Here is a 487,587-nt window from a genome sequence, read left to right as displayed (position 1 = left end):
GTCTCCGCGTTTGCAGTGGGCTCACTGGTCTCCATGGCTACAGTGGTCTCCGTGGTTTCCGTGGGCTTCATGGTCTCTGCGGTCTCCGTTTGATCCCTGGTCACCGTGGTTCCAGAAGGTTCCTTGGTCTCCGCGTTCGCATAGGGCTCACTGGTCTCCTTCGCTACCGTGGTCTCCGTAGTTTCCGTGGGCTTCATGGTCTCTGCGGTCTCCGTGTGATCCCTGGTCACCGTGGTTCCAGAAGGTTCCTTGGTCTCCGCATTCACAGTGGGCTCTCTGGTCTCCTTGGCTACCGTGGTCTCCGTAGTGAGTGCACTGGTTGCCTTCACTTGTGGGTAAACGATATTCTCCTGAAGGAAGTCTTTGAAGGCAGAGATACGCGCGTACATGTCGGGAGCGCCGCGTGCGCAAGGGAAGCCCCACGACACCACTCCGATCTGCTGTCCGTTGTCAACGCGCTTCAATGGACTTCCAGAGTCACCCTGAGAATAAAAATAAACGTTAGTGTACATATATTTTTCGGTTATACTGGAAGCCGGCTTCAACATAGTTGGAAGAAAGGCTTAGCTAATACTGCGGACATATTTCTATAATGTTCTAATTTCTCCCAAATAAACAAGAAGAAGTGTCACTCCATTACAGTTTCGAAAAACTAGTCTTTATATATATATATTATTCTTCTGTAAGTGTGTATGTCACTGAACTTCTCTTGAACGACTGGACCGATTTTGATGATTTTTTTGTGTGTGGTCAAGTGGTGGTTTAGATTCACAAAAAAAAAATATAAAATATAAAATTCTCGCGTCACAGTTTTCGTTGCGATACTCCTCCGAAACGGCTTGACCGATTCTCATGAAATTTTGTGAGCATATTGAGTAGATCTGAGAATCGGCCAACATCTATTTTTCATACCCTTAAGTGACAATATTTTTTTTTTATTTACATGGCAAAACAACGTTTGCCCGGTCAGATAGTTAAATATATTATTGAATAGGAATCGGAAAGATCACACTTTAACTTTTTATCGACGCTATAAGATTTACTATTTCAAAACTGTTGTGATAAAAAACAAATTTATTAAAGCTCACCGAGCAGGTGCCACGTCCAGGAGAGTGGTAAGTACAGAGCTCCAGGTGTCCTTCAAAGGGGTAAGACCTTCCTTCTTTAAGTTTAGCCGCTGCCACGCCCTTCGCGCATGCTTCAGTGTCTATCGTGGTGACGTTCATCTCCATTAGAAGAGCGGCAAAGTCTCCATACGGCTAACATCAAAATTAACATTTTAATAAGCTGTGTAGATGTTCGGTAGTTAAGACAGATGTGTGTTACTCAATCATGCTAAAATCACTGATCAGTACCACGATTTTCAACCACTATCGACTACCGACAACCAGCTAGCTATCAAAAAAAAATGTATGAAATTCGGTTTAGCGCCTTTATCGGAGCATCATAGAAACTATTTTGGCACTACATTTTAAATGTCAAACTCTCGATACTCGATGGCTCCAATCGTAGAGAATCTTAATATAGTACCAAATGGGTACTATCCAAACAAACTTCCTTTCTTAGTTTCTTTTACCATACATCATGTCATACAGGACCGCCGGTTACGAGTACTACGCACCTGACCTTTTTTCAAGACTTCGCCGATGTGATCTGTGTATGTCTTTCGAGGGCGCCCCCTCCCGGCGTTTAAAAATTAATTAATTACTAACCTCTGTAAGACCCCAGCCAGCGACTCTTGCATCCACACCACCGTCTATATGTTCATAACACAAGCTAATAGTTTTAATCCGGTCAGTCAGAACCACGTCTATAGTGGTAATCAGTAGACTGATGTCGTTCTTGTTAGTCGTCGTCACGTAGTTAGGGTGTGTCACGTTACGAAGTATGGGGTATTCTGTGCCCTCCTTAGCCCTGTGGTTAGAGCCTAATGTTGCGCGCAGTGACCTGGAAGGCAACAATTTTTTTTATAATGAGTTGGCGGAAATGTATGAAAATGCATTTCGCCATTTACAATGTTATTACCATGTAATAGGAGCCGATTGGGATATACCAAGTAAGTTACCAAGCTCCTAGCTACCGATTAAAATTAATTGTTTTCTAAATATTTTAATTTACAACAAGACTTTTGTTATTTTTCCTCAATACTTTACTTGAGAAGATATTAGAAATAGAGTTGGGTAAATTGTTTTAAATAGTAAGATGGAAATTAATTCGCTGTTACGTGGTATTAACACGCATATTATAATTCGGGTTATTCCACTTAACTCCAAAAAAATGTTCCACTTTAACTCCAAAACAGTTTTAATAAATATTTTATTTAAATATAATTCATTCCACTTTAACTCCAAGAAATCAGCAGAAGTAGAGTCAGCAGTTAAAATATTTAGCCATAATACGGACGACATGGATGCAGGTGGGGCGCGCGAGGGCATTCCTCGCCACCGTGCGTTCTTCCTTGCCGGCGCTCGCGAATGCTGTCTCCCACGACGATGGACGATCTGGCTGCAAACACGACTTCGTTCGTCTGCCTAAAATGAATTTGCCCTACTTCAAGGGGGACTATCAGCGCTGGCTCGAATTCCGAGATAGTGATACATAATAATATATTTTGTTGATTCACAGGCTACTGTTAAGTTGGCAATCAAAAAATCTCTTGGCGGCAGCGCATCTTTAGTTATTGAAAGCATAGATTTTAAAGCCGACAAGACGACGTGACCATCTATACTTATAATAAATCTGTAGAGAGGTCAATTCTGTACATGAAATATATTTTTAAATAACTATCAGGGGCTGATTAGTGATCGATAAACGGGTAATTCGAATTTGATTGAGATCATGAATAACTTAAAAACATATGAAATATAAAAACCCGTGATTTATATTACTTTAGCTACGTAAAAAATTCTGATTAGAAGTTGTGATAATACATTTAATATAAGAATATATATTATGTTAAAAATCTTATATCTTATACATTAAAACCTGCACTATTTTATATTAACTTAGCTAAGTAAGAAATTTAATTTTTATTTAGAACTTCATTCTAATATAACAGCTTAAACCTGTCCTTGACTTTCAATCTTTTCACCAGGATAGTACTTTTGATCCTACGGTGTTTGTTTTTGAGGACGATGAACTGACTAACCTAATTATAATAACTTAAATCGAAATTACTGTTTTGTGAAAAATTGCCAGGACGTTTGGTATATGGGCTTACACTAAAATATCGTCAAGATATAATTTTTGCTGCTGACTCTACAAAAACTCTTTTGGAGTTAAGTGGAATTGATGTAGGGAAATATTTCTAGCTGTAAATTAATTTCTGTTATTGCTTTGGAGTCAAAGTGGAAATAATGTATGGGATGTTAAAGTTTTGAGAACAATGGATTTGGAGTTAAGTGGCATAACCCTATAATTCCATTCTATTATTCCATAACCGAATAAAATTACAAATCAGGCAAATATTTACTTACTCTGCTAATTCTCCATGATAGAAGACGGCATCAACACAATGAGCTGCGGTGAGAATAGTTCTTTGCGTGATGAGGGAGCCTCCGCAGACGTAGGCCCTGAACATCCTACCACTGGACAGGTTCACCATATAAGGGTGGCTGCCTTTACCAGCCTCTGTGCCATTCACAATGTATGGGGCAGAAGTCTTTTCCGATACTGGAAAAGCTGAAATAGAGAAGTATTATTAGTTTTGTAGAAAACAAAAAATATTTGGTCGTATTGATTTCATTTTAACCCATTAATGGCTCTAAGTGCTTGTTCACGTCGAACTAGCGGTGGCGGGCGCGATTCACTCGCGACGTCAAGTAAGTTCAGCCAGTTTGAGCCAGTTTGAGCTTGTCGCTAGAAACAAACGCCTGGCGGCCAACGTGAACACAAATCGCCACGTCTCCGCGCCCGCGACCGCCACCGCGCCCGCGCGTTCCAACGTGAACAAGCACTTATGTTGCAAGGTTGCTGCACGATGTTTTCCTTCACCGTTGTAACAAGTGATCATTATTTCTAATACACACATATCGAAAAGTAATTGGTGTATTGCCTCGGGTTCGAACCCGTAACCACTTGCGTGTTGGGTACCAAATTAAACCACTCGGCTAAAATTCTATCAAAAACAATTCAAATAAGCTTTTGAAAATACCGTTGTAAGTACATTTTTGACAATAATATAAATGCAGGAGTCTTTCTGAATTCAGACCCGTGGTTAAACATCATAAAAAAAATAGATAGTTTTTCATTTCTAAAGAATCATGTCGATGATTTAAAGACTGCTGGCATTAAGAAGACAACATGTGTGTGTAGCTTTTACTCTCCCACTGTTGTCCTTATTTTGCATGTCTGATCTCTATCAAAGGCATCTAAGTTGTCACGCCAGCAGATCTTAGGCGACATCTTTGGAAGCATCCATTGGATGGTCCTTTACCTGAATGAAATTCGCAATTAGTTCGTGGTAAAAAACACACGACAATCAGCGAATATTTGTTCATTTTATTATAAAATATTGAGAACAATAAGGTGGATTCGTTTACATATTTAATAAGCCTTTGACCCTGTACTTACACTATGAACCTTACGATTAGATTTCAACTGCCCCCGTGGCGCAGTGGTCAAGGTCACCACGCCGCTACCATAGCGCCGGAAGGTCGTGGGTTCGATTCCCACACGGAACAAAAGGGATGGAGACTATTTTTTTAAAGATTACATACATACCTATTGAATGAGATATCAGGGAAGCACAAACAATAAACACGAACATTATGATTCTTAATAGAAACTGTTGTAAAAAACTTTGGTAACTGATTATGTTATGATTGAGACGCGAGCATTTATATCCCATCTTATCAGCAACAATTTGGGTAAAATACCTATTGTTTTCGGGATAGAGACGATTGTAAATACTAATAAGTTTTTTGGTACTGTCCCCCTAGCTCGGTCGGTGGTGTATCCTACTGCTTATAATTGTTATTCGTCGTACTAATGGTCAGTGGTCGGCTTGGCCATGGCAGGCGGCCTGAACAACTTTGATACTAGGTTGACCTAGTGTCAAAGTTGTTCAAGCCGCCCGAAAGGCCTTTGACATGGCTTAATGACTGTTATCTTAGTAGACAACAACCGAGACCGACTTAATACCACTATGCGCTCACCCATCTTACATAGATAACCGCGCAAAGGGTTGCTTAACCCACAAATTACCGACCGGTGAGCGCAACTGGCTATGGGCGCTTATGATGGGGCCTCGAGTTCGATTCCGGGGTCCTTTTTTATTACAATGTTTTTAATAGTAACTTAGAGTTTGGTAAAGTGGTATTGCAGTAGATTCGTCCCCTATTACATTGGACTTGTATTGGTAATGGCGGAACGTGGGAGTATGTCAGACACTGCCTTAGCCTTCTTCATATCATTGTCGAGTTTTTACAATAATTCATAATCAAGATGACAATAAAACTTAGCTTTCTAATATTTAATTAAAATAAACTTAAGAATTTAACCTATTAAAGAAACTGTTGCCCAGCAGCGGACACATCCACTGCTGGGCAACAGTTTCCTTCCAACATTAGGGTTAAACCTTGAGACAGTTTACTTTTAATATTTTCTCCTTGGGCTTGGACAATTTTGGCTCATAACCAAATAACGGAATATGAATTTTCGTTTAGGTTTTTCATCATGGAACTTAAAAACACTGAGTACTGCCAAAAAAGTTTCTACAACGACGCCCGTCAGAGGCGCTGATTAGATTTTCATACATTCTCGATTGAAAATCACGTCACGATGGTTATGCACGTGCCTTCAACACACGTGATAAGTATCATCTCTGAGAATTCCCAATAGTTTTCAATTTCCCAGCTGACGCGGATACGAACATGGAATCTAATATGTTTGTAATAGTTCAACTGTATGCACTATAGGTTATCAAGTGCAATGATATAATGTAGCTAGCCAGTGACTCTGAATCAATGTCAAAAGATTAGAAAACGACGCGGTTGTCTGTCTATTTATATATCTAGCTAGACCTACCGCACTTGGACTTCAGCTTTATAGAGTACTAGCTGACTCGTGCAACTTCGCTTGCGCCACATATGAGGGAATGGGTCAAAATTTTCCCCGTTTTTGTAACATTTTTTACTGGTACTCTGCTCCTATTGGTCATAGCGTGATGATATATAGCCTTATAGCCTTCGTCGATAAATGTGCTATCTAACACTGAATATTTTTTTCAAATCGGACCGGTAGTTCTTGAGATTAGCGCGTTCAAACAAACAAACTCTTCAGCTTTATAATATTAGTATAGATTTGTAACTATAATTGTCCTACTACAAGGCAAGGGTCTTCTCCCGATTTGAAGGAGGGGTTAGGCCTTAAGTACACCACCTGTCCTAATGCGGGTTGGGGACTTTGCACACCATCAAGCAATATCTATATAAATAAAAATTATTTATCGAAATGTATGTACGCGCATAACTTTTGAATAAATAAACCGAATTGGGTAATTTTTTTTTAACGTGTTTGTAACTGTCAGGACAACGTTTAGATAGGATCGATGGGATCAAAATTCCCACGGGAACGGAATCAACGGGCTAAAATTGTACTATACCTGGACGAAGTTGGGCAAGGCAAGATTTTTTTTTTCATTACCAATGTCCCACTGCGGCAAGTGTATCCTCCCGGAACGGCCTTCAGGCCTTAACGCTACCTTTAGTATGCGCAGAAGTTTTTTTTTTAAAGACAACTCCCGCACTAAGAATAGCTCTTATGTCGCGGGGACTTTTACAACCATACAAACAACGGAAACAAAGCACAACCAGACCCGAAACAATTATTTGTGGATTGCACAAATAATTGCTCCGTGTGGGAATCGAACCTACGACCTCGCGTTGCAGTGGTATCGGCGTGGCGACCTAAACCACTGCGCCACGGGGGCATTCAGATAGAAGTATGTTACAGTCACTCTCGTTTTGCAGTGGTAGTTCCATGTCAGTCCTAGTGGCTCCATGTAAAACACTGGTGCATCTGGTGAGACTGGAAGCCGACTCCAGCATAGTTTAAAAGAAAGGCTAAGCTAATATTTATGGTTCCATGTCATAGGAGGAGAGCCTATCTTTCGGGCACGTTACCGAACTCTGGCTTGACCAATTTTTAACATAGACCTAATAACACTTTAATCGACCTGGCACTTTGAATGAACCCGGTACCTTGCAATCTGCAGTCGTATTTATTAGAAATCAGATCACAAAGACAGTTGTACTTTTATAGAGACTAACCTTATTAACAAATAAATAAAAATAAATAAATTTAACCCATTAATGTCCCACTGCTGGGCAAGTGTCTCCTCCCGTAATGAGGAAGGGGTTAGGCCTTGAGTCCTATATATATATGTGTGTATAGAAAAGCTATTTCGTCAAATACCATCTAATAGCGAATCCGATTGGTTTTAAGTATACTGCCTCGACTCGAAATTCAGTTCAATATTTTCTGCCTTGTTCCTATTGGGAACCTAAATACTACAGATCGCCATTTGCTACGAGCCCTTCATACTTCTTTTACTTCAGTTACCGTTATACCGTCTGTCTTACCTTTTTGAAGATAATCACTGTTAGGATTTCTGAGGTATCCTCTCTACATTTTAAATTTAATTGAATAGAAATTCGGTACAGAGATAAGATATTTTTAACCCCTAGAATTCTTTCAGGAGCTAGTCGCAAACAGCATTTTGTTTCGGCAAGCCAAATAATGTAAAACTACAATAACGCTTCTTCAAATTAAGACATGTTATTAACACGTTGAGTGAAGCGCCCATAGCCAGTTGCGTCCATAACCGGTCTGACAACGATCTGTGGGTGAAGCAACCGTTGGCGCAGTCATTCTATAGATTGGTGACCGCATAGTGGTATTTGAGCTGGGCGTCTCCGTGCTTCGGAGGGCAAGTAAAAAGTCGGTCCCGGTTGTTATAAATAAATATTATATTATTGGACAACTCACACACGGTCATTTGTTTCCAAACTAAGCAGAGCTTGTATTATGGTAACCAAATAACTGATAAACATACATATATACTTCTAAATACATACTTATATAGATAAATTGACATCCAGGCTCAGAACAAATACTCGTGCTCATCACACAAAGATTTGTCCCGGGTGGGATTCGAACCCACCACACGCGGCGCTACGGTTGTTGCGGCGAGGTGACCGCTTAAACCACTGCGCTTTTATCTACTAAGATAACAGTCGTTAAGCCATATCAAAGGCCTTCGGGCGGCTTGAACAACTTTGACACTAGGTTGACCACTAACAAGAACACTAAGAAGAAGAAGAACACGTTGAGTGCCGAAAAGGGCCTAGAACACCTCGTCTATGTCGCACTTGCAGTTTTAGAAAGGCTGATTTAACACATGGTTCAAAACGCCTCGTACAGTACGAGGCGTTTTCAGTTACTGAAAAGTAGAGCAAAAACAGTGTCGCTGGTACCGTGTATATCAGGTTTTTAAGACATATTATAATAAAAAAATAACCAATAAATTAAACCATCTTTATTATCTAAAAAAAGATGTACATAGGCCAAGATGTATATAATATGATGATGACGATGATAATATATACTTTTAGCAACCCGAAGGGTAATTGATTAAAAAAAATAAACAGATTCACAATAAGTTTGATTTAATTAAATAATCACAAGAAATAATGTTGTCCTGACTTTATATTTGATTCTAATATTCAAACAAAGGAAACAGTCAACAGTGTACATAAAAAGAACCACTTATCTGAGACACGTAACGATCACCAACGACCTTCTTGCTCGAGCGCCAACCGAAAAGTGAAAGGCTAAGCACTCGCGCAGGCCTTTTATAGAAGTCACTGGTGGTGTTACCCTCCTCGCGTACAAAATAATGCGTAAAAAAATATTTTTGTCTAACAATACAATATAAATACATAAATACATTAGGAAAATGCACAGACGGTCATCTGAATCTAAGCTAACCAGACAACTGATAAACATTCTTATATACTTCTTAATTATATACTTCATGCAAGCTCAGACAAATACTCTTGCACACAAACATTTATCCTGGGCCCAATTATTGCGACAATATATTATAATAAACATACATAGTTATTGTATTTTTTTTATCCCATTGCCTCACTACTGGGCAAGGGTCCCCTGATTGAGGGAGGAGTTATGAAACAATTAGTGTATATTTGTTCTGATGAAGTCTTCGAAGGCTGATAGGCGGGTGTACACGTCGGGAGCGCCGCGTGCGCAGGGAAAGCCCCACGACACGACGCCGATCTGCACCCCGTCTGAACGCCTCGTCAACGGGCTGCCGGAGTCACCCTGAATATACAAGAACAATAAAATTGTTATAACTCTTTCTTTTGTTAATGCTGTAGCTCGATGTTCTGCCATTATTGACTACCGACAACCGCATAGCTAAAAATGAAAAATAAAAATATGTTGTAAAGTAAGTAAGTAAGTAAATGTTGTAAAGTAAAAAAGTAATAAAAATGAAAATATGTTGTATGAAAATCTAATCAGCGCCTCTAACGGGTGTCGAAGGAACTATTTTAGCAGTACATTTTAAATGTCATACTTTCGATACTCGACAGTACAGACCTCAAAGGATCATAACTATTAAACTTTCGCGTTGCATGATTAATCTACACTAGTATTATAATTATAATATTATAATCTATACTAATACTAATATACTAATACTAATCTATCTATCTATCTTCTATATCTATACTAATATTATAAAGCTGAAGAGTTTGTTTGTTTGATTGTTTGTTTGTTTGTTTGAACGCGCTAATCTCAGGAACTACTGGTCCGATTTGAAAAATTCTTTCAGTGTTAGATAGCCCATTTATTGTAGAAGGCTATAGGCTATATATCATCACGCTACTACCAAAAGGAGCCGAGTAGCAATAAAAAATGTTACAAAAACGGGGAAAAATTTTGACCCATGTTCTCTTATGTGACGCAAGCGAAGTTGCGCGGGTCAGCTAGTATGTAATACGATACGGGAATTAAAACAAGCTGTAGTGATGGTTCCGCTCACCGGTCGGCTTTGACGTGTTATCAATGCATTTTCTTCTAAAGTGGTGGTTAAAATTTACTACCTAAGTAATTCAAAACATATTTTGTATCAATATTTCTGAAGAAATTGATAATTAGCAATAGCAGTATCACGTCAAACCCTCCAACGGTAATAAGAAAGATAAAATTTTACAAGAGACGGCAAAAACTGTTTTTTTTACTAATTCGGGTGCTATAAAACTAAATTAAGACCATTGTTTCATCAGAAATAGGGAAAAAATAGTTATAAATAACGCTTCTTTACAAGAACAACGTGATATTCTTTAACTACAACTTTACAACAGAGCCATTTTAAACAATTAAGTGTTGATAAATTCTATAATATTGATAATTTTTATTTAGAAAAACAATTAAATTGTTGTGGTACATAACCAATGTGCTTTCTGAAAATAAGCAAAAATTACCCAGTTTTGAATTTCGAGTAAAAAAACTTTTTTTGAAATGTCACGTTGCTCATGTAAAGAGGCCATAATTACTTAATAATTTTAAATACGTACACGGCAAGTACCAAATCCTGGTAGATGGTACGTGCAGAATTCAATGTGTGGTTCCAACTTGAAGGCAACATCTTTGAAGTGTGTTGATGCCTCAGCTACTTCAATCGCACACCGAAAATTGTCTAGCGTGATTACCTCCAGTTCCATCAGAGTAATAGGTTTTGTACCCCATAACTGAAATAAATAATCCATACTAATATTATAAATGCGAAAGGAACTCTGTCTGTTTGTGTGTTTGTTACTCAATCACGCCTAAACTAATGAACCAAATCGCATGAAATTCGGTATGGAGATATTTTGATACCCGAGAAAGGACATAGGCTTCTTTTTACCCCGGGAAAATGACGCATTCCCATGGGAAAACTTAGGTGGTGGACGAAGTCGCGGGTAAAAGCTAGCAATAAATTTAACCATTGCGGGATAACTCACACACGGTCATCTGATTCCAAACTAAGCATAGCTTGTACTATGGTAACCAGATAACTGATAAACATACTTATACATATACTTCTAAATACATACTTATATAGATAAATTAACAACCAGGCTCAGAACAAATAGTCGTGCTCATCACACATATACTTGTCCCGAGTGGGATTCTAACCCGCCACGCGCGGTGCTACGGTTATTGCGGCGAGGTGACCACTTTAGCCACTGCGCCAAACGTACAGTAGAAATAACATAAAATCACAATCAATCTTCCGTGTAATCTATGAACAACAGCAAAACCACGCAAAAAATAAATCACGTTTGTTTTGTGGCAAATAACACTTATTCAGGTATTTATTTCAAACTATTTTTAGTATTTCTTTGCTTCATATAAGTATATAATATCATCTGTGAATACTTTAACAGTCTAGCTAAGCTGTCACGGTTCGTGACACTCAGGAAAAATAGTTAATAAACTCTTTTTTTTTCTTTTAAAAAAATACTTCTCCCGCACGGACACAAAGTACAACCAGACCCGAAACAATTATTTGTGGATCGCACAAATAATAGTTCCATGTGGGAATCGAACCCACGACCTCCCGAAACAATTAAGTCAAAAACGTCGATTAACGCAGTATGCTTTTTACTCCGAGAAATCTTTTCACGCGGACAAGCTAGTATATCAAAGTTAAATATGACTTACATCAGTATCTCCCCATCCAGCAACCACTACCGGTACTCCAGGTCCTATGACGTCATAACTGACATACACACTTGACACTAAACTGGTCATTTCAACGCGATGTGTGGTGATGAGCAGACTGATGTCGTTCTTGTTCTCTTGTTCCACATAGTTAGGGTGTGACACGTTTCGTAGTAAGGTGTAGGAGGTACCTTCTGTGTTCCTGTTGTTACTGCCGACTGTTGCTCGAAGAGATCTGTAACGAACACGTTATCTATACCAATATTATAAAGCTGAAGAGTTAGTTTGTTTGTTTGAACGCGCTAATCTCAGCAACTACTGGTCCGGTTTGCAAAATTATTTCAGTGTTAGATAGTCCATTTATCGAGGAAGGCTATATAGACTATATATAATCACGTTACGACCAATAGGAGCAGAGTACCAGTAAAAAATGTTACAAAAACGGGGAAAATAAAGACCCATTCTCTCTTATGTGATGCAAGCGAAGTTGCGCGGGTCAGCTAGTTATTCTATAGTCTGACAATAGGGATGTTTCCAAGGTAACAGAACAGAAATTACGAGTATGATTAGTCTGCCAGTCAGATAATTTAAAAATTTTAGACACGTATTTTATTTTTCATTAAAAACCGTTATATAGCCTGAAGCCTTCTGACATTCAACACAAAAATATTTTTTCAATTCGAACCAATGCAATGGTTCCTGAGATTAGCTCGTTCAAACAAACAAACTCTTCAGCTTTATATATTACTATAGATATCGATTTATTTATGTCATAAGCTTACATAATTTTAAAAGCTTTACGTACTCAACAAGGGATCCATTGACGTACATAGCACGTACGCAGTGAGCAGCCGTGAGGACAGTTCTCTTGGAGATGAGGGACCCTCCACAGAGGTAGGTCCTGATAACACCACCGGTGGACAGGTTCACCATGTGAGGGTGGGCACCTTCGTCAGCTATTTTGCCGTTCATAATAGGACGAAATGATGAATCTGAAAAGTATTTAAATAAATTAATTAAATAGTTTATGACTTGAAAGGTCTGGGAATGTCCCCGAATCTCATAACTGTCTTTCATTTTCATAAAAAAATTAAATGACTTTCCGAACAACCTAATATTGATTTATATGTTGAATCCACTGCTTAAACACTTGGGCAAATATAAAAAAATACCTGATAATACGTCTAACTCTCTACTTAAATTTTTTGTCTTGTAATAGTGTAACTGTATCCAGAAGGGGATAATATAACATATAGATGTTATGTCTACATCAGGGCTTCTTATCCTGGAGTAATAATTAAATAAAATATTGTTTAAACCATTGGGCGATTAAAGAGAGTGGCCAGGAGCTTCTTGCCAGCCCTTCTCATTGGCCCTACCTTCCGAACTGGCGGTAAATTCACTCTCTGTATCACTGACTATCACCAGTGTCAGCATTTGATCTATATGAATAAATGATTTAATTTTGCTATTGATTTTGAATAGTAACCTATTTTTTGCAAAGCTACATAAGTTTTACGGGTTTAATATGAAGATACTTGAAAAGAACACGGAAATAAGAAAATCCGGACAAAATTATAAATGCATACGTCTTTTGATTGTACAAAATTAATATGGACCGTTTTTTCTACACTTGATGTTTTTAAATAATTTCGAACTTATGTAGATTACTGACAAACACACACTGATGCAAGAAAAACATTAGAAAGTTTAAATCTTTACTTTGACAATTATTTACTTTACAGAAAGTTACTTTAGAGATTCGTTCCATCTTTAGGATTAACAATAAGGTTATTTATTCTACCTAAGATCCCTATCCCTATGCCCTAATTTATCTTTAAAAATTTCTGTTAAACCTAAAATTCGCAGTGAGGGTTTACGTACAATTTCCAAGGAGGACTGACGTCAGACAGGCGTCCGGTCGTAATAACGTCATCCAAATTTCTATACAGCACGTTTTTGAGAAGGAAACATATTGACCTGATCCTTTTTAACGTGGGATAAGAACAAGATAAAGAAGAAACATACCTGCATAAGGCGAGAGCAGAAGTACACAAATTAAAATCACGAACATTTTGTATCGTAGTGAATCCATGGCTGATGTAAAACTGTCAGTGCGTTTGTTAGATGCTAAGCTATTTATACCAGACCTTATCTCTTGTTTAGGTACGGGAAAACTCTGGGATTATGAGTAAGTACCTAGTTAAATATACTTAAGGAAAATTTGGGGTAAATTCGATTAGAGAAATAAGTACAGCTCGCATAAAAAGCTAGCGACGAGTTCAGTTTTCCAGTTTTATGTATTAAATATCGCTATGAATAAAATTTTAAAGTAACTCCTGTATTCAAAAGTCGGTGTTGCTTTTTTTTCTATCGGTACATGGTTATTCCCGAAATATTCGGATTTTCTTTTGTTTTGAACGTTCACTACCTAATAGTATCAAGTGTTAAAAAACGTGTTACTGATGTATTACGTATTATACATGAAATGCTCCTATGTTTTCTAGTAAACGGGATGAGTCTCCTATTATGAAGCATAAAGTCTGCACAAATAGGAATATTCCTGCAGTAATTGAAGATCACAAAAAAACAATTTCAATAGACTTTCCGCAGATTTTTTTATTGCTTTTTATTTATTTATTGGTTTGTAGACAACTCCCGCACTAAAAATTGATCTTGTGTCGCGGGGACTTTTACAAACATACAAACAATGGACACAAAGTACAACCAGACAACCGAAAAAAATTTTTTTGTGGTACACGCAAATAATTGTCCCGTGTGGGAATCGAACCCACGACTTCCCGACGCAATGGCGCAAAATTCGTTTAGTGCTTTGGCGTGATTGATATAATAAAATTCCATATACCCAAATACCAAAACTTTTGCATTTATAATATTTGTGTTCAATGTGTACATATATACAGTAGAAATCCTTATATAACACGGAATGTTGGTAAAATACCAGTGTATATGCAGCTGGCAATTATTTGTCGTTATTGTATGTTTATGAAACGGTTCACCGCTTTACTGTTATCATATACAGCTGATATAAAGAAAAGAGATAAACACATTATTTAATAGTGCATCTCATTATCTATCTCATGGGCAGACGTTTATTCGTTCTATCCATAGAAAATGGAAGGTTGTCAACGTCTGTCTATCTATCTATATAAAATTTCCATGTCACAATCTTAGTTACCGTTCTCCTCCGAAACGGCTTGACCGATTCTCATGACATTTTGTGAGCATATTGAGTAGGTCTGAGAATCGGCCAGCATCTATTTTTCATACCCCTAAGTGACACTGTTTTTTTATTTATATGGCAAAACAACGGTCTATGTCTGCCTCTGTGGTGCAGTGGTTTAGGTTGCCACGCCGCTGCCGATGCTTCGGGAGTTCGTGGGTTCGATTTCCACACGACACAATTATTTGTTCTAGCTACAAATAATTGTTTCAGGTCTGGTCTTACTTTGTGTCCCGCGACACAAGAGCAATTCTTAGTGCGGGAGTATTCTTTCTTAGAAAGAAAGTGCGGGAGTTATCTCATAAAACGAAAAACAATTGTTCCGTGTGGGAATCGAACCCACGAACTTTTGCAGCAGATCTTACATAGAGACATTGTTTTAAGTAAAACTTATTCCTGTGCTACCCTGTTCCTCAAAGACAAATAAAAACGCCAAAAATTGTGTAAAGGCAATGTAATAATAATGAAAATACGAAATCTACGACGGCCTGTAGAATTTTTTATTGTATAATCTTCTTTTTTCTTAGGTAAATAAATAATACTATATATTATAATAGACATACTTAAAATCAAAATCAAATCATTTATTCATTTAGGTCAAGTGCTGACACTTATGATAGTCAATGATACAGAGAGTGAATTTACCGCCAGTTCGGAAGGTAGGGCCAATGAGAAGAGCTGGCAAGAAACTCCTGGCCACTCTTTTTAATCGTCAAATGATTTTAACAATATTTATGCTGGTATAAAACGTTGATGATGTAAGTAGCTGCTACCTACCAACACTACCGAACACACTTTGGTCATAACATAAATTAAATTAAATCAATATATTAAGGTGCTAAAAATCAAGACATAAATAGTATTGGAAGCATGATGGGAGCATCTACCCACATAGAGTAATGAAATCATAAGAGGCATTTCAAGAGCATACTGTGGTAAAGGAAGTACAGTTATTGAAACGTAGTTACTTTAAAATTATGGCAGTCACCACACCCAGGACGACCAGTCACCCCAAGCAGCACCCGTTCACGAGTATGACGCGTGGACCAGCCATCACCCCCTTCGCACATATTAGAGGGAAGGGGGTGACCCGGCACACGACGCCGCCGCAAGCAATGACATTTTAGTGAGCATGACGAACCTTGGCATGGGAGCCCACCATTTCAATGAAAAAAAGATAATGAATACCACTGAGACTCGTGCAATACCTCTCTGTTACAGACTTAAAAGTAATGAATCAATTAGACTGTGTTGTTTTTGATAAAGTCTTCGTAAGCAGAGAGGCGGGTGTATATGTCAGGAGCGCTGCTCGCGCAAGGATAGCCCCACGACACGACGCCGATCTGAGCCCCGTCTGAAATGTCCCCGTCTTGTGCATAAAAATTCAGCCAGTTACTAGTTTAGGGAAATAACTGAATATTGTTAAAAACTAACTTATTTTGAATTGATGCTTATTTGTCGAAACATATTTATGATTCCTTATCAATTGCCAAAATAATACGTAACTAGTATTTGGGAAAAACCCGTTTTGTTGACAATTATTTCAATAATGAGATACAGATCACGTTAACTTTTTCCCTTGAACTGCGACAAAATTACTTAAATGCTACAAAATAAGGTACCACGGCCTCCCGAGGCGATGGTAGCGGCGTGAAGACCTAAACCACTGCGCCACGGAGGCAGTCGCAGTCGATTAGGAGTATTTTTATTGATTTACTAGCTGACCCGCGCAACATCGTTTGGGTCACATAAGAGAGAATGGGTCATAATTTTCCCCGTTTTTGTAACATTTTTGACTGGTACACTGCTTCTATAGGTTGTAGCGGAGCTGGAGGCTCCTCGATAAATGGGCTATCTAACACTGAAATAATTTTTCAAATTGGACAAGTAGTTCCTGAGATTAGCGTGTTCAAACAAACAAACAAACAAACGAACTCTTCAGCTTTATAATATTAGTATAGATTATAACGTCGGGTTTGTCGAGTTGACAGTGTTCGAGGTGATGAAGTCCTGGAAGGCGGAGACTCTCGCGTACATGTCGGGAGCGCCGCGAGCACAAGGGAAGCCCCACGACACCACTCCGATCAGTTGCTCATTGTCTCGTCGCATCAGCGGGCTACCGGAGTCACCCTGACAATTACAACCAAAATCAATCAAAAACCAAATCATTTAATTTATTTAGGTCAAATATTTACACTTACGATAGTCGTTACAATTACTGTAGATCAATTCTTTATTACTATCGACTACCGACAACCGACCTGTCATCGAGAAATTTTGTATGAAAATCTGATAAGCGCCTCTGACGGGCGTCATAGGAACTATTGTGGCAATAGGTACAGTCTAAATGTCAAAATGTATATGTGTAGCTAGCCGGTTGTCGGTAGTCGATAGTGGTAGAGAATCGAGGTACTGAATCTACCACTAGCTAGGAAAGGGGGTAGATAGCAACTCACGGCCACTCTTCAATCGCCAAAAGTTTTACAATGTGGTTTACACAAAGATATTTATTACTTGTTTTAACCTATAACTGTTCCACTGCTGGGCAAGGGTCTTCTCCCAAACGGGTGGGGTTAGGCCTTGAGTCCACCACGCTGGCCAAGTGCGGGTTAGGGACTTTGCATGCCCTCAATAAATGTAAACAATTTTTAGGTATGCAAGTCCGATCTGCGCATGGCCCGTCACTGGTCGTGTCGGTTATACGTCTCACCGGGCTATGACAGTCAAGGAATAGAGAGTGTACTTGGACACTAAATAAAGTCCTGCATCGAATTCCTACTGACAATCAATTTGTGAACAAGTGTTCATTGTTTTGGCCTTTGGTTTGTTACCTTAATAATGTGCTATACTTACAGTACAAGTACCTCGTCCAATAGCGCGGAAAGTGCAGAGTTCAATGTGCGGTTCTACAGGGAACCCTTCATCATTAAACTGTTTCCTCGCGTTGTCCACTTCCTTCACACAAACCTCACTTGCGACTGTAGATACGTCTAGCTGCATCAGTTCTACGGATTCCGTCCCGTGGGGCTGCAATGCAACAACATAATTACCAGGGAGAGCATTGAGAACGGTATTTGATAAACCTTAAAATAGAGATGACGTCAATTTTTTTTATTAAATCAGGCAGGTTGTAAAAAAAATAACTCAAGGATTTTTTGTTTTAGAAACAGTATCAAAAAATTACGGCAATCACTATGTCGAAAAGTCGCATGACGTCGTGTTAGACTTCAAAATGTTCAACAATGTGACGTCATTATTCCTCACTCCATAACTTGGCGATTGTTAAATTATTTTAAATAGCCGACCCGCGCAACTTCCCTTGCGTCACCTAAGAGATAAGGGGTCATAATTTTCACCGTTTTTGTAACATTTTTTACTGGTACTCTGCTCCTATTGGTCTTAGCGTAAATCAATCGATAAATGAGCTATCTAACACTGAAATATTTTTTTAAATCGGACCAATAGTTTCTGAGATTGGCGTGTTCAAACAAACAAACTCTTCAGCTTTATAATATTATTATAGATTTTTTAATAATCTGCTTGACGGAGTAAACCATTGCGTCGGGAGGTCGTCGGGTTGGACACGGAACAATAATTATTATTTGTGCAGTCCACAGTTGTTTGTATATTTCTAAACTTCCGAACGACACTAGAGCAAAGCTTAGTGCGGGAGTAGTCTTTAAAAAAAACAAAAGAAACTCTCACGTTAGTCTTGCCCCAGCCAGCGACTCTGGACGGGACTTCACCTCCAATATGTTCATAGCACAAGACGATGGGCTGTACCACACGAGTGTAGACCACGTCTATAGCAGTAATGAGGAGACTGATGTCGTTCTTATTGGTCCTGGTCACGTAATGTGGGTGGGTCACGTTGCGGATCAGTGTGTAGTGAGTACCGCCATGGTCCATGTGGTTCGTACCGACGGTTGCGCGCAGGGAACTGAAGGAAAATGAGAAAAATAGGCTTAATTATTACATTCATACATTAAATCAGGCCTTATTCCCATAGAGGTAGTCAGTACCAGAGAACAACGCTTGGTACGATCCTTACAAACTTCCTTTTGCTAGAAAATGACCTAAAAATTTGCTTAAAAGTCCTACTTAAGTCTCCTGAAATCTCAATAAACTTCTCATGCGGCTCCGATAAAAATTGAATTTAAACCTTGTTGCGCTGAGCATATCCGTGCTTCGGCGGACACGTAAATAATCGGCCCGGTCGTGGTCAATCAAGATAGTAATCGTTAAGCCATGTCAAAGGCCTTTCGGGCTTGAACAACTTTAACACCAGGTTGACCACTAACTACTAATACGTCAAAAAAAGTTGGAACCTTTACTCACGTCGCAAGAGCTCCATCTTCGTAGACAGCGTAGACACAGTGAGCTGCAGTCACTATCGTCCTCGGCGTGATGAGGGAAGCCCCGCAGACGTAGACCCTAAACAAACCCCCGCTAGTCAGTGCGACCATGTGCGGATGAGTACCGTTACCAGCTACCGTACCGTTTGTAATGCAGATATGCGGGTGACCTGAAAAAAATCAGGTATAAAGTATATTTTTCAGAAAAAAAGCCTGCCCTTTACGAATGTAATGCGTAGGGATTGGCCTTGGTTTCTGAGTACATTTAGGGTTAGTTAATCTATTCAATAGCGTTTTTTTATATGAGTTTTAACGCTATTGAATAGATAAACTACTCTTATATGTACCTCAGAAACCGGGGGTTAGCAATTTTTTATATGTTATTTTATGAAGACCATCGATTTGTTCAAATACAGCAGAGATATATGAGATTTGTAATAAATACTAATGATGATTTGACGGTTTGTTGTGATTGAACTGTCCTAAAGATCTGTCAAGCATGCAAGGTTGCATAACGATGTTTTCCTTCATCGTTGGAACAAGTAATCATTACTTCTAAAACACACATAACTTCGAAAGGTCATTCATTGAACATGCAACCACTTGCGCAGGAGGCACCAACTTGTGCCACTCGGCAATCACTGTGATGAATAGGACTTTAAAATACACGTTCTAAGTTCCTACCTTCGGGTGGTAATATAGCATGTGTGCCATTTCTGAAGCTGGTTGCTGTAGTGTCATTGGCAGCGGTGACTGGCAGTCCAGTAATGATCGGTAACCCAAAAACACAAATAACTAACACTAACATCTTAAATAGTTTGGTTCCGTGGATATCATAAGACTGTGCTCAAAGATACAGTTTATTTATATTATAGTATATTTCTTATCAGTTGTTTTATAACTACTGAGGGCCATTTCCTACGACTATCGACTATCGACAACCGAATATCGACTCTTTATGAAAAAAAAAGTAGCCCTATCCTGCCTGTAAACGCCTAACTTTTTAGATGTGTATCTAAAAAGTTATTACTTGTTTTAAATATTGTGAAAAATATAGCAATTAATGCTTTGTCAGCTTTGTGAGCTATAAAACAGTCCTTGAAGGCATGCAAGGTCTAACATGGTTAGCGTGGTGGACTTAAAGCCCTCCCTTATTCCAGGAGAAGACCCTAGCCAAATATCAGACAGACGTTTATTTATTATAATAATAGTATTTAAAAGACTCCCGCACTAAGTTTATCTTGTGTCGCGAGGACTTTTACAAACATACAAACAACGGACACAAAGTACAACCAGACCCGAAACAACTATTGTGGATCGCGCAAATAATTGTTTCGTGTGGGAATCGAACTCACGACCTGCCAACGCAATGGCATTATATATGGCTTAACATTATAGTCGAAAATAATTTGCTTATATGCTGTTCGGAAAGTGAAGCAGAGAAGATTTATCTCTAGATTCTAAATCATTTATAATTATTCAGTAAACAAGCGGAACGACTTACTTACGTTTTCTTATGTTTATTAAATAGTTCATAGTATAGGTTATCAAACTCAGCTGATATAAAACGGGACGATCAAGAATGAAATGATCTTTGCTATTACTATCTTGATCAGTCTTCAGCATAAGGATAGTTTTATATCAGCCTAGCCTTTCTTCTAACTATGTTGCAGCCTGCTTCTATTCTCACCAGATGCAGCTGAAAACCAGTATTTTATATCGAGCGATTGTCTATCCGACCTCCACGATACCTTTCGATAAGACTAGTTGTCAGACTTTCAAGCTTCTGACTACTGTTAACAACTGTCAAAGATGTTTGAAAATGACGCCCGGGACCCACAATTTAACGTGCTTTCCGAAACACGGAGGAACTCGATATGTATAAGATTGTCACCCATCCTCAGAACAACCTCGGCAAGCGTCAACCAAGGCACGAGCTCTTCGCATAAGGATAGTTAACCAGATACTAAAGAACAAAGATTTTTCGTGGCCAACAATTATGACGAATTGAAACATTTTATGATATAATAAATTTAACCCACTACAATAATAATATCTCACTGCTGGGCAAAGGTCTCCTTTCGTTATGAGGGAGGGATTAGGCCTTGTGTCCACCACGCTGACCAAGTGCGGGTTGGGGACATTGCATACCTTCAAGAACTGTTCTAAAGAAATCTGGGGCATGCAAGGTTGCATCACGATGTTTTCCTTCGCCGTTGGAACATACGATACATCATCATAATATTGCCGTTGTATTAAATAAAACGCAGGAATTAGATATTGCGGTTAACGAGATATATGAATCTGGTACAAATGATGACGTCGCCGCGTCATATGTTTGAGTGAACATTATAGAAGGGGAAGAACATAATTTGATAAGAGCATGTATAAGAGTAAAATGATACAAGACGTAAATGACAGTTACACGTAAGCAGGGAGTGTCTTATGAGAAAATAAAATGTTCGCGTTAATTATTTGTGCTCTCGCGTTATCAGCTACAATAGGTATGTAAAAATCATCTTACTAAGTGACGTATAAGCTTCCGATATCTAGTGTCAATCTCGTACCGGCCGGGTAACAAACAGTCTTTTTATGCGTCAATATTATTGACCATTTTGAGTTTGTTTTATCAGCCAAATAGTTCTATTTCTAGACAAGGGTCTCCTCCCAAATCGGGGGAGGGGTTATGCCTTGAGTCTACTACGCTGGTCAAGTGCGAGTTAGGGACTATGCACGCTCTCAAGAAAAACTTTGAACAATTTTCGGTTTTATCACGTCGTTTTCTTTCAACGTTAAAGCTAGCAAAAGTATCCCAGATCTGTCGTTAGGAGTGGTTACGAATTCTTCCATTTTAAACTATTTATGCATTTATTGGGTAAAGACTACTTGTATACCTGTGAGTTCTTTCAACTTTAAACAGTTCATGAAGAAACGCAGAGTCCTCCACCCGCACTTGGTAAGCGTGGTGGAGTTAAGATTAGGCCTAGTAGCATGTGATATCATAAGTATTCATAAGTCATGTTGTTGTTTGTCAGATGTGGCGCAGTGCAAGTGTCTGTCTGATTATATACAACTTGTCGACAAGAGTGGATGGCTCTGGGAGCAGCGAGAACTCGCCACCTTCGAGGAAGCAGCGCAACACTGTAAACAACTAAGTAAGTTAAATATTACTTAACAATCTGTCTAATTTAATAATATTATCGACGCCCATCGCTAGAGGGGTGTTATAAGTTTGACGCGTCTGTCTATCAGTTTGCTTTCTCTAAACGAAGTAAGAATGATGCGTATTTTTTTGTTTCTGATGGCTGTAATAGAGACAGTTTTTAGCTACAATTTGTGAAGATCGTTACAAATAGATATACTTTTTTAATTTATTTCTTTTAAGAGGAATTTTGTGTATATTAAGTAAGTACTTACATTAAGCTAACATACAAAGTACACAATTGAATTCAGATGATACTTCACCGCAATGTCATAGCGTCCCACTGTTGTGCTCGGCTTTAGTTTTATCTGTGAACCTTTTCTTACAATGACTATAATATTTTTATTTGCATGTTGTTGTAACAGATGCGGAACTAGCGAGTCCATACAATGCGGCGATACTGGACGGAATGAAGAGGCTCATGGACGCTGATCTTGAGTACCACGTCTCCCTGAAAGTTACCTTACGACCGCTTCAGCTTCCGAACAGTAAGTACAATTAATATATTGTGTAACGAAACGTACAAGTAATCTAGACGAAGCTTTTATTAATTCTGTAGCCGTTGGTGCTTCTAAAATCGTTAGAAACCGTTTTTTTTTTCTATAAAACATTTCCCGATGACTCTATAGCATCATAAAATCAATCTGCTCTTAAAAGAGAGACGAATATATTCTCTATTTATAATGACTTGTTATTTAATTGAAACTTTTCAGGTGTATCTCAAGACGCCGCAGTTGCACCTGAAATGACCAAGTTGCTTCAAAACAAACTGTGCGTATCAATGAGTGAGGATGAAGTTAACATGGTGCCGTGTTCAAAAAAACTGCGCTACATGTGTTACGTGCCTGAACACAACGAAATTAATGTTTGTGGCGAAAATGGTGAGTACAGAAATATATATTACTTTTTATAATATCACACATCTACGTGAAGATACAGAAGAGAGTTGTATTGTGATTTTTTTGGTTATTAAAATTTGTCCATAATTTTGTTGGTCTCGTGTAAGAAGGGCGAGCCACCTGTCGAAAAGTATTGTTGTCTAACTTCCAACTACTGTTGAGATCATTATAATAACTATAAATATCATTATATTATAGAGTACCTATTCATCATTCATATTGACATTTGGTTTAATTCCAGGATATCAATTCAAGAACTCGACCGGTAGTTGTTATAAAGTTCATACTGAGCATCGGAGCTGGCAAGATGCCAACGCTGTGTGTATGATGGAAGGCGGATACTTGGCTGTGTTGAACGATGCTGAGGAGAGCCGGGTTGTCCAGGAATTATTTCCACAAGATCATGCATTTCCGTTTTTCCCCGATTGTACAAAGGAAATTGACCCAATGTACATAGGTTTACAAAAATTGTATCAAAACGAGTGGTTAGGTGTTCACGGTGAGTGCACTTTTTGTATTGAAACTATGTAACACATCGGATGAATGAATGAATAAAATAAAATGTTGTGTGAAATTAAATTTCATTCATTCATTCATTCGGTAGTGTAAGCAACCGTCGCGCTTAGGTCTTGGGTTTAAATCCTGGGTCGGACCAAAAATGTTCGTTCTTAACGACCGACGTCTCGTTATATTTGAACTAACCTAACTAAGAACTATGAAACTGATTCTTGGTTACTTTGAGCATTATTCAAAAATATTTGAATTATCAAAGTTGAGGTCGCCACGCCGATACCACTGCGTCGGGTGGTCGTGGGTTCGATTCCCACATGGAGCATTTATTTGTGTGATCCACAAATAATTGTTTCGGGTCTGGTTGTGCTTTGTGTCCGTTGTTCGAATGTTTGTAAAAGTCCCCGCGACACAAGAGCAATTCTTAGTGCGGGAGTAGATTAATAATTAAGTGTGTATGTCACTGAACTTCTCTTAAACGACCGATTTTGATGAATTTTTTTGTGTGTGTTCTCTAAACTCTAAACCTTTCTCAGATCCCCATCTGAGAAAGGTTTAGAGTCACAATTTTGTATATATATATATATTAACTGTTTCAGGTGAAAAATGCGAGTGGGATTGGAATAAAGGTGAACCAAATAAGTTAAACATTGAACACTGCGGCACAATGATTCGTAATGGAAAACTGAACAACATCGAATATCACTTGAAAACCATATTTATTTGTGAGCGTGACGCGAGAGAATTGAGGCATATCTATCAGACGGAGTCACTGCTAGATCAAGTAGTGGATTCTACGACCTCTAAGGATGCGGCCTCCCCCGTGCTTGATGCGGCCAATGTCTAGGCGACAGACATGCATAAAATAAATACATATCTATAAGTAAAATGTCATAAATAATAATAAATATAATAATAAATAAATATCATTGGACTCACACACGGTCATTTGATTCCAAACTAAGCTTGTACTATGGTAACCAAATAACTGATAAACATACTTATATATTTCTAAATACATATTTATATAGATAAATTGACATCCAGGCTCGGAACAAATACTCGTGCTCATCACACAAAGATTTGTCCCGGGTAGGATTCGAACCCACCACACGCGGCGCTATGGTTGTTGCGGCGAGGTGACTGCTTAAACCACTGCGAAAACGTGCAGTTAAAAAAGTAATAAAGTTAAAGTTGTAGTCTTATAGTAAAAAGTCTATAAGTATGACTGCCTCCGTGGCGCAGTGGTTTAGGTCGCCAAGCAAATACCACTGCAACGGGAGGTCGTGGGTTCGATTCCCACGCGGAGCAGTTATTTGTGCGATCCACAAATAATTGTTTCGGCTCTGGTTGTGCTTTGTGTCCGTTGTTTGTATGTTTGTAAAAGTCTCCGCAACACAAGAGCAATTATTAATGCGGGAATTCTCTTTTTAAAGAGAGGAACATATAATATATGCAGGAACTAGCAGCCCGCCCCGGCTACGCCCGATTTAAGCAGCTTTCTAAAAAAAACCGTATCAAAAACCTTTGCGTCGTTTTAAAAAACTAAACGTACATACATACAGACATAGGTACAGACACGGGAAGCGACATTGCGTTATATTATGTAGTGATAACCAAATAAATAACACGTTACGTAAATTTTATTTATTATTCAGTCAAGAAGTAGCTTTTAAACAGTGTTGGATGTGATGAACTGTTGGAAGGCGGAGACTCTCGCGAACATGTCGGGGGCGCCGCGAGCGCAAGGGAAGCCCCACGACACCACTCCGATCTGAAGACCATTGTCACGACGGACCAGCGCGCTGCCGGAGTCACCCTGAATGAAGAAAACATACGTTAGCTAAAGTTATTTTACACAAATAATAACGGTCTAGAGGAGCTCGTGGCTTAGTTAATAACAGCCGCGGGAGTCGATCTATGAGGTTAAGCTACGCTTGCCGAGGTTGTTCTGTGGATGGGTGAACATCTTAAACATTCGTTACTCAAAGCACGTTAAATTATGAGTTCCGGCTGTCAGTTGTTAACTGTAGTGAAAAGCTCGAAAGTCTGACAATCAGTCTAACCGAAGGATATCATGTAATAACCCAGGTAGGTGGGTTGTGGAGTTCCGATAGGCAGTAGCTCCATCAAAAATACTGGTATCTAGCAGCATCCGGTGAGTTTGGAATTCCGGCGACTCCAACTTTCATCGTAATCGGTTCAGTAGTATTTGCGAAAAACTGTAACAAACATCCATACATATTCACAAACTATATTTATAATATGAGTAGGATACTTACGTTGCAAGTACCGAAGCCAGGTGAGTGAAAGGTGCAGATCTCGAGGTGTGGTTCTACGGGAGGAGCGCGCATGTTCAGGTCGATGGAAGCCTGGGCGACTCCAGCCACGCACTCCTCGCCGCCGATGGTGCTCACGTCCAGTTGCAACAAGGCTGCGGAGAGAGCTCCGTTCGCCTGGAGACAAAATAACACTTCTTTAATAATTACTTCAAGAGGTACGGTAGAATCGAACAAAACTTATTATGAAAAACAAAACATATAATATTATTATATTGATTTCGAGTCGGCTAAATATATCCGCACAAAATTCGGATTATGGAGAATTTTCGCGTCGCCATCTTGGGTTCTTCAGTCGTTGACGTTTGACGAAAATGTAGTTGTTACCATTTGATTGTTAAGGCTATTGCCGTAATTGCTGTAGTAAAGTTCACCCGAAGCGTTTAGCGAAGCCGGGTTTTCATATAGTTATTTTTATATTTACTAGTTACTGCAAGCTAGTGGCGCAATAGTAAAGGTCACCACGCCGCGACCGTTGCTCCGGGAGTTCGTGTTTTCGATTCCCACACGGAACAATTATTTGACCGATCACCAAATATATTTGTTCCGGGTCTGGTTGTACCTTGCGTCTGTAATTTGTATATTTGTATAGTCCCCGCAACACAAGAGCGATTCTTAGTGCGGGAGTAATTAAAAAATATATATATGTCTAAACAACTTACCCTAATCCTGCCCCATCCAGCGACTCTAGACTGGACGCCGGCTCCAACAAAATCGTAGCTCAGTGGGATAGTCTGGACCAAGTTGTTCAGCGCCACATTCGAGGAGGTGATGAGGAGACCGACGTCGTTCTTGATGGTGCCGTGAACGTAGTGAGGGTGGGTCACGTTGCGAGATAAAGCGTAGGTGGCGCCGCCAGAGTTCCAACGGTTGGTACCGACTGTCACACGGAGAGAGCTGGAAAGAATTACAAGATTTAATTTTGACGTGAAAAGATGATATTGTTTTGTTACATACATAATATCACGCCCTTTTTAGAGCCTTTTGTAGAGACCAAAGAACGCCACATGGTACAATCTTTACAAACTTCCTTTGTCTCACTTACTTTCATACATCTCGTCCCATGTGATCTCGTATTCTCGGATCTCATAAATCTATACTGTTTTTGACATTTCATAAATCAGCTTTATTTGACTGGTAGTCTACCCTGCCATTTAAAGCCCATACAAAATATATAGTGTACCTATTTTAATTTAACATACCTAGTAAGAGATCCAAAGCTGAAGACAGCCTGGATACAATGAGCGGCGGTGAGGACAGTTCTTTGCGTGACGAGAGAGCCTCCGCAGACGAAGCTCCTGACTAGCAGACCAGTGCTCATGGCGACCATGTGGGGGTGGCTGCCGACCGCCGCCTGGGTCCCACCCACGATGCGAGCGTTCACATCAGTGTGGTCGAAGAAGATGGACATGTCATCTTCGGGCATTGGCAGGGCTAGAATAGAATGCAGCATTTGAGTACGAATAGTTAAGTACCGAATAATTTTGCGGCAAAATCCTTTTTTCTAAGATGGCGGCCGGGGGACAAGGGTGGCGACCTTGAACTTAAGCTAAAAAAAATTAAATTACGTCCGAAACACGCAACCCAAAATGTAACTTTTCAGTGATGTCATTAAGTTGCCTTATACATAAGTTAATAATGATTATTTTTTGAACTAGCAGAAAAGCGCGGCTTCGATCATATGTGGTGAGAAGAATAATCACCGCTTTTTAGGGTAATTTTTTGGATAAGTATGTTTGATTCTAAATTATAGTAGTATGTTCATTCGTGAAAGTTACAGACAGAGAAATTTGGATTTAAAATAAAGTGGTTGGGTTGGTATTGTTATTTATGAATTTGTTTCTCTACGTGGACGGAGTCACGGGTAAGAGCTAGTTACATTATTAACACTTAAAAAATCGTATATCAATTGATTCGGTTGTAGGTACGACTTAACGTAATTAATTAGATTAATAAGAATTAAAATCTGAAATCTAAACGATTGTTAAGAGATAAAATTAATTCATATTTCTCGTGTGAGATAAGATTGAATTAATCAAGTAATTTTATTATAAGCTTATAAATCCGTTGATAAGTTTTAATCAGTTATATCTATTGTTGTTCAAACGACTGATTCACCTACGTAACGAACTAACAAAAACAAGACACGCTTTATGGTATAAATAGTATAATTATATTATTTACAATAGTGTCCTTCTGGTTTATATACGGCTACGGCACCCAGCTTCACTGGAACCAGCTAACTATGCAAGACTTTGTTTAGTGTCCAAGTATATGCACAATACACAGGGACACTCTCTTTTCGTTTAATCTCATAGCTCGGTGGGATAGCTAAAACGACACGACCAGTGAGAGGTCAGGCGCAGGACCGATGGCTTTACATGCTCTCCAAGTATGGAGGTCTACAAACTCAACTTCCTTAATCCGGAATTTCTTAGATATTCTTACCGGAATAACTGAGAAAAGACTTTTTAAACAAGGACCTTGCCACTTTCATTTATATTAGGAAAATGATTTTTAATTAATGTCGGTAATAAAATAACAATTTAAAAACAGGTAGTTAAGAGAAGATCGTAGCCATTCATAGTAGATGTTTTTTTGAAGTCATTTACTGTTGGGTGGTTCTCTATTAGAGTGAGAGAGAAGTTGGACCATGAACTCTCTCAATCTCTCTTTGCGTTACTTTAAGAACTGTTTAAAGAACCCTCAGTCAATTTTCTTCACGGAGAAATCTTTCACCGCATCTACCACCATGGCGGAAGGTGATAATTATTTAAAAAAGCGTGCTTGATTTATTTTAATAACATGCTTTTTCTGTCACCACTGAATTTTAGAAGTTAGCTTTGTATGCTAAAACTAAATATCCACTGAAGAATGTCAAACCATGAAGAAACGTGGTATTTCTGTGAGTTCTTTCAACGGTTCTTGAAGGGACGTAAAAGGAGGAATTGAGGAGGCTTAGTTAACAAGAGCCGCGCGGATCAATCTCTGAGGTTAAGCAACGCTTGCCGAGGTTGTTCTGTGGATGGGTGACAATCTTATACATATCGAGTTCCTCCGTGTTTCGGAAGGCACGTTAAATTGTAGGTCCCGGGTGTCATTTTCAAACATCTTTGACAATCGCTAACAGTAGTCAGAAGCTTGAAAGTCTGACAACCAGTCTTACCGAAGGGTATCGTGCTATTACCCAGGAAACTAGGTTGTGGAGGTCAGATATGCAGTCGCTCCATGTAAAATTCTTGTATTCAGCTGCATTCGGTGAGACTGGAAGCCGACTCCAACATAGTTTGGAAGAAAGGCTAAGCGATGGGCCATTATAATTGCAAGTTGGTACTTACCAAAGCACCCAGCCACGAGAGTGAACACCAGAAGTCCGGTTTTGTATTCCATATTAAATGACGCCCGAAGACTATTAGCCAAGGTTCAATGTCATCGTACTTATACCAAATTACCGATATCGAATTATCTAAAACACTGATTGATTACGATACGAGAAATAATAATTACACTATCTACTACTATGAATAAGTACTTAAAATATTGTTATAAAATACGTTTTCTTTGTTTGTTTGTTAGTCTTTAAAGGATTTGTAAGAATATTAGGTACTTACTTGCTTAAATTCCTGGGCAATCCCAGCAGTGGGGCTGTCAATCAAGCTAAGGAAAAAATCCAACCACTGTTATAGTTTCAAAGCGATTCCAGTAAGCTATTTAAATACTTCCAAGAAAGTTGTGAATGAACGAAAAATGTGAAAAATCATGGGACTAATGGGACTGACGGGGGGATCATTCCCACTAGTCCCATTGAGCTGCCCGGTGTCGAAATTAGTGGCATAGACCCTAATATACCTATACTATACAAAAACGTTAGGGTAGGTAGAGGGTGGGCTCCACGGCAGACCACATATCCCGTTCGCGCAGTCCCAGCGCGGCGGGGACCTAGCCGGTGGTGACTCTTTACAGAGACCCCGAAGGGTTTCCCTGACGAAAAAAAAGCGTAGGTAGTGGGTAGTTTAATCTCCCATAGATATAATAAAAAAGCTTTCGTGAGTTTTTTGTCATTTCTTATACTACTAGATTTTGGTAGCTAGTAGCTAGTATTATAGCGTCAAATAACTAAACAAAACATCTATCAATGTAGGCAAATAGTTATCTTAAGATATGTTCGTTCGTCACAGTCGTTATTTGTTTGGGAATTCCTAAACGTGAAATCTTAAGATAATTATAACTAATATGATAATTGTGTACACGATATAAGTTAATTTCACCTACACTGTAGGTTATCAGTCATTCAAAACAAAGTTCACACGAGGCATGTTTCAGTACTTACATCTTACTTTCAAGGAAATCTACAATACGGTAATCCCAAACACATTATCTTTTATATAAAACTAGACGGAATTGCAATTCTGTTTCCTTATTCGCAAAAACTACTTATCTCACTAAGTTCTCAAATGATTTAAAATATTGCTCGACTAAAATGTATATGTTAGATACTTAAGCTGCGTTTCATTTTATCTTTGGACATGTCGATATTCCATAAGTAATTTGAGGTAAACAAATAACGAAATAAGTCTACAAAACTATTGTTTATAAATTTATTGAATCACATTGCTTATAATATCATAGCCGTAAAATAGCTTAACAACAAACAAATACAATGTAACATTTATTTACAACACTTCACTATTAAATTACGGCCTTACTAATAACGGCGGAGTATATTAGTAGGTATATAGAGTATATAGAGCAGGGGTTAGGGGTTCTCAGGGGTTCGACAGACAACTTAAAAATTACGCCGCGCGATTGAGCTTTTGTTAGATTTACATGTAACGATTAAAATCCGCGCTTCAATTTCAACTATAGTAAAACTAAACTATAGTAAGCCTCGGCTTAATGCAGATTACTACATTCATATTCTGTTCGGCATTATTCGGCCTAGCCGAGCGGCATAAACCCGATAGGTACAAGCCGAACAAGTGATTTTGTTATTCGATAAATATTGCCGAGCCGAACCGAACCGAATACATGTACAACCTTACTCCACATTTATTAATAAGGCAAGCAATAAAAGGTCTATTTTCCCATCAAAATTATTTTATTTGAGATATAATCTTGACTTCTTAACAGATATACATTATATAAAAATGTACGGAGGCTCAAAAATCCTTCCCTAAACGATTTTAAACTCTGGCGACTTGTACACATAAATTTATAATACAACGGGTCTTCAATGCGATTGAAAATAAAGGTTAGATTGCATCACAGGGCGATGCAAGTCGATCGAAGCGTTGAGTAAACAAATGAGGTATCCAAATCCTTCCCTTGTTGTGTAAGGAGACAAAATGAAATGCCCAGTAATGGAACAGTATTTTTAAAAATCTATACTAATATTATAAAGCTGAAGAGTTTGTTTGTTTGTTTACTTGTTTGTTTGAACGCGCTAATATCGAGAACTACTGGTCCGATTTGAAAAATTCTTTCAGTGTTAGATAGCCCATTTATCGAGGAAGGCTATAGGCTATATATATCATCACGCTACGACCAATAGGAGCAGAGTACCAGTGAAAAATGTTACAAAAACGGGGAAAATTATGATTCTCTTATGTGACGCAAGCGAAGTTGCGCGGGTAAGCTAGTTATATTATAATGTTCAGAAAATCTGTCAAGAAGATCAAATTATTCTTAAAATAAAATTATTTTGAGGCAAAAAATCGGCCTTAACAATCAACTTTTTTAGTGAAAACATAATCTGCGCAAAATTTCTTAAGCGACTGTTAACACGTAGACATATTCATGTGAGTAGGCAGACTTATAGACATACAGAGATAATATTTATGCATGTTATTTTATAAAGAGTATATGTTATAAATAGCAATGATAAACCCTTTGTAATTATGTACACAGGTTTGCAAAAAACAATCTTTGTTGAAGATTAAAAATGCTGTAACATTCTTACTGCTATATCGATAATGATAAAATATGTAGGTAACAGGATAGGGTAATATATTTTATTTTAACATCTGCAATATTTAAAACTTTTTTTTGCAAGTATGTTATGGTCCAATTGTCACAGAATTCCATAAAATCACTGTCACAGCACATTCACTCACTTTGTTCACACATCGTCCACGTTGCCCACACTTTGCCCACGTTGCCCACACTTAGCCTACGTTGCCCACACATTACGCACACTATGTCTAAGTTGCCCACACTATGTCCACGTTGCCCACACTTAGTCCACTAACACCAGTCGTGCACGCAGTCCCCGCGACACTTGGACCGCGTCACGTACCCGCTGGTCGGCAGCCGTGATCATCTGACCAGTTCCCACACCTTACTCTGACCTTCCACTGATAAGTTGTCCAAGTGCAATAGCACTGACAATTCGTCTTCACCTGCAAAAGAGCATTTTCAGTTTTAATTCATAAGTACAAATTAAACATTAGGACCTGATTTCACCACGCTTGGATAATTAATCTATACTAATATTATAAAGGTAAAGAGTTTGTTTGTTTGTTTGAACGCGCTAATCTCAGGAACTACTAGTGCGAATTGAAAAAATCTTTTACTGTTGGATAGCCTATTAAGGCCTATTTATAGAGGAAAGTTATAGGCTATATAACATCATGCTACGACCAACAGGAGCAGAGTACCAGTAAGAAATGTTACAAAAACGGGGAAAAATGTAACCCATTCTCTCTTATGTGACGCATGCGAAGTTGCGCGGGTCAGCTAATATCAGATACATTTGCTATCGCTATATTTAGCAGATATCTGACATTCGTTCATAGTCCAAATAATGACTTATAAAATTCTCTGGGAAACAAGCTTCGACCAATAGTCACATATGATAGTAATCAAGAGTGCAAACCACATGTGTTTGTGAAACATCAAAATCCATTCAGTAGTTTTTGGTTTGACGAGTTAAAAAACATACAAATACTTGCAAACTCTCGCATTTTGTAATACATATTAGTAGTTAAACAAACAACTTACCTACGACATCCATCAAACCACTCTTTGGCAGATCATGGTAGACAAGGAAACCAGCCAAAATCTTCTTAATTTCGTCTTCACAACTACTTATTTTCCTACTACTCGGCAGTCCAAGATACTTCCTTAAATAAGGTACGAGTTTAGCTTCCCAAGTATCAAATATGTTAGATACTTTTTGCTTTATAGCTAGAGTGAATTCACTTGATATTAGCGGTTCGTTCTGTGTGTCTTGGCCGTCGATTTTCATTTCGTTCATGATTCTTTTGTTGTGGTTTTCTATTTGAGATAGAAGGAGCTTTATTTGCCATATATTGTATGTTGAAGGCTCTGGTTTCATTGTTTTTATTATCTGTGAAAAATAAAATTTATTACAGTAATTATATTATTTTCTTTTGCATATTTTGAACCACCTATTGCCATTTACCGGTCTTCTTCTTATTGTATGGTTAATGGTCAAGTTAGTGTCAAAGTTGTTCAAGCCGCACGATGGCCTTTGACGTGGCTTAACGACTGTTATCTTAAATGACACCAACCGGGACCGACGTTTTACGTGCCCTTCGAAGCGAGGAGACGCCCAGTTCAAATATTACTTTGCGGTCACCCATCTATCGAATGATCGCGCCAAGGTTTGCTTAACCTACAGATTGTTTACCGATCGTTGACAGCAACTGGCGCCTCATTTACCGGTAACGTTACCAAACTCCGGATTATTATTAAGAAATATTCTAATACTTTGCCTGAATCGGGAATCGAACCAGAAGAACACAAAATTAGACATAATTCAAGAGTTAAATCAGAACTTTCGACTCACCTTCAAAAACGTGGTCCAAATCGGCAGCGCACACAAGATATCCTTAACCAAACATTCATATGTAACCATAGACAACGTTTGTAAATGTTCTCTCTCCTCTTTGGTATACTTCCTGCACATACACTGCCTATTCAGACCAGCTTCTTTAAAACCTTTCTTCTTCTTCACTTCTATGAGACAATCAGCGCAAATGTTTGTAGTTGCATCATTCAGTAAGTATTGTTTAACGAAATTTCGTATTTTATCGTCGTTGGTAAAGAGTTCTATGTTGTCTGCGGTCGTGGACCATATGTTGGCTTTCTCGAGGGTTAGAGACTGCGCTAGTATTGTGAGGAAACCTTGTGGGTCGTCGATGTAGGAGAGACAGCCCGCGCGCGGCTTTATGTCTATACACCATGTGTAGTCGAGAAATGTTCTGAAAATTTAATTTTGTAACTCTTTCAAATCAAAATCAAATCATTTATTAATTTAGGTCAAATGCTGACACTTATGATAGTCAATGATACAGAGTGAATTTACCGCCAGTTCGAAAGGTAGGGCCAATGAGAAGAGCTGGCAAGTAACTCCTGGCCACTCTTTTTAATTGAGAATTACAATTTGAAGCGGTTATTTTATTGTTTAGTTCGTGGTCAACCTAGTGTCAAAGTTGTTCAAGCCGCCTGAAAGGCCTTTAACATGGTTTAACGACTGTTATCTTTATCGACAACAACCGGAACCGACTTTTTACGTGCCCTCTGAAGCACGGAGACGCTCAGTTTTAATACCACTAAGCGGTCACCCATCTAAAGGATGACCGCGCCACCGGTTGCTTCACTCACAGATCGATTATCGACCGGTGTGCACAACTGGCTATGAGCGCCTCCACTTCGCATGTTAACTATTGCGATATAGACATAATAATGGTTTATACTCACTTGAGTTGGTCCCAGTTCCTATCCCTCTGAAAGGTGATGGGCCAGTAGCGAGGGTCATTGATCTTTACCTCCTTCAGTGTACTCAACTCTGGTATTATACAGGGTGCCTTCATTTCTTTAACCGTGCCTTGTAGATCTATCACCTAGAGAAAAAAAACCTTTCCTGAACAAAGAAAACTCAACTATTTGTAGATCACACAAATTTTAATATATGTATTGCGCGGGAATCGAACCCACGACCCTTTGATGCTATGGTAGTGACATAGTACCTAAACCATCTTTAACAACTTCTTTATCACTGCGTCACGTAAGTTATCAAATGTTATTTTGAACGTAAAGTCTGTTAATTTTCCCACATTTGTTTTTTACTAACACTACTAACAAAATATTTACAACATATTTTTTATAATTTTGTATAAAGTACGTATTTACCTGTATATGTGCGTAGCATAGTTTCTCAGTGCCCAAATCTCTGGGTAGAATGAGTCTAGCTTCTACTGCTAACACGTATAGATGTCTGAACGCTTGAAGATGATACCTGTCAAAAATATAAGTAATCTTATTTTCATTGTTAATGTAACATCTTACATATTTTTATGTTATGAATGTAAATACTAGTCTATATACGCGGCTCTGTCCACATAGTACCTTATTTTATTTTCCTAGATGATCTATGACAATACCAAATTATATATTCAAATCATTCCGGAGTTTGAAGGAGCAAAAAAGTATACAATTACATTCATAATATTAGCGTGGATATTACTATTACGTATTAGGTCGGGGAAAAAGTCTTTTCGCATTATAGTATGTATGAACTTGTGATAAAATCTTTTCTCTACACTAAAAAGCTCGATATTTGGGTACCTCACAAGCTCACTGAAAGAAACCTTATGTACCGCGTACTCATTTGTGATTCTTGAAGCCAAAAAGATTTTATTACAAGTTCATACATACTATAATGCGAAGACTTTTTCCCCGACCTAATATTATGAACATTCGTAATAGTTGTAAAGTTTGTCAACATTTTCGCCACAAGAAGGCGAGCTCATTAATTGCCATATTCGACAATAGGCTCTCTCCTTATTAAATGCAATGGCTTTCGCGGGCAATATTAATTGCCCCTTCGATTTTTGTTTTAGCTACAGAAAGCATTATGAAATTTACTAGCCTTAGCAAATTGATATTTATCACTTCCTCTCCCTAGTATATGTGACAAATATTTTGCCAATGCTCGTAGCAAAACGTGGGTATATTTTATACACCTCTACCTACGTCTTGAACATAATCTTCTTACCTATTATCCTCGCTGTGTGTAGGGAATTTGGGAAAGAAGGCAGCTAAGAGCGCTGCCACTGCGGTCGGTGTAGTACTGAGTGTGGCGCGACCTCCGCCCAAGAATAGCAGGCCTATTGTACAGTGCACTGCCATCTGTCAAATAAAATATTAGTAAAATAAAGTACACTTTTGTATTGTGATGTATTGTGCGTACATCTGTCCCGGTCATATCCACGATGACCTGGCATGGCTGCGATCACGGCCAGTGTAACCTGCGCCGAAACGTCGGGCATTTCAAGGTAAAATGCATGTTCGCTTTAATTCCCGTATCCTATTATATAAACAGGCAACGCGAAAGTGAATAAATTATGATGTCGCCATTGTTTGGAGGCATCACTAAAAAGTGAATTTTATTAAGCGCGCGCGCATTCGTATTTAGGCGGCTTAGTGGTAGCTGTGTGTGATTCGGAGGTCACGTAAAAATCGGTTCATATCAAAGGTTTACTATCATATTTAATTAACAATCCTAAAATTACGATGCAATCGATTTTTTATGACTTAAAGCGATGTTTTTGCTATCTAACGCTGACGCTATCACTTAGAACACAAGGTTACAAAGATATAAGAAGAAGTGCATATGAAAGTTTTAATCATTTCTAAAACTTGTAAATAAGCATTAACAAAGGTTATCTTAAATTTGATAGTGTTACCTGTCCGCCGTGTGTGAGTGGCGGGGCGCTGGGGTGCGGGGCGTGTGCCGGCGTGCGGGCTCGCAGTCTGCGACATATACGGAGCACGTCCAGGTCGCCGCGACCACACATCACCTGCGACACAGATAAAATTAATAATATACTTGTTCAAAAGTTGTAAACATCTTCCATACAATCTGTAACTACTTATATTATAAATGCGAAAGCTCCACCAATCTGTATTTCTGGCACCCACAGCTAAACAACTGAACTGCATTTATTTATTTATAATTTATTTAATAAGGTTTAACAGATTTTTATCAGATTTTTTTTAATACAGTACACTAATAAAAAAGTAATATCAATATCGATATAGTGAGCTATCGCACGAATAACGTCGAAAGTCGACAGATTAATTGTGTAACTTCAATAATTAGGACAAAGACATGAGGACATTAAATAATATAACTATTCAAGTTTCTGCTCTACATTCGTAATGTTATAAAGTGCTCACCATCCCGGCGGCCAGCAAGCACACGCACATGCACGCCTCGAGCGTGGAGCGGCCCGCCAGCTCGGCCACGCTCTTGCCGCCCACGGCGATGAACAGGCGCGCGTAGTGCAGCGCCGTGTCGCGCGCCTCCTCGTCGCCCGAGCCCGCGAAGCGCAGCCCCATGGCGAAGCACGCGCCCGCGATTATGTTGCAGTACGCTTGACTGGAGAAGTTATTTAATAATTTTAAAATACTCCCGACACAACAACTTAATTTACCTTTAAAAAAAACCTATTCGAGTTCCCGTCCGAGTATATTAGTAGACATTCAGTTAGTCTCCCCACTTTCACCTTTACCACTTTTAAACGGCTCAATCGATTGTCATCAAACATGTGTAAGAACACTCGCACATAAATCACCTTTAATATAAAAAAACTAAATTGAAATCACTGCATCCGTTCGAGAGTTATGATACCACAGACAGACAGACACGTCAAGTTTATAACACCCCTCTTTTTGCGTTGGGGTTTAATAAAAAACTTGCAGACTCATTCATACCTGTAGTCGCCCGTAGCCTTAAGGCGGCGGTCCAAGCGCGACAGAGACAGGAGACCGATACATGAGACCGCGACCGTCACTCTACTTACCACCTGTATCCAGTTTCATGTCTCGATCTCACTTGCGAACCGCCGCCTTTAAGCCGAACGTCCACCGCCAGAAAATATGGACGTTCATTCAGCTTTAGGCTTTCTACACCCATACTCGGTTCGGTTTTAATCGGCCAAACCGGGCAGCAAAACCGAATATGTGGAGATGAACCCGATCGGTACAAGCCAAACAAGTGAGTCGAGTTAGTTTTGTTGTTAGATAAATATTGCGTACCGAATATTATGTGTGTAGTAAGCCTTCGTCCCGACAGAATCCAATTCGATCAATTCAGATTTGAGCCAATCACAAACTGCACTTTAATACGAAACTAGCACCTGAGTTAAAACTGGTTCAAAGTTACTGTTTTCAATTTAATTGTTCCAAATCAACAAATGTGATACGACAAATTAAATGGCGCATTATACTATATCGCGTTAGTGAGAATGTCACTTACTTCATAGCCTCATAATCGATGCTGTCTTCAACTGGTTTGACGAAGCAGTACGGCTTGATCGTCTCAGGCACTTGGTTCTCAACCCATTCTTCGGTCGGTTCTATACTGTCCCATAACACAAGACCTGTGAACAACAGTATATTTCATTTATACACTTTACTTTCCTGTGAAGTTCGGCAACATCTCACGTCAATGTCACTTGCGACAAGTGTCGCAGGACATAAATTCGCTCTCGTATTACGATTTTTTTATTTTTATTCCATTACTGTACCACTGTAGGGCAGGGGTGTCCTCCCAAACGAGGGAGAGGGATTAGGCCTTGAGTCCACCTCGCTGGCCAAGTGCGGGTTGGAGACTTTGCATGCCCTCAATAAATGTATTATTCATTTTTAGGCATGAAAGGTTTCATCACGATGTTTTCCTTCACTGTTAGAGCAAGTGATAATTAATTCTAATACATAATAGTTGCCTTGGGTTCGAACCTGCAATCACTTGCGTGGGAGGTGCCAACTTAAACCATTCGGCTATCACAACGACTTTAGAAAAAAAAATAGATAGCATTTTTTTTCGTATATTCTTTCTTTAAGAACCTGTCCTTTAACGAAAAGATGTCGAATATGATGTTAAATAGGGTTTTAATATAAAGCGATGTACCTCTAGCAATGATCCGCAGCATGAGCAGGTCGGGTCGCACAAAGTCGAGCTGGTAGGCGGTGCGCGGCGGCTCGAGCCAGGCCGCCAGCGCCGCGCTGCTGGAGCGCAGGTAGATGAGGCCCAGCGCCAGCGTGGCGCCCGGTGACGTCACGTCCAGGTTCACGGTCGCACCCTCGCGCACCGCGAACGAGCCTTGCTTGTACTTCTCTTTTTGAGAACCTGAGTAAGTGGCAGTGATTAGATAAAGTCATTAGGAATAAAATATCCATGTCACAATGTAAGTTACCGTACTCCTCCGAAACGGCTTGACCGATTCTCGTGAAATTTTGTAAGCATATTGAGTAGTTTTAACATGTGGGCACTAAGGCTGCGCGGCTAAAATGGGATTGGGCAGGACACATCATCAGGATGCATCCAGATAGGTGGGCAAGAATCGTGACCGAATGGACGCCTGAGGGCCGACGACGTCGAGGTAGGCCACGAAAACGTTGGAGCGATGACTTGGAATCTATCTGGAGGATTGGCGTGAGATAGCCGTTGACCGGGACCGATGGAAGATTTTGGGGGAGACCTTTGCCCAACAATGGGACAGTACAGGTTAACAAAAATTGAGTAGGTCTGATACAGATCGGCCAACATCTATTTTTCATACTCCGAAGGGACACAATTTTTTTTTAAATTTATATGGCAAAACAACGTTTGCCGTGTCCGCTAGTAGTAATACAATAGACCAGATTATTTAAATGTACATACCGGTAAGTGGATGTTTATCACCGCCGAGCATGTAGGTCCTGAGCTTGTGCGCCAGCTGCGTGAGCGAGGCGGTGTTGTTCCCGGCGGCGGCGGCGCCCGCACACAGCATGCCGAGCGCCAGCCCCGCCGCCAGCGCGTACCCCTCGCGCTCCACGCAGTTCTCCATCTCCGGCCCTGGCGGCTTGCCTGTCAACAATCACGTTCCTTAATATTGTAGCTGGTATTCAGCTACCAGCCAGCGGAAGCCAACCAACCACATAACTGTGTGAAAGCACAGTACACAGGTACACTCGCTATTTCCTTATTATGATAATATTGCGATGGAATGGAATCAGTCACGACCAGTGAAAGATCAGGCGCAGGATTTATGGTTTTAAGGTGCTCTCTAGGGCACAACCTGGAAATCGAACAATATCGCCCACTTCATCTATTGTCATATTATTCAAGTGCAAGTATTTTATTTACGTAAGTACAATTATCAGCTACTCTTAAATGTGAAAAACACATTAAAGTACAAAAATAAGACATAGTGACGTCAAATTCGCAGAAAATAAAATTTAACATAATTTACAAAAAAATAATAGTAGTAAAAATAATAGTAGTAGTAAGTTTTTCTTTAACTACCCTATTAGTATATTGCAGAAAGACATTGTAATCTAATCTAATCAAGATACCAACCAGTTTTAGGATTGCAAAACTCACCTATTTCATGCAACAGCACTTGCGAATAGTGCGTATGTGCAGTCCCTTGGTATATGAGTCCGACACCAAGTAAGGCAGCTACCAAGATGTTCTGTTGAATATCCAGCTCGATGGAAGTGGGCGGCAGGAGCGGCTCCAAGTGGATGCTCATCATTTTAGTCGCTTGCACGTCCATGGTACCTGGTTAAATCGATGGTATAAGTATGCAAATTATACCAGCGGCTGCCCGCGTCTTCGGCGGCTTGGAAACTAGTTTTCACGTTTTTAATGCTGGTCTTTCATATAAAATTTTTCCCCTCTTTTTCTTCTTCAGCCGGGTGGGGAGAGGGCTTTAATAATCCTTTCTCAGTGCTCCTATAAACTTCCTAAGGAATTTTCATATTTCAACTTTCTACGCTCAGTAGTTTCGGCTTTGCGTTGTCTAACAGACAGTCAGTAACGAAAGAGTTTATTATACATTGATTGATTATAAAGTGTCAATGGTGATGGACTTAAGGTCAAAACCTTCCTTCATTACGGGAAGAGACCCTTGCCCAATGCAATGCAGTGGGACATTAATGAAAAAGGACATACCATTATAATGAAAAAGATGAAAAATTAGAAAGCGATAAGTGTAGGCATTTCGTTAAAACTGGTATTGACAATTTTTTTTCGATTTTAATATAATAGACCTACCTCGATATGTAGCAGCTAAGCCCAGTAGCAGTCCCACGCTGATCATCTCGTTGCACTTGACGAGGTACTCGTATATATTCATGAAGGGCATATCACGCAAGTGGCCGTTCAAGCCGAGCCCCATCAGAAATCCTGCGTGCTCCGTCGACATCTCTGCTGTACCCTAGTAGGTAAAAATGAATTTACAAAAAAAATAAAATTGGCGGTTGGGCTTGCTGCACACATATTTGATTCGGTATAACTCGGCCTTGATTCGGCATAAATCGGCCTAGCCGTATATGTGAAGATGAACCCGATCGGCACAAGACAAAACTCGGTATTCGGTAATTTTGCCGAACCGAATATGTGTATAGCAAGCCCTAATGTTACTCGTTTGGTTCGCTTTCGTAGCCCGGGGTATAATGCGTTGTGTATCCCATTTCCCAGCATAAAACTATTGAATAGCCCAGTACATTGCTTTGGTTAAATTCACAGCAGCAACATAGCACAGCAGAAGGTACTCGCACCATCAACTAAGAAAAAAAATCATCATCGTAGAGCATCGAAGATTAATGCTCCGTATGGCTTACTTTGCTCATACACTGACGTTTGTCACGTGCGTCGATCGAGCGTACCTTCGGTTACACATTACACAGAAACTTATAGTATCGACGTTGGCACTCGTCGATGTAAGAGCTAATCGCACAGTATAGATGGGAATGACGTCACTCACCCGCGGTTTGTTGTAGATGACCCACTCGGAGTCGATGGTGAAGCCGGAGATGGGCACGAGCGCGAGCCCCGCGGCGGCCCCGTTGTGGAAGGCGGGCCACGCGGCGGGCGGCGCCTCGCTCCCCGCGCCGCGCCCGCGCCAGCGACCCCACACACACACGCGCGGCACCTCCACGGCCTCCGTGGCGCTGCACGGCACCGTGCGCAGCGTGCACATGCCCCTGCACACACACACACGTGTACTGCCGCCTCACACACACACACACACACGCGCGGCACCTCCACGGCCTCCGTGGCGCTGCACGGCACCGTGCGCAGCGTGCACATGCCCCTGCACACACACACACGTGTACTGCCGCCTCACACACACACACACACACGCGCGGCACCTCCACGGCCTCCGTGGCGCTGCACGGCACCGTGCGCAGCGTGCACATGCCCCTGCACACACACACACGTGTACTGCCGCCTCACACACACACACACACACGCGCGGCACCTCCACGGCCTCCGTGGCGCTGCACGGCACCGTGCGCAGCGTGCACATGCCCCTGCACACACACACACGTGTACTGCCGCCTCACACACACACACACACACGCGCGGCACCTCCACGGCCTCCGTGGCGCTGCACGGCACCGTGCGCAGCGTGCACATGCCCCTGCACACACACACACGTGTACTGCCGCCTCACACACACACACACACACGCGCGGCACCTCCACGGCCTCCGTGGCGCTGCACGGCACCGTGCGCAGCGTGCACATGCCCCTGCACACACACACACGTGTACTGCCGCCTCACACACACACACACACACGCGCGGCACCTCCACGGCCTCCGTGGCGCTGCACGGCACCGTGCGCAGCGTGCACATGCCCCTGCACACACACACACGTGTACTGCCGCCTCACACACACACACACACACGCGCGGCACCTCCACGGCCTCCGTGGCGCTGCACGGCACCGTGCGCAGCGTGCACATGCCCCTGCACACACACACACGTGTACTGCCGCCTCACACACACACACACACACGCGCGGCACCTCCACGGCCTCCGTGGCGCTGCACGGCACCGTGCGCAGCGTGCACATGCCCCTGCACACACACACACGTGTACTGCCGCCTCACACACACACACACACACGCGCGGCACCTCCACGGCCTCCGTGGCGCTGCACGGCACCGTGCGCAGCGTGCACATGCCCCTGCACACACACACACGTGTACTGCCGCCTCACACACACACACACACACGCGCGGCACCTCCACGGCCTCCGTGGCGCTGCACGGCACCGTGCGCAGCGTGCACATGCCCCTGCACACACACACACGTGTACTGCCGCCTCACACACACACACACACACGCGCGGCACCTCCACGGCCTCCGTGGCGCTGCACGGCACCGTGCGCAGCGTGCACATGCCCCTGCACACACACACACGTGTACTGCCGCCTCACACACACACACACACACGCGCGGCACCTCCACGGCCTCCGTGGCGCTGCACGGCACCGTGCGCAGCGTGCACATGCCCCTGCACACACACACACGTGTACTGCCGCCTCACACACACACACACACACGCGCGGCACCTCCACGGCCTCCGTGGCGCTGCACGGCACCGTGCGCAGCGTGCACATGCCCCTGCACACACACACACGTGTACTGCCGCCTCACACACACACACACACACGCGCGGCACCTCCACGGCCTCCGTGGCGCTGCACGGCACCGTGCGCAGCGTGCACATGCCCCTGCACACACACACACGTGTACTGCCGCCTCACACACACACACACACACGCGCGGCACCTCCACGGCCTCCGTGGCGCTGCACGGCACCGTGCGCAGCGTGCACATGCCCCTGCACACACACACACGTGTACTGCCGCCTCGCACACACACACAGGTGTACTACTGTCTCAGACGGTCCATCGCGTACCACGCCGCAGCGCGTGAAGTGACCTTTGGTCTCATATAAAGTGCTCCGTTGTAGACACCCGCGCGGGCAACCGTAGCGCGTGCACCGAGGCCCTTAACGTGTAATAATGCGGAATAATCTGGTCCCCTCGACGCGCCCCGTTGCGGCCCTCCGGCAACGTCCAGGCGTGCACGCGTGCTCGCCTCACACTACGTGCACACGCGGGCGCCGTGTAACAGTTTCGGGCCTTACAGCCAACAGCGCCCGGCAGCGCGCGCTATTTGCGTTTCCCAAGCGATTTTTATCTCTTACTAATCTAACACTGTAACCTCCGTTTACGAAATTCTGAATTTAGATCATAGACCCACAAGCTTATGCAGCTGACAGTGGCTTATTGAATACGACTACTTTATCTTTAATAACTAAAATTTACTATTGTAATCTAATTAAATCGTATATGCAGTGATTCTTGCTACTAAGTTACTGGACTAAATTAACTAGAAATGATTTTAATATTCATATGATTTTCTACTACTCATAATTAGTTTCATATTTAGCCGTAAGATGTAGTTAACTCACCTAGCGATAGGCAGCGCCATGGTCCTAGTACTGATAGCGTACAAGTACTTGTCTTGTTCCTCTATGAAGTCGTGGTCAGACACCTCGGGCCGCTGCGTCAGCTTGATAGTCACCGGTATAGATGACTGAAGCAGGTTTATCACTTCCATCATTCTGTAATAATATGTACCGTGAGTATCTAGCCGTTTCTTCTCAAGAGCTTTTCCAAAACGGTAGTGGATTAATCCGATTAATAATACTAGGACAATCTATACTAATATTATAAAGCTGAAGAGTTTGTTTGTTTGTTTGAACGCGCCAATCTCAGGAACTACTGGTCCGAATTGAAAAAATATTTCTGTGTTGAATAGTCCATTTATCGAGGAAGGCTTTAGGCTATATAACATCACGCTACGGCCATTAAGAGCGGAGTAGCATCGAAAAATGTTACAAAAACGGGGATAATAATGACCCATTCTCTGTTAAGTGACGCAAGCAAAGTTGCGCGGGTCAGCTAGTTTCAAATACTTGTTAAAAATTTTATGAAATAAAAATTTGACTTGACTTAAAAAAATATGATGCTTAAAATTCAAAATATCAACGTGTCGATTTATTAGGGTATAACATCCTACTAATAAGAGAGTTTGTGAAGAAGGATGTAGGTGTGTATGTTTGTTATTATTTTACGAAGAAGCTACTAGACTGAATTATTTGGACGAAATTTAGTACACAGATAATTTATAACCTGGATTAACGAATAAATTTTCACGCGGACAAAGTCGCAAGCAGAAGTGAGTAATGCGCTTCTGCACGCGAAATAAAAAGTTTTATTAAAATCTGTCCAGTGGTTCTTTCGTGAAAGAGTAACAAACAAACATACATACATACTCTAGCAAAAAGTACTATTTTAGATTTTGATAAATTACTAGCAATATTCACATACCTATGATCCCTAGGGTACAGCAGAGTGAGTAGCTGCGTGTTGAGGTTCTCACAGCCGGTGATGACGTCAGCGTCCTCCGGGTTCGCCCGCGCTAGTAGCACCTTGCGCTTCGCCATCGTATATACGGTGTCTTTCTCTAACACTTCCATTGCTATATCTGTATGGAGCAAACATTTTTTATAATAGAAAATATGTACGTAGTGCCTCCGTGGCGCAGTCGGTAGTGTATCTGCTGCTGATCATGAGGTTTTGAGGTCGACTTCCGGGTCGAGTAAAGTATTATTGATCCGTGTAGTATACACAACCGCGGACTACGAGGCAGTTTGCTTTTCATAAATTAAACATTAGTTTAATTATTTATTCATTCATTTAATTACATTTCATTTAATCATACATTTTGAATCAATGAATATAATCATATTACAGTTGAAAAAAACTAATTTCCAATAATAATACCTTCCACGCAAGTGATTGCAGGTTCGAACCCGAGGCAACACACCAATGACTTTTCGAAGTTATGGGTGTATTAGAAATAATTATCACTTGTTCCAACGGTGAAGAAAACCATCGTGAGGAAACCTTGCATGCCTAAAATTTGTTTAATACATTTATTGAGGGCATGCAAAGTCCCCAACCCGCACTTGGCCAGCGTGGTGGACTCAAGGCCTAACCCCTCCCTCATTACGGGAAGGGAATTAATGGGTAAGATTTATTTAAATTTATTAACAAAAACCTTACAAAGAATAGCTCAGCAGTTTTCGAGTAAGATACTTACATTCCATATAATCATGTGCATCGTTCATAGCGTGGATGACTTCTGCTTGGTGCGCCAGGTCTTCCCTCATGACGAGGGTATATGCTTCCGGGGGCCAGTCGGCCGGCGGCGAGCACTTGCACCGAGATAATATCGTGAGGATGAGCAGGCCTAGCGCGGGGGGCAGGCTGTCTATCTCACGGTGAGTTATACCTGGAAAATAAAAGACAATAATGATATTTCTTTTAAGTCCGGAATGTCCATACGAATGTCTATATGGATCATGGTCAGATCGTTGAATAGAAAAATTCGGACATGTGATCCCGACGTAACCGAGCCACTGCAGCCTTCACCAACTGACCAACAGTCCCGCTCTACATACATATATCCCAGAATCCCATTATACCTAAATTATTTTGGTAGTTGACTGGGTTAACGAAAAATTATGAAACTTGTTCTCGTAAAAGGTTGTAATTAGTGAATGCAATCCCGATCTCGCGGGATCCCGATCTCGCGAGATCCCGTGTATTTTTTCGGGATCAATCCCGAAGCATAATATGACGAGATCCCGTTCGGGATTGTCGGAGAGGGCATTTTCAGCAGCTGGCTACATTGCAATAGACTTAAGATGCTGATTAGAAGATCGTACTATTGATACACTTTGTTTATTAAGAGGCTACTTTCAAAATGCCATGTGATTACTTTTTATTTTGATCTCCTGAAGCTACACCTACTTTTTGATTATGTTCATGTTATTACACCTGTTAATTATATTACGTTGTTAGTAATAAGTATTCAAAAATAAAGGCTTTTATTTCTTTCAAATAATAATTTATTGCATTCACCACACTATCACACACATATTACATTAAACAAGCCGTTTTAATCGTATTATTTTTACTAACTGGACGGGATCCCGAAAATCTCGGGATCCCGCGGGATTGATATTTCTGATCGCGAGGGATCTCGAGTTGACGATCTCGAGTCGGGATTGCATTCCCTAGTTGTAATTATTACAGAGTGAAATATTTCATTAGACATACCAATGAAAATACGAAACTGTGACGTCAGTACACCGTGTTTCTAAATTCAAATGTGTATTTGACATTTCATTAAGCGAAACTGATTTGACTGATAGTCAAGTACCCAATTGAAAAAATAAGATATCTCAAGTTACTTAAAGTCGTACCTTTTTCCACCGCAGTAATAACAGCTTGGCAGTAAGGTGACGAGTAGTTCTGCGGGTCTCTCCTGGCGCGCGGAGTACTGCTGGCCGTCATAGTGTCCCGGTGGGATATCGTCTGTATCCCCGCGCTGCCCCCACAACCCACTATTGTGAGAATCTGAAATAAATACAGGTTTTTATACTAATTTGTTACTTTTGTGCAACTTTACTCCTATATGTTTACAGTCTTACTAATAAACCTTGTGTAAGTTACTGTAATTTTTTTATGTCAGTCTTTTAGTTTCTGTCTGATTAGTGTTTGTCTATTTTTAATCATATGCTGTTTTAAATTTCCTTGAAATTGAAATTTTAACTATCTAGGCGCAGCCATTCCATACATGGGTGACCGCATAGTAGTATTTGAACTGGGAGTCTCCGTGCTTCGGAGGGCAGGGAAAAAATATTTACTAATTATATTATTTACTACGATAACAGACGTTAAGTCAAAGGCCTTCGGGTGGCTTAAACAACTATGACACTTGGTTGAACACTAATCGTACCATAAGAAGAAGTAAAGAAATCTCATAACTAAAGTTTTATTTAAAAACGAAAACTCACCTCAATAATATCCCTGGACATATTATTAACATCAGCCAAATACGGATAGTATCCAACATCATTATCTTTCAACATGGCGTTCAAATAACCATATATATTAGGTGGATCTTTGCTAAAATACGCCGGCTCACACAACTTTTTTAAACTACCCTCACTTATCTGAGATTCTTCTTCATATTCTAAATTCAATTCAGTAGGAAAGTCTAACCAATAGTGGTTCACGTAAGCGTCCAGTTTCAAATCTTTGGCCACTTGATATAAGAAACTCGATAATGGTTTCAAATTATTACACAACAAAGTGTTAAGTTTCATTTCTTCGTAGACCAAATGTAGGGAATATAAGACTTGTAGAACATAAGGGAATAAGAGAGAATTCGTATTGAATTGACAAGGTTTTACTGAATCGTCACTTGATCGGCGTTTTTTATAGCTATCGGAGTTAGGCACAGATAGTTTGAGTAGAGTTAGAGAGCTTCCTATAGCTTTATGCATTTTGGAGTTGAGTAAATATTCCCAGTCATCCTGGGTCCCGTCACTTGAAGCCCTTTGTTTCTTAGTGGCGACCTCTTGCGGGTCATTGTCGTCTGTCTGTTTGTTCAGTTTCTCCACGTCGTAGCCGATGAGTGAGAGCAGAAGGTTCGAGAACATTGACCATTCTTCTTCGGGAGTTAAGTCTTGTGTGCCGGGCGCGTTGCGGACTCCGTACCATTTGATTATGACCTGGGTAGAAGCGTGGAGTCAGATTTTGAAATTCTAGAAAACGACTAACGTTCGAAATTATTGCTATTTGAATCAAAGTTGTACCGTATTCGACTGGGTTAACGAAAAATTATTAAACTTGGACTAGTAAAACGTTCTTCCAAAATGATCATGCTATGTATTTTTTTTGTTATAATGATGTAATTAATTAATTTACACACTGAAACATTATACCCAACGAAAATTCAAGCATGTGAGGTCACTATATCGTATTTCAATACTAAAATGAGTTTATGACATTTCATAAAGAGTAGCTGATTGAATTTGACTGGTAGTCAACTATTCTATTGTATTTCCAAAATTTTCTAGGAACTATGAAAACAAGGCAAGCTTTTCAGGAGTTCTTTGACAAAATAATTATAAAAAGAATAATGTTTTTTTACATAGTATTATAATGCAACGGGTCTTAAACGCGAATGAAAATTTAAGGTTAGAATACCTTATTTGTTCACCCGACGTTTCGATCGAATTACATCGACCGTGGTCACGGGCTGACTGTTACGTTTTTTATGTGAATATTACCTGCATAGTGACATCTTTAGGTAGTATAGCCCTGAGCGCGGAGTAGCAGCGAGTGACGAGCGTGGCGCAGGTGAGCGGCGGCAGACTGATGCGGTACATGGCACCGGCCTCGAACTGCAACGTCACTCGGTTGCCGGCCGCGTCGCATAGACCACACAGACCTGGGAACATACATACATGATACACATACATAATATCACGCTTTTTTCGCTCATAGTGAGTTGCGCTCACCGGTCGGTAAACGATGTCTGGGTTAAGCAAACCTCGGCGCGATCATTCCATAGACGGGTGACCGGATAGTAGTATTTGAAATGGGCGTCTCCATGCTTCAGAGGGCACGGAGAAAGTCCCGGTTGTTGTCAATTAAAATAACAGTCGTTAAGCCATGTCAAAGGCCTTTAATCGGCTCGATGACCATGACACTGGGTTGACCACGAATTAATGAAGAATATGCGTAATTAGTGGAAAATGTAATATGAACTGTATTCACACATACCTAAGCTTTCTTTCTGTTCCAATCGTGAAGCTGACGAGTGTGGAACTGGTGACAAGAGGTGTAGCGCTGAGTCATCAAACGTGGCGTCGTTGACCCTGCTCGGTAGAAGACTGCTGCGGCGGGGGAACGGTGACTGGAAGGTCGCGCGCTTCGTGTACGGAGAGTCGATGAGACGCGCCAGGACTCCGCCCACGTGTACCTATGGAACAAGTATATTATAAGACTCTACCCCTTTCCTGAGCTAGTGGTAGATTCAGTCATTGTAACAACTATCATAAGTGTCAATATTTAACCTAAATAGCAATATCTAGGTCTGTTTTCTTTCAGATCGAAATGAGCGGGACCGAGATATTGTCTCGCGAGGCTGTTCGCTCAGTCAAGACGCTGCTAAAGAATAAATGATTTGATTTTGATTTTGAAAATGTTATGTTCCGTATCTTGTGTGCTAAGTTTAGTATTTTGTGTGTCATCAGTGCCTGTTGTATTTTATTTTTACTTTTAGAATGTTATTACTATATTTCTTGAGGGCATGCAAAGTCCTCAACCTCTACTTGGCCAGCATGGTCCAAGGCCTAACCCCTCTCTCGTTCGGGAAGAGATGCCTGCCTAGAGCTGGGACAGTAATGGGTATGACAATATTTGTTAAAGTCAAAGTTTTGAAGATGAAATGCAGTAATTCAAGTGTCATAATTAGTTTCATAAGTACAAAGAAACACTATGTTGGTTTTATAAACTCTAGATACTATATACTACATAATAAATAACACTCACCTTCCCAACAACACTGTTACCAGACTGCAAAATAATGTTCCCAGCTTCATCTATAAGAGCTATCATGTTAAGATGTTCCATCACAACAGCATCTTTAGCCAGCACCGTAGACACAGCACCCACCATCAAATTAGTCTTACACATCTGTCCATGTGAGTGGGAACGTTGCAACCTCAATATTTGCAACCGAGACACCCCACCCACCTTCACTATGAAACATAAATAATCATGTCCAACCAAATCTGTATGCAAGAACGCTTTCGTATCGCTTGGTGCCTCTATAACATCACGACGAATCGTTTGACTGTCCGTCCAGATATGATCTAAACAAATATCAGGGTATAACGGCAAAGATGGTGGCGCTTGGATCGCAGTATTAGCCATCATTGATGTACAAGACGCCTGTCCTATCGAAGCGTGAGGTGACAAGCCTTGCTGATGAAACATATTAGCCATAGGACTGTTCACTCTCGATCTAGACATTGTAGGAGTACTAGGCATCTTCTTAGACTGATACGGACTGCCTAAACCTGTAGCCCAACTGGTCAAGTTCCTCTGACTTTGCATCGGACTGCCAATATAGTCACAAGACTGACTGAACACTGTAGTAGTCGAATTCAAGTTCGGACACATTAATAGACATTCATCTCTCACAGATCGCCTGATTCTCCAAAGTGAATGTGTGCCCAATTTCCAGTCATACAACAGTATGATGCTAGGATTGGAACTTACAAACAATATTTGTAAGTCCCCGTCGTTGTAATACTGAAGGCCTTGGGATGGAGACTTCATTAGTATAGGAGTCACTTCGTCTAATGGATGAGTCACTGAGAAGCATGTAGGTAAAGATATGTCTTGGTCGAACGCAGACACAGATTCCGCTGGCATTTTACTACTCATGTGAAACGGAAAATTAGATTTCGATTTCGAAAAAGTACTGTTCTGTGACTCGTTAAATTTCAAAAATGAGTTCGGTAACATAGAGTTCTGTGACACTGTGGTCGCTTCCTTTTCTAACAAAACTCCATATTTCATCGGCCATACTTTTTTCACTTGGAAAGGTATACTGGTAATATACTCCCGTCCGTCTGTTCCGTACACTTTCATACATTTGCTATCTATTAAGATAATAGCGGGCATTATTTTCGTTTTGATATGTTCAGTGGTGTCTTCAATCTTGATGTTTTTCTTCACATCGCCTATTTGTGAGTTCAAGGCATCTATAAGCATGGTGTTTTTAATATCTACGTGGAAGTTGCAGAATGCGGCATGTTTTATAGGATTGTCGATGGTGTAACACGCGATCGTCTCCCTGTGCTCTGGGTCAGTCAGTTTGGTTGCTGGCGTTGATATTAAACCTTGAAAATAAGATATTTTCCTTTAACCATACGTAACTATGTTTAAAATATGTCCTAAGTAAATATATGTAATACAAAAACGGGATAGTTAGAACTATAAAATATAGGCTGAGGTGAGCATACAGATATAGAGGATATAAACTATACTCCAGCCATTACAAACGTGCGAACTATGACATAGTTAAAATAACGACAGGAATTGGACAGTGTGTAAGAGAGAGCCCGATAATATGGCATGACGTAGTTCACATGTTGGAAATGGACCAACTATAGTATTTGTTGTTTTAGTAGAAACAGAAATACATTACCTATGAAAATGTTAATTATCACACTACAACAGTTCATGAGATACAGCCTAATGGGAGACAGACAGCGAAGTCAATAGGGTCACGTTTTTACCCTTCGGTTACCCTAATTATATTTATTACAAACTTGTTATGATAATGGGTTAGCAATCGCTACTCATATTATAAATGGGAAAGTAACTCTATCTGTCTGTCTGTCACGCTTTCACATCTACACTACTCAACCGATTTTAATGAAATTTACGGCCTCATCACAAAAGAAAGAGGTAGAAAGAGTAAGAAAATAAATGTTTGTATGATATTCTGTCCTGATTCACTAAACCACGCGAAGGCATTCGCAGCTAAAAACTAGTTAACTATGTAGTTTAAATCTTAATACCTTTAGACCAAACAGCAGTACACCCTTTCACATACAACTCTTCTTCATAAGAGCAATCCGTCTTTGGGTTCAAAGGCTTCTTCCTAGACCCTTTACTAGTGCCATTATTCAGGTTGAATTTCTTAGACATATTACTAGAACTGTTTGCGGAGCCTCCTCTAGAAGTCCCTGCAGAGTTCAAGCCTTCCGGGTCCATTTTCTTCATGCTATTAAGCAGTTCGGACTTGATTGATATGTTAAAGTCGTTCTTGAGACGACTCGGTGCCCGAAACGATTCGGAATTGTAATCGTATTTTGATTCCTTGTTTTGTGGTTCTTCTTCAAAATCTGTAAAATTAAATAATTTATTAATTTTGTTTAAATACTGATGATAATGATAATCAATGATATAGAGAGTAAAACCGCCAGTTCGGAAGGTAGGTATTTAAAATATTAATGATTCCATGAACATTTCTGGCTTCCCTTATTTAAATGTTATTTCTAGTATCTCATTGTTTTTTTATGTTTATAGCAAGTATGGTTGTCGATTAAACAGGTTAAGAAATCTTAGCACAAACATTTTAAAGATGGATGGCCACATAATAATATTTGGGCTGTATGTATGCTCAGATCTTTAAAAGTAACTGAAAAAAAAAAACGTTTGCGTTTTTTTTTTGATTGAGTGATTCAAGAGGAAGATTTATGTGGATTTTTTTTTAGATTTTACAAAAATAACTGTACAAACCAGGCAAACAAACTGCTTGCTTAAGTAAATAAAAGTTTTCAGTTGTCTAACCAAAGGACTGAACATAACGTACCATCCCCACTCCTATAAAACACTTCTCGGATGCACCACCACTCGTGTTCATCTTCTTTGTTCTCAAGAAGACTTTCATCCTTGATAGCAAAGTTGGTTAGTTTGTACAGAAGAGAGTTCTCCGATGCTGACGTATTATGTTTGCTGTAGATTTGTCCTGGGTGCCGCGCTAACACTGTTCTGCCATGTGGCACAAACTCCTGAAAATGCCAATATTTTTATTAATAACAACAACTTTACTAACAAATAATTTTATGTTCAATAAATATCTTTATCTTCTTTGCATTTTCTTTGTTCCTTTAAAATACAAATAAGTTTTATCATTCAGTGTTTGTCACATGTAATAGGGAATGAGCCTACTGTCATTTAGGTATCACAGTACTTAAGTCCAGGCTACTATTGAGAAATATTCTAATATAAATTTCTAAGAAAAGACTTATAGCACTGTGACCAACCTATGAATCAAAGACTTCATGATCATTAGATGGACACACTACCAATTGTGCCAGAGGTTATCAAGCCTAACCCATTCTATTCAAAATGTTTCATTTTATAAACTTTTTACATGTATTAAAATGTTATCAAAATCAACATAGTATTTTTAATCTAACTGTTTAGGAACAGCTGTTGCTTGTGAGAAGAAACAACAAGAATCTTGTGGCTTAACACCTCTGACTCGCACTGGAAAGAGATCTGTGCTTGGCAGCTATAGATTAAAACTCTAGTGCCCATGGAGTAATTAATATTGTTTTCAAAATTTATATTATAGCATTGATATGATTTGAGAGTACAGGGTGGTTTGTAAAGGACTGGAACTCCGTTCTGGCATCAATATAATACGCAGAAGATGCAAACATGAAAAGATATAAAATTAATAATGTGTTACACTAGAATCGTCCTGTATTTATTGTTTATTTGGGAAGTCGAGATTTAGCAGGATTACCGAGTGCTTTGAAGGTACATTATATATTCTACTAAAAGGTAAGTCATACATACATAGTTTAATCACAAAATATTTGAAAGAAAACCAACGGATACATAGTTTTTAAAACATACTAACCAAAGGCTCAGACGCGGCAATCATAGTATCTTCATCCAGATTTGAAACAAAGTTATTAACAACACACACAGTCGAGCTCAGAATGGCGTAATATATGTTTTTAATACAATATTACACCGAGTTTTTACGATAAATTGCAATGTTTTAACGAACTTGATGTTCGTTTTGATCGTAACAAGGCAGAGCTTGTCAGTTTTGAGTTTGACTTTGACTGTTGACAACCGGCCGCCGGCGCTTGTAGTTTTACCACAGATTAAAATTAAATGGTTTCCGTTATACGCAATAATACTCGAAGATACCGGCCATTGCCAGTCTTAAAATAATCTTTATCTAATCAATGGTAGCATGGCACTTCTATAAAGGTATTTTTGATTGCATATTTTATAGAAAAATATTTAATCAGTGTATAATCCTAAAATGTTTTATAATTATAACTTAGTCGTTGGATACACCGTACATTATAACTGAATCTACTACTTGCTCGGAAAGAGCGTAAAGCCTTATCAGAAGAGCTAACCAAAAACTCGCCGCTACTCTTTTTAATCTTCCTATGATTTAAAATGTTTTGATGCAAAAAATAATAATTGATCATGAGGACCAACAGTCAGCGATGCTAAGTTTATTATTAGTCTCTAGTCATAATATGTTGGGAGAACCTACAAACATGGGATAATAATATATGAGTTCAGACAGGAAATGGGCATGTTAGATATGCAGAATAGGTACCAACAATATAGCAAAGAACAAAAAACTTCACGAGATTTCACAATACCACAAATTTTAATATGCATCACTAATTGCCGGAATCCTAATCAAGCGAGTGACTAATTCCATGAACTCTTATCAATCAGATACTATATTAGATATACGTTACATAAAGCCCTCATTCAGTGCACAGAAATAGTGCTACAAGTAAAATTTATGTTACTTATGCCCGCCGCTCCAAGCTTCAGCTGCATTACCAGTGTTATCCATGCTTTAAATAATCAAGTACACAACAATATGTCAAATCTATTCAAGGTGGTTCAGCCCTTAATAGCTGCCCTATGTGCTGCGGTCTGCAATGTATGCGCCTGTCGCGCAGAGGTCTCGGGTTTAATTCCCGGGTTGGGTCAAAATTTCTTTTGAGTTTTTCAATTAAGAATTTCACAGAGATTGTCCGGAGTTAGGAAGTTCAGGTCGTAGATCTCCTCGCCTGCCTCGAAGAGCACATAAAGCCGTCGGTTCTGCTCCCAATACTTCACTAGTCGCGTCGGTTATCCGTCCCACATCAGAAGAGTGAAGGAATAGACAGTGTACATGTTGGGCCTTGGACCCACTCTTGACCAATATAGAACAAAGGTCCTGCACCGTAGGCCGGTTTCAATTAAATATTCCGCCGTATCCAGATGTTGGCAAAAAAAACCTTGATCAAATAGTCCTATTGCGACTTGAGCGACTGTAACAGGTAGGTACTAAGTACAACAACCTTTATAGTCGGAAGGAAAATCCTTGGGTCCAGGCAAGGTGCCCTCTATTCTAGCCACCACCATCATAAGCCACACTGTGGTTACGCCACTTACACCACCGCGAGCCAGTTGATGATTAAAACTCAGGTTTTATTTTATGAGATTTCATGTATTTGCAATAAATAAATTAATATGATTTCAATAGTGGAATGAGCAGGTCGAAGAATTAGATTAGGTTTATTAATTATAATAAGTAGTTAGTTAGTTAGTACTTTCCGTTAAATACACCAAATACTTATTACCTAAAATACCTACTTAAAATACTTTTTTCTTTGGAATATAATATACAAGTAACTTGATTACAGTTTGGGCATATTCTAAAGAATATTATTCGCACGGCACTAGACCGTGGTCACAGCAGGCTCGGCCGAGACTGAAGCTCCAGGAGACAGTAGAGGCTTTGAGGTCAAAGGAGCCCCGGGGGAGGGAGGCAATGAAGTCGTAGTTTCCACTAGTTGATGCGGAAGTGACTCCGGCGTCTGATAGATATGTCTCAATTCTCTCGCGTCACGCTCACAAATGAATATAGTTTTCAACTGACATTCGATGTTGTTCAGTTTTCCATTACGAATCATCGAACCGCAGTGTTCAGTTTCTAAGTAATTTGGTTCACCATTATTCCAATCCCATTCGTATTTTTCCCCTGAAACAATAAAATAATGCACCATTAACACAGGGGTGAAAAAATATGACACTCTTTGTACAGGTCTATCCTACTACAAATACCTATCTTAATTTACCGAGCAGAAAGATTTTTTAAACATAAACATGACTGCACTAAATGATTTTGATAAATGTTTACAACAAGCAAGATCCATGGATTCGATCTTTATTCCACCACTCTCTTATACAAGATATTGGTTGAATTATAATAGACAAGAAAGGAAGATCGGCGGCTTTACGTTTTTGACTAGAAAATATATATTTTTTGACTTGATCGAGGACTAGACCAAGACGTACAAGTTTCGGTCGCTTTATATAACGATGTGCTACACTAACAGTCAGAAGAAGAAGAAGAAAGATTTTACAAGAAGTGCACTCACCGTGAACACCTAACCACTCGTTTTGATACAATTTTTGTAAACCTATGTACATTGGGTCAATTTCCTTTGGAAACCCTTTCAAAGTAGGAAAGTCATGATCTTGTGGGAATAATTCCTGGACGACCCGGCTCTCCTCAGCATCGTTCAACACAGCCAAGTATCCGCCTTCCATCATACACACAGCGTTGGCATCTTGCCAGCTCCGATGCTCAGTATGAACTTTATAACAACTGCCGGTGGACTTCTTGAAATGGTATCCTGGAATATAAAAAAAGATATAAATTTACAGTTATTAGAATGATCTCAATAGTAGTTGGGAGTTAGGCAACAGTAGTAGGTTCAACAGGCGGCTCGCCCCTCTTACACGAGACCAACAAATTTATAGACAAACTAGCTTTTACCCGCGACTTCGTCTGCCACCTGAATTTTCCCATAGAAATGCGTCATTTTCCGGGGGTAAAAAGTATCCTATGTCCTTTCTTGGGTATCAAAATATCTCCATACCTAATTTCATGCAAATTGGTTCTGTAGTTTAGGCGTGATTGAGTAACAGACAGAGTTACTTTCGCATTTATAATATTTTTTTTTTTTTTTTTTTTTAAGACAACTCCCGCACTAAGAATTGCTCTTGTGTCGCGGGGACTTTTACAAACATACAAACAACGGACACAAAGCACAACCAGACCCGAAACAATTATTTGTGGATCACACAAATAATTGTCCCGTGTGGGAATCGAACCCACGACCTCCCGTTGCAGTGGTATCGGCGTGGCGACCTAAACCACTGCGCCACAGAGGCAGTCAAGTCAAATTATTAGTATGGATGAATGACAAAAATCAATCACAATACAACTCTCTTCTGCATCTTCGCGTAGAATATGACAGTGTGATATTATAAAAATAAATAAATCTTTCTGTACTCACCATTCTCGCCACAAACATTAATTGCATTGTGTTCAGGCACGTAACACATGTAGCGCAGTTTCTTTGAACACGGCACCATGTTAACTTCATCCTCACTCATTGATACGCACAATTTGTTTTGAAGCAACTTGCTCATTTCAGGTGCAACTGTGGCGTCTTGATGCACACCTGAACAGATTCAACAGAAAACACGTACTTATTTATAAATAGAGAATAAGTATACAGAGAGAACATTAATTCGTCTCTATTTTGAGAGCAGATTGATTTTATAATGCTAAAGGATCACCGGGAAATGTGTTATAGAAAAAAATATCAGCGCTCCTAAAGATTTTAGAAGCACTTACAGCCACAGAATTAATATAAGCTTCGTCTAGATTACTTGTACGTTTTGTTACACAATATATTAATTGTACTTACTGTTCGGAAGCTGAAGCGGTCTTATAATAACTTTCAGGGAGACGTGGTACTCAAGATCAGCGTCCATGAGCCTCCTCATTCCGTCCAGTATCGCCTCGTTGTATGGACTCGCTAGTTCCGCATCTGTTACAACATGTAAATAATAATATTATAGTCATTGTAAGAAAAGGTTCACAGATAAAACTAAAGATGAGCGCAACAGTAGGACGCTTTTGACATTTTTTTTATTGCCGAAAAATATCACTTGTATTAAATTGTGTACCTACTTACTTAGTAAGGAGGCTTAAAGTAAGTAGTTTATTAACACAAACGTCCTCTTAAAAGAAATAAATACTCGTTTTATTAAAAAAAAATTATCTATTTGAAACGATCTTCAAGCTTAATGCCACGGATGTACAGACGTGTCAAACTTATAACACCCCTCTAGCGATGGGCGTCGATAATATTATTTAACTAGCTGACCCGCGCAACTTCGCTTGCGTCACATAAGAGAGAATGCGTGAATTTTTCCCCCGTTTTTGTAACGTTTTTCACTGGTGCTCTGCTCCTATTGGTCGCAGCGTGATGATATATAGCCTATAGCCTTCCTCGATAAATGTGCTATCTAACGCTGAAAGAATTTTTCAAATCGGACCAGTAGTTCTTGAGATTAGCGCGTTCAAACAAACAAACAAACTCTTCAGCTTTATAATATTAGTATAGATTAGACAGATTGTTAAGTAATATTTAACTTACTTAGTTGTTTACAGTGTTGTGCTGCTTCCTCGAAGGTGGCGAGTTCTCGCTGCTCCCAGAGCCATCCACTCTTGTCGACAAGTTGTATATAATCAGACAGACACTTGCACTGCGCCACATCTGACAAACAACAACATGACTTATGAATACTTATGATATCACATGCTACTAGGCCTAGTCTTTACTCCACCACGCTTACCAAGTGCGGGTGGAACACTTTGCGTTTCTTCATGAACTGTTTAAAGTTTAAAGAACTCTCAGGTATACAAGTACTTAGTACCTTCTTCTTATCCAATTATTACCTGGTTTTAATGAAAGAATTCGTGACCACTCATAACAGATTCAAGATGCTGTTGCTAGCTTTAACGATGAAGAAAACCTCGTGATGAAACCGAAAATTATTTTAAGCATTTCTTGAGGGCATTAAACGTCTGCAACCCGCACTTGAAGGAAGAGACCCTTTACTAGAAGTGGGAGTATAAACGTCGTTTAGGAAGGGCTTAAATTATAAAATTTTAGTCACATAAAAAGGCAGTCGGCCGCGGCCGGTACGAGATCGACACTAGATATCGGAAGCTTATAGGTCACTTAGTAAGATGGTTTTTACATACCTATTGTAGCTGATAACGCGAGAGCACAAATAATTAACGCGAACATTTTAAGTGTTAGTAGCACGCTCCCTGCTTATGTGTAACTGTGATATAGGTCTTGTATCATTCTACTTTTATATAAATGCCCTTATCAGTAGTCTGTTTATAAAAAAAACAATAATAGGTACCCAACGGGTTGACAATTGACCCAGTGTTTTACCATTTTTTTATTTGTTATTCCCAAATAATGATTACTTGATTGTCTATCACTTTGGTTTTCCCATTTTTTGTATGTCCTAAGGTTAAAACGGATCGGGATCCAGCCAGATCGAGATAGCAATCCCTACTTCCAGTCCGAATGCAGATGAATACCAGTATTTTACGTGGTTCAACATTTAATTTAATTGTCATGGTGGCGAGCGAACTTAATGTCCGTAAACAAAATTAGTTTACCGCCGATACCACTGCGTCGCGAGGTCGTGGGTTCAACTCCCACACGGAGCAATTATTATTTGTGCGATCCACAAATAATTGTTTCGGGTCTGGTTGTGCTTTGTGTCCGTTGTTTGTACGTTTGTAAAAGTCCCCGCGACACAAGAGCAATTCTTAGAGCGGGAGTTGACTTTTCTAAAGAAAATCTAACATTACCCAAATTTTAACACAACGCTGGGTCATGACGTTATACATTTTTGCCTAAACTTCTTTATGTGATATTTAATTGGTCGTAGGTTGTCTTTGAACGAAAATAAGAGAACAATATTTGTATATTCATAACATTGTTTTATTGTAAAACCCTTAACCTGTATTTAGTATCTCCGGTGTCTGATTCAATGATTAAGTGAGAAGAGAATAAATTAAAATGAAACTAATCTTTGTTAATATGAATAAACTTTATTACTACAATAAAAGGATATAGATTGAAACTCCGTTCGTAACAAAACATTCAACAATATATATACTTTGGAACCGAACAGGTAAACACTTTGGGTGTCGACATATTATGCCCTAACTTAGGTATATAACATATACTAGACCAGTGTTTCTCAAACCACATATAATTTTCCAATACCTTTTAAAAACGATCAATCATTTTGCGCCCAACAAAGTGTAGTTTGTTCAATATTTAAATACAGCACAAAATGATTGCGAATATCTTATAAAATAATAATAATCCATTACGTTACCTACGAATGACTAACTGTCCATTGCCTAACAATGAAGCGCACTTCTAAAATAAGTTACAGATCTTCCAGCACCATACTCTTAAAACGGAAAATATTGGTTATATTTTCGAGATTTTAATCTACAATCCCAATAGTGGCATCAATATATAATAATATAACTTGTGAAGGTTTTATAACTCGATATATTGTGTGAATATTCCTAGTCCCCGTGTCCATACTGGCCCCTTCTCGTTTAGCCTTAATACTAGTATTTATTTTCAAATATAAAATAAGGCTCTATCACCACAAGGCAAATGATATTTTCATAAGATGTTCGGTTATTTTATTTCATTGTAAAGCTCATGTTTAAAATCTTGTAGAGAACCTTCGAAGCTCCTCTTTTAATAAAACGTAACAATCAATTAAATTTTACATAAAAATCAACAATTATTTACTTTTAAAAGCTACGAGAATATAGAAAATGTTTGACAAAAACAAATAATAAAATGCAACAAATTTACAAATGAATCAATACAGTAACATGATATCTGGACATATTGGAATGCCACTTTATTGACGTGTTGTTTATATATTTATTATACATAATATTTTATATATAACCTATATATATTATTACATATACAATATCTACAGCCTAGCTTCTCTATTCTAAATTATTGGTCTCTTTGGGTTTTAACATTAGATTATTTATAATTATGGCTAGTGTCGTAGTTTGTAACTTTAAAAAATATAAGTGCACTTTTCAAATTTAGTACTTGATTTTTCTTCATTACAAACCCTAATCTAGACTAGACCAGCAAAACAATATATCCTCATCGGCGACCTTAACATAGGATAGAATAAAATCACAGAAACCCCCTTAAAATCCATTACAAAAATAAACAAAAAAGCTTGAGAAACACTGTTCGTTAAAACATGAAAGCTACATTACTGACATTAATGTATAACTTAAAATGGTTCTTTAAAATTATCTTAATAATGCGATGATTTTTTTTTTTTGTATTTTTCACGTTGAAATTCATGAATTTTCGCTAAACATCAGGTACCTAATAGGGACAAGATTAATCTAATCAGTGTACGTTAAATCGAAATCATTTTCGACGTTTACGATGAGTAAAACGATCTTTTTTGATGAAATCTATAAATAATAATCGTGAAAAAAGATATATATTTATAGTTTAACACTAGATATAATAGTTTAAGACTATCACAAAGAAAAAGTGTAGCGAGTTTGACTCGCACTTGACGTTTCGGCCGATATTGTGAGGCCTTAACTGGCAACATTCTAAACATTACATCACATTTCCATACGTTCCGTTACCCAATAGTTGTTTCAATAAACCTTAAGTATAAATTCTTATAAAAAGATAAATACAATTATCTTTTACAAATCGATTGGAATTCATGGTAAGCTATCTTTTAGCACTTCGTTAAAGCTATAGTGTACTCAGGACTTGTAATTATTCTCAAACAAAACAGCTTAGACAGTAATTCCAATCTTGGCTTGGGAATAGTGAGTGACTTATAACTTTAATAGGCCATGGGTTCAACTAACAATTCACTCTCGTTTACTAGTATTTATTTATTAACGTAAGCGGAATGGTCAACCTAGCATGAAAGTTGTTCAAGCCGCCCGAAAGGCGTTTGACTTGGCTTAACGACTGTTATCTTAATTGACAATAACCGGGACCGACTTTTAGGGTACTTTTCACCAGAGATATTCTATGTAGTTATGCTGCGAAAATATAATAGCTAGGCTGAACTATGTGACCGTTTCCACCGATACTAAATTATGCAGCAAAAAGGGGTATAAGTGCTAAGTAGAGGGGATGAATATTTGTATGGAAATTCTGTCCTAAGTCACTATACCATGCAGATGAGGTCATGGGTAAAAGCTAGTAACAAAATAAAATAAATCGTCTTATTCGCGTTTTCCCGAAGAAAATCATTCTACATTTACACATTCTGTACCTACATGATATGTCGTATCCTTTCTTCGGGTTCAAAGAATAAGTCATTTCAAAGTCTTGAGTAGCAAGTATAACGATGAACCTTTTCTTTTTTTTGTGTGATAAACAAAAAGCATTTACAACTTTTGCAAATAATACATACAGGCATAGAGACAGATGCGTGAAGCGACTTTGCGTTGTACTATGAAGTGAAAACCAAAAATTTTGACACGATATTTACCCTATAAAAAACAAAAAATATATTTTGTGGCTTATAATTATATACGTAAGAGGCATAGATAAAGTAAAATGGCGCCTAAAGTACGTCACTATTCCCAGCCGCGTTCCAAAACAATCTCGTATCCTGTTGCCATAATGTTACTTGTGATAAATTCGCTTTCTTACAAAAACCGTGTGACTCCAGCCACAACTATATAAATATAATATATAATACAATAAAAATGATAAATTGCACACATTGCAACGTTAACGAAAAGAAAAAAAAATCACCTTAAAAATGCAAATGCAGTCTATGCATGGTGTTTTTAGTTCTTCTTTATATCTAAAATATTAAGGCGATTTAAATAACCTAACTTTATATATAATGAGGTTTACAAATGACTTGTTTGTTTGGCATTTATTTACCATGATGTGATGATCTGGCGATGCATCAGTCATGACGACTAAGGGGCTTTCCACACGACGTTGTTTTAACGCGGCGAAAACGCTCGTTTTTTATGAGCATGTCTCCTCTAAATGTTGATTTACAAGTATTGATACAAACGACAATACTACGAACGTTAAACGTGCCTTTGTATCAAAATACAAATATGTTTCTTTATAACTCGGCATGATTGTATCTATTACAATATCAGGCATCTGTGGAAATGTTATTTAGAGGTTGCGTTTGTTTGGCGATTTGGCTGCGTAAAACGTGCGTTATCGTCGCGTTACGAGAACGTCGTAAGTAAAAGTCCATGCATCGCCAAGTATACTTCGATTTATCTAACACAATGACGATCTCCGAGTAATTTATATTGAGAAACTTTCAACAACCACGTGACGTACATACTTACTTGCAGTACTGTGTTTGAGCTCTTATTACTATGAACTAACTCTCGGGAACGATTGTGCATCAGCCATCGTTTGGAATAAAATAATTGTGTATAAAATCTGAAACTTATTGTCTTATAATGTCAGTCAGAAATTCACAGGCGGCTTGTTTAGTTTAGCCATCCAGGCGCCAGCCGCAACGCACCCTTCAGCTAAGAATAAATACGCGATTAAGGACTTGGAAACATTACTTAAATTTAAGTCACTCTTTATCATGCCAGTGTCATTTAACACGAGACTTTTGAGTGTTACAGAAATCTAATGAATGTTTCTTAGTACTGTATCAAGCTCTAAACAAGCCGCTCTAAGATATTTCTTCAATTCGTTTGATTAGATGTCGTCACGTAACTGTTGAAAGTTGCCTGTATAGAGTACAGTTCATTAATCATTACCCATCCGTAAGTTATAATGATTAGTTAACACGAAGTACACACTTCCTAACGACAACGATAACATATTGTAATTTATTTGTATCTCTTCTTACTATAATTAAAATACATTATGCTTTGTAGTTATTCATGGACATTAATCTATCTATCACCTCTTAAAACTTCTAGTACTAACAAAGCATTATGTAGCGGCCTATAATAACTAACTAAAAATAAGTATACATATAGTTTCATTTTTTTACTATTTTCAATATAAATAGTCACTATAACTACGTTATAAAAACTACATTTAAAAGTGTACAATAATATTATTCTTTATGCGTACGATGTAAAATTAGATCTATATATATATATAAATATTATCTGATTACAAAGTAAATAATTTTTGGAATTTGTTTTTAAGGCTAGTCGGTACGTTCGACGAAATATGCGTCACCGGGCTCGGCCGGGAAGGCGGGGCAGGCGGGGGAGGCGGGCGAGGCGGGCGAGGCCGGCGAGTCCTGCTCCAGCTTGCACGTGTTGGACGCCACCTCGGCCAGCGTGGCCAGCGCCAGTAGGTCGCCGGGCGGCGGCGCCGGCAGCTCGGCGCGGCGCGGCGCCTCCGTGGCGAACTTCAGCTCGGGCGTGGCGCACGGCGGCCCGCGCTCCGCGCTCGACACCATGCTGTTGATCTCCAGCCGCGTGATGCTGATCTTGCGCGGTTTCCTCTTCTGGCTGCCGATCACGGTGTCCCGCCAGCTCTCGACCGTGGCCCGCCGCTCGTCCATCATCGACCTAGGAACTGAATTGACTATGTGGGAAGACTCCAGCACCTTCGGCTTCAGGTTGATCGTCTTCTTCTTGCGCTTGTTGTCGCGCTTCTTCTGCTGGAACTTCTCTAGGCTGAGCGAGGGCAGGGCTCGTATCTTAGCGTCGAGGTCGAAGTCGGCGGCTTTGAACGTCTTGTTGGCGTTGTTGTCCTGTTCGGGTGCGTCGATCGTGTCGATTTTATCTTCGCTTTCGGCCGTCTTGTCGAATGAGGAGCAGCTCTGTTTCGGATCGTCGTTGTTCGAGTTGAACGACTCGTCGCTGCGCGCGCTGCCGGGCTCCCAGCTGCAGGCGGCGCTGTAGCTGTCGTCCAGCTTGTCCGAGTCCCGTTTCTGCCTTTTATTCACGATCAGTCCCCCGACGGCCATGAACTCCTGGTACCGCTTGCCCTTGCACGATCTACCAGATCTCATATTCTTCTCGTCGTCCGACCAGTTCCTCTGGTGGCCGAACTCATCATCTTTAGAATAACGCTTATCGACTATTTGGTCTATCACATCCTGGTTGGTGTACATGTCGTTGGACATATTATAATATATCCTCGGCTTCTCTTCGACGAAGTCCTCTTCGAACACTTTCGAGGTCTCGGTGAGAGCGTTCTGGAGCTCTCGCTGTCGCTCTATACTGTCCTCCCTGTTCTGACCTTTCAGCTTGGCGGTTTGTAATAGGTTATGAGATCTGTGATCGTTTGGGGTTGAGATCGCGTTCGTCTTAAAGCACGGGGGTGAGTAATAGGGGTTTGTTGTTTGTGGTTCAGTCTTTGTGGCGAGGAGGCTGCTTAGGCCTCCCATTTGGGCTTCATCAGCCAGTTTCCCGGGGGTGAACATTGAGATTGAGAGCGGTTTGATGTCTTCAAAGTGGTTTATTTGCGGCTTCTTGTTGAAGTCCACTTTGGTAGAGTTGTTATTTGTCTTCTCTAGTTCATGTTCGTGGTGTTCGTTGGTGGGCGACTCGGCTTGTTTGTCGATGAGGTCCCTGGGTCGGGAGGAGAGTGTGCGGAGCGGTGGCGCGGGCAACTTGTACCACTTGAAGTCGGGATTAGCGCTGAAGAACGCGTCTTTGTACTGCGGAATAAGGAAAGAGCGAATCAGTTGCTGTACTAATGCTTGTTTTAGGATAATAAGTGTATACTTCTGAGTGTTTATAAGACAACGCACCTGCTTAGCAAGACCTGTGTAGCAAGCTTTCTCTTCTTTGTCCAAGTTGGCCCACCACTCGCCTAAGATCTTGGTTATTGACCTGAAATTATAAAAAATAAGTTAAAGTTGGTATGAAAGAACATTAAATTCCCGGTTGTCTACAGTACTAACTAGGTGCTAACAATTCCGGTGGGACTTCAAACTCGCTGATCTAATTGGTGTTTTGTCGTTGGTTCTTCCTTAATTGAAATAAGAAATTAACTCGAATTTGACAGTCGAGAGAGTAAGAGTAAGCGAGAAAGTAAAAAAATAAAAACAATGAATTTAGAAAAGGAGTACCGGTAACGTAAAGCTAACGGCGCACGCATTCGTCAACAAAAATTATCTCCTAAATATCATCATTAGCCTAGCCTTTTTTAGATTCCATTCCACCTGTATTAGAGTCGGCCTTTAGTCTCCACAACCCAGGGTTTATTTATTACCTGGGTTATAACACCCTCGGTAAAATTGTTTATCAGACTTTCAACCTTCCGAATACTGATGACGACTGTCAAAGGTCTTGATAATAACAATTATCTCCTAAATGTCTCGTTATTTCTGTATTTCCTCACGTCTTGCGGCTATATTCAGATACACAAGTTATAATAATTTAAAATGGTAAAAAACTGTACCTGTTCTCAAGATTAGGATATTTATCTCTGACAACGCTACGGTGTCTTTTGCAGAATATTAGGAAAGCGTTCATGGGGCGGCGCGCGTGGTGCGCCGGCTCCCCCTCAACCTCCTGTTCGTGCATCGCTCTACCTACCTGAAACAATATAAAACATACTATTAACAAAATATACCAGTAGCGAAATTCTATATACTCTGTACTGTTGTTGTTTGTTTGTCGTATGGTTAGTGGTCAACCTAGTGTCAAAGTTGTTTAAGCCGCCTAAGAGGCCTTTGGAATTAGAAAAGACCAATAGCCACTTTCACACAATATTTCTGTTTTTATTTAAGTCTAAGACAACATTTTTTTAGCCTAAGACAGTTGCAGACAGACAAACAAACACACAAAGACGCGCGCGCACACCAACGTACAAACGCACGAACGCACGAACTCACACACGCACACTTTTCTTTTACACATAGAGATTATTATTGATGTAGAAAACCACTGTTCTAAAAAAATATCCATCCATTAACCTACATTATCTGTTAACAAATAAGGCTATCGAAACCATGGGACCAACTAGGCACTATAACTTATTTTATAATATTAAAATTCGCTCTCACTTGGACAAGACACTTAAACCCTCTCATTCTGAGAGAAGACCTTTGGACAGTAACTGCTTCAAATTTGCCATTTACTTGAACAAAGTACAGTTAGCTCAAAGGACTAATAATGATATATTTTCGTTAAAAGTAATTCACTAAGTGATCGTTAGCGCATGCCATTGGATCATTAACTGATTCGCATTAAGTCTCATTGTCGATACTTAATTACAGTTAATTAATGATTGCAGTATTTGTAAACTTTTATTTACAACGAGAGTTAAAATTATCCCCAACTCTTTTGGTGCTCCCACATTGCCGTTAGAAAATGTTTAATAACGTTAGTAAACATTTGTTAGCAAACATTTAATCACACATAAATTTTCATGTTAGAAAATGTTTAGTAATGTTAGTAAACATTTTATAACAAAACAAATTATAAAAAAATCAAATTCGGAACTGTTCATTCTTATAAAATCTTTTAAGCAACCGTCAATACCCAAAACCTTGAGATAGTCTGTGGCACTATATTTTCCTCTAGCTTTTAGCGTTTGGCGCATCCAATAAGAGCGCTTTTTCTTCTTTTTTAAACAAAAAATAAAAGCTATTCCAATGAGCAAATCTTCTTCCATTTTCGTGTAGACGTCCTCGGCCCTCAGAACACGAAACCAAACTGCGAGCCAATACTAGATGTTATAAAATGTTTGAACATTTTCCATCAATGTAGGAGCACTTATAACATGTAACAGTTTCTAACAAAGTGCAACAATTGTTAACATTTGTTAGTAAATGTTTTGGTGTTATAAAATGTTTACAAACATTTTCTAACGGCAATGTGGGAGCACCATTTAAATTAATAATGTCTTCCTGGCCGATTTTGTGTGTGTGTGAAAACTATGCAGGACTTCGTTTATAGTGGCCAAGCGTGTGCACAATACACAGGTACACTCTCATAGCCCGGTGGGACGGCTAAACCAACACGACCAGGGAGAGGTCAGGCGTAGAACTGATGGCATAACGTGCTGTCCAAGGTACGGAGACCAAGGACCTATGAGATTCAAGAAAAAACTCAGAAAATACTTTTTGGCCCGACCCAGGATACGAGCCCGAGACCTCTTGCGCGGCTGTCGCATACACTACCGACCGTGTCACAGAGGCAGTCATCTTTAAAATACCATTTAGTTTTGGATAGTTTCGGTTAAAGATATAAAATTATGAAGAAACTAAGATTGAAATTAACCTTAATTTTTATATCGATTACGGCTACGGATTTTCATTGATTTCGGATACCCGAGAATTTCGGTTATAGTTACCGATTTTCATAACATCCCAACATAAATTTTGTATATCGCTGATTGTTGGTAGCATGATCAATTATTGTATCAACCACATTGACAATCTATTTGCGATTAAAAACAGTGGGCGTGAGTTTCTTACTAACTCCTCTCATAAGGCTCTATCCCCTTTCCGAGCTAGTGGTAGATTCAGTAATTGTAACGACTATCATAAGTGTCAATATTTGATCTAAATGAATAAATGATTTAATTTCGTAAATCTGCTATCATTACGTAGCATAGTTGTACTAAGATAAGCTAATTTCTACAGTGACGTGTAAAACATTCGCTATCTCACTCCTACTTATGAAAGTAATCGTGTTATCTCAACTGTGAAATGTGACGTCATTCTGTTGTTTTGATTATAATAACACGTTCAGACATGTTTCCTCATCTCGATACTCTTTAATCACTTTCATAGATTTGTGATTAATAACTAAAAAATGTTATGTTTTTCAATAAAAAAAACAGCCTTGTTGGACTCTTGCACGAAGAGAAACCCTACCATTGTTATACAGACAGACAGAGGAGTCTTAGTTAATATATTAGGTCGGGGAAAAAGTCTTTTCGCATTATAGTATGTATGAACTTGCAATAAAATCTTTTCTCTACACAAAAAAGCTCGGTATTTGGGTACCTCACGAGCTCCCTGAAAGAAACCTTATGAACCGTGTATTCATTTGTGATTCTTGAAGCCAAAGAGATTTTATTACAAGTTCATACATACTATAATGCAAAAACACTTTTTCCCCGACCTAATTTTATATGCTTTTCGTTGTAGCCTTTGGGTAAGGAACCCTGAAAGCGGGCAAGTGCGTGACGGGCCCCATTCAGTGAAGGATTCCGTAGTGGCCCATCAAAATATTATTTTGCAAAATAAACGGTAAATACGGTCATGAATAAATTCTGGGTGTACTATGTCCACTTTTTAATTAGAAATATACCAATAGCACTTTGTCCGAATTGGGCATCAAATCCGGGACCTCGTGGTTAGCAGTCAGATACACTACCAACCGCACCACAGACGCAGTCTTCCATTGGGATCATGACATTGTGACGTCATCACATAACCTACTTCCGACTTTCACCGGTCAATAGTACGATTCCCTTTGCCCTTCGTATGAGATAAAAAACACCTGATAATACATTATCACGTATCTACCTGTCTTTGCCAAGTGCAATTCCTCGCCTGATAACAGTGATAAGAGGTCGATGATCGCTATAACTATAAATATTATCATTTCAGTAAGATTTCTTGTTTTTGTTCAATTTGATGAGTTTGTTTCACACATACATCTTACTAATATAAATGCGAAAATTTTTGAGAATGTACGGGTGTTTGTTACTCTTTCACGCAAATACTACAGAACTGATTACGATGAAGTTTGGTATATAGGTAGCTGAAGACCCAGAATAACACATAGGCCTTACTTTTTATGCCGGAGTTCCCGAGGGATCGAGAATTACACGGGAAGGGTATCACCGCGGACGAAGTCGCGGGCGGCCTCTAGTACAAACATAATATCACGCTTTTTTGTAGGCAAAGATCAAAGAACGCCAATTGTACGATCCTTACAGAATTCTCTTGCCTCATTCACACCCATAAATCTTGTCATACAAGACCGCCGGTTATGATTACTTTAAACATCTTAATAAAACTCATTGCTGTCCCACGGCCTTGATTGTACCACGTTGACCAAGTGCGGGTTGGGGACTTTGCATTTCTTTAAGACCCGTGTTATATACCTACTATCAGGTAAGTTTTCATCACTATGGTATTCTTCATATTTAGAACAAGTAATTTTGTTTTTCACAGGTTTATTAAAGCGTAACTTTTGCATTTGTATCAAAAATATTTATAGTAACTTCGAAAAAGTCATTAGGACTAATTATCGCATAAGACTGCATTAGCTTATATTTATGACTCACTTACTTATTTAAATTGTATCTTTAGTACCTATCTTAATCTTTATCAATGGAATTGGAGAAGTGGGTACTTTACTGACATAAGTCTGAATATATTTTAGGGGAAACCCCGACTTGTGGTGTTGTAATACCTACTTAATTTGTGGGAAATAATGTCGCCAATAAAAATAGTCCTAGTCTTTTTCGCTATACCTATTGTAATTTGAGAATTCAGTCTCTAAGGCTTGCCATGAGCCAAAGTGCTTAATTAATGATAAACCCGAACTGCAATGTATTTATTCATTCATTTTTGGGCAATAATGTTGCCAGCTCAAAAAATACCCAGTCTCTTAACGCGATACTTATCAGGATGTTACTTGCAAAGTTAAATAATTATGAATCTGTCAAAACGATGATTTCAGATTTTTCACGTTAAGCATCAGCTAGTTTTTATACGAAATACAAGTAAGAACATACTATATAAGTCTAGCTATACCTACATTGTGGACATGATAGTCAAGTGGCGCTGAAGATCTTTTGTGTGGCACCCGTCCTTCGCTATATCAAGATTCTGTCTCACACAGGTGGCTTTAAAAGAACAGTAATATACAATACGTTATAATCCAACTAATTTTATATATGAAAATGTATATAGATGTTTCTTGCAAAACTGCCTCCGTGGCGCAGTGGTTTAGGTCATCAAGACGCTACGCAATGCGTCAGGAGGTCGTGGGTTCGATTCCCACACGGGACAATTATTTGTGCGATCCAGAAATAATTGTTTCGGGTCTAGCCGTACCTACTTTCTGTCCGTTGTTGGTATGTTTGTAAAAGTCCCCGCGACACAAGAGCAATTCATAGTACGGGAGTTGTCTTTAAAAAAAAAACAAAAACTGGAAGGGTTTTTTGATTCACTGTTAGCTTATTACCTGGATTAAAACATAAGACAGGTTTTACCCCAGGAAATATATTCACGCGAACGAACTCGGGCAGTACCTACCTAGTATTGAATATTTCATAACAACTCGGCCTGTAAATATCAAATTAATATGTACGTGGGATGTATGTATAAAAACGTTGCAAACTATTTTAAAACGCGATAAAAGCAGAGTACGTAGAATAATGTCTATCTAAATACATCTATAGTATGAACCGATGCGTTGTTATGGATTACATTCTAACCCTCTTATTCACAAAAATATATGTTTTGTTTCTTACACTCCATAGCGAAATGAAAAAGATAAAACATATTTTAGCAACTTTTTATCTAAAATAGGTTTATAGTGTGTTTATGAATAAGAGGGTATGTGTTTAAGAGGAGATGTAAAACGAGTTGTTTAATAAGTGTTTCTTGCCAAGTTTTAAATTAAAAAGTATCATGTTATCATTGCAGTAAATTAATATTTTCTTCACTCCACTACTTTCCTTTCTTTTATTAATCTCTATCTGTCTGTTCGTGTTACCCTCAAATCTACTACGTTTTTATCATTTGATTCATTGGTTTTGTTTAAATTAACGTATTTCCGAAAAAGGTTTAAGAGTGTAATTTGTTATGGTTCTGTTTGAAAAAGTATCTTCTTAAATTTTGGGAAGCCATGGCAGGTCGCTAATAAGTTCTACAAGTATCTCTTAGTTTTATTCGAAGTTAATTCCGACGTGCCGTACTAACTCATTACTTATTTAATTGATTTCACGAAAAAGTTGAAGCTTTAGCTATCCTTTAGCTATCTCCACTCCATATTATCGAAATCGGTCAAGCGGTTTAGCCGTAAAAGCGAAAAATACAGTCATTTGCATTTTTATTAGTAGCTATCATTTGATGTGAACTTTACAAGATATGTATAAACAATAATATACTTTTATCGCAACATAGTACTGTATATTATAAATAAATATAGTTTTTGTGTTATCTATTTACTGATAAAAGCCATAACATAGCGTTGGTTAAGCGTGCGATAAAACGTGAATTCATCTTAAATTCGTTAAGTCATTGTACATTTTTGTTTTCTGCTCGCTAATTTGTCACTTATAAAGAAATTAAATATGTTTTTAAAGCATCACGCCTGTTATAATCTAAGGTACGGCACCCGGACTCGGCAAGTTTTCATACAAAAATTGCCGTAAGCTGCCGGTTTTTCTAGTCGATAGCAGTAGAAAATCGTGCTACGGCTTTTCCTTCGTGTTTCGGGCGACACGTTAAATTGTGGGCTCCGGTTGCAATTTCCAAAGATCTTTCACAGTCGTCAGTAGTCAGAAGCTGGAATGTCTGACAATCAGTCTTACCGAGGGGTATCGTGTTATAACCCAAGTAAATGCATTGTGGAGATCGAATAGGCATTTGCTCCATGTAAAATACTGGTATTCAACTGAATCCGGTGAGACTGGAAGCCGACTCCAACATAGTTGGAAGAAAGGTTAGGCTGATGATGACTTCAATAACATAAAACTGTGTGAATTGCATAAACGATGACCATGAATATTCGTGTCCGTCCACGTCAGTTTCATTGGTAAGCCGTTTATCGACAGGTATGTAAGAGAAGTATCGAAGGTACAGAAATTGGGTTAATACATTAACGATTCAACGAACGCGACTTGAAAACGATAACTAGGTCTAGGGCTGGCAAACGAAGGTGTATCAGTGACTGCCACTGTGGTGCGTATCCGCCTGCTGATCAAGAGTCTTGGGTTCGATTCCCAGGTTCGGTAAGTACTTATTCTTACAATAATTCTGAGAGTAATTTATATAATAATATTTGAGCATATTAGCCTGGAGTTGGTAACGTGGCCAATATAAATATGGTTATATGGTCGCCCCTATTACATAAAGTAGGTCCCAGTCTGTTGTTGTCAACAATCATAAAATGGAAAGACAAACAAAGGGCCGCTTAGGCTGTATTTTTCATAACGCGACATAATGAGGGTCTTTTTGAGGAATTTTCTATACACAAAAGTAACAAAGTCGAAATTATAACAGTAAGCCGGCAGCCCTAGTGATCAAGGAATGTGTGTTAATTATTCCTTCACGTTATTCTTTTCCGTAGTGTAACGAACTAGACAGGATATTGTATTCAACTGTTCTTATATTTTATTGTTTTAATCGGTTTAACATTAATTAATCGAAACGATTTATCTGTAATATTTTTTGTTACTGTCTTGTGTTGTATTGCCTCTTCATTTCTGTATTATTAAGAGAAATATTGCACATAATAATATAAAATATATGTGATACCAATACCTGGTTGGTTCTCGCGTGTAATTTTAATCGTTTAGTATCGAAAGTCTTCCAAAGAAACATTAAAAATATAGATAAAATATGCTTTGCTTCTCCTGGTAAGACTAAGAACTCCCAATATGATGATTAGATATATTTCTGGACCCGCTCGCTTTAAAGTCTACCCTCTTATTCATAAACACACTAAAAACCTATTTAGTTAAAACACTACAAAAATATGCTTTTTCTTTTTCATTTCGCTGAGGAGTGAAAGAAACAAAACACTTAAAAAGCCTTTCATAACTTCATATATTTTTGAATAAGAGGGTAACTCAATTAATGGCTCCTTACATACAACCGCCTTTATTAAAACGCCTCAAAACATATATCTGTCACCCCCCTTCTCCCTTTAACTAAAAATCCTATTCCCACACAACACAGTAGAGGAATAAAGCACTTATTTAAGATATTTCTAGGTAAACCCCGAACAAAAGAGTACTCATAGAATAGGGATGATTGACATCAAAAGAAGGCTCCTCGCGGCTTTACATCCAGCCATTGTTGTAACGGCTTACGTTGTTATGTAAGTTTTAAAGCGATAACAATTCACGGCACGTGTAATACCTGTTATTTTTTGCTTTTAAATAGTGCAAAAATGGTAAAAAACATAAAAAATTGCACATCTTTGTTGTGAATACAAAATCACTTCTTGAAAAAAACGAATTGTTGCTTCAAAGTCAAAATGGCTTAAGTATTTTTTTTTTAATAAGCTAGCATGCTGTACTCAATGCCTAACCCCTCCCTCATTCCGGGAGGAGACCCTTGCCCGGCAGTGGGACATCAATAGGTGATTTTTATTTTATGTATGGCTTCAATTAAAAACGGATGTAAGTAATCATGTTTTGTATCAATTTAAAGCATTCTACAATTTACACAATAATTTTAACAAAGCCCTGGACCCCACACTACGATACCCTGTATCTTGGGATCCAGTCACATAAGCAACCAAAAATATTAAAAAATACCGACAATAATGTAAAAATAACTCATTATTTGCAATAAAACTTGTCTTGTCCCCATTCCGAAGGTCAGAACACGAAGCCCCGTGTTTCGGCCTTGACCCAATGAGGCGGAGTGGGCCGAGGTTGGCCGACGCTGGCCGAAGGGGCAACGGCCCGCGAAAGTGAAAACTCACGCGCACCGGGACATGGCTGCGCACGCGCCGAGCTTTCGAAGAACATTTTATGTAGTTAAGTATATGGATTGTGGCATTTTTGAGGTTGAAGAAAACTTTTATAATCGAGTATTAAACATCTTCACACACGTGACAATACTAGTAAAAAAAAAGGTTTATTGCAGAAACTTGTACAGCTTTTACAGTTTTACATTAGAGCCTCCTATATAGGTATATAGGTTAAAAGCACCCCATTTACAATGGTGGTTTGAGACCGTTGCTCAAAAACAAAAACCCGCAAAATAAAGAGTCTTGACCTCCTAACACACCGTCCTAACAAAGATGCGATGCCTAAAAAGTTACTTTACGGCTACCGGCTACCAGTAATCTGGTAGCCGAAAAGCAAACTTAGTATACAGGCAGAACCACATGCAATTACTACTTATTTATAAAACTACTCGATAATCGTTTAAACTATGTTTTTAACCCGAGTTTTCCTGTTCGTAAATAGCATGAAATTACAGTAGAATAGTTGAACTAATTTCAGTACTTAAAGTGTTTACACGTTTGTGATTATCGGCACGATTTAGTTATTGGTACGTAATTGTATTAACTGACTGATTGTACAGTTACAAGTTGAATTAGGAACTAATTTTCTTTATGTGAATTAAATCCAACTTGAGTTACTGATATTAGAGTATGTATTTTTTTTATTAAATTGAAAAAATACTACTCCCTGCTGCTCTGGTGTGGCTGGGACTTCTACAAACATACAAACACAAAGTACAACCAGACTCGAAACAACTCATAATCATCATCATCCCCATAGACTGCTTTTCTCTGCAGGGGATAAGCCTCCTCTCTTTCTCGCCAGTCATTTCTGTTTAGTGCCAATCTTGGCCTGGGGGGCTATCACGTATCTCAGTTGACAACTATTTGAAAGCCATTATGCTGTACATACATTGTTTTCTCCCTTAGATTATACAGCAATTAGGCGAAAAATAGTCTTTGTCTTAATACAGGTTCTAAGATGCCAATTTATTCAAAATCAATTCAGTACTTTTATCGCGTGAAGTTAATACATCCAAACATAATTTCGCATTTATAATACTAATGGGAAGTAATATACACAGCCAATTTACGCCCTTAAGGTCAAAGCTGCCAAATTCAATTGTAAATCATAATCGCAAAAATGCCTAAAAAATTCCAAACGAACTCAAACCACAAACACGTAAAGACAATTTGAAATCTAATTACTATTTCATGAAACAGGTTAGCTATCAAATTGTTTCTAAATGCAAGGTTGTGATCCCCACTACTTGGTAACTGGTTACTGATATTACGTTTTATACACACTACACACACTCTTGGTCGCTACTCACTTGCGAGTTGCGTTAGTGCGAATCCACAACACCACGCTGTATTGAAAAGATGTATCTAACATTTTTGTCGAAATTTAGTTATATAATACCCGGTATCAGCAAAAAGGCAGCAAAAATCAGCCTCATCAAAAAAAAAAGAAAAAAAAAAAAAACTGTTTCGCGCCGTTGAAGTTTTAGCATAACGTAATAATTCTGTATGCGCTTTTAACACCTGTTTGAAGCTTTAAATATTGTTTTCTCCGTTTCTAGTTTTCCACTTCTTGTTAGTTGCGTCTTTTCGACTATCGGAGGCAGTGCGTTGCGTCGACGCATCACACGCATACAAACAACGAACAAAAAGTACAACCAGACCCGAAACAACTATTTGTAGATCGCACAAATAAATTGTTCCCTGTGGGAATCGAACCCACGACCTCCCGACGCAATGGTAGCGGCGTGGCGACCTTAACCACTGCGCCACAGAGGCAGTCAAAACCGTTACTGTCAACCGTCAAGTGTGAACGTTCTTTAGCAATAACGTTACGTCGCGTTACCGTAACAACGGTGGGTTTCGAGCTTGGTTACATATGGCACATGAATATGTATGTCGGTATACTGTCAATAACATATAAAAGACTAATCATTGACATTTAATATATAAAAGAATGCAAACTAACTTTCATTTTAGAGTATATGCGTGATAAAATGATATGGTAGATTTTTGAAGACTGTTAATTTAGAGTTACTTTTATTAGATTGGTATGTGCAGGAATGGCATTTAAATAATTTTGTATTCAGTCATTAATTAATTTAGATTAAATAGCTGCAATATCGATAGAAACATGACACTAGAGGTTAAAAAAGCTACTCTTGAATAAGATGTAAATATAATAAAAGTAAATAACTTCTAAAATGCTAAATAAAAAAGTTCTTATTTTTCTTTATTTCCTGTATAAAAAAATCTAACCTTTTTCAGTCAGAAGGCAGAGTATCCTTACATATTCGAACACTGAACTTTAAATGAAAATAAATGATTATTTTTTTAACCCTAACTGTAACACTACTGGGTAAGGGTACCGTACAAGGGAGAACCATAAATAACTTAAAAATATTATATCTCATTCCCCATTCAATAATACAAACAAAATTAGAAATTCTGACCTAATTAGCACCCAAGACCTAAGCACATTAAACTAATTAATTTTATTAGGTCACTCCGCTTGACCTTGAACTATGACCTTCATAAATATCGCTGTCGTTTTCACAAAGCTATGACTACACGTGTTAGAGACTGAAAGATACACGTGACTGTAAAGTTCCTTGAAAGTGATCATTATTTCAGTAAAAAAACCTAACATTTCTGACACTTCTGTTTTATGTTCAAAAAGACAACTTCCGCACAACAGAACCCTGAATTACTACACAAAATTCATAAAATACTTGTTAATTCCGGAATTTGTACTCATTAATCTCTAATTGAGAATTAAGTAACTCTGCATAATACTATATGACGATAAAAACTTGCCCTTAGAAAGCCGTATTTACCCCAACTATATTACGACCATTTTCACGGCGGAACATTGACAACAGTTCAAGGAAAGTCTTTAAAAAGTTAAATTGTTAAAGATTGAAATTCCATTGAATCTTGTATACAAATAAAATAGTGATTTGAAACCAACTAGCTGTGCTACGTACCTAGTATGATATCTAGCATAAATCAATGCCTAGATCAGATCGCTACAATGCGTTCGTGATAGTTTTTTATAATCGCATTTTTATTACGTAATAAGTACCTATTGATTGTTTTTATTTGCAAAGAATAATAAAGATGAGATGTTTTGATATGAAGGTCGAAACTTAGTTCCTGATTTTTTTATCAGCATTTTGTGATGCTAACCCCTGGTTTCTGAGGTACATTTAACGGTATTTTATCTACCTCTCCAGTTAGGGCAAAGACTTATTGGTGTTTTCTAAATGATATTACATTATTGTCAATCGTTGCCTCGAGGTTGTTATCGTGCCCCGTATACGGCAATAGGCTCGCTGTCACCAATTGGCACCGATGGCACTAGTAATGTCATTTTAAGACGCGTGTGTATTTCATACGTATTTATCGGGTATAACAGCCACTACGCTATGAAAAAAAAATGTGGAACATACTAAATTATCTGCCGATGTTAACACTATTCATTACAAAAAAATAAGGACATAGACAAACCCACACGCATAAACGCCTGGCATACCCGAATACTATATAAAATAAGTACCTACCTAATTATATTTTTAAAATGGCAACGAAGGCAAATAAGCAGTTATGCATGTAACATTGAGTAATGCAAACGCACTTATTTCAAATAACAACATACGTTGGCATAATCCAAGGTCGGTCTTGTCAAAACGCCAGCTCAAGGTGAAGGCCGCCGACCATCTTTGCGATGCAGTGAGAAGGTCACACTAAATGTACTAACTAGTGACAAATCAACGATTTGATCAGTAGATTGTTTCACGCAAAAATATAAGTAGTGGTTTATTACATGGTTCTGTGGCGCGGTCGGTAGCATATAAGACTGTTGAGTGTAATTTACTTAGTTCCCGGGTCGGACAAAGTACCATTGATCTATTTTTTTAAATTGTATTATTCATTCACAGTAGTAGTCGAGAGTTTGGTAACGTGCCCGCTACGGCAAAAGGCTCGCTATCTCCTACAAGGGACTAACATTGTTAATAGCGAAACGCGGGTGTATTTCATACATACTCCTCTTTCTACAGCGTCGGGTGTAATGGGATGTCATTTTGTATGTAAATCTATTTCTAAGTTAGGTTTAGGTCGCCACGCCGATACCACGGCAACGGGAGGTCGTGGGTTCGATTCCCACACGGGACAATTATTTGTGCGATCCACAAATAATTGTTTCGGGTCTGGTTGTGCTTTGTGTCCGTTGTTTGTATGTTTGTAAAAGTCCCCGCGACACAAGAGCAATTCTTAGTGCGGGAGTTGTCTTTTTAAAAAAGAAAAAAAGAAAAAAATGTAAAATTCAGAGATTTGTAGCAACTTTCTTGGGAATAGTGTTGTTTGTATTGTATCGTTCTGAAGGAGAGCAAAAGTTCTCTGGATAACTGAAGTCTCTGGTTTGCCTTTCTCAGGTGGTCGGTCCAAAGATCTCGGAGCAAAGAAGAGGAGAGAGGCCATTTTGTATGTCTTCGGCAAGCACATAAAGCTAACGCTTAATCTTTTGCTTTTTCATCGGTCTTCCGTTTAACTAATTGATAAGAGTGATGAAATAGAGAGTACCTGTATATTGTGCATACACCTTACTATAAACCACTTCATCGCAATGTAAATGACCGTAGCCTAATACGGGTCAGGAGGATAATACATCACAAAAAATGTTTGTAAAAAACTTTATCAACATTAATAGGGAAAAAATGAATTAACAGCAAGTCCTTATCGTACAAATTGTATAAAAATAACACTACAATTCTATATTAGTTCGGTAATCAAGTGGGAACATGATGTTTCCTGTTTGATAACGTCTAAACTTGGCTGACGGAAGGAAAGTTTCATTTGACTGCAAATTAGATGTTTATGTTTTTTGATTCTCACAGGTTAAGCAACGCTTGCCGAGGTTGGTCAGTAGATGGATGTCCATATAATACATAAGTATCAAGTTTCTCCGTATTTCAGAAGGTACGTTAATTTGTGGGTAACGGCTGTCATTTTCAAAGATATTCCACAGTCTACTGACAAGAGACTGGAAGCCGGCTCCATCATAGTGGAAGAAAGGCTAGGCTGATTGATATGTTTTGATAGCATGAAGGGATTTAAACAACCGCTAAAGAAGTTGAGAGAACCCATTTCGGTACTTGGGATCTAACTGATGAAAAAATTAAGTCTCCATGCACTTCTGCTTTACCGTTTTAGCAAAAATAGGCGTAATGTTTATAATTAATTTAGCCTTTTTATATTATTATTTTATTTCAAAACCGGTATTCATTTTGTACGGTATTTTCAAGGCTTTGAGTAGTTTCAAAATTAATTTGAGTGTTGATAAGACTTGAGGTTAATTACTAATAGTAATTAGTATTAATTAATGTAATTTCGGGTATATTTACACAAGGAAAATTAAAATTAAATAATAATATATTGTTTTTCTACTTTTAAAGATAGAATTAAAATTATTAAAATAAGACAGCATTTGTGTCGTGTTTTATGTAAAGGGTTCTCTCCAATCTTTCTCAGGGTAGCGTTATGTACAAAACTGGACTGAAGGTCTTACTGGCTACCCATCTATAAAATGTCCTCACTAAGGTTGCTTAACTTAGTGAGTAAGATGATTAGTGGATTTTCACTATATTTCGCTAAGTAAAGGTGTCGCCAAACAACTTGAACATAAGTTAAGTAGTAACTATTTTTTAACCTGCCGAATTACCGATCTCTCTTCTAGGGAGGCGAAACTATCCATCAATAAGAAAATACTATATTTTTTTAATATCGTATCATACATACATACATAAGTACATAAAATTACGCTACCTACCCATAGGGGTAGGCAAAGGCCAGAGAAAAAATAGACAAAAATCGTATCGAAAGTTACATAATTTCATAGTCATTGCGTTTCTAATGACTACACGTCATAACTACTATATACCGTTTCTATAGCTTCTGACAACACTAATTATGTCTTTACGAGTAGAATAATCTCTGTACAACAAACCATCATAAACATTAACAGCAATAATGCACCTTAACATTACATAACACGGTTCAAAATTGATTGACAAGCGAACACGTGTATCTTGATAAATAGCTATCGATACTACATTTGAAATTATACTTTAATTCTGTAGTAATAAAGTTGATATTGCTTTGTATGTTTGTACAAATTGTTAACTCAATTATTCATAGCTAGGCTTCCGCTCCGACAGTTCCCGTTGTTAGTAATACTAATATCGTTTAGTGTGGCCACGTGTGAAAAATCAATAAATGCAATGTCAATGTTGCCAGTGTATTATTTATGTTTTGTGTGGTTTGTGGTCAATTTACTAGTGGTTGACTTCATTTTTATATTGTTAGATAAGAACGAGAATGTTACAATATTTTGTTGTTTTCTATTAAGGTAACTTTGCTTCTCGAAGCGCCAATAGCTAGATGCACTCACCGGTCGGTATCCGATCTGTGGGTTAAGCAACCCTTGGCGCGGTCATTCCATAGATAGATATATTTGAACTGGGCGTCTCTGCGCTTAGGAGAGCACGTAGAAGTCGGACCTGGTTGTTGCCTTCGGGTGGCTTGAAAAACTTTGATATTAGGTTGACCATTAACCATACCTACAATAAGAATAGATGACATTTTTACTAAAGATAACATAAGTTACTGATCATTTTCAGTAGCGTAAGTGCTACAAGCATTATAAAGCTAATACCAGTTTCTGCAAACTTTGCAATTCGCTTTAGCCTTTAAAAATATTTGCAATCATAACTATCTTAAACCAATAAACTGGAGCTCAAAGAGAAAACGCAACAAAATATTCGATTTAAACTTCGTAATAAAAATATAGAGCGACGTGGAAGCAGCAAGATTTCCAGGATGTCTGATATTGAAATGATAATATCGATCAGGCAAACTTGAGGGCTTAGTATGGTTCGTGAAATTTCGTCAAATATTTAAAGTAACTGCAATCGAATAAGCATGCTTTATATTCCTGTACTATCTCGACCGATATTTTAAAATGAATAGAATTGTAATAAGACGCAAACGAAATTTAAAGGAATAACCGTATTGCCGCGTGTGGCGGGTCCGTATCCCTCTCGGGACAAATATTCGTGTGATGAGCACGAGTACTTTTCTGATCCTGGTTTTTAATTATCTATATAAGTATATATTTTGAAGTATATAAGTAAGTTTAACAGTTATTTGATTACCATATTACAAGCTCTGGGAGGCTTATCACGTGTCTCAGTTAACTATTTGAAAGCCACTATGCTATAATTTGTTTTGTCACTTAGAATATAGTGATTAACACGTTACGTCAGAACAGCAATAAACTGAATAGTGACCATCAATTTGACGTACACTAGTTGTGAACTGAGATAAGTGATAAACTCGCTGCTTAGTTTGGAATCAGATGACCGTGTGTGAGTTGTCCCAAAATATTTATTTATTCGTTGACGTTCATTATAGTAAGGCCTCAGGCAGCCCGCAAACTGCGTACTACGGCATACGACTAACTCAGTTCAATTTGACAAGGTTACTATGTTGCAGGGTTCCGCGAAACGTAATATGATTAGGGAATTGGTTTGCCCGTGATATGTGTTGGCAAAATTTTACCTGATGGAAATTGTTGTTACTTTGTTAGTGAGTATGGAAGTTACGTTTTTAGTGGCTATAGGGTTAGTTTGAAACTGGAAAATACGTACGTACGTACATACATACATAATATGACGCTTTTTTATCACAGGTGAACATAAAAGAACGCCACCTAATATCCCTTATTTTTGTTTACGAAGGGGGAACATCCTTTCAGATATCCGACTTTTCTGGGTGGAATAGCCGGGTTATGTGGTGCTGCCACTAAAAAAACCTGGTAACCTTCTTTTGATGAGTGGATGGAGGAGCTGTAGAACCTTAAAAACTCTCCTGTGACTTGTTACTATCCTACCAAACTTCCCTTGCCAAATTCACATCCATACATCTTGTCATACAGGACCTCCAGTTACGATTACTAGCCACGAGACTTTTTTTTTTAAGATATCGCTGATATGATCTGTAGTAATATTTAAATGTGAAAGTGGACAGATTTATTATAAAACTTGTCATACATTGTGTAGGGGTTCGTTAAACTGCTACACTATTCTAGCGTGAATCTAGGTGGTGGTTGTTGCTGGTTCAAGTTGTAGGTTGTTGTTGAGTACACAAACACTCTGACGTAAAAGTTGTAAAGTAGTATATTTACGTAAGTAATTAAATGTACAATAGGTATAATATTGTTGGAGCGTCTTTGCTTGTTGTATGCAAAATGTGCACTGAATTATAGTAATAAAAAGTAAATAATTAATAAATAACATGTGAGCCGTTTACGCAAGCGTTCAATTGCTTACGCGCAAAAAGGTATGTACGGTGAGACCGTACATGCTGGCCACCCCAAAAGAGAAAGAAAAAGAAAATAGTTAAAAGTAAAGCGAAAGAAACTCCATTACAAATAAATCAATCAAAATTAAATGCTAAGTTGTTTGCAGCCGCACGATGGTGACGGTTGAAGTCCAACTGCTGTGACGTTGTTTGGGCCGTTGGTCCATGGGGAGCTTCTTCCGGAGAATGGCACTTCCCGCGCTGCAGTGACTGAAGTTCAATGTCTTCATGTTTGGGTTCTAGTACCGGTTGTTTGCTTTTTGGTTTTATGCAATATACAGTTTTACGTTTCTTGCAAAACCACACGATGACTGCTACGCTGATTCCTCCCAGGAGGGTATAGCAGATGGCGTATTGATGTACGTCATGAGAAGAAATCCTTGTCGAAAGAACCTCATTCTTCTGTTGGAAAGCTAATTGTTCATCCATTTCTTTTAATTGTTGCGTAAAATCCTTGTGCACTTCGTTCCAGGAATAGTTGTGGTGAGTTACGGTTACTATGTTGTTGACAGTTGAATTAAATGCTGGTATGCGGACATTATAGTCGTTATGTAAGTTCAACGAAGAGCTGTACTGATTTTGAGAAAATATAGTAAATCTCTTGGAATGTAGTATGCATCCTTGCTTCAGATTTACTATTCCAGACGTTGTTAGGGTGTAGGTCGTGACATCACTTTCGCATATTGTACGTAAAGTGCAAGTTGCACAACAGACAGCCAGCCAGCTGTTCGGAGTATGTAACTCAATCCATACGTCATCGCACGATGTTTGTCTGACGTCACAAGGTGTATTTAAATGTTGACTTAACAGTTTTGCTTCGCAGGGAGCACTGTTATCGTGTAAATGGTATATGGGTAAGTTTTTATAACAGATATAACTGTCGGGCTTCATTTGGGTACAAAGCTTCATATCTTCATCATTCAGCGAGATGAATGTGTTTTTCTTGAAGTTTACAGCAACGTACTTCGATCCTAGCTGCATGATGGATGTTCCTGACTTCGTCTTCATTGGAAGTGGTATAGGTCGGTAGAGCAAAAAGTCTTCATCAGAACATAAAATCAAAATCAAAATCAAATCATTTATTCATTTAGGTCAAATATTGACACTTATGATAGTCGTTACAATTACTGAATCTACCACTAGCTCGGAAAGGGGGTAGAGCCTTATGAGAAGAGCTAGCGAGAAACTCACGGCCACTCTTTTCAATCGCCAAAAAGTTTTACAATGTGGTTGATACAATAATTGATCATGCGAGGAGCTGCCAACAATCAGCGATATAGACTAAACGTCAATTAAGTTAAATGAACATAGCTAGGTTATTTATTAGTCTCTGATCATACCATATGTTGGGAGCACCTACTAGCATGTGATAATAAGAATATGGGCAGCAAGTGAGCACACTGGTTGTGAACATTACTTATAAAAGAAAAAAGTGACAGTTTTATGAATAACATCAAATTGTACGTAACATCACCTATTTGCATCATTAATTGCCCATATTTTACAATATTTAGACCTACTGCTACTGAGTTTATACAAATTATGGCATAGTGGAATATGCACCTCAAATAAAAAGTAGTTGTTAGTTATCCGAGCTTTGACGTACATAAGTTTGTAGATATCCTTTATGTCCTTACTGATATCCTCAACAGGCAATGTTAACGATTTTGGTAGTCTTCCAGCAATGACGTTCAGTTGTTCGATCAAGCCTACAGGAGTTAGTAATTGTACGTCCATGTGACCTTTATATATATCGGTTAAACTGTCGAAGAGTATTTCTTGCATTTTTCTCAAGTTATTGATGAGTAAATATGACGTTAACGATACTGAATTGAAGTATGAAGTAGCCATCATAACTTCCATTGCCGATTCTATTTTAGCTATTTTCCAGTTTGTGTCGTTTATGAAACTATCTATCATGGTAAACTGTCGGTTGATGTTGTCCGCATTTTTCTTCAATATCTTGTTCTCCAACTCCACAATAGATGTTTGGTTTTTGACCAACTCAAGTAAATGTTGTTCATTGCCTTGAATAGCTTCAATATCCTTCTGGTATTTATCTGCAAAATGTTCGTCTAAAATCCCAAACAAGCTATTCGCGACATAGCCGACAGCGTTAATCAAGCCGCGTCGTTTTCTTCGATTTGAAAGCTGTTTCAGAGGAGTTAATAGGATGCTGTTGTAGTGAGTTAGTATATCCATTTCGTGGCGTAATTGTTCCAGTGTTGACTGGCAGTATCTTGGGTCAGTTTTCCTGCATAGATCGTTTAATCCCTCGAGGTAACTTCCAATTCTGCTCACACCATTCCAGTAGTCAGTTAAATTATAATATAATAACAATGTCCATTCATTATGAATTGTTTGAATAGTACCTAAGGTGTCATAATACACAGGGCGCTCGTGTTCGAGACTTGTAATATGAGCGCTCGGTTTTGTATCGCTGCTTGTACCGCTCGTGCCAGTCATTATAGTAAACATTGTTATAAACATCATTATTAGTGTAGATAGATATCGTTTACTATGTTGTTTTTTAGTTTTTTGTGGATTGTTATCACACGTAGTTTGACAGATGTTGTCTTTCTTTTCAGTATTTGTCGTTTCCGAGATTTCGGTTTGTAACGGTAGTGGTGAAAGTTTCACGATAGGACGCTTGATAGTTCCGTTTTGTGTTTTGACGGTGGTGACTCGTACATAGCCATCCGTTCCGGGGTGAAGTTCTTGTACACGTCCCATGGCCCATTTCCCTGGCGGCATATTGTTATCTTTCACCAACACAATATCACCTTCTTTAATGTTTTTCACTGGTTTGTGCCACTTGCATCGAGTTTGTAACTGCGTTAGGTAGTCATTTGACCATCGCTTCCAGAATTGTTGCAACATATGTTCTGTTAGTTGCCATCGTCGACGCAAATCGATGTTGTGTATATCACTGTGGTCAGATAGCGGTAGTGACATTGTAGGACCACCGGTGAGGAAGTGTCCTGGTGTTAGGTAGTTGTAAAACTCCTCCGGGTCTTCAGTCAACGGACACAGTGGCCTAGAATTCATACAAGCCTCTATCTGCGCTAAGAGTGTGGAGAATTCTTCAAAGGTTAACTTTTGATCTCCAAGTACGCGTCGTAAGTGATGTTTCATCGATTTCACTGCCGACTCCCAAAGTCCGCCTGCGCTAGGCCACGCAGGAGCATTAAAGTGCCATTTCACTTCCATTTTAGCAATTTCATTGAAGAAATCGGCAGACAATATCTGTTTGAACTCTTCGAATTCTTGGCGTAAGATTTTTGACGCACCGACAAAGTTCGTTCCGCAGTCCGAGTACATGTGTTGCGGTGTACCCCGTCGAGCAGACATCCTTTGGAATGCAGCAATAAATGTTTCTGTACTGAGGTCAGACACCAGTTCAATATGTACAGCCTTCGTTGCCATACACACGAAGATGGCAATGTACCCCTTGGAAGTTTTTACACCCCGTCCCTTATTCAGCTTGATCTCGACGTGACCAGTGAAGTCAACTCCAGTATGTGTAAAGGGGCGAGATGGTATAACTCTTTGTGGAGGCAGGTCACCCATAATTTGATTGTTCTCTGTGGGTTTGTAGCGGTGACATCGCACGCAGTGACGTAGTATCGCTTTGACTAATCTATTGCCGCCGACGATCCAATACCGCTGTCTAATGTATGCCAGAGTGAGTCGAGCACCGCCATGTAGTGTTGCTAAGTGTGCTTGCTCAACCAGTAGCCGCGTAAATCGGCTGTCACGAGGCAATATGGCAGGGTTCTTCATTTCAGGCGGCAAAATTGAGTTTTTTAGGCGACCGCCAACTCTGATTATACCCTTATCATTTACATAAGGATGAAGTTTATATATAGAGCTTTTGTTTCCCACAGTTTCCTGTTTCTGCAGCTGCTTATACTCTTGTTCGTACAATGTTTGTTGTACATATTTTATGATTTGTTCATTTGCAGCGGTGAGTTCCTCTGTAGTTAAGTAGTTGGTGTCCGATTTCCTCTTGTCGCGTGAGTTTGTTATGAATCGGAACACCCAGGCAGTGACTCTTGTTACACGAGTCAATGTACTGCAATTGTTTATTAATTTGTTTATAAAATGTGTGTCATGGTTTTTAGGTAGGGCTTTCACTGATTGTTTCTCTAACCCAATGTTTGTAGTTGCTAAACATGTTGAAGTTTTCAGCGTTACTTCCTTCTCTGGTAACTGAAGAAAGTCAGGACCGTTCCACCAGAGCGTAAAGTTCAATAATTTGGCAGGATACAGTCCTCGGGAAGCGCAGTCGGCAGGATTCAATTCGGATTTCACGTAGTTCCAGTTTTGCGACGGGATGATTTGGGTGATGTTTGTAACTCTGTTGGCTACATACTTTTCCCATCTTGTTGTATCCCCTTGAATCCATGCTAACGCCACCTTTGAGTCACTCCATGCTCTTACAGTTATTGTGTATCCCGCATAGGCTTCTCTAATTTTTTCAATCAGCTGTGACAAAAGTAGTGCGCCACATAACTCTAAACGTGGTAAAGTTATTTTTTGTGATATAGGCGCAACCCTAGTCTTGGCAGCGAGGAGCGTTGTGATCGGCTGACCGTGCTCGTTTATAACACGACTATATACGACGCAAGCATAGGCCTTTTCACATGCGTCACAAAAGCCGAGAAGTTCCAGGTTCGATTCCGTTCCACCAATCCATCGATTTAATTGTATGTTTTTGACCATAGGGAGTTCATTTTTCAGTTTTATCCATTCATTCGATATATCTGTCGGTAATGTTTCATCCCATCCAATTTTACTAGTCCAGACTCGTTGAAATAGTAATTTAGCCGTAACAGTTAGTGGTGACAGCCAACCCAACGGGTCGTACATTTTTGATATCTCGGAGAGCAGGTATCGTTTAGTTGGTTGAAAGTTGTTATTCATATTCCAATTGAAACTGAATGTATCAGTAGTAGTATTCCAACCGAGACCCAATGTTTTATGTGACTCATCTTGTTTGAAGTCAAATGTGTTGTTCGAAGAGACTTGATCGTTCGTTAGGTTGGCAAGAAGTGCCGGGTGATTAGCCGACCACTTCCGCAAGTTCATGCCTCCCCCTCTCAGTAAGTCAATTAAAGATGTTTGTAATTGTACTCCTTCTTCTAAGGTTTGGCGACCACAGACGAGATCATCTACGAATAGGTCGTTCTGCAGGACTGCAGCAGCGTTTGGATGTTTATGTCCGTCGTCCTTGGCCAGTTGTTTGAGCGTGCGCATTGCTAACCACGGTGCGCACTTTGTCCCATAGGTAACGGTACAGAGTTGAAATTCTTGTAGTTTTTCTGAAGGTGAGTTTCTCCAAATAATTTTTTGTAGTGGTTGTTGCTCTTCTGAGATCCAAATACATCTATACATCTTCTCGATGTCGGCTGTGTAGGCGTACTTATAGGACCTCCATCGTAGAACGAGGGCTTGTATATCCTTCTGTAGATTTGGTCCTTTTTCGAGTACGTTGTTCAAACTGAAGCCTGTAGATGTTTTTTGGGAAGCGTTAAAAACTACTCGCAATTTTGTTGTTTCTGCGTGTTCCCGTAATACGCCGTGATGAGGTAAATAACAGTCGGTAACAGCTGATGTTATTGGAGTCGCCGGTTTCATGTGTCCTAGTTCTATGTACTCTTTTATAAATTCTTTGTACATTGAAGCTAGTTTGTTGTTTCGCTCCAAACGTTTTTCCAATTGTAAAAATTGAGAAATCGCTATAGCTTTTGATTTACCCATTTTTGTATTATAATTAGGGCACATGGGCATCTTCACGATGTATTTGTTATCGGAGGATCGCTGTGTAGTGTCAGTGTAATATCGCTCGCACTCGTCATCCTGTATTATTTGTTTTCGACACGGGGATACGTCTTCAGTTTCCCAAAATTTGTTTAGTTCGGTCATATCCACCAAGGTCACGTGGCAGTTGAAAGTTTTCAGCTTGCCACATAAAATCCACCCTAAATGCGTTTGTTGGGCAATAGGGGCTTGTGTGCTACCTCTTAGTACTCCGTCAAGTAGAATGTTTGAGTAGACGTCTGCGCCAAGCAGTACGTCAACCGGTCGAGAAATGTTAAACTCGGGATCGGCGAGTTTCAGATTTTCTAGATGAGGCCACTGCGTTTTTTCGAATGATGAGCTTGGTAGGTTATTCGTTAGTTTTTTGAGAATGAGCGCTTCAGTTTGGAACTCGTAGTCCGTATGTATTGACTGACAGGTAAGTTGAATGCGTCCTTTGCAGTCCCCGGACACGGCTCCAATTCCCGTGACAGTAGCGTTGAGCCTCTGTCGTGGTAAACGTAACAGTTGTGCTGCATTTTCGGTAATCAAGTTCACCTGCGAGCCCTGGTCTAAAAGAGCTCGGAGGGTAACGTATGTTCCGTTTGCAGATTTGATCTGAAGTTGTACAGTAGTGAGCAAGATTTCAGTTTCGTTGTTTGATAGGTGATTGGAAATTTGTTGGTTTGAAGTCGAAGGTCGTTGAGACGTGCTAGGAGAATTTTCATTACTATTTCCGTTCATATTTCTGTTCAGTGTTTTGTTTCTTGACGAATTGTGCAATAGAGTATGGTGTCTCAGGTTACAGTCACGACACACTTTGTTCGACTTGCATTCTGATGACCCGTGGCTGTATAAGCAATTTTTACATAAATGTAATTTCACAACTATGTTATTGCGCTGCGGTACATCCATTTCGAGGAATTTCGGGCAGTGTCGCAATACATGATTTCCGTCACACTGTGGGCAATGACCGTATACAGTATGATAGGACTTCTTGAAGTTTTTTGTTTGATCGTTGTAGTTAGATTTTGTTGTATTCGAATGATATTTATTTAATGGTTTATACGGAGACTGTTTTGAAACGTTAGACGGTTCCTTCTTCGCATTCGTCATAGTTTCGTATGTCAAAAACTTGTTTTCCAGGAAATATAGTAATTCGTTCAAGTTAGGCACCTCTCTAGGGTTTTGTAACTCCTTCGTGTAGTCGCTGTAAGTATCGGGGTCCAGTTTTTTCGCCATGAGATGTACAATAATTGGATCCCACGTTGTGATATCTAATCCGATGTTTGTCAATCCGTTTAGACATTCCGTTATGACGTCATGCATTTTCTTAACGTTGTAACTGTTAGGATGTTGTACATTTGGTAGGTCAAGCATCGTGTTCATGAATGACGTAAATAGTAAGCGACGATTGTCATAACGTTGAGTTAAGATATCCCAGCAAGAAGTATAATTTTCAGCGCTGACGCTAAGATGCTGTACGAGTCTCTCAGCTTCGCCTTTCAGCTTCGTCTTGAGATGCTGCATCTTTTGGGCCTTGTTTATCATGGGGTTGTTGTGGATAGTTTCCAAGAACAGATCTTTAAAAGAGACCCAGTTGTTGTAGTTTCCTGAAAAATCTGGTATCTGTATCCTTGGTGCTGACTTCTCGTAGTGTTTGGCAGACCAAATTTTGCGGTTCAATGTTCTGCGTAGTTCGTCGTATTTGTCTTCCATCTCAACAAACATAGTATAATAGTTGGTGTCGGAGCCTTTTAGGATAGCTTCCAATTCCCAGTGTTGTTTTTCGATGCTGTCCCATTTCGACTTCAAAATGGTTAGATGGTCTTCAAACTCCCACTTTTCCGTCAAAGAGTTGATGTCTATTTTTGACATAGCACGATCGAGAGCTTTAAAGTTACACTCTTGTTTGGTCAACGATCGTTTGAGATTGTCGTCAGTTCCTTCGTTCAGCATGTCCGTTAAATCGAAACTGACAACCTTTTGGCCTTTTAATTGTTTCAGTAAGTCCAACATATCCATTTTTATCGTTTCGTATAAAGCTTGAGTTTTGCTAAATACGTCTTCGGTAAAGTAATTGATGTTTTTCTCCTCACATGTTTGTATAAGAGTCTCGTGACGTTTTTCAAACTCCTTCCATGTATTTTCGAGAAATTCCAAGCGTTTAGTTAGGTATTCTTCAGTTTTTCTCGACTTGCTGTCCTTCTTGTAGTTAGAGCACAGCGTCTTGATAGTATCGAAACTTTCTTGTTGCTGTTTTAACATCTCCATGATCTCGTTTCGTGAATCAGTCGATGTAAGTTAGATGTAGTAATCCAGTAGTCCGGCACCCCGTTGATAGTGACAGACAGTTGTTAGGCTGGTTTTTTGCTTGCGACACGAAGTCTTCTGTTAGGCTTCTTATTCCAAGTCCTTGGATGCGTCCCTGTTGTCGTGTGAGTAATGCGTAGTCCGTAGAACTTTAGGTATAGTCGCTCGCTTTGATGTTAAATGTATCCGTACGTCTATTAACGATATGTGCGACGTTCTCAATCCAACTGGGGCGACCCGCTTCTGGGAGACCAGCTGAACCGATTCGCTATCGTAAATAGAAATACAACTTACACTAAAGATCCGGCTCGAAGGACCATTTAATGTAGGGGTTCGTTAAACTGCTACACTATTCTAGCGTGAATCTAGGTGGTGGTTGTTGCTGGTTCAAGTTGTAGGTTGTTGTTGAGTACACAAACACTCTGACGTAAAAGTTGTAAAGTAGTATATTTACGTAAGTAATTAAATGTACAATAGGTATAATATTGTTGGAGCGTCTTTGCTTGTTGTATGCAAAATGTGCACTGAATTATAGTAATAAAAAGTAAATAATTAATAAATAACATGTGAGCCGTTTACGCAAGCGTTCAATTGCTTACGCGCAAAAAGGTATGTACGGTGAGACCGTACACATTGTTAAGACAGCTTGCTGAACAAGCCTCTAAGCAAAATAATTAATTATTGCGTTAATTTCCGTGTAATAAGGTGCCTGTGAAATATTGCGATGCGACCATAAATTGTGACTAGTGTCGCATGTATTCGAACAGCGTTACTGTGCCCTTTCAGCGCCCTGCTGGGTGTCGGTTAAAGTGAAGTAAGTTAGACCTGCATGAGGCTTAGAATCATTGTATGTGGCCATATTTGACCCGGGTACCTGATCTGTGAATTTTATAAATATCTGGGTGAATAAAAATAGAGCTTAAGACATCTTATTTCTGATGGCATAGCGTCCATTCTAATTACAGCCAACACGCGCCAAATTTAACACAAAACAAGAATGTTTCTTAAAAGTCTTCCGCCATTTTCCTTTTCTCTTTCAAAACATTAACCGGTTAAAAGTCAACGTCCTTTCCTCAAACTTTTGATTAACTTAGCCAGTACTGTTCAAGCCATAGAAAATAAAAACTTGTGCATATTTTTATATGAAAATACTTGGATATTTCTTGCTGAATTCTTTTTATAGATTCTCGTTATAGAGTCCTTGATGTGAAGTCGTTGTTGGGGTAGGTAAGAGTGGGTAGTGTTATTATTAGGCTTGTATGTATTGGTAGGGTGGATTTTCTTGTTTGTTTGGCATATTTGACGTTTTTAGCTGTACATTTGCCTATATGGATCACCAAGTAGATTGATGGAAGACATGACTTTTGCTGACACAAAAATTTTCAAAAATTACAAGTGACATTGAAATTATGAAGAAATTTGCTTTCAAAGTTTACTGATTTCGTAATGACTGATGTTCAACTAAAGTTCGTTACCTCACTAGCAACACATATTCACAAAACTTTTCTTTCAGATTTATTTCTTATAGGAAATACTCCAGCCGGAGAGAAAAAACACGAAATTGTATTCACAATTAAACAGTAATTACTCAGTATCAGTGTTGGGCAAAATTTAGTTTGATTGATGATTAAGATTAAATTATTTATTCATGACTAATGAATAATGACTAAAAAAATTCAATCATGAGTCGTGATTGATGATTAATTAGTGTTAGTGTTAGTTATTCAATCATGACTAAAATTTTAATGACTAAAAATAATAGTTAAATAAAACTAAGCTTTTCAAGTCTACGTTCCATGACTGTTGATTTGTTAATCACAGGTTTTTAATTAAAGCTAGTTTTACAACAGAATCAGTAAATTTTTTTTTAATTTACACAGGTACACATTTGCAAAAATAAGTTCGGGCTAATTTAGTTTAAAATAATTTAAATTGCTTTTTAAAACTACGCGTTTTTAAAATCAAATTTTATAAATAATGGAATTATCTTCTTTCAGTCAACTTAAGGTGGTGATCAGTTATAGTTTTATAGATGTGTTCAATTAAACTAATTATGTCACCTGAATTAATTTTTTTAGTTTAATCATCATACAAAAATACAATAAATTAGTCATCAGTCATTTAATCATTAAATGATTGATGACTAATTTATTTAATCATGATTATGATTATTATTTTTACTCATGATTAATTCAATCATGACTAAATAATTCATGACTAAATTAGTCATGACTAATCAATTGATTGAAAAAATTAGTTGATTGACCCAACACTGCTCAGTATAATAAAAATTAACTCCAAAAGCCCCTGCCTTTTCAAACAGACGTTTTAATCATCAAGCTTTCAATCTCAAACTATCAACAAACCGGTGAATTTCCATCGAAATTGCTGTAACCTGAAATGATAATCACGTGCAGAATACGTATAACTGCACAAATACAGGCCTGAATTACGTGTACATTGAACAAGGACCGCCTGCGTGCATGTCCGCTAGGGTTGCCAGGCAACCGGGATTTCCGAGACTGTCCCGGAATATTCAATGTTGTCCCGTGTCCCGTTATTTTACTTTGCTGTCAAGGAACTTCGCGTGTTCCGCGTCCCGTAATTTTACTTTGCTGTTCCGTAATTTTACTCAGCTGTCCCGAAATGAGAAAATACTCGTTTTCACTAATCTATGATGGGATGACGTTTTTTTTTTGTGGTCATTACTACTTAATGTATTCTCGGAGCGGAGACCAAAACTCTGTTTCCGTTCGTGGGCCCGAGAAATGTACCGGAAATGAACTGGATCTGGCAACCCTAATGTCCGCCCATTCTAGGTATTCCCTCTCGCGTCCGCACTGAAAATCTCTATTGACAAATTGAGTAAAACTGTAAACCCGTGATTTTAATGGAAATGCTATAAATAACTCCTTTGTGAGGCTGTTTCAACAAGTTGGTTTTATGTAGGTCTCATGTTTTTGTTTGCTGTTTAAAAAGGGATTATAATAATAATATGTTTAAAACTTTACATTTGTTCCTAATTGTTTTAGAGGAAATTTTCGCTTAAACTTGACTCTCAGTTAAAAAGAGGGGTAGAGGGATCGTCTTGTAAAGCAAAAAGTCTATAAGCATTTTTCTACTTAATGTTTTAATTTCCTCACACTTAGTGTAAAAATATTAATTTTTTTATCGTATGGTTAATGGTCAATCTAATGTCAAAGTAGTTTAAGCCACCAGATCCGCCTTTGAAGCAGAAGGGATCGACAATAAAGATGTCTTCCAAAGCACGGACACACTTAACTTAAATACCACAATGCGGCCACCCATCAATGGAAAGTCCTTGCAAAGGTTGCTTAACTTACAGGCCGTTTAGAGGTGAGCGCAAGAAGCTATGAGCGCCTTGGCATATGGAGCCAAAAGCCATTTGTTTCCATGTTGAAAACAACGTCGCGTAGTCAACAAGCGCGGGAGTTGAAGGCCCGATATCAAAAGATCAACTAATAATTGTGTCAAAATATTTATTGTCCATTATTTGTATGTTTGTAGATGTCCGCACAAGACAAGACTAGTACCTAATGGCGAGAATTTTCTAAAAACATTAATAGAGTGCTAAAAAGAAGAACATAAAAAGCTGTAAGAGCCTTTCCACACTTCGAGACGCTACGGTAGCGCGCCGTTTATTCAAAAAAATACTAAAAAGGCGTTTTTCCGTCGGTATCGACTTATTTATCGGAAGCACTTCAACGCAAGCGCCAAGTTACATGAGTTCATGACGCATGCGCACAAACGTATACGATGACGTCACGACTAACGCCCAACGATACCCCGGTAGCGCAATGGTTGAAGCACCAGACTTGCTATCGAGCAACTGGAGTTCTATTCCAACACTCTTTTCAAACAATGCTGAGGTTAACGCTACTACTATGTTTTTTTACATCATCAAGTAATCAATTTGAAAATCAGAACGGATTGTTTTTAAAAGCCGCATATTGATACGTCACTTTAATTTGAGTAGCACTCGATCACATATCGTCGCATAACTGACCTAAGTAAGCAGTTACTTAAAGCAAAGCCATGTCTATTCGACCATAAGTCTATATCAAACTAGTTGCGCGGGTTGTAAGTTTTGGCTCATAACTTTGCTGCTATAAGTGATAGCGTGATGTTAGATGGTTTCAACAATCCCTTATTAAAAAGGCTATTATACACAAGAAGAATTATTCAAATCCGACAAATAGTTTCAGAGATTTCAGTCCATCAAGAAAACTTACGTGCCTAATGTAAACATTAACAGCTCGCCCCGGATTTCTGTGATTTAGCCAATTTTGGTATAATAATTACAGAAAATATTAGGCTTATGTCAATCTAAGATAGTGTAGCTTTCAAATAGTATAAGATTTGTTTTAATATATGCATTGGTTACAGAGATAATCACCTACTTGTAAAACTCAAATTTCGCTCTTTATAAAACTGCACTTGTCTCGCATTTATGCGAATTACTCTGCTCCTATAAGTAGTATCGTAATGTTATTTAATCACACACTTCTTTATAAACCTAGCTATACACAAAAGGAAAAATCAAAATCTAACAAGTACTTTCAGAGATAATCGTGATTAAACTTACAAAATACTTCAAATAGTTTCAAAGATGGATTATATTGACAAAATTCTTAGATTTTATTACATGAGTATGAATAAATAGCTAAACAACGGAGAAGCGTGGGATCTAGGACATGAGGAAATACATCCGCATGCCTCTAACCACTTACAACTTATTAGTTACGTGCTTCAAGCGTTTACTTTCTTACGACAGGTTAGGAGTTCATAGCACTTGTAACTAGCAAATCCCGCACTCAGAATTGAGTAGTTGAATGGATCAACTAGAACTTATACAGGTATTGTACAGTCAGCTCCAAAAGTAGCTGAACAACTTCATATTTTGAAAACCTCTGTGTTACGTAACTTTAATAAATAACAGATCAAAATCAGGTAGAATGAGTTAAAATTGAACATTTCAATCAATGGCAAATGTTTTTTCCATGGAATAATGTGCACATTTCAGTATATAGGGTTTCAAAAGATCGAGTATGATCAGTTATTTTTTTAGCTGTCATTTTCTACAATTAATTCGACATTTGAAATCATTAGAGACAATATAAACACACTTAATAATGGCAAATTTGATAGCAACTTAAGTATGACACCAGTTAAGCATATATTTCTATTTTATAAAGCGTTTTTACATGTCATAGCTGATTTAACTAGCCAGTCAAGAAGCTTTTTGAACTACGAATACTAAGCACAACTAATCGCACTGTATTTAACAGAAATAAATGTTATATATATGATAACTAAATCAATTTCACATTAGCTTTGAGCTTAGGGAAAATACGGATTAAGTTACTATATTAAATCACATTAAACAATACGCACAACACACACACAAAAAACTATCATTTTCAAGCCTTCCGATAGAACCATATCATTCCTTTGTCCTATGATCACCTGTGACGTAACTAAACGGTAATACTAGCCAAAACTATAACGTATTATACATATGTTAACAGTGTATTTAAGCAAGCAATACAAGAGCCTTATACTAAACTAAAAAGCTTGCATTGTATCGAGATAAGGCCGAAAAGCTGTTACAAGTCACGCTTTCATTCTACTTGTTGAATGTAACAATCAGCCGGCGAGCGGTTTAAGATATAACACTGTCTAAATTGCCTAAAAACTCAGCCAAAGAATAACTAGATTAAGGTGAAATTAACTCAAATGATTGGTTATTTAATTACCCGGAGAAATTTGTAAGTTTATAGTAAGTTGATTTTAAATGGTATGCAAATACCCGGATATTCCGGATAATACGCTGTGTGAAAGAATTGTTCGCTTCAGCGACGTAAAAATGTCAATCAGCTTATGGCGTCGGTAACGCCTAAAAGGGACTTTTCGATCGAGCAAAATATGAGACAACAAATGCACTAGTCACTCTCACGCATTACAACTAGCCCTGTAGTTTACACGTCGACAGAGTTTTTAATGTAATTTCACCCGGGTATTTATAACCGGGTGGAAAGTTTTAAATGTAGGTCATTATTATTTATTGAACGAAATATTTTGTTCTGCCCTTTCATAGATATATTTCCTACATATATTTAGAGTGAACGATTTAACTTCAGTCTAGGTTTTCAAGTAACTACTGAGCCATAGGCTCTAGTGACGTCATAAGCTTTTCAAAGTACTGCCAAAAAACAACCTCGCGGTTGCATTTCGCTCAAATAACTGTAGAAACTTTTACGATAATTTCGTAACTGCATTCGTGATTATGCAAACGTAATTGTCATGTTCTCACTAATTTATGTAAAACAGTGGTTATGTAGACAAAACTTTAAGTGTTTGTGTAAGTAACTTAGTACATTATGTACTGAATTTGATTATTTAAACTCTCGGATTTTATTGCCTTAATAAGTATAAATTTAGTTAGGCTCGTTTCTTCCTGACTGTACCCTCGGTTTCTGAGGTACGTTTAGCAGTAGTTTATCTATTCAATAGCTTTTAAACTCATATAAATAAACGCTAAACTACTCAGAAACAAGGGTTCAAAACAACGGGATTCAAGTCGTCTGCATTTTTTAACCATTATAGGATTTATTAGGCTTTAATATGTGATTCGTTACTTTATTACTTTTTATTAGTTAGACCGATTTTGTTAGCTCTTTTTGTTTGAAAACTAATACTGTCTATGTAGTCATAATTTGACCTAGTACCTAGTCATGTAGTTTGGTAAAAATACTTAAATTTATATACATTGATGTTGATCATGTTTGTTGAACCCAATGGGGTTTTTCAGATTTGGGTTAATCAAGTCCTGAGCCCGCACTTGGCCAGCGTGGTGGACTCAAGGCCTAACCCTTCCCCCTCGTTTGGGAGGAGACCCTTGCCCTGCAGTGGGACTCTGTGGGACAGTACTGGGTTAAAAAAAAAATGTAAACATAGTTTATCAGTAAAATCATCATTATCATATTATATTTTACAATTTTTATAGTAAAATAACAATTGCACAAGTTTACGCAAACAAAGGTAATTATTCCAACGAAAAGACTTTAAACAGAGCTTGTAACAAGAATTGCAATTAATAATGAGAGTACAATGTAGTTTAAGTTAAAACAACTTGTTTAACAAGAACTTGTTAAGTTTATGTTGAGAAGTTAAGTTTAACTTTCATAGAAATTTAAGTTAAAAACTTAAGCTATTTTTTTTATTGTAATAACTATGCATGGCTTTTGTGTAAAACAGTTGATATTTACCATTAATAGTTAGTGTTAATGAGAAGCTCGTGGCTTAGTTAGCAACAGCCGCGCAACATCTCTGAATTTAGGCTACGCTTGCCGATGTTGTTTCGCAGATGGGTGACCATTTTTTCCGGAAAGCACGTTAAATTGTGTCATTTCAAATATCTTTGACAGTCGTTAACAGTAGTCAGAAGCTTGAAAGTTTGACAACCTGTCTTATCAAATCGTGTTATAACCCAGGTAACCGGGTTGTAGAGGTCCCATAGGCAGTCGCTCCATGTAAAATACTGGTATTGCTGCATCCAGTGAGACTGGAAGTCGCCTTAACGTTTTTGGAAGAAAAGATAGGTAGTAAGTATGTAAAATATTATGACTGATTATAAAATGGTTATGACAGTATCAGTACAAACTATGACTTCTGTGCTATAACTAAACCAAGCAAAACTTGCGGCTAAGATATTCAAAGAATTATAAACCCACTATTTCTCCATGGATCAAAAGAAAACACCAAATCTACAAAGAAAAGATAACCCATCCAACATTCATCCTGAACAAAGTTGCTTAACAAATACTTCTTTCAAACAATAAAGAGCAAAGAAAGCGGTACAAATTAACGCTTATTGTGACGTCATAACCGCGGCTTCCGGTCATTTAGTTTTATGACCACTCGTAATCAACAACTATTTGACACCTTGGCGCTTCGGTCGTATTCATTCAAGGAGTTTTTACTGACTTCAAAAATTTGAGGAGGTTCTCAATTCGTCTGTATTATTTTTATATTTGTAATAGAAAAATATTTATTTAGATATTTTTTGACTGCCTTAGTGGTCTGGACGATGGGAGGTGATACGACTGCTCCTAGATCAGTAGAGAGGTCTTAGGTTTGAGCCTTGGATCGGGCGAAACTTGTCTTTTCAAATGTATAATAGAATAGGTATCACTTTTAAACTCTCGCGTTGCATGGCTAATGTATGCCATCGACCACGGCGAGTGCAACCTGCGCCGAAACGTTAGGCATTTAGGGTAAAATGCGTGTTCGCGTTAATTCCCGTGTTCTATTGTATCTATACTATATATATAATATTATAAAGCTGAAGAGTTTGTTTGTTTGTTTGAACGCGCTAATCTCAGGAACTACTGGGCTGATTTGAAAAATTATAAAGCTGAAGAGTTTGTTTGTTTGTTTGAACGCGCTAATCTCAGGAACTACTGGGCTGATTTGAAAAATTCTTTCAGTGCTAGGTAGACCATTTATCGAGGAAGGCTTTAGGCTATATATCATCACGCTACGACCAATAGGAGCAGAGCACCAGTGAAAAATGTTACAAAAACGGGGAAAATGATGACCCATTCTCTCTTATGTGACGCAAGCGAAGTTGCGCGGGTCAGCTAGTAATAGAATATTCTGATGAGTAGTCCGGAGTTTGGTAACGTGTCCGTTACATGGCAATAGGCTCGCCCCCTACAAAATGGAACTAAGTTTGTAAATGGCGAAACGTGGGCACGCATTTGGACTTTCGGGTATAACAAGCGTGAGATAATTAATAAAAAATAAAAGTTTTAAACAAATAAGACGCTAAGTAAGAGGATTTACAAGTTTCTTTTGCGAATGAAGAATCGAAACGTTGGTCACGATTGATAGTTAAAATCTATTGACCTTTAAACCGACTTGCGCGGCTCCTCAATACGAGCAAAACTAACAAAAAATAATTAAATAGCTTGTTTAACTATACACCCATACGCATGGTTAAAGTTCATGAAAATCGGTTCAGCGGTTAAGCTCTAAACCAGTGGTTCCCAACCAGTGGTCCGTGAAAGCCAAAATATGGTCCGCGAAAGACTTTAAAATTTAAATGTTTCAGGACGATTATTACACTTTATTTTTAATATACTTACATAGTGGTCCCTGCTAACCAGAATAATATAAAAGTGGTCCCCGACTAAGAAAAGGTTGGGAGCCCCTGCTCTAAACGGACGGACAGACAAACTTTCGCATTCACAATATTAATATGGATAAACATTTCAAACAAACAGGAAAGTCACAATACCCTGGGTTTAGCTACTTTTTATTGTTCTACATAAACATCATGTAGTCGTAAGTTGGGATATTCCCAACAACGTCATCTTATGAATTAAATCTTGGAATTCTACGACTTACAAATATTTCCTGTACTTGAGACTTTGTAATATATTTAATATTACGCCCATTATACCCGAAGGTGTAGGAAAAGGTGTATAAAATACACCCACTTATCGCCATTATTAACAACTAGCTGACCCGCGCGAATTCGCTTGCGTCACATTAGAAAGAATGTGTGAAATTTTTCCCCGTTTTTGTAACATTTTTTACTGGTACTCTGCTCCTATTGGTCCTAGCTTAATGATGTATAGCCTTCCTCGATAAATGGGCTATCTAACACTGAAAGAATTTTTCAAATCGCACCAGTAGTTCCTGAGATTAGCGCGTTCAAGCAAACAAACAAACAAACTCTTCAGCTTTATAATAGACCCGGGAATAGAACTTGAGTCCTGATGATCGGCAGTCGGCTACAGTACCGACCAAAATTGATTTTTTCATTTCCAACACTGGAATCAAGTTCTACTGGATAATGATAATCTGAGCCAAATATTTTAATGCTTATTATTAAAATAGTTACAGTTTTGGTTTCATTGATATAAACAGTTATTATGCACGTCAATCTGCATCGAACATTTTATGCTAATTCCTATTCGGTATTCAGTATAACGGGTTTTTGTACGGTTGAACTTTAACCTAAATACGAATCCTTTTATTTTAATAACTTACGATGTAGCAAAGTGAAAAATTATTATCACTTGCTTAATGGTGAAAAAAATATGATGTAATTGTAAAGTCCAGCATTCATATTGTTGTTTCTTTTCTTGGTTATTTTAGCTAAGTTGGCAATTACTGTACAGTTTTATAGCGACTATGTAGTACACTGCTGCTTTGATGTTAAGTAATAATCATTATCAGCTGAGCAAAAATGCAATGTACGGCACAGTGGCTATCAAGTACCTAATCACCTGGTGATGATGTTGATCAACTGAGATAGACAATAGCTTCCCGGGAAGATGTTTTGACGACAATTTTATTGCAATCCAGGATTTTTAGCACAAGGTTGCAAAGTGCTTCCTGAGAAATCAAAAAGTTACGAAAATATTTTTCTAAACCGTTTTAGGATCTAAGCCTACACTACTACAGAACTCATGTCACTCATTCCAGGAGACCTTTTCTTGAGAGACAATAGGTTCCAATATTTTATCTTTTTAATATATTTCTAGGTAAAGTGATAGAGGTTTATTCATTCACCTCCCACGCAGAAGGTTGAGAGTTCAAACTGAAAAGGCACTGACATTTTGAAATCACGTGGGTATTATAGATAATTGTGCCTTGCTTAAAAGATGAATGAAAATACCTCTAGGAAATATGTGAAGTTTCTAGGAACAAAGTTGCTTAGTAAACAAAGTTCTTAAAGGAATGGATCCTACACGATAACCCTCGACTTAAGATATTGGCATCGAAATTCTGTCATTCACTATCCGTATAGAACAGCATTAAAATTTATTTTGATGATCACATAAGCACTAAAATTTATTTTAATGTGGTATCTTTGATTAATGCTATATTGTTAAAGATGATCAAACGATGTAGAATGCGTTATTCAACTTATGTGCATGAATATAGCAACAAGCGCAGAAAGCGAAGTAACCGTGACGTAACAACGATATCGTCTTTCTATTCCGTCACCCGCACGCCTTGCTTACTTCTCGTGTATTCATTTCTTCGCCTTCTGCGCAGCGGCTCGTTGCTATATTCAGATACACAAAATTAAACAGTGAGTCCTATATGCAACTTTTATAAACAAGGCAGTAAGGCTATAAAAATAGCCGTTATATTTTATAACAAGCGTACAAAATAAGTCTAAAAGAGTAAAAATCTCGTTTACAATATTCTGTACGGAACAAACATAACTAAATACCGGGAACTGGGAGCATATTTGATTAAAAACGAATGCAAATAAAAAGTCCACACTCCATATCAGAAGCTCGGCTTACAGTTTACTGGAGGGAAGGCAGAATTGTTGGCAGAATGTTTTCTTTCGCGTAATTATTACTTTACACAGGATTTACGCGATACGTCTGCCTTTTTGAAGAAAGATTTTCAAAGAGATATTTTGTGTTTTGTTTGGTTGCTTTCTCTAGTTTGTGCTAGCAACATGGCAAGATTTTTCCGGTTAAAAATTAGTTAGTTCGTTTATCCAGGTTAAATAGAAGGTAGGTACGTATTATACAAAGCTCCATCCTCAGGTTTTCCTTAAGAGGCTAAAAAGGTGCCTTGTCAAAAACTTTGTGTTTAATAAAAGGTATTACATACATTTTTTTAGAGTACTTGTACAAGACATTGATATGGACTGAGACTGAATCAATCCAAAATTCCAAACACCCGTATCCAAATCCTGACTCTAGAGCATGCAGTTACTTCAAGAGATGCAATTTCAAAAAGCACAATACATCGCCTTTTTAAAATTCATAGTATAATAAATTTTACATTACCCTACAGTCGTGTTAACGGGTATTGAGATCCTAGAATCAACTAATGCTATAATCCGCCACTAAGTAACAAGGGAGTGCAAATTGTCAGCTTTAAGCCTCCGAGAAGACCTTCTATTGAAGCACTCTCACGTTCCAAATCCCCTCAATAGTTTCAATATATTAACTGTAGGTGACTAGGTAGGTACTATCCGATTATTCGTATTATAATTTACTAAACATCATCTTGATGATAGTTTTAGATAATAACTTTATTAATATTTGACTGCTCCCATAGCGCAGTGGTTTAGGTCGCTACGCCACTTTTATTGCGTCGGGAGGTCGTGGGTTTGATTCCCACACGGAACAATTATCGCTGCGATCCACAAATAATTGTTTCGAGTCTGGTTGTACTTTGTGTCCGTTGTTTGCATGTTTGTAAAAGTCCCCGCGACACAAGAGCAATTCTTAGTTCAGGAGTTGTCTTTTTAAAACTAAACTGGTTGAGCGCAAAAGATAACCAGACAACACAAAGAACCCAGTTCCTTCTATAAATTTCCCTCTCATTGTAAAGCTTTACTCAGTTATAAGATCATTATCATTCAATGTATCATGATTGCGCGAGTGTTTGGCACTCGGAAACGGCAAATTAGAATTGATGAAGGTCGTGTTTCGTTTGATATTATTATGTGTAAACATTGACACGCTATGTAGAAGTCGTTTTATTATATCTTATTTGAAATAAACTTTCGCGTTGCAAGTTATGGAACAAAAAGTAAAATTTAGCAAGTATTTTACAAACAAAGTTTAATAAGTACGTCTGCTCCAAAAGTCACTTAACAATTTAACATTTTCAAAACGCCTTTATTGCGTAATTTTGAATATTACCTTAAAAATACAGGTAAATATACCCAGTTCGAATTGAAATATTTCAATCAGTGTCAAAATTTATTCGATGCAATAATATGCATGCTACAATATAATAGGGTTTCGAAATATATGTATTTAGCGACTTCGAATATGTAGTGACTTTTGGAACTGCTTGTACATAAAAATATGCAACCTTTTACCTCGGGTCTTCTTTAGGAATGAGGAAGGGATTAAATCTTGAGTCCACTAATGCCTGAATACGGGTTGGGGATTTGGCATTCCTTAAAAAAGTTTCCAAGAACTTTTAGATATGCAAGACGTTTTTCTTGATCGTCGGAACCAATTATGGTTGTAGCTAATACACTGTTATTGGCGATAAATATTTGGTGCGTTTCTTTGGTTTCGAACCTCCTACAAATAAATGAATGCTCTATCTGTCTATTTCGCTTTCTCTCCCAAATCTCTGAATCGAATATGATGAAATTTTGTATACAGATAACTTAAGACCCGGGATCAAACAAGCAAAATCTTTCAAAATTCTTCACGTAAGTGGGTGAAACAGAGTACGAAACTTAACTTCCAGAGCCGCGCAGGCCAGCTAGTTATAACATAAAGTTGCCTTTAATAAACAGTGTTTTATTAATTTCTAGCCGCCATAACTCATCATTGCACTATTTATTCAACAACTTTCCTCAACACAATGACTGTTCTCAGCAAATATATTAATTATACTTCAATAGAAATTTAATTATGCCGCTGGTCGACGTCACAAGCGCATACAATGTGACGTCACGATTTAAAGGTCAACTTTGACATGTGAAGGTCACAGATAGATCGAAAGTCGTGACTGGTGTCAACAGATTACAGGTAGGTTTATTGGGATTAAAGATTATGAGAGAGAATAGCTATACAGTGTTATTGAAGCGAACTAGCGAAGAAAAGTGACTGTACTGGATTAAGTGCCTAATCCGAAAATAAAAAATAAGTAGAATTAGGTCATCATCAGCCTAACATTTCTTTCAACTATGTTGGAGGCAGCTGTCTCTGATGAAGCAGAATACCAGTATTTTACATGGAACGACTGTCTATCGAACCTTCACAAACAAGTTTCCTGAGTTATAACACGATAGCCCTCGGTAAGACTGGTGGTCAGATTTACTAGCTTCTGACTACTGGTAACGATTGTGAAAGATCTTTGAAAATCTAAAAATTAGAGGCGTTTTCCCAGAAAAAACTGTTCTCGGTGCTTTGCCTACTTCTCAGGCAAGGGCAAATAATTCATTCCTTATAAGCCATACACACATAAAATCACGCCTTTAGGGGTAGGCAGAGACCAGAGAACACCATTTGGTACGATCTTTACATACCTACTATCCCTGCTCCATTTGCCAATTATTTATTAAATAACAATGCCTTGGCAGTCTTTGGAATGTAAAAATAATATTTATAATATGAATGAAACACGAAACATAAGGTAAAATAAACTATTCAATTTAGTTACAATGATAAGGGCCTACCGATTAACAATAACATTTTGCGGTCACTTCGAAGTTTTGAGGAAAATTACACGCCGATGTTGCCATGATGACCAATTGGACATAATTTATATTATTAAAATGTTTATGTTTGTTGGCATATTACTCAGGTATGGAATGGGTTTGAAATACTTGCTAAAAAGAATTATGAATATCAGTTTAACCCACGGCTATCCCCACTGCTGGGCAAGGGAGACTCTCCAGAACGAAGGAACAGTATCTATTTAAAAGTTAATAAATTTTAATGTAATTGATTATTTTTTTGTTGATCATAGTTTTTATTGATGATTAACAGTCAGTAAGTGTCCGTTATATTACGCTATCTTGCTTTTTAATTAATATTAAGTACATAATTCTCAATAACAGGTCAGAGTTATGTGACCGGTATCTGGGGAAAGATTCAATCAATATAAATTGCGAAAACTGTGAACATTTTCTGTGAAAAAATAAAATAGTACTTACATTTACAAGATACGCAATTGTCAAAGTTTTTTACTATTAGCAATATTACGGATTAATGTTGCCACAGATATTTTCCCGCCTGTGACGCCCATCTTGACCGAATGCAGTAAAAAAAACGCATCAGATTGTGCAATGTTGCCCTAGTTTTGTTGCCAAAACGGACACTTTCCAACTATAAATCTGTTGTTTCAATTTTACGAGTCGCAACCAATATATTTTGTAAAGAAAAATAACAATTTACTTTGACTTTGTTATTGTGTAATTATTTACATTTTTAGATGACATTTAAATATCTTATGTGCATAAAATGACGCCTTGTTCCTTGAATATTTTACACGTATGACCCAATCAACCCTACCAGAAATCTACTAATATTACAAACGCGAAAGTTTGAGGTCGTAATTAATGTTTGTTACTCTTTATATCAGAAACTCCTGAATGAATTTTGATGCAAATTGGCACACATATAGTTGACAAGCTAAATTAACACATACGATTATTTGACCCTTTCCATGCGAATGGAAAGAAGTCGAGAGCAGATGCTACCAGAATAACATTTTTTGGGTCCCGTTTATTACCTTATTTCATAGCTAATAGCTTTTCCAGCTCATGTTTAATTCATCATATAACTATGGTAACTCAATAAAGAATTATAACATCAATCAAAACATAATTTTGAACGTAAACAGAATCCATAGATATGACTTATTATAATTGCCATTACAGTAATCGAACTTCAGTAACCTAGAAGATAAGTCTATCCACTTGTGATTGTTACAAGTATTACCTACGTTATCTGTCAGTTTCATCACATAATGAAATTCTTACGTAACAAAACTACTAAGTTAAATACTAAGTAAAATCGCAGAGAAATTTTACCACTCATAAACCAGCCATTGACGACTAATTTATGAAACAAACATTTCTCTTGCTGACATCTTGTATGCACAAACAAAACCACTTAAGTCCATTTAAAAACAACATTTTTTGCCGAGATTACACTCCATTCGCACAATGAACATTCGCCTGAGAATCAGCTACTTCTACCTATATCATAAAATTATCATAAGTGCCGAGCAATGTGTGCTCATAAAAACAACAAACGTGATTACCTTTAGATTCTCAACATTATAGACAAAAATTAGGTCGTGCACCACAGCTTACCGCACGTGCCTGTACAATAAAAAGTACTTAAATGTCGATGGAATTAAAAATAATAAACCCGATCGGATACTTACACCATCTATTAATAGCTGTAGCACATTAATGTACTGCTTGTTTTACACTATGTTTATGAGTTTCACTTTATCGGTATCACTGTACACATATACCTACGCATGTACACAATTTGTAGCCTACCTACGGTACTAGAAAAAATATAGGCCGGTTATTGAATTAGAACGTTTCATACATGTATGGGGAATTACCCATACATTTACATGTTCATGGACTCGATGATGTACGAGTGACACCCACAAATAAATGTTTATTAGTCAGTCAGTGTTACACGTAAACATGTAATGCAAAAATAGAGAGTAGGGATGTTCAATATTTGCGATCAAATGCAGATGTAAGTAACCGAATGCAGGCATTTTATACTTCACACAGATAAATCTACCTCCATAACTTATTATGAAACGGAAAGTAAGTAAAAATAGAACGAGTACTCGTGTTTAAAAGGGTTTCCGTGTCGATAAACAGATATAAAACACATACTTTCGATGTTAAAGAACAATACTTTCTATAAGTCGAGAGCGTTCCATTTTTAGTCAAGTCCGCGGACGTTCGTTGCCATGCGAAATGTGAAGGCAATCTCGTCGACAACGAAATAGCCGACATCATGAATGGAACTATGCACTGCTTCTGCTCTTAAACACATAAACCATCGGCCCAGCAACGACGCGATTTTTGCTGCATAATTTTCAAGGGCATTTGTACCTAACAAGAGTCCGACGCGTATGGACAACCGAAGGGGCCCCACGGTTTCTCAACGATTCATGAATGAAACAAACAACTATTACTTGAGCAAAATATCACATATGCCACACCAAATTAATAAAATTAACACAGAAATAAAAGAAAATACTTACAAACTCGTCAGCCGCGATACGTGTATAATCACATACATGACGTCATTTGACGCAACACAAACCCGAAAAATCGAGTAAAATATGTAGTAACTGCTTCAAAAACAACACCAACACGAAATATACACGCTACTTTATTAAATACGTTAACTTATTTATGTCAGTAAGAGCGATTTAGGACATTTTACAATATTTATTTGTTGTCACCGACTCAGAGTTTTGACAAGATGGTCGCGCACCGACTGTTTTGCTTTGGTTGTCAGCTGATACCAAAGACTGTTCTACTTCGAACGAACATACGCTTTTCGTTTTCTCGCTCTTGCAAGTACGACCGGCGCGCTTGCGCGAAAGAGACAAATAACATGACTCTCCTATTTGAACAAGACTTCAAATATATCAAACGTCATTTTCTTGTTGCATTTATTATTGCAAAGGAAAAGTCGCAAATAAAACTATTTATTCCTTGTGATGAATTGAAAAGATGTACTAAATGGTTGAAAAGATGTTTCTATTTCACAAGAACACGCAATCATGTATCAGTAAGTTATATTTGGGCGTGACATATTTCGTTGTTTTTCATATCACTAACGCCATCTAGGCACAAGCGTGGAACTTATTTTGTATTGAAATCAGACAAGGTCATGGTTGCAATTTTGTGTTGACGCTTCTATTATTTAATAAGACAATCATAACTGAATAACATCATTGTATATGTTGTTTAGATAAGTAACTTTATACGAAAATGATTGTGTATAACTGTGAAACGCCGCCATTTGTACAAAATACAATATCAGTCTACGTGTAACTTTTTGTACTGTGTACCTACTTGACGCTACGTGTTGCAGCAGTTATTACATAGATGGCGTTAGTAGTACGGAAAATATTTACATAAATGACACTATGCAGGGTAACTAATTGTTTTTGTAATGAATATTTTAGGAGGTGACACCATTATTTGTCTTTTTAACTAAATGCTGTATCCAATATTGTATCATTAAGTAGATTACAAATAATCGTTATAATGTTAGAAAAAGAAAAGTTATCTTGGGCAAAAGATGTGATTTCTTACCATAATATAGGTAGGTACCTATCATAAGTTTTGTATTTGTTAGTCCTGATCGTATTCTGATTATTTTCGGAAATCTTAGTTCTAAGTAATTGAATAGAGAACACGGCAATTTCTTTACAGTTGACAAGACATGGCTTATGTACTGTACTTGTTAAAAAAACTAAACCAGTGGTAGAGTAATTTTAATTTTAATTTTAAAATGTCGCCCTCCTAATCCTTTTAAGTCTCTAATTATTGTGTTTTTTTAAACTCCCGAACAAGTGCCATTGGTAATTTCAAACTTCATGCATAACTTCGGCCCTAAATCTATAGATTTGTAGGAAGGCGACCATAATATAAGTTTAGTTGTAACAAGAAGCAACTCATCACTACAATTGATTGAATTACTTCTCTCAAAGTGGACAAGTTTGTCACCAGTTACTGTTATCTGATTTGTTTTATGGAAATTTGAGGCGAGATGGCGGCGTAGGTTGATCGAGTTTACTATTGTTGTTTAAAGTGAGTTTCCTTAGTCATCATCAGCCTAGCCTTTCTCCCAATGTTGGAGCCGGCTTCCAGTCTCACCGGATGCAGCTGGATATTAGTATTTTACATGGAGTTTCTTGCCAGCTCTTCTCATTGGCCGAACTGCCGAACTTGCGGTAAATTCACTTTCTGCATCATAAGTGTCAGCATTTGACCTACATGAATAAATGCGAATCAATTTATTTGGATTGTGTTTTGTTGAACTTAATTACCTGGGTTATAACACGATACACTTCGGTAAGACTGGTTGTCAGACTTTTAAGTTTCGTTTAATGTTAACGACTGTCAAAGACCTTTGACAATGACTGCCGGGACCCATAATTTTACTTGCCTTCAGAAACTCGGAGTGTCACATGGTCACTTATCCACAGAATAACCTCGGCAAGCGTAGCTTAACTTGTTTGTTAACTAAGCCACGCCGTCGGAATCCTCAGAGTTTTTTGAGTAGTAGCCGATTTTGATAATAGTGGTCATATACATGATTAAGTTTAGTGTGGAATTTATTGGGCATCTAGTAGACTAGAGAGTTATGAAAGGCTTATGAAGAGTTTTGTTTCTTTCACTCCTTAGCGAAATGAAAAAGAGAAAATATATTATAGTAGTTTTTTAACTAAAATAGGTTTATAGTGTATTTATGAATAAGAAGGTTGATGTATACCAGCCTGTTAGACATTAAAAGAGTGAGGAAAGTTATAGAAATAATCGATAATATAATAATATGTTTTATTTAAGGAAAATAATAAAATGACTAGATGTAACACTATTACGTATGATGGGAATTTTTATGCCCTTTACTTAGTCATGATCATGAATGATCGTCCGTGTGTTGTTTGTTTCTTTGATTTCCTTATATTAGCTAATCAAGGCTGCACTTGTACCAACTCAGATTGAACAGATTTAGCCTGTTTGGTCTTCAACCTTAATGCTAAATTTCATGAAAGCTTAAGAAAGAAATAGTCAGACAATGTCTTTTCAAAGTATTTGTATGGATGTGAATAATTAGGTAAGCAAAGGAAATCGTACCAAGTGGCGTTCTTTGGTCTCTGCCTATGGGAAGAAGGTTTGATTTTTTGTATGGATGTGGTAATGAAGGAAATTAAGAAAAACCGGGCCCGTGTTATTAAAGAAAAATCGGTAGGCGGGTTTGTAGGAAATACGAATTTAAGCGTAAAATAATTTATTTTGTAGACCACTTTATCCTTGAAGAATACCTTAATATCTTCAAAAACAAGATAAACAGACACTTTTACAAGCTCACCTTTGACTAAAGGCAAAGGAAAACAAAAACATAGCTGTCAAAAACAGATGCTCTACGCACAAAAGCGCGCGAAAAAGTTCCAAAATGGCCGCCCTGTTGTCAGGTGCATTTAATATTTTGTTACGGAAATTGGTCAAGTGAGTTACTTTATGTTGCTTCCTGTGAAAAGTTTTAAAGAAATATGGCTTTAATCTCTTTAAAAAATATTAACTTTGTATATCCGGATACTTTCGTAACATGTATGCGTTACATACAACGATTGAGGTAAAAATAACATAGGTAGGTTAACTTTAAAAAAATTGGGTTTGAAAATTCTATGATCGTTCTTTTGTGAAATTTAGACATAACATAAAATATTGTAACCTTTTGGTTTTATACAATGAACAGTGACTACAGACAGGCAGAAATATAAAGTGGTTTAACATACCTATTTATTCTTTAAAAGCCCTGTATTCGATAGCACACATATTTTTTAATCGAAAAAACATTTGACATTCCTTGAAATTCCCAACTTATTTTACCTCATTTTGTTCTAGTACATTTAAAAATATCGTAGCGTGAGTCGCTGGCAGAAGCTAGAAAATTATAAATGTTGAACATTATGAGTACATGTTCATACATTCACATAAACTACTCAGTAACCCATAAAGCTAAGATTTATCTGTTCAGAACAACAAGTACAGTACGCATTATGGTCATTTAATCAGAGTTAAGTACCCCTTGAATAACAATAGACGAATCATAGTAGGGACTCGTTTCCTTGTTATTCAATGGAACGAACTATTTGAATTGTTCAAGTGAAATAATTGTGATAAGGATTTAAGAGATTCATGGCCATATTTTATTCTGTCGGCTATGTACTTACCTGTGTTACTTATATTAACTGTTCTTATGATTAGGTGGATACTGGATCCTATCCTTGTTTGTGATTTTTTAGTTGTTATTTCATTGGATTGTTTAGTACTATGTATCTTCAAATAAGTCAGTTAGATATCATGATCTTTTCAGTACACCTACTTCGATCACATTTGCCAAAAAAATGGAGCCGTAGCACTTTGGCAACCGTCCGTTAAATAAGAACTTAAGTTTTAAGTTCCTATTTCTAAGTACCTCCGCCACTCGCAACCCTCACTCTCGGGGCTCTCTAAGTTGTTGGAGTATACAGAACTCTTCATCAAAATAAGAAATCTTCATAAAAAAGTAGAAACTAACCCTAAATTGGGATACATCTTAACATGATCACTATATCAAGTCATGTGTTAAACTGCAGACAGGCTCAAATCCTCAGACAAACAGACAGACAAACAAACAAACACGTACAACGATCATTTAATCAACATTAAGTCGTACAAACAATAGACTCAGGGAACAGTAGTGTCTCGTCTCCACCGAGCGTTACAATGAGATGAACTGTTATTAAGATAGCTCCTGCATTTATACACATTATGATGTGTTTCTGTGTTATTTTCCAGGAAATTAATAGTACTGATGGCTTAATGATTAAACTATTAGTAGTAGACGACGGTAGTCTTGGTTAGGAAGCACATAGATGAATTCGTATTATCTTTAGTAACATGGTTTATAATTATTGGAAACAATGATCACTTGCTCTAACGGTGAAACGGTGAATAAAAACATCGTGAGGAAATCTTGCATGCCTGTTTGATACATTTATTAAGGGCATGCAAAATCCCCAACCCGAACTTGGCCAGCTTGGTGGACGCAAGTCCTATCCCATCCCTCGTTTGGGAGCAGACCCTTGCCCAGCAGTGGGACAGTAATGGATTAAAAACATGTTCTATCAATCTATCTACCTATTCAGCCCACTTTTACCCACTGTTGAGTATTAGGCCTCCCCTCAGTACGATATTTTTTACGATCCTGCGCTTGTCTCATCCATTGCAGTGTTACACATTTCACGATGTCCTCCGACAATCTAGTTGGAGGCCTTCCTTACGATCTTCGCCCGTTCCATAGCCGTCAGTCCATTACTGCTTTGGTACACCTTACTAAGAGTAGCGTTTCGTTTACTCACTTTGTTTCTAAAGACAAGATCTGGGGGCACGGAAGTGCCCCCGCAAGTCGAGCAAAAAAAAAGCGGCACGGCCGTAACATCCTTTTCTCGAAGCAATTCGGGCTATTTTTGACACCCCTATAATTTCGTTGTGGATAAAACAAGAAGCCTGGAATTTTAGCAACTAATCAGTCATTGTATAAACACGGTATATTTAAAATTTCAGTTAATTTGAACCAGTAGTTTAAGAATGACAACTTGTTAAAATTTTGAATTTTGTCACTCACTGATTCACTGACTCACTGACTCACCGATCATCAAAAGTCTAAGGTACTTCTAGCAGACTTAGAAGCTTAAAATTTAGAATACAAATAGGGTTTAGTGTCTTAATCATGGGAAAAATTTAATATTTTCTAATTTCGGTCCAGTTTTCTAAATACACCAACTGCAACAATAACTTTGTAATCCCATATAAATGTATAAGATTACAAGGTAACATTTGCAGTTAATGAATTATTACTGTAGAAAATAAAATAAATAGGTGTAAATAGGTACCTACTATATGAGGCATAACGAGAGGGGGTAAAGGGTGGGTAAGGGTGTTTAGCCCATGAAACTGAACAACATTCCCATAAGAAAATATGTTGAATTATGAAAAAAAAAAAAACGTCTTTCCATACAAATTGGACTTATGTTCGCTCTACAAAAAGAAGTGAGATGCCATCAAAAACATTCTGTAAAAATCTCAAGTCTCGCCGTAAAAAGTTGTGAGATCTATATAATACCAAGTCGATTAATCTATTTAGTCTCTTCTTAAAGGACCTTTTGTCTTAAGTTATTACGTATGTTATTATCATGCCAATTTTAAAAAAATACCTTTAAAACAAATAGATCGACTTGGTCATCGCAAGAAAACACAAATTCGCCATTATTAACATTTCAGGAGCATTAACTTCTTGTCGTGCTGTGTAGTGTGATACATACTAATAATCAAATCATGCGATGGCCAGGTCGGTCTATTTGTTTTAAAGGTATTTTTTAGAAATTGGCATGATAATAACATACGTAATAACTTAAGACAAAAGGTCCTTTAAGAAGAGACTAAATAGATTAATCGACTTGGTATTATATAGATCTCACAACTTTTTACGGCGAGACTTGAGGTTTTTACAGAATGTTTTTGATGGCTTCATTATTTCACCCAGACTTGTTATTTAAAAGCAAATTCTCATCTCCAATTACTTACAAACAAACATCTTTACTGCAGACTTCTACGAAACTCGCATTTACAGACCCTAGAATTTCAAATAAACTTGCACCTCGTCCGTTGAAACATCTATCAAAGAAAATTCCAATTACTCAAAACCAGTTTAGCTTGACCCGTGCTGAATAACGATCCATACTTTTCATTTAAGAGAGACTTTCAATCAAACGGAATACGAGGGTCAAAGGTAAATGGTACCGTTTAATTTTTATTGGTTAATGGCATGCACTGATTGGAAGTTCTCTACTGATTGTATGGAGGCGATTGTAGGGATTGATGCCGTTTGGTAAAAAACTACGAGAGAGGAGGTAGTTACAATATGTAAAGCTTTATTTACTCTTTCACGGTGTAAAGTTCATTAAGTTATGTTGTGTTTTAATAATCTTTTTCGTTCTTATGATGAACGTTATCTAAGGTACTTTGTAGGAAATAATAGGGATGTGTAAAATTTTTTGTGGTACTTAAATAACAGTTTTCACTTTTTGGTAATGAAATATGATCGTTTCAAATTTCGAATCAGACCTTTAGAGTGGTGGCCTCTTTTAATTTAGTTTCGACATGCTATTGCTGACCGTAGTACAGGCTCTGCTTAGTGTGGGCCCTAGGTAACCATTTGCGATTTGACCAAGTGTGACCAAGATTTGTTTAATGTGCAGCTTAGTAGATATATACAATGTTTGCTAGTCGTAGCTACCCATCCATCTAGCAAGTACTTACGTCAGTTCGACCGAAAATTACGGCCGAAACTTTTAACGACAATCCGGAGACGTAAACTGAGTTAGGACAAGTTTTAACTGAGTTTTAACTAAAGGGTTTACGCGACGATTTCTATCACGTTTCCTAAATAGTGTTGAAACTTAGTTTTGAGTAATAACTGGCTTAAGTACTGTGTACGTTGTTTACAAGGAAGTAGGATAGATTACGGCTACTTTAAGAGATTTTCATAGCCCTGTTTTCATAGCTGGTTGAAGGATATACACATTTTGGGCCGACTGCTCTAAAATTCTGGTTAAGTGAGACTTTATCTGCATTGCATCTGATTCTGTAGTATAAAGCTGCCTGTAGTGGAGAGGTCTCGGTTTCGAAACACCGGGTCCGGTCATAAAGTCATTCCAGAGTTTTTCTGTAAAGAAATGATTAGTGGTTTCCCAGAGTTTAGTAGTCCCAGATCTTCGAGCCTCAGTAATCAAGTTGGTTCCGTGCTTGTGTTCTCGCCGGTAGTTTTAGAATACCGTCTCAGGTTTCTAGTTTTATGTTCAGTGTTCATTAAACAGGCCGATATGGAAAAAATATATAACGGCCCGAAGGACATTAAGATACAGATTACAACGCAGTATTTTATACTGCGTTGTATTCTAAAATCCAATTTCATAACATTTTTGCAAGTGTTTAAAATAAAAAATTGCTTAATTTATTTAATTGACTACCGTTTCGGACAATCTGTTATTTTTTTAATTTCTTTAATGTCGTTGTTTTTTATGAGAGCGAGGAAGCAAGCAGTTTTATCACATAGAAAATGGAAAATATTAAATAAAAGACAACACAGACATGATGTACCATTTATTTCAACATCAATAAATACATTATGAGCTAACATTTATACAGTTCATATTTACAGCTTATGTTTGTATGTACATATCTTTGGCATTACCGTACACTGACTAGAGTATTACAACTACCTTCTATGAAGGTATAAGCAGATAGCATTTACAAGATAATTATAACAAAGTATATCACAATTTTAAACAATATAAAGGAATAATAATAATCTTTCAGATTAAATAAATTAGTAAATAATTACAATTAATCTTTGGCATGAACTTTGGTAAGAAACTTTTGCACCCAATTAAATTAACATCCTCTAAACAGAAAATATGGCATAATACTAAAATGTATCAATATTACTGTAGCGCCATTGTGTTCGAAAGTTTGACATTCAAAATGTACTGCAAAAATAGTTCCTACGTAACCCGTTGGAGACGCTGATCAGATTTTTCAAAATGTCTCGATAGCTAGCCGGTTGTCGATAATGGTAGAAAATCGATTAGGGTTCATATATTGTACAATAATCTTGACAGTTTCCAGACATGATGACGTTAAATTTAACTATGGCAACAATTTAACATCATATAACTATGCAAGCTTACTGACAGTCTAGTGGCGGTATAGTAAATACTTAGCAAACTACAAAAACCCCGAACCAACTTAAGATTTTCGAAACAATTTGTTGGCAAAACGTGCGAGTATTTCATACATCTTTGCGTTCATCATTGGTTTAACAACCCTATTTTATGCATGTCACCGTATGATTAGTGGTCAACCTAGTGTCAAAATTTTTCAAGGCATCTGAAAACTGCACTTGATATTTTCAATAAAATGTAAAATTATTCCAAGTAATGGAAATGGGTGGGCAATTTGGTAGGAAATAATTAACATTCGTTGGGTACATTGAAAATATATGGCGAAGCTATCTATCAGTCGTGAACGATCCTGCGGTTTTGCCAAGCGTTTTCATTTCACGAACGCTGACCGCGGAATAAATAATAGTGGGTTTATTGAGTGTTTACTATAGAAAGCTGGTATAGAGTAGCTGGTTTGATTCCCGTCGGAAGTTACGTTAAATGGCTATTTGGAGGTAGAGATTGAACTATCCATTCCGGTATTAATTTAATTATTTCTGTAGAATATGTTAGTACAGTACCAAGCAAAAATTGCTGATCCTTATTTAGCTAAAGTTTGTCAAAGAAATATTTTACTTTAGGATCAAGGCCGATAAATGATTTAATTTAATTTACAATCAAATGTTTCACCAAAAAGATCGATAATTAATAGAGTACAGTCATATTCTGTACTTAAAATACGAGAACTTAAAAGCAATAACAGAATGCTGAGCATTTTTTATAACTAATCTACGCTGAGCATACATTTTCATACATTTATGGCCAGTTTCAAAATCAACCTATAAACCTATCTTTATCTCCATCCCTTTCTTTTTAAAGAATAAGAAAAGAGTCAACATGATTTTTTTATTTCGGAAACAAAACTGGCCTTTACCTAACAGTCATACATTATATACCTATATTATATACTTATGTACAGTTAAATTTATTGCTTTATATAATAATTACTAAACAAATGTCACAACCACAGGAAAACATAGTTAAAGTTGGAAATATTCTATCAAAGAATTTTAAACCTTATTTCTTCGAAAATACGGTTTAAAATTCATCAAACAATAGGAACAAAGTTTAAAGTTACAAGCGTAGTTTTTGTTTACTTTGACCGGTTAATGTTTACAATCTCAACCCTTTGGGCAAAGTGGATACAAGTCTTGGACATGTTTGTTCTGAAGTTATGAATTCTTGAGATATTTATGTTGTTGGTAAAACACACATTATTCACGGAATAGTAATTTTAAAACGGATTTTATTAGTTTTTAAACTGAATTAGTACTTTCGCAGTCAAACAGGTGAGTTTTCGTACGTTTGAGTATGTGACAGTGCATGTATTTATGCTTATAACTGTACTCATCAGTTTCATAGTGGTTTCAAATTTAATGTTTCTCAGGCTTTTATTCAAAAATAAAACCTGTCAAGTTTCATACAAAAAGGCTTTGGAAAATGAAGATAAGAGTCAAAAATGCAATTGTTGATGAATCATATTTTTTAAAATCGGCCCATAAAGTTTATTGTTAGGTCTTTTTCTTTACCTCTACTCTCCCAAAATAAAGGTAAATTCACTAACTTGAACTTTGACGATCGTTTGCCAGTACTTGATGAAAATAAATAAATAAATTTATTTTTCTACATTCTCGTCGTTTATTAAAAAGGTCACCTCACACTATACATACGTTTCGCCGTAATGATTCCGTCTCCGTAATTCAACGCAAAAGAACGCATTTAACAAAGTTTTCACTCTAAGGAGAGTTGCAAATTTATTGTCTTCCCAACTCGTCTAATTTACTTCTAATTAAATTTACTGCCGTTCTCAAAACATTAACTTTTCCTTCATTCTTTGTTCTGTTTAAATGTTTACTTTTAAACTTTGCTTTTGCATGATTGTTTGATAAGATACAGGGTTTTACGCGCATTATTTACTTTTAATGTATAATAGAATACGGGAATTAACACGTACACGCATTTTACCTTAAAATGCCTAACGTTTCGCGCGCAGGTTGCAGTCGCCGTGGGAGCAGGCTGATTCAGTCAGTCTAAGGTAAATTGCGTGTTCGCGTTAATTCCCGTATTCTAATATACATTAAACATGCAACGCGAGAGTTTAAAAGTTATGATTATTTACTTTTGTTTACTTCGCTTGTTCAAGTTAAAGTTAAAGCAAGCAAGTAAAACTTCGTTGCAGCAGTATCCTTTGCTGTTTCTTATAGAAACTTAATCATGATGATAAGCTCACCTGGCCAAAATAGTTGTAAAAGAAATTTGCTATCGTACAAGTGCATGCATATTTTATGAGAACAGTTTTTCTTTGACGATGTAAAGGCGATTGACAGCTGGTGTCTGTTTGAAAAAGCTCTATGCAAGCACGTTAGTTTCAATGTCTGTGCTGTTACGTAGTCGACACGCTAAATAACTATAGTTTCATATCAGGAGCTTTTAAATGCTGAGCAGTTATCGTTGCGTAAACGTAACACTAGTGTGAGGTGCCTCTTAACTGCGAAAATAGATATGAATTTTACAGGAAATGTATTTTAAAACTATTGACATTTTGCAACTCAAATATCTCTCTAAAACAGAATATTTCAGCACATTTATCCCTCTACATTTTATTATAAATTGACGTTCGCATTTAATAGTTTTTCTCTAACAGAAAATGCCATTTACATTGCTCTATTTACCATTCAGATCGTATATACTATAATGATTAAATCGTTCATTCAAACCAGTTCACTCATTCGTTCACACATTTAAATATGGAAGTGGTTTTACATTCATTCTTTTTTATTTCTATATTTTAATCGGCTTATTCATAAAAGCTGCACAACATAACAGGTAATGCTTCATCTCTTTCTGATTCATTGGGAAGAAAAGAGAGGTCATAGTTTAGCTTTTATGAATAAAGCTACGTTATTCTTTGGAACAATCTCTTTGGTATGTAATTCTTAATCTATACTTAAATATTCACAGCTCAATCTACAATAAATAGTTTTATGTACAACTTAACATGGGGATTGAAGACACGAGGGAATCAAGCCTCTATTATGAAGAGCAGAAGGTTCAAATTTGAACAGTGTTTGAGCAGTCTCATTTAATCGTAGACTACATAGTAATCCACGGGCTAGGTGCCGCAATGGAGTATTTTCCTGAAGGCCTTACGGAACTCAGGGTTGAAGATGGTGTAGATGACGGGGTTCAGGAACGAGTTGATGTACCCCAGCCAGGTGGTGAGGATGAAGACCGTCACTCCTGGAGAGTAGGGGAGCCCGAACTTGGAACACATGGCGTCGAGGACTGAGCAGGTGAAGAATGGTGCCCAGCAGAACAGGAAAACACCTGAAAGAGGTAGGTTGAGTTAGTGATAATTCTATCTTTTCAGTCTACTTCTACCCATGGTTCAGAATAGGCTGTGTATCAACAGTTATAATTACTGATAATAAATTCGTGGTGATGATAAATTGAAATAGTTGTACTTTGGCTATTTAATGCCTTCCTTTACTTATGTATGTATTCGGAAATACATGTAAAAAGGGAAAAATACACAATATCCATCTAATTTACGCTAAAGCACGAGCATAAATATAATTTAATTCCATGATTCATCTGCCCTCACTAAAGAATGTTTCCAAAAGAAAAATTTACAATCCTAATTTAATTTATTCGTTGTAGAGAAATAAATCAGTAATAAAGCAATCAATTTTAATGCTGTTTATATAAATAACGCATCATTAATAAACATAACTAATAACCTTCCACTAACAATACAATATTACGCGAACATAAACTTGTCATCTTTACAACACCACTGAGAGATCAAATGGCATAATTTTGCTGTAATTTCCACATCTGCTGTAAAATTATACTCATCACACATTCTCGGTATATTATATCTGTGAGGCTTGTTACACACATATTCAGTTCGGCAATATTTACCAAACAATATAACTGACTCGACTCACTTGTTCGGCTTCTGCCGCCCGGTTCATCTACACATATTCAATTTTGCTGCCCGGCTAGGTCGATTAATGCCGAACCGAATATGTGTGTAGCAAGCTTTACAAACATATTTGGTTCGGCAACATAATAATATAATGAACAACAAAATCGTCTCGTACCAATTACTACACTTGTTCGGCTTTTGCCGATTGGGTATTTCCTTCGGGTCCGATCGTCACAATCAAAACATTCAGGCCTAGCGTTGTCGAGCGGCATTTTCTCGCTTATACATCTATCTTATAGAGTCATATCTGTAATCATATCTCCCGGCTCAAGCTTGCTAAACACATATTCGGTTTAATCGGTTTAAAGACCGGAATATGATTAGATGAATTAGATCTGCACAAGCCTAACAAGTGAATTGAATCAGATTTGTTGTTCGATAAATATTGCCGAACCGAATATGTGTGTAGCTAGTCTAAATTGGTATCAAGACGTAATATGCTATTCAGGGATATATTTCGTGGTGAAAGGTATAACGTGTTGAGGTAAAAAGCTTAGCGCCTTGGAGAACGCATTAGGTGTGAATTCTGGTTGTCTTGACTTTTAGGAACTATCTATCAGACAGAAAATAGAGGGAAAATGTGATCAGTCTTCGTCTAAGTCTATTTATCCTTAACCAGATGCGAAAAAAATAGATGTCTCAGGACATACGGTATATAAAACATATACTTATTTGAATCAATATTATCTCTAACTGTTGACCGTTTATTTTTATAGAATTTATATATTATGGAGTTCAAAAATATTACTCTATGGAGCCATTTTGTTGCTGCCTGGACTTGAGTTGAGTTTAGAAATTTTGACCGTGACACGCTAAAACGATGCAAATTATACTATATTTTAACGGACTTCAAGTTAGGCAGAAAATTTAATTATTTAGTGATGAAACTCACCTAGAACAATAGCCAGCGTCTGTGTGGCCTTCTTCTCCTTCTTGGCGAAAGACTTGGCCCGCAGCTTGCCAGCTCTATTGGCCCTGAAGATGGTGAACCTGGCTGCTGACGCCGCACTCCTGAACCGACGCCGAGGAGTCGATATTAACGAGCTGCTGCTTAGCCGGCTGAGCTTCTTCCTGCCAAAGAAAAAGGACTGGTTTAGCTAAAGGGTTAAACTTATTTATTACAATACGCCTTATGTCCTATAAAAATTTTGATACCGCATTTGTAGTAAGAAAGTCAGTAAGTTTTAGATGATACAGACTTAAAGTTGTTTACGAAAGATGCGTTAAAGCTTCAGCATCTTATTTTCTCAAAGCTTATGATGCTGAAAAGTGGGTGCTGATAGAGGGTTACTCCGGAAAAAGCATGTACGCATATGCTATTTTACAAATAAGATTTGTTTTATATTTAGACGATTTCAATTATTATAGTAACAGAAAAAAGTTCTAAATGATTTCACGGTTATATCACTTAAAAACCATTCGCGTTAGTCTGAGTGACCGCAGAAAGACTTTTCCATCAAAAGCGCCTCTAAACATAACATTTTTATCACCGTACTTTTATCAACTTCGCCTTCATATTCCGTCAAGTCTAGTCTAGAATATTGAAATATTCAAGTGCATCGTCGTGAAAACTAATAAAGATCAATTTACTCAAAAAGCACTCAACTTGATAGAGCCGGGTACTATTGTTGAGAAAGTTTTAACTTAGTTCTATGTATGTTGGTCATACGGCATACATTCTACTGTTAGTTCCTGTGAGATATCCTTATCAATTTGCTTTATGATTCTATTAATTAATAAAGTTTTGCTGTCTTTGCGTTCTGTAAAAATATACTCTGATAATTTTTTTACTTTTCTGGATATAAAACTTATTTTTGTGATTTTTAAAGCCTTAAACTTTGTTAGGACAGTAACGATTTGTATAAAGCGGTTTTCAACTATCTTTGGGACAGCGAGACCAAAAAAAAACTCATTTTGTGAGAAAAACCTGATGACACTATGATTGCTAATATTATTGATAAATAGTATCTAAGTAAGTAAATTTTAAGCTTCGCAAATAACTCTACCATAAAGAATAATAGTGTTTATCTTTTTATATGGGTTTATATTCTTTTTACGTTATAAGTTGTGTTGCAAAAAATTTCCAAAACACCATTTTTAATTATAATATCCTCTACTATATTTATAAAGGACTAGAAATAGAATATGTAGATGCCACAGGCTCATTTAAATTTCAACTGTAGAACCTAAAAAACTTTTAAATAAATTCCTAGTACAAAACAGTATTGATATTGGTAGGAAACTCAATATCGTACGAGACAAATATTCGCTCGGGGAGCAAATATATTACACGTTGAACAAATAGCGGAGTTTCGCAGGTATTTGACTTCTTGTGATGGAACTGACTGGCGAGAAGATTCGTATAGGCATATGATTGTATATAAAGTACCTGGTTAGGTTTGTATGGACTTGGTGATGATAAAATGGAGTCTGTGTAGTTTCTATGATGACAATATGATTTTCTCAAAATAGAATTGTACGCCATTGACTTTATCTTTTTTACATTATTAATTGCCCGAGGTAAAATGTATGCGTTTGTTCAGGTTATAAACAAAATTGACGTTCGTAACTTCGTTCAGTATTTTTGGCGTGACTAGATAAAATACCAAACATTTAAAACTACGACATAAACCTGAACAACAAATCGTAACTTAAGAATTTCAAATTATTTAAAATCAGACATAATGTACATTCATGCAAAGAGACCTATTCTAGGTAACAAATCTTTTTATCCGACCGTTATCGTAAGTTAAAAGCCTCATGATTCTGTAATGTATGTAATACAGAAGTATATAACTACAATATCAAACACTAAAGTAATAACTGAATTCTTTAAACATTACCTACTAACAAACATCGAACTAGCAATGTAAACTCAAATTTAAAATAAAAAACTCCCGCGATCCAGTTAATTGATTGCGATTCACTTCGAACTGTTTGACTAACAAAATAAACTGTGTTATCTAAGCTAGCATTTTGAATTGAAAATCCTATGTGAAAATATTGAAAGTTTTTAATTAGTTTACAGATAAACTTTCGCGTTATCTACATGATGATGATATGCATTTTTATGATGTTATCGAAATCACGCATCACTATGGTACTTTCGCTCCATGTTGCCTGTTTTTACAGTTTTTACGCAATATTACATTGCCAAAGAGTATAAAAATCTGTTTAGCCCATGACATCAAAATATAATTTGATTAACAGACAGACATATTAATTATTTAATACCTTTACAATATTTTGCCTCAAACTTCAAAAGTAGTCTTAATACGTAACGTACAACATTGTACCCCTGGGATATCTTGTTTGCAATAAAAATCTGTTCAGCAGTTTACTAAGAACAGGCAGACATAGTTATTTTTATATATTTTCTACACAAATTATATTTTCATGTCAAAATATAAATTTACCAGTAAAAAGCAATATAAACAAGTATTTGTTCAATATGTGTAGTTTGTGTTTTTGTGTAATACAGCTTTGTTTACTCAGCCGGTTATGTGGTCCGAACATTCACACCGCCGCCGCACCGATTCAATTGAAAATGTAAAAATATTAACGATTTACTGGAATTCATATTATAATTTCGTAAACTATTTAAGTATACAAGTCACGTGTGAAAATACAGACTAAAAGAGAGATGAATATGCTTTTTTGCGATTAGATTTCGATGCGATGCTTTGCAATGTAAGAATAAACAGTTGAAGAACTGAGGTGTATAGCGTATACCTATAGCTATTTTATTCTTTTACTGAACAGTTTGTAGAACTTCTTACACAATGTAACACAATGTATTGTTATAAGAATATATTACATAATATATGTGAATAAACAATAAAACTTTTACGTAATTTTTTGCGAAACAAAATCAATAACATATGTAAAAAACCAGTAACAACCATTCCTTTGATAAAACATTTTACACGCTGATAAAAAAATACACTCACGTGCAAAAACGTCCCCTTGGTTTTAATTCTTGTACGATTGAAAAACTTATCTGGTATACAACTGATGTTTATAACCTAATATTAGCAATCCCATAGACACATGGGACCGTATTTCTAACAGAGGGTACCATCTTAAATAGCTATACTTCCGTACCCAAACAGAAAAGCCTTCTCCAAAAATGGTCTATCAAGAAATTGCTCAATCACACTCAACATTGATTTCACTAAAGCGCGCAGGCTTTAAAGGAAAATGGGTCAGTAAGGTGCTTCCATGTTCCATCCGGGGTATAATGACCTGTGGGGGGCTGTCCGGGGTACAGTCACCCCGAAAATTGGGGATGAGGATTGCAACGGACAATAGGATGCGGGTCGGTCATAAACGATTCTTAGGGGATGTGCAGACGGTGTTTTGTATACTAGAGGAAAATGGCTGTCATTTTATTTTGATTTTGAAAAGCAACTCATAATTTTTCGACTTTTGGTAGCGGAAAATATACTGGTGTAAATAACGTTTTAAAAATTGAACATATCCAGAAATTCAAACCTATTTTATTCAATAGCTTTTTGCTGATATTGACCAATGTAGTGAAAAATATTTTGGATCGGGTTTTAATGAGGCATTTGCAGTTTAGGGTAGCGCGATTCCCTACAAGCGTTGCTATCGACTATCAAGAGTTTAAAATGTACTGGAAAAATTGATCTGGTCGCTGATCAGATTTATGTACATTTTTTTTACAGCTAGCCGGTTGTTGATAAGCGATTATCGTAGAGAATTGCACTACATTTCTCACTGCAGTTGCTTAAAGAACGTGAAGTCGCAAACCACACTGGTCCGACGTGATGGATTTCAAGACGTAACCCTTCTTATCTTCTAGAAGGAGAACAAGAGAACCTCCACCATCATCATTCTATCTCCAGTAGTAAGCTACCCACTCCTGTGCACATTTCTCTCAGTCCTACAAATACATTGTTGCAAGTTACTGTCCTCCCTGGTCTGTTCACCTCCTTAGCTATCCATTACAACAATAGAAGATGTCAGTTCAATTTATTATTCATTTCCATTCTGCAATGAACGGCTCCTTTGTGTAAATGCATTTAAGTATAAATTAGGTTCCTCGAAGGAACTAGTGCCTTTGAATGTGTTTGGTCCATTCAATTCAACGGAATTTAAAGTAATTTCGTTAGTTTGAAAGCATTTGTTTTAAGAATTGCAGATTTAGTTTGTTTGTTTTTGTGGTTTGGTGATAAAGTGCTAATAAAAGGAATTTTAATAACTATGTTTCTTAAATATTAGTCGGTTTTAAGTATATTAGTAAGGCGAAGTTGATAAGGTGGTCAACACGCCACTACCAATGCCTTGGGAGGTCGTAGGTTCGATTTTCACAGCGAACAACTATTTGTATTTCCACAAATAGTTGTTTCGGTTCTGGTTGCACTTTGAATCCGTTGTTTGAATGTTTATTAAAATTTTTCCTAACGACACAAAAGCAAATCTTAGTGCGGAAGTTGTCTTTAAAAGAAAGGAAATATAGGTAGGTACGTTGTTTTTAAACACGTTATGCAAATTGAGTTTCAAATAGTAAGAATAAAAAACATGACTGCCCTTACAGAGCGTCAGCTGCATATATGCGACTTCCGCGCTGCGGTCTTGGGCTCGAATCCCAGATGGGCCTAAGGTCGTTGACTTAAGTGCTTCGTAGCACCTGAAGCTGTCGATCTTACGATCAATAGCGCGTGGTTTGAGTTCGTTATAATCCCATCGGGCATTGAGAGTGATGATCAATAGTAGACCTGTGTACTGTGCATACACATCTTGGGCAGTATGATTTAACTACTGTACAATTAACTGGTTTCAATACAAGTATAGTCCGACAACGGCAATAACTTAGTAAAGAGCCTTTTATGCAAGGTTCGTGGTTGGCGGAGGTAAACATAATTCGGGATTTAGAATATGCATGATAGCCAAACACAGAATTATAAGTTTTAATGTACGTAAATTGTTTAATACCAACTGCCAAGGCACTCTACTTAGTTGTTGTACGATAGATACTGTAATCGTATATCGACATTATCTATACTTAATATACTTAATAATATTATAAAGCTGAAGAGTTTGTTTGTTTGTTTGAACGCGCTAATCTCGGGAACTACTGGTCCGATTTGAAAAATTCTTTCAGTGTTAGATAGCCCATTTATCGAGGAAGGCTATAGACTATATATCATCACGCTACGACCAAAAGGAGCAGAGTACCAGTGAAAAATGTTACAAAAACAGGGAAAATTATGATTCTCTTATGTGACGCAAGCAAAGTTGCGCGGGTCAGCTAGTTATACATATAAAACATGTAATCCAATATTAAATCCAAAATGATCAATTAATGAAGCACTAAAATAACATAAACACTGTCACCCAATTAGCAATAAACCGCGCCATTAAAACGAATTAAAATTAAACCACAAATTCACCACAAAAAGTATGAAACAGTTTAAATTAATGTTTTGTGAACTAAAGTTTGTGATCAAAAGGTGTCGGAACACCGTGGAACCAATTTGCAAACTTTGAGCTTAATAACTTGCTGACCTTTGAGTAATGGAGACCACTCCGTTTTGCAAGTTTAAACTAGATTTTTGGGGGTCATGGTAACTTTATACTGCTTTAATACTATTAGGTATACATATAAATAGGCAAAGGTCATTTTTGGGTATACATTTTCTAAAATATTTTTGGCAATGAATATTTTCATAGCCAAAAAGATTTTTTTTATTGTAGGTACTAGTCTAATATGCGATTTATTTACATAGGCTGATGACCAGTGTGACTCGGTCTAAATAGCAAGATAAGTAAGTAGATAAGGTATTGGAAACCATTAAATAATTACCTGAATTTAGGTGAAAAACGCCTGCGTCTCACTTCATTGTTCTCAAAAAAGATTTTTTTATTGTAGGTTATATTAACGTCAAAGTAACTTAACAATCATAGTTTATCTTCAAACAATGTTTGCTGACAAATAGCAATAGTTAAAGTGATATTTTATAAATAGTATGATTGAAATTCCAACAGTGTAAATAAGGTCCAAGAAAGACAACAGTCTGGGCTGCAATAACTTTTACAATTTATGTAGCTCCATTCTTCAAATTCAGTTCATCAAGAATGGAGCTTCCTTTTAAAAGATTTTTATGATTATGCACTACATTTTAATTTCAGCTACCATAGGCAGATCGACAGAGCTATGTGCTCTACGAAGTTGCTTTAACCAACAACGCACGATTACACGGTAATAAGATCAAAACAAAGATGGGAACATAAGAGTCCCCACACAGAAATGACAGCTCCGGTCAGTACCTAACATGAATTCGTGATATAATTGCGCTCAAATCGGTAGTGTACCACATGGGATTCGATCTCACGACCTTTTGATCTGAAACTTTATCCAGTGACCTATTGTTATCATACATTGATGTAATAAAAATCGCTGAAAATCCATTTTTATGGGTTCAAGCCGCGAGCATAAACTATTACTAAAATTCGCATTAAATCTCAGTTAAGCCGATCATACCTTCGTGCTTATCTGAACAGGCTCATATAAAATTATATATTAACCCTTTATAGGCTATAAGGGTTTCAAATAAAAGCCGATCGGTATAGTTTATAGATACCCTCTAGAAAATCGTTAAAGTTTTACGATTGCGATAACCAATCGTTTTCATGGTGTTATGCGTGTTTTAAGAAAAAATAATAGATAAGCATTATTGTTTTATAGTTTTGAAACGCTCCAATGATCTTAAACACGCGCTTGCCCATTTACGGCCTATAATTTTAAAAGACTGACGTTAAACCATTTAGGTATAACTAGCTGACCCGCGCAACTTCGCTTGCGTCACATAAGAGTGAATGGGTCAAAATTTTTCCTGTTTTTGTAACATGTTTTACTGGTAGTCTGCTTCTATTTGTAGTCGTAGCGTGATGATATATAGCCTTTAGCCTTCCTCGATAAATGGTCTATCTAATACTGAAAGAATTTTTTAAATCGGACCAGTAGTTCCTGAGATTAGCGCGTTCGAACAAACAAACTCTTCAGCTTTATAATACTAACCATAAATGTTGTTCGTGATGTAAAATTCCCAACAACGTTAACTAGAATAAAAACCCAAATAAAATAAATCCAGCAGTCTAATACAGTTTTATATAAACCAATGTACACACGAAACATGTGATTAGCATTTATATTCGTTATTACATGGCATTAACATAACAATTGACGGTCCGGTCGGTGCACCTACGGTAATTAATTGAACTTTAGGGATGGACTTCACATATCCGAAAGTGTTTGCGGATATTTTAATTTGTTCGATAGCTTTCGGATAGTTCGAATAGTTGATGGTTTAGGCGTCTGTCTTTTAAATTTAATTGTGTTATAGTTTCGGTTTTTATATTTCTTGACCCTGTTTATTTTTACATAATCGTTATAAATAAATATCATTGGACATCGAACCGACCTCCCGACGCACTGGTAGTTGCGTGGACACCGCTTTAACCACTGTGCCATTTAGTTGAATGTTTTGTATTTATATTCATCGCACCAAAGTAAGTAAGAATGTATTCTAAAATGTCATCTACAGAATAGTCAACAAGTATGTAAATATATAAAACGATAATAAAATCTCAGAAGTAACAAAGAAATAATATCCAAACGAACCACAATAAGGACAAAAGTATTCAAACCAATAAATTGTTTCTTAAACCTTACAAATTGTTTGAACATATCACAAAGTTCAAACAAGCTTTCAAATATTTATCTTATAATTGTTACTTTACTGTTTAAACGTAAAATTGCCTCCATTCATTATAACTTGTTAAGGCGCCGCTAAAAATACGACTACCCTCTAAATACGCGCAGAACAAGTTCGAAGTACCCTCAAGTTATTTAATGTACGAACTCATTTAAACAAACCGAACACTCTTAAGGTTTTATGGTTGTTTAACTTTATTATATTGTGGTCGTTTGATATATTAATATCACTTTTGAAAGACCGTTATTTCAAACGTTTAATATTAATAGAAGGAAAAACTTTATAACCATTAACCTTAAACTGAGAGCTTTGGTACAGATCTTATATAACTTGATACTTTTCAAGGTATTCATAAATTTGTTTAAATGATGTATACTCTCATGGCCAGTTGCGTTTTCTTGTCGGTAAACGATCAGTGGGTTAAGGAAGCTTAGCGTGGACATTTTTTAAATAGGTGGCCGTTTAGTGGTATTAGAGCTGAGCATCTCCGTGCTTCGGAAGGCACGGAAAAATCTCGGCTTCGGGTGTCGACAGGCCATAATTAAGCTCTTGAGGCGGGCTACTAGGTTGATCATACGATGAATGAATGGACGAGTGAGATTTTTAAACTATTTTTGTTATGTGCTAAATATCATCAGAATTTGTACAGCAGTTTTTCGTAAAAGCGGTACAGAGAGATAGATGGACTTTCGCATTTGCACCACTATATTAGTCAGTTTTAAGAGATTTTGACAAGTTCCGCCAAATTATTGCGTAGTTTATATTTCCAGATACAAACTTCATAACTTCTATTATACTCTTCCATTTTATTCCATACGCGATATTGTTCCTCTATTATCTGCATAATTGCTTCAACATACATCCAAGCTCTTTGCACAAGAAATCAACGATAAACATTCACTTTGAAGTTATTTGTACCGTGTAACGGTCGTTGGCCTATTAACCCGTGCTTCTGAACCGTGTAATGCTTATAGAATCTTCACATGTAGGTTAAATGTTCGTTTTCTGTATACCTGACCTGTTATCCTTATGCAAAGAACGAACATTTGAAATTATGGCGATGTTTTTTTGAGTAAGTGAAAAAAAATTGCACATACGGATATACTTACTTACTGCTTGCTCTTAGAGTAAAGATTGTATTATAATTCAACGATTTTTTTGAAAGACTAACTCCTATTATTATAAGCAAAATTTATACATACATACTTTTTTTTTCGTCAGGAAAATGCATTACTGCATGTCCCGCGCTGGGAGGTAGCGGGGGTCTGTCCGGCTCTCCCGCCGGCTACACGTTCCGGGTTTTGAATTTGGGCATACCGACTAAAAACCTGACGGTGTTCCTTTAACAGTCACCATAAAGTGGCCAGGACGCGGTACCTCCAATTGGATACTCCGCGTCCCTATACATACATACTGTATCACATTCCTTCTTATCCTATGGGATAAACCCTTAGTATACTTAATCTACACGTAAGTGAACTTCATTATAATAAACGTACAATATCTACATAATGATGTGTACGTAACCCTCATTTAGTTAAAACAAACTAACCTGAAGCACAGAACAAACCGTGTTGACTAACTTGATAAATTTGTTGACTAAGTAGTGAAGTTGTTTGTTACATGCTATGTTTGAGAGATTGAGTAGTCGAAGGCATAATTTAAAAATAAGGTTTCCACCTAACAAGACCGCAATATACAACAATAGTGTATTCTGTATGATACCGCGGATTTATAATCATTTACCAGCCTCAATACTGGAAACCTTAAATTTTAGTATTTTTAAAAATAAAGTTAAAAAATTACTGCTGGCAAAAGCATACTACACCGTCAGTGAATACCTAGGTGATAAGTTGACATGACCAAGATTTTATTAATTCAAATTGTATTTAATGGACATAATTGTTAATTATTAATATTTGTAATTATTATGACATTTTATATTCGTTTATTCCTCACTGACATTAGGTATTAATTTTTTTTTTGGTATTAATTTTAATTTAATGAATTTGTATTTATTTGAAATGTATAATTTTGCATGCTAAAAGCTGATTATGGTGATTCCTTATACTTGTAACATCTGATAACATGTACCCATATTCGCAAAATAAATGATTGAATTGAATTGAATTGAATTGATTGAATTGAATTGAAGAAACAAAGCTCTTTATTAATATTTTTATAATGTTTTCAGTCTTAATTAAGTAATTGTTTAGGTGGGATATTTTTTAGGTTATGTTTATATAATAGGAAGAATTGGGAGTTTAAGACTATTTTGAAGGAACATTATTAAGTAATTTGGTAAAGATATTTACATATAATACTTACATCAATTTTAAACTAACGTATCGTATAACAATTCAGAAACGTAGATGTATAATAAAATTTTAAATTCATCTTTTTCATGTCTGTTTCGTTTCATAACTGAATAGCTGAATTGATTTACATAAAATTTGCTAGTATCTTCTACTATACATTTCCTCGAAAACACGACTGGAATCACGTTAGCTCGGATATATTAATAAATTAGAGATCATAATAAATATCAATTTCATATTCACAAATTATCTATTATAAGCTTAAACCACTAATTCTAAATCGCAGCAAAACCACGCTATTATATTCTAGACCGCAATTTTCAATCTATCGTACATGAACTAAACATGGTACTTGACGTAACGAGAATAAAACTTAAATAGAACGATGAAATTATATCACAGTTTATTAACAGGATAGTATTGTTTAAATTTTAAAGCGATTTAAGAGCATGCAAAGTTCCTATCCCGCTTTTGGCCAACGTGGTGGACTCATGGCCTAAACCTTCTTTCGAATTGGGAAGAGACCCTTAGGATAGTAAATGGTTAAAAAAAGTTATTATAATATTGTAAAAAGTATAAATAGGTTTGTATTTTCATAATATTAAGTTACATTTTAGCAAAGGCATTATTTTTAGTAGATTTTGTGGTAGAGAAAAAATATATGTATATAGTATATAATATAGTATATAGTAGAAATACAATTATATTGTAAAGAGATATGATTTCATTAAAATAACATGTAATGTTATTCTAAAAAACCTATCAAAGAATTCACCGTCAGAAATATTTTTTTCGGATACTTTTTACACGTGTCACATCACTACAACCTTCTTTACTATTAATTAAATTAAAATTGGAATCCGTTTTTAAATAAGACTGAAAATTATTTGAAATGCGAGTGCTTAATGCTTATGCATTATCGAAACGAAATGGATTTAACGATAAGTAGTGTTAATTTTATTTGTACTTTCAAATTAACTTGGTGTAATTAAATTATTATAAGCGTTTTAATATTTACTGTTAGTTGTGTTGTGGTTTCTTAGTACTTTTATTGATCATCATCTTTATCGTCTTTAGAAAGCAGCCTTGATCTTCAGGATGTTAAAAGCAGTGTGGGGCCTCCCTTTTGCGAAAACGCAACAATCGGCATCTGCTAGTGCTTTTAAGTGTAAGGGGATGTGATACTAGTCGCTGCATCTCGTTTACGAAAAACGACTAAATCGCCGCGGCTTAAAATACTGGTGTGGAGTGAATCATGAAAAAACATTTTATATGATTCTATGAGTTAGACTACTAGTTAGTTAGTTTACTGTAGAAAGTAGAAACCCATAACTTGATATGTATTATATTTGTATGTAAGTACAAATAAATCTGTAAAAAGATTTTTACACAGAAACATCTATGTTATGAAAAAACAACAACAAGTTAAAATCTTATATTAGTAATGTATTCCACAAAAGATAAGCTCATTTAAAGAGGAAACCTCTCAGAGTGCTTGGACGTATGCACTCTGAATTCACATTGTATTATTTACATTTCAGTTTTTTCAAGCGTAGCTTAGTAATATGTGGTAAATACGCAAACAGTAGCAAAAGCTTTGCTCTTTTTGTTGTACTTCTTTGCTAGTAAACTGTTTCACCTACCTATACAATCTTGCGTTATAAGGTGCTTCCCAATAATAAAAAATATACATTAAGTAACATGTATTATTTTGTAAAGAAAATTGTAAATAGAATATGTTATTCCACATTAAAAAAAACTTTTTAGAATAAATATCTTTCTTCTTAAATGTTAGAAAATGTTAGTAAAAGTAAATGACACGTCGACGATATGTCACCTCGATTCAAAAGAATAATATGCACCACATGCAGTTAAACAAAACTTAAACATACTGTCAAAAGATCCTCAACACCTCGCCATATTCAAATCGACGAAAACGAAATTGCAAATATCATTTATTATTCTGTACATTGTCCTCAGCCCGCAGCCAGCGTGGTGGACTCAAGGCTTAACCCCTCCCTCGCTTGGAAGGAGGCTCTTTCTCAGTTTCTCGGCTCTCAGTAATGGGTTAAAAACTCATACGTTATGAAATGGCTTTTCTTTGCATGCCCTCAATAAATATATAATTTTGTACGATGTTCGTAAATTTTATCAACATGAACCTGCAACCATTTATTATTACTTTGCATCACATTTTCGTCAATTTGCTTATAGTTTGGTGTCTATACTTAAAAAGGGAGTACTCACTTCAACTCCGGCTTCTTCGGTCCATCAGTCTTGTCATCTTTTTCTTCTTTTTTGTCTTCTTTCTGCGTAGGGGAGGCGGGGGGAGTGTGCTCCTTCTCCCCGTCAATGTTCGAGGGGGCGTACCCCGAGTCGTTGTTCGTGTTGGGATCCATCATCGGGATGGGAGACGCGAGGTTCGCCATGATGCTGGAGAAATACATGCGAGTCAGGAATGGGGTCGAAAGATGCAAAAATGTGAGCAGAATTAGGTTAATATTGTTTTATATATTAGGTCGGGGAAAAAGTCTTTTCGCATTATAGTATGTATGAACTTGTAATAAAATCTTTTCTCTACACAAAAAAAGCTCGATATTTGATACTCACTGAAAGAAACCTAATAAACCGTGCACTAATTTGTGATTCTTGAAGCCAAAGAGATTTTATTACAAGTTCATTCATACTATAATGCGAAAAGACTTTTTCCCCGACCTAATAAAATCCGTGTGGTAATAGAAAAAAGGGGTATACGATAAAATGCATAAGAAATCTTTAGTTTTCTGCATAATGCGATTAAAACATACATAATAATATAAAAATACGACAATCCAATAACCATTACAAATCCTTGTGTCAGTCGTTAATAGTCATGCAAAAAGAAAGTTATGAAAATTAATAGACCGTCGTCGAAAAGTAGCGTCACAAAATTTTGGTGAGGTTTTGACATTTTTGTAGTTTTTATGAGTGTAATAAGTTTTTTTTCTTATTCAGTGACTTTACTGTATTTTAACGTAGGTGCAAATCTATACAGATGTTATAGAAATAACGTCTTAACTTAAATGATTCTTTTTCTAAAGAATTCTTTATCAAAATAATACAATTTCTTTTTACCATTTTGTAAGACTTCCAATCTTTCTGTTGGCAATACGCAACAAATACGTACATGCATTATTTATTATATTTCCCTCACAATTTATTCGGAACAGACGTAACTGATCAAATCAATTTGATGTTTCAAAAGAGAAATATATTCGCGGTATTTTCTTTCCACGATTTTTCTTCAAAAAAGTGGAGTAAATGTTGACTTATTTTGCTTTAATATTTAACTTAAATACTTGCGTTTTGGTAACTTTCAGCAGCATTTGTTTAGTAGTTAAAATACCTTTATTTGGATGAAAATAATGTGCTTTTGAATCCCTCTTAGGGGTAGGCAGAAAACTAAAGAACGGAACCGCAAAGGCAATTCTTACGAACATCTTTTGCTTCATTCACATTCATTAATCTTGCCATAGACTGCTTACCAAACTTTTTACGCTCACTGCACTGGACGGTAAACGACCAAATGGGTTTAGAAACCTTAGCGCGGACAATCTATAGCTACTATTAAACTCCATGTTTTCGATGAGAGAATATTAGGAAAGAAAAATAATATAACAGCCGTTAAGCCATGACATAAGTCTTCGGGAGACTTAAACAACTTTGATACTAGGTTGCCTAGTGGTCAACCAAGTACATGACGAATGAATAAGTGAGTGGATAAAACATTTATCGATTAAATAACTCAAAAGATTTTTAAATTATAAACTTATTTCAAACATTTTATTTATAGTACCTACCCTGATTTCATTACTAAAAGGTTTTCAATCGCAAATAGTCCGTTGCGTTGAAAACGATTCAATAACTTGAGTCTTTCTCAAAAACCCACTTATTTCGGTTCATTGGTTACGAAATATGATCGTTCTTTATACTTCTGAAAGAGCTACCATTTTAAGACAGGTATTTATTTAAAAGTCTATGTATATTATTATTCTATAGATTGTAAAATTATAGTTATACTACCATTTTTATAGTGACCACTATTGATGCATTTATTATGCAAGAACAAATTTGCAGGTCAATAAAATACTAATAAAGTTAGGTTAGCTATGTGATATAGTCGAGGCCAAATTGTAGATGGGTGACCGTTTATTATAGTCAAAATGACGTGTTTAGGAGTAATTTTAATCATAATATAGATACGGCTGTCATTAGCATCCAGCTTAAATTTAATTAATTAATATAATTTGTGTAGTAGAAATATCGGTTATTTCTTTCGATTGGGAACATTTTAACTTGTTTTGAGAATTTTTTATAACTAATTAAAACTATTATTGATGATTCAGACTCGCTTTTTTGATGAACAGTAAACAATATTTGTATTGAATGTATGAGCCTTAGGCCTATTACCTTAAAAGATAAACATAAAAGATTTTTTAATCGCCATTAAAAATCAAAACACGATAGTTTGCAAAGTCTATAAAAAGATAATAAAACCTCAAAAAGGTATCTCTAAATTTAACTTTAGACATTTTATTGATATTAGTTCTACGCTATTTGCTTTTTTAATCCGATTTTTAGGATCAGTGCGAACATTGAGAAGATTTTCTTTCACCTTGATTGGTTAAATTTTAGTATCAAATTGGACTAAGGGATTGTTGAAATTTTCTATTTATAATAATGGTAATATTAGATTTTTTCTTAAAGCTTTCAAAGTAAACGCGTTTTTAAAGACAGATGTTTATAAAGTTATAGAGATCTTTCGAATAAATATTAATTTTAAACCTTATTCAGGTACACAAATAACCGTTTTTTAAAATCTAGCCGGTTTAAACATTTCTGCTGCATACTTTGTAATAAAGTAAATTAAATACAACACCAAGAGTCCCTAATAATAATTTCATCATCCTTTATTAAAATAACAATCCTATGATCATTTTTAATCATAACTTATTAATGATGACAAGACAATTAATACTTACAGGCCAGTTTCTTCTACAACGGCTGCTAACATGAATCTTGCTGATCTTGAGTTGACCAACTCCTCAGCATATGCTCCCATCTCTGTCCTTCCGAAGCTGTAAGAAAGGGACAAAGTATTAATATGATAACCAGATGAAATAACTATTCATTAGACAAAAAAAAAACTATTTATTTTTGTCTAATAAATAGTTCGATTTTTAGCCAGCTAATGAGTACATAGGAAAAATTAAGATTTTCTTGCTTGCAACTGTAGTTGCAAGCAGTGCAATCTGGGCCAAAACCTCAAGCAATAGTCAAGGTAAATACGTTTGTTTTCATTACAAAGTTGGTTTGTGTAAACCTCTTATTATTATTTTACAAATTTATATAAAGAAATGTTTGAATTGCAGTCGTGGGTAAAATTGCAGATAACATTATCAAATATCAAGTTATCACATGCAAATGCTTTCGTCCAAGGTCGACCGCCTAAGGTCAGCTATTACCCATTACAGTCGCATTAACCCATAATAAAGTACATAATGCTTACCAAACGATTTGAAACGACCTATTTTACCCTCTAACACCACTTTAAGAATAAGGGCTGAATTCTGACTTGAAAAACCGATCTAAATTCGTCTATGAGAAAAGTACAGTGGTAAAGGACTTGTATTGTATTGAATGCTTTCTTAGCCCACCGATGTATTGCAATGATCTCAAGTCTGGCTAATATTATATACCAATTTTACGTCAGTGAAATTCTCGGCAATTATCCGGAGTATAAAAGGACAGTAGTCAAGGACTTGTATTGTATTGAGTGTTTTTTTACCCACCGATGTATTGCAATGATCTCAAGTCTGGCTAATATTATATACCAATTTTACGTCAGTGAAATTCTCGGCAATTATCCGGAGTATAAAAGTTTAAGTTTGTACATGTATACATCGGATATCAAGTGCAATCTCACGATGGTCATGTCGGTTATTGCCCCATTGGGTTATGATTAATGAAAGTGATAGAATAAAGATTATACCTGTGCATTGTGCGCACACTTAGACACTTAACAAACTCTGGCACAGTTTTAAAACTATGCGCGAGTTTATAATTATTATCCTAATCAGTTTTAAAAGGATTACAAAGACTCCAAGATATATTTGGCGTACGTGGAAAACTCAAAGCCTACCTGTTCTGAAGGGTTTCAGCAGTGGGACTTACGGTATTTTTTGTCCTTTTTTATTTCGAATCATTTTATCATGTCCAAAATCCGGCCCTCACTCTAAAACTTTTTCCCACTATGATCTCTCCACAAAACAGTGGTAGATATTCAGAGGACGTCTTTACGAGGGTTTTAGAGGTAATTCCAGAGGGTTCAAACTATCGGTATGTAAATACAAGTGCTTATACAAACGGCTCGAGGATTCAATGTGACCATGAATTTTTCTGTCTATCGAAACTGCTTGTATTGTATTGTTTTAACGAGGTTGGTTTGTTGTGTAGAAATAATTGGAGTAGCCTAAAACTGAAGGTCCATTTTCATTTTCGGGTGTTATTTTTTCTGTCCTTTTTTCCTATGGTATCAAATAATAATAGGGACTAGAAAGGAAATGTTCATAGGTTGCAAGTATCTGACTACGTTAGTAAAGGTAATGGTTTTTGAAGAGGGGGCTGGAAGATACAGAGTCTTTATTGTACAGCCTAAAATATTAAGATTAATAGAGAGAATCATATGGATGATGTCTTAAACAAAAGGTCATTTGCGTAGTAGTCATAATCGCCGACAATGTATGACAAAAATTTAATGTATGAATGCGAATGAAGGAACTTGTAAGGATCGTACCAAGTGGCGTTGACCCCTGTGGGAAAATGCGTGATATTATGTACGTATGCAATAGAGGTATCTATGAAGTAGAACTTTGCACTCAATTATTTGGTTTGAACGACAGAAAAGCGAATGATTCCCTTGTGTCGTCAGCAGCGTTACCTAGTATCCCATTACCAAACTACTTTGTAAGAAATTCACCAAGTTTTTGACAGTCAAAAATTTCCATGCGCCAAATGTTTATGTGTTTGGACTTTGTTGGGTGAGATTCCATAACTTTATGGAATACATTCCAGTGCTGGAATTTCCTGGAAGTTGTTGGCAAACGAAGTATTCCGTGAATTATGTTAATGTGTTACTTCGTGACTTTGGGATGAAACGCATAAACAGGTGGAAAATGTATGGGTTATGAAAACTTTCGAACTTTTGAAGAAACTTTAGGAAGATGGATACTGATAAAAGGATACATTTAACACCAAAGATTTTTCGTCATATTTTACTTAAACTTTTGCAGGACAGTTTAGGGAATCCCCGACCTTAAAACAGACAGTATATACTTCCAATGTAGATGATTTGACCATTTTATACCCCTAATCTCTTGATTTTCAATTCCACCTAACTCAAAACCAACAAGGGTCACACAAATACCTATTTTGTTCCGAATATTTTCTACATTACTTTTGATATCAGAGGCTAGACTTACTTCGAGTCACTAAACATCACTAATATTTGTATCACTATAAAATTCTTCAAAATTTAAAAGAAAGGCTCATTATTTTTAATCCATCCCACACCACACCGCATATATAAGTGTATCAACTTACTCATCATCATCATCTTCATCGTTGCTCCCTGAAGCTGTGTTGGTGGCTCTGTCGTCATGCAAGGAGCCGTCCAACCGCTGCGTCCTAGCAACATTCACTATCACCACAGCCACAGAAGCACTCGATACTTACGTGACCCCTTCGACACATGACCCCCGACACATGACCCCCTAGACACATGGACCCTCGACACGTGACTCCCTAGACACATGACCCCTCGACACATTACCTCCTTAATATAATAAAGTGTGTCAACTTACTCATCACCATCATCTTCATCGTTGCTCCCTGAAGCAGTGTTAGTAGCTCTGTCGTCATGCAGTGAGCCGTCCAGCCGCTGCGTCTGAGCTACATTCTCTATCACCACCGCCGCAGTACCGCTGGAGACAGCTGAGCTGATCGCTGCCGATGTCTTCTTCGCTATGCGCTGTTTTTTCGCTCGTTGTCTTATTGCCTGGGGATTGATATGTATATTGGTGGTGTGTTTAAATACAGTAATCTTATTTTTATAAGAATTCTCATCTTTGAAGGTGTTTCAAGAGTTAACCAGAAACTGTAACGTAATGTCTCGTCCATTTCTCCGGGAATTAATTATGTAAGTAGATTCGGAAAATGTGAAAAGAGCTTGCTTCATTTGTAATATATATAAGAAGATTTTATAAAATGCATATTGCATATCTCAATACATTTTTTTGTAGATCGCATAACTATTTGTTCTTCCTACAAATTAATGTTAAGACGAAGTGCAATATAACTGCGGTAGTTAAAAGGGGGCACATTTAAAATATCATGCGATTGTACTACAATCGTTTAGACAATCTCTTTGTTAGTTTAAACCTAGCTTAGACCATACGAATAAAAAATACCAACCTTAAAAATATTATAATACAGGAACATCATAATGATGCACGGTATATAAAAGGATCCAAGCGAGGAGTAGATGACATAATCCTTGTTATTAAACAGGCAGTCTCCCGGCCTCCTGTCTGGCGTGTTGTTCAGGCCGAGGACGACTGGGGAGCCGATGGCGCCGGAGACCAGCCACGCGACCCCGATCATGCACCAGACGCGACCGTTGCTTTTGTGCTTCGCGTATTTTATTGGTTGAGTTACTGCTATGTACCTGTGGACAAGAGTAGGAAATAAGACGTGTTTTAAAGATTTTTTTTCCACTACTGCTGGGCAAGAGTCTCCTCCCGAGTGAGGAAGGTATTAGGCATTGAGTCCACCACGTTGGCCAAGTTCTCGACGCCCGAGGCAATACACTGAAGACTTTTCGAAGCTTTGTGGGTGTATCCGCTATAAAAAAAAATGGGTAATAGATTACTAAAACTACTCTTCGATTTCACGAACTTTCGATAATCACGCATACTTTTAATTTGAATCCAGATTAGCCCAAAAATTATCTCGGATATTGGTAGGCAATAGACGTTGGGCTATAAATCTATGTACCTCGGAGTCTATGTAAAGCTATTCTACGCCCAGAGTCTCACTAGTTGTGTTTGTATACTGTCACACAGACTTACGAGCGTGATAGAGTAGACAGCATACCTGTGTATTGCTTACATAAATACATCTTATTGTACCATACCTACCTGAGTATCGCTGACTAGTCTCAATGAAACTGGCCGTATTTATGTCTTTCAAACTCTCGCGTTGCATGTTTAATATATAATAGGATATGGGAATTAGGCTGACCACGACCACGGCGAGTGCAACCTGCGCCGAAACGGCATTTCAAGGTAAAATGCGTGTTCGCGTTGATTCCCGTATTCTATTATATATTACTCGAGGCCGCCCGCTACTTCGTCCGCGTGGAAACCCTTCTCGTGTAAATTCCGATCTCTCGGGAACTCCGGGATAAAAAGTGGCCTATGTGTTATTCTGGGTCTTCAGCTGCGTACATACCAAATTTCATCGTAATCGGTTCAGTAGTATTTGCGTGAAAGAGTAACAAACATACATACTCACAAAATTCGCATTTATAATATTAGTAGGATGGCCGAATTTAGGTCACCAAAGGCATTTCATCAGACAAGCAAAGTTCTCTTCACGATGTAAACAAGCCATAACCAGTTAACATTAAAAGCATAAGGGTCTATGTTCCTGACATTAACTAAGACCCTACAGTTATTAATACACAAATAGGGTCCCATTGTGTAGATACCACTATGACCCATAAACTTTTAGTTTCAGGACTATATTATTATTCTGTCAACAGGCTAAGTGGGAAAGAGATAGAGCTATGGGTTGTGTATAGTGCTATCTCTCTCTAATTGAAGAACTTGTGTCAGTTTAAAGCTTTAGCTTTTGGTGTTGTGTAAATAGTTGATTTTGGTAAGATTTGATGGGTGTTTGACCGTGGTAATGATTTTGGATCATAGTTTTCATTATCGTTCAGTTAGTGGTCAAAGTTATTCAAGTCGCCCGAAAGTTGTGATTTTAATCTATACTAATATTATAAAGCTCAAGAGTTTATTTGATTGTTTGGTTGTTTGTTTGTTTGAACGCGCTAATCTCAGGAACTACTAGCCCGATTTGAAAAATTATTTCAGTGTTAGATAGCCCATTTATCGAGGAAGGTTATAGGCTGTATATCATCACGCTACGACCAATAGGAGCAGAGTACCAGTAAAAAATGTTATAAAAACGGAGAAAATTTTGACCCATTCTCGCTTATGTGATGCAAGCGAAGTTGCGCGGGTCAGCTAGTCAAATATAAAATTTTGAGCTAAATGTTATTAATATTATTGTTTGGATAAAGAAAAACCGTTTTACTGACATTTAACAAATGTTTTCTATTAATAAGTTAGTTAGAAACTTTACTATAACAGACGCAAAATAAATTACAAATGAACCAATTCATTTTTATTGGAAATGGTTCTACACAGACCGAAATTCAAATCTAATAAATAATATTTATTAATAACAACTATTCAATCTCCAAAACATCTCACGTGGAGTAATTTCTTTAAAATTTTCAAAAAGCACTTTTATTTTTGTTTATATTTTACTTATTCTTGTATTACACGAAGTTTATGACCCATAGCAAGAACATCTTAAACTCAAACATATTCGAATTACAAGTAATATCTACTACATTATCGTATAAAGTGCAGTATAGAATAAAATGTGAGTATTTCACAAGGTTATTTTCGAGTTAATGAGCCGTACTTCGAGTTAGTGACGATCGAGTGAGTTCAAAGAGTAATCGATGGGTTGTATTTCTTTTTTTTATAGTCGTTGTTGGTTTTAAAGTCGTCAACCTTTGTAAATACAGAAATATGGTGAACAAAATATCTTATTATGTTGAAAAATAAAAGAAATGTTTTGTTAATAAAATATTATAACTGCAATTGAAATTAAATTAGAATTTCAGGTAACAGTTAAGCTTTATTTAGCGCTTCTGGTATGCTTTGAGAACAAAGTAACTTCTTTAAGAAAAAAATAAGTATTACATATAAGAGCATTAAGTCCCCTCGCCGCGTATGTTTATCTGCAATTAACTCCAAATTTTTTAAATGGATTTTCAAGCGGTTTTCACCAATAGATAGAGTGATTTTCGAGAAAGGTTTTAGTAGTATTTCTTGAAATTTACTGGGGCAAACCCGAGCGAGTCGCTAGAATGTAAAAATGGTGCCTTTAACTTTGTGTCAGATTGCAAACTTTACGTAAGTTCAATTTCTGTACAAAACAACATAAATTTTAATATAATTGAAAATGTTTTCACAACTATTTATTACAGGGTTCTTTAAAAATACTTTATAAAGAAAAGGTAAAAAAATCTTAGAAAACGCTAACAAAGTAATCAATTTAATTTATTAGGAACTTCTTTCAATTGACTACTATTACATAACAGAGCCTCCGAAGGTTGGTTTACTGAAACTTTCAGCATTACATAACGTAAAGGTCATTGAGGACTTTATCCGATGCGTAAAGGATATCTAGAAGATAAAACAAATATTTTGTCAAGAACTTTTCATAAATATAAGTTTGATATTTGTTTATTTGAGCTATAAATATCAGTTAAGATATTGTTATTGTTAAATGTTTGAAAGGTCGTGAGTTCGATTTCCAGAAGTGAAATGATGAATATTTAATCATCATCTTAACCAAAGTTTTGCTTTGCATTAATATCATATAATATGATATGGGAATTCTTGAACTTATGTATTTCACTATAGTTTTCACTAGGTAATGGATGTTTGAGCTATCAATCTAGAACAAAGAAAGGTTGTCCTAGTATTGTAAGCAAAATCAAAATCAGAAATCAATCAAATCATTTATTCATTTTGGTCAAATATTGACACTTATGATAGGCGTTCCAATTACTGAATCTACCACTAGCTCGGAAAAGGGGTAGAGCCTTATGAGAAGAGCTTGCAAGAAACTCACGGCCACTCTGCACGTAAAGCAAAAATGCAGTCTCTCTATCTCCCATTTGGGGTAAATTTTGAAATTTGTTGAGGGTCCTACGCTTAGAAATAGCATAGGTAAATAATTTTAAAAGTGCAGTGTGCCCGGTTTAAGGCAATAAGCTCGCTCCCTATTACATAGGACTAACATTGCTCATCGCGTGTGTATTACACACACTTCTGCCTGCACCTTCGGCTATAACTGGCAAGATATTATCTAGTTAAGTACATATATCACTGAAGATAGTTTACTAAACTACCGTATTCTAATGTCATCACAGACTGATCAGTGTATCTAGCTAATGTAATTAAAGCAAGCAGATTAATTACCTCACCACAAAGCGTACATCTAATTAATAGGCTCGGTGTATGAATTTTTAATTACACGTGATTGCTCGCATTATTACCGGTGCTGTGACCTTGTCATCTTGTAATTACGTAGTGCTATGTTTGGAATTAATCTAATATATAAAATTCTCGCGTCACAGTTTTCGTTGCCATACTCCTCCGAAACGGCTTGACCGATTCTCACGAAATTTAGCGCATTTAGAGCATATTGACTAGGTCTGAGAATCGGTCAACAACTATTTTTCATACCCCTCAGTGACACTTTGACAATGGCAAAACAACGTTTGCCGGGTCAGCTAGTGTAGTGTATAAAATCTGACATCTTAGAAGTTTCGGAAGGCACGTGAAATTGTGGGTCTCGACTATTATTTTCAAAGATCTTTGTTTGATCTCTGGCAACCAGTCTTACCGACGGGTATCGTGTTATAAGCAAAGTAACTGGGTTGTGGAGGTTTAAAAGGTTGACAAATTGAGAATTTGGAGCGACGTTCACCGCAAACTTATGCAGCGGATGGTTGCCTGTTTGGTACGGTGTTGTTGCATTTCTTGTACAAACACCCAAATCTGAATAATAATTTAGACAAATTGTGCTTTCTAAGGGTCTCTTCTGAATTGTCGGAATATAATGATTAGATACGATTGGCTTATGAAAGTCGATAGGAAAGAACTTGTAAGACATACCTACTAATGGATTCTTTTTCTTCATACTTCGTAACATTTCATTTATATTTTTTCTATTAACTTATTTCCTACTCGTAAATATAAACGGCGGGCATTTGTACGTCAACCATCTTTTTTAGGGTCCCAAAAGAGACAGAATACCTAACTTTTATAGAAGCTGATCAGTATAAAACCGAGCCACGTATACTAGGGCACGTGAAATAGGGTAACGGAACAGTTATCGTGTGTCAGCGAGTGATGAAATAGGCCTGGAAACGAATTGGACGACTCACCCTACTATGTATTTGTTTGTAGGAAAAACTAAATTGTCTTGTCCAAGTGACAATTTGAGTGTTTCTTTTTCCTTATTTTGTATTGTAATTTGAGTGATGAAAATGTCATGTCAAGGACAGCTTGAAACACAAAAATAAATTGTTAGTTACTCATAAAAAATATTTTACCTCATGGTTAATTGTCAACCTAGTGACAGAGTTTTTCGAGCCCGAAATGAAAGCTTTGACATGGCTTAACGACTATTATCTTAATTGACCACAACCGGGACTGACTATTTAGTTGTCCTCTTAAACATGACGACGCTTAGTTCAGATAGTAAAAGGCGGGCACCCATCTACGGATTCGTGTATCGTTTACGATATGTGAGCGGGAACCGATAGAAATGAAATTATTCTTGGCTGTGTAAAAAATAAGTAGGCAAAAACTGAGATGAAAATCTAATTGAAATTGTCTAGAATTAAAAAATTATGAAATCGAAATTCGCTTTTTAAGTGCCATGGCTGATATCAGCTCAAATTGAATTCCCTGATATTTTCGCGTATTATTATTATATAATTCAGAAGTGATCATAATAAAATGAGTGAAACTGCAGGTACAGCTAGCTGTATACTTAGCATAGGTCTATGTAGGGAGAGGGTTGTTATAACAGTAACGCAATGAGATGGTAAATGCCAATGAACACTGGATTATCATATGTGTAATCGAGTATTGTTCAGTAAATCAGGTATAATTTATCTTTAGTTAACAGTTATTCTATGTAGAGTATAGTAGAACAAGAGTTATTACATCATAAGTACTATTTAGAAGTAAAAAATTAGACAAAAAGAATATTTGCAGAACTTTTTTGCAAGTTTCTTGTTTTTCTTCTCGTAAAGCTCTACACTCTTTCGCAAACTTATGATAAGATAAGTAACGTCAAAAGTGTTAATTTTGATTCGAATCTAAAAAAATCTTAGTTAAATCGGCAAGTATACACCTATAGTCCGACAACTTAGAAAAAAGCTTTGGCGTGTACGACTAATCTAGAGTATAATTAATAATTTTCCGTATTTCCAAAATTATGTAACTGTATTAAACAGGCTACTGTCAGCTGCATAAGTCTGCGGGTCCCCTATTATTATTTACCCATTACCTGGGTAGTTCGTATTATACACTCGCATGTATAAGGCTCTCTATTAAGTTGTTGGACTATATAATCTACTTTAGTTCCTCCTTATTTCTACTAAAGGGACAAATTACCGTCCTAGTGAAAACAGACGCCCGATTATCTATTTAACTGCCTTATATTCAGCGTCTGCGTCACAAATAAGATTATACAGGGTGTTGGTAATGTTGATTACTGCGCTGTTTCTTAAAGACCTGCTCGTTAAGACCATCTGGCTCTGAAGGATACAGAATAAGCGATTAATAAAAATGATTGTTTTGAGTTACGCCCAGTTCCATGGCGTCACGTAGTCAGTGATTTTTAAAATATAAGAACTCCAAATTATCGCAAGATCGTTACTAAGTTACTCAGTAAAGTTTTAATAGAAGTGACTATTAATTTAGTATTTCAACAAGTATTCCTGTTTTGGAATTCAGTTTCATATTAAGTACTATTTGAAAGTGGTGTACATAATATTCTAGATGCTGGCCGCGTTGCCGTCCGCATTGAAAGATTCATTAAGATTAAGGGAAAATAATTGCTGTGTTAATCCAGATTGTAAATTATCTGTAAATCAAATTTCATAAAATCTGTTTAGTAATTTTGAATGAGTATCAAACTTTAAAGCTATGTCATATTTGTAACATTAGTATAAATTTATAAGTATAGAACTCAAAACCTACACAACTACAGTTTAAATACTTATTTGAGTACAAATCTACTCACTATGCAGAGCAAATTACTTGAAGACGAGTTATTATTCAATCCTACGTCAAACCTTAAAGAAAATTTATGCTTTTTAAGATTAAATTTTTCTATATTTTAATAGGTACTAGTTTGGTTTCATGAGCATTCTGCATAAATTGTATAGTTTATCAGAAAGCTATAAATTATAACGTGTTGAACACTTTCAGATTTATGATCTAGAATAAAGTTGGTAATTTGAAACTCTTGCCGTGATGCAAGTTGAGCAAAAAATATTAGGTACTTGCTTTTATGAAAAATGCAACTATGTACCGGTAGAACGGGGTTACTTTTGAATATAAGGGTTACTTTAAAATGGAAAGAAATGGGCGTGTTTAAGGTCATTTACACTATTTGAAACGCTACAATTTTATTCATAGCGATATTTAGTACCCAGAACCGGAAAACTGAACTCATCGCTAGCTTTAAATGCGAGCTATTTCCTTGTTTCTACAATGAAATCAAGCCCAAATTTTCCTAGAGTAACTTCATTTTACGGTATTTAAAAATGAACTCATTTTTTAATATAAGGTTTTAATTGTAGTAAAACTTGTGCTATTATTAACATACATACAAACATAATATCACGGCCTCTACCTACCCTACTCTACCTCACCTACATTATTTGGTGTCTACCAAAGGACGTAGATAGTTAGATGCATAGACGTAAATGATACCAAGGTTTTTAAGGATCGTACCAAGTGGCGTTCTCTGGTCTATGTCTACCCCTATGGGAAAGAAGGCGTGATTTTATGTACGTATGTTTGTAGTATAGATTTTCTACAGACACAATATCCTATAACGTAATAAAACTAACTATGTCCTGACACATGGCTCTCGCCATGATGGATAACACAATTAAGAGTCAGACAAACAGAGATAAATTACAATCTTGTTTTTATATAGAACTTTCTAGTCATGTTAGGTAATACTAGTGTTTGTAAGTTAGACTAAGTTTTGTCTAGATCTAAGCATGTAAGTTAACTTGTAGAAGTATTTTTCAGAATTAAAAATTATGGTTTGAACTGATTAAAGGGGTATTTATAGGTAGGCAGTGTCGTAGGTTTGATTCCTGTTAACTTATAACTTTTAAACTCTCGCGTTGCATGTTTAATGGTGGGCACACCGAAGGATGTACTACCGTTCCAAACACCAGGTGTCTACAAGATCAACTGCAGCTGCGGTAGTTCCTACATAGGCCAGACTAAGCGGTCGATAGCTGAAAGGGTCAAGGAACATATCGCCGCTGTTAAGAACCGTCAAATCAGTAAGTCAGCCATTGCGGAACATCTACTCGAAGCAGGAACTAATCACTGGATTGAATTCCATCGCCCTCAAGTCCTCTCCACTGAACGACATTTCTACTCGAGGATTGTTCGTGAAGCGATCGAAATCAAGAAACATCCAAATTTCAATCGGGAAGACGGCTTCAAATTATCCGCGACGTGGAATCCAGTGATTACTGTTACAAAACCTCGCTATGTTTCGCAATCGGTTAGCTCACAGAATAGGGACACGGTTAGTGTAGTGTGTGTTGGCGGTTGGAAAAATCAAAATATGAGGGTGGATGGACATTCGTCCGCCTCATATACACGAAGTCCTGTCATCGCTGCTCCAGTCTGCCTGGGACCACGGCGAGTGCAACCTGCGCCGAAACGTTAGGCATTTTAAGGTAAAATGCGTGTTCGCGTTAATTCCTGTTAACTTGTTTAAATTATCGTGATATTTTCTGGTAGGTATTTGACATTACTATAATTTATAATATTGTGCCCCGATTTATGTAATTTTATATCGTTTAACTAGAATTGATCTATGCAAGCTATCAAATACTATAATAATATTACGTGAAAATCAAGACTTTCTGTTTACTATGAATTGTCGTCGCGAAATTACGCAAGAAAGAATTACAGACAGTCTAAAAACTTAAATAAAGACAAGACATAAAATAATCCATTTTCTTTCCAGTAATGTGCCGCAACAAAAACCATACGCTTCAGAAACACAGTTAACTATTAAATTCACACCGCCCACATTCCTAACTACAAAAGCTTTTATTAAAAAGTAAACACCATGTGCCTTAATCAACGTCGTTTAAACAAAGCAGAGAACACCCTGTCAAAGGCGTTCACGCCACTTTGAGTACAACAAGGGCCCACGCAGCCTGGAAATGAAAGCCTCTTTTAAAATACAGATTGTACTTTAAGTTTGAACATCCTGTGGATAATGGAGGTGAAACCACCTGTATGTGTGGTGTTAAAGATACATTTTGAATGTGATATAAATTAGGCAGTGATAGCCGAGTGGTATAACTTGATACCTCCCACGCAAGTGGTCGTAGGTTCGAACCCGAGGCAAAACACCAATGACTTTTCGAAGTCACATATGTGTGTATTATAAATATAATTATCACATGCTCCAACGGTGAAGGAAAACATCGTGAGGAAACCTTGCATGCCTAAAATTTGTTTAATACATTTATTGAGGGCATGCAAAGTCCCCAACCCGCACTTGGCCAGCGTGGTGGACTCAAGGTCTAACCCCTCCCTCATTACGGGAGGAGACCCTTGCCCAGCAATGGGACAGTAATGGGTTAAATTGATTTATTTTTTTTATAAAGTAGGATTATTTAAAGTATTCGTTACACAACCTCTGAATTTTTTTTTTAATATCTGTAGTCAATACTAGTTTCGGTAATTTTAAAAGACTCATAAACAAAGAACTTGAAATTCAGCTAGACTTAAATACTTTGTGTTTATGAAACATACCGATATTTGTTTAATACAAAGTCTTAGCTAATAAATGCACAATAATCACTGTCCAACACATGATTCTCGCAATCTAGTATTACATGGAAATTAACGCAAATCGTGTATTTTATTTTAATTTACTTGACGTTTCTGCACCGATTTCACAAGACTGTGGGAATAGTTCTAAGTATTTTTTTGAATACCTACCTATCAAAATTTTGTTACAACTTGCGTAAAAAGTTTGAAATCTGGGGGCACGGAAGTGCCCCCGCAAGTCGAGCAAAAAAAAGCGGCACGGCCGTACCATCCTTTTCTCGAAGCAATTCGGGCTATTTTTGACACCCCTATAATTTCGTTGTGGATAAAACAAGAAGCCTGAATTCTCAGCAACTAATTAGTCATTGTATAAACAGGGTATATTTAAAATTTCAGTCAATTTGAACCAGTAGTTTAAGAATGACAACTTGTTAAAGTTTCTAAATTTTGTCACTCACTGATTCACTGACTCACTGACTCACTGACTCACCGATCATCAAAAGTCTAAGGTACTTCTAGGAGACCTAGATGCTTCAAATTTAGAATACAAATAGGGTTTAGTGTCTTAATCATGGGAAAAATTTAATATTTTCTAATTTCGGTCCAGTTTTCTAAATACAGTAACTGCCACAATAACTTTGTAATTCTATATAAATGTATAGGATTACAAGGTTACATTTGCAGTTAATGAATCATTATTACTGTAGAAAATAAAATAAATAGGTGTAGATAGGTACCTACTATATGAGGCATAACGGGAGGGGGTATAGGGTGGGTAAGGGTGTTTAGCCCATGAAATTGAACAACATTCCATTAGGAAAATATGTTGAATTATGAAAAAAAAAACGTCTTTACATACAAATTGGACTTATGTTCCCTCTACAAAAAGAAGTGAGATGCCATCAAAAACATTCTGTAGAATTCCCAAGTCTCGCCGTAAAAAGTTGTGAGATCGATATTATACCAAGTCGATTAATCTATTTAGTCTCTACTTAAAAGACCTTCTGTCTTAAGTTATTACGTATGTTATTATCATGCATATTTAAAAAAAATACGTTTAAAACAAAATAGATCGACTTGGTCATCGCAAGAAAACACAAATTCGCCATTATTAACATTTCGGGAGCATTAGCTTCTTGTCGTGCTGTGTAGTGTGATACAAACTATTAATCAAATCATGCGATGGCCAGGTCGGTCTATTTGTTTTAAACGTATTTTCTTTTTAAATTGGCATGATAATAACATACGTAATAACTTAAGACAGAAGGTCTTTTAAGTAGAGACTAAATAGATTAATCGACTTGGTATAATATCGATCTCACAACTTTTTACGGCGAGACTTGGGAATTCTACAGAATGTTTTTGATGGCATATATTTTACTAGACCTGCGAAATTAAATTTGTCTCGGGCAAAAAAGCACAAAAAAATTTCAAAATCGAAAATATCGCCCAATTCGGGCAAGCAAAATTTGGGCGAAACCGCTACTTAGCTGAATTTTAACAAGTTTTCCTTGTGAACGTTTATAAATTCTGTTTATAACAGTACTCACCTGTCAACAGATATAGCGACTAAGTTGAATATACTGGATGTGGAGCAGATGACATCGATAGCGATGTAGCAGTCGCACGCCACCGCCGGCAGACCCCACACGCCGACGAACTGGGAACATGAAAACATCAATACTGTTAAATATTCTTACTTTTGTCAAAGTATTAGAGTTTGAAGGGTTTTGTTGTCGTTTAACACTATCTGACCCGATAGATTTAGAGGTTTAGTCGTGAAAAGGTATTAGGTAAACCTTTCCGCTTTTAAGCATGGGGACTATTTTTATAAACACAGGCACACAGGGATTCATCTTTGTAATTTCGTCGTTTAATGCACAATAGCATTATACTATCGACTATCAAAAATAATGTTTGAACATTTGATCAGGGCCTCTAACGGCTGCCGTAAGGACTATTTTCCATTATTTTTTAAGTGTTATGTTGATAGCTGCGAAATGACAGCTAATGTTAGAAGAACATGACAGTTTCAACTGATATGCCTGATCACTTTTAATCCTAAGGTAGAGTGCTATTATTTCTTATTAACAAAAGATCTACAATGAAAATAAATCAATCCCAACTATATAGATTTTCTATACATGTGCGATTAGTTCACTACAATTGATTGCCCTCAAATATAGGCTGTACAATAGACCCTAAGCCTAAGTGGGTCGGGGTTTCTATTGTGACGAGTTTTCGAAAAGGTCGACTTGAATTATTGGGCCAGGATTTTCGGTTAGTTTTTAGTTAAAAAACGGAAGGGATGGAAGCTCTTGACCGGTAATAAGTCAGTAATAGTTACAATTTGCTTTATTTTTTATTTGAATATTAGTGTTGGCAACCAGGCAACATCAAGTAAAGCTGCCGAAAAAGAAAAGGAAGAAAAAGAAAAAAAATGGCGGCTGCTTTTGTTTTTTGAATTCATTACGTCAACTTACGTTTGTGAATTGTACTGTTATTCTTAGTTTATGTATATTTTACCTGATTATAATTATTTAATGTAACATTTGCTTAATTTGAAAGGCTTCAATCGTTAGGACAGTATATTAATTTAACATTAGTATGTCTATTTAATTTTAAAGGCCTTAATTTTAAATAAAAATTATTTGTTTACTATCGGACTGGAACGACATCGTCCGATTATGATACAATTTGGTGCCGTTAATTCTGTTTCCGTGGGAATTTTGATCTTTTCCATCGATCCCATACAAACCTTATCCCGATAGTATCAAACATATTAAAAGAATAATTATCCGATTTCGTTTAGGTCTTCAAAAAATATGTGTACATACTTTTCAGTGATTCCTTTTTACTTATATAGATTTTAACTTTAGCATTAGTAACGTATTTGTTTGTTAATTTGAAAAGGGTAAATTTTATTTCATGAAAGTGTAAAATAAGCCATTTTGAAATTGTGTATTGTATATTACAGTTTTTTTCTTGCATGGTTTGAAATTACATTTAAAGTTTCAAGGAAATATCTTTACCTCCATAGTTAAAGTAAAGAAAGACTATAAAAACTATTCTTAATTCTCTCGTTTCACAATGAACGATAATTCTTTCTCTCGAGTGCAAGTCAAAGGTTTGCTTGGATTACAGAACCCGGGTTATTATTTATAGTGGGGTCGGGACTTCCTTGACCCGCTTCTGTGAAATATGCTGTGATATGTCGCCGATGTTAGTTATGGTGGACATTTTGTAAAATTCCATATTTTATAGGTCTAATAGCTACCGGGAGCGGTGTAGCTCGTGAATTAAAAAAATAGGTTAATGGCTAATCTCCAAGATTAAGTTTCAATGAGACCGGATAAAGATCTAAATATTAACTTGCCCCAATAAGGCGTAAGACAGACATAATTCTAGTTTTAGTTTTACAAAATAATTATTAAAGGTTAGTTTAGCGACACACCTGCCTTTATACTCGCTAAACGTTAACGTGACCCAAGTCACCTATGAGCCGAAGTTATAACGCGTTCATTTTAGCGTCCTTCAATCGCCGGACTTTTGGCAGGTATGTCGCAGTACACGGATCGTTTTAAAATTGGTTGAAACAAAAACTGTATACTTTAGCAAGCAACGACAGCTTTGCAAAAAAAGATTTTAAGAATGGGTCCACGATTTTTTAAATACAGGGTCTACATATAAGCATACAAATATATAAATCACAAATAACGTACAATATTCAACAGCTAGACATAATTACTTGAAACCTGACGGCACACAAAGGTTACACACCGTACGAGGTATATTAGAAGTAACTCACGAAATTAAATTCAACTCACACAGATATGAAAAACACGCTTCCTGAGGAGTTAAACTCATTAGAGTAGGTTCACCATGAGGTGACGAGTGCTAAGGATAAATTATATTCTTGTTCTAATTAGAAAATAATGTTAGATCCAACGTGATATTAGATCTTAGATATAGTTTGGATACTTTATAAGTGCTTGCTTAGTGAAAGTTATTGGAAAATATTTAAACAAATAATCCATTTTTTCCATGTTCGCCTGGAAACTAATTCCATCCTAATTTTCTGTCTTTTTAAATGCCGAGGAAATAAAAATATAAAAGGCACATTATGAAACGCCTTTTCTCTATTCTTTTGTTTTTCCAAAGTAAAACTAGGAATAAGACGCCAATTAAAAGCCGGTTGATTTCCTGATCCTGTCCCTCATTGAAACTATTTTTTATAATAGTGACTGATATTTTTATAAAAAAATATCTATGACCACAACCAACTACGCCAAAAAAACGTCATATTAATTCAAAATGGACTCTTAAGTCCTTCGAAATCCCATTGTGTACAGCGTCTACTCGCAGGCCCTTTCCTGTCCGTAGTTCGGAACTCACACACTGCGTACGACTGATAGCACAATCTAAATAGGCTTACGACCTACCTACGACGGTATATTCAACATTTGAAACGACTGCGGCTTTAATTAATATTTAATTAAGATATTTCGTTTATTCGTCTTGTTTGAGAAAAGCTTGCGTGTTTGAAAAAACAGAATAGTACACATAATATTATAAGAACAATGTACACTAAGTGAAAACCAAGTGAGGGTAGGCGTCGAAACTCGCGTCGCAAGAAGACGACGCTTAGCAGCCACATCAGTCAGCTCGTGACCACGGTCGTTGTAATGCGATCGAAACGTCGGGCAGCAAATAAGGTATCCTAACCTTTAAATTTTCAATCGCGTATAAGACCCGTTGCATTATATTAAAAACAGAATAGTTTTTAAGGGATTGTAGGTTTCAACATTTAGCTGGTGAGAGTCGTGCCCAGCCAGTGGGATAGTCAATTATTTTTCTACGTCAAGGGAATTCTATTTATTCAAGAGTTAAAGACTGATACGATGTTATGTCCGCTATATATAAGACTTGAGGAATGTGTGATAAAACTGCTTTATAAAAAAATCCTTGGTTTATCTTTTCGCTAAGTATGAATCAAAATCAAATCATTTATTCATTTACGTCAAAAATTGACACTTATGATAGTCGTTACAATTACTGAATCTACCACTAGCTCGGAAAGGGGGTAGAGCCTTATGAGAAGAGCTAGCAAGAAACTCCCGGCCACTCTTTTCAATCGCCAAAAGTTTTACAATCTGGTTGATACAATAATTGATCATGCGAGGAGCTGCCAACAATCAGCGATATAGACTAAACGTCAATTAAGGAAAATGAATATAGATAGGTTATTTATTAGTCTCTGATCATACCGTATGTTGGGAGCACCTACTAGCATGTGATAATAAGAATATGGGCAGCAAGTGAGCACATTGGTTGTGAACATTATACAAGAAAAAAAAGTGACAGTTTTATGATTAACATCAAATTGTACCTAACATCACCTATTTGCATCATTAATTGCCCATATTTTACAATATTTAGACCTACTGCTACTGAGTTTATACAATTTATAGCAAAGTTCCCTAATTTCAAAGAATCCTAATGTCTTCTGTCTACGCGACTAGGAGTCTACTGTCATCAAAATGTATGCTCTGATTAGCAATACTAACTTAAAAATTAATTCAATCAATTTTACGTAAACTTTAGATATAATGACATAAAAAATGTAAATTATAGCTAGAGATCAATTTTGAAAAGCCGAACATTGAACTAAATAGCCTTAGCCACTTTATCTTGCCATAGTTAGGAAGTGCCCTTACATCTTAAATCAGTGAAAGGATGACATAGGTTTAGACTTCTAGGGTTCCTAAGTGACGTAATAAACATGAATGATTAATGAATGAATGAATGATGAATGAACGATAGTGAAGAGGGTACTTCAAGTTAAGACATGTGGTCGCTTTAGACATTTAGGTCTTATGGCATGGACCTAGGAATTCCTAAGTCAAGTGTGATTAAATTTTCTTCTCCTTGTTGAATATAAATAGTTAGTAAATTGAAATAGGAAGGGACAATTTTTGATTGTAGACATTTAAAAAATATATCAAATAATGTAACATTAAAGCTCTTATATTAAGACTTAAGGAGACCAAAAACTGTACTAAATGAACAAAATTTTACCCAATCAGAGAACTAGACTCCCTGCACCCTCTCGTAATTGCATACAGGCAGAAGATCTGTACCTCGATTCTCTACCACTATCGACTACCGACAACCGGCTAGCTATCGACATTTTGACATTTAGAATGTACTGCCAAAATGTTTCTTACGACAGCCGTCAGAGTTGCTGATCAGATTTTCATACAAAATTTATCGATGACAGGTCGGTTGTCAGTAGTCGACAGTAATAGAGAATTGAGCTACTGTAGTACATATGATTTCAAATTCTATATTTTATAATGAAGTGTCTGTTACTTCCTGAAACTATCGATAGCGGGTCACAGGTGTCCAATATAAACAAAACACAGTCTAATAGTTTGAACTCCCTACAAAAGTTAATGATAAGCAATCAGAGCGCGTCCATTGACCTCTGGAAAACCCGTGTGTAAGGTACCGTGACGTAGCATACAACAGGGAGACATCTTGTAAAAAGTAAAACAAGGATATTTTACTAATCTTTTAGGGAAACGAAATAATGTTAAACTGTACCTTCATCTCCACCACTGTCGACTACCTATAGCCGAAATTGTGACTATTGAAATTTTGACATTTAGAAAGTACTGCCAAAAAAGTTTCCTCGACGTCCGTCAGAGGCGCTGATCAGATTTTCATACAAAATTTCTCGATGATATTCGGTTGTCGGTAGTCGATAGTAATAGAGAATTCTCTATTACTACGAGACTGTAGTTTTTTTTATTTATCTTTTTTGTGAGAATAATGGACTATTTTGTAATATCACATGTTGTGCAGGCAAACTAGTAAATACACCCATGTGTCGCAATATTCATCCTATTTTATAGGGTAAGTTACTATTGATTACATACGTCATAAATGATTTGGCACTATTTATGTACATAGATAAGTTTTGCGGTCCGCGGTCAAGTCAAAAAAACGAACGCTGCCCGCAAAACGCACTCTGTATGCCAAATCCTTAAACCTTTCCATCTGCTCATGAAAAATCCCTGTCAGTTACTTAAAAAAAGCTTTAAACCCAATTAAAAAACTATCTCTAATCTAACAGATTTATCTAACAGTTAGTCAAACGGGTCCTTGAAAGATCTTAGTTGACGAGACAATAGCCTGATTGATTGATAGTTAGAAGTAAATGAACAGTCGGAGATTAACGCGTTATTAATGACTTTCGTTGCTCAATCTAGAAAGATATTTAGACTAGTTTTTAAGATTGGATTGAGTGCTTTAATTGCCTTAATTTACGCCGAAGATTTCATACGATTTTTTTTTCATTGTAAAGACAAAAAATAATTGAGTACACAATAGCTTTTCACCTGAATTTTCACTCCCATCTGACTTGTGCTCAGGTCGGATACGTGAATAAAGGTGTTCCCGCAGCCGCGGCACTAAGCGGAGGTGGAGGCAACAGCTTGGTGGTTTAGTGGATAGACCTAGCCCTTCTGGCTAGGACATGCAATTTCATGCATTAACCAAGTAAAAAAAAAAAAAAAAAATTATATGAAATAATTATAGACAATAATATTTTTTATGGTTCAACTGCATAAGATTGGGTTGGAAGATGTAGAAATCGTATTCATAGTAAACTTGTGCTTTACTGAATAAATTTTCTGAAAAATGTATTGTAAATAGAAAACAAAACATTATATATTTCTAAGACACAAAAACAAAGCAAAGATTGTTGTAGAAACATCCAGAACAAACGTTTAGTTCAACTAGTGCATTATGTATTGTGTTCTGTTGTTGTACCAACTACGTTTATACGAGACTCCTGCTGCTCTTTTATACAAGCAACGGGTTGAATATAAACTAATATTTATGTTTACTTAGAATGTTCTAGAAGGCTGTTACTGACTTGGACAAGATACTGAAAAGTTTTAAATTTTTTTCAATGTGTTTTTTTTTCAATGTGTGGTCGGAATACTACTGTAGTATGATTCTCTACAATTGAAACCATAGAGTATCGAGAGTTTGACATTTAAAATATACCGCCAAAATAGTTTCTACGACGCCCGCTAAAGGCGCTGAACCGAATGTCATACAGATTTGGCCGTTGCCGGTAGTCAATGGTGGTAGAGAACTGCGCGGTACTGATATTACTATATACATATACACATTTATGTATTTATTTTGTTTATTCATGAAAAAAACAGATAAAATAAAGAGACATGGTCATTGTAGTTAGAAGTTAAAAATCCACATTATTATACAGACCATAAGCGACAAATCATAAATGATACCTATTCGTCCATTCTTCACAACGTCTATTTTCATGCGGTATTTTTCTGTGCCACTTTTGTCAAGTCTTTATAAAACACTCATTTAAATCCTATAAATACGGTAGTAAAATTAACTGTTTATTTGTTTGGTGAGCACCGATATTGGACTGAGACCGTTTTACGACAATCACGAGCGTAAAAGTCGAATTTTTTATACAAAATGCTTGAGTTTTAAATCTGTTCTATTTGATGTAGCGCATTTTAGTAGTAATTAGTATTCTAGCTTTAATCAAGTCAGTATAATGTACAAAAATGTATATATAAAACAACATATAAAACTCGCTTTGCAAGGCACTTTACAGTACTTTTGACAATCCGTATGCAAAAAAAAATTCTCCGAACGAGACGGAAAAGAAAAAAATATGAAAGCGGCGTTAATATATTTCCAAGGGACTTATTTATTCAAAACCTAATTTTTATTATTATAGAAGATGAATCATTAAAATACGTCATCAATGGTAGGTTGAAGTGTTTTTCAATGCAATGAAAAGACTTGTTTTTTGGTTTTACCGTGATAAGGTGGGAGGTAAAACATGTGATCGACTAATGGATCTTTTGTGCTATGGTGTGAATAGAGCTCGTAAATATTTGTGCAAGCCCCTGATGGAGGTTCGATTTTGTTTTGTTACTGTAAACATAAAATAAGAATTTTTAGTCTAAACAAACTTTTTTTAGTATGAAATTTCTGTGAATATAATAATAACCGTATACATAAATAGATATGAAGACAGAATATATTTTTGTTAAAATTAAAACCGATACAAAAAAATGTAACGCGAAAAAAAATTGGATCTGTTTTCTAAAGAAATGGTTAAACGACGATAAAACTAAATATTGTTACGTTATATAACCAATACATAAATTGAGCATTTTTAATATGTAATTATAAAATAATATTCTAGAAAATCCTATACGGTTAATGATACTGAAGATAGTATTATCTTTATATAAAGTCTCAGAAACAATACCCACATCTTATGAGCATCTCAAAAGATCGATCTCAAGCCACTACTCAGCGAAATATCAAAAATCACTCTCAAAGATAGCACAGGGCTTCACGCTTGGTTTCCCCATTGATAAATCTATTGGTCACCACTGAATTATGGCCCGAAGGCTTTCACGGAAGGGTACCCTTTTCTATCGGAAACGGAAGCTAAGAAAATCGGAGCACTTATTCTTTTCAACACTTGAAACGTCACGAACAATTTCAAGTGATTTTTGGTTGAAGGAGTTCTTATAAAAATGAATTATTGTGGTAATTGTTATTAAGTCTTTTGTTAGAAAGTTTTGATTAGGTTATAAATGTTCTGTACAAGAAAGTTAGCATTGTAGGGCTTAATGTATGTATGTAATGCGGCTGGCGTAATGGGTAATAAGGTATCATTGATAACTATTATGAACAATACAAAAAATCTCTATCAATTTTTGACCCAGGATCAAATCCTTTGCGCAGAAGTTGTATACAAGGATAGTAAAATTTAAATTTAGCTTAATTTGGAGTAGTATTAGCTTTGAGTCGCATAATTAAGGGTTTCAAAAACAATAGAGCAAAGGTTAAAAACTTAAATCTACAACCTCTTTATCGTTAGTCTAGTCCCTTTGCTATCGGGACTACCATCACACTTTTCTAAACCCTTAACATTAATAAATACTTAAACCAACTTAAAATTTCCACCACGGACGGCCACGCAGCCCTTTTCCCTTAAAAGGACCCAAGAAACAACAATGTCTTAATTAATATTGTTCTAAGTTCAGAAGGAAATAATTACACCTGAACTGCTATGATACCTTCAAACAAAGTAATTAACCTTCTCAAAAAGGACTCTTTGGACAAATTTAAATTTCTAATTGCAAACGTTATCTGCGATCTTCGGTCGTTATAACTTGGGTACAACTTGTGTTAAGTAGGTCAGAGATTCGAGTCCAAGTTGATGTTAACACCGTTTTGGGTCACTGTAGTAAAGGTTTGTTTTGTGACTCTTTGATAATGATACTCTTGAGCACCTCTTTTTTGAAGTACTTTTCTTTTTGCAAATTGTAATAGGAGGATTTTTTGGAATGAAAGTAGAGTTGTCGTGACCACGAAATTTAACTCCAGAGGGCCTTTACGAGACAAAAAATCAAGGTGCAGTGTTTTGTTTAGTGCCTTCTTTTAAGTTGTAAAAGTCGTGGGCTTATTGTAACAAGTGCTATTGCGCTTTTTACAGTGATTTTAGAATATTCTTAACAGTATCTAACCTAAAGTCCAGTAACGTGTTGGATATATTCGATAGGCCATCTCCTATTATACGAGACTAACATTGCAAACGGCGAAACGTGGCGTGGGTGCCTTTCATACACCTCTGTCTACTTCTTCGGGATTAAAACATGTATAAATAAAAAAGATCTTAATTTAACCACATATTGGATTTGTATTCAATGGTTATTCTACAAGACGATGTCTATCCTGTTTATCCTGTTGCTACCATTATGACTCTTTCATAGCCAGTTTCTTCATTACACTATCAGTAAATTCGTGAAGAAACAAATTTGACTGTAATTTTTACTTTACCCCTATACTGTGGTTATTACGTTTGATAAAAAACTGGCCGCTAATAACTCAAAATCCCTAGAATCAGTAAAAATATTCGCTACGCTAGTATGTACCAACAATTTTCCTATAACTTGTATATATATATGTATCTCCAAGTCGCCCATTAGAGTGTCCGTCAAAGGACGACACAGGCCTTTCATTAAAGGTCACTCTGTAACCTTTAGGAGGAGGACACGACTCTTAATGCATATTTTACTATGAAAGGTTTATTGTAGCTACTCCTTCTACCGTATATTAACATAACGTAACATTTAGAAATATGCTACTTCACCACTATTATCTGATACTAGCTGACCCGCGCAACTTCGCTTGCGTCACAATAGAGAATCATAATTTTCCCCGTTTTTGTAACATTTTTCACTGGTACTCTGCTCCTATTGGTCGTAGCGTGATGATATATAGCCTATAGCCTTCTTCGATAAATGGGCTATCTAACACTGAAAGAAGTTTTCAAATCGGACCAGTAGTTCTCAAGATTAGCGCGTTCAAAAAACAAACAAACAAACTCTTCAGCTTTATAATATTAGTATAGATTAGTACCTACAGAGTAAACGGGAACGTATCCAGTCAGCTTTCGACCAGTTACGCGCTTCCCTACAGCCAACACTACCGAGTGTCGAGAATTTTGCAAAAGAATTTTACAGGTACAAGCTGTCAATGTAACCTGCGCCTAAAATATTATAAACATGCAATGCGAGAATTAAAGATTTTGTTCATATACAGCGCCCCTAGCGTATTCTACAAGAACTATTTTTAGTAAATTCAAATGTCAAAGACTCGTTAATCGATAGTATTGAATGTTGAATTACCAGTTACAACGAATTACAGTCATTATAATCATAAGCCGACTTTATCACAAGATAACACCACCTTTTATCATCAGTCATCCGATTAAGGGTATTTACCCCAAGAATTATTATTTCGTTTCCAACCCGTTGATTCTAATTGTCAAAACGTCCTTAATTTAACCCTTAAATGAAGGTACCGTGAAAAGGTACCATGATTAACACTTGGTCATTAAGACCTTTTAAATGAGCTTTAGTTGTGTTAATCCTCGACATTTCAGGGTTAGCTGTGAATATATTTTAGTTTTTCTGAAGGAAAAATTAAATGAGATGAAAAGCCGCTTAAAATTATCCCGGTATCTCGAGTTTCCATGTATTTAATTTTATATTTAAGCCTGTTCATGTATTAATATTTAAGCCTGTTGAAAAATATGAATCTGCCTCAACCAAACTTTAACTTCGGGACCGAGACTATCAAATGAAATCTTTGGCGTATCTTTAGTAGATTTTACTCATAAACAGTTGTTTCAATCTCACCTCACTAGACTTAATACCCAATTTTTTTAAAGCTTCTCTGAAAAATTTTATACAAGAGCAAACGAATATCGTATATAATAAATTCACGTATATTTATTTCATATAATTTTGACAAATGTGTTGACTCTAATTTTGATTTAACTAAAATAAATTTTCTACTGCACACATCATTCCAGATCCTTTGAGCTTTACAAACCTTTAATAAAAGCCTCGAGTTCCACACACTATGTACTACATACATACATATACTGGGTGCAATATGTGCCCTTACACTACACATATGTGCAATATGCCTGAACAAAGACTCGTGTAGTCTCCACGTGTGGCTGTGGCGCAATTTCTTGGAAGTACAGAGTACTCAGACGGTGTAACTAAGTTTAATATTCAATGCTCTGTCTTAGTGCTTCGTAGAAGTGAGGTAGAAAGATATTTAATTTTCTTTTGAGCACTTTTTAGTATTACGAAAAGTTAAGGTTGTACCTATACGTAAATATTTTTAAAACGTAACATTTTTAATGTTACGTATTTAAAAAAATCTTTTAAAATTTTAAAAAGCTTATTCTATAAGAAAAAACCGTACAAGCAAAGTTTTATCCAAATAATAGACTAGGAACTTTTCCGGTGTAGGTAGTACATACGCTATAAGTGCTACTTTCAGAAGTAGGTTCTATCGCTTGATGATTATGAAATATGATATGAAAAATAGGTACTTCAAAAAATATTGCTATGACGCCCGCCAGAAGCGCTGTTTTGTTGTGCAAAATTTGTTGATAGTTAGCTGATTCTCGATAGTGGTAGAAAATCGCGCTTCAGTTTTTCGTACAAAAAGAAAATGGCGTTAAATGCTTAGTATGACTCTGTATTGCTGCTGAAAACATTAGATGTGTCTATAGATATTTATTAACTCAGGCTTCATTTATATTCATAAATAGAAGAATTACAGAGATAGGAACAGAAACAATGAATAAACAGTTCATTACCATAAATTCTTGTTCATTTGTATCTATTATGTTGATTGAATGGCTACACTCGTTAGGATAGTAACTGTCGACTCATATACAGAAGTTTATATGTTCATTAGAATTCAAAAAGAGATGTTTACCTGTTGCTGAAGAATTTTTAGGCTTCTTTACCTCTTTTTTGCTAAGAAACGAGTTAATTTGGAATGTCACTTGGACTATGCAATGCTTTGGTAAGGTGACCGCTTTATAGGCGATAAGAAATACGTTTTATATTGTAGATTATATGAGATTGTCTCCTATATAAATGAATCTGACGGATCCCCGAAATGTAAATACCTACGCGCATAAAAAAATTAAATTGCTTAGTAACAAAACCTTACATTTGTTACTTTATCCATAACATTACGCATTCCGACATCGAACCAAACAGTGTCGGAAGAGCAAGGAATAATCGAATATTGTAGTAATATGGAAATTCCTCACGATCTTACACGATTCACGTTGTTGTAAGTGAAGCATATGAGCTGTTAGTACGGATGTTCCGTTTATTAGCGTTAAGTATTAGTTTTAGTTAAGCAAATGTTTAACTGTAACGCGATTCTACAGGCGTTACTATCGAGTACCGAGAGTTCGCATTTAAAATGTACTGTAAAAATAGTTTCTACTACGCCCGCCAGAGGCGCTGAACTGTTTACTATACAACATTTACGATAGCTAGCTGGTAAGAAATTCTGTTTGAAAATTCTCTTTTTTAACGTGAGGAATGTTTTATGCATACATCGTGGGTGAAGTGCAGGGTTATGTGGGACTCTCCCGCCGTAAGGGCAGGCATACCCACTAGACCATCACGTGTGTCCACACGACCGCTTGGGCAGCGTGCGGCGGGATAACTGCCGAAGCTTATATTGCTAACCGCACGCCAATTTGAAAATCTTTTAGCGGGTGCACTAGCAACCAATTTTTCAGTGTAAGTATACCTATCTAATGTAAAATTTTCTACACTCGGTAATATCTGTTGTAGAGAATCGCGCTGCTGACCATGCAAAATATAATCAGGAGCCTGCGTACGGAGGTGTAAAAATCGATACAATTATAGACTACGCTTCTTGCATTTAAATAAGAGTCTCAGATTAACAATCGTAAGACTTTTTAATTAGGCAATATTTACATTTTCTAAATGTATAAGTTGATATTTATTGTTTCGATTACTTTTTTCAAACACAATTACTGTTGGTATTTTTAATTAAAAATAACATTTGTTTAACCGTCACCTTGTGAATGCGATTAAAATGGATAATGAAAATAATATGTTTTGTTAAGTTAAGAATTAAATAAAAAAGACTAATTAAAAGTTTAATTTAGTTTTATATTTGGTTTGTTTATTCCATAAGGATTAAGTAGAAGCAAGGATTTGCTAGTCTATTGACCTCAATAAAGAAAGTCTTATTTAAGAGTTAAACAGTACTCTGGGTACCTATTAAGATTTTATTAAAGAAATACAATTCGACTTCACTTGGGAATCAAATCCCGAATTCTTCGGTAAGAAGAATTTTTTTAACATTTTATGGAACTGTGAGATTTACATTGAAAATATATTATAATTATGACCATAGGAATATGAAGAAACAAATGAAAATGTGACGATCAGATAATTCAATCAGATAATTTTAGGTTAGAATCGAACCCACGGTAACCACTTGTTTAATGGTATCATTGTTTTATAGGCCATTTTATGAGCCATTGTTTTGTAACCTATTCGGTGCCGCTGATTTTATAGCAAAATATACTTTCTTTTATGTTTAGAAAACTAATATGTATGTGTTTTAAAAGCTTACTAAAAGTACTCACCAAATAATATACTCCAAACGGCATCACAACCACAGCAACCAGTAAATCAGCAACAGCCAAACTGACAATAAAATAGTTCGTAGCAGTCTGCAAACTCCTTTCTCTAGATACACTTAAAATAACTAACACGTTACCAAATAACGTCAATAACGGAAACACCAATAACGATAACGCCCACAAATTATAATCCACATCACTACATGTTCCATTTTTAAAAGTACAGTTCGCATCACTAAAAGTCTCGTTGAAAATATTCAAATCTGAATTATTCTCGATGTAATGTTGGTACCACGTAGTGTTGGGATCCGGTGGTTTGATGTCAAAAGTTGTCGATAAATTTTGACAGTTGCCTGTGCACAGTTTCGCTACCGTCATATTTTCTGATAACTGTTTTTCTTGATTCATGTTTACTAATTGACTATTGAGTCATTGTTTTCGGTGTGTTCTTATTTTAGTTTCTTTGTTTTGTATTCTTTCATAATTCTTGCTTAAATTATCTTTTGTCGATAGTGTTGTGACTCGTTTTCATCGTCATTGTCGATACCTGAAACAAAGATTGGTTTTCGTTAAATTCGATAGGTTAATGAGAATTCCAAAGGGTTTTATTAATGCTTTAGCTCTTTGCATATGTATGGATTTCCGATAAAAGGTTCAATTTCGATGAAAAGAGGGATATTAATGAGAAAATCAATTATTGAAATGTAATATCCTATGTCGAAGTGATGGGACGATTTATGGAATAAATTATATTATTTTATCTCGAGTGGCTTAATTAATTAAGTCGAAAAGGTACGATGAAGATGAAATCTGGGCATTTATTTAAAGATAATAGGTAAATGCCTATCTTTGTTGTAGCAGTAGTGGATACGGCTGCTGATCACGAGGTTCGATTTCCGGTTTGAGGCTATTTGTCTTTTTTCATTTATTAATATAATATATAAATAATATATTTTTCAATAGTAGTCTGTCGTTTGGGTGTCCGGTACAGAGCAATAGCCTCACCGCCATGAGATTATTATTATTACATGAGAGCAGTATTCTCACCACTGCTTTTACCTTTCAGTTTATCAGGCGTGTTAATACGCATAAATAATTATATATGTAAATATAAAGCACAATTATAAAGCAAGTCAAATCAACTAACCCACACTTTAACCTACACAACCCTTGTGAGTTCATCTGATATTCCCCATAGCACAAGAAACGTAAGAAACGTAGCTATAAATACGTAATTACGTTACATTTAAGTACTGTGGGCTGCACATATTGTGGTGAGCTCTCGTGAATAAACGCGTACGGTTTATTGTTGCTTTACACGCGAATGTTAAGGTATATGCTCGTTAGATAATCCTTATACATATTATATTCACATGGAAATCAAAGGAAGTATTGCTACCGAACACCAACTGGGTTATTTCTGCTGCTGCTAAAGAAATTTAATAAGATCACTGACCCCCATCATAATAAAAATCAGTTTGATAGATAAACTACCGCTCAATGTGCCTGAGAAACCGGGCATGAGGCGCGTATACTATGACTCATGATAACTTGTAAGATTTATTTTGGCCCTGGCGACCACTTCAATTCCTGGACTATGACTAACGTGTTACCAGTTAATTCAACTTAAGCTATGTAGAGCTCGTACAGTTCGTTCTAATCGCGATAAGTGCCATCAAATTGTATGTTTTGGAGTCCAAAAAATAATTTTCAAGCGTTTTCCCGTGCGCTGAACTATATTTTTCGATGAAATCCCATGGTTGTTCGAATTCAACTGCGTTTTGGGTATATTTTCGTACATTGAACATTCGCAAGACAGTACAAGTAATTCTCTAATGTGTATAGTCCTCAAAACAGTAGTGTTACTACTAAATATAGGCACAATTAGTGTTGTATGTAATTTTGGGATTATATCAACACCTTGAGGTTATGGCCCGGCTGATTGCTACTTCTAACATATTATTATGTGGTACGACATGAACTTGAAATAATTATTGCCCTAAATATTATGTAAATATGTTTTTTTTTCATCTCTGCTTTTTAACTGATGAAATTGTTAACACCTCGATGCAGATACGACTACTTTCCTTTTAGGTTTGACCAACAGACACAGAAAACGCGTGGACCTTAAGAATTCAAACGCTGTCGGGAAGCTAGGGTTCGATTTATTTGCTAGAGCCGCGGCAGACGTAGGGGTGCAGTAATGTCCAGATAGCTACATTTGCGTTCTCCTTGGCGCAGTGGTTAAGGCTACCACGCAATTATTAGGGCATCGAGAGGTCGTGGGTTCGATTCCCACTTCTATGAAATATTTATGCGATCCACAAATAGTGGATCCGGACTTGGTGGTACATTGTGTTCGTTGTTTGTATGTTTGTAAAAGTCCTGCGACACAAAAGCAATTCTCAGTGCGGGAGGTGCTTTTTTAAATTCAATAACAAAAAAAATGGTACTGAAATGTTGTTCTATTAGTCAATTTTAGTCTGTTAAAACTACGAAGTTTTTTACTTGAAAACTAGAAACAAAACGATGCAGAAAACCTATTTATTTACAACTCTTCTTATTGGAACAAGAATGTGTGAATATATTATAAACACATTATTCAATTTATTCCCAAGTAATTTCCTAAACCAAATTGTATTTTTCCGATACAAAAAAGGATTTCCTTGATTTGATTGAATCAGGTAACAAAGCCGGCACGATGTCATCAATAAATAAGATTGAGTGTCACAAATACGTTAGAGTAATGTTATATTATTTCAATGGAAGCAAGATTATTATTAATATTTGTTTTTGTAAAAATGGGTAAGATGTCGCCTCGTGTCTGTAATTGTGATGGAATGAACTTGGAATGTGTTATTTTTAGACTTGGTTTTCTGGAATATATTTGAGTTGTTCGTGATTTTTTGGTAAGGTATAATTTTGGCATTCGCGAAATAAGACTAGTTTTTGAACAACAGATTATTTTGCGTTTATTACAAGTCCATGTGAAAGACTAAACGTACACGTAAAACACAACCGTCTATAGTAAAGTTAGAAGCAATAACTTCAACCAGACAACTCAGAGTTAATCAAATATAAAATTTAACCCAATAATGTCCTACTGCTGGGCAAGAATTTCCTCCTTAGAATAAGGGAGGGGTTAAGCCTTGAGATCAACACGTTGACCAAGTGAGGTTTAAGGACTTTTCATACCTCCAAAAACTGTTCTAAAGAACTCTCAGACATGCAAGGTTGCATCACGACGTTTTCCTTTACTGTTAGAACAAGTGGTAATTATTTTTAATGCACACATAGCTTCGAAAAGTCATTGGTGTGTTGCCTCGGGTTTGAACCCTTGCATGGGAGGCGTAACTTAAACACACCAAATATTGAGAATATTAAATATAATCGGTATTCACTCTAAAGTCAGTCTTACGAAAACCGGAAGTTAACCATAAACAAAGAATATTCAAAAGATATCTACTAAATACAAAACAATAATAAAAAGAACTATCAAGCTTTTAGCAACATCGTGAGTTCAGCAACTTACTACTTAGCAGAAAGTTTTGCTAAACAGGAAAAAAACATGAATGAATAATTACATACTTTAAGGAAGAAGCTTTGGTAGGAAATATCTAATGGATTTTTAACTGCACCAAGAATATTGGCATTTTTATCTCTACATAATTATTAACAGTAAAAAGTTCTAAAAGTCTGCCTGGTTGCGGTAAACTTAAACACATACAACCAGTTTTCATGTGGCTTTGATCAATAGGCAGAGTGACATTCAAAGAATTTATGGTGAAATTAGATATAAATGTGTTAATTGACTAAAAATATACGACTATTAAAGTTGTCATGATAGTAAAAATTGCATTAAATTATTGGGGCATCGACTTGTGACCGAAAGGTTGTTACCGACTTACCGACGTAACCTGAAGATGGTAACAGGATTTCTAGCAGTATTTTGTGGTCTACATACTTAAAACTATTTTTTGCGTATTATAGTTTAGGTATCTATATATCTCATTGATCAAACCCAATTAAACCGCTGCTTTAAATTCATAAGCTGCGGACATAGTTTTACATTTACAATTTATTTTCATTTCTTTAACCAAAATAAAAATACATTTTATTTGGACTAAAACATCGGCTTTGGTATTCAAATAAAGCAGTTTCATGGCGCTTGCTCTACTGTGCAAACGTTATCGAATAAATAATGTATGTGAGAGAAATAACGGCGCGTATTCCTATTTGTTATATTGTTTCTTCGAAGTTTAAGAAGTTTGTAGACCGGTAGTGTACGTAGCCTTTTTTTTCTTGAACGTCTTAAAGCTGACTTGTGTGGCTTTTCTCCCAAATATTTTGAGTAAAATATAATATTTTAGAGTTTCCATTATTAGTTTAGAAATAATTAAGAATATTAGTTTAGAGAATCCACTGATTAAATTTATTTAACCATGCAAATGGGACATTAGTAGTGACTAATGTCCCTTTTGCTGAGCAAGGGTATCTTTCTGTAATAAGAGAGGGGTTAGGCCTTAAGTCCACCATGCTGGCCAAGTGCGGGTTGTAACAGATCTGTTACTGAACTAAAAATAGCTTATGAGAGAGCTTTAAACCATTGCTATGCAAAGTCTCGATTATTTTGTGGTTTAATCGTTAAAAGCTACAATATTTTAGTTAAGCAGGCTTCGCATTCGTGATATGAGTAGGAATGCAAATGATTCATTGCTTTCATTTGATAATAATAACATTAAAATTTGATAACGTAACATTGGTAAAACGTAAAATATGTCAGTAAATTAAAGCTTTTAAAACGCATCTACAATCGTAGCAACTGACGCGTATCTTCAGCGAACAAAGCGCGGAAAAGCGAGTGCACACGCGCGGAAAATACGGCCAATATGTACACGTCCTTACCTCGCTTTGATTTTGAATAGAAATTGGATGCTTATTGTTTATTTTGTATAACATTTATATTTGATATTTGATTGTGACCTTGACCTAATAATGACTGCGAAAGGAGTTACGTGGGAAAGCAAGGCTGGTGAAGAATTTTTTTAGATGTGGTACCGGTTAATTACGGTAGACTAAGTGAGTGACTACAAGTACAATTAGGTATGTTATTGGCAAATATATGTTGACTCTTTTAACAACCAAATATTACCACGTAAGAGTAAACGGGAATAGTTACGAATAAAAATGTTATTATGTAGGTATATTATAGCATTACCCTCACAGCCCGCAAAGACGAATTTTCTAAACTAACTCATAGATAAATCCAGGTTAAGCGTCTGTTTAGACAAAAACTAGCTCTATCATTGACCTCAAGAGCCCCTCGGAAAACTAGAAAAACATAAAAAATACAGCTCAAAAAAACTCTAATCTAAATTTGACTAAAACGTCAGAACAATCTAAACATTTTACTTTAAAACTGCGATAAGTCTTTATCGTCCAAACTTCACATTTCTTCCGAGATTCTCTTGATATCGCTTTGAAAATTAACTTTGAGAAAATCATGAGCTATGAAAGAACTTGCCACGATTTAAGATGTGGACACAATCGTCCTTTTGTCTTCTTTGTGTCCCAATTTTGAATAGAACTTGAGTCTTTTGTTGCACGCCTTTTGACGTATGCATCTTGCAATTATCTTTCTAGCCTTATGAAGAAGTTTTAAGGCTGCAATTTGATAGAATAAGTCTTCTGATTGTTATCATATGGGTTTAGTATTGTACATTACTTATGATTAACCTGTTTCTTTGAGTCCTATATCTGTCTTGTTCTTTTATCAAAATAATCTTCATATTTGCTTCTACCACTATTAATATTTTCAAGTAATTATTGTTGTATTATGTCATTTATCTCAATAAATTAAAGATAAAATATTAAAAACTTTTTTCCTAAACCATTACTGTCCCACTGCTGGGCAAGGGTCTCATTCCTGACTTCTTTGTAAAAACTTAAAAATAATTGTGTTAATTAAAAGGCCAGCGCGCGAGTGTGAACCTAGCTTTAAACAAACATGTTTTAATTGTCCGTAGTTCCTGAAAATATTATATCCAGACATGATCCCCTTTGATAACCTTTTTTACGGGAATTCTGTTGTCAGCCTTTTCAAATTTTCTTTGTATTGGATTTAACGGAAATAAAAGGGATAGCCCTGTTGTTGTTCATTTTTTAGTACCGAAAATTGTACATTAAAAATATACTGCCAAAATAGTTCCTGCGAATGCCAAACATACAGTCAGCTCCAAAAGTAGCTCAACCACTTCATTTTCAAAACCTCTGTGTTACGTAACTTTAATAAATAACTGATTAAAATCGGGTAGAATAAGTTAGAATTAAACATATCAATCAATGGCAAATGTTTTTTCCATGGAATAATGTTCATACTTCAGTATATAGGGTTTCAAAAGATTTAGTATGATCAGCTACTTTTGGAGCTGACTGTACCAAAAAAGAAGAAACCATATATCTAAGCTCTTTTATCTAGACTAAACTTTTTATGAAAACGGACCAATAATCTTAATAATTATTATAATATTAATAACACAACAAATGATTAATTAACAGTCCTTATGTAATAAAATAAACGAATCAAAGGTCAATCAAGAACAATTTGACATTTCAAAGGTCACTTCCGTTCTTGTTTAAAACAAAAGGTCAAACATTATGTACAATGTATACAAAAATAAACTTTTTGCAAGTGATTGACACTGATGTAGGCACGGGTAGGTTTCATTTTTATTTAAGGGTATATATTTTCTGCTTTTTTGTTTGGCCATTGTTTTTGAGAAGTGGAGTATATTATGCTTGTTAATTTTGAAGGGTTAGGTAGAGATATGACAGTCGTGCATATATTGAAAATTAAAGTAATAAATAGGTGTCCTTTTTATTTTTTGGTGGTATTTTTTTTAGATAATGTTAAGATTGGACCATATACACAAAATCACGTATTTTCTATTTCAATTAAAGTCTACTACGGGCTGACCAACTTTGCGTTCCAAAACTTTCGACTGTATTTGGCTATTTGCAAAATATAGTTCTTTCAAAATATGCTAAAATCACAGGTCGATTGATTTGCCATGTTGTCCATCGATCTCAATAATACATAGCAATAAGTTAATCTCTGATTTCAATAAACAATAATACTACATTAAAATTAACAATAACCAAAAATATGAGTAAATAATTTCATCGGCAATAAATCAAGATAAGGTAAACGGATGATATATTTAATGCATACAAACCGCAAGTTATCGCAGGCGGTTCCGGGGGACAACACAGGATGTAGCTACAGGAAGCTGCAGCAATATTCATTATTATGATTCTAGTTAGTGAACGGTGGGTGATGAAAATGTAGTGGATAGATTGAACGATTCATTAATTATTCTATGGGTATTTTTTTAAAAGTATATTTTCAAGCCCGTAGTGCTATTTTCTACCACTATCGACATATACATAGCTAATGATCGGCATACTTTACATGAAACGGGAACAATAAGCTAGCGATCGAAATATTTTATATGAAACCGGGATACATGGCGCGATTTTCTACAGTCTGTAGTATGACATCTAAAACTACCACATAAATATATTTTCGTACAAAATTCTTCGCCAGCTAGTCGGGTGTCGATAATAGAAATTTTGTTACATCCACAGCTGGCTAGCTATAGGCAAACTGATCAGTAGGTGCTGGAGGAACTAATTTATTAGAAGCATTTCGAATGACAAAAAATACCAAAAATATCCATTTGTAAAAATGTGCATAAGGAAAAACAGACTAATGAAATTATTTTTCAACTAGCTGACTCGCGCAACTTCGCTTGCGTCACATAAGAGATAATCGTCAAAATTTTCCACGTTTTTGTATTTTTTTTACTGTTACTCAGCTCCTATTAGTAGTAGCGTGGTGATATATAGCCTACAGCCTTCCTGGAAAAATGGGCTATCCAACACTGAAAGAATTTTTCAAATCGGACCAGTAGTTCCTGAGATTAGCGCGTTCAAACAAACAAACTCTTCAGTTTTATAATATTAGTATAGATGTAAACTAGTTTCTTCGAAATCAAGTCTTAACTAGACAATACCAGGAACTCAAAGACTGTACAATCTAAAGAATCAGAATGAATCACAATCTGAGTCTTCCTTGACAGTTCTAGTAGTTTCCGGGTCTCCCACTTAACCTTACACGCTCAATAAACTATAATCAATATTCATTATACTAGTCGCTTCAAGTGACTAAAGGGACGCTAGTCTGCCTATTGTTGAGCACTAGGTGACAGTACTCACAATGAATCACCCACAATTCTGGTTAATCGGTGCTGATGTCCAGACTACCTTATCGAATGACTGTATTACAAGGACTAATTCTTATAGCTGGGCTACCTAAGAGGCTATAAGAATTAGTCCTTGTTGTCTTAGCTTAACGAAGAACCGACAAATATTGGTCCCGTGTGGGAATTGAATCTACTACTTCCCATCACTCTCAACCTAGCGTATAATCAAATGGTAACAACGGGGTGATCATCTTAACTTAACTCTTCACTGACATAACATCTAATGGTAGTTGAATATGTACATCACACAAATAATATGTAATATAAAACACAAATGTAATATGGAAACTGAAATCAGTGCCCGATCATAATAATAATAGTTAAATGACAATGTTTTTTTGATGTACCATATCGTAAATAAATTGCTCTAAAGATGTTTTGTTGTAAATGTAAATGCTAGAAGATCGCAAATTTCTCCGCAACGCAGACATTATTCACCTTAAAAAAAATCCTTAATACAAACTATACAATAACTCACGTATCACAAATCTTACATCCAAAATTCAACCACCAAAAGAACCGCAATTTAATCTTCTATTCATTAAAACAAAATCCACCACATCACTACATTATTCCTTCACATTTTCTTCAAATTTCCATACACTTCCTTCACAAAATCCCACGTTTCTTATACGTGGTTCTGCATATTTAATACGTAATGAGTGCCGTAGAAAAAGGACGACGGCTGTCGGTATCTCGCGTTGAATTGAATTAGATGCTCGAAGACACTGTTAATGGAACATCAAGAGGTATGGGTAGGTACAGAAGTGCTAACTGAATAAATTGGCTGTTTTTTAGACTGTCTCTATGTAGATATATTCTGCTACTTAGGTATAAAATCTGTATGGTTTTAGCTAAGTATTCGATGTAGTTTGAACATTGTTAATACTTAAAATTTACCAAACTATATACTAGTGTCACTCTGCTAAGAAAAGTTCTCCGTCTTGAATGACAGTGATGACCTCGGGCAAACCCCTCTGGTCAAAGGTAGTGACCATACTCTGTATCCTTTAAAAATCATCCTGCTTCTTTTTTTATGAAAATTTTTAGGCAGTCAAGGTATCATCATCTTTATGATTTACTAAACTTTAAAAACGAGTGTAATTATTATTTCTAATACACACATAATTTTGATAAGCAATTGATGTGTATATTAGTTAGTGTTGCCTTGGTTGCCGTTTATACAAGTAGTCTAGCATATCGAATGCTAGACCACATTGCATTGCATTGCATAAATGGTAAAGATATACAACTCGGTTATCACTACTCTATATAAAAAGACTATTCTGTAAAAACATACAACATTTATATGAACTGTAAGCTAACGTGCACTTTACTTAAGCAAGTGTTTGTATTAACTAAAGGTAAACTTAATTAAAAACCTTCTAGCTTGTATCTCGCGTAAGTAGATGAAGGAAGCATGCATTATGCTTCGTAAATATAGAAATATCTTTTATAGCAGATCTTATTACTGTATTTTATCTCGGGGCTTTAAAAACACCGTTCCGATCACTTTTATTTAAGCAGCAACTCATAAAACAACTCTTAGGTTTTATATAATTATATTCAATAATTTGACTTCAAATTGACCAATGAATAAATGTGTATGCCAGTTTAGACATTTTCTTTTGTTGTGGTCATGTTCTACCTCTACGAAGAATCATCAGTCTCTTTAGCAACTAATATTATGAGTTTGAAAACTTTAAATAAGACAAAAGCTTACGAATCTGTAGCTTTTTATTTCATATGCGTATAATAAGCAATGTACGTAAGGAACATAAATAATACACAAAAGAATTCTAACATTCTACTTAACAGGAAATACAAAATCAACAAAAGAATTTAGTTTGTATAACAAATGAGATCTACATTTACAAGAACAATTTGTCATTCTGTACGTGTAATTACATTTGCTGAACACGCGAAAACTAGCTAACACCTACCTTGACTAATGATATAGAAATGGTAGTTGTTTTACCCAATATTTGATAACAAAAACCGAGTTAAAAGTGAAATGACCATCATCAATGAAGATAAGGTTACAAGTTAAAATCTGGACTAAATTAAAATTGACTTAGGGGAAAGCAAAAACATTCAAATACAATGGAATGATTAAAAATGATCAGCTCAATATAAAGTTTTGGGGTCACAAACAAAAAATTGGTCCACCCAATAAAAAGTCAACAGGTAGCCAACATGGAAATAACATACAGATAATTGGAGAATCTTCTCTTTAAAAAAAAAAAAAAAGAATAATGCTCTTGTGTCGCGAGGACTTTTAGAAACAATGGAGACAAAGTACAACCACACCCGAAAAAAATAGTTGTAGATCGCAAAAAAAAATATTTCGCGAAGGAATCAAACCTACGGGCTACGACTTCCCGACGCAATGGCGTGGCAACTGTGACCACTGTACCACGGAGACAATTTATTTTTCTAAAATTGTTTAAAAACTTGACATATAACTATTTCGGAACAATTTTCCTATGAATCAATCAATTGCTCCCAAAGTTTATCACCAAAATGGCTACTACAAATAGTGGCATAGTTCTATTAGTTTAGTTAATCGAGTCTCCTAAATAACTGCGAACCACGTATCTGTCTCCTCGACTAGAATGTGCCTAATTACATTCTATGGAGTGCGTGTTATTTATGTTTTAGGCTAGGAGCTAGTTCAAGTTTAAGTTACTAGTAATTTGGAGGAAGCAGGAATTCAAGGTTCATCTAATAAGACGTTTGTGGGTCAAGTTTGTGTGCGTGCAATTCAGGTTTTTGTATATTAGAGTCGGCTAACAAGTGAACGTTATTGATTGCCTCTCAATCAAGCTTAGCCTTTCTTCCAAGCTATGTTGGAGTCGGCTTCCAGTCTCACCGGATGCAGCTGAATATCAGTGCTGACCTCCACAACCCAGTTCCCTGGAATATAAGACGATACCCTTCGGTAAGACAGGTTGTCAGACTTTCAAGCTTCTGACTATTGTTAACGAACACGATATGTATAAAATGGTCACCCATCCATAAATCAACCTCGGCAAGCGTTTCTTAACCTCAGAGATGGATCCGCGCGGCGCCGCGGCGGTTGTTTTACTCATCCACGAGCTCCTCTACCTCTACAATAACAAATAATAAAGCTATTGTTTTTTCGGGCACGTTCTGTAGATGTTAAGAATAATCAAAAACAGACAAACAGTCTCATTGACACTGTTGTCGGCGGGATGTACTCAATTATTACTCAGAGCTGAGCAATTTTAGTTAGTTACAGCCTAAGCTAGTCTCGACACTTAGTATTAGGAATGTATGATGGCCACTATTCAGTATTTTGCTGTTTTGACGTGTTCAAAATAAGACAAGAATATAATTAATACATATTCTAAGGGACATAACTATATACAGCATGTAAGCTTTGAAATAGTTGTCAACTGAGAAACGTGATAGCCTCAGTGTGAGCAATCGTAGTTAGAAACTTTTAGCCTTGACACCATGTTACGAATGGATTCATATCATAACTTCAACTATAGCCGGTTCTGCCGGATATATAAAGTTTGACATTTAAAATGTACTGCCAAAATAGTTCCGGGGACGCGCGCTGGCGGCGCTGATCAGGTTTTTATACAACATTTCTCGATAGCTAGCCGGTTGTTGTTAGTCGATAGTCTTAGAGAATCGAGCTGCTGTTGAAAAGTTTAAGAAGTACAATCATCGCAATGTATTTTGTCTCCGACAGTCCGTACAATTGTAGTACGAACATGATTGTGCCTGTCGACTGGGCTCTCGTATTGATGAATGGCTCCTATATTGATAATATATTGTTCTTCCTTATTGTCCACTACTGCTGTCTAGTGCTAGTCGTTTGTCTTAATAGGGATTAAGTTTCGTGAGAATTTTCGATTACAGCAGAGAGAGTACTGGTAAGTGTAATAATATTGCAGATATGGACTGTAAAACTGATGAATAAAGTTCAAAATCAAAATTAAATCATTTATTCATTTACTTAGGTCGAATTGACACTTATGATAGTCAATGATAAAGACATACAGTTGTCAATAAATAATAATAATATAATTAACCATTTTCAATTTCTGTATTTCTTTATGTTCCTATATCTTCCCCTCACTTACTCGCTTCTTTTCTCTTTTTTCATTTTCTATACTTCTCATCATTATTTTCACCCTATCATGTCTGACCGACTACTACCAGGTTATTTTTTTTTAATCTTGAAAGATTATGTGTCTTTTATACATAATCAGGGTGACTCATCATCAAATCTATCAGGGCCTGTCTTCAAGCCCGTAAGTAGATGCTGTATACACTATTTATAATCGAAGATGGTTATACAAAAACGAATTTTCTAATCTGGCTATAGTTATATTCAGTTTTACACGACTTGCTCTAAAGACAAGAGTCTTTTCTATCTCTAAATCAAACTCTAGTCTAAAGAATTGTGCAGTCTTTTGTCTTTCTAAATATAAGCCGGAATATCAAGTAACGTAATATTCTCTGAGGAGCGGCTATCGTTGCTGCTCCGGTGCGGAACGGATGTTAAATTGAATGCCAAGCCGTTTTCACCTTAACTGACGAGTAAGTAGCTGTGGTTGGTAGAAGTAAAGATTTAAAATGTTTTGGAAAACTGTTCTTACTGCTGTGTCGGCTTCCAAATGTAAGTTGAATGTTTAAAATTACTTCCAGACGTGACAAATTAATTAATTCGAAAAACCTTTTTTTCAAAATTTTTTTATAACATCACGCCTGTTGTAACCGAAGGTGTAAGCAGAGGAGTATGAAATACACCAACGCATAACAATGTTTTTACTAACAATGTTGTCTAAGTTTTATGCGCCTAATGCATATAGGCCTATTACCATTTCCCAGGCACGTTAAGAAGTTCCGACCTACTTCTCTACTATTCTAATTGAAATTTATTCGAAAACACCTCGAGAATCTGATCTCAGACCTTATGATCAGCAGTTACTACCAACCAGAGAGGTCGGCGTCTTAAATAATAGAAATACAGGAGGAACAAAACTTTAGCAGCCATCTTATATTGTTAAGTATACCAGTGATTTTCACTAATAACAAATTGTTGAACATATTGGAGTGGATATTAAGTATAAAATATTGACGACACTTCGCTCCTTCAATGCAAAAGGGCCACAACTCAAAAAAAAATGAAAATCGTTTTATTGCAAAAATGACACCTGAACCGACTATATTTTATAGTAAAAAAAAAACCCCCATCATTTTTGCTTATATTATGGCTGCACTGACTTACTGCCCTTTTTGCATTAGCTCACTTTGACAGGTAATGTCAGTGCAAAACAGCCACTTTGTGAGTTGCGCCCGGAGATTCAACGCAAATGCTCGTCAGTTGCATGAAAAAGTGCCACAATCCAAAATATGTCTGTGTTGGGTGCAAAATTTCAAGTTAATGTGATTATATTTTACAATACAAAACTGCCATATTTTGGAAAACGTCCTTTTTGCATTCTAACTATAGTATTTGTTACCATATTTTTTTTAATACAAAAGTGCCATATTTCTGAAAACGACCGTTTTGCATTCAAACACTAGTATTTGTTATTATATTTTGTAATATAACAGTAGCATATTTTGAAATACGTCCCTTTTGCATTAAATTATTGTGGAATAAATAATCATTTTTAGCGTGCTAGAATGGGAAGGCCAGAAATATGACCGTTTGGTATGATAATAATTTTAGTTTTCGTTACAATTTTAAAAATAAAATAATACATTTTGATGCAGGCAAAGTAAAGGGGCACCCTTTCCTTTCAAATTCCTCTTTCAGGGGCTAGATCCGACCAGTCCTTTTCAAATGCGTCTAGGTCATCTTGCCATCTCCATTTAAGTCTCCCGCGTCTGCTATGACCATCTTCTGGCATCCAGTTGGTAGATATGCGGGTCCACCTTTCCGAATGCATATGGATAATGTGGCCGGCTCAGTTCCATTTCAGCCAGGCGGTCTTCTCCCTTACATCGGCTATGCGAGTTGGGGAGCGCAGTATAGAATTTCGGACGTGATCTGTTCTGGCTGGCTCTTTCTGGTTTTCCGTAAGGGACCATGTTGGGGCAGCGTAGGTAAGGACGGGTAGTAGGTATAAACATGTCGACGAGCTTTCACTACAGTGACAGTGGAAGGTTACCCTTCATTAGATCTTTCCTGGACCAGGATCTCTTTCAGGCACTTGTGACACGTTTGTCCAAATGTTTGTCCCGTCGGTTGTTAAAAGAGGTTATCTGGCCCTAGCAAGTGTACTCGTCGACATAGTCTATGACGTGCCCGTCTACCTTGACCCTACGTTTTGTGTTGTTGGTCATAACCTGGGTTTTTGTACGGTTCTTACTCATTCCAATCTGAAGGTTTGCCGTGCTCAGATCTTTGAGCATTGATTCGAATTCCAATGCCGAAAAAGAGAAGAGGACTATGTCATCTACAAAACAATGGTTTGTTAACTGTTTACCACTTATAACTATGCTTTTGATTGCCATAACACCGCCAGGCTCCTGAAAATTTCTCTGAGGGGGCTGGTAAATAAATTGGGAGATAGCGGGTCTCCCTGTTTCACGCTTCTTTGGATTTGGAATTATATTGTTGTCTATTGCTTTGATGAGTTTGATGTATGAAGGTTCGATTCTACATAGTATCTTTAAGTAGGACTTGGATGGAGTGATGATTCTATGGCGGAATGAGTAATGCTGTCAAAAGCTTTGGAATAATCCACGAATGCTAAATATAAAGGCTTATAAAACTCGAAAACCTTTTCTATTATCTTATTTCTTTAATACTCCTGCTGCACTCAGTCTACTCGTCACGTTGCCCATTGATTGATGATGATGATTGATGTTTAATTTTACTAAATAATGAAAGTTACGCACAAAGTTGATCTCAATATTTTTACTTACTTAATAAAAAGTTAAGATTTTTTCATTTAGATTGTTTAATACAATGTTTTCCTGGTCTATTCAGTTATGGTTTTACTTAGTAATTATTATTAAACTTTTTGATAAGGTTTTTTTTAGCAAAAAAGTACAATTAACCATTTTTATTTGTAAAACTGTGTTTAATTTTTGACATATTTCTCATAATATTGGTTCAAATTTTGAATGCAAAAGGGACTTATATGCTTTTTTCTCTTAATAGGTAAAAGCTATTACAAAGTTTATTTTGTAGAAAGATAGAGCTAGAAAATACGCATCTAATGATATATTAACATCTTATATTTAATAAATAAATATATGAAATGTTATAGAAAAACAGTTTCAAAAATTTGTTTTGGCTCTCCTGTAAAATTTATAGATTTCGATTTGTGGCCCTTTTGTATTCAAGGAGCGACTTGTTTGTTACAAACACTGAAAATGAGTTTGTTTGTGTTCTAAATGAGGAGATAAATCAGGCAGTCTGAGCGACAAACAGACAGTTAGATAGTTTTATTTGGTGACTAACACAAGCTATGTGTTGTTATGTTTTTTGGAAAGATCTTCATAAATTAAGATTGTAAAGCAAGAGTTTTTGATAATCACAAAAGTATCATACAAAAACTTTACGAAATAGTATTTCTTAAAGGTTATAAACATTTAAGAATAATTAGATTTATTATTCCTTACGTAGTATACTAAATATTAAAGGCTAGGTTCACAGTTTGTTGAGAAGTGTTTTATTAAACTAACTGTCAAAATTCTACGTGATAAGTGGTGACAGTTATTCAGTTTTATATGTATATTATTATTTTGATTAATTATTAGACCAGAAATAGTAAAACTGAATGTAGCCTTCAATTAATTCAAAACTTTCTTCGAACATAATTTTCAACACTCACAAATCACGTACCTTTCTCATAGATTTCATAACAAAGGTTCGACTTCGTTGAAATCTATTCCTTATTACCGAGCTCATTTCAATAGAAATAGGAAGGTTGAAGATGTGACGGTGGCTCGTGCTCATAACTCAGTTTTTATTGGCCGTTTTAGGGTATATTCACAGTTGGCTGAGTGTTTGTGGCAAATGATTTGCGTATGACACCGCGCAATGCATGTAGTTGCTCAAAATTAGCAAATATTCGAGTTGTATAATAGTTTTGAGATTCTTACTTTAGTAGAGTCTTTGAACGATGTTGTTAAACTATATCTTCTGTATATTATGTTTTTGTAACTCTACTAGAGATCTAAGTGCTGGATACTTTGCCGAATCAGGGAATAAAACCCGAGATCCCGGCATTATCAACCGTATATCGCCAAGGGGCTAACATAATATTTCATTCAACAACATTCAAATTTAAATAAAATTTGATAAAGAAGCATTTTAAGTTAATAAAAAAGTAAAAACGTTCTCCATAAGTTTCTTGAATAAAAAAGGAAGGTAACTCACATATTTTCGTATACCTAACACAAATCTTTGCACCCACATATGACCATATACATACATATATGTAAAATGTTTTCATTATTCTTTCCTTGCAAACCAAACTAAGCCACCAATAAATCACTCACAGTTAGCCAGCGATCGTTCGCAAATCCTCAGCTAAGCCCGCACAAGCCCTATGGGTATCGGAAAAAATCTATTGAAGGAAGGAATCAAGGAGCTCGTATTACGATAAGTAATAAGGTGAGCGCTTTACTATGATAAATACAGTTTTTTCACGTAATTGAATACATAATTTGATATATTTTGTTGCCTTTTGTAACTTGTATTTCTTTAATTTTGTTGTTTAGGTCTGAAATTTTGACAAAATTGTTTGTTATTCGTTAAAGATAGAATAGTTTTCTTGATTTTTTTTTGTTTTAGTAGCATGCCTATAAATCTCATAAAAACAGATTCAAAAGCTAAATGATATATATAGACAGTTAACTTGACTTAAAAATTGGCGGAGTGATTATGTCCAGTAGAATGTAACGTTGTATTGAGAAAACCGGAAGATTATAGGCTACTAAAGCCTACTAGAGATGCGAAGCAAAGCAAAACTTATAGGTTTTGCTTTGCCCCCAGCGTTTGAAGTAGCAAAAGAGAGGCTGACATAAAAGATCAACAGTGGTCGAAGTGTTAGCGGGCTTATAGCCGGCACCAACACCCATAATATGAGACTATCGATGAAGAGCATTATATTATGTACCACTTTGGAAGCGTTTAATGGCGGTTACACTTATTAGAATCACCAAATCTTTTATTAAGAATCAGAAGTTACCAAGTGCAAGTTACAATGAAACTCACATTGAGTTTGATTGCTTGCAAAAATGTTGAAACCGATATCAAAACTCAACCATATTCTCAAGCAGTTAAGTATTTACATTAAGCCAGTAAGCACTCACAAAGTTTCACTTAGTTGATATCTTCTGCATATAGCAACACTATCACGTAATGATTTCCTACATCAAAACATTCCACTCCATGAATACGTCAAAGTCACTCGCAGTTCAAGTAATGTGAGCTCACATTGATATATGTTTTATAATAAGGCTGTGACTGCATAGAACGGAGAGTTTGCTAGCTGACTGTATGCTAAAGACTAAAGGAAAATGACTATAGTAGTATTAACTATGCCGATGTGTAGAAAAAATAAACAAAATAAATGCAAAAATATAATTAATAAATCCATGTGTTTAAAATTTAAAACGATATTGTTTTTTATTTAACTGTAAGTACGTAGTCACAGTTATTTAAGATATAAGGTTTTAAAGAACTGTAGGAATGTTTTCTTTGTAACATAATAAAGCAACCAAGTGTATGTATGAATCTCGAACGACAGTCAGTGATATTTTAATTAATAACGAATAACAATGACTGTAGAGGGTCTTGTTTCTATAATTGAAAAAAAAAACAAGAATATGTTTCTTGAAAAAGTTAAGTTGTGGACATTGTGTTAAAACCGATGATCATAAAGTCTGCGACAAACTATACGCTAAGTAAGTCCATCGTCCTTAGAACACACTCAGTCTGATATATCTCGGCAATAACTCTGTCTTGCCCGTAACCGTGAGTACCTCGGTTCAAATAGCAAAACATGAATATTGGATTTTAAATTGCTTGCCGGAGACCTTTCATGCTGTCTACAGAAATACATGAGTACATTGAGTACTTATTGGTACGAATATATTTGGGGAATTCACCCTTAGTAACTAAAAGGGGTTGGAAATACCTATAAAATTATTTGGAGAATCTTAATTATGGGTTTATTTTATTCAATATTTTGTATTTCCATGAAGAGATTTTTTTAGTAAAGGTGTATTTATGTAGGTAGCCAAAATTTCTGATTTGATTCTATGTACTTAATTTACGGTAGCATTCAATGTAATATTTTTAAACTTCACAACTTTCCTAGAAAAGTCTTTCGAATGAGAATGTCTTGAGTTGTAGACTATGTATTTGATTATACATAATAGATACTATTATATAAAGGATAATGTTATTTTAGTATAAACGTACACCATTTGGTCTTACATGGCGTAGGCTTACCCAATCGTGAGTACCATATCCAACCAAAAAGAAACGGGAATGTACAAAAAAACTTTTGTGCTTTATTATGTCAATAAAATGTCCTTTTGTATGAAAGATAAATTGTTAATTCTACTATCTTTCCCCATTCATACACTTTAATACTATTACATTTATTTAAATAAATATGCTGTTGAACTTTCAACGTAAATTCATTTGACACGGGTTTCATTTTAAGCTGTAAGCAGCTTTGTTGAAATGTTACTGCCTCAGTAGAATTCATATTACCAATGTGAAACAGTCCATGAGCAAATAACTTGAATTGAAATGTACTGAATATTTTAGATATTAATGTGAATATACAAAATAATTGTTGCTTTCGTGCAACAAATGTTTATTTCTGTTTCCGATAATTGAAAATGTTTTGTTGGTTTATAATTTGTTATTATGGTAGAGCAAATATGATAAATATAAATTTTGTTTGATACTATTTTTATTTTGTGGCACTCATAGGCGGGTGTGCTCACTGGACGGTAAACGAAGTACTGCTCTTGTAAAAGTGAAGCGTCTTCGTGCTTCGCCGGGCACGTTAAAAGATGGTTCCTATTGCTGCCACTTAAGATATTTGTAGCAGTTGTTAAGTCATGCCTTTGCCGGGCTTAAAAACATTGACAATAGGTTGACCACTAACCATGTGAAAGAAATAAGGTTTCCATAGTTCGACAACTTAGTACTGAACATTCTGCATTTATTTGTCACATATTTACAGTAAAACTTTTTACATCATTACACTTAGTACTCAGATAAAATGTTATGTAATATTTATTTAGGTATTAATGAAAAAATCTGTATATGTCCAAAATATCATAGCCGTATCAATAAGCTGCAAAAGCCTGCAAAACTTCAGAATTTTATACACCTCCGTCAGTCGTGAAACTTGCATACAAGACTCTCTACTAAGTTGTTAGACTATAGTAATTGCGGAAACATAAAAAATAGTTAATGTTAAGTAAGTTACTACATATCAATGAGCCCTTGCAATAAAACATTTCTATGTAGCCCCTTTCTCAATAACTTTCCCATACAAATGCCGAATACAGTAGAAGCTGACACAAATGATTTCCGCACCTAGATTAGCATACAATAATCGCGTTTTTACGACTACCCGTAAAATGTACAGTAAAAATTATTGCGATGGGGACGCTCTGGCCCGCCCTTAAATTAGCAAGTACAATATAAAAGGGAATAGAATACCTTAGCGTTATTCTGTGTATGCTTGGTTTTGATAGACTTGATGATATACTGAATTATACGTGTGTTTGCCCGAACGTATGTGTTTAAGGTGATGGGTGATTGTGACTTCTGAAATGTAGCGCGATTTTGCACAGTTGGTACCATTGAGTATCGATAGTTTGACATTTAAAATGTACCACCAAAATAGTTCTTTCGGAGCCCGGTAGAGGCGTTAAGCTGATTTTAGTAAAAAAATTCTCGATATCTAGCCGGTTGTCGGTAGTCGATAGTGGTAGTGAATTAAGGTACAGTAACTGACGTTTTTATTTTAGCCATTTGTTTCAATCAATTTTGGTTTGTAATTTTCTTTGGAAAGGTTAATGATACATTGTTGGTTTTAACAGTAATTAGTGGTGTTTAAGTTATCTGTGTCTCCTGGTCATTTTGTACAATAAAAGTAAATGGCACATGCAAAATAATGATCAAAGTGATTAAATCAGTCATAAGCGTATAAGTTTTGGTATTTCTCGAATAACTTTGACATTATTTGAACAATAATAATTAAATTATTAGACCAAACATAAAAAGCCTTTAATTGTTTGATGCCTTTAAACTATTGTGACTAATACAGAAAAAACACAACTTATATCAATAATCAATACAGAAATCGAAGTATTCCGTAAGTCTAAACGTGTCCGCATATCTCTATCGCAATAGAATCTAGGGCTTTCCCAGCTCAGGACCGATCTCCGTATTTGCAAGTTCAAAGATTTTAGGATTGAGGTCGACGGTACCTCCGATACGAAGGAATTCAGGTATTTGTGGGTTTCCGGTACAGCTAGCGATAAACTAACTGTTTGGAGATTGAACATGTAACATATTGGAGAACTTACATATTGGGCATAAAATTATCGATCTTATAAAAAATCGAGATCTACTTCAAAGTCTGTCGGAAGATTATCTATCCGAAAGTGTTTTTATATTTTGAGGCTTGAACCTTTTGGTAAAATCTGTTTTCACTATCATATCAATTTGTACGAAACACTTAAATTATTACCGCTTTTGGCGTATTTCGTAGCAACTAACTTTTCAAGTAAATAAATGTTCTTGAAGGTATGCAAAGTCCTCAACCCGTAATTGGCCAGCGTGGTGGACATAATAATATCGACATAAATATCAGAAATTGCACTACTGACAAATTATGTCACCAAAATCACCTGTAAAATTATTTACTTGGCGGTAGAACGTACTTTGTCTATAGTGTTAGGAATGAAAATGTTACTAAAAGGAGAGGCGAGAGCTACCTATATTCTTTAAATACAACAACGCCGACACTCAAGCAAATAAATCATTTTTCATATTCTAAGGTCTCTGATTGGCCTCCAACATCTGAAGGTTGATTTCTAGAATATAATGAGTTTAACCTTGGCTTTTCATGTGCCACGTCGATTAACCACTATTGACCGTGACCAGAAAAAGCTGCATGTTTGCTAAATATTTCCTAGTAAAATATGTGGCTGAAAATTGTTGTGTTTGGTTGCAGAAAATTGGCGTTTTAAGGATGTATTTTTTTACAATTGTGTAAATACGAGTATGTGTGGCTTTTCATTTGCGTATGTAATTTACATTATGTACTAGATGAAAACCCGACTTCGCTGGGGACAATCTTAATACATGCTCCTAATTCTACGGTTGTTATCGCAATCAGCTAATCTCAAGTTCAAAGCCAGAAAAAACTTATTTAAAAAAATTAAGCATAACCTTTTAGAAACTTTCAGTTTAGCTTGTTTCTTTTTACCTTCCGGAAGGTACGCAGTTTCTTGACGCGTTCAGCCATAAACTACTTAGTATAAAAAAAAATATCAGTGCCCCTAGCGTGTTTTGCAGAAACTAAATTGTCATGTGAATTTTAAATGCTAAAGCCTAGACACTGGATAGCATAGATTGTATAAAAAAGCGATAATTAAGGCCTATTTAGACGAAGAGAGTTTCTCGTCTCGAAGATACGATTATCGAAGGAATATAATACCTTTTTTTCGTCTAAGCATTCGCTGTCCTCGCTCGTTGCTTTGGGCGAGAATTGCCTTGCAAAGGAATATTGTTATGTCCGTATAATTGTAGGCGAGATTTTAATTCTTGTCTGTATGTAAACATTTGATTATTGCTTGTGATAGTAGCGTATAGTTTCTCGCTCGGAACCGTACGAGAATCTCTCCCCGTCTAAATGGGCCTTTATACTTTTCACAAGTAGATTTAAATGTCATACAATACTCGACAATATGGAGTGTAGCGAATCGCGCTACAAGTTCGTGAATGGTTGGCGAGTAAGCGGTTGTCATGGCAACGGTAAACATCAATGGCACTCAACAGTGAGCTGGCTTTTACGATGCTGTTGGTGTAAGTGCGATTGAGAACTTTCAATCCTATCATGGATCACCTCGGTAGTGCAGTGACGAGAATGATTCGATTGAGGAAAGATCTTTTGATCGCAAGTTCGATGACCTCTGACACAAGTTCAGGTGACAGTCGATAGAAATCTTTAGCACGACAATTTTGTAGAGATTCCAGGTGTGTTGTATTTATTGAGATTATAATTATTATTTTTGTGTTTATCCAAAATAAAGTAGCTGTATCAAATATGCATGTTCTAAATTCTGAATTTTAGATACCAACAAAGTTCTTTTCTCTACAAATGTGTTAGACTATAGGTACTAAGTTCAGATAGTTATAACTTCATCTCCGAAATACGCAAGCTTTTTTTAAGCAACTTTATAAAGGAGGAGACCTATAACCGGGCGGAATGTCTTTTTTTACTTACCGGTACTAACTGGACCACATAAAAAAGAATAAAAACGAAAAATTTATGCAGGAAACCGAAGTCACTCGTGATCTATAGCTACATTAACTATAATCTATTGCATCAAAACCTAGTAAAAACATGTTGATTGACCTACTGACCTGGCTTTTCTTTCGGTTTCCTTCACAATTTTCACGTGCCACTAAAAGAGTTATTTTCATAGATGATGGGAGGAAATGTACCCTTATTTCCTATCGAGATGAGGAAACTCGGCTTTATTATGTTTTGATAAAGTTTCCTATTCATACCGATAGATGGCGGTCGTTATTTAGAGGGTTTTTTATTTGTGTTTTAAGAGTTTTGGATAGAAGTGGGAGTTTTTACGATTACTCATTGATTATGGTTTGTTATGTTGCTGTAGTATTTATGTACTTCTTTGTCAACAAAGAAGAAGTTTTCGGGTGAAGTGGAATGCATTTTGAGTTGGTTTTATAGTAAAATATTTTTATGAGTACGTTATTTTTTATTATTTTTTATAGTATTGAACAGAATGCCAAGTAGATAATTTATATTTATACTTTTTAAGTTAAAATATACTGAATTGATAGTTATACTACTTAAGGTTTTATTGCTATTCTTCATAGTAAACATTGTGAAAATTACATCACAAAATACATATATATTCACACGTTTCACATATATATAAAATATAGTAATAGTAGTTTCAGTTATAATAATATATTTTTTCAATGTTTAGGTACAAAATTCACCCCACCGGGTTTAAAAATAACATAGTAACTCTTTCAACCCTTTGTCACATATATGAATATACATACAGACACACACAAATACCCCACAATACACTAAAACTCCCATCAATCACATAAAAAGGCACAATTCCTCGCATCGTAACTTCCACAATACATTCCCCGACTCCAGAACAATGTCCGATTGAACTTTGAACAAACAAGTGATAAATAACAATAGAAAAGACAAAAATATCACAGAAGATACAGAGTTAGAATGTTTTTGGTTGCAGATGTGGGCAATATATTTCTTCATGAGTTGCAGAATGTTTTTTTGAAGTTAAGTGGTAAATTAAAATATAACGAGTGTAATAAAAAATAAGTATAAGTAGAAACTTAAATGTATACTATCTTATTAAAAAATTGATTTTAGAATGAGTGATTTAAAACTTTCTGTCAGTATGTCAATTTGAAAAACCTAGAGACCTTTGCGATTGGCATATTTATCCAAGCTACTAAGGCTTTGAAGCTTTGAAGCTGTCTGTAACTACACAATAGGCTGAAACAGATTCTGTGTTCTGAACAAAGTTACCGTAGTATACATGAAACTTCTATAACGTAAATTAGGGATAAACTGACACACTGGTTATAATGTATTAAAATTCGTTTGTTAACCAAATCGTTCGTGAGTTATCGAAGTGGTTCAATGAAAGCGCTAGTCCAATAAATCGCAATCTTTCCCTACTTAAAAAAATAACATTTATCTCTGCATACAGGGATCTCTACTGAGTCGTTAGACTATAGTTATGAAATAAATGTCACAACAAGAAACCTCGCTTAATTTTACCTGACTCACAAAAAGTCGCACCCAAACTCGCAACTCCACTACAACTGCTTTAAACGAAAAACTTTCCACTTGATTTCCACAAATATTACTTGGAGTTTAATTTTGATACTTTTATCAAAGGAAATGAATTGCAGTTTCTTGATACTTTAAAAGAATAAATTGGATGAAGTGTTTTCCTCTTTTCTTTTATTTGTAGCTTTGGGGAGACAAGTCTTTATGAGTGAAGGAATAATTGCTCTTGTATTTCGAGTAAAGTTTGTTGAGAAACAGGGACAATACCTGTAATATTCAAATAAAAAACGTAGTATTTGTTTTTGTGGCGTGTGAGTTATACCATGATAATTTTAGACTTTTAAGAGTAGGTAAATCTATTTTTGAAGTCCAGCTTTTTTTAAAAAGAATTGCCGGTGTAAATAAAATATTGATGAGTTTGATTTTAACATGCTTAAGTAACCGTTGTTGTACACATTACAAACATAAAACTTTTACAAATTAAGCATGTAAAATAAATAAGAAATATGTAACAATGATATATTACTGATTTGTTGCAGAAGCTGTTATATTATTTATGTGTTCAAAGTTTAGCCTGTTTGTATTTTATATAATTTAATTACAAAGTTTACAACTCAACTGGGAATCAAACTTGTTACTTGAAGAGCCCTTTTCAATTAGAAGTTGAACTTAACATAACGTATAAACAAAGTATCTAATAGTGAGTAATTTCAAAACAAATAACAAACATATTATTATACTCGGGTTATTACAAAAAATAAATACAAGTAAATTATATTGTGATATCCCAAAACAATAGTAGTGTAATAAGACTAATTCTTGCTACACACGTACATATATTAGATGGTTCGGCATTTATCGGCCTAGTTGGGTGGCAAATCCGAATATGTGCAGATGAACCGTCATTAATGGCGAACTGTTTATGTGTTTAGCAAGTCCAACACAAAAATCAAATTCTTTACTACAAAATCCCTAGGCTTAGGTGGTAAACTAATGAGGCATCTTTACGTTCAACGATAAAATTGTACAAGCTATCATGAAAGCAACCCGAGCCACAACGTAACCCCTTACGAGGTATTTAGCAATTCACCTGAATGAACTGTTTAACACTAACTATACTATTCGTTTCTATCTAGATAAAAAGGTGTTAGACATTACTATTTTATTTAAAATTAAACATAGAATTTAAAACTACCTACAACAACTTAATTTTTATACTAATATATTTCTAAAAACTAAACTAAACTAGAAATAATTTAAAAAAACAAAATATTTACATAAATATATTAATATTTTTTTTTATTTAAATGTTAAACCTATTGTATTGACTATATTCTGGCCGTTACAAACGTGCAAACTACGTCATAATCAAAAGAATCATAGAAATGCAACAATGTGTAGGTGCAAGCGAGAGACTACGATAAAATGACGTTTAAAATAGCCCGAATATAGTGGATAGTAGAGTTGCTGTAAATGGTCAGTTATAGGAGACACCAAATAACTTTGTTTATCTTAACATAGCAGCAAATTGCTCCGGGAAAAGTAAGGAATGTAAACAAACTTTTCATTTAGTTTTTGCTTTAAAACACTCATATAAATATGGAGATAAAGAGTAAAATAGTATCAAAATTCTTTGCTTTTTAATATAAAGGTACCTATATATTTTTGGTTTAAATGAGTATGATTAGTAATTATTTTGTTTGAACGCAAACGCTACTAAAATTAGCTATGAATAATGTCCAAAAATTCTACTGCATTTGTCAGTTATCATATTTCAATGGAAACTAATTTAGTTGTAGCTCTAATTTGCTGTGAGTGACAAATCAATTATAAGTTAATAGTAATTGAAGTATATAGTTATTTGTGAAATTATAGATTAAAATTAAACTGTGATTGAGATTAGAGATATAAATTAATAGCACAAGTATAAAATTCCTTGAAATGATTAGCTTAGTAATAGTTTAGGTGCGTTGTAAGTCACTGCGCTGATTTTCTAATATTAGATTTCTATATGAAACATACTCTTGTATAATAACAAAAATACTAAATACATACAAAATATCACGCCTCTTTCCCAAAGGGGAAGGCAGAAAAATTCCTTATTTCTGGATGTCCTATCCGTTTTGGATTCACTTGTTGCATAGTTTAACAGTAAAAAACCGAAATTGACTTACCCCCGGTTTCTTGGGTACATTTAGCGGTAGTTTATCTATTCAATAGCGCTAAGCTAAGAATTTTAAAAGACAATTCACATAGGGTTAACAAAAATATGTTCCTTGTAGCAAGAACACATAATTATGTATGTATCTGAACAAGATTTTTTACCAACTTGTTTGAAGTAAACACCATCAACACTTATGTATTAGCACATAATCTTGTCAGTTTCACGACCTTTATAGGTCAAACAAACAAATCAGTGCGTAGTTCAGTATTCTGGATAATTTGGTCTCAAAACATGGGACTGATTGGACCTGTAGGTTGTGTTATTTTGAAGAGCATTGCAATTTGCTATGTCGTAGGGAAATGATTCAAAGAGCTAGACATATATTTGGTGAAGCTACGGCATTTTGTTAATGATTTTATTGAGTTGTTACTTAAATTTCTTTTGTGATTTGACCAAAAGTTTTAATAATTTTTCTGTGGTACCTAATTACAGTTACAGTGAAAAGTTGGCTGTAGAAGAAAATTTTGAGTGGGATGACTTTGCGTGATTTAATTGTAGATGTAGAAAAGTATTACCTCTCATTTTATAACCTATTTGGATAATTTGTAGCCAAAGTTTTGTTTTGCGACATAGCCCAAAGCTGGTCTTTACAATAACAATAAAAGTTTTCATGCTCAATTACGTTTACTTACTGACATGAAAATTTGTAACTTAAGCTACAGCAATTGATTAGAACTTAAACTCAAGTTTATGTTTTTAGTTATTCATTAGATTTCTAACACGGAACAATTATTCGTGCGACCCACAAATAGTTGTTGTGGGTCTAGTTGGACTTTGTGTCCGTTGTATGCTTGTAAAAGTCACCGCGACACAAGAGCAAATCTTAGTGCGGGAGTTGTCAAAAGATACATTATTTTCATGAAAAAAGGAAGTGATTTGAGTGAAAAAGTCTTTTGAGGCATCACTCAATTTAAAAGAATGACTAAAGAATCTTATCACCAAAGGTCAAGGTGAGACATAAAATAGGTTTTATCACAGAACTGTTTTGATCGTGAACGAGTCTCCAGATCCTGCACTGAGCCCTTAGCAGTAAAGTTTTACGACTGCCGCCAGTGATAAACTTAGTCTTTCTTTAGTCTAGAATTCTAGATCGATGTGGGAAATGGTTTGTGTGACGTTTACCTAAGTTTATTTGAGGAAGAGTTTTTTATTTAGTAAGCATAATTGAGTTTTTATAGTATGGAAAGATAATATGCTCATTTTTAGGTAGTTTCAGTTAGTCGTCGAGCGGTTCTTCTCCAACGGAACAGATATTAGGGAGCAAAATTGTTATTTCGGTAGCATTTTGAGTCCTTTTTATGTAACAACAATAATACTAGAGTCACTCTCAATTTAGACCTTGCCATAGCGCATAGCCACAAAAATAAAATACTACAATAATTAAAATTATATTTGTAATAAAACATCTTGGCATCGCGACAAAACCTTGCATGCTTTTCAAGTCTATCATTATAGTTCTTCAAATTAAGCAAAGCGTGGTGGACTCGAGACCTTCCCTAATGTTATACCTATATTCCTGACCTTTGCCCAATAGTGTAACAATAATTTCTTATTTATTAAAATAATACACAATTTTCAACTTAACTTTTCAAATCCTTCCAAGCATATCTCAACTGTTTTATTATTTATTCTTTGTTCTGTAACAAAACAATTTACTTCAGCGGAGCTGTCTCGTGTAATCCTAGCTACAATCAACCAGTCAGCATATTTCACTCGGCACCTGTAAACTTGAATATAGTGGAAATGTCGGAAGTTGAAGGAAGAACGTTGTGTTATAAGCTGTTTTGGAAATGAACTACTTTACGGCTTATTCTTGTATGTGTAGGATTTTTTGAAGCAACAATGTTACAAGCAATGTTGTACATACAGTAAAAAATATTTTGTTTTGACACAAAAATGACATGATATTATTAAAATGCTTGAGTACGAGCTTTTGAACTTTTTTTTTAACTGAATGTTTGGGTGGTAGTGTATACGACTGTTTACTGCTAGATCTCGGGTTTTTTTCCTGAGTCGGGTAAACTGATGCTCCACTTTTTCATATCAGATTATTTTAATATTAGCTCGAAGTTTGGTTACGTGTCCAGTGTAAAGCAATAGTTTCACCCCTAACAAAGGACTAAAATAGATTAATGGCGAAACATGGGTGTATTTCATAGACCTCTACCTAAACCTTTCAGGTGTAACAAACGTGATACGTATGAATTTTATGAATTATTTTCAACAACTCACACACGATCATAAGATTCCAAACTAAGCAGAGCTTGTACTATAGTAACTAAACAATTGATAAACATACCTTACATACCTCTAAATACTTACTTGCTGATACAAATAAAACAATGTATGTATGTTGCTGAATGGTGAAATTCACTTTACCTAAGTATAACCTCACATTACCCTTCAAACTTCGTCGTAACTTGCGACTCCAATAATCGCAATGACGGTTCATAATTCATAATCGGTAATCTGTACACATCTTACCCTCCCTTATTACGAGGGTAACTCGGGGGTTGTAAGGACCAATTTATTGGTAGGGAAATATTTGATAATTCTAATATTAGATGCCACGTATGTTATGTGGTTTTAGTTATTGTTAGATGTTTTTGTTGTTTGTAGTTTGAGAATATTATTTGGAGAAGTATAGCTTCATAATAATAATATGTTAGTATCAGCGAGCCTTATTTTGGCTTACATTTTCTTATACTTATGAAAACATGTTTTTTTATTTCATTAAGCCTGTTGTATCCAAAGTATAGGTAGAAAAGTCTAAATATTTTGCGCACTCTAGGTCTAAGACGCTTCTGTCAAGATAAGTAGTACGTATAGAGATTGGAATTTCATGATGCATTTAGAATGTTTTAAACTCTAAAGCTTTTGTAACAACTAACACATATACATATTTTATCTAACTCAGAAATCGAACTTTGACAACAAATCCAATTAGCTTATTTGCAATTTCATTTCATTTTAAACATCACTGACAACCATAGCAGTCTTAACACCAACCTTGCATTTCTAACCAAAACAAAGGACCCACTCCCACACCTGTTTCCTGCAATTTCGCTATGAACCCTTGCATTATGAGAAGGCAAACAGCGTCTGTAATCGCCGGGTCACGCGGTCCTCTCCCGGATGCGGTTAATATTCTATTCTCATCTCTGGGGTGATTATTACATATTCTGGGGAATGCTGGACGGTGACCCCGTTCTTGGGGTTGTTTTGGGGTGTGTTTGTATGTTTATGTTTTGGTCAAGAATCTTTGAGAGAGTTATTTGTTATTCACATCTGTCTATATATTTGGGTATAATTGGTGTGATATTATGTATGTGTTTGTTGTAATGTAATTTCATTAGGTAAGATAATAATGATGAAAATGATAATGATATCATTATTTATCGTTATTGTCTTAGATGCGTTTTTTATGTGAAAATTATGATGAGTGTATAGTGTTTGGTGTAGTGATACTTAGATGATCTTAAACATCGGTTGTCATTTCTTAGTGGAACTTGGCTGCAATTTAGTACTTTGCGTTTATGATTTCTGTTTTGTTCAAAGTTTCGCAAGTAATCTGTTATACCGGTACCACGATACAGACAACGCCTAGTTTGGCTGTCATTGTTAAATAAACGGTTTTATCTTTGTTATGCGTTCAGAAAATATGGTAATAAATAATACTAAAAGCACAAGCTAGACATGCATACAAAAATCAAAACTTCATTTCACATATTTTATAAAATTTCACGAAAAGCCAATTAACAGTAGCGAGTGTTTCCTAGTATTGTACAGTGGTACTGAACACATCCATTAACTAAATGTCCGGGACAAGCCATCGTCGTTATAAAGTGCTTGTAGGAAAACTAACAAGCTGTCGGACTCCGCACTTTATTACAAACTTTTAAAGGTTTTATACGAATTCTGTTGGGTGGTGAGTAAAATTTGTTATTCGATTAGGTGAAAATGTCAAATTTTGTTCTTGCTTTCGGGAAATGTGACTGTCTTCTAGGAATAGATTTTGAAGAGTGAAATATATGACATATTTTGCCGTTTAAGTACATTGAGCTTATTCTTTCGCACAAAATAATAATATATCCGAATGTATGTATTCTGAAGTGTATTTGAACTATGGTACAAGAGTAAAAGGTATCTATCCAAAACTGCTTACTACGTACACAAGTACCAAAATTGTTCAGAAACAAACTATTTTTTTCCTTTGCGAGAGTTAATAACAACTGCTTACCTACTGCTCTTATAATGAAACACTTGGTTAACTCCGATTTCGTCGTTTCAAATTTATTTTTGGTTTTCGACTCATACTTATTTTAGATCTTTTAATACCAATACATATTTCGTGACCTTTGATAATGCCTTTACCAACTTCCCCGCAACCAAGACAACTGCCGCACTCGCCTCTAAAATAACGTACCAAAAACCTTCACCATTTTATTTTATTCCCTATACAAGTACGTATCAATATTCAGTGGGAGCTTTCAATAAACAAACAGCATATTATCGCCGTTATAAAACGAGGCACGTACGACACAAGCGTGTAATGACGTGTTCTGACTGGCATATGTTTAGAAATTATGTTTAGTATTTGGAATATGGAATGGATTATTTTACTATCGGTAGGGACATTGCTATTTTTGAATCTATGCTAATATTATAAAGCTGATCTATACTTACTGATATTATAAAGCTGAAGAGATTGTTTGTTTGATTGTTTGTTTGAACGCGCTAAACTCAGGAACTACTGGTCCGATTTAAAAAATTCTTTCAGTGTTAGATAGCCTATTTATCGAGAACGGCTATAGGTTATAAATCATCACGCTACGACCAATAGGAGCAGAGTACCAGTAAAATATGTTACAAAAGCGGGGAAAATTATGATCCATTCTCTCTTATGAGACGCAAGCGAAGTTGCGCGGGTCAGCTAGTGTTGTATATGATGTTTGTACACCAACTGTTTCGTTGTTAGTAATGTTAGAGTATAAAGCCCAACGCACACGACGCTTGTTTTGCTGCTAGATAGCTTGCTAGAATTTGCCGCTGGGTTCGAAGTTGGCTGTGGCGCTGGGTGCGCTGATGGCTCCCTTGGTAGGTTGGCTTCACACGGTGCTTGTCGCTAGGCGTGCATCGAAGTGATATTAAATTGATTTCTCAAATTGTGAAACTTGGTTGAGCACACTTTTGCCGTCACGGTTGGCTTTAACCCCAAAACTGCGTTCCTCACTCTATCAAGAGCTTCAGTTCGAAGACGCTTGTTGTGGTAATTCGGAGTATTTGTTGCATACAAACACGGTTCTTCTTTGTATGCGTCAATTAAAGCATTAATTTGCTCCGGAGACCACCTTTGCGACATATTTTTTCAACAACGGAGCACGAAAAAAAGAGAACACGCAAGCAAGCCGACACGAAAAATAGCACACGTTCTATCATCGACAGCCAGCACGCAACCACGCTGCAGACCCAGCAGTGACGTCACTTTCTCGCAGCGCTGCCAGCAGAGTAGCCAGCAGAGGGCCCCGCAAGCAATCCAGCAGCAAAACAAGCGTCGTGTGCAGCGGGCTTTAGTATGGTGCATCAAATTTGTAGGAGACCACGTTAACACCTCAGCGTAACACCTTGCGGTTGGTTCACATATTCATTGGATAAATAATATTCTTGTGAGCACAAATAACTAAATATATTTTTTTCTATATAATTAATTATTTAGAAGTATACTAGAATGTAACTATGCATATCAGTTGTTTTAATGCTTAAAGGTAATTAATTTTATAAAAAATCTTTGATCTTTGGGCATAGGCGATCAAGCTTTTTGTATTTAATAGCGTGGTTGACTGGGGCCTATAGTAACTCTCTCATGCGACGATATGACGTATAAATAGTAATCTTAATAACCTATATTTCACACAAAAAATGTACCTACCTAATTAGAAAGTAAATACCATTACTACTAGGTAAACCGTGATTTTCGTGTCCTATCTTGTAATAATATTATCAAGACAACAATCTCTTGTATTAACACATATAACCTTCAATAATTATCTAGTAATCCACCTATTACATTACTACGTTACTTGTAATAAAAGCCTAAAACAATGCCTAATAAGGAAAAAACGTCTAATTACTTATATAATATTATGAGCTTGTTATATTAATACCTAACGAAGTAAACGAACAGAGCTTTTGTTAGCTAATTTACTGAAATAATACTGTTATCTGCGTTAATTATATTTTTAGGGTACTGGAAAGATGTTTAGCAACCAACGGTTCTGTAGCTATCGACAAATATTGTATAAAAATCTGATAATTGCTATTCTATCGTAAGAGCTAATATTTTATAAAAAATTTAAACAACGAAAAATTAGAAAAATCAATTTTTTGCCTCAAAGCCATTATGCCAAAAATGCCATTATTATTATATTGGTTCTTTTTGGGCCGAAAAATAAACATAATTTTATCTTATTCATATTTTTTATCCCACTGTTAGAAATAATGAAAGGACGAGAATCCTTATTGTTTTTTTATTATTTTTAATGAATACTTAACAGAGCACCATTTAAATAACAAGTGTCATCGTGTTTTTGTTTTGTGTAAATTGGATTGTTTTGCTAATTGAAGATCGTCTTTTTGGAGTGTCATAAACCTAAATTTGTGCATTTATTTATTGTGTTTTATTAAATTGATTTACATTGTTATTATTGTACTTAGTTATTGTTGAAAAAATACTGCATAATTAGTAGCTAGCTAAATTTCAATCAAATTAGTTCAGCCGTTGATTCGGGGAAACGTAAGAAACAGACGACTTTCGTTTTTGTAATTCTTACTGAGCCTGCATTTAAATTGGTCATTGAAGTAAACTAGGAACTTGTAGGTCAATTTAAAATTAGCATTTTTTAATGTCAATCCCCGCACTAAGAATTGCCATTGTATCGCGGAGACTTTACAAACATACAAACAAAGGACACAAAGTGCAACCAGACCTGAAACTATAATTTGCAGATCGCACAAAAAAATGTTCCGCGTAGGAATCGAACCCACGATCTGCGGATGCAATGGTAGCTGCGTGTCGACCTAACACTGCGTCACTGAGTATTACTTTAACGGTAAAACATTAGTACAATTAATTTAAATATCCATAAATAAATTTTACATCTAAACTGTGCCTGTAAATTGTCACGTAAATAAAACAAAGCCTTATACAGGCTGTTGTATTCGCTAACACGATTCACGGAACACTGTAGCGCATACTTGATCGTGTATCTGTATCAAATGTTAAACGAGTTAACATACTGTATATACGATACAGGGGGATGAAAGTTTAGAAGGATTTTTTATAGAATAACTAGCTGACCCGCGCAACTTCGCTTGCGTCACATAAAGGAGAATGGGTCAAAATTTTTCCCGTTCTCGTAACATTTTTTACTGTTACTCTGCTCCTATAGGTCGCAGCGTGATGATATATAGCCTATAACCTTCCTCGATAAATGGACTATCTAACACTGAAAGAATTTTTTAAATTGGACCAGTAGTTCCTGAGATTAGCGCGTTCAAACAAACAAACAAACAAACAAACAAACTCTTCAGCTTTTTAATATTAGTAATTAGTAATAGTATAGATCGCGTAAATAAAACAAAGCCTAATACAGGCTGTTGTATTCGCTAACACGATTCACGGAACACTGTAGCGCATACTTGATCGTGTATCTGTATCAAATGTTAAACGTGTTAACATACTGTATATACGATACAGGGGGATGAAAGTTTACAAGGATTTTTTTTTTATAGAATTATAAGTGTTAATAAGTGGGCATTTGATTATTTTTATTATGACGTTGATTTTTTTCTTTAGCAGAAAGAGATATTAATAAAAAAAGTGTGTGTGATGACAAGAAAAATAAATTGGCTTAGAAACTGAACGTATTACACAATTGACGAAGCAATCAAATAGGTTTTTTTCTTAGGAAAATAATAAACTTTGGTTCAGTTAGTTTCAAAACAAAACCTTCTTACTACTGCCATGATAGCTATCGCAGAGATGAAGTGTCGAATAAACTTCGAACGAAACATTAATTGCTACATGGCCTAACTACAAGACCCAACGAGACACTCTGTAGTGCTATTACAAACTTCCCATACGACATCGAGTTTGTTTTCTATCTGTGTCAATGTAGGTACTAGTTTGAGTTTAATCAATTTACGGTGCATTGATTGAACTAAAATTAGTTTTAATTAAAGCTCCTGAAATTTTTTTATTCACACTAACTAACTTGGAACTCTATATTGAACGTGTTTGTTGCTTAAAATAAATAAATTTATAAAAGTAATCCACACGTAAGTGGTAGTAATATTTTAAATATGTATCTGTAAAAACGTCCAATTGTTATTTCAAAATTACTGATGCCCAGTTTCTAAGGTACATTTAGCGGTAGTTTATTTATTCCATTGCGTTTTTTATATATGACTTTAAACGCTATTGAACAGATAATCCACCGCTAAATGTACCTAAGGGACCGGGGATGAGGTGGTATAGAAAAAAAAATATAGGGGTGTTGGTCATATTGACTAAAAAAAATCAATTAAACATAACAAAACCCTAAGAAAAGGCCGCGCAAAAAAAAAATATATTTGGGCAAAGTCCTCAACCTGCACTTGGTCACTGTGGTGGAGGAGACCCTTGCCCAGCAGTGGGATATTAATGGGTTAAATTTATAATTTATAAATTTATTATTTATAAACACCCTGTACCATCACCATCTCACCATTGGTTTACGGTCTTTTCACAGCTTTTCAAATATTCAAAATGCGTCACCAACCCCCCTTATTGGAATAACTTGGCATTATTACACTGAAAGGCTCCCAAAGGGAACCAAATTGGATTTCGTTGCTCGCCCCTGCCCCGCCACGTTTTAATTCTGAAGTATTATTTAGATACCTTTAGGTATTCTGTTCTGTTTCATCAAACATTCAACTCACGGTTCGTATATAAGTATACCTTTAAAAACAAGAGCATTTAATTTGTATTTATATTCCGTCTTTTGTTGTGTTTATCGTGTTGCCTATTAGTTTGGTGTTACGATATTCGAAAATTTTACCGAATGACAAACCTAGTTTAATTTGTAATCAATTTTTGAGATTAATTTGCTTTCCTTGTGATGTGCTTAAACAATTTTAATGGCTAGTTGCCGAATTGCCTTGAAAGCACAGTTATTGTTAAGCTATAAGTTGGTGCAAAAAAAAACTATTTAACACCTTTCATAAGCAGAGATACCAACCTAATACATCATAAATCGTTTTATGGTAGTTTTTCTATAAAATTACAAAAAAATTAAAAGCAATCTTCCTTGGTATAATTGTGCCGAACCGTCAAGCAAATAAAGTAAAAAGTGTTATTAATTCTTGCATATATATTTCTGTATCACATTATATAATATAAAACACTCCATTTGGACCCTATAATACACGATTTATAAAATAAAATTATCTTCACGAAGTAAAACTACAAAAAAAAAACAATTGTCTTTTACTGTTTTGTTCATAACGCAGTAACAGTTGGCAGCTCGTCTAAATACATAATGTAACACCGCCAATGCGGTGTACTGTTATATTATTTATTATATAGTGCTGCTCACCCCAGAATTTCTAACTTAAAGCAACACCTACATAATTAATTTGTACGCAGGCAGTTGGCATCAAACTCCACTAGATTCTGGACTAACTAGTTAGTGTACTAACTAGAATTTAATTTCATCTGGTTTTGAATACACAGAGGTACTGTTTAAAGTTGTTGGTACTGGAGAATATTTTCAACGTTTATTAGGCGTTAATTCCACACGACGCGTTGCGGTAGCAGCACGAGTCTTGAGAATTGCATGCTACCTATGAAAATCAACGGAGAGGTCTGTGTGCTCTTGTGCCGAAACACACTAAATAGTGATGCAGGGCTGCAAATATTTGTGGAACGGCCTCATAATAAACATACTTAACATCTATTCTAATAATCAAAAGATTTTATTTTCTTAAAACGTTTTTCTTTTAGTCTTATCTACAGAGTGCTGTCCACTCCATACTCGTCAACGTCAAAACTTTTCAAAATATCAACCTCTCTTTGTTATCGCGGCACAGAAGCAGTTATTGCATTTCAAAATCTATATACTATAGCTTTTCCTTCAGTAGTTTAATCCCCAACAATGCTTAATTATTACAAAAAATATACTCTCAATTCACCAGAAATTCTTCAGCTAAATCAATAATCCTTTCTCAAAACTCTCCAATTTCAAAGGCAAATATTAATCCAATTAATTAAATACATAATAAGATCTTGAGCCAACATAGTGAAGAATGTTCGTTAACGTTGCTAGGCTTACAATCGACAGCAGAAATCCCATTTTTCAACCTCAAAGAAGGCAGTAGAGATAATTGGAAAAAGGCTTAGAGGAACGGCGTCAGTGCTGAATGAGCGAGATTCATCGCTTAGCTACGTTTGAGTTTGAATACACTATTTAATTGAATATTGTACCTTGGGTAGTTAGATTTAAAATAACGCTTAACTCGTATAATATTATATAACGATTGATTACCAAAGGATTCATTTTAATTGCGTCCCTTGCACGATATTGAATTACTGTAGTGGGCAAATATTTAAACTTTGACATTCAAAGTGGACTAAATTTTTACTTTTAATTTCCATAGCCCATCATGTTGAATACGTCTGGAGTCGTCTCCCCACACTCGTAGATAGGACGTATTATTAATTTAGTATTATTAAATTGTTTGTTTATCATTTGTATCTCTCGAACCTCACATTTCATAACCCCTTCAATGTTACAAAATTTTCAATTCAAATATTTAGCTAAAGTTTTACTTACTTAATATACAAAAAGCCCCGCTGATTCTAACGATATACAGGTTCAGTTACAGGTAAAGGTAACATCAGGTCAATAAAATTCATCAAAGCATAGTATTTCTTATAAGCATCTTGTCTTCTTCGCTCCGTCCATCTCCCACTGCAGCCTAACCCCAAGGATAATGAAAAGACGGTATCACAACGATAGCAGAGGTCACGTTTATCGGAACAACTCGACCACGATCGTGTTACGAACTGACTATTGTGACTATTGTGATTGTAGTGACTGTGTGTGGCTTTGACCTTGAAGAAAAAGGGTTAATGGCTGATGGGGTTAGGATTTGCTGACTCATACTTGTTTTCTTTTTATAGATTTGCTATTGTGCGATTTAATTGTTTTATGTCGTGAAGAATATTTTGTTTGAGATAGCTTCATAGATACGTTAAGTTTGTATCAGATCTTTATCTTGTGTCAGAATTAGGTAACAATCCCATTATATGTATTTTTCATCATTGACAAGTTATTTTTAAATTTATAGTTTTTATAACATAAAACATGGAATCGTGTGGCAACATCAAAGAATAAATAGTGAAAAAGTTTACTAATGGATTGAATTGAGAAATTAGCAAAAATACAAAAGAAACTCGGTTTGTAGCAAAAAAAAGTTCTCAGCTTATAGCAAATATAATTATTAAATCGATTTATCTCAATTTAACAACGAAATTAACTTCTTAAATATCACTCAAGCATTAAACAGAGTACTGCAAGGCCTTCATAAAAACGTTCCATCTAGTCATCTCAAATCCTACAAAAGACTCAAGCTCCAACATATTTAGCTACTTAGACAGTATTCTAAGTAACAATGGTACTAGAACGTTGCATTACGGACGGTCGGAGGCTAATTACTGGGAGTGCGTGGCGGAAACACTGGCCTCGACATACTTGGACTGTCTTTACGTTTACGACTGTTAACTACGAAGCTTGTTGGGTAGGAATAATGTAGTGCCTGTAGAAGTCCGGTTTCTGAAACGTTAGACAAAATATTCAGCTGTTTTGACTTTATAACTGTTATAAAAAAAAACGAATTTCAGGTGCCTTTAAAGAAGATTTTAAAAATTAAGTATTTAATTTTTAAATGTCCTCACGTTTTGTTTGCTTTCTAGCAAAAAAAAAGTTCTCAGCTTATAGGAAATATACTTATTAAATCGATTTATCTCAATTTAACAACGAAATAAACTTCTTAAATATCACTCAACCATCAGAGTAATGCTCAAGGCCTTCATAAAAACTGTCCTTCTAGTCATCTCAAATCCTACAAAAGACTCAAGCTCCAACATATTTAGCTACTTAGACAGTATTCTAAGTAACAATGGTACTACAACGTTGCATTACGGACGGTCGGCGGCTAATTACTGGGAGTGCGTGGCGGAAACACTGGCCTCGACATACTTGGACTGTCTTAACGTTTACGACTGTTAACTACGAATCTTGTTGGGTAGGAATAATGCTCGTAGAAGCTCGGTTTCCGAAAGGTTAGACAAAATATTCAGCTGTTTTGACTGTATAATTGTATAATTGTTATAAATCTTCAGGTTTTGTTTATGGAAGCTTCGTACAGTTTATTGATATCCGTTAAAAAAAATAAGCAATCTATTGCTAAAATGACAGATTTGTAGATAAAAGAAAAGTTTCATGTAGTTCAACCATTGTATGTATTTGCAAAAAAAAACATAATTTATCACGACTACCTCTAGCTATTGTATGAAAATTAGTCTGACTCCTATTTACTGACATATAATATGGTCATAATAATATGGATCTGCTACTATGGATATCCTTACTGAATAGGATACTACGACAAACTTATACAAAACCAACTAAAACGAAACACTATTTAAATTTCTACCAATAAAGTTAAAACAGCATAATATTATCTCATACTTTTTCATATAAAAGAAAATAACTCATCGCAGCAGTACCTTACTGTAATAAAATTCTTTTCCTTGGAATATTTCATGGTTCACGAACTTAAATCACAGTTGCTATGGCAACTGAAGGCAAGTTTCTAAAGTGCCTTTATATGATCTTTTGTATTACATTGTCTCTCAGAAAAAGTTTTTTACTTAAGTAAGAGCGCTTGTACATCGGTGTCTCGAAAATTCTGCGAAAAACTAATATTCGATATTTTCTGATTTACAAGAATTATGATGGATCAATTCGTTTTGAGATTTCGTTGGAACTATGATAATAATAAAAATGTAAGGTTTTTTTGACCGTTGCCTTTGTAGTTATAATAAAATACGTTTCTATGCGAGCAATTTAGGCATGTTTTAAAAATATAGAAAGGGCCTTACCGTACTTATTACGCCCTCTTTTACCTCCTCTTATGGTCTTATCATACCTGAATTTGCTTTACTATTGCGTTTGAGATACTGGTATATTTTAAAAGAGAAACGCTTAAAGCCAAAAAGTAAATATGTTGCAAGCCTTTACCTTTTCTATTTTTTTTGCGCAAGAAGAATTAAACGTATCGAAGATATATGACACCTATCGAAATCCTCCGTGTTTCGGAAGGCACGTCACATTATGGGACTCGGCTGACATTTCCAAAAATCTTTTACAGTCGTTAACAGTAGCCAGAAGCTTGAAAATCTGACAGCCAGTCTTACCGAAGGTTATCGTTTTATAATCCAGGTAGCTGGGTTGTGGAGTTCCGATAGGCAGTCGCTCCATATAAAATACTGTTATCCAGCTGCATCCGGTGAGACTGGAAACCGACTCTAACATAGTTGGAAGAAAGGCTAGGCCAACACTTTAGGCCTAAATTTATCAGAATACGTCTAATCTGTAGCCACCTTTAACGTTACATAAGGATGATAAGGGCAGAAATGTTCGTGATTAGTTGCACAAAGTTTGAGTAAAATACTCGTAACTTGGGATAGCAATAAAGTTAAGATTAAAGGATTAAAGTTACCTTTGATATGAGTAAGTTTGTTTCAATACTTTCTTTAGTAAGAATTTATTTGATCAAATGGATATTTAAATTAACAAGATTTTGTATTTAATTCAGCATTATTGTAAACTACTATGTGAATTTTATGTTCCAAACTTTAAAAACATATACATTGTTCGTATATTTCTACGAAAAATGTATGTGCTTTCTAAAGAAAGTATTTTTAAAATGAAATCTTGAAGCTGAATGAGAGTACAAAAAGAATCTCTCCGGCGGGGAATCGAACCCCGGTCTCCCGCGTGACAGGCGGGGATACTGACCACTATACTACCGAAGACTTGTTATTTTGCAGCGAAATTTCGGTTCAGTCTGTACAAATGATCCAGTGGCTCAATTCTTTTCATAAATTCTCTATTGATAAGTTATCATAAGACACGATAAAGTGAATGGTTTTATCACAATACGATATAAACATGAAATCATACTTTTAGTAACATAATGATTTTCATGTATGACAAGATGTATGTATGTGAATGAGGCAGGGGAAGTTTGTAAGGAAAGTTTTAAATGGCGTTCTTTGGTCTCTGCCTACCCCTATGGGAAAAAGACGTGATATTATGTATGCATGGGTGTAAGTAACATAGGTAAATTAGTATTTTTCCTTTCATGTTCGGGTCTCAATCGTAGTTAGGGGTAAGAGGTCCACTATACTGATCAAGGGTGGGGTGGCATTCCTACAAGAACTTTTTAAAGAACTCTCCGGCGTACAAGATTTTGGTAATAAACTATTTTTTCTACGCAGTTATCATCGAAAACGTTGAATCAAAAATCTAAATCAAATATTTTTTTTACATAATTCGAGTGCTGACATGTCTTATGATAGTCAATTATACAGTAGGTGAATATTGGGGCTCGAACCCTCGGCTTCTTGCGATAAAGGCGAATTTAAAACCACGTGGTTATCACAGAAAAATATAGTGGAATTTCATTGAGTAGGTGTTCATAACACATGTTTCAACTCATACATGTAGGTCAACTGTTCAAACACATCGTAAAACATTAATCAAGTTGTTCAAACACATTCATACAATTTGTATGAAATCCATACACATCAAATTGTTATAGTGTTTGTGTTATCATCGTTTTATTAACGATATCGGATAATAATTAAATTGGTTTTATAGTATTGATTTATTAGTTAGGTTTAGTTGTAATCTGCGAGAGTAGGTAGAGGAATTTAAGCGCTTAAAGGTATGGTGACTCTTTCACACTTCTAGTCACTGGTCTTCTGGTACCTCTGTAATGAGATTCACAGGTTAGGAAATTTTATTTTTTAAAAACCCTCAACTTAATTAGGTCTGCGACCACGGCAATATAACCTGCGTCGAAATGTTAGACATTCCAGTGTAAAATGCATACAATTGTATTTCGCTTTTAATAGAAGTAGTTAAAAAGAGGTCAGATTTTACAAATAATTATTTACTACAAATATTGTATCACAAAATCGACAACTCTGTTGCATTTCAGTATGAACTAACGTAGCTTGGCTTCGAACCAAAAACCAGCAGACATTGTCTTCGCCCAATCATTGGAGTGTATTAAATCTAACCACCGACAGTACAGACTTGGCAGGCGGGTAGTTCGCTATTGTTCTTAATAAATATACTCTTTATTTTGGTAAAATTCCAATAACTAGTTACCCTTCAAAGTCTGGTGTAAGATAGATGAGGTTTTTTGTTACATAACGTCTCAATTTCATTTCTTATAATAAGGCCGAAAAAATGGGATAGTGTCAAGCAAGCGTTCTGTAAAAGCAACATAGTTTAAAATTGTTACAAATATATTTAAGCTTTAAGAATTTCACGCATCACCGAGACGCACAGTTTAAATACCACTGAGCAGTCACTCATCTATAGAATAACTGACCAAGGGTTGCTTACCCCACAGATCTTTTACCGACTAGTGAACGCAACTGGCTGTAGGTCTGTGCCTAAAAGACAATTAAATTCCTCCTAAACTGAAATTCTAGAAAAGCCCAGTCCATCGCCACATCAAATGACGGTAACCAAATAGCGTGTAATCAAAAAAGTATGATTGAATTAAACCCAGAACAATTTATTATGTAACGAAAGTCTACAGATTTCTCCGAAAACCTCAAATCCAGACCAATTACAATATGAGTATTTCAATATTTTTCTTCTCCATTTACAGTTTTCAGTCTAACTAGATAGGAATATTTACATCTGTTTACTCAAAGGTAGTACTGAAATTCCCAAGTCAAATAGCGTTGGACGGTAAAACCAACTCCGCATTTCAGTTACAGGTTGCACTCGGAGTTTACGTTTGGATTCTGAAATGAATGGTGTGATTACTTGCCGGGAGAAGGTTCTAGGTTTAGAAATAGTATTTTAGTTTGGTGTTTACTTTTGAATGGAATTAATTAGGTTTGGATGAAAAAAGGTGAGTGAGTAACATATGCTTATTTACTACTTAGTTACTTTAACAATAACTTCAACTTATTGGGTATGTATTTGCTTGGAAAGTTTGTTTTTGTACATTTTATAGCAACATGAGAAGTCTTTGACATAAAAACAACTGTTGAAGTAAAATTTGTATATTATGGACCTTGTGTTAATTAAATAATCATCAGTTACGGCATTTTGTACAACTATCGAGTATTGATAACCGGCTAGCTAAAGCAAATCCGCCTCTACAAGCGTCGTAGAAACTATTGTGGCAGTACATTTTATATGTTAAACTTTCGATGCTCGAAAGTACCGTCTATAGAGAAGCGCTACAAATACAAGATTTTGTAACTGTACTGCCTTATTCATAAATTATTTTATTTACATACATATTATGTAAGACATGCGAGTTAACTACATAAATGTATTTGTGTATTCTATACACGTAAGTCCGTATCAGCAAACCGCAAGATAATAAAAAGAATATCTGCAACAAATTTATATAAATTACATATCAGTTCAATAGTATTCAATATTCAGTTTGCACGAGAACAGTAATAAAAACTCTCAAATCAAATCATCGTTTGCGACTCATGAACTGTCGTAAAAATCAACACATCGTCTACGTACTTGTTACTTAAAAACGTCCAATAATAAAATAACTGTAAGAGAGAGTACACATTCAAAATATATGATTTTATTTGTAGGAAAGCAGGGAGTGTGGGAATATTATGAGATCCGTTAACAAGACCATGATCGGGTAAGATGAAACAAACCAAATACATGATCAATCATTAGTTCTAATAATTTAATAAGCTTTTTTGGTCAGTTGCAGTCAACAAAGTAAGGAAACTAACGTTAAATAACACGCAAAGTAATTACGCTTAACGAGTACGAGTGGCTTAAATACGAACTTTGCTTCACTCGCGTTGAATTCGGTCTAGCATTTTAAGTTAATAAGTCAGTTAGCCTAAACATTATTGTGATGTATAGCCTGTATCACTATAAGTTTCATACAAATCTGCCAAGTCAATTTTTCGTGAAAGCGTACAAACATACATACACTCATACATACAAACATCAATCCTCACAATTTTCATCGGTATCCAATGTTCTGTTTGTATTTCAACAGTAACGAGAGTGTTTCAGGCTCAATTTGCTGATCTTCCTCTTGGTTAAACTCAGTAGTTATCTAACATTACATCACAACTACACCCTCTTATCTGCAAGCCCCTTACGGTCATGGTCACGTTTTATGGGTGAGCGTTGACACCATACTACAGAAAATACAATTTAGCCTTGCGTCATATCTCATTGGACAAATGGGGTAGAAAAAATATAGAGAGATTTGGTGAAACGCCTGTTCAAGGTCAAGGGTGGTACTATGATGACCTTGAAGGTCAGAGAACACTATCGTTACTGAAAATTGTTTTTAAAGAATTGTTTTGTTGTTTACTTTGTCGCTTTTATAACAAGCAGCTACTGAATGATTTTTGCAGCTTGGGGGTTGTTCATAATATATAGACCACAATTGCAAATGCTTACCTAACTGAAAAATTAAACATTTTTAACAATTATACTGATTTGTCAATGTGATTATTGATGATATACCTATATTTATTATTGTAAGAATCCTCTTATTGTGAGAGAAAATAGGTGAGTATTTTATGTAAAAAAAATGGCAACTGTTCAAATTTTAAAATAATATATTAATTGAAAAACGAAGAGCGTTTGAAGAGGTCTTCAAACGTTTTCCGTTTTTCGAGAAATATTAATTTAGTGAAAAACTTGGAACAAAGCTTTGGCATAATTATTATTATCTTAGAGATATGCGACACGGGATGCAATTTAACACTGTGAATAATGTCCATTCTAATTCCGGTTTAGTATGTATTTACAGCCACTAATCTATGTTGTATTGGACAGTGAATATCGCATCAAGCATTTGATTACCTTGTCGGAGGTAATCTGGACAATGTTATGTATTAATCAATCCTGTATCTGACGTTTACATATACCCCTACATTTTAGATCAGATTCACACAGATATACAGGGTGTGGCGTAAATAATGGATAATCCTTTACCAGCGGATGGGCGACCACCCAACTGATCTAAATATCAAAATTTACTTCTGGCACAAGTATCATAGTTTTTGAGATTTTGGCCATTTTGTGTGTTTTTTAAAAAAAGCGATTTAAGCTCGTTCTTTTTAATGCTGTGATCATAATTTAAGGCTTTTTTTAAATCTGTTTTTTGCAAATAAACCCTGAATAGATGTGCTATTGAATCTACAATCTTGTTTTGTTATTACTACTTGTTTTTTATTTAAATTATGCATTCAAAGTTAAATTTTATAATCTTTCACAAAATTTGTGCAACTTTGAGCACTTGTGGTGAAAAAAAATGTATGGTGGCTTTACTGCCCACGCCATAAATAATTTCTAAATTTTATTAGAATTCACACAATTACACACATGTATAGATATGCATAGTTATGTAGCATGTTCTAAAATGTTTGGTTTTATGATTAATATTCTTAAAACTTATAACAAAATTGTCAATGTTGCTTGTACTGAAAAACAGACATATTCCTAATAATAAAAATATTTGGCTTGAAAGTCCCCCAAACTGACTTTCTTTTTCTTTTAAAGTAGGTAAGCATAGTTCACGAAATAGGTCTTCTTTTCTACGATGAACTTGACTAAACTTTTTTTTTAAATTTGATTGGCATTCTTAACTTATTCCGCAAGAACCTTTCTTTCTTATACTACTATAGAAACGATAATACTGTGTGTAAGAAATCGTGCTACATTACTTTTACGACTTCAAAATAATAATCACACTAGTTTCATGACACATTCGAACATTCACACACTTCGTCCACGTTCCACGGCCTCGCTATTTCAATTCATATGAATAAGCTTTGGTTTCCCTATATTTCCCCTGGGAACATATTGTAAACCGGCCGGGTAAGGTATACATTCATGAAAACTAAGTTTCTGCAGTTTTTTTCTATTATTGGATTGTGCGGTTGAAAGTTTTCTGTTCCCCGGTTTTGCACATTTACTTTGTGTTAAAAAATCTTTTGTGAAAAAGTTTTTGCTTTTTGTTTAACATTCACACCTGTTTCGCTTTGAACGTTGGCAGAAGTTTTGCTAATCAAACTAGCTAGCAACATACTGCTTCGTGTATTTTTTGAAAGAAAAAATTGCCGTTTTTATTAATGAATGTGTACTGCGCCAAATCGAATGTCGTTTAATCAAATACTCTTTAACATCTCTCGTCTTTAAAATTTTTACAGTGCAAGATGAACTTAAAATCGGTATAACAGTTAAGTCATATACGCGTAACCAATGTACAGACTTTCGCATGAATAGTATGAGTAAAGTTAGAATCGAAATTTGCCCTGAAAATTGACTTTATATCTAATAAATTACAATCACCCGCCAAAGTACTCGATTTTTCTAACTAATCAACACATAAAATTAAACGCGATCACTAAGGACCGGCTCACACCGAGATGCGACGCGATTCAAAATATAACTTTGCTAGCCGTTACCCGCGACTTTGTCCGCCACCTGAATTGTCTCATAGGAATGCGTCATTTTCCCGGTGTAAAAAGTAGCCTATGTCCTTTCTCGGGTATCTAAACATCTCCATACCAAATTTCATGCAAATTGGTTCAGTAGTTTAGGCGTGATTGAGTAACAGACAGATAAACAGACAGACAGAGTTACATTCGCATTTATAATGTTAGTATGGATTTTCTACATGAAAAGATTTACATTTTGTAGCGTATTGTTACAGCGAAATGTGTCGTATTGTCAACGATTTCAAGACGCGCATAGGTCGCTGGATGGGTTGTTAAACGCTGTTCGGATACATGTGACACTAGCGACAATTCATAGTTGCGTTGAGGTTATTACAATAAGGCGCCCGTAGCCAGTTGCGCCCACCGGTCGGTAAACGATCTGTAGGTTAAGCAAACCTTGGCGCGGTCATTCCATAGGTAGGTGACCGCATAGTGGTATTTGAACAGGGCGTCTCCGTGCTTCGGAGGACACGTAAAAAGTCGGTCCCGGTTGTTGTCTATTTGTTGATTAAGATAACAGTCGTTAAGCCACGTCAAAGGCCTTAGGGCGGCTTGAACAACTTTGATACTAGGTTGACCACTAACCATAGGACAAGAAGAAGATTACAATAATTCGTGTTTAGAATGGCATGTGGCAATATTTTTCGGCTGGCCATATTTGACCCAGGTATCTTACCGTCGCGTCGCATCTCGGTTTGAGCTGCTCCTAATCATTTAAGTAACACTTAACTCAGATTTACAGCACTTAATTCGTTTATTGAACGCGTATTAGCGCCTATAAATCGTTTACGAGGGGTATCATAAAGACTTGGTTTATGTAGTTTCCTTGTACAATATACATGTGATTGTTATAGTAATCATTAATGGTGACTGAAATGTTATTAGCTGTTTATAGGACATCTATTTTATAGTACATTGCATTGGGACGTGGTTCTGTGGTTCTGGTTTTTGACAGACAGTATTCGTCCTGCTGATGATATAAATGCAAAGCTTGGAAAGGATAGATTAATGTGTGTATGTGTTTTATTCAATCAAGCAAAAAGTACAGAACAGAATTTTAATGAGATTTAGTAAACATATAGTTATAACCTGGATTACACATACATATATAACCATTTACGCGGATGCAGTCGCTGACAGTACTATTAAGATTTCAATTGATAAATTACGCAGCACTACTTAAGTTCCAATAGAGTTGGCTATTTATTAATAAACATATAACTCATGAGTCAGTCTCAGTATAGGTTCGTCTTTATATGAACAAAATACGTCATTATGTATATGGTATCCTGCTTGAAATGATTTTTATCTTTTGAATCCCCAAAAATAACTCAAGTTTCGTCTACAAAGTACTACGAACATACATACACGTGCTAATAAACACATTACCTTCCTTTTCTCCATGCAATAGTCTAAAATAGCCTTACAATTACTTAGTTGCACCCCATTTGTCTTAGCGTAGGTGCAAAGGAAGTAGTCCCGGGTGATGTATAGCGCTAGCAGTGAAATAACGGTGGGCAGTAAATGAGCTGAGTAGTAATTACTACTTATTATAGTTACTAGGTGCTAACGGTGAGGGAATAATTAGTTGGTACGTGTTGAAGGAATAGTTTAGTATATTTTTTTTCTTTTCGTTTTGTTCTTTGTTCTATGGCGCAGTGGTTAAGGTCGTCACGACGTTGTCGTTGGATGGTCGTGGGTTCGATTCCCATATGGAACAATTATTTGTTACGTATGGGAATCGACACATCCACAGATAGTTGTATCGGGTCGACCATATTCCTTTTTGCTATATTTTTTGTTTCGTGGCGCAGTTGTTAAGGTCGCCACGACGTTATCATTGCATGGTCGTGGGTTCGATTTTCATATATTTATTTGTGCGATCCACGGTTAATTGTATCGGATCGGCCTAGCGCACGTTAGCAAACTTCGGACTACTATAACGAAACATTCTTATATAAATTAGGAAAAGACCAATAGCACATCGCCTGACAGAATCGAACCCTATTCCTTACGATCGGCTGTCGGTTACACTACTGACCGCGCCGATACTTAAAGCACGTGATTCTAATTTTTTTTTATTCTTTCGTGATTTATTTCAGTGATCTTACTTAGAACCTTTAAGAAAAAGAGAGTTTTACCTGTAACAACTTGTACATAAAATCTCAAAAATATTTTAATCGAATCAGTACGTTTCAGCAATGATAAATGCATAGTCATTTATTAAATTAATTCTCGATACGTTTTACCGAACATTCGTTTTACTTAATTTAATACTGAGGCAGTGCGCTGACACAGTTATTTTACAAACATTCAATTCAATAAAATATTGTACGACGTAAAAATAAAGTAAAATTGTAAGAGGTCGACTTTTGGATACATTAATTTATTAATAGCTTGGACATATAAGTTGGTCAATAAGTCAATGATTGAAAAAGTAAGTAGGTTAGCTCTTTATTTAAATTAATATTTTTTTTCAATAATTACTATTATATTTATAGAAGATTTTTAGTCTCTTGTACTGCCATAATCATGTCAATAGCTTATTTAAATGATCCGTGTTTGAGTCGGTAAAAGTACTACTTCACTTCTAATTAATATTGGCAAATTTCTTAATAGGAGTAATATCATATTTATATGGTGATAGACTCGCCCCCTATTACATGGGACTAACATAGTTAATTGCGTAAGGTGGTTGTATTTTCATACACCTCTGTGTACACCTTCGGGTATAATAGGCGTGATGTTATGTCTGTATGTAACTTATTTCACAAACACAGGAAGCTATTTTACGAAAGTAAAAAATAAGAAAATAGTTTCAGCATCGCTGCATCGTTCGTTGTTATTGCAATCTCGTACACTGAACACATTTTATCGAAGAAAAATGTCTCGGAGAAGCGTTTCAAATCGAAAATAAATAGACTTCAATATTCATAAACGACTATAGTAATAGAATATATATTCTAGCGTCTTGATTGAATAGTTAAGGACGTGGTTTCACTTAAAGGCTGTAATCAAATGTTTTTGTAAGAAGCAAAAAATTTAAGATGTCTGACAGGGCTTAAATTATATTGGGCGAACCCATGATATAAACAACTATATGTACCTTTCGAAATTATTACTGAATGTTCCATTGTAGAGGTACATCTTAGTATTAAGAATATATTTTAAATACGTTAAAATAAGTAAAAAAATTCTATCGTAACCAGATATCTGATAAACATATTATTATCTCATACATGTTACATTATGAATTATATTCAAATTCATAATGTTACACTAAAACATACTTACTACGCTTTTCATACACTCTCATCAAATACTCATGCTTATTTCACAAATGTTATTACTACGATAGGTACTTATATAAAATATTGCACAATGAACTATCAAAAAAATTGTGCATATTATTGTGTAATAATATTAATTTTCTGGAGGCCGCTTAACATTAAAGTGAAATATTCAAGACCTTGGCACGAATTTAAAACAAAAGCAGTCCACGAGGTCCATGACCCGAGAAGATCAACAATGGACCACGAAGTTTGTTAGGTCTGTTAGTTTAGTTACGAAAGCTTCAGTAGTTTCCGTAAACAAACACTTCTAGAAATTGCTGAATTATTGAAAGAATAATATTTTTATCTGCGTAAATAATAAAACAATAAAAAATACATAAAGTAAGTCTTATAGATTAGTAAATAACTATTACGGTTCATGAGATACAGCCAGACGATGGTGATGGACAGACAGGCGGACAACGAAGTCCCAGTAATAGGATCCTGTTTTTACCTTTCGGGTACAGAACCCTAAAAATTATGAAGTTATTGCTATCTTTTTCAGTGGTTGTATACACAATAAATTGCCACAGGAAACATTGCTATAAATGCCCATTTTTGTGAACTTTTTTAACGTGGCTAATGCATTAAGCTTACACCTGTAATATGGGTGGTACCTGGTGGGTGGTACTTACAAATGGTATAGTCTGGTGACTTGCATAGCCCAAATCTATTTAATAGGTAGACGTCATCAACATAGACCCAAAATTATTCAGTTTCCAAAAACCTTATGTTCTTTTAATAAGCTCATGATTAGTGTACATATAATTACTAAGAATAATTTACAGCACAAATCGCCTAATTAACACAAACTAAAACCGTTTCAAAAATCTTTCAAAGAACTTGGAATTAGTGTTCCAAGAAAATTAATTACTAAAATTCTTTTAAACAATTAGTAAGTTCACACCGCCTTTACCACAAATACTCCAATTAGATCGCGCAATTAGTGCCTTTGAGTGAGGACTCAATAAATTGACCTCTGTACCTTAAAGTAGAGTAGCTCGTTAAATAAAATGTAAAGGTACTGAGTGAACTAATGGGGGTAGGATTTCTTGTACCCCTACTATGAGTCTTCTAAACTTAACTATTAACGTTATAGATTATAATAATTAGGTTACATAGCCACAAAGGAAGAAATCCGAGTAACGTAATAATTACGAATATTTTTATGTTTTTTATTTCTTTTTTTTTCTTTCTTTTCAACACTGCACACAAGTGCTCAAAGTTGCACAAAAGTGCTGAAAAATTATAAAATGTAACTTTGAATGCTCCTGCTTGAAATGATTTTTATCTTTTGAATCACCAAAAATAACTCAAGTTTCGTCTACAAAGTACTACGAACATACATACACGTGCTAATAAACACATTACCTTCCTTTTCTCCATGCAATAGGCTAAAATAACCTTACAATTACTTAGTTGCACCCCATTTGTCTTAGCGTAGGTGCAAAGGAAGTAGTCCCGGGTGATGTATAGCGCTAGCAGTGAAATAACGGTGGGCAGTAAATGAGCTGAGTAGTAATTACTACTTATTATAGTTACTAGGTGCTAACGGTGAGGGAATAATTAGTTGGTACGTGTTGAAGGAATAGTTTAGTATATTTTTTTTCTTTTCGTTTTGTTCTTTGTTCTATGGCGCAGTGGTTAAGGTCGTCACGACGTTGTCGTTGGATGGTCGTGGGTTCGATTCCCATATGGAACAATTATTTGTTACGTATGGGAATCGACACATCCACAGATAGTTGTATCGGGTCGACCATATTCCTTTTTGCTATATTTTTTGTTTCGTGGCGCAGTTGTTAAGGTCGCCACGACGTTATCATTGCATGGTCGTGGGTTCGATTTTCATATATTTATTTGTGCGATCCACGGTTAATTGTATCGGATCGGCCTAGCGCACGTTAGCAAACTTCGGACTACTATAACGAAACATTCTTATATAAATTAGGAAAAGACCAATAGCACATCGCCTGACAGAATCGAACCCTATTCCTTACGATCGGCTGTCGGTTACACTACTGACCGCGCCGATACTTAAAGCACGTGATTCTAATTTTTTTTTATTCTTTCGTGATTTATTTCAGTGATCTTACTTAGAACCTTTAAGAAAAAGAGAGTTTTACCTGTAACAACTTGTACATAAAATCTCAAAAATATTTTAATCGAATCAGTACGTTTCAGCAATGATAAATGCATAGTCATTTATTAAATTAATTCTCGATACGTTTTACCGAACATTCGTTTTACTTAATTTAATACTGAGGCAGTGCGCTGACACAGTTATTTTAAAGCATTCGTTTTAATAAAATATTGTACGATGTAAAAATAAAGTAAAATTGTAAGAGGTTGACTTTTGGATACATTAATTTATTAATAACTCACACATGTTGTCAAAACTCAATGAATTTAAAAAGAAATTGTTTTCCTACCCTAAAATGACAATATATAGATTTTTTTGGTCTCTTAAAATGTCATAGACATATAAATAACATATTTGACTGTCATCGTGGTATTTGGGTAGGATAGTGTTAATAGTCTATTTTTATTTCTATGAGAATATTCCTCAATAGGAGTTCAGAACTTGTAAATGTGCTTAGTATAAGGCAAGAGGCTCACCCTCTATTACATGGGACTAACATTGTTAATTGCGAAGCGTGTATTTCATATACTGCCTACCTCTATCTTTGGGTACAACAGGCATGACGTTATATCTGTATGTAACTCATTTCACAAACACAGGAAGCTATTTCACGAAAAATATTAAGTAAAAAATAAGAGAATAGTTTCAGCATCGTTGCATCGTTCGTTGTTATTGCAATCTCGTACACTGAACACATTTTATCGAAGAAAAATGTCTCGGAGAAGCGTTTCAAATCGAAAATAAATAGACTTCAATATTCATAAACGACTATAGTTATAGAATATACTTTCTACCATCTTGATCAAATTTTTAAGGACGTGGTTTCACTTAAAGGCTGTAATTAAAAGTTTTTGTTAGAAGCAAAAATATTGTGGTGTACAACGGGTCTTAAATTATAATGGACAAACCCAAGATATAAATAACTATAATAATATGTACCTTTCGAAATTATTACTGAATGTTCCATTGTAGAGGTACATCTTAGTATTAAGAATATAAGTCTCCATATTTTAAATACGTTAAAATAAGTAAAAAAAACCAGATATCTGATAAACATATTATTATCTTATACATGTTACATTATGAATTATATTCAAATTCATAATGTTACACTAAAACATACTTACTACGCTTTTCATACACTCCCATCAAATACTCATGCTTATTTCACAAATGTTATTTCTACGATAGGTATATAAAATATTGCACAATGAACTATCAAAAATATTGTGCAATACTTATTGTGTAATAATATTAATTTTCTGGAGGCCGCTTAACATTAAAGTGAAATATTCAAGACCTTGGCACGAATTTAAAACAAAAGCAGTCCACGAGGTCAATGACCCGTAAAGATCAACAACGGACCACGAAGTTTGTTAGGTCTGTTAGTTTTGTTACGAAAGCTTCAGTAGTTTCCGTAAACAAACACTTCTAGAAATTGTTGAATTATTGAAAGAATAATATTTTTATTTGCGTAAGTAATAAAATAATAAAAAATACATAAAAGAAGTCTTACAGATTAGTAAATAACTATTACGGTTCATGAGATACAGCCAGACGATGGTAATAGACAAAAGACGGACAACGAAGTCTCAGTAATAGGGTCCTGCTTTTACCCTTTGCCTGTACCTGTAACTTAGGTATAGAACCATAAAAAATGATGAAGTTATTGCTGGCTTACTGAGTGGTGGATGTATATACAATAAAAAGAATTGCATACATTTTGAGACCTACAAATTATACAGTCTGATTTGCATAGCCCAAATGAATGTAATAGGTACACGTCAGAATCTTTTAATAACCCCGTGATTAGTGTACATATAATTACTAAGAATAATTTACAGCACAAATTGCCTAATTAACACAAACTAAGACCGTTTCAAAAATCTTTCAAAGAACTTGGAACTTAGTGTTCTAAGAAAATTAATTACTAAAATTCTTTCAAACAATTAGTAAGTTCACACCGCCTTTACCACAAATACTCCAATTAGATCGCGCAATTAGTGCCTTTGAGTGAGAACTCAATAAATTGACCTCTGTACCTTAAAGTAGAGTACCTTGTTAAATAAAATGTAAAGGTACTGAGTGAACTAATGGGGGTAGAATTTCTTGTACCCCTACTATGAGTTTTTGTAACTTAACTATTAACGTTATACTCGTAGATTATAATAATTAAGTTATGAATAGACATACACCGGTAGGGAATCCGAGTAACATATCAATCACAATATTCACGATTATTACTGTGTTAAAAATATTCAATGTACTACCGTTGCTTCGTGTATTTTTATTCATCTTCATTTTTCAGCTGAACAAGCTTAAATCTCAGTTTGACTAAATGAGAGGCTTTTGCAACAATATAATAGACAGATTATACAAAAACGTAAATCTTAAATATCAATATTGATGATTAGTGTTATTAAACAAATATAAAATATCTTTATTTAGCCAATCTTGCCTTTACTGCAAAACAAATATAATTTAAGTCGAATATTTGTACTTATTGCTTTTAACATCATTGCAGCATTTACCTCTTTCCTACCCTATATACCCTATAATTTAATACCCATACATCAACACATAACTGCGCATATTTGCATCAACATGCTCAAACCCTAGTAAGCCATTAAAGCCGTTTGAACTCGATCGCTTACGTGTCAACACTCATCACTGTCACATACAAACGGCCTTTGCACTGAGGCTCACATTAAGCCGGACTGTAGGAATTATAACGATCACTGTCTATAACACAGGGAGTGACAGTTAATGAAATGAATCGTTGTTATTGGCGCATTTCGAGTAAGACAGCTTAACAACTAGTTGATGCACTAATTATATTATTATTTATGGATGTAGATATTTTCAAAAACAGCTAATAGTATAATTCGTATTCTAGCTATAAGCAGAGGCAGCTTCTCGTACAATAACATACAAAACGATGTAAAAGATTCTTTTGCCATTTTGTCTGCCTTCGTGGCGCAGTGGTTTAGGTCGTGGGTTCGATTCCCACTCGGAATGCTTATTTGTGCGATTCACAAATCATTGATTTATTAGGTACTGTTGTACTTTGTGTCCGTTCTTTGTATGTTTGTAAAAGTCCCCGCGATACAAGAGCGGTAGTGCGGGAGTGGTGAAGGAAAAAATGAAGTGTCTTTTGTATCTATTAATCTACAACAAGTACTAAAATACCTGTGTCTGCTCGTAAACTGTAGGAGTGATTATGATGATAACTAGTATGGAAATAGGTGCTGGTTAAAACAGCTAAAAAAACAACCGCTAGTTGACTAATAGGTGACTAATGTTATACTACAGCAAACCTACGTGGATAACTTTTAATTAAACAATATTTTTTAATAGGTACTCATCCAATGCGTGGTAAATAAATACTTTTACTGCTCAACCATCACTTACTTACGAACTACACAATTTTTTAACTGCACTATCCGCATGCCTATAAACTATACTAACTATAGTAAACCTATAGTAAAGGTTCTCCATTAGATAGTAGGTAAAGGCAGCTCAGAGCTGTGGTTTCTGTCTCACATAGTTTAGACTAAGCTGGAGGCACAATTCGATCAGTTGATTCGACGTGAAAGCAGCCGGCAGCCGGCACGCTGCACGTATTTCGGTATAGGATTTACGGATTAATTAGTTATGTGTGCGTTGAGAATTGGAACGTAAGGCCTTTGATGCTTTACAATAGGACGTTTATATTTAACGCTTGGTGTTTTCTAAAGAAATATATTTTCTAAGAGTCTGATGGAAATATGTATATCAAGATGAGTTTGTAAAACAGAGCTTTCTTTTCATTATTTAATTTGTCACTTTTTATTACTGTCCCTAAAGCTGTATTAAACACACTCCTGTCTCTCCCCTCTTTAGGGGGTATTTTTCGTCCTTAAAACATACCTATACTTTACCAGCCACGTTATCAAGCCAGACTAAAATACATCCTTAAATAAAATACTGGGCAGGACAACTCCAGACCGAAATACATCTCCCAAATAAAATATCTTAATCATTTCACCTAAACATGTACATCAAAAAGCCGGCAAAAATTCAGGCACATATGTACATGCTTTACAAAATTATAAAGGTTTTTCAAGGGGTGTATTTGTTGAGGGCAGGTACCGAAAGTCGTAGGCCTCGGGCCAAGCAAGCCCTTTGAACAAACTTAATTTTGATTTTAAGGACCTCTTTGCCGCAAACAAAGGTTTTACTTTGAAGTGATTTGATGAATACAATTGAATTATATGTTTACGTGGTTTTTGCATGTGAAGCATGTATGTATTAAGTATTTAATTAAGTTGAGAATTGTTTTGTTTGTAAATAGATGCAATGTATAATGAACTAACTTTTTTAAGCGAATTAGTTATTATATTTTCACAGAACTTTTTACTATGTCTCCAAATATTTTTTACCTGTATTTGCTCGTACTTACGCGCAAAAAAGAGGTTATTTTTTTACGACTCCCGTCCTAAAAATTTCACTTCAGTTGCTTGCTACACACATATTCAGTTCGGTATTAATCGGCCGAGCCGGGCGGCAAAACCGAATATGTATAGATGAACCTGATCGGCACAAGCCGAACAAGTAAGTCGAGTCGGTTTTGTTGTTCGATAAATATTGCCGAACCGAACGTGCCAAGCCCTGTTGATACGAGTCGTGAAGATAGTGCTCATTTTGTCAAATGCACAATGGGTCTTACGTCAAAGTTAAGATAACCTGTAACACAAAGAACAATAGTGACGTCACTAGTGTTATCATCTTCACAAAAGGCCGTTATCAGTTTTAAAAGTTACCTCTGCTCTTCACACTGCAGTTGAAAGCTCAGCCATTTGTGCTACAAAAGCGATGTCACAATAGTGTCGTGCCTTTCCGTGTTGAGAATACATTGACTGTTTTAACTGAATGGTTTGACATCAGTGTAGTGGAGATGGAAGAATGGATGCTAAATAGGGATTAAGAACGGATGATGTTTGAAACATTATGAAAGAGAACAAGTTGTAAATAAGAATACATATTTTATTCAAATTTTATTGAAAAAGTTTTTGTAAAATCGTGTTTAAAACACGCAAAAAGGTTTTTATGGAGAGAAAAAAGATAGAAAGGAAAATCTATAAGCGGAGCTGCGTGGGTCGTCTAGTTTTAACACAGTTTTAGTGAATAAAACTTCTCAATATTGTACCGAAACGACATAAAGAAGCTCAAAGATAAGCCTGCCAACTTAATTCACATTCAAATCTTTGTGGATGTATGTCAGCGTCTCTGATATGTCGTTTTTATATAAGGAAGCGTTTACAGATACACTGATATTATAATAATTATCCACATAAGAAGTTAATGAAGACTTGTAATTGGCTATCTGTGTGCAATGGTGTGTTGGTCTTCAACAAATAAAATAAAATAACCTTTTAAATGTTATTTAAATGTTACATGTAACTTCAAACACCGTTTTTCATATTAATTGTCTCCGTTATGGCATCATTGCACAGTTGTTTGGTTGTTGAAGGCTGATCCCGATGAACGCTACTTGGTGCGATCCCTACAAACTTCCTTTGCTTCATACAATACTGCTAGTTATGAGTTCTATGCACCTGACGTTTTTGAAGGACTTTATCGCCTTCATTATCTCTGCGTAATATCAATATGGTCGAGATGTTCGCGCCCTACGAGTTTTAAGTAACGCGGATACTACATCCGCGTTACTTAAAACTCGGCCTTAGTCTGTCTGTCTGTTAGTTTATTGTGCCCTAGTCTGCGGTCTGACTCACGATTCTATGAAATTTGTGGTTCGTCTCCACCACTTGTTTTTGAGATTGGTTTTTCTGCTTTCAGCCGAAAGGTAGGAATTATGGAGATGAAGAAACTTTGAGCTGACAAAAAGTCAATTTTTCTGAAAAAAGGAAGGTGAAATTTTGGCTTCGTAAGTTTGTTAGCCTCTTGTAATAAGAGGCAAATTGTACAAAATAAATTCTGGTTTATAAGATTTTTACACTGGCATGGTTCTATCAGTAAGTGCTTTATAGATTGATTTTTATATATATTTATTTATCTAACAATTTATATTGATTTTAATTATTCATTCACTTGGGTGTATTTCGTACGCCTTTGTCTATATGTATGTAAATATGTTATCTCGAAATCTACTGGCATGAGAATAATATTAAAATCACCGTATTTTACCTGACACAAAAACCGATTGATTTGTTATCTTGTCTGCACCAATTACATACCATAAGATTGTTATACAAAATAGACTAACTAAGTTCATTCATGGTTTCAATAACTAACAAGGTACTTTTGCTATTAAAATAGAGTTTTAATTTAGTGTTACTTCATCGAGTCTAGTTTGTCATGCTCTTTGTTTCAAGCTTCTTGGAGAGCACCCAAGCCTTTACAGGCTTTTATGATAACTTGACCGTTGAGGAAAGTAGCTACGGCAATTAGTAGTTGAACAAGCGATAGTCAGTTTTATTACGACTTGTTCTTTTGTGATGTGTTTAAGTTACATAAGTAAACCAAGTTTTTATTGTTCATTCCCTTATTAAACAAAAATTACCTTAATCTGACGTTATGTATGTAAGTTCTAATTGGAATTTCCGCTAAGGATTGGTAAGTTTGAGGATAGGCGCGTGGAAGCCAACGGCTGGACAATGCTCACCTTCAAAAATGAGGGAGAGGTTAGGCTTTAAGACTAATCTTTGCCAAGCCAAGTGAGAATTTGCTACCCCCTTTTCGAGCTATAGGTTGATTCAGTAATTGTAACGACTGTATCTGTATATATATTGTAAGTGACAACATATCACCTGAATTTATAAATGATTTGATTTTATTTTAAAAGGGAACTTGCAAATATGAAAATGCTAACATGAACGCCACCACTTATGTATACTCAAAAGAGACAGACAATATCAAACAATGGCCAGACTATTGTAAAACAGAAACCAAATTCTAACAGAAGGCTCTATGTATTTGCATGTACGCTGCATGAATGACGAGCCGAGGCGTGCGTGATCATGCTCGGAGTTGTATGAGCTAAAGTTTCAAGATATACGACTATACGTGCTAAATTAACTTGGTGTGTTGTATAGCTGTTGATGTTTATTTGTATGGATTTAATGGTATTTAGGGCTGTGGCTAAAATGTAGTTAGGTTAAAGTTAGTAATCAGTAGTAAATGTTAATTCTTGAAGTCGATGATGACGATACTTTTGAAATAAACTTTACCAAGAATATTGTAATGTTACTAATTTTAATCTTAAAATCGAAGGTAAGGATATTTTTTTTAAATATTTAAACTACAAATGTTGAGAAAAAAATCGTTTCTTTTTTAATTTTTTAACTTTTATTATATCGAAGGAGAGCTCATGAGATGAGGAGAGCTCACAGTCTACGAACAGAAGGTTCTATGTATTTGCATGTACACTGCATGAATGACGAAGGCGTGCGTGATCATGCTTGATTATTTATATTTGAATGATATTTGTAGCAATATAGTTAAGGCTTGTTTTAGGATAAAACTAATGTTAATCTATAAATTGAAGATGAGGATACTTTTAAAATAAACTTAGAACAAAAATTGAAATCAAAATTCGAATATTTAACAACATTTTCTTTTATTTATTAACTTTAATTGTATACTGATGAGGAGGTAGTATACTCTTCTACTGGTCTCTATCTCCAAATATTTTGTTTGCTAGACCTCTTTACACATACTTACATAGAATTACACCCTTTTCCCATAAGACTAGAAAAGACCACAGCACGTGAATATCAATATTTCCTCTTTATATTCACAAAAAATAACACGAACGTGCTATTTTCTTTTCATGTATCGGTATTTTGTGCCTACTATCTTTTACCTAAAAAAATCTGTCATATTTAGTTATGGCAATAACCCTTCCCCTTATTACATGGGGCTAACATTGTCAATGGCGAAACACAAATGTATTTTATACACCTCTGCCTAAACTTTCGTATATTCTGTATGTATTTACAGTCATTTTCAGGTTTGCAGTTTCAATGCCACATAAAAATAACAATAATACTCATACTAGCTAAATATATGTTAGCATAGCCTTTTTCCAAACTATGTTGGAGTCGGCTTCCAGTCTCACCGGATGCAGCTGAATACCAGTGTTTTATCCGACCTCCACAACCCGGTTACCTGGGATATAACACGATATCCTTCGGTAAGACTGGTTGTCAGACTTTCAAGCTTCTGACTACTGTCAAAGATCTTCGAAAATGACAGCCGGGACCCATAATTTAACGTGCCTTCCGAAACACGGAGGAACTCGATATGTGTGTGGTCTCACATCCACAGAACAACCTCGGCAAGCGTGGCTTAACCTCTCATACTAGCTAAATACCATTCCCTAACTTCTATCATAATAAGCCCTAACCACTTCATAAGGCCCTCTTAAATCCTAATGAAACGAGCTGCAGAACTATGTAACGGTTGGCAAGGTGCCGAGAGTGCTATATTTGAAGAAGTAACTGTTTACAGGTTCATTTATTAAGAATGGGGTAAAATCCGTTCATGTAGAAGTAGTGATAACTGTTACTTATAGACTGTTGAAAGAAGTTTTTAAGAACTTTGTTAAAAGATCTCGAAAGTCTTCTATTATTATGTATCGACAAATGAGCTTTGTATATTTTTCTTTGATAAAAGTATTTTGATAAGTTGTTAGAATGGTCTAAATAAAGATCTAGACACGTTTCAAGGTAAATGGTCAGAAGGGTTTCGAATTTTAATAAACACTGCACAAGCACTATGTAGGTATTAATTTAAATGATCCGTTTATGGGAAATGTGGATGTAGAATATCGTGGGCAAATTATGTTTCTTTCTTCACAGGACCTTCCTGTAGTTTGACTTTTTTTAGAATGTCTTAAGATACTATCACACAATGACCGTTAAAATTGCTATGTAAAAGAATATTTTTTACAAGATACAATTACATTTGAAACAAATTTTCCTTAACAACCTATTGCACCATTAATTTCAAACAATACTACATAAAATACCGTTGTCATTTTATTATAAAAAAGCCTAAACACACAAATTTTCCTCGGTTTGATTACTCTATTACGATATCAGGGTTCCGTATCTGATTTATTGCATCCCTCCGCGGACCTTTTGCTAATACTTGCCCGGAAACATAGCGGAGAATATAAAAATATGTTGTTATTGCAAATACTTGTTTAATAATAATTTATTATCTAAGGGATTTTTCCTGTTGCGTATTGTATACATATTATTTTCCCTTCATATAAGGCTCACTATTGATGTAGCGAAATATATCCTACTAATATTATAAATGCGAAAGATTTTATCGTGTCTCATTAATGTTATAAATTGGAAGGCTTGCTTTGAGGGATAAATGTGTGGATGTTTGTTCTCTTTCACGCAAAAACAAGCGTGATGGTTAATTGTAATAATTTTTAGCACGGTAATAAATATCCCTGGTCGTTTCATAAAACAAAATACTAACTCTGTATGCATACTAATTCACATTTAGTTGAGGGGTCTAAGTGACCTTTTACTATATGGTGCACAATACTTTTCAACTAATTAGTAACATATTGTTTTATACATCTAATCTAAACCTAAAGGTCATAATTACATACAGATGAACTCACATACATACGTATAATATACATACATACCGAATAATGTCCTTCTAGCCGATATACAGCTACGGCGGTCAGTTTCATTGAAACTGGCCATCTGTGCAGGACTTTGTTTGTAGTGTCCAAGTGTGTGCACAATACACACTGTACACTCTCTATTCCATCACTCTCATAGTTTGGTGGGACGGATAACCGACACGACCAGTGACCAGAGAGGTCAAGCGCAGGAGGCACGGAGGTCTCCTCTCGCACGGCAGTCGGATATACTACCGACCGCGCCACAGAGGCAGTCGTCTCACATACCTAATATCACACCTTTGTCGTAATTCAAGAAAACCTAAACGAGAGTTAAAATAATCTGTGTAACAACGTGTCTCAAACACTTAAAATCAGATTACCGCAGCCATCTTAAACTAGTTAAACAGTTTGTAAACTTGTATAGTAACCTTTCAAACAGACTGCCAACTAATCAACATCTCTATTAGTTTCTTAGTAAGACTAGGTTCAAAGTTAGTTCAACTACGTGAATGAAATTGATGAAGCGGAAGGTTTGTGAAAGTACTTTTTTTCTTGTCACTTTCTGGAGCTTTTTGCTGTTAAAGTTAAAAGTTAAATTTAACCCATTAATGTCCCACTGCTGGGCAAGGGTCTCTTCCCGTAATGAGGGAGGGGTTAGGCCTTAAGTCCACCACGCTGGCCAAGTGCAGAATACACTATTAATGCACTATTAATTTATTCAGTATAAAATATTTCAGCTGCTGTTCAATACTCGATAGTCATAAAATATTTGAGAAGATTAATTTTATTGTAGCTCTATCACACACGATTTTGACTTTCTATAATTTCATAATGATACTATTGTGATCAACCCGAATTATTTTTTTCAAATATATTTATTGTTAAAAGTCACTTATAATACACTAGCTGACCCGCGCAACTTCGCTTGCGTCACCTAAAAGAATGGGTCCAAATTTTCCCCGTTTTTGTAACATTTTTCGTTGCTTTTCCGCTCTTAATGACCATAGCGTGATGTTATATAGCCTATAGCCTTCCTCAATAAATGGGCTATCTAAAACTGAAAGAATTTTTCAAATCAGACCAGTAGTTCCTGAGATTAGCGCGTTCAAACAAACAAACAAACAAACTCTTCAGCTTTATAATATTATATATAGATCTTAACTATAGTCTCTAAATCTCTCTTTGAATAGATACTAAGTACTAGCAAAATGATATCAGACCTAAGTCCAACTGCAGCTTCTTAGTATAATACCACTGATAAGCTTTTTGCTTTACTTATGTAAAGGTGAATGCACATTAAGACGTGGTCAAAGAACAGACTAGTCGGTTTTGTAATGGCACACGTAGGTGTGTTTACATTTAATAATTGAGTGCATTAAATACAATGCTGAAACGATATTGTGCTTTTTACTGCTATGCATTTTTTTGTTATGCTACTACTGAAAATACTTCCGATGACCTATGCACGCGGCTACTGTCTTTTTGCGTAGAGGTCTCGTGTGTGAAACTCGGGTGGGACCACAAAATTATTGCAGAATTTTACTGTCAGGAATTTTCAGTTGCTAAGAAGAATAGTGGAGGTTACATACCTCTGTGCGTTGGTAAGTGCTTGAAACCGTCAACATTGTACTAAATGATGAAAATTACAAGTATCAAAATCATTACAGAATTAAATTGACACAATAAGACGTTTCGATCTTAGGTACTTGTTATATGTCATTATATATTTTATGTGCATACATCATTAGCATTCACTTCAAAAGACAGTCTCCTCCCACCTTAAGAAATATAATCTTCTTCTACAATAGGCTTACAATGCATTTAGTCCTTTGAGAATGTACTAAGAAATTAGTGAAATTTATTTAATAGTGAGCAGGGATTAACTTCGACTTATTGCGATTATTATATGGCTTTGAATTTCTTGGGTAATTTAATGTGAATGCAGGTAAGAAAATTCAAGAATTTAATTTAGGTGTAGTTAATTAAGTGAATTATGAGAGAACATGAATTATGCGGAGTTATTGTTCATTCCGTGTGCGGGTTCATTTAAATTGTATGTAATTAATTATGTGTTTTTTCATAAAAGATAATAGATGTATTTGCAAAATATAAAAATTACTTTTGTAACAAAACTTATCTGAAAACATCTATCTGCCTAGCGAAATAGGTTGGTAATATTTTACTTAGAAATTGTATACATTTATAAAAGCAAAAACAACATAAAAATAAGCGGCTACAACCTAGTCAGTCCAGAAATGAAAAAAAAAACAAAGATTAATTCTGAAGTTCCTCTTTTACAAAAAACGTATACATAAAAATACAAACAAGAAAACTAAAACTTACTAAAATAAAACTTATAAAGCATAGTATACTTTTACCCGTTATTAGCAAACATTATCCAACCTCGTTGAACTTAAAATAGATGTACATTATCAAGATTAAAACATTTTAATGTATTAAACGAGCGAGAGAAACCATCTTAATTCATTATGTTTAAGCAAGGTAATACGAACTTTGAAATGTCTTGTTCATCATTTTATGACTGCTCTATGAGAATTTTAAAGATTAATAAATTATTATTGAGATTTAAAAAACGCTGGACGCTTTTTTTAAACCGTTACTGTCCCGCTGCTGAGCAAGGGTCTTCTCCCGGAATCAGGGCGTCTACCACGCTGGCCAAGCGTGGGACTTTTTATACCTTCAAGCACTGCTCAAAAGAACTCTCAAGCTTGCAAAGTACAACATTGCAAACCTGAGAGTAGAGCAAGAGCAAGGAAGACTTGACGATACAAATCATGATGTTTTCCTTCACCTCTGGCCGTTTACGTGCGAGGAGCAGCTTAAACCACTCGGCTATCACTGTCCAACATGATACTAAAATTTCAAGATGTTCAAAAGATTTTCAAAATATAGCCTTTTTTCAACCCGGGCATCAAATCCCGTAATTAACACTTGCACAAATAACCCATCTATACTAATATTATAAAGCTGAAGAGTTTGTTTGTTTGTTTGTTTGAATGCGCTAATCTCAGGAACTACTGGTCCGATTTGAAAATTCTTTCAGTGTTAGATAGCCTATTTATCGAGGAAGGCTATAGGCTATATATCATCACGCTACTACCAATAGGAGCAGAGTACGAATAAAGTATGAACGAGCAGAGTATGAATGTTACAAAAACGGGGAAAATTTTGACGCATTCTCTCTTATGTTGCAAGCGAAGTTGCGCGGGTCAGCTAGTAAGTAATAAAGCTTTGAAATATATTACAGACAAAAGATCCTAAGAAAATAGACTGAAGTCAGATAAAAAATGTTCTACCGCTCTTTAGAACAATTACAGAAATGAGAATACCTTTACTTTTGTTCAGTTAAAAGGGTTTTATTGTAAGGTTAAGTAAAGTTTATCGATGTGTGTTGGAAAGAGATGGAAGATACAAATTGCTTTGTGTTAGAGTGAGATGGGTAGCTCATTTTCTTTGAGCTGTTTTCCTATTATTTGCTGAGGTTGGAAATTAAAGTTAGTATAGTGAGATTGATTTGTCTTTTATGTAGATGTTGAGTTTATTGTTTTATTACTTGTATGTGTGGTATTTTAGTATCGGGTTTAATAGTTCGTAGTATTAAATTTAGTAGATTTTCGAATTAGTGTAGCAAAACCGTAAAATTTATTTCGTGTACAAGAGATCTAATTTAATTTTTATTAGGGCTTTATTATTGTTGGTAGTCGTATAATTAGTAAACAGATAGTGAAGTGTATTAATTGCGTGAATGTACTTTTTCACCGCTGCGTAATTTATAATCAATTATTTATTTGCTATACCTAACCAAAATTGAATTCATCTAAAAAATGCTTATACTGACTTTAATTTTATAAGAACCTTATAGCACTGTTTAGTTACGAAATAAAAAAACGAAACTAACCAAGATCCCCGCAAGCTCCTAAAAAAAGACCTTACTTTAAAACTATGACGTCACACAAATCTTGAAACATTCTAGTCATAAATATTGTCCAATAGAATCAAAGTAAACAGGTTATAAACGCAAAGCTCAGGTGTTAACGACCTCGTAAACCGAAATGTCGCAGATCCTGTTAGTTTATTGGTTTGTTTTCAAGTCTCTGTACTGGTAACGGAAAGATTTTATAAAGATTTACGAATTGATTCTGGTAAATGTACGGTAACAGTGAAACGGTACGTGTGTGTAAAATACACTATAATAGTGTATCTACATACTTGTACAAACTAAAATGAACACATGCACAACATATATTATAATCACGTCTATTATATCTGAAGGTTTAAATCCCATATAATAGAAGCAAGCCTGAAATCTATACTAATATTATAAAGCTGAAGAGTTTGATAGCCTATTTATTGAGGAAGGCTATAGGCTATACATCATCACGCTACAACTAATAGAAGCCGAGTACCAATAAAAAATGTTTCAAAAACGGGGAAAACTTTGACCCATTCTCTCTTATGTGTCGCAAGCAAAGTTGCGCGGGTCAGCTAGTATATTATAATACCGGACGAGAAAAGAAAACATTTACAAAAGAATAACAAAGACCTCTAATTACAAACCTAACCGATACTTACTGCACCACTACCTTCCAGCCCAACAAAATTGGACCTCCGCCAATCTAAAAAACCTATTTCTATTCCACATTTCTAGGTAAACCTGAATTTAAATACGGTCTAACTTTGGGTCTAGAAACCTTTCCGTTAGGTAGACCCAAAAGTGTCGCTCCCGTGATATATGGATCATAAATCTTAGTTCCACTTGATTTAGGATTATTCGTAGCCGGGTATCGAACCCGTTACATAAGGTTTTTGAAATAGGTTGTCATATTGTACCTGATTGTCAAAATAAAATATAGTCTAGCCTAGCATTTACTCCCAATTTCTGGATCTGATTGATGTAAAAATGGATAAAAAGCTTTTATTTTGTTCAAATAGTTGAACATTAACTATTTAACGTGTAACTATTGTACAAAAATTTCACTTCACTACCACCGCTAATATGATTTCATTCAATCGCCACACATAATAAATATTCATGTAATGTTAAAAACTTGTTTCTGATTTTGCAGGTCATAGGCACATTTTTTTTCTTATATTGGAATCAACTCCGTAACACTATTTGACAACAGAGGCAAAAAAGAAATACATTTAATTTTCACTCAAAGTCGTAACTACGAATAGTGTTTGAAAAATTCTTTGAAATAATTGTAAATACTATTTAGTTATCAATCTGTACAAAGTATTTTACAGTATTATAATATCTCACTTTTACTGAAACATTCTGAAAACAACTTAAGTTTCATTCAACTGATACAATCTACTTACAATTAATATGCATGAATTCCCAATACTGTAATGTACAGTCACTGGCAAAAATATGTTTCTAAAATCTTTACATGTATCATAATAAGGGATTAGGTATCCCTTATTATGATACATGTAAAGATTTTATAGCATTTGTCATTTATACATTTTGAATTCCAGGTATTGTGGGGCACTGGGAGTGTCAATAGAAACAACTGTCTTTGAGTCGTATAGTTATAATAATGGAAGATCTACATGCTAACCTTACATTTATAGGGTGGAGGTAAGTACACACACTACACAATGACCTTGCCGCTACCGAGTCATTTTTTACTCGACATTTTGGTACATCAGGCATTGGTAAATGTACTGGTAAAATGTTATTTTTTTCCTGTAGTTCTTACAGTCCCCGAACCGCACTTAGTCAGCGAGGTGGACTCAGGGCCTAACCGCTCCCTTATTTGGAAAGAGATCCTTGCCTAGCAGTGGGACAGGACAGACAAAAAAGTTCTTACTGTAATAATAAATATACTGCTATATTTTCAATTTTGATTTTATTATTGATTCAGTAATACTAACGCACACATAAAATATGTGGTTAAGTTTAAGCGCTATCATAATAATATTATTATACTAATTTAACACATATACATTATACAGCTACATTATAACAAATTTGATTGAACATGACATTGTAACTATATTTTTGCTAGTGACTGTACAATCGTATTGAATTAACATAACAAGACCAGACTGGAATTAAACCTTGTCCGATGTGAAATAAATGAAAATTTACATTTAAATGTAAAATGAAACCTTTTAATTGTATGTCTAGTCGCATATGAAATAGATTATTCTGAAAAGGGTTGCTGCCTTTTGAATTTGAGGTTTTCAATGGCATTTCTGCGGTTTTACGAAAGTCAGTTTTTTTCAATGAGTGTTATTTTCGATTTCGGTTTGTTATATGAGATTATCACCTTCTAGCCGCAATCCGCTCTAATAATATAATTTGTTAATGAGAAAACGCTGTGTTTCATACTTTTTAACCCTTATATATAAAATGTAACATACAGAGGGATAAAAACTGGACATTTTTAGATCAAATTTTTGTTTTTTTACCATACATTTATAACATTACCTTTTGATATTATACGAGGGAATCTATGTGAGCAGAGACGCAGGTTTCAGCTCGTTATAAAATATGTATGTTATCCCCTAACTTGACAGTTAACAGTGAGATCTTACTTATTAATTGTATTTATGAATCATGGTATCTCATTCTCTCGCACAACGAAAAACAGAGACGGAAAAACAAAATTTGACATACAAACAAACAAATAACTAAGTAGTTTATATCTTGAAATCACTCTCTCACGTGAGAAGACAATGTTTGTTCATGACAATACAACACGTAGCAACCAATGAATAATGATATTGTTTATCCTGAGCCGAGATTTACTGTATAATAATAATAAACATACTTTATAGAGAGCAATAGCCTGTAGAAAGTGGAGGAGAGTTCAAGCTTTGAACTATTCTTTTCAGATTCAATTCTGATCATAGTATGACTGTTAAACTTTGTACGGGAACAAATAACGTAGAACCTTTGAAAACTGATACCACTTTCTCGAAAATATGTATATACTGTATTTCTACATAGAAATACAGTGTACTTTTTATAAAGTCTTAAACTTTAGAGAGTTTTATCTTTATACAAATAATACTTTCAAAGTAAATGATTAATTAAAGTAGAGATTTTTATATAACTGCGTCTAATACAATGTCATACTTAAGTCACTATTAAAATAATCACTATTTTACACCTCTTCGTAACAAAATACTCTATGTTGTCGACTTTCCTCCTGCCGTCTTCTTGTTAGCTTGTCCCCTACACGCCATGTTGTCATAAGACAACAACCTGATAATGTGTTTACTTGTTGGTATACTGTTACTATGTTATTGTCATGTTGATCTCGAAACATAGCGGAATCTCAATGAGACGTGAATGGGTTGAGTTATTATTATACTGTGGGGTTAAGGGGTCAAAAAAGGTGTTATTGTGCTATGTGGCTGGTCGGTAGTATGAGACTGCCACACAGAAGTCTCAAATTCTAATTCCGGATCGGGACAAAAAGTTCTTCTTGAGTTTATTTTGCTAGGAAACGCACTGTGATGCCTCGAAGCACTGAAGTTGGACATAGTATACTGCGTGTTTTGGGGAACTACAGATACCTACTTTTATTATGGGAATGATGGTATAGAGTCCGTACCTTTGTATTGTGTATTTTAGACACTTGGATACAATAAAAAACCTCTCGCAGAATTTGCTGGCTTCAATAAAACTGGCCGGCTTAACCGAATACTGAAAAGGAGGACCTTATTAATATTGTTCTCTACTCACTATTTCGTCATACGACAACAACATGATAATGTGTTTACTTGTTGGTATACTGTTACTATGTTATTGTCATGTTGATCTCGGAACATAGCGGAATCACAATGAGATGTGAATGGGTTATTACGAAGGGTTGATATTGGGGTACAGGAATGTTGAGGATCATAGTTTTCTTATTGTGTGATATGAATAATATTCTTATACTTTTGTAGTCTGCTTTTTTTTCTATTCAATATGTATTTGTTGAGTTATTTTTATCAAATCTTTGTAAACATAAAACGGTGATAATAAGGTGGTGTCTAGGAGGAATATTTCTGCAATCCAAAGAATGATGCAAAATTTTTCCGTTTATTCGTTTAAATAATAATGATAAGATATGTTCAACTTGTCAATCCCCCTCAAAAAACGTTGGTGTCTGTGTAACACCCAGCTCTAAGGACTTATTTTTTCCAGATAAGTGCCTTCAAAATCATAAAAATAGAGCACTCTTTTATATATTTCTTATTGGCTCCGACGCTATTAAAATCAGAAGAAAATTCTCACAATATTTTAAACACTCTGACAGGTCTAAAATAACTATATTTCCGTCGCTATTTCCTTAACAACCTCGCTCAAAAGAGAACTGACATTTCATTTCAATTAAAATGACGTCACGGTTTAATATACAACATACTGTATATAACATACGTTTATTTATTTTCTGTATTTCATATTCTAATGTCAAATGTGGAGCATGATGTATATTTGAAAATATACATGTGATATTACTTTATAAGAGTTAAATTGTGAGACCGGTACATTACTTATGAAACGTCTATGGTATGGTGATAGTTTGACATTTTAAAATGTACTGCGAAAGTAGTGCGTACGGCAACCGCTAGAGGCGCTGATGAGATTTTCATACAAATTTTCTCGATAGCTAGCCGGTTGCCGATTGTCGATAGTTGTAGAGAATCGCGCTATTGGTAAGTTAGTTAGTTATATCACTGCCTTCATAATGTCAATGGTTTGATTATTTCATTTGTTAGTAAAATTGGAGTAATATGCGTTGTCAATATATGTATAATAGAATCCGGGAATTGACGCAAACACGCATTTTACCTTAAAATGCCTAAGGTTTCGGTGCAGGTTGCATTGGCCGTGGTCGCAGCGTGACTTTCCCTGACTGAATTCCTGTATTCCATCTATCATTGATTATATACGCAACGGGAGAGTTAAAAGGTTATGATGAGGTCAATAGATGATTAATGTTAAGCAATAACATAGTAAAAACAATTGAAGCAAACAGTAGCTGTCTTTCTATTCGAAGAAAATTAAAGAATTGGTTACTAAAAATATCACAGAAAAATCAACCCAAAGAAATTGACATAAAATCACGCCGTATTCCCGTGGGGGGAAGGACCGACAGACGAACTTTATTTGGTACGATCACTTTGAAATTCTTTAGAACATAAATCTTAAAATTGTAATAATTCTAAGTACAGTTGACAAACAAATAAAAAACTAGAACAATTTAAAAAGAATTCTACTTTTTTCATTAAAATTTCGTACGGGCAAAGTTAGTATTAGTTTTAGAAACTATTACTTTTATTTGCCTATTTTATGGAGGCCATTTAAAATGGATTAGAGATATTTAATGTTGTTTGAAACTATGTATTTGCATAAAGTACATGAAATAGTTTTAAAACTTAAAATGACACAGTTACTCATTTTTATGAACGTCTGCATGATTTGAGAGACTCTAAATTGAGATTAGTTTTAAGTAAGTCATAAATTGCTTTCTATTCAAATGAATGTTAGGTAATAATTTTCATCAAATTTTGGATAGTTATCATCTAAAAGGATTGAAAATGATATGTGCTTAAGTAGGTATATCAATGCAAAGTGTATTATTTAGAACTATAAAAAAATTAAAAAGAAAGTGATTATTCTTATAATGGATTTTGGATAAATATTCTTCGACTGTATAATAACTTTGTATTTCATTATAATACGAACTGAAAAAATATGATATCTACCCAAAATCAAACATTGAATATATTTTTTGTCAGAGTTTTAAAATAAAATAAAGTCCAATTTGACTTTTCCAACATTTAATATAAAAACGGATTTTATGTCACGTTTTATAAAATAACAAAAACTTGTAGAAACTAAACGAATTTGGCGAACTGCAATATTTAAAATAAAAACAGAACCAATCTGTTTTTTTATTTGTGTACAAAGCGTCCACTGGAAAATAGTATATTTTTTGTAAAGTTGGCGCATCAAGTCACGCAAAAGTGGCTTCTACTATAGTAAAAAAAAAATCGCGTATGAATCTAGTGAATCTCACGAGTCATGAATGTGTTCTCGTATGAAACAGGAGTGTAATATGTTGTTAAACAGATCACGTGTGCTATCTTTGATGATCGTATGATTTAGTTGAACATGATGTGCATAATGTGAACATTATAATAATAATGTTCGCAAACGATCTCACAAACCTGCCAAAGTTGTAATATGTTATTTAACTTACTGAGTACAGTTAGTTAACGGGTAACTGTAGTTAGTTAATAGTATTGAGCATCTACAATGTATACTAATGTATTGTACACACATTGTTGCCTCGTACGATACCCTTGACGGTTGACTTGGCTTAAAGATTTGGATTGTGGTTAGTGGTTTAGGTCACCACGCCAAGACCACTGCGTCGGGAGGTCGTGGGCTCGATTCACACACGGAGCAATTATTTGTGCGGTCCACAAATAATTGTTTCGGGTCTGGTTGTGCTTTGTGTCCGTTGTTTATATGTTTGTAAAAGTCCCCGCGACACAAGAGCCATTCTTAGTGCGGGAGTGGTCTTTAAAAAAAAAATCAAATTAACTTGTTTTTCGTATATTCGCCATTGTGTATGCACCTCCAAATATACGAATAACAAGGTGGATGTATTTTTGAAAATTTAATACCTCGTTTAAATTCAAGAAGGGTTCTCAGAAGTTAAAAGGTATAAATAAATATTGAAGACTTGTATTCAAAGGGTATTTGATGCTAAAGTCCAGTCATTGTGACGATGTTTTTCTTGAATTTCTTATTGATTTGAAATTGGACTTTCAAATGGAGTTCAGATTCGCCAGTCCTTCTACTCAGTTTACGTATATTTTGTATATTTTATTTGTTTTTATTTGCTATCCTTGCTAAGTTTAGTATAAGTGATGCTGTTCATCGTGTACTAGAGTATTTTAGTAACTTTAGTTATGAACAAAATGTACTATAGCCACTTTCTTTAAAGTATCGGTGTGCAGCTTTTAACTCGGATTAATATTTATTAGATATTTTTACCTCAAGCAATTAAAAGCTAGTTTAAAATTAAATATAACCCTGTAATTTTCCCTCTCTCAGAAAAAATAAATCTAAAATATAAATACGAGTACTTGCAAAAGAATAAATGCATTTTTAAATCAGCTTTCTTCATATAAATATGAAAGTAAAATGATAATAAGTCCATTAATCCTGATATAACAAGTTTCGTATAAACACACGACACGACCACGTCTCGGACAGCTATTAGTTACTGCTGTGGTTTACACGACTCTCGTATATATGTTAAAAAAAAAACAAAACTACACTAAAAATGTATCATTCAAAATTTTTATTGTAATGTGCTAGGGTAATGATCTTATTGGTGAAATAATGACATCAAATGTCATGTCAAAACTTAAGGCAAAGTTCCTTATGGTCAACTTTGCCGCATTAGTTCTCGTAATATACGGTAGAGGCACTAATAATATATTTTTTTAATTTGGTTTAATCCCTTACCTGTAATTTTTGTGTTTATAAAATACATCTCTACTAATTAAAGGGTTATTTTAAGGCAATATTCTTCGTATAAATGTGAAAGTAAAATGATAATAAGTCCATTAATCCTGGTATAACAAGTTTCGTATTAACACACGACACCGCCACGTCTCACCAACGTCTATTAGTTACTGCTTTGGTTTACACGACTCTCGTACATATAATATTATTATAGTGTTTTAAAAGCAACGAAACTGCATTAAAATGTATATTTTTCATTTTATTTCGGTCTAATTATGCTGGGGCAATGACCTTGTTAGTGAGACTATATACGATGACATGAAAACTCTTTGTATGTATCTAGTGTCAAAATTGTGGGCAAAGTTGCATGTGAACAACTTTGCCACAATAGTTCTCTTAATATGCGCTAATTTGTTTAATTCGTTGAATCTAGTTACTGCTTCACCTGTAATTTTTGTTTTTAACAATTACATGTCTACCAATTAAAGTGTAATTTTATGGTATATTCTCCTTATAAATATGAAAGTAAAATGATAATAAGTCCATTAATCCTAGAATAACAAGTTTCGTATTAACACACGACACGGCCACGTCTCGCCGACAGCTATTACTTACTGCCGTGGTTTACACGACACTCGTATATACTGTTTTAAAAAGAGACGAAACTTTATAAAAACGTATATTTTTGATTTAATTTTGGTGTAAGGAAGAAAGGACAATGACACATGATATGACAAAATCGAACTCCAATCTATCTCGTGACAACACTTTGGGCAAAGTTACATATGGTCAACTTTGCCACTTTAGTCCTCGTAATATACGAAAATTACATGTCTACTAATTAAAGTGTAATTTTATGGTATATTCTCTTTATAAATATGAAAGTTAAATGATAAAAAATCCATGAATCCTAGTATAACAAGTTTCATATTAACACACGACACGGCCACGTCTCGCCGACAGCTATTACTTACTGCTGTAGTTTACACGACACACGTATATAGTGTTTTAAAAAAACAAAACTACACTAAAAATGTATCATTCAAAATTTTTGTTGTAATGTACTAGGGTAATGATCTTATTGGTGAAATAATGACATCAAATGTCATGTCAAAACTTAAGGCAAAGTTACATATATGGTCAACTTTGCCGCATTAGTTCTCGTATTATACGGTAGAGGCACAAATATATATTTTTTTAATTTGGTTTAATCCCTTACCTGTAATTTTTGTGTTTATAAAATACATCTCTACTAAATAAAGGGTTATTTTAAGGCCATATTCTTCATATAAATGTGAAAGTAAAATGATAATAAGTCCATTAATCCTGGTATAACAAGTTTCATATTAACACACGACACGGCCACGTCTCGCCGGCAGCTATTACTTACTGCTGTGGTTTACACGACACTCGTTCATATAATATTATTTTAATGTTTTAAAAGCAACGAAACTGCATTAAAATGTGTATTTTTCATTTTATTTCGGTCTAATGATGCTCGGGCAATGACCTTGTTAGTGAGACTAGATACGATGACATCAAAATTCTATGTATGTATCTAGTGTCAAAATTGTGGGCAAAGTTGCATGTGAACAACTTTGCCACAATAGTTCTCTTAATATGCGCTAATTTGTTTAATTCATTGAATCTACTTACTGCTTCACCTGTAATTTTTGTATTTAAAAATTTCATGTCTACTAATTAAAGTGTAATTTTATGGTATATTCTCCTTATAAATATGAAAGTAAAATGATAATAAGTCCATTAATCCTAGTATAACAAGTTTCATATTAACACACGACACGGCCACGTCTAGTCGAAAGCTATTACTTACTGCTGTGGTTTATACGACACACTATAACATCGCTGTGAAAAATAAAACCTCATTAGTACATGTGTCTGTTTTTATATTAAAGGAGAGGAGTAGAGGTTGATGACCTTTTATAGAAGCTGCATAAAATATGAATTCTACTTATAAAGTAGTCGCCGTGTTATTACATTACGGTGCTTCGATGTTATGTGCAAAGTTTACGATGCAAAAAAAAACTGACATTCTCTAGTCCATTACTTTGTTTTTCGTGCGGTTGTAATTACATACAACTCTGATAAAAGATAGATCGGCAGATTATCCCAGTGAAATTGTTATATTGAGTGAACGGATTGTAGTTTCGTAGCCTGAGAAACCACCAATAGACAGAGGTCAAAAAAACATACATACATACACACATACGTAAATAAAATTAATCCTGTTATATTCGAAGGTATAGGCAGCGATGTTATATCGCCTTTACCACTAACAATGTTAGTCCCATGTCATAAGGGGCGAGCCTATTGTGCGGTAATACTTATTTGGTGTGTAATTATAGTTCAGTTATTGACTTCTGATTGGCGGTTCTGTATGACAAGATATATGGACGAGAATGAGGCAAGGGAAGTTTGTAAAAATCGTACCAAGTTGCGTTGTTTGGTCTCAGCCTACCCCTATGGGAAAAAGGCATGATTTTATGTATGTTTGTATGTATGTACTATTAACCTATGTCTATCGATGGTTTCTACTAGCTTTTTAGCTACGGAACTTCAATTCATTTATTAAATTTGTTACAATTCGACTGAGATAATCTGCCAATCTGGCTTTTATCAAAGTTTTAATAAAATTTTCATGTATATCCAGTAGATTGTAACGTAACCTTTGAAATCTAGTACTTAACAAGCTGAACAACCTATAATCCTTCAGGTAAATTTTACCTAGTTTAAAACATGTTCGCCGAGCTAACATAGACTTTAATATTAATATAATTTACAATGAAAATGGATGATTTTAACGGCTTTACATTAACTATTTAATTAGCGTCTGCTTTATGTGAAAAAATAGATTACTGTTAAATACTTATAAAGCACCGTGTATTTAATTTTTGAACTCTTAAACCTAAAATGCTTAGTTTTTTTAAGGCTTTTTTGTTCTGATAATTTGTAAAAGTAAGTTCAGTCGCTTTGCCATGTAAGAATAATATAAAAATAAATGTCTGACTTTTAATAGAAGATCAACAGCTACGAAAGTTTTACTACTCAGGAAAATAATTAATTTTTTGCTATGAAATATGGACTGTATCTATCGCTTCTCTTAATGTTGTCATAAAGATGTCTTACAACTATTAAATAATCTTGAATCCTACAGAACAAGTAGCAGACAAAATTCCCAGAATATTTCAAAACCAGGCCAGCGTATAATTATCAAATTAAAGATACGACAAAAATACACACCAGACCTATTTAAATAAATTTGAATGGCCGTACCTTAAATTAACGATATAAAATATACATTGTTTGAGAAAAATAAAAAGAAGATTGGTGTAAAATGGTCTATTTTATTTTCGGGTTTTAGACTTTGTATGTGTCTCAACAAAGCTTTCTTTTACGGAAGGATATTTTTTTTTCTATACTGAAGTAGTAAAGAAAGGTACAATGGCGCTACTGATTTTACTTCATATCTATACCATCGGCATTCTAAACATAGTAATAATAGTAATGAAACAAAACAACAACAAACAGCTTTAAAAATGCAAAGAACAGCAAGAGCCATACATTTCTCTGTGTCAGAAATATAAATCTAGTAGACATTACGTAATCCATTAGCCCTTACGTAAAACTAGATCATACAACCTACATTCTCACTACTCGTACAGCGAAAAATGACAAAGCGAGATCCCCTTAAAATTCTGTAACGGCATGTAACATTGTACCGTCAACAAAAAAAGTTGATTGAAACATATTTTTATAAACAATGTTGCGCATTTTCATATTACTCCGCGAAATGAACAAAGTTTGTTTTTCAAAAACATTTTTGGGAAACACGAAATCGTTTTATCTGATCCCTTTTGTACTCGATTAGGATTTGTTTGTGAGTTGATTGGGGAATAATATTTTGTTTTGCGATTGTCCTGTTTAGAATTTTTATGATAAAATTCAATTTATGACTGAGTTTGTATTGAGATATGGAGTGTATTTTTTTTATATTTATTTATTTGACTGATTCAGTACCCGGATTATTTAGTTTGGATTAAAATAAGTGTTTGTTAACTTAAGCTATGAAGATCAAGGTAATAAATGAACGCAGTGCTATATTGTTAATTTGGTACTAGGCCTAGTCTCTTATTCTTAAACTTATCTAAGATTGAGACTTTTAAAAAGGGATATGCGATAGTAATCGTATAAAAAGTTCGTATTACCAAAAAGTAAGCAAAACAGTGAAGTGAACACATTTAAGGTATTGCTTATGTAAAACTACTGAAATCTATACAATACATCCGTACAAACATAGAACCGCTATCCTTATCACATTAGTACTAGAAACTTTCCTGTCTACTTCATAGAACATCATCCAAAACATTTATCATTTTCACAAGAACGACTCAAGATTACAAGCCCACAAAGCTTGAAGATAACGCACAATGGAAAAAGAATAAAATTCAACGCACAAAAATGTCCCTACATAATACAATTCGTAAAGAATTTATATGCTAACTGTACAAAGGAGAATTTCGAACAAAAGTTTGTGGGGACAGAAGTTGGGTATCTACAAAGGGTGTACAACAATTGTTGTTGTGCCAATGTGTCTGAGTCCCGACGGAAAATGAATATGAGAGCATCGGAATGCCATTTCATTTTGTTTTCCGGATTAAAATACGATAATTGGACGTCTGCGTAGACCTGCTACGAGGTATGCTACGAAGTGCTACGTGTCGTAGACCTTTTAGAATGATGTAGAACGCATTTTCTGTTGTTGTTGATATTTAAACGTATTAAAGAAATTTCGTAGCTTTGAGAATAAAAACAAATAAGTCCGTGAAGTTTTGTTTAAAATGTGCAGATTTTTTTTTTTATTTCTTCGCTAGATTAAACTTCATGGTGACAAAATAGCACAAGGCCAAATTATTACCAAAAATTGAGAGATATTTCAGCCCTTGAGTAACTTTGTAAATTATTTTATGTAAATACAGTTATCAAGAACTAGTGACCTTTACACAATTTTAGAGAATATATTTTTGAACTGAGGTACATAATAAATAAATAATATGCTAAACACTTCAACATCTTGGTAGATTTATGAAAATTTATGCGGAATCGGTGCGGCGAAACGTTACTTTCTTCGCACCAATATTGCGTCTGTATTCTGAAAAATATTACATTTCATTCTCATTCAAGATTAAAAATGAATGGAGCAAGATTTGATTTCTGTTTTAGCACCGAATCGTGGCTAAACTGTTATTTTGTATATCGGTAAAAGAACTTTTACGAGTTTTCTGTTGGTGCATTAAAATTTATGAATTTTGCCTCCTTTTTCTTTTTTGATTTCGTTTGACTTTTGGACTTTGACAGCTAGTGATTTTGGCGATTGATGTTTGAAAGCTTGAAAAATAACGAATATTATTTTTTTTCTGTACCTTACTTGTCTTAAAAGTAAGTTTTATTTCATACCTCACTAGAAACAAAATCTCTACTAGTACGATTAATGCGTCAGTAACTTAATCCATCTGTCTATTTTTCATGCCTAAACCACTGAACCAATTTCGATTGTCCAGGCGGGCAAGATGTAGTTTCAAATAAATAATATGCAGTTGAGTACGTACGTTAAAATCCTTCGGAAATAAAGTAACATATATTAATATTCATCCCACATTCAAAATTCAGCGTTCCCTAGGCCTATATCAGCAAAAACCGTTTAAAACTGAAACTTGAACATTAAACTTTTATACTCTGAGACCTGACAGTTTCTTCCGTACAAAGTTTCAAGGAACATCATAAATCATGTTCAGAATATACTTTTTGTAATTTTAGTAGTAAAACGTGTCGTGTGATAAATTATTGCGTGGGTACTAATCAATCAATTTATCTCTCAAGTCTAAGGATTAGGTAAAATGGGATCCAATCTTCAAGACTTACTTAACTATATATAATATCACGCCTGTTATAACCGAAGGTTTAGACAGAGGTGCATGAACCTCCCCCCCCCCCCTCCTACCTTTCAACAACAATAATGTAAGTTCAACTTAATAGGGGGCGAACCTATTATCAAACTTCGTAATCAAACTCCGAGTTACTTTTGAGAAATATTTTGAAGAAAGACTAGGCTCACATATTATTATAATTACGAACATATTTATAAAAGAGTATTAACACAGTCGTACTATCGTTAGTCGTAGCACCAACATAAATACGTATTAAAATAATATAAAAGAATGCTCTTAAATAATTTTCGCACTCATAAATTACAATAAATATCCGAAATGTTTTTAAATGTCAGTCCACATCACGCGGTGGTCTGACCAGAGGAACCGAAATGTTTGGACATAATTCAGAGGTCGCATTGCGGTTTTATTACATGCGGTTACAAATAAAATTGTGGGATATATTTTATTTATTTTTGTAATAATTTGGAGTAAATGTATAGAAAATGATTTTTTTATGTGAGATATAGCAAACAGTAAAGAAAATATATTTTTATAGAATCATATTTTTTTATACAAGGACGCAGCAAAATTTTGTCATCGCGGATTCTTTTACGAAAAACAATTTCAACTGCTCATAAAGATAGTATTTTCGTTAAATCTCATTCAAAATTTTCTTTTCCTTACGAAAATCAAACCCACACTACGTGTATACTAACAAACATAACAGCATAGCAACCGTTACCACAGCGACACAGAACAAAAAACATACAATTTTCTTTCTCAATTTCTTCGAAGTACGTGTATCACCCTTTCTGACAGCTTCCAATATTTTTTACTTGAACCTAGAACACGTATAAAAATACTAGTTCTACGGCCTCGCTTCGGTTACGTAAGACTGAAATATCTTATTGAAATCCAATAACAAACCTTAGAAAGGCTGGCTGACAAAGCCTACTAATAAAAGGGAATAGTGCCTACATGAACAGGGATGTCACACATCCGGGATTAAAATGCCTTGTTTAATCTAACCACGACGCAGGTGGCTTGATGATTTAACGGCATTTGCGGGTCCATCGTGGCGGAGCTTGGCACATGATAGACAGATTTGGAAGGAAAGAGGGGAGGCCTTTGCCCAGCAGTGGGATACAATCATAAGGGGCTAAAAAAATCTAACAAATTCGGCTGTCCTGCCTCTACTAAAAGTGTATCCGACTGCAGCGCAGAGATCTCAAGTTAGAATACCGTTTGAACCAAATCTATTCCTGATTTGGCGGATGTACCGGTTATCCGTCCCACCGAGCTATCAGAGTGATGAAATAGAGAGTGTACCTGTGTATTCTGCACACTGTAATACACTGTAAACAAAGTCCCGCACAGTTATTCACTGGTTCGGCACTTCACAATCGGCTTGGAAGAAATTAGTTATTTGGTTATTTAATTTTTTTAAAAGGGTAAAGGTAAAGTAAAGTATTTTCCAGTCTTTAGGCGTGTACATATTATATGTGAAGTTCAACTCGTTTATAATCAGTAGCCAGCCCTACACAATCGTTCTCACATTTTATCAACAAGTTTTCGAAGAATTGCTTTCGGTTTGATCTTTGTAGGTATTTCTGGTATGTTGGAATGATTGCCATGTTTGGCCTCCGTGTTCCGTCGTTGTAATGTTTCCGGGAAAGTGATATAACTCTTCAAATGGTGAAAATACTAAGAATTATGATTAATTTGGATGACTTTTAGGGGTTTTGTATGGAAATATAGCCTTATTGTATTGGTTAAGGATACAATAATTAACCACAGTCTACCCATATACGAATAAGACGCGATTTTATGACGATAGTATGATTACCCGTGACTTCGCTCGGGTAGATTTTTTAAGTGCAGTAGTATGTTCTTCTGCGAACAATTTTTAGTGCAATATTGATCGACTCTGTTGTTTAAGCGCAGAGTCTATCGCAAACAGAATAACTTATATTACCTCTATGTTGCCAGATGTATCATTTCGAAAGTATTATTTAACAAGTGAATTTTAATGTTAAAATCTCTATAAGTACTGTAGACATTTATTTCAGCACTTGATGGAATAAAAATCGCCCTACTATTTTCCTTTTATTTTTCCTAAGCTTATCACCACACAGAGTTCCACAACAGAGAGCTAATTAAAACACAGCCAACTCTACAAACCTTTCGACGCGTGTAAAATACTGGCAAGTAGATAAGAGTTTATACATTGACATGGCAACATTTGTCCTCAAAGAGCAGTGTTGTCAGTCGCAGAGCGTCAAAGAGTTGCCATATCCGAGTAAACATGAGTAGTGTATCGGAAAAGGGAAAAAAGTCGTGCAAGGTAACTGTGGCACGGGGAAGTTTCACTTGAAATATTCTTCTTCTTTCTTTTAGAATTGCAAAGCGGTGACAGTTGCATTTGTGTTGTTAAGTGATTTAACATCATGATAACATCTTAATTGAATGGTTGTACCGTTCATGTAAATTTTCAACTCAATGTAACGACGTTATCGAGCACATGTTAATTTTTATCTATCACTAGCTGCCATGCGCAGCTAACTTACACAATTTTATTATATATAATTATATAATATAGATTATATGCAATTAGAAAAATAATCTCCATTCTGAACTATTTTGGAAACCAATTAAGGTACTTCAGTTGAATTCAGGCAGGAAATCTAAAGCGGATTTCACGAAAAACCCTTTGATTACTACCAATATATACGTAGATGTTTCTAGGCAACTTCTTAGCGAGAGTACAAATAAACCATAAAAAAAACAATACCAACAACTCGTTCCACACAAAATTCTGTTCTAAACAGAAAATGCTTCATCATTTAAAAGAACTTGCAGTACCTAGAAAACATTGAAAGCCTTTTGTCTCTTAAACAAAACATGCACATATTTGTTCTAGTAAAGTAAAACCTACGTTTTTGTGGAAGCAATGCCGGTGGGAGCGTACACAGGCATTCAAATAGGCATGCCCTAAATATGTGACAACCCACGTCTACGGTACTACCTACGCTCTCGTTAGTATGTCAATATACGCTAGTACGATGAATTACGCTGAGTTTTTCCGTGGGAGTCCGTTTGATAATGTGCTGTGTCGTTAGGGCTTTAGACTAATGTTTAAGTCGAAAGTGAGTAGTGACTGGGAGAAATACAGTTTGAAAAAGAAGGATACAAAGTAAAGACTCAGTAATTGTCTAGTATTTGTTAGATTTATGATGTGAATGGAGCAAAGAAAATTTGCATAGTTTAGCTTATCCATTCGAAACGTCGTTTTATTTGACTTATGTTTTACATAGTTACTTTTGGCAGTCCATTTTATTTTAGTAATCTAAGTGATTTTTAGTCTAATGCCCAAAAATATCATAGAATTCCTTCTATCTTCATGGTTTTTAAAAACAACGGTTATATGAGTGTAATTGAACTTTGACGACCTACGCTCCTCGATGTGTTTATACTTCGATCTTATACTTAAAAAACAATCAAAGCATATAGCAACGCTATATTTCTACAAAAACCACTAGCCATAACATTTTTTAACAACATTATTATCCACTTATCTTGTATTATGCTAAACATAATTTCTACGGTAATTGGCTCCCTACCATGTTAGAACAATGTTAGAAATAACAAGCATTTTATATAAGATGTCCTTGGTATATTATTATAACCATGTAGCAGTTTGAACACGTAATAAGGTTATTCATGAATACCCAGGAAATCCGAGATGTCGAAATGACAGCCTAATGATCAAGTACTCAAGTGACATTAAATATTTGGTCGGGGAAAAAGTCTTTTCGCATTATAGTATGTACGAACTTGTAATATTATTACTAAGTAATAATATTTAAAGCTATATATCTATCGCCACAACACACACCACCACTGCGCCACGGAGGTCAATGGTCAAGTTAGTATTCTTGTATCTACTTGCGCTTTGCTTTGAAACTTTGTTACTACAATTCAATATTCAACCTCTAGATTTTTGATGAAAACCCCGAAACCACCGCATCCCTGCGACACATACATAATGTATGAAGCGTACATACAACTGTAGTTAAAAATTTCATTAGCATAGTTCCGTTGTGCTCGATCAACATGCCAAATGTTCTGCATTGCTGTATCGGATGACCGAGTAAAGGAGTGCGTACATTGGTTGATGCAATTAGTTGGGTAGCTAATTAGCTTGTGTTAGGCTTAAGACATATTTTAATTGTTTTTTTGGAGATGACTAATTGAAGCAGTTGAAAAATATAATGGAACCTTTAAAAAATCTTATCGTCTTTTTACTATTTTTAAATATTACTAGTGGTAGTCCGACAAATTAGTAAAAGAATGATATAGAAATTACTATGCTGTACATTGTTTTCTCCTTAAGATTGTAGTGATTAACACATTACGTCAAAGCAGTAATGTACTGAATAGTGACCATCGAATTAACGTACACGTCAACAGAGATACGTGGTACAGATCTCTCAATTGTGCTTTCAATATCCAATCTTCCAATCTACCACAGTTTACAAATTGGATAACAAAAGAGCTACCAATAAGTTAGATTAAAAACAATCAAAACACAGACTGTATACGCAGTACGTACAATACGTTTAAAACAAACTTCAATTTGGGAATTCGACAAATTTGTATTTGAAAACGTAAAAAACTAAAACGTAGTAACGAATTGATTAAAAGTTGAAGTGAACTCTAACATTTACTTGCTAGTGTAAACGAAGCCTTAGGCATGAGATGTATTGAATTCAAACACTGCAACAGTACCTGTTTGTACAGTGGATAACCTTGGTTCAAATTTTTGACTTAATTAACAATTTTAACGAGAGAAGTGTTTTCCTACCGCTTTATTAACTATCGGCTATAAAATAGCCGTCAAAAATATTTTAATACAAAAGGTTATAAACGCGCAAAAATCTGTTGCATTTTATATTATGTATACAAGTCGCAAGTTTTAGAAATCTTTCACCCATGAGAAAACGTTATTATTTGTTTAACATCAAATTTTTACAAAAACTAAGGATTTTTTTAGCTTGCTTGAAATGACATACGCTTGTTCCTGGTTACAATATGGTAAAAAAAGGTGTCAATGGAAGTGTGGGCCTAACTGTCCCGCTGAACGTAGGTCTTTGTTCATTATGGTGATAGGGGAATTATGCGACGTTACAGCTGAGAACTTTGCATGCCTTTAAGTATTGTTGTTCAAATGACTTTCATCTTTCAAAATTCGTCGTAAGGTAACAAAATGTTACCTCTGATTTGACATTTTGGCGCAGGTTGCAATAGGCTAGCCTATAACTTATCGTACGCCCGCAAAAAGCCGATATCAATGTATTGTGATAAAAATGCTTTACTCCATCACGCGTATCCTCGCGGGAGACTGTTGTAAAGCCATTAGCCAATCAGGTTGATGTTCACAGTGCACTCGATCAACGCAACGTCAGATGTTCACGAAAAACACGTTTTTGTTTTTATGTTGATTGTCTATCTGTTACGTGATGGAAATGTAAGGAGTTTTGTTCATCTTATAACGTTTTTGATAATAAAGAATTGTGTAGGGTGATGAAATAAAATATTTGGTGCATTACAAATTTCTGTCCGCGACTTCAAAAAAGCCACCAGTTAATTTAAATTGTTATAGCAGTTTAACACTAAAACGCAACAGGCTTACGCACTTTCACAACTAGTATAAGACATACATAAAAACCCAGTTGTAAAGCCATTAGCTTGATGTTCACAGTGCACTCGATCAACGCAATGTCAGATGTTTACGAAAAACACGTTTTTGTTTTTATGTTGATTGTGTATCTGTTTCGTGATAGAAATGTAAGGATATTTGGTTTATTATTCACAAATTATTGAGGATTTAGAAATAATGTGTTTAATGTGTATGTTGTTAAAAATGTTTTATATTATGTGTTTTATGTAGTTTAGAAGTGTGGTAAAGTTTCATGTTTGAAATTAAATGGACTGTGTGCTGATATGTCGTATTAGAATATGTAAGAAAAGGGCAGGGATGTATTTCCACCTGTAAGACAAGGGTAGGGACAGACACATAAAACTTATGAATACTTTTTCTAAGTGCCTACGTATATAAATATAAATATACGTATAATTATGGTAGGAGATAGTATTACACAAAAAATACAAAAACCAACTCAACTTCATCATTATTACACATCGTACTTACAGGGGCAATGAACTTCCGAATAAAATGCTACCTCCAAATTTTCATAAAGTAAAAGAAATCTGATAACATATTGAGCAAAAACATTTCGTATAAAATTGTCCCTAAAATATTTCTTCCATTGTGTTCTTTATTAATTAAAATACCAATTATTCGTGTATTTATTCAATAAATCACTCTTTTCCCTCGGGAGCGTTAAACAATTGTTTGATATGAGAACAAACACAAACAGTGTTCTTGTTCCGAGAATATAATCGATGGAATATCATTGAGCGAGTTTAATTTACTGTAGAATATTGACGGAATATACTACTAGTTGCTATCAACTTTCTTAGACAAATTTATAAATTATCTTCATAATACTATGTTATAGATGTTTTGACCTAGTTACACAGACAGGCTCTCATAGCCAGTTGCGCTCACCGGTCGGTAAATGATCAGTGATGACCGCATATGGTATTTGAACTGAGCTTCTCTGTGCTTCGGAGGACACGTAAATAGTCGGTCCCGGTTGTTGTCAATTGTCATTCAGTCATGTCAAAGGCCTTACGGGCAGCTTGAACAACTTTGACACTAGGTTGACCACTTACCATACGACAAACAAAAAAAAAACAAAAGAGCGTTTAATTTACTGTAGAATTGTGATAGAATGAATAATACTAGTTGCTATCAACTTTCTCAGATATTTATATAACTTTAGTTTCAAGTACGTCGCAGTGATTACGTCACCACGCCGCTACCATTGCGTCGGGAGGTCGTGCGTTCGATTCCCATATTATCTGGTACCTCATATCGTCAAAAAAAGAGTTCAATGGTTGACGAATAAAACCTAGCACTAAGACAAAATTCCAAAAATATATATTAGCACGTGTACTTTTCAAGGAATTCTGAAATAAATAAAGCTACTAAATTAAGGTTTCCATGAAATTATAATTCTATTGAAGATGTTTACTGGAATCAATTACCAATCAAAGCACAATGGGTAATCGGTAATATAAAGAAGACTTGATTCCAAGAATATATTATTATACGTAATTTACGAAATAATAGTGTTTTAGGTACATAAATAATACATAAGATTTTTTTAGTCTTTGTCTAAAGATAAATAATATTTTAACATCATAAATAAATATTTATCATAAACGCGATTACATTTACACGAATAATTGTATTGTTTGTAAACCGATTTCATAAAAAGAGGTTATGTATTCAACCCGTTCGTATTTTGAACAGTCTGTTATACAGAAAATAGGTAAACTACATTTTTTTTATGAAAAGCTTCTACTGTAGCGCATTTTTTTACAGTCGGTTTTGTTGAGTATCGAGAGTTAGACCTTTAAAATGTACTGCCAAAATAATTCCAACGAAGCCCGGTAGATGATCTGATCAGACTTTCATGCAAAATGTTTCGATAGCTAGCCGGTTATCGATAATGGTAGAGAATTGAGCTTCACATCCATTTCGGTGAGAAATTTTGTTATTAGAATTCATACCTTTCAGGAAAATTTATATTACAAGAAAAATCGTCTCACTTTAAGGAATAAAAAGACAGCCCTAAAAAGGTATGTATAAATAAAACAGTACATAACTGTCCTTTAACGACCTACAAACAGATATTTATAGGTTGAACGTCCTCAGGAGTCGAACTTGAGACCGTCTGGTGTCACGTCCCGCTGTTTCAATTGCCATCGCTACCTACTTTGAGAGACGTGCGTCTTCTTGTGGGTAAAGAGCCGGTTTACTAGAAAATTAAGGTTTTTTTTTCATATTTTGTACTTATTGATGTAAAATGGGGTTGGATATATAATTGAAATCGTTAAGGATTTCTTGGCAATAATTAAAAACGTAAAGGCTATAAAGTATTAAATTTCATTCACAATATATGAAAGAATTAAAAAAAAAAGAATAGCGTTTTCACGGGATAGGCCAAAGGACCCATCTGTCCCACTGTTGCGGCTACAACAAACTTAAAATCAAAAAAAAAATACCATTCTCCTTGTGATGAAAGTGACTGAAACTAGTTTTTTTAATATTTTAACCACGACTGAGATAGTTACAAATGAAATACAAAATGGATAAACTATTATTCGATAGTTGTAATAATAGTTACAAAATAAACCGACCATATAAAATAAACTTTCTTCGTAGCCTACTCTCAGGCTACGCCGAGCGCTACGAGGCTGCTACGAAACGACTTTTATCTACGAAATCATCGTAAAGCTACGCTTCTAGATTTTTATTTTCTGCGAATTTCCCTTCTCAGTGAAATTACTCTTCGATATTTTGCCAAAGTTGTTTGAAATTTGTTGAAAATGTTTGATTAAAAGATATGGGTTTTCAGGTAAGGAATCGTTGATAATATAATTTGTGTAATATTGAAGTTTTGTCTGAGTTTGGATTAAAGGCTTTGATAGCGAAGGTTTGAGATTATGATAGTTGCTATGGTGATGTTTGTTAGTTCAATGAGTGTTTTAATAGGATCTAGATAAAATTTGGTGGGTGTTTATAGGTTGGTACGTTACCAACCACTTTACAGTCTGAAAATATAATTTCAGTTCCTTTAAACCTTATCTTTAATGGTTTAAAGAAACTGAAATAATCTTTTCAGGCTTAAAACCGGTTTGTGTTTAAAGGCTACGTAGATATTTTGTTCAAGTGCTTATTAAGAAGTGATAAAATTGATTATAAACTTTATTCAGAAATGAATTCATCATTTTTATAAAAAATAAATTAGCCGAAGATATGCCGATACTCGGCATATTTTTTTTGTGATATGGTTTTTTTAAAAGTTATATATTAAAAAGTCACAAATAATAACTATTTCTTTATTTACGTAAAACGCTAACCCCATATTAAACATCCTTAAACGTTCTCACATCTCCCAAAATCATATATCACCAACATGCTCATACAAGTGTCATCGTATAATATATTAAAGTTATACAGACTTGGGACGGTGTGTTAAATCCTTACCTGTCTACATACTGTACCTATGTAACGACTGAAGCTTATAAGTGACGCCGGGTGAAGGTATTATGTTGACATACGTTGTATTTTGTCAGTGTAGTGTTTCGTTTTTCTTATTGTAATACCTAAAAGGTTAAACGGTAGTATATTTCTTTTAATAACTTCGCATGCCTGAGAGTTCTTTAGAACAGTTCTTGAACGTATGCAAAGTGTCTCCAACCTGCTATTCGCCAGTGGTAATTCTTGCCCAGCAATGAGAGAACAGTAATGGGTAAAATTTACTCCTTTCAAACTATTTTTTTTCAGGTATTATACAGATTGGATATTGCGCACTTGTATTGAATAACCAAATGATCGCGTTTATTCGTAACAGTTTGTAGGAACACAATTATTAGGTCGGGGAAAAAGTTTTTTCGCATTATAGTGTATAAGAACTTGTAATAAAATATTTTCTCTACACAAAAACGTTCGATATTTGGGTACCTTACTAGCTAACTGAAAGAACCCTAATGAACCGTGTACTCATTAGTGATTCTTGAAGCCAAAGAGATTTTATTACAAGTTCATACATACTATAATGCGAAAAGATTTTTTCCCCGACCTAATATATGCTGAGTGTTCAAAATACGCTCACTACGTGAGTAAGATTTGCCGATCTCGTTGAGTTTTTAACAATTGAACAACACTATCATCTAATTGTATGTTTTATATGGTAAGATAGAAAGCTTTTAAAAATATATTAATAGGACCTTATAAAAATCTTCTACAAAAGGTTATTAGATAAAGGTGTAGCAACAAAAGATTTTTCTCGTAATATGTTATTTATATGCTACTACACAAAAGATACGACTACCTTCCCGTTATCCATCATATTTCTTAAGAGTATAGTTGTATAGTTCGGTGACACGCACTTGTTATTTATTCTTGGAAAAGATTCTTATAGAATAGGACAATGAATAGAACATTACACCTGATTCTCTGAAACGGTGAATAATGGGGTTTTATTACTAGTTTGTCCTCTTATGATAGACTATCTGATGGATAAACTATAAGTTAACATGTGCAAGGACTTATGTATATTATGTTAATTTTGTCAGGCTTTTCGAGAATAAGAGATGGAGAATAAGTTTCTCAATATTCGATGCAAGTTACGAAGTATATTACTAAGAGAAAAAGAAAGTATTTGCTTAGGACAACTTGACTATTAGTTACTATCTACTTGTTATTGATACCCGTGTTCGTCTTCCAAAAGGTGCAATTAATGCGTGACCCGCAGATTATTTTTTAGGTCTGTTTGTAACGACATTCCGCCAGTTGTTTGTCTGTTTTTTTAAATTAAGTACATTCTTACCGCAGTAGCACGATTGTCTATCAACATCAACTACCGACAATCGGCTAGCTATCTTTATATGTATGAAAACCTGGTCAGCGCCTCTAGCTATATAGAAACGATTGGCGGTACATTTTAAAGGTCAAACTTTCGATATTCGACATAACCGACTGTAGAGAATAGTAATCAAAAACTGCTAACATTTTCTCTACTCAAAAATACGACATACGTTGTATTTTCTCATTTAAAAATTCAGGAGTGTAGGTACAATTTACACTAGAGTTACGTCATAGTAAATACCTCTCATTTTTCCAGTAATACCCCTCTGTTATGAACAAAGTTGCGCTCTATCGAGTTACGAAGAATGTTCGTAATTACCAAACTTGTTACGTGTTCCAATGAGTTAATTAGTGTGGGAGTGAATGAATGATTGTGAACGAAGGGAAGATTGATTCATGGAACTTTAGTTATATATAGGATTGTTTTTATTAAATAGGTTGATTAATAGAATCCTGTCCTTTTAATATTAATATTGTATCGACCAATATCAAACTTAATAAGTATTGCATACATGCAAACATACATAACATCACGCCTGTTTTTCCCGAGGGTGTAGGCATGCATGTATAAATACACCTCCTTTGACAATGTTTGTCACTGAATGATGAAATTAATGAGTTTTATAAGTGATCAATAATAAAAGTTAATAGAATTAAAAAAAATGAGGTAATAGGTTAAAATCTCATCCATAATGTGATTCCAATTCTAACACATGAATCTAGCTAGAACTGAATTTTAATTACTAACAAAAAGTTCGAAATAATTTTAACCCATTACTATACTATTGCTAGGCAGGGCTTTCCTCGCAAAATGAGGCCAAAAATATTTTCTATTACCGGATCTATAAAACAAAACCATCCCAGATTGATAGTAACTAATCCTGCCACATTCAGGTAGACTACCACAATTTCAGATCTCATTACAAAGATTATTAACCTGGGATTAGATCGGTGACAACTAGGTACTAGATAAAACAAGCCTAGCTTTACGTTCAACGAGCTGAAGTAATGAGGAAGCTGACGTAACGACAGGGATAAAAGTATAGAAGGCTGAGAGTAAATGGCTACAAGTGTGTTTCGACAAAGAAACGGCTTATATCGATAGTCTCACACACAAATCGGATTTGTCTAACTGTCGTTTTAACTATGTTGAAGTCGACTTTCAGTTCCCAGTATTTTATATGGAGCGACTGCCCTTCGGACCTTCATCTCCCAGTTACTTGGGTTATACATATATGAGCCTGGATGTTAAAAATTTATCTACATATTATATAAGTATGTATTTAAAAAGTGTATAATTATGTTTATCAGTTGTCTGGTTACCATAGTTCAAGCTCTGCTTAGTTTGCAATCAGGTGACCATATTGTGTGAGCTGTCCAAAAATATTTATTTAATTATTTATATAACACGATATAGAAAACAGTTAACTATTACGATCAATTGTCTGGAGTTCAGTATGGAGTTTAGTGTTAACGTTCATAAAAATATTTTAGGTTTTGTTTACATACCGTTTCTGGCGTTTGTTTCAAAGTTGATTCCTGTAACAAAACAAAATTTAACTAAAATTACTTTATACATAAATAATTAATTTTTCAATATCTCTCTACAATACTACTGTCATCCACACTTGTCAAGCTTTTATTCACACGTACGACAAGAGAATATGGAGAGAGCTCATCTCCTTAAACCATTACAGTAATCAGTTCCTACGTCACACTCCCATTCCGTGATAATTAAACAGAATGTGTCGTCTTCCAAACGTACTAAAGTAGAAAGCTTTTCGTACTATCCGCGGTGAAAGCATTTTCAAGTCACACCATATAATTACTTCATATATTTTAAAACAATTACAGGGCAACAAATTAGCAGAGAGTCTTGCACGTAGAGTTCGCAGATGACGAAGGTATACAAAATGTAGAATTTATAATATCAGCTACCAACTGGGTGCCAGAGGATGGTCATCGCAGACGCGGGATGACCTGGACGCTTTTGAAAAGAACTGGTCGGATCTTGCCGCCGATAGGGGGATTTGGAAGGGAAGAGGGGAGGCCTTTGCCCAGCAGTGGGACATTCAAATAGGCTAAGGAAAAAAAAAATATCAGTGACTGCAGGCTTATACATCTGAAGGTAGTATGTTTACTACACACAGGTTTTTGTGTAAATTTACAGAATAACTAATTGTTATCTGTATAAATCTTGCATGCCAAGGCTCTATACTAAGATGTCTAACTATACAAGCTGCCTGACAATACAAGCTAAATGACCGCATAATTATTGCGCTGTAAAAACAGACAGGGTAAATTTACGAGATTGAAAAAAAAACTTGAGAAATAATTTCGACATTTTTCAGTCCATAGGTACAATATAATATATTGTAAATAAATGAAAAGTGCATAAATTAATCAATAAACGTATTTCGAATGAATAAAATAATACACTCGTTTTGTCCGCCCGTTTTGTGTCTGTCAATAAAAAACAATTGAGTTTCAATATGTACGTTTATTTTAACCGCTGTTCTATTGTGAGAGTAAAAGGCTAGTATTGGTAAATAGTGCTGCTCATTGTATAATAGTAAATACAGAGTAGTGTTGAAAATGTTTATTGTGACTCTTAAATTCATAGCTCTATGCTACAGTGGCGCAATCTATCGGGTCTGGTTGCGTCCTTATGACTAATGTTTGTACGTTTTTAAAAGTCCCCCCGCCACATGATCAATTCTTACGTCGAGCCTAGCCTTTCTTCCAAGTATTTGGAGTCGGCTTCCAATCTCACCAGATGCAGCTGGATACCATTAGCTGCATCTGGTCACCCATCTGGCCATCGATCTGCGCGGCTGTAGTTACTATGTCACGAGTTTCCACGAGACTCTCCGAGACTATAGTATATACACACATTAAGAAAACCATTTATAAGATATTTCGGTACAAGTATTTAATGTCAAAGATTAATACGACAGTAGATGTTTGTTAAGTTCTAATGGAAACTCCTGTAATGTTCAGGCTTTTACGTGTTTCAGGGATTTTAAATGTCGTTTGCTTTTTGCATAAAAGCTTATAGCTACTTACGGATAGGTTTTATGGAACGTAAATGTTGGTCTTGAGTGTACCGTCAAAGTTTTCTTAAAAAAGTTTTTTGAGAGGTATTAAACATGAAAATATACTGAAAGAGTGTGTTAGTTAATGATTTTGACCTCTATCATAAGGTATTCAAAATGACTAAGCCAAATTAGTTCCTTTAACATAAAAATTATACTATCAACAGCTGAGCCATCCGATAATAGAAAACCAACGCCCTGGAAATTTTATAATACTATGGGACAATCCATACTAATATTATAAATGCGAAAGTAACTCTGTCTGTCTGTCTGCTACTCAATCACGCCTAAACTACTGAACCAATTTGGATGAAATTTAGCATTAAGATATTTTGATACCCGAGAAAGGACATAGTACTTTTTACCCGAAAAAATGACGCATTTCCATGGGAAAACTCAGGTGGGGGAAGAAGTCGCGGGTAAAAGCTAGTTATATATAAAAATTACAATAACAATAATTCATTATACATCAGATACTTTACAAAATAATCTATACTTAATATTATAAAGCTGAAGAGTTTGTTTGTTTGTTTGTTTGTTTGCGCGCTAATCTCAGGAACTACTGGTCCGATTTGAAAAATTCTTTCAGTGTTGGATACTCCATTTATCGAGGAAGGTTATAGGCTATATATCATCACGCTACGACCAAAAGGAGCAGAGTACCAGTAATTAATGTTACAAAAACGGGGAAAAATTTCACCCATTCTCTCTTACTAGACGCAAGCGAAGTTGCGCGGGTCAGCTAGTATAATATACAGCACCACTGTTTACACTAATAACAGTTTTGTGCAAAATAAATAATAAAAAACGAACTGGTAAAAAGGAACTAGAATAATACTTGCCAATTTTTACGTTACCTACATTTTTCCAAACTTTTAATAACACTACCATATGCAAACGTCAGAGGCGTACCCACAAACCTGCGACGTCACGGTAAAATAATTTATTTTAAATAAAAAGGCCCAACTGGAGAACATCAAACACTTTGTAAAGGGGTATAGCCATTTGAGTTTTTATTTGAAACATAACATTTTTCCTATGTTCGGCTAAAAAGTGGCTATAACGCTTAGTATTACATGTTATGTTTTCAGCCTTGCCTGCAATAAGTTTTTAATAACCACTTTTTTTCTTTGATAAAATACTAGATTTTAACCAAATAAGGCAAATGAGTATTATGCGTCAATTCACTTAACATAATTATTTTGCGAATGAACTCTATATATTGTTATGCAGTCGTTATTCTATTTTATGTGCTACTTATATACCAGATTAAGAAAATAAATCGTCATAACTTACATACTTATGGCAATAAAAATATTTTCCTAATGTTTCATAGCTGTGCGAACAGTTTTCAATCAATATGACACTACCTACAAAGGTTTTTCTTTTATATATTTTTACCGGGAGAATCTGGCCTTGAAGAAATATCGTGTATCATTGCAGCTTGCAACGTATCTTTGCTGGCAAGGTCATATTAAATTTTCAAGTTGAGGGTCTAATATGTAATTACCTCAAAGAGGACTCATCATCACACGGGTAGGTCTGAAAACCTATTTCACAAAGTTTATTAAAGCTTGTATCTATAAAAATGTTTATATTGAATCAACAACAGATTTAATTCTGTCTGAAACGATAAATATGCTGAAGCAAACTGGTTTATTTATAGATATTTTCTTGATTAACAATAGAAAGTGGAATGTTTCAGCAAATTACAAAAAATGAACATGTACCTTGAATGAAATTAAAAACTAATATTTACATCAAAGTAGCTTTATTTTAGGAATTCGTACGAAATCTTTGCTAGTATCCCTTTATTTTAATTTAGTGGTTCCAGAGTTTGATATCTATATAGACTAACAATATTCTAGTTCTCTATAATAATGGCGAGAAATGACTTTCAGTCTCAGTCAGTCAGCTGTATCAAGACAACAAAAACAAACGGGCTTACTCGTAAAAACTCCTGACATTAGTAACCCGAATCTCAACCACTATCAAAAATCGACAACCGGCTAGCTATAGAAAAAAATTGTATAAATATCTAATCAGCGCCTCTAGCGGGCGTCGTAGGAACTATTTTTGCAATACATTTTAAATGTCAAACTCGCGATACCCAAATGTAGAGAATTGCGCTATTGCTCTATCAATACAAGAATTTGGTATTCAAATCTTTTGACATAAGATGGACATAATAATCCGAAAAAGCAGAAAAAGTTGCCAAAATTCAACATGTAATCTCCTACTTCAGGTAATCCGTACTTCAACCAAAATTTATAGAACATTATGCAAATTGTTCAAGTTGCTTCAAGTAATCGCTTGTTGTTTAATTAACTTGTCCTAACTTAGTTGTAACTTAGCTAAGCTGAGTTATTGACCTCTTAACGCCTTCCGTTTACACCTACTTGGAGCGAGTTAGGTAAATAGTTAGTAGTAAGTATTCCGTAACCCCTGAGTTACCCTAGTTGATGTATTTTCAACAAAAACTGAATAATATAACTGAACACTTTTGGTTTTAACATCTATTAATTTGTATTGTATATTTCTGACTAAAGAATCTCGTATAAACTTCGATTATTTATACAGTCTTTGCACCCAAGTATAGTTTCAAAATTTAAAAAAAAGGCACTGTATATTTTTTTACAACTTACATGCCGTTTATTAGTATGACAGTTTTATAAAACGGTATTTATCTTAGAACTATTCCAGAAAACGTACTCCACCCTCGATTTTCTTCAAAACTACAACACACTATGTAAAGGTTAAACTTCTTTGATAAAATATTTCTCACGTCTTTGCAAGTTAAAATAAACGTTCTCTTCAAAATTCCTAAAGTACCACATTTCATCCTCATTTGACTTTCATCCAGTGGAAAATAACCCAATATTTCATCCAGTTCTTGTTCATCCTACAGAGATAAATCAAATAAAAGCAATCATACTTTTAAAAGGGATTTACATTATATTTCAAATTCCCTCTTCTGAGTTGTCCAATCTAATTTGTTTGCTGATTCTTAAGAGATATGGCCAAAACTCTTATGTAAATTGTTCTTTTTAAATGTTAATAATATTCGTTATTTTGAAGAGCTGGTATGATGTTTGTTGTTGATTCTACTTATTTAAAATTACAAAAGTATATTTTAAATGTCAAGGAAGTACTTGCAGATAAGGCTTTTATGAATGTGAAATGTTTTCTTTCGCATATTAGATTAAATTATTGTGTACTTGGTCTGTGGTCCTATGTGAAAATCGTTGATTATATGTGTGTTTATCTATGCAATATGTGTCATATCCAACGGCATTCACTAGTCTAATACGGATATCAAATATGGTCGGTTTTTATGCTTATGCCTTTCCATCCTTCCAATTAAACGTTAAAGCTTGGTACCAGTTGTTATCAGTCAAGACGTTTGTAAAGCCATGACGAAGGCCTTAAGGCAAATTGATTTTCTTTTACATACACACATTGGCTTTTTTCCCATAGGGGTGGGCAGAGAACACCACTTGGTACGATCCTTAGAATGATCCCTTGCCTCATTCATACATCTTGTCATACAGGACTTTTGACACTAGGCCACCGAGCCGATGAGTCTGTTGAAACATTTGATAAACTGTCTAACAAATTAACCTATCAATAAAAGGTCCCGAAAAATTAAATTTGCTTTCAATCAGTTGTTTGATAAATGACCTATTTTGGGAGTAAATGATTGAAACCTAATTAGCGTGAACGCACTCACTATGAGTGCTTTCATGCAAATGACTCGTGACTAAACGCAATTTGAATTGATGAAACAGTTTGCCAAAATTAGTACTTTAAACAAATTAGAATGGCGGTCTTGATTAATTTTCCATACAATAAAAGTTTATATAACTTTATGCAAAAAGTAGGTATTAACTTCTATGTTAGTAATATGGCATTCATAACACTCAGGTTATTTATAATTAAGATTTTCTTTGCTACCATTATCCGCAATCCGTGGAGAGATTTTCTACAGTCGCTTCTATCGAGTATCGAGATGACTATTTTTATTGTTCCTACTACAAAATTATATTTCTAAGAGTATTATAAAAAAAATTAAGCTTGTTACTTGATAATATTGAGTGTGGAAAATAGTGATTTGGACGTAAAATTTAATATTTTATTATGTGCCCGTGCATATTTCAATATATTTAATCTTTTGTCATACATAGGTTAGAGGTGCCGTTCAATTTCCTATCCTAGATAACACAATTGAGTGTCTTGTTTCAATCGTAATTATTTTGTTTTTAAAAAAACTTAGGTTTTCTTGTGTACAAAAACAGAACAATAAAAAAGTAATTTAACTTTCTGTGTTTTTTATTACAAGGTACCGTCGTGGAAGAAAGTGCATTGGTACAAACTACTACAAACTATGTTAAGTGAAGACTGCTTGTTTACCTGCAACCTTTATTGAGGTAGTTTCTATTGGGCTATTCGAAAGGTAGGAGTCTAGAAGTACATAGCTTTTTTGTTACTTTGTGATGTCATTTCTTCAAGGATTGTTTTGTTCTTTCTAAACTAATATCGCTTATTAAATGTTGTTTGTTTTTCTTAAATCGTTATTAGTATAAAGAGATCAAGGCACTCATAGTAAATAGCCAACGGGCAATAATCGATCAGTAGATTAAGCAACTTTTGGCGCGGACATTAAATAGTATGGCTAGTGATATTTAAACTGGGCGCTACTGTGCTTCGGAGGGCACGTTAAAATTCGGTGCCAGGTGCTAATTTTGATAACCTAAGGCCACGGAAAAGGCCTTGATCAACTTTGACACCGCGTTGTTCTCTAACCATACGATATGTAGAGATTATTTTTGCACGAATTACCAAACTTATAAAACGATAAAATATACAAATGTAGAGACAATTTTCTTGCAAAAATCTCGCATAAAACAAAAGGTATCTGAAATAGATCTAAAATATCATAAGGAGACAATGACAAAGGTTCGACCTTAACATAGTTGAAGGGTCCGATATTATACAGATGTGAGGAAGGATGACAGACACTCTTCAGAAAAAATCACCTCTTTTTATGACCTAATGTTATGAAACTCTTGTATCACTTTTATGTTATGTCCATCACATGATGTGTGTAATTTGATGTAAATTTCATAAAATTACATGGAATATTGTAGCAGATATTTATGTCGATATGTTTTATAACTTTTTTTGAGTTCCTATTTTTGTTGAAGACTAACAATAAAACTGCAATTGAACAAATGGTTAAACGGTTTTTTTTTGTACTAAAGAGTACACTCCTTTTAAATGTCACGCTACCTGCTAGTTTGCCATCTGAAATTAACGTTCAGTTTTGCAATCTTGATGGATTTGTGCCTCAGTAATTAAAGCTTTAAGATTTTTTATTTCTCTTGTCGTTGGGATAGAGTCGTTTTAAAACAAGAATCAAAAAAACTCAAAAGACTGCAAATCTATGTTCAATAACAGTGGAAGCTAATGTAGCACTTAAAAGCATAATATATTATATGGAAGCAAAACAAACAAACTAGGTGTAAAAAAATATATAAAAAATTTCAGCAAGACCGACATTAACTTAAAATACGACAGCAATTATTTTTCTCCCTCCATCTCTTGTTGACTATTTATCTTTTATAAAAAGTTGAATACAAACGGCTATCAAAAACAAGTCCACACTTCGTCATAATAAAGCAAAACAATAAAGTCGTTTACAAGAGTAAAGCCTTAATTACCCTGTCCCACGGCTTTGCTTCAACAACACTGATATTAAGTAAACTAGATACCGCATGATCGAGGTCAAAGCGCACTCCATATTTTGATAAAAAAATAGTTTTTTAGGTTTTCATGACCATTATTTAAAAATTGGACTATTAAAAATTGAGTTGATATCATTCGGTAAGCAATTAGGGTTCTCATAATTTTGTAGAAGTATATGTGCTTGTAAAGCTTATCACAAAAACAGACCAACTGATTCGCTTTGTAAGAATTAAGATCACATTTTTTTATTTTAGTTGTTTCCTATTAAAAAACGTGTCTTGATGCAGTAGGCATGACGTGAAACACCAAAAGAGTGTCAAAATGCGAAGAACCCTCACTTCATGGACGAATGATCGTTTGCGTTACCGCGATCAATCGCGCCGCATCTATCGTTTAAACAGCCCCTTTTCGACTTGCGATATCCAGTCTAATAAGTATCTATGTTTGAGTGACGATTTATTCACAAAGAGAACGGTTATGAACTGTCGGCTTTTTATTATTTCTGTTTGTAACGACTTTAGGAAGTTGACACATTAATGCGAAGAGTTCTCTGATTAGCTTTATTATTGCTGATCCTATCATGACTTTGATTCTTTGAGGGTTTGATTGAGGTACAGTTTATTTATGTTTTGTTAGTTATTTTCGGTTTGATAATCTTTTGATACTAATGTTTAATGGCTGGAAATATATACTCGTATAGTCTAACATGGTGGGCCAGGTCCGATAGACAATGTGCGCGCAGGGGGAAATATATATATAAAAAAAAAAAACATTAGTCCCCCGCCTACTTGGTTGGTTGCCTGTTTGCCATGGCTGCTTTATTGTGGACATACACTTAATTATTATTAGTTATACTCTAGATAAAATTTGCATGTTCAGGCTGTCTACTATTTTGTTGCAGTATGTTAATGTTATAGAAACAAAAGCAGTGCCTCGATTCTCTACTACTATCGACTACCGACAACCGAACTGTCATCGAGAAATTTTGTATGAAAATCTGATCAGCGCCTCTGTCGGGTGTCGTAGGAAACATTTTGGCAGTACATTCTAAATGTCAAAATTTCGATAGTTAGCCGGTTGTCGGTAGTCTATAGTGGTAGAGAATCGAGGTACAGCTCTTCTTCTATAAAGACTAAACAGACTTACTAATTATCCGATCTTATCACCAGGTTGTTTCCTTGGTTATAAATATTCCTAAGAAGAATAACTTGAGAACATTGTTCCTAAAATAACTTCATGACCTAAAACGCGTCCCTACAATCATATTAACGAATTAATATCAAGGATTGCGTCAAACCATATGTAACAAATTAATATCTATTTATATCCAATTAATTTATTTCTACAGGTGTTGAAAACCAATTAATATAACACATTAAGATATTAACAGTCAATTGATATTACAACTAGACTAGAATCTCGTAAAATATCAAAGGTGTTCGTTTATGACCTTACTCTATTATAGCTTGACATGAATTTGACACGTAGTCTTATATTAGGTACTGTACCATAGGCCTGCCGACATTTTATAACGAATAGAATTATGTTATGAAACAAACGAAAAATAAGTTGGCACCTTCCACGCAAGTGGCTGCATGTTTGAACCCGAGGCAACACATCAATGTCTTTTCAAAGTCATGTGTGTATTATAATGATTATCCCTTGTACCAACGCTTAAAGAAAACATCGAATTATAACTTGTTCGAACGGTGGAGGAAAACATCGTGATGCAACCTTACATGCCTGAGAGTTCGTAAGAACAGTTATTGAAAATATGCAAAGTCTCCAACCCACACATTGCCAGCGTGGTGTACTCAAGGACTAACCCCTCCCTGATTACGGGAGGAGACCATTGCCCAGCAGTGGGATATTAGAGTTTTTTGATTCGTTTTCTATAATTATAATACGGCCCTGTTTTCAAATCTTGCTTGAATAAATACGATTCCGCCTAAATTCAAAACCATTATTCAAAAGTACTCAAAAATATATTAATCTTGCGTAAAACGAACAAAAAGGGAGTACAGAACAGTAAATTATGTTGAACATTTTCAGTTATTTTGCTAAAGAAAACGGTAATAGCTTCGTAGAAATGGTATGTAATCGTCTCTCATACCTTTTAGGGAAGTAGATAATATTGAGGTTTGTTTTTATAATAGAATATTCTAAACGTTTCACAGATTTCTGTACTTTAATATAGGACGAATGTGTGTCGGTTTTATATACATATACAAAATTGCGTCTTCTTCTTCACATAGGGGTAGGAGAGAGAACATTAGATTTCTAGTACAAAAGAATGATATATTATTTACATCATCCTTGCTCTCCACAGGGAGTTTATATAAATCTACATTAACTTCACAATGTCTAGTTTCTTGTTTTCATTAAATTTCGTATTCTTCGAAAATATTATTTTTCTGCAACGTTCATAGTTGATTTACTTTTAGTCAGCTATTCAAGTTACTATTTTATTTATTCTACATTTTTATTCTAAGTGAAGTACTAGTTTTCTATATACCTACTAGTAGTAGTATCTAGTTCTATTTATGTACAAAAAATAATGTACATAACACGTTGCATCAAAGCCATTCAAAGCAGCAATGAACTAAACAGTTACCATCAATTTGACGTGCACTAGTTGTCAATTGACATACGCGGTACAGCGCTTCTAGTGAGTGTCGTAGGATCTAATTTTAAATACATTTGAATGTTAAACTCTCAATACTTGATAATACCAACCGTAGTATGTATATAGATTAGCTTCCCAAATAGAATTTCTCGATAGTTTTTCTATAATCTATAGTCGACAATAGAAAAAAATTACTATCCAGGAAACATGTTATTATCAGTTTCTTAAACAAAAAAACCTCCCAAAACAATTCACACACAATTTATCCCAAAATCAGTACAAAGCCAACATTACAATAAAGCGTTCATATCACAAAGAAGTCTCGCGGCCATTTTAATTTGTCGCTCCATTAACCAACGTGTTTTGTGCTAAATGTAATAATGTTCTACAAGATAATATCTTTGGCTGACAACCTCATTAGTCGCTGTAAAGGAAACTAGGACTTGCTCAGTCTCAAGATAAAAGAAACTTTGACGGAAATAATATTGTTTTTATACCTTTGTCTTTTTGAGGCAGTCATAGCAAGTTCGCGTATCGGTCGGTAAATTATTTCTGGGTTAAGCAACGCTTGGCGCGGTCTTCCTAAAGATGGGTGGCCGCATAGTGATATTTGATTTTGCGTCTCCTTGCTTCAAAGAGCATGTAATGAGTCTGTCTCAGTTGCTGTTAATTAAGACAACAGTAGTTAAACCATGCCAAAACCCTTTCGGGCGGCTTGAACACCTTTGAAACTAGGTGAACCACTAGAACTATAAGACAAAATTAAGAAAAATCCTTTTTGTATGTAAAATATCAATAAAATAAATAATAAATTTAACCCATTACTGTCCCACTGCTGGGCAAGGGTCTCCTCCCGTAATGAGAGAGGGGAAAATATCAATACTTTTAGAAGTTTTGTCTTAGTGTAGAGACAAGCTAATAAAACAAACTGTTTTCTTAAAGTCAACGTTCAATCCGTTTTTTTTATATTTTTAAGTTAATAATTATTGAGAATAAAAAACAAACCCCAACTCAAGAACGACAACAGCAGCAAGAAAACTTTTTGCAAAACTGTATAAAAATAACGGTCAACCATAAGGCTTTTATAGTTCACGAATCCTTTGAAATAGGCATAGCAACGCCTATACTCCAGTTACCCCTTTTCTCTATCTTGCTGGGATAGTCCTGATAGACTCTAGGCTCCCATCTCAAAAAGAAATGCTTGCTCAGAATCATCTTTAGGCTTAATAAAATTAATTCGTCTTCTGAAGGAATAATAATATACATTTTGAATTTAAGTTTGGTAAGCATTCAATGTTGATGAGAAAATAAATGCAAGATCAAAAATACGTGACATTTTGTTAAACGAAGGCACTAAAATGGATAATAAAAGGATGATTATTGTGAACTGTAGCTCGATTCTTTACTACTATCGATTACCGGCTAGCTATCAAGAAATTTTAGACGAACATCTGTTTAGCGCCTTTGTCGGGCGCCTCTAAGAGCAACTATTACAAGTTCATACATACTATAATGTGAAAAGACTTTTTACCCGACCTAATGTATAATAGAATTAGTACTTAAATGACATCTCGCCTGTTATAGCCGAAGGTATAGGCAACTGCTCTCGCATTTTGCTGTATACAATATTAGTCCCATGTAATAGGAAACGAGCGTTGCCATAATAATATACCTAGAATAGTACATCACGGTTACAAAATATATTTTTTCGTTTCCAAGAATGAGAGTAAGACTTTCAGCTGTCCTGATTTTTACAGTAAAAGCTGTCAACCTTCCCCACTCGGCCATATTCTCAGAGATATAAATCCTACCCATAGCTGATATAAAACAGTGATAAAGCAACTTTACCGATAAATAAATGTAACATAAATGAAAGCTTTTACTTCGAGAGTAGTTCTAAATTTATGTCTAACACTACACTACGACAACTCAGTAGAAAACCTTAGCATGCAAAATTTGTGTAACTAGAATATAATTAACTAACGACCCGCCTCGGCTTCGCACTGTTTGAACAGTTCATCATCATATTCCTCTTTAAGCACCCTATTTATTAAAAAAAAACCGCATCAAAATCTGTTGCGTAGTTCTATAGATCTAAGCATATATACAGACATAGGGACAGACGCGGGAGGCGACTTTGCTTTATACTATGTAGTGATGAATTGCTGCATCAAACAGGCAACTATCAGCTGCTTAAGTCTACAGACGACCTAAACGACTGCCTCCAAGGCGCAGTGGTTTAGGTCCCCACGCCGCTACCATTGTGTCTGGAGGTCGTGGATTCGATTCTCACACACGTAACAATTATTTGTGCCATCCACAAATCATTGTTTCGGGTCTGATTGTCTTTTGCGTCCGTTATTTGTATGTTTGTAAAAGTCCCCGCGACACAAGAGAAATTCTTAGTGCGGGAGTTTTCTTTTTTTAGTAAAAACAAAAACAAAACAAATCAGGTGACTGATGTTCTAAATTCTGAATTTTGTATATCTCTATTAACCTTTCATACTAGTCTCCCCACTAAGTTGTTAGGCTATATAATAAAATGGTAATATACACTAAAATATTATTGGTATGTTTGTTTAGGATATGTGATGATGAGACTGTTAACCCTAATTTATAGACGATGTTTGGAAAATAAATCTTGGAAAACGATCTGCTGTTCTAATAAAAAGTTTGGGTAATGTTCTGTTAATAAAGGTTTGCGGGATAGCAACGACTACGAGTAGTTGGTCATCTTTGGTTGTATTAATTATTATTATGGCGTGTTATTCTAAATTTATTGTTTTGCTATCAATTCTGTCGGCTTGTTAGAAAGACTTGTTATTTGACAGCCTTTAGTTATTTGTTGTTTGTATGTTTGTAAAAGTCTCCGCGATACAAAAGCAACTCTTGCGGGAGTTGCGTTTCAAAAAAATCATCTGACTCTAGTATTCATCTTACTTGTAGAAGTATGTAAGCTTTCGCGTTAAATTACGATGCTTATAGATTTCCTATTTCAATTTAGAAATAAGAACAAAGAATCTGTTAAATAAAATAAAACACAGCTCTTCGTTTAACTATTTTAATGCAAAATAATGAAGGCTAGACTTAGAATGACAAGGTTGCGTTTGCATCATTGTTTCAAGTACCCAACACGTTGCAAACTTAAATTGCCTAACTCCTCCCTCAATCACAGGGGAAAACATAACCTGGTCACGGTAACGATACTTGGAGGGAACACAGAGGTCTAGTCAATTTAGACTATTAATAGCACATTAAGATCTAGAAGCTACTAGAATAGACGGTTGAAACACGCCCATGGGTATAATTAATTAACAAACTAGTACTGTTGCGTGTACGGCTAGAAATCCTTCGGTACTCCTAGACGTTCTAAGGCGTTTCGAGGCACACGACTTTTACGGCCGCTATATGCGTGGTACAAACTGGTTTTTCTCGGCATTCCGAAGACGAGGCATCCTAAAGTCTATGATATATTTGGTTTTATAGAAAGTTAATATTTCTATTACTTTTAAATTCTATTCTTACTAGCCTCCTTTCACTTGTCTGTAGGAAAAGGAAATCTCGGGATGAGTATTCTTTTCCTAATACAGCTATTTTAATTTAATTATGTGACAAATTTTATAATTATCTATTTAGTAGTTTTGGCACAAGAAGCAAAAAATATTACCCATACAAACTTTCGAATTTAATATTCAAGCAGCATTAGTGAGATAAGTCAACTAAAAGCTCCAAGCAATACCGTGTCAATATTGTGCACCGGACCTTATTTAAAGACGTACCGGCCAGTGACCTGGCAAATTAATTCTCTAGCCACTACAATAAGCAACCTTCCCCGGAGAAATTCCATATAATTAGCAAAGAACCGCCAAGACGGAGTCGCCTTACCTTTTAATTAAAATATATTCGTGTTAGAAATTTGTTTGGAAACGTGAGGATTATGATTTGAATTAGTACAGGGAAGGACCTAATTGGATGATATTTTGTATTTATAGGGCCGTAACTTTGTTGTATAGAGTTTAGAAAGGCTTCGTGTGTGATTAGGTTAGAAATTTATGTGATATATTGTACACAAATTACTTAATTGATTTTAGAATAAGCGTGTTTGATATGCTCACATTTACATTTAAAAAGGCTTATCAAAACTTTTACACCCTTAAAACAAATGAGATGAAGTTTGGTGTGAAAGAAAATTTGGAATCAAAATCAAATCATTTATTCATTTAGGTCAAATGTTCACACTTATGATAATGGTGACAGTTCCTAAGTCTACCAGTAGCTTAGAAAGGAGAAATAAATAAAGAGTACTTATTCAACACATTAATATCGTTCCATTTATTTTATATTTTACTGAAATGATGCAGTAGAGCGTAAGTCAGCCAGTCATAGTCAGAAAAGTGAACACAAAGAATTTTAACATCTGTCATTTTCGATTTTGTGCTGAAACTACACCTTACCTCTATTGAACGTCAAAGGAACTAATTGGGTTTGTACAATCAAATGTCAAACACTGCAGTTTGACATTTGCATGAGCAACAACTTGATATTACTTGATACTTTTTGTATCGAGATAATGTTTTTTTATTAAACTTCAGTTTCAGAATTTCGATGACGTGAATTTAATAACGTTGTAATGTTTTGTTTTTCGAATTTGTAATTCCTTTTTTATATATTTTTTTTACTAATGGTAAGAATACATCAATATTATGTGAGTTTGTCCTATTAGATTATTCAATTATTTGCAACAATTGCGTTTTCGATATCTGAGTTTGCTTGACATTCCGGCCGGGATATACCAGAAGTGATCCCAACATATCATACTTTCTTATAATACTACTCACAAAACACAAAAAGTTAATACAAAGAAAGATTTTTAAGGTTCAAAATCAAATCAATCAGTAATTTGTCTTTAAAGTATTCAAACAAAAGCCATAAAACCAACTTAATATTTTTCTTCAATTATCAATTCTAAAAATAAACTCCATTGCCTTCAGCCGTTCTTTGTTTAAATTCTGTTTTGCCGACATTTCTAACGGTTTATCTTTTCCTTTACCCTTTATCTTTTCAAGCTCATGGTCACAAATAGACTTTTTTCCTTTTCAAATTACTTTTGGGAGATTAAGCGGATTGCTTTATTAAAAGTAAATTATTGTGGCTCTTTCTATTTCTTAGTAACTAAGATAAGTTTAATTGAATTTAATTTATAATGGCTTTTTAACTTACTAATGTTTACATACGTACATACATAATATCACGCCTTTTTCACATAGGGGTAGGCAGAGGCCAAAGAACGCCACTTCATTGAATCTATACATTTTGTTATACAGGACCGCCAATTACGTGTAATACGCACCAGCACCTTTAGACAAATGGCACAAACGCTATTGAAATGGAATAGAATTCTTAATGTATGGGATTGACATAAGCATACGATAAGTAATTTGATCCGACGAATAGAGTTTTTAATAGGTAGCCAAACGTTAATGTAGTCTAAACGATTTTACGAAACGTCAGAATAGTTCATTCATTTTATCGTTATGCGGTTTGACAAACGAATTCTACTAGAAGCGAACGACAATAGACGGACGCCAAACACTTGAAGTTAACGCTACAAAATGGCGAATATTTTGATCAGCTGACAGCTGTGGAAGTGAAAGTTTGTTGATGTGAATGTTTGTTGTAAAGAAAAAACATTATTTTGTATAATGCATAAGCCAAGATTATTGTGGGCTGCCCATAATGAAGCAGTGTGGCTGAGGAAGCATCGAAGAAATGTTTCGAGACGTAATTTAGAAAGAATTTGTGAAATGCCGGACGTTTTATTTATAGAATTTAATGTATTAGCGAGTTCATTCCACATTCTCTCACTTTTAATTCGTCCTTGAGGACCTTGCTGGGGTCTCGATAGGTCTCCATGCCTGTAACATAAACATAAACTACACTTAAAGTGTTCAACACTGATAGGGGTTTGTGACTGAGTGATGTCATTGTTTATTGTATGGTAGTTTCTTATTAGAATGAAAGGGATTTTAAAATAAATGTATGTAAGTATTTACCTTTCCATATAAGTAATCTAAAAGAATTGAAAATTTCTCTGGGCTAGCCCGTACTCTCGGTTCCATCGCTAAAACAAGAAAAAGAATATCCTCATCCAATCATATCATATCATCCAATGTTAAAAAAGTAGATATTTCTATGACAACAAGTTCAACGTTTGGTTTTAAAACATGAATTAAAAGTATTACTCTTCTAATACTTGAACTAATACTATAATTACTATAATATTTTAGTGTTTTACTTACCAATTATTAAAAAATAGAAGACAAACTTTTTACAAATCACTATAAAACTCGCGCGCTACACTTCAAAATGACGTTTGAGAACGGACTGAACGGAATGAAGTTCGGAAACATAAACAACTTCAGTAGCGATCGAATAGAATAAGCGTTCGCCATCTCGTAGTACATTTGGCTATCAACTGATGAACGATATCGCTAAGGCGTTAATATTTAGTAGAATAGAATAGATAGGAAGCGTTTGCCATTTGTCTAGAGACACTGACCATTTTCAAGACATCACCAATGTGATCTGTGTATGTCTTTCTAGAGCGTCCGCTCCCAGCGTTTCCATTGACATCCGTACAATAAATTTGTAATTACTACGATATATTAGAAAAACGACTATAAATGATTCTCAAACTCATTACTTTATAGGCCTTAGCCTTTTAAATTAACAAAAAATAAATCACTTTTCATCTACATTACCTCAGTAAAAGTTGTGCCATACATCAGCTACGATAAGCCTCAGCATACAAACATGAGTAATCGCGGCGAACCATAACAAACAAACAATAATTACTGCCTTCCGTGTCGTTATGAGGGTTTTGTGTGTGGTGTAAAGTGGGAACAGTTTTTGTACGGACTATTAAAAACGTCAAGAAATGGTGGTTTGAGTATTGGTGATATTTTATTTGCATACATACATACATAACGACGACTTGATATGTAAAAATCTATGAGTAATTCTTGGCGCGGTCATTCCAAAAATGAGAGACTGCTTTGCTAGTGCTATTTGAACTGAGCGTCTCGGTCCTTCGAAGAGCACGTTAAAGATGATCCCGGTTGGCATCAATAAAGATAATAATTTTATAGGGCATTCAAGCGGTTTGAATAACTTTATGCATGTCCACTAACCAAACGATAAAACAAAATAATTGAACTAATAATTATTACGTAGTAAAGTAGAGGTTGTTCAACAAATCGCTGAAAGCCTTTTCCACATTCCTTTAGTAAGTAGTAATGAAACGTCACAACGCAGCATGAGTTGAACAAATCGTTCTAAGATCGTTATCACAGTGTAAAGCTTACGCAAACACCTTGAACTTTACATTGAATTATTACACCACTTTATAATCGTAATGCTTGATTCATAACGTTTGTTTTCATAATGTAATTGGCTATGTACGTTCTTATAAAGTATAGTTTTCCGTTTTTTTATTGAACGTAGGCTTTAAAATTATAATTATACTAGAAGCCACCCGCGACTTTATCCGTGTAAATCTCAATCCCTCGGGAACTCTAGGATAAAAAGTAACTTATGTGTTATTCTGGGTCTTCAGCTACTTACATACCAAATTTCATCGTAATCGGATCAGCAGTATTTGCGTGAAAGAGTAACAAACATCCATACATGCATATATACTCACAAACTTTTGCATTTTAATATTAGTAGTATTAGTAGGATAGGGTATAAATATATATCTTGCTAGCTCTTCTCAAAAGACTCTATGCCCTTTCCAACCTAGTGTTAGATTCAATAATAGTCAACTAATATACATATAATGTCATTTACAAAATTTCACGGGGATTTCTCAAAGAAGACTTCGACTGTAAATTTCTCGTTGTAATATTATTAAGACTTTACATATAACTCTGTATAACGTATTCGAGAAATTCGATGCTAAAAAAAACCTACTTCAAAAGTACGAACTCAAAAATAAGCAGCAACAAGTACAAAAATATGAAATAACATTTCAAATAAAAACCTCAAGAAATATGTCTGTCGCACTGGCTCGATCATTGAAAGCACTCGTTTGTGAAGCCTTGCCGTTTACACGAGTTTCAAAGCTTTACTTGAACCAATAACTGTGTAAAACGGACCAATTAAATACTATTTTGTATTACAGTTCAATATTTCCCATTGAAACGTTAAAGAAACTAGCTGACTTTCTGTTCAAAGATTTTGGAAAATATTGGCCATTGTTTGAGCTTTTGTCAACAGTCACTCAGTATAATACGTACAATATCCCAGTGTTAAATACCAATATCAAAAGCATACGTACAGCGTAAATACAGATATACGGACTTTTGTATGTTTACAACATTAAAATGTATAAAAATTTATTTTAAATGTATATATATTGGGAAACTCAAAACATCGTTTTTTTTCTCTGATTTCTTGGCGTTTCATCGTGCCAGCCAATTACAGCGTATTGAGTTCGATAGCCCGGTAAGCCCAGAGTTTGATTATAGTAATAAGCTTTTCTCTTATTACACGGTACTGACATGCTTGTTGAATAGTCGTGTTAGTAAACCTGTTTTCGAGTTTTCCATCAAAAAAATAATTTACTGTTTTTATATTCCCGCCATTGACAACGCGAGTTTTCTTCTAGTTTCATATTTTCAGCAGTTAAATACAAAATCAATACTTCACTAAAACTGTTTATTTTTTAAATGAAACCCTTTGTTCTCAAAACAATTAACTAATTAAGTTATTTGATAAACTTTGTTCGATCACTGATTAATTAATGAAAACGTCATCGACATGCAGCGACAAATTAAAATATCTACGTCAGATTTCAATAAAATAATGCCGGGAAAATTAACTATCAAATAAAACCCGGGATTTCTGTTAATTGTTTTAATTACAGATGTTTCTGGAAGGTAAATGTCCCGGGAATTTTGATCAAGAATTTCGCTCCTCTAAAATGTGTTTTACGTTCAAGAGACGTTTACTAATGTTTATTAGCAAATCGAATATTTGACATAGGTAAGAGATTGTTGTTTTGGATTTTAACTCAAGGTAATATTTGTATAAAATAACGAAGTTTTAATCAGTTTTATAATAAAATAACACATAAAATGATACCTTTGTAGTGTGGTATCTACATTTTTTTCATACACCTCTGCCTACATCTTCAGGCATAACAAGGCGTGATATTATGTCTAATAATCTATAACCAATTATTATATTATTTAACCCAAACTACTTGCTTCTAAAGCTAAATGATTTCTCGCTCATAGTATCGTAAAATATTTGAAATACCTTATCATATTAATACTAAATACTGCGGTTAGTAATTTAATAAGATACCGTGTTAAACGAGATATTCAGCTCAAGAATTTCATTTTACAAAATACCTAACAAGCTTAAAAACTATTTTACTAGGAAATATTGTATAAAGAAAAATGTTCTTACTTTCTAGTTGAAGACTGAAAATGTTATAATCGTTAGGGTCTGGAAAACTTTATCTGTCCTCTGATAAGGTGACTTAGGAACAGTAAATTACTATTTTTATTTGCAATAAAAATTTACTTGGAAGTTAAGCGCAGTAGTTAGTATCTATCATGACTGAGTAATATTGAGGTGAGTGTAGTGATTTCGGCTACTAGACAAAACTAATGTTTAGTGATCACAACCGTTGTCACTAATTTGTATTCATCAAACGAAGTCGAAGTAGACTTCGCAAGATTGTCTTGTAAGAAAATACAGGTAAATAATATCAGCCAAAAACATTATTTCAGCTTATAACCAACAAACAAAGGATTCAACCAAAATATATCCAGAAATTTCAACGCAAAACTAACCCAGAAAGACGGAATATTAATTTATTCTGCTTTAAATTTTCGCCTGTTTATGTATGAAGACGGATTGCTGCCGAGGCTTCCTAGATCCAGAAATACATTTTGATTTTAGCCTGACATCAAGATAAATGGGGAAACCCACAACTAGACAGAATAATAAATCTGAATTCTAATTCGTCTTGAAATCTAGCTGCGATGCAAATTCTGAAGGTTAGATAAAGGATTTGCCTCACAGACGGGATGAGATGGCGACGCGACCGCAACGCGATGCTAACACAAAAGCGACGCAACTATGACATGACAGCCACGCGATAGTGATGCCAAGGCAACGTACCATTGGTTGTACAGTATTAGACTGGGTAGCGATTTCGAAACTTTATTTTGCGTATTTTCAGGGAAGTTAAAAGTTATATTATTACAGGGTGTAATATACGTGATTTTGTCCGTGTTTGTATTTAGCGTACCTTAAAATATTTGATAAAATGGTATATGATGAAAACGGTTTGGATATCTCATTGGATCACTTCACAATGCTTAAAATCTGTAATGTTTGTGCTTTAGAGACATTTTGTTATCTCTATCACAACGATAATTATGTTTTATTTTTGTTACTATTTATGTGTCCTGCCGACCATTTCATATGACGTCAAAGAGAACTACAAAACATAAATTTCAGTCGTGTGTAAAGACATCTTGAAAAATCTATAGCATGTAATATTTTTTGCAAATCATATAATTTAATTGATACCAAAGAAATTTTCTACTGTTCAGCCAGTGTTTAATAAATCAACCTTGTATAAGTTTTCTTGTTTCAAGAAATGTAACAGAGAGATTCAGTACAAATCTGATTTATAATTTCGTTCCTTTGATTTATAACTTGATTAACATTTATGTAAAGCGATTGCTATCTTTTGATTTGGAATTTCGTAAAATTCTTTGATATCTAATTTTAGATTTTCATACTTTTGGTTATTGATTAATCTCTTGAAGTATATTTAAGTGCTCTCTGCGAATTTACTCTTTGAAGCCTACTTTTAGTACCTGGAGAATTATTTCAAAAAGTTGCCATAATAACTGAAAATGAAACTGCTTCTTGGTGGTCTCATTAGTGACGTATGTTTTTTTATATTATGAGTTCATAAAATAATTTTATAGCTCATACATTTGCCGAGATATTATACAATTATTATGTTCCTGATTCTCAGTAAAATTATAGGTAACATTCAACATCCAACTTCTATAAGATGTATCTATTTTATAATTACAGCGTATTGTATTATTATAATAATACTTTTGACTATGAGGCAAAAATATTAGGTCGAGGAAAAAGTCTTTTCGCATTATAGTATGTATGAACTCGTAATAAAATCTGTTCTCTACACAAAAAAGCTCGATATTTACCTCACGAGCTCACTGAAAGAAACCTAATGTATCGTGTACTCATTGGTGATTCCTGAAGCTAAAGAGATTTTATTACAAGTTAATACATACTACGAGTATAATGCGACAAGACCTTTTCCCCGACCTATATTATGTAAAGTCACAAATATTACAGACCTGTCTCAAGAGAAGATGTGCCTATACCTACTCCCCTGATTAGACAACAACCAGCCGTAGCAACTGACCTTAGCTCTTACAGTCTATAAATTATTCATATTCAATACAATGCATCAGGCGATCGAGCCCATTGTGCTCGCTCGGACTTCAAATTGCATACAATTGAGCGCTGGAACTTAGGCGAATGCAACTCGATTTAGTTCAACATATGGCGGTGAATCTGTACGTGAATTGAAGATGTAATTCGGAAGCATTTCCTCTATATGTTTGAGTTGGATTATCGATATTAACTCACGTAATCTACGTTTGGATATAAATACTTATAATTGATGGTAAGAGTTATGCATTATGATCGAGGAAGTTTCTTCAAAGTGTATGTTAGAAGCTGAATACAGATATCGTATATGAGACGAAAAAAATCACTTTACTATGTATAATATAGGGTGATATATTATACTAGTCTTGGTTACAAAACAAGGATCTCTTCCGAGAATAAAGAAATGATAGGAATGGGGACTTAGTGGTATCTTGAACAGTTTTAACAATCTTTTAGGCATGCAATCTAGATCATCATGTAATTTTCCTCCACGGTAAGAGCAAGTGATAATTTATTACTTATACACATAAACTTCGAAAGCCATTTGTGGGTTGGCTTCGGTTCGAACCCTCCACCAGTTGCAAACGATAACGCTTAATCCACTCATCTCGGGACTATCGCAAACCTCACATTAAAATTACTATAAATAATTTCATATTATAATATGCAACGGGTCTTAATTCTTAACCGTTATTTAAAATTCAAGATTAGGATACCTTATTTGTTTACCCAATTTTTCGATCGAATAACATCGACCGTGGTCATGAGTTGACTGATGTGGCTGCTAAGCGTCGTCGTAGACGTCAGTAAATAAATAAGGTATCCAAACCTTTAATTTTCAATCGCGTTTAAGACCCGCTGCATTATAAACTTATGTGTACAAGTGGGCAGAGTTCAAAATCGTTAATACAAATAATTTACGTCAAAAAAACAATGTCTTACTGCTACTAAATTATGGCCACACGTTCACAGTCACCTCGGCAGTCAAACTTCAGCCAACTAATTTCAAAACGCACTTAGCTCGTGAAATGCAACTCCCGAGTAATCACGTACTGGGGAACTGCCATGAATAACAAAGACTGCACTATAACTGGGTCAGAAGGACCCGACTATAACTTGAACCCATTACCTACTTACCGTCAGTCATCGCTTCGGATTATGGGTTCTAACAAATATTCTGCAAACCTTTGCTTTAAGGGTTAAGTTGTGTAGAAGGATTGCTGAGACGGTCACACACACACACACACACACACGAATTTCTGAGGTACATTTAGCCGTAGTTTATCTATTCAATAGCCTTTAAGCTGATATAAACATGACAGTTTAATAGAGAAACTACCGCTAAATGTACCTTAGAATCTGGGCATCAGACGCTTTCAGACATTAAGATGTCCAGTTTCATGGAACTTTAGCTTTAAATATTTAAAGTTATTTAAAGTAGAAAAAGGCCTCTTCCAAATACAGGAATAACAGTTTTTTATTGATTTCCTACGATTACGGCCAGTGAAATAGTTTCAGAATCATATTAGCCTGGCAAATAACCCTAGAAGTTGTGACTTCTAAGGCCATTCTCCTTCTCTTAGATGCCATAACTCAGTGAATGCCGTTAAAAATTTTAATTTTAGACTTTAAAGCTTTTTTTAATTTCCAAAATTAGTAAGACAGATAATTTCTTGTAAAACAAAAGTCTGTAATTCAAATTAACAAAAGCATAAGCTTTTATTTCTGTATGTCCGCATTTTACAATTTAAGCCTATCATCCGAGCGATAACAACGCAGGTCACCTTAAAGTCCCCCTGAGACCCAAATCTCATTATTTAATCCCCGTATATTATGAGGAATGAAATTAAAATTAATGCGACCTAATTCTGGATACGGAATCCAATCTCGTTCGGTCCAAGTGGGTCATTTTGAGAATATGAATCTACTTAATTGTGTGAAATGAGATAAATTTCGCGACATTTTTTTATGGAAATTCTAAGTGGTATTGATGGGAATGGGTACTGTTTTATATTATTTTATTGAGAGGTGACGTTCCCATTGTTTGAGAAATAATTGTGATTTTTGTAAAATAATTTAGACACAACTTTTCTTCAGGGAATAAAATTAGAAGGGAATCTTCAAGGGTAGAAACGTTTTTAGCTGAAGATAATTTTAGGTTTAGGTTTATTGTAAGTTTTAGAGTATTAGGTAAGGGATATAGGAACAGCAGAATGTTGCAGATTTTGATAAAGTTTAACTTGGCAATGATTTAGAATTTTTTTATTTATTTTATAACTCATTAAGTGCACTTATTTAATTCACACACACATTTAATGCACAGAGTTTAATGCATTTTACGGAGACTTAACAATCATAATAAAAATAACTTATGCATTGGATGAATAATCATTTTAGAGAATCAAAACTACGACCTACCTACATTTTTAGTAATGATTTGGCAAGTACTGCTTCACAGTTGCTTTAGTCATATTGGAAGGTTAAATTACCAATTAAAGAGGTATGTGTAAATCCTAATATCTCGATTGAAAAAGTCAAAGTTCAGTAAGTAATTAAAACAAGGCTTTAAGAAACACTCATTACAGGCTGAAATTCCAACAGTTTGGAAAGGTAATTACGTGAAAATCTGTTAAAGCTTTTACTTTTAATAAAAATTAAGGCGCTAGGATTAGTATCTTTTTTTAAGAAGGTCAAGGCCTTGTCAAGGCATTTTTACTGAAGAAGTATAAGGTTTTAGTGGAAATACCGTATTTCAGGATGTTTTAAGACCTGTAGGATAAGCTCTTTGCTAGATAGATTGCCTATATTTTAGGTATCACTTTAAATAAAAGGTCTACTGCAAATTAATTATTGTTATTTGTTTTGTTATTGTTGTTTTTTATTGTTATTTGATTAAATTTATGGATTTGAAAGTTGCATGGGAAATTCGTAAAATTGTACTTAGTGGCTTTCTCTGATCTCTGCCTAAAATAGATTTTATGTATGACTAAGGAGCGAAAAATAATCTTCTATGACATAATGATAATGTTTGTATGAAATAGCTACGGTTAAGATTGCGTAGGTAATTTTATTCAGGGATTTGGGACCAACAAATTGGCTTGAAACTCAACCGCATGACCTAATACGGAATTTGAGCTTTCAATTTTGTATCATTAGTTTCTATTGTATATGAATGCGACTATATTCAGAACATACGCCTTTCTCGTCCTAACATCGCAGAGCCATCTCGTGGCCTGGCTTAAAAGTAGAAGATAAATCAAATATGCATGATCGCATATTTCATGTACTTAAAAAAGATCTCTAGTTTATTTGTACCTTATGCCTGTGGTTTTGCCCACGTTACAATCTGTCAAAATTAATTAAATTGGAAAAGCCGTATCGTGAGAGAAAAAAAAACAACAGCACTCATTCATTTCAACCATGGCCTAGAACAGTTATGCAACGCGATAGTTTGAAAGCATTTTTTTGCTAGTTCAGTCAAAATGAAATAGCGTATTTAAAATACAGTTGCAAAACAATTTTGCTTCTAAACTGTTACAATATTTATACAGTGTAGTGGACAAACTAAAAGCCTTGTCATATACAGTTATGTTACAGTCGATAATTTAGTTGTCGCGAGCCAGCGTTCTGTTTTATACGTTTTGATGGCCGGCTCCAAATAATTTGGCAGTGGACATGTGTTTGAAATTGTTTAAAAGTTTTCACAAAAATATTTTGTATTTTTTCTGTTATATTTTTAGAGAGAGGCACACTATATACTAGAGACTAGAGGCATAACGGCGCGATTTTATGCATAGTCACATCGTACTATCATTAAAACATTCTATTTTATAACAAAACTCATTAAAGGTGCTGATCAGAGGTATAATTTTCTACCACCATAAATGATCTAAACTTAAGATAAGAAAGAAACAACTTTAAGTATGTGTAGTACACATACTTATACTAATTAATATAAAAGTTTAGTCAGCACTGTTAGTCATTTTTTCCAGCAGTCAAACGTTTGATACTCGAAAACAATACGATTTAACCGAACCGAAAATCTTGGTACCATATACCTAACACAAAACATTGCGCTAGCTTTTCATTACTCAGATTTTGAAGTGTCAGGTAATTCGCTTTCATTATATGTATTTGTTCCATTTTCGTTCAATTTTGAATTCCATCAAAATTAGCAAGCATATTTTAGTTTAAACTAAGATAAAGTATTACTCAAAAACCATCTCAAGTTTAGCCAAAACGGTGTTTAATACAAAATTCATGTAATATCGATAATGCACATCAGCACAGTCCTGTCATACATTATTTATATAAAACGAGGAAACGACGCCATAACGTCCACTTGACGCCGCCGTCCTTATAGGCACGCGATAACCAAAGATTATGTTAATAGTAGAGATAAGACAATATGTTTTATGCCTAAAACAAAGATATAATTGAAAAAAATCGAAACAGGTCCATACTTTTCCGACTACTCGGGATACATACATAAAAAAATCGCGTTGACTTGAGAACCTCCTATTTTATGGAAGTCGGCTAATAAGGTTCCGTTTTTTCCCGTTACCCTTCCCGCGTTTATTTGTCTCTCTGTTTGCAATAAACTCAAAATCAACTGGACGGGTTTTCATACGGTTAGTATCACTATATAGAGTGGGGCAAACCCGGGGCGAGAGGCTAGATATAGTATGTATGTTATAAAAACATTTTACTGCATACTTTCTTATCTAAAGTTATTTTTATAAAATCTTTTGCTAACTTTAAAATAAAAGTGTAAATAAAACTGAAAGAAATAATTGAATATGTAATTTTGAAAAGGACACATATCACATTACTTAGACATAAGACGTGCGTCTTTTCGAATTTAGATCACTATATGAATTCCCATAAGTAAATAAGGTTTATATTCTATTTTACTTTTTAAGTTTAAGATTATTGCGTGTACTTTTATTTAGTATTTTAAATATTTAAATAGTAACATTTTGAAGACGTGTAGTAGTCTACTTGATTTGTATTTTTAGACTTCATTCTTAATTGAAAAGTTAAATCTATAGGGACTCTGAAGGCACGTAACTTTTACAGATATGCCATATTTAATACTCTATTTAACGCAGCATAGAAATGGCAATGGAAATGAATGGGATATACCCTTGCAAAAGCGGCGCTCTATTCGTGCATATTTTTTATCTTATGGTTAGCGTCAAAGTTGACATCGCTCATCAACTGTTATCTCAATTGACATAAATTGAGATCATCGTTTTACGTGTCCTCCGAGCCACTACCCATCCATCTACAAAACGATCGCGTAAGCGTTGTTTAACCCGTTTAACCCACAAATCGTTTATCAACGTAAGCGCAACTTGCTATGTCCACCTTAATAAATTGAAAAATAGTAATTACTCACTTTCAATAGCTGGGTAAGTTCCAAAATACTAATTTCCTTAATTTAAGTGCCTTAAGACGCTGACTGACAGATTAATCCATTTGCTCCCATACATTCTAATAAGCTTATAAATATTCAAAAAACTTGATATATTATCAACAGAAATGTGCCAATAAAACTCTTTAAATATTACGCAGTGTAAGCTACTTAACTTTTATCGCGAAATTGTGCGAGAACGTTAAAAAATAATGAGCTTATAACTCGTGTATTTAGATAACTTTTGTATGTAATGTAGTGATATGTTTTTATTTTTCCTTTTGATATTTTTAATGGCAGTTAAAGTACATACATAAAAATGTTTTTTTTAAAGGTATCATAATTAGTGGTATTTGTTAAGTACTTGCGAATATTCCAGATTTCTTTTTACTGATGATAATGCAGTTTACATTAAAATAGTTAACTTAAGGCTACGTTTCAATCACAGATGTGCAAAATTCCTAGACAGAATGCGAAGTAAAACTCTTTATATACTTTTATTATCCATGAAATTTCATATGATTTTTCAAGGCTAGGCCTATTGACAAATTTTGTATTAGGACCTGAACAACGCCCCTAGCGGGTATCGTAGCAACTAATATTTAAAGACATTTTAAATGTCAAACTTTAGATACCCGATAGTACCAACAGATGACAATCGCACTACTGGCAACGTAGGCTTATTTTGTAGGCTTAAAAAAAGTGTCCTCATAAGAATATGAAGGACTAAACCATTTTATCATTTTATTGACCGACATTAAGGTTAACTTTATCGGAATATAGGTACTAAAGTAAGTATAAAATCATATCTGTTTTATTACATAATCTATGTCCCTTAGTAAATGGTCCCTCTGGACTAAATTACGTCGTGAGTTCACACAAATTGGCCCACTGTGGTCTAATTCCTTTAGATCAAAATCTCGAGAATGTGGACAATGGACTATGTTTTATGAAAGGGAGGGGAAAACAGAAGAGGCGTGTTATGAAAGTTGACCTACGTTAAAAAGATAGTTGGTACAATTTGCAAATGATATACATATGTACCGAAAAGTATTTTTGTTTCAGTAATTCATATCACTAGGATTCAGCGTGTGGTAATAGTTTTAATTAATTTTAGAGAAGTATTTATACATATCTATATACTTTATACTATGGGCATACTGTTAACCAAAGTGTAACTCCTGTGGCAAAACATCACAATCAATCAGTCATCTTGTCAAAATAATCATCAAATAGCAAAAGATAATATCATAAATTATAGTGATTAATCGGAAATCTCGCAATTTGCTTAAGTTATAATTTTCTTGAAATTTTTTAAACTTTTTTTGTCGAAAATGCACCAAAACTCATATAACTAGTCCAATTTAAAAAACAAATAAAACTAAACTCTTCTAGTCTCGCATTTTCCTATGAACAAAACGCAGAAAACACCGTTTCTCTAAATTAAATGCTCTCTCTAGAGGTTCCCGGAGCGTTAGTGTTAGCACTAAAATAAGTGTTCGTGTATTAACCGAACGTAATTGGATATTAGCTGTAACAGCTCACAATTACTGCTTGAACACTGCACACCTCGAGTAGGGAGTACAAGCTTAGAACAAAACAACACGCTGAACAAAGACTTTAATAAAATAATAAGGAAATTTGTGTATTTTTGGAAAAAAAGAATTGATGTATTGAATTGTTATAATGAAAATAACTTTTCATGATGATGATATTATTTAATTTTTGCTGTTTAGACTCCATTTTTACTATGTTTAAAAACGATGACTTTTTTAACACTATAAAAAATATTATATTATTGGTAAAATTCTTGTAGTCACTAGCATTTTGGGGAAAATAATCCCTACCCCAAATGGGTGCGAAGTGTAAAAGTGTCCATTGTACAACGCAAATATTCTTGGACTCTGTACAATTTCTACTCATGGCTACAATAAGTATCGTTCGTAGTTCTAATTAGGACGGTTCTCGGCAAGTTTTGGACCAAATGCGTCTGTTTACAAAAGTAAATGGGGCTTGTGAACATATTCGAGTCAGTCTTATGATTGTTAGCTACTAGGCTAGGCTTTTAGTAATACTGAACAGTTATTATTAATTATCCGTGAATATTAGTAGCAAAGTATAGGTATTGATTAACACGAATCAACAAAATTGTTTTCTAGAATCAAAAATTATGCATTATTTTACTTTCATTTGCTCCATAGTTCGACTTATTTTCGGTTATCTTGAAACTACAGCCAGTGCTACCGAGCTGAAACCTCAAGAAAAACTTAAAAGAATACGCTTAATTGCGGTACGATTATGTCAAGACAAAGGGTGGCTTTCAGATAGTATAGAAAAAAAATGCAGCAACTCGTGGCAAAAACAAATATGGGAATTAAGCCTGTTATGGCGTAGGTTAGACTGGCCGTGATCACAAACTGACTGCAGAGTCAACCTTGTTACAAAAACGAATCAAGCATTTGACCTTAAAGTAATTGGCTATCATATCTGCGATCAAATTCTTCGTATTTTTGACAAAGAATACATTAGATATTAGTCTGCGATCCTCATAATTTCTCATTAATATTTGACGGCTGAATTTGCACCTATAATTTACGTGGCCCTGTCTATAAGGGTATCAATATATCAAATTCTTATTCAAGTATGTCGATCATAAATTACTTTTTACGAGGGTATAAGCCACGTTAGATAGTCGTATTATAGTGATTGAGCTCCCACGCAGCCTGGAGTTTAAGACCTGGGTGTATTAGATTCTTGGAAATTAATGATTTTATTAGAAGAATAGAGATATTTATCGAATATTTACCAAACCTAGTTACGTAATATGTATACCAACTATTGTTACATAGATGTATGTCGTGGTTTAAGAATCCCACCCGTATTCTAACTAATGGTTTTGGACGATGCAGTTTTTTGCCGGAATCGTAAAAATGCAATGCTCTCAAATGTTGGGGCACTACATTTTTTTGACCCGTTACTGTACCACTGCTGGGCAAGGGTCTGCTCTCAAACAGGTAAGGGGTTAGGCCTTGAGTCCACCTAAATTACCAAATAACCTCTTAATTTTTCGGTCAAGCCCAGAGTACGACATAAGTAGTGAAAGATCTTTATCTTGTCGAGTTTGTAAAACAAGTAGGTAAAGTTGACAGTCAATCGTCAGAAATGTCGCCAATCGTGTCGGTCAAAAGTTGGCTTGAGAATACGCAATAAATACCCTATTGTTCTATACAGAACAGCAAAGAGAGATCTAATGCTATCTTACCTGGCTATGCAAATGATGGAATAGAAACTGTACCTGTGTATTATGTCACACACTTAAATAATAAAAACAACTCCACACTGATTTCCTCGAAAGTATCCACTGCCGTTTATCGTTCGACAAGACAGTATTATCCACCGAAAAAGAACCATATCATTGGGTGTCTGCCAACACGATTACATCGAATATTGCTCAGCAGTTCTTAATGTATTCGTTCAGTTAATACAGCTATCATTGGAGATATTATCTTACGTTTCATCGCTGAATAGTACAGAGTTCGATGTAGATAACTATTGTTGTAACTTAGGTACCTGATTGCCTTCGATTAGTTTCTCTTTCACTATTGAAATAGACTTGTTATGAAAGTTTTGTTGGCTAACTGGAATTGGATTTCGAAGATTTTGCAACTAAAGCTAGATAAAAGAAGTAATTCGTATAAATACATGATTAAAATTACGCTATTTTTCATGGAATTAGACAGGTAGAGAGCAAGGAACATCACTAGATACGATCTTACAAACCATTTTTTTAAACCCGTTAATGTCCCACTGTTGGGCAAGGATCTTCTCCCAAGCAAGGGAGGGTTTAGGCCTAGAGTCTACCACGCTAACCAAGTGTGGGTTGGGGATTTAGCATACCCTCAATAAATGTATTAAACAAATTTTAGGCATGCAAGGTTTCATCACGATGTTTTCCTTCACTGTTAGAGCAAGTGATTTTATTTCTAATATGCACATAAATTCGTAAATTTAGATGTAAAGTGACGAATTTAAACTAAATTATACACTGGTCAGTGCTACGTTTTTACAAACTGTCTTTACACCTTAGTTATACGAAGATAAATAAAATGAAACTTATTTGAACAAGGTAAACTATCAAGTAACGATATTTTGTTCATAAACACGTCTACAAGGACACCCTTAAAGATTTGTACCTCTCAAGATAGCGAAGAGGGTCACATGACACAAGTCCTCCAATACACAAGGACCATTGTTTCACTATTATAACATAAGAGTATGCTTACAGTAGGATTGAGTGTGTTGTGGATTTTACAAACATGACTGATTGTCCTTACGATGAATCGCGGATGCATTTTTGTACTTTAAAAATGAATTATCACATTGAGAATGTGATCATTTATACCGTAGGGAGAATCTTGGACCGTAGGGAGTTTTGCAAACAGCTGGCATAAAGTTATATCAGTCACTAGCTGACCCGCGCAACTTCGCTTGCGTCACATAAGAGAAAATTAATCAAAATTTTCCCGGTTTTTGTAACATTTTTTATTGCTGCTCTGCTCCTATTGGTCGTAGCGTGATGATATATAGCCTATAACCTTCCTTCGGTAAATGAGCTATCTAACACTGAAATAATTTTCCAAATCGGACCAGTAGTTCCTGAGATTAGCGCGTTCAAACAAACAAACAAACAAACTCTTTAGCTTTATAATATTAGTATAGATGACTATTAAACGTTCGCGTTGCATGTTTATTATTTATTAGAACATGGGAATTAACGCAAACACGCATTTTTCCTAAGATTGCCGGCGTTTCGACGCAGGGTGCAGAAGCCGTGAACGCAGGCTGACATGCGTGTTCGCCTTTATTCCCGTATTCTAATATAATAATATCATAGGTAATACTATAATTGAACAATATCCAATCCAAGTAATATAATTATAATATTTGGACGTTTGTGTAGTGACATAATACACATAATTTTCCTCAAGTCAGTGAGATGTTCTTGAGTTAATTTTAGGGCTTCCATTTTTATATAAACAATCTAATCTATACTAATATTATAAAGCTGAAGAGTTTGTTTGTTTGATCGTTTGTTTGTTTGTTTGTTTGAATGCGCTAATCTCAGGAACTACTGGTCCGATTTGAAAAATTTTTTCAGTGTTAGATAGTCCATTTATCGAGGAGGGTTATAAGCTATATATTATTATCAGCACGCTACTACCAATAGGAGCAGAGTACCAGTGAAAAATGTTACAAAAACGGGGATAATTTTTAACGCTTATGTAACGCAAGCGAAGTTACGCGGGTCAGCTAGTTTCAAATAAGCTTCTGTGGAACTACTATTTTTATGACTACTTAAAACCTACACCTACCCTAAAAAGAGCCTCTTTCAAAACAGTATAGTTCCATTACATCCCCACAAAGGTAGATAAACCAAAAATATTATGAAGCCTTACTTAATAACAGCTACGAACTGAAAAACCACTCAAATAACGGCCGCATTACCTTTAAGTACCACTAAATTATTAAGAAGCTGGTTTTATAAAATATTAAATTTTTTTAAAATACTTTTATGTTTGGTCTAATGTTTTGATGTTTTACTTTTTATATAAAGATAAATAATAATTGTAGAAGGTTCTTGACCGATGGAAGGTCGGCGGTGAGTGAGGTTAAGTTATGTTATAGCGGTCAAGTTTTCGGTGGATAAGCGTTATCCGATTCTTCAGACTATGTTTCATTTAATTAAATGGTAGTAACGAAAGCTAAGGTACCAGTGATTGTTAATACAGGTTAAAAAATAAAAAATGTACTAATCTGTTTTTTAACTTTAGTGTGCTTAAGTAACAAACTATTCAAACATACAAACGCTCAACTTTTTACTTAGTTATTATCATAAGATAAAAGATTGCTAGAAAGTGTGCTTAGTTTAAACCACAAACGGCTACGAGTAGTAGTCAAAAGGAACTCTTTTACGTTACTATTTATCCAACCCTTAACAACTAACCTTTGCATGTTTCATAAAGTTTACCAAGCCTTTCAGGAGTCACTACCCTTCATACATTAATAAAGTCTAAGTAAATAACCGAATAGATTCTAATGCAGTACTTTACAATAGTAATGAGAAAACTTTCAAGCTTTGTAGAGAGAGAGGGAATGAGAGTGAAAGAGACAAATATAGTTAAACAGATAAACCACATCTTAATACAAGTTTCAGTATTTTCAGTGCTAATATTAGACACAGTTACTTTGAAATTCAAGATACTTCAACCATTTTGTTCGTGTCAACTGAAAATAATAACTTTTTGAGATATCTAATGGTGATTGTACACGTATGCTTTATCTTCAGATATTGTGAATATGAAAGTTATGTTCAAATGAAAGTAAATTTAAAGATCTGTCTGTTTAGTCGTGAACAGCTACAGCTAAACGACTGAAAAAGGTTAAATTGGTTGCATTAAAAAAAAAACAACCAATAAAAAAAAGGTAATTTCAATCACATTATTAATAATGGTATTCTAAGTAATTTATATCTTTGGACATAATAAACTTTATTAGGTCTCAGATTTACACTAACTAAAACTTTCTAATAATACTAAAATGTTTTACGACTTGATCTAATAAAGCAAAATTCCACAGAGAACCCAAAATATATTAAAACATTAAATTAAAACAATCATTTGCTACTAAAATCTGCTTTAGAATCCTGCAAACTTCTTTTACGAGATTGTAAATGTGACATTAGATCATACAAAAGTTTTATAGCAAGAGTCGCTGCACACATAGCCGGGCATTTATCAGTAAAGCCAAAAAGTCTTATCAAAACCATCTAGATAAATTTTCGGCAATCACAATCTGCTCGGCTGCCGCACATGATTGATCTGCCAATTGTCAATTTATGTGGATCGATGTTCATTGTCTTCTTTTTAATAATACTTTGTGTGATTACTATAGCCACATGCTGTTGTGAGACAGTAACATAGTAAAAACAAGAGATTTGTGAATTTTTTCTCATCTTTTGCGGATGATGAAGTTGTAAAGCGACGACATCCATCCGTACTATCACTGCTTTCCTTAATCTCTAATTTGTTTATTTAAGACAGAAGCCGAATGACACCGAACAAGTGGTATGGATTGGCTTTGTTGTTCCACAAGTACTGCCGAACCACCAATGCCGGTTGAATTATGTGTGCAGTCACCTTCATTCACACATGGCTTAAACAATGAAGTCCAAATAGAATTGAAGAAGATTCAACTGTAACAGCTGTTTCATACAAGTTTTCAAACAATTTTGTTAATTAACATAGCATTTAGGGTTTAAGATTAAATGTTCAAGTTCGACAGCCTAACGTATTATGTTAGGAATGTAGGCATTCTAGAATAGGTCTAAAGTCTAGATTACTAACATCTTAGTATGTAATGTTAAGTGACTTTAGGAATAGAATTTGGAGGTCAACGAACTAAGATACTGTTCCTTATGTTATTGCTACTAAAACCTTCCAAATTGTGACCCGAACATGAAATTTAGATCAGCTATTTTAAATACTACTTTGAACTAATACCTCATAATATATGTTTTTATTTAATTACAAAATTGCCTTTTATGCCTATATGTGTAGGCAGAGATATATGACATACACACATCACGTTTCACAAAAAAAAAAAATGTAGTCCCGTGTAGAAAGGGCAAGTATTAGCAAACTTCGTGGTACTATTATGAAATATTCTAAAAGAATTAGAAAAGAACAATAGTACTTTGCCTGAAAAGGCAATGGAACCCGAAACCTCTAGATAAGCGAATACACCACCACCACAGAGGCACAGTAAATTCATTGTCTATAATTATAATTTAATTATTATGAATAAAGCATAAAGGTTTATTAATAATCTGCTTTCAAAGCCGCCCGCTTTTAAAAAGTTCCTACTTGCCTGCGTTTTTCTTACAATCTCTTAATGGAAATATTTTTAATTCCTTACTTAACGTTTTAAGTCAAGTTTATCACTTCTTTATTCATTTCCATTTTGTGTTAGAGGTTAAGTAAAAAAAAAACTGTGATGTAAAATTAGAAATGTCGGAAGACTTACCAAGATTAATCCATCAAATCGTGACTAATCTGTAACAAAGATTAAATGGTTAGTTTTAGTACTGAGAGTTTAATGTTATATTGACGTAAACAAGAAATAACTTACGTAACGAAAAACACTACTCAGTTGACCAAGGTTTCCTAAATAATCTCAATGACAATTACCTAATAATGCCTTTGCGACCACTTTAATTAGCATAAAAACGTTGTTTTGTAACATGTTAGCATAAATTTCTGTGGCTGTTTGTAAGCTAGAATCAGACATTAAGGTAAGACCCCTTTTGCAGTTTAGTGTTTGTGTTAAACATGCACGTACAATAAGAATGTAACCAAAGAAATACAATCAATAACAATTGAATTTAAACGAAACCATAATTCATATCCCATGAAAATTACCCACAATTTAAAGCACGATACACCTTAATCCATTATCAAAAATGTCAAAATATGCATACGTTTTAAACATGCACAGCTGGTCCCAATTTAAAAAGTATTGATTGGAAAATTTGGGTTCAATTTCAAGTGGGTACTTCTATTTTATTTGTATGGGGTTGTATGATTGATTAACACCATAAAACATTTGATATGGTAAACATTGGCAAGTGGGTTCATTGGATCGGATTTATCCAGATTAAACAGGTTTTTTTTCGTGTGTTTTGCTTTTTTATAATGGGATTGTTATATTAGAAGATAGAGATGTATAAAATGCAGACATTTTTTTCTTATTTATGATTTATGATGTTAGTTTCGTGTAATTGGAGGCGAGTCTATTGCCATATTCCAACCAGTTCACCAAACGCTAATGTACTGGTAAAATATTAAAAGCATTAATCATTTCACAGTTTGTGTTTTTCGTAAATGAAGTACTCTTTATCAGAGAAGGATTTATTTACCTCTTTTATTCAGTATTTTCAACAAACAAATTATTAAAACAATGTAAGGATAAAGTGGTATAAATATAAAAAAAAATTATAATCGTTTGAATTACAAACTTTATCCACGCCTATCATCACTTAAATTTTCAAATAAGCGATAATAATTTCAACAATAAATAAAGCAAAACTTAAACAATAATGGTTTGAGCTTAAAATGTATTAAAAATTTCACTCTGAACACCTGTGGTACATTATTAGTAAAATTTATTGCCAGCGACAATTAAAACTTGCTTCTAGCCTTCGTGCTGAAAGTGCTAATCATATTTCAGTCTGGCAACCCTAGGCTTTGAATAATGCAAGCGTTAATTTTACTACTTTTTTGGGTTGCCAGTTGTAAAAGGCGTTAAAATATGGACGTAGTTAAATTTTATTTTGTGGTACAGTTTTATATTTCTATTTATGTTAAGTTATGTATAGTATTATGGCTGTTATAAAATATTATAAAGAACAATAAATATAAAAATATACATATTCAGTTTTATTGGGGTCAGTATTAAATGAATGCAAATATGATAAAAATAACTAAGTACCTTATTTTACCTAATGAAATCAAATATTATTGACTATCGAAAACCGCATAGCTGTTGAGAAATCTTGTACGAAAATTTGATCAACGCCTCTACTGGGCGTTGCGTTGTAGGAACTATTTTGGCCGTACATTTAAAATGTCAAACTTTTGATACTCGACAGTTCCGACTATAGAGAATCGCGGTACTGGTAGTCGACTAAAAGACACGAAATATAAAATTAGAGCTATATTATAGTCAGGAAAGGTTACTATCACATTACAGAAAGAAATCAACTCATACAAAATCTTTTGAATATTTTCAGTCTGTACTCTGCCATATTTCACAAGTATTTTCCTCACAAAATATTCTAAAACAAGCACATCAGTCAAATGTTGTGAACAGACTCCAGCGGCGATTACTCCTCATCTTCAAATCCCGGGGCAGGCATCGTTCATGGCCGTGCGGTATCGAGACAATCTTAATTGTATCACGTTTGAAAAAGAGCCAACTTAGTGTAGGTTTACATGTTGTGGGAAGTCTCAAGAATTATATATTTATGGAGAAAAACATTCCATAGTTCTGTGAAGAAAAAAACATTTTATATTTCATGAAGCAAAACATTTTTGTTTATACAATAACGCTAAAGAGCGTCACATGGTTCGATCTTTATAAACTTTCCTTGCCTCATTCACATTCATACATCTGATCATACAGGACCGCCGGTTGCGGTTACGGTAAAGGTAGAAGTTAAAGCCAAGTTCTGAATAAAATTAGATTAAATCTATTTGTTATCATTAAAGTTTCTATTAAAAATAGTTTCACAGAATGAGCCAGAAGTTTCCGAGCCTGAATAATTTTTACATGGACAATTAGCCATTTTTAATGGCTTAAACACTACATATTAATTGGGTTGTCCACAAAATAAATGTATTTTTACTTAAGAATATGTATATATTCAGTGGCACATTTAATTATTATGTTATAGTTATGATGACTAAAGATATATAACAAGCTCTTAAAGCTTTAAACGTCGTCAGACGGTGTCATCTAAACTAATTTCAACGATCAAAGGAAAAGTAGTGTAGCAATAAACTTTTAGAATGTTTAACTATTCTCTTTTACAAAACTTCAAAGTCACGTAACAAACACAAGAACAAGTACCTTTTTTGTTTGAAATTTAAAATGTCTGGATATTGCGATGTCTTTATACTTTATTTGAGTAAACGATACGACTATTTTTCTAAAAAAAAATATTTATTTGTACAAAACCTTTAATGATTTTCATTTGGTCTGATATAGCAACTGCCGCAAGCTATATTTGAAGTAAAATTCGCATAAATCTGAAAGTTTTCTGTAATATTACTACATTTTTCATAAGGCACTAAGAATTGCTCTTGTGTCGCAGGAACTTTTACAAACACACAAACAACGATAACAGAGTCCAACCAGACACTAAAGAACCCTTTGTGAATTGCAAAAATATTCATTCCGTGTGGGAATCGAACTTCTTGACCTCACACACTGAATAGACCGTTATAAATCATAGCAAATTATTAGAATATATAGGGAAATTAAACCCAATTTACCAATTTTTTCACGCAAATTTATACACTATAGCTAATAAAGCCCTTAAAACAATCCCAGAGCAGTAAAAACTCTATCGTTTCCACCCCGTCATGTGAGCCCACACTAACAACATTAGGGCTGTCACGTCCGAGCCCTCGGCTACGTGCCTCCGCCGCATCAAACTCGAGTATAACTCGCTGTAACACTTTTATATTGTTAATCTTGCGGAGAATAGGGCTGTGTTGTTTTCTACACATAGTAGTATGGGTACTTTAGTACGATTGTTGGCTTATTACTTTAAGATTATTCTGGTTTTTACCGTTTTCTTGCGTCTTCTTTGATGTATCTACCTATATTTTTGGAAATCTATCTATCTAATCAGCTTGGTTCCACCCACTGTTGAGTACAGGCCTCCCCCTCAGCACGCCACTTTCTACGGTCCTCCGCTTGTCTAGTATTCACTCAATGTAAAATTTTCTGAATTGTAGTTCAACTTTGTAGTAATAAACGAATACTAGTAAAAGATAAACTAATGAACACGTTAACAAAGTATAATATTATTACGTAAAAGCTTTTGCTACGGCTCCATCTATCTAAGTTAATATTGGTCTGCTAAAATTTAACAAAGAGTATAGAAAAGAAAGTGATGATGTCAAATTTTGTAGTTAAATGGGAATAGCTGTAGGAATAAACTAATGACATAATAATGTTGGACACAAATTAATAAAACGGAATGAATTCGAATTTAACATATTTCCAGCTCATTACACTAAACGTAAAACACACTAATTAGGTACCTATGTAACCAACTAAAAATGTAACTATTTTAAAGTTCAGACAGGATAAAGTTCAGGCTAATTGTGTAAAGTAAGTATAAACGGTTCAAAAACTGTTTGAAGGTCTCATGCCGCCTCCCTAAGGGTTTCAATTTCACTGTATGCGGTTAACTGCATTTACAGTCTGGCCTCCAAATAGCGGTCCAAGTTGAAGGTTAAAATCGTTAGGCTTTTGTAGCTATTTTTGTTCCCAAATGCGTTAAATGAGAGCTTACTATGACTGTTTCTGTGATCCGAATCAGTGAATCCGACTGCTGATCGCGTAGTCTTGGGTTTGATTCTCGTACTGGTTATTTCTGGTAAAACTATTACAATACTTCTCATTGGTACCCCGGAGTAGTAGTAACTCATTGCACGTCAGGCGAAGCTATGCCTGCGCTTTCTGGTATAACATGCGTGATATATTGCATGTACTTATGTATTTTATGTATTATAATATTTATCATTAGTAGCCCGGTGTTTAGTAACGTGCCCAGTTAACGGCTACAGGCCCATCATCTTTTACTTGGGATTGTAGCGCAATTCTCTACAGTCGGTATCTAGTGGCGAAAGTTTGACATTTAAAATGTACTGCCAAAATAGTTCTTACGGAGCACGGTAGATGCGCTAAATGGATTTTCGGAATAATTTCTCGCTAGCCGGTTGTCGGTAGTAGTTTAAACATATCTATATTTTTATACATAAAATTACGTGGGCATATCGTTTACCTACATACCTATTCTTTCGGATGTAACAATAATGTGAGACAGAGTAAAAAAAAAATATTACGAAACGTTGTTTTGTTTTGAAAAGATAGTCGACATTGTTTTTTAAACTTGTCACTGCACACTGAACAGCCAATACAACACAAAAGCCATGTCAATACAGCTTAGCTAGTAAAACAAAGTTAATACTAACTCCATAACACATTCAAAGCTGCAGTCACCGTCGGCTCCACTACACTGTCTGTAACACAATCCCTTTGTACCGCCCCGAGGAAAAATAGCGCTATGAAATACTGGGAAACTCAAACCTATGTTAGGTTTTCAACCAGTAGTGATGCAAAGCGATGCGAGACTTTAGAAAAAATACAATCTTGTTTGTTTGGCTAAGAAGACTATTCTAAATGTGAAAGTAACTTGTGTGTTTCGCGAATAAATTGTTGGGAGTATAAATGGCATCACCGAACAAATGTAAAAATAAAAAAAAAAGCTTACTACCTCTACTGAGCAAAAATCTTCTCCCGAAATGAGAAGTTAAGGTTTTCTAAAAGGGTACTCAGAGTTGTATGCTAAAACAAACATTAAGTTTATTAAGTAGGTAAATAGGAAAAGCTTACAGTTGGTTGAATTTTTTAATTAATTTGTTTGCAAAAAATAATATTCAACTTTTATCACAAAAATAATATAACACATATCTCAAACTAATAAATGCTTCTTCATAATAATTCTCTTATAAACATAACAAATAGAATATTATCGTCTTCTAATCGAAACAAATGGGATAAATATTCAAAATTGAAAATACATTACTACTTTTATTTCGGATACGATTTATATTTCTCGCAATTTCATCTCTTTGCCCGCCAGTGGAAATATACCTTGAAGGTTGCAATACTTAAGCCGGGATTTTCATGCTTTTATCAGCGCTTTTGATCCCGGATTGAAAGGAATCTAGTTCAGGTGTGCATAGAACTTTTGAGGAATATCTCTGCTGAGTGCTGGCTAAAGTTCTGTGCATTGATCTAGCTTAGAGTGGGTGTCGTAATTCAACGATTGTGGGACTGGAGTGAGCGTCTGTAGTATGTTTGTATGTTTGTAAAATTGCCAGTGGTATTGATATTTACACAAATATATATCACACTTGTTTTACATGGAATATTACGTTTTAAAACTCTTACTGCTTGTGTAGGTGGATGTCAAACGTCGGATAAACAAATAAGGTATCCTAACATTTAATTTTCAATCGCGTTTAAGACCTGTTGCATTATAATATTATAATTAAAATATATTATGATAAACACCTATGTGTCGCTTTGACAGTATTTGTCTTCGTTTCATGTATTAGAGACGGGCCTATTGCGAAATACCGGACTCAGACTCTAAGCGACTATTAAGAATATTTAAATACAAATTAGAAAATTCCATATGTATTTTACCTGACCCGGGAATCAACCCCGAGAACTTGTGGTCAGCAGTCTTATACCCTACTACTACAGTGTCCAGACTACAGACACACCGATATTTCATCAAAACAAATAATTTCAAATTCGATTCGCACTGTTCTCCTGTTCGGCAACGGTCTTCCCCATAATAAAAGACGAGTTAGACCTTATCCACCACGCTGACCAACTGTGGTTGCTAAAAACAACAATAGAATTTAAAAGTCAAGGAAAATACATAAAGAAGTATATTAAGTTCATTAATAAATAAGCGAAAAAGGTTAAAAGGTTACCTTTGGTTCGTAATACGCGAGGGACAAACAAAGAAAGCCACATTAAAATTCAGGTACTACATACATTGATGTAGTAAGTTATATGACAACGTTTTATCATTTATGAGACCCTTTTGATGTTCTTTGATGGGTTTTGATTGTTTTATAACGAGATTTGTGATATTAGCTTCTGACTGTGATTTCACTTGCATGAAATTTTGAGGCTTGTGGTGTTTATTTAAAATTCTATATTATAATGTACTAGCTCTAGCGTCCAGGATAAAAACTGTCATGTAGATATGTAGAAAACTTCATTCCAATCCGTTCCGCAGTTTAGGCATTTTTATAAGAAGTGTTCTAAAAATTACTAGGGACATGCCGTTTTAAAAATATTATTTCAGATAAAAAGAGAGTAAATAAATTACTTAATATTAATATTTAGAAGCATTTGACGCGGTGTATTTGCAATTGTTTTCGACATTTCCTTTGCACCAAAAAGTAAATTTTCAAACAGGTAGAAAACATTTTGTCAAATTGTTCCACAGCTTAATTAAAATAAACCACGTGTGTTCATTAAAACCTAACTCTAAAAGGTCGTAGGTGAACGTCTAACTAAATCCAGTGACATTTTAGAACTCAAAACCCACCTACACATAATAAAACAAGCGCTGTGTTCCGTTTTTGTAGGTCCGTTTGTCCTCACATCCGTGAAATATCTTTGTGAGTTCTCCGCTCGTGCATTAAGTGCATCCGACCTTTGACTTTTGTATGAAAGGGAATCAAAGACGGTATATTAGATTCTGAATAGGTTTTTAGGTAGCGGAATTGTGCTAAAGTCTAGGTTATCTCACTAGTTTAGGACTCAAGGCTTAACCCCTCCCTCATTACGGGAGGAGACCTTTACCCAGCAGTGGGACATTAATGGATTCAATTTATTTATTTAGGTTATGAAGGCTTAAAATGCGTCTTATATCGAGTTTTCTTTGAAATTGTAAATAATAATGCGTTGAATAAATTATAATGTTGCGTAGTCATGTCTATAACAAATGTACATCTATATCATAACTTTTAAACTCTCGCGTTGCATGTTTAATGTATAATAGAATACGGGAATTAACGCGAACACACATTGTATACCTATACTTCCATATTTTGTATTTTAAATGTAAAAGTCTTTCCAACATGTCTATCTGTTACGCTTTCATGGCTGAACCGCAAAACTTATTATAATGTCATTTACCATGGACATTGATGATGAAAGACTAAACACATTCTTTTTTCAGAAATCGGCACCTACGAAGGGAGCGGAATCACGTGGATCCGCTAGTAAAATATACAAAAACACTCTCAATTTTTGCAAATCCTCAGCCTAGTCTTTCTTCCCAACACATAAGTAAATATTACTTTATATCCTAAATCCTAACTTAAACTCTCATAAAACTGAATTCACTCACCATTACCTGAACCCATAATTCAACAGAAAAGAACATGGGTTCTTCAACAGACCCTTTTTCAGACCTTAACAATGGGCCTTCAAAATATTCTTTTGTACAACCTTTGTTAAGAAAAGGCTATTTATTGACCCTAATTAGTAAGCAAACGAGGGTTTTAGAAAAAATTGCCTGTAATAACTGTATATGAGTAAAAGGTTAAGGGTGTACGAAGATTACCTGGAAACGGATGGGATTAATGGAGTGTTATGTTGATGGGAGAATATCTTTTAGTAACTAGAGATTCAAGTTAAGATCGAAACGTGCGTAAAGAATAAGTGTTTCAGTGTTATAGCATTTCCATTATTTTTTATTTAAATATATCCAAAGCATTAAGAACATACTGACATTAATAGAATAGAACGACAACGAATAGACACAAAACAAAACTAGATTTGAAACTGTAGCTCGATTCTGTAATACTATCGAGTACCGACAAGCGGCCTCTCATCGAGAAATTTTGTATGAAATTCTGATCAGCGCCTCTGACGGGTGTCGTAGGAACTAGCTATTTTGGCAATACATTTTAAATGACCGACTTTCAATAGTACCGACTGTACAGAATTGCGCTACTGAATATGTGGATTGAACATCATTTGATAGATAATTTATATAGGTAGATACATATTGGTTATATGTGGGAATTAAACACTCGTTAGGAGCAAGACAACGCCTTAAAGATAAAATAAGAAGTTATTTGATACATAAAATCTAAGTCTAATGTTATGTAAAAAGAGATAGTCATTACTACTTTTGACTATTTTAATGATTATATAATAACTATTCAATCAAAAAATCTTAATCATCTATCAACAGTATCAACAAAATTCAATCGTTCCGAAAATTAAACCAGCAACACTCAGCAAAGCAACAGCTTAACAACATCTCTATAAAACAAACTTACTAATAAAACATGCTTCTCCGAAAAGGTTTTGGCCATAAAGCCTTAAGATACACTCCCTAACATACGCCTTAAATAAGTGCTGTTAGTTCCAAAGGAATTCCTTGAATGGGCTCCTTATACATGTAATATACAGGTGCTTTGAGTCAACTGGATGTATGGGAGAATTCGGCGTGTTCCGGGAATTTAGCTTGTGTGTAAGCGCCTTTATAGACTGGAACTGACGTTATTGATGTCGTGTCTTGTAGGTTTCTAGCTGCTTGTGAGATTTACTTGCTATCTATTTAATATACCGGTGCTTGGTAACATTTTGGAAGATTTTTTAAGTATGCATCTTAAATTAAAATTCTGAATATCCTACATATATTTCATACCCTATTTAAAATAAGCAAAGCACAAAAGTAATAAATTGAATAGTAGTTGTTAGTTAATTATGTGACTGATTATCACTTGTTTGTTGCGTGTAAGCCATCCAAACATTTTCTAGATTAACTGATAGTTCTGGCAAAACACTTCAAGAGCAGCATCTACTTTAATAATAATATGTCGCCAATAAATCATAACTTTACATATCTTCAGTTTTTGACACTAGTTTTATCTTCTTCAAACTATCATTTACTAGTGTTCGTCCAGTAGTCGAAATTCGACTATAATTAATTAAAATTATAAGTTATTTAATATAAAAATTTACGACATTTAGTAAGACCTCAGTAGCACCTACATTTCCTCAAAAAGCTTATCAATCTTTAATCTTAACTTACTTTACTTAAATTTCATGTTACATGCTTACCATCAGACAAGGCAAAATATCTATCTGCAAATTTCCTTTACACACATATAAGTAACCCAGATAATTCAGTAGCAAATGCTCAGCTGCATGCCTTTGATAGTTCGGTAATCAATACTGGGTCAAAGGCATTATTTGGTTATCACAAACACGAGAGCGCTAAGTGTAGTGAGTCAATATTGGGGGGATGTGAGCTATGGCCGCTTGAGAGCTTGTGGTTTGGCTTTAAGATAAGATGGTATGAGGAAAATTATTATTTTACCATCTTTTGATATATTACTGGGTAGGCTTATGAACTCAAATACTTTCTCATTCTGAGAGGAGACTTGTAGCCATAGATTATACATTTATACTGATACTTGTAGCCCTGGATCAGCAAAAACTATTTTTTTAGACCTTAGATTTTAGGCTTTGTGTGACGGGGATGTATTCAAACAATCAAGTCTAGAATAACCAGACCTAAAATTACTTGTGAGGCGCCCATAGCTAGCTGCTGTGCTTACCGGTCGGTAAACGATCTGTGGGTTAATCAACCGTTGGCGCGGTCATTCTATAGATGGGTGACCACATAGTATCCGATCCGAAATAGACCGAATCCGAATAAAATTTACGATTTCCTGGTGCAATAAGTGCGTCCAACTAGTCACTGCTCTGTGTTCGTCTGTTAAAATCATTTAAATAATTTAAATTTTTTATTGGCTTTCAATATTGTTGTTTATGAATAACTAATGTTATTTTTTTTATGTGTAGGTCTTTCTTGGGCGTAGACAGCGCTCTAATTTATTTCTATGCATTGATCTAATATCTGCTGCAAAGCTTGTGACAAAAGTTTTCTCTATAACCAAAACACATCTAACAAGGACATTTTACAGCATATAAAACCAGCCTATCAAGATTTTATCGTGCTAAGGTCAAATCATGATAACTTGACGCCATCGGTCATCTGATCCAACTGGGGCTCGGGCGACGTTCGTAAGTGAACGATAACGACTAGGTTACCCTCCGATCACTCCCTGAAGACAGAAGATTGAATTAATTTTGATTATCAATTTATGATACCCTGTAGTTTTAAAACTTAGAAACTTATACGGCTTAAAAACATACATACATAAAACCACGCCTTTTTCCCATTAGGGCAGAAAGAGACCAAAAAAATCTATAATCGATATTAGTTAATAAAATGGACTCTTTAGTCTAAATTGCATAAACTTTTAGTAGAAGAAGGTTGTAAAAAATAATAATAGCTCGGATTATCCTAAAACATCAGTTTTCTGTTGAAGAACCTACCTAAATTAAACAATATTGTAGAAAATTATTGCTGCTAAAATTTTAATAATGAAGTGATAAATAGATAGCATTTAAGATACAATGATCAAACTACTCGCCTGCATATCTCAAACTGATGATATGATGATTTGTATGTATTTTTGTTTTTTTTTTTCTGTATGATTTGCGTAGTCTTATTTACGAGGTGCCTAAGCATAGATTGTGACAAAAATATCCCTGAAATACGTCGCAAATCATAACCCTTTAAATAATAATTCCAAAAAGAAAATTTGAAAATCCAATGGCAGAATCTTAATAAAGTAAGGCAGATTACAGACAGCCGTATCCGGTAAACCGTCGAAGATTTATTGAGTTAAATTAATTAAATTTAATCGGTATTCCGATTCGGTATTCTGAGGTATAATTCAAAGTGTTATCTATACTAATATTATAAAGCTGAAGAGTCTGTTTGTTTGTTGGTTTGAACGCGCTAATCTCAGGAACTACTTGTGCGAATTAAAGAATTCTTGAAATTTGCTGTTGGTGTTGGATAGCCTATTTATTGTCCTCAATAAATAGGCTATTTATGGTCCTCAATAAATAGGCTATCCATGATCCGTGATGATATTTAACCTACAGCCTTCCTAGGCTATAGGTTAAATATCATCACGCTACGACCAATAGGAGCAGAGTACTAGTGAAAAATGTTACAAAAACGGGGAATATAATGATCAACGCAAGTGAAGTTACGCGGATCAGCTAGTGTTGGATATAAACGATATTGTAAACAATGGTTTAGGCTCTTTAAACGTCTTAATTCGGTCGCGGGATTAAGAACATTATTTGGTGTGTAATTTGTAGGATAATCTTGATTTAGGATTATCTCATTCGATTTGTAACAGATCCTTTAGGTGAAGTCTGTTTGAGTTTGTTCTTGTACAGTAGCAGTACATTAGGATCTCTCTTTACAAGCAATTATTTTTCTCATGTATAAGATATCGATAGTTTTAAAATTTTGCGCAAAACTACACTTCACATTAAACATTGTTTTTGCGTTTGTTGGTTTCTTAAGAATTTAAACGATTTGAAAAGATTTCTTTCAATACAACGCTTTATTATTATATAATACGATATTTCTTTAACCGACTTCAAAAAAAGGAGATGGCTCTCAATTCGGCTGTATGCTTTTTTTACATTATGTAATGATTGTATTTATGAATAAAAGGTGTGAATTTAATACGTTTTCATTTGCTTTTAACTGTGTAATATTAGATGGTAAATACGCAATCATAATTATATGTCTGTAAACATGAATAGAGTTTCTTGCTCTACTGAGAAAATTGTATAGTTTATTATTTTACTCTCGTAATCAATTTATTTACGAATACTGATGCATGATGTTATTACGGCTATTTTATTGAAAAGTAAAGGCTATTTAGCGGCTGAATTTATCCACAAACAATAGCACTGATAAATCGCTTAATACGCAACAGTCATCAATATGGTTTAATGATTCAGTTTGTATGAGTTATTGAAGTTGCTATTGTAACTGCACTTTTATATTGTACTTTATGGTTCATGAGATTACCTCCCATTTATTTATTTCTTCGAATATAACTTTTGTTTTAAAAATAAATACAATTTTGTTTGTATTATTAAAAAAACGCTGGACGGTTAATCGGCAATGCAACAACACATTTTCTACACACAAAAAAAAAATACTCTCTCGGTAATTTCTTTACTACTTTTGACAACCAGCAACCTACTGAGACATCTTGTTCGAAAATCAGATCAGCAACTCTAGTGGGCACCGTAGAAACTATTTTTCCAGATCATTTTAAAGATCTCAAAGGTCTCAAGGTCTTTTCAAACTCTCGTTACTTGATTGTACGGACTAAAGAAAATCGCTAATATTTACTACTAGGTACACGCGGTCAGCAGTAGCGCGATTCTGTATAGTCAGTACTTTCGAGTACCGAAAATTTGACATTTAAAATTTACTGTCAAAATAGTTCCTACGATGCCCGCTAGAGGCGCTGATCAGATTTTCATACAAAATATCTCGATGACTAGTTGTCGGTAGTCGATAGTAGTAGAAAATCGGTATATTAAAAGTAAAAGAAAATCCCTAATTTTCAGCCCTGGGTGACAGTGTTTGGAGGACAACTGGGAATATACCAGAAAATCGCGCTAGTTAGTGTTACCTTAAGAGTATTATGAAACATACAACAACACAGGATGTATGCGAGTCCAGGACTTAACCGAGTTAATAGTTTGAAAGCTCCTTGACTAGCCAGTGAAATAGTTACACCGGAGCTGACGTAGAATGTTAATTGGAGCAGACATGTTGCGTGTCTAAGACTAGAATGTTAATGTGAGAGAACCTAGATTTGAGCCCAGTGGATGTTTGTTGATAGGAAGATGATAGGTAATATGATAGAAATTAAGAAATTGGAAAAATATTTCATTTCCAATTTTTATTCCGTTTTGTATGTGATAGACATAAACAAATTGGAAACTCTATGATGTCCAATTTTTATAGCTGAGTTTTGTTGTATTGTATACTCGAGACGGCTACCTTTTAATAAAGTAACCAATACGACTTTTACACTCAAAGATAATGAAGTACTTGTTCATGAACTTTATCCTTTGACGTTAATATAATTTGTCTTGCAGGAGGCAAGACTTTTTTACCAGGCCATCTATTGAAAATAGTCTAACGGAAATTGAAAAACTCATACACTACTTTATCCGAGCTGGGAGCTGAATCTGACACTCACTATCAGCATTCGTATGTGCTACTGCTCAGACCAAATTAATATTTATACTAAGTACTTTTTATCCCAACTATTTTACCCTGAATCTTATTCTATCCCATAATTTATTTCCAAACTAAGAATACCGAATCTACAAGGACATTCCATTGAAGAAACATCCTCTAATTCGTGTATACGAGCGCTGTGGGAAATTATCGGATTGTCTATTTGGGAAGTAGGCCGTTCGGAGATAATGTACATAATAATATAGGTAGAAGATCCTAACTAGTATTATAAGTAGTATTATAAGGACTGCCTCCGTGGCGTAGTGGTTTAGGTCGCCACGCCGATACCACTGCAACGGGAGGTTGTGGGTTCGATTCCCACACGGGACAATTATTTGTGCGATCCACAAATAATTGCTTCGGGTCTGGTTGTGCTTTGTGTCCGTTGTTTGTATGTTTGTAAAAGTCCCCGCGATACAAGAGCAATTCTTAGTGCGGGAGTTGTCTTTTTAAAAAAAGAAAAATAAAAAGTATCTACTATTGTTAAGTAAATAGGTAGGTATTAGGCTCAATTCAAACCAAGACGACGTAGGCGCATCTAATATATAAAGACACCAAAATCGAAATTGTGCCCTGTGGAATGAGTTCTATCACACGGTACAAATATTTTTAAGGAAGAATATAGCAGTTCTTGTGAGGATCTCCTTTAATACTGTTGTTTGCATATTATTGCTAGGAAAAATTACAAAAGATCCAATCCAAACCATTTTTTTAATGTACGTAAAATGAATTCACGTACATTAAACAATTGGATCACGATATACTTTACACTGTCCCATAAAAAAATAATTGGCGCTACTAAAACTCCCGCAGTTTGTCGCATACGCCAAGATTTTTATTGATATTTATGACCAAAACACTCATTTAATTCCGCAAGCCTACTTAATTATAAACTCATAAACGACAATACGATCTATTATGGTATCTTCTAAGGGACTCTTAAATGAAAATAGTATGTTGAATCGATTAGCGTCTTTACATCGGTCTAGCCTTTCGTTCAACAATGTTGGATTTGGGTTCAAGTCTCACCGAATGCAGCTGAATTTAAAACAAGTATTTTGAGAACCCAGTTACCTGGGTTATAACACGATACCCCTCGGTAATACTGTTGTCAGACTTTCAAGCTTCTGACTACTGGTATCGCTTAGCAAAGATCCTTGACAGTGACAGCCAGGACATAATTTAAAGTGCCTTCCGAAACACGGACGAACTCGGTATAAATAATACAGTCACCCATCCACTGTCCAACCTCGGTAAGCGTAGCTTAACTTAAAAGAACGATCCGCTATTTTTACTTAGCTACTGAGATTCTTAATTATGAACCTGTAAACGATAATTCGATCAATTATTGTTCTCAAAACGTTCTAGGGGGGGTCGTAAAAGGAAAATAGTAGGTGGATTCGTGAGATTAGCGTCTTTATGGGGTAGTTAATGGGGGAGGAAGTGATTTATCCCATGCTTTGATGGTTGAGTTATTGACCGTAGTACAAGTGAATGTCTGGAGGAAATATTTTGAATGGGCCGTTTGTTATTTTAATGGTTAAATCGATAATAATGGACTACATTTTGTGAGATAGTTTAACGTTTGAGATAGTAAAGCGACATCGTATGGAATAACTTCTAATTAAAATATTCGTATAGGTAGGTACTTTTTGTTGACTTATTCGATAGTAAAAAATCTTAAATCTACATATCTATCAAATTCAGTATAAACTAGTTATTAAAACTAAACATAATAGGTAGACTAACATAATTAAACAACTAGCCAACCCGCGCAGCTCCGCTTACGAATTTTATTTGTTTTTTTCTCTCCATAAAAGCCTTCCTCATCGTAAAGATAATTTTCCACATACAATACGTCAATTTGGTTCAGACGTTCTCGAGTTTTGCGCTCAGTAACACATTTGACCATTCATTTTTTTGATATATAAGAAAAACATTTATCTTTACAATATTTACGTTGTACCCTGCTTACCTTGTCTAAACCTAGTCACATAATACTCCACACTAAATAATCACTTTTTCACTTCACAATATAATTCCACTTATATCCTATCAGTTATAAAACCTTCAACACGCTCATTGTACATGAAACATACAGGTGTGGTAAGGGACGGCCCTCAGCAATCAGCAGTGGAATATTGTCAAATTACCCGCACAAACGCTACTTTTGATCAACCAAATTGACTGGACTGACCGAATATGAAGGTTTTCATTGAAAATATGAAAATTTATAATGTATGCTTATTTATTGCTATTGGAAAATTTGTAGTTGGGAATGGACTATTTTGTCTAACCACTACTTTTTATATTTCGTGATTGTTATTTAATATTGATGAATGATCTATTAGACCGATTTTGGCCATGGCCATCACTTCGATCTCGAATTAGATTGGCGCAAGTTACTATAAATAATAGCTATTTGCTAGAATATGTAGGTTATATAAATCTATTTTATCAAAGCCGTTATGGATATAAGCTAGCATAGATGTTTAGTATGATGTTCAAGTTGGCAGGCAGAATAGACTTATGATTAAGAAACTTAATAAAAAAATTAACGAGATATAGTTTCATTATAAATATATAGACAAACAAACAGTCTCCTCATTTGTCTTGTAATCACGGATTGCCTAATGCATAAATTATACTATTTACCAGCATATGCTAAAGCAAAATAGTTAGTCTAAAAGCACCTTACATATTTAAATTTACGCGAATCAAACTAAAGACCCGAAACTACTTCAGACGAATGAGAGGGACTTCATTTTATGGACCTATAAACACACATCCTGAAAACCTGAAATTTATTCCTTAGCCAAAGTAAACCTTATTTTGCTGTCTACAAAGTTTAATTTTGATTGTGAAAGTAAAGTTTACATTTAATTAATGGTGTCTATAGAAGTTTAAAACAAGTCTAGCCAGAGACGAGAAATTATCGTCATTTGTTACAAAGTTTTGGTCGCAAAGGAAATTGTTTTGTTACTGATAAACTGAAAAATAATGAAGATTCATTGTTGGGTCCATTGAGATGTTTTTAAAACGACAATTTGGAGTCTTGGGCATTTGGTTTTTGTTTATTTGTAGTCAGCAAGATTATAATGACTTCATTTTAGGATTAGTTTTTTCGCTGTTGTAGTTTTTGTAAACATTTCTTTTACCGTCGGATTTAACAGTTTTAGTTACGTCTATTAATGTCTTTCACACTAAATCTTCCTGCAGTCGATGTTATGTCAGTTATGGTTTTTTTTAAACATTTAGATGATAATCACTTCTACCTTTAGAGTGAGTTGAGTCCTAGAGTATATCAAAACAGGATCAGTTTTTACTCAAATAACAAGTTACGAATTTAAAGCATACTTTGTCTTTTGCCATTTAATTGAGAAATTCAAATGTATTACAAACAATGTTCTAACCAGTATTAACCACAAGCCTTCTATTTTAGTCCAAACATCATAAATGAGTAACATACTAAGTAGAAGCAAGTTTGTCAACGTAGTCGTTTTCACCGTGTTGTGACAAACTTGTACATGTTATGACGATCATTAATTACACAACTTGGACTGCGTGATCAGCTGATGAACTGAAGTTTTTGGGTCAAAAGTGGGAACTGGGTCTTCTTTAATTCAAAGGGCAAAGATATATCCGATAAAAACTTGTGTTTTTTACAGCAAATGTATTCATTTCGAAGGTTTGAAATACGGTAAGGTCATCTAACACTGCTTAAGTGGTGCCTGTGTATGTACAAAAATAAAAAAGGGCCATAAACGAACACTTTGATCCTTTTACCCCCGGTTTCTGAAATACGATTCGCGGAAGTTTATCGATTTAATAGCATTTAAACTTGTATAAAAATTACAGTTTGATTGATAAACTATCGCTAAATGTATCTCAGAACCCGGGGGGCTATCACATATCTCAGTTGATAACTATTTGAAAGCCACTGCGCTGTACATTATTTTCTCCCTTAGAATATAGTGATTAACATGACACACCAAAGCAGCAATGTACTGAATAATGTCAATTAATTTGACGTACACTACTTTCCAACTGAGATACGTGATAAGCCCGCTGGGCATAATTCCGTTTGCTTTGAAGAATTTGGTCTTCTTTTAACATAGTTAACGTTCAATATAATCATAGGGATTATCACGTTTGGTATTAATACGATGATAGCTTAGTGGTCTAAGCATTCGCCATGCAAGTGATCGAAGGCTCCAACCTAGAGCGAACACACTGGAGAAATTACCAGGTATACTATTCAGTAGCACCACGTACCAATATTATTATAATGTCACTAGGTATTTCATACACTGTTGTACAAAACAGATTAATCCCGAAACTTCTACTTCAACTAAAACGTAACGCAAATGTCACGGATACAAACATACAATGTAGGCAACAGAAATAAATTTTATTGTGAGTAATATTTGTCGTGCGACGAACGTTCTGTGCCTTGTTGGAGATACATTGTGTTTAGAATGTAAAGTCTTGTTTCTGCAAGTTTTGAGCATTTGTGCAAATAATAGTGTAGGATTAGAATGTTGAAATTAAGAATACAAATTCGTTGGTATGCAACATTCTATGCTAATCAGAACTTAGAAATATTTTCAAATAATCTATCTCTTATTTACAAACTTTAAGCTTCTATAAACATGACAGTTTGAATAGATAAACTACAGCTGCTAAATGTGTCTCAAAAACCGGGCTTGACTGACATAGTGATCTACCAACGCACAGCCCAAACCACTGCACGGGCTGAAATTTGGGATATAGGTAGATGTTATGACGTAAACATACGCTAAGAAGGAGTCTGATCTATTCTCTCCCCAAGGGGAGGAAATAGGGTCGCGGGCAAAAGCTAGTTACTTAAAAAATCTTATCGTCACTTTCAAAATTGGCAAGAGCAAACTATCACAACTAAAATAAAGTCATAAACAATTCTAATCACAAATTCAAAAGAAATCGAAATCTCAAGTATAACTTTTACTCATTCCCATTCCATGAATACTAACTACTTAATCAATCGATTGAGGCAACATCGATAATGTAATACGATTTTAATTAAAAAGGACTTATTGGTGAAGCTTGAAGATTGGACCGTCTTTGTCTAGGTATTAAAGTTTTTCTATCAAGAGAACAGAGACTTCCTCCGTCCAGTAGAAGTTTTTACTAAGATAGTTCTGTTCCGAACAAAGTACGAGTGTTGGGAGTGAATCGCTTAGATTAGAATTGTTTTGTGACATAGGAGAAGATGGGATCATCGAGTAGTATAATTTGTATGTATTTTTGTTATAATAATATGTAATATAAGTTCTTTAAAAATTGTTTATTAGAATAATAATTATTTTTTGTTGTTTTGTAACATTTCCTTGTTAAACTTTACTGGGTGATATAATCGCTAAGCGATTAAACCCATTAAATAAATAATAAAAAAAAAGTTCTTTAAAGGAAAAGCTACCAAAAAAAAAAAATGCGCTCATAAATATTTCTATGGTAGTATACTCCTTAACGCGGAAATTCTTTTAACTCGGATGAATTTGTAAAAAAAAGCTTGTCTGGGATGACCTCAGGATAATACAACTCATGTAACATACCTTGTTTAACTTGAGATTTCAGCCATTCAGGATTTGCAAAATACATGTCGTATACTTGGCAATCGTTTCAGTCAGTGAATAATCTGAACCCTGTTAGTACAGTGTGCGACGTCACATCGAAAAGTGGAATGGAGATATGAAAACAGAGCAGTGAGAGATCAAACATCTACTTTGCTGCGACGTTCACCCTGCTAAGTGTAAAAGGTACCCAAAAGGTATACTACCTAAATAGAATAAGGAGATCTTTTAATTTCCAAAATTAGAATAGTTTCGTGTTAACAAAGGAAACACCTAGGTTTTAATCTACATATCTGTAAATCGTGAGCAAGATTTCAAAGCGTTGCACTCGAAATCTTGAACAAGGAGAACTTTTCACGTCGGTGGTGCAATTTTAGTGGAACTGTCAAATAGTTAATGAGTTTGCTAAGACTGTTGAGATCTGGTTAGAGCGCTGGGAATAATTAATTTTTGTTTATAATTATTAGGTGGTATTATAAGAGAAAAATGTATTTTTTGTAGTACATAAAAAGTGGTTAGTGGTTAACACAAGCACCTCAAAAATACTTAAATCGATAGTTAATATTTTGTTTTTGTAATAGATCAAGGCTTGTATATCGTCAGTACTACAGATGTTATATAGAAAAATCGACAGAATTAAGGCATTTTTATAAAAAGAAAATAAGATGCTTCCATTACATTTACACATTTGATCACTAGCTATATGATACAAAACAAGCAGCTTAGACCTAGGTTACACTACAATCTACCTGCATAGGAAGTAATAATTTGTCTGTCATATTTTCCCTCCAACAAAATATACAGGTACATTCCACCTTTTCTATCGTGTGGTATACAAAATGCACAATATCCTGTATCGTCAATAAATCCCGTATTTATCAGCAAGTGTAACAGTTCAATCTCTTTAAACCTGCTTTACGAGTGGCGCAACACAAAACGCAGTGTTACCTGCGTTTTTCTTTTTGTTACCAGTTTACTACACATTGTTGAGAGGAATGTTTTTTGGGATTTGTCTTTTGTGGTTCTTTTTATTTCTTAATACTTGGAATTATTTTTTTAACTCATGGCTTAGTTACTTTTCCTTAACTGCTATTTTGAACTAGTGAGTTTGACAGGAAGATTGGTTGTGTACACACATAAATGTGAGAATGGATCTTATTTGCTTATTTAAAGAACTATGAAATAAAATAAAATATGATTGAATTATAATAAAAAAAAATCTTACATCTATGACCTGGAAAAACAATGTTACCGCAAAGGAATTTCACAAAAGTATTTTTACTTTGGTATACATTTACTAGCTGACAAAGCCGCGGACTAAAACTAGACATTTTAATGGAATAGGTACAGGCTATAGTTGCTAGAAAACAGGCACTTTAAATTATACACAAAGCTTAGAACCCTCATTATGTTAAAGATAAAATCAGAACGTTTATTATGCCAGACACAATTTAACTAAATATAAAAATAAGTTACAAATAAAATATCTTAAATTTATTTGCAAACGTGATTTGAATTTTATTCCCTTTATACTCATTGAAAGTCGTATTATTTATTTAAATGCTTTATTGGGAGCACCAAGAATTTTATTTTCGTTTTACATAAATTGGATCCAAGTTTTTTGCTTTTAATCAAATTAATACGCACTGAAACTGTTTCAATGTCGCAGACTTTAAAAAAGAGATATTTACTTTATAGTAAATAATAAAATTTATCATTATATTGAATAACATTATATATCAATATCAGGGAGCCTATTTGTGTATCACAGTTGATAATTATTTGATAGTCCCTATTCATAATTAGCTATAAGTCATTCTGCAATAAAGCTGTAAATTAAAATATATCATTGGACAACTCAGTCATGCTCATATTTTGATTCCAAACTAAGCAGAGTTAGTACTATGATAACCAAATAACTAATAAACATAATTATATACTTCAAAATATATATTTATATAGATAAATTAACAACCAGGCTCACAACATAATATTGATTGATAAAATATTTATCCCGGGTGAGTTTGAATCCACCACACGCGCTTCTACAGTTATTAAGGCAAGGTGACCACGTTAACCATTGTGACAAACGTGCAGCTGCCAGGATCGTACAAAATGACCTAATATCAACAAGTCATTACCAAATTCCAACAAACCAGAAAATAACGTGGCCCTAACAAAACATAATTTGAAATTCGCTCGTCAAATTACGAAGGCCCGAGTTGTAACAGTGGCAAAAGGAAACCATTTTTGACGAAGCAATTTCGTCCATCTGGCCGAAAGGGAACACGAAAATTACTAAAACTGGGGGATATACCACCATAATATCCGCTTTTGAAGAATTTCATGCAAATAGGGAAGATTTACGCTTTCACCGAGATCCGGTGCGGGTTTAAATCTCAATTGATGAAAGATGAAACACTGAGTGAACTATTAAAAAGTTTTGTGTAATTTTTTTGTTTTGGTCTTTTTATAATACTGGCTGATCCGTGCGGTTCTGCTCTAATTAAATCGTTTCTAGGCCTTATAGGTGTAGATTTGAAGACAAGCCTGTAATAAAGCCTTATCTTATCTTATCTTATCTTAGGGGTGGGGGTGCCAGTTAATGACTGGCTGACACTTCGACCATTCCTGATCCTTTGTGTCACCCCCTCCTTTGCTGCTCTAGACGTTGGGGGGCAGGGCAAAACTTATCAGTTTTGCTATGCACCCCACCGGAAGCAGCCTGTAGTCTTCTGGTTTAGGGTAACCGCATCCTAGAAGATCCATTCTCTTCCTTCCTAAAGCATCACACTCGCACAGTATGTGTTTCATGGTTTCTGCTTCTTCATTGCAGTGCCTGCATTTGGGGTCATCTATGGCACCTATTTTGTTTAACATGTAGTTCGTGCCGTAGTGTCCTGTGAAAGCACCAAGTATTTTCTTGATGCTGTCTTTGCTGAGGTTTATTAGGTTATTACTCCAGCTTTTGTTGACGTTATTTATGAACAGTTTCGAATGGGTTAGTCCAGATATGGCTTTCCATTCTTTCAGATGCTGGTCCCTGGTGAAGTTGGTTATTGCCAGTTTGACTGTCGCATCAGGTAGTCCAATTATTGGTTCTGGACCTATTGGGAGTGATTCTGATCCTTTCCGTGCAAGTTCATCAGCTTTCTCATTCCCATCTATGCCCGCATGGCCTGGTACCCAAACTAGCCTAACGTTGTTTGTACGACCTACCTTGTTCAGGTTCTTTATGCAATTCAGTACAAGTCCCGAATTGACCTTAAAACAGCAGAGAGCTTTAATAGCTGCTTGACTGTCGCTGAGAATTAGGAACTGATCTTTTTATTTCCAAAATTAGAATAGTTTCATGTTTAACAAAGGAAACACCTAGGTTTTAATCTGCATTTCTGTAAATCGTGAGCAAGATTTCAGAGCGTTGCACTCGGAATCTTGAACAAGGAGAACTTTTCACGTCGGTGGTGCAATTTTAGTGGAACTGTCAAATAGTTAATGAGTTTGCTAAGACTGTTGAGATCTGGTTAGAGCGCTGGGAATAATTAATTTTTGTTTATAATTACTAGGTGGTATTATAAGAGGAAAAATGCATTTTTTGTACATAAAAAGTGGTTAGTGGTAGTTTTTTTTACTCAAAGTAAATATTATAATAGATTAAGGCATTGTATTATATTGTATATCGGCAACGCTACACATATTATAAATACGAATTGTCGTTATGAGGGCGATTTAATAAAAAGATATAAGAAGCTTCCATTACATTTACACATTTGATCACTAGCTATATGATACAAAACAAGCAGCTTAGACCTATATTACACTATTATTTACCTGCATAGGAAGTAATAATTTGTCTGTCAAATTTTCCCTCTAACACAATATACAGGTAAATTCCCCCTTTTCTATCGTGTGGTATAAAAAATGCACAACATCCTGTATCGTCAATAAATCCCGTATTTATCAGCAAGCGTAACAGTTCAATCTCTTTAAACCTGCTTTACGAGTGGCGCAACACAAAACGCAGTGTTACCTGTGTTTTTCTTTTTGTTGCCAATTTACTACACATTGTAGAGAGGAATGTTTTTTGGGATTTGTCTCTTGTGGTTCTTTTTATTTCTTAATACTTGTAATTATTTTTTTAACTCATGTCTTAGTTACTTTTCCTTAACTGCTATTTTGAACTAGTGAGTTTGACAGGAAGATTGGTTGTGTACACACATAAATGTGAGAATGGATCTTATTTGCTTATTTAAAGAACTATGAAATAAAATAAAATATGATTGAATTATAATAAAAAAAAATCTTACATCTATGACCTGGAAAAACAATGTTACCGCAAAGGAATTTCACAAAAGTATTTTTACTTTGGTATACATTTACTAGCTGACAAAGCCGCGGACTAAAACTAGACATTTTAATGGAATAGGTACAGGCTATAGTTGCTAGAAAACAGGCACTTTAAATTATACACAAAGCTTAGAACCCTCATTATGTTAAAGATAAAATCAGAACGTTTATTATGCCAGACACAATTTAACTAAATATAAAAATAAGTTACAAATAAAATATCTTAAATTTATTTGCAAACGTGATTTGAATTTTATTCCCTTTATACTCATTGAAAGTCGTATTATTTATTTAAATGCTTTATTGGGAGCACCAAGAATTTTATTTTCGTTTTACATAAATTGGATCCAAGTTTTTTGCTTTTAATCAAATTAATACGCACTGAAACTGTTTCAATGTCGCAGACTTTAAAAAAGAGATATTTACTTTATAGTAAATAATAAAATTTATCATTATATTGAATAACATTATATATCAATATCAGGGAGCCTATTTGTGTATCACAGTTGATAATTATTTGATAGTCCCTATTCATAATTAGCTATAAGTCATTCTGCAATAAAGCTGTAAATTAAAATATATCATTGGACAACTCAGTCATGCTCATATTTTGATTCCAAACTAAGCAGAGTTAGTACTATGATAACCAAATAACTAATAAACATAATTATATACTTCAAAATATATATTTATATAGATAAATTAACAACCAGGCTCACAACATAATATTGATTGATAAAATATTTATCCCGGGTGAGTTTGAATCCACCACACGCGCTTCTACAGTTATTAAGGCAAGGTGACCACGTTAACCATTGTGACAAACGTGCAGCTGCCAGGATCGTACAAAATGACCTAATATCAACAAGTCATTACCAAATTCCAACAAACCAGAAAATAACGTGGCCCTAACAAAACATAATTTGAAATTCGCTCGTCAAATTACGAAGGCCCGAGTTGTAACAGTGGCAAAAGGAAACCATTTTTGACGAAGCAATTTCGTCCATCTGGCCGAAAGGGAACACGAAAATTACTAAAACTGGGGGATATACCACCATAATATCCGCTTTTGAAGAATTTCATGCAAATAGGGAAGATTTACGCTTTCACCGAGATCCGGTGCGGGTTTAAATCTCAATTGATGAAAGATGAAACACTGAGTGAACTATTAAAAAGTTTTGTGTAATTTTTTTGTTTTGGTCTTTTTATAATACTGGCTGATCCGTGCGGTTCTGCTCTAATTAAATCGTTTCTAGGCCTTATAGGTGTAGATTTGAAGACAAGCCTGTAATAAAGCCTTATCTTATCTTATCTTATCTTAGGGGTGGGGGTGCCAGTTAATGACTGGCTGACACTTCGACCATTCCTGATCCTTTGTGTCACCCCCTCCTTTGCTGCTCTAGACGTTGGGGGGCAGGGCAAAACTTATCAGTTTTGCTATGCACCCCACCGGAAGCAGCCTGTAGTCTTCTGGTTTAGGGTAACCGCATCCTAGAAGATCCATTCTCTTCCTTCCTAAAGCATCACACTCGCACAGTATGTGTTTCATGGTTTCTGCTTCTTCATTGCAGTGCCTGCATTTGGGGTCATCTATGGCACCTATTTTGTTTAACATGTAGTTCGTGCCGTAGTGTCCTGTGAAAGCACCAAGTATTTTCTTGATGCTGTCTTTGCTGAGGTTTATTAGGTTATTACTCCAGCTTTTGTTGACGTTATTTATGAACAGTTTCGAATGGGTTAGTCCAGATATGGCTTTCCATTCTTTCAGATGCTGGTCCCTGGTGAAGTTGGTTATTGCCAGTTTGACTGTCGCATCAGGTAGTCCAATTATTGGTTCTGGACCTATTGGGAGTGATTCTGATCCTTTCCGTGCAAGTTCATCAGCTTTCTCATTCCCATCTATGCCCGCATGGCCTGGTACCCAAACTAGCCTAACGTTGTTTGTACGACCTACCTTGTTCAGGTTCTTTATGCAATTCAGTACAAGTCCCGAATTGACCTTAAAACAGCAGAGAGCTTTAATAGCTGCTTGACTGTCGCTGAGTATATAAATGTCGCGATTTTATAAAGCCTTAATCTAATTCCATTTCAATGCTACATTTAATAAAATTCAGTTTAACGTTATAACTGTGAAGCAAAAGAGTTAGACAGATGGACAGACCCATCGCATAGTAATAATTATATTAGTTTATGTTTATAATATGATGAGGTATACTCTTAAGTATATTGTACAGTGTTGTGGTTTAGGTCACCACGCCACTACCATTGCGTCGGGAGGTCGTGGATTCGATTCCCACACGGAACAATTATTTGTCTGACCTATTTATAATTGTTTCGGGTCTGGTGGAGTACTCCCGAAGCAAGAGTAATTATTAGGCAGGAGTTGTCTTTAAAAAAAAACAAAAATCTGTTCTCAATGTTCGTAAATTTCGAAATCAGGTAAAATTATACAGAAACCACATTACTTGTTTGTCCACTCTTTTCTATGACTAGTTCTCGTTTCCTGACTATTCGCATTTGAAGTTAGAATACCTAATGTCGGTACATTGGTTAGAGAGCCACAAACAGTTGCTACTATTTACTGCATCAATAATTTCTTAACCCAAATGTACAGTGGACTTGCAAATTCAGAAACAGTTCGGCAATTATTATTAATGAAGTAGTAATAGTTTGCTTTTCAAAACACTATATCTCTATAGCGCGTTTGTCAGTCGGTACTTTAAAATATTGAGAGTTTGACATTTAAAATGTACTACAAAACTAGTTTCGACGACGCCTGCTAGAGGCGCTGAGTCGATTGTCGGGAGTCGATAATTATATATAATGGAGTTACAAATTACAACATTTAAGACAAATGAGAATTATTTTTAGACAATGAAAATCAGTATTAGCACTATGCTAACTTTGGGAATTAAACCTCAAATCTCATGATGGGTGATTGGGTTGTTAGCGATTGCTAACACCACTGACGTAATATTCAGGGCACTAAATACATAATTATCATAACTTAATATGGATTAAATAGTCCCGTATTTTTCTATTTTGAGCATAGAATAACAATTTCTCTTCACAAAATTCCATTATAACGTCAAAAAGAACCACAAAAGCGTTAAAAATTTAGCAATTTAAAGTAATGATTGGGCAGTTTGTGATAATAGATGAAAACTCAATGATAACGCTTTTCAATCACTCCACATTACGCTTGAAATAGCCTGTAAAAATAATATGGAATCATTTATTTTGCATGATACGATACCACCACACGATATCTCAAGTGTTTTTTTTATTTAACAAAATAAAAGAAAGCTCCAACCATTAAATTTCACAAACTCAATTAATATATCTATCCTATTATAATATTACACACAAAAATTAATATTACCTAAATATTTTTACACAATTTGACTTTTCAATTTTAATTCAAACAATAAAATCGTATTGAATAATGTATAGGTAGGTACGATTTAAACTTGAAATAACTACCCATGAGACGGTTGTCTTTTCGTATGCAAACTTTCTACACTTGGCCAGCTATATACAAAAATTGTGTTGTCTGAAAATCTGATTATCGCCCCTAATATATTATGTCGCAGCGACTAATTTTTATCAGCAACTTTATTGTAAGACTCGCGATACTCGATAATAGGTACCAACTCTATAAAATCTTGATACAGATCTTTAGAACCAACAATAGTGTAACTGTATATATAAAAAATATATAACAATTCACTGTTCTTCTATCAAACTTAAAATTACTCGAAAAACATTTTCTACCTTACAGGAATTCTGACAATAACTACTTAAAACAAAACAATTTCAATGTAAGTCTTTCATCGGAGTCTCTCTTGTACTCTTTTTATTACAGACAACGCAAAAACTTCGAATAGCTGCGATGAAGATGCAGCAAGACAAGGTTACATTGCAACAAAGTTGTTTTGTAGAAAAACTTTCGAGAAATTTCGTGTTGTACAAAAATTTTCTTTACCTATTGTTTTTTTTTTTCATCTTATTACATTGTGTTATATTACATTGTATATATATTTTTTAGAAAGTTAGCTTTTGTTAAAAAACTTTTTTGCCGAATTTAAAAAAAGAACTTTTGGGTCATAGTCTTCGAGGAAGAATAACTAACTACTCATTTACACTCTGGATGCAGCAAGATAAGTTTACATTGCAACAAAGTTATTTTTAGAAAAACCTTTAAGAATGTTTATTTTTTGCAAAAATGTTCCTTAGAATGTTGACTATTGTCATTTTTTCAAAACCTTTTTGGGGTCTAGAGGCATTTAATGTCCACTAGACAACCAGATTTGCCACACCTACCTTTATAAAATTTCCGTTCAATTTTATTTCTATTATTAATCAGCAATATAAGTATCTATAAACAGTAATAAAGTGACTTTGAAATAAGCGTGCATAAAAAAATAAATTTTGCTTAAATTTTTCGAACAGTAGTTACATACTACTAATAGTCCATTGAAATGTGATTCCACCCTCTTGTCCAAGATGGCGGCCGGGGGACAAGGGTGGTGACCCCACAAACTTCGAGTTATGCTTCTATTGACCCCCCTAGATGTTCCAAAAATAAAATTGCGTCCTCTAAGAAATGTAAAACTCATGTAACATTTCAATGGACTATAATACATACTAGTACATTAAAAATATTCTATCTCTAATCAATCACTAACAATAGAAAGGGCTATCACATCGAATTAATCTACTTCGTAATATCAAAATCATATCCGACTTCCCATCTGCGGCTGTTTTCCTTTCATTTACAAACTTCCACATCTACCAAGATATTATGATATGTCTTAAGCATTATGTTAAGGTCGTAGCAAACTATAACTTACGCTACGAGCATCAAATGTTACAAAAGAAAATTTGTATTTGTTGTTTTACTTAATTAATTTCAGTGACTTTCGGGTGTAGTGTAGTTGTTTAACAAGAAATCTGTGCTTTTGAGTTAAGTCTTATATTAACTGTTAGATCACAGTCGTGCCACTGTGATTGATTAACAAGTGTTTCATAATCAAAATCAAATCATTTATTCATATAGGTCAAATGCTGACACTTATAATAGTCAATGATACAGAGAGTGAATTTACCGCCAGTTCGGAAGGTAGGGCCAATGAAAAGAGCTGGCAAGAAACTCCAGGCCACTCCTTTTAATCGCCAATTAGTTTTAACAATCTTTCTATTAGGTATAAATCTTTGATGATGTAATAAACTGCTACCAACACTACCGAACACACATAGGTCATAATTTAAATAAATTAAATGAATATATATATATATAAATATAAAGGTGCTAATTGCTATCAAATATTGTATACGTTACCGAATATGTGTATACCTAATAAATTTTCAAAGATTTATTTCAGTAGATTTTTTAATATCTGGTAACGGCCATACAATAGTAAGTGGTGTTACTACAACCAACGTTACAGTAGTTACACATCTATGGGCTACAACCCTAAACGATTTTGATTAATGGGAAGCTATGGGTCCTCGACGTCTATAATTCCTTTTGTTCATTTCGAATGATCGGATCCCATCGGTTTCCACTTATGGGTTTTGCGGCCTATTGATTTTATGTACGGACACTGTTTGTATTTAATACATTATATACAAATGGTATCTGTTTGCGGGTGAATGGATATTGAAGGGAGTGTTTGGGGTAGTGAAGAGAATGTTATGAAGATACTTATGTCTTATGATTGTTTATTCTGGTTAAGAGGATAAAATATTTGATTTGTTCCAAAAGTTTATGATTGGTCAGCGTTAAAGGTAATAAAGAAAGAAAGAAGAATAAATCACAATGAGATTGCCAGAACAAGTTTAAGTATTTGTGATACACAACTCGCTTTTTACGGAAAAGAGGGGCGAGTTTCTACGCTTATAGATAATCGAGTACCCATAGAGAAACGTGGAAAAAAAAAACTATCATTTGTAAGACCTACTATTGCAAACTACTATTACTTCCAGGTAATTTGGTTAATTAGATATTCACACGTTAGAAAATTTTGCTACATTTCTGAAGGCAAATGCCTATTACTTAATGTAATGAACTTTACTTTAGAATACTACAGTCTTAAGTCAAACTTCTTTTCATTACACTAACGACTGGACTGCACGTTTGCAACAAACTTCAACAGCCTGTATCGAACTAGAAACTCAACAAAATATCAAGTCTTACTTACAAGTAAATTCCCAGACAGGTCAGTCTTACCTGAAACTTGGTTTGCACATCATTTGCAGAACATAATCCCTCAGGAATTAATTTGTACGAAACAAGCCGAAACCCGCTATACCGATACATCGGCAAACTTCGGCTTAGTTCGGGAAACTTCGTGCAACGCTTGATGTATGGGAATCACATATTAAGGAATTCGCTGTTCAATTAATTTTCAGCCTTATGCCTTTGTGTTATAGTTTAAATTTGTGTGAAGTGCTTTGGGCTGTATTTTAGGGGATGTATGAGTGTGCCCAGGTTAATGTCTCAGAAGTAATGCGAGACATTTTAGGGTTCCGTATGTGGAAAGTGTGAGAAAATACTACCGTTTTGGTTCCGGTGAAAAGATATTTGTTTGTCTGTTTATCGCCTTCCTGGCTCCCGTAAATACATTTTGCAAAAGTATTTATTTTGCCAACACATACTCGGACCTGCTACTGTAGTTTAACGTTTTTGGACTTTTAATTTAACAAATAGCTAATGACGCTGCTTTGCTTCAAGAGGCTTCTAAATGGTACTATGTAATTTTTTATCACAATACCTAAATAATTTGTAATCTAAATGAAATTCATTTTCAAGTACCTATTACTTTGACACTCATTTATGAGTGACCACAAAGATTTTGTAAAGATAATCAAGTAATTAAATGTTTTCTATAAATTAATTATACCTAATATTTATTTAGTTTTCTTCTGTATCTAAGTACGGACCCCTTTTCGCGTATTTCTTCGTTTTACAATCGACTAGGTTTTATTAGTACTTACAGAGTATTTACATATGGAAGTATATCATGTGCCAGTTACTTAAGTTTATAGGTTAACATGGATATTAAGAGGTCAATGTGCCTTGTATTTATTGTTTGAATAAAGCATGTATGGATATTATTATGTTTTGGATTTAATGAACATTACCTTGTTTTTAAAGCAATTTTCATTAATTTCAGCTATTGATATTTATTTTAACGTTAATTATATTATTATTATGGTTTATGGTATCAAGCTGATTGATTAATATTATTTCAACCTACTTTACTCCAATAATAGCAATATGTAAGAGCATATTATTACATTGTTTTTGAGGTCTATAAATCATTTTAACATTTGTTCGCCAAAGTAATGACATTAGTAGAAAATGGCTAAGCAAGTTATGTATCATTTGTAAACAACGTCTTTCATAAATATTCTTAAAAAAAAACACTTTTTTATTCTTTATTTCCTCAAAGAACACGTACAATACGGAAACCTTTTTAATTATATGCTGTAACTATAATTATTAAAAGCATAAATTAAATCCACAATAATTGTAATCCTCTTAATAATACACACTACATAAATAAATAAGTAAATTCAGCTATATTTCAAAACGTACTCAAAATATTCTCGCACAAAACCATTTCGATATGAACAATATAATACCATTTATCAAACTGCAAATGGATCCTGAATTTAGCTGCTCGTTTTATTTTCATAACATTTCTACGCTTTGGACAGGATAAAGGAAAATTTAGATGGTTGCAGCTGTGTACTTTTCTCTCGTATATTCTAAAAGGACGTTTATTCCAGTAATATGTTATGTTTGAATTCAGTAGATCTATGGGAATTTTATGAAAATAAAAGTTGCTTTCTAAGTATTCTATGCTTTTACGGCTAACTGCTAGAAGAGTCTTAAATTGTCTCGGGTGAGGTTACCTGATATTATGGCTTCATAAATTATACAAATTACAAAATATATGTAAGTAGTGGATAAATATGATTACATCTTTCTAGTTACCTACACACAACTAATAGTACAAGCTCTGCTTAGGTTGCTTTCATATGAAAAACACATAATATGACCATGTGATATACATATTATATGTGTATTGCATTAACTCTTACAAGAATTATATAGCAAGGATATAAATTCCCTCAAGTTTTCCTATTTTGTGAAGATTAGGAAACAGATTCTCTTTATACGCGTATGTCTTTGATTCTTGCCTACCCCTATTTAAGTTGAAAAGTTCCAATAATAATTTCAACAAAAGCCATCGATCACTGAACAGCGAAAACCCAGCCAATAATGAACCCGAACCACAACTAATGAATCTTTAAAACTCCAGCCAAAAACCTAATTAGTTCGCGAACTAACTTCTAACTGATCATCACAATGAAATATATCAAACAGGCGCGTGGCCCTCGCAAAATTATAATACTGTCTATCTGTGTGCCTATAATTTTGAATGCTGCATTACTTTTTGTGTCTTTTTGCTGATAAATTAACGTGTATTATATGTCGATTTGCTGGACGTTTCGGCACAAGTTACAATGACTAAGGAAGCAAGCTGACTATTATGTTTTGCTCTAAGAAACCCATTGGCAGAAAAATCTAAGCCTCTTGAAGTATTCACATGTTAATACGTAACGTAAATAATGTTTTGAAAGTTCAAGTAAATGAAACAATCGGGATAGTGAATCTTGTTTTTGGTAACTAGGGTAAGAAAAAAACAGCTTTAATAAATTCTTCAAATTCTACACATAAGAATCAATCTTTTTAAAACGGACAATCCTTAAATGTTGGTCTCTTCCAGGGTTAGATAATTAATTTGAAGAATATTATTTTATTACAGTAATTATAGACAATGAAGAGACAGGCGAAGTCACTGCGAAACCTAGATAATATTTCCAAACAATTTGTATGAAAACGTTTTAAAGTTTTAGTTTGATTTCTCGCGGAACATCAATCAGTTCGGCGTTGATTGATTATGCCGGTGATATGTTTTTAATGGGCACCGGCCATTTTACAAATATGCTTTTAATATTAACAGAATATAGTGTCAATATTTAAATGATCTAATTACCATGGTTTTAATTTAATTGAGTTGTAATTGGCATGTTATGTTGAGGAAGACGACGTCAAAGGTAGGGCGAAGTGGAGAGTATACCCAAGGAAGGCTGACCCCAGCACTGTGTGGAAATAATAGTCAGGAAGAGATAGAGTCTATAGAGCAATAGTATCGTATAGTGTGTAGAAAGTCTTAGGTTCGATTCGAGCAATAGTGTTTCCCGTTTTTTCATGCAATTGAGTTGTAAATGGCATGTTATGTTGAGGAAGACGACGTCAAAGGTGAGGAGAAGTGGAAAGTATAAGGAATGCTGACCGCAGCACTATTTGGAAATAATAGTCAGGAAGAGATAGAAAGTCTTTGTGATTAAGGCAATAGTGTTGTATTGTGAGTAGAAGTCTTATGTTCGATTCGAGCAATAGTGTTTCTTGTTTCTAAATTATTAATTGAGTAAGTAAATACTATTGAGTCCCGTGAGTTTGACGCGTGATTCTACTACTATCTATCGGCAAGATATCGAGAAATTGTGTATGAAAATCTGATTAGCGCCTCTCGCGGGAGCCGTAGAAACTATTTTGGCAGCACATTTCAAATATCAATCTCTCGATATTCGATAATCCCGACTATAAAAAATCACGCTACTGTATTTAGTAGTCAAAATACAAAATAACTTACAATCAGGCCTAATCGTTGAAATAGTTAACAATTATTGAGCCTTCAAAGCATATTCGGGTGCTTTGTAACGCATTTGTGGTCGACAGTTAGCTACCGTGTCAGGTATAAAGCCAATTAGCTCGCATAACCACGCTTTTGACCAAATGTTCTGACACATAGCGCTTTAGTTGCGTGAATTAGCTATTTAGTTGCGAGACTGTGTTTTATTACAAGGCTTGTTAGGTTAAATATGTGTTAACTGGTTTGCCCTTTTCTTTTTGTTATTAGTTTGCTTGTTTCCTCTCAAAATTAGTTTTGGTTTTTAATACATATTTAATAACTATTTTGATACTAACGTTCTTATCGGTTAGTGTTCAACCTAGCGATAAAGTTATTCAAGCCGCCCGATGGAATTTGACGTAGCTTACACAGAAAATGTGTGCCTTCAGATTGAATTTTTAGGATGAAAGTAAATAGTGAATTTTAAACGCCAGTTACAACTAAAAGAGTTAGGGAGGTGTAAAAATACACTTTTCATGGCTGGCGAATTTTTATCTCTGGCAGAGAAAGATCAAATTAGCATATACCGTGGCATTTACAAACCTTAGTCTGCTATTCAAAATGTTCTTACATAAATCATAAAAACCTAACAAAACGTTACACAACTCGGAAGTCGAACCTGGGACTAAGCAAAGAACCACTCCGATAACAGACACTGAAAATGTTACTCCTTCTATTATTTTATTAATACAATAGAAACTAAATTCACAAAATCACAAATTCCCAATCCATTTCAATAATAAATCTTAATCACAAGTTATTACTGGATACGACCGAATGGAAGCCAATACATTAAGCCGGAATAACAAGAGGGAATTAAATGTATGTTTCGGATGTACGCGGTCACGTGCAACCACAGACAAACCAACAAACACATTACATTGGGAATTCATTGAACTGATTCTGTAATGCGTTTGCACACACTGCCAACAGTACTACTTGCCGAAATAATAATATAAGGAGGGTTGTTCCTCTCACAAAAACAATGAATTGAATTTTCAGCACTTAGCTAATCTGTAACCTGGAAAAACACAAACTTGTTGGTTGTCAGACTTTCAAGCTTCTGACTGCAGTTAACGAATGTCAAAGATCTTTGAAAATTACAGCCCGGGACCCACAATTTAAGGTGCCTTCCGAAACATGGAGGCACTAGATATGTATAAGATGGTCACCCATCCACAAAACAACCTCGGCAAGCGTAATTTAACCTCAGAGGTCGATCCGCGCGGCTGTTTTTAATTAATTACTAAATTGATTAGGATGAAAATTGAAAACAACAGCTTTTGGAGAAGGTACACAAAATCAAAATCAAAATCAGATACTTAATTTATTCATTTAAGTCAAATATTGACAATTATGATAGTCGTTACAATTACCGAATCCACCACTAGCTCGGAAAGGGGGTAGAGTCTTATGAGAAGAGCAAGGAAATATATATTATATATTTCTTATATAATATAATCGAATCGATACTTAGATATATAATTAATCTTTCATACTAAAGCGAACTTGTACGAAATTATCAGTTATTTATGTTCGCTATTACGAGTACAACAAGCTTTATGTTACGGAACAGTGTTTGTGCCGCTAATGCATTCGCGGTCAGGCGCCGTGCTCAGCGCTCATAGCTACTGTCGTATATTTATTCAATTAATGTGATTTATATTTGTAAAGTAGGTAATATTTTATATATAGGACATTTTGTATTAAAATCCGGATGTTTTATGAAGAGAGTGAGTGATTAAATCCTTGTGGCGTAATTAAAGCTGGTTCATCGTTTCTAAATTCCATTGGAAAAGCGGGTAAAAAAATGTAATCACTGTATTGTCTAAAGTAAGCTTGCTTACGTGGCTCCACGTTCAACAATTTTACAAAAAGCTAGTTTAAGACCAGGTTTCCTTCTACCTCAATGCCAAATTTCATCAAAATCGGTTTACCAGTTTAACAGTCATATCGTATCTGCAGTCGGAATGCATATTAACGACCATTTTCATATCAAAAAGACGAAGTACCTTTTTTGTCATTGCGTATTCTTTTCGCAGCAATTAAATTTTACTAGACCTTGTAACTCTATTGCAATATTAATCTTTACATCATGCACTACGGTGTATTAGGCAGTGTTTAATGATACACCACACATCGCTGCGCACAAATGCGTCGAACATAACGCACTGAGCTGTAATGACCCACGTTGTCACTACATTGAGTACTAAAAAATTATCTTGTTATACTAAAATGTGAAATGGTAGTTGTGTGATCGTTTGTGCAGATATGGGCTTAATATATATTGTGTGTAATGTGATATTTTCAGTTATGTTTTAAAATAGAAGCATCGAAACATCTATTCTGTCGTTAATATTTGTTGTGACTATACGTACAGTAAATTTAAGATGATATGTTCATAATAATAAAATATTAATTTTAATGTCACTATTAAAAAAAATCTCTTAATTATAAAAATATTCGATATTGTTTCGGCGCAGAACCTTTGTTTTTTTTAAATAAAATTCGTAAATATTATTTACCTCACAATCATATCAGAAATAGTTTTTAGATTTGGAAACGCTTATTATGTTTTTCATAAGATGGATTTTTTTCACAGTTCACTTCTACTGGCAAATGTTTTAGTTGGAAGTATCGCAGTTAGTAAACACTTCAGCAATTTTCAAATCACAAAACCTTATATTTCACAAACACACACAACACAAAATGTAATAATTTTAATCGTATCAACAATATTTCTATCAACTACAATTTACCGATAGACTAAACATGAACAGAAACCTACGTATTAACGTGTAACGCTATGAACCGACTAACTCAGTCCAACCACCCAATACCTATCAGCACTGAAATGTGGTTTATAGAATTACAATTTGATTGCGTTGGGTACGTGTTTGTGCTTACGTAGATTTATTGCATAGGTTCGTAGATATCTGTAGCACAATTTTCTACTATAGGAACCATCGAATATCGAGAGATTGACATTTTTAAATGCTACTGCCAAAATAGTTTCTACAACGCCCGCTAGAGGCGCTGAACCAATTGTCATACAACTTTTTTTCGATCTAGCCGGTTGTCGGTAGTCGATAGTGGTAGAGAATAATGGTGCTGGATGCTGAGCTAGTACTTGAAATAGCATACACACGTGTTTTTTTATTAACTTTATGGTTTCTTCGATGAAAATCGTGTTCCTACATAAATAACTATTTTGTAAATAGTTATACGGTTACATTGCGTTTTGGAAGTAACTTAGATTAGTCTATTGAGGTGTTGTTTTTAATGTAGGAGAAACCGGAAAGCCTTTTTTTTACTAAGTGAAATTATCAGCATCATTTTTATGTACAGTTAACTTAACAATACTAAAAAGAGAAAATATCCCTGAAACCGTCATTGCCTTAATTTTCTTTAACTTTAAGGTAATTAAACTTATATTTTCCCTAAATACATAAATACACAAAAATAATCCACACTTCCACATAACTCCGTATACTCGTAATCTTTCCTATCACTTTCTCAACTTTACAAACTCATGAGTCATACACAAAGATCTGTATCTCAAGCTGCACTTATCTCGGAGAATATCTAGTTATTTATGAGAACTAAGAGCTAGTTTTAACGCGTTGTTACTTTAACTTATAGCTGAGGTTTTATAAAGTTCACTGCTTTGTTTGGATTAAAACGTGGTGAGGTAAAAGGCAATGTTTTAGTAAAATAGTTCGTAATAGTAAGTGAAGGAAAAGTTGCCGTTTGTTTTTTAAAGGCAAATCCCTCATTAGACATTACGCTTGAATCCCTAGGACTATAAAACAAATATTGGATATAAAGACTTTTTCTTTTCTTTTTTTTACCCTTTACTGTCCCACTGCAGGGCAAGGGTGTCCTCCCCAATAAAGGGGAGGGGTTAGCCCTTAAGTCCACCACGCTGGCCTAGTGCGGGTTGGGGACTTTGCATGCCCTCAATAAATGTATTAAACATTTTTTCGGCATGCAAGGATTCCTCACGATATTTTCCTTCACCGTTAGAGCAAGTGATAATTATTTCTAATACACACATAACTTCGGAAAGTAATTGGTAATTGGTGTGTTGCCTCGGATTCGAGCCTGCGACTACCAGCGTGGGAGGTGCCAACTTAAACCACACGGCTGTCACTGCTCACAATCATGCATTACCTAAATATTTTTACACAAAATTTAATCACTACGGATATTTCAGTTCAAATCTTCTTTCATGCTTACGTTTATTTGTAATTGCTACGCAGATCAATGGCAAAAGGAATAATTGATGAATATGATGTTACAAGTTTGTTGGATATGTCGCTTTGACGCGGTTTGTACTTAATTATTAGTGGCGGTTCAAAGCCTAGTAATTCTGTATGGATTATGATCTCCTGTGATGATTCAAATTATTAAAATTTGTTATTTTTGTCCGTTGTTTCCACAAGAATAGGTTTGTTCTTGAAAGAAAGTTGTGTTTTTCAAGGAAACCTATTTTGTACCGTTTTTATTACCAGCTTTTAGCTCGTAATCAAAACACTGGTTAAACAATAAACAGATGTAATGAAAACAGTCTGCTGTAATAAATAAACAAAAGACAATAATAAACATAAGTCAACTTTCATACGAAAACTTTTACCCCTCTAGCGGATTCCGCACTAACTACTTTTTGATTTGAAACGTCAAACGGTCGCTAGTGGATTGTACCGACGCGACAGTAGAAAATAGCACTACTGAAGTTTCAAACATTTCATACAGTCATTTTTGCGAAGCAACTATTTGAGCTACTACATTGTCAGCCCACATTTTAAATTACATCATAACTTTACAAAGTGAATTCGGTACATAAACTTATTACTACGTATTTTCTGGTTGAGCTTTCAAACAGAAACGATTCTACCTCCGCGAACGTTTAAAATTTCATCCCCTTTGTACAAATAAAGTTATTTTATTACTGAGGACAAAGTAGTCAGTGTTTTATTGGGGTGCATTCGTACACAATGTATAAACTACCTGGAGTATAAATTTTACTCTTACTGTTAATATAGTAAACGTAAAATTTTGTGATAGTTGATGGAACTTTGCTACTATTTCACACAAAAAACACTAAAACAATTTAAAGCATAGTACTGCAATTTCCTATCGACTATCGACAATCGACTAGCTACCAATAATTGTTACTTATTGTACAATAATGTGATCAACCCCTAGCGAGCCTTAGGAACTTATTTTTGAGACCTTTTTTATGTCAAAATCTCGGTACTTAATTGCACAGAATGAAGATAGTTGCGCTGCTGGATTGATTCAGGACAGGTGTTTCCTTCATTAAAATTATTTCAGACATGGCAAGTAGGAACGAGTATTCATTTAATTTATTATCAATAAAGTGTTCATAAATTAGAAGTAACTAAAAATCAAGTGGGGTAGGCAGCGATAACATTCTAGGACAAACTATTTACCAATTGCTTGGTAGATTTTGAAACTACCTAATCCCATATAAGCGACTACATAAAGACTACTTAGCAACAGGTATAAAAAGGCGCTTATAACCACATTAACTTAGTTTCTGAGCGTAAACGTGTGTAAAAGTTTGTTTAACTGAGAACCAAAGGATTGAAAAGGTAAAGAAAATAAGAATATCCGATCGAATACGATTATCTTGACATTGAGTTTCTTAGAAAGGCCTTTGTAAAAAGCGTTAACATGGCAAGTACTAAGCTTGTGTGTCACCTAAAAACACCGATTTGTTAGATAAAAAAAATATTAGCAGCGGGTAAACACTTCTACTCTGTTACAACTTGAAATATGCCTATAATATCAAAGATATACGTTAAAAAACTAATCAAATAAGACTTTGTACTTGATATGTTAAGTTTATAGATAGACTCAGAATAAAACAGGTTTAAACCTTAGTTGTTTTTTGTAGCTATTATAAATTAGTAATTGTTGTTATTCTCTGTTGAATTGATAAATAAATCAAAAAAATATATACACATATATAGCAAATAGTGGCAAATGAATATAAATATTAATATCAAACCAAAATTAATGTGTATCAACTGGTATTGCTTTTGAAACTCAAAAATCGATTCAACGCGTGTAAATAAATTGTTTTACTATGTGTTGTCGAACGAGAGTCACAAAACGCATAACTCTTCCCTTCACTCATAAAAACCTTTACATCTCTCAAAACAATTTGACAAAGCGCATCAAAACCCGCCGTGTCATCGATAAGGGTTGAACCCCCTACAAAAGAGGGGGGATGGGTTAAGTGATTGATGTATTCAAGCTATTGTCTATTGTGGTTTATGAAAAATTATCATGGGGTTATTGATTTTCACTCGTGTAAAGGAAAGGGTTTTAGATGTATGCGAAAAATTGGATGGGTATTGTGTTAGTTTTGAGGATGATGTGTATTGTACTCTTATTGAGGCTGCTTATAGATACTAGTGCCATCGAATCAGAATTTAGAGGTTCATATTTCAAATTGTACTTAAAAACACTTATTTTGGTTTACCCATAGAGAGTACTAAACTTCGTCATAGACATTATCACACTAAATCTTGTCTTATAATAAATTTATTAACGCCTAACTTTGCAATTTATGGTATGGCTATTGAATTACCTAATGTCATACTAGTTCAAGCCCTGCGAAGGTTTTTAACATGCCTTTAATATTACTTAACATCTGTGGTAATAATTGACAATTAACGAGGCCGACTTTCAACTTACACTACCGAAATAATATTGTTACAAAAAGTCACTGTATTTATTTCCACATTATAATTACATAGTACAATGATATAAAAGTCCTCCGGGTACATAACATGTTATATTTCAGTCCGTACTCTCAGATAATGTCGTTCACCTCGACATTTCAGTTATATTAACATTTAAAACTTATTAAATGAGTTTCGGGCTTGTAGCACACATATCAAATCGAACCTCAAACTTATAGGTTTTTTTGTATACTTTATGTACTTATGTACATAGTTGCATAATGCCACGCCTTTTATAAACAGACGTGTCCGTGGAGGACTATAAAACCCATGTTTAGAGTAAATCAATGTTAGTTCCATGCGTGTGGTGAGCCTATGGCCATAAACTCACCACTTTACTAATCTGCGGGTTACTATTAAAAAATATTCAAAAATTAATTAGGAATGACTAATAGCACTTTGCCCTATCCAGGTACCGAACCCGAGGCCTCACGATCAGCAGGTGATTACACCAACCGCACAACAGAGTAAGTTAAATATATAAAAGTATCATCATGATTTTATTAATTACTTAACACATACTACCCGAGGCGTTAACCAATTTTCTATTTTGTGTTTATATGTCTTGCTAGATATCTTAGTAGCAAATCACCTGTCCGTAATTGTAACAGAATTATCAAGCTTCGTCGGCCGTCAGGCATCAACTAGCAGTTATTGAATCATAAGCGTGTTATAGATGTCAAGTCGATGTGTGAGCTGTAACTGACCTTAAATGAATTAGACATTAACCCAATGTAATCAGTGTAAGGAACGACAATACTATACCTTACTCAGGCCGTTACAAACGTGCATACTACGTCATAATCAAAAGAATCATAGGAATGTGTAGATGCGAGCGAGAGACTACGATAAAATTACATGACCTACCCCCAGTTTCTGTGTACATTTAGCGGTAGTTTATCTATTCAATGCGTTTTTTTAGATGAGTTTTGACAGTATAGAATAGATAAACTACCTCTTAATGTACCTCAGAAACCGGGGGTTAGTTTCCACGTTTCAAATGGCCCGATTATAGCGATGATGTGTGCTACGAGCTTTAAGTCTCGCAGCCAATTAGTAGTTAGTTTCATATATTAAAGTTTAAATACCAGTGATTATAATTTTCGCTACGGTTCCGTTATTGTGTTTGAAACTATTTCCCGGATAATTAGATTAGAGTCATAGTTGGATTGTTTAAATATTTTATAATAGTTTAATGTATGAAATTAATTATAATAGTTTAATGTATGAATGTTATTTTAAGTGTACCTTTTCTACTGCTGCCTTGGTAGCGTGTGTGTCTGCCAAACATGTGCTTCAGTTCGATATCCGGGTCGGTAAAAAAATTTGGATATTATTAATTACTAAAGTTAATATATTTTACACAATCAGTTAAGGTCTATTAAAAAATACTTCAAAAAAGCTAACACTGTTTTTATATTTTTTAATTTATTTCTGACCTAAGCTTTTAACGAAGAAACTCAATTATACCAATAATTACATTATTATCATAATATTAGTACACAGGGAATATTTTCTACGAAATTCCATAAATTAAGAAAAAAGGTGCTTTTTCTGAAAATCCAAATTACACGCAACGCCGACCGTTGATGAAGATATAAGGCCGGGTGCTCACTAGCGGTGTGGCAGGCCAAGAGATTTTTAAATTATGGATTAGTATACAATACACCAAAATTGCATGGGTCTACTACTAACTACTAACTAGTCCCATTGAGTTGTCCTGCCACACTGGATGATCCAGTCCTATTACCCCATGATTTCTGCAACGGGACAACTGGTACCTAAACTGTGTCAGATGTCCCACTACGTGACAACTTGGTAAAAATAGTGCCGAGACAACTCAACGGAACTACGGGATGGACCCAATATTATCCATGATAACACCTTTTGTTCTTTTTTTCGTCAGCAAAATGCATTACAGCATGTCCCGCTCCAGGGAGGAAGCGGGGGTCTGTCGGCCTCTCCCACCAGCTAGGCGTTCCGGGTTTTAAATTTGGGCATACCGACTAAAAACCTGACGGTGTTCCTTCAACAGTCACCATAAAGTGACCAGGACGCGATACCTCCAATTGGATACTCCGCATCTCAGCCGATCCATGATATCACCTATAAAATCTTAAACTAAGCGGTGATAAGCCTACGCACGACTGAGACGTGTCAGCATCTACCAGATTTTTTTCAGTAAATTTTTGCATCAAGAAAATGCTGACATTGACAGCCTCCGTGTTTCTTGCAAGCAGAGTGTTTTTTGCATATTGTAGCAGGACATTTCGTCTTTATTACGACTATCACAGCATAGTTACAATCAGTGTGTTTGCAGTGCAGTATATTTGTAAACATGTAGGGATGCCTAAGAATCCCGTGCGACTAGTGAGTCCCAAGCCTAACCTCCACCTTTATTTCTACTTCAACTTTTTATAGATTCAGTGTTTTTTAATTTATTTGCCAAAGGAGAGGTGTGTCAAAGTTGTAATTTTACTAATAAATGTTATCTGAAAGGTAGAAATTCTATCCTGACAATTTATTTCGGCTTGTATAGAATTTGTATTTTAATGAATAGAGCGTTAAGTCGTGTATTTTCGTTTGAAGAAAAAAATCTGCTATTACGAGTATGTTGGCTTTGAACGTAAATATTATTTCATTCGAGCAGTTGCTTTAAATTAGAAAACAGATTTTTTTTTCAATCAGACTTGTAGTTCCAAAGCTGTTAGTATATGTTTAGTATTAACAGCATTTTAGACTAAATGATTATTATTGTCATTTAACCATTTTTTTTTACTAATTTAGTCCTAACCCTGTAATCTATTTTTGTTCTGTCGTTTAGTTTTGAAAGCTAACAACATATTCAATTGATAGAAAAATAAATTAATACACGAACTACAATATACCATACTGCATAATCGACTAACGTAATTTAATAAAGAGATCAAAGTTAAGATACAAATAGTCTATGTTTTATTTGTTGAGTAAGTTTGTTAAAGATATCGTTATCAATAGTAACGAAATAATCGCAAACTTTAAGTTTCAAGCCGTTCTTTGATGTAGATAGTTATTTGTTAAACTTCTTGAAATAGTTGTAAGGGACTCTATTCAATACACTGAGTAAGATAGAGTAACTGATGGGTAAAATATTATTCTAGTAAATAAATTGAATGTGAATGAAACAAAGGAAGTTTGTAAGGATTGTATCAAGTGGCGTTCTCTGGTCTCTACATACCACTATGGGAAGAATGTAAAGAAATAAACTTAACCCATTAATGTCCCACTGCTAGGCAAGGATCTCCTCCCGGAAAGAGGGAGAGGTGAGGTCTTAAAACATTGTTACTTGAAAAATAATATTTTTTCTTGTATCCAAGTTAGGCCATAGCAGTAATAGAACTCGATTCCTTGCGATCAGCAGTTATTTACACTACCATCCACACAATAGAAGCAGTTAAATTTTTTTCGATTATATTAAAAAAGATTTTTTGACTAGCAAACTTCTATAATAAACCTTGAGTTGTGCACTTTGATAAAATGAGATGGTAAACATGAAACCATAACTACTGGAATATTTTTATTACAAAAGGCAATTAAGGTACTTCAACTACTTTGAGAAACCTGTGTATAATGTGTACAAGTACTTTTAGAGCCCTTCGTAACAGGATTCATTACACGAGCAAAGAACTACTTCTAACTAGTTTCAGGTTGTTTCTCAACAATATTGTGTTCCTAAGACTGTGGATCTAAACATTTATATTTAAAACCATTTATCATAATTTACCACGGACTACAAATTGTTGGTGTGCCTGACTCTAAGGCTATTTACTGTTTATAGAATCGTTAACTTTGTTATAATTTAATAATCACCTAATGAGTAAGTTCCTTTCCTTTAAATATTGAAATCTATACTAATATTATAAAGCTAAAGAGTTAGTTTGTTTGTTTGTTTGTTTGTTTGAACGCGCTAATCTCAGGAACTACTGATCCGATTTGAAAAATTCTTTCAGTGTTAGATAGCCCATATATTGAGGAAGGCTTTAGGCTATATATCATCACGCTACGGCCAATAGGAGCGGAGTAGCAACGAGAAATGTTACAAAAACGGGGAAAATTATGACGCATTCTCTCTTATGTGACGCAAGCGAAGTTGCGCGGGTCAGCTAGTATTTAGATATAGAGTAATTAAATTATGCATAAACGCCATGGATCTCCGTTCATAATAGCTGTGACTATCAGATACTATATCGACAGTTTGGGAATTACTGCTCTAAACGATATCAATTACTTGTTATTTTCATATACTCATAAACTTTTCCCCAAAAAACTAATACATTTACCAAGTAATATATAACAAATATTTATCAAGAGATACATTATTTCGCGATACAGATATCTTTATATTTTATTCGTACAATGGCGGCCGAAAAAAATGGCGACGATAATTTATTTTCCTCTTCCGTTTTTTATTAAACAGGCTTGCGGAAAATATTGGTTTCTGTTCAGTGAGTGACAGTGGGTGCTTTGTGTTTTTGTTTTGTTTTGGGGAAATCACTGTTTTTTTATTTATAAGGCCTTTAATACAGGATCATTATTGATTTTTTATGACATATAAGAAACATTATTCTTATATCTCATAAAAAATCAGTAACATTATATTTATCGAACCTAATCCTAAAATAAACGATGTAAGCTTATTCAGACGCAGTGAAACAGTACAATAGACTCTTTTTTCGGACCATATTTAAAATAATTCCTCAAAAATGCTATCAAAAATATTTAAGCCATGATATTTATTTTCACATTTCGTCGTCCCATTCAAAATGCTGACTAAACTTCACAAATCAAGAACAATCCTCATATTTTTTATCCATTTCAATACATTGATTCTTAAGTCTTTTCTTTAAATGTAGTATTCCAAGAAAAATTAAGACATAAAACATATTTTAAAACTCCACTCGTAAGAGGTACTCAAAGTTGAACACTCAGACCACTCTCAGTATTACTAATATATCAAAAGATTGAAAAGCTCTAACAGTTTCAGTTCTTTGCAAATCATTTTCTAAAGAAAGTGTTTTCATAAGTCATGTTTGTAAACAGTGAATACGTCTTTTAGGTACAAAATAACAATTTGTCAAATTCCCTAGACTAGTGACAGTAAAGACTATTCCATTTGTATTATTATACATACACACACACAAAATATTCACGCCTTTTCCCCATAAGTATATTGAATCCTTTCAAACTTTTCTATAAATATTTTTTAATAAATTGTGACATTGGAATTAATATGTAGTTTAGTATTGTGTGCTTTGGTTATCAAAAAAGGTGTCACAGTTTTCCACAGTACATAGTAAAAAATACTACATAGAGATTTTGAAACCTTTCTTATAGAAAAAACAAAGTTGTGAACGAAACGAATCTAATCTATGAAACCCTAAATTGATTGTTCAAACATAGTAACCCTATATTATTATGATATTTATTAAAAGCTCGTTCTGTTGATCTCTAACTCATTTTAAGGATATAGTTTTTGAAACTTATTGATGGATGTTAAGTTCAAACAATAAACAACGTATGAATAAACTGCATTTTTTTTTATAAGAGTATTAAACTTAGTTCTCTAAATAATAAAAGTAAAGTGACTAAGCTTATGCTGCACACTTTTAACTCCAACACAAGTTAACATAAATGAGAATAGATCGAATAGAATTTATGATATCCGCTTTACCGACCACATTTCTCTTGTCATGTTTAGCCAAAACACGACATCTATAAAGCTAGCCGAACAATTTTGTCCCGCAATACACTACAGCCTAATAATCCATAATGGTGTTGTGTATTCATGAAATTTATTCGAATTATTTGGTTCACTGGTTTCATGTAAATACGGACAAACATTCGCTATGCGTAAAACATAGAACTTCCATTTCGTACCTACGAATGAAATTGTGCTTTATTATTTGAGAATTGTGGTCGAGATTTCATTGAATTTGAGGTGAGAAGTACATAATATAATAGGAAGTTTTGAATATTTTCAATTATCTATGTTTGAAAGACACGATAGTTATCGTGTCTTATCTAGGTGTTGTGAAGAAATTCAGGATTATAATGTTACTATTTAATTAATAGTATAATAAGCTTCTTAGTCACATGAGTATCAATTTAAAGTCGTATACTTATACTATTTCAAACGATTCATCAATTTAAAAAGATTTTTTCTCGTTGTCTTCGTCAAATATTTTTATATTTTTGGCAATGAAAAAGTATGTTATATTTACATAATGGAAATGTTTTAACATTTTTTTCTACCAAAAACTGTCAGCCTTTACCAATACAAGAGCCTAACGCGAAAAAAACAAAAATACAAACGCAAAATGTTGAAGTACCCTCAAAATAAAGTACCTTGTTAGATTTACGTAACAAACAGGAAAACGGTGAAATATTCAGGAATTAGTCAAAGAATTTCCGCGACATTCAAGTTAAATAACAACGTAGATAATTATGAACTCCTTTAAGGAAATATGAAACACATATTTATTAAAGAAATCTTGGTATTAAAAGATAATATTTTTTTAAGAAATTGATTACTTATTTGGAGGAATTCAGTTGATCGACGCAGACAGAGCATTATATATTAGAAAATAATATGTTCTTCACTTTAAACAGGCTTGTATTTAGAAGCTGAGTTACTGTTTGGAAGATTACTATTTTGTCAAAATTTTGCTGTGAACAGCTCTCTTAGGACTTAACTAGTTTTAAGCTTGCCTTCAATTCATGCAGTTCTAAAAATTCTTGCCGTAAAAGTATGATCAATGTCAATCGTTTATGCTTTTAAGGTGTAGATTGAGTACAGCTGAGGAATAAATTGCAAAAATTGCAAATTCCTTTTAAAGCTACTAGATGCAATCTATTGATACATTATAAAAGTTTTGTAAACCCTCTAAACCCATTATTATGTCCTCACTGATACGTATTACACATTCGTATGCATCCCCCCTCTCACAAAAATATCAGTATAATTGATTGTACTATTATTGTAGCAGGGTCGCACTGTTTTCTCAAGGGCTTCATCCTCATGGAAAATATTTGTCTCGCTGAGATAATATAACACGAGTTATTGTTATAACCAAAACATGTTATTTTGTGCAACTGTTTTTGTATCTAAATTGGTAAAACATGCCTGTACCATTCTTAGGCAGAATAGTATTACTTTGTATCCAAGCTGCCCGAAGGCCTTCGACGTGGCTTGACGACTATTATCTTAATTGAAAACCACCGGGACCGACTATTTACGTGCCCTCCGAAGCACTACGACGCTTAGTTCAAATGCCACTGTGCGGTCACCCATCTATGGAATGACCACACCAAGGTTTGCTTTACCTATAGATCGTTTACTCACCGGTGAGCGCAACTGGCTACGGGCGCCTCGAGTTTGTATTTTCAAACATTTTATTTACTTATCCCAGGTAGGGACTTTATAAAGTGCCGTTCTTTAGTCTCTACCTACCCTCAAAGAAAAAGGCGTGATTTTACATTATTATATTTATGAGTATTGCTTAGATACGGTAACTAAGTTATACATTAAAATATTTTATATTTCTTTTCAGGAAACTGTAGTAGGAACTGTAGGAAGTAAAATCATAACCGTCTCATACATTTTCCGGAGTATCAAAAGTTTGATACTTTTAAGCGGATATTACCCTGTTACGAATTTGACTGCAGTGAAAGCAAATCTACTTAGTCTATGTTTTGAATTTGAGATATAAATGAAGACTTAGTAAGTAATTTTGACCAGTGAAGAAACATTATATAAAACATATTCATTAATTCATGGGCCCGTATTCATCAATTTCGGATGATTAAGATGACGTCAGTTACAATTCCTGAACTCTGGTTCACATATCATATATTATTATGTACATAATATCTATCCTACTTAAAACATATAACAGTATATTAAATAGTAAGTAGTATATAAATATTTTAGAAAATATCGCAAGTAAAACCAAAGGCACAAACTAAATCCAACCCCATCCTTCAATTCCTTAAATACCCCTTATCATAGAAACATTACTAGTTTCAGTGTCGTTGTTAAACCCCAACTTGCCCTATTACAACCCTTCCAAACTAATTCCAAAACGGAATTATTATTTAAACCAATTTTAAACTAAACTTGAGGTTGAATCTGTGTTTTATTGTTATAGAAAATTATGATTGTTTTACACGAATTCGAAATCAATAGTAATTATAATAATGGATGACCTTGAAGTTTCAGTGTCTTTGGGTTTTAGGTCATTTCTAGGTCGGGGTTAGTGCTATAAGGTTTACGTTTTCTATTTGAAAACAAAACGCGTGAAGAGAGGAAGGTCGAGCAATGGGTTGAAAGTGCACGTGATGACGAAAATGTGCTTTTTTCGAAAAACTATTACTACTATTATTTTAACGCTAAGCAAGGTAACGCATCTCAACAATTATTATTATTCTTGGAAAATACTTGCAACACAACCCAGATAATGAAAAATTATAAGCATGTTATAATGATAAATACAGCAGCATAACAATATTTTTATTCTAAGAAAAAATATTATCTCAACGGGTCAACTCCGTATTTAAGTAAATAGACTGCATTATTTTAAAAACAAATTACCAAGCTTATATAAAAAATCCACACAAAGTACAACATTATTCTAGCATTAATAAAGCTGTTAAAATATATGAATTCAAAAATTGTTTGAGAAAAGCCTTTCTCGCGGTCAAAACATATTTCTCTCGGACGAAAATTCACCAAACAAATTATATTCATTTTGATGAAAAATATTAGGGTTGTAAAAAATTGCTACACGTGTAAGGGTTAAAAAGCTGAAGGGGCTGATGTGCCAAATTTGTGGTGGACTGGTCACAAATTCACAATAAATATTTAATTGCATAGAAATACAACAGTTCTCCTTTAGAATCGAAGAAAATTAATGTTTTTGTGACTTAAAAAAAATGTGATTACAATCATTTGGATTTTTATATGAACATCTTAAAAAAACTAATATATATCTAAAACTATTTCATTACTTTTAAAATGTGCCCCTCATTTTGGTCTCCACATTTGGGATCATCAAAACTACAATAGACGCAATGAAATTTACAAACAGAAAAACTGAGTTACTTTTAGCTTACGTATTTCTTCCTAAAAATAAATTTATAGGCAATTTCTGCCTCACAGAAACTGACGATTGAGCACATACAAAACCCCCAAATTACACTCATCACAAGCCAAAATTCAACCCCAATTTGTACCCCACATCTCGACTATCTGCAGCCATTGTCAGTTATTATCAAACACATATTTCTCCACCGGTTGTAATATTTCACAGGTACGGAGTAACAAATTCTATGTGATTTATCCCAAGCCCAGATTACACGGTAGCCGAACGCTTTCACTGGCATTAAGCTGTCAAATGGCTTAGATAAACGTGTGTATTATTTTATCATACTAATATTATCTACAAACATAACCGCTGTTTATATTAACTCCAAAAAGACTCTATGCCTCTATGGCACAGTCGGTAGTGTATTCAACTGTCAGCAGTCGAATACACTAAGTACCTACCTACCTACTATAGGATCAGTCCTGAGGTCTTGGGTTCGACAAAGTACTATTGGTATTTTCTAATTTAAATTACAATCGTTTTCTGAAGCAGCTTAGAGTTTGATACCGTGCACAGTAAAAGGCTGTATGCTCGGCTGTTATATGGGAGTAACATCGTTAAAGGCTAAACGTATTTCACACACCTCTGCCTAAACCTTTGCGTATACCAGGCTTGATATTACATGTAAATTGCCTATACAAAAGTTAAAGTAATAAAAAAAATAATTTAGATATAGAAATAGGTCAGAATAAAACCCATACTCAAAAGCTTTTCTCATAAACGAATTTTCTTTTTTTAGTATAAGTGGTCCTCCTGTATAAAATACTCGGGTTGACACTCAAAGTGTGGAGGTCAAAGTATTTATAAAATATATGCCACCCATATTATACTCAGATAGCCACTTAATCTAGCCAGGGCTATAGTGGATAATCTTGTCCGTTAATGTACAATTACTATTGCTTAATCGACATTTTGAGTGACTGGACTCTCATTCTGGATCTTCATTTCACTACATCGCTTAACAAGATCAAAAAACCTTTCAATATTAATTTACTTAACAGTTCAGACAAGTAATACTTTTAGTGAATAAGTAGTTCTTGAATAAACATAGGTTCCAAAAATATGCTCACCCTGACCCAAAAATCTAGACTATGCTAATACTGAATTTCATTCAAGCTTTCAGCCAATCATTGATTGCACTCTTACTAGATGAAACGTAGAGTGTAGTTTTCAGAATACAATAACTTGGTAACTATATTCATAGTTTGATAGTTTTTCTGAAGCATAAAAACGTCTATTGCCTAGATAGAATCCTGAAGTAATTTCAGAATGAAATGTTCTAATTAAATACGATACTAAATACCTACAGACAATACTAGCTAAATTTTTCAGTGCTAGTAATCTTTTTGAGAGTTAATTTTGATTGCACATAATGTATACAGAGTTTGTCAAATAGCTCAAATAAAGTTATACATGTGATAAGGCAGAAATAGACCTAAATTTCTAAACCATTAGGTTTTTAATTAGATTATACTGAAGATTATCTTACTTAAGGCCTTTTAATATCCACAAAGCTGCCACTATATTTGAAACCAAGCGTAAAGTATCATCGTTAGATCCTTGAGATACGTAATACTTTAGGGCGTGTTAATCTAAGCTTTACCTACTAAATTTTGTATAGCAACAAGTAAAATTTCTATATAATATTGTGGTAAATAGTAATAGGTATTACTAGTATATTATTTCATTCCTAACTATTTTTGTAACGTCTCATTTTCAATTTACAGTTTTATTTTTTAGTTTTTTTAATACCTACGATGAACACATATATTTTGTAAGTTTCTCTGTAATAACTCAATTTTTATACGTCCTTTATTTAATGAAAACTATAATTTCACAATTGTTCGTCAAACATTTTCTAATTTATCACTATATTTCTAATCAACAAAGCAAACAACCTCAATTTCAACCTTTTATAAAGCACAAAAACTTTTCACCCCCAAAAAATATATTTTAAATATATAAATTCAAAATACATACCCTTATATACACACACAAACTCACACACAATCACTCACAAAACTACGAACTTCGAACATTCACTCGAACTTTTGAAGCACGGTCGTTGGGCGGCGCGCCCTATCGCAACGAAAGCTGTAGCCGACTGAAGGCTGTACCGCACACACACAACTGCGCCCTCTACGCTTGCACACACACATTTTCATATTAAAAGTAAATAGACCGTAGTTTTTGAGTAAATTGTACAATGATTGGTTGTTTTAATAAAATATTTTCTGGTAGTTTTATTTTTTGCTTTCACCGTTATTAGTCTGGGAGAGGTTTTAAAGATTTTTGTGTTTTTAAAAACATTGTTTTGGCAAAGTTACATTGTTTGATTCCAATTATGATGAGCGAAATATCGACTTACGATTTCGAGTAGCTTTTAACAATTTTTAAAAATAAATACATTGTGAAATATCAGCGATTTCAGTACTAGTTAAAATAAAGGCTTTTACCAATACATATTAGGAACTAATACCAAAAACCTGACGCAGTAGAATAAAATTGTATGTTCATTATAGTATTATCTATCTAAACAGTTAGATCTATTTAGATAAGATTGGAATGCACGAGGAGGTATTGATATCACACAGTGACACGTTATCGCGAACTTTTTTATTTTCATTGGGACTTTCTTGTTTATGTCTTTTACGGTATTAACCGTAGATCAACTTAATATTTTTGAGTATATTATATTAAATATCTACGCTAAATTTTGCACCCATATCGTTAACCGTTTGATGAGTCCTGAGTTCAGTAGAATATCAAACTAATTTCGTAAAAAACTAACTTTTGCCCGCGACTTCGCTCGCGTGAAAAGATTTATCATGGTAAAAGTGTACTTTGTGTCAATCTAGGCTTTAAACTATCCCAGGATGTATAATCATTAAAATTCGTTCAGTAGTTTTTTCTTCAAAGAGTAACAAACATACATCCATCCATACTTTATCATTCATACAAACTTTCTCATTTATAATATTACCAGCATTAGTATGATCTGTTTTGAAATCCACAGTAATAAGCCACTATGTAAATATTTCAGAATGATATTATTAATCTGCGATGACGTCACATAAACGTATTAATTAACGCAATATTAATTTAGTCGTGTAATGACTCGCGTTTTATAAACGGGAGCTTTGAAGTCAATTAAGATGATTATTATTAATGGTAGAGTTGGAATTTTGGCTTTATATAAAGTAAATAATTATAGAATTAATTTTGTAGTTCAGAAAGCATGCGACTGATTACGTAAGGAGAAATCGGATTCGACTCCTGTCTAAAACATCTCGTACCCTTGCATACCATGTTTCTTATAGTGTTTTTTCAATTAGAATTTCCCCAACTCGCACTTGCCAGCGTGTTGGACTAAAAGCCTAACTCCTTCCTTGTTTGGGAGGAGATCTTTACCCAGCATTGGGACAGTAATGGTTAAATAAACTTCCGCAAGTCGCATAGTTAGATATCTAGACAGTTATACAGTATAAAGTAAAAAAAAAATATATGAAAATCTAATCAGCGTCTACTTCGGCAGTGCATTTTAACTGTCAAACTTTCTATACTCGACAAGTACCAACTGTAGACAATCGCGGTATTGAGCGCTTCGTTCACGCAGCCTGATATTTCTACTACAAAGTTAATAAAAATACCTGAACACCGAAAAATGTTCCAATAATTTGCAAAAATATTTAATTTACATACAAAAGTTCGTAGGTGCATTGTTATTGGTTGGCTTGTTTATTGGCGACGCTGAAAGCATATGTTATATGAATATATTGTGCCCACGTGCGAGTGGTGACCCAATTTTTGAGGATCCAATAACGTATGAGGATGCCTGTCGAGAGAAAATGTTTATTAAAAAACGTTTAATTAATTTGGTAATTAGCTTGTTATTGCTGTACAAAATTGTAAAATATGATATTGTTTAACAGTGAAATTACCGATATATAAGGCAATTTCCTACTACTATAGATTATCGACAAATATTGTTTGAAAAAAGTGATCAGTGACCTCTAGTGGATTTCGTCGAAATTATTATCTCAAGTAATTTTAAATGTCAAATGCTCGCTAGTCGATGGTATCTACTGTAGAAAATTGTTTTACAGGTTTTGATTATAATGTTTCAGTTTCGATTTGAAATCAGAAATACTGTAAAATGGAAAAAAATCTCGACATAATAGCAGGCCCCCGTCACTCGGCCGTACCTACAGCGAAAAGTGCCAACAAATTCGCGTGGCGTCGGCGCTACTCCGAGAGTCGAGTGTCGACGCTCACGCGTAGAGCTCGTGCGTGCGTTTATTAGAAGTTTAATGAGTAATATTATTATAAAAACGTTTAAAATAGAATGGCAGGTTTAAAGCATAGCTCATTTGATGGATGTTCGTCGAAAAAGAAGGACGAGGGAATGTCATTTTTTTCATTACCTACAGATGAGGAAAGCTAAGTTCAAATTCATTTAAAAACTATAAAACTTTACAGTACCTACCTACCACAAAGTACCTAATAGTACTAACTATAGTTACTGTCTTGATACTAACAATAATATGGACTCATGTCTGAATTATTAAGGAATTTGATACTTTATAATTTTATTACGAGAGGAACTTGCTAATGTGACTTTTTGTTTATGGAGATATTTCAACGATTTTGGTATCAAATGAAAGGTCTAAGACTAAAACTATTTTATCCGTTTGAATGATATAAATCGGTTCACAGGTTTAGGACATATGAAGAATATAAAATAGTAAAAATGTAAACAAACCAAAACAGGTAGCAACGATGCGGCGAGCCGACAACCCTAGGAAGTAAGGAACTGAATGATATAAATCGGTTCATAGGTAACGCGTTACTCTACGCCAGACAGTGACAGAGTTACGCGTTAAAAGAGAGCGGGAATACTTAGGTGAATATGTCGTTAGGTACGGAGCGCTTATACGAGCTGAATTAGACTTTATTGCTTAGCAGCAAGAGTCGTTATTTCTATAAATTGTTACGGGAAGTGCGTGTTCTGTACTATAGTACTTATTATTCTGTGATAATAGATCTATAAAGAGTGAAATATAATTTTATTCATTAATTGTCAGCTGAATTGTTTAATGGTTTAGTCATGAAAGCTTGATTGACAGGTCGTCTTCTAGAGCTACTTCTGCATATAATGTATATAATATATGTATATAATATACATATTATATAGACTGCCTCCGTGGCGCAGTGGTTTAGGTCACCACGCCGCAACCATTGCGTCGGGAGGTCGTGGGTTCGATTCCCACACGGGACGTGCGACCCACAAATAATTGTTTCGGGTCTGGTTGTGCTTTGTGTCCGTTGTTTGTATGTTTGTAAAAGTCCCCGCGACACAAGAGCAATTCTTAGTGCGGGAGTTGCCTTTTTAAAAAAAAAAAAAATATATAATAGTAAAATGCAACAAACTAAAAGGATTCCAAGTACAATCCTTACTATTGAATATCATCATAACTATCACATAGTATGTCAATAATTAGGCGTTTTCTAAATAAATGATAAACAGTATTATAGATTCAAAGTCTGGTTTCATCTGACATCAAATAGATCATTCAGAGGCATCGTGCGGTCAATGAGGCCGATACAATAGGCTTTTATATAGAGATTAGTCGACAGTATCGCTGCGTTCTGTTGTTTGAGAATAATTCATATTATACGCAGATTTTGAAGGCCAAATCCTTGATTTAAAATGGTGAAAAATAAAATTTCAACCAAGTGAGGAATGCGTTCTAGTTCCTTTGGTGTCAAATTACGTTGTTATCATATTTTGCCGTGATTAACAAGCTACATTACTGTAATTAGTGTCGTTTATCAGAAATTATCTGGTAAAAAAAAAGTATTGATCGATCATTTAATAAACCAAATTTGCATGCCTCGCGTTACAATGTATTGGCTACTCCTTTATTTAACACCATATTATTGTACCTACATTCTTGCAAATAAAATCTCATTTCATTTCAGGGCACCGAATCAAGACGTTTACTGTAACTAAAGGAACTTCGCATTTTTATTCATAGTTCTATAGCGCGTAATAATCATTAGTTTTCATACATAAGTTCTAGTTCTGCAGCCGAACCTCAAAAACAAACTAAACATAAAATACAAACTTCGTTTAAACATTTAAAATTGTAAAAGCAATCAATTACACGGTGACACTTATGAAAAATTAACATAAAATAAAAGAATCTCGTGCTTCCCTGCAGCTGGCGCTGTATTTCAGTTGAAACCTTCTTGCTCGATTTTCAGGTTTCAGAGATTTTGTTTCTCTTTTTGTTGAAAATTACCGATATTATTAAAGCTCGGACATTTTAAGGCTCTTAGATTCTTGACTGTAATATATTAATACAGATTAGTTTAGTTTGTATATAAGTACCTTTTATAAATCACAAATGGATCACAAAAAATATCGAATTTTATTTGTATGCTACACTGGTTTACATAAGAGCATGTGTTTATAGCAAGTATCTATAATTATTTAAGTAATACCTCATTTGGAAAGAGTCTCTTGCCCAGCTTTAAGTGGCGTTTAATCGTGTGTTTCTATTATTTACGAGTGGCAGTCCTTTATTCCTTTCTGATTCTATATTCATGTTATCATCAGCTTGTCAGTCACATTCTGACTGACTGCTACTAAAAACATAAAATAACATTCCAAACTATGTATATCTATTAAATAACTGATAAATTTGCTAGTACATATTCTAGCTTTACTACTTTACCAATCAGAATACTAACTACCAAATTCTGGTATGCGAATAATACAGTAACAGTATAAGTCCTTCAGGATATCTTCCGAAGTCCCAAACTTGTCCACAATCCGACATAGTTTGTAGTAACCCTTGAAGTTGAGACGATTCTGTACCGAATGTGGTAGAAATTCTTAGGAATTATTCACTGTACACGTGTGAAGAGATGGGGAAAGTTCACTGAGTATTGATGAACTAAGTTGGTATAATAGTACAATATGTTATTTCTGAACGCAATTATTTGTTTTTTTAATGTAACAAAAATACTTTCTTTCAATGGCGATTCTATTGTAATTCCGGCAGTAGAGACTTATTTTTATGAAATCAAAAATGATAACTTCAACAAGTGTGACAGAAACAGGATTTTTTAGCATTTGCATCTATTCAATAAATTTTCCAACTTCAGTGATAACTCGTGTTATTTCGTGTTTAATACGTATTCAATATTGATATAAAACCTCTATTAATATAAGCAACGATGAATAATTTGTCTTTTTAGGGTTCCGTTTCCAAAGGGTAAAAACAGGACTTCACTGTCTGTCTGCACTCAGGCTGCATCTCATGAACCGTATATTTACCTTAGCATGTCTCAGAGGTGGCTGCCATTCTTTCTTTGACATTCAAACCCAGACAGCAAGACCTTATTTTAAAGTACCTATCTAGGTAATCCTCATTTCTATCATGTTTAAAACTAGTAAACAATAAAGATAGTCAAGGTCAAGGTCAAGGTCACAGGACCATCTAGTTTCAGATCACGAAAGCTTTGCACCGTATTAATTATTATTTCGCGTGTACATTTGAATCAACATTACATTTACTTTTAGGTTAGTTTAAATTACTGTGATTCTCTTTGTAGGTAAACTAGTGTTATTTTGGGACTAAATTAGGTAAGTGATGGAAATTGTTTAGTCCTGCGGGATAAAGTCGTTTGGGTAATTCAATTTTTTTTTTTAAGATATATAAAAGTAATTAGTAAAAATAATTAATTTTATTAATATTAAGTTAATCGTTTAATTAGTTTCCCTCTATGGCCCATTTTATCCTGTAAATATGTACAGTGTAGAAAAGCGCGAGTGAAAACACGTGTGTTTTTAATGTTTCTTGCAGTTGCAATTTATACAATGTTCTATGCGGGTATGAGATCCATAATCACAGAACATATGTAATAAAATAGAGACTGAACTTAACTAATGCGCGAATGCTATGGGACCTTAGATAAATATACTAATTTACCAAGTAAAATGATTGTTCACAGTGAAAATAGCCCTTAGCGTTAACGGGTGATTTGTTGCTGGAATGAAAATTTCCGGTCTAGACAGCTAATTAACACTAAACCAGCTTTAACGAAGAACTAAACCCTGTATAGCTTTTACTTCTTAGCTAACGAAGCAAAAAAATATGTTTTTTATTTTTTTAAAGACAACTCTCACACTAAATTGCTCTTGTGTCGCGGGACCTTTTACAAACATACAAACAACGGATTCCGAGTGTAACCAGACCCGAAACAAATATTTGTGGATTGTACAAATAATTGTTCCTTGTGGGAATCGAACTCACGACCTCCCGACGCACTGATAGTGGCGTGGCGAACATGTTAACTGCAGCGCTACGGAGGCCGCGAAAATTATAATAAAAGATACAATAAATTTAACCCATTAATATCCCACTGCTGAGCAAGCGTCTCCTTCCATAATGAGGGAGGAGTTAGGCCTTGAGTCCACCACGCTGGCCAAGTGCGGGTTGGGGACTTTGCATGCCCTCAATAAATGAATTAAACAAATTAAATAAAAAAATATATGAAATCATAATTGTAGAACAATAAAGCATTTAAAAAGAAACTATACTTAAAAATTTCCAAACAGATTCAAAGTTAGCTATTAAAATGTAATAACTCCAATAAACTTATTATTTTAAACGCACATTAAAGTTATACTTTTCGAAACAAAATAAAAGAAAAATTCGACAAAAAATCTCTTGCAACTTGCCCCATACTTGGAACCTTAATTACAATAAAATTTGCATATTCAAAAACTTTCTTAATTTCATAAATATTATTCATGGTTGTAGATGTCTTTTTTCATTAAATTATTATGACCTGACCGCAATTTGCTTGCGTTATCATAAAGACATGATTTATTTGGAAATTCTTAAGTTTCATATATTTTTCTCTGAAACTTTTAAATGGGACTGCCAACTGAAGAATTTTTCAAGATTTATTTTGTTTCACAATCCTTTTATTTGAAAGATTATAATTGGCTAAATGGACACGTCTGATTTTGATTTATTTAAAAACCTTTGAAAAATCTTGTCTTAGTTTTTCTAATACGTTTTTAAACTTTGAATTTCTTAGAATAGTATAATATATTTTGTTATTTTTATCTTGTGTTTTTTTACTACAGGTTAGAGACGTCTTATTATTATTTTATAGATGCTTACGTTTTATACAGTTCTGAGAATACGTGAAAATGTTTTTTTATATTAATACTCGGAATTTTGTCTCAAAAATTGTTAGACACATTTTTGCGCCAAGCGTTGCTATGTTTTCTTTTAAATTACAATTATTACGATACTATTAACTGATCCATACGTGTTTAAAGCTACTCAAAATTTAAAGACTTTTTAACGAGAGATAGAATTGAAGGCTTATAAAATCTTTACTTAATTTAGTAAAACAGGTATATTTCGAAAGTAAGTTCTCTATAGTTGATCATAACACTTTAAAACATTTACTTTTTCTGTATAAATATATTTCACATTTTATTTCTTACTTTTAATAAACACATTTCACAGCCGTTGCTTCTAAAATAGGAGCAAAAACCTGAATATTTTCTGCAGCTGTAAACTGCGAAGCACCTGTTCAAGTTTAGATTGCACTATTTCCTTGAATTGCGAGTTTGTATGGATCCTTGAAGAATACGAGTGAACGCTTCCAGAAAATTTCCAGATTTATCCTTCAACTTGAGGGGTCATAAACTTTCAAGGATCAAATTGGAATTTAAATTCGTTGTTGTATGATTGTGAGAGAGTAAATTCGTGATAGTTTGCTTTAATTTATGTTAGAACTATAACTATTTTTGAATCGAACAAATTATTTTTTCGTTGCACTGTGGCAATCTTATCGCAGCTTATCGTACCAAAAAAAACAAAAAAATGTTGCCCGAAGTCGCAAGCTATCAGCCTGTAAATACTTAACGGAAAGCCCATAACATATTACTAACCCTCGGTTTCTAAATAATGTGTGCAATAGCGTTTTTTTTACATGAGTTTAAACGCTATTGAATAGATAAACTACCGCTAAGTGTACCTAAGAAACTGGGGGTTATTCACTGAATGAAATTTTTACCTTCGTGTTAAACTATCACGCACAATAGTTAGTACATAATATTACACAATGTTAAAAACAAAATATTTATAAATAAGTTGGCTAATCATCCATATAATTAAATGAGGGTTGTTGCGTGCGTATTTGAGGGTTGGTGTAACCTTGTGTAACCTCGTTGTGATATGAGTTACGTGGATGTAACACGCGAATACTAGTTGAAAATCTCATTTTGTAAACGTTTATTTGCTTTTTAATGTATATGGTCTATAAAAAGATTGAAATTGGATATAGGTTTTCGGATAAATGGTTTTTAGAGTAACGTTGAAAATATAACAGCAACAATGCAATGTAACTTTGAAACATAATTGTAAAAATAATTTAATTTGGTTGAAGACTTATGACTAAAAAAATAATCAATGGGCGACCTCCGGTAATATAGATATACAAACAATAATATATGCTGAACACTTACAAGATTAGGTGCCTGGTGCAATTGATAAAATGATTTCGAAAGTAGGGCTTCTCAAAAACTGTTTAGGATCTCATAAGTGTAGGGGCTCTTTTAAGTAAATAATAAACACTGATTCAGTAATAATTAAGATGTAAGAAAAATATTTTTAGAAAAATTCTTTAACTTAATAAATAAATAAATAACACGTAAGATATTTTATAGATAATTAATAACGTGTCTGTTTACAGCGTCAGGATAACGTCCGGGGTTCGATCCCAAGAGAAATTAGACGTACACTCTTACTAACTTTCATGTTTTAATAGTTTTATGAAATAAACTACGTTGTAAAATATTAAAGTTGACCTTTAAACGAGTAACATAAAAGGTCATCAATACGATTTTAAACGTAAATAGGTTATAATAAAATAAGGGAAGTGTTTTTGAATTCACTAGTACCAACGAACGCAACTTAGTTACGATCTTTATAGTCGTAGTCGTATAGAATACTAATCGTTTTTTTAAAGCATCGCCGATGTGATCTGTGTATGTATTTATTTAAATACACTGTTGTATATAATTTCTAGGAAAATTTGCTTCAATTTATAATTTTACTGGCATCATTTAACATGACCATACTGACCATAGTCTAAGTTTCGAGTACGTGATAATCTAGATACAGTCTAAAGTTTCTAGTATGTGATAATCTAGATACAGTCTAAAGTTTCTAGTATGTGATAATCTAGATACAGTCTAAAGTTTCTAGTATGTGATAATCTAGATACAGTCTAAAGTTTCTAGTATGTGATAATCTAGATACAGTCTAAAGTTTCTAGTATGTGATAATCTAGATACAGTCTAAAGTTTCTAGTATGTGATAATCTAGATACAGTCTAAAGTTTCTAGTATGTGATAATCTAGATACAGTCTAAAGTTTCTAGTATGTGATAATCTAGATACAGTCTAAAGTTTCTAGTATGTGATAATCTAGATACAGTCTAAAGTTTCTAGTATGTGATAATCTAGATACAGTCTAAAGTTTCTAGTATGTGATAATCTAGATACAGTCTAAAGTTTCTAGTATGTGATAATCTAGATACAGTCTAAAGTTTCTAGTATGTGATAATCTAGATACAGTCTAAAGTTTCTAGTATGTGATAATCTAGATACAGTCTAAAGTTTCTAGTATGTGATAATCTAGATACAGTCTAAAGTTTCTAGTATGTGATAATCTAGATACAGTCTAAAGTTTCTAGTATGTGATAATCTAGATACAGTCTAAAGTTTCTAGTATGTGATAATCTAGATACAGTCTAAAGTTTCTAGTATGTGATAATCTAGATACAGTCTAAAGTTTCTAGTATGTGATAATCTAGATACAGTCTAAAGTTTCTAGTATGTGATAATCTAAATGCATTTATTACATTAACACACGCCTTACATCAGACCAATAAACGTTGCATACTATAAACCAGGTGTTAGAAGAAAACCAGGTGCCATATATGATAAAACTTCCACTTTCCACCTCATATCATAAAACCGTGAAATACGACCAATACCTTTATCATACTTTAATAATAAATTCACACAAAATCTGAAGAATATTCTTTCCCATAATTTACCCTCAGGTGGGGAATCGATGGGTATTTTACCCATTTTTAGGGTAAAACCTATTTATATGATAAATATATGTGACCCGGTTTCCCGGTAACTGATACATGCATGTAAAATATTTCCAGGAATTTATCGAAAAATCGTTGCATATTTTTGCAATATTTAAATTTTTATGATAATCTTTACATTTTGTTGGTAAATGTTGATTGTGAAAATGCAAAGCATGTAATAAATAATCGTATAATAATAATAATGTCCTCCTAGCCGATATACGGCTACGGCGGTCTGTTTCATTGAAACTGGCCATCTGTGCAGGACTTTGTTTATAGTGTCCAAGTGTGTGCACAATCCACAGGTACACTCTCTATTCCATCACTCTCATAGTCTGGTGGGACGGATAACCGACACGACCAGTGAGAGGTCAGGCGCAGGACCGACGGCTTTACGTGCTCTCCGAGGCGCGGATGTCTTCGACCTCAACTTCCCAACTCCGGGCAATCTCTAAGAAATTCTTAACAGAAAATCTCAGAAAAGACTTTTTGGCCCGACCCAGGATTCGAACCCGAGACCTCTCGCACGGCAGTTGCATATACTACCGACCGCGCCACAGAGGCAGTCAGATAATCGTGTATATATTATTTACCTATTGTTTCTTCCATTGAAATTCCTCTGTGGCCTGAGAGCATGGTAACTACTAGGTATATGAAATTGCTGGTGACAATTTTCTGTTCCGATTGGACTACCAACGTGTAACCTGGTGTTTGCAATATCTATTGGAATATTCTCAATAACAGTCCAATGTAGAAATGTGCTGGGTATATAGGTTCGCCTGTTGATTTAAACCAGCAATATAAAGGGCAAAACGTATGTGCGTACTTTCAAACATCTCTACCTATGCCTTTCAGTGTAATAGACGCGTTGATATACTTTTAAATAGCGTTTATATAAAACCCATATTGTAAATGAAAATGTTTGTGAAGATGGATTTATGTATATTTGCTATTCTTTTGCGCAAAGCTACTAAATGTATCTTCATGTAATTTTGCACGCAGATAGTTTTTAACTTAGATTTATCACATAGGTTAATTTTTACGTGGTTAAACTCGAGGACAGAAGCTTAATTTTAATTAGTTTGTATTATTAATAACTGCGGACGTTGCAGTTAAAGTTATGATCACAACAAGCCGTGTTGCTAATCGCCACTTACGTTTTTATAGTCTTATAGTACGTTACTATAAGTACTCGATAATAACTCGAACAGATTTGCTCTTTGTTTGAGATTGAATGCAGTAATTTTCTAACACAATACTGTGCCTCTATAGCACGTTTTCTTCCGCTCCGAAAAAACGATCGAGTCCTTTACAATTACAGTTTTTCAGTTTACTTTACTTAGTACACTTTTATAAAAAAATCTTAGGTAGGTATTTATCCTCCATTTTTGTTTATCTAAATACGTCTATTGGAAACATAGACCTTTAAAATTGTTGTAAAAACCAAGTAGATACCCGCGTTGAAAACTCAGATCATATAAATAAGCCCTAAAAATGCACATATTTCTTTTGCTACACATTTCCATCCTGAAACATTTAAGCTCTGAAAAACAAATAAGAGAGACACAAAAACATTTTACACTGATGCCTAGAACATAAAACCACAAAAGCGAGCATCAACAATGTTCTTAAAAACACATTTTGTTTCCATTTTACAGCAATGTTAAACACGTTTGCACGAAACGCATAGAGAAAATAAAACGCCGTAGAAAAATAATACGCCGTAGAAAAATAATACGCCGCAGGTGGCGTAATTAAAATAATACGCTGATAGAACACTAACGCTTCGGCGGTGCGTGTAGTAATGTTTTAATTGAGTTAGAGGATTTAAATCAACAAAACCTGAAGCAATTTTTAAAATATTTTAAGTAAATATTTACTTACTAAACTATTTATAACCCGGCTTTGCTCGTTGAATTTTGCTATGACAATTTATACTTGTCAAATACTTACAATATTTTTGCAAACATCAATGACTGAAGAACCCAAGATGGCTTCTGCGGTTTGTTTGTCAATGCCATTAGAATTTAACGAAATTCCCCCTAACCCGATTTTTTTGGATTTAGTTATACGTTACGTTACTATGTTGTCAAATCGAAATCAATATTTTTTGATATTCATATAAGGTTTCTACCGTAGCCTTTGACGAAATCTGCGTCAAACCGAAGCTCATCGCATCAAAACGCGCTAAAAAATTAAGTAGTCGCAAGGTTTCTAAATTTTACTACGTTTTCTAATCTAAAACCTAAACACGAGTATTTTTTTCACAAAAATAATATGCCGTTGAAAAATAAAACGCCACCAGAAAACTATGGTAACTCTCAGCACCGGGTGGTCGCGCCCATAAAATTGCATCATAATAGCAAAAAGTTTGCATTTTATGTATTCTGTACTGCTACAGGAATTAAACTTAGTTTTATTATCGTATCATTATTGTTTTGAGGGTTATTCAACTGCACGTTTGGCGCAGTGGTTTACGCGGTCACCTCGCCGCAACAACCGTGGCGCCGCGTGTGGTGGGTTCGATTCCCACCCGGGACAAATCTTTGTGTGATGAGCACGAGTATTTCTTCTGAGCCTGGATGTTAATGTATCTATATAAGTATGTATTTAGAAGTATATAAGTATGTTTATCAGTTATTTGGTTACCATAGTACAAGCTCTGCTTAGTTTGGAATCAAATGACCGTGTGTGAGTTGTCCATTAATATTTATTTATTTATTTATTTGAGTATGGTAAATAAGTAATCAATGTAATCATTATGATTGTAAATTACCTTCAAGTTAAATTTTCAAGAGCCTGCTATGACTTTGTTAAAAAAATAAATCGCATAAATCCAATTTTTTTGTTAATAAAGAGAAGCAACATTTTCTCTTACACCAGGAAAACCATACCACATTAATAACACTCATAGAAACCAATAATTTTGACATTCAAAAAAAGCACTGTGTGATTTTCAACATTCAATCAACTATGAAATATTGTAACATTGCTTTCTTGTCTCTCTTAATTAAGCTTTGGCATTTTCGTACATTTAAACAAGAAATTCCCTGCGAGTATTTCTACGTCCATCATCACTCAGTACATTACTAGGTTGCATTAGCGTAACAACCCAACAGTGGCGTATTAAAATACGGCGTGTTTAATAAAAGTGACATTGTAGCGACTTTACAGCGTATGACGTACCAAACTGCTAGCTAACTTTGTTATTAGTTATTTGATGAAAGTGTGAAGTCTTGTGGGAAACAGTACGTTTTAGTTTAATAACATTCTACGTTGATACCGTTTAAGTCCTAGAAGTGAAAGTTATTATTTGTAAAAAATAACAAGGAATCTTTCTAAAATATTTAAAGCATCGAAATCATTAAAAGCGTTGGTTAGATAAGAAAGTAATATTTACAAGATGTTTCTCAAGTACTTTCTTTCATGTCATCTTTTTATGCCTATATTTTTTTATGGAAGTCTAAGACTTACGTAAGAAGTATTGAAACAAATTACCTTTTTCTGAAACTACCCCAAAAACCGAGTGCTATTAAGATGACTGTCATAATTTTAATAAACAAATAGCTTTGGTTTCCCGACTTGAAATTTTGCTAATAGCAAAATATGAAACATCCTCTGCATACAAAAAGCTACGCGATAGAATGCGTTAATATGTTATCTGACCGTTTACTTTTTCATTCATTATTCAGTATTTACTCGTGATTTACCTTGCGATAGTCTATGTAAGTCACGGTAGGTTTATGTTCATGTAATGTGTTACAATACATAATGATGTGTTCTTAAGCATATTTCAGATACTTTCTGGATTCTGTTTCCATGACATAGAATCATCGACCAGATTCAGTTTTCAAATCTCGCACATGTTTTGTTGTTATAAGTTTGGCGCTTACAAGTGTTTATCTATTAGTCGCAACGTAGCATCTAAACATTTGAACCATTTTAGATGTGATTTTAAGACAGCATATTTTCCCGGCGGTTGACTTTGGACAATTATAACAAAACGACTTCAGCCATTTGAAACTAACGAGCAAATGACTGATACTACTTACAGCCACTCTTTTCATTCAACAAATAACTTCCATATACTGGAAGACAGCCCTAAATAGCTTAACATCAAAAAGATATTAACGTAACTTTATTATGAATTTTAATTGCAACTTAAGTAGAAAAGATTGCATCAACAATCTTTGTGTTTCATTCCAACATCAAGATAATTATGAATATCGTTTGCCAAATTCTTCCCTGAAATGTATCAAAGGAGTTATCTGAATTTATCTTGCTGGATTATTTTAGTTAATGGCGTTGGATATTCTTTTGTAAGCTGTTTCATTATTAGTATGTAATGTGTAACGAAATAGGTTTTTTCTTTATACATATAGGGTTTCATGCTTAGTTCGAGAAGTTAGTCTTATGGCTTTTTTTGCTACATTTATTATTTATTATTTACAATGAATTCAAAATATTTGACTAAAACAAACTAATTAATTATCGAAATGATATGCAAAAATTAATGTTGACATGCATTTTTCTAATGATTTGCTTGCAATTTTAGCACAGATTCCACTTACCGCGGGCGCTGATGGAGTTTTATGATTTTAAGCAACTAACCGTCGTTGTATTTTATTCACCTCTGCCCAGACTTTCGGGTATAACAGGCGTAATTATGTATAAGGATTAACAACCATACTGTTTATAACCTCAAAAACTTTATAGTTTTTATACTACCCACATTTAGACGAGATTTCATCAACCCTCGAGCATCAGCTTACAAAGCATTCCATTTAATATCTCTGCCTCCATTGAGGTACTTCGCATATATTTCCATAATTCTCGAATTTAACTGTTAAAGGTAGAGCCAAATGTGTGCATTTATTTGTATTATGAAATTATATTCAGACGCACAAATACCAGCTTCTTTCGAGCATATTATGTTAACATACACACGTATTAAATTCTAATAAACATGATTTATATAGTTTACTAGCTGACCCGCGCAACTTCGCTTGCGTCACATAAGAGAGAATGGGTCATAATTTTCCCCGTTTTTGTAACATTTTTTACTGGTACTCTGCTCTTGTTGGTTGTAGCGTGATGATATATAGCCCATTTATCGAGGAAGGCTCCTAACACTATCTAACACTGAAAGAATTCAAATCGGACCAGTAGTTCCTAAGATTAGCGCGTTCAAACAAACAAACAAACAAACTCTTCAGCTTTATAATATAAGTATAGATTTACGTAGAACATACATAATATTCTGCATGTACATACAATACCGACACATACATATGTTCTTAAATATTCTCAATTCCGAATATCATAGACTAGCTGACCTGCGCAACTTCGCTTGCGTCACATAAGAGAGAATGGGTCAAAATTTTCCCCGTTTTCGAAACATTTTTTACTGGTACTCTGCTCCTATTGGTAGTAGCGTGATGATATATGGCCTATAACCTTCCTCGATAAATGGGCTATATAACACTGAAAGAATTTTTCAAATCGGACAAGTAGTTCTTGAGATTAGCGCGTTCAAACAAACAAACAATCAAACAAACAAACAAACAAACAAACAAACAAACTCTTCAGCTTTATAATATTAGTATAGATGAGCCGCTTACTTAGGCTTCTGAGAGAATGTTCCAAGACGTACTCACCTTAAAACCAGATTGACGTGTGTGAGAGAGCCAACGCTATGTTACTCTACCTGTCTCTATCACGTGGCTTTACGAAAGGGTTCCCTAAGGATACAATTGGAGAAAATTGTTTGGTCTTTGAGGTTTTTGTTATACATATAAATAAAATGTTAGTAAAATAAAACAAAAGGAAATACAAAATAAGTTGTATATCTTTGACAGTAGGTCGGTCACAAGTTTGTTATACAGTCGATGCTGTCGACTATCAAACATTTGACATAAAAAATAACTTTAAGGAAATAGTTCTTACGAAATACGCTTATAGCGTCGATCAACTTTTTACACAATATTTTTCCATAGCTACTCGCTTGCCGATATCCAATAGTAGTATAGTAAATCACTCTTCTGAAACCTACTACTACTGACGCGGCATAAGAATATAATTCAAGTACGTTTTCAATGTCGACTCTCGATAGTACCGACTGTAGAAAAGATGCAGCTACGGCGTCTCACTAAAGTCCTTAATAACTATTTATTTCACTGACTGATATATCAATATATCATACAAAATCGTTTAATAATCAACTTTTACTAAACAATAATAAACCTTTACACAAGACAATTTCAGCCGACATACAGAACTCAATTAAACGCTGAAAGCTTGTCTATTAAAGATTGCTCTACTCTCGTCATCAATCGTTATTAATTTCATTGTTCGGTGTCATAAGATAAAAGGATCTTAATTATAGCCTGGGTTTTAGTGCCAGAAATAACATTTACACTCTGTCCCATCGGTGTAAGTGTTAATCGGTGGCACAATTGTAGTAATCATTATGTGTGACATATCTCTGATAATATAATGGACAGACTATAATCTATCACTGACCTACAGATGCCAGGATTTATGTATTTTTTATCAAATGTCAATGCAGAAGTGGACCTTGGAACAGCCCATTTCTGCTTTCCCTTATCATATCAAAATCAAATAATATTGGTATAAGACTAAAAGAAATAATTGGTTTGAATAACTTAACCTTCAACTTTTCTGTAGAAGAATGATAGCAGTCCAGATTATAAATTGACTGTAACTGATTTCTTGACGATTATCAATGTTGGTTGTATCAATACATTCCAACGAGTTGACAAGACAACATAAATATAAAGCAATATGTAACACATCTGACTTACTTCTTGCGCCTATGATATTATTAAAAAAAAAGGTTACACAATAATATAAAAAATTGTAAACAAACACAAAAACTGGCTGATGAAACAAAAAATAAACAATAAATTACATAACTCATATCAAAAGCTAATTATTTCTAAGTGACATGCAATAACAGCAGGTAAATATATTTCCAAAAATAACCAGAAAAACCAGTTTTTGTACAACACATTCAACTTGAGGATAAAGCAACAATTTCGCAGGGGTTTTTCAAAATTACCATAAAGTTCTGGTTATACGATAGTCATGTTTTATAGAGGGTCAAAACTTTGTACAAAATGCAAGTCATGCTGATGGTAAATAACTTTGCAGTGAGGACATCTATAAATACGTTTTTAGATGTTTTTAAAAACCTTAAACTTGACCGAATTTGGTCAGTTGTGTTTGCAACGATTCAAAATATTGGCCAGGAGTTTCTTGCCAGCTCTTCTCAAATGACTAGGGCCAATGCCCTACCTTCCGAAATAGCGGTAAATTCACTCTGTATCGTTGACTATTATATCCTCCTGCCTAGCAGGGTCCCTTTTTTTGGAATATGCTGTTGAAATTTTAGTATTGTGTTGACAATAGGATATGATATACAGGAAAAATAGTTAAAAAAATCCTTCATCGGGAAAATCGGTTTTTCACTATGTCCTTTATGTAGGACAAAGTGACTATATTACTATGTGATTTTTGTAGAACATAGACTAGTTTTATAGTTAACAATGGGTTTTGGAAAGGAATATAACACAAATTAAACATTGTTTTAATAGTCAGAATTATATGCCCGTCTCACAAATTTAAAAATAAAACAAAAGGAAAACTTCTTTCAGACAAAACTGTCAAAATTACACTTTTCTCATCTTCAACAATTCTTGATAACTAATCGGTCGTTAATTAGGAACATAATTAAGGGATCAATCAAGTTTAATTAACACCTATACCTATAAACTACTCTATTTTTCGGTGGAAATCGAAAAAACTATTCTTGTTTGGCGTAAAACAAAAATATCCGCACATTTTTTGCTAAATACAGTGATTTTTCATGACATTCACTCTTCTACATCGCGACTGTTTCGCTCCATGATCGGGTAAATGTGCAGCAGCTTTTGGACGGCTTTCTCTCTCCCTCTTGTGTTTAGACTCTATTTCCTCGTACTCATCGTCCTCCTCATAGTCGTCATCTCTTCCTTCATTATCCGAAATAAGCTAAATCCAACGTATATTTGCGCAGCTGCATGACATAACTCTTATGTTTACCCTTTTCAACCTGAAAAATGCGATGATGCAGCCATGCATTTACCCCGGCAAGGTCAAAAAACTATGAAATTGTCATATAATAGCCACAAATATGTTGAAATATGTACTTACGTACTTTATAAAGTACATCAGAAGTCTAAGTACTAAAACTTTTATTGTCTACATTTGTCCTCTGCAAAGGACATAAAACAAAAAATCATGGTGTATTGAATATTTTATAAAATTATATCAAACTACCAGTGCACATCATCATTTTATAGTCTTAATTTATTAATAATAGCATAAAATCCAATAAGAACCAACATTTCAATAAGATTCAAATCGATTAACTTATCCCTGCTTGCACGCACCGGCACACGTCCATCTTCTGTCAACATTACGCAAAAAGGGAACCACACGGAAATTGACATTTACCTATATTTAGTAACCTAGATATTCGATAGATGTCACCGTCTAAATGTTTTGGAACTACCAGTTTAAAAAGCGGCAAAATATTTTTTTAAAATTTATTCGGTCTTACGTCCTATTTGTAGTACAAATGAAGGCAGGAGGATAAGTGTCAGCATTTCACCTTATTTAATAAATTATTTAATTTTGATTTTGATTTGGACGCCATTCCTTGGTTCGATTTCCAGGTTGGACAAAGTAGTATGTCAACGTGCCCGCTAAGGCAATAGGCTGGCCATTGTATATGTTATAAGCTTAAATATTAATAAGATAGCCAGACGAGATAGTGTGGTGGACAGACACACGGCTGAATAACACTGATAGAAGCATTTTCACAATACCAAGAAGAAAAAAAAAATATTTCAAGATAAATGGACAGTATTCCATATTCCAAGCGTATCATTCCGAGACTGCAAAATCTTATTGCGCTTTTGCCTACTTGCTAAAGTTTAGTTTACAAAATATTGCAACAGTCAAAATGTGTAAACGTACCTACATTTTCATCATAGTCGCCGTTTTCAATATAAATACCAAATAAACAAAAGATAACTTTGATCAAACCGTGAAATTATCTATGATATCGTACGAACCCTTCATTTACCGTATCTTATCAATTTTGATACTTTTTTGACGCAAGTCGCGTACAATCAAGGCTTTACAGTAATTAATTGATACTTTATCTGAATTTTATTTAGTTATCGGTGGAAAACTGGGAAAGTGTTCGTCATGGTTAGAAGCTACAAAATATTGTGCAACATTCATAATATAAGTACTCACATTATTTATTTATTTTTAAAGAGACAGCTCCCGCACTAAGAATTGCTCTTGTGTCGCGGGGACTTTAACAAACACTAACAACCGACACAAAATTCAACCACACCCGAAATAATTTCGGTTGGAATATTAATGGGTTACATAATACTGCTGTCATTGCGGTGTACTAGTCGACAACCTCGGACATCACGGCCTCTCCTGTAGTAGGAGCGCCGGCCGCATTTCACGTCATTGCAGCTTAAATGACATAATTCGTCGTGCTCTTGTCACCGCCGGCGTGCCAGCTGTTCTTGAACCTAATGGGCTGGCACGTGACGATGGCAAGAGACCTGATGGTATGTCGTTGCTACCTTGGAAGATGGGTAGGCCTTTGGTATGGGACGCAACTTGCGTCGATACCCTTGCGCCATCACATCTTCCTAGCACGTCGATTTGCTCCGGCGCTGCTGCTGCAGCTGCAGAGTCCCTCAAACGGCGCAAATATGCAAATCTTATTGGTGATTGCATATTTGAGCCGTTCGGAGTTGAGACGATGGGGTCGTGGGGTCCGAGTGCAAAAAAAAATTTCTTAGATATCTCCCGCCGAATAGTCAGCACGACACGTGACCAGAGGGCTGGCCTTTACTTAGGGCAAAGAATAAGCATTGCCATTCAACGTGGCAATGCTGCCAGCCTTCTAGGCACGTTACCCGGGGACGGCGATGCGGAGATATTTTATGATGCCTTATTTTAATTTTAATTTTATTTATGTTTAATTTATTATTATTATTTTTTCGTTTGTACATATTAAATTATTATATCATCATCATCATCATCTCAGCCGGGAATCGTCCACTGCTGGACAAAGGCCTCCCCCATCAAGCGCCAATAGGACCGGTCCTGGGCCGCCCTCATCCATCGGACTCCGGCAACCCTTACCAGGTCGTCGGTCCATCTTGTGGGGGGCCTGCCAACACTACGTTTCCCGGTTCGTGGTCGCCACTCCAGAACCTTTCTGCCCCAACGGCCGTCGGTTCTGCGAGCTATGTGCCCTGCCCACTGCCACTTGAGGTTCGCAACTCTTAGGGCTATATAAATTATTATATAATGTAAAAAAAAAAAAGTATTAGATAACTTATATTTTCAGGCATAAAAAAAAATGGGTTACATTTATTTATTTATAAGTATGTATTTACGAAGCATCTTTTGTCAAAGCATGTCGTTGGAAGTGTATATCAAATTATACCGAAGCGAGTAAGCCCGCATGCAAAAGCTAGTGTCAACTAAAATTTGGCCACAAAATTCATAGGCTTGGGTCAAAGTGCTGGGACGTTGTTAATCAAGCCGTGGAGCAAAATACATAATTTATTAGAGCATAAATCAAGAAGCCTTATATTTCCTTCCATTTTATAAAGTGCCATTTTAATAGCACTACTAAAACTCTGAGACATTTTTTGATGCATTAATAAAAGGTTTTTAATCTTCTCTTTAACGCATCGGCAGTTGAAGGTCTCCTGTTTGAATCCCGCGTCAGGCCAAAAAGTTAGCCGAGAGTTTTATTTTTCAAAGTTGAATTTTGCACCTACCATGCAAGTCGTCGATAGTTCGAGACTGAAGCAACAAACCAATGACTCTTCGAAGTTATATGTGTATTGGAAATAATTATCACTTGTTCTAACGAAGAAATCGCTGTGAAACCTTGAATGCCTATAACACATTTCTTGAGGGTATGCAAAGTGGCCAACCAAACTTGAAATTGCAGCCGTCCGTGCCTCGAAGAGCACATTAAGCCTCAGGTTCTAAGATCTCAGTGATGCGTATTGTGCAACAGAGGGTGTGTGATGTATCTGATTCTGTATATTGATTACTAGCTGACCCGCGCAACTTCGCTTGCGTCACCTAAGAGAATGGGTCAAAATTTTCCCCGTTTTTGTAACATTTTTCGTTGCTACTCCGCTCCTAATGACCGTAGCGTGATGTTATATAGCCTATAGCCTTCCTCGATAAATTGGCTATCTAACCCTGAAAGAATTTTTCAAATCGGACCAGTAGTTCCTGAGATTAGCGCGTTCAAACAAACAAACAAACAAACAAACAATCAAACAAACAAACAAACTCTTCAGCTTTATTATATTAGTATAGATTTGCAAGCTTAATAGGTCCAACAACTGACAAATTAACAGACAGAAACAAGCATTTATAATTATGTTCAAACATAGATACATAATATTGCGCCTGTTAGTCAAAGGTTTATGAAATACACCTACGTTTTGCCAGTAACAATGGTTTTGGACGAGCCGTAGCCCGATTCTTAATAGTTAGTAACTCGGTACTAACTAGTTTTGAGAATTTGCAGCGAGCATTAGAGGCGCTGTAGATCGAATCTCTACCACTATTAACTATCGACTAACTACCGAAAAATGTTGATAAAAATCTGATCAGCGCCTCTAACGGGCGTTGTAGCAACTATTTTGGTAGTTAATTTTGAATGTCAAACTTTTGATACTCGACAGTATCTCCTATAGACAATCGCGCTACTGATCAGATTTTCGTAAATAATTTTCGATAGCTAGCAAATTGTCGAAAGTCGATAGTGGTAGAGAATCGTCCTAATACCTATAGATATATAATAATGTGTTAATAATAAATATGGAAGTTTATTTAACTTAGTTCAATTTTCTCGTGACTTTAATAACTTATATCTTATAATCCATCAAAACGAATGAGGATAATGGTTTTCATACGTCATACCGCTGTTGCCGTATTTTTTACTTTAAGGGGAAAATCTTAATGGGAAATCGTTTGCGATGAATATTAATATTATAGGTTTACCTTAAGATTATAGGCGTCATAGAATGACGTCGCTAAAGTAATTTATTGTTCTTAGTAAACAATAATACATAATAATATTTATTATATACTAAGTGTACATGTGTAAATACATAAAATCACGCCTTCTTCCCATTAGGGTAGGATAAGACTAGAGGACGCCATTTAGTATGATCCTTATAAACTTCATCACCGATAATAATATCATCTGTGTACCTCTTCAGGTTGTACCCTCCCGCGTTTCCATTTACATTTAAATTGCCAATCGCTAAGTACCTCTAACAGGCATTTTGAATGCCCTGTCTATTCGCTAATTATCGGCCGTGACAAAACATTGCGATAATGTCGATTTTTTTCTAGAAAAACATTATATACCTATACCCCTTATCCTGTTTATATTTTTGCGGACGGCAAAGAAAGTCTCATCAAATACATAATACATAAACAAACCTTTCCCAATGACGATGACAGCTTAAGTTTTAACTTGCGGTAACACTTATTTGGTTTTCCTATTTCCTTCTTCGTCAGCGCCTGATAATATTGCAATAGTGATATGCGTTGTAACAAGATTTTCCTTTGAGTGACACATCGTCACTGATCTAAATACCCCCGGATTCTGAGGTACATTTAGCAGTAGTTTAACTATTTTAAACTTTTATTTAAAAAAAAACAATGAATAGATAAACTATCGTCTGATATACTCAGAAACCGAGGGTCACTGCGATTTACTAATAATGATTACTTACGTATTTTATTACTTTCAATCAATTTTAGAACTGTATTAGAGTGTCCCCAACCAACATTTGGCCAGCGTGGTGGGCTCAAGGCCTAACCCCTCCTTCCTTTAAGAGAGGAACCTTGCCCACCAGCTTTTATACTTAACTGATCGGAAGACAAAAGCTAGTTTTCTATATTTCTTTAAGGATTGTGGTAGTCAAGTTGGAATAGTTTCCCGGCCATATCGTGTTATTATTTCCTACTTCTACGGAGAATACTATGACGATATTCTAGTCTAGTATTTAGTGGTGAGCAAGATTCCCACACGGAACTACATGACGCTATCTATGTGTCATATAAACTCTGGATATGACTTACAGAAGTGATTTGTGTGACGGTGAAGTCCACAGAGACAAACAGATTACCTTAGTGTAGGAGGTGTAAGAGGAAGCCATACTATTTAGCATTATATCTGTGGCGTATTATATGTATATTTAAAGACACTGAATGTACGTAGTTAATACATGTACAGTCAATGTAGTACTGTCAAAAATATGTATACGCTGTCGCACTTCAAATTATACTTTTTGTGTCAAAATGTTTATACAATTATTGCTTTTGGTCAACAAACAATTCGCAGTTACTGTGAAACTACTTAGAAGTTTATAGTAGTGTAGTAATTTCACTATTTTCAATAATTGGTTTGTGTGAAAAATAATTGGTGGATTCATAATTAACACTTTCCAACATTCTCTCATTTATAATGAAATTATTATTTTGCCTGCGTGCTTCGTATGTATGTTTGCATCGTCACACACAACACAACATCCATTCAAATCGCTAGAATTGCTTTTTAAAAGGTGCATAATCTTGAAACGTAATACATTGAGTCATCGGTAATTTTACATTGCACCAACTTATCCTCATAATATATGTTCGTGAGATGGATAGATGATCTATCTTTGGCATGGAGGATAATCTGAACAGATTGTGTTCCACGCTAATAGTTAAGTGCTTGGAATCCCCTGTCATGTTTACAAATGGTTTTTACCACGTGCCATCACGAATTGACGTTTAAGTTCAGCTGAGGTAATAAATAAAAGAATGGTAAAACAGAAAGACAAATCTAATTTCTTTTATTTTGTATTAAAATGATGAAGCTTTATTCCTCTCGGCTATTATAGATTCAAGATTATATCATCAATATTATTTGAGACTATTTATTGCCAATGATTATTTATTTATTTTTTTATCACAAATAACTTTATTGTGCCGTGTCGAAAACGAACCCACGACGCATTGGTAGTGGTGTGACGACCTGAACCACCGCGCCACGGAGGTAGTCAAACGATTTTTTTACCTAAGACAAGTTGGTCTTGGACGTATTCAGGGAAGAGAAAAATTACACAACATAATCAAATGTAACGAAAGACTCGGATATTTCTATCTGTCACTGTATTTACCTTAATCACAGATGAGTACAATAAACAATGAGAGTTTTATCCTGCGGTACAATCATCATATTTATATAATTGCCATTTACTAAGTATCGCGTTATTATCTTGTTGAATGACTACTTTGTCATTAGATAAATACTTTGGATGTAATAGTGTATTGAATGTTTGAAATGCCATATGAATAACATTTTTATTTATTGTCGTTCTATTTAGGTACTTGCTAATGTGTATTTTTGTTCTAACGGTGATGGAAAATAACGTGATGCAAACTTGCGTGCCTAACCCCCGGTTTCTAGTACATTTAGCGGTAGTTTATCTATTCAATAGCGTTTTTTTATATGAGCTAACGCTATTGAATAGATAAACTACCGTTAAATGTACCTCAAAATCCAGGGGTAAGAGTACTTTAACACGGTTGTAAAACCGACGCTAAAGGCCTCCCATTCTCATTCCGGGAGGAGACTTTTGCCTAACAATGGGACAGTATTGGATTAAATTATTGATATATTTATTTTTGTTAAGTGAATAGATTAAAGAAACGTAAAAATGCATATGTGCCAGTAACTATTATGGAATTCAAACCGATTTAATATTCCAAATGATGCACTGAAAGCTAGTGTATTAATTTAAATATTGAGTATGTTTATATTCCTACTAATGTATTGACACGAATTAATATAATAGTATGAATATCAGCTTCTAAAAAAAATTATGAACACACGAAAAGCAATATTGATTGAGAAGTACCTATACTTTCTGCCTTACGTACCTCGTCCCCAATTCAATAAGTTTATATCGAATATTTCTTTAAAACAAAGCGTAACAAAACCTTGTTTACCTTTCACAAAATCAATAGTAAGATCAATAACCTTATAATGTAAACAAACTATAAAAGTAAAAATTTAAATGACATAACATTTTTGCATATTGATTACTTTTATCTGTGTAACAGGAAAGGTCGGGGAAATTCCCCCGGCGAAGCCTCTGTAGGCTTAGTTTTCCTTCAATCACTTACAAAGTGATGTTCTTTTCTCATATTATACATATATGATGTTGAATTTACTTGATACATGAGGACATTTTATTTCTCCGTATATACTTGTTTAAGTTTCAATTACCTTATTATTTCACTAATTCCAGGAATTCGTAATCTCGTTGCAGATCAAGAATACATGCAGAGAATTGACTAAAAGTATAAAAAGCAGTATTTGAAACCCTCTGATCGAAATAAAGATACAATATAAAAAGAAAAGTATAAAAATCCATGGTCTACGCAATAATAACTCAAAATTATCTGTATTGAATCTAGATGACATGCAAATTAAAGTTTCATGTAATAAATTCAATGTTTAAAATCCGTTATCCAGTTATGTTTTCTTAGCAATGTTACTATTCTTGTTGTTTGGTGGTTGTATACTCGGTATCTTCACAAAGGAAGGCATAACAATCATGGTGTCATATTTGATCCATTTCGTCGAACAGTACAAGAGCTGAGTGCTTACGTGTCACAGTGAGAAAATTTGTCATAAGTCCACTGTTATTTCATTTATAAGTTTTCATCTAGCATATTCCTTATCGTAGTATAATTTATTACAATTTTGTTAATGACGAATTTCGATAACACTTTATTGTTTTTTTTTATATATGTTACTGTAAAAGCCCGGACTGTGGTAAATCCTAAGATTTTCCGGTAAAACCTAAGATTTACCAACTCTCAATGGTAAAAGTCCGAACAAGCCAGAGTTTAAAAACTATGTTACGATATATAAAAAAATCCTCCTTCATAATTATGTTTATAACTATTTCACGGTGTAATTATATACTGTGACATTGTTATAAAGAAGGAGTTTTGGGCATAGCGACATGGGTAGGTTAGGTTAGAAGGCTAAGGTGGGAGCGAGCGAAGCGAAGCTCCCACCTTAGCCTTCGTGGTTATTTTTTTTTAACCACCCAGAAGGAGGAGCCCCGCGAAGCGGGGCTCCGGCGACATCTCGATATCATCAAGTGAATATAGGTAAAAGTTCGAAATAAAATAATTATTCGGACTTTTACCATTGCCAGTTGGTAAATCTTAGGTTATACCGGAAAATCTTAGGATTTACCACCGTTCGGGCTTTTACAGTAACATATATACACCACACTTCTTGTTTGAATAAATAATGTTTTAGTGTGATAAAAACAAATTTGAATTTTATTCATTGACAAATTAATCCAAATACTTTAATTCATTAGTAAATTATAAGCATCCTGACAATGCTTACTTTACGTTTCATCGGACTTTTACCGACAATTTGTTTATTAGATTAAGTAGTAAGTAGTATATGCACTATCTCACCTAAACATATGTATCTACTTATCAATGGTGTAATTAGCAACATAATACAATTTAAAATCTTAACAGTTTACAAGTTTACATTCAACTAGAAAAGTATCGAAGACACCACGCCATCTATCAACCGAGTCTAAAATTAAAACCTGTTTTACCGCCGATTTAAAAATAAATTTTGGCCAGTGTTTCTTCACGCAGTGACAGTGTGCGACGATGCTACTGAGGAAAATCATTATTAAATATTATTTTCAAACAAAAAAGGACTGGTCATAAATGTACGCAAAGTGAGTGAAGTAACCCGTTTGAGTGATATTATATAGTGCTGTGCGCCACTGTGGAACGGTCGTGAGAATGGTGAAAAAAAGTTTCGATATTGACAATGCGGCGTGTTTCAAAGAAAATGTTGATATTGAAGAAGCGATTGATGAAGCGGGTAAGTTGTGAATAAAAGTGAACAACGTGAAGAATTATATCGGTTATTTTGATAGCGAAATCATTCAAAATCAAAAAGTTTTTTAAAAATAAACCGCACGGTATGTCAACTTCATAAAAAATAAATGCAACATAAAAAATAATATGTAACATGTTGTAATGTAAATTAAGTTATTATTGAACTAAATAATGAACACTTAAAAAATAAAATGCGAATAAAATAAACAGTTAAGTAAATAAACGAAATAAAAAGTGTTTTAAATTAAAGTGAAACGGAAACGTATATTTTTAAATACAAATGATTTTAAAAACATTACGTGCATTCGTATAATGTTCAAGTTATTAATAATAAAAAAGGAACACAAAAAAAACACAGCAGAAATAACCTTTTTGAATTTTATGATAATGTGGTAACAAAACTCGAAAACAAGAAAAAAATCTTTTATTTTGCGTAAAGTTGTCAGAGCACGTGTAACCGGTATTTATAATCTAGACTTTCCAATGTGTATTAGAAATGTGTTACTATTGAACCATGAAAGATATCGTGAGGAAACGAAACACCTGGGAATTTTGCAGTTCTTGAAGGTATGTCTACTATTTTATAAATACTTTTGTTGTATTTATGTGTTTAAAATTCTTTAGTAATTGTAAGCGTATTAGTTTTTTCTTGTGTCTGCCCTCGACTTTGTTCACTAGTAATGATATCGCCGGGTAGAAGCATCTTGCGCGGTTAAATTATTGTCTATCTATCAACCAATCAATGTGATATATCATACTTTCTGTTATTAAGTGACTGACTGATTGACAACGCACAGCCGATACTAGGTACTAAGCGCAGAAAGTTGAAATTTGATTTGAAGATTCCTTAGGAAGTGTAGATTAGTACTAAGAGGATTTTCGGCAGAGCCTCGGTCGGAAAGATAGTTTGTTGTATTTCATTTCATCAAGTTAATTTCTCCGTTTTTGCTCATGTTACGATTTATATCTAGAAACTTACGAACATTTGCATGTAAATACACAGGACACGTGTTTTTACTAAAGTCATTCACATTTTAATTTAAAGATAACTGCCATGTTAATTTATTCTTGTATCATGTCAGACGTACAAACATACATATTTATAAACACTCTGATCTTTACAAACATTGTAATAGATGATTTTTACTTATTATACGTTTACAGGAGATTCTTGCGGTATGCCCGCCTTTTTTTACACAGTTCTAACACTTATATGTATAACAAGCTGACCCGCACAACTTCGCTTGCGTAACATAAGAGAGAATGGGTCATAATTTTCCCCGTTTTTGTTATTCCTCGATAAATTGGCTATCTAACATTGAAATATTTTTTGAAATCGGATCAGTAGTTCCTGAGATTAGCGCATTCAGACAAACAAACAAACTCTTCAGCTTTATAATATTAATATAGATATGTGTCTTAGGATATTCTCAAGAGCAGGACAGAATTAGTATTTCATGCAACATTGCATATATTTGGGTAAACCATAAACAATAATATTTTTCTATCTATTACTGTCTCACTGCTGAAACTGGGTCTCTTTTTTATTTTCTGGACGAATTAAAAGAGGGGTTAGGCCTTGACAAACACGCTGGTCTCGTGCGAGTTCGGGACTTCTTGCAATAAGAAATGCATTAAACATTGAAATAATTTTTAGTTAGTTCTGTGGTGAATCGGCGAAATAAGTAGTAGTTTCGTTAATAACTATTTATTCTAATAACTCGTAAAACATGTATGTATCAAATTAATTAAGTATTGCAATGAAACGTACAAAATGCCGCGGAACTTAGTAATTAAATACTATCGGGTTACTACATTGTTGGTAACATAACACCTAAGAATTCCTTGACAAAACAACTTGATACATGAATGTCAGAAATCTTACTGACCACCCTATTAGTAATAGTGTTACAAATTTGGAATTTTACGAGGATGTATTGATGTATGTGCTTGTCCAAACAAGAACTATTAAATGGATATTGTTGAAATTTGGCTCAAATATAGTTAACTAGCTGACCCGGGAATGGGTCAAGATTTTCCCTGTTTTTGTTACATTTTTTATTGCTACTCTGCTCCTATTGGTCGTAGCGTGATGATAGCCTTCCTCGATAAATGGGCTATCTAACACTGAAACAATTTTTCAAATCGGGCCAGTAGTTCCTAAGATTAGCGCGTTCAAACAAACAAACATTCAAACTCTTCAGCTTTATAATATTAGTATAGATTTATAAAATTAGTATAGATAATTGGAATGAACGCGCCATATAAGCCAAAGAATATACCTATGCCAACAAAGTCCCGAGCCGAAACTAGTTATTTTAAATAATGATAGTAGTATGGTATAATATGTTACTAGGCAATTATTACTAAACTCGTAAACTACATAATTAAACATTTTTGGGTAAATGATAATGATAGTGATGCAAAAGGTACGGGTTCTTCAATTAAGTAAACGACGTGTGATGATTAGCGAAAGTCATTATTAGTGGACTACTGCCTCATATAATTTTAAAATTTTAATAGATTTTTAAGAGATTTTTTATTAAGAAAATAAAACTACGAAGAAACGTTGTACAAAGTAAATCAAACTAAAGGGGATAATTAAAACAACAGATTATGTTGTTCAAACCATGTGAGCAAATATGTGATTTTTAAAAAGTTTTTCTTGTTAAAATGTCTGTAAATGTATTACAACAAATTTTGAATTATCTACAAATCATAATAAAATAAAAAAAACCCTTCATTAAGTATTAAGAATCATACAGCATTTACACGATAACTATTCCAAGTAGTCAAATTACAATTTGTACAATAAACAAAGTCTACTGCCGGCTGTCAGCAATGCGAATTCATTTTGACGATTAAGCACAACTGCTTCGCGTATTGTTCCTAACATCGTTTTTAAATGACACTCATGACTTATTCCTCATAAATAAATAAAATATAAATAACTAGCTGACCCGCGCAACTTCGCTTGCGTCACATAAGAGAGAATGGGTCAGAATTTTCCATGTTTTTGTAACACTTCTTACTGTTACTTACTCTGCTCCTATTGGTCGTAGCGTGATGATATAAAATATGCTTTCTTTTTCACGAAAAATATTCTCAAAATTATTTATATCTCTTAGTATAACGAAGTCGCGCTAAGACATATCCGCCATTAAAACAGTTGCCATGGCAACGGAATTTTGTTAATTCAATGTCATTATAATATTGATTTTTCGCGACTTCGTTGAATTTTCTGAATTTTCCCGGAAAATGCGTCATTTTCCCGGAGTAAAAAGTAGCCTATGTCCTATCTCGGGTATCTAAATATCTCCATACCAAATTTCATGCAAATTGGTTCAGTAGTTTAGACGTGATTGAGTAGCAGACAGACAGACAGACAGACAGACAGACAGACAGACAGAGTTACTTTCGCATTTATAATATTAGTATGGATTTAACCCAGTAACGTCCCACATGTCCTCCCGTAATGAGAATATATGCAATAATGAAATACGACTAATTATATCAGTCTAAACTGACAGAACACGAACCTTAGTAAACAGTGATGAACAATAAATAAAATCTATTGCGACATACCTACATACTGCGAAAATACAAGAAAAAAATACTTGATTACCAATCTCTGAAGACATTCAAACAACATTACTGAACAAATCATTTTATCAATTGATAAGCTTGCTCGTCTCATAAGTGCAGTGACCTGTTAACGAGACATAAATAGTGCAACATGGTTTATACATATACGTCGCAGACGCATCAAGGGCCATCTTTAATGATCCTACTAGCATATTTTCAATTTACACTGTGAAATGTACACGCCACTTGGCACGATCCATACAAACTTCCTTTGCTCCATTCATATTATTGAGTTTAACTGCAAGTTTGGCGCAGTGGTTAAAGTGGTCACCTCGCCGCAATAATCGAAGCGCCGCGTGTGGCGGGTTAGAATCCCACCCGGGACAAATATCTGTGTGATGACCACGAGTTTCTGTTCTGAGCCTGGTTGTTAATTTGTCTATATAAGTATGTATTTAGAAGTATATAAGTATGTTTAACAATTATTTGGTTACCATAGTACAAGCTCTGCTTAGTTTGGAATCAAATGACCGTGTGTGAGTTGTGCAATGATATTTATTGATTTATTATTAGTTATGATGATTACGTGCACTTTTAAAGCTGTTAATTTGTTTCAATGATCCTTTAGTGCAGTAACATTTGTTGCAGACCATAATAAATAGTAAACGTCCCTCATTTAACATAATTCATGACTTTAGTATATGTATGTTGTCACGTTATACTCATCCATATATTATTAACAAACAAACAGTACTTATTCCATTCATTTACCAAGATGGTTTAAAGACTTAAGAGTCCTTTAAATTTACTCAAGCATGTGATTATATTTATTCTGACTGTCTTTCTTATGAAGGTCGTGTTACCTCAGGAGAATTTAAGCCACTATGCTGAACAATGGTTTCTCCCTTAGATTATAGTGATTAACACGTCAGGCCAAAGCAGCAATGTACGGAATTGAAAAGTGGCCACCAATTTGATGTTCGCTAGTTGTCAACTTAGATTAGGACTTAGTTATACAGTGTTTTGTCTTTCTTACACGTCATATACAAATTCAAAATTGGTTTAATGTGACTGAACTCCGTTTAACTAATCAGAGCTTAGACGACGTTGACATTTGACTGAAATTTGTTAAAAACCATATTAATATTTTAAAAGTAAAAGTGACTGTATGCAAATCGATTATACAACACCTATCTCAATTTCTAATCAAGGATATAATTTTCAATCGACACCTCACTTAATGATCATTAACACAAAGATGTACAATCAAATTACTATAAATGACAGTTGTTTATAATCATATCTTTACTAGACTAATGAAACCGTTACACATTGTAGTGTAACCTTGCCGTCTGACGTTTGTCGGTCAGTATGATACACATTATGTAAGACACGTGCTTCCCAAATGATCGCAATGTTTGTGAAAATAAATCTTCCGGGAAGTTAAAAATAAATGTGTGAGTAGGTGATGCAAAATGTACGCGGTAGACGATTGTAAGTTGTTAAATTGCTAGACTTATGATGCATTTTTTATTGAATAATTTTTCATTTTGAGTTTATCTTATGCCTAATCTCTTAACAACCAAAAATTCAAATACCTATGTTTTAATTGTCTAACGTATGCGTTCTATATTCGAAATATGTATTTCAAAATTTATGCAATAAACTCATAAGTTGTATAATAATAATAAAAAAATAAAATTATATAGGTATTATTCTGAAACGATATATTTTGAGATTTGGCTTTGACGAAACTCTCGCGTTGCCGAATCTTATAAATGCACTACATTAATTTAACAAAAACCAAAATAAATTCATGAATGCTGGTTTCAGTAAACAATGACCTTTCTCAATAAAACGATACGACGCATGATCACAATATTTAACAGGTATAACAAAAATCTTATAATAAATAAATACGTATTCTATAAAAAAAAATTATCTCTTACTCTAACATGTACCTTACGAGAACTGCAACGTATTTATTCCTTTTCCAATATCGTAAAGAAAAATTGGCTAAAAGCCAGAAATTGGTTGAAATGCGTATTTGAATTTCACATATTTTATGTTCACGTGAAATGTTTGTCGTAGGTTAGTAGCGACTCATTAGCAAATTGGATTAGGGTCAACCAATATTGATTGAATCTTAAGTAATTAATAATATAAAATTTTAATGAGTATAATGCAACTTCCTTTTATCTCTGTTTCACTCGTAGGGAATACCTTGGGCATTAAGTCCGCCTTTATGCTGTGTATATGAAGCTCAGAGATAAAGACCGGAGTGCAAACATTATACGCTGATTTTAATAAATCATCTAAAATCCTGAAATAAGGGGTGCGCCCAAGTAAATCCACGCATGTTGGCTAGTATGCAATACAACTGCAATTCTTAGCTATCTTGACAGAATATTGCTAACTAAATTTCTCTCTATAATATATATTTATTATTATGCCCACTAATCGTCACGACCATTAGTGCCTTAATAATTAAAAATGCGGTAAAACCTTTAATTAGTTTCAAAGTGACAATGCACTTTTTAATTGCCGTCTTTCCGATAGCGGTGGCAAATATTTTATCGTTTATTAAATAGAAACACATTGATATAAATATCATCTGAATTAAATTAAAAACAATAATATCATATTTCTGTTGTTTATGTTGTTTCATGGGATTTCCCAAAATTGCAGAAATTTGATACCAAGGCGACAAAACTGACATTATTGCACTCTTCGATATTTGTTTTTGATGGCATTGCTTGTGTGAAAATATTTCATTATCCAACTATTATCTATTATCAATAGTTACTAGTAGGTACATTGCTCACTTATCCATTTTTTATGGAATCATAATTTGCATAAATTGGGCTCCTAAATATTTTCTAGGATCAATTCGCGATAGAGCGTATATTTCATTTTGAAATAATTTTAGTATATATATTTTTATTAGTGAATGGTTTCCCAAAGTTCAGCCTGATAAATGTAGTTTTGCAAACAAACAAACTTACTTTTTAATAATATCTGTGAAGATGTTAATTACATTTAGGTATTAACCTATGATCCGCATTTTTATTTTATTGCTAATAGTCACATGACTGTTAATTACTGTGTTGTTATATTGATATGATGCAATAAAAGTACCTAAAGTAATAAAAATAAGTAAGTATTAAGTATAGTTTATTCCGAGCGCAAAATGATTAATATAATATGTTTGTAAATAATTTCTAAACATTACCGAACATAATAGTAACTAAAACAATATTTTAAGCATAAGGTACCCATTGTGGATTCGATTCCCTCGAACATTTTTGTTCTATACCAATAATAAAGATATTGTGTTATAGCCCAGGTTACAGGGTTGTGGAAGGCTCAATCTAAAACACTGGTATTCAGCTGCATCTGGTGAGACTGGAAGTCGACTGCAGAATTGTCAGAAGAGAGCTGATTTTTTATACTTATAACTAGCGGACCCGACAGACGTTGTCCTGTCTACACGTTACTAATAAATTAAAAATTAATAAGAAAAACATTGTCCAGCGGACAAAATTGTGAATCTAAACCATTCTCAGATCCTCTTGAACACACACAAGAAATTTCATCAAAATCGGTCCAGTCGTTTAAGAGAAGTTCAGTGACACACTTACAGAAGAATTATATATATAAAGATAGCAAAGTAGTCAGAATACTGTTATCCCTATTTTATGTCCATTGTTTGAATGTTTCTAAAATTCGCTAAAACAAAGAGCCTTAGTAAGTATTCTCAGGAATGAAGTAAGAAGAGTACTCTCTTTTTACTTAATTCCTGAGAAACTAAATACCCTTCTAAGGTTCCTGAGAAACTAACTACCTTAGAAGGGTTTTTTTTGGAAGGTTTTTTTATATTTCTGACGGAACCCTAACCATAATTTTGATCTACAACCATAAAAATCTTCGAAATTAATTGCAATAAAACATGCCTTAACTTCATCGTAAACGTTTAATAGCAATTTCATTAAGTATTCTTCGTTTAATCGTAACACTACAGATTAATAATGATTGGAAAGCAGTCTATATTTCTGATTATTCAACAATTTTTACAAATTTAATAGAAAAAATAATTATGGCGAAGTTTTGGGTAACATTTGCATCACGTAAGTAGAAGACTTTTTGAAAAAAAATCTTATTCGGACTGATTATATTCTTTTTGGGTAAATCGTAATCTTTGGGCAGAAAAGGGTTTAACACGGACATTCTGTAGATGCATATACAGAATAATAGGTAATAATATTTTTATATGCCTCTGTGGCGCAGTAGGCAGTGTATCTGTTTGCTGATCATGAGGTCTCGGGTTCGATCCACGTATTTTTGGTAATTTCTGAATTTAGTAAGGTCCCCGGTGTATGGCAATAGACTTGCAATTACACGGGACCAATATTGTTAATGGCGTAACAAACTTGTATTTCATACACCTTGGCGTGATAATAATATTATGTGTGTATTCAAAATATACCTATAAATCAAACATAATTGTACCGATTTTCATATTTCAGATGTCACTATATTAGCTGTAATTTACATAGTACAAGCACACAATGCAACACGAAATGCCACACAAAATGAGACAGAATCAATGGACACTCAGATTTCTAAATACATTGCTAAAAGAGTTCATAAGATAAGACCTATGCATTTGACACACCGTTCGTGGTTTCACCAATCTTTGAGGCAAGCGTAAGTAAATGGAAAAATTAAATAAATCTATTCATTGTCTCTGTGGCGCAATTGGTATTGTATCTGCTGATCGTGAGGTATTGGGTTAATTTCCCGAATAAGGCGAAGTACTTAGGGTATTTTAAATTTGTATTTGAATATTTCTTAATAGTTACCCGGTGTTTGGTAACGTGCCCGGCAAATAGCATTAGACTCGCTCCCTCTAAAATCAGATTAACATCGTAAATGGCAGTAGGTGTACTATACTCCCTGGCGCAGTTGTTTAGGCTGCCACGCGACTACCATTGCGGTAAGAGGTCGTGTCGGGTTCGATTCCTAAACGGAAAAATTATTTGTGCGATCCTCAAATAGTTGTTCCGGGTCTGGTTGTAATTTGTGTCCGTTGTGTGTATGTTTGTTAAAGTCCCCGCGACACAAGAGCAAACTTCGTGCGGGAGTTGTCTAAAAAAAATCACTTTTGGGTACAACAGGCTTAATATTAATTATGTAGGATATTTTTTTATATTTCAGGTCAGACTTGAACGAGACTGATCTTTCATGTAACTGTTCTCAAGTATACGATCCTGTGTGCGCTTCTAACAATCATTCTTATAGCAACTTATGTCACATGGAGTGCGATGCAAGATACTTTAAAGCGGAAATAGTGGTGGAGTACGAAGGCCTCTGCTTACCTTTTTGAAGTAGCTATATAATTGGGTTAAGGTTTTCTTGTTCTTTCGATGTATTTAGAAGATATTATGTTAATAAAAGGTTTTTAATTATGTTGTTTTTATTTGTACCTTCACTACCGTCACCACCAAGTCCTACGACAACGTTCCCCTTTTAATTTTCACAAATCAGCCTAGTCTTTCTTTTAAATATGTTGGAGTCGGCTTACAGTCTTACCAGATGCAGCTGAATACCACTGATTTAAATGGAGTGACTGCCTGTCGGACCTCCACAATCCAGTTACCTGGGTTGTAACATGATACCCTTCGGTAAGACTGGATTCGTGCAAATGAATATGCGTGTTCGTATGATGAACATGCAAAAGTTATGAATATGGGCGTATTTCCATAATAATATAAGGTTTTTGAGGGACATTTAGCGGTAGTTTATCTATTCAATAGCGTTAAAACTCACATAAAAAATGCTATTGAACAGAAAAACTACCGCTAAATGTACTCGGAAAACGGGGGTTAATGAAGCAGATTAAAGATATTTATAAAAAAAAATCTGTTAATTTCTATATTTTTTTTCAAATATCTAATGTCTTCCAGGTCATGCTCGATACAACCTGGTCCTGCTGGTCACATGTTGCGTCATCAATATCGGCGCGGTGATGGACATGTTGGGGTACAGCTTGGTGGTCCCCGCAGCCAGCTGTGACCTCAACCTGACCTTAGAACAGAGTGGGATCCTGACTTCTATTAGTTTTGCAGGTATGGTTTTTGAGTGACTTTCCTTTTTTTTTATTGCAATTTTTTTATTTGCTTAATTCAGTTTTAAATAGATTTCGTAATATTGTGGGTCATTAACGCTGGTAGTTATAAGGACCCATAATGTCACTAGTTGCGCTATATGTTTTTGGTGCTCAAATTCAGAATTATTTTCTTGATTCATTAGCTTAATTTGGAAGATTACTTTTAGAAACTCACATCTCGTTATAATCCCAATTACAAGAAATCAACCTTGTTTTGAATTTGAATTCAAAACTGAATTGAAATCAAACAAAACATTCTTCATCTTCATCACTGAATAGTCTAACTTCAAAACTAAAGGTCTGTATTTTCTAAAACCCCCTCTTTTCCCAGGGTTCCTATTCGCATTACCATGGGGCTACGTAGCAGACACGACGGGGAGAAGACGAGCGATCCTCGTGTCAGCCGCCGTCGGCTTCGTGCTCTCAGCCATCACCAGCTTCTCCACCAACTTCTACATGATGCTGATCCTCAAGTTCATTGCTAGTAGTTTGTAAGTATTTTTGTTTATTGTTTCATTCATATTAATATTATAGTACTTCAAAAGACATGCTTTTTGATGAGTTCCTCTTTCAAGAAAAAAACTGGAGAATGGTTCAAGATATACAATATTAAATTCTCCATAGACAAACAACATAGGAAGACCAGACCGAAAAGAAAGGAGAACTTTGCCTTCCAATAGGTAAATAAAAATGTGTAAATGATGGTTGTTGACGAGAAAGTTAATTACAGCGAATGCAATTTGGTAAGTTAGTCTTAAAAATGGGCTCTTTTTGTTATTCTGTAAAGGTAATTATAATCAAGTTATTATATTTTCGAAACTGATACTATGCTATTTTAGTTCCACAGCATCAATGACGTTGACAATCACATACCTGGGAGAGTGCACGTGCAAGAGACACAGGAGCAGATACCTCTTCATTCAGAACGTATCCTGCCTTGGAGCCGATTTTGTATGTTTTGGTAAGTAGTAGAATAAAGTTCAATCCGCATCAAACATTTTGGACAAGAGAATCACTTATTACGTTATTAAAAATCTAGTTATTATTATTTATTCTATGGTAATTTTTTCAAGCCGCCTAGAGAGATTTGGCATAGCTTGATGGCTGTCATATTATTCGACCACAGCCAGAAACGATTTTTAGAGTATCCTAAGCACAGACACTTGGTTTCGCAACAAAATTTATAAGTGACTGGTTAAAACGTTGGAAGATGGAAAGCTGGCTTATGATATTATAATCTACTGAAATGCATTTTCCTGTTTACCTAGTAAAGTATACTTGACAACAAGAAACTAATAAACTTTAATAGATCTATGTTTATAAACTTTCCCTTATCATAGTAATACTTCATACTTCAGTCATGCTCTTCTCATGATAAGCAAAGTTCTTGGTGGGATTCCCAGCTAATATCAATATAATGTGACTGATTAATTACTAAACTTAATTGATAAGAGAGTTGAGTTAGAAGCTGATTTCATTGAACCTTCGAGTTCTGCCCTGAAAAAAATTGCCATGTTTAGAATTAAGTCCCGCAATTGGCCAGCGTTGTGGACTCAAGGCCTAACCTCTCCCTCATTACAGGAGAATGGAGACACTAACCCACTACCTAGGGGGACAGTAAAGGATTTTTTTATTCGATATCTAAGGGCTATTAAAAACTCAATAAATCAAAACAAAATCATTTATTCATTTAGGTCCAATATTGACACTTATGATAAAAGCAGCGATCTTAATAAAAATAGTATTGATTTTAACCGATTAAAATTGTTATTGGGGCTTCCTTAAAAGAGAAAGGAAAGTAAGAACATAGTTAACTTTACTGATAAAAAAGAAGTTTATTCTTAGTATATCATAAAATAATTCTTCCATTTTAAAATAATATTAAGTTGAATGTATCTCATCAATCACCATTGATGAGCTATGAGCCTCCAAGCTATCACAAAATTTACCAACTCAATTGCAATTGTCAATCCAATGTCAATTACACGGTCATTGATTGATAACTCCAGGCTATCAATAACATAATGATGAAACAATATTGATCGTCTCGATTGACAAACCTTACAATGACTTTGCATTTTTTCTTGAAGTAAGATAAACTCTTATTAGTATCGGTCAGGGATGAGGTTATCTTTTAGTCGTAATATTTATATTGTAGAACTATTTGCAAGGTTTTAATGTATTTATATAATAATGCTATGTCATGCAGTATTGCGTAAAATATAATAATAATGAAACTTTTAAACTTCCTTGTTTCATTACTTTACAACAGTAAAGAATTTGGAAAAAAATACGTAAGCATGCCAAATTCCAGGTTGAAGATTCAGCAGAAAAATTGCACAAATGGTACTAAATTGATGCATTTGTCTTTACGAGATATAACGGGTATTAAGGTGTCTTTAGTTTCTGCTACGTTGCACCAGTCGTGGTTATAATCAGTCGCTGAATTTCAGATTTTAAGTAGTCTTAATGAATTCTGCAACGCTTCTAAGATATCACTCTCTTCTCTGAGCATTGAATACAGAAGTTAAACTAATAAACCTTTTGCCTTTCTTTCACAGTTATGGCCTACCTCTTCCTCCCTCTGGAATTCGCCATCCCGGTCCCTCTCCTCACCACCTACAAGTCGTGGAGGCTCTTCACTCTCGTCATGACCCTCCCTCTTGGCATCGGCGCCTTAATGATGATGTACCTCCATGAGAGTCCCAAGTTCTTGGCCAATAAGGGTGACACGGAGGAAGCTATGGAGGTGCTTAGACTGACTTATAAGGCTAATAATGGGAAGAATGCTGGAGAATATCCCGTAAGTATAATGATTTTAATGTAAAATTAAAGTATATAAGTATTTATTTAAAATACTACTTAACAACGCCTTGATTCGAAGTTACAAGTTTCTAAATTCCAATTTGGTCCTAAGGTTTAACTATTATTTGAAGCAGAAATACTAAGTACTTCTTCTTTTCTTGTCCTTGTCCCTATACTTGTTGACATATAAAAGTTGATGCACGTTAAAATGTTAAAGTATTAAAATCTCGCTTTGTTTCCATAAGGGTAAGTTACCAGAAAACGATATAAAAAAGTTCAAGTCATAAAATTCCCATTAAGGGACGCAAATACGATCCCAGTAGAAGAAACATTCAATTTTTTTTTACGTTTTTAGTGAACTTGTTTTTTAGATTTTTAGTGTCTTTATTACAAATTAGACTCATTCTTACCATTGCTTCTATTAAAACTATGGTCGCAGTGCTTTGTAAGAACATCTGTTACAAAACAAACCACGTTGCCAATTGTCCCCGTCTCCCTAGTAACAAGCGCACGTGTTACCAACTGCATGTGTACAAACAATTAGACTCAAGCTTTGAGGAGTCGACGTCTCAATAGTCTGTTATTAAGACAATTGACCCGTTTGTTCAAACAAGACGGTCCCATAACAATAATGTAGGTCAATTCGGAGTTATTGAAGAAGATCACGAATATACAGTCTTTATGATTATGAGATTAGATAAATATCGGTCTAGTTAAAAATGTACACATATCTTCTTGTAAGTACATATTATTTTATTAGTGCAGGGGGGACCTATAGATGAAGAAAATCAACAACTACTTAGTTGTCAAAATAACATACAAAGTAGCAACTTTACTCTTGTGATCATAAAAGCTGCGCCCGCGTGTAATTTTTTGTTTAGAACAATATATTATATTTGGCACTCAATTTCCAACTTTTCAATGCATAATTTTTTTAAATTGTGTAGGTAGTTGGTGTGCCCTGAAAATGTAATAGACCGACTTTTCCATTTATAATGCGGATTAACGGTTTTCTACATGTTTATATTTATTAAGCGTATATGAAATTAATTGTAAAGTAGATCATAGAAGCAGACTAGCAGCAACTATAGGCTACTAAATTTACCATCCAAGCTAACTTCGCCGCGGAAACAACTATTATCTACATATTATATTTCAATTTCTACTTTTGTTTCATTTCCCCAGGTAAAGTCCCTCATGAAGACTGACAGAGAAGAAGCCACATCGTTCTGGGAGTCAGTGGTAAAACAAACAGTTCCTATCTTCAAGCCGCCTCTGTTGTGGAGGACGCTGCAGTTGTTCCTTCTCTTCTCTATTTGTTGTAGCACGTGAGTATTCTTGGTCCTTCTTTTTATTTATTTTTTTATGGTGGTTTACTTTTTGACTGGATTAAAAACTGTAAACAGAGGTCCAAGATTCGATTAGTGAGTCCTGCTAGAATCTGTTATTCAAACTACTTTTTGTAAAAAAAAATATTTGCAAAAGTAACGTAAGTAGCTTGTCTGTATTTAATATGTGACATATTTTCTGCTTTTAAAAGTATTTATTTGTGTTAATAGTTGCGTTTAATAATTGCATAAAAGAGTATTAAACAATGTTTTGTATTCATAATCATAAATCTCATTGTTGAATCAAGTCTATCTTTCAGATTCAAAATCATCGATTAAAGCAAAGTATTGTTTAAGTATCACTTACATTTACAATTTTAAATCACACTTTACTATGTTAAGTAGCTGCCAATGCCTTTTGTTTTACAATCAAAACCATTCAGAAGTCATACTTTTAAAGCCACAAAATATTTCAACACAGATGTTTCATAGGTACACATGCGTACGAACTGAATTGGGCTGAACGTACGTTTTAATTTTAAGAACATTTAAAACATCATGCCTGTGTCTTAAATTCACAATGTAGGGCCCTTGGTCATGAGGCTATACATGACTTTATAATCTTTGCTTACATTCTTATAGCGGTACTACAAAGACTTACAATAATTTATCGAAGTCTGAACATCTGTATCTATTGACTTTATGACAATACATCAAATACCACTTAGTTACAATAAATATTTATTTTGCTATTCAGTATATTGGCACAGAATTTACAATCAAAAGTACCTTTGTACTGTTTAGAAACAAACAATGCAAATTGATGTTACTAAGTAGGTATATAACTTAAATATACTTTGTTTGCATATTTAGTATTGCGAAATTGTATAATTAATTAATAAGTTTAGACTTTTTATTCAAAGGATAGACTGTTATAACATCACATTAACTGATTATCATTATAAGGTGGCTTGCAATATGAATATTTTCAAATACTAAGAACTACTACTTTCCAGCGAGTTCAAGACAGAATAATTTATCTGGTTTAATTTTTTTCCTACGTAACGCATAGGGTAAATTGTAATACAAATTATAAACATTACATTTATTAACTGGGTACATCTATGACAATATGATATTATTATGTATACATGCTCAATGCTCATGCTCACATTTTCTGCATTTCTATTAACTGCAGGATTATAAATGGAATAACTTGACTTTTTATTTACAATTACTTTAATTGGTCTTTAACCAATCAATCAGCTTGCACATCAAACCACTGGTATAAGCTATCTGCTATTCCACAAAAGCAATCGCAGTTACTCTTCAAATGAAACTCAGATAAAATTCCAACATTGACTAGTTACAGCAACAGGTTTCTCTTATCGCAAAGCAATATCATTATGCGAGATTTAAACGCTCGTATATCTTTATTAACGATATTAAATTGGCATTAAGATGATGATTTATCGTATTTTCTGCTGAATATTGGCTTCAGTTGAGGGGTGAGCAAACTTACGATGTTATTACGGTTTTAAAATTATGCGTCTAGCCTATGTCAGATAATTTAGCCGTATGGATATGAAGCCTATGATTTATTTTTGCTGATTAATTAAAATGAAGTACGATATTTAAGTAATATTAGTTTTATGAATTAGAAACACAACATAACCCTAGTTTGCCCAAAAGTGACAGCAGAGGTGTATGAAATAATCGCACGTTTGGTCTTTTCTAAATGCTTTTAATATTTTTAAACTTAACTCGAAGTTACTGATGTATTAAGAATATCGAATCATATTCAGTACCAGCCACAGAAGCAGTCATTAAATTCATTGATTGCATCTATAAATCATCTACATCAAAGCACCGGTTAAAATTCAATTATTAGTAACACTTTCCAAAATACTTATGAATTATGTTATCTTTAATTTCAGAAACAACGTATTCTTCATGTGGTTCCCCACGATGGTGAACTCCTTCTTCACGTCAGTCAACGAAGACACCAGTTTCTGTCAGAAGATTGTAGCTAATATTACACCAGTTAAACATGATGTAAGTAATGATGACCAGGATTTAATCCAAAAACCTAATTTATAGTCAGATGATGAAAAACAACAGCGTCGTTGAAAGGGCCTGCGAAATTGGTTGAACTCTGTAACGAAAGAAAAACTACAAAAGAGTCAGAATAGCTATAGATGGAAGAAGGGATAGATTTGCTTTTGCTCTGCAGTAGGACAGTATCGGCTCCTTAAAAAAAAACCATCCATTTTTAATATGTTAAACAGTTGTAACAGCCTCTGCTAGTAACCTTCGATTTCTCGTACGCTTTCCAAATGTGCTTTTTGACTTGGTCAGTGGCCAGATACAAGAAATAAATATGTTTTAATCTGCAAAAATCCTTACATATACATTATACAAACATATTTTAACCTAAGCTTTTCCTCCCCAGGACGTCTGCACAGAAAACAGTTCAATGAACACAATTTACTCCGGGATGATCTTCACTTTATTCTTCACCGTCCTCAACATTGGGGTCATTGCCTTCGCCAACTGGCGCAGAACACTGACCATCGGGTCCTTCCTCATCTCCGGCATCAGCTGTATCGTGGTGGACTGGGTCTATGACTCCATTGGGAGTATGGTGCTGTTCATCATGATTCAATTCACTGGTCTCTGCTTTGGCAGTGTTGAAGCTTATTATGTGGATATCTTTCCTACTTCATACAGGTATGTATTTTATACAGTTATTTTTTTAACTGTTTACTTCTTGATACCAGAACCTATGTATAAGAAAAGATCTTTTTCAGATATTTATTAAAAAACTTTGTAATTTCTAATCAAGTCGAAATAAGATTAGTGGCGTTTGAGACTGAGAAATTATACACTGGTATTTAAAAATCTGATATATCAGAGGCAGAGTAAAACTGATATAAAAATTAGAACATAATTGAAGATGTCTATTTCTTTCAAAACTTTTACAACGCGATGCCTCGTTGCACTACTCAGAGTAAGAATTTTTCTTTAGTTGTAAACACCACGCAGAGCCAAATGTAAGCTAGTTTTAAGTCCCGGATATCTCAAATATTTTCTATCGCTATTACAGGGGTCTTGCGACTAGTCTTGGTATGATGTTAGCAAGACTATCATGTCTGGGAGGCGTGAGTCTGGTCGGTGCGAACATCATCGACAACTGTCGACTCACCTTCTATTGTTGGGCTGTGTTTGTCTTCAGTAAGTATTCTCTAGTTATCTTTGACATTGCAAGCTTTTGTGATAACAATTACGCTATTTTAAAAGGAAGTTATATTGCTATAATATTTTTATCACCGTTATCTGGCTATTTGGAGGTATTTTTATTTATCAAAGCTACTACACCGTTTAATATACGACACCGGTTAAAATAAACCTTGATTAAATTGATATTTAAATATTTATTTGGAAGATTGACACTCATTCGTATTAATATCTATTCTGTTAGGGCTAGTTATTACTTCAAAAAGTCAAACCTCTGACTTGAAAAGTATTTTTTCAGACTAGAAAAAATATTCTAGTCTGAAACTGGGTGCTTTAAATATTTTAAACCTTTTTTTTCCTTCCAGGTGGTATTGTTGCGGCAGTATTTCTACCAGGAGACACAACAAAAAAAGAAAAGTCTGCAGAAGAATCATAGGAATATACAATAGGAATATATAATAACAAATTATAGTTAATATTTATATTTTATAAGAATTATAATAGATTTTTTACATGGATTTGATTGTTTTACTCGTGATTGTCCCTCTATTAATAACATTTATGAATAAGTAAAACCCTTTTTTAGCAAGTCTCAAAGAATCAAAGTCGATCCTAAATTACAAGAAAAATGGTCTTAAGCGTACTAAACTCAGTTATAAATACATTTAATTTATTAAAGATTTTTGTGCAATAAGAACCTTGTTCTATACATCGAAAATCACAGTTCAAACAAAAACAAGCAACCAACTTAAAACAAAAAAAAACTTAAATAAAATTCAAACAACTGCATTAAAATGTACTATAAAATGTACTACCTATCAATTCCTTCCCAATAATCCCATTAAAACAACACGCGATTGTAAAACACTCAGATAAGTTCTAAAACATTTTTAGTTTCTCTTTATTTCAACGAAATTCAAACATGCAAGCTCTAGGTGTTAAGTTCCTTTGACCGTTGGGTACCCTTTAAAGGCCATCAAATTTTAACAGCACTGCATACGTTCCAGTAGAGCGCTTATCTTAAAAACGTTATAGCCTGAACTCAGGTGTTGCGCCATTTTTGTATTTTAAAACAGAAACTGTTTTAAAAAGAAATGGCTGTAACAAAAAATGGTTGGACTGTTGTTTTAACTTTTTATGAATAGGAATAATAATATGGTAAAGGAATGTATTTTGTTTTTTTGCCATAGTCCCTAAAAATATGGCAAAGAACATTTTTACTACTATCCACTATCTGCAATCGAGTAGGTCCTGACATTTATTATAAAAAGCTTGATCAGCGGCCTGATTTTCTAATAACTGAACGTCAAACGCGCGCTTTGCCGAGTGAAAATAAAATTGTACAAAATCACGCTATTAATCCTAGAAATACATTTTGTTGATGCAACGAAAGTGTATCATAAATATGTTTACACAGAAATAGAATTACACTTGAACGATGACACTTAACCGATTAAATTATTTTAAGAAATTATTTCTGCTTAGATCTCCACGTCACCATATTATCACAAAATCCATTTTTCCATCAGCAAATAGAAAATAATTCCAATTACATTTAGTTTCTAATCTAAACCAGTGGAACCAAATTCAGGTTTTGCAGAATACAGCTGCAATTTGGAGTTTACTACCGAAACAGGAAACGTTTGGTAGTAAAGTTAGATCAGCTCACAATATCCCAGATTGCTGACTACTGATATTGGCTTTGTTCGTTTTCATTACTGTTTATGACGACACACGATCTCTGGAACTCTCGTTTGGTATATAGAATAATGCTGATTGGAGATTTTATACCTGATTAGTTACGTATTTTGAAGATGAGGTAGCTTCAAAAACAACACGTGATGAGTGCTAGCGAGATTTTCTTTTTAAGACAACTATGAATATAAAATAAATACTACATAATTTTTTCTTTCTTTTTGACAGTCCTTTTGAAAACAAGGTCACGCAAAAATAATAATGCATGTTTTATAAATCCCCTTTTAAACTACATATTTGATGTCTTTTAAAGTATTAGTTTTAAATGTCTAAGTATATGGCACTATGCATTAAGGAAACATTTGACTTTTACTTATTCTGAGAACCTTTTTGGCATAATGTAACAAGATAAGTTATCAGACGGAAATAAATATTGGTCTTCTGCTATAGCCACGTTCATGCACGTTCGTTTTTTCCTTTAACGATCCTTTGTTAACTACAAAGTTGCAGTTGATATTATGTAAGTTTCAGTATAGTGGTAATATAGACAAATAATTACACAGGGAACGTTTGAAGTTGATTACTGAACATAATAATATCTATAAAAAAATATTTAAGGTTTAATTGCAGAAAACAGAGTAACGCCTGTTATTTGGGAAACTAAAATCATTGTTTTGCAGAAGATCCTAATACATTATTAATTTATGTAAAAAACATAATATAAAACGCACTTACGTGGACATATCTTTTACAAACTTTAGTCAAATATTGACCCACAATCCTATGAAGTCCCATTCAATCACAGTCCCTTTACAAGCCTCTACATCAAATGTAAGATAACAAGTATCGGTACAGTTTATAGTCAACTATAAAGTACCACAGAGGTTACAGTCGGACAGACAATAGAAACGGCGCTCTGCACTCAACACTTTAATGGAGGGAACCTGTTGTTTTATTAGTTTAAAGGTTTGTGTAGGAGGAAGTGAAAACTCATTTCAGATTTAGGAGGTTTAAGTGGCTGAAAAATGAAATATATTTTGTATTTTGGAGAGAACTTTGTTTCTGAAGATAAACAAAAATTTTATATGTATGGTTTTCAATTTGAAGTTTACTTTTATTTCTTTAATATGATAATAATATCTCCTTGGTTTAAAAGGTGCGACATTTTATATAAGAAAAACATTTAAATTAAATCAATTTTCAATCCCTGAGTAAATTTATACTAATTTCGGTCAATTCTTTGTTATTTAGCTTGACCCAGCTTAGAAAAAATCTGCTTTCAAATAATTTGAATCAAAACTACCAAACCTTGTAATGTTTGCTTCTTTCACTAATTATACTAACCTTACTATTTGCAAAGGCCTGTATAAATCACAATGCCAATTGCACACACAAACTCCTAAATTGCTTCTAAAGTTATGCGGTTGACATTCCGCCGCACCGCAGATGAATGACAGATGATGACTCTCATCAGCACGACAGATTATGCACGGATGTGTATGTGACGTCATGTAGGAAAGGAGCTGACATCTTAATATATATTGCTATGAAAATATTACAAAAAAATATTCATAGCAAGATCTTCTGGGTGCTTAAATAAAAGGTTGTAATCTTCTTGTTATCTACTTATATCGTTAGTGGTCAAGCTACTGTTAAAGTTATTCAAGTCACCTGAAGACAATTGACTACAACTAGGACCGACTTTCAGTTCCAATACCACTAAACGGTCACCCATCTATGGAGTGACCGCGCCAAGGTTTGATTAACCCACTGATCGTTTACCAGACTCAAAGGTTGTAGTCCCTTAATATGTGCCTAAAAGTAATGAAGGAATCCTCATAGCAGGGCGTAAACATCTGTCAATTTATGCTGATGCCACTGATCTCCAAGTATTCTTAACTAACTTAACTAAACTATCGACTCAACTTGCTTTTGATCTTCAAATATTTCAAGTTCATATTCCAAACCGATATCTAAGAATAAAACTAAGCAAAGTCTAAATCCTTACTAATACTTTTAATGCGAAAGTTTGTGAGTATGTATGTATGGATGTTTGTTACTCTTTCACGCAAATACTACTGAATCGATTACGATAAAATTTGGTATGTAGGCAGCTGAAGACTCAGAATAACACATAAGCTCCTTTTTATCTCGGAGTTCCCGAGGGTTTGGGATTTACACGGGAAGGGATTCCACGCGGACGAAGTTGCGGGCGGCCTCTAGTTGTTGATAAAGTAGAAATACGATACCTAATTGGTTCAGACATTTTCAATCTCCGAAAATATTTTCGTCCATACTTTCCATAAATATTTGTTGTTAATTTGAAGGAACGCGTGACACGTATGTAATCTTTAATCAGGGGATTTAACGGCAGCCATGTTGTCAAAACGTTGTTTACATATTATTATGTTTTCCCTTTGAAGCTTTACTCGGATGAAAATTGCGTGCAATCAATGCGAAGCGAGAGATAAATTGGTTGTATGGAGTTTTTTTGGAAGGAAAGATTATGTTTGGTTGAAATAGATTAAAAGCTCATAAATGATTACCTTAACACATTTCTTGAAGTCATGCAAAGTCCTAGCACTGTGATAAGCATATCATTCAGACTCAAGGCCTTACCCCTTCCTTACTGTGGGAGCCTTGCCTAGCAGTGGGACAGTAATAGGATGAAAAATAATGCAAGTTGATCTCGGGCATGTAATAAATCTAAATTTCGAAATTAAGCATTACTGTCACGGTACGGTAATTGTTAGAGTTAAACATTTCTAGTTAAAGTGAAGTGACTTAGAGGAGTACAAAGGCCCTTGAAGAGTAAAAACAGGAAACATGAGAAAACAATAAGAAACAAAAAAAATATGGTAACGTACATTTGCTTCCAGCGGAAATCGAACTTACAGAAAGTGTGCTCAATTAATCGTTATGGTAGGAACACCGTCAAGAATGACATATAAAACCAGCAAGTTTTGCAAATAACATTTTTGTTCTACCATCTCTCGTCCTATAATTTCATTCGTCAACTCATCACACCCTGTATACCATCTACTTCTCATTTCACTTGTACGTTCCGTATTATTAGCATCCTGTATAAGAAACAGTTCGTGAAGTTACAGTTTGATGGAAAAACTTTCAGCAAGTACGTGATCCGCAAGATTGATGTGTGATGAATATTTTGAACAAGAAATAATGTGTTTGTGATAGTTCTTTGAGTATCTTTTTGATATTTGTTTTATTAGAATTTTTCTGACTTCTGAACTCCCTTTGCTAATGATTTTTGGACGTGTATGTTTGAGGTTTGTGGTAAAATAAGTTACATTTTATTGTTGTAGTTATGTGATGTTATATGAGGAATGCATTATCTTAACAGTTACTGTTGCTCTGATTATTTATCTATGTGTGTTGTTGTTACTTTTTTTAAACTAATCTTGTTTCGTAGTTTAAGTCGCATTTACGGTATCACTTTAGTAATAAAAGCCATCGTACATTATACTGGAGATATTATCGCTATTTTTGAAATCATTTAATTCCAATAGCTGGTTGAAGCTCGAAATGAAACAAATATTTAGAAAAGAAAACCATACTTGTTCTCGCTCTCTGTCTCTCTACACCCCTCTTCAATCTCTACTCCTAATTATGATAATCTCTAATTATAATGGTGAAGAATGTCTTGATGCATTAAATCCGCCTATATATCACTACTGTACATGAAAGGAGATCGGCAGATTTCGTACAGCTTAAAGTTGGTGTTGTTTCGTTACAAAATTTGTACCACTTATTAAGGGGACTAAGTCACTTAATTTTATTTGGGAGTATTATTTTTAGAAGTCCGGATTAATAAATAATTAAGGTAGAAAGATTTGATAAATTACATAGTATTTTTGGGTCTATGGCTTATATTTGTTGACAACTAAAGAAAAAGAAAATCTCATGAGACGTCACTGTTAGTCTGACGTCTACGCAACCGCCAATTTGCTGTTGTTTTGGATTGTGGTTTTGACTGCATGTGAGCAATTTAGCGAACTATCGAATATAAAATGGACATAACTTTTACCTCCCAACTTTAAAAAATATAAGAATTTTAAAATAAGCTTATCTATCATATTAGCTACCAATTAAAACAAAAAGTAAACCTAAACATGACATTTTATAAGCTGTACGAATTTTTCATACAAACCTGCCGTTCGCCTTTAAATAAAAAAATAATCCAATAAATCTTTGATTTTGTCAATATAATAAAATTGACTCCTTATATGATTGTAACAGCATATTATACATCAAAACAATTCACGACACATTTCCCCGTTTACCAAGCACAATCACACATTAGATATTGAAATATGTAAAACGTATGCAGAGAAACGTAGATATGTACCACAGGATTCTCTCCAACGATGCATCGTTGTAAATTGCACCGACTTGAGAATAGAATATTTAAAGGAAGACTTCAATGGAACATGAAACTGGGACAGAATTTTAAAATAGTATAAGGTTTTTGAAATTCTTGATTTTTGCTTAGCCATATTTTATTCGGGCTAAAAATATACCAAAAACTGCATTCTTAAAGATGCAATTTGATTCTCGACCGAGTGAGGTTCCGGGTTCGATTTCCTAAAAAGTTTTATCATTACTTAGCATATAAAAATAAATCCATTAACTATGGATATAAGCTGTCGCTGTGCAAAATTGTATCTAATTTGATTCAGCAATTTTTACGTAAAGGAACGACAACACACAAATCATTCATAAAACTATAGTACATTTGACTAGTAAAACGTTTTTGGTTGTACTATTTATATTTTCGACATTACCTCTCCCTAGGGAGTCCCTTCTTCAGTAGTGGGACAGTAATGAGCCAATATACCTTTTCTACCAAATAAAAAACACGTGTACAAGTCAACTTGAAGGAACAATGATAAAACGTTCAAGCCAATACAAAACTTTGTACTTTTAGTAAAAGTTCCAGTGACTTGTTGAACTACTTTCATAAACTTCTTTACAAACGATGTTAGCGTATAATTTACCGGTTGATTTATTGAACACGTGCTTGTCTTATTAACTGCACGCAAAAGTAGTTTGAAACATTGAAATGTCTGTCTGTGTGACTGTCGCTTCGTAGCTCTGAAATTAAGCCGAGTTACATATTGTCAGGATTGTTTCACTCTTACTTTTTAATTTACTCATTTCCCAGCAGTGATAGCCGAGTGGTATAAGTTGACACCTCCCACGCAGGTGGTCGCAGGTTCAACCCGAGGCAACACACCAATGACTTTTCGAAGTTATGTGTGTATTAGAAATAATTATCACCTGCTCCAACGGTGAAGAAAAACATCGTGAGGAAACCTTGCATGCCTAAAATTTGTTTAATACATTTATTGAGGGCATGCAAAGTCCCCAACCCGCACTTGGCCAGCGTGGTGGACTAAAGGCCTAACCCCTCCCTCATTACGGGAGGAGACCCTTGCCCAGCAGTGGGACAGTAATGGGTTAAATTTATTATTTCCTTCCCGCAATATAATCCACAAGTTTGGGGCGCTCATAGCCAGTTGTACTCACCGGTCAGTCGTTTACTGACCGGTGAGTGAGAATCTGTGGATTAAGCAACCGTTGGCGCGGTCATTTGTAGATGGATGACCGCATAGTGGTATTTGAACTGAGCGTCTCCATGCTTCGGAAAGCACGTAAAAAGTCGGTCCCGGTTGTTGTCGATAAATATGACAGTCGTTAAGCTATATTAAAGGCGTTTCGGGTGGCTTGAACAACTTAAACAAATCTAGTAGTTTATCGTCGTAGTACATATTAGATCGAATTCAGTTTTTACCGTTTAGCTACTAGCGTAACCAATAAATAGGTGATCATTGATGTTCTAAAGTCGGAGTTTTTTATACTTCCTTGAGGGGTGAAACTTGCATACAATGTATTCTGCTAAGTTTTTGAGCATTAGTGGCTGTATCAAACAGGTCACTGATGTTCTAAATCCCTAATTTTGTATACGTTCTTGAGACGAGAACTTTACATACAATCCTCTCTACTTACTCGTTGGAGTATAAAACAGTATAAACGAAAGTAATGTTCAAACGGTTGTTTTAGACTACTACGCAACATAACGCTCTTGCAGTGAATTCGTGAAAGGATTGTCGATTCAACAAGCTTTGTTGTGACCATGTGTGTTGTTTATGTGAGGACAATGGGAATAGGGTCACTAGTTTGCATATTTTAGTGTAAAAATATTCAAATACTCGTAATATAAAATACAATTTATTATGAATAATTTCTGTGTATCTGTGGCGAACTGAAACAAAAATTGGAGATATACAAAATCATATTATGTGGATCATACAAAGTCTCGGATGGTAATCATCGTTGTTATAATAGGTTGTGTATTATCCGTATAGCTAGAATGATATTACTTTAATTTAATTAGCCACATTTTTCCAACCAGATTCTTCCACGAAGATAAAGTCGTCGCCTATATCAGTGATATAGTTCCTCAACCATTTGGCGGTTTTTAACTCAAAATTCCCTTCAAATAAAAATACAATCATATTCAGTTACAAATTAAAGAAATATGACACTAAATTATTTGCTTACATCGTCAGAAAATTCTCGATAGACACAAAACAGCATTGAAAGATATTTTGCCTACCGTTTCATATTTGAGAAGGTATTAAATTCTTGATCGAAACGTCGTGAATAGTGCAAGTTGGAAACGGCAACGGACTGTGAAATCAAACGAGAGGAGCCGTCCTTTGGGGAATAGTAAATATCGCTTTTGAATAAAATATTATTGAAGAAATTTTACTTGACGTTTTTCACGAAATAGTAGTTGTATATTGAATTATATCAATTTATCTGGAATTGATTTTTTTGCAGGGAATATAAAAAACATAATAATAACATAACGGCATTCGAAGGCATACTTATTGCCATATACTGGATACGTTACCAAAGCTCCGGGTAACTATTGAAAAACATTGTAATATAAATTAGAAAATAACAATAGCACTTTAACCGACTCGGGAATTCAAGCCGAGACATTAAGATCAACAGTCGGTAACACTATCAGTCGCGCCATAGAACCAGCCAAAGCTGTAATCGATTCAAATATAATAATACTAGCTGACCCGCGCAACTTCGCTTGCGTCACATTAGAGAATCATAATTTTCCCCGTTTTTGTAACATTTTTCACTGGTACTCTGCTCCTTTTGGTCGTAGCGTGATATAGCCTATAGCCTTCCTCGATAAATGGGCTATCTAACACTGAAAGAATTTTTCAAATCGGACCAGTAGTTCTCGAGATTAGCGCGTTCAAACAAACAAACAAACTCTTCAGCTTTATAATATTAGTATAGATTAGTATAGATAGTATAGATTTCTTAAATACAGGAAATGTCTTCTATTCTAACACAATCATATCAAGTATGCTAATAACACAGGGATGGTTCTAATCTTAGACATTGTACAGCGAGAATTTGTATGCTAAAGGGATTAATTATGGAAATGTCTGGCATTCAGTGGAAGTGGCTTGCTCTAGCGTCGATAATTGTCGCTACGGATGACATTTATTATACGTACATGCCATTGTTACGTATGCTCAACTATTTTCAGGTTTGAATATGTAAAATTGGTTTGGAACGAGAGGTTTTTGTTTTAGAAGTGACTTTAGTTGCCGTTGTCAATTAGATTGTGATCATTTTGAGAGGGTCTTAAAACGTCTTTTTACCAGAATTTGTACTTGGTCTATGATATTGGTCTAAAAATTGGAGTGAGTTATCGAGGATAATCGTGTCACGTGTCAGCCTTTTTTGTATTGTTTAAAGTCGTCCTCCTTATGTGGTTTTGAGTTAGCCCTAGAGAGACCTTTGAATAATATTATTTAAACCAAAAATAAAATATTAGGAAATAGCCTGTGACTATGTCTGCGTTGACTATAGTTATATGCTAATTATACTTATAGTTCCCAAAGGAATTCTGGAATAAAAATTATACTATGTAGTCTCAGGGGTCTTGAACTATCTTTGTACAAAAATTCGTCCAAATTGGTTCAGTAATTTAGGCACAATGAGGAGACTATTTTCAAAAATCACTGACAAAATTACTTTCAAATCTACATTTTAGTATTTATAGACCAATACCCATTAATATACTCCAATCATATTAAAAAGGTAACTAGTCCAAGCTTATCATCGGGAGTTACAAAAGCGTGCGTGTTTTGTTTCGTATCAGTCAGATTTATGTCAGTGATTAAATAACTAATGAATTGCCTATTCAGTACAGACGGCATACATAAATGATTTAGTCTTCTGCCTGTTATTAGGGCTTCTTTCAATAAGCGATTCTGTTGAGGGCTCGATTTGTGATAATATTTTCTTTTTAAATAGCTTGGAACGTATTTATTTTATTAACTTAATTATGAAATTAATGTGTGAAATATTTAGGTATGTGAGAAACTTTAATTATTATTTACTATTCTGGTTACGGTATGGTCTCAGGAAATATTTTAATTTGCAGTACAGGGACGTGGGCGGTACAGGAAAATATATGAACTTTAAAAGTCATAATTAAGGTCCAATATTCATCACACGATATTACTAAACTGCAGAAATACCTAATATCAAAAGATTAATAACTATTTTAATTGTTAAACATAAAAAAAATATTTCTAATTAAATATTATCTCCCAAATCAAAAACCCATAGTCAAAATTAGGACCATCACTGAAAACTGTTTGCGATATAATACATGAAACTACATTTCAGTTTCCACTCGCAGTGTCATAGCAAACATGGTAAATGGATTTTTTTCATATTTTTCAAGTGTTTCAGTGCTTCGTACAAATTATGCCAAAGCACGCGCGTGAGGCGACGAGCGAAGCACTACGCAGTTGTATGAAAATGTATGAAACATGATGATGTATTTTATGAAGTTTAAAGCCTTTTACGTAATTTGTATGATGATTTTTCGACAGGTTTTTCTTCAAGGTGTTGAGTTGCAAGGTGAATTTAGATTGATTTGGTGATAAATAAATTGGCTTTGGGTTTTTTTTACAAATTAGTGGTTTTTTCCCATGTTTTTAGGGATACACACGCTTTTTATGTACAGGTTATTAGAAATAAATAAATATAATTGGACAACTCACACACGGTTATTTGATTCAGAGCTTGTACTATAGTAACCAAATAACTGATAAACATACTTATATACTTCTAAATTATTTATATAGATAAATTAACAACCAGGCTTAAAACAAATAGTCGTGCTCATCACACAACGATTTGTCTTGGGTGGGATTCGAACCCGCCACCCGCGGTTGTAAATCATAGTTGGTTTTGAATTTGAAAAGTAAGGTAAGCTCTGGTAGCATTTACTTACGATGAAAAAAGAAATCAACTTAATCGTTTACATAACATACTCGTAATATCTTAGTCATTTATTACTTATTAATGTACCTAGCTATTTTGAATCCACTTTACAGGTGTGAGTTAAAATTCCTTAGCAAATATTTCTCCAGTATTCACTGAACACTTGTATTCCAGAATACTTCCACCGGCGGCCATTTTCTTTTACGAGGCTCATTCAAAAGTACAGATACGTAAGTTTTTATTATTTTTATTCATAAGAAAGATATAGTGGTTGGAGAACCTTGGGCGAACATTTTGCATCCTTGATTTTAAGATACCTTAGAACTGGAGAGCGAAATAAAAGTGAAGTTATATCGAAGAAGCTGTATTATTTCTTCTTTAACAACTGTTTTTAAAATTATCTAACCTAGGCCAAAGGTTCGATGCTAGGGTCAATTTTATACGTAGGTTGAAATTTGCAGACATGCTCAGTCATTTATGGCTTGGCTTGTTATTTGGCCCCAACAATAAAGAGCCCATTCTTTATTATTGAGGCAAAATATAATAAGCTTTTGGAAGGTTTTTTTAATTATTTTTTAACCTTTACTAACTAAGGTTTACTCTATATAAAATTATGTTTGTTAAAAGTGTATAAATAGGTCACTATTTTTTTTTTTTATTATTTATTTTTATTCCAAGTGACAAGACTCATATCGTGTTAGTAACAGTATTTCTTACATCTATGTTAGTATTCCTATTCTAAATTACCTACTTACTATACATGTAATCACTGCTGCACGCTCATCACCGAGGTGGAGAGCCTGCAGCAGCGATTAATAAAAGTGCAGTCAAGTCTGCTCGCAATACAGCACAGGATACTGTTGGGGCTTGCCCGCACGCGACGCACCAGGGAAGCACATCTTTTTCGCATCGTAGCGTAAAAACAGTCGATGCGAGCTTCTGCAAACATCCCTGATGCACTGCAGAATCGAGGCAGCCCCACCAGCACCCTGTACGCATTGTTGTATTGTACGCGAAGGGCGTTGTACGATCTTTGCGAATAATCTGCCCACAGGCTGCACGTGTAAAAAGATGTGCAATATGCACGAAACAAGGTTTTTTTGACCTGTACTGAACAACGTGCGAACCTGCGAGCTATCATATTAGCTCGGACCGACAACGCCCTTCGCTCTCTCTCAATGTCCTCATTGTCCTTGATGTCGGAGGTTAAAAGATGGCCTAGGTATTTGAACTTGTACACTCTTCTAAGCAGTGCTCCATTTAGGTTTATGGGAGGTACAAATTCAGGGCCCCTTCCCCGGGCAGCAAAGACCATGATTTAACTTTTTGAAGTGTTGTAGACCAATCCGTGAAGTCTAGCATAGTCTTCACAGATGGTCACCAACCGTCTTAGGCCACAGGCCGAGGCACTCAGAAGGGCCATGTCGTCGGCGTAGCTGATGTTATTAACACATACCCCGTCAATGTAACAGCCGGCACGCTCCCTGCTGAGCACCTCGATCAGCTCGTTGACGTATAGATTGAAGAGCGTAGGCGAGCTTAGCCCTCCCTGCCTCACTCCGCACTCCAATCCATACGGCCCCGACAATGCCCCAGCCCAGCGCACCTGATTGATCTGGCCTCCGTACCAGTGCTTTAAAGTATTTATAAGCTCATGAGGAACTCCAGCAGTCTCCAACTTCTTCCAGAGAATACTGTAGGAGACCAGATCAAAAGCTTTGGAGAGGTCGAGGAAGCAGGCATACGTAGGTGTTTTCCGGTCTGTGTAGTACTTGACAGCCCACTTCAAAGACAAGATGGCACTCTCGGTTGATAATCCGGGTCGAAAACCAAATTGATTATCGTGCAGTTTTATGTGTTTATTGAGACACTTATTAAAGAGACTATGACAACGCCAAAACAAAACGAGGGGCGATTTTCTATACGATAGATTTATCTCACTCTTAAGATAAAAATGTCCAACAGTTTATCTTATCAAGTAAAACAAACACATACTTATACTAAAAGATGGACAAAAATCGTGTCCAGTTATTTTCTTTAACAAAGTTTTTTGCCTCAACTTTACGAATAAGGGACTCTATACACTTGTGAAACATCTTAAATAAATTATAGCGTAGTATATATGCATTATATATTATTTTCAGTAAAGAATTTTGTATTAAGGAGACTATGATAGATATTATTATGTAACTTCTCTGGGTTTCGGACAATGACAATTGTCAATATAACAAAGGCGGGATGCTTCACGAAAAATTATGGAGTTGAGTCAACGACTCCAATATTAACAACTTTATCAAATTGGAACCATACTTAATAATTTTAATAAAATTGATAGGAAACTATGCATTTTACCTGAGACTGCTTGACATTTCATATGCTACTATGAGAATATAATGCTGCTCAGCAAGACTAAAGAAGATGGGTGTGAAACTGCCTAATAAAGGCAGTTTCACACCCATCTTCAATATAACAAAGGCGGGATGCTTCACGAAAAATTATGGAGTTGAGTCAACGACTCCAATATTAACAACTTTATCAAATTGGAACCATACTTAATAATCTTAACAAAATCGATAGGAAACTATGCATTTTACCTGGGACTGCTTTCAAGTGCTACTTAATATATGACAATATAAAGCTGTTAAGCAAGACATTAAAAAAGGGGTATGAAACTGCCTTTATAAGTCACAAGTTTTTCGACAAGACGTGGTCGCTGGACTTTTTGACGACATTTGAACAGAAACTACCCATGTCCAACTTTCTTTACACGATGTAAAGTGATAACGAAAAACTAAACAATTTTGAGGAAAAGTTAAAATTTTTAATACACGCATTTTTAGCGTTACAAATTATATACAGTTGAATTACTATAGGGGTAGGCTAAGTCCAAAGTACGCTTCTTGGAACGAACCTTAGAAGCTTTCCTTGCTTCATTCGCATGCATACAAATTGTCATGCAGGACCGTCACCGATATGATATTAGTTAGTGATTTTTAGCGTCTCAACATTTACCCTTCAGTGTTTTATAATTTCATTGCATTAATTTGATATAAGTACATAAAAGGCATTTATATAAGTAACAAAGTATTGTATTCCTATCTCATCTGCTAAAGAGTTCTTAACACTAATCAACATTTTAAAGTAGAATATTAAAAATCTATCCTCAAATATCACTCATCAATAAATCAATCCAAGTTATTAAACATCTTTCTTCTCAGTACTTAGTATTACATATCGTCACAGTAAAACTAACTTAGTACTTACTCAAGGGCTTCTAAATCACTTAAAGCTCGCCTTGAAGCTAACCCTCAATAGAGAGTACTAGGGAGGAATAACAAATAAGGAACATAGCATTGAAATTAACATTAACCACTGAATGTTCAATGTAAATTTCAGTTTCAAATTGATAGTTTATTAAGTATTATTACAGGAACTTCAAAAATAATAAACGGTATTTCCAAGTTATAAACATAATTTAGAAGAGATGTTAGTACTGTTGTTTTATATAATCTTACGGGATAAATATTTTGGATTGGAGGAATGCGAAATATATTTACAAGATGACATCATGTATGTACATTGAAATTTTTTGGCAAGCAATATTTTGTAATAAATTTATAAAATATATTGCCAATTACAAAAGCTCGTATTATGTAATACTACGTATTAATAAGCCTCAGAACCTCTATATTTGTTTTTCGCTTTGTGTAACAAAATTTTCTTTAAAAAAGCTTGGGCTTATTGTAGCCTAATTCTTTACTAATATCAGGTATCAAAAACCGGCTAGCTATCAAATGAAAAATAAATTTTGCATGAAAATCTTATCAACGCCTCTAGCGGACGTCGTAAAAACTATTTTGGCAGTACATTTTAAACTTAAAACTCTCGATGCTCGATGGTTCCAATTGTAGAGAATCGTGCTCGAGAAATAGAAAATTTAAAATATAATACGTAATGGAAGTTAAATAGTGTAATTACGTTCATATCGTTTAATTTAACCTTTCCAGTGCATCTCAGATGCATCATTTAGAATCAATCCTCGGTCACAAAGGCTGGAACTCCACAAAGGATTTCTAAAAGACTTAAAAGCTCTCAGTTCTTTGATCTAATTGCGATTCTTAGAGTGCAAGCGTTTTATTTTTAGAACTTTTATTGTGTTAGTTGCTAAAGAATTTGACCTTTGACTGTGAATTGAAATGATGTCATGATTTAAGCGATAGGATTTATTTTTGAAGTAATTCTTGCGTTTGTTTATTTAGTATAGTGTGTCTTTATACAGTCCAAGAACTTAGTATGGAGACTTTTTTGTGAAATCGACGTATGGTGGAGATATACGAAATTCAGAATTTAAAACATCAGTGACCTACAGGCTTTTTCTGTCTTTTTAGAACAGGTAGGACTTAGGTATTTTATTTTGTAATCTGAGTTGTAAATTATAATCTAGATTTGTCCAGATGACAGATGTCCAGACACCTTACTAAGTTGTCGAGCTATATTGGTAAAATGGTTTTCAAAATCAGTTATGTAGTTTCAAAGAATGCCATTCAGAAATAACCATTTGTATCGAACTTATTCTTCTAATCACATAGAAAGATCATAATATACATATAAACAGAACTATCCTCAAAAACAATTCCTACAAAAATCAACTCAAGTACCACAAAACCAAGAAATATTCCAACATAACCACAAAAGCCACAATAAAATAAAGAAAACAATAATGCCTGGCACTATACGAACACTAAATAGTGTCACCGAGTCACTGTTTAGTACGTGCGTGGCGGGCAAAGTACCGCCCTATCGTAAAAAGTAACGCACATAAGATCTGAATGGCACTGGCATGATGAAGGAAACTATTTTTGTAAGAGCTAGTGGATTTGTGACCTAGTTAGGTGATCTGACTTTTGCTGGATAGCAATATTGTGTGTTAAAAAGGTATATTGAATACCTTTTTTAACAATTACAGCTAGCTTCATGACTTTGATATAATATAAGTTGTGGTAAAATTTTCAAATGTACTTTTTTACTTTTTATTGATTTGCTCGACAAAATAGTTAATTTATTAAAAGTAATACCACACTACCTTGTTTTAAGCCTTAAGAGGGAACTCCTAAAATTATATTTTATTTTTGTGCATGTATGTATGTATCTGATGGTTGGATAATTTTAAATGGTTTTTATGTGTATTTCAGCTTAACAAATCAAAAACGTAAACACTGAAACCGCTTCAAAGTTTGAACTGGAATCGAATCTTTAACTTAACGGTAGTCCATATTACGAAAACACTCTGAACGATTTTTTCCTTCGGTCAGTATAATTGTAAGACATTTATTACAGACAGCAATGAAAGAGCCCAATTTCAAGTAACACAATATTATATTACTCTAACATTATTAACTGCTATAAAGCCACATAAATAAATATTAAAATCACCAAATTAAATTGCCTGTAGCACCCGTATCTAAAACACATGGCCGTTTAGAACAATTTAGAATAGCTCACTTAAGTACTAAATACCGTTAAAACACAATAAGCCCAGTTCTTGTCTAAAGTCTAGTTTCTAAAGAGTTTACTTGCCAACAATTAGCTGGCTAAGCTAAACCTCTACTATGAATGACCATAGTAACAGCAATTATTTATTTATTTTTTATTTTATACGTTCTTATCTGAACAAATAAAACTCTATAATTGTTGTTTTGACCGCTGGAACCCTAAATGCTAGATTTTTCTCTTACGAGTTTTATTTTAACTTATCTGGTGCGTATTGTTATAATTTGCGTAGCATCGATCCCCGTCGACTACAGTAAGGCACTGCAAAATATTCCATTCCTATAGCAAATCTTTTACCAAGTTGCAATCAAGAAAAAAAATTTTTGCTTCTCCTTTTTTTACATTTTTTAATGTAAAAAATATTAAGCTTAGATCGGTTAAACACCAGAGCCTTCAAGTAGAGCAAGAATAATGAAGAAAAACAAATGACAACACACTTTATCACATTCAGCGAATAATTCAAAATTCAAACTCAAATTCGTTTTATTTGTACTCCACCGTTCATTTGGTGTCTGCCACACATAGAAAGACTAACTACATTACAATAATTTCTAACTATAGTAAGTAAAACTCGTAGTATTAGTTTCAACATCTGTTATTTGAGTATAAACAGAAGCCTGCGGGCCTAGACAATACAGTATTTACCAATTAAGGTAACCTAGGTCTCTGGCTAGATTTGTTTGTTCTTTATGAATCCGGCCTAGACTGTTTTATTATTTTGTTTGTTTTATGTACAATTGCTATTCTCTTTAGAATATTTGAATAATTGTTAAGCTTTTACTTTATTACAATGTTATTTTTAATTTGTCTGAAAGACTTGATGTGTACGAAATTTCAAATTCATTTTTATAAGAATGTTCATAGTTTTTTTCTTAGAAATGTGACTTGAAGTTTATTGAGAAAATTAATAAATCTTTCTAACTACTTGAAAGCCGTACTGTACATTGTTTTGTCTCTTAGATTATAGTGATTAACACGTTACGTCAAAGCAGCAATGTATTGCATAGTGTTAACTGAGATACATGATAAGTCTGCTGTTTTAGAGACTGTCCACTACTCTATTCAATACATAGATCATCTTATCATTGAATTTACTCTAATTACTGTTAATTAATTCACAGTCACGTCTCGTATTGTCTTGTTACGTGAATGTCAGATGTAAACCTCTGACATTTAGCAGAGTGGTGCCTATTAACACTCTCTACGTGATTTTATATGATGGAGCTATTTTTGTGTTGAGTAAAATGTATTCCGTGATGTAAATTACGAAAATGTCTTTTTATGACTTGCGTTTAGGTGTACGTGTGTCGCTTTCTTGTCATATTTTTGTTAGTTTTAGCTTTTAATAAGATGCTTCTACATTATCAATTTTGCGATAACATTGCAGCGTATTGGATAGTCTGTTTTTAAGGGTCTTTTTTCTTTCAAATTCATATTGGTCTCAATTTTCCTGCACTTGAATAAGAAGTTTATATTTGATTTTATATTCAACCATGGTACTTTTGTGTAGATTATTCTCATTCACGGCTTCACCTCCGCTAAGGGACTTGAATAATGACAAGATACCTCTTTATAAATCAGACAAACCTGCACCAAAATAAGGCTGCATTTTCAACATTGGTCACAAAATTAGAAAAAATAACACCTATAGGATTTTAGGACATTTTTAGGGTATTGAGGGTTTCTCTTGTTCATCTCCGCTACGTTCCACATCTTTGGTAGAAACGCTATCTGAACGTGATTTATTACCACGTAGAAAGCCATGTTACATTATATAAATAAAGGTACAAGAAGTCATTACATAATAACCTTAGTACAGTCTCTTACCTCACATTGCTTCTATTCCATCTAGGAACAATTTCTCCGCACAATACGGAAGGACAGGCGTGTTCTCTAATTCAGTTAGTAGCGACATGATTGTGTTATCAAGACAATTGTACCCATAACATGTAACCATAGATCACAAATGTTCTGTAATTTTCTTACTTTCTGTTAAAAGTTTTCTGTGTCCTACTTTTGGCATGAAGTCTATTAATATGGTAAATTTCATATTTATTTGTTAAGCCGTGTTAACAAATCATTGGTCAAGTAGATACATCTTTTTTTAGCTTTGGAGTATTTTCCAGAATCGGAATTAGATCTTTAACATAAATAACTTCTTTAAGCCGGGACTGTCCAACTGCTGGGCTGAAGGGAGGAGGAGACCCTCTCCTCCCCGACCGAGGGAAAGATTAGGCCTTAAATCCACTACACTTGCCCAGTCCAGGTTGAAGACTTTGCATGCTATCAAGAAATGTGTTTAACAATTTTTTTCGCGTGTAAAGTTTCATAAAGTTGTTTTCCTTCATTTGAACAATCTTAAAGAGTTAAAACAACAATTTAAACTGTTGCCTTTGTTACCTGATAAGGTACACAGACAATGCATTAATCAAACATGACATGATCACGCGAGTTTGTTTTAATATTCTTATTCACTACAAACTGTTGCGTATAATGTGTTGATATTATGTTAATGATATTTCGTCCCATAATTATTCTGCCACAAGCTACAGTGGTCAGGTGATAGAGCGGGAAGGGGAACCATGATTTTTTATGACATTTGGGATAAATAAGACTCTTAACAATTTTGTTATAATTATAGTAGTAGAATAATAGTATGTGACCGTGACTTCAGACCGTATGGTAAAAAAAACGTGAAAATCGTCTTTGTATATTACGTATATGCAAAGACGAGTCCTTCGCCCAGCAGTGGGACACAGATTTAGGCGAGTTTAAAACATCGTTACTACTAAAAATATCCAGTTGCTTTTACATGAAGTAGTAAAACCCGCGTACACCTCCTTTCAACGTAATATATCTATACTAATATTATAAAGCTGAAGAGTTTGTTTGTTTGTATGTTTGTATGTTAGTATGTTTGTATGTTTGTATGTTTGTATGTTTGTATGTTTGTATGTTTGTATGTTTGTATGTTTGTATGCTTGTATGCTTGTATGCTTGTATGTTTGTATGCTTGTATGTTTGTATGTTTGTATGTTTGTATGTTTGTATGTTTGTATGTTTGTATGTTTGTATGTTTGTATGTTTGTATGTTTGTATGTTTGTATGTTTGTATGTTTGTATGTTTGTATGTTTGTATGTTTGTATGTTTGTATGTTTGTATGTTTGTATGTTTGTATGTTTGTATGTTTGTTTGTTAGTTTGAACGCGCTAATCTCAGTAACTAGTGGTCCGATTTGAAAAAATATTTTATTATTTTATTAGATAGCCCATTTATCGAGGAAGGCTTATAAGCTATATATCATTACGATACGACCAATAGGAGCAGAGCACCAGTGAAAAATGTTACAAAAACGGGAAAAATTATGGCTCTCTTGTGTGACGCAAGCGAAGTTGCACGGGTCAGCTAGTTCATAATATTGCAAGAAAACAATATCATTATCTTATACTGGAGATAGCAAGTTTCAAAATTATGCAAGAATCAAAACAGCAGCTGGTCAAAAGTCGTGAGCTGGCAACACTCCAAAGATGCAATATTGCCAATATTATGAACTTACCGCGAACGTGGCAAATTCACCAACGTTTGCCAGTTTGCCAGTACTTGGCACGCCAGTTCAACTGCCTTCACAAGTTTAGAGTAAGAAAATAAATCTTAGCTTTGATTTATGCTTTGAAACATTCTTGGCTTACCTTTTCGCAAGTCAAATGTAATATCGGGAGTTTAGTTGGAGAAGTTTATTTATGCATATTTAATAAGCCGGTCGGTTTCCTTTGGGACATGAAGATATGCGGAACTGTTGATGGGTGGAGACAAAGCTCGGGTAGACGGAATCTATTAAGAGATTTTAAGGACGCGGTTTACAACCTATAAGAATAAGATCAATTTAATTATTTGTGTAATTTTTTCAGCCAAGTATGCTACCTGTATGACTCTCTTCAGGTTTGGCTTCTCTTCCATTCGAAAGAGGAAAAACACATACATCCTCCCGATTGAAGAGTAGTCGTTAGCGACGGTAAGGTTTTTCATGCTGACTGTAAATGATTAAACCAGTAGCGTTAATGTCTACAGACGGTACTATCAAGTATTGAAAGTTTAAAATTTGAAATGTACTGCCAAAATAGTTCCTATGGAGCCCGCTAGAGGCGCTGATCAGATTTTTGGGCAAATTTTCTCGATAGCCAGTTAGTTGGCGGTAGTCGATAGTGATAGAGAGTCGAGGTACAGGCAGTAAAACGAAACCTAAAGGAAGTAAAACCTCACAAAAACATAAGGTGTTACGACCACAAAGAAACACTTAAAAGGGAACCAATAAACACACAGCAAACAAAAGTGTATGAAATATAAATCATTACCTACATTAGTCCCTATTTCCTTGTTCACATTCACCTTGACATCCAAAGATTTAAGGCATGGTAGTTAGTTAGCGAATTACTAAACACGCGAATATCAAATTAATTGTGTACCTATGTATATGAAAAAACAAGTGATACACGAAGAGTATCAAGTATGAGCACATTTATATTGAATTTAGTATGTCGCGTCACGAAAGGTATCGATAGAAAATTTTAAATACTTTTTATGTAAGTATATATCTAATATTATTCTATTATAACATCTGACTATTTTTACGGGTTAGCAGTCACAGTAGTGTCAAAGATTTTTAAGCCGCTAAAATTAAATAATTTCCTTTTTACCCTGGATTCATAAATATTAAAATTTTCTTTCGATGATTTCTGAAGAATCTCTCTTGCCCAGCGTAAAGTATATCGCAATATCTAGTGTTTTTTCATACCTTGAAGTAAATATAGTATCAATTAATTCTATGTAACCAGTAACATAGTAACGGCTCGTTAAAGATTCATTACACAGTATAACCAGAATCTACAAGACAAAATTATTCAACAGCCTTAATTAATACAAATTCATGATCAAAGCCATTTTAATTAAATTCTCCTTGTAATTTTATCAATCTACTATAATTTATCAATCCATTTACCCAAGCTTTAGAGCTACAGTTTTTGTACACCTTTTTTTTCCCACTGCTGGCCAAAAATCTCCTCTCAAACGAGAGAGTTAGGCCTTGAGTCAACTACACTGGCCAAGTGCGGGCTGGGGACTTTGCATGCGGTCAAAAAAATGTATTAAACAATTTTTAGGCTATCACGATGTTTTCTTTCACCGTTAGAGCAAGTGATAATAATTATTACAACACTTATGTCATATTTACCTTTAGATCGTGGCTGAGAAACAACAGCGGCACGAATCGATCTCTGAGGTTAAGCTACTCTTGCCAAGGTTGGTTTGTGGATGGGTGACCATCTTATATTCTGTTTCTAAAAGTTTATTACTATGTGTTAAAACCACTGTTTGGCACTGAATTTCGATGAATAATCAGACTGGCTATTCTTGAATCAAGATTTGAGTAGAGCAATGTAAAGTTGATACAAGTTGAGGCAAATACGAAGATTGAGATCTTGTAGAGGTGGCCTGTTTTAGGGTCATTGAATAAGAAGGACTTTTAAAGCTAAGTTTTATTGGTATTAAGATAATTTAAAATGAAAAGAGAAATCTGTCTCAATGCTGTTTAAATCCCCCAATGGGCCTAAATCTAGCAAGACGACATAAAAACACTTTTTATTTTCTTCCGCTAATACTATAATTATACTCATACATACAATGATGTATTTGAACTGAATCTATTATTTTCTTATCTCACCTTTCAAGTAAAAACCTTTGTAATTTTTGAGCAAAACAAAAATCTATAAGTAATAGTCCCCGTTTTCCTGAGTTTACTGGCTTCGTTTCTCGGGTCTAACTATCTTTGCACAAAATTTCATCCCAATCGGTTTTATACTATAGACACGTAGAAGACATTTTTACAATGCGACAGTCATTATCGCATTTATAATATCAGCAGAGAATTTAGTACAGGACTATCCTGCACCTTCATAAATGGAGTTAACCTACATATGCATTATAAACGAATTTCATGCACAAATTGTCTGTCATCAAGTATTAACGCTGGATTAATTTTGTTTCTCATTGTGGTCGAGTGGCTTCATACTAAGTGCATTATATTTGACAAAACTAAGCCTTCGTATCACTGGTAATAGGATTAGGTACCTTTTTGTGGTTATTCGTACTTTAAGTTACATTTATTTGATAAACAATTAATTAAATACTTTTTATTTAATTTTCGGAGCCATTAGCTGTGAAGCTTCTGCTAGCCATGATTTTCTTTTCTCAGCCTGAGAATGACGTCACATCAGTCTTTGTAAGTGGTCGTGATCCATATAACCAATGTGTGCTGGAGTCATGGATTCGAATCCCACATAGAGCAAATATTTCTCGTACTCAAAATATTTTTTTGTGTCAGGCCTTGTTTTACTTTAGTATTTTATGCTTTTGTTTTTGAAAATTTCTCATATCATGGAATTAATTCGTAGTGCAGGAGTGACTTTCACATAATCTTGTACAGAAACAACAACAAAAACTTGAAAATCCATACTAATAATAAATAAATCTATATAATCTATAATAACTCTCCCTAATGTGACTCAAGCGACGTTGCACGGGTCACATAGAGTCTGCCTAAGTGTAGTACTCGTAGTTATCTTTAAAGGCACTAAGAGCAAAATAACCTACACCTTTATACCTACTCAGTCTATAAGATTCCCATCAGATATCTAACAAGAAACATCACTTTAAACTTGTATACTAATTATACAACGTGAGTCAAAAGGCCTTTGCTAATGAAACACGTACTTACTTTAATTGTATTAGTTGAAACTATTAGTGAGAAGTCCTGCCTTTGGGACATAGAACATGACCTAGGAACGTCTGGACCTTTTAAAATGGGTGAAACTTTAACAATAACGGTGGTTTTAAGAGATTCTTGACATTTGCGTGTTATGGTGATCACATTAGACATTATACATTTAGTTCGAAACATTTAATGGAGCCGTTTTGTCGTCTTTTCATTTATGGATTCAATTCAAACTGGTTCTTAAAAATAATTGAAACCTAAACGAAAATTTAGAAAATGATGGTCAAATTTTAGTCTTGTGTAGTTTTAGTATGTTAAAATACCATATACACTATATTTTTTGAAGTAAACGTTCTTGTATCGACAAGCCAAAACATTTTTGTTACCCTTTTCAAATATTTTTTTTCAACAACTTTCAACTGCCTTCTTAACTGTAAGGAGATACAGATAGTCTTATTACTTCTTTCTATCCAATTGCAAAGACAAAAAAGAAATAAAATAATTCTGACGATACTATCAGCCATTTTATTATAAACACATAGTGTTCAGAATTATTATCATGATAATCAAATAGTAACCCAAATTCGTCATAGCGTTTCACAGTACCTACTACTGTCACAGTTTTTCTAATTATACACGTAAAAGTACAAATTAGGTCAGCGGTACTCGTAGCTAATGTGAAAGAAGTTTGAGATAAAAAGCGGGCTTCGTTTAGCTAAATCAAACGGGGGACAAGTTTTAACGAGAGGTCCTGTCTGTTTAGAAGTGTATGGTATAAAGTAGGAGCTCACAGCGTTTATTGTTTTAAAAGTCCTGATGTTATAGCAAAAGAACGGTTAGCTATTAGAAAGGTCAAAATTTTGAGAAGGTCTTACAGCAGGTTAATGATTCTTACTTTTAAATGTTGTTTTTAAAATCAAAACAACATATTATAAATGGAATCGCCGGGAGATGTCGCCCTAAAAAGACGTACACTGATCGTATGTATGTATGAAAATAGAAATGTTGATGCCTAGATGACAAAGTTACTTTGTATTTTATAATGTTTGCATGTTGTTTGGTACATTGCGCGCACGATGTTGCTCTTTCCGTTACAATTTTTGAATTTTCAACTTATTAGTAAGCTTGTTAAATAAAAGGTTTGATTCAAACATTAAATACGTTTAACAGCCTTTATTTACATGTTTTTACTTTAATGTAACATTTAATAGTAGTAAGATAATAAAGTCTGGCCCATAATAGTCCATCCGTTAGTATTGATGTAGTACTTAATAGCATATATACATTAAACAGGTTTTAATATATTATGTGAGCGCCATCTAGATTTACAATATTAAACTCTTTATACGAAAGACGCAGAGTAGTGTAGAGTACGTAGAGACACTAGCTAGTTCTATTTAATCCAAATAGATGGCGCAAAATTCAAACACCATTTTAAAGAAAGTATCTTGTGATTTTTAAAATTATTTGTTTAAGACATAGTAAACATACATAATAACGATCGAATATTATTAGCAGAACTTAAATTGTTCCTTCTTCGTTGCTGTTGAAAGCGCAATGACGTCCACTGTAGACGGTCCTTCTGAAAATAAAATATTCAAAAAATCCCTGTAGCTCATGATACTGTATGAAATAAAATGATTGTCAGAATTACACTATTTCGTTAACTTAGTAATAAGCCCTGCTTCTCACTAAAAAATTGACAAAAATGATTGATCATGAACTCACCAATAGGAAACCACTGACTCTTAGGTATACCAGAATCACTCCTAGCTTCCGATATAGCTTCTCTAATAGCTAGAGCAACGCATATTGACATACATAGTGGAGGCTCTCCCACGGCTGAAATTCAGAGATACGAATATTAAAATGACTAAGATTTTCTTCACAATTTTGCAATAAGTAAATTAAATTAAAAAGATTAATACGAATCACTGATAGATCAGATAACATACCTTTGGCACCTAAAATGGCTGGATAACTGTAAGAATTTTCTCTAAAATAAACTCTAAAGTCTTGAGGAATGTCTGTACAGAGTGGTACGTGTAAGTTCCAAGTGCGATTGGTCAGTAGTTCTCCAGTGTCCGCGTAAGTTAGCCTCTCACTTGTCCAGTAACCAACACCCATTATGAACGCTCCTTGAACCTGGTAGTTTAAAATAGGTACTCAAAATGGACAATTACACCTTAATACACATAAAACGCTGTACAACAAAAATGTTAACTCGAGTCAGATCATTTCGTTTGTCAGAGCTTTTACGGTAAAACTACGTTAGTAGCTTTTGTAGACTAATAATAACCTTTACTAATGTTAGTCGGTTGTTGCGTCTTATCCCTATAAGCTAAACACTTACGTAGCAATTTATAGCTCGGCTTCGCAAGACTCAGTATGAGTAAAATAAAAAAAAAACTAAATCTATACCACTTACTTGACCAACATCAATCTCTGGGCTAACACTCTTTCCAACATCCTCAAAAATATCTGCTCGCAATATTTCTAGCTCTCCCGTCAACACATCAATTTCTACTTCAGCCAACGCAACTCCAAACACAACATACGGATACGGAGTAATATCATTCACAGAAACATGGCTTTGTGCTTGTAAATCTACTCCGGCAAGATAGGCTGCTTTTACAATTTCTTCCCAAGTAGCATTAACCATTTTCTTTTTAAACGGTTCAAGTCTTTTAAGCAAAATTTCACAACATTTCTGAACACCTACAGCTACATTTTGTGACGCAAGACTTCCTGCGGTTTCGTCACTATTTGGCGCTATGTTTGTATCCATACCTTTAACTTGAATCTTTTCTATAGGTATTTGCAAATAATAAGCGCATACTTGAGCAGCTTTCGTATTAATTCCTTGCCCGATTTCTATTCCACCGTGACTAATAACTACTGTCCCATCTCCTTTAAACACAGATACAAGTACATTAAAGTTCCCTATTGGAGTAACAGTCCATTTGAAGAATGAAAACCTGAGTCCACGTTTCTTCCATCTATTTTCTTTATTGTATTTGTTGACAGCAGATCTTCGCTTGTCGTATTCGGCGTCTTTTCTAAGTTTCTTGTACATTTCTTCTATGTCTGCGTATTTGTCTCTGTCTAAATTGTTGAGTCGTACTGCAATTGGATCTAAAGATAGTTCGTAGGCTATTTGTTCCATTATTAGTTCTGCGTGAGATACAGCTTCAAAAGTTCCTGTAATACGAACAAAAGTAGGTATATGTGTTCATACAAAAAATCTTCGCCTCGAAGATTAGTCTGCCAAAAAGTTAACAGTTTCTATAGAACTGTTAAGTCCGCAACTTGGACTTATCCTGCTTGCTTTGCTTGCTTAGCTTAGGTTTGTATCTATTCCTCACCTTTACAGGGAATATTTTTCCAGTATCTGGATAGTTAATGGTTCAAAACAAATTATAGCTGTTTTTTATATTCAGCACTTACCTGGAGCTCTAAACCAAGTATTTTTAGGTAAGTCAGTTTTCACATCAAATCCGTTGTAATTCCATCTAGACTTGTCATAGCAATTGAAGAAAGATTCTATGATCAATTCAGAAATAATATATTCGTTAAAATTAGAGCCGTAATCTAAATAAAAATTGTAATTCATGTATTGGATGACGCCTGATTTATTTACACCAAGCTGAAAGAGATAGCAATTAAAAATTTAACTGCACGTTTGGCGCAGTGGTTTAAGCGGTCACCTCGCCGCAACAACCGTAGCGCCGCGTGTGGTGGGTTCGTATCCCACCCAGGACAAATCTTTGTGTGATGAGCACGAGTACTTGTTCTGAGCCTGGATGTTAATGTAATTCATCTATATAAGTATGTATTTAGAAGTATATAAGTATGTTTATCAGTTATTTGGTTACCATAGTACAAGCTCTGCCTAGTTTGGAATCAAATGACCGTGTGTGAGTTGTCCAATAATATTTATATTAATAAATATATATTAATATCAATATTAATTAATATAAAAATAGCAATTAAAACATTGATGCATATTGATTCAAATATACGTAAAATGCTTAGGACTCCAGAAATATTTTATGGTGGCGTTCCTATACCTGTATTCTGAAATGCGAAATTGTTTGGCGGTTTGTTTATAACGTTTCCATGGATTTACCCTGATGTAATGAAATTTGGCATAGATATAGCTGAAAGTTCCATGCTAAACCAAGGCCACAGAAACAAATTAACTGAATTAACATCTTTCATTTATAAAGTTATAATGGTTTTTAACCTCACTTACTTCAAAATTAGTCACAGAAGACAACTTCTTTCCTAGAGACTTGGTCGTACTAGTCAAAGATTGTATAAACCGGCAGGGTCTATTTAACTTCTGAACAACTAAACCACAGGCAACAGCTGATTGATTGTTGCGCGATATTTTTAAGCCATAAGAACCCCCTACACGTCTTACATGTATGTCAATACTGAAAAAGAAAAACATATAAGTGAAAAGCTACAGAGCTGAAGCAAATCTGTACAAACTCTTTTAAATCAAATGCTAAACGATTTTTGACCCGACGCCAGCTGAAAGGCTAGTCAAAATGTGATTCGTAGAATAATACAAATTTCAGTGATAGGAGAAAAATCTGTGAATTGATTTTATAACTTTTGGTGTGATAAAATCAGATTCGCTCTTGTTATCCCTAAATTCTCATAAAAGCATTTACAAAACTTCAAACTGTCGAAAGGCCGATGAGTACTCACCGATTCTGATCAATATTCAAAGCTCTAGACAAAGCAATATGAACTCCATCAACAAAATGCGATCCCGTATAAACCTTCAAACCTTCTTCAGTAGGATGTATCACAGAAACTATATTCTCCAAAGGAAAATGAAATTGTCCAAACATGGTATTTCCATTCTTAATAACTTTGTATACATCTTTACCTCTATCAGTAGCAGTAACTGATTTGTATTTAACCACTCTTTTAAGGTCTTTAATAGCTTCTCTTGTATTTATTATAGGTTTTTTAACATTCTTATATTCCACTTTGACTAGTTTAGCAGCTCTTTCTGCTATGTGTGTTGTATCAGCTACTATTATTCCGAAAGGCTGATTGAAGTATTTGACAGTGCCATCGCATAATACTTCTTCGTTAGAAGGAAATAGAGATGTGTTTGGTGTGAATGTATTTACTCCGGGTATGTCCTTTGCGGTATAAAACGCTATGACTCCTGGTTGACTCTGTTATATTAAAATAAATGATTAAATATCACATTGAGGAGAGGGTAATTCGCTGTATGACGCGAAACCTGTTAGCTATATTGTGAGTGATTAGCCCACAAAATAGTTGACAGTTTTTGAGATGGTCGCAACGCCACTAACCTTAGTTGATCATATTTGCAATAGTTGCTACGATTCCAGAGAAATAACGTAGGAATAGAAGAGCAGGGAAAGAAAGAACTTAATTCATAAGTACAAAAAACATTCTTACTAGAGCATTTTTGGCGTCTATGGACACAATTTCTCCAGTTCCAACAGTTGTCAGCGCAAATGCAGCAAACACCTCTCTCGGTTGGGACGGTAGGTCTTCAGAGTAAAACGCTTCGCCGGAACACTGGTACTGTACAGAAACAAACAGTTACCTGTGTTCTTCTGTTCTGGGTTGAGAGAATAGAACTAATATATATTTTTCACAAAGGCTATCGTTTACTTAGACCCTTGACCCGATACGATAGACTGAGTTTGTTTCGTTGGTTTAATAAGCTGGATTTTGACATTTATATTCATCTTATTTAGTCTGAAGGGTTGTCATGAAAATATTATACCTAGAATAATATTACTTACCAGTGCATCTATTTTTGGTATTGGTTGATTCACTGGATATATTGATGAGTCCGTCTTGTAAAACTGGCGAGCCTGTGACACCGGTCTCGTGTCGTGCAGTTTGATAGCTCCGGAGCGGTAACGGGGAAGAATTTTGCTTTCTGGACATAGTGTCATCAAAGCCTGTGGAAGAATACAGCACAGTCATACAAATCTATGTTAATTGGTTAATATTGATGACAAAAGACCTCTTCTATAAGATTACGGAGATTACCATAACAATGGAGGGTAGATTGTATTAACGGTGATTATGGCCAACGATGATATAAACGCAGAGATAGCTAAGCCTGAGATGGATGATTTGTAACCTTTAAAGTGTAAAAAGCATTGGAATCTATACTGTCGAGGGCTTTCTTTATTATTAAAAGAAACGTCACAAAAAGCTGCGTACAGACGAGGCAGGCAACATAATTTTCTTTACATCAGCATTACCTTATAAAACAGTGCCAAAGACGTTTGTCTTCTATACTCAACCCCAGGTTCTGGAAGCCTCTCTTCCACGACGAGCTCATCATCCAGCACCTTCAAGGTACCTTGTAACGTTTCATTCGTGAACAAATCTTTGCCTAACAAATATCTCTCAGTTTTGTAAGCTCTAGTGAATGAAGGTGACAGACCGCCGAACACGACTCTTGCGTCACTAACTATGTTGAATTTTGATAATTTGAAAAGAAATCCTGCGTTTATAATTGCGTGTGCGTTTATTCTTCTTGGCATTATCTGAAAAAAATCGTAATGATTTCGAAAAATATTAGGCAATCGCAAAATTGACTAAATAGTCCCATTATTTAGTCATCATATATTTTCTCTCAAAAAAGTTGTTGAAAGCATGTGAAGTATCCACCCTGCACTTGGCCATTGTAGTGTACTAAAGGTCTTTCCCTTATTTCGTTTGAGAGGAGACCCTTGCCCAGCAATGGGTCAGTCAAAAATTTTAAAAAGTTATTTTTTTTCAATATTAAATTGGATACTTTTTTGGTATCTTTTTCTAGACATTTTACGTTTAGTGGCTTTCTAATATAATATGCAGAACTTATCTTATTTGTGTTCTCCCCTAAATATAAATCACCTTATTAGTTTGAAGTCCCCATCAACAGTTTAACATTTACCGATTTAATTTACATAATTAGTACCAATTTTCTTACTTATTATACCTGCTGAATTTTCGTAAATAAAACCTGTTTTAACAAAAATACTTTTTTATACAAGCAAACATTCTTATCATTAATTTCGTTAATTAGATTACCTTAAATGTAACCAGTTTATATTCATCATTCAGAGGCGGGAGCACCACGTGTAATATTATCGCTCCTTTCAGATTCAGCTTCAAGAATTCTTGCAAAGAGACTGTTTGTTTTACATTGTTTGGTCTCACTGAAAAATAAGAAGAAGAATCGTAACACACATACCACCTTATACTCAAAATACGAAAGTCTGTCTATCTGTATGTTGCGGTCTCATGGCTAAACCTAAGCAGATTTCAATAAAATTGTTTAATTTCAAATTATTACGCTTGAGAGATTTTCATACCTACGGTTACCTGAGCTCCAACTGTTTCCAGCAGAAGATAAACGTCTGATGCAAACCAATTGTGTTCATGTTTTATCTTAAGATTTCCAGCTATAGTACCAATCTGTTAAACAGAAATAAAAATGTGATGTTACACTTGGTATAAAGATTAAAGTAAACTTTATTAGTGAATATGCATTAAAACACCCTCACGTACATTGTCTACAATATCGCAAGTAATAAAAATCATGCATTTATACTAATATTATAAAGCTGAAGAGTTTGTTTGTTTTTTTGAACGCGCTAATCTCAGGAACTACTGAACCGATTAGAAAAAATATTTCAGTGTTAGATAGTCCATTTATCGAGAAAGGCTATAGGCTATATACACTAGTCCCAAAAATTGAGGGATATAAAAAAAGAATCCAAATTTTTAGGTGATTTTCAACAAGCTGTAACTCCGAGGAAAATGGTCGTACAGAAAAAATAAAAAAAACAAATCGTAGCTCCAAGTGTCTAGTTTTTAGATATGACCATGAAAATTTTTTGTCATGGCCAGGTCTGGAGAAATCCTACGAAAACTACCAAAAAAAAATTTTTCCAAATTTTTTCTCTCCTAAAAAAAGGTCCACGGGCTTCAAAAATTTTTTTTTGATTCTTTCATTCTAAAGTTCTTTTAGAAAATTTAATCCTCTTTAATTTGTCGTATTCAAAAAGCCTGTACGACGATTTGCCACGGAGTTATCGTCTATCAAAGCAAAAAAGTAATTTTTGACTTTGATATTCAATAACTCCGGAAATAATGATCGTACAGGAAATCAAAGGAGGGTTTTGAAAACTGCACAATATTCTCTATAAGAAAATGTAAACATCTTTTAAGAAAAATTTTTATTTTGAATTGAAACCTCGGACTGAAAAAAAGACAAAAATTCGCGAAATTAAGGATATTTGGATAACTTGGTATAACTTTGGATAAAATGGATGAACGAAGGATATCGTCGGTAATTTTTCAACCTCAAAGTGTCCCCTAAAATCCCTCAAAAATTCGAAGCGCTGCGATTTTTTTTTCATTGTGCCCCGAAGCTTCAAATTCTTTGTTGTTGCAAAAATCACCATTGTGAGCAATTTTGTGATTTCTATTCATTTTTTTAATAATTTTTTTTTCTCTCTAAAATCTTTATTTTTTCGATTAAAAAGCAAATCGCGTGCCTATGCTCACACCACGACATCGTCGAGCCCGATTGGCTTATGCGCATGACCATCACGATTGGGGTCGTAGACAGTGGACCAGTGTCTTATGGACTGACGAATCTCGATTTTGACTTCATGGCAGCGATAGACGATCTCTCGTTTTGCGATTTGCTTTTTAATCGAAAAAATAAAGATTTTAGATAGAAAAAAATAATTACTTACACTTTGAGGTTGAAAAATTACCGACGATATCCTTCGTTCATCCATTTTATCCAAAGTTATACCAAGTTATCCAAATATCCTTAATTTCGCGATTTTTTGTCTTTTTTTCAGTCCGAGGTTTCAATTCAAAAAAAAAATTTTTCTTAAAAGATGTTTACATTTTCTTATAGAGAATATTGTGCAGTTTTCAAAACCCTCCTTTGATTTCCTGTACGATCATTATTTCCGGAGTTATTGAATATCAAAGTCAAAAATTACTTTTTTGCTTTGATTGACGATAACTCCGTGGCAAATCGTCGTACAGGCTTTTTGAATACGACAAATTAAAGAGGATTAAATTTTCTAAAAGAACTTTAGAACGAAAGAATCAAAAAAAATTTTTTGAAGCCCGTGGACCTTTTTTTAGGAGAGAAAAAATTTGGAAAAATTTTTTTTTGGTAGTTTTCGTAGGATTTCTCCAGACCTGGCCATGACAAAAAATTTTCATGGTCATATCTAAAAACTAGACACTTGGAGCTACGATTTGTTTTTTTTATTTTTTCTGTACGACCATTTTCCTCGGAGTTACAGCTTGTTGAAAATCACCTAAAAATTTGGATTCTTTTTTTATATCCCTTAATTTTTGGGACAAGTTTATCATCACATCAACAGAGTAGCAATAAAAAATGTTACAAAAACGGGGAAAATTTTGACCCATTCTATCTTATGTGATGCAAGCGAAGTTCCGCGGGTCAGCTAGTAAATTATAAACTTACATTTCGTACAGGCAGATGCGCAACCTTCTCTAAATGATCGTAGAGCTTTAACAAGTATCCAAAATATTCCACATCAGACACCTTTTTCAATATGTTCATAAATTCGGTAAGAGTTGATCCAGCACCGACGATCAAATTCTGGTCTATTGTGTAACCTTTTAACTCCGAAATACCGTTTACGTCTATTAATATTCGGGGATATTCATTGATTGGATACACTCCTGAAAAAGAAATGTGGCTAGTACCAAGAATAGGATTGTTTTTCCAGTATTACATATTACAGTATTATAATAATTGCATAGCGATAGAGGCAGCATCAAATTTTTCATTTAAGCTAAAATTGATAAACGCAAATCAGTAATTCAAGACTTAGGGTCTATTTTGCAATTTTGATATGACGGTATAGACCTTGATCAAAACAATAAAGGGATTTCGAATGAATATGGACCTAGGTATCGAAGAATAAACATATAACGCAAGCAAACAAAATTACTAGCAGACAAATGCGTTTCTTCCCTTATTACCTTTAGCAGTATTCCCAGCGACCAACATATACGAATCATCTCCCTTATCCTTCAACACTTCAAATACATCTTCTATCTGTCCCACTCTGTACCAATATCTGCCATCTTTCAGCTTCAAAGCTGTTCTTCTATCATCAACATCACTCTCGTGAACCACACACCAGCCGTCTTCATCATCACTGCAGCTCTCTTTACAACTAGTTCTTGATATATTACATTTACTTAGATCTTCAATATCAATGATATCGTCAGTCTTAGGAGCGTCTTTGGCAAATTTCTTGAACGCTTGTAGTATTGGTCTGTAGCCGGTACAACGACAAATGTTGCTTGATAGTGATTGTTCTATGTCTAACATGGTTCGGTCCGGTTTAGTTTGAAGAAGGCTGAAAATTACATTCAAATGATTCGTGATAATAATGACTTATGTGTGATTCTAATATCTTTTTGCTGGTACAATTTACCCAGCCGATAAGAAGCGGGGCTTTGAGTTATCACTTAATATCAACAGAGTCTGAATTTAAATTATGATGCAATTTTTGCCATACGCGAAATAATCTCAAGGTCTGTAAGTTTTACTATCAATCAGGATATTTTGAAAAACCTTTTCAATTACGTTTTGAAAATAATAAACTCTACAACCGTCTTTGGTACGGCTATTCTCGAAAAACCCAACTCCTACGTAAGACTCTACATCCAGCTACGAACATTAAACATAACGAAGTTTTTTACTAAGTTTACTTTTTTATAAGATTTTACCTGTACATAGCCATGACCCATCCAGGAGAACAGTGTCCACATTGCGTGCCGTTATTCTCTGCAAGAGTCGTTTGCAGCTTGTGGTAGCCCGTCTTTTTATTGCCAACAGCCTCAATTGTGGTGATCTCTAGACCATGGCATGCTGCTACTGGTATCATGCACTGAAATTAAGCATGTGGTTGAAAGACTCGAGTAGCCTACATTATAATATGGCTACAAAGAAAACACTTTATTAGTTGCTCTCAATGACACGACTGTAGAAGTTGTCTATTGTATTTTCCGGGAAGATCTTAATGTATAATGAAAACCTAAGAGGCTATTCGTTATCAGGCGAAGAAAATAGTGAATGAACTGGAAAATATTGTTGGTTCTTTCAGAAAGAAGAAGAGGATAGAAAATTGACAATAAATACAAGATATTCTTCTACTTCTTCTACGTAAATTCAAGAAGAGACAAAAAATATTATAAAAAAGTACGTTAATCGAACCTTTCCATGCAACAACAATATGTCATCCAAGAGCTACATACTTAACGTGTGCTAAATACCAAATATTCAGATTGTTATATGTGAGGTAAATTACCGCGTTAACAGCATAAGGTTGTTGGTTGGGTCGTTTTACGCTGACGATGCACGCGCCGCACCCAGCCTCGCGACACATGTATTTTGTACCACGAAGTTCTAAGCGTTCTCGGACATAGTCCAGGAGCGTCTCATTAGAACTGATCTCACAACCCACTGAAACACAAAGAAGAATTTGAGGATATTGATGAAGAAGATACAAAAGAGCTTTTAATAGAATTCGCTTCTATTCGCGTCGCAGAAGTAAGTGTAACTGATGGCCAAAATTGGATTATTTTTGTTAAATGCTGTCAATATTAAGCCTTGACAGTTTTTGAAAGAACTGTTATCTTCACCCCTCAGGAACTACTCAGCTACAACAAATTACAACTATTTTCAGCCTTCTGTTGAATCCCACTACCGGGCTTGCTTTTTTAAATCTTCCTTCACGCTGGTTCTACAAAAGGCGGTAAGATCGTGCAGACTACAGCATTGTCACCATCAATTATAGCACTTACTAAACAGTAAAAATAAATAAAAAATTCATACCTCTATATTCTTCTCCATTTACTTTGAACTGAATTTTGTCCATCACGAATAATTCGAAAAAGTACAACTTCTCATAATAAAAATATCGTTTTATATTTTTTTGTGAGCCGCGCACCCCCACTAACACACAAAACTGTATGAGTAGAGTAAAACACTATCAATAAAGTAGGTCTATTTGAAAATAATTTGCATAATTAAGTATACAGGCACAAAATACGTCAAGAATTTGAGCACAAAAAAACGATGTGTTACCAATTTTCAGCCCGACTGTTTAGTATGTATCAGCAATTAAATAAATACAAACATTTTAGAAAATTGTAAAATTGTTGATAACACGTGTAATTCAGATAAAAAAAATATAATAATGTAGGTGTATTTTTCAGTATATTATCGGAAACTCTCTCCGAGGTCGCCATTAAATTATAATAATTCTAGCGAACTGGCCGGACGTCGTCCGAGTAGAGTAAAATTTGAATTCGTTGATTCCGTTCCCGTGGGAATTTTGATCCAATCGATCTCATACAAACCTTTTCCCGACAGTAACAAACATATTTAAAAAAATATTACCTGTAGCAAATAAGTTATCACCTTCTCCGGGTTCGATTCCTGAGCGGACAAGTTACTCTGAAATAATTATATTATCAATGTATTTTTGTGTGGTATCAATTTATACGGCATGCGTATAATTGGTATTTACGAAAAAAAGCCCCCCAAAATAGAGCCAATTTTATTATAAATAAACTTGTTTGGATAATAATTAAGTACCCGTTTAGGAACACTTCTGCCATCTAGCAGATACTTTTGAAAACATTATTTTATTATTATTCGCGCCATCTTTTAAGCCTTGTCGAATCTTCCAACATTTAAAGTATGATGACGAGGGTAAAGCTTAGATTCGAAGTACTTCTAATAAACACCGATAGATGGCGCTAAAATAAGAAATGTATATAAATTTATTATTTATTTTTAAAATAGAAATAAAATATTTTAATTTATTAGCAGTTACATTTATAAGCAAAAATGTTCACCCTTTTTCGATTTTTCGTCTAAAAAGTTACAATAATTAAATACAAAATAAACGTTTATTCCTTAAAACGTCTTCTTATATCTTTAAGTAAGGGTAGATAGATGGAGTTTAAAAAACATAATTACAGTCTTAATCTCCCCATAATTTATTAACTTCCGTTAACTTCGCTAATTAGTGTAATTTTAGGATTTACATAACTTTTAATGGCGTATCCTTTGCATTAAGCGCTTTGAAGTAAATATAATTATTTAATAAATAATTAAAGACTTTTAAGTGCTCAGTTTTTGTTTATTTTGATTCCGTTAGGATCAGTAGTCCTTACTGATCGAAATGATTTTCCCCGTTTTTGTAACATTTTTCGTTGCTACTCCGCTCCTAATGACCATAGCGTGATGTTATATCGTCCCCGTAGAGCGAAAAATCACTAACTAACATCTAAGTGATTTTGAGATACGAGGTGTTTTATGTCTTAAATGACAAAAAAAAATATAACTTTTTTCGAAGATTAGTTATCGATGTATGAAAGGTTTATTTTTGAAGATATATTAATTAAGTATATGTTATATGTATTAAACCACGAAAATAGTATATAAATTATTAACTGTAAAGGATAATTTGTTTTACCCCAAGTTTTACCTATTTATCTGTCACTTAGTTACTTTTCACATGTAGTTAGTTAGTTTTCGCATCAGCATTTAAATATTATACTAGTAACTAAAATCAGTTAGTTATTTTAGGAGTAAAACATATTTTACATAACTATGTCTAAATAAAATACCCAACTAAACAGACTTTGCTTATTTATTAATTTATTGCCTAATTTAAAACTAGTGTCCTATCAGTTGAAAAGTTTAAAAGTAAAACAACATTCTTAAGCAACAGTTATTGAAAAAAAAACTGTCTTTAATTATACAAAACCTAATTAAAACATAATGAACAAGAACACGTTACAAAATCATCAATAGAACAGCATTAATGATGTAGCCACATCATTTTCCTCTTCTTCCTCGAGCTAAGTGACGTCAGGCTCACATAGCCTATCCACCACATCGTTACTAACAGGCAAAGATTCATACCAAGGATAAAGTTCGCTTGGTAAGACACCTTTGACACAAAGATTTAACAAATCTTTCCTGCAATCTTTGCTGCAGGGGTGTATTTACCCTAGGGCTAGAAGGGCTATAGCCCGGGCCGGTTTCCTCTCTTGGGTCTACATCTTGTCGTGGTGAGGGGGCTTAGTAGAATTGAAAGGTTGGGGAAACAGTGATCGCGAGTAACAAAAAATTACTGTGCGTGTCCCTCTCTTTGCAGAGGACACAGGTGCGGGACAGGTGAGCCGTCAGTGGGAGGACGGGCTCAGTAGGCACTCACACTGCCCCGAGCTGACGAAGAGCCAGGCCGCTGCCGCCCTCGTCAACCGTCGGTTATCGTAAATCCGTCCATCCTTGACCAAGCGCCTTGCCTTAACCGGCTGGGTCGCGAGGAGACCACCTCTGTGAAAATCCCGAGTAACTCCAGCAGTGGCGCCCCCTTTAGGGGCCTTGCGTGGTCAGAGTTCATTCGCTTTGCGGGGACCCCCGCGCTAGAAAAACCAGACGCAAGCGGCCACTGGGGCACCTCCCGCCCTCCAGTAGTATAAGGGTCACCGGATTATGGGGCCTCTACCTCGGTGGAACGATACTTGCCACCACACTCGCGGGAACTGTTTGGATAATATAAATTTGAAAACGAACCCAAATGATGTAAGTGGGAGAGGCGAGAAGCTCAAACCCGAGGAGATCGGGGGCAAGAAGCCCAGCCGTATTGACTGCATAGCATAGTTGCGGAGGGTCGGAGCACGCCCAGTTTTGCGCGACCCTCGTCGGTGAGGACGAGGTCGAAGGTCGCTCGGGAATCTGGTGTCGAATCCAACACTGGCTCCGACATGAGCGTAGTTTCGAATGCAACTCATCTATCCGAGAGTGGCCGCCTTTGGCGGTAGAGACGACTGCGCCCCGAGTCCGAGGAGTTGGAAGGGTCGGGGAAGAAAAAGAAAGCGCCGGGGAAGCAAGTGTCAGACAATGACCCTAAGGACAAATTCACCATCCAGCTGGCGGACACCATCCTCACTCACCACCAGGCAGTGGTGGAGGTGGCCGACAAATCCGGTCACCTCAAGGGTGACCTTTATAAAGTCCCTCAAAGACGCTGCCAGGAACATCAAACTGGCAGTGTCGGAGTCGAGCAGGCAGTATGCCACGAAGGAGAATTTGGCGCGTCCGACCCAGAATTATCGCTTGCAAGAGGAGGTCGATCACATGTCACAGGCAACGGCATCAACCCCCGCGCCAGAAAAACCAGGGGCAGCGTCCTCAGCTGTACCTGCTAACGCATTCGCCACGCCACCGCCACCGCACCGCAGCTCACAGGTCTCCGGACCAAGCAGAAGCAGGGTAAACAGCCGCGTCTTACAGTGCAGTGGCTTCCAAACCGCCGTTCACTAAACCGACGGCTGCCAAAGAGTAGCAGTTCGTCGGGAAAAATAGCAAGGCGCCCAGGGCTACGGAAGCCGACAAAAAGGCTCGGAAAGGGGGTGGAGCCTTATGAGAAGAGCTAGCAAGAAACTCACGGCCACTCTTTTCAATCGCCAAAAGTTTTACAATGTGGTTGATACAATAATCGATCATGCGAGGAGCTGCCAACAATCAGCGATATAGACTAAACGTCAATTAAGGAAAATGAATATAGTTAGGTTATTTATTAGTCTCTGATCATACCGTATGTTGGGAGCACCTACTAGCATGTGATAATAAGAATATGGGCAGCAAGTGAGCACATTGGTTGTGAACAATATAAAAGAAAAAAAGTGACAGTTTTATGATTAACATAAAATTGTATGTAACATCACCTATTTGCATCATTAATTGCACATATTTTACAATATTTAGACCTACGGCTACCGAGTTTATACAATTTATGGCAAAGTTCCCTAATTTCAAAGAATCCTAATCAAGCGAGCGACTAATCCCAAGAGCTATTGTCGTTTAGATACTCATCAATTCTGTAATAAAAGAAGAAGGAAGAAGAAGGCGCCCAATCTTTGGGCTCCAGCTGCAGCTGAAGGCGGCAAAAAGCGGTGCGACATATAGAGACGCTGTTAGGGACGCAAAGGACAAAATAAACCAAGCCGACAATGAAATAGTCCGCTTGGGGGTTTCGGCTACGGGAGCTCGAATGTTGAGCTCCCAGGGGTCAGGGACCGAAAAAGCGGATGCCCTGGCCTCTAAGTTGAGGGAAGTTATCGGGGAGGACACCTTCCGAGTGTCCAGGCCCACAAAGACCGCGGAACTGAGCATTACAGATCTGGACGACTCAGCCTGCCCAGAGGAGGTAAAGGTCGATTAAAGCCGATTTAATAAATAAAATTGATCAGGACAATGTAAAAAACTAATTTGTTAAAAATGAAAATAAAGTTTAGTTTTTTCATTCCTTGATGGGGCGGAAAGCTAGCGGAGCCCAGGGCGCGCCATCCTAAAATACGCCTCTGCGAATGACTGCAATAATGCGCGGGCGCGGCGAGGGTCCTAAGGTCAAAGGGCGTAATCTCACTAAGTAGCATCGTATCACGGAACATAGTTACCAACCTTTTATCTAGTATTGTTTTTGCTGAGTGAAAAGTAGCCAAAACATTTTAATTATAATACTCTAATGTGTTATGTCATCTACAGTCAGGGAAAATATTAACCAGAACACTATAGTTAGTTGTCGTTTTTTCTTTTAAACGTCTGGTCTTAAATAATATAGCTCGAAAAATAATTAGTGGTAGTTAGTTACTTTTCGCACAAAATATCACATACAATAAAATCACTAAGTTACTTTGATGAGTTTTCGCATTACTATTTTTTAAGACATGCCTATAGGGAGAAATGCGGAAAAAGTAGATAAAGAACTTTAATGAGTAAGTATCTTTTTCAACAAAGAAGAGAAAAAGTAATCAGGTGACTTAGTTACTTGTAACTCAACTGTCACAAATCAAATAATGTACTTAATTAAGTCTCGCGATTTACATTTTTCTAAATAATTACGTTATGAATACGAGAGTAAGACAGAAATATGGAGAAAAAATTACTGATTTTATTGGTATTTATAAGTCGATTTTGAACATTTTGTTACTTAATGACTTTTCGTTCTACGGGGACGATATAGCCTATAGCCTTCCTCGATAAATGGGCTATCTAACACTGAAAGAATTTTTCAAATCGGTTCAATAGTTCTAGATTAGCGCGTTCAAACAAACAAACAAACTCTTCAGCTTTATAATATTAGTATAGATGCACTATATGTATTTTTATCTCTACTTAGCAATAACATATGTCTGACCCATTGCCCAATACCAAAGCTAGACCCGAGGCAGTCATAGGCTGTAAGAAAATTTTCAGTGTTTAAATTAAGTATATGCCTGAGGATGAGACATGTATTTTACTTAAATACCGGTACAAATCGTGAGTACTCTTAAATAAAAATACTTACATACATACGTTCAGTAATAAAATAAAAATAAGTAGATTTGTTTACACAAGTGTAAACGCAAACGCCGTACTTTATGTCATCAATAGTGATAATTGTAAATTATTGTTAAGTCAATATCAAGCGAATGATCTTTAACATAAGGTAAATTTAATTGCATTTAGGTAGAGTACAGACGTGCGTATTTTGCTTAAATTATTTCCAAACATAAATAATCTATATATACTTTTTCTAAAGCGGAATTGGGAACACATTTTGCAATGTCCAAGGCTCTGCGAAGTGTTAGTATTCAATCCCAATTGCTTGTTATAATATTTAACTGTAAGGAAAAAAATGTTCATAAGTGTTCTAATTGTAGTCAGAAAGTTTTTTTTTGTTGTTAGACAATTCCCGCACTAAGAATTGCTTTTGTGTCGCTGGGACTTTTACAAACGTACAAACAACGGACACAAAGTACAACCAGACCCGAAACAAAAATTAGTGAATCGCACAAATATTTTTTCCGTGTGGGAATCAAACCCACGACCTTCTAACGCAACGGTAGCAGCCTGCGTGGCGACCTCAACCAATGCGCCAAGGACTCTAAAGTCATCCTGATCCGCATGAAGCAAATAGTTTTTTTAGCAAGAAAACAACACTATAATATAATGTGTGTCAGTCTATATAGAACCTAATCAATTCATTGTTAAATGTTGGTATAAAATAAACTGGTGCACTGTTACTTACACTGCCAGTGTGCATTTAAAATTGTATTTTTAGTTTCTTGTACAAGGGGTTTCTCAATAAAGTTCTGAAAACTGTGTGTTAAGTAAATGTGTACCTTGTGTACAAAATTATTTAAAATCAAGTAGAAATGGGATTTTTATGATTTCGTGTTAAAAGATTTACAATGGATAAAATAGTTTTCAAAGTAAATGGAGAAGAATGCAAAGGTAATCAGATTTTTTTTTTGATATTATATACTCTTTCTGCTGGTTGGAAAAGCTAACCTACTGTCACAAATCAAATAGCAGTAAATTATAAGGATTGTTTATTATTATTAAAATAGTGACAACTAAGCTGCGATTTTGGATTAATCTTTTGAGTTTAAAGCCCATTATCGGCAAGGAAAAGGATCCTTTGGCACCCGTTTATACAAGTTTCATCGTCGGAAACTATTTTTCAGCATGCTAAAGAACTCTCTGATATCACTAAAGGGGTTGCAGCATGAAAAATGTAGTTTTCGACAGAGGCCTGGTGCTGCTTGCATGTTAAAAAAAGTCAGAAAACACAATAAGAAAGAAGAATTAAAAATTAATATTTCTTTTTCAGTGGCTTGTCATGTTAGTCCAGATGAAACTCTCTTGGACTATGTTAGAGAACGCCTCGGCCTCCGTGGTACTAAGTACATGTGCCGCGAGGCTGGGTGCGGCGCGTGCATCGTCAGCGCAAAACGATCCAGCCAACAACCTTATGCTGTTAACTCGGTAATGTATTGTGAAGTACTCTCAATTCGCTTTATCTTAGTATTGGTCATACAGATTAGGGAGTTCTTATAGAAATAAAAAATGAAGTAGTAAGTAGTGGTCTGATATATAAAACCTACTATATAATATACTACGCTACGTTTATGAACCTAATCCATTTAGTGGCTCACGGTTCATTACTACAAAGACAATGAGGGTTTTTTTTTGTAATGTGTTCAACACCAGTGCCATGCAATTATACATATTTAATTCATAAGTCTCGTTAAATATTTGCCTTAACTATAGAACCATGATATAATTTATATTTCAGTGCATGATACCAATCTTAGCGTGCCATGGTTTGGAGATCACGACCATTGAAGGGGTTGGTAACAAAAAGAAGGGCTACCACAAACTACAGACAACTCTCGCAGAGAATAACGGCACACAGTGTGGATACTGTTCTCCCGGTTGGGTTATGTCTATGTACAGGTACATAATCAGTAGAATAATGTAGAAAAATGAATAAAAATATCAGTGACAAATGTGAGTATACATATAGTAGAGTTATACTTCTGCTGGACAGGACTGGATGCGACGAATTTAGTTTGCAAACAAAATTTCGAGGCAAAACGGATCTAACGGTACCATTAGGTCAAGTACTTAATTTGTTTGTAATCTTACTCAGTAGCTTGAGATTCTCAGTCGCAAACACCAGGTACATATTATGTATGTACTATAAATTCTAAAATACTTGTTGATGCCAAACAAAAATAATGCCTGAATAACACACTTCTTAGTTTATTCTACTGAGCCGATATTCTTTCCAGCCTACTTCAAACGAAACCAGACCGAACCATGCTTGACATAGAACAATCACTATCAAGCAATGTCTGTCGTTGTACCGGCTACAGACCAATACTACAAGCGTTCAAGAAATTCGCCAAAGACGCTCCTAAGACTGACGATATCATTGATATTGAAGATCTAAGTAAATGTAATATATCAAGAACAAGTTGTAAAGAGAACTGCAGTGATGATGAAGACGGCTGGTGTGTGGTTCACGAGTGTGATGTTGATAGAGGAATAGCTTTGAAGCTGAAAGATGGCAGATATTGGTACAGAGTGGGACGGATTGAAGATGTGTTTGAAGTGTTGAAGGATAAAGGAGATGATTCGTATATGTTAGTCGCTGGGAATACTGCTAAAGGTAATGGAAGAAAAATGTTTTGTGTGCTACTAATTTGGTTTTCTTGCTTTACGTCATGTATTTATTTTTCGGATTTAATATTAGCAAACTACGGTTCAATAAAAATCAAAACTATCAGCATTATTTTCTTGAGTCGCTTTTTGGTCGTCTATTTTTAAATAGGAATATACTACTTTTGTCATTATCTTTCCGAGTAAAATTTCAATTTCAAATGAGAAAAGCCGAAGCATGTGGTCAGTGGCGTGTAACAGGTCTTTGTCTAGCATTGAAATATGATGAGTCGGAATAGAGTCAATATGAACATAATGATGAATCTTCAAAATCAAAATCAAACCATTTATTCATTTAGGTCAAATATTGACACTTATGATAATCGTTACAATTACTGAATATACCACTAGCTCGGGAAGAGGGTAGAGCCTTATGAGATGCTTCTTCAAACTAATTAAGTTTTTTATTTTTTTCAGGAGCATATCCTATTGAAGAATACCCTCGTATTTTAATACAAATAAACAATATTTTGGAGTTAAAAGGCTACGTAATGGATCAGAATCTAATCATCGGCGCTGGTTCAACACTAAATGAGTTCAGGGACATTTGTATGAAGGTGTCTGAAAATGAATATTTTAGATATTTGCGAAAGTTTTATGATCATTTAGGGAAAGTTGCTCATGTTCCTGTTCGAAATGTAAGTAATAAATATGTATTTTAAATTATTTGCAAATGAGATTTTACAAACAAACATAGAATTACTCCTTTTCCCATAGGGGTAGGCAGAGACCAAAGAACATCACTTGCTACGATCCTCACAAACTTCCCTTGTTCCATTCCCATCCGTACATCTTAACATACCGGAGAGATTGTGTTTCGAATAAAATAAAAAACTAGTCCTTAATCAAACACACTAAAATCTGCCTAAAGTATTTCGATATAAAACTATATCTTTGCTTATATTCAGGTTGGGACAATAGCTGGTAATCTTATGCTCAAGCATCAACACAATTGGTTTGCATCTGACATATATCTGCTTCTGGAGACAGTTGGAGCTCAAGTTACCATAGGTATGAAAATTCATTAATTATATTATGTGTAAAAATGTGTTCTTTAAAACACAAATATTTTCGTAAGACCTCGATGGAATAGTTGACTGCCAGTCAAATCAGCTACTGTAAATAAAATTTCAAAAACACATTTTAGCATTGAAATAAGACATAGTGACGTCACAGTGCTGTATTTTGCTTGGGAGTTACTGAGTACCTTATATAATGTTTCAGTTTATAATAACTTTAATTTCAACATTATTAACGAAGAATTTTACACAGCTTGCGCATTTTGGATGAAACTTTTACGAGTACAAAAATATTTTTCGTTAACCCAGTCACCAATACCAATTTAACCGATCAAATTAAAAGTTTGAAGTAAAAATATCTTTATCAATTTAGGCAGCAGAGTAAGTATTTGTTAAAACCCAGTTTTGAAACTCCTGAACAAAATCCAGTACCTACTTACATACATTTTATCTTCATTTGTTGAACGCTAAACTTAACTTTTAATTATTTCAGTACTAATTAGTCAGGAATAGCTCCTCAATTTGTAACATCGGCTGATAAAAATGATAAATGCATTCAATTAGTGGTAAAGTAAATTTATTTAAACTGAAAACATTAACTGGAATTTAATTAGATCGCGAACCGGGTTTATGTTACGATATTGGCTTTTTCCAATACATATAATATAGATGTAGGATTCATAAATCAGCTTGGAGTCTTTAAATATTGCTTTAAAGAACTCCAAAAGATTTTTGTCTTAAGATGGCTTGAATAACTCTTACAAAGAGCCACTGAAAACCGTGTCAGCATGTGTGTGGAAAACAATTTAAACCCTTTTTCCACACAGTTAAACTGAACTTATTATTTCCTACATGTCATTACTTTATTATTTTTTTGCATGTATAGGTATGACATACAATAAAATACGTATTTTTCCTAAAGAATGCAGCGGATATTTCCTAATTATGTTAATTATTGCTTATATTTCAGTCAGATATAAAAATGTGAAGCAAACGGTAACGATGCAGCAGTTTCTGAACCAGAATATGAAAGGAGTGATTATTCTGAATATAATGCTGCCACCTCTAAATGACGAGTATAAATTAGTCACTTTTAAGGTAAGAATCGATACAGTCAACTTGGGTAACTTTAAATCATTTGGGTACTAGTTCCAATTCCCACGTTCAACGTTACCCAAATGATTCAAAGTTACCCAAGTTGACTGTACGATAAATATTATTATGTCTTTCGAATAAATATGTTGTTATATAAACATAATAATATGTACAAAAAGGAATTCAATAGAATTCTACCTAGTTATATAGTCCATTGAAATGTTACAATTTGAGGGCCGAATATTGCATTTCTTAGAGGACGCAATTTTATTTTTGGAATATGTAGGGGGGGTCAATAGAAGCTTAACTTGAAGTTTGTGGGGTCGCCACTCTTGTCCTCCGGCCGCCATCTTGGAAAAGGGGGTAGAAACACTTTTTTCACTATATCTCGGAAACTATGCGTCTTACAATAAAATTGTTAAAGCGTAATGTGTAGCAAATTATTTTACCTACAAATATGTCTAATAACTTTTTATCCTAAATTACCAATTAAAGAAGTTATAAGCAAAATAGTGAATTTTTTTTACAAAAATTTTCTTTCCAAATCCGGTCTATTTCGGAGCGCTGTTACTGGGTTTCTAATTAATGAAATAAAAAAAATATATAAGGCAAAAATTTCCTCGAAAAATACTCTACAAGATTGGTCTGAGTTAATTTTTTTTAATTTATTCATATCAGCTTAGCCTTTTTTCCCAACTATGTTGGAGTCGGCTTCCAGTCTCACCAGATGCAGCTGAATACCAGTATTTTACATGGAGCGACTGCCTATCTGACATCCACAACCCATTTACCTGGGATATAAAACGATACCCCTGGTTAAGACTGGTTGTCAGACTTTCAAGCTTCTGAGTACTGTTAACGACTGTCAAATATCTTCGAAAATGACAGCCGGGACCTACAATTTAACGTGCCTTCCGAAACAGAGAGGAACTCGATATGTGTAAGATGGTCACCCATCCACAAAACAACCTTGGCAAGCGGCTGGCTTAACCTCAGAGATCCATCCGCGCGGCTGTCGCTAAAAAAAGTTATAGAGCAATAAAGAAAATAATTATAAAAAAAATACACTTTTTTGCTTATAACTTCTTTGATTGCTAATTTAGGGCAAAAAGTTATTAGACATATTTGTAGACAAAATAATTTGCTACAAATTATGCTTTTACAATTTTATTGTAAGACGCATAGTTTCCGAGATATAGCGAAAAAAGTGTTTCCACCCCCTTTTCCAAGATGGCGGCCGGGGGACAAGAGTGGCGACCCCACAAACTTCAAGTTAAGCTTCTATTGACCCCCCCTACATGTTCCAAAAATAAAATTGCGTCCTCTAATAAATGTAAATCTCATGTAACATTTCAATGGACTAATATGAAATCTGCAGACATGAAAAGTTAGATTCGATAGATAAGGTTTTTTCTAAAGATTGCATTCTAAAATAAAACGAGAATAATAATTTTTATTTATTTTTCGTAATGTAATGGCAGTTCTGAATCTCAAACTATTTTATTTCGACCCCAAAAATAGTTTGGAATAATGCAGCTTAAAAGAAAATCTCATAATCAGATAAGCAAATAAATATTCAAGAGCAATATGAAACTTAACATAGATTTTATTTCAGATAATGCCAAGAAGACTAAACGCACACGCGATTATAAACGCAGGATTTCTTTTCCAACTATCAAAATTCAACATAGTTCGAGACGCAAGAGTCGTGTTCGGCGGTCTGTCACCTTCATTCACTAGAGCTTACAAAACTGAGAGATATTTGTTAGGCAAAGATTTGTTCACGAATGAAACGTTACAAGGTACCTTGAAGGTGTTGGATGATGAGCTCGTGGTGGAAGAGAGGCTTCCGGAACTTGGGGTTGAGTATAGAAGACAAACGGCTTTGGCATTGTTTTATAAAGTAAGCAAATCAAATTGACCGCTTTTTTTAGAATTATGTGTTTCTATAGAAGTTGTAGAGGCTTCAGCTCGGATAGGCTTGCTACACACATATTCCTTTCGGCATGTATGGGAGAACAATCTTTATCTAACTACAAAACCGATTAATTAACCCGAGTATGTGTGTAGCAAGCCTTACAAGAATGCGGTATGAAAGTTATAAATAGTAATGATAATATGGAACTACAAAAACCACAAAGGTCATGAAGCAAAGACCATAATTTTCTTCAACTAAGACTGTGTGAACCAAATAATAAGAAGATGGGACTTAATTAATTGATGACTACATATCTGCATACTTTGTTATATTTCAGGCTTTGTTGATTTTATGTCCTGACTTCAAAATACACCCACGTTACCGCTCCGGAGCTATCAACTTACACGATACGAGACCAGTGTCTCAGGCACGTCAGATCTACCACACAGACCCATCAATGTACCCAGTGAATCAACCTATACCGAAAATTGATGCATTGGTGAGTGCCTAACTTTTCTTCCTAGGATTACGTTACACGGTTATCGAATTTTTTGCTAAGTTTAATTTCAAAAGTTTTTGAAACCGCTCTCCGATATATGTTTCCCTGCAGAATACTTTATACATCACCAAGAAAAAAAATATAAAGGAAAGTTTCGTAGGTATTTTTTCTGGTCCCTTCTCAAGGAGTTTGACGATGTGTGTGATGCTAAAATACTTTATTATTTATTTTAAAATAATCCACAGTATCAATGTGCCGGAGAAGCATTTTATTCAGAAGATGTACCAGCTCTACCTGGAGAGTGTTTCGCTGCTTTCTGCCTTACCACCATAGGATCTGGAGAAATTGCTTCTATCGACACTAAAAAAGCTTTAGTAAGTTTATACTAAACTTTACTTCAACTATTGATGTTGCTTTGAATAGATAAATAATTTAAATACTTGTACACTCCTATTATCATTAGCAATTTTCACTTTGTCGAAGATTTTAGGCTAACCTTCTGTACCATCCTTTCAAGGTGAAATTGTTTAACTTTATTTTGGAAAAAGACATCATTAGTTTTCTTTTTTTATAGAGTCTACATGGAGTGATAGCCTTCTACACTGCAAAGGACATACCAGGAATAAATTCATTTACACCAAAAGGTGGTATTTTTCCAGAAAAAGAAGAAATACTATGCAATGGAACTGTTAAATTCTTCAGTCAACCTTTCGGAATAATAGTAGCTAAGACAAAACACATAGCTGAGCGAGCGGCAAAGCTAGTCAAAGTTGAATATAAGAATGTTAGAAAACCTGTAATTGATATTAAAGAAGCTATGAAAGACCCTAATAGAGTAACTGTTAATAGTTCTATAACTGCAACTGATAAAGGGAATGATGTATACAAAGTTATTAAGAATGTACATACGATGTTTGGACAATTTCATTTTACTATGGAAGGTATCGTTTGTGTGGTTGAAGAAGGCTTGAAGGTTTATATGGGCACGCATTTTGTTGATGGAGCGCATATTGCCATTTCTAAGGCTTTGAAGATTGATCAGAGTCGGTAAGTTTATGTTTAGTTAAATACGCCAAATTCGGCTGTCGGTTTTATATTTCTCTGTTATATAAATATGGTTGGATCTAAATTCGTTTATTTTTCTTTATTTCATCGCAATTGTGATAATAATTATACATAACCCTCTCCTACCTATAATGATAGAATTTTTCTCAAATCCAAAAAGTATGTAGCACTTAAGTTTTTGGAAATGCGATAAATAATTATTTTCTTAAATGGAAAATCCATTGTTTTTCTGTACATGAATAAATTAAATTAATATTACTCACTTAAATATTTCGCTATTTTTCAGAATCGACATTTACGTGAGGCGTGTAGGAGGTTCCTACGGCTTGAAGATAACACGTGGCAACCAATCAGCTGTAGCCTGTGGTCTCGTAGCTCTTAAGCTAAATAGACCCTGTCGGTTCATACAATCTCTTACTGACACTACCAGATCTATTGGGAAAAGATTAACTTGTACGAATGATTTTGAAGTAAGTTCAATAAAATAGACCTTATGGTTGTAACACAGTGGAGGTGTTGTAATCGTTCAAGCGTTGTAATAATTTTACTTTATAATTGCGACAGTCAATAAATGTGCAGCAAATACTTGTAAACATGTTGAACATATTTATTTAAAGTAAACAGCGTTCTTTGATAAGACGGAAAAAATTACCTGAGGTTTTGTTTCTATTCAATATAGCATTTATTTTTTTAGGTTGGGGTCAATAAAAATGGTGTGATCCAGTATATGAATTACGATATGTATCACAACTTCGGTTGTTCCGTCAATGAAAACCTTCTTTCTGGACTAGTCACTGACGCATTCTTCAATTGCTACGATAAGTCAAGGTGGAACTATAACGGTTATAATGTGGTTACGAATTTACCGAAGAATACTTGGTTTAGAGCGCCAGGTAAAATTATCTCCTACCTTTAGTATACTAGTGACATTGCACGACTAACGGTAATCTGAAACAATTACGGTGTATTTAAAAACAAGATTTTAGAGCCCATTGAGACAGTTAGTTACGGATACAGAAGCAAGGGCCTGCTGTTGAACGTTTTCAGAATCGCTGTTGAACGTCCACACTTGAAAAGTACTATTCGTATTTACTTAATTTTATAAAGCATCTATAAAAACTAAATAGATGTTTGAATTGTCTTGTTACAGGAAACTTAGAAGGCGTATCAAACGCAGAACTAATAATGGAACAAATATCTTACGAACTATCTCTAGACCCAGTTGAAGTACGTCTTAACAATTTAGACAGGGAACAGTATGGAGACATAGAAAACATGTACAAACGACTTAAAAAAGACACTGATTATAACAAACGGAGAATGATTGTGAATAAGTACAATAAAGCAAATAGATGGAAGAAACGTGGACTTCGATTTTCATTCTCTAAATGGAATTCAAGTCCTTTAGGAAACTTCAATGTTCTTTTATGTGTATACCAAGGCGATGGTACTGTAGTCATCAGTCATGGAGCAATAGAAATCGGCCAGGGAACAAATACGAAAGCTGCTCAAGTATGTGCGTACTCTCTAAAAATCCCTATCGAAAAGATTCAAGTCAAAGGTTGCGATACTACCAAAGGGCCTAATAGTGATCAGGCCGCAGCAAGTCTTGCATCACAAAATGTAGCTGTAGGTGTTCAAAAATGCTGCAAAGTTTTACTTGAAAGGCTTGAATCGTTTAGAAAAGAAATGGTTGATGCTACTTGGGAAGAAATTGTAAAAGCAGCCTATCTTGATGGAGTAGATTTGCAGGTAGAATGTCATGTATCTGTTAAGGATTCGGAACCGTATCCGTATACTGTGTTTGCCGAAGTAGAAATTGACGTGCTGACGGGAGAATCGGAAATATTGAGAGTGGATATTTTGGAAGATGTTGGGACTAGTGTGAGTCCTGAGATCGATATTGGACAAGTAAGTAATTATTGCTATTTGCTTAAAAAATCATTCATTTAGTCTGGACACAGCACACCTACTACAGCATCTTACTTACTGTAATAATATCAGAATTACTTTTGAGATATGGGTATTTTTTTGTCAGATATAAAGGCTTCTTTGGCATCTAAATATTACATCTGCTTTTACCGTCACTTACTTTGCAGGTAGTCTATCAAAATGACTAAAGACTTGTCGAATTTACATAATTTTAATTGTGATCGTAGATCGAAGGAGCATTCATCATGGGTGTTGGCTACTGGACTAGTGAGCGACTAACTTACGCGGACACTGGAGAACTACTGACCAACCGCACTTGGAACTTACACGTACCACTTTGTACAGACATACCTCAAGATTTCAGGGTCTATTTCAAAGAAAACTCTTACAGCTACGCCGCTATTATGGGTGCGAAAGGTAAATACTGAGTATTGGTTTTAACTATGAGTTGAGAGTTACTATTTATTCAGGACAATATAATGCAAGACTGCTGTATAAAACTGAAATTAAATGGAAAAGCTTTCTTATAACTTCTGTAGTTTTCTAAACCTTATTTTTTTAGCCAGACGGGACTGCTGTCTAAGATACATTTTAAATCGTGCTGTACATATTTTCAGCTGTTGGCGAACCTCCTTTGTGTTTAGCAATATGCGTACCTCTAGCAATCAGAGAAGCGATATCAGAAGCCAGAAGTGAATGTGGGATACCTAGAAATCAGTGGTTTCCTATTGGTTAGTATTCTTAGTCAAAAATTTTTTACGATCCTATTCTTTATACCTTGTAGTAGGTACTTACCATAGAGACTGATAGAATATCTTGAAAGAATGCAAATCCTTAATAGTTCTTAGCCTGCCTGATAGATTCAAAGCCTTTATTATAAATTTACTTGTGGTTTCTTACAGATGGACCATCGTCAGTAGATGTAATTGCGTTATCAACAGCTACAAAGAAAGAACAATTTAAGTTTCACTAAGCAGTTATCGAAGGCATCCTAAATAAGCTATACTGCGATTGATTACATTACGAAGTCTTTATATTATAATCACACAATTAATTAAGCTATAATATTTTTTGTCTTTGATAAATTAGGTGAACTATTGGCTTGAAAAATGCATTTCATTTTATTACTTTTCTAGAGAGCAGTGATAGTTGACACCTCCTACGCAAGTGGTCGCAGGTTCGAACCCGAGGTAACACACCAATGACTTTTCGAAGTTATGTGTGTATTAGAAATAATTATCACATCCTCCAACGGTGAAGGAAAACATCGTGAGGAAACCTTGCATGCCAAAAATTTGTTTAAAACATTTATTGAGGGCATGCAAAGTCCCCAACCCGCACTTGGCCAGCGTGGTGGACTCAATGCCTAACCCCTCCCTAATTACGGGAGGAGACCCTTGCCCAGCAGTGGGACATTAATGGGTTAAATTGATTTGACTTTTCTATTAATAGTCTCCACAAATTTAATTAATGGCGTGGAAACAGTAGCCTGTTTCAAATGTATGTACGAATAGCATAACAGAGATAGCTTGAATTGTGTTTCTCACACAATAAAACTTTATCCACGAAGAGTTGAAATAGCATAAAATTTTAATTTAAAAAATCTCATGCTTTCGGCTGTAAAGGTTCGTTTAGAATGGGAGCACGAATGTGAAATAGTTCCATCCAAAAATAAGTGCTAAATTTAATTTTATGAAGCCGGTACTTAGTATCTATCTAGGTTTACTTGCTGTTTGAAATATTATTTTTATATTTCATAATTATACCTAAGCTTCTATTAGCCACCTAAAAACGTTCTAAAATCAACTTTTGTCAATAAAAAAATTTATTTTTATTATTTACAGTTATTTTTTTAAAGTAATATTAACGTGCTTCTTATCTTTGTTCCACCCCAAAGTTGGCTGGTAGAGAATACCTTTGTCAACTTTATACGAATTTTGTATATGAGGTACAAAATAAATAAACAATAATATAAGGTCACACCTTAAACACATGAATCAACGAAATGCAATTAAATAATGAACAAACCTTACCACAAGCGCCTTACATAAAAATACGAGCAACTCTACAATCCCGCACGTTTGCTAGTTATTTTTTTGCAGGCGCTATCGCCCGCATACCTACTGATGATTTTTCGCTTTGTGGGTCTGATGGTAATCTAAGGTTCCTGTATACTACCCAGCCATTTTATTCCTTATTCACGACGTTTTTATTTTTACAAGGTTACCAAATAAGCAGTTTTAAGGCTGAAAATACAAAGATTTTTTTACGACCAAAATTCTGGAATGAAATGTTTGCAAAAGTCTTTTTTTGTTTTATTTTGTTTGGTAGAAGATTTTGCTGAGGTTGTGGAATCACATGTTATGTTAAATGGAAATGTGCTTTCTTCTAAGCTAGAAAGATAACAGCTAAGTGGTTATATGCAATATAACCACTTAGCTGTTATCTTTCTAGCTTAAATTAAAATGTTGTCTTTTTTAAGAAAAAAATAAATTCAAAAATACACAGTCAAGACAAATATTCGCAGGTTATGCTAATTTAAATGACAGCTGATTGCTGGAATCATACTATGACATCTTGCATTCTAAACTCGTATAAAATTTAACTTTAAGAGGTTGAAATATAAATTTAGAGTTTGTTCGAAACTGGTACTAAACTCTTCTTGATAAGTATTCAATAGCTTATCTGCTTATTAGATGGAATTTGGACATTATTTTTTTCATGCATTAGCTGTTCTTATATCGCTAGTTATATCGTTCTTATTTATAGGCTGTGAAGATGGCTCTTAATCTTATACGTATATATGTATTTTCTTGTCATATAGACAGCAATTGGACGTAGTTATGAAAGAACGTTCCAATCCACAGGCAGGTCGAACTGAGTAAATCGCGTTTTTGTAATTTTGTGGTACGCTTTTTTTTGGTAGCGAGTACAGCTAAGTAGTATGTATCACTGCAACTAAATAAATAAACTTTATTTTTAAATATACTTGTCACTAAAATTTATTCATATTTCTCATACAAATTATTAAAAAAATGCACTTGGAACGTTTTTGAAAAAAGGCTTAATGTATGGAGGTAGATTTTAACTTAATTTGCAAAAACGTTCCAATATGTTACAATTGCTATATTTTGGTAATTAATATATATATTTTCTAAAACATAAGTAAAACAATGAAACATTATTAAAACATATTTTTTAAGAAATATTCATACATAGCTGGACCCACGCAACTTCGCTTGCGTCATATAAGAGAGAATGGGTCATAATTTTCCCCGTTTTAGTAACATTTTTTACTGGTACTCTGCTTCTACTTGTCGTAGCGTGATGATATATAGCTTACAGCCTTCCTCGATAAATGGGCTATCTTACACTGAATGATTTTTTCAAATCGGACCTGTAGTTCCTGAGATAAGCGCGTTCAAACAAACAAACAGACTCTTCAGTTTTGTAATATTAGTATAGATAACATTTTTTATTGCTACTCTGCTCCTATTAGTAGTCGCGTAATGATATATAACCTATAGCCTTCCTCGATAAATGAACTATCTAACACTGAAATAATTTTTCAAATCGGACCAGTAGTTCCTGAGATTTGCGCGTACAAACAAACTCTTCTTTTCATTCAGCTTTATAATGTTAATATAGATAACATGTGATGTATGTGAAATATGTGAATGTAAATTTTATTGTGATGATTTTCCATACGTTGATACAACTGTATCAAAGCATAAAAAATTATCAAGCTAAGAAGCTGGATTTCGATCTAGATGATGAATAAAAATTATAATATCACAATTTATTCATCATCCAGATCGAAATCCAGCTCTTTACCGAATCCATCAGCATCGTCAATGGCGTCATTATTTTACTTTTATTGTTGTCTTTTATTTACGCGAACACGACACATTTAAATGAAACAACTTTTACGGATTATTTTGCGATTTATTTACATTTTATTTAATTGACTTTTCGAACACTACAGCTTTGGGTTAGTCCCTGAGTACCCCGATCCCCGAGGCCGCCGTCCCGGAGTACCCCTATTTATTTTGTCTTGATAAACGATTCTTTAAAATCAGTTTAGCGTAAAGGTACCGTCAGCAAATGATATGTAAAATACATTTTTATTAATTAATACTTAACTTTAAGGATTAGGAAAAGATTATTAAGTCGTGCTTGGTTAAGGTAAATATTATAATCAGAGAGCTCTAGGAGAGCACTCTGGATTGTATCCAGAGTGCTCTCCTAGAGCAATGACAGGCCTTAATTACATATTATCATCTGTGCGAATGCGCATCTGTCTCGTATGTCTTCCGTCACATGAAATAGAAGATGGTTGATTGGCAATAATGGAAAACAGTGATAATGATTGATAAAGCAACCTACGATACGGCACAAGACAATTTGCGTTTTAAGGCAATGATGATGATGTTGATGTTCCATTTTGAGTTCGTATTTTGATTTTCTGTATTGAAAAAGGAACTAATGTGATAGTAATTAAAGCCTGCGATTGTTCTAGGAGGCTCTAAATTATATTCTCTGGTTATAATATTAGGTCGGAGAGAACTTGTAATAAAATCTTTTCTCTACGCAAAAAAGCTATATTAATATTTGAGTACCTCACGAGCTCACTGAAAGAAACCTAATGAACCGTGTACTCATTTGTGATTCTTGAAGCCAAAGAGATTTTATTACAAGTTCATACATACTATAATGCGAAAAAACTTTTTTCCCAACCATATTTTCCTTAACCAAGCACGACTTTATAATCTTTTCCTAATCCTTAAAGTTAAGTATTAACTAACAAAAATTTATTTGACATAGCATTTGCTGACGGTACTTTTACGCTAAACTGACTTTTAGTCGTTTATCAAGACAAAAATAAATTGGGGTACTCCGGGACGGGGGCTTCGGGGATCGGGGTACTCAGAGACCCGGTGTGGATTCAGTGCAACACGTATTGAAACAGTACGATCCAAATGAATTGTCATCTATAATTGTTATTTTTAAAAACGTTCCAAGTTGATTGAGTCATTATTCTTATTTTATTCAGTCCAAAATGTAATAAAATATAACGATCCAAATGGAATGTCACTTTTTTATTTAATTAAAATAATTTCTTAAAATTATTTATTTTAAAACGTTTCAAGATGGATTGGATCGTTATTTCTATTGCATTCAGTCCAAAACAAATAAAAATAGTACGATCCAAATGAAATGTCACGTTATACGATTACAATTTAGATCTTTTGGTACGTTTTATCATTTAGACCGTGTAATTATTTCAGTAGTTATTGTCATAAAAGAGTCAGTGTCTTCACCACTAGATAGGACGATCCAAAATACCTAGCTTGGGCTCAAAAACTCAATTTTGACCACCTTGTGGATTGGAACGTTCTTTCATAACTACGTCCAATTTGTCTTCTTCAAAAGTATGATAATAAATATTTTAAAATGCAAACGTATAATTTATAAGGTCTAGACTTAAGCACTTTTTGATTGAAGATACCTTTTCTCAATATATTAGCTTGAAAGGTCGTTCACCTTTGGAACTAAAATAAATTGCTTTTGGACAAATTTCAGTGGAATTTTTGTTTCTAGGAATACACGTTTGTATGTACATTAGTTGTTGAAGGTGCTATTGTAATTGTTGTTAATTATAGAACGAAGAACCTTTGAAACTGTCACTATAGCAGCACAGAAAAGTATTTAGGCACATATTTTAAGTGAATTTTGCCCATTTTTTTTACCCATTTATTTCAAATGGGTGTTTAAATTCAACACTGGCAAGGCCAACCTATTTGAGAATATTAACTACCCTAAAAACTTAAAAAGTCTGTACTCTATTAAACAAAGGCATAATATATTATGCTTGAACAAAGTAGTTAAAATCTTGCAAGAATTTGTGTAAATCCTTGGGAATTACCTATATAATGTCTGTTTTAGAAACCAACATATTCACCAAATATATTTTTACAATTCGTGGATAATTTTAGAGTAAGTTTCTGGACCTATATTTTTAAGCTTTATTAATTCAAAACATATAGGATTTAAATTTGCCTCTGCCTCCAGACAATATAAGTTTAAGTTATTCACTGTGTAAATAACATCCTGAGTTCGATAAACTGTACCATTGTACATTGTACCACAAAAGGAAACTATTGTGTTCAATCAAAGTGGGTTTTCAATAAGAATAATATTTCAATACCCGGCAGACAGAATTTTCAAGGCTTAAATTCTAGAATAGGAGGATTTTTTTATATATCGTAACATAGTTTTTAAACTCTGGCTTGTTCGGACTTTTACCATTGCGAGTTGGTAAATCTTAGGTTATACCGGAAAATCTTAGGATTTACCACCGTTCGGGCTTTTACAGTAACATATACATACAAACATCAAATCACACATTTTTCCAAATAAACAGCGACCAGAAAACACTACTTGGTACAATCCTAATAAACTTATCCTGCTGTAGCTCGATTCTCTACTGTTATCGACTACCGACAACCGACCTGTCATTGAGAAATTTTGTATAAAAATCTGATCAGCGCCTCTGACGGGTGTCGTAGGTAATATTTTGTCAGTACATTCTAAATGTGGAAATTTCGGTAGTTAGCCGGTAGTCGGTAGTCGATAGTGGTTGAGAATCGAGGTACTGCCTCTTTATTTAAATCAAAACTTCGTGCTTAACCTGAATGTTCCTTTGTTTAGGCCGTCTAATTATGGGCAAAGAGTTGTTGAATTGCAGTCGCTGATAAATTGGTTTTCAATCGCTGTTAAGAATGCCTCGTAAGTCAAATTTTGGATATGGCTTAAACAACTTTGGCATAAAACGACTAAATATACGAAAAGAAGACTATTTCTGTCTTCATTAAAATGTTATCGGAATAGGTATTTTTGGATGAATTCTCAGTAGAAGCCCAGGAGTTTGGATACGTCTGAGCCTCTGAGGCCCTATAATACTTTTAACTAGATAAAATGTGTTTGGGCAAATCTAAATCACATTTTGTAAGGCTATGTAACATTGATAGCGGGAAGCGGAAAGCGCAGTAAAACTCAAGGTAATTTATTAAGCACGGGAAAAAGGTTTCGCATGATATTTTGTGCAATTGTAGTACTATATTATTATCTGACTTAAGAACCACATATTGACCAGTTGATATTCTATTGCAATGTAAGAAGTTACCTTTAATTTGTTTTGAAGTAAGTATTTTACATTACTAACAGCAAGATTGTCAGTCGTAGTAATTGATAAATGTCATCTATCCTCCGTAAGACCTATCGTTTTGGGAATCAAAATTGTGTCTACATAATTATATACGTGCCTATCATATTTAGATGAGTAGCCTGTCTTTCACATTTTGTGTACCATCATATACAGACATCAAAACCTCATAAATACCTAAACAAGATCATTTTCGATCATAAGTTGGCTAATTATTGACACCACATTCATCTTTAGCATTCATATTAATGTATGAGATCCTTCTCCTTCAAACCCCTTTACACCGGTATATCGCTTACAATACAACCTTACCCCACCACGGGGGATATCGAAAAACTTGTAACAAAAAAAGTTAGAAAAAGTGTCGTAAAACGTCCCACATCGTTTTCCATTCTCGCCCTTAAATCCCTTATTGAATAATACATTTTTACTGAACACATTTCTGCATTGGTTTAATAATTCATTTATGCTAATAGCTTGTTGACGTATGGGAACAAACTGGTGATGTGATCGCATTCTGCTTGGTGCAAGCGTTCTGGAGAGATGGGTCTTTGGGAGGAGTACTTTGAAAGTATTTGAAAACTTCAAGGAATGCTATGAAATGTAAGGGCAGAAAATAGTCTGAGAGATTTGTGAGGAATCAGATTTTTCAATGAAATACGGACGACGATATGATAATCACACATATCGTCGGTGCAATGGTAAAGTAGCCAATCTGCCATTTTGGTGATTTTAATTTAAAGTTAAGAGTTTGAGTTTTACAAAAATATGTAATATCACGCCCGTTAAACTCGAAAACGTAAGTAAAGGTGTATGAATTAAAACAAATATACAGTTTAAAATTAAAATGTTACCTAGCACAATCAAAATTTGATGATGCAGGTGTTGTAATTCAAATAAAAGTTTAGTGTCACTTGATCAGCAGTTTTATCTTTAGCCTATGGTTATTATTATAGGAGGTTTTTAATGTAATATAAACAACATAAATACATTTTATAAAAGTATTTTATTATGATATTTACAAAGACTCTAAGGCATAAATACAAGTGGCAAGTATGCACAACTGATCGTACGAAAAAGAATTACATCCTTTTTAAATCACAGACAAAAATAATGAACACAAAATCCGTATTGAGTATTAGAATTTTTCTTTAATATTTTTTTTTAGTAATATCCGCCGTGATATCCGCCATGGTATCCGCCGAGACCGCCGTATCCGCCAAGACCGCTGTATCCGCCATATCCGCCGTATCCGCCATAAGAGACCTGGTTAGCGTAGCTCACAGCCGGGTATCCGTGTCCATGACCTGGGTAAAGAAAAAATATTTTTATTGATTAAGGATAAACTTAATTAGACAAATATTTTGCCGCATTTAGGAACTTTTTTATCCTATCTTTTACTAAAATATTTTCCTAATATTTGCTCAGAAAATAATGGAAATGAAGGTGTAGTCTAAGAAAGGAACATTTGAAAAATAATACTATGGTATTATAACTTGGTCATAAATGGCAAAGATCCATAAAAACATTATGCATTCCTTATGTAATACACTTCATAAGTATAATAACTATTGTGAATTACTAATTATCAAAAACCTGCTACAAATGTCTAATTACAAGGAACAATACCGCTTTGTTTCCGAGATAAAAATCACTAAACAATTTTACACTTGATTATTCCCACGTTTTTTTCGGACTTACCGAGGCCATAACCGCCATAGCCGGCGCCGTATCCGCCAAGGCCGCTGTATCCGCCATATCCGCCGTATCCGCCATATCCGCTGTATCCGAGAGGAGAGCCGTGAGCGGTGGTGTAAGCGACCTTGCTGACAGCAACGGGCGCGGCTGTGGACCAAAAATTAGAAATTGTTACTCATTATTCGACTTAAGTGCCATACATTGTTCTTTATAAATTGTGACCCAGAATGAAGCCTTGTGGAACGCCTATGTTGACATGTTGGTATGGGACCATTTTTGGGCCAGTTTTGGCAATATCTGGTTTCAAAACATATGGTCTAATTAGTATAAGATTATAGTGCAGTAGTAGTATTTTTATTCCGCAAGAGAACAAGGGTTTAAATTATAAAGTTTTTTATATGAAAGATTCTTCAATTTCGATCTATTTGTCGATGAAACGAATATCGGTTAGTTACCACAAAAACATCATGTCTCAGAAAGAACCTTCTAAGTTAATTACCTAGACTACTTTTTACCAACGGAAATACATTTTTTATCAAACCTACAATATTTCTAATAAAAAATATCACAAAGCAGCAAATTTAGTCACGCATTCATCCAGAAAAATCTATATTATATTTAACAAAAAGTTCTGTCGAATGCAAAGGTTGAGTAGTTTTACAAAAAGTATCACCATGTTTTAATGATTATTATCGTTTTCGCATGACCAAACACTATTATTGTTGTGCTTAACAATATGACATTCAAGTACTGACAATTATAATTGTCTTATCTGATCAATCAAAATCTTGGAAGGAATAAGAAACAGTAATGTAAATTACTTGAATTGGGTAGGGCAAAAAATATGTTGTGATCGTTGGAATTCGAGTTATTGTAAGCTTTAGCTGTGTTGATTATACATCTAGGTTGCTAGAATACTGTTTAAGTCCAAAATATATCTATCCGTCTGCAAGGGTTTCAAAGAGTTTCTTAACGGCTGAATCAAATAAGGTACCTATTGTTCAGCAAAGGGATCACGGCAACTGTTATAATTACTAAAGCCAACATCGTATAGGATCCCTGGGCATTGGTTCATCACATTTCTCTGTGATAAGCCTCAATGCTATGTTTTAAGTCAGTTCATCAGTAATCATCACTAGCACTTATAAAGTAAACATGTTTATCAACAAACAATATAAAATATCAAATCAACATTTTTCTCGGTAATGTCGTTGCCAGAGCCTCCCATACATAAGTGGACATCTATTGTGAAGTGCCTTTGGTACATGACACGTGAGAACTGCTGGTCCTTGGCCTACACCGGGCATATTGTCATATCTGTAATTTAGTCTTATAGAAGGGAGAGGTTTCATTGAGGGCATGTCATTATAAAATGTCGTTTTGAAGAACAGGGTTAGGCTTTTGCAATCGTATCTCATTGCAAAAAAGTATCTTTGAAGATTGGTAATTTTAGGAAAGGACATAAATATCTACTGGTTTCTGAAAAGCAAGTGTGTTGTTGTAAGAATATATAGCCTAGTATTGGATTAAAAGATGATGGTTTGTAACTTAGAAATAATAAGGGTAATGAAAATGATCAAATTGCTCGTAATAGTACTGTTTATATTGCTTTAAAACAATACAGAACTAATAGCAAAATTACCGATTGTAAAACTAAAACTGATTGGGTTTAAATTGATCATAGTTAAAATAATTGGACTGCACAATCTCAAGCAAATTTCAACTCTGAATTGTCGTAATACGATTCACAATCGATACAAGGACAAATTAAGTATTAAAAGAACACTTATTCGAAACTATTAATCTCTAAGGAGCAATGCTGCAGTGCCTTTTATTGAACGTCTTTGCAGTTCATTACATTAAAGCATTTGCTCAGCGTTTACGCTAAATTTATAGCGAGTTTAATGAGGAACTAATAGTAGAATTCTGTGTATTTTAGAGTCCATAAACGTCTTAGTGGTGTTCACAGTGGTTTTATTTTAGTCTTTATTGAACTGAGCATTTTTCAAGACATAAAATTACATTTTTATGATCCCCTGTTCAGGAAATTACAGCTCTCTGGATACGAGTACTTAAGATTCTTCCCACTTGTATCATTTCCGTGTGTCGTGTTTGAAAAATGTTTGCAAAAATCTTCACATTTTCTTTAGTAACCGTTCAAAATTGTATGTAAAACACTGACTTTCCACACATATAACACGGATAAAGATACTGCAACCCTGGCTGGTAACTATTTTCTGGATGTTTACAAACTACTCTAAGAAGACTATTTAATAAAGGTTCATTAATATGATGGCCTGTCTTATCACGAGGAGTTTTAATTCTTAAGCAAAACGATTAACAATCTTTGTCTAGACCTCAGTTTCATTCTTTAACCTCTTCTAAAAGCCTCGATCTTGATCTTATATCAATTTAAAATGTACAAGTGTTTAGCTATCAGAATCTGTTAGTAGTAGTTGGTTCCCAAGTCACGTCTACAAGATGTAAGCTTGGCCAATTTAAAGTTAGGCGACTGCATAACTTTGTTTCGGCTGTTACAAGTTCCACAACTTTGAATATTGGCCGTATTTAGGGATATATTTTGTAGTTGAAATATTTCAAACTTTGAAAGAACCAATATGCTGATGAATAAGTTTTGCAACGAGAGTTTATTTTGGCTTACGATGTGCTACTTTAGACAATCACAATTTTCAAATATCATGCGTTGGCTATCGAATTGTCTATCTATCACTTTTTCTAAGTAAACTTTTGCCTTAAATACATGAATCTATAGAGACTTGGCTTCGGAATAGAACCTAATACTTTAGTATCCGATGTCGTATCCTGCATCACTGTTCACATAAGGTATGACCATGAATATTTCCTGAGATTTGTTTTTTTTTCTTCACAAACGTTTTCAGATATCTTCTTATTGACTTACCGTATCCTCCATAACCTCCGAGACCGCCTCCGTATCCGCCATATCCGCCGTATCCGCCATATCCGCCGTATCCGAGGCCGCCGGCATAACCGCCGTATCCCAGGCTGCTCAGACCTCTCTTCTCGGTCTTCTTCTCTCCTTCAGCGGACACTGCCGCGACGGCTACAGCGAAGACAATCTGGGGAGAGAAAGAAAAAATAAATTATTGAATCGAATACCTGAGCCTGGAGCTGTTGTCAAACCTTAAAATGTTATAAAAATTATAAAGCTATACAAGGAGAAAAGAATAATTCATATATCACAGTGAAACTTGCATCGCTTTTACAGGTCACAGCACACAGCGGAATAGCATCCCACTATCAGAGTGAACTTGGAACGCTTTAGCCATGCTTTAGCATATCAAAATACTACGTGGTATGACACTTAACTGCAGCAGCTAAATTGATAGATGTGTGTCGTTATACAATTTCTATTCGTGACCACTTTATCATCATAGAAGATATTTTTTTCTATAATATGACTTCGAGTTGATTTCGAGTTTATATAAAGTATCATTGCACAATTTAAAGTTACTAAATGTCGGTGCTTCTAATCTAATTTATTAGGTAAACCATGTCCGTTTTTATAATTACAAAAATGCTAAAATTTTAAGGTTTTTACACAGAGCAATTTAAACGTGACTCCTCAAATAAATTGGCGTCATAATTAAAATAATTTAATAAACTCTGCATTGAAAGAAGTTTGTTCGTTATTTTGTTTTAACGTACAAAACTAATGGCCGTTTTATGATAATTGAGTACTTTTCTCGTCATTTTTATTGTTGGTTTAAATTTTATGATGTTTAAACATCCTTTAACCTAAATTCGTGAGAAAATAATATATAGTCAAATGTCTCAAAAAACGTTTTGTTAACAGTTATGTAAGTAGCAATATAATAACTGTCACATACTTGATGCTGTCATTAAGCTTAATCTTTTCGTATCAAATAATTTTGATATTTTTAAAAAAGTATGTAAGTAGCCAACAATTTAAAACTGTTTCATGGTTTTAATGCAAAATTCCTTTACATCTATAGGTTTTATAATTATGACCACACACCTATCTGAGGCAAAAATATTGACATACCCACCAACAGCCACTTTGACAGTGTCAATAATTGACCCAAATTTAAAAACTTTTCTTATAATTGACGAATTTAAAAATGCTATAAATTGGCAAGTATTGTATAATCTCATGATCTTAATAAAAATCACAAAAACAATAGCCATATGAACAGTCATTAATTAATAAAACCAGTGGATAATGAAATTAAGTCAGTTGAACAAAAAGTAATAAGTGATACAGCAACGAGATGTTAATTAGAGTGAGATGTTATCTGTGAGTGTGATGAATGATGTCTGGACACACCCACTGTAGTTTGTATTATTATTTAACTAGTAAAGCATATTTTGATATTTTTGCAGATTTCTGTACAGCCCTTGCCAATCCTAGTATATTTATGACAACATTTTCAGAAGCATTTTTGAAACTTGAGTTTAGAAAGAGATCGGTATCAGAACAATTTGGTATTTATATGTTTAGAAGCAGCTCTGCCTATTTACTACAGCTAATAGTATAAATCCTTGGGATAAAATCTATGTATTAGAACTTTGTGATCTTATTTATCACCTTTGTATTTTTTTTAATCATCTTAATCGGTTCATTGTGAAGGAAGAAAAACATTTCATGATGTTGAGTACTGATTCATCATTAAGTGTCTATGTAATACGTACCGGATTAAAGAATGTCATAAAAAACTACTAATTAAAAGTGTCACATGTCACACTGACTTTTACGCGTCAGTCAGTTAATTTGAAGTGAAAAAGATCAACAAGAATTCACCGACTAACACGCACAAGTAACACTCGCTATGTTTCTTAAGACTAAAAGTCAAATACATAAAAAAATGTAACGAAACAAGCCTAGCAATGCGATTTAACCACTCCTATATAGAATATACTTTTCATTTATCCCTTCATTTGTTGTATAGTTAGTGGTCAACCTAATGTCAAAGTTGTTCAAGCCGCCGGAGAGGTTTTTAACAAGCGGGACCGATATTTAACGTGCCCTTTGCGCTTACCATTGAATGACCGCACCTAGGGTACTGTGCTTAACTTAAAGATCTTTTACCGACTAAGTTAACACAACCGGGTATGGACGTCTTAAAGTGATTTATGTATGCCTGATAGTAAAATATAATGAATGAGATAGAAAACTCTACTCGCAGTTTTGTGCAATGAAAGTAGCTACTAGATAAAATTTTGCTAGCTAGCTATCACCAAAGTCATGCAAAAATCTACACATTACTACGAAAGCTAAATACCAGAGTAGATCAACAATTGTAGTATGAATCATGTCCTGAGGCCGACCTAGGCTATAATTTGTAAGTGATCTAGGACAAAATGTGCAATTTCCTACGTCGAACAGAGCAGTGATTTGTGCGTACAGATTATAAGAGCGGTGAATAAAGGTTTGGAAAATAATGCGGTTGTAAAGAGATGGAGATGAAATTGGTAGTACTAATTAAAGGGTGCAGGATTTTATTGCGTAAATATATATTTGTAAGGAAATATTTGATTAACAGTAAATATGAACAGAGAAGCTATGTTATGTTTTTGAACAATTTAGCTATCATTTTTGAATTATCGAAATCGAAATGAAAGTTGCACGTAGCCGATTAAAAGTTAAATTGCAAAATATTTGACGCAAAAAATATTTTGTTGGTCTTAACCGTAGTATGAAAAAACTTTCTTGCTAAGTATCATGCAAAGTAAAATTACTAGTATTAGAAACTACATCAAGATCATAAAATATAAAAAGGAAGCCAATAGAATAGAAAAATAACGATATTAATAATATACTGAAAGAAGCAAATAAACTAAGAAAATAAAATAAATAGATTACAAGATATTTTAAGATGAAAAGCGGTTTATATCAAAAGACACTTAAAACTTTCGGAATCGTAATATGATTTTCAATATTGTGGTGAAAGGAGTGAGGTAAATTTAATAGAATTATCCCTTAATATCGAGAAAGCCGAGGGCTAAAGCAAGTTTCTACTAAAGATGTTAATGAAGGGTTTTCACTTAGTACCCCGCGTAATTTGAAGCTAGGATTCTAGGAAATTTATATGGCAAAGATGTTTTAGATTAAATTTGATTTTGTTAATGGATATGTGAATTGGAATTTATATATTTTTTGTTATTTTTGAGATGATTTTGTTAACACATTTATTGGTATTTTTATAAGATTTAGTGGTTACACGTATTATTATATGAGATATTAAAATGTATTACTTAATTTATATTTTAAAGTATTAAAAAAATGTATTTATAAAAAAATGTAGAATAAAATATTATTGAAAATTTTTTGTGAATAGTTATAATTATTGAAAAATAAAGCATTTTATTTGATTCATGTTTTATAGTATTCCAAAAATTAAATTATTACACAAAAAAAAACATTATTTTCCACATTTTTTGTTAGGCAACACTGTATAATTTTCGTATTAAATTACTATTAATCACTTATTCACCAAGCTAAAACAAAAGCTCCCTTACCAGGAATTTCATGTTGGTATCAATGTATCGTAGCACCGACTGATGACCAACTCAGGCGCACACTGCTTTTATACTCGTTTACGCCGTCGCTACTTCAACGACTTGCATTTTTTTACACCTTCAAGGATAGGGATGAAGGAAATTATGAAATAATGATATTAACTCGGCTTAGTGAGACTAATGTGCTATATTAGATCAGTGCGTTGTAGGAAATTTTAACTGAGGCCGCGAAAGGATCATTCTATAAGCAATAAAATATCGGTATTGTTTTCATATTCATTGTTAAGTATCGATTGTAAACTCTCAGAACAAATTGTCTTTTGGGTTAAAACAGTGTTTTCTGGGTTTCTTTCATTTAGGTTTTTTGTTTGTGGTAATGAAAAGTGGTTTTAATTTTTGTATTTGACTATAAAATTTTATGGTAACGGCTAGAGGTCAGGCTGAAAATACGTTTAGTTTATTCTTCATAATAGTAGTTGTCCTTTACATAATATAAACTTAGAGAATTTCTTGTGCAAGTCTTAGTATAAATTTTTGCACTTTTTAAGAAAGATTGGGTTAACTTATTATTTCGGATATTGATTTAGGATTTTAAAATTTAATATGGGTGAAATATTTCTGTATTCATGCTATGTTTCTGTACTTATATAATATTTTTAATCTTAATCATATTTTTCTCCTAATTTGAATTCAGCATAACATAAGATACTAATAGTTACTTTTTTATACTATTTTGTTCCGAGCTCCTTTTCATTAACAATGTAATTGAACCTGAACTAGACTTAAAAATTATTACTTTCGTTTCTGTCTTATCACCTGCCTTATTCCTGATAATGTATTGACTATAGCACCTGCCCTTATAACATATAATTAACGTGGATCAGCTAATCAATTAACATGTATGGTTTATTGGAAAAATAACAGTTAACTTTTAAGTTACATTGTACCGTTTAAGGTTCCCGCTGCATGCAATTAAGTCTTTTTTATATTTGTTAAAAATAGGTAAATTAGTATTTTAAATAGTTAAAGTCGCCGTAACGCGACTACCATTTTTTAAATGCCGTAGGTTCTATTTCTATTTAAGTACAACTTTTTTTTTACTTTTATTTGTAACTTTTCATACAATGAGATAATGTCCAACATGGCTAAATCTAGCCTAGCAACTCAAACTTAAGACTTTAAGAAACTTAGATAATTTGGCAATTTCAATGACCTAATGTAAATTGTTAGTTTTTTTACCTGAGGTATATTACCTCCAGCTTTTCATACCATACTTTACGTGTCTTCACTCAGACTCAAACCTAGAACTAGCTCGAATGATGTAACATTTCGCAACAAGCTATAACTCTGTCTATCAACTAATTGCATCTTACGTTTTGTAATTAAAACAATGAGCTTATTGTGTGGGATGTGGAGGATCCGATGTTTGGTTTATTGATGGCTTGTTTCGGATTTTGATAAAGTAGTTATGTTTTGGGGTTTGTATGATTGCTTGTTGTAAAGTTGTCGGCATATTTTCCGGGTAGTAAAAAAAATGTTCTGGGATTTTTCTGTAAGATATTTCCTTGTATATCATAGAGCATTAAATTTTTAACGACACCGGCATCCAAGATTAAGTCTGTGTTATTTAAATTTAAAATTTTATAAGACCTGGTTTGATGAAAATGGATATTGATTCTACTAGAGTAAAGGTAGCAGTCTGATCATTTGGTACACTTTACAGATATACTTAAGTTAACTTAACCTTCGAAATATTAGACTACAACAACTACTACTAATCGTATGATTAGTGGGCATCCTGGAGTCAAAGTTATTCAAGCCGCCCTAAAGGCCTTTGACGTGACTTAACGACTGTTATCTTAACTGACAGCAACCGGGACTGACTTTTGACGTACCCTCCAAAGCACGGAGACGCCCAGTTCAAATACCACTATGCGGTCACCCATCTATGGAATGACCGCACCAAGGTTTGCTCAACCCACAGATCGTTTACCGACCGATGAGCGTAACTGGCTTTGTCTGCTTTCTTGGGTTCGAATCCACACTACCTTTACACGATAGGAAACTGCACCAACAAAATCATTTTATGCAGTTAATTTAATTTTACATACAATATTCATATAAACTTTCGTAATCTTTTTTTTAGTGTACCAACATAGCTCATCTCCTTTCCCATCGCGACCCGTATGCCATTGAAATCATCAATGTCAATTAACTAAACAACTGACATGCTCATTCTAATTTTCGTGCGAATTTGAACACAGATATAGGCTTCATGATACTGTGCAATGTATTAATTTATGTAATCATTGAGTTTATATTTAACTTGATTACATCTATGGTGCAGAGATAGTGAGAGCAATCCATGTGCCAAATGTCTTAAGTTGAGTTTCCGGGACGACCGAAAACCTTTTAACGACATTCTACTTAGAACTAAAGACTTAATTTTTTATAATTGTAGGTATATGCAATTTGGAAGTAGCTAGTTCTATATCACCACGGGCAAGTTTTCGTTGTTTTATACTGGGAGGTCCAAAAGGACATTATGTTATATTCTTCCTTGAGTATATTTAAATTTTGGAAAATCATCTTTGTTTTGTTATAAAGTACAATCTAATGATACTTAGTCAAGATAATTCTAAGCTCTAATATTTCCAAAATGGTGATGCACTAGTTTCAGTATCAAATTATTTTAAGATTGCGTCTACTGTATTTGGAATAATACTGGCAATCATAACTTAAAAATTAAGCCTTATAATTCACGGTGAATTGAAAATTGAGTAAATTGAATTAGTAATTACACCTAATACGAATGGTTCCAAACATAAAACAAGACTTAATGAAAAAAAATATAATGAAAAGCAGTAGATTAATACATTTTGTGTTAACGCAAATGTGTGATTATCTACGACTTGACATTTTTGCCAAAAGTGCTCAGTTTTATTAAAACAATCCAGTAACAGTGTGTATAAAACACAGTTGTTTATACTCTTTCTTCATTCACCCCTTTCATAAACTACTTGGACAATATACTCGTACTAGCGAAACTGGCAAGAGGCCTAGTGTAGGGCTAGTGCTTTCCGAAGAGATTTTTTTTGACAATTTAATCCATATTATTACATCTTGATGTATAATTTTTGATCGCTCGTCATACATTTTGTATGAGACTATAGCATAGTAGTCAAAATCCGGCCTTAAGTCCTAGACTTAAAAATATGTATATTCCGTGAAAACCCATTTATGACAATGTTCAAATTTTCCATAATACATATAATTGAGTTAACATTAACGTGTAAAAAAAAAACTTTAACAATTTTACGCAATATTTAATGTGCAATTAAAATGTAGGTCGACATTGAGTTCCTTTGTTTTTGCGAGTTACTTTTTATTATTTATTAGCTAAAATTCGCAAGTTACGTTGTAGTGTGAATGGATAGTCCTAAGCGTATGTCTACATTGTGAGATAAATAAATTTCAATGGCAGGTTTTTTACTATATCTCTCTGATTTTGGCAGAGTAGGGTAGACTGTAAACTGTATACGATAGCGGATCTCCCGGTTTCAGGTTCGATTCCCAGGTCAGGCAAGGTGCTATTGGCGTTTCTTTTCTTATTTGTATTTCTCAACAGCAGCCCAGAGTTTGGTAACGAGCTCAGTATAAATATGGCAATAGGCTCGCCCCTTATAAATCTATAGGCCTACCATTTTAAATCGCGAAACGTGGGTGTTTCAACTCTTTTTCCACCTTCGAGTATAAAAGGTGCGATGTTAATATATTGAGGTAATAAAATAACACACGAAATTATATTTTATTAGTCTTAAAGAAAAATGTCATAGGTTTCTATTGTAACCGTGTACGCCCATAGTACTATCCCAGCGTTGGACAATTGCAACCCCTTTTTTTCATTTGCCCCACTTTGACGTTAAAATCTTATCACAGGTATATCAGGTAATTAATGGATAAAAAATTCTCATTTATTATGCTAGTGTAGAGTCGTCTAATGTAAAAGCAATGGCCTATATTAGTCTCTGAGTAAAAACCCGGATCTCAGCCATCCGGGTTAAAATTCTTAATTACGTTCGAGTGAGTTTTAGGACTCGCGTGCTAATTCAGTATTAATTATCTCTAGCTATGAGCGAATTAAATTAAACATTTTAAACTAGGTGTATAGTTTAATAATTAATTTATATCTATAGTAATAAAAAAGAGCGGAGTGACGTCAGTTGGCTTTTACGTTTTTACGGCTAAACTGCTGAACAGATTTTAATGAAACTTGTTACAGCTATGGCTGTAACTTGGGAAATTCTTAAAAGTAAGGCTTGAACTGAATATGTGTGTTGCAAGTCTTAAGGTTTAACATCTTATTGTAGAGAAAAAAAAATATGGGTGATCCCAAGTATTTATGTTACTGAGTAGTACAGTACGCAAATTATTTTAACCATAACCACGTGAGATACATAATATTAATCTAAGTGCGGTAATTATAATGCCCAAGGGCGTAGGCGGAAATAAAATTAGTCACCATGAGCAAAAAAATATTACGATTTAAACACAGGTGATACATGAAGTTTTTATACATACATACATAAATAAAATCACGCCATGTTCCCATAGGGATTCCTTGCGGTTTTTTGGTCTCCACCAAAGAACGCCACTTGGTTTCTTACAAACATCCCTTCAAATCCCTTGCTTCATTCGCATAACATCTTGTCATACAGGACCGAGTACTACGCACCTGGCTTTTTTGAAGGACATTTCCGATATGATCTGTCTATGTGTTTCAATGTTCCATATAATTGATTAGCTTGATAATATTTATGTTGAGCGTGGGAATTTTAAAGATATTGTTTACTTCCTTCAACTTGTAATAGATTATTACCGTTATTAGATAAGTTGGGACTGTAATTTATATGATTGGTAGTTTTGTGCTGTTGATAGGTGTAAATTGTTAATGCTCCTAAGGTTTTATTCTTTGGTAGGTATTGTAAGTAGTTCTTATTTCTATGTATTGGAAGCCTTGATATTATTTAGCTTAAGTTTGAATAGACCAAAATTATAATTTTATATACTTATTTTCTTTACTCAAGCCGTTTTGTACGTTTTATCCAAGCCGTCAGTCTCATTGGTGGGTATATTTGATAAACTATGGGGTTATGGGTATATAACTTATCATCCCAAAATACCAAGAAAGCCCAAAAATACTGACACAAGAAGTATCTTTCGTACTTATATGAAAATCAAATCTGATGTTTGCTTCTTCTAACATTAAAATTGGTTTAAGTAATGTAGTATTATGTAAAATAAAAATGGTCTAACTTAAATACAAACATTGTCATACACGTCAATAGTAATTTCCCAAAACGTATGACCTAGGTTACCTAACAATTTAATACAAACATTTAATATTGTATAAAACATATTCTCAGACTAAGTAATAAAACATAATTATTTCGTTAACAGAAGGTCGAGCGTAAAACTAGTGCAATAAAAAATGCAATGTTATATTAAACATTATATTCAGCTGAGTCATTCAATGATAAAATACTTTGTTTAATAATGTTAGGAAAATTATTATACTATAGTGGTAAGCAGTGATAGCTGAGTGGTTTAAGTTGGCACCTTCCACGCAAGTCGTCGCAGGTTCGAACCCGAGGCAGCACACCAATGACTTTTCGAAGTTATGTGTGTATTAGAAATAATGCCTAAAATTTGTTTGATGCATTTATTGAGGGCATTCAAAATCCCCAACCCGCACATGGCCGGCGTGGTGGACTCAAGGCCTAACCCTTGCCCTGCAGTGGGACAGTAATGGGTTAAAAAAAAATAGTGGACTAAGCAGATATATCGTGCCTACGACCCGTACTCGCAGTCAAATATAAAGCAGGACTATGATCATCTGTAGAATTTCCTTATGCCTGGTTTTTATAGTAATATCAATATAGGATACAGCCTGGTGCCGCGAAATGTAAGGAAAGAAGGCCCAAAAGGAGATGGAGGGACGACCTGGATCACGTTCTAAGATGGATGGCAAGAAATTAAAATAGTCAGAGGGGTCGGGAAGCCTTCGAAAGAGGTCGTTGTCCAGTAGCGGAACTGTCGCAGTCCAAAAAAACCCGCTAGCTGACCTTTTTTTTACTTTATTCTCACAGGTCCAAAATAATAAAAGCATTTTTTAAATTCCTGCGTTGCTAACGGTGTACTTTCTGTATAGCAGAATTATAAAATGGTCAAATAGATTCATTAATCTGCCTTCAGAAACAAACAAAATGTCCTGTTGGGAATGATTCCTATGTATCATTTTAGAGTTATTCTGATGTAAAGTTTGAACAGACGGTACAGAGCACGCACATTATGCGTAACAATTGCGATTATTACGCGGCGTGGACACGCCCAACTACCGATTAGTTGCGCGTGTGTCATTGTCTATACAGGTGATGATTCAAGAGTATAACTCTATTTTGTTATAATAATGTTTTTTCTTAACAAATAATATAGTTTCGATTGTTTGAAGGTTTAGATGTGACGATAATTTACCTTACAACCATTAAGTACCTTAGTTTATATTCTCCTGATGTAACCAATTCCAGAATAACTGGTTGGTAATCACCGTCGTTAGAGCGATTTGGAGAAAAGAAGAAAGATCTGTGTTTAGCTGTGATTTAGGGTACCTCTAGGTATTCTACTTCTGTAATTGAAGAAATCCAACATGACTTATGCCCGGTTTCTGAGTGCATTTAGCGGTAGTTTATGTATTCAAAAGCGCTTATTTCATATGAGTTTAAACGCTATTGAATAGATAAACTATCGTCAAATGTTCCTCAGAAACCGGGGGTTATTTGTTTGATAATAAGTATCACCACATAGAGGCATCAATGAAATCTGATTTGAATGTTTGATAGTCATACGACGTTGCCTGATACGATTGCATGGCCATATCCCAAAGGAGTGTTAGCAACATGTTTGCTAGTGAATGATTTCCAAACGTGTACCCTAGACGCGGCATAAAGGTTATAAGTAATTCATTCATTGTATTAGACACATAGAATAGGATTAGTCTATTGTTTCTTGTTATTCCTTACAACAACTGTGTAGTGTGAAGCTATGATTTCCAAGACCGACGTAATTCAAGTTGAATCAAAATCAAATCATTTATTTATTTAGGTCAAGTGCTGACACTTATGATAGTCAATGATACAGAGAGCGAATTTACCGCCAGTTCGGAAGGTAGGGCCCATGAGAAGAGCTGGCAAGAAACTCCTGGCCACTCTTTTTAATTTACTAGTTGAATTATTATTGAATTTAAACAATAGCAGTAGTTATAAGTATGGAAATAATTAGCTTGACATTGGTAGCTATAAAGTAAACTTCGAGGATTAAAGAAAGTGGGTCTATTCATTCACCAAACGTTCCGTTTTAAAATGATACAAAAATATATCATACAAGTTCTGCATATTTTGGGACATATCAATGAATATCTAGACCAAATTTCCGTATTGACATTATAGCTTGACCTCAAATAAAATTACGAACTCTTATCTCAAAAAAATATGTGACTTTAACCAAGTACAATCAAAGATGATCAATAGATATAATACTCATTCATACAAAATTCCCAACATCTTTGTAACTTGTCATTGTTAAAAATAAATATAAATAATTAAAGTTGACAGTAAAAGACTTGGTCGTCATTGTCGTTGGTTTTCCCACAAAAAGTTGCGTGTCCGTCCTTAGAGAGGTCGCTCCAATTATTGCCTTCAAGTACATTGTCAGTTTTTGTGCAAGGTGAAGAGAAACTACGCACTGTGAAAAAAAATGGGTATGTGACTTTGTTACATAGGCCTAAAAAAGTCTTAGCAAATGTAAATGATATAAATTCTTACTTACGTGACGCATCATAGAGAATGTACGTACCATGAATGTACTTCTTCTTCTTCTTATCGTATGGTTAGTGGTTAACCTAGTGTCAAAGTTGTTCCAGCCGCCCAAAGGTCTTTGACGTGGCTTAACGACTACTCTGCGAATCTTTTTTGACAACAACTGGGACCGTTTTTTTACGTGCCCTCCAAAGGACGGGGACGACTAGTTCAAATACCACTATGCGGTCACCCTCCCTATGGAATGACCGCGCTAAAGGTTGCTTAACCCACAGATCGTTTACCAACCGGTGAACGCAGTGGGCTACGGGCGCCTCATGTACTTAAAATATTTGTGTTTCCTTTCTCATAACATTATCAACTATTGCAAAACAGGTAGGTTTGGGAGGATTCGCGTCACCAGAAATCGATCCCTTGTCTTTTCAAATCTCTCAAGCATTATCAAAAATCAAGAAATTTTCGGCTCCAATACATTAGACATTTATTGAAATTAGGTCCTCTTAATATGATAGTACTTTAACTACTATTAACCTGAAAAAAATAAACAAACAGCATTTTATAACCCATCTCTTTACCTCAACCCCAAACACTTCATCTCCCTTTAAAAAAGTCCTGTAATACCCACCGGACTTTCCAAATCCAGGTCAATTTATCAGACTCACATCAGGGATCAATCAGTGGGATCAGTACAAGCCGGACTGTACCTTTATAATACGTGTCACCTGTGATCAAAATGAGCAAGGTTTTGTCCCAGAATCCTATCCATTTGTCTTTGCAGTAGATGTTTATCTTTTGTGCTTTTAAAGGCAGATATAAAATCACATAGTTCAAGTACTTGGAGCAGTGGATTAGGTCGCCTCGCCGATACCATTGCGAAGGGAGCTTGTAGGTTCAATTCCCACAAGGAACAAATATTTTTGGGATCTACAAATGATTGTTTTGGGTCTGGTTGTACTTTGGTACGTTTTTGTATGTTTGTAAAAGTCGCCGCGACATAAGGGTACTTCTTAGTGCGGGAGTTGTCTAAAAAAACGTTTTAGCATTCTATTTTCATGCAGTCAAGGGTTCCAAACGTTAGATAGACACCTCTAACTTTTAAAAGCTGTATCACCTATTTTAGTTTCACTTCTTATAGCATTTGTTCGTAGAAAGGTGCTGTGACATTGTTAGTGCAATCGCAATAGTCTATTAGGTATTACACTTGACCTAAAGCTAAGGATTGTTTACGAACCACCGTGACGATTAGCTCAAATACCTATGAATGGTCACTTCCCCCCATTTAAAGACCGACCGCGCCGAATGGTGGCTAGTCAAGTCGCTGATGATTCATCGAACAGCTCATGTTTTTATTATGAAATCACTAATTATCCTTGAGATACTCTAGCTAGCTATTAGTATTGCTTCTGTAAGTTTACCGGTTTATAGCTTTGAACATTAAAAGCACGTTTAGTTTGTTTTCAAAGTAGATTTTTTTATCTCCTTGCGTAACATTTTTCATCAACTCAAGTTTCTTGGGCTGCCTCTTTGGTGCGGCCGGCTGTGTATTCGACTGCTGAACACGAGGTCTCGGGTTTGATTCCCAGGTCGGACAAAATGCTACAGGTTTTTTTATTGTTATATTTTTCTTTTTTCGTACCGTGCCCAGTATATGGCAAAAGGCTCGCCCCCTATTACATAGTTGTTGACTAACATAATTGATATGGCGTGATATTCTGTCAAGTAAAGCAGTCAAATTTGATAAATAATAATTAATATCCAGTCCTTCCTTTATCATCATATATTTGCACTAAAACAATGGTGACAAAACTAAAATAGCTATGTCGAGCCTCTAAATCTTGCTAAATTATTGAATGTATGTTACTCATTATGTCACAGACGAGACGGGTCAAATTCTTGAGCATCTATTGAAGGGCGTCTCAAATGGTCGTAGATCGATTAATCAACATACTGACCTCTACGACCTGAGAGCCTACAATTGAAATAGCTGTTAGATTCTTGTTAGAATTCAACAAATTAACGAAAAGGCTCTTTGTGCTAATGTTTCTAATGTGTTTCAAGGTTTTGAGGCATCGTTTCTTTGTTTTCTGAAGAAGTCGATCAGCATTTTGGACACAATTTTTTATAGGTTAGGTTAATAAATTACTTTTATCTCTGTCTACCCCCATAGGATCAAACCGTGGTTTTGTGTAAGTATATATTTCATTGTTGTTGTTTAAGCATAAAAAGTCATTACTTATTGTATAAACTCAGTCAAAACACTTCAAAAAGTCTTGAACAGTCTCAAAGGATATAAAACCTTTAACATGCGGGGAGTTTTAATCATTGCAACGGTAAAGGTATCTTATGATTTCAATTATATTCTTCATAGCCTTTGTGGTCCACATTGAGTTCTTCATTCTTACTTTAAATATAGGCGTCTAACTAAAATCCTGTAAAAGTACTTAGACTTCTAGTCATCAAGATCAAAACCAATGAGACTACAGCTTAGACCACCAACATATTTCCTAAATATGTTAAACTGAACGTTATACGCAAAACCTCTTCGTCCGTTAACCATCAATAATCTGTACAAAAACTAACAACAGATTACACGTTAATCGGTTTATGATTAAACTTTGAAGCCTGCTTCGTGTGTTTGCAAATACTTGATAGGTCTTATATAGTGATAAACTTGTACTAAATATAATAAGAGGAAAAATATCTGGAAGACGGAAAAGTTACACATTCGGAGGTATTTATATAAGCTCTGTATTTTTGAATATTATTTAAACGAGGTACGTTCATAGACTCAACTTTGTGTACATTAGTGGTTCATAAGCAGGCTAATCTTAAATCTACTTGCCTGGGTCATTTTAGTAATAAGTGGTTAAGATTGGGAAGTTTCATCGTATTACTTTTGTAGATTCATTGATCGTATATTTGATAGCCATTTGGTTTAGCATAATAATTCACAATTTTTTTCAATGGTCTTCAATGGTTTTCAATGGTCATATATGTGAAACATTATATTATCTGTCCATCTATCACACCGTGTGACACTGTTTGTAGTTTAGTTGAAAACCTAGCTCAATTCTCTATTACTATCGACTACCGACAACCGACCTGTCATCGAGAAATTTTGTATGAAAATCTGATCAGCGCCTCTGACGAGCGTCGTAGAAACTTTTTTTGGCAGTACATGCTAAATGTCAAAATTCGATAGCTAGCCGGTTGTCGGTAGTCGATAGTGGTAGAGAATCGAGGTACTGGAGTATATATTTATAACATTATAAAGTATTTAGTTAAAAATAAATCAACCTGTCAACATAAAAATTAAAGCACTAAGTCTCGTTTAATCATGGTTCGTTCACGGGAATGCATTACAACAACACGGGAACGAAACACGGTACAAAAAGCAAGCTTAGCCGCTGATATATCGTGCAATCGGAGGAAGGCGCCGCAGCATTATCGGTGCTCGCGTGCTTACACCTGCTCTTACTATGAGTTCTCACGGCACGAAAGGAGAATATAAATTTGAAGAATGCAACTCGAACTAAAAAAGGATAGAAAATCTTGTATAGTACTAAAAGAGTTAAAAGTGATAAAAGATGATAGTTTTTCGATTTCTGAGAGGTTTAAAAGGCTAACTTTGAGATAGGCTAGGACAACTAAACATAGATTTAAGTGCTAATTTAGTTAGTTTAGAATTAACTGTAGTGGACTAATGAGGTCCTATATTTGTCTGGACCGAGCAAAATGTTCAGCAGAGCTTTGGCTTTATAACACGGACCTTACATAGGCTTTGATCATTCTAAAAAGGAGCTTCGAGTTTATGCTTGGTAACTATAAACGTTGCACTACGATCGTAATATAATTTTTATTCAAGGCCTTTAAAACATGCAAGATGGAAGAAATAACTTTTCCCTAAAACTGAGGAACCATAAAATTAGCAAAACTTAAGCGTAATCTCATTCCATCAATGAATAAACTAAAATTTAAATTTAATTCTTGAATAATTTCGAAAACTTGTAGTAGTGGTGCGCATCGTTGAGAAACGTTCCCCTATAACACGGCGATTTGGTATCCGATCTCCGCCAACGATACGATAGCTATTTTAAACGTCCTTTACATTTTTACAAAGAAATTGAGATTTTAGGGGAGACTTTGTAGTTGCAATTTATATTTTGTATTTCGTGTGTTTTGTTTTCAAGATATTGTGAGTGGAGTGATCTTAGCTGTTCTATCTTAAAATGTAGGAAACAAAAGTAAGATAGAATTACTCGTATACATTGGTACTATAGCGTGGTGGACTTAAGACCTAACCTCTCCCTTATTCTATGAGGAGAACTTTGCCCAGCAGTGGGACAGAACTGGGTTAAAATATCGCACTCCCGGTGCAACACTGTCACTTTTGTAAAAAAAAACAAATCTATAGATATCTTACAAAGTCATTGTTGTGTGAGGTTTCAACGTTTTAAATGCTTCTCCTGAAAAACTAAATTTTTGCATAAGTGACAGTATTGCACCGGGGATGCGATATATTTATTGGTATTTTAAGTGCAAGTAGTTTAATATAATTGCAATTCAAATGCAATTGCAAATCCCAGGACTGAACTGTGAAATAATGTAATATTCACTCGGAATTTACAAAATGTTTTCAAAATATGGGAGTCTACCAACTAACTCGTATGGAGCCAACATATTTAATCAAAGCCTCTTTTATTAAGAGCTTAGTCTGCATCAAGACGCCAAGAAAAATCATGAAAACGTGATCTAAAGAGCATTTTTAGAAAAGCCCTTTATTAGTCCTTCCGTCTTAATATCGTATACAGATCCCTCTGTGTTTAACAGCCAGCGTCAAATTACTGCGTTTAGCGTAACAGTGCAGCTCGCAAGCATTGAAGTAAGACTTGTTGTTTGAAGCACACAGCGGCTGGTAGATGCTGGAGCACATGCACCTGCCTTTAGGATGCTGTTGGGATGAGTAGACGTCGTCATCTGTTCTGTAATTGAAGAATATCAGGTTATTAATGGTAGTATACTTATAGTAGACGTACTAATCCGATTTGGAAACCACATAGAGCAGAAGTCGCTTAGCGGCTTAAGTTGTGTGTGTGCTAGAAATGAATATCGCTTGTTTTATTGGTGAAGTATATAATCGAGGACACTCTGCCGGACTTACGATTCTTTAAAATAGTTCTTGAAGGTATTCACTAGTCCAGTGACCAGTGTCGCGGACTCAAGATTTACTTAATTTGGTTTCTGGAATCCATTGTCCATACATTGGGACATTCATATGTCTAAGTTATTCTTATAAAAAATGGAAACTACGGCATTTTTTTTTAACTCACCCCCTTCGCAGCATATTTCGTATTTGTGCTGTCGGGTCTACTGTAGTAGGAATTATGGCGGTGCTCTTCTTACGTGTTGCTCCATAAATTATGAGAAGAAGTACTGCGTCTGTGAAGAAATAGTTATATTATTATGTTAAGTCTTTTTTTGTAAAAGTTGCAGAACAAGTAAATATTCCCAGGATATTTTATTTACAAAATCTATACTAATGATATATGTATTATATTATGAATGCGAAATACTGCCAGACTATTTGTGTATCCCTATAAATTGTTATGCTTTCACAGCTAAGTCGCCAAATCAATTTTGATGTAATAGGTGGAGCCGTGCGGCAACGCGTGGCCCTATAAACAATAAAACTATCAATTTAAATAGGTGTGTAGATTCAATAATGTATTTCTACTTACGTATGCATACAGTGAACCAAAACTTTGCCATGAAAAGAAAAATAGTCTTGCACCAAACACTGCAGAAAATGGTAATCATTTATGAGACATTAATCATTATAGGAATGCGAATATTAAACTGTTTAATTTCAGAAATTGGATTTTTTATTGGACGATGTTATTGAAGTTTCATTTGCAAGTGAAATAGGGCATTTGATATGAATTTTTAATGTTTTTGTGTTATCGTACTGAGATTAATTACTTACTAAGACCATTGTTAAATTACGCCAATAGGACAATAATAAAAAAAGTATATATTATAAGTTTTGAGCTATGAGGAAGGTACGGGAGACTGGCTTCCGCGCGGTGACACGTGTTCGCTCATGAAAATCTTATTTTCTGCTCTCTGAGTCATTTAATTGATTTACTAATGTATATTAAAAAATTGTAGTAATCGGCGGTCCTGTATGACAAGATGCATGGATGTGAATGGAGCAAGGGAAGTTTGTAAGGATCGTACCAAGTTGCGTTCTTTGGTGTCTAAAAATCCTATGCAACACAAGAATAATTCAACTTACTTAAAATTCAGGGAAGTTCCCAAAAATAATCCATCACTTTGTAACACTTGCCTAATTAAACTATTAAAAGACCTCAACGTGAAACGAAGCGTAACTTCTAGTTTAATGTAACTTCTAGTAATTGTAGCTATAAATTATGTTGTAGTTGAAATTGTAATTAGTTTAATTTAAGTTGATCTTGCTAAACCTAGTTAGATTATGAATCACCTTTATGTGATTTTGTAACTACAAACGTTACATCAATCCTACTTCTATGGTTTTTGAGTCTAAGTTACTTGCGCTCACTTGTCGGACAACCCAGAGCCGAGTTGCTCAACGTCGGTTAACAAACATTAGGGTTAAACTTGGTAGTAACCTTTGGTGAAGACTATTCGTTGCTGGCGGCCCTCAGGTTGCATTGGTATTTCATCTGAGCATCTCCCCGCTTCCGAAAGCACGTGGGAAGTCGTTCCTGGGCAGCGTCGATTATGATGATAGTCATCAGTGTCTTTAACGTTGACACTTGACCATTAACCACATAAAGATAACTTATGTATGGTTCGTGGTTGTAAGACATGTGGTGCGATTCCCTACACTTGGTACTATGGAATCTCGATAGTTTGACATTTAAAATTACTGCAAAAATGTTTCCTTTGGCACCCGCTAGATTTTTTTCAATAGTTAGCCGGTTGTTGACAGTGGATGGTAATAGGAAATTGCCCCGCTGAAAATAGATAAAAACAATGGTCACCCATGTTGATAATAACCTAGGTAACGATCCTTAACTTAGTCGCTCGTAGCCTACACAAGCATAATTGTTCACTAATATGATAATCGAAACAAACATACTAACACATATCTATGCGTTAATTACCTCAATGCGTAATTACACTTGTAAATTAATAATTAGTTAATTAAGACTATCGTAACAGATAATTTTTATGATTATTTATCATTTTTAATTAAGTTTACTTGGTTTTTGTTTTAGAATAAAAAATGCTTTGTTTTTTTGTATGTGCCCATGAATTTAATATGTTAGGCCTATTGTTGTTAGTATGAGGTGTGAATAAATTGCCTTGCGTTTAAATACAGGTTGTATAGATATCATGTATGGAGTTGATTTCTTTAAGACAGCCGCCCTGCAATTTGTACGAATGTCTTTGACAGACACTTAAGTAGTGAAATATGCATATCGCATGTACCTATTTTGCGCAACACACATAGGTTATTATTTAGTGGATTCGGTTCCTATTAGAAATCGTTTTTTTAGGCTTTAGCAATTTTTGTCTATTGTTTGTATATTTGCTTCTAGTGATACAATATTAATTCACTGGAGCATGCCCACGACTTCGTCCGCGTGGAAACCCTTCCCGTGTAAATCCCGATCCCTCGAAAACTCTGGGCTAAAAAGTAGCGTATGTGTTATTCTGGGTCTTCAGCTACCTAGATACCAAATTTTATCGTAATCGGATATGTAGTATTTGAGTGAAAGAGTAACAAATATCCATACATACTCAAAGTTTTGCATTTATAATATTAGTAGTAATAATATTATAGGATAGTGTGAAAGATATTTGATATAAAATGTCTATTTTAATGTCATATAAATCAAATTACGAAACCTATTTTGTTATTATTATAGTAAAATAGGGAGCCCTTTAACAATGCAAGATATTTTTTTACCTTAAATCGTATATAAATTGTATACCTAAAAATTAATTCAGTATTTTTTTCTATCATAAATAACAATTTTATTATATTTGACTTTACAAACAATGAGATAAAATCTCTATTTAATATGTATCTTATAATGCCTCGCCCTTCGAATAGGCCTTGATAGCGATATCCCTAGTGATATAAAAAACATAGAACAAAAGTCAACATTTTTGGTGAAAAAATAACAACAATGATTGATGATGATTTCCTAAAAAAATATTCAAGTATATCCGTTATAAAACAAGTTTTATTTAAATTTAATTGAAGGAGGAATAAACGAGTTTTTTGTCAAAGGTCGAAGAACTTGGAATATGCGTCAATTGTTTTAGGCGTAAACCGTTTTGTTTCTTCTATACGATTTATATAATAAAATTCGTTTACTGTAAGAGCGTAAAAATAGTGATGTTACATTTTAAATAACTGGGTTTAAATTTAAACACAGTTTTGAATTCCGCAACTTCCTTAGGTAAAACTAAATCAGTCAGTTTATTGTTAAAAGGGTTCCTCCTTTTGTATAACTTACCTACATCCTTATGTTTTCACTATTTTGGCCTAATATAATCGAATATTGGCTAGACAAAATGATAATCTAGTTCCGAGGCTCCCATGATTAAGTTTATCTACATTATGTTATCATACTACAAAGTCAAAGTCAAAGTCAAATATTCTTTATTTCATAAACTTTAACAAGTATTTGAAATCGTCAAAATATTTTTTATCTACCACCGTTTCGGAAAAGCTGTTGCTCGTGAGAAGAAACGGCAAGAAACTCACGGCTTGCTCTTTTTAAATGTATCTTTTTAGATGCACAAGTTAGCCTAAGAATGGGTCTATGCTGGAGATGACGAGCATGAGCCGAATACAAGCGAAGCATGGGCCGAGCGCAAACGAGAGCATTCGTTCAAGCCTTCAAGTCATAGTTAATAAGTCCTAGACCGTATCTAGATTGTTGTATCTTTAACGTATAAATTTGCTTCAAAACTAATTAAAATTCTTCATGATTTTTTAAACGAATTCCTTTGTCTTGACCTCAAATACTTCCGGAGGAAGCGCATCCTTTTATATTTAGTCAAGAATATAATAAAATCAGGCAGCATTTTTTAAAAGGCTATCTGTGCATAACTCCTCCCTCGCTCGGGAGGAGACCCTTGCCCAGCAGTGGGACAGTAACGTGTTAAAAAAACTCGACTATAATAAAATCAAGCAACATTTTTATAAGGCTTTCTGTACCTAACTCCTTCCTTGTTCGGTAGGAGACCCTTGCCCAGCAGTGAGACAGTAACGGGTTAAAAAAACGTGTACTTAAAAAAAATAGTATTGAATAGTGTAGTTAAGTAAGCGGCAACATTGATGAGAACAGAGTCCGAGAGGCGGTCGTTTCATATTATCTAAATATATGTAACTCAAAGGTGACTGACTCACATAGTGGTCTATCAATGCACAGCCCAAACCACTGGACGGATCGGGCTGAAATATGGCATGCAGGTAAATGTTATGACGTAGCATCCGCTAAGGATTTTGATCAATTCTACCCCCGATGGGATAAAATAGGGGATGAGAGTTTGTATGAAAATTCTGTCCCAGGTCACAAACCACGCAGACGAAGTTGCGAGCAAAAGCTAGTGGTACATAAGGCTCTTTGTTTTCTTTTGGTCAGTTCCCTAACCTTGACACAGTTAACTCTTGAACCTGGTGTTTCTGGTTCATAATTGATGTTAATTAACCCGGACGTTAGTTAGTACTCTTTTCACGCGTGTTTACAGATTATGCGTGAGATTCCGATGAGTTAATTCCGTTTGTGATTGAATGGCGAATGGAAAATATTCATAATATTTTTATGGTCTGAATTTGACACATAATAATTGCTCTTGTTGAAAAAAAAAACATACAATTTTCTGACTTTTCTATGAGTCTTCTCCAGTCGATTAAGAATTTGTTAATTAAGCAACTGTTAGTGTAGGCAATGCTTATGTGTATGCTATGCGTAGGTAACCACTTTTATTGAAAAGGAGACATCCGGCGATAGATAAGGCGCAGATTTTACGTTCCCTTCTAGGAATGAAGGTGTACTTTTACGGTGGAGGTGAACGATTCAATTTCTTAACTACGGGCAATCACCGACAATTGATAGTAAAACCCAGGAATTATTTTTATAGCTTGATCTAAGATTCAGACCTGAGACCTCTCGAGGAACACCGAGATCTGTTACAATTATTGTAGTCTTACTGGGAATCTTGTATACTGTATCTAGAGTAACAATAACAAGTAATTTATATGACAAACATATGAGAACACCAAGAGTCGTATAACATAATTTGTATGATTTGTACTCAGTTAGAACATATTATGTGTGTTACGCGTAAATAATTTTGTTTACGTGCGATGTTGTTGTGTTGTAACTTTGTAAAGGTAGGAGTTCGTTAGGACGTAAGGTTAAGATGCTTGCTCGTGCATTTGGTTTGACTGCTTTCCCCACTTTTGGACTTATTTTGATAATTGTATTAGGTATATCGTAATTTAATTTTGCGTTATTTTTTATGTCAAAGTAGCTTAATAAACGTATATGGGTTCATAATAATTAACCCATTTAATGGCAAACGCCTGCCAAAAAAGTCATTATCTGTAAAAATACATACACAGCTTTGTTAGTAATTATAAAAAGAACGCATTTTTTTTAAAGCTACATATGTAACTTTTTACGTATTTAATTTATTAGACATAGCTTGACAAATACACTACCAACGATGTAAAACTAGCACCTTTAATGGGAATTAAATTTATATCCCAGTGAATTTTTCTAATGACGCATTGTTCAATGATTACTTTCACTAGGTACTACTTCAGGAAGGAGGTCTAAATATTATAAGATGTTGCAATGTTTAACGCTGTTACATTTCAATGTATGTAGAGCCTTACAAGTTATGTTCTCGCGCCCTAGTTTACACAGTGAGTCAGTCGGCACCTTGCTTTACTTGTTCTGTACCGGTAGCTTTGTTCTTAGAAGGTGACGATTGTTCGGAAGTTTCAGGGTTCAAGCATATAGGACAAGAAAAATAAGTCTCTTTAAACTTGATGACTGCCACCGTGTGTCGGGAGGTCGTGGGTTCGATTCCCATACGGAACATTTATTTGTACGATCCACAAATAATTATTTCGAGTTGTACGTTGTGTCTATTGTTTGTATGTTTGTAAAAGTCCCCGCGATACAAGAGCAATTATTAGTGCGGGAGTAGTCTTAGAAATAGATTTTTTTTTATTTTAAATTTTTTTACGTATTCTAAGTTTCTTAAACTTTTAAACGAACTTGAAATGAATTCACTAATTTTTTTTTAAGGGTGACCAGTGGTGACTATCTCAACCACGGCGATTACAAGTGTTGTAGTTTTATGGTTTCGATTTCTTTTTAACCGACTTCAATAAAGGAGGAGGTTCTCAATTCGACTGTATTTTTCATCACTGAGGTAGGACAATCGCCAATTATATTACTACAAAGAAAATTCGTATGCACTCTAGTTTTATCTGCAAAATAAGTATGATATTTGTGATGACAATAAACGACAATAGCTCTTGGGATTAGTCGCTCGCTTGATTAGGATTCTTTGAAATTAGGGAACTTTGCTATAAATTGTATAAACTCAGTAGCAGTAGGTCTAAATATTGTAAAATATGGGCAATTAATGATGCAAATAGGTGATGTTACGTACAATTTGATGTTATTCATAAAACTGTCACTTTTTTCTTTTATAATGTTCACAACCAGAGTGCTCACTTGCTGCCCATATTCTTATTATCACATGCTAGTAGGTGCTCCCAACATACGGTATGATCAGAGACTAATAAATAACCTAGCTATGTTTATTTAACTTAATTGACGTTTAGTCTATATCGCTGATTGTTGGCAGCTCCTCGCATGATCAATTATTGTATCAACCACATAGTAAAACTTTTTGGCGATTGAAAAGAGTGGCCGTGAGTTCCTCGCTAGCTCTTCTCATAAGGCTCCACCCCCTTTCCGAGCTAGTGGTAGATTCAGTAATTGTAACGACTATCATAAGTGTCAATATTTGACCTAAATGAATAAATGATTTGATTTTGATTTTGATTTTGATAATTAAGTTGAACCAAACGCATTCCCTGTGTTACGCAACAAACAATGCTAATCTTTATCTCCTTTTGTCATAACAGCTTCAAGTCACACTTATTCACTTCCATCAAACAATTCTCACAGCACCTAAGACCACAAATCGACCTTGAAGACCTTTTGTCATACCAAGGTTACTAATATTGTCGTAAAAACTGTCTGTAATGTAAGCCATGTAAACGACAGTAGGCAGCAACGATTGTCCTACTTCAAGGCATTACCATCAACACGTTTTACCCCCGATTTCTGAGGTACATTTGGCGGTAGTTTATCTATTAATTCACTAGCGTTTTTTTATATGAGTTTTGACGCTATTGAATAGTCACCTTCAACTAGCTATGGCTGTGGATATCGGGTATTGTATACGAAAATTACAAATGTTATGGCAAACAAACTTTGGAATAAATGTGAAAATAAACTACAAATAATCTAAAAATAACGAGTAATACAAATTTTAATAAAAAGTTTTGATAAAAATAAAAAATAGGAATCAGGCTTTTTGAATTATTGTCATATTCAGAAAAGAAATGTTTGTCAGATGTTGTCTCTAGAATTAGTTTTTTAGTATATAAGAATTGCTCTTGTGTCGCAGGGACTTTTATAAAACATACAAACAACGAACACAAAGTACAACCAGACCCGAAACATTTATTTGTGGGTCGCCCAAATAATTGTTCCATGTGGGAACCGAACCCACCACCTGCCGTCGCAAAGGTAGCGGCGTGGCGACCTGAACCACTGCGCCACGTGTCTTTCCGTGGAAAAGTGATTTTCATCATGGTTAAGTTGACAACTTAACTAGTGAACGAATTCATGGGAAAAAGTTAGTTCTTCATAATTATACAAGACACGTAGAACTAGTGCCAATGGCAAACTAATTTTGTAGTTCATTGCGTGATCTGACATGAGCAGTATGGCTCGTGAGAATCCCTGTAGTTACCGTGAGTTTGAACTTGGGAACATTATATTAAACTAGCTTATTATCAACTCGGCTTGCCTACAATTTTGGTAAATAAGTCAGTCTCAATCACCCCCGGTTTCAGAGGTACATTTAGCGGTAGTTTATTTTCATTTTGTTCATTATTCATTAGCGTCATTAGTTTATTTTATTCATTAGCGTTTAACCTCATATAAACATGACTGTTTGAATAGATAATCTACTGCTAAATGTACCTTAGAAACCGGGCATCAGTCAGTCAGCCAAAAATAATACTTTATTCGACTTCTAGTCTTCAAGCAGTTAAAAAGTGAAAGTATAACAGAAAGAAAGACAAACGGACTCTCGCACTTTACTATCAAAGTTAATCCGTGATAGGCTGACTTAACTATTAGTAAGTTATCTTTCATTAAAGGAACCGAGCTATGGAGTAAGCTAACTCTGAAGCGATTATTCTACAGAGTGACAGCTTATTCTTCCTATTTCCAATACCACTATGCGCCTTTACGGTCACTTTTTAAGTTATGTAATAAACCGGTTATAGTTGTTCCAATGGGAATAACAGTTCGCCAAATCATATCTAAAATTTTAACCCTAAATTCTCCTTTTCTTTAACTTCCCTTCTTACCTTTTAGATATATAAATATCTTAAATGTTCTAAGCAACTACAGTCAGTGGTTAAACTATCACCGAAGCGTGAAAATCATCGTTAGCGAACAAACGTTGATGTTTGGACGACCTACATGAACTATTATGGCATATACATACATACATACATACATACAAATGCTTTGTTCCACCTGTATGTATCGCTCTAGTTATTAACAGCCTTCTGTGCGATGAATTTTAAGTAAGGTTTGTGAGTAATGAGGTACTACTTCCTATTTAGATGCAAGTATAAAGTCGGATTGAACCCGAGACCTCGTGATTACAGAGGCAGTTAAAAACAAGAAACATTAATATTACAAATGTCAATGTGGGGATTTGTTTTTCTTTGGCGTGACAACCGTTCAATAGATTTACATTAAATTTTGTTAAGTAAAAATTTATACTGTCCTTTACGATCAAGATCACTCTTTAATAGAGATCCTAGATAGATCGATTTTAATAAATGTATTACTTTTTTTATGTCAACCGCATAGGTAGGTACTATCGAGGAAGTCCTAAACGAAGTTGGCGGCATGATTTGGACGCATTCCTAGATAGATTACTGAAACTGATGGAACTGAAAATCCACGGGAAAAGCCTAAAAGTTCAGGGATATAGAAATAGGCTAGTTAAAAAACAACGACCCAGATAAATATGTATTACAATGTCTGTATAGTGTATATATTGTAATCACTGTACCCTGCGGCTGCAACTTAATACATCGTTCAACTTCAATTTTCAATAGCCTCATAGATTTTCCCACAACTGTGTCCATACAATTATCATAACGACTATATACTTGAGTCACTATCTCATATTGTAATTAGTGCAATTTACTTTACGTGTTCAAGATTGTCATGTCATTGTCATGTTACATGATATTGATGATGAATCACTTGTTGAAGTGTGAGAAGGTCGATATTGTTGTTTTATATCGGTATAATAATTATATAGACATCCTTGGCACGGTCATCGCGCGCCAAGGTCATGAGATCTCTTCGATTCCCGGGTCGGGCAAAGGCTCAGCGATTGATATAGCAATTCTCAGAAAAAGCCCGTTTAGAGGCAAGCGTGGTAGAACTATGTATGGTGACTTTGCTTGCGTCACATAAGAGAGAATGGGTCTAAATTTTCACCGTTTTTGTAACATTTTTTACTGGTACTCAGCTCCTATTGGTCGTAGCGTGATGATATATAGCCTATAGCTTTCCTAAATAAATAGGCTATCTAACATTGACAGAAGTCTTCAAATCGGACCAGTATTTCTTGAGATTAGCGCGTTCAAACAAACAAACTCTTCAGCTTTATTATATTGGTATAGATAAGGAGAAGAATCTATTCTAGCAGTTGTTATAAATGAAACAGAATTTTAGCTCTACAAAAAATATTAGGCAACTTTTTTGTCATATTTGGAGCTATAACCTGCCCTATTTATGAAAACTTTTGTATTTTTTTAAGGAGACTTCATAAAACTAGCTACCAGGCTACATTGTCTTACTGATTTCCCAACGTTTCAATAAATTCGTTAGAAATCATCACCTGTAAAACAGCATCACAAAAACTGCATTCCTAACCTTGAAAAATTCGTCACACGAATCTTCAAATCATCAAAATAAGACTACTGTAGGTACAGCGTGTTGTATTATTACTTGACAGTGACATAAAAAGTGCCAGTGAACTTGACAGTAGTTGAACAGTGACGTCACGCTGACCGAGTCGCTTCACTGAACACGATGCTCTGATTCATTGATATTGTACGTTAACTATAAGATAGAGCGTGGTTTTGTATAACTTTAAACAAAAGAATTGATGGTTGGTATGTCCTGGCATGTAAATCGTTTTTATTCATTTTTGATTCAAAATTGAAATTTCTATCTAATTAATGTAGAGTTTAATCTTGGTTATGCTGTTCATTTGCCGCATATTCGATGATTATACTAAAATGTGCTTGGGTTTTATCACAAAAAATATAACGACGTGATAAAGAAAAATAATTTTCTAATTAAATACTGTATTTTTTTTTACTTTTTGCCTTTTTTACTATTAGAATTGTACAGACTTATTAGTCAAACATATTTTAAAATATTCGAGCTACTTAATCGTATTACAAAAATATCTGAAATAATAATTGAACACATCATTACTGAATCTTATTAATAGTAACAGCACTCAAAATTAAAAAAAGCCAACCTTACACTGCATAATAAAACAAATGAATTTAAAGAACGCACTACATTTCATCGAACGAACTATAACAATTACGTATGATTGACTCAATTTTTGTAACAAAAAACTTAAGTGCCACTGAATTACATCAATGGCTAGTGGTTATATTGATTGTAAATTATATTATGCTTTTTATATCTATTTTATTCTAAGTATTACGGGCTAAAATGTGAAGGATTTTAGTAGTTTCCTTATAAAATGTAGATAAAAAACATTGAATGCAAAGATTTTGTATTATAGAGAAAAACATAAACATAAAAATTTACCCCTTTTTTAAGGGAAATCAAGTAAAAATTGAATTAATGTTAAAATTTAGTCGTCGCAACTGGCAAAACTTTCTGTATTTTGTGTCAATTATCGTTATTAAATCCTTTGAAACAAACAAAATAATAATACCTAGCGCGAACTCAAAACTGGAATCAGTTATAAAAGTAGAGTACGCCATCTGTCTTAGTAGTAGAAGTAAAAATGTCTTATTCTTACTGTGTGACCAGCTATCCCTTTCTTTTTGTACTTCAGGTATACGTTTATCCTTGTCACGCAAATACAACTAACGGTTTATATCTGCGTGTGACCTAAATATTTTGTTCTGGGTATCAGAACATATACGATAAATAAATACTGACCTAAATCACTACAAAAAATCTTAGAATGTAAAAAATAAAAATATTATTATAACAAAAAAGAAGACTGTAAGAATGTATAAGAATTCTCAGGAAATTAAGTAACAAAATAATAAAAGAAGACCCTTCGTATATTTTTTCAACACCCCTTGAACATTTAACCCTGCGTGTGCCAGGTGTTAAAACAAATAATTTTAAATTTAAATTTAAATTTACAAAAAAAATATTTTAGCGTAATTATTTATTATCCAGCAAATACGATTGTATTTTATCTTTTATCGATATCAGCTACTAACAAATAATTTAGCTCGTAAAAACCCATTTAGTATTTAAAACTAACCTTAAACTCATTATTGCAAAAATACACTCAATGCACTTACAATTGTAAACGCTACAATAGTCTTACATTACATTCTTAACCTGTAATAAATTCTATCTGATAGGTTATAACCTGCTTTATATATAAAAACCACGTGTTTATCTTGCCACCACGTGGTTGATAAACGTCAGGAATATAAAACGGCGCGCGCAGTGACCCGCCGGCGTGACGTAGACATGAATGAAGTTTATTTTTGTCTTCAGTTTTGGACAAAGGCATGCGTGATATTAGTTTGTTCGTAAAAGTGATAAGAATTTTGTACAACGGATTGGCGGAGGTTATTTTATAACCTGCTTCATTATTTACCACGTTTATCAATGGATATTTCTGATGATGTTTCTTTAATTCTTACTTTGGTTTGCATTTTAAGGTTATATCGATCCAATTTAGCAGCGCTTTTGAAGAAACTGTATTTAGAAGATTTAGGTCTCATGGTTTATTAAACTGTATTAAGTCAAGAGAGAGGTTGCAGTGACTTGGTTTCATGATAATTTAAAAGAGCGATAATAATGCTGATTGAGGCTACAGCTAGAAGTTTTAATATAATTTGTGTTACATATTTAGGGTTGTGATATTCAATATGACGTATTATATAATGTTGTATACTGTTTCTAAATTTTAACTTTAATATTTAAATAATTAAAAGGCCAAAACAGCGTCAGTTCTTCGACCCACGTCTCTGCGATAGTTGAGACGTGAGCGAGCGGGTTTTAATCAAAGAGATCATTTCCCATTTCATCACTCGCTGTTCAGTCGAGTCAGTTAAGACCCTCCTGATGGCACCGAATGAACGGCGCGCAGGGTTTATATACCCGCCGCGGTAACGAAACCATAGCGCGAGCTAACTCGATCCTAACGCCATCTATCGAGCGGCGAGACAACTCTGGCTGTGCGATTTTTTTGTCGTTTTGTAAATGTTTTTATGTTCTATGAATTAAATATTATGATAAGTATGTATTTTTAATGTTGTATGTGTTTGTTTGACGGAATAGAGTTAGTTTGATTACTCTATTATAAGCGCTGCATGAAATATCTTGTTACAGGGTTTCGATTGTGTTACATTAAGTAGTTGAAAAAAAAAATGTTTTATTTATTTTAATTAAGCAATACGTATACACAATTAAATAAAGTAGGTGTGATAAAATCAAAATGAATTAAAAATATTTAATTATTTTAATTCAAACTAAACTGATCACAACTCTAAAATGCCGGTTTCTTTTAATTACATTAATTTTTAGGTTCATTTAAATAGCGTTCATTGTTTTCTAGTTAAATGTTTACACTTCTAAAGCTAAAAGAGTATAAATGAACAGTAATAGTTTACTATAGTTAAACATTTTATAATATAATTGGATATTAGTTTTTATTGTAATAATAGGTATAATAGTAAATTTTGTTAATTAAATATTTTTGATAAAGGATGATATTAATTATTAGATTATTATTATAAAAACAGTTTAAAATCACTTCAAAGAAATCTGCTGTGTTAAAAAAATATGAAATCGTCATAATTTTATTAATAATTTCATTAGACCTTATCTGTTTATTTTTGTTATTAAATGTGCCACAATATTTTTTCACTAATGTGCAATCTCGTTTTTGCAGTAATGGTATAATTATATCTTTTTAATTTTGATGGTGGTAATAGTAAAATAATAACACACACTGTACATTTTCATTTCAATCGTATTATACAAAATAACAACTTTTATTATAATTTTACATACTTAAAATCGACCAAAATCGCCAACTATTTCAATCCCAAATTATTTTAAACCTATAACAATAGACTTTTTCACTATTTAAGAACCTTACTTTTCTGTAAAAAAGTCACATCAAAAATATACTCTTTGCACAAGGATGAAACTGTAACCAACTGATTCACATTTCACTTACACGCTTAATTTGATAGAAATATCTGCATATTTCATGGCAATAACATACAGGAAGTCAAATCAGTATAAACCTTTAATACAGCAACCCAAACCTTTTACAAACATTATCGATTAACTCACATACATTGCTGGCTACACACTGAGCACCCAACTCTGACTGTATACAAAATTGTCAATGTATGACATACACATAGAAAGTTTAGTATAATATTTTAAATATTTTTAAAGTGAAATCTTCGTAGTAAAGGGTTCCCGGAAGTGACGGCAAATTGATATCGAAAAACGGAAATGGTTCACAACATACGCTTTGTTTTGAGTCATATTCGGAACTTATTTTTATTTATCTCGTTTCATGTCCAACTAGGCTTTTCGTTTGTGGAAATAGTTTTGAAGCTTGTGTGTTAGGTGTTTGGGATTCAGAAAAAAAATGGATTGGTTTTCGTAATAGACTTGAGACTAAACCAGTCTCTCTTTACAGAATTGAACTCTATGCTAGCTCAATTGTTTAGTATTGCTATTATAGGCAGCCGTATTTAATTTTACTTCCTCAATCACTGAATACCACTAACTGAAGGATTTGCATCCTTTACTAAATAAGATACATCTCTGAGAACCCTACAAACGTTTCTGTAAAATTCTTAACATCGATTTAAACTTTTTACACTTTAAAGATTAGATAAGGTACATAATATTATATGACTGTATGTTTGTAAAAATAGTCAGGTCAATGACACTCAGCACGTGTTAAACACATGGTTGACAATAGCACGCGACAAGGAAGACAAGATCTTTAATGATAATCGTAAAAGTAGAACTCTTATTACCTATTTATTTATTTTTGATTCTACACTGCGGTATTTTTAAACGTGCTCTACCGGTAACCAGTAAAGCTTGAGAAAAAATTGTACTTGCACAATTGTTTGATGTTTTAACGTATTTTAAAGGTGAGGTCTATTATATAAAAAAATGTAGTATTGAGTTATGCTGTGCTTTTCAAAATCATACTACCAAATTCTAACGAAGAAGTGATTGATTTTAAAACATTCAATCAAATAGTCAAACCACAACTGCACAACACAAAGAAATAATTCACGGAAATAATTTCAAATCATACTTATAATAACAATTATTATTATACAGCGGTTGTTATCAAAAATCTACAGGATCGTAACAAAACTGAGTCATTTCCTAGTTGTTAGAATGTTAGTGTAATATCAAGGACGAGGTAAGCGGTCCAGTTGACGCCTGGAGCAACAATAAGTATGTGAGAATTAGTTACGTGGAATATTGTAAAGTAGCTTATGTAATAGGTCTTAGCCTGTTACGAACATAATCAGCCTAGCCTTTCTGCTAACTATGTTGGAGTTTTGTGTCTACTTGTGTCAGTGGCCACCCATCTATAAGCTCTTGTGTTCCCACCGACAAATAGTAATTAATGGGTACGCTCCGCTCGCAGTGGGAACCGGGCTATAGAATGGTCCCGCTAAAGGCTCCTTAACTCACAAATCGTATATTGGCCTGTATGCGTAAGTGTCTATAAACCCCTAAAGTATTCACTAACGAAAATTGTCTGCATTTAGACAAAGTGTACTCGCTGCACTGTGCGAACTTGTTATTACATTTACGACATATCATATCAGCCCAGCTTTTCTGACAACTATGAGTTGGCTTCTATTCTCACTGGATTCAGCTGAATACCAGTATTCTACATGGAGCGACTGCCTATTGGACCTCCACAAAGTTACCTTGGTTCTATTACGATACCCCTGAGTAAGACTGGTTGTCAGGCTTTTAAGCTGGCAAATGTGCAAGCAAGTAACGACTGTTTTAGATCTTCGAAAATGACAGCCGGCATCCACAATTTAAGGTGCCTCCAATGCAAGTTTTAATATAAAGTTTTAATATTATAAGAGTCGTTTATTTTAAACCTGTTAACAAATATTACTGCAATAATAATTGTTTGTAAACAAGTTGTTCAAGAAAATTCCAATTTCTATAAATAAAATCAACTCCAACATTTGTTGCGTCACTCTCAGCTTCATACATTTCCTTTCATCAAATCGATCAACTTTCTGACAATTAATCAGAGGATTTTAATTAATTTCAAGTACATCCACTTCAAATCAACACCAAAACAAAGCGCCAAAACATTAAAAACAAAAAAACACGATTCTATTTCTTTTAATTACAAATTATTTTCGACTTTTTCCTCACAAATAGGATTGATTATGTTTTTTTGATGCGAATGAGGCGGAAAATTTGCAATTAAGAAAGACAATGAGCTGAAAAGCCTTCGTTTTCTTGAATTTTACGGTGTATATTGTTCAATGCGATGTTTTGTTGGTTTGTTTTTAGTCAGTGAAATGTTTTTGTGTTTGTTGAAGGTTAATGTTTCGTTTTTATGATCAATTTGATGTCAACGAATGTCAATTAAGTATGTTTTAGAACTAAAATTAAAACTCTTGGTTTCACCTTCTTCGTAACTTAGAATATAAGAGCGATATTTTTGCTTACTATATTTCGATATTTTCTTATACCAGGAAATAAAAGTACTGCTCTATTCAGTTTATTTGATTTGATTTATTACAATAACAGTCAAAAAAGTACCTACAACAAAATGTTTAGCAATAAGCACTTAGTAAAAACATTTTAGTTCTTTTTTTCATCACTAGATGGCACTAGTTGTAGTAGTTTGTAAAAACTTCCACAAAATGTAAGCAGATAGTAAATAATAGCAGAAACCTTTCTGGTATATTAAAAAAGTATATTCAGCATTTTTATAAATATTTTGTTTTGTACTAGGTATACGTTTTCATGATAATAAATCAAGACTTTCTGCGATGAGTTATGTTTCGTAGTTTATAGTTCCTTTTAAGTTACAATATTTCTGCATGAAATAGAACAGTATTAAATGAATAAACTATATATAAAAAAAAAAACATAACATATAGTTTGGAACTCATGAAAAACATAGCATGGTTGCCTAGTAGTAAATTTTTAGGAAATAAGGAAAAAACAAATTAGATATACCTAACGACAGAGTTGGTCATCAATAAAATATTTTATAAAAAAAAATCGCACTGGAATCTCAATCTTTGGAAACAGAGCACCAAGATAAACAGCATTAAAACTTTGATCAAGTCCACAATATTTCATATTGACTGCAACAGTACTCACCACCTCATATAAGTACCAACATTCGACAATCAATCGCTGTACATAATCACACAGGACTATAGGTCACTACAGGTCAGTCTAACATTTCAATATCGCTCCACTAACCCCTGATATTTAAACACAAAGAGATTTTATGTGCATTGCTAGACCATTGTTTTGTATTAGGTGTGGTGGTTTAGGTCAAAGTAGTGTACCTAATATCAGTCTAGCAGGCTTGCTCCCAACTGTAGTATCCAGTCGAAAATCAGGTTCTATTAATTCGAACAAATTTTAATGTCAAATCACAGTTTTAAATTTAAACTGACGTATACATACGTACATACGTAGTCTCAATGTCACCCAAAATTTTTTTGGAACGAGTAAAATAAAAAAAGAATATTTTGATATAAAAATATCATTGGTCACTTCGAGACTACCCTTTCTTGAAAGAGCTCCTGGCAACAATCGCTTTAAGATTGACCACACGAAATTTTCACAATTTCTTTAGTAATAAATAGTCAAATAAGTAGATTCTTCTCCTTTTCTATTCTCTGTGCATTGTAAGCTATCCCCAATATTGTCAATAACATCCAATATCTCGAAGGCTAAACAGGTTATTTAATAAAACCGTGCCCTTTTTACCGTCAGTTCATTGTAAATTCAATATTTTACGCGTTTCTATAGAACGCTGTGAATTGTTGGAGCACAATACAACGCCTTACTCAACAGGTATTATCATTCGAGGTATTTCTTTGGAGAATACTAGCTGTGCCCCTGAGCCATCTTGTGTGAAAATGATTTGTAGAGAGAGTTTCCATAAGAAGCCTACTACTTTTCATCATTTTTTTGACAACTTGTTATGGCAACTATGGCACTGAATAAACATTCTAATCGATATTCAGCAGTTTAGCAATGTCTCTAATAACACAGTGCGTTTATCCTTTTTACACCCTTTACTATTTATAATGAGACTGAAATACACATCTTAAGTCTTGACGACAGTACACGAGTCATGAATTCAAAATAAAGCATTAGTTGTTTTTTTTTAATCAGACTTACAACGATACAGTTCCTTCTTGCAATATAATAATGCTGAATTTTCTTAATAGGATTTTTGAACAGAATAACAACTTAAGTAGCTGCAATAATTATTTATATACTCGAACCCGGATCCTCACACTCCAAATACCAACCACTGCTCATAAATAACTGCAACTCTAATTCTCTAAACGGTTAGTAAAGGGCGTGAACGTAACTTACTTCATACGTTGAAACAGCTAATTGCTGCAATTACCCTACCCTGCTAGTTATAGGAATTGTTACATAACATACACCAATAACTAGATAGATCAGATCTGATTTCTGTAGTTTTACTTGAGATATGTAATTATCTTGCTGACCTGCGTGGTAGTGCTCGCGTGCGAAGTTCAATCCCATATTTCGATCGTGGACAGATTTTTTGAAAATCAAGTTCTTAGTCTATATTTAAGCTCAGGTCTTTAAATTTAATAATAATAATAATATAACTCTTTATTGTCCACAATAAAAATACAATAAATAAAAATAGAGAAACTTAAATATAAATAATAACTGATGAACAATCGGCGGCCTTATCGCACAAGGCAATCTCTTCCAGGCAACCATGGGATGGAGAGAGAAGTGTAGATGTAGAAAAGGGTAGAATTGTGTACAAGTAACATAAACTAAATACATGAGTAACATAAATAAAGGCAGGTCATAATAACATACACTGATTATTACATAAATAGAGAATTTATAGAAATTGTATAAGTAAAATAGACATAATATATAAATAAATACATATAATAAATATATATATATATATATACATATAAATAAATATATATTTATATTCATACAGAGATAGCAAGAGGAGTTTAGACAGTCATTGGAAAAGAAAAAAAAAAAAAGTTAGTCAAGGCAAGGTGTTTTGCAGTGATAGATAGTACTCCTTAACCCGATTTTTGAAAATTGGCAAGCTTTGCACTTGCCTAATGGATAGCGGCAGCGCATTCCACAACCGCACAGCTTGCACAGTAAACGAATGGTCTAAAAATTTACTGGAGTGCACAGGCATCTTAAGTCTCAAGTTTTCTGATGATCGTAAAAACCTTGAATGCGTGTCATGTAGAAAAACAAAACGTTGTTTGAGATAGAAGGGAGTCGAGGGATTAAACAAGATATTGTACAGAAGATAGAGAATGTGAGCATTCCGGCGTGAACGAATTGGAAACCACTTGAGCTTGTTTCGATACTCGGAGACATGGTCATATTTGCGTAATCCAAATATGAACCTGATAAAGAAATTTTGAAGGCGCTCAAGCTTATTAAGTTGGTTCTCGGTTAAATCGGGATAGCTGACATCGGCATAATCAAGAATGGGGAAGAGAAGGGATTGTACAAGCGCAATTTTAGTGTTGATGGGAAGAAAATTTAAGCTATATTCATGTATAATTTCAGTAAAATTTATTAGCAGCGTAGTTCTAAACTCGTAGCAGGCAGTTCGACACATTTAGTGACAGACTTTAGGAGCAGTGGCAATGATTGTTACCACCTCACCAATGCAAATAATATAATCAAAAGACGTAACCCAACATACTATTGACTTAAATATAATAAAAAAACAAATACTTGTTTCAGGGGCAGAGGAAGACATCGTGATGAAACCTTGCATGCGATAAGTTCTTCATAGGATAAAACGTCTCCAATCTGCAGTATGCCAACTTGATGGACTCACTCCTTTTTTTTTTTTTTTTTTTTTTTTTTTTTTTTCGTCAGGAAAACCCGTTGGAGTCGATTAAAACGACCCACCGGCTAGGTCCCCGCTGCACTGGGACTGCGCAAACGGGGTATGTGGTCCGCCGTAGAGCCCACTAAAAACCTGACGAGTGTCCAACCGCTTCCGCAAAGACGTGCGCCGGGATAACCGCTATGAGCTAGTACCGCAAGACGCACGCCATGCGCGGCTCGCCCCCCTGTAGGAGGGGCCCTACCCTGGGTGATGCCGCCTGGGTGGATAGTGACGGCATCAAACACCATAGACGATGGACGTGACACCACCCGCCCATCACCTATCTTGGGAACCTCACCTCTCCTGTGGGCGACGGAAGTCCCATTCCGCCACCCGGAGGTTCCAGTTAAGGAGGAAGGCGGCGCAGGTGCGCCGCCCGCCTGCGCCCGACGCGGCGTCGGCGGTTTGGATCAGCGAGGGGATCGAGCTCCCTGACCCGCTCCGCTTCCTCCTTGCGCTTGATCACTTCTTCGCAGAAGTTGATCATAGCGCTCCACGCCTCGTCGCTGTCGACCATGGCCTGGCACACAGTCGAGAGCGACAGATCGGCTCCGATGGCGTCAACAAGCGCTGCACGCGGCCCCGACCACGCCGAGCACACGGCGAGTGTGTGTTCCGCCGTGTCCTCGGCGCAGCCACAGTGATGGCAAGCCATCGTCGACTCCCTGCCAATCCGACACAGGTATCTCCCAAAGCAACCGTGCCCGGAGAGGACCTGCGTCAGCCGGAAGGTCATCGACCCGTGTCGCCTGTTGACCCACCGATCCAGGACCGGTCGGATAGCGCCGATGGTCAGTACACCGGCGCTTGGCTCCTCCAACCGCTCGGACCACTGCCGGAGGATTTCGTCACGGCCTTCACGCCGTGCGAGTGCTCCCGTTGGCAGCAGTCCAGTCCCCTGGTCCCTCTCTGCTCTCGCCTGGCGGTAACGTTCCGCCAAGGCACGGGCCTCGAGGTCCCATGGGGGAGTCCCGGCGAGGACACATGCCGCCCCAAAGCTGACGGTCACGTATCCCCGTATGGCCCTGTTCGCCATCACACGCTGCGGTCTCTGAAGGACCGCAATGTTCCGGCGATTCAGGGCATCCACCCAGATGGGCGCCCCGTAAAGAGCCATCGAACGCACAACGCCGGTGTAAAGCCGGCGGCATGCACCCGAGGGCCCCCTCAGGTTCGGAAGCAATCTTCCCAGTGCCCCGGCAGCTCCAACAAGTTTGGGCGCCAAGCGACGGAAGTGCTCCCGAAAGTTCCACCTGCTGTCGAAGACGATACCTAGATACCGCATCGTTTTACCGACGCAGATAGGAACTCCGCCCACCACTAGCTGCGCTCCGCCCGGCGGCGCCTGCCGAGGTCCATGAAAACAAATGGCCTCGGATTTGTCTAGGGCAACCACGAGTCCCAGGCGCCGAATACGGCTGACAACTTCGGCGACGCCGGTCGTGGCCAAGAGGGCCGCCTCCGGGTATGTATCGCCGCGGGCCGTGACGAGGGTATCGTCCGCGTAACAAGTCACGTCGACCCCCGCCACGAGTGGTTCCCGCAGCACCCAATCGTAGCCGATGTTCCACAATGTCGGACCAAGTACCGACCCCTGTGGAACACCGCACTTGACAACCCTCTGACGCCACCCGTCTCGCGTGGGATACGCTACGGACCTGTCGGAGAGA

At 34.9% G+C, this 487,587-nt stretch overlaps 15 protein-coding genes and 1 non-coding gene across 19 annotated transcripts; 4 read left to right on the top strand and 12 right to left on the bottom strand.

Moving 5' to 3' along the window:
- Nucleotides 1–8,563: 8,563 nt before the first annotated feature.
- Nucleotides 8,564–13,847, bottom strand: LOC142977164 (chymotrypsin-1-like). Its single transcript, XM_076120905.1, has 5 exons — nt 13,765–13,847; nt 12,542–12,728; nt 11,737–11,971; nt 10,605–10,778; nt 8,564–9,345 (listed from the first exon to the last, which is right to left on the bottom strand). Exons 1-5 carry the CDS (start codon nt 13,829–13,831, stop codon nt 9,199–9,201), a joined length of 810 nt encoding a protein of 269 aa, XP_075977020.1. The 5' UTR covers nt 13,832–13,847; the 3' UTR covers nt 8,564–9,198.
- Nucleotides 13,848–16,912: 3,065 nt separating this feature from the next.
- On the bottom strand, nt 16,913–20,164 carry LOC142977262 (chymotrypsin-1-like). The gene is made up of 5 exons (XM_076121045.1): nt 20,020–20,164; nt 19,319–19,505; nt 18,686–18,920; nt 17,834–18,007; nt 16,913–17,110 (listed from the first exon to the last, which is right to left on the bottom strand). The coding sequence occupies exons 1-5, from the start codon at nt 20,141–20,143 to the stop codon at nt 16,943–16,945; spliced, it is 888 nt and encodes a 295-aa protein (XP_075977160.1). The 5' UTR covers nt 20,144–20,164; the 3' UTR covers nt 16,913–16,942.
- A 1,573-nt stretch (nt 20,165–21,737) lies between these two features.
- On the top strand, nt 21,738–24,886 carry LOC142977010 (uncharacterized). Its single transcript, XM_076120675.1, has 6 exons — nt 21,738–21,839; nt 22,371–22,490; nt 22,903–23,025; nt 23,251–23,418; nt 23,678–23,935; nt 24,546–24,886. The coding sequence occupies exons 1-6, from the start codon at nt 21,794–21,796 to the stop codon at nt 24,791–24,793; spliced, it is 963 nt and encodes a 320-aa protein (XP_075976790.1). The 5' UTR covers nt 21,738–21,793; the 3' UTR covers nt 24,794–24,886.
- A 692-nt stretch (nt 24,887–25,578) lies between these two features.
- Nucleotides 25,579–29,707, bottom strand: LOC142977254 (chymotrypsin-2-like). Its single transcript, XM_076121029.1, has 5 exons — nt 29,624–29,707; nt 27,488–27,719; nt 26,948–27,182; nt 26,229–26,402; nt 25,579–25,765 (listed from the first exon to the last, which is right to left on the bottom strand). The coding sequence occupies exons 1-5, from the start codon at nt 29,673–29,675 to the stop codon at nt 25,619–25,621; spliced, it is 840 nt and encodes a 279-aa protein (XP_075977144.1). The 5' UTR covers nt 29,676–29,707; the 3' UTR covers nt 25,579–25,618.
- Nucleotides 29,708–30,869: 1,162 nt separating this feature from the next.
- On the bottom strand, nt 30,870–54,663 carry shtd (anaphase promoting complex subunit 1). Its single transcript, XM_076120558.1, has 25 exons — nt 54,479–54,663; nt 53,420–53,618; nt 52,623–52,949; nt 50,581–51,938; nt 49,810–50,008; nt 49,314–49,474; nt 48,033–48,752; nt 47,439–47,592; nt 46,271–46,462; nt 45,496–45,652; nt 44,574–44,726; nt 42,068–42,287; nt 41,356–41,518; nt 40,681–40,860; nt 39,979–40,164; nt 39,226–39,444; nt 38,572–38,695; nt 37,491–37,692; nt 36,998–37,111; nt 36,307–36,440; nt 35,442–35,547; nt 35,010–35,152; nt 34,096–34,510; nt 33,285–33,633; nt 30,870–32,683 (listed from the first exon to the last, which is right to left on the bottom strand). Exons 1-25 carry the CDS (start codon nt 54,500–54,502, stop codon nt 32,601–32,603), a joined length of 6,282 nt encoding a protein of 2,093 aa, XP_075976673.1. The 5' UTR covers nt 54,503–54,663; the 3' UTR covers nt 30,870–32,600.
- A 1,550-nt stretch (nt 54,664–56,213) lies between these two features.
- On the bottom strand, nt 56,214–59,788 carry LOC142977109 (secretory phospholipase A2 receptor-like). Its single transcript, XM_076120831.1, has 6 exons — nt 59,717–59,788; nt 59,106–59,225; nt 58,371–58,493; nt 57,954–58,121; nt 57,030–57,287; nt 56,214–56,629 (listed from the first exon to the last, which is right to left on the bottom strand). Exons 1-6 carry the CDS (start codon nt 59,760–59,762, stop codon nt 56,328–56,330), a joined length of 1,017 nt encoding a protein of 338 aa, XP_075976946.1. The 5' UTR covers nt 59,763–59,788; the 3' UTR covers nt 56,214–56,327.
- A 778-nt stretch (nt 59,789–60,566) lies between these two features.
- bbx (bobby sox) lies at nt 60,567–108,791 on the bottom strand. 3 transcript variants are annotated; one of them, XM_076120580.1, is made up of 4 exons: nt 108,545–108,791; nt 66,948–67,084; nt 66,295–66,376; nt 60,567–66,201 (listed from the first exon to the last, which is right to left on the bottom strand). In XM_076120580.1, the coding sequence occupies exons 2-4, from the start codon at nt 67,070–67,072 to the stop codon at nt 64,735–64,737; spliced, it is 1,674 nt and encodes a 557-aa protein (XP_075976695.1). In that variant the 5' UTR covers nt 67,073–67,084; nt 108,545–108,791; the 3' UTR covers nt 60,567–64,734. The 3 variants fall into 3 exon arrangements, with proteins under 3 accessions (XP_075976695.1, XP_075976696.1, XP_075976697.1); XM_076120581.1 differs by lacking the exon at nt 108,545–108,791 and adding an exon at nt 107,693–107,868; XM_076120582.1 differs by lacking the exon at nt 108,545–108,791 and adding an exon at nt 107,567–107,585.
- On the bottom strand, nt 83,723–91,723 carry LOC142977365 (uncharacterized). Its single transcript, XM_076121244.1, has 3 exons — nt 86,167–91,723; nt 85,285–85,707; nt 83,723–84,171 (listed from the first exon to the last, which is right to left on the bottom strand). The coding sequence occupies exons 1-3, from the start codon at nt 91,721–91,723 to the stop codon at nt 83,723–83,725; spliced, it is 6,429 nt and encodes a 2,142-aa protein (XP_075977359.1).
- A 7,445-nt stretch (nt 108,792–116,236) lies between the features above and the next one.
- Nucleotides 116,237–342,431, bottom strand: LOC142977301 (dopamine D2-like receptor). 2 transcript variants are annotated; one of them, XM_076121118.1, is made up of 11 exons: nt 342,322–342,431; nt 291,133–291,161; nt 256,164–256,193; nt 165,022–165,565; nt 151,481–151,590; nt 140,413–140,665; nt 139,803–139,996; nt 136,923–137,018; nt 134,149–134,334; nt 121,735–121,913; nt 116,237–120,178 (listed from the first exon to the last, which is right to left on the bottom strand). In XM_076121118.1, the coding sequence occupies exons 4-11, from the start codon at nt 165,424–165,426 to the stop codon at nt 119,964–119,966; spliced, it is 1,638 nt and encodes a 545-aa protein (XP_075977233.1). In that variant the 5' UTR covers nt 165,427–165,565; nt 256,164–256,193; nt 291,133–291,161; nt 342,322–342,431; the 3' UTR covers nt 116,237–119,963. The 2 variants fall into 2 exon arrangements, with proteins under 2 accessions (XP_075977233.1, XP_075977234.1); XM_076121119.1 differs by lacking the exon at nt 134,149–134,334.
- On the bottom strand, nt 205,711–205,782 carry TRNAD-GUC (transfer RNA aspartic acid (anticodon GUC)). Its single transcript has one exon. It is a non-coding gene; the product is annotated as a tRNA-Asp (tRNA).
- A 26,917-nt stretch (nt 342,432–369,348) lies between the features above and the next one.
- Nucleotides 369,349–387,269, top strand: LOC142977253 (putative transporter svop-1). The gene is made up of 10 exons (XM_076121028.1): nt 369,349–369,610; nt 379,179–379,340; nt 379,713–379,872; nt 380,221–380,342; nt 381,943–382,184; nt 383,372–383,514; nt 385,452–385,569; nt 385,967–386,244; nt 386,621–386,748; nt 387,117–387,269. Exons 1-10 carry the CDS (start codon nt 369,529–369,531, stop codon nt 387,185–387,187), a joined length of 1,506 nt encoding a protein of 501 aa, XP_075977143.1. The 5' UTR covers nt 369,349–369,528; the 3' UTR covers nt 387,188–387,269.
- LOC142977320 (uncharacterized) lies at nt 377,192–378,674 on the top strand. Its single transcript, XM_076121150.1, has 3 exons — nt 377,192–377,339; nt 377,739–377,919; nt 378,430–378,674. Exons 1-3 carry the CDS (start codon nt 377,309–377,311, stop codon nt 378,596–378,598), a joined length of 381 nt encoding a protein of 126 aa, XP_075977265.1. The 5' UTR covers nt 377,192–377,308; the 3' UTR covers nt 378,599–378,674.
- Nucleotides 387,270–411,631: 24,362 nt separating the features above from the next.
- On the bottom strand, nt 411,632–422,071 carry LOC142977364 (xanthine dehydrogenase-like). Its single transcript, XM_076121242.1, has 17 exons — nt 422,029–422,071; nt 421,502–421,656; nt 420,921–421,081; nt 420,165–420,547; nt 419,641–419,861; nt 417,494–417,596; nt 417,210–417,337; nt 416,396–416,683; nt 415,925–416,086; nt 415,572–415,700; nt 414,840–415,321; nt 414,376–414,559; nt 413,568–413,766; nt 412,549–413,321; nt 412,076–412,265; nt 411,849–411,962; nt 411,632–411,702 (listed from the first exon to the last, which is right to left on the bottom strand). The coding sequence occupies exons 1-17, from the start codon at nt 422,069–422,071 to the stop codon at nt 411,632–411,634; spliced, it is 3,786 nt and encodes a 1,261-aa protein (XP_075977357.1).
- Nucleotides 422,072–428,450: 6,379 nt separating this feature from the next.
- On the top strand, nt 428,451–438,767 carry LOC142977363 (xanthine dehydrogenase-like). Its single transcript, XM_076121241.1, has 17 exons — nt 428,451–428,493; nt 428,873–429,027; nt 429,338–429,498; nt 429,837–430,216; nt 430,684–430,904; nt 431,175–431,277; nt 432,256–432,383; nt 433,996–434,283; nt 434,636–434,797; nt 435,043–435,171; nt 435,372–435,844; nt 436,149–436,332; nt 436,557–436,755; nt 437,013–437,773; nt 438,022–438,211; nt 438,412–438,525; nt 438,697–438,767. Exons 1-17 carry the CDS (start codon nt 428,451–428,453, stop codon nt 438,765–438,767), a joined length of 3,762 nt encoding a protein of 1,253 aa, XP_075977356.1.
- A 7,239-nt stretch (nt 438,768–446,006) lies between these two features.
- On the bottom strand, nt 446,007–453,318 carry LOC142977234 (uncharacterized). The gene is made up of 4 exons (XM_076121010.1): nt 453,237–453,318; nt 449,638–449,815; nt 446,721–446,864; nt 446,007–446,326 (listed from the first exon to the last, which is right to left on the bottom strand). The coding sequence occupies exons 1-4, from the start codon at nt 453,246–453,248 to the stop codon at nt 446,184–446,186; spliced, it is 477 nt and encodes a 158-aa protein (XP_075977125.1). The 5' UTR covers nt 453,249–453,318; the 3' UTR covers nt 446,007–446,183.
- A 12,498-nt stretch (nt 453,319–465,816) lies between these two features.
- On the bottom strand, nt 465,817–467,051 carry LOC142977330 (uncharacterized). Its single transcript, XM_076121174.1, has 3 exons — nt 466,849–467,051; nt 466,441–466,549; nt 465,817–466,092 (listed from the first exon to the last, which is right to left on the bottom strand). Exons 1-3 carry the CDS (start codon nt 466,925–466,927, stop codon nt 465,906–465,908), a joined length of 375 nt encoding a protein of 124 aa, XP_075977289.1. The 5' UTR covers nt 466,928–467,051; the 3' UTR covers nt 465,817–465,905.
- Nucleotides 467,052–487,587: the final 20,536 nt, after the last annotated feature.

This window comes from Anticarsia gemmatalis, chromosome 12 (genome assembly GCF_050436995.1).
Source record: "Anticarsia gemmatalis isolate Benzon Research Colony breed Stoneville strain chromosome 12, ilAntGemm2 primary, whole genome shotgun sequence".
NCBI lineage: Eukaryota > Metazoa > Arthropoda > Insecta > Lepidoptera > Erebidae > Anticarsia > Anticarsia gemmatalis.
The sequence above is the reverse complement of the archived record's forward strand: the minus strand, read 5'-3'. Positions and strand labels throughout refer to the sequence as shown.

What these genes read in the sequence shown, in the direction of transcription:
- LOC142977164 (XM_076120905.1), bottom strand. Translation starts at nt 13,831, where the DNA reads ATGGATTCACTACGATACAAAATGTTCGTGATTTTAATTTGTGTACTT. An exon ending in GTCAATGGATCCCTTGTTGA is followed by an intron (nt 11,972 to 12,541) that starts GTACGTAAAGCT and finishes TGTTCGTTACAG; the next exon opens with ATCTCTTCGAGCAACAGTCG. An exon ending in CTGGATGGGGAGATACTGAT is followed by an intron (nt 10,779 to 11,736) that starts GTAAGTCATATT and finishes TATTTATTTCAG; the next exon opens with TTATGGGGTACAAAACCTAT.
- LOC142977262 (XM_076121045.1), bottom strand. Translation starts at nt 20,143, where the DNA reads ATGTTAGTGTTAGTTATTTGTGTTTTTGGGTTACCGATCATTACTGGA. An exon ending in TGCTATATTACCACCCGAAG is followed by an intron (nt 19,506 to 20,019) that starts GTAGGAACTTAG and finishes GATTTTTTTCAG; the next exon opens with GTCACCCGCATATCTGCATT. An exon ending in CTGGCTGGGGCAAGACTAAC is followed by an intron (nt 18,008 to 18,685) that starts GTGAGAGTTTCT and finishes GTTGCATTGCAG; the next exon opens with CCCCACGGGACGGAATCCGT.
- LOC142977010 (XM_076120675.1), top strand. Translation starts at nt 21,794, where the DNA reads ATGTTCGCGTTAATTATTTGTGCTCTCGCGTTATCAGCTACAATAG. An exon ending in GCAACACTGTAAACAACTAA is followed by an intron (nt 22,491 to 22,902) that starts GTAAGTTAAATA and finishes TTGTTGTAACAG; the next exon opens with ATGCGGAACTAGCGAGTCCA. An exon ending in TAATGTTTGTGGCGAAAATG is followed by an intron (nt 23,419 to 23,677) that starts GTGAGTACAGAA and finishes GTTTAATTCCAG; the next exon opens with GATATCAATTCAAGAACTCG.
- LOC142977254 (XM_076121029.1), bottom strand. Translation starts at nt 29,675, where the DNA reads ATGGAATACAAAACCGGACTTCTGGTGTTCACTCTCGTGGCTGGGTGC. An exon ending in AGCTTTGGATCTCTTACTAG is followed by an intron (nt 27,183 to 27,487) that starts GTATGTTAAATT and finishes AATTCTTTCCAG; the next exon opens with CTCTCTCCGTGTGACAGTCG. An exon ending in CTGGCTTCGGTACTTGCAAC is followed by an intron (nt 25,766 to 26,228) that starts GTAAGTATCCTA and finishes TTCTTCATTCAG; the next exon opens with GGTGACTCCGGCAGCGCGCT.
- shtd (XM_076120558.1), bottom strand. Translation starts at nt 54,502, where the DNA reads ATGATTGCCGCGTCTGAGCCTTTG. An exon ending in GTTTTATAGGAGTGGGGATG is followed by an intron (nt 52,950 to 53,419) that starts GTACGTTATGTT and finishes TTAATTTTACAG; the next exon opens with ATTTTGAAGAAGAACCACAA. An exon ending in CACTCACACACGGCGGACAG is followed by an intron (nt 36,441 to 36,997) that starts GTAACACTATCA and finishes TTTATTTGACAG; the next exon opens with ATGGCAGTGCACTGTACAAT.
- LOC142977109 (XM_076120831.1), bottom strand. Translation starts at nt 59,762, where the DNA reads ATGTTCGCGTTAATTATTTGTGCTCTCGCGTTATCAGCTACAATAG. An exon ending in CGCGTTATCAGCTACAATAG is followed by an intron (nt 59,226 to 59,716) that starts GTATGTAAAAAC and finishes GTTGTTTGTCAG; the next exon opens with ATGTGGCGCAGTGCAAGTGT. An exon ending in TAATGTTTGTGGCGAGAATG is followed by an intron (nt 57,288 to 57,953) that starts GTGAGTACAGAA and finishes TTTATATTCCAG; the next exon opens with GATACCATTTCAAGAAGTCC.
- bbx (XM_076120580.1), bottom strand. Translation starts at nt 67,072, where the DNA reads ATGCACGAACAGGAGGTTGAGGGGGAGCCGGCGCACCACGCGCGCCGC. An exon ending in TATCCTAATCTTGAGAACAG is followed by an intron (nt 66,377 to 66,947) that starts GTACAGTTTTTT and finishes TTATAATTTCAG; the next exon opens with GTCAATAACCAAGATCTTAG. An exon ending in ACACAGGTCTTGCTAAGCAG is followed by an intron (nt 66,202 to 66,294) that starts GTGCGTTGTCTT and finishes CTTATTCCGCAG; the next exon opens with TACAAAGACGCGTTCTTCAG.
- LOC142977365 (XM_076121244.1), bottom strand. Translation starts at nt 91,723, where the DNA reads ATGGAGATGTTAAAACAGCAACAAGAAAGTTTCGATACTATCAAGACG. An exon ending in AAAAACTAAAAAACAACATA is followed by an intron (nt 85,708 to 86,166) that starts GTAAACGATATC and finishes AACATTTTGCAG; the next exon opens with ATAAATACCAGAAGGATATT. An exon ending in ATTGCCTGTTGAGGATATCA is followed by an intron (nt 84,172 to 85,284) that starts GTAAGGACATAA and finishes TCCGCATACCAG; the next exon opens with CATTTAATTCAACTGTCAAC.
- LOC142977301 (XM_076121118.1), bottom strand. Translation starts at nt 165,426, where the DNA reads ATGAATCAAGAAAAACAGTTATCAGAAAATATGACGGTAGCGAAACTG. An exon ending in CGTTTGGAGTATATTATTTG is followed by an intron (nt 151,591 to 165,021) that starts GTGAGTACTTTT and finishes TCATGTTCCCAG; the next exon opens with TTCGTCGGCGTGTGGGGTCT. An exon ending in GTCGCTATATCTGTTGACAG is followed by an intron (nt 140,666 to 151,480) that starts GTGAGTACTGTT and finishes TCTTGTCCACAG; the next exon opens with GTACATAGCAGTAACTCAAC.
- LOC142977253 (XM_076121028.1), top strand. Translation starts at nt 369,529, where the DNA reads ATGGTGAAAAAAAGTTTCGATATTGACAATGCGGCGTGTTTCAAAGAA. An exon ending in AGAAGCGATTGATGAAGCGG is followed by an intron (nt 369,611 to 379,178) that starts GTAAGTTGTGAA and finishes AATGTCTTCCAG; the next exon opens with GTCATGCTCGATACAACCTG. An exon ending in AGAATGCTGGAGAATATCCC is followed by an intron (nt 382,185 to 383,371) that starts GTAAGTATAATG and finishes TCATTTCCCCAG; the next exon opens with GTAAAGTCCCTCATGAAGAC.
- LOC142977320 (XM_076121150.1), top strand. Translation starts at nt 377,309, where the DNA reads ATGGCGAAGTTTTGGGTAACATTTGCATCAC. An exon ending in TTGGGTAACATTTGCATCAC is followed by an intron (nt 377,340 to 377,738) that starts GTAAGTAGAAGA and finishes TTCATATTTCAG; the next exon opens with ATGTCACTATATTAGCTGTA. An exon ending in CACCAATCTTTGAGGCAAGC is followed by an intron (nt 377,920 to 378,429) that starts GTAAGTAAATGG and finishes TTTATATTTCAG; the next exon opens with GTCAGACTTGAACGAGACTG.
- LOC142977364 (XM_076121242.1), bottom strand. Translation starts at nt 422,071, where the DNA reads ATGGACAAAATTCAGTTCAAAGTAAATGGAGAAGAATATAGAG. An exon ending in AAATGGAGAAGAATATAGAG is followed by an intron (nt 421,657 to 422,028) that starts GTATGAATTTTT and finishes TTTGTGTTTCAG; the next exon opens with TGGGTTGTGAGATCAGTTCT. An exon ending in ATAAACTGGTTACATTTAAG is followed by an intron (nt 416,684 to 417,209) that starts GTAATCTAATTA and finishes GATTTTTTTCAG; the next exon opens with ATAATGCCAAGAAGAATAAA.
- LOC142977363 (XM_076121241.1), top strand. Translation starts at nt 428,451, where the DNA reads ATGGATAAAATAGTTTTCAAAGTAAATGGAGAAGAATGCAAAG. An exon ending in AACCTTATGCTGTTAACTCG is followed by an intron (nt 429,028 to 429,337) that starts GTAATGTATTGT and finishes TTTATATTTCAG; the next exon opens with TGCATGATACCAATCTTAGC. An exon ending in CTCATGTTCCTGTTCGAAAT is followed by an intron (nt 430,905 to 431,174) that starts GTAAGTAATAAA and finishes GCTTATATTCAG; the next exon opens with GTTGGGACAATAGCTGGTAA.
- LOC142977234 (XM_076121010.1), bottom strand. An exon ending in CGGAGGTTATGGAGGATACG is followed by an intron (nt 446,865 to 449,637) that starts GTAAGTCAATAA and finishes TTTGGTCCACAG; the next exon opens with CCGCGCCCGTTGCTGTCAGC. An exon ending in CTATGGCGGTTATGGCCTCG is followed by an intron (nt 446,327 to 446,720) that starts GTAAGTCCGAAA and finishes TTCTTTACCCAG; the next exon opens with GTCATGGACACGGATACCCG.
- LOC142977330 (XM_076121174.1), bottom strand. Translation starts at nt 466,927, where the DNA reads ATGATTACCATTTTCTGCAGTGTTTGGTGCAAGACTATTTTTCTTTTC. An exon ending in TTGGTTCACTGTATGCATAC is followed by an intron (nt 466,550 to 466,848) that starts GTAAGTAGAAAT and finishes ATTTCTTCACAG; the next exon opens with ACGCAGTACTTCTTCTCATA. An exon ending in CGAAATATGCTGCGAAGGGG is followed by an intron (nt 466,093 to 466,440) that starts GTGAGTTAAAAA and finishes CTTCAATTACAG; the next exon opens with AACAGATGACGACGTCTACT.